Source organism: Oreochromis niloticus, linkage group LG5, assembly GCF_001858045.2.
Source record: "Oreochromis niloticus isolate F11D_XX linkage group LG5, O_niloticus_UMD_NMBU, whole genome shotgun sequence".
NCBI lineage: Eukaryota > Metazoa > Chordata > Actinopteri > Cichliformes > Cichlidae > Oreochromis > Oreochromis niloticus.
Window position 1 is genome coordinate 2,981,756 of NC_031970.2, and position 482,510 is coordinate 3,464,265.

At 43.3% G+C, this 482,510-nt stretch overlaps 13 protein-coding genes and 8 long non-coding RNA genes across 36 annotated transcripts; 13 read left to right on the forward strand and 8 right to left on the reverse strand.

Annotated features, from left to right (window-relative positions):
• Positions 1–25,099: 25,099 nt before the first annotated feature.
• On the forward strand, positions 25,100–34,866 carry gdf5 (growth differentiation factor 5). Its single transcript, XM_003456236.5, has 2 exons — positions 25,100–26,242; positions 33,089–34,866. Exons 1-2 carry the CDS (start codon positions 25,753–25,755, stop codon positions 34,036–34,038), a joined length of 1,440 nt encoding a protein of 479 aa, XP_003456284.1. The 5' UTR covers positions 25,100–25,752; the 3' UTR covers positions 34,039–34,866.
• A 41,406-nt stretch (positions 34,867–76,272) lies between these two features.
• LOC112846817 (uncharacterized) lies at positions 76,273–80,362 on the reverse strand. Of its 4 annotated transcripts, none has more exons than XM_025906978.1 (3): positions 80,139–80,362; positions 76,716–80,061; positions 76,273–76,638 (listed from the first exon to the last, which is right to left on the reverse strand). In XM_025906978.1, exon 2 carries the CDS (start codon positions 79,161–79,163, stop codon positions 78,072–78,074), a length of 1,092 nt encoding a protein of 363 aa, XP_025762763.1. In that variant the 5' UTR covers positions 79,164–80,061; positions 80,139–80,362; the 3' UTR covers positions 76,273–76,638; positions 76,716–78,071. The 4 variants fall into 4 exon arrangements, with proteins under 4 accessions (XP_025762763.1, XP_025762765.1, XP_025762764.1 ...); XM_025906980.1 differs by having other exon boundaries at positions 76,716–78,728; positions 78,956–80,362; XM_025906979.1 differs by having other exon boundaries at positions 76,273–76,494; positions 76,716–80,362.
• A 24,629-nt stretch (positions 80,363–104,991) lies between these two features.
• On the forward strand, positions 104,992–108,195 carry LOC109201206 (uncharacterized protein K02A2.6-like). The gene has a single exon (XM_019356800.2). The coding sequence runs from the start codon at positions 105,019–105,021 to the stop codon at positions 108,070–108,072; it is 3,054 nt and encodes a 1,017-aa protein (XP_019212345.1). The 5' UTR covers positions 104,992–105,018; the 3' UTR covers positions 108,073–108,195.
• Positions 108,196–124,392: 16,197 nt separating this feature from the next.
• On the forward strand, positions 124,393–140,182 carry uqcc1 (ubiquinol-cytochrome c reductase complex assembly factor 1). The gene is made up of 9 exons (XM_003456225.5): positions 124,393–124,619; positions 126,724–126,828; positions 127,704–127,811; positions 129,234–129,306; positions 129,990–130,047; positions 130,650–130,758; positions 138,146–138,223; positions 138,477–138,590; positions 139,406–140,182. Exons 1-9 carry the CDS (start codon positions 124,539–124,541, stop codon positions 139,538–139,540), a joined length of 861 nt encoding a protein of 286 aa, XP_003456273.1. The 5' UTR covers positions 124,393–124,538; the 3' UTR covers positions 139,541–140,182.
• Positions 140,183–167,535: 27,353 nt separating this feature from the next.
• LOC112846864 (uncharacterized) lies at positions 167,536–169,571 on the forward strand. Its single transcript, XR_003220045.1, has 3 exons — positions 167,536–167,592; positions 168,410–168,582; positions 168,903–169,571. It is a non-coding gene; the product is annotated as an uncharacterized LOC112846864 (long non-coding RNA).
• Positions 169,572–172,024: 2,453 nt separating this feature from the next.
• Positions 172,025–188,696, forward strand: fam83c (family with sequence similarity 83 member C). Its single transcript, XM_003456237.5, has 5 exons — positions 172,025–173,555; positions 178,471–178,638; positions 179,322–179,446; positions 186,600–186,836; positions 186,974–188,696. Exons 1-5 carry the CDS (start codon positions 173,040–173,042, stop codon positions 187,728–187,730), a joined length of 1,803 nt encoding a protein of 600 aa, XP_003456285.1. The 5' UTR covers positions 172,025–173,039; the 3' UTR covers positions 187,731–188,696.
• Positions 188,697–189,412: 716 nt separating this feature from the next.
• Positions 189,413–192,139, reverse strand: LOC102077530 (uncharacterized). Its single transcript, XR_269273.4, has 3 exons — positions 192,019–192,139; positions 191,017–191,177; positions 189,413–190,936 (listed from the first exon to the last, which is right to left on the reverse strand). It is a non-coding gene; the product is annotated as an uncharacterized LOC102077530 (long non-coding RNA).
• On the forward strand, positions 192,093–196,231 carry LOC112846863 (uncharacterized). Its single transcript, XR_003220044.1, has 2 exons — positions 192,093–192,229; positions 195,239–196,231. It is a non-coding gene; the product is annotated as an uncharacterized LOC112846863 (long non-coding RNA).
• Positions 196,232–206,975: 10,744 nt separating this feature from the next.
• Positions 206,976–209,929, reverse strand: LOC102077215 (uncharacterized). Its single transcript, XR_269272.4, has 3 exons — positions 209,757–209,929; positions 208,023–208,153; positions 206,976–207,109 (listed from the first exon to the last, which is right to left on the reverse strand). It is a non-coding gene; the product is annotated as an uncharacterized LOC102077215 (long non-coding RNA).
• A 235-nt stretch (positions 209,930–210,164) lies between these two features.
• mmp24 (matrix metallopeptidase 24) lies at positions 210,165–278,212 on the forward strand. Its single transcript, XM_005469748.4, has 10 exons — positions 210,165–210,347; positions 238,148–238,296; positions 240,722–240,838; positions 249,475–249,574; positions 250,961–251,165; positions 259,947–260,108; positions 263,409–263,623; positions 268,210–268,348; positions 271,425–271,691; positions 276,070–278,212. Exons 1-10 carry the CDS (start codon positions 210,198–210,200, stop codon positions 276,432–276,434), a joined length of 1,869 nt encoding a protein of 622 aa, XP_005469805.1. The 5' UTR covers positions 210,165–210,197; the 3' UTR covers positions 276,435–278,212.
• Positions 264,899–271,494, reverse strand: LOC109201205 (uncharacterized). The gene is made up of 3 exons (XR_002061234.2): positions 271,406–271,494; positions 268,852–268,942; positions 264,899–266,564 (listed from the first exon to the last, which is right to left on the reverse strand). It is a non-coding gene; the product is annotated as an uncharacterized LOC109201205 (long non-coding RNA).
• Positions 278,213–291,343: 13,131 nt separating the features above from the next.
• On the reverse strand, positions 291,344–296,676 carry LOC100705098 (uncharacterized). Its single transcript, XR_269271.3, has 3 exons — positions 296,538–296,676; positions 291,906–292,030; positions 291,344–291,667 (listed from the first exon to the last, which is right to left on the reverse strand). It is a non-coding gene; the product is annotated as an uncharacterized LOC100705098 (long non-coding RNA).
• Positions 296,643–303,555, forward strand: eif6 (eukaryotic translation initiation factor 6). 2 transcript variants are annotated; one of them, XM_005469747.4, is made up of 7 exons: positions 296,643–296,780; positions 298,845–298,994; positions 299,916–300,001; positions 300,156–300,331; positions 302,342–302,518; positions 302,599–302,783; positions 302,961–303,555. In XM_005469747.4, the coding sequence occupies exons 2-7, from the start codon at positions 298,888–298,890 to the stop codon at positions 302,968–302,970; spliced, it is 741 nt and encodes a 246-aa protein (XP_005469804.1). In that variant the 5' UTR covers positions 296,643–296,780; positions 298,845–298,887; the 3' UTR covers positions 302,971–303,555. The 2 variants fall into 2 exon arrangements, with proteins under 2 accessions (XP_005469804.1, XP_005469803.1); XM_005469746.4 differs by lacking the exon at positions 296,643–296,780 and adding an exon at positions 298,450–298,597.
• Positions 303,556–305,428: 1,873 nt separating this feature from the next.
• LOC102076840 (uncharacterized) lies at positions 305,429–314,368 on the forward strand. The gene is made up of 3 exons (XR_269270.4): positions 305,429–306,077; positions 310,944–311,000; positions 313,190–314,368. It is a non-coding gene; the product is annotated as an uncharacterized LOC102076840 (long non-coding RNA).
• map1lc3a (microtubule-associated protein 1 light chain 3 alpha) lies at positions 306,281–314,614 on the reverse strand. Its single transcript, XM_019356796.2, has 4 exons — positions 314,435–314,614; positions 311,475–311,530; positions 310,358–310,464; positions 306,281–307,862 (listed from the first exon to the last, which is right to left on the reverse strand). The coding sequence occupies exons 1-4, from the start codon at positions 314,472–314,474 to the stop codon at positions 307,697–307,699; spliced, it is 369 nt and encodes a 122-aa protein (XP_019212341.1). The 5' UTR covers positions 314,475–314,614; the 3' UTR covers positions 306,281–307,696.
• Positions 314,615–316,949: 2,335 nt separating this feature from the next.
• On the reverse strand, positions 316,950–319,258 carry dynlrb1 (dynein, light chain, roadblock-type 1). Its single transcript, XM_003456228.5, has 4 exons — positions 319,109–319,258; positions 318,722–318,797; positions 317,280–317,447; positions 316,950–317,143 (listed from the first exon to the last, which is right to left on the reverse strand). The coding sequence occupies exons 1-4, from the start codon at positions 319,109–319,111 to the stop codon at positions 317,100–317,102; spliced, it is 291 nt and encodes a 96-aa protein (XP_003456276.1). The 5' UTR covers positions 319,112–319,258; the 3' UTR covers positions 316,950–317,099.
• A 1,489-nt stretch (positions 319,259–320,747) lies between these two features.
• On the forward strand, positions 320,748–335,966 carry ssuh2.1 (ssu-2 homolog, tandem duplicate 1). 2 transcript variants are annotated; one of them, XM_005469745.4, is made up of 12 exons: positions 320,748–320,866; positions 328,776–328,871; positions 328,971–329,055; positions 329,184–329,313; positions 331,001–331,061; positions 331,654–331,778; positions 331,868–331,930; positions 332,397–332,476; positions 333,204–333,296; positions 333,391–333,496; positions 333,726–333,833; positions 333,933–335,966. In XM_005469745.4, the coding sequence occupies exons 1-12, from the start codon at positions 320,842–320,844 to the stop codon at positions 334,065–334,067; spliced, it is 1,107 nt and encodes a 368-aa protein (XP_005469802.1). In that variant the 5' UTR covers positions 320,748–320,841; the 3' UTR covers positions 334,068–335,966. The 2 variants fall into 2 exon arrangements, with proteins under 2 accessions (XP_005469802.1, XP_019212340.1); XM_019356795.2 differs by lacking the exon at positions 320,748–320,866 and adding an exon at positions 320,889–321,078.
• Positions 335,967–337,230: 1,264 nt separating this feature from the next.
• On the forward strand, positions 337,231–447,645 carry si:dkey-49n23.1 (semaphorin-3D). Of its 5 annotated transcripts, XM_019356793.2 has the most exons (19): positions 337,231–337,486; positions 337,610–337,662; positions 381,536–381,771; positions 424,080–424,234; positions 424,467–424,529; positions 424,773–424,892; positions 426,532–426,622; positions 428,249–428,377; positions 429,651–429,793; positions 430,321–430,435; positions 430,874–430,943; positions 431,596–431,740; positions 433,839–434,061; positions 437,609–437,697; positions 440,313–440,354; positions 440,827–440,984; positions 443,192–443,256; positions 444,830–444,987; positions 445,497–447,645. In XM_019356793.2, the coding sequence occupies exons 3-19, from the start codon at positions 381,579–381,581 to the stop codon at positions 446,016–446,018; spliced, it is 2,481 nt and encodes an 826-aa protein (XP_019212338.1). In that variant the 5' UTR covers positions 337,231–337,486; positions 337,610–337,662; positions 381,536–381,578; the 3' UTR covers positions 446,019–447,645. The 5 variants fall into 5 exon arrangements, with proteins under 5 accessions (XP_019212338.1, XP_019212337.1, XP_005463019.1 ...); XM_019356792.2 differs by lacking the exon at positions 337,610–337,662; XM_005462962.4 differs by lacking the exons at positions 337,231–337,486; positions 337,610–337,662; positions 381,536–381,771 and adding an exon at positions 421,808–421,938.
• Positions 446,852–448,596, reverse strand: LOC112846865 (uncharacterized). Its single transcript, XR_003220046.1, has 2 exons — positions 448,463–448,596; positions 446,852–447,946 (listed from the first exon to the last, which is right to left on the reverse strand). It is a non-coding gene; the product is annotated as an uncharacterized LOC112846865 (long non-coding RNA).
• On the forward strand, positions 448,580–460,548 carry smpd4 (sphingomyelin phosphodiesterase 4). Of its 6 annotated transcripts, none has more exons than XM_013265969.3 (20): positions 448,580–448,702; positions 449,053–449,141; positions 449,238–449,324; positions 450,322–450,458; positions 450,757–450,832; positions 451,027–451,135; positions 451,404–451,456; positions 451,562–451,713; positions 451,835–451,967; positions 452,490–452,561; positions 454,979–455,116; positions 456,312–456,466; positions 456,723–456,813; positions 456,904–457,001; positions 458,067–458,230; positions 458,569–458,774; positions 458,875–459,105; positions 459,228–459,359; positions 459,450–459,578; positions 459,921–460,548. In XM_013265969.3, the coding sequence occupies exons 2-20, from the start codon at positions 449,103–449,105 to the stop codon at positions 460,239–460,241; spliced, it is 2,523 nt and encodes an 840-aa protein (XP_013121423.1). In that variant the 5' UTR covers positions 448,580–448,702; positions 449,053–449,102; the 3' UTR covers positions 460,242–460,548. The 6 variants fall into 6 exon arrangements, with proteins under 6 accessions (XP_013121423.1, XP_005463022.1, XP_019212334.1 ...); XM_005462965.4 differs by having other exon boundaries at positions 454,979–455,068; XM_019356789.2 differs by having other exon boundaries at positions 452,490–452,555.
• A 3,918-nt stretch (positions 460,549–464,466) lies between these two features.
• On the forward strand, positions 464,467–482,005 carry LOC100706874 (DDB1- and CUL4-associated factor 1). Of its 2 annotated transcripts, none has more exons than XM_005462969.4 (30): positions 464,467–464,800; positions 466,654–466,850; positions 466,978–467,054; positions 467,175–467,248; positions 468,362–468,475; positions 468,950–469,087; positions 469,484–470,098; positions 470,682–470,783; positions 472,291–472,449; positions 472,540–472,719; positions 472,822–472,931; positions 473,155–473,254; positions 473,877–474,046; positions 474,213–474,337; positions 474,785–474,861; positions 475,216–475,380; positions 475,557–475,712; positions 476,573–477,232; positions 477,322–477,599; positions 477,709–477,907; positions 478,303–478,385; positions 478,508–478,592; positions 478,803–479,036; positions 479,258–479,351; positions 479,455–479,559; positions 479,641–479,714; positions 479,820–479,909; positions 480,321–480,470; positions 481,228–481,348; positions 481,747–482,005. In XM_005462969.4, the coding sequence occupies exons 2-30, from the start codon at positions 466,660–466,662 to the stop codon at positions 481,815–481,817; spliced, it is 4,797 nt and encodes a 1,598-aa protein (XP_005463026.1). In that variant the 5' UTR covers positions 464,467–464,800; positions 466,654–466,659; the 3' UTR covers positions 481,818–482,005. The 2 variants fall into 2 exon arrangements, with proteins under 2 accessions (XP_005463026.1, XP_025762843.1); XM_025907058.1 differs by lacking the exon at positions 464,467–464,800 and adding an exon at positions 464,930–465,175.
• The last annotated feature ends 505 nt before the right edge of the window (positions 482,006–482,510 follow it).

Here is a 482,510-nt window from a genome sequence, read left to right on the forward strand (position 1 = left end):
CTCTGTTTCATGCAGACTGCAGTGAAATGGTCAAACTTGCCACATGTCAATAAGTGAAGCACACATATAGCTAAAAATGGTACAAAAATGATGTTAATATTAATGTTAATGAGACATAAAACAGGTTTATTAATAAAAACATCTTGATTATCAGAGTGTGTGAGTCTCATTCTTGGAAATTACCCTGAAGTTGTTTATGTTTGAAATCAGCTGTGGGGATTTTCTTGTGTTTTTGAAATGTCCCTAACCCACTGAACAAAATTAAATACGAAACAAAAGAAAGACACATTTCCAGATTAGAAAAGATAACAAACAAACACACACACACACACACACACACACATATATTTACAGACAGGCTGAACCGGGAAAACCCAGCCATGTGTGAAAGCTGTCTGCCTTTGTTTCCTCATACTTATGCAAATTTGATCAGGATATATTAGCTGCAGACACGGAGGGAAATTTTTAATATAGACGCTGTTAAAGATGCATTGTTTGGGTTAACTAAACCAGGAAGTGGGATTTTCCTGTTGGTGATGTTGGATCAGCTCAGGATTGATGGATGGGTGAATGAATCCCCCATAAGTCTTGGAATACTGAACCATTTACAAAGTGTGACTCATATCTTTATCCAACTATCTAAGACTGTGGGTAAACCGTCGGTTTGGGGTTTTATTCACCTCACAGTCAGATCAGATCAGCAGCTGCATAAACAAGATAAACCAGGTAAAATCCTGCTCAGCAGGACCACAAGCAGCTGATAATACACAACAAGCTTCTGTTAACACAGCCACACACAATGATATAGGTCTCTGTGTAAAAGACCCCCAAAGCATCCTTCTTGGAGTTATAGCATTTCTTTTTTGGGTTAGGGCTCATGTGGGACTAAGACTAGAGATTGTTTTTCCTTTATCAGTTATCAGATATTAGATTAGGTGACTGTACAGTCCTAAAATCTGTCAGTTTTAAAACACAACTGGACTTCTAGTTGTTCTGTGCTGACAGCATCAGAAGGAGGCAATTTGGGGAAAGTATTGGCAACCCGAGCTGCGTGTGTGATCAGCCTCGTCTCAAGGCAAACTGTGAAATAGTCTTCTTCAGTGATGCACATTGTTGCTGTTTTGTGACAGATGATGCACTATAGGAGGTACAGTTTGTGTCTGCAGCACATAGGTTGTTGAGCGCCTTTAGAGAACACATGCCAATGTGACAACCAAGAACAGCAACGCAAGAAAAAATACCTCGAAAAACAAATTATGGCTGGGATGTTTCAAGTTGTCAAGCTGGGTAAGGAGCAGGATGTATCTATACTATATATGTATATGTAGCTTGTATACTATACAAGACAAACATTTAGAAGCTGAATCGCCATCAGCTGGTGAAAAATAACTCTAAGATAAAGTAATGTTGAGATGACATCAAGACGTGACCTCAGAGTCGACTCGAGGCGGTTACTGACTGCTGTCTGGAAGTCCGTGTTAGATGTTCTGACAGGCGATGATCTGAACAGACCTCTGATCTACGTGGAAAACATCTGTCCAGCTACGGTTCAGTTTTTCTTTGGTCGCACCCAGTTTTTTGAGGAAGATGATGTCAGGCTTTTAACCAGTGTTTTCGAGCACTAACTGAACACAGATGTGGCGCCAACAGGGCAGGAAACTAAACAAAAATAGGAAGTATAATTGACCAAAGCGTGAGTGGAAATAGAGATAAAAAACTGAAACAGGAAATGACTTCACGAATCCGGGGTTTTGGCTCATAATGGCTAAACCTAACCAAGTAATTCTTATTCACTAAAACTAACTGAGTTCTGTGGACCTAAATGTAAAAGAAAAGGTGAGACCTTTATTTGGCTCATGTAGAAGTTCCACAATGAACACAGTCTAGTTCGGTAACTCGGCTGAACCACTGACAGAGGAATACAATAATAAGGGCTGAACGGACAAACACAAAGGACGGGAAAAGAGAAACAAGACCTCGACATCAAAAGAGACTAACCGTAAAAAAAATTAGAACAAAAGATTATCAGATATAGGATAAACAAGAAGTCACGGACAAACCACAAGCAAGACAGAGGGAGCACAGCCTGACACTGACACTACAATAAAGGAATCCAAACAGGAAGCAAAACTCAGGATTTCAATTCAGTTTTATTTATATAGTGCCAAATCACAACAACAGTCATCTCTGACCAATTTATACTGTAAAACTCCCTTTTAACGGGAAGAAGCCTCCAGCAGAACCAGGCTCAGGGAGGGGCGGCCATCCACCCCGAGGGGCTGGGGTGAAGGAAGGAAGACGGGTGTATACACACACTGTGAGTGAAAAAGGTGAGCGAAGAAGAAACACCATGGCATCATGGGAATCCAGCAGCAGCCTACACTTAATGCTTTATCAAAAAGGAAAGTTTGAAGCCTAATCTTAAAAGTAGAGATAGTGTCTGTCTCCTGAATCCAAACTGGAAGCTGGTTCCACAGAAGAGGGGCCTGAAAACTGAAGGCTCTGCCTCCCATTCTACTTTTAAATACTCTAGGAACAACAAGTAGGCCTGCAGAGTGAGAGCTCAAGTTCAAGAAATAAAACGCCACCTCACAAGGATAAGAAAACCTAATATGAATAATAATGAATTCCAAAGACGAATTCAAAACTCAAAACAAAGTCCTGCCTTTATCACCTGAACCTAACCAGGTTCTTCTAGTCATAAACAAGGTATGGATCATTTTTTCACACATGATTTGCAAAACTGAAAATCCAAATGACAAAAATGGAAAAACCAAATTCTTCAGTGAAGTCCAGTGCATGAAAGAGCAAACTGGTCAAAGAACTGAAGGCAAGTCCGAGTGAACCTGCCCTCACGCGCCTGCACATCTGACATTTAGAAAGGTTCCATGATATCAGAGAGATGAGAAGTGAAAGACAAAGCCAGCTGTAATTATCCCATGATAAGGGGAAGCCCCAAAGGTCACATGCCGAAAACCACTAAGTCACAAGAGAACGTGTGATAAAGAAGTAAGACTTAGTTAATCATAAGGGGTTCCTCATAATAACGACCAAAGACTTTATCAGGTTAATGATCAAACGTTAACCTTTAAAAACTTCAGTCATAAAAAATAGCAACGATTTCACTGCAGCCCCATAAAGTCACAACTTCTCTGTGGTTGAAACTATAAAATTGTCACATTAAGATAATTAAAATATCAGTCAGATTCTCATTATTACCTTTTCAAATGCTAAATTTAGCATGCTAACATGCTAATAGGCTAATGTGAAACAGGAAATATGTTTAAACTCTGTTTTAACTTTTCTTCCAGTTGTAGTAGTTAATTATTATACATACTGCTGATATTACATCCTTAACAGTTTCAGTAACTAAGATAACAAAATATCAAAAGTATTTCATTTTTATTAAAGCACATATTTAAAATTAGCCTTAGCTAACACTAACCACTAGCACGGAAAGGTTTATTGGATTTTAGCTTTTACTTGTATTTTTAGCTTCCATTTTATTTCATGGATTTTGTTTATAGTATGAGTAAATGATATAATTTATATAATTACAATTTCAATCAGAATGTGTAGTTATGTGTTTTGGCTTTGGAGGCCAGTTTACTGCCTTAATTTCACTGAGATTAATATTTAAATTACCAGAAACACAATTATCTCTTTAAAAGTGATTTAAACATATTTTAAATTGCTCTGGTGTTGACTGGTGCATTACTGGTGTGATCTTAGAAGGTGATGGAGAACTTTATACTGCTGTGCAGAAATTAATATATATAAATAATCAGACTTTTTAGTACCATACTAAAACCAAACATATATACACGGTGTAAATAACATGTGTCTGCTTGACAGACTGGAAGAAAAATGTTTAAAAGACACTAAAAGCTGATGATCCAACTCATCTTGTTTCTCTCAGTTTAAGTCAACAGCTTTAAAACATCAGTGAAAAAAGCAGGTTGGGTAAATTCTCTGAATAAAGACTTCTCATAAAAGTTTACAGCGGATAAAATCCGCACAAAGGCAGAGGGAAGAGTCTAAGACAGGGGTCTGCAACCTGCGGCTCTTTAGTCCTTATACTGCGGCTCCGCGTGGTTTGGGCAAATAAATTAGAAGTATTTAGCTGAAGTGTATTTTATTTATGTTGGTTCTTTTTAACTCGTAGTTGTAAATTGGAAGATTATTGTGATATTGAAATATAAAAATAAAATTATATTCTATTATTTTTTCCTCGCTCAAAATAAGCATCACACTCGCGGAAGCCGGTATACCCGCCGAAACACCGTGCATTTATCCAGACTTTCAACCCCAGGTAGGCCAATTATGGATCTTCGGATCCACATTATGTCAGCAGCTGTTCTCCACCGTGAACTATGTTAAAGACAAACACCGCTCATGCCTGACAGATGACAGCTTACAGTCCTGCGTAAACTGACTTCGTACAGCCCCGATTTGCGGACTCTGTGCGCAGAGGTTCAGGAGCAGAAGTCCCATTGTAAACAAATTACTGCAGACCAGACGATGTTTCCATGAGCATGCTTTTGAGCATCTCTTTATTGAGCACTTTTCACACACGGTTGCTGTACGCATACAGCCGGCTGTAGCTTTTCAGCTCACAGCCCGACACACACCACCAACAACACAGCACAGATAGCGCAGACATAAAGGCAGCGAGGCGTGATTGCGGGTGCCGCTCAGGTGCGTCCGCCTCCCCTGCAGCAGCGCTGCAAACCACGCCCCGCCGCACGTATTAACCAGGTAAAATACATATTTAGGCAGAATTTTGCAAATATCTATTTTTCATTTTTCAGCAGCATAGTGCTTTTTTCAAATTATTTTTTAAGAGTCAGGTCAAGGCTCCAACAGCCCAAAGGCGATATAAGGGAGGCGGCTCATAACAGTTTTTGTTTGCTACATGGATCATTTTAGTTCAGCTGGGTGTCTTTGCTTTTGTTATATTTCTTTAAGAGTTCAAAATGTGTTGATTACATAAATACAATTTAATTTTCTCTGTAGCACTTCATGGATTTCATAAGCAGCACACCTTAGTTGTTCACACAAAGCATAAAGATAAAAAACAATATATACAGTGTTATCTTCATTTTAGATGTCAAAAAGTATTTGCGGCTCCCAGTGTTTTCTTTTGCGTGGAAACCGGGTAGAAATGGCTCTTTGGGTGTAAAAGGTTGCAGACCCCTGGTCTAAGAGGTGGCTCAGATTTGAAAGGAACTTCTGTCATAAGTTCTTTGCATACTTTATGGGCCATAAAATGTATATTCAGACTTGGAAAACTCAAGAATCTGTGCTTTCACTTCTTGTGAAAACCACAAATGATGAGCAGCTGTTCAGCAGCTGTGCACTCTGGAGTCTTCAGTGGAGATTTTTCAGTATTGTGTAATGAGAAAGTTGCAGGGCGGACGTGTTACTGAGGCTTTGGCGCCACCTGCTGGTCACAATTGAATACTACATGTTCATGAGTCGAATGAAAAAACATTTCACGCTCAGGAGTGAGGCAGTTCCTCAGATGGAACATATCCGAGCCTTCTCAGGTAGTTCCTGGAGGCTGGAGGGGAGATGGAGCCATAATCTGCTCGACCATCGAGCCTATCCCAGCTGTCATAGGGTGAGAAGTGGGGTGCACCCTCGACAGGTCGCCAGGCTGGATCAGAGCTAACACAAAGACCAACATTCACACCTCGATCCATTTAAAATGACCAATTAACCTAACATGAATGTTTTTGGAGAGTGGGAGGAAGCTGGAGAGAACCCACACAGGCACAGGGAGAACATCCAAACTCCACACAGAAAGAGCACACACTGGATTTACAACCACAAATAAAAGAAAGAAAGAAGAAAAGCAAAGAATAAAAGAAACACCATCAACAGTTAAGGTGGTGTTTTTAGCTGCTAACAGCTTGTGTCTTTACGTGATGTCATAGGCAGCATCATGCCGTCAAAGCCTCTTTATTTCTTTGGCCCAGAAAATAAAGTACATAAGTATTTCATATCGTGGACATGTGGCAGGAGGACGCACACTCATCTCTGCTCACATCACAATGAATTCAAAGTACCAATAAAATCTGTGATGGCCGCCAACTGTTGCATGATGTAACTTCAGGTCCACAGCCGGTGAAAGTGCACTGATGTCCTCAGTGCACCTGGAGCAATGTGCTCAGGATGAGGCACCATGTTAGTTTCACATTAACATGATTTAAAAGATGAAATTCAAAGCACCAGTCAGCTCTCAGTGTCAGGTGTGGAGGGGAGAAGACAGCTTCATGCAGAAGAGAACAGTTATTCAGATTTCTGAAGCGTCATGCAGCATCTTCATCATCAAGTCTCTCAGCAGTCCTGGTTGTACAGAAAATGTTTTCCTCTCTGATATGCTTCAGCTGTGGCTGTGGTTTAGCTTTCAGCTCATCATACAACACAGACCTGAGTCTTCTACGACGTGCCTGCCATGTGAAAGCAGCTGGAGAAAATCAGCTTCTTAGCATCTGGAAAAAAGGTAAACCTGAAGTTTCTGCATACTGATAAGACTAAAAAGAAAAATCCCCTCTTCATTTTCAGCAGGTCTGAGTGTATCATAAATAAAAACCACAGAATGGCTCAAAGGTTTTTAAAGTTGAGTCACCCAGACGAATATTTGGCTTCATAAGTTTGAGGACAGGATCGGGACAAAGTGAACCGGCCTCTCCTTGCAAACAGAGGTTTAACCCTCACAGGGTGCCGGGTTCAGTTCTGGGATCCTCTGCATTGTTGTGTACATGCATGGTTGTTTCATCAGTGCAGCTTTTGCAGTTTTCTTTTTTCCTTTATTGCAGTTTTTCCTTTCAGTCTTTGAACATTAGCATTTGAAAATGTTTTATTTGCGTTTCTTCTCCTTTTTTGTGCCTAATTATATTTCATTAAAATTTAAAATATTTGCTATTTTTGCATTTGTGTGCGTATTTCTGACATTATTGTATTTACAGGGTTTTTTTTAAGTTCTCCAAACAAGATCTCACTTAAAATGAATTAAACGTTTACAGAGGATTCAGTCTTCAGGGCTTGACTCTTTATTTTGCAGATCTGTGCCTGCAGATGGCGCTGTGCTCTTGCAGTCAGCCTCAGAGGGGCCTCCCACAGGTTGTTTCCATCTCCCTCTTTTTACAAAAGAACCTGTTTAGTTTTTAATAGAGAACAACTGAAGTCATTGGACCTTAGCTTTTAACTCTCTTACTGGAGAGGCAGCGATGTTTGTTTGTTGCACAACAGAGCGTGAATCAGTCGTTGGGAGATGGGACAGCGCTGTGGAAGCGTGCTGTGCTAGAAACTTGGAGACACTTTCCTGTTTTTTTCACCTAATCTGGGGCCGACCTGTGTGTCATCAGATATTGTTGTAGATTTATTAATGCTCTGCACGACTGCTTGAGCACACAAAGTGCTTTACACAACTTCTAACAGCCACACTCAGAGAAAGTGCCTTGCCCAAGGCCACTCCAGCAGTTACATGAAGCATTACACTGAAAATGTGTCTGAAGCAAAGACTGTACATTAAAGATGGGTGTAGCTGCTGTGGCTCCACTCACTGTGGTTAGTGGAGCTCTGTTTTGAAGTCTAACAAGTTGTTTCTTGGAGCCAGAAGTGACCACACTTATTAGTCGTACTTGCTTATTAGTGCTCAGAACAACCAATTAAAATCTCCGAATTTCACTCATCAGCATTGGAGCTCAGACTCCTTGGCCGGCCTGACGCACACAGCAGCATATTATTGGTCAGATAATTGTGTTCCAACAGCACAAGCATGGCCAACACGAAGTAACCCCCCGTTTGTGAATCACTTCCTGCCACTATATTTGTTATTTGCATTAATACTCGTGTGATATCTGTTTTTGAATAATTCTTTGCCCGAGGCAGTAATTAACTCCTAATTAACAGCTCAAGAATTGATCTCGCCTTGTGTTCGAGCCCCTGAGAGTCATTAAGTGTCTGCGTGTAATAACAGATCTGCGCCCTCAGAGGGAAACCGCTGCCGGTAACTGCCGCGTAACTCGAGCCCGAAGCACAGATCCATCATCATTTACGTCGTGCTGAGCGCTGTTTGTCTCCAAAGCTCCCCGACCGCCAAAGGTCAGCGCACGAGAGAGTGTTTAGTGGCTCCGAGCCGCGAATGAAAGGCCGGCCTTGAAAAGCCGAGTGAGGGTCTGGGAGGAAATGAGTGTGAAATGAATGTCACATTGAAATCAAAGGCGGGGAAGATGAATGAGAGGGGCGGGTGGAAATCACCTGGACTGAGCGATGGAAGGATGGATGGATGGATGCAAGGAGGGAGGGAGCAGTAATTATTAGTGATTGAGCAGCAGCCCCCCCCCCCCCCCCCCCCCCCCGTGCGTTTCATTAGCAGCAGGCTGTTCACACACAATCTCCCCTCTGTTGAGCTGCGCAGAGACCCCGGTTTATTTGACCATCTGAAATCTTAACAGTTAATACCTGTATATTTCCAGCATAATATTGTCTCTGGCAGAGATCGCCAGAAAACATATCCCTGTGAAAATAAACGGCCACATTCGCATGCCAGGTAATACAAGGGCCATGTGCAGAAAACAGAGGGGGCAGCTGGAGAGGGGCCGAGGGGAAGGGAGGAGGTCACACAGGTGAGTCGAAGGAAAGGAGCTGGGGAGAGAAACTTCAAAATCAGCTTCATATTACAATATTTCTGCAGAAAATGGAGTTATTGATGACAGTCTGACGTTAATCGCTGATCTCAAAAGCAATCGTGGATGCGAGCTCTACTCATTTTCTTTATTCATGTTGAGGAAAACACCAAAATCAGCTTTGAGACAGAGCAGTGACCTCTGACGTTCTTTCAAACGATTCTCTGCGTTTCTCATTTAACACTAAACCTGTTCAAACATACAGACACATTAACTCTTCTCTTTTGTCTAAACATACAAATCAAAGCATACTAACCTGTCACAGCTCTGTTTAAAGCTGGATCCACATTCAGAGCGAAAACTCTGAGCAAAACAAAGAGCAAACTTTATTTAAAAAGCAAAAAAAAAAAAAAAAAAAAAAAACCCTGCAAAAAGAGGAACCACTGTACGATGGAGAAGAGGAGACAGAACTAGTTGTACGTTGTTGGCTGATCAGCCTCCAGTGTATAAATAGTCCAGCCAACCTAAAGGAGGACACACAGCATGAAGGAAAACCTTAAAAGTAGGAAAGAAACAGATGTGAAGATAAACAGACGTGATTAACACAGAAATGAGACAAGGATGAGGATGAGGAAGAGCACACAGGGAAACTGAAGCTTACAGAAAAGAAATGTAGCATGAAGTAAAAACAGAAATTATTCACACTCCCTAAGAATCCTAAACTGAGGGTCTGCTCTCTCTTCTCCACTAAACTGTCCAATAAAAGTGAAAAGCCCCAAAATCAAAGGTGGAAAAGAGCCAGGGATGAAGGAAAGGCTACTGAAGGCCTCGTTTTCTCGTGTCTCCCCTGAAATCACTCGGCCCAACAATTCCACTAAGACTGAAATATCTGAGAAACTAACAGCTGGACTGTCGATCATCTGTCTCGACCGGCCAGCGAGCAGAGAGACGTGAAGAGCCGCTGGGTGCAATAAACCGTATTCTGTCAGGCTGGATGTTCAGGACAGGTGTTGTTTGCACGTGTTTGGTTTCATCAGTGTTCAGAGAAGATGCAGAGTGTGAAAGGCAAGCTCCAAATCACAAAATAAAAAGAGAAGAAGAAACCATAACATCTACAAACCTGACATGAAACATTTCATGACTCCCTGACATGCCGAGCCATCAAAGACCTCTGCATCATCAGTGGGATTTTTAAACCAGCGTATTTGTTTTTGCTGGAAACAAACTGTGACATTAAGTTGCTCAAAAATGCCAAATGTAGCAAAAACAATAAAAAATGAAAGATTTTATGTGGAAAATGATGTTTAATGTCTTTTTAAAAATTGTCAGAAGACTCAATAAATCTGTCAGTTATTTCATGATTCAGACTTTAAGGGTTAAAACCTAAACTGTGACACTGTGCTGACCTGAGCCTGGATTCTGCAGAAAAGCCAAAAGTGTAAATAGTCTGATTTGTTTCTGTTAAAATGATTTTTGTCCTGATTATGGCGCTCTGGGCAGGGATGCCCCTTTTGCTTCCTCTGTTTCCTGCTGAAACCTTTGCTGTCTCCACCGCCATGGTGCTGCTCCGCCCATAAATCACGAGGAAAACTCAAGTATGAATTCAAGTCAAGTTTGTTAAAAATCTGGGCCAAAATTCTCGGCTGCATCAGGACCTACCTGCTCTCTCCTCTCTGGCAGGTTACCTGGTGACTTCCAGAGGGGAGACCTACCTGAGCTGAACTTACCTGTTTCTTTGCCTGAGAATTCAAATGTGCATTGGTCTCGAGTTCTGCTGTTCAGTCAGTTCATTCCTGTAATTATGACTTTTGGAAGAAAGATGTTTAGTCCTCGTGGGGTTAGAAGGCAGTCACCGTCTGTGGAAACACAGAAACACCTGCGCGCTGTGATGCAGCATCATCATGTTACCGTGGCTGCATTTAAAGGAAAAGGGGACTGCGATCGCCACCGTCGTCATCAGAGACGTGTTTACACACAGTTTATCGGGATGTAGAGTGGGATTTCTTTTTCCCGGAGCAGGCAGGTTTCAGGGAAGAGGAGAGGTGCGAGCAAACATTTCCTGAGTGAAGGTGAATGACGGCGCTGTAGACAAGCACCTGTGGCTTAATCTTTCTGTGAGATTCGACCCTCTCAGCACACAGAAGCTTAAAGGTTTATTACTGCTTTTGACGAATACCAGGACGGTCTCTGAAAACAAACTGCAGCAGATGAGGGAGGAGTTATTAACAGTACAGTCGACCTTTGGACACTACTGTGAGTCACAGAGACGCCTCTCTGGTCCCTTTTGTTTCTCTTTGTGTTCTTTGGGTCTATTTTTGCTTTGCTCCACTTTTTAAGTGGACTCAAATGCAAACAGGAAGACACAGACTGAAACTGGAGGATCAGCAGAGGTGGCTTCCAAGAGGAGAGGGCCCATAATTTCACAGGTGGAATCAGTGGAAGGGCTGATCACAAAACACCAGAAACAGCTTTAGGGGACAGATGGAGTGAGCATCAACATCTGGCAGCGACTGGATGAATGAGCTGATGCGTCCATACTGAGGTCAGGTGTCTCAGCCCAGAGAAGCTGGATGCAGTGACTGAAGCATCACCCATTGGTTCTGTTATATTCTAATGCTGGCTAGACTTAGACTGTATGTATGCAGGAAACTGTGTCTGTGCATCACACACAAGGATACGTGCTAATCGGAGTTCAGTAACGTCCAAACAAAATCCTCAAATTTAACTGTGCACCAAAACCGGAGCTCAGACCTCTTAGACAGTTTGTTAGTATCACTAACTTCACAGCAGCCATGTTAGTGTTTAGATCAGGGGTGGGCAATCTCAGTCCACGAGGGCGGTGTCCCTGCAGGTTTTAGATCTCACCCTGGGTCAACACACCTGAATCACATGATTAGTTTGTTACCAGGCCTCTGGAGAACTTCGGGACATGTTGAGGAGCTAATTTAGCCATTTAAATCAGCTGTGTTGGTTCGAGGACACATCTAAAACCTGCAGGGACACCGGCCCGCGTGGACTGAGATTGCCCACCCCTGGTTTAGATAACGTCACCAAAAACACTCCAAAGGGCTCCAACAGTGCAGTCAGGGTCCAGAAGTCCAGCTATATTAATTTTGTTAGAAATGCAAGTATTAAAGAGAAAAAACACTTCGGAACATTTTCTAGATGAGCTATTGACATGTGATAACACAGGTGAGACGGACACAGGTGAGACGAACACAGGTGAGACGGACACAGGTGAGACGGACACAGGTGAGACGGACACAGGTGAGCTGAACACAGGTGAGACGGACACAGGTGAACTGAACACAGGTGAGACGGACACAGGTGAGACGGACACAGGTGAACTGAACACAGGTGAGACGGACACAGGTGAGCTGAACACAGGTGAGACGGACACAGGTGAGACGGACACAGGTGAGACGGACACAGGTGAGATGGACACAGGTGAGACGGACACAGGTGAGCTGGACACAGGTGAACTGAACACAGGTGAGACGAACACAGGTGAGACGGACACAGGTGAACTGAACACAGGTGAGACGAACACAGGTGAGACGGACACAGGTGAACTGAACACAGGTGAGACGGACACAGGTGAGCTGAACACAGGTGAGACGGACACAGGTGAGACGGACACAGGTGAGACGGACACAGGTGAGATGGACACAGGTGAGACGGACACAGGTGAGCTGGACACAGGTGTGAGCTGAAATTTTGCTCTGTGCTTTGGGCAAAGAAAACTCAGTGAAGCTGCTTTTTCACTCAGCAGCTTTCACCAGCAGGGGGCAGCATTTTACCTGTGGGTATGTTGATGTGGTTTTAGGTGTGCATTACTAGTTTTAACTTTTTTTTTTTTTTTAGCCCCGCCCCAGTTTATCAAGAGGCTCTTTTTGTCACTTGTAATCTTTTGGGGGACTGCACCTAAAAATTAATGGTTAAATATGTTTAACCCTTTGATTTAAAGATGAAAGTCTGCACTTCAGTTTGATTGATTTAATGTTTACTGTGTTTTTGCAAAGAGGAAAAACTACAAAAAGTGTGTCACTGTCCAAATACTCACAGTATGGATCTACCTGTATCTGCCAGCACAGGTGTTTCTCTCCGCACTGAGACATTTCAGATACATAACACAAACATTTTAAGGTAAGACGTCTAAAGTGTTTCCAGCAAACATAAATCAGACTGAGCTGTGTATTACAGATGTTAGTGGATCATCCACCAATGAATTAGCACATAAGTTAGTTAAAATTAACATAATGTCCACTGTGGTGAACATGGCACAACAGTAAGGGAACAGCTGTTTTTGTGACGTTTGGTAAAAAATAAAGAGTCAGAGACTCATTAGTAATATTTTTCCTGCTGACTGTCAGCGTCTGCGTGATGTCACAGCTCAGCTGATTGCAGCAGCAGAGCGACGGTGAGGACTTGAAATGAGACTCATAACAGAAAATCTTAAATTTGACAGCATAAATAAGGATAAATGAGAAGTTACACTAAACACGATGTTATCATGTATGTTATCAAACTAATCCTATATCACAGAATTAGTGTATTTATTAATACAAATCCATAGTAACTGATGTCACACTTTAACATCATCATCTAATTAAATTCCATAATTTATGTTGGGTAAAAAACCCATTCATCAACAGCATTACCTGCACAGGTGTGTCTCAGTGTGAGCTCAGGACCCCTCACTGAGACGACGCGCTGACCCCACACTCATCTCCCCAGGTGTGTTTTAAGCTTCTTAACTTTAATAAACCGAACATTACGCTTCACCATGTTCTGCTCTTTTAAAGAAAAACGTTTAAATCTGGTGTTTAATGTAAATTATTTACATATTTATTGTTGTTGATGCAATCCAAAGTTATAGCAACATTATAGCAAGTGTCCTATAATAATAAACATACACAGTAACCTAACTTGAAACCTGTTCATGTTCTAATTCAACATGCAGAACAGAGAAATTCCTGAATCTGTACAGTGGACCATTCATTTGTTTGAATATTTCATGTTTAAACTACGAAGGTCTTAAATAATCAGGCCCCATCTTATCTTAATGACCTTGTAGTACCATATCACCCTATTAGAGCACTTCGCTCTCACACTGCAGGCCTACTTGTTGTTCCTAGAGTATTTAAAAGTAGAATGGGAGGCAGAGCCTTCAGTTTTCAGGCCCCTCTTCTGTGGAACCAGCTTCCAGTTTGGATTCAGGAGACAGACACTATCTCTACTTTCAAGATTAGGCTTCAAACTTTCCTTTTTGCTACAGCATATAGTTAGGGCTGGACCAGGTGACCCTGAATCCTCCCTTAGTTATGCTGCAATAGACGTAGGCTGCTGGGGGATTCCCATGATGCACTGGGTGTTTCTTCTTCTCTGCACTGAATCATACTTATTATTAATCTCTGTCTCTCTTCCACAGCATGTCTTTATCCTGTTTTCCTTCTCTCACCCCAACCGGTCGCAGCAGATGGCCCGCCCCTCCCTGAGCCTGGTTCTGTCGGAGGTTTCTTCCTGTTAAAAGGGAGTTTTCCTTCCCACTGTCTCCAAAGTGCTTGCTCATAGGGGGTCATCTCCTTACAATATAAATCACCCTGAGGCAACTGTTGCTGTGATTTGGTGCTGTATAAATAAATTGAATTGAATATTTCCTCAGCTGACACTCGCGTCCTCACGCTGCAGCTCTGAGGCGTTCTGCCGTTCAGGTGACATCGCTGACAGGTGTCTTCTTCAGGCCTCTGAAGATCTTAAAACAAAGATGACTTTCAGTGTGAGTCATGAAGGGATTACTGAAATCACAATTAAGACAAACTAGTAGGTAAGCCTCACCTTTAATAATGATCTTTGAATATTTTACTTACACATACACAAAGATTTAACTGCACATACTTTACTGTGATCGACCACCTGCTCTTGACCGTGTGACCAGCCCACATTCTGACCACCGCTGACACGACTTCTAACATTCAAAAGCTGTGGAGCTTGGTTCGGTCGGAGGTTTCTTCCTCCCCACCATCACCAAATTGTGCTCTTAGGTCATAAATTGTGTTATTGTTGTTCTTATTCCATTATTGTTGGTGTAGGTTCTTCACCTCGCAGTGCTGCTGTAAAAAGTTTGCGTTACAGCTTCTTTTTTTAACAGATAAAACAATCTCAGATGTGGTCGGCTTTGCTGTAGACGATGTCTTGGACTGAGGACTGTGAGTCGACCTCTCAGCCCGTCATAGCTTTTTAAAATGACCGAGTAAAATTCGCAGAGCGCCTTTCTGAATGTGTCGGCTGAACGGTTCGACGATGGCAACGACCAAACAAACTCCTTTTGACACACAACAGCCACCTCAGACATTTTCCAGGAAACAAGTCAGTCATAATGTCCGCTCAATAACTAAGATGTTCCCTCAGAACAACAACGCAGGCTGACGCAAATGTGGTCGTCTGATTGTACGTTTTGTTTTTACCTCTGACTTTTTTTCCACAGAAACGCTCAGCGCTCTCTGCGAGGGTCACCACCAAAGCTTTACTGTTCACCCACCATATCCAGACCTGTCACACTTTCCATGTTACCGCTCTCTTTTTCTTCTTCTTTATGCGAGGAGTTCACTGACTCAGCCGGGCCTCCGCCTCGCTTTTCCTGTGAGCGATGAAGAAAGGAATAAACAGACTCTCGCAGTGATCCGTGTCACATTGTTTGGCCCACCTGCAACCTGTAAACTCCTTGCTCGCTTGCCACAGAGAGGATGTTCTCAATTTGCTCCACGCAGAAGCCTGGACAAGCCCTGAAGGGGGCACTGGAAGAGCAGCCGATGTGAGCAGCACACATGAAAGCAGAGCGGCACTTTCGGGTTCAAGTCCCAGAAACCTCTGGAGCAGGAGCAGAGCGTGTGTCAGGGAGCCAGGAAGGCTTTTAAAGTGCTTGAGTTCTCCGTGTCCTCATTTTGGTTGATTTTATTAAATGAAAGAAGTAGAAGACGCAGTTTATTGTCACATGCAAAGTAAAAAAAAAGAAACTAAACTAAATAAAAGTGAGCTTGAAGCTGGAGAACCTCTGCCTGATGCGAATACTGCAGAAGATTACAATAATGCTGAAGTACTGATGCACAGGAGTGATGGACCAGTGCTAGCTGTCCTGCTCAGTCTGATGTGCTATGTGTTAGCCTCCTGCAGCACCGGCCCTGAAGTGTGAGCAGGCTGTGTTAGCAGTGTGTGCTGCATATGTTGATGCTGTGGGCCCTGCCGATGACCCGGGTGGTGTAAATGTCCTGTAGTGACAGGAAAGCTGTGGATGCTTCCTCAACACACGAGCTTTCAGGCTACGCTCAGACTGGATGAGAGACACTCTCAGCTGTCCATCTGTAGGAGTTCCATATTTTCTCAGCCGTCCCTGTGAGCGTCGAGACCAGGTGAGGGCCTCATTGATGCGTGTCCTGAGAAGTTTTAAGGTCCTTGCCCTCTCTACCTCCGTCTCACTGTGGGGTACTGGGCAGTGCTTCTGCTGCCCAGTGCTGCAATCCCTAGTTTTAACAAACAAATACACAAAGCCTATCATGCAATAACATGAGAGGAAAACAACTACAAAGACTCAGCAGCCAATCTGAGCAAGTTTGAGGCCAAGTACACACCTGGGATCGAAGAGCGCAGGTGAAATCACCAGACAGTAATAAGAGCAGGAAAACAACAAAGGCAGGAAGCAAAAATAAAGAAAACCAAGGACGTAACCTTCAAAATAAAACAGGAAGTACCCTGAAAGAAGAACAACAGGACGAAAACAAAAAAAAGCAAAGACTTCACTTCAAAAGCGTTCTACATCACATGTAGCAAAACGCAGCATCAAGTAGCATCATATGGAAATACTCAGAGTACCTCAAAATGTGTTTGGGTACTGCAGCTTTTGAGCGATCTTTACAACACTGAATGTAAGCCGCTGTCAGTAAACGGACTTAAAGTGAAGCCTCAGCAGTACTTTGATCTGCTTCATTCATAACATGCAGATAAGTTTAACCTTTTCCTGCTGTTTCCTGTTTATAGCCAAAGTTAACCACCTGTCGCCGTCACGCAGCGCCTCTCAGGCCCACCGTTCAATCCCATCTCGTTTCAGTCTGATCAAAGTGAGGTCTAGCAGAGTGACACCTGGAGAACACAGGCTTACATGGATGTACACACAGAGCTAACACTGAGCAGATGATGTGCGGCTGAAGTCAGGGAAAAACGGGGACAGGAACCCTAAAGGGACATTTCACCAAAACAACCTGTAAAGGAGCTCTAAACAGGGCAAATATGTTTTTTATCTCCAGATTCAAGCTCAGAAACATTCCCCAGCTCAGACTTTCCCTCTGTCCTCCCCAAACTGCTTTCTCAATCTGCTTACATTCACTTTGCATTATTTGTGACCTGCTGCTCCCACGGGAGGAGGTGTGGTCACAGACTCACAGCTACGGCAGCATCCTGTCCTGCTTTTGCAGATGATTTGCTCTTTTTGATTTAATCTAGCAATGTCGCCCAGCTGTTTAGGTGACCCTATTTAGTACCTGCCCACTTTACATCACCAACAGGTATTTTACCTGCTGCCAGGCAGGAGGAAACAAGGAAGACCTGCGAGGAGGTTCATGGTTCGTGAAGGAGGGCATGCAGAGGGTTGGTGTGACAGAGGAGGATGCTGGGATAGGAGGAGATGGATGCAGATGTGGAGACGTCAAAAAGGCGCAGCTGAAAGTAGGAGAAGAGTGATGTAAGATTTGCTTATATCTCTAAAAATCAGGTACCACCCGCTCCGAGACACGGCCCTGGAGTTAAAACACAGGAAGAGCAGACAGTTTGCTGAATAACAGGAAGTTGTAATTGTTCAGATTCCAATCAAATCCTCCCGCCTGCCCCGCAGACGCAAGTCCAGTGGAAACAAGACTTATTCTGAAACGGGAATCAGTTTCCAAAAAATCTGTCTATACATTAGAACACGTATAACCTAAAACTATTTTTACATTCAGAGCTCCATTAGCACAAGCTGTGACGACTATTTCCAATTATAAAATAAAAGCGGGGTGTTGGGCCTCCGACACCTGTGTCCAACCATAATATTCCATATTTCCCTCCATCCAAACAAACCTTTTCGTCCTATGGTTTTATAAACAGAGCGGCAAGTTTCCGCAGAGCGTCAGTGACAGCAGGACCTGTCTCCCAGCCCCGGCTCGCCGTGATGAAGGACGGTGATGGCTGACAAATTGACTCTTTGTTTTATTGGTCTAACCTCACGGCAGACGCCGTCTGGCTGCGTGGTGGAGCAGCGTCACTCACCCCTGTCTGTCCAAATATCGGCCGACACACCCGCCTCCCTACAGCGTTAGTCCTGTTCCTGCACGTGGCAAAGACAGCAGCGCTTTAACCGTTCATCGCCATCTTCTCTGTCAGAGTGACGCTGCTTGGACATTTGAAGCCGTACTAAGAACAGAATATGATTGGTGTTTCAGTGAAGAGCTGTGGACACGTGTCTTTACATATTAATATGGAAAAACCATGCATGCCTAAGATGAGCAGGACAGGGAAGATGAATAATATGTTGGTATGTCTGCTGAAACGTTTGTTTTTAAATCGCACATCACACATGAAAGATAGATAAATCTTTGAGGTCTTAAAAATTTAACCATGCAGTCTTTCTAATGCCCTGCAGGAGGCGACACATCTGGTTGCAAAATATTTGTCTGTCATAAAATGACCCTACTGGTTCCTTGACCTTTGACCTGCCTAAAGACTTGTCCTGGTGAGTTTATGGTTCAGGTCTTCTTGAGTACAATATGATATGAAGTTTTAAATTATCCTCCCATTCAGAGAAAAACTTAAGGTTGTCATTAATAAGTCGCTCCTGCGTGAGTGTGCAGGATCCTCCTTTCATAGAAACTTTGCTGGCCAGTCCTCAGAACACCAATAGAAACACTGGTTAATGAGCTTCCATCTAATGGAAGCAGATATTAGAAGTTTTTGCTGTAAGTTCAGTTTTACTGATGATTTTAAAGAGCTGCACACCAGGAATCATCAGCTCGGGGTAAAAAACCTTATCTGCAGGTTATCTGATTTATTTAATGCTTGTAGATGTTAAAAGTAATAAAAAAAATCAATATTTATTTCCATGTAACGCTGGAGAATATCATTCTGCTCTTTTCATGACTTCCTGAGATTCTTTGAGGCGTCCATGAAAAAATCGAGCCCAAACATCTGAAAAATACTTAAATCATGAAGAAAAATTTTCAATGCTCAGATATCTCCTGGTCAGGAGCTCCGATTGGCTGAGAAACCTGTCAGCTGGATATAGGAAGGTGCAGAGGATGTAGTGACCTTAGTGACCCTTTGACCTCTAGCCCACAGCATCCCTGCCTGGTTAAGAAGCTCCCGATTGTTGCTTGAGCATCTATTCATGTAAAATCAGTCACATCCGTTCCCGCCTGACCTTCTTGGAAACAGCTGATCGTTTGCTTATATAATGAAGCCCTAAAATATTTGTGTTCATGTGATGAAACTTTTCTGACACACAAGCTGTTGAAGAAAACACTGAGTGAAACTTTTACATGTTTCAATTCATTTTTCCTGAAATCTGCATGGCAGCTTTTTTCACTCCATCAAAGATAAAAAAGGATTTTTCTTTGCCAGATCGGCGATATTACTGCAGCCGCAACAGCAGTGCAGCTAATTAAAACCGCAGGGTATGATGTAACAGGAGCCTCTTCGTGCGCTGTAACCTGTTTTGGTAACGTGAGCCTTGAAAGTTTACCCAGAATGCACTTTTTGAAGTTTTTTCCACGGAATGATCAGAAAAAAGATCAAACATCCGGAGTATCGATGCTTGTTTCTGCTCCTTCGCGTCACAGACATTAAACGTGTCCCACGATGCAGCTGGTTATGGAGAAAGTCGTGCTGAACAAAAACAGATCTTGGCCTCAGACTGTGACACTTGGAGTTGTGTGAAATTCTTTTGGCTGTAGTTTTAAACAGATCCGAAATGTGAATTTTAGCCCAGAAAATTTCACATGGATGTGTGCGGTGCCGAATACTGGAAAAGACCGAGTTGAGTCAAAAAGGCTGTGAAGGGGTGTAACCATTCAACCCTTTACCACAGGTGGAGCTTCACCCAACTTTTGTAGATGATCTGAAGGATCCTGCAGAGAACCAGAATGATAATTACAGGAACTGTGAAATAATGTGAAGGCGACCTGAGCGAGGACTTCAGGAACACGTTGACATATTTACTGACAGTTGGAGCGGTCCCATCCTTTGGCCTGTTGGTCTGGAGCTGATGGAGTCCCAGGGTGTGATGCTCACCGACTCCAAACGCTTGCAGTTTGTTATAAAATCATGACTTATGACAGACTGTTGATATGAGCGTCAGGATAAATCCCTCGCTGTGTCTTTGACATTCGCCAGAATAAAAAGCAGCGAGGCAGCTCTTCGCCTCGGAGCAGCTCAGGCGTACTGGAAACGGTTGTTTGTCAGTTGGCTCGAATCAGACTCCATGTGCACTTGATGTCCTTGGTTTTGGCTCTGGCCTGGGATCCTCGTTGCATGTCTCAGACTCAGAAATGTCAACAACTTATCTTTCAGAATGAAATGTTCCCCGCGTCCTGCATGCCACACGAGCCAGACCTGCCAAAGGAAAACCACATTTTCTCCAAACTGTGTCCCAATCTGCTGCGCTCAACGTTTTCTGGAGTGAGACCGGTGGGTCCAGAGCAGGAATCCGAGGTCCGGGGATCAGTTTACATTTCACGCTCAAACGCACACCCACGATTCCTCCGATACAGGAAGTGCCCTCAAATATACACAGGCTATAAAAAGTGTTCACACCCCCGCAGTGTCCATCGGGTTTATTTCTGTAACACATTCAATAACAGCGGAACGCCTTCCTGAAAGTGCATTACAAGAAACAAGGAAGACTTTAAAGTAACACACGAAAGTTAAAACTTCACAAAAACATAATATGAAATGAGCCAAAATGAAAGGTGGAAACACGGTGCTACATTTTGATTAGTGCAGGAATTCCTCTCAGCGAGTGAGAGAGCTGTAGACGTGCACACGTAGAGTCCTGGTAAAAGAAAGTACACCCCGTTCATTTCTACGGTTTACATATCAGAAATGCAGACGCATGAGTGAAGTCCACTTTTACTGCTTCCACTGGGATTCAACTAACAGCCAGGCGCTGCTAATCAAATGCACTTGATTAACTGATCATCACTGAGTGTGAGCACCCCAATCAAAGCAGAAGTTTTGGCAGTTTTCCGGTCTGCAGCACTCAAGCTTGTGTTAACGAAGTGGACGTCTCAGCCAGACTGTGCAACGCTCAAGGAAGCTACAAACAACCACAAACGCTCCATCTCAGACTCTACAGGCTTCAGTTAGCATGTTAAACTTTGTAAGAGCACAATTAGATAAAGACTGAATAAGTGTGGCTTGTTTGGAAGCCCTGTGGCCTCTTCTTTCTATAAAGAGCAAGTTTGGCTGCATCCGAACGAACCGCAAGACGTCTGGAACGATGTCTTGTGGACAGGAGAGAACAAAGTGGTGGTGTTTGCCCATCGTGGACAGCAGCACAGTCGGACAAACCAAAACACAGCATATCAGCACAAACACCTCATACCAACTGTCAGCTCAGCGGCGGAGGGCTGGGGATGCAGGCTCATTTTGCAGCCATAGGACGTGGGCAGCTTGCAGTTATCGAGTCGACCGTGAACTCCTCTGTAAACCAAAGTATTCTAGAGTCAAATGTGAGGTCGTCTGTCTGGCAACTAAAGCTCAGACCAAACTGGGTCAACAACAGGACGATGATCCAGAGCGCAGAAGCAAATCTCTGACAGGAAGCTGCTGCAACGGTCAGGTCAAAGTCAGACCTCAACCCGACCGAAGTGCTGTGAGATGTGCATAAATGAATCCACACAAACCTCAATGAACTGTGAAGAAGAGTGAGCCAAAATTTTACCACAATGACATGAACGACCCATAAAGTCACACAGAAAACCATTACTGTAGCACTTTCACACACTGTTGTAATATTCATTCCATTCACTTCAATTTTATTCACTTAGCACCAAATCAGTCGCCTCATGTGCTCCACTGTGCGCCGTGAAAACACACTGGTCAGTAATTAATGACGTTCAGTTGTGATGTGGTTTTAAGGCACTGTCACCTGGAGTCAGGTGTGAATGTGCAACAGCGCAATCTGTTACCGGTCACATCCAGTCGAGCCGATCCCAACAGTATCATCCGATCACTCCTGTCCTTCTGTCATGGCCTCAGGTGGGCAGAAAAGCAGCTGAGGTCAGAGAGAATAAAGAGAGGGAAAGACAAACACAGCACCAGAACCAGAACCAGCTCCAGTTACAAACCACCAGAGACCAGCTCCACTGCCGGGAGCTCCGGGGTTGAACCCTGGCTGCTAATTATTCCTCGAGTTTGGTCAAAACTAAAGTTATGGCACCGAGCTGGAGCTGCTCGTGGCATCATAAATTAAACTGGCAAACAGTGTTAGAATCAGAACCGACCGCCTCGTCTCCCGGGAAGAGAAGGAGACCAAAACACTGTAAACATGGATGTGTGAAAACTCGAGGTTTTATAATCAGTCAAATATGAGACCCACAAGTGTGTTAACTGTAATTTAAACAGGATAATATACTAAAATTAAATAGATGTAATACATTAAAACTCTAATGCAGTACAGTCATTGATGGCTGCGTAGACTACGAGAAAAAATACACAAAGTGAGTTTAACAGTGTGCAAGAGGCAAACAGTAAAACAGAAAAACAAATACCCACAACACCAGTCAAGCTAAAAACACGACAGGTACTAACTGTGGCCAAAAACTACATATTCATTAATATTCAGGCAAAACATTTGCAGCCTGCAGGTCATATGAAATCACCTGAGGCCAATTCTTAAGATTTAGGTACAGTAACAAGTAGGGATGCAACGATACCAATTTTTTCAAACCGATCCGATACCGATACTTGGATCTGAGTACTTGCCGATACCGAGTACAAAAACCGATACTTCTGCCACACACAAGTTAAACTTAACCGGTAGTAAAGAAACGACCCCACACAACTCTTTAACACAAACGAAACGTTTACTGAACGTAAGGGCAGAGACAAATACTGTACAACACATCCCTTTTTTAAACTCAAATGATATTCCAATTCCTTAACCAAATGAAATACACTGTATAAATGAAATAATTCCCTTTCAAATTATATTAAACAACCCAACTTATGTTATCACCTTTTGGTAAGTGACTCACTAATATACACTCCAAAACACGGTATATAAATCCACTAAACATACAATATTCACACATGGGCCCCACACACACTCACATTCACACTTGTTGCAGGCCTGTTTGCTGCTCACGCCGGACGATGGAGAAAAATCCTCTTCTCCCCAGTAAGAGCACAAAAGTCTGACTTACAGTTCCGTTGCTCGGTAGGTCGCCGTTCACCAGTCCCACACTAAATCCACTCCCTGCGGACCCGATGCTGTCTCTGCTACAGCGCGTTAGCCAGTCACTGTCCAGCTCTCCGACAGTCCATAGCAGCTGCCTCCGTGGCGCAGCCAAGCAGTCCGGGCTAGCCTTTAGCCTCAGCGGTCATGGCTGAAAACACAGTTTTCCACGGACGGTGGTGCGACCGTTGAAACAAAAAGTCACTTCACCCACACTCTGTTGCGAAGCTCTCACACAGTTAGCTTTCTAGTCACACACTCTTTTGTGCAAGTTAACCTCAGTAAAACTAGCCGAGTCTCTCACTTTGGTTCAGCTAACCTCGTGCATCTCTCCATGCCGTTCTCTTCTGTGAACTGTGAACACCTTATGTGGCGTTCAAGTCCATGGGAATTATGAGTATCTACTACCAAATTCCCATCCGGGCTACATTAGTATCGGTTCATGGTATCGGTTGACTTTTACGAGTACGAGTACGCACACATTTTACAGTATCGGCACCGATACCCGATACCAGTATCGGGATCGGTGCATCCCTAGTAACAAGAATAAACTAATATACATATAAGCTACAGCGCTGCACACCAGGGGACACAACAGAAAGGCATTTCTGACATTAGCAGGGAGTTCAAATACCAGTATGCTATTAATTATTCCAGGAAAGATCACACTAGTCAGTATGCCAAAATTCCCAGGAGTGACAAAAAGGCCCATTCTGGTAAACATGACAGCCACAAAGCTCGGCACAGTGGAAGTGGACATTGTGGTGTCTCAGCAACGTCCTCGGCACGGGTTAATCCCATCCACTGTCCCATCAGTGGTTTTCCAGCCACACAGCCTGGACATCTGTTATGTTAAAGGAACTTGTTTTAAATTTCTGTACTTATAATAGCTTTAAACTTTCCAAAGTTACCGTCTGCTATGAAAAGAAGGAGAATAAATAACATTTATATCATGTTGTGAGAAGATATGAGCTGAACTTGAGTTAGAAGTCTGAAGATATTCCAGCAGTCTGTGAAAACGCTGCCTCCTGGTGGGGAAAGTTTCTAACAAAACACGGAGATGATAATTACAGTAAATGAATTACAGTCACGAAGGCCGGCTGACGACATGGTGACAGACATGTGGTCTCTTTTCTCTACCCGTAAACTCCTTCCGCTGGTTGCTGTGATGGTGCAGGGCATGCTGGGATAGGTGACACCGTTACAAGTTTTTGTGATGGTTTGCTTGCTTGTATAGTTTGTTTGTGTGGTCTATTTCCACAGTGCAGGGGGTGATGGTGGATGGAGCAGACCGTGGAGTCACCTGGTCCCAGACTTCTGAAGCTCTTCTTCCACATGACTCCACCAGCGCACAGCCTCAGTGCTCGTGGTTTTTGTTCATGTTCGTTTAAATAAATTTGATGTCATTGCTCTTCATCCCGTGTCTCACTCTTCTTTGATGGCTTCTAAACAAGTGTGAGATGCTGACAGATGACAGTAGTGACAGTGCGGTGTCCACTCAGGTGTACTGTGGCTGCTGGAAGAGAGAATAAAGGCTTTTTAAAGTAGGTTTACGTATGAGAAGCAAGTGTTTCGTGTTTTGCATCTATACCAGAGTATGCAGTGGGACAGAATGGCAGCTCACAGTGCTGAAAACATGAAAGGTGGATGTCCCAACAATGATGTCACCTATTTCAGTTTAGAAGATTGGAGTTTGGATTTTTTTTACCTTTATAGAAACTGTGAAGCATGGAATCATCCAGAGATGCTGCTGAGCGATATAAATATGTGTTAATGAGAACAAAGAGACACAAAGCACAAAAGTGCGCCTCATAATCTGTACTGCTGAAAAACACAACACAGATCAATCCGATGAGTGGAGATTTTCATTTCTGCGCTTTTTGGCTCGTTTCAGTGATGTAAACTTTTTCTTTACCCTCCTGAGTGTGAGTGTGTGTGTGTGTGTGTGTGTGGGGGGGGGGGGGTCCTTTCCGTGTTGCAGCTTCAGTGAGTCATTGGTGGAAAAGAGGGAGGAAGATTTGAGGAGAAATATCGCTGTTAAATGAGTTTGGGCAGCATGACATCACGCGGTAATTAAACCAGTTTTCTGGAATTCCGTTTCCAATTCCTGCGCTCAGGTTCGCTGGAGGAGTTTTTCGAGCACCTGCAGGTTGGTGTGTGAGTGAAATATTTTCACTGGACGGAGTTCAAACTCTGGAGAGAGAGAGAGAGAGGGAGGGAGGGCTGCGGCATTACGCCATTCTTCCCTCTGAGAGAAAAAAAAAGGGGGATTTAAAGAAGTTTCTTACAAGACTTCCAACAGAACAGTTCCGCGGAGTGTTTCTGCGCCTCTCAGCCCGGGCTTTGCGTTCTGCTGTGCCGGGCACATCTCTCCAGCACTATGCTCCTCACACATGCCGCGTGGGACAATAAAGCTGTGCGGGATTTGTTTCTTCGGCTTGTAGACGTCCGTTACAGTCTCTGCTTTCACCGCCTGGCACGTGTCTGTGCCGAGTTTCAGGCGGGGGCAGCAGCTTTCGTGCATTTCTCGTGAGGATGACCCACTCGGATTTACTGTTCTTTGCCGCTTCAGCTTCCTTGTGATCTCACTGCACTTCGCTACGATGACAGCCTGGCGGGAGGCGAACGCGCTTTAGGATGAAAGCCGTGACGCGTCTGTCTCTGCTGCTCAGCTGCTGGACTCTGGTTCACCTGCATCCCGGCCCCACGGCGCGTGTCCGCGCAGGTCCTCCGGTAATCAGAGGAGAGGCGTCCAGGACGATCAGCTCAGGGCGCACGGAGCCCGTGCGCTCCCGACTGCCCGGCGGGGATGCGTACGATAAGGCGCACGCTCCCGCTGCCATTAACGCACACGCACGAGCGGGTGGAGGAGGTGGAGGTTCATCGGGGAGAAGTTTGGGAAAAGTTGCGGCCGCGGCGGTGCGCACCTCGTCCCCGCAGAGAGCCCGCAGCGCGCCGGCTCCGGCGGCGCAGCGGGGGGCCGCGAGCCACAAACAGCCGCTCGTGACGCCGCACGACTACATGCTCGCGCTGTACTGGTCTCTCTCCAGCGGTGACGTCAACGGCAGCACGTTGCACGAGGCCGGCCTGGCCAACACCATCACGAGCTTCGTGGATAAAGGGCAAGGTAACCGCATCACCCACGAGCCTCTGTGCGTCCCGGGGAGTGCTCCCACGTTACTTTTCAGTCCCACGAAACAGAGTGACAGTGACACGCTGTTAGTGCAGGGATGGTGGCAGACACACACCCAGCTGAGCTGTGATGGGTGGGTGGGGGTCCACGCTGTGGGGGCAGCAGGACAGGTACTTGATGATGCATTTGTGCCCCTGGTACTCTGTGGGGATTAAAAAGCAGCTGGAGCAGAAGGTTAGAGGAGATCTGAGGAGCCAGAGGATGAGCAGAGGATAGGGGCTGTTAGCTGCTTTTAAAGTCTCACTTTAGAACCCACAGCAAGTTCAGACCTCACACCCACAATTCATTAACAATTAAAAAAGGGGGAGTATAAAAAGGATGCCACTGGAGCCTCAGGTCCCACAGAATGAGAGCTGCTTTAAGGGACTGGAGGCCAGTGTGGGGGGCACCAGAGGAGGGTGGTGCTGAGGGCACAGGCTGAGGATTGTCCCGTTAAAATCAGAAGGTCAGCAGTGAGTGGAGTACTATGGGAAGGAGCGTTCAACAAACTGGGGGTCAGATTCCCTTTCTGACAGCCAGTTAGCTTAGCTTAAAGAAACAGCTCCATCCAGAGCTAACAGGATGTGATTAGCCGAGAAGTTCGAGTGGACATAATTTTCTGCTATTAGTATATCTCCTCTTCCAGCAGTCACGTGATGTTTTAAATAGTGATTTCAGTCATCCAAAAGCTAAGGCTGCTCTAAACTCTCAGTTTTAGATTTTTTTTTTCTAGATTTGGATATGTGTGATGTCAGTAAGAGTAGATATCCTTATATGGTCCTCCCATCACAGAAGCCACACCCACCTGCTGTTTAATCCGTTTTTTGAGAATTGTAGCCAATCAGAAGCACTATTCTATTTTCCTTTATGACTTCCTTTATGTATGTATGTTTATGTAAAAGCTGACACTGACTCATTTAACCACCTTGTGGTACAAACTTGTATTACAGGAGAAAGACAGCTTGGCTTGAGTTAGACATAAGTTGATATCGCTTTAGCACAAACAGAGATGATGCCTTCATTTCATTTTGTTTTAAACTACTTTTAAACACAGAGATGTGAACGTGTTTGATTTGCATGAACAGAGGCCTGCAGGTGTATCACGACTACTTCCATCAAAACAAATTACAGCTTTTAATCTTTGCACATACACCTTTTTTTTAAAAAAATTAAATAGATCCCACTCTCTGGACTTCCAGATTCATGGAGGTGCTCTTCTGGGATTTTTTTGACAGAACCGGCTGAGCCAATAGATATGTTTCGTTTTCAGTTGTATTAAAGTGCTGCATAAAAAAACCTAAAGGACACGAGTGTAGATTTAATTTAGGCTGCACACATCATCGATGCTGGATTTGTGAAAACTAAAATAAAACTTGGGCTTTTTTTCTACAAACAGCTGGAAATAATTATTTAGCTCCTTTCACTCCTGTTCATTGAGGACTTTCTCACGAGCACCCTCCACTGCACACTTGAGTTTCAGCCAGTTTGGGATCGACAGGAAGTGAAATGGCTCTCTCAGATTGGCTTCAGTTTGGCTCAGGTCACCTCCGCAAATATAAAGTGGGCGGGGCTTATGGGCTTTACTGTAACCAGGCAGGAGGGGGTTACAGCTGTGATGGCAGCTATGTTTGTCTATATCTGGTACTTTAAGGTTTGGTGGGAGAAAACCAAACAGTGGGGATCAAGAGAGCGACTTTACATGTATGAAATTAGAAATGCATTCTAATAAGCATTTTTCTAAAGACCAATAACTAATTTAGTCTTGTGACAGCAGGTAGTGTAGCAGAGGAATAATTAGTGTTTGATGTCAAACTTTCAGCAGTTTTAACGTCTGGAACATGTCTGTGCACATATATGCACATATTTATGTATATTTATTCCTTTGCAGTTGTGAGTCTGTGTGTGTGTGTGTGCTGCCGTGTGTTTCTAACATCTGGTCGGCTCTCAGTGATATATACGGCCTCGTGAGGGTAAATAAACAGTGCTCACAGCCCCCCGTGTCATGTTGTCTTTACGATGTAAAACAGTTTTAGAAGCGTCTTTAAATGAGCGCAGTTTCATGTTCCTGCTGCTGCTGAAGGTTTACATTTCCACCACTTAATGTACTTTTAATGTGGCCTTTATTTGTTCAGCGAGTCGTTGCTGACTTCGTCCACATGCTGAGACGAGGAACTGATCGTTATTTACCTTCTATCCTTTCATTCACTCTTACTCTCTTCCTTTATTCTGCCTTTATTCCTCCGTTACTGCTGCCGCTCCTTCTTTCTTTCTTCCTGCCACATGCAAGGCTGAACCTACCTCCTGAGGGGCCCCAGAGCAATGTCTTGCTCTGGGCCCCCGATGATGCTGTGTGTGTGTGTGTGTGTGTGTGTGTGTGAAGCAGAGCAGCTAAAACCCTGATTAGTCGACTAAAAGTTGATCTGGCAGTGATTTTGATCATTACATTTTTTGAAGTAATTTTTCCCCTTATTAACCCACTCATTTGTTTACCTGTGTGAGGTTGTGGATCAAATGTTTGTTTTCCAATTTTTGGCAATTTGATAGTACAGCAGTGCAGTAAATAACCACTGCATGCAGGAACAGTAGTTAGCAGTGTTGTCTCACAGCTGTGTGGAGTTTGCATGTCGTCACTGTGTCTCTATGGGTTCACTCCGCTTCCTCCCACTGCCCAAAGTGTAGTTACTGGGGTTAGGTTAGTTGGTGCAAATAGTTAAATAGTCCATCTCTCTGTCTCAGCTCTGGTGACCAGCCTGGGATTAGGAGAGATTTGGACATTTTCCCCCAGAGTGGGAAATCCTCTTCACCTGGGCCGGTGCCAATATGTTAAAAAAGCTGAAGCCATGTGTGCGAGTGAGCGACACGCCATTCTCTGGGCAAAAGTAGGTTTATTAGTAGTTATATTACTTTCATAATTTAATGAGTGATGATCAGCCTGAAATGTCGAGTTTTTAATTTACAGATCACAAAACATTTGAATTTTAGAGTCTTTTTTTAAACTAAATATCTGTGTTTTAGAGCTTTATTTGAGCAGGTGACCCACATACTTTAAGGCTATTGCAGTAGTTGAATCCACCCCGGGTTATTTGCTGCATATCTTCCCCTGCGCTCCGTCCCTGCGTTCCTGTCCACTCTCCACTCACCTGCTTAGATAAAGGCTAAAAGCCCTTAATAACAGCACTCAATAAAACAGTCCAGTAATTTTGACTCCTGAGTAAAACTGCTCCATGAACAGTAACCAATAACAACACTGTACTTTACATGCTTAATAAACCCATCCAGTCGGCCAACTCTGACCCTTTGCGGAACCAGTTTTGGCCCCTAAACCACGTGTTTGATGCCCCTGATATATCTGCTCATGTGACAAAAAGAAATTTACATCTTATTTAATTTTGGTCAGTTATAATTTTACTGAGTTATAAATAAATGAGTTTGAAAAAGCTCCTTTCAGAAACAAAGCAGAGATGTTTGGTTTCAGGAGGCTGCTTAGGTCTTACTTGTAAATTTTGGATAGTCTTGTTTTGGCACAGTGAGCCCTGTAATATAAATAAGTTTTCACTAGATGACAAAGTGCCAAAGTCAGACAACTCACCTGAGAGCTCTGCTGCTGCTCGCTGCCCTTCTGTCAGCTATTTTAAAGCCCCGCCCCCACTGGACATCCACCTGAAAGCTGTTAGTAGAGGGATGAAGTCAGAGTTTAGAAGTCAAACGTTTAATCCTGTGTGTTCTGCATTTACATACACAATAATCTGTTCCAAGCCGCTCCTGAAAGAATGTGATTTTCTGAGCATTCTGAAGTGATAAAGACCACACCTGAGAGCTCTGCATCCCTCCAACATTATTTATCCTCACTGATTTACAAGTGCGTGAGAGTTTGTGAAACCAAATTCCTCTCAGCTTTAATCAGACTGTCCAAAGAGGAGTGTGTGTGTGTTTGCTGTCTGTCTGCTGTGAATAGCTGCAGGTCCATAATAACAGGCCTGTTTACAGACTGTTGCGGTCTCCCGGGCTGGTTCTAATGTACTTTTCAATGCATGATAAAGTCCTGGACAGGAGGAGGGGGTGCTGTGAGAACATGTAAGCAGTTTGTGTGCATATGCACAGCTAACTTTGTGAGGACCGGACTGATTTCTCTGACCTTTGAAGTGAGGACATGTGTGGAACATGAGGACAGTAGTTCAGAGGTTTGTTTGAAGCTTCAGAATTCGTTTTAGGGTTCAGGGTTGATCGGGGATAAATTAGGCTAAGGATCATGGGAATATATCAACCGACCTGGGTCCTCACAAACACATGTATGTGCTGGGTTTCATTGGGTAGGGAAGTTTACAGTTTCCCTCACTGACAACAACAGAAAACCATCTACACCATTCAGTTCATGCTTTCTGATGCTGTGCACATAGCACGAGTGTGTATACTTGTTTTACATATGTTATGGGGACTTAAAGCTTTTCACTTACAAATGAGGACATTACTTTAATTTGGGGAGAATTTATATAAAGTAAATCATAAAATGTTACTCTAAACACAAGTCTCAGGGTATGTGGAAAGAAAAAGAAAGAAAATGCTCATTCTTGAGAATCTGTATTATTTATGTCGATTTCCTTCATAATGCCTGCAGCAGTTTAGTGGTTTGAACCTTCAACATTTACATTTTGGCTATGACGATGTTTTTATTGATATATTTGTTTAAAGCAATGAGTTACCATATTTGGACCAGAAGCTAGAGAGCTCAGTTACCAGCTAATGGTAGCCCTTTGTTAGCAAACTGCATCTATAGCACTAATTAACAGGTGTCTGTATTGGTACATTACATCCATACAGTCTGAGTAACATCATTAAATATGTAAAGTTTATTGGTTAGGGTGTTTCAGAGAGCCTGTGAACAAAGATGTATTTTGTAAGAACCTATAGAAGCCTGGCTGTTTAGTGCTAAATGCTAATACAAAAATGTTAAAACCAATCCTAAAATCTATTGGGAGCCAGATAAGGAGTACAAAATAGGGGTGATAATCTGGCAGCAGCATTTTGTATTGCAAAGAGATGCTTTGCCCAAGATGGTAAACGGGGATTAATCTAAACACGATGACACAAATGCATGAATATGTTTTTCCAGGTCAGCAGAGGAAACAATGAGAGCAAGTTGAATCCCAGAATAAAATAAATATTACACCAAGATTTCATAAACATTGAACAATAAGAAGCAAGAGCCTGACTGACTTAGGATGTACTTCAGGAGGATCCGTAATCATGACTTTAGTCTTGTTGGCATTTAAAACAAGTTATCTGCCAGAGAGCCAATCGCTAACCTGGTAACAGTGTACTAGGGTGGACAGCTGGTGAGGGTTAAACAACAGCTGAATGTCATCAGCACAGAATTATAAAAAATTAAAATATCAATGCCATCAAAAAAATCAACCAGGTGTGGAGACCTGGAAACACTTCTTAGATACTGATGGATGGATTCACCTTCATACGGTCTTCATATAATCAGCTACATGAGACCAAAACCCACTTTCTGTGTGGAGTTTGCATGTTCTCCCCGTGTTTGCGTGGGTTCTCCCCGGGTACTCCGGCTTCCTCCCACAGTCCAAAGACATGCACTTAGTGGGGATAGCTTAATTGATCAATCTAAATTGCCCATAGGTGTGAATGTGAGTGCGAATGGTTGTCTGTCCCTGCGTGTTAGCCCTGCGACAGACTGGCGACCTGTCCAGGTTGTACCCCGCCTCTCGCCCTATGACAGCTGGGATAGGCTCCAGCGCCCCCGCGACCTTGAAAAGGATAAGCGGAAAAGAATGGATGGAAGGATGGATGGAGACCAAAACCATTTGAATTGTAACAGGATATAAAAATGTTTATATTTGTTGTTAAGTTGGACATTTTAACATTTGATGGTATTGATACACCTTTGAACCAATGGATATTTGAGGAACTGTAGTTCACTTCACATTTTCACTCTTGGCAGCTATTACAGTGTTTTAGTCTGAGATGATGTTTTCAAAAATCAAAAAATCCCAAAATAAAGTCAAGAATGCTGTTCTTTCCTTTTTTTAAAGGGTAATAAAAATATAAATAATAGTAATGTTTGTATAAAACAGACATGTAAGATCCAGAAAAACTATTAGGTCCATTTTTGCCTGCAGGGAAAATGTAAACAGTATAAAAGAATAAAAGCAGATCCAATGCAGAAGAGCACACTTATTTTCTACATTATAGTCATTCTAAGAGAAAGGATGTTTATCTAGGTTAGGCTCCAGCTTGGCTACATACATGCCAATCACAAATCCCTGTCCAGTGAGTCTTCAGCATCACTTGGTTTCACAGTCGGACCCACAGCTCACTCGTCACAGCCAGTGTGAAAATACCAAGATTGTGATGATAAAAAGGGTCATGAATAACAGTCTATAGTTCATGATGGGGAGCAGCACTGAATGAAAGTACAATATTTCTTTATATTTCAAAAGCTGGGATCAGACAGTATCTGGATTATTAAAATGGTTCAATGAAGATTTGAAGTAGGGAGACCTCGTAAGATTTACTTAAAAAAGAAAGAAACAGTCAGTTATGGAAGTATATGGACATGTCAGTGTATTTCATGGCTTACATGCAGGAGTATTTTATGACCTGGAGGGTGGACTGTAGTGCATCAGCTGATGGCTCACTGGGGCTCACATTACAGATTCATTCATTTACTCAACGGTCCTTAGTTGCTGTGTTGTGTTAAGCTTCCTTAAAAGTTTGTTACACTATTTTTCTTTTTGCCTGTCTGTGAATATTTACCTGCGCTTCCGTTTCTAATCACAGATGAACGTGGGCCCCAGCTGCGACGGCAGAGGTATCATTTCAACATCAGCTCCCTGGAACGGGACGGGCTCCTGGGGGCCGAGCTACACATCCTGAGGAAGCGCCTGCCTGACCCTCGCAGAGTCTTGATAGGCTACAGAGGAGGAGAAGGAGGAGGAGTCCCGTCACCGCTCCTAAGGCTGTACACCTGTGCTTCAGGCAAACAAAAGGCCGTTCTTGTCCAGATGAAGACCGTAGAGGATCTGTTCAGCAGCACATGGGAAGTGTTTGACGTATGGAAGGTCTTCAGGGGCATCAAAACCCAGAAAGGCCAGCATTCCCAGGAGCTGTGCTTTGAACTGGAAGCGCTGGAGCACGGAGGCGGTCGCCCCATGGACCTTCGCGCTCTGGGATTCGCTCGACACGGCAGGACCAACAAGGAAAAAGCCTTCTTTTTGGCTTTTGGGAAAAGCAAGAAGCGTGACCTTTTTTACAAAGAGATCAAAGCGCGGTCAGGCCACGACAACAAAACAGTCTACGAGTACCTGTTCACCCAGCGACGGATGAGACGGGCACCTGCTGCGAGGGGAGCCAAAAAACCCGCGCAGCAGTCCCTGCCACAGCCCATATCCCAGCACCAGACGGTGAAGGCCAGGCTGCGCTGCCACCGGAGACGGCTCCACGTCAACTTCAAGGAGATGGGCTGGGACGACTGGATCATCGCGCCACTAGAGTACGACGCCTATCACTGCGATGGCGCCTGCGATTTCCCCATCCGCTCACACCTGGAGCCGACCAACCACGCTATCATACAGACCCTGATTAACTCCATGGACCCGGAGTCAACGCCACCCACTTGCTGCGTCCCGACACGGCTCAGCCCAATCAGCATCCTCTACATCGACTCGGCCAATAACGTCGTCTACAAGCAATACGAGGACATGGTGGTGGAGTCGTGCGGGTGCAGGTAGCAGACACAGCAAAGACCTTTCAATATTATATTCAAAGCTAAAACTGGAGTTGGTATTTCAGGCTCACTGCTATGCAACGCACATTACTCCTCACACTCAAGTGGGCTTACAAGAATGCATACCAGAGACTATTTAAGACTAAACAGATGAAGATAAACTCACGGAGGTGATGTTCTGAAACGCCCACTCACTAAAACTTGCGTGTAATGTTGATGTTGGTAGTGATGAGCAATATGCATCCAATACAATCCAAATAATGGAAACACGACCCGATGGAAAAAAGACTCGTTTGGACTGTTTCGTACGGACTTTTTCCTTCTTCTTAGATTTGTATCAATTTGCTGATTGTTGTAAAGAGTTTAAAATGCTTGGAAAAATGAAGTGTTATACTTAAAAATGCTCTTTTCCAGCACTTATCTGATGAAGTCATTTGTATGCCTTATCCAAGACCTTTTTGTAAAGCATGTCAAGAATTTCTGATGTATAAATACGAGCCAGGGATGAAGTGCTCATCTGACCTGCTCCAAATTTGGGAAAGCTGCATAAACTCGTGTTCAATAAAAAAAATGTCTAATTGACTGAGCTCCAAACTCCTATCAGTGAAAACCTCTGCCCCCCACCCCCTCGAGGATCTGCAGACTAAACTATCGGAGGAATTTGTGAGATTTACAGCTGCCAAATTTACAATTTAACCCAGGAATGACTGTTTGATGTGGAACATGAGTGTTTTACTTGGCTGGCTTGATAAACTGTTGCAAGGTCTAGTTAAAATTACGAGGAGTTAGGTTTTTTAACTTTGTGCCTATTAAAGGGGACCTGTTCTGCTCATTTCCAGCTCCATCTCTTTATTATAGACTCTACAAGTAGATTTGCAGGCGCTCAATTCATCATCTGGGTGACTACATAAAAGATGGTCAAAGCCTCGGTGATGTAACCCACTGGGCTGTGGATTCCACGTTTTGAAATCTCAGTGTCAGCATTTTTCCTTTGGAGCCAGAGCTGACCGTAAATTATCAGCTGCATTAATAAATTGTACATATATCTGCAAGTTAGCACTAAGCCCCATAAAATAAGATAAGATAAGATAAAATTGGTGCACAGACATCTCGGACGATCTGGCTAACCACAGAGATCATTGCATCACTCCGACATGTGCCTTACTCCAAAAGTGACTAACAGCACAAACTGGTCCAGAGATCCAGTTCAACTTCAGTTACCCAAATTATTTCTGTAGCACGCTGTAAACATCTTCGTTACTGCTTTAAATTAGCACTTTGGAGACAAAATTATCTTTGTTTTGTACTATTGCCAAGACTCAGGAGACCAGTTTTAAAAAGACAGCTCTGTTTGCACAGGGTTAGGGCCAGCTGATGACCTCAGAGGGGGTTCATACTGGCGTTTGTGGGGACTGACTGGTTTTGGAGCAAGCCTCAAGGGTTTCATCGCCACTTGAAGAAGAACCAGTTAGACCAATTATGTAAGTCATAAAACAAATGAACAGCCGGAGCAGACTTACAACACAACAGTTACAAGTAACTAGATCCAGATAAGCTTAAGAAACACTGTCAGCTCACTAATAAATGCATCACTGCATCCATCCCGGGCGCCTGCAGCTCACGAGGTAGAGAAGGTCATCTGATTGGCAGGTTGGTGAACAGATGCCTGGCTGCTCCAGCCTGCATGCCAAATATCCTAAACCAAGGATCTGTCGGAGTGATGTGAAGCACCTAAGCATGGAAGAAACCGCTTGTATGAATGGCTGTGAATAAGGCACGAGGTATGAAGCGCTTTATAAGAACAAGTCCGTTTAGCATCCGTCCATCCACCCTCAGCTGCTGCTCTGAGCCTGGGCTGTGGATACTATAGTGTTGGCAGAGATGCCCAGACCTCGCTCTGCTCCAGCATTTCCAATGGGACTCTCAGGAGTCTGTCCGACCCAGGTTCTTCTTCTGGTTGTGCATGCTCAAAATATATCATATAACCATATACTGTCATATATTTATTTAATATATTTAATATTGTAGATTTTCTCATTTCCTCACAATAAACGGTAGAAAAGAAAGTATGACTCTCAGCTTCTCCTAATTGTTAAATCAGACTTTAAGAACCTATCAGTTCTTTGTTGTTCAGAGCCAGTAAGGGAGACGTGCGTTATAACGGGGTCGCGGGGCCTTGAACATGTTCGCGTCCTGGTCTGGTTGTTTCATAATCTCTCGCTGCCTCCTCTGATTACTCGAGAAAGCGCAGACTCTGAGGAAAAACCTGACAATGTGTGAAGCTGCAGAGACGACCGCATCTATTGTGTTGCTGCATGACACACGCAACAGCAGTAACATATGTGTGCGTGTGTGTGTGCGTGTGCGTGTGCCTCCTACCGTCAGCAGTGAGCACACCTGCCTGCCTGCCTGCCCGTGAAGCTTGCGAGGTATTGGATAAAACCATCTGCGCCGAGCGGATGGCTTGTTTCTCTTGGAGAAGGACTGATGTAAGCATTTCCTTTAATCAAAGCTGAGGCATGCCAGTGGTATAACCCCCACCCCCATCCCCAAAATACTGAACTGAGGAGGTGGAGGCAGAGAGAGGCTCAGTGGGACTGGAACCTGAGAATATTAGGGCTGTTCAGTTTGTGTTTTAACCCCAAGAGGAGCTCATTTAGTCCAGAAAGCACTTGTTCCGACTGTGCAGCAGCTGCTGACTCTTGATAATAACCTCCGTTACATTAGGTCTGGCTTCATGTCTGCTTCCTTATTTATAATTTTACCTGTTTGGGATATCCAAATGGAAATCTTATAACTCATCTTATTTATGCTACGATCCCATATTTCTGAACCTGTGTTTGTTTAGCATGTGTGGAGAACGTGTTTCAGTGAGAGCTGCACGAGGAAATGAGCAACATGTCAAGAGTTAAACAGGAAGTCTGTGAGCTCTAACTCATCTAACATCAATCAAAGGAGACATTTTTAAGCAATTTGACCAAAACAAACAATCTCTATCTGTTTGGAGCCAAAACAAGGTATTTGGAACTCATCACGAATGTTACACAGCCTATTAAGCATAAATTAGTCTCTCATCATTCTTAACAGGTGTAAAGGAAATCTACATGAGACTCTGCGGTGCACAGGTCATCCAGCCTACCAGCGTGTGAGTCATTACGGTCTCATGGGTGTCACCTAAAACGTTCCTCGACTGTTGGAGCTGCTTACTGGGACATGGAGCGTCAGCTTTATCGCTGGGCACAGCTCGTGTTCTGGAACCAGTCTCCAGTACCAGGGTGCTTTCTGGATGCCTCTGTATGAGGTGTTTTGGGCATGTCTTTCCAGCAGGAAGCTTTGGGCACACCCAGGACACTCAGTCTAAGTCTAGATTAGCTCAGGAACTCGTCAATGTTCCCACAGAAGAGATGTGGGAGGTGGCTGTGGAGAAGGAGTCTGGTGTCTGGTTAAACTGTTGTCCCCACGACCGGATAAGCTGCAGAAAATGGATGGATGGATGTTTGGTTTGGTGTGTACACAGGATGCTTCACAGCAGGCCAAACGTACCCAGAACCTGTAATGATAGATGGGCCTTGAGTTTGACGCACATGCCCCGAGTGGTTTGCCGGCTTGCTGGTGGAAGTTAAGAGGCTACCATGAAATGCATAATACCTTTGGTTTACTGCAGCTTTGACTTAAATGAAAATTCAGTTTGTTCTTTGATTTATGGCGCGTCTGATTTGTGTGCCGGTTAACAATCAGCTCATTCTTTGCAGATGTGGGAAGGAACCCGTCCACTCAGACCTGACAGGGCTAATTTTGGCTTCGTGTAACAAATGGTGTTTGCAGATAAGAGATATTCACTGTGTTTATTTTTTCCCAGCCAGAGACCCACCTAAATAAATCCACCCAAGCAACGGCAGCTTTTCTTTTAAAACAACAACAACGTTTGAGTGTAGATTCACAGAATACTTATACTGCACATGTTAAATATGTCTGTCTCAGTACTGCTAATATGAATGTTTCTAAATGAAGTTTTTGTCTCTTAAACTGTTTAACTTTAAACACTGAAATTGTTGTGACAAAGACAAAATATGAAAATGTTATTTTCAGAGTGAACTGTGCCGATAAATATTGTTATAAATAAGGTTTGAGGCCCTCTTTATGGGTTTTATACAACTGGGGGAAATAGGAATGGCCCTGAAATCATTCATTTACAGGTGACAGCTGGGGATATTTGACCTGGATGTTGTTCCGGAGTGAAAAAGCTGGATCCGGTATGAATCAGTCCCAGTCTTTGTTTTTTGAGGATTCACTAAAGCAGAAGCAATAACAGCAACAACAGCAGGTTGGAGGCGCTTCGTGCCTGAAACAGCTTCTGTTTTCATTTATTATTTTACTAATAAAGTCAGTGAGTGTATATTGTTGCACATTATTATGTGTTGGATTTAATTTCCTAAAATAATTAAAACAATGTTTAAGTAGAGCCTGATGTTGTTTAAGACACCGGGAATAATTCCCACCATGTTCCTCACAGTGAGGATTACGGCCTAATTGCTAATAACTCGACGTCTGCAGATAGAAGAAGCCAAGGTATCTGTATCACATCAGAACTGGAAACAGTTGGACGGGTGAATATTTTAGGAACAATGGATAACTAAATGCCTAATTTACGCTCACCGTTGTCACCCACGTAAACAGCAGCGTGCCCAACAGTGACATCAGAGCTAAGGTAGGTTGATCTTTGTTTTTTCTTGCTCTACGATCCCGTTGAACTTTGCACCCATTTAAGAATAATAAGAATGAGAAAGAACAAGAAACACTTTATTTGTCCCAAATGTGGGAAGCTTTTGTGTTCCAGCAGGCAAAACATGAAACAGCACTGAGCTCAGCGAAACAAAAGTCTGAAGAGAAAGAGCACGAGCGATCGGTGCAGGAGCTCGGACACTCTCGGCCTACAGAGACTGAGATGCTGCTGAAAGCTCGGTGATGTAGAGAGCGTTTCTCGGTGCTGACACCGTTCATTCAGGAAAAGACCGCAGGTGCTGTCAGCGCCATTTTTAATTGTTAGGCAGTTAAAGGTCACCAGTGAAGTGACCTTAAACCAGGCTTCAGTCTGCTGCCACAGCAAGCTGCTAACGGATCAGCTGCACATCAAGTCAGCGAGGAGAGGTTTATCTGTGCTACTGCAGCCCTGTGAGCTCAGCTGTGAACAGCTGAAGGAGGTATCGAGCGCAGTGCTGTTCGATAGACATTGGGAAATGGTATTCCCCACAGAGAGCGCCGCCTGGCTTTAATTATCACACATTTTGTACACATTAGCCCATCTGAGATACAGGCGCTGGATTATACAAACAGCTGATTTAAATCTCTGTGTATGATTTATGGAGACGGATATTTCCTATGATTTATGACGGTGCAAAAGTGTGTTGGCTTGGCAGGAAATGAAGCATAATTGGGAAATTGACTTCACGGTATGTGTTTCTTCCTCCTGTGATGGAGTGGGATTGTTTAAGAGGAAACACAATGTCTTGGAAGCTGCGAGTATATTTACTGTAACTCACATCTTCAGATGTACGTTTCACTTTGTTCCAGTTTATGCTCGGTTTGATCGTGTGCGTATATTCCTTAAATACGTCGATTCAGTTTGATGCTGGAAGACAGTTTTCAGTGTCTCTAAGCTTTAGTGGGGGATAAGAATTTCTCAACATGTGAACTAACTAAAAGTTTATCAACAGAGGATTACTAAGGAGGAGGCAGCTTTGAAGAGAATGTATGGTTGGTCCAGATGACTTACCTGTGGAGGTATGGAGATGTCCAGGAGAGAGGCCAGTGGAGTTTTTCACCAGACTGTTTAACACAATCTTGGAGAGGATGCCTGGCGATGATTTTCAAGAACAAAGGTGATGTGTAGAGCTTTAGTGACTACAGAGGGATAACGCTGATGATGGGAAAGAGACAAAGCTAGATTCAGAAGAGAGGTGAAGAAAAGAGTGCAGGCAGGGTGGAGTGGGTGGAGATGAGTGTCAGAGGTGATTTGTGACAGAAGGAGAGCAGCAAGAGTGAAAGGGAAGGTTTAAAGATGGTAGTGAGAGCTGCTGTGATGGTTTGGAGATGTTCAGATGTTCACTGGGAGTCAGCAGCATGGACAGGATCATAAATGAATCCATCAGAGGGACAGCTCAGAGAGGAGAGACTGAGACATGTGCAGAGGAGGGAGGGTGGATATGCTGGACAAAGGATGATGAAGATGTTTGTCCTTCTTACCAGGCAGGAGGAAAGAAGGAAGACCTCAGAGGAGGTTCGTGGATGTAGTGAAGGAGGACACAAAGAGAGCTACTGTAACAGAGGAGGATGCTGGGACAGGGTGAGATAGAGGAAGATGATCTGCTGGGCTACATCAATGGCAGAAGAAGAAGAGAAAAAAATAATATCAACCAAAATATTCTTAAAAGCGTTAATGGGAGACTTTAAAGTCACTCCAAACTTACAAACACAACACTGAAAATACAGCTGCTCTCTGAAACATCAGCTTCTAGATGATTTTACAAACATAAAGGAAAAAAATACATTTCATACACAGAAACACTGTGTACAAAGGCAACATCGCTTTCTTAAGTGTGGAGAAGCATTCATTCATTCATTCAGATATTTTTGTTCATTCTTAATTACTGAACAAAGCTCCACAATATGAACAAGGTACAGACTTCATACAAAAATTAAGTTTTGATCCAATTCACTTTGTTTTAAATTTGTTTAGATGTTCAGTGAACATGTGTCTCTAAATGATGTTTTGTTGGCCTTTCTTATGTTTAAGTCCAGGTCATGGTGTTCTTGCAAGTCTTTCAGGAGGTAGGTGAAGGATGTGCAAATTAAAGCTGTTTCTCAGTAATGATGTCAGCAGGAGATGTGCACCTGTATTTTCCTCATTGGTTACTTTGTCCCAGTAAGAGATCTTAAAAATCTTTAGCATGCCACGTTGTTGCAGTACGTTGTTGCAGTATGTTGCATTAAGTTGTTGCAGTATGTTGCAGTATGTTGTTGCGGTATGTTGATGCAGGTTGTTGCAGTACGTTGTTGCAGTATGTTGATGCAGGTTATTGCAGTATGTTGCAGTATGTTGTTTCAATATGTTGTTGCAGTACATTGCGGCGTTGGGAAATGTTTTTTGATGGCCTCGATGTTTTTCATGCATACAGGACAGAGGGCACAACCATTAAACTCAAAGGATGAAGCCAAGTTCAGAGAGGAGGATGCCCAGATTGGTCGAAGTTGTTGTATTGCTGTTAAAGTTCAGATGAAACATTGTATGTGTAAAGGCTAATTTGCACCATGGAGCCCAATGCTCAAAAACTATCATAGACATTGTGTGGATTTAAAAATTAGTGTTTAGAATGAAATGTTTTTAGAACATGACTGAACATTAGTTTGTTAGCTAACTCGTGACAGAACTGATAACTCTGTGGAAAATACACCCTGATGATCAGCGTGTGGTCTGAATCACCAGTTTCAAGTCTTACTGAATCAAACACGATAAATCTGTAAATCATGACCATTATTGTCAGCGGACCCTAAAGTAGGACCTTCTTTTAGCCGGTCAACCTGGACGGTCAAATGACTGAGTAAGTTTGGAGGCACACCTTCAAAACAGCAGTCAAAATGCGGTGCCTCATCTGCCATTAATTAGAAGAAGGAAAAACAACACGGGCCGGGTCATTTCCTCCTCACGATGTTTGACACACTCGTAACATAATACTACTCTGTTGTCACATTTTAATACGATGTGTGCATTCCCGCTTCCTGCTTACAAAGAGGTGACTGGATCACCCAAGGTCCATGTTAATTCCAGGCCACATTTCCTCACGATGCTACTGGAAAGCACTTCAAAAGTCTAATCCTATTTCCTGCTGCCGTTCACTCGTATAGAAATGATTTTGTCCTGAGAATTTCTGAACTTGACATAGGACTTTGTTGTACTCCTGCATTGTAAACAGCTTCAAACGCGAATGATTCACCAATCATCACCAACAGGAAGTCACCAGAAACTGTGTGTGTTATAATGAAGTGTTGCCATCAGAGGTGCCTAACGAAGAAGCACTCCGCTAACTGGACATACACTGTATATGAACTCTTCGTGTAACCCTCGACATTGTCCTATTGGACCCGAGCAGCGCCAGCCCCTCCCTCCACAGAGCCCATAATCAGATTACGTCGCAGTGAACTCCGCGGTTTGCCTTCTCAGGCCCAGAAATGTGTAGTAAAGCAGAAACATGGACTGTTTACAGGTTTCGGGTTTCCTTGTCGCTGTTTGTGGCCGGGAATTGTGGCAAAGTGTCAGGCCGAATCCAAGCGAACAGGATCAAGAGCCGCGCTGAAGAGGCCTATTGTGTTTCCCCGCTCGGATGTAATCAGAACCATATGCCCTCCATCGTCAACGCTGAAAAGGGAGGCTTGTTTAACAGGGCTTAACTTCATCGAACACAACTTTAATGGTCGCCCCTATTACACTGTTTAACAATGATGCTTGCAAAAAGCGCTTGTGTGTGCGTTTCCCATGAGAGAACCACACACACCCGGAAGGCTCTTATGTTCCCACAGAGAAATCCAGGCCCGCACAACCTCGTTCAGGGTTAGTGGTCCAGATCTCCTGCGATGGAGTCCTACATTTAAAAAAAAGAAATCACATTTTTTTTCATTTGCAGACTCTGAATTTTTCATGTTAGGAAGTTGTTAGTTACATAGTTTATTTATGTCATGCCAATTCATAATGTAAGTTATCTCAGAGTGTTTCCAAACTTTATCTTGGAATAAAATCAGTTGCACTTTTTGCATGAAGCTAATGAAGTGCAGCATGAGACTGCACGTTTCTGTTCTGCTCATTTACCGATGCAAACTTCTACAGTTTGGGGTTTTATGTAAAAGACACACACACACACAAACACACACATACGTGTAATTCACAATTTCACACTCTGAATGAACATGGGAAACTGAACCCTTAGTGGCAGTGTTTTAGCACTGACAAATCAAATTTCATCATCAACTCATCAAAAAAGCACAAAAACAATTTTTCAAGAAATGTTTGATAACTGTTCATGAATCACTAATTATGATCTATTTCTGTATTTGCCTTGATTTTATTTCTTATACATGAAACAAATCTCCTGTTCTCACTCAGTGCTCGGCTCTCACTTTCAGGGTTTGTCTGGGTTTTTGAAGCCAGGTGGAGGCGGGACTTTCATCGCTTCCTGATCACCTGATCATCATCACGTAAGCACTCACCTGCAAGTATATAAAGTCCAGCTTGTCCACCCACTCTCTGCTGGATTGTTTTTGTAGCAGTGCTCACGTTACTCTTATGGCTTTCTATTTCATTTAGCATTTTAGCTAATCCTCCAGCTCTTTGAGCTCCTCTCAAGCATGCCTGCATGCTCACTCTCCACCTGCCTCCTCCTCCTCCTCATGTACATCTCTTCTGCACATTCTTTAAGTCATTAAATGTTTCTGTCTTCTCAGTTGTATTTTGACTCTGCCAGGTCTGGTAGTAATCTAACCCTTCCAACTCGTCACACGATGACACTTGCTCAGGATCCCCTGGTGTCGCATCTTAACACACTAGGACATTTACACAGCTAAATAAAAAACCCTTCTGTGGTAGCTGCTGTGCTAAAACTTAAACTAAACCTAAACTTAATTGATGCCTACTGAACCCTGTAGTGTGTGAGTGTTTTAATTTTATTATATTTGATTTAAATTAATGAACTGCAATAAAATATTAGATCCGTTTGTGATAATAAAGCCGTTAAGTGATAAACCAGCTAATCTGTAGTCATCGGCATACACAGAAATTCACATTAACTGACATTCAGAGTCCAGCCAGAACAGAAACTGCCACAAATGGTGACGTCGTGAACTGCAAAATGACATTTCCTTTTATACAGAAATATAACCAGAACACAACCAGTTAAGTTGACTCAACTATTGCAAAGAGACCCATCACAGGCGAGTGAGTGCAGACTGGCTGAGACTGAATTCAGCTTGTTGGTAATCAATCTGTGTTCACTATGAAGACAGCAGTTATTCCCAAACCTTCACCAGTCAGTCTGAGTCAGGCCAAGATTCTTTAGAAAGAGGCGGCCTCCAACCAAGTGACTGGTGCAATCAAAGGTGGTTTGAAGGCATTGAACGCTCAACCTCTGAGCCACCAGTTCTTCATCACAACAACTGAAGTTGTGAAAAACATCAATGCGATCACCGAGGAGCTGCCAGTTTCTTTACTAGACGGTGATTTCTAAAGCGAAACTTCACTAATAACACAGAAACTTAATGTTACTGCACACCAAGGTTTTATTTACCGTTTCATGATCCCCTCACTCACAGTTCAGTAGCTGCTAATCAGCTAACTCAAGCCTCGTGTTTCCCCACCAGTGAAACCAGACAATGAGAAGGGAAACACCACAACAGTGAGTGTGAAAAACCAACAGCTGTGTCGGCTGAAGTCAGGCTGGGCTGTATTCATCTAATAATGCAATTTAAAACATGGAGCAGTGAGTCAGTTTAGCATCCAATCTGACCTGAACATAAGAAGGACAATATTAATATTGTCTTAATATTAAAATGAGACATTATTTAAACTCATGTTGACTCCAGAATTCCTGTTACCACCGTAATCAGTCGACCCGCTCTGGCAACTAGAAGAAAACACTGGTAATCTGACATCTCTGCTACTTTTCGAAAAACAAGCAGAAATGTTCGATTAGAGGTCATCCGTCATGAAAGCAATCTAATGTAACTTCATATACATGCATAAGAATGTGATTGTGGTGGGCAGACTACGTTAAAACCTTCTGATAAAACACTGCCATCAAAGCTGTGCACAGTTTTTACCAAAGTCTAAGAAATACTTCTCTCTCTCAGTGTGACTGAGCTCAAGGCTGCACAAAAATTTATTGTTTTGTCTTCGATATTTTACTGCTTATGATCAGAATTCTCATTTGTAGTTCGCGGAGGTTGCATTTGGCCATGCATGCACATTTCTAATAGTTAAAATGCCTCCTGGCCTCTTCAGCAGGTCACTCCTGAAAACAGATCTTTTACCTTAGTGGGACTTTTACCTGCATGAATAAAGTACTGAGCAATAAAATCGGACACATCCTTCTACACTGCCACCTCTCCATATCTGCCCCGCTCCTTCCAAACCTCTCTGTGCTGGGTTTTTATTGCTATCAGATCTGGATGGGCTACGCTGACCCGTGTTTCACTTTTTAGTAAAAGAGCTTTTTCCTTGACAGATGTTTGGGAGGAATTTTATCATGTGGCTGAGCCAATAGCTGCTAAAAAGTAAAGCAGAGCTGTTTTATCTGGCACGCCGTGTGTGACACCTACGTTTGCAGCTGTGGATGTCCTTCCCAGCATGCATGTGGGTGTGTGTGGGTACGCGGTTTTTATTTGCATATCGTGATAAACTTCTCTGATTGTGCTCTCTGCGTGTGTGTGTGTGTGTGTGTGTTCATATCATTGTGGGGACCAACAGTCCTTGTGGGGACCAAAATTCTGGCCCCCACAAGTTTGAAGGTATTGCTGAGACTCAAAATGTGGGTTTAGTGTCAGGGTTACAGTTGGGTTATGGTAAGGGGCTCGGGAAAGCATTATGTCAAATACATGTCCCCGCAAGATATGAATACCCAACGTGTGTGTGTGTGTGTGTGTGTGTGTGTGTGTGTGTGTGTGTGTGTGTGTGTGTAAAGCACACAGACCAGGTTACAGTTTAAATGTGGAGCAGATTGGGGGGTATTTTTCCAAGCTTTGGCAGAAGAGTCTCTGAGTACATTTTCAGTCCAATTTCACCTCCAACTTCTAATCATGAGTTAGTGCTGCTGCTTCACCCGCTTCCTTCTCCTCCTCCTCTTCCTCCTCCAGGACTAGAAAAAAGAAAAGCTTATTTCTGTTCTGCTGTGAAAACATAGCCGTCTTTTCAGTGCAAACCCTCGGCCTGGACAGCGTTTGATTGAGTCGTGCGTTTCATGTTAAGACACAGTGGGTCTATTCATTTCTGACCTTGGCGTAAGAGCGGCGAGCTCTGCAGTGTGTTAAAGAGGAAGAGGTGTGTTTCCATGGCAGCAACATCTTGATTTGAGTTTTTATCAGTTTCTGGGTATTTGATGTTCCTAAACTAGATTTCGACATGAGTGTGGTCTAGTGTTAGCCCTGCAACAGGCCGGCGACGTGTCCACGACGTGTAACCCGCCTCTGTGACAGGCTGCAGCCCTCCTGCAACTCTGAACTGGAAGAGTGGAAGAGAATGGATGAACGGTGACTTTTTATGGGTATTTTTCCACTGAATTTCTGTATCACTCTAACTTTTTGCTTTCCACTTATTCACCGATTTCTTCCGGTGAAAAAAAGGAAGAATTTAAACCTTTTGATTTTAGGGGGAAAAATATTTTACTAATTACATTTCTGCCTCGGTTATTTAGTCGTCCCTGACTTAGCAGAGATCATATTCACCTTAACTGGTAATATTTAAGTTTCAAAATATCCACATGTTTTTCTTTCGTCTGCAGAAACAGCAGACTGTATATAACGGACGGAGGTAGCCACTGTAATATCACCCGTTTGTTTCTGGACTCTACGTTAGCATGTGGCCTGCCTTGGAGCCAGAGGTGACCACATTTAGATGAGAAGGTTCTGAAGTTATCAGAAACTTGCTTTAAAACACACACACACACACACACACACGCTGATTAGTGTTAGGACCTGCAGTCCACAGATACCGTGTTCTGTGCTGGAAGAGTCCATGACCTCATTTTCAGAGCATTTCTTCTCTTGAGCACTTTTTGTTGCTAGGATGGAAAAACCATCTCCGACGCTTCCGCATTGCTCCGTTTTATGGAAAGAAATCATGTCCTAGTACTGGCAGCAGTTCTTGACACAAGCATTGAGAAACTAGTAAAACGAAGAATTTGAGTGCATGAGATAAAGATTGAGAAAGACTGGTGCAACAATCAGTTTCAAGGCTTATTTCAGACTGAACAGCATCCAGTTTGAGATTAAGGAGAAAATCAAACCAGGCAGACCAGCATCGGCCCCGTGGAGCAGCTCTGCTCATTAGTGGTAACTGTTACTAGCTTGTTAGCCAAACTAAGCTCTGACTGACCGATTAGACATACGACTAGCATGACAAAAGCAAGACAGCGGGCAGCATCCCTGCATGTAATGACTGGGTGACAGACAGGATTAGTTTCTCCTCCAGTGGTTATGGTGTTGAAAAAGCCAAGCCTTGATTTTTATTGATCATGAGTGACAAATTGCTGTTTATTTATTGCCAAGGACTTTGAGGGCTGTCAGCGTCCAGCTTTGTATGATTTGTTCGAAGATGCTGTCTCAGGTTACGGGCACTAAGTCAAGTCTGAGCTGAACTTTCTGGAACATTTTTGATGGTATTCTCTGTTGAGTGACTGCGCTGTCAGACTGTTCAACAAATCTGTGCTTCAGCTTCGGAGAGACAAATTCTACTCTTTTATTTTTCTGTTACTTTGTATCTGTGTCTTTGTGTCCACCTGTACAGATTATGGATCCTGCTTGCATACCAGGCTTTGTACGATTAGCTGATAAACATTAAAGTCAAAGTACAGCCTCTTCTGACTCTGTAAAAACCAACATGGCAGCCAAAGCACTACTTTGTCTTTGCTACTGTCATCTTTTATATACAGTCTATGGTTGATCTGTAGTTTCAAAACATCCAAGCAGTTAATTTAATCCACCTTATTAATAGCCTATCATTTAAAGGATAAAATAAGCAGCCCTGTTTCCTTCACACCACACTGGTGAACTGTCTCACCGATTCACAGAGTACGTCTGTGCTGGTTCCTGTTCTTGGAGGACAGATGATGACACTGACAGGGGGTTCAGAAGACTACAAATACAATAAACTGAATTGGAAACACACGGCATTGTGAGAATACAACACAACCACAGAAAGAGGGAAACACAGGGCTTAAATACACCAGAGAGTAACGAGGGAATGGAAAACAGGAGGAAAGCACAGCTGGGGCTAATCTGACATAACGAGACACAGGAAGCAAAGCAGGATACACTGAAATAGGACGCAAACTATCAAAGTAAAACAGGAAGCCCAAAGACACAGACTAGACACTGAGACGTGGAAACGTGACAGACTGTAGAACAGAGGGAACATGAAGCACAGAGACAAAAGTAACTAGACATGGAACATAGGGAAGACATAAAGACAGAAAACTAAAACACACGGAGAACAGAAACAGAACAGAAACCTAGAAACCAGGAACAGTACATATAATTCAAACTAAACCCAAACAGACAAACACTGAGTCGCCGACCCAGGACCGAGACATTCACAGTTCTGTCTTTGGTTGTAACATTTTCACTTCTACTTATATTAGTTTCAGCTTTTTAGTTTTGATCTCTGCTAACATTCGGCTGCTCTTTTCTACAGTTTACTGTAAATTAAGTAAAACAATAAAAACAACACACACACACACACACACACACACACACACACACACACACACACACACACACTTGTTTTCATATCTTAGTGAGGACATCTAATTGACATAATGCTTTCCTTAGCCACTTACCCTAACATCAAAAAAAGAATGTCTAACCATAACCATAACCTAACTGTAACTCTGACACTAAAACCACATTTTGATGCTCAAAAATACCTTCAATCTCGTGAGGACGGGCATTTTGTCCCCATAAGGGCTGTTGGTCCCCACAACTATAGTAGCATGTTAATTGTTTGTCCTCACAAAGATGTCTAAACATGTACACGCACACACACATACAGACACACACTATGATCCCAACAGCCACACCATTATCATTACCAGGTGTTGAAAAGAAGACATATCACCGCAGCTCATTCAGAGCCACCTCCAGCTGCCAGAAGTCCTTTTTTTAAAAGGTGTAAAACATTTTGAGCACCTGAGTGTTTCGTCTTGGCGAGATCCAAACAAATGTTTCATTTTTATAATAGTAGTATGATGTTAGATGTTGTCACAGTGCAGCAGGGCATGTCAAAAATGCTTTATCACACATGTCAGAGGTCAAAGGTTATCAGTGTATTAATATTGGTTACTGCAGGTCAAATAGCTCGACATTTCTTTTCAAACTCAAGGTGCACCAAACTCTTCTGACTCTAACTGTAGTGTGCTTTTTGGTCCTGTCTTCCTCCCTCAGCCCAACCAATCACAGCAGATGGCCCCGCCCCTCCCTGAGCCTGGGTCTGCTGGAGGTTTCTTCCTGTTAAAGGGAGTCTTTCCTTCCCACTGTCTCCAATTCTTACTCTGATTGTTGGGGTTTGTATTGCTGGGTCTTTGCTTTACAGTATAAAGGGTCTTGAGGCAACTGCTGCTGTGAACTGGTGCTATATAATTAACTTTAATTGAACTGAATTGAACTGAATAACTGTCATGTTTGCAGGAGTTTATAGAAATTCTGGTACGTTTGGCCATTGAGGGGAAAAAAAACCCATTTTCATCTTGCCTTTTCACAACATTTGGTCAGAGTTGGAAACTAATTGCAGTTCACCTGGTGAAGACGAGCAGGTGAACTGGATGCTCCTGGATTGCATCACTGAGGAGAGGAAACTCAGCTGCTCAGTTTCAGGTCAAACTTTGCTCAGATCAGTTAAATGATGGAGAAATCCTGCCTGGTTTACTGCAGAGCAGCTGCAGAATGGTAATATTCACTTTAAATACATTCTAGAAATACTAAGCTTAGTAGACACAGAAGCTCAGCATTTAGCATTGAAGCTTGATTTAGGCTCCCATTTCATACATACAGTTATGAACTGTATGTATGAAACACACACATGCTAACTTTACAGACTCTTATTCACCTCTTTCACATCTCTGCCTCATCCAGTCACTCAGCGCTCCATCCAAGCCTCCATCTTCATCTTCGCCAGACTGCAGAGCGTCCTGACTTAAATCCTGTCCCAGCTAGGATTCAGTCATCAGGGTCTAATCACCAAACAGAAGAACTCATTTCTCTATCTCGATAAATGATCTCTCCGATGGAAATGGTATTTGTAACAAACCAAACTACTTGAAATCATCGAGTAGTGATGAGCTTTGATTATGTGCAGACTGCTGCCTCCATAAATGTACACGATTAGGACGACCAAAAAACAAAGGGTCGTACCACTAAAACAGCTGCATACATATATATATATATATATATATATATATATATATATATATATATATATGGGTAAACCCCTACCTCCTACACATAGAGCTGAAACCTGGTTCTTTCATGCAGCATCAGCTGTTTTTGTCCTTTTGTTTAAATCTGCTGGTGAACAGACCCTAAATAAGAAAGTATCTGCTGCTGTCCAAATACCTGCGGTCTGGACTGTATATTTCCAGGGCACAGAGGTAAAAACTAACCATCCCTACAGTATTTTCTTGGTGACACCTTTAGTGCCAGGTTCTTCCTGCTCTGGTGTTTCTGCACTTCCCAAACACAACTTGTTAATCATTCAGTGTCGCCATAAATCACCGTTCAATTCGGAAACGGGGAGCTGTAAAGTGGACATTTATTTATAGGGAAACGTTACAGATAACTCATTATGGCACCGTTACACTCTGCTACTCCACGGCTGAGCGATCTATTTATCATAGTCAGGAAATATAGAGGGGGAAAAGCAACACAAACTAACACGCACACATTTTCATTCACAAAGTTCGAATTTTGACCCCCTCCTGTCCCTCCGTCCCCCCCGAGTACGAGGGCAGAGAGAAAACGCGAGAGGTACGAATTCTTTAACCGTCTGCAGTCGCAGTGTTTGGCAGACGCTCGTCTCCATGAAGGCATTCCAGCACAGACACATAATTTGTCTGTTTCCTCCTATTTGTATGTTGAACCGCCGCTGTGTGTGTGTGTGTGTGTGTGTGTGTGTGTGTATATGTGTGTGTGTGTGTGTGTGTGTGTGTGTGTGTGTGTGTGTGTGTGTGCGTGGTTGGAAACCATGGGAGTGTCGGACAAAATGCTTAGGAGATAAAGTGTGTGTTACATGATGGGGAGTACAACTGTGAAGGGAAATTTACATTTCCTGCGTGTGTGTGTGTGTGTGTGTGTGTGCATACTCGCGATATGAGGACCCAAATGTGTTTATTCACCCGTACTGTGGGGCCCTATCGTCCCTATAATCTAAATCAGCAGCGTGTGTGTACAGGAAGTCTATCAGAATTAGGAAGTTGAATGATTTTAGTACCATTTTATCCACTCACTCATTCAAACTCATGTGTGCTGCTCATGTGCTCAGTCTTAATGATTTGGTCTTTACCCAAAGCTTGTAGTCACAGGTCAGGGTAAATCTACCCTCACACTCAGCTCTCTCCTTAGCACAGCCGACATCTGCCAGTCTCCCCTCGCTCATGAACAGGATCCCAGAAAACTTGAATTCCTGCCCAGCCTCCACTGTGGACACCCCGCCATCCTCTGAATTTTTTGGCTCGTACGGTTATAAATGAGATTGAAGACTAAACTTTAAGACACGGTGCTTGCTATTCAAATGTGCTCGTTTCACAGTCATATGTGGCGTTGCGGGAGTGGTTTGTAACTCGGCTGTAGGAGGGAGAGGTGGGGCAGGTCGACTGAGGGAGTGGCACAACTGACGTGTGCTTGTAATTATTGTGTCCCCCCCCCCAGAAGAAAGAAGGGAGAGCAGGGACAGCGAAGCAGAAACCGGCCTAAGTTCAGGGGCAAACATAGTCCTGTGCAAGTATTCAATGAAAATATTGTGAAACACTGATCAGATTTTCTCATGAGTTCTCATTAAAGACAACACAGTTTTGGGAACTGTTGGTTTTCCTGCACACCACAGCGCCCACCACCACCCACACTGATGCCTCCGCGTGTCCATGGATAAAAGCAATCCCAGTGTTTAAACAGTTCTTTAGAATAAAATTTTACCCGGTGTTCCTCCTTCCCAAATAAACCATAAGAAAAGACCAAAACCAGCCAGATCGACTTGTCGGCTCACCACACGATCAGTAAAGCTGTTGACAAGAACTGATGGATTTATGTGCTGGAGATTTTGTTTTATGAGACTCACAAACAGCAGCTGGTGCATAAAAATGCCAGCAAGTATCTGTTCTGGATGACTAATTTCTCTTCAGTCAGAATGAAAACAAAAGTTTAAATTCTTCACGTAAACATTTTTTAGCATCGCGACTACAGATTCACTGAATCTCTACAGCGAGGGTGGGCGGAGGAAGGTCAGCATGAGCCATAGAGCCACATTAAAGACCGCAAAAAGACATAAGCTAAGCTAAAATTAGCCGCTGCACAGGAACTGGTTCGGCTCATTGTGCAGACCAGTGATGGACGTGTATCGCAAGTCTTTTTCACCAATGCCTAAATGTGTTTGTTTTTGTTATGTTTTTATGTATTTAACTTCACGGACATGCTTTCATCGGTATGTGTGTGTGCGTGTCTCTCTGCGTCGTCTGGCTTTTGTAAGTGTGTCCATGTGTGTGGGAGAGGGGGCTATTTACGCAGCATTACTGTGCTCGTGAGCTGCCAAGTACCTGTCGCCTCGACTTCTCTTCCCTTCTTTGTCTTCTTCTTCTCAATGTGGCCAACACCTGCAGACCCAGGACACACACACACACTCTCACTCGTTTTCATATGTAAGTGAGGACATCTAATTGACATAATTCTTTCCGTAGCTGCTTACCCTGACCGTAACCTAACCGTAACCCTGACACTAAAACCACGTTTTGAGCCGCAGAAATGCCGTCGAACTTGTGGGGATGGGCATTTTGTCCCCATAAGTGACTGTTGGTCCCCACAAGTATCGTGGCATGCCATGTCCTCACAAAGAAGTCTAAACATGTACACACATACCTCTCGCCTACTAAAGATGTGCACAGAAAACTGAATTCTTATCTACATTCAGTGCGACGTGCTGAGATCCAGGGTAGGATTTATTTCACGCAGCTTTCCTTGAGTTTGTTCTCGTTTTACCCTTCACCTCTTTTAATTCATTTACTTAAATGTGCCACAATGTGCTCAAGGCTTTGAATATGAGTCAGAATATACAAACAATGAAACACGATGAGGCCAGTTGGCTTCCCGGTTGGCCAAATTAAAAGTGTTTTGAACTGGATGTTTGCAGTTCATGTTTGAAATCTGTCCAAGAACGTACAGACAGCTACAACTTCCTGCAGCTTGTGCTGAAAACTTTTGTTGGGGTTCAGTTTTGGGGGAAAAAACCCACAGACTGAATGTAAAAGATGAGGTACATCGCCCACTGATTTCTAAACTCTCCAATCTGAAGGTTCAACATTAGCATTTTGGCTGCCGCCGCGGTAGCTTTTAGAGCCATAAATGACCACAGATCACTATGAGGTGGACTCACTTTGTTAGAAAGTGGTATTTATAAGCTCTACTTTTGCAACAAATACCAGATAACTCATGGATAAATCCTAGAGACAAGCTCCAGAAACTAAGCCAATAAGAGGCAAAAGCTGCAGTTCCTGTAACATCCAGTAGAGGCTCCAGCAGAGAGTCAGTGCCCATAGGCTCCCATGGTAAAATGTACAACTTCAAAGCAGAAATTCACGTTCACAGCCTGATACAAAACTGTTAAAAATGTAGTAATGCCAAACATAAAAGTCAAATAAAGTCTTACTACCAGTGATACAGTAAAAATCACGGACACTGTGCCAAGACATTTTATGGCAGTCAGCATTAAGAAGACTCGCCGCACTGTTTACATACAGATTATTTAAAATCACTTCAGGATGCCCGTGTTAGTCTTCATCCATCAAACATCCCGTGAATGCAGAGCTGTACAGCATCCAACTTGGACACCTTGGATGTTGGAGCACCTCGCCAAGCTGAATTACATACACAAACTCAGACTGTACACACCCACACGCAGTCAGCTTTGGACCGAGCTGGACGCTTCTTTCCCACTCTTACCCTCTTTGTAAACACTGTTACTCCAACGTAAAACCGCCTGGAGCTGGCACGCAGCGATAAACGCAATAAAATCACATAACTATAACAACAAAATAAATATCACCATGGGGTGGCCTGAAAATATTTTGAGAAACTGGTTTTACTGAGACAAGACGGAGAGAGAAGACGTGTTTTAATTTAACTGCTAAAGGAAAATGTTAGTGAACCCTTCCATGTAGATAAGGCTTAAACTATCATCACACAATAGAAAGAGTTCGGTTAAATACACGAAGTGTAAAAATTAGATTTTGTCACTTGTTTGCTGAAGAAAATGTGAACATGGAGGATGAGCAGGGAAACTGAAATCAAACGCAGGTGTTTCTGATCGGTGAAAGTGAGACAAGTGTGAGTCGGCATGCTGATGATGTAAAGGGCATTAAGGCTGATTTACGTGTACCATGACCCAACAGGAGATGATGACTTCAGAAGAGGAGTTGTTCATTGGGCTGGAAAAGGTTTCAGGACCATCCAACGTTGGCTTTGGACCGAATCGATCCACACTCAGACAGATTGAGCATAAATGGAGGAAATTAACCATCATTACTCACCACTGGAGAGGTCCACCGACAAAGATCACTGTGACGTGATAGTCTGGGAGGTCACAAAGGAACCCGTGTTAAAGGCCGTTCTCACAGTGTTGAATGTTGAGTCTGCCATCAGCCCAACTATGAACAGCAATGATATGCAGGAAGAGAGCACTGCAGTCCAAAATAATACTACAGTTTTCTAAAGATCACACGGAGGAGCCTGAAGGTGTTTTTTTTAGGACAGATGAGGGCAAAATGGAACTTTGTGGTTTAAATGTGGATTTGGAGAAGATAAAATGTTGCATTCATCATTAAAACTATATCCAGTCTCATGGTGGTAGTGTTCTTTGACAACACAATGACTTCTGAGATGTCCATCTTGGTGCTTTGATCCCACAGTTCCCAGTCTGCATGTCAAAGTATCCCTGGGCAAGTACATTGTCCAAGAGGGTTCCACTGGTGTGAAAGATAAGTCACTTAAAGCACACAGAGTAAACCGCATCCCTTCATCACAGTGTGTAGTAAGATGTAGGCCTATTGCCCAGGAGGCTCTGGTCTCCTGCATATTGAGACTGTTTTGTTTTCTATGTTGTGTCGAAGTTTCAGGGTTTGGGGTTTTTTATTTGTTTTTGTTTTTTTTGCCTCAAATCAAAAACAAATACCTCAACTTTTATTTAATTTGGTTCTTTTTCAGCTGGCAGGGTTTGTGTAAATCTCTGATCACATTTATAAAGGAAAACAGGAAAAGTCTAAGGGCTCACGAACCTTTTCCTGCAAGATTATGCTCATAAATATCAAAAGTCACATATTTGTCCAGTTTTTGTTCTTTCTTTGTGTTTTTCTGTCTGTTATTCTAGTATTGCTGATGGCTTTGTGCTGATACGGGATCATACATTTTGAAAGTTGACCTGGTGATGGCACTAAAGGAAGAAGAAGTTTGCTGATGTTGATGCATCTATTACTGTAAAGATCTGTGAACCTGGCAGTGCTGTGATTACTACAGCAGTCATGGATAAAGTCATTGTCTTTGCCACTTATCTACACTTTCATTTGTTTGGTTGGTTGGTTGGTTGGTTGGTTAGTTGTTTGTTTGGTTGGTTGGTTAGTTGTTTGGTTGATTGGTTGGTTGGTTGGTTGGTTGTTTGTTTGGTTGGTTGGTTGGTTGGTTGGTTGGTTGTTTAGTTGTTTGTTTGTTTGGTTGATTGGTCGATTGGTTAGTTAGTTGTTGTTTTGGTTGGTGGGTTAGTTGTTTGTTTGTTTGGTTGGTTGGTTGGTTGGTTGGTTGGTTGGTTGGTTGGTTGATTAGTTGTTTGTTTGGTTGTTAGTTAGTTGTTTGGTTGATTGGTCAGTTGGTTAGTTAGTTGTTGTTTGTTTGGTTGGTTGGGTGGTTGGTTGGCAGGCCACTGCTCATACAAACTGCACGTGTGTACATGTGGAGCTCTGTTGTTCGTGTGTCCTGTTGTATTGTGTTTCTTTTCTTATTTAGCCAGGAGGTCCTTTCTTGTTGAGACTGTTAAATCCTGGAGCCAGATCATTAAACCCAACTATGTGCTGTCATGTCACCAGGACGATTTGTTCAGTTTTTTTGTCTCATTGTCTCATTTGGCCAAAGCAGAATAAAAGTTTCCCTCCTTTGTTCTGAGTAGAATTACTCGTTGTTGTCTCAGCAACAACATTCTTATTTTCATTGTTTTGTGCAGTTTTAATGACAGGAGAAGCAACATAACTAAAGGATATTTCAGGGTCACCTGATTCAGTCCAGTTATAAACTAAAGCAACTGAGAAGATGTGAGATTTGAATTTTCCTGTTTTTTCTTAGCTGATAGGTTTTGTAAGTGAGTTGAGTTCTGCAACGTAATTCAACTCATTGAAATACTGAAGACAAAGGAGTGTTTAAGAAAGAGTTTGAGATTGTCTTCATCACATTTTACTTACAGATCACTTACAGATGCACAAATCTGTTTTCCTGTCAGCAAAATTAGTGCGACTAAAATTATTTCAGAAGAAATTCTGTTAGCATCAGATACATTTATTCTGGGTGTGTATCCAGCAGAACACATGTAATGAAAATTAACAAACACTAATGAACCTCAATATTCAGCACTGGATAACCCAGGCGATGTCACACCTCCACTTGAATAGAAGAAAATACAAAAAGTTAAAATTAATAAGAGGAATAAAGTGGAGGAGGTTGCTGTCTCCTGGACTCCTGAGGTACCTGACAGGTTGGCTGTGCTGAGTTTTCCATATTTACTCCTAGCTAAGCTAACCGTCAGCTCGCTGCAGCTTCATGTTTGATCTACAGACTGAGAGAAGAACGCGTCCTGTCGTCCAACTCAGAGAATCAGAAAAGTGACACGTCGCTCAGACGACTGACGTATGTGACACGGATCATAACCTGCTGAGTCACCGGGAGACTCCTGATCACTGTCTGATTTTAAAAAAGGAATATCACACCTATAATTTTCATTTCTATATTCAGGCTCGTCTGGAGCGTGGGCCGCGGCGTTCCAGCCCTCGACGTTCCCGCAGTTTATTTCCTTCTTTTTCCTTGTTTGAGCAGAGCGCTGAAGCGTGCGGCCGGATCAAAAGGCCGTGTCCAGTGTCCTGAGGTTTCCACAGTAAATACAGCTCAGGATTGGACTGCTGCCCTGAAAACACACCTTTTATACACACATACTAAATTCACCATCACCACAGTCACTCTCAAAGCTTATATTTAACTAAAGTCGACTAAAGGAGGCAGATTTACCATGTGTTGTGGTTCTTGGAAGAGAAGGTGAGCTGAGTGATTATCAGGTGGTGTGGACGACTTATCCTCAGGATGTGCAGGCTGTCTCTGTGAGCCCTGATATCTGACAGCACGTCGAGCTTTTACCCTGGGCTGTAATATAAGCCCATGTTTTTTCTTGTTTATTAAGATGAGATGATTTGAAATCGTATTTTTGGCTGTGGGACAATTCAACGCCATCTTTTCGCTTAGTGCACTGCTCAGCACAGCTGGAGTCTCAGAGGATCCAGCTGTTTCACTCAGCCAGACTCATTATCGCCCCCTTCAGGTGGCTGCACAGCTTACAGCAGGGGTCCCCAATCCCAGTCCACGAAGGCCGGTGTCCCTGCAGGTTTTAGATCTCACCCTGGGTCAACACACCTGAATCACATGATTAGTTCTTTACCAGGCCTCTGGAGAACTTCAAGACATGTTGAGAAGGTAATCTATCCATTTAAATCAGCTGTGATCGATCAAGGACACATCTAAAACCTGCAGGGACACCGGCCCTCGTGGACTGAGATCGGGGACCCCTGGCTTACAGTGTATGTCAAGTTTTTTTGTTATTCTTTGTTTTTTGCTTTGTGTTTGGTTTTATTCTCACTTGTTTTTTAAATTTCTTATAAATCATTTTTTGTCCCTTTTCTGGTTTAAAACGTTGCGCCTATGCATGAAAAACAGACACATCAGCAGAAATATTTCACTGCTGCAGACTGGACTTCTGTAAGAGAAAAACTATGCTGTCATAAAATTATGATGAGAAAGGTAGAAATGAAAGGAAGAGCTGGAGGTGGAGTGTAAATAACCTGCTCAGGTGCTGTGCTGAAGTATGAATTTTGTAGCTTTACTATTTAAAATCATTCAACTTCCTGCTGAGCCTCATACTTCCATCTGACACAGTTGAATACTTAGAGATGTGCAGGCCCCGTCAGTCGAGCTGAAATGCTTTGCTGAAAGATTCAAACACTAACTACAATCTTTGAGGTCATTTGCTGTTTGCAGTGTCTCTTTAAATCTTTAAATTTCAGTTGACTAATTACCTGATTAAAGCTGATTAAGATGATTATTCAGCAGATAGGGAACCCGAGGAAGGCGGCACTTTCATGGAACAGTGAGGACAGGACAGGATGGACGGTGACAACAACAAGACATTTTCCAGCAGTGAGTACTTTTAATTAATGTATTTTAAACGTACTCTTTAATTTGAAGAAAAAAAAAAGCTGACTGTCGGCATCAGATGATGTGACCCCAGGATGTAGTAAACACTGACAAACAATTCAGTTACAGTCTGTGTGTTTGTCCGCACAGAAACACACTATAATGTAATATAAGCACGTTCTGATGTGGATGCCACTTTCTTATTTCCTCATTGTGTAACTGAACCCTCTGTTCTGGTTCTGGTTCTGCCCACATGGACTCTGTTAGCTGATCTTTCACCTCTTCGAAGGATTCCGTCTCTGCTTTGTGTAACTGAACCACAGGATTTTCTGTTTTTCAGTTGAAATGCGACTTTTTTTCCAATTGTGTAATTTCATAATGTCTTCCAGCATTTTTATTTCTCAGAGTCCATTTTTCTAAATAAAAGTCAGGATCCTCAAACCAGCAAACACAAAGTTGTATAACATTAAAAGATGTTCATCACATTTGGTCTCATTTGTTTAGTTGAATGTATAAAATTAAAGACCAAAGATAATACAATTTGACATAAAATTGTATTTTTGCACCAACAAGGAGATTACCAAAGAGCTGGCAGCCAGAATTCTGCATGTTGTGCAGTGAGTCCTTAAAAATATGAGAAAATTGGTCAAGTGGAGGGCAAACAGGAAGTGTCAGGACTAAAAAACTACCCCCAGGAGATGAACAGTATCTGAAAGTCACGTGTTTTAGAAACAGGAAAAAAATTCCCGCAAAGACCTGACGCGAGTCCTGACAGATGATCTGGATGTTCAGCTGATCATCTACTGTTCACTGAAGTCTCATCAGAAATGTCTCAGTGATGGGTGGCCGTCAGGAAGCCGTTCTTAATAAAGAGAAACAAGGAGGAAAGACTGAGGTATGAAAACTACTTAAGAACTGGACTGAGGATCAGTGGAACAGGGCTGATGGAGCCATGGATCCACATCATGGTCAGTATGCACGAGCTGAGAGTCTACAGCCATCTGTCAAACACGGTGGAGGCTCTGTCATGGTTTCAGCTGCAGGTCAGTCAGTGCTTTTGGAGATCTCTGTTGAAATCTTTGTCAAGACACCCGGAGAACTATTCCTGAAGATAATCTAAGGAGCTTGGAAAGAAAGTTCAGTTCTGAACTGAAGAAGCTTCTTGGATAAGATGAGGCGAAACGTCTTTAAGAGACTTAAAGAAGTCCATCGCTTTTCTTTCCAAGCTCATTAGACTGACTGACCTTCAAATACATATTCCTGAAGGTGCAGACATTACAGGGAGTTTCCTCAGAGAGTTCAGATTGTGCTGAAGAATAAAGATGGAAGTGTACAATCTCTGTTTTCGCCTTCTCTTTGTTCACATGTTTCAGTACATTTCCCATTTCTCTGATAGAATATAATGAAGAGTTACTCAAGACGTTTGCAAAGTGTCTCAGTTTTCAGACTGGTATCAGGCAGGTGGTTCTAATGTTGTGGCTGACTGGTGTAAACCTACAATATATTTACGTTCCACTCTCTGGAGCGGTTTGTTTCAAAATTAAAGATTGCCACTAGATATTTCATTTATATTGTTTTTGTGGTGCTAAACTCTTTCACCTCTCTAATATGCCATTGGGGATCATTGTTAGTGCCAGCGTGGGGAACACGATGCCACTGTGGCACCGCCACGATAACTTCCTGTATTTCAGCGAGGCAACAGAAACGAGAGAAAATCACTTCTTCGGGGAGCGTTTGCAGCCGTATCAGCTGTCGAATGAACTCTGGTGTCGCTCATAATGGGACCTGGACAGAATAAAAGTATGTTTTGTTAGATTTTATTGCATGTGGCTCTGGCGTGTAACCCGAGCCCAGTGAGTAAATACTGAGTTGTGCCATTTTCAACAATGCACTGCCGCTACCGGCTGAATAACTGCCCAAAGTCCATGTATGCAATTATGTCACTTCCTGCGTAAAATGTGCCCGCGTGCCCCCGAGCCTCACAGTTCAGCTCAGCCAGCGAAATATTGATGAACGTTCTCGACCGTCTCCTACGGCGGTAGCAGATCTTTTTTCTGGTGCTTTTAAAAACCCGGGACGTCAGGAAGGAGCCGAGGGGTGAAAAGTTCAGTGAAGGTCTGCGGTGGCAAACCCACTACATCTGTGGCTCCATTAACCGTGTGCATTTATGTGTGCAGGAGCCTATCGAGCGACTATAACTCAGATTTTAATGCTTAAACCGAATGAACTCGGGCTTGAGGAAACACCAGGAAAGGCCGACGGTGGGAAAAAGGGTTTCCTGGACGTTATGAATGATTGCGTGTGAGCATAAATCCACCGACCTGTGTCAGGTGAACCAAGACAAACTTCTATTTACAGCAAGATTAGATGATTTATGGCATCAAAAACAGAGAGAGGGGGCGGTAAGGGCAGAAATGACTGGAGTATCCACACCTCCAACTGCAGCACAGGTACAACGCAGAGCTCAGTCACACACAGCATCTGCAGTGACCTTCTGTCACTCCCAAGGCTGCGCTTCCACCTTCTAGTCAAATAACGTTCCTCAGGCTGCCTGTTATGGTTGGCCTTTACACACAAACATCAAATAATAGGAAATGCACAGACTGTACACTGCAGCACTGTGTGGCTGCCATGGCGACAAACATTTCTTGTTTTTACAAGATTATTTTCATAATTATGGCGAGCACTCAGTAAGAACTTTATTGAGAACACCTGCTCGTTCATGCAATTATCCAATCGGCCAATCGTGTGTCAGCAGTGAGGCAGCAGCTCCTGCAGGTCAAACACTTCAGTTAATGTTTACATCAAACATCTGATTGGACAGAAGAGATGATCTCACCGAGTTTGACGGTGCTTTCTAAAACTGTCGATCTGGATTGTTTTCCACCACAGTCATAACGGTTTATGAAAACCTGAGTTAATGACAGAGGTCAGAAGGGAATGACCTCACCGGCTGGAGCAGAAAAACATGTCAGCTGAGCTCCGACCACCAAACAGGATGTCGGGTTTCACCCCGGCAGCCACGAACACAAATCACCGACAGGCTCAGTCGAAAGCTGGAAAATCGTAGCCGTGTGAGCAGTCCTGTGGGGTTTTAGGATTTCTCTCGATGAGCAGCCGCAATGAAACTCAGTTGCAAACAAAACCGACCGTTTGATGCATCACTGCAGTTTACCTGCATTCTGCAAGACATGTCAGTAACGAATGTTGACAACCCCAGAAAGGACCCGGGACACTCGACGTGCTTTTGATGAGTTTTTCTCTTTATTTACAAAGGGTTTGGTTTCAGTTGTGTCCCCACTGGTTCCCTCAGGTCCCGGCATCACTAACAAAGCCAGAGCAGGATTACTGGATGGGTCTCAGCCTCCCTGGCACTGCCCCTCGAGCCTGCTGGACCGCTGCTCCCCTGCAGCAGAGCTGCAGACCACACTTTCCCCACAAATGTGTTTATCATCGAATCTATTTCTAATTTCTGCTAATAAGACAAAGATTGATGATGAATCAGTTACGTGTGTAAGCACCAAGAAGAAAAGTTTGCTTTGATTGTGCTTAATTTCACTCTTGTATTTTTACAAACTTTTCGTTTTTTCACCTCAGTCATGTATTTCATCTATTCCACTAATAATGTCTCTGACTGAAGAAGGAAACTTTGACAGAGGAAGAATGAAACAATGGGCCAAACGTCCCCTTTTATGTGAGCAGAAAGTCTGAGCTGTGATGTTTTGTCAAGCCAGCTAAAGCCAAAAAAGCCTGACTATGTTGAGCTTGTTTCGTAGCAGCCTCCTGTTCTCTTCCTTACCCACACAGCTCGTGATCGCTCCAGGCCAAGTTAATCGAGTCAATCATGTCCCAAACCTTCCTCTCCTGCAGGCTCATTAATCAGGAAGCGTGAGTGTGGATGACATCATCATGAATTGTGAAAATTCAGTGTTGATGCTGCGTTTCATGAGAGAATTTGACTCTTTGTGAACAGAAGCTGATAAGCTCAGTTTGGGCACTGAGGTACTGATCTCGATCTCATCAGCTTCACTCATCACAGCAGTTTTACACCAGCAGTGTGTCAGGAGCAGAGTGGAGCAGTGTGCTGGCCAGTTCTGCTTTACAGATGAACAAAGCCACTGTGATACGAGCACACACAAACATTTGAAACCTTGCATTTTCTGTGGGTTTAGCACTTTCCCTTATTAATAAGATTTCCGTCTCCGTAAATGAAACAAAGACTCTGGTCGTCTCCTGCACTCTGAGCCAGAGCGTGTTTCCTGGCGAGACGCCGTCAGTCGTTTACCGGTTCTGTTTGTCCTCTCTGTGATGAACCCTGAACTTTTCAGAGCACAGCAGCGATCCTGCGGCTCAAACACCGAGGTCACATGGCTGTTATTATGAAGGTGGCCCTCGGCCCACACATCAGGGGGTAACTGTTAAAGTGCTGGAAAAGTGTGTTTTTATCTGTTCATCTGAACGTTGGCTGCAGCCGCCGTTCCTCAGAGCTTTGCCCCAACAAAGAGCACTTTATCCCCTCCCGTCGACAGCCTTCCCTTTTTGTTACCCCCACCGCTGCAGCATAATGTCGTATTGTTGAGTTCAGACCGCCAATATCATGCTCAGATTTTCAGGAATTTAAAGGAAAGGTGAATTCAGTGTTGCACCTGCTCCCACTCAGGGCTTCTATAAACTGGATTTTGATATTTAGAGATATTATTTTCCTCAAGTCGTTCCATGTGTTTTCCCAACAAAGCCTACATTGTTCTTCCCCAGTAACTACCCTTTTCTGTCTGTGCTGCATAATATCACATTGTTGTCAGGTTAAAATGCCACAAATAAAAACCAGTACAGTCAGCTGCAGGAGAAACACACGGGCCTGCACGTGTCATGAAAACGGTGACAGTTTGTTATTCTGCAGAGCTGCAAACTGCGCTTAAAACTGACTGGCACAACAAACGGCTTTATTCGTGCAGCACGTTAAAGCAATCCAAAGTGCTTTGCTGGTAAAACTGATAATGACTCACTTTACAGTTAAACAGTGAAAATGAATCAAACTACAGTGGCACATTAAAACGCAGACATGGCAAATTAAAAGAAAGAAAAAGCATTTGTATGGTGGGAGTTGCAGGCATAGCCTCATTGACTGGCGGGTGGAGCTGATAGCTGCCTGGTGGGCTTCATCTCTGCTTAAATCGGACCTCTGGAACATTTTTGAGGTGTTGCTGTTTGTTGGGAGATCTTACTGAAATTATCCTACAGGATATATGGGCAAGCCATAATGCAATGCATCATGGGGGATTCCTATGTGTTAATAGACCTCTCTGCACTGAATCATACTTGTTATTAATCTCTGTCTCTCTTCCACAGCATGTCTTTATCCTGTCTTCCTTCTCTCACCCCAACCAATCACAGCAGATGGCCCCGCCCCTCCCTGAGCCTGGTTCTGCCTGAGGTTTCTTCCTGTTAAAAGGGAGTTTTTCCTTCCTACTGTCACCAAAGTGCTTGCTCATAGGGGGTCATATGATTGTTGGGTTTTCTCTGTATGTATTGTTGTAGGGTCTACCTTACAATATAAAGCGCCTTGAGGCGACTGTTGTTGTGATTTGGTGCTGTATAAATCAAACTGAATTGAACTGAATCGCTGTGCAATTAACTGTACTACCAGACTGTCCAATAAGTCTGTGCGTCAGTGACACTAAACAAGAAAAACATCAGTGTAGTGTAGGACTGACTCAGCAAGCCTGTGGCACTCTACTAGAGAGACAAACGCTCCACTTCCAAAGGGTTCCTGGTGTTCCTCTATAAACTCCTATTGAGACTCGATGTTTCATTTACAAGACAGACCTGTTTCAGAGAGAAAACAAATGTTGTGATGTAGTCATGATTCTCTCTAACGGGAAAGTGGATCCTTAACATGTCAGTAAAATGCCTTTCACAGCATAAAAGAAGGTGCTTTTAATAAACAGCAACTTTGTCTAATAACTGTTTAAGGTGAGACCTTTGTTTTATATGGGTCTGTCCTGCAGGACCATCACAGTTCTTAGAACATTGTTAGCGATGCAGCACTGGTTTATCCATCAAAACAACAAAAATGTACCAAAACACTCTGAAATGAACCTGCTTCTGAGAAGCTGGTGCAGATGGAATGAAGCAGTATAATGTCATTTATTCTGCACATGCCATGATGAGTATCATCGATGAGTTGTTGGTGAAACCAGTGAAGGTGGAGATCTCATGGCATTTATAACACCCTTTTTTCTGAGACTGCCCCAAAGTCTAACAAAAAAAAGGAGGTGGAGAACATCCACCCATCCATCCCTTTATTTCCACTTATCCAGTCCAGGGACATGCCTGGGCTGGAGTCTATCCCAGCTGTCACATGCTAAGAGGTGGGATACACTTAGGCAGGTCAGTCTACGACTGTCTGTCATATGGCCAAACAAACACTCACACCTACGGCCAATTCAGAATCACCATCACCCCCACTGAGTGCATGTCCTTGGACTGTGAGAGGAAGCCAGAGTACCCGGAGAGAACCCACACAGACATGGGGAGAATGAACTCACACAGAAGGGATGTTATTGCTAAGCACCACATCACTGTGGAACACTTATGGTGAGTTTTGTGGAACACTTTGGGTTCCACACATATTGACCTTTGACTGATTGCCTGAACCAGAGTTCCTTTATTTCTAGGCATACTAAGAACTAAAAAAAAGAATGCACACAAAATAACCCAAATTAGCAACTAGAAATATCTCAGAATTGTTCTTAACTTGTTATAAGGAAACCACAACACTAATACATGACATAACTGACCGCTGGTGGCTATTAGAGGATGAGTCAAAGCTGGCCTTGGATGGGGAACCAGTCCACAGCTGGTACTTGGCTTAGAGCACTTTGGTCTGAAAGTGGCTTCAGTTCTGTCGCCCATCTGTAGATGAGAGAGAATACATAAAATTGAAACTTGCCATCATTAGTACAAATGTATGGGAGGAGCTGGTTATGGCTACACATCTATTACCCTTTTTTTAACTTCCTGCAGAGCGCCAGACGTTCATCACTGACTGACCTGCTCTAACCTGTGCAGCATGGTTATTTCTTTCTATGCACACATTCCTGCCGACATGACCCTGGAAACATTCAGGCACGTAAAGGTAATTTTTGTTACTGAACTAAAGTTTTCCGAATAGCGAATCAATTGCGAGCCATGAAGTGCTTTGTTTTAATGCCAGTGGTTAGCTTTCCACAGCATATGCATCATTGTGGACTCAAACTACAGACTTTCCGGTATCACATGGCTGTTGAGTCTTGTGCTAAATTTATCGAAAGTGTAATAATGTCTGTGACTCGATAAATAAGTTGTACTTCTAAGAGCTCAGGAATGTTCATAATGGGGCATTTTACCTGATTGTTGCTAAGCCACCTGCCAAACATACGCCGTCATCACTGCTACCTGCCAAGCTACTACACACACATTCACAACACCTGCTCCGATCTTGCAGACAGATGTTCAGATCTGGGTTTCAGGACCATTCCCAGGGGGACCTCCGCCTCCTTGCACCTGCTTGCGAACACAATGAGCCTACTTCCAGGTCATCAATCATCACCAGCCAACGTCTGCCCGCAACATGGAAATGAAGCCAAAACCACCAGGAGAGTGCAGAGAGGTATCAATACCAAAAAAAAACTCGGTCACTTGTACGATGAAAAAGAATCCACTGTGCAACAAATCATCCAAAGAAAGGTGAACATTTCATATCATCCCATCTGGAAATGTCAAACTCACACAGTGGATATGCAGAACATTGCTGGTACTCATCTAAAGAGCATCAGAACTACTGTTGACCACACTACTGTTGTTAGGATGCTTGGGTCGTTGACCCAGAGGTTTGAGTTTATTATATTATTTATCATTTCTAGTCTTTGGTTTCTTTGTTAGAGTTCTGTCTTTTGGTTTATGTCTCTGTGTAATCCTTAGTTGCTGTCTCCCCTGTCAGCTATATCCCCATGTCCAGTCAGTGTCTGTGTCTGCCCTGGTCCCACGTCTCTGTTCCCTCTGTAGTGTCTGCCTGTGAGTCTGTCTGTAAGTTCAGTCTGTGTTATGTTTCCTGTTTTACTTTGAAAGTCCGTGTCTCATGTAAATGCGTCTGGTTGTGCTTCCTTTGTCTCGTTAGGCCTGATTTGTCCCAGCTGTGTTTCCCTCCTGTTATTCATTCCCTGATTGCTCCCTCTGTGTATTTAAGCCCTGTGTTTCAGTTTGTCTGTGTCGCGATCTACCCTTATCTTGTTGTGTGTTCTGTTAGTCTTCCGGTGTAAGTTTATTTTGATATATCCACTTATGTTACATTTGAGTTTAGCATTAAAGCTGTTTTGAGTTCAAGTTTTGCCTCCGAGTGTCTGCACCTTGGGTCCTCCTACTACCACTCCTGCCTGCACACAGCCTTCACATAACAATTTCAGCTCTTCCTGCAGGTGATGAGTCCATAAGGATCCATGTAGGTCTTTTGTGTTATCAGGTGTGATGGACCAAGCAGCAAAGGAAAGCCAGGCACAGGTTCAAGTCCAAAAGAAAAAGTGTTTTTTTATTTAGCACAAAAAACAAACTTGGTTAAATTATACAAAAAAAAATTCTAAATGTTGGGCCCATCAAAGAATAAGAACTCTACTCAAAAAGCTGCTAACAACCAATACTAATAACTCAAACAAACTGACCTACCTAAACGAGACAAAGGGGAAACTTAAATAGTTGCTGATCAGCCCACAAAGACACAAAAAGGGTTATAATGTGGAGGTATGTAATAACGACAGGAAAGGTCTCAGTGTCTCACTCCAACTTTATTAACTGACTCTCACAAACTTCACATACAGTAAGCGCCAAAATCTCCACCCCAGCACTTCCTTTCAACTTGGGTGTGAGTGGAGCCACCTGGTGGTCCGCCACACATACCCCCCCCCGAACACACAGTGAGGTCTCTATTCAGTCCAGGACCCTGGGCCTAAGCAAACGGCCCGAACGACTGAACCTGGGAGGGAGAGAACAGGCCTGTGAACGAGGCTGGCGAAGGCGAGCAGGAAAGGCAGGAGGAGGCTCAAACGCCGGTGGGCGGGGGTAGTCCTGGGGGGAAAACCAGAGTCTGTTAACCCCATCGAAGGAGGGCGGCCACGGCGAGGGGCCTGGGCCGGCACTACATGACTGTCCGGAAGAACATGTGCAGGTTTAAGTCTGTCAACACACACAGTCTCCCTATGACCCCCAAAATCCAAAACAAAATGTTTCTGGCCCGGTTCGATAACCCTGAATGGGCCGTCATACAGCGGCCGCAGCGGTGTCCGGTGGGCATCGTGCCTGACAAAAACAAACTTAGCAGTCTCTAAAGTCTTTGGAACAAAAGCGTCAGGCAGGCAATGGTGCACCGGACCAGGAACCCGAAGCGAGTGCAAAAGCGGGTTGAGAGATAGCACCGATGGATCGAAGCAGGGGGGAGGGTTCTCGGGCAAGAATTCTCCAGGCACGCGGAGGGGCTGACCAAACACTAGCTCAGCTGGGGAAGCGCCGAGATCCTCCTTAACCGCAGAGCGCAGCCCAAGCAAAACCCACGGGAGGCGGTCAACCCAATTTCCATCCTTTAAGGAGGCGCGAAAAGCAGCCTTAAGCGACCGGTGGAACCGTTCACACATCCCATTAGCTTGCGGGTTGTATGCGGTTGTGCGGTGGACCTTGGCCCCCAGTCCATCAGCCATGGCCGACCAAAGCTCGGAAATGAACTGGGGGCCTCTGTCTGAGGTAATGTCCGCGGGGGGCCGAAACGCGAGACCCAGGTTGACAAAAACGCCTTGGCCACCACGGTAGTGGACGCCAGGGGCACCGCTTCAGGCCAGCGGGTGGTGCGGTCAACAATAGTCAAAAGGTGCGTAAAACCTTGTGACTGCGGCAGAGGACCCACCAGATCAACATGCACATGATCGAAACGTTTGCAGGGTATGAAGAACTGCTCCAGGGGCGCCTTGGTGTGTTTATGAACCTTCGCACGCTGGCAAGGAATGCACACCGCCGCCCATTCCTTAACCGATTTGCGAAGGCCCGGCCAAACAAATTTAGAGCTTACCAGTTTAACAGAGGCCCGGACCCCCGGATGAGAGAGAGCATGTACCGAGTCAAAAACTTGACGACGCCAGGAAACGGGAACCACCGGGCGAGGGCGGCCGGTGGAAACGTCACAGACCAGGAGGGGACCGCCGTTCTGCACGGGTCTGTCCTCCAGTATGAGGCCCGTCTGCGTGGACTTAAGCGCGAGGATGTCTGAGTCACTGCTCTGGTCGGCAGCCATGGCGGAGTAGTCTATGCCGAGAAAGACGTTAGAAACCAGCGCACGGGACAAACAGTCAGCCACATGATTGGATTTACCAGCCACGTGCCGAATGTCCGTGGTAAACTCAGAAATGGCTGCCAACTGGCGCTGCTGGCGTGCACTCCATGGATCAGAAACCTTGGACATGGCAAACGTCAAGGGTTTGTGGTCCACGTATGCGGTAAAGTGACGACCCTCAAGAAAAAAACGGAAATGACGAGTCGCCAGGTGGAGAGCCAGTAGCTCCCTGTCAAAAACGCTGTAATTGCGCTCACTGTCACGTAGCGTACGGCTGAAAAAGGCGAGCGGTTGCCAGACACCCGAGATTCGCTGTTCCAGCACCGCACCCACCGCTATGTCCGACGCATCGGTGGTCAACGCAATCGGTGCCGATGGGGATGGGTGGGCCAGAAGGGCAGCATTAGCTAACGCCGACTTAGCATCAGAAAACGCTTGGATGCTTTCCGGAATCCAGTCAACGGAGTCATTAGCCTTCTTACATTTTAACGCCCCATAAAGGGGCTTCAGCAGATGTGCCGCTCTGGGGAGAAAACGGTTGTAAAAATTCACCATCCCCAAAAATTCCTGCAGTGCCTTAACATTCGTGGGACGCGGAAAATCTGAAACAGCTCGGACTTTGTCAGGCAACGGAACCGCGCCCTCGGCGGAAATACGGTGCCTGAGGAAGTCGAGAACCGGCAACCCAAACTGGCATTTAGACGGATTAATGATCAGTCCATGCTCCGCCAAACGCCGAAAAACCTGACACAGATGGAACATGTGTTGCTCCTCCGAGCCGCTGGCCACCAGTATATCATCAAGATATACAAAAACAAAGGGCAGCCCGCGCAAGACCGAGTCCATCAACCGCTGGAAGGTTTGGGCGGCACCTTTCAGGCCAAAAGGCATGCGCAGAAACTCGAAAAGGCCGAAAGGTGTAATGACGGCGGTTTTGGGGACATCCTCCGCGCGCACGGGAACCTGGTGATATCCCCGTACCAAATCGATCTTCGAAAAAACCGAGGTCCCCGCAAGATGGGCGGAAAAATCTTGGATGTGGGGAATGGGATAACGATCGTTCTCTGTGACGTTATTGAGACGGCGGAAATCCCCACAAGGTCGCCACCGACCGTCAGATTTGGGCACCATGTGTAACGGGGAAGCCCAGGCACTATTCGAACGCTGCACGATGCCCAGGCGCTCCATGGTGGCAAACTCTTCCCGAGCGACAGCCAGTTTGGCAGGGTTTGCGCGCGCACGCAAACACCGGGGGCCCTACTGTAGTTATGTAATGCTCCACCCCGTGCTTCGTCACAGTGCTCGAGAAAGTGGGGACAGTGAGTGAGGGAAACTCAGAAAGCAAACACTGAAAAGCGTCACCCGAATCTACTGAGTTAGCATGCACCACGGGCTGGGCACCCCGAGTCAAACAGGGTAATGAGGAAAATGACACAGCATCAATTAAACGTCTGTTAGCAACATCAACCAGCAGTCCGTGAGCACAAAGAAAATCAGCGCCTATTATAGGCACAGAGCTAGCAGCAACAACAAAGTTCCACTGAAAGTCACGGTCATGAAAGCAAACAGTCACCAACCTTTCACCGAAGGTTTTGATGGGGGAGCCATTAGCCGCAGTTAGCAATGGCCCGCAGCCCTCAGCTAGCCTGTCCGAGCCAGCCGGGGGAAGAAGGCTCTTCTGTGAGCCGGAGTCCACAGGAAACGCCTCCCCGAGCGTGAGTCCTCTATGAACAGCAGCCGTTCCTTGTTGCCAGCGGTCGCGGCTGCTACAGAGCGCTGGCATGCCCGTTTCCCTGGGTCTGGAAACTGCAAGGCGGGAGACAGCGCCGTGCCTTCGCTCCAAAACGCTGGTGATAAAAACAAAGCCCTTTTCCGTGGTGCCGCCGTGCAGCGATTCCAGCCACCGTGGACGAGTCGGAGGGCCCCTGGAGCATCGGTGAGGGGGCGGGGGAAACGGCTGGTGAATCCGGGACAATCGCCTGGACGCCGAAACTTCTGGTAGCCAGGAGGATGCAATCCGCCTCTTCCGCAAGGGAGCGGTAATCTTTCGTGGCCAATAGCGGGGAATTGGCAAGGCCAGCGCGCACTGGAGCCGGCAGCTGTCGGAGAAAGAGGTGGGTGAAGAGGAATCCTCCGTCATCCGCGCCCAGTAAGGACAGCATGCTCTCCATGAGCTCGAGAGCTGTGCCGTCGCCCAAGCCCGCGAGGGAAAGGAGTTTCTTGGCTCGCTCAGCATCAGAGAGGGAGTAACGCCACAGCAGCAGCACCTTGAGGGCGGTGTACTTGCCTTGGGCTGGGGGGTCCCGGAGGAGAGTCATCACGCGGCGGGTTGACAGCGGGTCAAGTGAGGCCACCACATGGTGGTATTTAGTATCGTCGGCTGAAACTCCACGAAGAGCAAACTGAGCTTCTACGTGCACGAACCATGAAGGAGGGTCGTGAAGCCAAAAATCCGGCAATTTAAGCGCCACAGCAAACGCAGCCATCGGCGGAGGTGGAAGTCCGGCGGCAGCCGATGCTTCCAGGCCGGAGCTGGCTTCGTCTTCGAGCCTTAGCATGTTCGCCACAGGGGTCACCAATGTGGAGGTATGTAATAACGACAGGAAAGGTCTCAGTGTCTCACTCCAACTTTATTAACTGACTCTCACAAACTTCACATACAGTAAGCGCCAAAATCTCCACCCCAGCACTTCCTTTCAACTTGGGTGTGAGTGGAGCCACCTGGTGGTCCGCCACAATAACACACAAAACCTAACTGAAAGTAACATAACAAATTCCATCCACCCACCTACCCCCCTCCATGATCCAGAGTTGTGGTATGACCCAGTTTGCAGGTCTCGGATCTGGGAGCCGCTGCTTCTGAGGTAACTCAGAAAACAAAGAAGGATTTAAATAAATTAATCTAAACCAAAACCAATTCTTTATTACCGTGTAAATTAAATCCTTTATTTAAAGAAAGAAAAATATAAATGTATTGTTATTTATAATTCTACTGTAGCACTGATGTTTAGGAGATATTATCACTAAGTGTGGCTGTAACTGCAGCCATCACATCAGGTGACCATAAGCATCAGAGTGAGGCTCTGTGATTGCATCAGCATAGTTTTTATTTTTCAGTCACACTTTTTCTGGCTTCTCATCGACTCACTAGACTTCACCAGGAGACAGTTGCACTGACAATATAGCTCGTGGATTATAAGACTCTGGGCGTTTATCAATATGCGTACTTGTGCATACTTGCGTTCTCGTGTACTCGTGATACGTCATCAGTCGGAGACCAAGTACTGTTCCAATTCGAAGTACGCATCAAGCCGAGAACGCGAAAAAGTCCCGGATGTGTTCTCGCTCCGCCCGTTTTATTGAGCATGCATCGGTGTGGACTTGGGACAGCTATATATCCCAGAATGCATTTCGTCCAAAACTCAACAGCGGACTCCCGGCACATCGTTTTCAACCCCCCCCGCTCGCGGACTTCTCACTACTCAGGTTAAAGAAACCCCAGCAGCTGTCTATAGTATTGAGTGTCCACTAGAATAGAAATAAAAGCGTTCTAACATCTCACCTGCTTGTTTTTATTAAGGTATGTACACGTATGTACATGTACACTATTTTTATTAATAGAGGTTTCACTACTGAGGTTAAAAATGATATATAAGTCACTTAGATCACTTCTAAATGTTAATGTTTGGTTTATTTCAGTGTTTTATTTGTTCCTGAGTAAACCGGTTTGGCTGTGATTAAAGTTAAGCTTCATAACATGTTACTCACAGTTAAATTAGGAGGGGACGGCAGTAAAAACTCCGGACCTGTGACATCATCACGTACGCAGGTGTTCCAATTGTACATATCGCGAGTCCGTGCTCGCGTTCTCGGCGGGTACGTACTCCCGTGCGTTCTCGGCGAGTATGTACTCACCGAGAACGCGAGTACGTACTCGCGTACTTGGGCATTGATAAACGGCCTCTGTGTATGCACCAAAACACCAGGCAGCCATTTATACTCCCCAATGAAGAACTGCAGGAGGGGGACTGGGGAGAGGGAAGTCTGGGTGTCTCTGCTTAGACTGCTGGGTGGATGGATCTTTGCGGTTGAATGCTCGGCCCAGACGCAGCATGTGTACCATAAAACGTGCTTTCTAATAAAAAGCAATCAAAAGAAGAGCTGATGACATCTCAGGTTCTTTAGAGGATACACGATACACAACTTTGGAGCTTTGGTGTGCTTTGTGTACAAAATCATTGAAAGCCAATAGTTTAGCAGGAAATTAGTCAGCAGATGATCTGCTGACTAGCTGAAAGAAAAAGAGGATTGTGAAGTCAGAAATCTCTGGCCACTTTTATTTATTTCTTCATTTTTAAATTGCTTCATGTTGCTTGTGGCATGAAGGGAGCATTCACGTGTTTGGTGTGTCAGTCAGAGAGCATGCTGACGTCCTCGAAGATTGAACCTGTGATGTTTCGATGAAGAGGCCTTCTCTCTAACCTGCTGCCAGGTTACATAAAAGCCCGGCCAACACATAACTGCTGTCTTTGTTCAGAGGTGATGGAGCTACAGGAGCCTCGAGGTGTTTACTGGAGGCAGCAGCTGCATGAGAAAGAAGCTCTTTCAGCCAGAGGCCAAGAGAAGAAGAACAGGCGAGAGGCGACTCGCCGGGTGAAGACACAGCAGACAGATGAGGGAGAGAGATAAAGAAGAAAGAGGCAGGAGGAGAATACAGAGAAAGCAAATAACAAAGGAATACTGCCATTTTATTTATTGACTTAACCAGGAAAACCCAGAAAGGAGAAACATTTTGTCACTCATCCAAGTGACTTCTTCAGTCTCAGATGACTGCAGGTTTCCTCGACCTTATAACAGGACATTTGCATATTGACTGACACTAGCACCACCGACTAACAACCGGCCGTGAGGTCAGTTTCATGATCACTATGTGGAAATTGCCATGACCAATTGATCAATGGCCATGAGTACCCAAGTAGTGGTTACAGGAAGAGGGCGATACAGTTAGAACAGGACAATGCTACTGACCAGACCTCACACCACAGACTACACCCAGGGGGAGCTACACCAAGTCTGTACGGCTTACCAAAGATACATGAACAGGATTTACCTTCAAGACCAACGGTCTGTATGATCAACTTGGTCACCAATAACATCTCAAAGTTTCTGGCTTTGATCCTCAACCGATCCATAGTCATTGATCAGTGCTCCTCTGATTCTGATGAGACTGAAGAAGTCACTTGCATGATGTCAGGTGTGGCTGTGGCAGGCAGGAAGTGGACCCAAATGCAGGACTCAAACACGAAAAGGTACATTTAGAATGGTACATTTATTCACTGGGAAAAAATCTTCCATAAAAATAAACTCACACAAAACAAAACAAAACCCTGAGTAAGAAACAAAGAACAAAACACAAGGAAACTAGAAGTGCGCAACTAAAATAGAAACCAGAAACACAGCGAGACTTACAGCACATGATGTGGTACGACGCGACAAAGGGCAAAGGAAAACACAGCGCTCAAATACACAAGGGAGTAGCGAGGGAAATACAGCTGGGACTAATCAGAAATAATGAGACAAGTGGAAGCAAAACTAGACACACTGCACACAGAACAAGGACTATCAAACTAAAACAGCAAACCAGAGACATTCACAAAGACGTAGAGATTGACTCTGACTGTGGAGACGGAGGCAACATGGAGACAAGACTGACTAGACGAGGAACACGGGGAAGGCAAAAATAAATGAACACAAAATGAAAACCATGAATGACAATAATCCAGAAATAAACCCATAAACAATAAACACTGGGTCAGACCCAGTACCATGACAGATGAGTGACTGAAAATGCTTCGTCCAGATGAACAGAATCTACTGCATGCATCAAGACATTTTAACCAGGAAAATAAAACAAGATTTAAAATCTGGTCTGATAAACACCCACAAAACCCACATAACCAAGTTACAGAGAAATGCAGTGAAATTAGAGTTACCTTAAACAATTTCAGTGCTTCCTTTTTGTAAGACAGAGTTTGAGCTTTTAGGAAACCATTAATCCCTGTTAAAAAAGAAAACCAAGGAAAGATTCATAGCATTATGAAGGACTTACAAAATATTGGAAACACAAACCTGTGTCTACCAAAATAAATGCTTCCACTTATTCTGGATAGGATTGAAAGGGATGTAAATAATCAGTTTCTCATAAATGTACTCCAGATGTCTGATAACAAGCTATGCTGTAGAAAAGGCCGCAGTCCCTCTTTTTTCCACTTGAGGCTCCAGCATAGACTCCCATTTTAAAATGTTGACCTTTACTGCAGACATAAAGCAATCCAACTTTATTTACAGATCACTTTAAAAACAACATCGTTGACCAAAGTACTTTCCAAAGACAATGATAAAAGTTAAAAATAAATAATATAAATAGTAAAACATGAATGAAATAGACAATAAAATATCCATTGAAATAAAATTAACAAAATAAAGAAAAGTAAAGTGACCACAAGCTGACTAATACTGATTACAAGCTGACTCTGGTACTACTCCAAAAAAGCCTGTAAACACATTTACAACTGTTTTGATTGCTCTGGATCATCCATTGTGCTAACCGTACTGAGAGGTGATTACAAAAAACAAACCTCATCTACCTGAATGCTGAAATTATGTGCAGACAGGCGTCCTGGCACAGGTGGGCAATCTCGAGTCACTGAAAACTCAAAGAGATACAAAGTTACTAAATGTTTCTATGGTTAAGGTATCGCGTGAGCCCACCATTTGGTGATGCATCCTTCAACGAATGGCAGAAATGTTGTCTGTTGTCCTTTTCATTTCTGTGGTGTAATAATTGCAACAAAACCAGAAATCCAAGCTTGCCCTGATCACCATTACATGTGCACATCATACAGATATTCACAGTGCACCATATCAGTCTGTGTGAATTCACTCATCCACTCAGAATTAAGTTAAGAAGTACACAGTATTGCGTCTTTGGATATTTAATCACATTTGCAGACTTTGTCTTGGCGCCACAAACTTTCAAAGCAGACATGTGCTGCTCATCAGCACTTATAGCCACTCTTCTTTCCTTCTTATTAAAATGCTGATGAGTCCTCGTTCTCCTTTTCAGAAATGTTGGATCCCCTTCTCTCAGTTTCGAAACACTCTGTTATTGATTCCTACTGAATATGACCTCTTGACTTTTAACCAAACAAAATACAGGCATTTGTTTCCAATGAAAACACGAGTGGAACAATTTGAAACAGAGGCATTCTTTGGTTTTAGGAGTACAATGAAATGAGCTCGTACTCCCTTCAGTTCCCACAGAAAGGGCTCTGTTTGCCTCCTCAGTAACATGTCGGTAGCACAGAGAACAGAACATAATGTAGCGCCCTCCCCCAGGTGGCGTTGTCACTACTTTAGTAACCGTAAAAAGCAGCAACTAAACAAAATGGTGGAGACCGGCCACTTGAGGAGGCAACCTACAGGGAGGAGTGCCCAAGGGTGCCACCAATTACTCACCCGTGTGATTTCACAGCAAACCTCACTCACACTAAACTCTAAAGGGTGCAATCTGCCTATGCCCGGTGTGTACACTCGCATGCATCGGGGAGGGGATTCCACCTCACGTGCCTAGCCTCTGAACAAGCGGCCGCACCTCCACTAAAGCAATAAAGGAAAAGATAAAACATTAAACAATCAATAAAAGATCTACATAAAACCACATCCCAAATCACTATACTTTATAAAAGTAGTGCATAACAAACAAAACGGCATCTGACAAGACAGCAGCAGTATAATATACACCTGCAACAAAAGAGGAAAACAGTAGTCAAAAGTCCACCCTACTATGCCACAGTATAATAAACAAAAGTCGCACTTACCACTCTCTAAGGGCAACTGAGTAGCTTTCCCTAAGAGATATGTGGAGCTCAACTGCCTAGTGCTGCAGCCACCTTAGATTGCCAAGACTGCCAAATGCCTTCTCCCAGTAGTGAAGCGCAGCTGTTTCTTATAGCCAGGTAATTGTCGGCTGAAAGGTGTGGATGTCAGTGGTGCGTTTAGGGACATCATGTAACATCCCAACCCAAAATCTACTTCACTACAATCTACCCCCGAGATTTGAATCGTCGTCCCGACGATTGACACTCACTGCCAAGGTCTAAACAGGGTAACTGTAGTAGGCACAGGTGCCTGTGAGTTCACGGCCTCTATTGCTCTACTTCCTGCTGCCTGGGGCAAATGGTGCGGATTTGGGTGCATCCCAGCATTACCACGATTAGTCCTGCGTAAAGGGGCTATATCGTTATGAACACCAGCCATAACTGGCAGCTGGTCAGGGCAGGCCGACCTCGCGGAGGACGTTGAGGGTTCTAGCTCATCTGACCTACGAGGGCTAGGAGTCTCTGGTCTTTGTTGGCAACTGCTTGGGGCTGGAATAGGTTCAGAGACCAATAAAAACCACTCGCCACCGTGCATCGGTTCTTCTACAGGGGCAGTAGTATACATGGACCCATTTTGGTGAGGGGCCTTTAGCACTTTATACGCCAATGAACTCATAGCACCCTTACTTTTATCACAACCTCCGAGTCCAACTTTCTTCAGATAGACCAACTGACCTTCTCGCAGGGGAGCATCCTTAGCTTGCTGGTCGTGGCGCTTCTTACGCCAATCAGCTACAGGGATTTGCTTCGGTTGGGTTGGTGCATCTTGAGCCGACTGGCATCGCTCACACTCCTGGCACCACCGTTGGACGTCTCTATACATCCCTACCCAGTAGCACCATTGAGAAACCACATCTACCGTGCTCCGAACACCCTGATGACCATGCTCCTGGCACACATGTTGCAAAACTTGACCCTGAAGGGACTTTGGCAGCAATACCTGCAGTGTCTCTCCTCTCCTTGGATGACAGACCTTCCGATATAACACCCCATTCCGCCCCACTAGCCTACTCCATTGCCTGACCAACCCGAGGGCCAGCCTTGAAGTGCGACCACGCTCCTTAGCGTCAGGGCCCCGCCTCCGCCTCCAAAAGGGCAGAAACTCCCGGATCACGGGGTCAGTCTCCTGCAACATACGAAGGTCAGACAATGCGTACCCAGAGAGGGGTGAAGTGATGGTTTTGACAGCGGGGGTTACTGGTTTCCTACCAGTTACTGGTTTCCCACCAGTAACCTGCGGCAACGGGTCAGGTAATACAAACTCTGAGCCTAGGATGCCCCCACCTGAATCTCGGCTCAATGGTTCAGGGGGTGGAAGTTTTCCTGCATGGAAGAACAAACGACATTACTCAAACTGGCTTGCGTTGCTGTACCAGCTGACTGCACAGGCATGACTGTGGGCTCACCAGGGCACTCCCTGGCAAAATGCCCAACCTTCTGGCACCGTCTGCAAATGACAGCCTTATTACGTGAGGCAGGATATGGTGTGGAAGCACTATTCAAAGCAGCAAGACTCTTTGCGAGCTGATTCAACTGCTCTTGCTGACTTTTAAGAATCTCTTTTAACTCCCGTATTTCAGAGGCATAGGGTGCAATACCTGCCGGACTACCTCTAAAAGGGACCTCCTGGACAGTGTGTTGGAAGCCTAGCGCCGGGGGAACCGAGTAACTTCTATCCCTCCCGCCCCCTGGCATACCTCCACGCTCCCATAATATAGCCTCATGACGAACATCCATCAAGGTGGCAGTAGGGTGGCTGCGGACATACTGTTTTAATTCTCTACGTAAGAAACAATCAAGCACATTTTCAACAAATTGGTCTCTAAGCAACACATCTTTGTTCAGCAGAACATGAGGGGACTGTTTCGCAACTCTGTCCATGAGGCACATAAGAGCATGCGAAAACTCTTGCAATGTTTCTCCCTCCTGCTGTCGTCTTGAAAAGAACTCTTCCTGCAGAGAAACATATGACTTAGTACAGCCATACAGTTCCTGTAAAATAGTCAAAATCTTTTCGGGATCGTCTTTCTCCTCTGGAAGCCGATATTTAATCTCTTCTCTGGGCTCGCCTTCTAGATGATCATAGATGAAAAGGGCTTGGTCGGCTGGTGAAAGATGTCGTACCCTCAAACAGGCCTGCACCTCTTCCACCCATTCGGCAATACCTATACCAGTCTTACCGTTGAACCATGGGCACTTCCTCTCCCGAGGAATATAAATCAGTCTCTCAGTCGCGGGAGCTGAAACAGCAGAATGCCCATTGGTGGATGAACCTGTAGCAGCAGCACTGGTGCCAGGTTGCTCCGATCCTCGCTCTTGCTGCATCCGCCGATTTTCTGCTTGCAGCTGAGCTACCAAGTCTCGTAACTGTGTGAGCTCTTCCTCCATAATAAACCAGAGTATTTAAATATCACTTTATAAAAACCAGAAGTCCGTCCCGACGCTGCCACTGCTGCTGTCTTGCCGCTGCACTACAATAACCAAACAGATTTAACCCCCAAAAAAACAAAACAACATGCAACAGATCTCTGCCTGAAAATATCCTGTCGACAACGCCAGATTGTGGTGTCGCGGAAATAAGATATAACCGGGGACGGTTACTAAAGTAGTGACAACGCCACCTGGGGGAGGGCGCTACAACCCCAGGAAAGATTTCTCTAGCCAATGAGAAGATTGTATTGGCTACCAAAGCCCACAGACTCGTTATTTAAAGGCAGAGGTGAGACAAAGGGAGTTTATAATGCAAAGTTTATTAAGAAAAACTACTAAAACATAACTAAAAGATTAAAAAGGCACCTAGGGTAGCAGGGGTAAGAGAGTAAAATAAATTAAAACCCTTTATTACCAAACAATAATTAAAACAACATACTCCCTGCCACAATGCTACCCTAAAACAAGCACAATATATTAAAAAGCAGCAACTAAACAAAATGGTGGAGACCGGCCACTTGAGGAGGCAACCTACAGGGAGGAGTGCCCAAGGGTGCCACCAATTACTCACCCGTGTGATTTCACAGCAAACCTCACTCACACTAAACTCTAAATGGTGCAATCTGCCTATGCCCGGTGTGTACACTCGCATGCATCGGGGAGGGGATTCCACCTCACGTGCCTAGCCTCTAAACAAGCGGCCGCACCTCCACTAAAGCAATAAAGGAAAAGATAAAACATTAAACAATCAATAAAAGATCTACATAAAACCACATCCCAAATCACTATACTTTATAAAAGTAGTGCATAACAAACAAAACGGCATCTGACAAGACAGCAGCAGTATAATATACACCTGCAACAAAAGAGGAAAACAGTAGTCAAAAGTCCACCCTACTATGCCACAGTATAATAAACAAAAGTCGCACTTACCACTCTCTAAGGGCAACTGAGTAGCTTTCCCTAAGAGATATGTGGAGCTCAACTGCCTAGTGCTGCAGCCACCTTAGATTGCCAAGACTGCCAAATGCCTTCTCCCAGTAGTGAAGCGCAGCTGTTTCTTATAGCCAGGTAATTGTCGGCTGAAAGGTGTGGATGTCAGTGGTGCGTTTAGGGACATCATGTAACATCCCAACCCAAAATCTACTTCACTACAATCAGAACAGCAGGACACTGGACATTTAGCAAGAACTCAGTTTTTAATTTTCTTTGGTAACAATAACAGAGTGAGTTGGGCTTTTCAACCTTTAATGGGTCTGCAGCGTTGTTTCATTTATTTATAACTTTATATTAAAGCTGGATATGTCACAACGCCTTCCCACTGGCAGATATTTACACCAGATGGACTTCCTGACACAAACACCAAGAGATTTATTTTTTTCTTACACTCAAACCGGGGATCTTTTGCTTGATAGTGAAATATGTGAGCACTATGGAGCTACATGGCCACAAAAACAAAGAAAAGAAAAAAATTCTTAAGCAAAATGGCATTTTAGCAGAAAGTGAAATAGAGAATCGTCTGAAAAAAAAGGATTGGGCCAAGAATGGAGCCCCGAGGAAGCTGAAGAAAGCAGAGTTTTAGAGGATAAAAAGAGACAAAGATACCATAATCTACAGTATGAAAGGAACTAACTAACAGATCAAATTTCCTCTCTTCATTGGCTCTCTGTTAAATCCCTGATAGGCCCCCATCATATCTTGAAAACCTCATAGCATCATCTGATCCTCATGGTTTCACTGACCTTCACTGGCTTCCAGTTTAATTCAGAATTCATTTTAAAATTTGATCAATAACCTATAAAGTACTGCATGGCCAGGCGCTGTCTCTACAGCAAATTTGCTGTCTTATTCTAGCATTCAGTCTCTCCGATCTTCTCCCAGAGGTGATTACGCTTTGAGACCGTAGCTCCTTCAGGTCGGCTCAATCTGTCGTTTGTTTGAAACAGCTGCTTAAAACTCATTTTTATAGGTTAGCTACTTTTAACCATTATTCTTAAGACAGCATGAAAGTAATAAAAGCATACACTGATTTTTCAGCATCACTCTGAGACAAGATGTTTTTAAATTTTAGAGATGTTACACAAATGAAAAGAAACAATCCTAAATATTAGTTTAATATGTGTATTGAAGGACACATTCTAGTTGAAAATGACTCTAGGATTTCTCACAGCATTACTGGAGGTCAAATAAACTCAGTTTTATCTGAATTTAGTAGCAGTAAATTAGAGGCCATCCAGGTCTTTATGTATTTAAGCTATTTCTACAGTTAATTGGTGTGATCATCTGTCTTTGTAGATAAAGCTGGGTATCGTCTGCATAACAATGAAAAATGTGCTATGCCTTCTAATGATGGCATAGCACACTCTAGATCTTGTTTTAACATATGGCATAGAAACTGAACATTTAACAGTGTTTCCTGAAAACCCTCTGCTGTCTGATCATTTCCTGATAACATTTACATTTACAATAATTGATTACACAGCAGTGGAGAGTAGACTTTATCACAGTAGATGTCTTTCTGAAAGTGCTGTAACTAAGTTTAAGAATATAATCCACCCACTGTTATCATCTTCAATGCCCTGTACCAACATAGAGCAGAGCAGCTATCTGAACGCTACCCCAACAGAGGTCGATTATCTTGTTAATAATTTTACCTCCTCACTACGTACGACTCTGGATACTGTAGCTCCTGTGAAAACTAAGGCCTCAAATCCAAAGTACCTGACTCCGTGGTATAATTCTCAAACACGTAGCCTAAAGCAGATAACTCGTAAGCTGGAGAGGAAATGGCGTGTCACAAATTTAGAGGATCATCATTTAGCCTGGAGAAATAGTTTGCTGCTTTATAAGAAAGCCCTCCGCAAAGCCAGAACATCTTACTATTCGTCACTGATTGAAGACAATAAGAACAACCCCAGGTTTCTCTTCAGCACTGTAGCCAGGCTGACAAAAAGTCAGAGCTCTACTGAGCCAACAATCCCTTTAACGTTAACTAGTAATGACTTCATGAACTTCTTCACAAATAAAATTTTTATCATTAGAGAAAAAATTACCAATAATCATCCCACAGATGTAATATTATCTACAGCTACTTTTAGTACCATCGATGTTAAGTTAGACTCTTTTTCTCCAATTGATCTTTCTGAGTTAACTTCAATAATTAATTCCTCCAAACCATCAACGTGTCTTTTAGACCCCATTCCTACAAAACTGCTCAAAGAAGTCCTGCCATTAATTAATTCTTCGATCTTAAATATGATCAACCTATCTCTAATAATCGGCTATGTACCACAGGCCTTCAAGGTGGCTGTAGTTAAACCTTTACTTAAAAAGCCATCTCTAGACCCAGCTGTCTTAGCTAATTATAGGCCAATCTCCAACCTTCCTTTCATATCAAACATCCTTGAAAGAGTAGTTGTCAAACAGCTAACAGATCATCTGCAGAGGAATGGCTTATTTGAAGCGTTTCAGTCAGGTTTCAGAGCTCATCACAGCACAGAAACAGCTTTAGTGAAGGTTACAAATGATCTTCTTATGGCCTCTGACAGTGGGCTCATCTCTGTGCTTGTCCTGCTAGACCTCAGTGCTGCATTCGATACTGTTGACCATAATATCCTATTAGAGCGATTAGAACATGCTGTAGGTATTACAGGTACTGCACTGCAGTGGTTTGTATCATATCTATCTAATAGACTCCAATTTGTTCAAGTAAATGGAGAGTCCTCTTCACACACTAAGGTCAATTATGGTGTTCCACAGGGTTCAGTGCTAGGACCAATTCTATTTACATTATACATGCTTCCCTTAGGCAGCATCATTAGAAGACATAGCATAAATTTTCACTGCTATGCAGATGACACGCAGCTCTATCTATCCATGAAGCCAGGTAACACACACCAATTAGTTAAACTGCAGGAATGTCTTAAAGACATAAAGACCTGGATGGCCGCTAACTTTCTGCTTCTTAATTCAGATAAAACTGAGGTTATTGTACTCGGCCCTGAAAATCTTAGAAATATGGTATCTAAGCAGATTCTTACTCTGGATGGCATTACCTTGGCCTCCAGTAACACTGTGAGGAACCTTGGAGTCATTTTTGACCAGGACATGTCCTTCAACGCACATATTAAACAAATATGTAAGACTGCTTTCTTCCATTTGCGCAACATCTCTAAAATTAGAAATATCCTGTCTCAGAGTGATGCTGAAAAACTAGTTCATGCATTTATTACTTCCAGGCTGGACTACTGTAATTCATTATTATCAGGATGTCCTAAAAACTCCCTGAAAAGCCTTCAGCTGATCCAAAATGCTGCAGCAAGAGTCCTGACAGGGACTAGAAAGAGAGAGCATATTTCTCCTGTTTTGGCTTCCCTTCATTGGCTTCCTGTTAAATCCAGAATTGAATTCAAAATCCTGCTCCTCACATACAAGGTCTTAAATAATCAGGCCCCATCTTATCTTAATGACCTTGTAGTACCATATCACCCTATTAGAGCACTTCGCTCTCGCTCTGCAGGCTTACTTGTTGTTCCTAGAGTATTTAAAAGTAGAATGGGAGGCAGAGCCTTCAGTTTTCAGGCCCCTCTTCTGTGGAACCAGCTTCCAGTTTGGATTCATGAGACAGACACTATCTCTACTTTCAAGATTAGGCTTCAAACTTTCCTTTTTGCTAAAGCATATAGTTAGGGCTGGACCAGGTGACCCTGAATCCTCCCTCAGTTATGCTGCAATAGACGTAGGCTGCCGGGGATTCCCATGATGCATTGAGTTTTTCCCTTCCAGTCACCTTTCTCACTCACTATGTGTTAATAGACCTCTCTGCATCGAATCATATCCGTTATTAATCTCTGTCTCTCTTCCACAGCATGTCTTTCATCCTGTTTTACTTCTTTCACCCCAACCGGTCGCAGCAGATGGCCGCCCCTCCCTGAGCCTGGTTCTGCCGGAGGTTTCTTCCTGTTAAAAGGGAGTTTTTCCTTCCCACTGTCGCCAAAGTGCTTGCTCATAGGGGGTCATATGATTGTTGGGTTTTTCTCTGTATTTATTATTGTGCTATCTACTGTACAATATAAAGCGCCTTGAGGCGACTTTTGTTGTGATTTGGCGCTATATAAATAAAATTGAATTGAATTGAATTGAATTAATGATGCTGCCTGAGAAAATCATGTATGACGATAACAAAACTGGTCCTAGTACGAAACCCTGTGGAACTCCATAATTAAACTTCAGGTGTGAACAGGAGTCAAACCCACAACCATTCAAAAAAATATTATGCTTAAAAGTATCAAATGCTCCACTGAGATGGTTCCTTAACTTAACATGTCTAATATTGTAGGGTCGTTAGCTTACAGTCTGATTGGGGCACATAAAAGTTTATACATTCAGGAGTGGTATTTACTGAAATTTGATGTGTGAACAGTTTTTAAAGTTTGTAAGTCTCTAAAGTTCAGGCATCTAATCAAAAGTTAATTAAAAAAAACAACACAGATTTGAGGAAATAAAAAGTCAAAGATAATCGCCCATTCAGTATTCATTACTGCGACATTTATTATCCAAGTCATAGTTAAGTGCAGCACTAAATATACCAAGTTATAATCTGGTTAATGCTGTCAGAGGTCAGAGCTGGGTTACAAAAGCTGTTTTTCATCCTTGTAATGCAAAAAAGATTTCAATAATCAGATTAAAATGAATGAAATGAAAACAGCAGAAATGTGAAGTCTAAATATGACTTCAGCTCGTCTGGATGGAAGCTGAAGTCAACAAAGAGCAGTTTGGTTACAAAATATGATTTCAAATCTGTTTGGTTACTTTAACTGAAACTAATCTGAGAAGCATCTGAATGAACTCAAAGAGAATAATATGTAATTAGTAGGTTTTCCATCGATTGACACTCTTCCTGTGGGATTCAGGATCATTCCGGTGTTTTCCTCTCATCCGACTGATGGTGTTTGGCAGTGAAACACAAATGAGTAATTTGGCTTTCTGTGGCAAACTTCCGCACATTTTAACTGTGACTAAACGAATGGCCTCATTGGGTCAACAGTTATGTGTTTTAACATTTGGAGCAAGAAGTTCAAACTTGCCTCAGACTCTAATCTGAAGTGGAGTCATAACATGGTGGGATTGAAGTCGCAGCAGCTTTTGATTCAGTTTGATTCATACGACCGCTCTCTGCCACAGCGGAGGTCCAGCTGGTGGTAGCAGTCGATGTCACGGGTTTCACGAGATGATGGAAACCTTCCTCTGAAATTCTCCTCCATTCTTTCAGCTTCTTTGCATATCAATGCTGCAAACTCAGCCACAGCTGCCATGGCCCAAGGGTTTGTCTTGCTTCGACTTTTTGAGTTCTGCTTTCTGTCCTTTGCTGTTTTACTGTTTGAGGTTTTTCAGTCTTCTGAGTTTTTAGTTTTCATTTAACTTCATTGTTGTTCTTTAACTTCTGTAATATTATTGTTTTTGATTTTTGTATTATTCTTTTTCCCAGTTGTATCCATGCCTTTATCCCATCGTCCCTCTGTGTTTTGCCTCATTTTGTTTATAGATGTTTAATATCTGAGCCATTTGAAGTGGTCCATGCATCTGACCAGGATGTCTTCTAGACACCTGCTAGGTGATGTGTCAGGTGTATTTCACCAGGTTGGGATCTCAGGGCAAACCCAGAACACACCTGAGAGATTATGTCTCTCGGCTGGCCTGGAAAGTCCTCTGGAGGAGGTGGATGGGGAGTGGGACATCTAATAATCTCTGCTGAGACTGCTGCCTACAGACTGGATGGCAAAAACAGGTTTCAGCCGCCAACCGTTTGTTTTACATGATTTACAAGAACAGCCTGGATTCATGTTCAGGGAACAGGGTGTGAGACACACGGCCATCCAAGACATTAGTAAATTCTCCAAATGCTGCATTTTCATGAATTATCTGTCACCAGTCACTAAAGCAGAAAGTGTGAACTATGTTTAAAAAGTTGGTGTATCCCATTCCTTATCTGACAGCTGTTTAAGTCTCATCTTTGGCCCAAAACTTGAAGCTTAAAAATTTTCTTTGAACATTTGACATTGTAAAGTTAATTTAAGGACAAACACCAAATGAGTAAAAAGTGGCAGTAAAAACAAAAACATGCTCACAATAACTAAAATGAAGAACTCTGTCCAGGTGAGGAGTGATTGATGGCCAAAAGTAGCCCAAGTAGGCTACACAGGCTGTTGAAGTCAAAGTCATATAATGTTGCTTTCCCCACTCCGAATGCAGCTAAACTGGTCCACATTCACACGTACGCACAAACCAGAGTCAAATCAGGCAACCGACCTGGGCGAGTGTGCCACTCGTTCTGAAAACCAAGCTTCAACATAAACCAGACCCGTGTGAGCAGCTCTTCAAGTGTTTGGTTTGGAGCATCTAAATGTCATCTGTCATGTGCAACACTTTGGATATGTTCATGTAAATATATACAAAGATATCAGTTTCATTTAGCAAGGCTTTCCTGTCAGAGTGAACTCAGCCAAACTCGCCAACCAACCGTCTGCTTTTTTTTCCAATATTCATGCAACGATTTGTGCTTCTGAGCTTTTTTCTCATGATATTTTCAAATAGCAAAAACAGATTTCGGCCGCCGACCGCTGACTCGTGTTTGTCTTTTTGTCGTCTGTGCAGCAAAAACACAACGAGCTCTCCAGGCAGCAGAGCAGGGACTGCAACACCTTTGACACCTCATCAGGAGAAGCTTCTGATTTCACAAGAGTTTCATCTGAAGAGTTCAAACTGCCACAGCGTCTCTAACCCGCGGAGACCTCTGCAGAGTCCCGGGTTTGTTCCGGCTGTAAAGTTTCCTTTTTACATGAGAATCTATGACTCGCTTTTTGAACCTTAAACAGACATGTGGCACTTTCACCTTCATTTTTCAGCTCCACATGTTGCCCTTTGGGGGTTACTCCCGTGAGCTGACCTTTAAATTTTGGACTATGATCGTCTCTGAACGACAAAGAGACACAAGACAACCGCTGAGAGGTGCTGAGAGTGAGTGTGTCCCTGCCATGACCGGCTCCCGGCACTCCACTCTAAAATAAAATCCCCAAACCAAAAAACGGTTAAAAAGTCACTCATTAAATGTAAAAAATGCAGTCCGAGTGACGCCTCATCAGCGAGCCTGTTATGTCAACACTCTGCTGTGAGAATGGCCTTTTTATCCTGTGCTGGCCTGCTGCACAGTTTCCCAAATGCCCCAGCGCCCCGCGACCCCGCTGAGCTGCCGTACGGCAGCAGCTCGCCGTTGATGTAAGGAGCTTTTGGGAAGCCGAGCAGAGAGCGGGTTCATATGAGCCAAGTGCTGACAGCTTGAGAGGCTCACGCAGGCTCGTTACAAACCGTGGGCGTTTGTATCCAGCTTCAATAAAACGCTGTGAGCGTATCACATCTCCGTGATTCGGCCTGGATTTCCGTCTTGGTAAACTTTTCTCAGCTTCATTTGTTTGGCGTCACTGCTGTGAGGTTCCCGGTTAGTGAAGAGGCCGCCTGCTACAACCGTGACTGAAATGGATGCAGTATTGTTGTGACTCATTTGGGTCTTTTTTACGAGGCTGTTATTCCAGACGTTTGTTTTAATTTATTTTGTTGGTTTTTTTTACAATTTTTAGATTGTTAGAAGAGGGGCTCCACCACTGACCACAGGCAGAAGCTAACTGAGTGCAAAGAGACACAAAACACGTCTGTTCGTAGTCTTTCTGTGTCTCCTTCAGTCTGGGGGTCGAGCTCCTGTGTCGGGACTTGTGGGGGCCTTTCTCAGGTCTGTGCCCGGGGGCCCACATAACCACCAAATATTTTCTCACACATGATGATGATGGTGATGATGGTTTAACCAGAGCAGCTTTGAGTGGATCCAAGAACAAGAAGAGCCGCAAGTCTCCTAACATCGCCACGCCGTCGTCTGGGTCGTTTTATGTGCAGATTAGCTGTAACGTGTCCATCGGAGAGCTTTGGATGTGGGTTTGTTTCTTTTGGAAAGAAGTGCTTCGAACAGTTACACGAGCCAATCAGGCCCATTCCACATGTACACGACAAACACAGCTTTTTCTGTGTTTTGACCCTTTAAATGTGCGTTTAAATCGTTTTACATGTGGACAAAAAAATCAGAGACTTTGTCTTGAAATGTCAAACATGTGCACATTTATTGCCTGTCATGATGTCAGACTGTGCACAGTGTTGTTGTTTATGATTAGGATTATATCGCAACATGCTGCTTTGGCACGCTCCTGGAATTTTTTTCCAGCATTTCCATGTGGATGGAAATGAAAACCAACACAAGAAAATCCTCATTTAACTCTTTACCCCTTTGCTCCTACCACGGTCACCTTTGAAGCTCCTTTTAGTTCAGTTCAGCCTGCGTATAGAACAAAAAGACGAGTTTGCATCTGAGGTTAGCAGACCTCTGCCTACCCAGCTACCGTTGGAAGAACCCAGAATCTGGTCTGTGTGGTTCTGGGTCTGTGTTTTGTTTGATAGCGGTTTTGTAATTCTGAACACATTTTATGGGGGAATGAGTTAAGAAATACCCGTGCACGTGTGGACATAGCCCCAGCGACCTGACTGTGGTCATCTTCACTAGTTCCATTCACAACTTGACTATAGCAGCTAGCACTTAATAGATATGATGCAGGTGATGATGTTTTTTCTGTTGCTTGGTTCTGAAATGGGAATGTTGGAGATCATGTCAATGAGCTTCCCTTTGCTGGAAAGTCTGTTTCCAAAAGGCAGAATACACCAGTTTTTGTTCAGTCTTAACTTTTTAATCTAAAATCTAAAAGCTGTTAAAAAAAGTTCATTATAATTCTTAAAACGGTGCAGAAGCTCTTATTCTGATAGCTGCTGTGCGTCCTCACTGTGAGGATACCTCTGTGAGTGAGGTCTGATGGGGCTTAAAGTTGTGCTAGATTGATGCTTCTAATAGATTTGCTTTTTTTCTGTCTTTGTCTTCATCCTCCTCCTCATCACCCGATCTCGCCTTATTCTCCCTCTCGCTCCTCCATCATTGCGGCGAGGGTAAACTTTCGCTCCGGCAAAGGAAAACATGGAAAAGGCAGCGCTGCCCCGTAGCTGTCATGATGTCATCGAGTCCCAGCACTCGGCTTAAGTTATCTGCACCCTCTTTATGACTCCACTCACTTTCAGCACAGAGCGTGTGCATGTGTGTCGTACAGAGCGGGGGGGCTGATGTTTTTGTGTGTTTAACGACAGGCCGGGGGCTCCGAGTGCTTACCAAGCCTAATAAATCCTGACAAGCTCTCCACAATAACCTGGATGAGGTTTCTCTTTTCTCTCACTCACGCTCTCCTTCTCTCGACAGCTGGCTAACCTCTGTGCTCGCTGCATATTATACCTGCCACCTACTGTTTCCTCAACTTCTTCACACTGAGAACACACACACTCCCACGTATTCCCATCTCTGTGAGGAATCATCACACACACTATTACCCAAACCTAAACCTGATTCTATCCCGAGCCCTAAATCCAAGTCTGATGTTGCTTCATCAGCAGTACCTTAAGCGTGTATTCTTTCTAGTGGCCAACAGGGGGCAGCTCAGGGTGTACAGAGTTGGTGCATCACCATGTGACAGGTTGATAGCCTATCAGCATTCATCCTTCATTTCATCAATCACATTTGCTCAGCACGCGTCACATCTAGTTTCAAAACACCAAGAGAGTGATGCTGAAAATGCTTCATGGTGCAAAACTTCACAAAACTAAGGGGCGAGGTGGCCATGCCCATCTTTTATATACAGTCTATGGTCCATCCAAAAATACTGTCTGTGAGTCTTCAATATCAATAAAAGTCAGCTGCTTCTGAGGTGATCAGCTGGGAACTTTTCAGATTTCATTCATTTTATGTGGAACCATCCATAACTACATTTTTACTTCCCCACATTAGAAATACAAGTATGCATGGAGAGCATAGCGTACAGCGTCATTTATATAAAATGAAGCAGACCGAGCGGGAGAAAAGTGTAATATTTATTGGCTGCATGGGATTTGAACCCTGCTCTCCTCCGCCTTCTGCCAAAGTGGATTAGTTGGAATACTACTGTATGGAGCCAGTGTGGATTTCTAATGTGTCAGGTTGGCTGAATCATCCGGCTCTGCCATGACGCTCGAGCTGTTTGCAAAGTGACACAACTGCTGGCTCGGACGTTACCCATCAGTCAGTTTGACGGCTACAGTCCGAGGTAGCGTGGAGCAGTGTGTGTGTGCAGGTGTGTGTGTGTGTGTGTGTGTGTGCAGGTGTGTTAAAAAGGGACAGCACTGCTTAGGTCCAGACTGAAATATTTCAGCTACCGTTTGATGGATTCCCGTGAAATTTCACGATTCCTCAGAGGATGAATCCCTATGATTTATAGCACCACTCTAAGTTTGACAATTTGATGGACTTTATGATCTGCTGCAGCTAAATATAAATGTTTAATATTCTGAATAATTATCAAGCCCCACAAAATCGACTCCATAGCCTCTTTTCCTGCAGCACCTACTCAACTGAAAGTCCTGTGACATCGTTTGTCTGCAACACGAACACAGCGCAACAATGCAGGACACTGAGGCGATGGTGCTGCTCGGTCTGCGGCTGTCTGTCAGACTCACGGTGTTGGTTTTTGTGCAGTCATTTCCCTCCACGCCGTGTTAAAAAATGGCGGTTTTAATTTTCGTGAAAGGGTCGCTCTCATGACTCATTGAGTAACGCCGTTCACTGGCCAATCGGTGGCATGCATTCTGCTCACATCACATTTTTGGATCAACTCAGCTCGCTTGGAACCCTGCATGAGCAGATACTAACAAAGTAGCTGGTACCAGGTACTATAACCTACTGGAGAACCCTGAAAACTGAGTAGGAACAAGCAGGTACCAGTGGGAAAGAGTTATAAGTGTCCTGTAATCGCACAATGGGATGTTCGAGATATCAAACTTCATTCTTGGGTTGGAAAGCAGCTTGTGTTATTTTCATAAGAAAAATAGCCTCTGGGAGGAGGTTTGTATCCTGATCAGATCAACGACACACCTGGCTCCTTTTATTATGGAGGAGTAACAGATCTACTCTGAGCTCCTCAGCCTGTCCGAGGCTGAGCCCACAAACACTTCACAGGAATCTCATTTCTGCAGATAACTGAAAAACTGCTGCAACCTTTCAGGTAACAACATAAATACAACTGTAATGTCATTAATGAATTTAGTAGAGTAACATCTTTAACATCTCAGCCTGCAGTTTAGCCACACAATCACTCCTCTTTTATATGATATAAAGCATTTATCTGCACAATCTCACACACACACACTTTCATGCATCAAGCTACTTTCTGCACAATGCTCAGTCTTTTGCACAACCTGCTGTCATTGTTGCACTTTTCTATTGCACCGTCTTTGTTTTGCTTTTGCAGTTTTTGCAAAAAGCCCGATGGTCTTGGAGGAACGTTGTCTTGCTTCACTGTGTGCTGTACTACTGCACATGGTTGGAATGACAGTAAAGCCGATATCTAAGGTTAGGTTTGCTGGGCAGTGTCAGGTTCACACGTATCCCTTCATATAGAACGTATCTCTAACAGGTCACTGAGGACCTGGTGGATGTGAAGAGGTTAAAAACTGTTTTGGAAACTTCATCTTCTTCAACAGTTTCCGTCATGAACAAATGAGTGAAACAGCTCCTTAAATCCATGTTGTTTTAACTGCAGGACCCCCACCTCCCCCGTCACGTCCTTGTTTCTTAATTATCCTTGCACACAAACAAACGCTGGCGCTTCTCGAGTGTCGCTCTCTCGACACTCAAGCAATGAGGGATGAAGTCATTATCAGCTCTAATGGGTGACGTACCGTTTATTTCCACAGCACTGCGGGGAAATAACATGACAGCAAAACAAACGGCACCATTAGTCATACTTAACAGCACCTGTAAATCAGCTCAGTGCGTATGCATGTGTGTGTTTTTGGGGGGTTCTTGTGTGTTTTAACAGGTTATTTTGCACGACAACTGCAAACTGTGGAAAATATGAACCGCACAGATGACTGACAGTATATGATGAGTGCAACCCTCTCAAGCAACACACACACACACACACACACACACATGCAGTAAACACACCCCGCTTGTGACACAGATTATTCACACGCTGTGACCGGTGCCTGTTCATATTTTCCACTACAGGGCCAAGCAGGGTTTGCTGAGGCTCGCTCAGCTGCCAGCTTGTCACAGCCTGAGGCAGTGAGCATTAAGTCTGAGTTGCCCACAGAGCCGAGCAGATCCCACCGTCATCTGTTTGACATCTTAATTCCTGCTGCAGAGTCTGTAAGAGGCGACAAAGAGGCTTCCTGCTTTCTTACAGCGATGGTTGCAGCCGTCCAAGACACTCAATAAAAAAACACTTCAATGAAGTTTGGAGGTGACTTTGCTGGTTTAATGGCATGTTACTGTAAATGGAGGTCATTAGATCTTCAGTGGAAGACTGAACCAATATTTAATGCATTCGTGCCTTTCCTGGTTCTTTGATTTGAACTCTGGTTCTCCTCCCGTCTCTTCAGCTTCATCGTCATTTAGATTTTCAGGTGTTGAGCTCTGACTCGTTGTGACTTTGATGAGAAATTGATCCGTTTATACTTGATAGTGAATTGTTTTTGAGCATTCAGAAGGTCTTAGAATAAGTGAGACAGTAATGGTAGTCAGCAGGTCTGGGTTTGGTACACAGGAGCACCCCTGCAGCTACTTCATGCACCTTTTATGAGGCCCAATCTGTATATATGTACCCAGTTAGTAAAACGTGTATGTTTGCACTCTGTCTTCTATCTACTGACGAATATTATCCCTTTATAGCCTGAGCCATGAAATAACTGCCATAAAATTCATTGTTTATTGAACCTTGTGACAAATTTTACAAAATAAATTTGCATATATGAGATTTTATTTGTGGAAGTCTCAAAAACTCATAAAAACCACACGTGCCAAATATGATAAAGGCAACTTGGCATTAAGGGGTTATTATTGCACATGTAGATTTTAAGGTTTTAACCCTTTACTAAAAGAAACAAGTCAAAGCTATTTGATGTTTTCTGAAAGTTTGACATGTTCAGTTGTGGCACAGCGGTGGTTGCATTGAAACGTCACAGGGCTTATTTTCAGCTCCTCCATCTAAGCATCCAGATCAGTTTTTGGTTTCTTACACACTAAAACTGCCAATTTAGCATTCCTGAAATGAAATTAAAAGTGTTTCCCGGTTTTGCAAGTAACCAAGTTCACTTTCACTTGATGTTTACTTTTTTTACCCCCTCTTTGCTCGGAGCGAGGCATCAAACTTAAAACAGCTTCCTGATGTCCGCTCAGTCTTAAAGAAGAACAGCTCGCTCTACATGCACAAACTGAGACGTCAGCTTTAAAGCACATCAAATACGTCTGTTTTATATTTGGGTTGAAACAAAGTTTTAGACGTGTTCTGGACTTTGAACTGGTTCCTACTGTTTTGCAGTGTCTTGGAGAATTCACTGGTAAAATGTCATTGTCTTCTTCTGCCTCTTCATGGGATCAGAGTCTGATTCAAGGCCCTAACTCAGGTTTGATAACAGATTGACAAAATACTACAAAAGGCACAAAGAGCTCAAACAGGGCAGTTAGCAGAGGCCTAACAGACAGCAGGACACCTGCCAATCAGACTGTAACCCATAACACACAGTAAAAATGCCTCTCAGCCTCACCAGCATCCAGATGGATGAGTTACTAAAATGAAGGGGAAATTCTCTAAGAGACCAAAACAGCTTTTGTATCAGGATGTAAACATGTTTATTAAGTTTTAAGATGGGGACTGACTCACTGCTGGAGCCTCTGCTGGACATTAGAGGAACTGCAGCTTTTACTGCTTCCATGAAAATGAAATCAAAGATGTAATCGAAAACCTTTTTAGTTTAGTTGGTTATGTTTTTAGTTTAGATTTTTATTTTATGTTGTAGATGAGTTTATCTTTTTAACCAAACCAACACTTCTCATGTTTCATTCTTTGTTATCAGCTCTAAAGCTGCTAAATTGAAGCAAAATACAGATTTAACCAGAGCAGGGCCCACACTGAATTTTGACTGAATATCATTGGTCAGTTATCAAGCACAACCTTTACAGCAGAAGATTACCACCTAAAATCCGGCACTCTCTTGGTCAGGAGCACTCTGCAGCGTGTCCAGCTCTCCGTGGCTGCACAGGCCGCTTTTCTGTGCCAGTGTTAATCCTCAGTAAACCGCCAGCAGCTGGACCTGCATGAGCACCGACATGAAGCTGGAGAGCCGCTGAGGTGTAAAGAGTCTGATGGGACCGTCAATGAAAACCAGACTGCAGCAATAAAACGCCAACCAAACAACGAGCCACTCAGCACAGCCACTACCCCCTACATGCACTCTGCCCACACCACTCCCAACGAAACAATAAAAACTAAAACAACACCATTGTCTTTGTGTGTGTGTGTGTGTGTGTGTGTGTGTGTGTGTGTGTGTGTGTGTGTGTGTGTGTGTGTGTAGCAGCAGGGTTAACAATCGAAGAGCATGAGGATGATTTGTGACACTTTGCTTAGCGAGAGATAAAGACTGTTTGAATGAGACAGCTGAATAACAAACGAAGAAGAAGAATGTGCCTGAGCAGGAAGGACGCGAATAAACCGCTGCACTCCCAGTTCACGTCATCAGCATGAACACAGAGTGTAGCGCAACCAAACAGGGAGTAAAGAAAAATAACTCACTGATAGAGGCTGTTCTGTTTTCCAGGGTGTAAAACGATGTTACTGCCGTTTCTCGGTTCTTAGCTGGTGGCGTGCGGTGCATGCGGTTATGCAATAAACGGAGGTGTTACTGGTGCGAAGGGTTATATTTTAAACCAAATTACAATCTTTTCCAAATCCCACCAAGTAGCTTTTAGTGCCTAAAATTAACAAGTAAGAGAAAGTGAAAAAAAAGTGAGTGAAAACAATTAAACGGAGTGGAAAAAAGACGAACCCGAAGGCAAAACACAACAGGCCAAACGAGACGCAAACCACAGTTTCCTGACATAAACGTGTACTGGCACCGTCGCTCCTTCACCTCCTCACAGGGGTTTGGTGAGTCATTATCTCTCTGCTGCTGGGCCAACATACCAACCCCATACTGCTTCTACATAGCAGAAACACAAAACAGCATTATGTGAAGCTCCAAGTGCAGCTGATAACACGAGAAACGAGGAGTAATTAGTTTATCTTATAACTGGGTAATTCTCCTGTTGCTGCAGGTGAAACAATAACAATAATAATAATAATATATGTCAGAGCCCTGTGTGTCAGACTTACGTGTTGTGCCATAGAGGCTCGTGGTCTGAAAGGTTTCAGACCTTCAGAGCTCAGCTGTGTGTCAGGTAGGTGGTGCAGAACGTGGTCGTCCTCTTCTTGTGTGGACAGACACGTGTCCTGTAGCCATCCTCGCCGTTCTGAAGTCAGTCACCATCTGTGGCCTTATTCACATTAAGAAGCAGATGATTCATGCAGGACGCTCAAAATCATCCACCAGTGCCCCGCACTCCTCTTCCTCACTAACACAGCTGTGTTTCTGTGGGTGGAGTGACCCAGAGCCGTCCTGATAGTGTAGAAGGTGAACAGGAATGGAGACACACCAGATCACACAGAGCACTGCCCAGCCTCACACACCTGTCTGTCAATGAAGCAGTAATCCACAGGTGGTCACGTTTACTGACATGTCCTGTAGCTTCTGTCAGTAGCAGTTCAATCATGTCAAATACACATGAGAGGAAGGTGGTCCTCACCGAGCAGCTGTAAATATCTAGATAGGAAAAGTTCTCTGATGCAGATAGACGATCGTACCTGCAGAGGGTCAGGAAATATCTTTAGCTGTGAGGTGATGTTTGGGAATTATATTACATTACCGAAAAAATATGTGACCAGTTTAAGATGTGAGATTTTATCAAATTGAATATACGAGTCCTGTATATATGAATGCTAGAGCTTTATGCTGTGCTCATAAACTATGAGCACAGATCAAATATTGAGAGAATTAACTTTCAGATCAAAGAGGTCAATCATTTACAGAAGATAAAACAGTATGAGTCAAAAAGATTTTTTAAAAATGCCTCATAAAAAAGGAAAATATATCAACAATAAATAATTTAATTTAAAAAACAGCCTTTATGATCTGAGAGCAAATTTAAAATAATTTAATAATTTAAAAATATATTCTTAATAGTATTACAGCATTTTAAATGTAGTCATGATAACAGTAGAATAATGGCTATGACTTGAAAATGTATGAAGAATAAACATTAGATCAGTTACACTGAGTGTTTGTAAGTGAGTGGCTCTGTGGTGTGAATGTGTACATGTGTGTGTGTGTGTTATTTGATTACATGGTTATTTACGTGTGTGTGACTGCTGAGCTGTGTGAGTCTATAAAACATACTGTGGCCATTCAGTGGGTGATTATATGTTAACACAAACATTACAGAGGTGAGCTCACCACTGCTCTGTGTGTGTGTGTGTGTGTGTGTGTGTGTGTGTGTGTGTGTGTGTGTGTGTGTGTGTGTGTGTGATGCCAACACTAACACTGTGCTGACTGGACTAATCAACCTATGCTTATCACCCCTCCTCCATCCTGCCTCCTGCTGTCCTCCTCAGAACAGAAGTACTGCACTTAAAGCATCAGACTGCTTTATTTATTTGTCATAATGTGTCTGTTGCATCTCTGTGGTCAAGCTAATGCCCCCCCCCCCCCCCCCCCCCCCCCCAATGCCCATGCCCCCGCTGAAACAAAGAGCAACACAGAAAGCATGTATTGGTGCAGAGAGCTTGACATCACGGGTGCTTCCCAAAATAACTTGATTTTTACATGAACTTTTTAAAACAGTTCTGTTTAAGTTTTGTCTCACTGAGGCAAAGCGGACTAACATGTCACTGAAGGATTTGAGGATTGGGATTGGGAAAAACCCAACTATACAGCAGCTAACACTAGCTAACAGCAACTAACAGTAGCTAACAACGGCTAACAGTAGCTAGCAGCGGCTAACAGTAGCTAACAGCAGCTAACACTCGCTGATGGCAGCTAACAGCAGCTAACAATGGCTAACAGCAGCTAACAATAGCTAACAGCAGCTAACACTAGCTAATGGCAGCTAACAGCAGCTAACACTAGCTAATCGCGGCTAACAGCGGCTAACATCAGCTAACACTAGCTAATGGCAGCTAACACTAGCTAACGGCAGCTAACACTCTCTAGCAGTAGCTAACAGTGATTATTGGCATAAAGTTTCAGGTCATCCTCAGCAGCTTGCGTCTGTATCGCTGTCATCAGACAGAAGTGAGCTTCCCTGACTCATATCGAACTCCCTTCAGTCTTACAGCCTCCAACAGAGTAAAAAGATGTGAACGCCAGCTGAGGTAGAGACTGAGGTGTAGATTGACAGTCAACACTCACACTCACACTACAGATGAATGGTGGTTGGAGTTGTTTGTCCTACAGTGGCCACCATAGCTAGAATTGTGCACTTGAATTGGGGAGGGTTAAGAAAGCATCACTCACTTGGCTAAAATCTGCAGTCTACTGAAATGTAGTGGTGGCATGTTACACTTTGTAATTGTAAAGATGGGGAATATTAATTTAATGTGCATGAACACAAAATGCAAGGACAGGAAATAATCCTGGGATTTTGAAGAACTACAAAAAGTTACATTTGTGTCCAGCATCTTGAATCCACAGGTTAAAGGTCACGACTATTCAACAAACTGCCATGAGACTGTGTTGAAGAAGCGTTTGAGTAAAACGTGACATTAAAGCTTGTTTCACTGCACTCGATTCTCAGAGTAATCATTGTAAAGATGCAAGCTGATGATTTCAGATAGAAGAAAATGATGATTTTATCAACTTTTGCACTTTAAAGTTAATCAAACATTTCATCCCCAAAATGTATTTTTTGCTTGATATTGCAAATGTTTGCTTGGTATTTTATGTGCAGGGTTTTTACCTGTAATGTTTAATACAATTATTTACATTATATTTCTATTTAAAGTTAATCTACAGACTTTCTCCAGCACTGATATTAAGCTGCCAGACATGTGCAGAGCAGCGGTGATTTATTCCCAGACCTGCTGTTTCTGTTTAGTTAGCAGGAATTTGGGGAAGTTGTAAAGCTCTGGGTGATCTTTTGTATTTATTGAATAAAAAATAAAATTGATTTCTGCTCTGAATGCCTTGGCACACCCAAGATGCATTGAAAACCCACAAGAACACCACTCCATATCTGCAACTGTTTTGGCTTTATATGTGTCGGTAAACTTGGAAATTCTTCACTCAGATTCGTTGGGTGATGTAACAGCACTTTGCAATGCTGCTTTTGTTTAACTGCTCCCTCGGTTTTACTGCTTGGTTTTCTTTCGAGCTGATAGTTTCTTTTTTTTCAGTAAGAATGCTGAGATTTGGCATGATTTTGTAATTATTATTTTCTTATTTATTTCCTCAGTAGGGAGTTTGACAAGAATGCCAACTAGAAAAGTAGCTGGTCGAGGCAACAAGTCTGCAGGGGCAAAAGCTAAACAGCTGTGAAAAGATATAAAAGAAAAACTACAAATAAGGTCAAATACATGGCACTAAAAAAGATGCTAAATGAACAAAAATTACACTAAATAAATATAAAAATATTGAAAACAACCTTAAAGATATGCAAAACGACCAGAAAGATCAAATCTTTGAAAAACTGACATAAAATGAAGACAAATAGATGCAGAATGACAGAAATAATCGAGAAAGGCAGCTGCAAACAGATGCAAACCAGAAGCCTCTTGTCTCATAGTCTGTCCATGCAGCGGGATGCTGTAGGGGAGTATGACGGCAGCGGTGTCCATGTTTCTATCCACATTTATTCTTGAGCAAGAAGCTGAAGTCCAAATGCTCCCCATGGCTTGGCTAGTACTGCACAGCTGGCAGCCATCGGTGTGCGAGTGTGTGAATGAAAGGCAAAGTGTGAGCGCTTCACATGAAATCACTGTAGTCCAGTTGAGCCCTGATGAAACTGGAGTTCTCTGTAATCCTTTTTTACCCACATCTCTCCGTCCCACCTTCTTCTAAAGCAAAATTAAGTTTTCAAAAATGCAAAGAACAAAACAAAAATCGGGAAAATGATTATCTGAAACTTTACAATGGAGACATTTTGTCACTGAGACGCAAGGTTATTATCGTTAACGAAGACTAACGAAATAACGAAAACTAGAAGTGAAAAAACATTTTCGTTAACGGAAATAAAAATAAAAACAAGACCTTGCAAAAAAAAGAAAACTAACTAAAACTGTAATGAGTGTTCACAAAACTAACTAAAATTAACTGGATTTATAGCGAAAATGTGTTTAGTTTTCATTGATGTGTGTGTGTCATACGTTAGTCTAGGGTGAAAATGAAGTGTAGTTTCCAGGTTTTTTTCTTGCTGTGTCTCATTATGCCAGCAGGTGGCAGTACATTATTCGAGTGTCTGTGTCGCTGCTCCGTCCCACACAGAATCACATCAGCAAAAGTCGGGAGAAATTGCCAGAGTCCAATTTGGGATTACTTTGAATATGATTGTGTTTTAGATAAAGCAAGTGTCTTGTAGTGGAAAGAGACAAATTATGCCGGACATTTCTAAAGGGAAAAAAAATCCCACAAACCTTAAAGTGCACTTGAAAAGCTCACACAAGAAGGCTAACCCAGCTTACCTTGAGAAGGTAAGGGAGCACGCCCAACCCTCATCCCCAGAAACAGAAGCTAACCCCAGGCAAGGCAGCGTGATGCATCCCGAGACAACTCCACAAAAAACATTAATGCAGTGCTTCCAACAGCGACCCGATGGCTGCTGGTTGGTCAATTCGCAGGAACATCACAAGCGGGAGGAAGCGTTGGTGAATATGTTTATTGAGACTGGGATATCTACACAACTGTGTGAGTCAATTGCCTTCAAAAAGTTTATCAATTCACTTGAACCAAAATTACGAACACCCGGTGCTGCAAGAGTTAATAGTCTCATTGGGGCCAAGATATATCTTTTATAGTTGCCTGGTATCAATGGTTGTTCATCTGCCCTAATTTTTTTTTTTTTTTTTTTTTTTAAAGAACCCATAGGTGGGAATGTGAGTTGTCTGTCTCTGCGTGTTAGCCCTGCGACAGACTAGCGACCTGTGCAGGGTGCAGGGTATGGTAGCTGGAATAGCAACATACCCAAGGATAAGCAGAAGAGCATGACTGATATGATGAAACTGGGATTTTGTTACACTTAATTATTGCAAACAACTAAAACTATAACTAAAACTAATCAAAACTAAACTGAAACTAAGGATTTTCAAAAAAATAAAAACTAAACTAAACGAGCAAATAATTGGTAAAAACTAATTAAAACTGATATAAAATTGAAAATCTGAAGTCAAAACTAAATAAAAATAAAAACTAATGAAAATTGCAAAACTATTAAAACCCTGCTGAGACATCCTGTGATCGCTCAAAGGTCTTTGAGCCTCATAGAGTGTTTTGCTTCTTATTTAGAGACGCGTCATTGGTGAATCGTACTTTTATGGCATTTTTCAACATTTGCTTAACTGTGCACTCAAAACACTTCTTACTACAAGCCTCAGCATAGTGACCAACACATTCACACAGTGCACGTTCTGTGCCTTTAATCCATTCTAACGATCACGTGCCGATTGATCAGTTTGTCAAATGTTCAGTTTGTTTCAGTTTTATCTTCTGTCACGTGACGCTGAGTGGCAGGCCTCGGAAACAAAGGTGTAAACTAAACGAGGGAGCTTTATTTCTGTAACAGAACACTAGAAAATTCAAAGAAACAAAACACCAGCAGAAACAAACGAGATGAACTGGAAACTATGTAACTGACAACTGGGAATAAACACGGAGACACATCAAACAGTGACAACAGGAGAATGAGCAGAAGGAGACTCAGGACTTAATCCACACAGGATAACGAGAGGATGGGCAACAGGTGGAGACACTGATGGAACTGATTAACAGGACAGAGGAAGCAAAACAGAAAACGACGCACACAAGACAAAGACTACCAAAATAAAGGTTAGGAGGGAACTGAGGAGGATTAATGGCAAGAAGGCAGCGGGCCCAGATGGCATCAGCTCAAGGGTCGTCAGGTCCTGCGCGGACCAACTGTGTAGGGTGATGGAGCACCTCTTCAACCTGAGCCTGAGGCTGGGAAGAGTCCCACAGCTCTGGAAAACCTCCTGTGTTGTTCCAGTGCCAAAGACTTCACACCCCAAGGACCTCAACAGCTATAGGCCGGTGGCTCTGACCTGATGAAGACCCTGGAGTGGCTGGTCCTGGCTCAGCTTCGGCGCCTGGTGAGCTCATCACTGGACCCACTTCAGTTTGCCTACCAGCCTGGCATTGGAGCGGATGATGCCATCATTCATATCATCTCTCTCCTCCATATCTCTCTGATCTGGTTAACATCACCGCCCCATCTCGTTGTCTCAGATCTTCTTCTTCCCTTTCACTCTCCGTCCCCTCCCCCCGTCTTGTCACCATGGGGAGCAGGGCTTTCAGCTGCTCTGCTCCACGACTCTGGAATTCCCTACCTCCTGACTTAAGAAATATCTCTACCTTCTCTCTCTTTAAGTCCCAACTCAAAACCCACTTGTTCAAAATAGCTTATCCCACATAACCTCTCCATTCGACTATTTTAAATTTGTTTATGTCTTATGCTTTTATGATTGTGTAAACTCCTTGTTTTTATGTTGCTTTTTACTCTACTGTGTACAGTGACCTTGTTTTGAAAGGCGCTTTCAAATAAAATGTATAATAATTCACCTCCTACATCGCTCCCTCGCTCACCTGGAGACCGCTGGGAGCACTGTGAGAATCATGTTCTTTGATTTCTCCAGTGCCTTCAACACCATTCTTCCCTCGGTTCTGAAGGACAAGCTGGAGAACTCTGGAGTGGACCATCACCTCACTACCTGGATTTTGGACTACCTCACCGACCGACCACAGTATGTGAGGACTCAGGGCTGTGTGTCGGACAGGGTCATCTGCAGTACGGGGGCCCCACAGGGAACGGTTCTGGCTCCGTTCCTCTTCACCAGCTACACTGCAGACTTCTCCCACAACTCCACCCAGTGCTTCCTGCAGAAGTTCTCTGATGACTCTGCAATAGTCGGCCTCATCACTGATGGGGACGACAAGGAGTACAGAGGACTGACTCAAGACTTTGTGGACTGGTGCCAGCTGAACTACCTCCAGATCAATGCCAGTAAAACCAAGGAGCTGGTGGTAGACTTCCGCAGGCACAAGCATCCTCCACTGCAACCACTGAACATCCAAGGTATGGACATCGAGGCTGTGGACAGCTACAGGTACCTTGGTGTTCATCTGAACAACAAACTGGACTGGACTCATAACTCAGACGCCCTCTACAGGAAAGGACAGAGCAGGCTGTACCTGCTGCGGAGACTCAGGTCGTTTGGAGTGGAGGGCCCACTCCTGAAGACCTTCTATGACTCTGTGGTGGCCTCAGCCATCTTCTATGGTGTGGTCTGCTGGGGTGGCAGCATCTCTGCTGGGGACAGGAAGAGACTGAACAGGCTAATCCGAAGGGCCAGCTCTGTTCTAGGATGCCCTCTGGACCCAGTGGAGGTGGTGAGTGACAGGAGAATGGTGGCTAAGCTGTCATCCCTGATGGACAACATCTCCCACCCCATGCATGAGACTGTGACAGCACTGAGCAGCTCCTTCAGTGGGAGACTGCGGCACCCACGGTGTGGGACGGAGAGATTTCGCAGGTCTTTCCTCCCCACTGCTGTCAGACTCCACAACAAAGACTTTTGCAGCTGATCAAACACACAAACCCACACATGTGCAATAAGACTGCTATATGTGCAATTTTTCTTCTGACGAAGTTGTGTTTTTGTATTTTCCTACTCAGTTGTATATAGCATTTGTATTTCTATTTTATTCTATTGTATATATTATTCTATTCTATTTTATTCTATTGTATATGGTATTTTATTTTATTTTATTTTATTGCTTTCCAGTGTTTTCTAATTTCTGCTACATAACTTTGCACTTTGCTGTAACAAAACAAATTTCCCACCTGTGGGACTAATAAAGGTCATCTTATCTTATCTTATCTTATCTTATCTTATCTTATCTTATCTTATCTTATCTTATCTTATCTTAAAACAGGAAGCAGATGGACCAGACACATGAGGACAGGGAATCAAACACTGAGACGAGACTGACAGGGAACGCAGGGAGGGAACAGAGACGAGGAAGACGAGCACAGAGAACGAGGGACAGAGAGACACAGATGCAAACGGAATTAAACAACCTAAAATAAATCTGCACCACGAGTGACATACAAGAAAACAAGATTCAAGAGTCCACAAACACAAAATACTGGGTCAAACACCCACAACCATGGCGTCTTCAGTCATAGATGTTATGTATGGACCAAGAGTTATTGTGTGCTATGCAAGCCATCGCCAGTAGGGGGCACCACGCCCAGTCATGTGTGTGTGTTACATCTGGTTAGCAATAAAGAAGAAGTCAACTTGTAAACAAACTATCGTGTGTGTAGCCTGACTCGGCATAAGCTCTAATGGTGTACTGACACTACAGTGGAAATATAATATAAATTGGCGACGAGGATGGGATGTCTAGAAGACTTGGCCGTCTACTGAGAATGTACTGACTGCGTGGCCGAGTTTGGACGGAAAACGGACGATCGCGTGGCGAATTAGCATCGGAGCTAGCTGCTAGCTGCTTTTTCTCCGACGAGTCAGAAACGACAGTGTTGGCTGTGGACAGCGGATACATCATGGCTGGAATGATTGGGCAGATGGACCCCTTTGATGATGCTGGTGAGCAATGGGCAACGTATATTGAACGTTTTGAGCATTACATCCTTGCTAATGACATTCAGCCTGAGAAACGGGTCCCGGTGCTGCTGAGTGTGATGGGTCCCAAGACGTACGGTCTTCTGCGTAATCTGGTGGCTCCAAGCAAGCCTGGGACAATGCAGTATGACAATATTGTGGGTGTTTTGCAAGCTCATTTTGCTCCCAAACCGCTGGTAATAGCTGAGAGGTTCCGGTTCCACAAGAGGAATCAGGGGGAAGAAGAAACGGTGGCACAGTATGTGGCGGTGCTGAAAAGACTGTCAGAACATTGCGAGTTTGGTGTGTATCTGGAAGATGCTCTACGCGACAGATTTGTGTGTGGATTAAAGTGTGAAACTGTGCAGAAGCGTCTTTTGACTGAAAAGGATCTCACGTTTCGCAAAGCAGTTGATTATGCCGTGTCGGCAGAGACAGCAACACGTGAAGTGCAGCAGTTAAGTGGTTCCCTTAAAGTGAATGCGGTGCTGTCACAAAAAGGTGATAAGTGCTGCCGCTGTGGGAAAATGAATCATACTGATGATGACTGCTGGTACAAGGACCGTGACTGTCACCAGTGTGGGAGGAAGGGCCACACGAAACGCATGTGTAAAGGTAGAACCAGAAGCAGCCAAGATTGGAACAGGAAAGCGAAAGAGGGAAAACCTGAGCTGAAAGGCTATGCAGTTAAAAACAGAGCAAAGGACAAAAAGAGGAGAATTCATCATGTTGCTGCAGAGGAAAGTGGAAGTGAAGGAACCAGACCTGACACTGATAGTGAGTTGGAGCTGTATTCTTTGTCTCGAAAAGAGAAATATTCACGTATCTCCCTAATGCCTGTAGTTAATGGGAAGAAAATGGAGATGGAGCTGGATACAGGGGCAGCTGTGTCTTTGATCCCATGGGAACAGTACAAAAGTATGCTGAGTCAGTTGCCGCTGCAACCCACTGACATTATGCTGAAAACATACACTGGGGAGCCGCTGGCACCAGAAGGGGTCATCAAGGTGCAAGTTGAGCTGAATAAGCAGCGTGCTACACTACCCTTGTACGTGGTAAAGGTGGATGCTCCACCACTGTTTGGTAGGGAGTGGCTGAGAGTTATCAAGCTGAACTGGAAAGACTTAAAGATGATTCATGCCAGAGAGCAGAGCGGGAATGACAACCTGGAGGCTGTGTTAAAGAAACACTCAGCCGTTTTCTCTAAGGAGCTGGGCACAATGAAGGGAATTAAAGCCAGATTGACTCTTAGGCCTGATAGTGTCCCCAAATTCTGTCCACCACGTAACGTGCCTTATGCTCTCCGCCCTCGGGTGGAGGCGGAACTGAAACGCCTGACTGAGCTTGGGGTGATCACACCAGTGGAGCATAGTGATTGGGCTACGCCCGTGGTCCCTGTCAACAAGAAGGATGGCTCAGTGAGACTCTGCGGTGATTTCAAAGTCACTCTAAATTCGCAGCTCTGTGTGGATAAGTACCCACTTCCACGCATTGAGGACCTGTTTGCTTCTCTAGCAGGAGGTCAGCATTTCAGTAAGCTAGACTTAGCAAATGCCTACCTACAGATGGAGGTAGAAGAGGAGTCTAAGAAGCTGCTGACTATTTCGACTCAAAAAGGGTTGTTCCGTTTCAATCGCTTACCTTTTGGAGTGGCGTCGTCACCTGCATTGTTTCAGAAGGCTATGGATCAAGTGCTTCTCGGCCTGCCATACACCCATTGTTATCTGGATGACATCCTCGTCAGTGGTCCTGACAAACAGACACACCTGAGAACCCTTGAGGCAGTGTTGAGCAGGCTGGAGGACTATGGCCTGCATCTCAAACAGGAGAAGTGCCTGTTTTTCCAGGAATCAGTGGAATACCTGGGCCACATAATTGATGCGGCAGGGTTACACAAATCACCGGAAAAGGTGCGTGCCGTTATGGAAGCTCCAGCACCAGCTGATGTCAGCCAATTGCGTTCCTTTCTGGGAATGCTTAACTATTATGGACGTTTCATACCTGATTTAGCTACGGTCCTGAAGCCGCTGAATGAGCTACTCAGTAAAGAGAAGAAATGGCAGTGGACACCAACCTGTGAGTCAGCTTTCCAGAAAGCTAAAGAACGTCTGGCCTCACCAGAAATACTCACCCACTACAATCCTGAACTGCCTCTCCGTTTGGCATGTGACGCTTCACCATATGGAGTTGGAGCCGTGCTCTCACATGTCATGCCTGATGGCCAAGAACGGCCAATTGCTTATGCTTCACGAACTCTCAGTAAAGCAGAACGAAACTATGCTCAGATTGAGAGGGAGGCGTTGGCAATTGTTTTTGGGGTGCGCAAGTTTCACCAGTATCTCCATGGTAACAAGTTCACCTTGCTCACTGATCATCGGCCACTGACCTCCATCCTGAGTCCAGTGAAAGGTACACCATCAATGGCAGCTGCACGAATGCAGCGTTGGGCGCTCCTTCTGTCAGCACATAATTACACCTTGCAGTATCGGAAGGGGGCACATCACGCCAATGCGGACGGACTGTCACGTTTACCGCTGCCCCTTGCACAGAAAGAGAAACAGGGAGCGGTGGAGGTATTCTACGCATCTCAACTGGACACATTACCAGTCAGTGTTGCTGAGATCAGACGTGACACCTTGTCTGATGTCACATTGTCTCGTGTCCTGGAAATGGTAACAACTGGACGTTTTCCAGCAGCAAAGGACACAGATCGAGAGCTGTCACCCTATCTGATTCGCAGACATGAACTCGCAATACAGCAGGGATGCCTCATGTGGGGCGTGAGGGTGGTTGTGCCACCTAAACTGCGCTCTCATGTCCTGAAAGAGCTCCACACTGCACATCCAGGGATGGTGAGGATGAAGAGCTTAGCTCGCAGCTATGTTTGGTGGCCTGGGATTGATTCTCAAATTGAGCTTCAAGCTAAAGCCTGCCACTCTTGTCAGCGTGTGCAAAAAGAGCCTGGGTTAGCACCTTTGCACCCTTGGCTGTGGCCTTCCTGTCCGTGGGAACGGATCCATGTGGATTTTGCAGGTCCATTTGAAGGTCACATGTACCTGGTGGTGGTAGATGCACATTCCAAGTGGCCTGAAGTGCATATTATGGATAGCACCACAGCTGGTAAAACCATACAAGTGCTGCGGGGTCTTTTTGGTCGCCATGGCATTCCTCACGTCCTGGTGAGTGATAACGGACCGCAGTTCTGTTCTGAGGAATTCAGGGTGTTCCTGAAAGCTAATGGAGTTAAACACATCCGCTCCGCGCCATACCATCCTGCCACTAATGGTTTGGCTGAGCGTTTTGTGCAGACATTCAAGCATGCACTGAAAGCTTCCAGGGGTACAGCACCTGTGCAACAACGCCTTGACACGTTCCTTTTGACATATCGCAACACTCCCCATGCAACAACTAGAGAAACGCCAGCCATATTGTTCATTGGACGCAAGCTGCGCTCTCGACTGGATTTTCTGAAGCCCAGTGTGGCCGGAGCAGTGCGTCGGGCACAAGATGCTCAACAACAATGCCGACAGCAACACTCCAGGGACAGACGGTTCACTCTGGGCGAACCTGTCCTGGTGCGTGATTATAGGAAGGGAGAGGACAAGTGGACGCACGGTGTCGTACTGGAGAAGACTGGGCCAGTGTCATACAAGGTGAATGTGGGAGCCCAAGGAGTGTGGAAACGTCATGTAGATCAGATGCTGACGCGACCCGAGTCAGTATCTCAGCAGGTCACAGTGGATCCTCCGACAAGCTCTCAGATGTCACCAGCCCAGAGTGGTAGTGACACCATGCTTCACCCTTGTACATCTCTGCAGGAAGAGACTGTTGAACAGGTTCTGGGGACCACCTCACCTCCAGAAACACTCCAGTCTCTTAAACCATCACCGACTGACTGTACGCAGGTTACAGAGTCTGTAAGACGTTACCCAGTGAGAGTCACTAAGCCACCCGTTCGTTATCGTGATGGGTGAGCGTATTAAGTAGTTCAGTGAGAATGTTGGTGTTCAGAGATATTGTTCTCAAATACAAAGAAATTCATACAGAAAGAAACATTAGTTCCAGTTTTCATGAATGTTGTAATAAAAAAAAAAAAAGATACTACTTTGGTTATGGGAAATGTTTCTGTGGGTGGTGCCACGGTCGCATAGCTTAGTGGGGAGGAGATGTTATGTATGGACCAAGAGTTATTGTGTGCTATGCAAGCTATCGCCAGTAGGGGGCACCACGCCCAGTCATGTGTGTGTGTTACATCTGGTTAGCAATAAAGAAGAAGTCAACTTGTAAACAAACTATCGTGTGTGTAGCCTGACTCGGCATAAGCTCTAATGGTGTACTGACACTACAGTGGAAATATAATAATAGACACGTCATAAACTGTCCCCACACAGTTTTGGGGGCATAAAGAGACACCACAGCATATCACTGAGCTCTGACTGTCACTGTGGCTCGTGCTGTTAGCGCTGTAAAGCTGTACTCCATTACAGAGCAGCTTTGGACTGAAGACTAACATCTGCATGTGATAAAGCTAACATGCTGATGTTCGCCATATTCCTTTGGGATGTAACCATGCCAACATTTGTACAACTGAGGCTCATGGGAATTATCAGAGCTGCGGTTATCGGGAATCATCCTCAGAGGGCAGAATTGTCTAATCTGGACAACTGAAGACATTTTGAAGTTTCAACATGAAATAATGTTTATTATTGTTTGATGTATGTCATTAATCACAAGGTGGCCTTAATCATTACTTGAAAAGCCATCACATGACCCAGCTGTCTGAGCTAATTATTAGGTAGGGATGGGAATCAAGAACTGGTTGTTATAGAGAACCGGATCCCAGCAGTTCAGTTCCTTGGAATTGTCGATCTGCTTGCCTATGGATCCCACTCATCGGTTCCTCCTGCACTCACTCAGCTGATTTCAGTTCGTGTGCTGGAGGAAACCAGTGGCGCGGTCTACGTGAATATGGACATTACTTTTATTCTTATTGAACAAAAGGATGAGAGCGCGATGGTAAAGTCCAAACTGCATCCAGAGCAGAAACAACTAAAAGCTGCTAACACAACTTTAGCTCTGTGTGAGCATCTGCACAGACAGCACGCTAACACCAAGACAGCAAAGGCAGTGATGTTAAAGCTGAGTCTGTGCACACCCGGCCCAGCAGCCTCCATTTCTACCCGTCCATGTTTCTAAGGTAGAATCACCTCTGGCTCTCTTCCACAGCATGTCTTCCTCCCCGCGCCCCCAACCAATCACAGGATGGTAGCCCCAAGCCTGGAGATTTCTTCCTTCCCACTGTTGCCAAAGCGCTTGCTCAACAGGGTTCATATGATTGTTGGGCTTTTCTCTGTTTTCTTTGTTTGTCTATTACTCATTTATATAAATAAAATGATTCTCTTTAAAGCGTGATGGTTGGGCTGAAGCCCCATGAATCCTGCAGTTCTTATTATTCACTGAGAAAACGAGCTGACATTGCAGCCTGGTAACATCCTACCAACCAAGTATAAGAGGTTATACTAGAGGCAGTACCACAGGGTGAGACTCAAAAAGAAAGGGTAGTATGACTGAGCCTTTCACGGGGCGATCGTGGCTCAAGAGTTGGGAGTTCGCCTTGTAATCGGAAGGTTACCGGTTCGAGCCCCAGCTTGGACAGTCTCGGTTGTTGTGTCCTTGGGCAAGACACTTCACCCGTTGCCTACTGGTGGTGGTCAGAGGGCCCGGTGGCGCCAGTGTCCGGCAGCCTCGCCTCTGTCAATGCACCCCAGGGTGGCTGTGGCTACAACGTAGCTTGCCATCACCAGTGTGTGAATGTGTGCGTGAATGGGTGAATGACTAGATATGTAAAGTGCTTTGGGGTCTTTAGGGACCAGAAAGGCGCTATATAAATACAGGCCATTTACCATTTCATGCTTGGTAAGCAGAACACGGAACAGACAGTGGAAAGCAAACAAAGAAACAGATTTCCCAAAATGCACTTTGGGCACATGTATTCATTCTATAACACCAGGTTAGTTTTTAATGAGCTTTTTATGTATTTGTAAACAGTGAATATGGAAAGAAGTTTTGGGCTCAAGATCCTCGGGATACAGCAGAAGTTCTGAAGAAACTAAACAGAAGAAAACAAAGTGCCGGAACAAGGAGCGAACGCATTTCATGCTCATCCATGGTCAAAATCACAGCTCTGCAGAAGAGAAACCTGAGTGGGTGCAGTGCAGGCCACAGTGTTAGCTGAAGAGAAAGGCCCCAAACTTTAAAGTCATGCCAAGTAAGTTTCCCATATCCTGTTTCTGTTATTTTCCGTTTTTACCGTCACATTGATGTTTGTTTGACTGGTTTGGGGCACGTTATTGTAGAACTCTATCGAAGTCTCTGTTGTGGATAAATCAGACTCTTCACTTTCTATCTGATTGCAGATTACTTCAGTGAAGGAAAAGCTGATTTACAACTATAATTTTTCACTCTTGTGTCTGTTCAGCAGCAGTTTTCTGGAGAGCTGAGAACAGAAGTAAAACATCTGACCCAAAGATCGTCACTTGGCAAGGCTTCTGAATTTATTGCCGTGCAGAAAGTAGCACTCGATCCTTTCTGCTGATGATGTTTGCAGGAGCTGGAAAAATGTCACGACTCTCATGATGTAAGTGGTAATGAATGAGTGCAACATCACGAGATCAGAAGCCAGGCCTTTCACTACCTCTGGCCCAGAAGACATTCTCTGCTTTATGTGAGACCAGCGCCGATCTCGCTTGATGACAAGCTACGTTTTGTTCATGACTTTCACCTCAATCCAGCAGGAAGTCCAGGTCCCCGCTCTGCTTTTACCATTCTGGTTATTCCACTCTAATCAACAGCTGGCATTGTCTCCCGTACATGAAAAGCATCGTAATAAAGCCAAGGCCAAGACAAACTTCTGAAAAGTTCCTTTTTAGAATTCGGAAATGAAAAAATGTTCAATGGACTCTACAATCTGATGCTAATTCTCCTCATTCCTGCACGGCTGACCTGTTTGACATGTGAAAGGTAACGTGTTGTGAATAAAGTTTTGAAAACATGAAAATGTATTTTGGCCTAAACTGTGGTGTTTCTGAGCCAGACAGACATCCGATGCCATGCGGTACTCGTACACTCTAATATTTAATCTCAGCCTTCTTTAAACAGATTCTTAACATGTGAAAAATAAAAACCGTCCCAAAGATCAGCACATGTACTCATGAGCTGCTCTTTTATTGATTTGAGTAATTTCAGTGTAGTATTCCTGCTTCATTCTGTTGTTCTACTTCATAGAATTCACCTGGCATATGTGGCAGATGTGATACTGAATTTGCTTTTCAGAGTGGAGGTATAAATGTCATGGTCCTGGGTTTTATGCTTTATTTATCAGTTTATTTTAAATTCTTGTTTTATTATTCTCTGCTCTTGTCACGGACTTGAGGCTCGAGTGTGGTTTGGACCCAAAAGCAGACTCAAAAAACACACAAAATATTTACAAGGTTTATTTACAGAAAGAAGCAAGACTCAGACTAGAACATGGGTTTAAATTAAAAATGTAAACAGGAGCCGTAGAGGGTCGAGGACGGGGAACACGAGGAGGGCACGGAACGGGAACTTCTGTAACAGAGGAGAGAGGAGTTACTGGGCAGGAAAACAAGAGAATGGCTCAAGGCGAGTTAGCATTGCAGAGGCGCGTACACTTATTTGCAGGTGAAAACCAGTCAGCACAGGAGGGGGTGGCCGTGAGTGTCCAGAGGAAGGACTGGGCATGTGAGAGAATGAATGAATGAATGTGTGAAATGCTGCTGTGTAATCAGGTACCTGTTTCTCTTTAATAATCCAAAAGCTCTGCACATTTTTGCATCATGTAACTGAGTCCAGTATAGCTTCATTTCCTGAAACTACCGCACACTTGTACTGCTGGGTGCTGCCCCTCAGCAGGCTCACTGAAGTTGGCCAATCCAAGGAAAGTGAGTTTATTAGAGGTCAAGAATAAAAAATATGGGTCTGGAAATAAACAGATCTTCTAAATTTTAGTGAGAAAATGTGTCCCTTTGCTTAAAGGAGGACACGGTATTTTTACATACTACACAGTCGTACTTTTGCTTAGGCCTGCAGTATTTTTTCACAGCTGTTAGCAGCACATACATGCAAACTTTCAAACAGATCACCTTCCTGTGTGTGTGTGTGTAAGCTGAAACACACACACAGGAATACAGTAGAAATACTGTAGTCTGATGTTTTAGGGAGGTTTGACACACACGCTCTGCTTTGCCAGGAAACACTTTAATGAAACCTAGAACTTAACTTCATTGCCTTTTCACTCCTCTGGATTATTCCTTCACCTCAAGGCCACATCTCTCTCTCTCTCTCATTATACACATGGAAGCGTTTCCAAACCTGACTGTCGGCACATTACCGTCTTTACCTGTCTGCCGCTCCAAACCTTCTACTGTTTCCTCTGGATGATGTTTTCCTAAGTAAGTGCTCGCAGAGGATAAAATATCAGAGCGGCTGCAGCTGGGGTTAAAGGAGTTATGAAATACATGATATAAAGAGCTGATTATATCCCTGATTTGGACTGGATGGCTGACCGCCAAGCCTGCGGGTCGTAGTTCACCTCTGGTCTGTCGTGATTATATGAAACAGGTTTTATAAGTTTTATGACAAAAAGTGTCAAGCAGAGGGCACGAAGGGTCTGACCACAGACTGCAAGAGGAACGAGATGACAGCCGCCAGGAAGTCAAGGCAGAGTCTGTGGATCGCCTCCTGGTGGCTGGATGCAGTACGAGTCATAAGCCCCACCCCTCCATCTTGGCCAATAGGACGTGAGCCAAACGAAACAAAGACAAACAAAAGGACAATAGTATGAAGTTCTTCTCACCAGTTTGATGTTTTTTCATGTGTTTATGTTCTTGATAAGTGTGTTAATAGTTAAAAACTGTGGTCACCACCAGCTGCTCTGAATAAAGCGGACACACCTGCAGACCTCTGCACAGAAGTTCTACATGAGAACATGGAAGTAACGCTCCTCTGTTTGATCCCGTGATTTATCACTATCATCTGTTTCAAAGCCCTAAAGCCGTATTTTTAGACGTGAACTTTGGATGGTGGAGGAGAATCAGGCCGATGCTCGTCCCGTCTTACACGGAATAATAAAGTCATCCACTTCAGACACTTTCCCACTTCTGGAAGTACTCCCTTTGCTTTAGCTGAGGGAGTTACCTGTGTAGATCACACAGGAGGCAACACAGTGAGGACTGTTCAACAGCTGCTGCTGGACGGTGTCATTTCTATTAGAAAGATATAAACAAAGTCATCAGGATGCAGCGTCCATGTTCTTATCTTTCTGCTTCAGGCTCTGGAGCAGTTACATAAGTGGCCATTGGGTGACAAAGATACATAAAGATGATAATAACATAATTTCTTTCCACTCATTGTGCTTCCACAGCTGCCATTTATTTGCATTGTGACGGCTGCACATTTAAAAGTTACAGCTAACTGAGTGCATTCTGGTCTGAGCCACAGCCTAATGAGGGAGACGTGGAAATCTGTTTTGTTTGTGGCTTAGTGTAAATCAGCCAATTGGAACCAAGCATAAAAACATATTTGTACGTTTTCTGCATCTTCAGCCACTCGGACTGCTTAGCACTTTATTCTCTGGTATTCGTGTTTGTTGGAGTGCTCTGCCTGGATTTTTCTCCATATTTCAAAGGTCTTGACCTCACTCAGTGAAACTTACGCTACGATTGGTGCTATATCGATAAAATAGAAGTGTGTTATCTTACTTTCTTTCATGACATGTAATGTTAGCTCTTTCTATGATCACATATTTAATTTTGTGTCTCACGTGCAAAGTTGTGTTTTTAGTTGCTCAAATGTAAACATCACATCTAAAGTCTCTGCTTCGGTCCTGCACATGAACGTCACCGCCTCACTCAGCAGTAGCAAGCATATCGTGTTTCGCGACAACATGTGTGCACACAGACGCGCGACACGCCGTGCCGTGCTCGTGCCCACGCACACACATGCAGAGTTGGCCTCCTACACACAGCTGGAGCAGCTGTGGCGCTTAGATCATCAGTTTGTACAGCAGGCTGGTACCCTGTCCTGCGTCAGGAGGTGTTAGCGGTAACATTAGCCAGGGGGGTGGAGGAAGGAAGAGCCAGGGGCTGAAGGCGGGAGGAGGATGGGGAGCGTTAAAGAGAAACAGAAAGAGAGAGCGAGGTGGAGTGCTAACACAACCCAAAGTTTAACGTGTCATTTCTGTTGTTGTTTTAGCCCCACCATTTAAACGCTCAGGAAATCAGGCCGTCTTAGCAGGAGAGCCGCTCTGCCACCACACTCACACACCCTTTCCTCTCCTCTCTTTGGACTCCCCCTTGTTGCCTCTTTTAGCCTTTGCAGGACAGCAGCCTTGGACACGTTTCATCTCCAGTACATCTGCCAATCGTTGGCTGCATATGCACAGTCCACTGTGACAGGCTGCAGCTCACTGCATTCAGTGCACAATTCAGCACAGACGAGGGTGCGTGCAAATAAATGCAGCCCTGTGCTTAATGCAGTCCTCAGTATAAGTTATATGGGACAATTGGTGGTTTCTGGACCTCATATTTTGAAGTCACCGTGATGAAGTACATATATTTGAAGATGGTGGAGTGCTAAAGCATCACTTTAAGGCAAGAATGTGCATTCGTAAAGTCTACAGATGCATTATACAGCACAGAAGTATTAAACAAGCAGTACGACGGGACAAGTCGGATTATTGGTCAGATTATTTCCTTAAAATCTGTTCAGGGACTCCACTTATCTGAGGTGAAGCCCAGCACACAGCTAGCAGCTACAGTCACCTGTGTCGCCATCCACCTGTCAGTCAAAGAGGCCACACCTTTATTGTCTACAGAGACCAACACAGTTTGTCACTACCCGAGCCGATCGGTACCACGCATGTGCGAAAGGCCACTACTTCCGCTCGAAGCATTTTACGATTGTTACGGGTTAGAGTATCTGTTAAGATGTTAACAATAACAAGTATCTCTTAAAATGTTTGCAGTAATGAACAGTGTTGGTCAAGTTACTTGAAAAAAGTAATCAGTTACTAATTACTGATTACTTCCCCCAAAAAGTAATCCCGTTACTTTACTGATTACTTATTTTCAAAAGTAATTAATTACTTAGTTACTTAGTTACTTTTTAAAAACACGATTTACAACCTGAATAGGTGATAAAGCGATAGATCTTTCAGCCCAATTCTACTTTTTCTGCATAATTCATCATACAAAATGTAATCAAATGGAAACGTCTCTTTTTAAAACTTGTTTTATTAGTTTTAATCTTTTAACTTTATGCATCAAGCAAAAACTTAATTATATGCAACATTCTCTGACTGGAAGAAATTTGTTTAACATTTAAACCTATTTTCTGCACATTCCAGCACATAAAATAAAATATTTTTTTGTGTTTACACTCACTCTTTCAAATAGATGCAAGTAAAACACAGCAGAAAATAAATAAAATCAAAGACTCAGCGGTCCTGTTGCTCTATTTTCACCTGTAAAGCAGGACTGGGGTAGGCGGAGGTTTACCCTGGTGCAGGTGTGCCGCAGCGGTCAGTGGAAGAATCCGCGAGTTTCTCTGTGAGTTTCACATTACGTCGTAGCGCACTCGCTGCTTGCTTGGAAGTTTAGGGTTTTTTTCGCTGTAAAAAGAAGTTTTCTTCCCACGCACAACGGACACTAATGTTTTTGTCACTTTTTATGGAATCAAACTCAAAATAAGGTCAGTACTTCCACGCTTTAAACGCTGCATGCTACACTCTGTCCCGCACTCGATATATTATGATCTGCAGACAGCTGTTGTCACGAACATCGCACTCGCTTACGTCACTGTCATGAGACGTTCTCGCAAAAAATCACGGTTTTAGTAACGCAGTAACGCAGCGTTCCTACGTGAAAATAACGGTAATCTAATTACCGTTTTTGCAATAGTAATCCCTTACATTACTCGTTACTTGAAAAAAGTAATCAGATTACAGTAACGCATTACAAGTAACGCGTTACTGCCCATCTCTGGTAATGAAACATTTCAGTACAATGTAGACAGAAGCAAAAACAAAGATAGTTACTAATCAGGACTCCCCGGTCCTTACTGCACATGTGCAAAGTCGGGACCGTACAAATCGGGTCTACCCAATCCGTACCGCGCATGTGCAGATGTTCTCCCCTTCTCCTGTTTCGTTTAATGGCAGTTTACTCCCCAGTGTACAAGGATACCGCCACTTAAAAATAAATCGGATGCCAACTCTGCAAACCACAGAAAAAAACAAGGAGAGCGTCTTTGATGCCCCCAGTGGACACAGCAGGATGCAGGCAGGTCACCACATCACAGATGATTTAATTTGGCCTCCTCGCCTCAGTTTGAAGGTGAGTAATGCAGACTTCTGGAAAGTCCTTTAGCGTGGTATTTTTAATTCTGACAAGTTGCATTTTAATCCTGTTGCACCAGGTCTGGCACCTACGATCAGCGCTGGGAGTTTGTGTGCAGTGCCACCGGTCAAACATATTACTCACAACTATTATGTGCAGCACCAATTTCCAACCAGAGCTACTTGCAGCCCAGATGGAACATGGAAAGATTAGCTCAGTTAATCTGAAAAATGCTCATTACGGTTTGAACAAATTAAAATCTAAATGGTAGCCAAAGAAAAATTAGGTGAGCAGGAACTTAAAATGCTGATTTCCAGCTCCATATTTTTCAACTGCTAAAGTTTTGCATGACTCGTGGTTGAAAACAGAAAAACTATTCACTTCATTCTCTGTCTTCAGCAAGCTTTGAGGTATTCTCTCTGCAAGCCAGCTCTTTTTTTACATCTCTCTGGAACATCAGGCACACGTTCTGCACAAACTGTTCTTTTGCAGGCACAACTTGCAGTTACAAGCAAAATATGATTAAACTCTTACCTATAGATGAATCTAACTACTGTGTGTGTGTGTGTGTCTGTGTGTGTGTCAGCCTCAGATGCACTCAGTTTCACCTCTCACCTCTCCTACTAAGGCTCACAGTCATACCGAGGCCGCTCTCATATGTGTATCAATCTAAAACTGCATACGTCGCATATTGATTAAATGTTTCACTGAGATGTCCTAAGTGTCACTACTCAAAACTTAATCTTCTGCCTAGTATAAGAATATAAATGGATAAAAGATCATAAAGAATAACCTGGTATAACTGTGTTGTAAGCGTGCATGCACTCCTTCCTCAGCTCTAGTCAACACCACAGTGGATTGGCTGATCATAGCGCCAGCCAAAGCTCTTGACCCTCAAATAGCGGATTGAGCCACAACTCCTTTAACACAGCACAGAATGCAATGTGTATAAAATGAACATAAAATGATTATAACTAGTCCTTTAGCACGGGTTACAAATTGCCAGTATGTTTGCTCTTCTCAATATATTCTGAAGCTATACCTTGTTAATACAATATGTATGCTGCTGGTTATATGATAACAAAAACATTTTCCTTATCTCCACAGCTGCCACCCACAAACAGAAGGTTTGAGCAGCGGATGGGCGGGGCTTGAGTGTCGAAGATGACTGAGGGTGCTCTCTCTCAATGATACTTCATGGATTCAACAGTTTAAAATTACATCTAAAACTAATTGTTCAGAGCACTCTGCCCTGAGTGTAAGGGTTACGCTGACCTAATGCATGGTTGAAATCGCTACATCAAAGCTGCTAGTAATAAATACCTTTAGCTTCTGTGAAATACACCAAGTGTGATCAAAACGCTCTGAAGCCCGTCAAAAACCTTAACTGATTTAAATTTGGTTAATCACTCATTCAAGATCATCGTATGCAGGTCCAGACTGAATTTTTACCACAGACCCCAAACTTCTGTTTCACACTGAAGCACATTTTGTGAAGGATCACTGGTGTTTAGAGCCGGGTGGAAATGTGTTGATTTGAAGAGTCCTCATTCTGCAGACAGCTGGTCAGGTAAGGAGTGATACTGGGAGGATACTGGCCGTTATTTCCAACATTCATCAGGTTGTGAAGTCCTCAGAGTCCCACCGTGACATCCTGAGGCATCAGAAGGAGTGCACTCAGGCCTGAGCTGTGGTGCATGTTAGAGTGCCATCTCATGCCAGACGTTTAGACATGCTGGAGGAGATCCAGCAGCCAGCGCAGAGGCACAGATAACAGCTGACTGTGAGATCTGAAAACAGCAGCCACACCAAACACAGCTCAGAGGTGCACGAGTAGATGATGTAAGCAGATTGAAATCAGGGTTCGGGTTCGTATTTTATACTTTTTTTCCGTACTTTGGGATCCCAAAAGTCGTTCAAGCGTTTAATCTTCTGAGTTTTTGCTACTTTCTGCAGTTAAGAGCCAAACGGAAGACAACAAACCAATTAAAGCAAACTCTTCACTTTTCATGCTTTTTCTCCCCGCACATGCTAAGCAGTGTGGCTGTTTGTCCACTTTACAAAACCAAACCATAACCAGGAGATTAAATCAAAGTTAACACATAAACAGCTGCCTCACCAGTTGAGCTTAGTTTTACCTTACCAGGGTTTCGGTACCTGAGGTTAGTTTCAGCTATAATCAGTGCACCGTGTCTCAGTGTGTATCCCTCTCAGATTGGTGGAGAAAGGAAGAAAATCACCAAGTTGGTCAAAGCAGTGAGAGAAGCTTAAAGGTTCAGTGCACAGACCCCCCAGGAGGACCCCCATCTGACTGCATTTATAAACTTTTTCTGAGTGTACTTTCATTCTTTTCCAGATCCCATTACTGTACAGCAGCGTGTGCTTAATTCAGCCGTTTTCATTAAGAAGTTAATTGCCTCTGAATCTAATCTAGAGCTGCAATCATCTGTTGCAGGTCAATTTAATGGCTCCTGTATTTTAGTGCTAAAAAGGTTCTTAATGGGCCTGACTCTTTCAGACCGAGGCCATGTGGGAACAAGGTGCTCGCACTCCGGTGAGACGTTCATGACTCCTTGTCCTGCAGTGAGAGCAGCTGATGGAACAGAAACACACAGCATGAACACACACTTTACTACGTGCCTCTGAGGAGAGGCAGGACCTGTGTGTGTGTGTGTGTGTGTGTGTGTGTGTCTGAGGAGAGGCAGGACCTGTGTGTGTGTGTGTGTGTGTGTGTGTGTGTGTGTGTGTGTGTGTGTGTGTGTGTGTGTGTGTGTGTGTGTGTGTGTGTATTCATATACTTGTGGGGACCAAGATCCTGGTCCCAACACGTTTGAAGGCATTTTTGTGACTTAAAATGTGATTTTAGTGTCAGGGTTACAGTTGGGTTACGGTTAGGCTTAGAGTAAGGGTTAGAGTTAGGGACTAGGGAAACCATTATGTCAATTAGATGTCCCCACCAGATATGAATATCTGAAGTGTGTGTGTGTGTGTGTGTGTGTGTGTGTGTGTGTGTGTGTGTGTGTGTGTGTGTGTTTTATATGGGCTCAAAATGTGGTCATAAATATTTTGTACTTGTAAATCAGTTTTGTACTTGTAAATCAGGATTTGTATGTGTAAAAAGAATTTGTGCGTGCGTAAAAAAGATTTGTATTTGTAAAAAGAATTTGTGCGTGCGTAAAAAAGATTTGTATGTGTAAAAAAGATTTGTGTGTGTGTAAAAAAGATTTGTATTTGTAAAAAGAATTTGTGCGTGCGTAAAAAAGATTTGTATGTGTAAAAAGAATTTGTGCGTGCGTAAAAAAGATTTGTATGTGTAAAAAAGATTTGTGTGTGGACTTAGCTAAAAACCCCCCTGCACATACAAATCTTTTTTACGCACGCACAAATTCTTTTTACACATACAAAACTGATTTACAAGTACAAAATATTTATGACCACATTTTGAGCCCATAGTTTTAGACCATGTTAAAATGTTTCATATTGCTAAATAAAAACCCAATGATTATAGAGAGAGAACCTCAACAGTCAGACGATGACCTGTGACCCTGTGAGGAAGCACTTGGAAGATAAGATAAGATAAGATAAGATAAGATAAGCCTTTATTAGTCCGACACATTGGAAACCAGTGAGAGAAACAAAAGAAGAGACCTCCAGCATAACCAGGCTCAGGGAGAGCCAGCCATTTTCTGAGAGGAGAAAATATGTGCAAATACATGGAGCCTGAAAAGAGAGGAGTGAAGAAGTTTTCAGTCCTCCAGCAGCCTGAGTACAAAATACAAAGTCCTTCCAGAAACAAGGTTCACCACTCTGCAACCATCCTGAACTGCTTCTGGCCACATGAATGTATGTGTACAATCAAATCTGATCAAACAAAAGTACTTGAAATGTTTTCTAACTTTATCCAAACTCTGGCTTTTATAAAGCTTTTCATCCATCCATCCATCCATCCATCCATCCATCCAGGGTATTCCAGTCATCTATTTCCCTTCTAACCTGGCTCCTGGTGATTCAGAAGGTACTGCTATTAGACAAGACACATAATCTCTTTTCTCTCATTTGGGACAGAGCACCTCCAAGGCAAAGTGCCAGGCAGCATTTTAATCAGATGGCTGGCTCGTCTCGACATGAAGGAGAAGCAACTCCACTCCAAGCTCCTTCCAGATGTCTGGCGTGTTATCCTCCAAGGCTGAACCCAGCGACCCTACGAAGGAATTCATTTTGGCTGTTTGCATCCACAACCTCATTCTTTCAGTTACTACCATGAGCTCATGACCACAGGTGGGGACTGGCGTAGATTTAGATTTGATAGTAAAACAAAAGCATCACCATCCAGCTAAAATCCTTCTCCACCATGATGGCCTGATACATCTCAAGCGCCACTTTCCCATCGCCTGAAAACATCATACAACATACCTGAACTCGGTCACTTTGGGCAGCAACCCAGAGGAGGCCATCCATTCTCTTATCATCTGGAAGTAAACGACCATCTTTGGTCTTACAGAGCTCACCCACCGATTTGACTTCAGGACTCTCTGAGCACCGTGTCTCTTTGTAACAGTTTCGCTGGCTAATAACAACATAACCAAAGGTTGAGTCCAGATCACCTGATCCAGGACTAAGTATAAAATTATCAAAATGGAAAAGTCTTTCAAAAAAGAGAGGGTCTGTCTCCTAAAACTGGAATATTGTGCTAAAGCTCAAGAGTTATGTTCCTAAACCTAATCTAAATCTTAAACTTAAACTAAGCTTATTCGGTTCTTCAGTGAACGTGACAGCAGTATGCTTCAGGTCCTCCAAAGGAAGTCGTTCCCTTTAACGTGACTGTGTAAACAGACTTCTGTCCCCACAACATGAGTAATACAAGAACACAGACGCAGTGTATCGCAGGCAGGATGGCGGCGTGGCAGCCATTATTTATGTCTGCTTTCTTTAGCGAGGTTTCTCACAGAAACAGGAGCCGAGCAGGAATCCAGCACTTCCTCTCCGCCTGTCATTTATCACTCTTTATTAATACAAAAACGCACAAGCGCAGACACAGACAATCACACAAAAAACAAAAAAGCGTGTTTGGACTGTGCCCACCTCCAAAAAGTGAATGCACAAGTGGAATATATTATCTCATCCACAGGATACCTGCTGCGTCTCTACAGGCATCGCAGGGTTGGACCGTATCATTTTAAAGAGCGGATGCTCATTTAGTTCTCGTGTAAACCAGCGTGTGTGCTGGCATTTCCTAAAGTCTAAGCATCTGAAGCATTTAAACCTTCAGTCTCTGACCTAAGCCTAACGCCACCCTAACTAAACCTGAAACTACAGTTCATTATAACATTAGATAATCTTCTATTTTTATTTGTGAAACCAGAAAACATTAGGGCTTAAAACACCCATTAATAAGCCTGTGTTTGCAGCTAAATCAGGCCAGATTGTTAATACACTCCCGAAGGTTTTTTTAACCTTTTCCCTACAGTTAATAATCTGCATGTCTTCCCTCAGGTTAATAAACAATTACGCTTTTTATTCATTTGTTTCCAGTTTATAAAAATTTCCCGTCAGTTCATTAAGACATCGCTTATCTCTCACTTATCCAGTTCAGGAGGGAGGGGTCCCATCAATGCTGAAAGGTACACAGAGGATTTAAAACAGCATAAGTCTGAACCTGATCACACCTTTTTCAGAGAAGGCTTTCATATTTTAGCCGGATGATGCTAAACCACAGACGGCATCCGGCAGCTCAGCTTCACAGCAGAAGAGTGCCTGCAGTCCAGACCTTTCACCAGCTGAGAACATCTGGAGCATCATGGAACCAAAGGCAGGACAAAGAAGAGCCAGGACTGCTGAGCAGCTAGACTCCTCCATCGGACCAGAATGGGACAATATTCTTCTCCTGGAAGTCCAGATGTTCACAGACTGTAGTTAAAAGAAGAGGGGATGCTGCACAGTGGGAAACATGGTTTTAGAGACAAGCAGTTGCTATGAAGTTCAAAATGAGCTCATATTTTTATAGAAATTGAACATTTTCTCATCTTTTCTATGTGCTATTGTTTATAGAGTGAGATTTGTAAATCACTGGATTCTACTTTATTTACATTTTAAACAACTTTTTTGGAATTGGGGTCTGACCGGCAGTCTGTTGGATTTGGAGTAAGTTCCTTGGAGGGAAATTGGAAGATTTAGATCGAGTGTGTGTGTGTGTGTGTGTGTGTGTGTGTGTGTGTGTGTGTGTGTGTGTGTGTGTGTGTGTGTGTGTGTGTGTGTGTGTGTGTGTGTGTGTGCGCGCGTGTTGTCAGGTGAGGTCAGCGCAGGGAGGAAAACTTCAGACTGACTGCAGAGGAAGCAGAAACCAGACCTGGCCTCTCCGGCTCGTTTGTGTCTCATAACTCAGCGCTGCAGTATTTTTGTAAGAGTTGGTGTTCAGCATCGATCTGACGCCGCTGATTTCATTTCCTCCGTGAAAATCCACTCGACCTTCCACTTTTCCCTCTTCACACCCTTTTCCTTCTGTTTCTCTTTGTCTTTTCTGGACTCCTGTTTGTCTTTCTTCTGAAGGAACACTTCATTTTCTGGCCTTGAACAATATTTGTCCTCTCTCACGTTCAGGCTGAGGTGTCGACAGTGCAACTCTCTGCTGAAGGTTACCGTTAATGATTGTGACCTTCTAACTGCAACACGACAGAAACCCCCGCACACACAAACACTTCCAGCTGAGACACGGGAAAAACTGAAAGTGATGGAGGGGCAACTCAAACATTACCTCAGCTGTTGTGTCCACAGAGAACATGAGACTGTTTTTAAAGTCTTAATGTGTCCCACTGATGTTTTCACTGTTTATTGGCTCTAACTACAAAGCAAGTTTGACCGAGAGGTAATCGGTTTCCTTGTCAAAGACTTTTTACAGATTTAAAGAATAATAATGGTTTATGTCAGCCTGCTGTTTCATCCTTGAATGTGACTTTGGTGGGAAATGTTGCATCACTGCAGTATTCCTGGAAGGAGAGCTCTAACCCAGTCATGAAAATCCTATTTTCTGTGGGATGGAAAGCAAACATTTAAAATTATGAGTCCAATTTATTTTAGCCCAGCCAAAGGGCTTATAAGCTCGTGCTATGGTGAGACATTTGTTTGTCCATCCCTCCACAGACCTCCTGGAGGATTGGTCAAAGCTTACACACAATGATAATAGGTCTTCGCTGGAAATGCACTCAAGGTCAAGGTCATATTTGTCGTTATCAGTAGATTTAATTCTTACAAAGCTTGTTATCCTCCGGTGTACAGTTACTTTGCTCTTTGTGGAATTACAATAAAAATGTTTGTTTATGAGCATTTGGTGACAGTGGGAAGGAAAAACTCCCTTTTAACAGGAAGAAACTTCCAGCAGAACCAGGCAGGGCGGGGCCATCTGGCCTTACTTTTTGTGACTTTGTAATATATATATATATATATATGTATATATATATATATATATATACATATATATATATATATGTAGATAGATATATGTGTGTGTGTGTGTGTGTGTGTGTTTGTGTGTGTGTTTATATGTATTTGATTGTATTTTGTTACCTTATTAAGATGCTTTTTTGCTAAATTGTGATTTTTGTTGTTATCCAATGTCTATTTCTTATTCAGCACTTTGTGTTTTATTGAATTTTTAACCGCTGTAAGAAAAAAAGGCGTTTTGGGGTTAGGACACCTTATCTTATCTTATCTTATCTTACCCTGATATGCTTGAGCTTAGCGCTTTAAGTATACTTTCACTTGAATGGTATTTTTGCAGTGCAGTGTTCCTGCTTAACTTCAGTGAAGGCTCCAAGTTCTTTTTCCAGCAATGAAAGATTCAACTTTAATCGGAGCGGGTTAAAAGCGGACCTTTTCTTCACTTTGTATATTTCTACCCGGACACTATTCAGTGCCGGACAGATTCCGTTGACATTGCTGCTGTTACCAAACCAGAAGGTTTCAGTGCAGGGAGGTTCCGTGAATCTGCAGCCCGCTTCTCGGCTCTAACAGCGGGTCTTCGTGCAGTCATGTACCGGCGGCCGCTGCAGTTCGCCGCCAGAAGCGTCGCTCATGTGTCCGCCTGCAGGGCCGCCTCCGCCGGGGGCAAGGTAAGAAACGCCTCGCTGGCGTTAGCTTAGCCGGCTAACAGGTGAAGAAGTTGAGGCTGATGTTCGAGGTGACAGCCGGGTGAACACACAGCGACAGGTGACGGAGTGAGCGCTCATTTGTCTCCGTGTGTGTTTGACTTTCACACGGACGGCCTGCGAGCTCCATTAGCAGGATTAATGTCAGAGCTCAGATTAATGGAGGCGAACTCGACCAAAGACTCGCAGTAACAGCTCGAAAGTGCGGCTTTCTTTACACCGAGCACAGAAACACTACATCACACGTTCAAACCGAGGCTTCTGTCATATATGAATAATAAAGTGTTTGGCACCCGAGATAATGAAATTACTCTGTAAAGGACCAGCGTCATCAGTCACGTGTTCGAGCTTCGTTTTGGTCCAGATATTTTAATGGGTCACCGAACCATAGACTGTATGTAAATGATGGACGTGTCAGCTGTTTGTGTTGTCTGTATGTTATAGCCTCTGTGTTATTGTGTTGGCATGTTGATGATGATGATTATGATGATGATGTTTTTAGGAGGTAGAAGTGAACGAGGGTTGAGTGATAGGCTGTATCCACAAACCATGTGGGTGCAACAAATAGACCAGTATAGACCGTCCAATGGTTTACTGACAAAAACTGGAGCAGAGTAAAATATGACAAATAATGTGGCACAGCAGCCATATTATTAATCAGATAACTGCATTAAAAGGGCACAAACATGGTCCAGAAGTTCAGTTCAGGGACTCGTCATCTAGTCAGCTGATCCAAATGTGAGAAAACAATAAACTGAGCACAGTGGACTAGGTTACATTTCGGAGAGGTGCTGTTGTGTGTCAGGCCTGCGCACCAAGGTGCCGCTGCACTATAATAAAGTGAGGATAACTGACTACTACTTTTAGTGCTGACTAGCAAGAGCAGCAACATTTAAACTTGAAGCACAAGTTTGGACATTAATATCAGAGTCTGAGGGTCCAGGGTGTCTTCAGCACGCGGGCTCTTTTAATACATGCAGGATGTTTGGGCATCGTCTCGCTGAAGTAAGCAGTGCTTTACCTGGAAAAAGACTGGAGCGCAGTAAATATTATTGTGAAGTCTGAAATACTATTTGGCATAAATGGTGCCTTCACAGATAAGCAGACCATCAGTCCGTCACAGGTGCTGGTTTTTGAGCTGTGGGAAGTGTAGGGTTGCTTTTTGGTTATTGATTATTCAGCTCACAGGAAAGGTGACCCCCTCATGTCTGATCATCTTAAATGCACTCGGGACCCAGAGGAGGTGGCCCCACTTTCTCAGTCTTGTATGCATTTCTTTCTGAGTGTGGTGAAGTTTTATTTTGGCACCGCTTTGAAAGCTCGAGGTGTTTGTCTTCTGCCACAGGCCTGGCTGATACAGTCTGTGACAGAGGCTTTAAGCTGCACCCTGAATGAGCTCTTTGCACATGTGCAGTACAGCATCTGTTTCAAAAACCACCATTTAAAGCAACAACCAGATAAAGACCTAAAGGTTCTTTAGGTACTAAATGTTTTTGAGAATTGAACTAAAGCTTTGCCAGCGGTTGTGTTGTTGCTTGCAGATGTTGACTGCTGTGCTGTTGAGGTTTGATATTTGTTTTTCGTTCCCTCAGTATCTCTTTGACACAGTATGTAGGAGTTTATGCTTTCAGCTCATAGCAGTGGTCTCTTCGTTCTCTTTGAGCTTTAGTTTATTTTGAAAGGTTTTAAATTACATCATGTTTTTACAAATCTGAATGAACTTAATCAGATCAATTAATCAGATTATTGTTGCAGGTCTTTTTACTCAGTGAAGTTGGGTGGTGCAGAGACTTAATCAGTTTTTATTAAGGTGTAAAATGTTCACTCAGGAAAAGCCTGTCCAGCTGTCAGAGGGTTAACGAAGGATGTTTCTGTGCAGTCCAAACAAAAAATGCTAAAGGGTGATGAAAACTGGCTATAGCTGGTGAGAACAACACTGAGCTGTGATGTGAAGATCACTGCTGTTAGTGGGAGACGAGCAGGTGTTTGATCCGTCTTTAAAAACAAGTCGACAAATAAAACGGTCGATTGTTTGTGTTCAGCTGACTTAACTTCTCTCTCCTTGCAGGCGTTGGATCAGGAAGCCTGTTTCAGAGCGCTGGCCGCCTGTCAGCAGGCAGGCGTCTCCTCTCCGTTAGTAACGCCGTGCCGGACGCTGCATGTCGCCACACAGGTAACACCGCACGCAAGCACATGAACAAATAGCTCTCATTGTTTAACCCACAGATGGACTGCTTAAAAACACCTGTGCAGCAGCTCTTTTGTCCCAGCGGCTGGGCCACCGATATGCCCAACAGAAAGCACAAAAGAAGGGGCGCTCTCTGTTTTATTAGCTTTTCTGATTCTTAAAATAAGAATTAATATATACTCTTTGCCGATAAATAACACTTTTGTCTTCACTCGGTCAATTCCAGCTCCATCATCTCGGGGGTATTTTGCCTCCTCCTGAGTGCAGTGGGTACAGTTTGCCCCTGCTATCATCGATGCGTCCCTGCATCTGCTAAATGATTTTTATCCCTTTACACCTTTTATTATCTCTGTAAAAGTGTCCACTAGCTAAACAACATGTGTCTGTTCACATTTTCTGCTTAAATAAAAACAAATAAACTGTAATTTCTCTCCTTAAAGGTTTGATTATTCAGCCTGTAGTTTTACACACCTGCTTGGATTTCAGGATTATTTTAAGGAATTCTGAGTTCAGTCGTGTCGTATCCGTGCCTTTAAAGCACTTCCTGCCTGCTCCGTGTATTCGAGGCTTCAATGAAGCTTCAAAACTGGGAGAAAACTTCAGCACATCTGCACGTCCTGATGAAGGTTAGCGGCTTCGTGGTGGCTGTAATAAAACTGTCAAAGACGGCGTGCAGCTCGGAGTAGGTCAGCGTATTAATTTAGTGAGCGGTAAAGGTTGCGCCGCACAGGTGCGTCGTCACGTGCTGTTGATTTAACGAGGGTCACGCAGCACACGTTTGATATCCCACCTGCTAAAGGAGCATTTTCTGTTTTCGCTGCTGTTTTTTCACCGCTCCACTTTTTCTTTTTGTCCTTCAGCTCCGTAACGTGAAGGAGACGCGTCAGCACACGGAGGAGGAGGTCGGCGCCTTCACAAAGCTCATCGAGGCGATGGGCTTCACGGGACCGCTCAAATACAATAAATGGGTGAGTGCAGAGGGTGAGATGTGGGCTGAAAACGAGCATGAGGGGTTTTCGGCCAAGGTGACATTGCTTCATTTGATGCGTGAAATCAACGTGAGCACTTAGTGTCATGTTAAATTTAATGTGCCTCCAAGGCCACCTGTTACCTGCTGACGTGTCTGTTCTGCACTCGAACAACCTTTCAGTCAAAAGCATCATGCTAACCTCCTTTAAACGCACCTTCTGATGAATGTGTGCCACCCTGATTGGTCAACCAGTAACAGAAACAAACGTGTCGGGTCAGACGTTTCTACCTGTACGGCCAGCGCAGCGTTTCACCTCCTGCTCTCTGTGGTTGAATAAAACCAAACTGAACTTGGACACAACAGAGTAATAAAACATTTGTTATGGAAGATGTTGCATGCAGAAGGCCAAAAATACTAATAACGTCACTGCAGTGGGAGTGATATTCACCAGAGGTGTGTGTGTGTGCACGTGCATGTGCGTGTGGCTTTCATTCATTGCATCACACTCTTGTAGTCGGTATGGTTTCCAGGAATGCACAGGTCATTAAAGGAATAAACAGTTGGCGCGGTGGCAGGCTTCGGTGATGTGGGAGGTTTTGGCGGAAGGTGGAAAGGTTGCGTGTGTGCTGAGGAATGTCGGGCGAGCAAAGAGCTGGGCCGCACGCCGGGGCAGCGTTTGGCTCGCATGCTGGCACACCTCCGAACTCGTGTCCTGCTCCTGCGCGTGTTTACTCTACAGATGAAACCGCCGTCGGAGACGCACAGATCAGCCTTAAATCCCAGAATAATCCCACAGAAATGCGTGCTCGCTGTTGTTTAATGAAACCTGTTGGCGAGTCGCTTTTCCAGCTGAAAGTTGCTGAACCAGACAAACTCATTTGGATAAGTTTGCCTATTTGATGTCATTTTTAGCCCCCCTGTTTCCATTGACAAATGTTGGTAATGGAAGTGTAGTGGCGCATTCACACTGGACAGGAAGCGAAATTACTCCCACACAATACAGTCGCTTCACCCCAACAGCCAGCAGGTTGATGACTGTCTGCACTGTGGCCACTGCTGTGTAAAGGCTGATATGGAGGGCAGCGTGGTCCCCTGAAAGCTTCAACAGGAAGCCAGTTGTGTTACACCTCCTGTTGTGTTGTGTTTCGGCGCCATCGCAGGAGGGTCGCCTGCCGAGGCCTTTCCTATGAATGTTTGCCACAAGGCAGCAGAGCTTCGTTGGTGTTTTCCTTCATTTACACCATGTTCAGCTGCCCTCAAACGCCATCACTAAGCCCCTCCTCCATTTCTGAATGTCAGTGACATCACGAGAATCAGCTGATTGAAATACTTCCCCTCACGAACGCCCGACTCCCCTGTGCGATATTGTGGTTGTAGTTACAGAGTAACAACGTCAGACGTGATGTTTTTGTTTCCACAGAAAATCAAGATTGCTGCTCTGCGGATGTACACATGCTGCGTGGAGAGAATCAACTACGACGAGTTCTTCGAAAGTGAGTTTACGGCGCTCGGCTTCAAAATGCTGCATCTCCCACAATGCAACTCGGCTCTTGAGCACCTGTCAGTTCTTTGTTGTTTCTCATCCGTAAACTCTCTTCACACTCTGTCACATGACTCTGGCGTAGGTGGTAGCAGAGCTTTGTCGTGTTTGCATACTGCAGTTTTCTGGTCCGTGTTAGACTTCTCGTAACCAAACCATGTCCGTGCTACAGAGGCAGCCCCTCGTTTAGGAATAAAGTGCACGATTTGTTTTGATTGGTCCTTCTGTTTGTCATCATTTATTTTGAAAAATCTCAACAGGATCTTCAGCTTTATTGTCAAAGCCACACGGTGGGTTTACCTTCATTGTTGCTAACGACAACGCGTAAAAACAGTCGTTTGTCCATCCGTAGTGTGGTTATTTTAAATATAAGAGAAAGAGAGAACTTTAAGAGATGAATGTAGCCGCTGCAGTGACCATCAAAACCATGAAAAAATGTTCCCATAAACAGTTTGTTTTGCAACACCACGAAACAAACGATAGCGTATAATATGAAACGATAGACGTTTTCATGTCGTCATCCGATCGTTATGTCGAACAGCCCTATGTTTTGTTGACATAGTTGCAGAATGTGGAGCAGGTACGGGGTGCACACCAGCACACAGAATCCTAATGATCCTAATGTGTGTGTTTCAGAGTGCACCCTCCCTGACACTCTCAACTCCTGGTTCCTGGTTGCACAACTGCACGTATGGTGAGTCACACAAACACATCCTCTCAGCTACCAGTTCATTAGGTACACCTGTACAGCTGGATTTATCCAATCAGCCAATCAGATGGTTTGTTTGCTGCTCTGAGGAATCTGTGTGTGCTGAGGCTGAACATGGTGCACATGCTGCTGTGTGAGTGGTGTAAGCAGCAAAGGAAGCCGTGGTCGGTGTCGGCTGCTCTGTGCGTGCTGTCGCTGCTCCTTCCTGTATTCATAGCCCAGTCATGTGTCATGTGATGTATTTTTACTTTGTCAGTTGTCTTCCTTCACATTTATGTAACACCACCACGCTGTGTGTTAAACGTCCTCCTTTGACTCTGTAGCATGCAAAGAATCCAGTTCACAGTGAGAAAATGCATACAATATATAATTGTACTATTATTATTATTTATGTGTTAATGTGGTCTAATTGGAAGCGTCTGTTAGAGTTTTTAATGATGTAATGATGTCGGTGTTGCTCCTGCTGTGGATGGGACGGTGACGCTCTTCATACGATGAGCACACGGCTTCACTCGTCACAGCGACTGCGCAGCGTTTTAAGGCTGTGCGCTCGTTTCAGTCTCCTTGTTGTGTTCTTGTGCTCTCAGGATGTGTTTGGTGCGGATGCGTCAGGAGGGCAGAGAGGGGAAGTACATGTGCCGTTACATCGTGCACTCCATGTGGGAGGATGTGGAGCAGAGGAGCAAAATCATGGGGGTACGTTATGTTTCTGATTTTGAAGGGGGGAAAAAACGAAATTCAGAGGCGTGAAAGTGGGTGAAACGGTCTCAGCTGAGAGTATTAAAATCTCCACAAAGACACCAACCTCTACGTGTGCAGCAACGTCTACACTTAATCAGAACTTCTGCAACTAAACTAAAGCAACAGAAGCAATACCAGCAAAGCATCCACGGTAACTACAGCAACAGCTGCAACCAGATCCTCTGTCGTATCGTAAAGTGCACACTCACACGCTGGCTGCACAGCATGCCCGTCATAATGCACAGACTGTAAATATGTGACTGTATTTCCACTTTTCACGGTCACTGGTGGGAGAAAGAGCTTAGCCTGTTGGAACTTTGTCCAGCAGTATGTTTGATTCCTGAAATCCTGATTTATTCCTGGTTTAAAAGAGTTGAGGAAAAGCTAAAATGATCGTGTAACAAAGGTTTTCTGTTACTTGGGAAATCATTCGGTTAGCTGAGTTTGCAAATTCAGATATTTTCCCAGCTGTTTAATTCCAACCAGAGTTTTAGTGTGTAACAGAAGCTTTCACTCTAATTCTCCCTCAGCGACAAAAATCCTGTGTTCAAGCTTTCGCATCGACTCGGCTGATCGGCTGATAGGTTTGTGGTTACGGCCGCAGCAGAGGTTGCGCTGCTGTCAGAATCGGCCCGTTTATCTCAGCCAGCTCTCCTGCTGGAACAGAATCTGGATCTTCAGGTTCCAGCAGGAATGCTTTGGCAGAGTACCAGTGCTTCAGTCTCCTGCAGCATGCACACGGTCAGTGTTTCACAGCTGTGTGACGTGAATGTCGATCAGCAAATACGAACGGCCTTCGCCATAAACAGGACTCGTGTTGCTGTGCAGTCTAACCCTGAGTCAGCTCCACTGAGCTGCTGCATTTGCTTCATAATGTCAGAAACCACCTGTTCATGCAAACGTGATGGTTTACAGACTGTTTTCAACTTAAGCATGAAAGTGAAAAGATGAGAACACGAAGTAACAGAATAGACAAACACAACAGTCTGTTTCTGCTTTTTTTTTTCTCTCCTGCTCAAAATGTGAACTTTGAGTAAATAATCCCAATTATTAAAACTAAATTAAAATGTTTTGACTTTTTTCTGTTGAAAGCTGCAAAGAAATGCAGGAAACCCTGTTTTCTGAAAGAAAAGTCACATGATCAGAGCACACACAGATGTAGCGTTCGCTCTGAAGTAAATTAAAAGGTTTCTGTAATTTTGGGGTTTGCAAACTTGAAGTTTTCTGCTCACAAAGTAAACCACAAAGATTATATAGTCAGCATTTCTTTTGTTTTCTTTTGCTTTCCTGGAAATGCCCCTGACCACCGATACAACCCCAGCTCACTGGGAATGCTCAGTCCAGCTGATCCCATCTGCATTTATCTGCAGATCCTGTAAGCTGTACCATCCAGTAACTGTTGTCCTCACGGGGAGGACGAGACTCGACTGTGTAACACAGATTTGCTAACTTTGTCAAATAAACCGATATAAATAAATCCATTAAATATGGACTGAATGGTGCAAACACACTGACAAGCTAAACACCTAAATCAGCTTTATTATTGTGCTATCTACTGTACAACATAAAGCGCCTTGAGGCGACTTTTGTTGTGATTTTGCGCTATATAAATAAAATTGAATTGAACTGAATTGAATTGAGTGAGTCGGGATCAGACCGATGTGTGATCCAAATACCGCATCGGTGCATCTGGACCATTCATAGATCATCTTCTCAGTTAAAGGAGTGTTCATCATGGACAAACAATGCAGATCGGTTAGCCCTTCCTTCTGTCACGCCCCTCCAGCTTTTACTGCACCTTCTAGCACTCCACCCATCCAGGTAATAAAGGTGCTCTGAGCTGTCTTTGGGCACATAGTCTCAACTTATTTCAACCTGCAGACGCAGGTAAGCAACCTTCTCGTCCGATGTTCACGCGCCAAGTTCGGGGGGTAAAAGTAGACCCACCCCTGCTCACCTCCTTTCACAGAGTCCAGCCCCGGGTTCAAGATGCTACACTGTTGAGCCGAGTCCAAACCCTAGCTGGTAACTCTCAGGCTGTTCCCCACCAGAGGGGAGCCGTTCCAAGAGCCACTTTTGGCAACCAGGGATTGGCCCGCAGGGGTGTCCGCCCCCCACCATTGCCCAATCCACACAGCACCAGACCCCTACACCTCCTGCCACGGGTCAGGGAACCGCAGCAGCGAACTGTCCAAAAGTCGTAGGTATTAAGTTACTGTTTTAGAAAGCAAAAGCTGGAAATGTTCATCATTTAGAAACTGGCGCTGGACAAAGTTTGAAAACTGGCTTTCTGATTGTTTTTCTTTATTAAATGTAATTAACTTAATCGCTTTAGCTCCAGAATGAAACATGAAAACTTTAGCAGGTCAGACATTTGGAACTGCAGAGCTGAGAATGAGCACACACTGATGACTGATTATTTTACTGCATTAATACAGACTTGACAGCAGCAGTATTTTCCACAGCAGCTCAGGTTCCTCAGAAGTGCTTCTGTGACATTAAATCGCCACAAATCTACACAAACACGACTCCAAACTAAATGTCATTCTGTTAAATAAATATTCATTATTTCAGCCACATTTCCCCTTCGGGCTGATGCAACAGTGCATTCAGTTTTATCCGTGCCATTGCATGCTACAAAGGATGCAGGTTTTGTTGATTTTAAAGTTTTACATCAGCGTAATTGTGCCAACAAATCCCCGGAGAGCAAGCCTGGCTGCGGCCGCCGTGTCCACAGAGTCGTTCCTCTATTTTCTGTCAGTGGAGCAGCTCCAGGAAGTGTCGCTCATTGACATAAATCTGGGCTCTGAGCACACGAAGCTTTCAGAAACACTTTGTCCTTCTATAATGCAGATTATTCTGGATTCGAGTCTCAAAGCTAACAGAGGGGAAAAACCCACTTTAATTACGGGTGTTTGCGTTTAAGAATTAAAGAGTTGTGACAAAGAATGTAAATGCAGGGCGGCAGGATATTAAACAGGGTCAAAGCGCGTAAAAGCACAGCTCAAGCAAACATGTATGAACTGAGAACCAGTCTGCTCTCACTCCTCCGATTGAGCTTCCTCAGTTCTTTCCTTACGTCGTAGTCCCAACGTGAGGCACGCCGGCCTCTGAGCCTCATTTATGAATTACACGTTTGTACCCCTCCACTTACTGTTAAGCCTGATATTTTTAGGGGCCTTTAAAATTCTCCAAAATCAAACAGTTTGGTGCCGCTGAGGGTTAAAATGGTCCACAGTCATTCAGCAACCATCGCAAAACGTCATCGTACCAAAATACACACAAACGCTACATCAGAAGACCTGAGAAAGAGGATTTACGAGTTTCTGGCTGAATTAGACGTTAGAAGCTTCTTAGCCAGTTTCCACCTAAAGATGATCGACCCTGTTCTGACTGAAGGATTTCTACACAACTAAATCATACAGCTCTGCTAGAGCTTAGGACAGAAAAGAAAACGGAAAAGTGAACCGCAGTGATGTGAAGAGGAAGAACGAGGGTTAAACTGTTCTCAGTAAAAGTTCAAGCTAAGGATTCCCAGTAGAAAAGACAAACTCCATCGTGGGAGGAAGGCGACGTCAAAAGCCGACCCAACTTCGTCCAATAGAACATCAGAGACGATCCATCCGCAGCTCGAGGTTTCCACACCTGATCCCAAGCTTCATGTCCACACTGAAATCTCAGCTGGTCCTGATTCTTCACCAAAGCAGTGAAATATTTGGAGTCCAAGAGCCCGTCAGCTCGTGGGCTGCAGTTACGCCGAGTTTTCACCCCTCAGCCGTGAAAGGCTGATGGGGTACTGACGTCGCCCTGACGACTAGGCGACGTGGACGCATAAGTTTGTGAATGCGAGAAATTGAGAAATTGAAATTGATACCATAGGTGTATCTACTAAAAACATCAGAAGGGTTCGGATCTCAGGGGCCTTGACCTCAAGGTCATAGGTCAACTTTTCTGAAAGAATGCAATAATTTGAGAACAAGGCGGTGTAGGATTTTGAAATTGAGATCTTTATTGTATCTGCCAGCAGACTGAGGGGTGCTATTGGCTGCTGTATTTTTAAAACTGAGCTGAAAGACGTGCTGCACAGGAACGGCTGATAAAAAGCTGGAGAGGCGAGAACGGTCGTGTCTTCAAAATAAAAACAGAACTGCAGCACGTTAGAAGGGCCAGAGCTTCATCCGGTGCAGGAGCCCCTCGGACCATAAAAACACTTCACAACTCACAAACGTCACTTTGGAAGCAAAATCTGATGGAAGTAAATTCATCCCAGTTTAGTTGTGTTTGTATAACGCCATCAACAACCGTCACATCAAGGCGCTCAACTCAAAAATGTCAGTATGGTTATGTTAACCCCTTTTTTTTTTTTTTTTTTATCCCAGCTGCGCGTACAAACTGACGCGGACTCTCTGGATAATATCTCATTGATTTTTTTTTTCTCCTTTGGAAAATGGAAACGACAAATTCAGGTGAACTTGGGCTGAGTTTAGCTGCAGCTGATCTCAGGGTTTACTTTTCTGCCTGATGCAGCGTTCCTCACTGAAGCAGAAAAGTTTTCATCTTCAAACGTGTGCTGTAAACACTCGTAAAATCAGAGGGTTACCGTTCAGGTGGGAGCAGGAGGAACCGGTCTTTTGAGATTGAGTTGACTCGTAGTGAAGGTGTGAATCCACACCTCATCACAGCCTCTTGGATTTGGCTGTAAAGCGAGCTCAGCGGCAGCCAAGCAGCAGCTTTCAGCGCTCTTCATATTAAGGAGCTCTTTAGTTTTGCTCCTTTTGCTTTGTGTGACAGAAAGAGGTCAGAGATGAGAAATTACAGTCTAGCTTGTGAGGTCACTCCTGCGGCGTGGGCATGCATGCATTGGTCGCGTACGCGGCAGGTGTTTTCACAGCTGCATATGTGACCTTTTGTCAGCATGTGTACGTAAACCTGCGTGTTCTTTATGTCAAGCGTGTCAGCACAGAGTTACAACAAACCCCAGTTTCTTTTAAAGTTCAATATTAAAGACGTTCAGACGTTGATTCTGACCTCACATTTCTCTTGTTCAGAGCTCACTTGTTCTGTGACCTCTGACCTTACGCTGAAGTCATTAACTTAAGTCATGGAAGTTTGCAGCTTCTTTACGTCCCAGCTGTACACACAGAGCAGCTGTTTTCAGCTAGTTTCTGTCCTATAGTCAGACTGAAAGGTGAAACAAGACGTTTACTGGCAGAAAAATGATCTGCTGATGTTTTGATAATCAAAGATTTCTTTCAGTGCTCGCCAGCAGATCTGTGGAAGGTTCTGGAAGTGCTCGGGGACATTTCCTGGGTTTTTTTATTTAGCAAGTTTAAGGTTTTAGTGAACCATCTGTTCATTTTGTCACATTTCAATCATTGTCACGACCTGAGCCTGTTACAAACAGGAGAAAATGTCCAAAACAGTTTTACGGGTCTGTGAGGCACAGCAGATAACAGCAGTATCCTCAATACAGCAGTCAGAAATACTGAGTCTGAGTCTGACTGTGCACAGCTGTGACGTTACCCTCAGTGATATTCAAACAGTCCAAAAGCTTCGTTTGCACATTTATGCAACATAGCAAAATAAATTTTTTCCATCAAAAGCATTAGTTAGCAGAAGAATTTGACTTATTTTCATTCTTATTAATACGAACGTATGGTGACGTCCTCCATCCTCTTTAAGCATAAATGTCTTTTATTCTTTGTCGCTGTTAAAGTTGCTGATAGTTTCCTGTGTGTGTGTTTGAAAGTAAAAGCCTCCAACGTTTCAGACGATTTTTTTTATTATTTGTTTGATGCTATAATAATCCATCTTATGAGATTCCAGAACGTTCGTTTAGTTGATCTGGACGTTGTGTTTGAGCGGGAGCTCCTGCTGCTGACTGACCTCACAGCCAGTACAGCTGCATGACGTCAGCACCATTCGATAACGATGCGGCTGCAGGGACAGCACTGTTTGTACGTGTATCAGACAGTAGATTCAGAAATATGAATAAACTGAATATTTTTAAAGGAACAGACGAGGAAAGCAAGAAGCGAGTTAGAGAAACATCCACACAGCCGTGAACATCGTGAAGTATTTTTTCCTTGGAAAATCGTCTTTTTTCTTTTTTTTTCCTTGTGTTATACAAAACACAAATTTCCTAATCAAGCTCTGCATGAGCAGCTTATATTTGTACAGCGAGCAGCAGTGATTGGAGCTGCTCTAAGGTTTCATAGTGACTGAGGCAGAGAGCAGGAAAAACATCGGTCATTTTCTCCACGTTCATAATCACTGCTGCGCCTCCTCAGCGCCCGCACTCGCTACACTTCAGCCTGTGCAGCATTAGGAAATGTTCACCTTTGGATTCAGCGGCTGCAGACCCGGCTGTGCGGCAGCAGGAAGGTTTTCTGACATTTATTTTTGCTGTGTGCACGACAGCGTTGGTGCAAAACAGTATGATCTGTATGATTCACCTGCTGCTCGAGAGCTTCAATCATCCAGTAGAACAAAAGAACAGCACAGGGATGGTTTTTTGATTTTACTGGTCAACGTGTGGATTATTTATTGTTTTTTAATTATTTGTCTATTAAAAATGGTGAAAAGTATCATTTGTATATGAATAGAAAATGTAGAAAAAGAATTGGGAATCAGAATATTTTGCAGTTTTTACTTGGTTATCAAAACTTCTCTGATTAATCAAATGATGAACCTGTGCTTTGTTTTTCTTTTAATATCGACTAAGTTAAATAATCTCCAAAAGTGTTTGTACAAAGCTGGGACTGGACATTCAGTGTCCCCACAGACTACACACAGGTTTCTGCACGCTGCATTTTAATTCACTCACTAAAAGCTCCGCCTACTTGGATGTTCTGTTAGCACGTTAACCTGACAGCAGCCATATTATTGGTCAGATAATGTCATTAAAAATGCACCAAAAGGCTCTGACAGCACAAACATGGTCCGCTGAGCAGACAGCTAGCAGCTACAGCCGCCTGTGTCGCCATCCACCTGTCAGTCAAAAAGAGGCCACGCCCCCTAATATGCAAACTTAAAGCCTTATTGCAGTTTAACCCCCACTGCAGGTGTTATGAAGGAAGAATTACCTACAGAGACCAAACAGTTTGTGTATCAGACTCTAAACATGTTTGTTTCTGCTGTAAAGTTTTAACATGGGAGTCTATGGGGACTCCCTGCTGAAGCCTCTGCTGGACGTTAGAGGAACTGCAGGTTTTTGCACTTCAGCCTTGGCTTCGTTTTTCCAGCCCAGATGTTTCTGCCTCCCACGAATGTACAAATCTTGTGTATTTCCAATCTCTGCTGTGCTTCACTCTGATTTGTCTTCCTCTGTTTAATGATGCAGATTGATGCCATCCACAGAAAGGAAGCGATGAAAGCAATGACTGAAACCTTCTATGCAGCGATATTTGGATACGATGAGGTAAGACAAAGAATTTTAAACTTGCTGTTTTACAGCCGAGATTCAAACTCGACTCAGAGGCGACTGGAAATCGGTTTTGAGTGACCTTTAAGAGTTTATCTTGGATGCACTGCAGACTCACTCAATTTTAACTCCGGTCCAAAGTCTGGATCCTGATTGGATCACACAGCTGGGACATGTCAGCAAACATCAGCTGCAGATATCAGGTTAGAAGAAACTTGATCCATGTGAACACGTGTGTTGGTACCTGCAGGGAATCCTGTCTGATGACTGTGTGCTGGCGGCGGCTCTGTGGAGAAACCTGTTCAACCGTCAGTGTGAAGACCCCAGACAGCTCGAGCTCATGGTGGAGTACATCCGCAAACAGGTTTGCTTTTGTCTTTCTAACACATGCACATTGTTGCATTTGAATTGTGTGATGTCCTGATAAGACCTCGGCACATGCTTTGGGCCCACGTTCTCCAGACTTGACTCCATCTGTTTTCCTAACCACAGGAATCCAGAGTCTTCTGCTGATGAGCAAATTGGGTTTAACACTCACTGGTTTATGTGCACGTCTCCATGCAGAGAGCTCTCCCACAGTGAGCTGCTCGCGGTCCGACACAATTAGTTGGTTTTCCATGTCTGCACTGAGAGCTCAGAGCTTATTAGAATAGTTCTTCACCAGCGCTAAAGAAGCAAATCTGATTATTTACCATCTACGTCATTACCCTGACCGATGGACGTCAGCTCTGGGTAATGACCCAAATAAACGAGTTCGCAGTAATAAGCGGTTAAAGTGAGTTTTCTCGGAAAGGTGGCGGGGCTCAGCGTTAGACAGCGGGTGAAGATGTCCTACCTGGAGGCTCCCGGGGTAGAATGGAGACTCTCAGCTGGTCTGGGAACAGCTCGGTGTTCCCCAGATGAACTGGATGAGGGAGGAAGGGTGAGGGAGGTCTGGGCCTCTCTGCTTAGGCTGGACCCCTAAGACTCAACTCCAGAGAAGCAGCAGAGGATTGATGGATGTGCGAGTAGTTCTAAATGTTGATGGAACCTGGAAATTGTACCTGATTTGTTTCCTTAGAAATGAGCGAGCACCACTTTTATTCACCGACTCTGACGCAGTAACGTTTGCAGAAAGGAAAACAGTCGATGTTGATCTATCAGCTGTGAGTGTAAATGTGGACGTCCTGCTGTGTGCAGATGCAGTACATCGACGCGCTGGACGGGGACGACCTGCTGCTCACAGGAGAGGTGAAGTGGCGCCCCCTGGTGGAGGAGAATGCACAGAGCATCCTGAAGGTGGTCAAACCCACGTACAACGATGCCGGACTGTGACAGACGCTTGTTGCACTTCAGTTTCCTTTCCTCGGTTATGTTTTCTCCCCCCCTTCTTTTCCTCATAACACCTTCTCTCCTCTCTGTTATGAGATTTTGATTTGACATCAACTCTGTTGTTGTAGCTTTTTTTTTTTTTTTCTTTTTTCCTCCTCTTGTGGTCAAAGCACTTATTCTCCCAATGATGTGTCCACCAGAGGTCTGATTCTGGAGGGTCAGTGTATATATGTAGACTAGACGGTCAGGGATGAGGATTGTGGGCCGCGTGACATGGACAGCCGTCGGCCTCCATCTTGTCCTGTTGGGTTTGAGAGTGTCCGCTGCTTCCTGTCTGTGAAAACGCACACGTGACACCATATTTATATTTTCTCAGTTTTATAAGTACCGCCACGCTGTATTTATAAAGTGTTTTGTACCTTCGAGCTGCTCTTCTCCTGCAGAGGTGTCGTCTGAGACTTCTGTTACTGCTCCTTCACTGTGTTTAAATAAAGTTTTGCTCTGTGAGGTTAAAATGATCCTTGTAGGTTGTCAGCGACGTTCTCCATGATGCTCTCACACCGCAACAGGAAGCTGAACCCTCAAAGACACGGATGTCATTCTTGTTTTTAAAAAGTGAATAAATAAAGTTTTCTCTGAACGGCGTCTGCTCCTGACTCGTTTTCTGTTCCACGATCAGTTTTCTCAGCTTAAATGCAAACTTGTGGTTTATCTACTGCTAATACGAGGTGAACGTGGCAACAAATGGCTGCAGCAGAGGAAGAAGAATTTTAATTAAAGGAGGGGAAAAAAGATCTTTGACCTTATACAGGGAGTGCAGAATTATTAGGCAAATGAGTATTTTGTCCACATCATCCTCTTCATGCATGTTGTCTTACTCCAAGCTGTATAGGCTCGAAAGCCTACTACCAATTAAGCATATTAGGTGATGTGCATCTCTGTAATGAGAAGGGGTGTGGTCTAATGACATCAACACCCTATATCAGGTGTGCATAATTATTAGGCAACTATTCTTTCCTTTGGCAAAATGGGTCAAAAGAAGGACTTGACAGGCTCAGAAAAGTCAAAAATAGTGAGATATCTTGCAGAGGGATGCAGCAGTCTAAAAATTGCAAAGCTTCTGAAGCGTGATCATCGAACAATCAAGCGTTTCATTCAAAATAGTCAACAGGGTCGCAAGAAGCGTGTGGAAAAACCAAGGCGCAAAATAACTGCCCATGAACTGAGAAAAGTCAAGCGTGCAGCTGCCAAGATGCCACTTGCCACCAGTTTGGCCATATTTCAGAGCTGCAACATCACTGGAGTGCCCAAAAGCACAAGGTGTGCAATACTCAGAGACATGGCCAAGGTAAGAAAGGCTGAAAGACGACCACCACTGAACAAGACACACAAGCTGAAACGTCAAGACTGGGCCAAGAAATATCTCAAGACTGATTTTTCTAAGGTTTTATGGACTGATGAAATGAGAGTGAGTCTTGATGGGCCAGATGGATGGGCCCGTGGCTGGATTGGTAAAGGGCTGAGAGCTCCAGTCCGACTCAGACGCCAGCAAGGTGGAGGTGGAGTACTGGTTTGGGCTGGTATCATCAAAGATGAGCTTGTGGGGCCTTTTCGGGTTGAGGATGGAGTCAAGCTCAACTCCCAGTCCTACTGCCAGTTTCTGGAAGACACCTTCTTCAAGCAGTGGTACAGGAAGAAGTCTGCATCCTTCAAGAAAAACATGATTTTCATGCAGGACAATGCTCCATCACACGCGTCCAAGTACTCCACAGCGTGGCTGGCAAGAAAGGGTATAAAAGAAGAAAAACTAATGACATGGCCTCCTTGTTCACCTGATCTGAACCCCATTGAGAACCTGTGGTCCATCATCAAATGTGAGATTTACAAGGAGGGAAAACAGTACACCTCTCTGAACAGTGTCTGGGAGGCTGTGGTTGCTGCTGCACGCAATGTTGATGGTGAACAGATCAAAACACTGACAGAATCCATGGATGGCAGGCTTTTGAGTGTCCTTGCAAAGAAAGGTGGCTATATTGGTCGCTGATTTGTTTTTGTTTTGTTTTTGAATGTCAGAAATGTATATTTGTGAATGTGGAGATGTTATATTGGTTTCACTGGTAAAAATAAATAATTGAAATGGGTATATATTTGTTTTTTGTTAAGTTGCCTAATAATTATGCACAGTAATAGTCACCTGCACACAGATATCCCCCTAAAATAGCTATAACTAAAAACAAACTAAAAACTACTTCCAAAAACATTCAGCTTTGATATTAATGAGTTTTTTGGGTTCATTGAGAACATGGTTGTTGTTCAATAATGAAATTATTCCTCAAAAATACAACTTGCCTAATAATTCTGCACTCCCTGTAAATATAAAATTTGATTTCTATTTTATTTATATGGCATTGGATTACAACAGCTGCCTCAAGGTGCTAATGAGATGACCCCGTATGACCAAGCTCTTTGGTGACAGTGGGACAGTTTCTCGGGGAGGGGCAGGGCGTCTGCCACGAACGATGTGCTGTGGAAGAGAGCCAGAGATGAATAATCATAATCATTCAAACAATCAATACTCATAATTAAATGGTGGGAAGTCAAAAATAATCCAGTAAAAATGTTTTTTGTTTCCTTCCTTCAGTCAGCTGTGATGGACCAATAAGCTTTCTGATCGAGGCTTTTCTTTCACTTTGCTCATGAGCTCAATAATGATGTCAGATTGTCCTCCTGCACATGTTCAGGTCTGAATAACATCATGAACTAATCTAAAGCACGGATGGGCGTGTCTGTGCTTGTACAGAGTGAGAGTGCCCTTCATACTTTGTGTTGTTTCTTTCCTGATGTCCGTCTTTTGAAACTTGATTGTGTGTTTATGAGGAAGAGAGAAAAAAGCAGACTGACCTTCACCATCAGAGCTCAGTTCAAGATAAATCACGAGGCGCTGCCACACAGGAAATACAAAATCCTTCAGCGTGAAAGGATTCTCTGCGCTGCTGAGTTGGACTGTGAGATGCTGGATGAGTGGTGTCCTGTTCTGGTCAAGGTTTCGATATGTTTGGCTCCTGCTCTTGTAAGGATGCCTTCACCCAAAACACAACCTATCATTGGCCAACTTCCACATACGTACTGACGGGCTATACCCAGTGATGCCTGTAGTTGGTGGAGGTTGTGCCTTGGCTCTCTTCCACAGCATGTCCTATCCTGTCTTCCTTCCCTCACCCCAACCGGTCGCAGCAGATGGCCCCGCCCCTCCCTGAGCCTGGTTCTGCCGGAGGTTTCTTCCTGTTAAAAAGGAGTTTTTCCTTCCCACTGTCACCAAAGTGCTTGCTCATAGGGGGTCATATGATTGTTGGGTTTTTCTGTGTATGTATTGTTGTAGGGTCTACCTTACAATATAAATCGCCTTGAGTTGACTGATGTTGTGATTTGGTGCTGTATAAATAAACTGAATTGAATTATACTGTGAGGACAGAGATGATCGTTAAAAATTAAGAGGAGACGCCCACGAAAGCAACAAATCAAATGATTGTTTATATCCTCAGTGAAGTTGCTGCTCTTCCACCACTGCACAGGTAATACAGAGTCAAAGCTTTCTTCAAACTAATTGGCTGAAATGTGAATCTTTGTTCTTTAAACTCTGGGATCACTGCACTTTGGGTAATAGTGTTGAAAGGGTCAAATCTGTCACCCAGGTCTTTTAAAAGTGACATAAACCTGCTCAAATGAAAGCTGACACTGTTTTCAGAGTCTGAGAGTTTGTTTCTGAATTGTTGCTTTAATATAAAAACGTTTTCTCTGCACAGATTTTCATTCATCCTGCAGAGGGCGCCACACTCCACGTTTTATTGTGCAGAAGCCACCGGGCAGCTGATCCTGAATCAGATTCCCGTCTTTGTTCCTTCACTGCAGCGACTGAGAGGAAGACTGTGCCACAAAGTGTTCTCCATGCACATCAAACAGACAATAACACATCTGGACCTGGAAGCACATTTATGTTTATTTATTTATTCTTTATTTATTTATGTTGGGCCAAAAGACTAAGACGCGTAAAACATTTGAAACTTTATAAAGAAGTAAAGTCGTTTGCATACAGCGATCGATAAAACCATTATACCCAATAAACAACCTCGGGCCAGTGCAGAGAACATCCTGTGATCTCATCACAGTGTCAGCAGGTTAGGCAGACCCTCTCCCCAGCAGCCTTTTCCTGTTCCTCCTGCAGGGTCCCGAAGCGTTCCCAGGCCAGGGATACCAAATCTCTCCAGTTGGTTCTGGGTCACCCTGTGGTGCAAAACCTCCCAGGAGAGATCCTAACAGATGCCTCAGTTGGTTTCTGTCGACACAGAAGAACAGTAACTCTATTCCAGGCTCCCTCCAGATGCCCGAGCGCCTCACCCTGTCTCCAAGGCTGATCCCAACCACTCTAGAGGAAACTCATTTGTGTTTGGGACCTTGCTCTTTCAATCATCACCCATATCCCATGAGCGGAGGTGAGAGTGGAGCATAAATCAAAAGTCCGCCTGAATTGCCGGTCCACCTCGCACTCCACCACCGCCTCGTCACCTGTGAATAAGATGTGAATAAGATCCCAAGATACTTGAACTCTCCAAACTTAGATCCTTGTACTATTTTCCAGCAGAGAAACCTGGACTCAGGCTTGGAGGTGTTGACTCTCATTGTGGCCACACTTGACCACAAACCACTCTCCATCATAAGAGTCCACAAAACACATGCAGACTCGGCCTGGATGCTCAAACTCTCAAGATTCCTCCAAAAGTCCTGCAAAGGAAAAGATCTGCTCCAGTGTTCACATCCAAATGTGAGACCAGCAAGGAATCTGAGTGAAAAGTACCCAAAACTGCGGTTCCTCTGCGGTTCCTCTAATGTCCACCTGAGGCTCCAGCAGTGAGTCAGCCCTCAAAGACTGCCATGTTAAAATATGCATCTTCATCCTGCTTCATAACAGCTGCACAGGGGGAGAATGTTTTTCTAACGCACCTGTTTGGATTCTCTGAAAACGCTCATCCCCGTGCATTTCATCGAGGCTTTTGGATTTTGATGAGACTTGATGTTAGGGGCGTGGCTGCTTTGATTGACAGGTGTGCCAACACTGCTCAGCTTCACTTTCACTAACTGGAATCCATGAACTGGAGCTCTGGACTGTGCTGGTGCCTCTTAGCCAGCATGGCTTACAGAGTGTGTAAGAAGTTTGCCTCATTATTGGTATCTTTTGCACACGGACCTCACAAATAAATAAGTGTTTAAAAGGTCTCATCAGTTGTAATATGTGATGCTGGGAAATATTCATAGATGACAAAAGGCTTTTATTCCTTTGTTCATGTTTTTCCCGCATCATTGAGAGCGAGGATCGTTGTCCTCTCTGAGACTCTGTAAACTCGAGTTAGTGCAGACTGCGTGTAACACTGTGGCCTTTGTACTTCCACAGTGGAGCTCAGCATGTGAAAATGACCCAAAAAAGAAAACTTTTGGCTTTCGCCCGCGTTCACGTCATCCTCCCTCTGCTCATCTCCACCTCGCTGATTTTACAGCCTGCACGCGAAGCCTCTGACCTTCATCGGACGTTAAAAGCTCCACGAGGCCGGGCGCAGCAAACAGGAAGCGGTCACTTAGTCATCTCCTCAGAAGGCGAGACGTCACAGAGAAGCGTCTTTGTTTTCACGTTGAGTAACACACGAGCTGACGTCTCGGCTCTTTCACGCTCTTTTATCCCCTCGTCTGGTTTTCATCGTCCAACCTGTTAAACTTTCACACTCGAAGTGAGCAGAAAGAGACGAGAACAGCAAACACACACGAGTCTGATCATCTGAGAGGCAACGAGGCCTCGGCTCGACCTCCGACCCCACACGGTCCTTAAACGGGTTTTATTCCCTCATACGCCGGTTTCATGTCTGCTCTGGTAGTTTGGACTCGCTCTCCGATGGTTTTATACATATTTGGACATGTTTTGCTTTTTTTTTGTCATTTTGAACATTTTTTTTGTGATTTTGCAACTTTTTGACTGTCTCGTGCACAGGCTTTGTTTTTACTCGTTTTGCTTCTGAACCTTCCTGTAACTTTTTCCTCTTTAACGGTTTTATTTGTCTCGTGGTTGTTTTTATCCTCTTTGTTGTCATTTTGTTGTGTTTTGTGGTTTTGTGGCTCACGTGTTGATTCTCGCTCTGACAGCTTCGTATTTCCTCCTGGTGGTTTTATGCCTGTTTGAGTTGTTTTGGAAATATTTCAAAGTTTATTTTTATTTTTTTTTAATTTGTGTTATTTTTCTTTGTGGTCTCCTTTAGGAAAGAGGAAGAGTCAATTCAGTCAAGAATGAACTGCTTGTATTCCTCCTCGTGGCTGAATTGATCTGCTTGTTGCATTTTTGTGTCTTTTTCATTGTTTTTTAATAATTCTTCATCTTTCTGGTCCTTTTATTTTTCTTTCGAGGAGTCCTGCATCTCTTTGTGAGCCCTTGCTATCTTTTTTTGTGCAGCTTAATATCTCTTTGTGCTGTTTTCATGCCTGTGGTCCTTTTGCAGGAGTCACTGAGACGGGCAGCAGGTCGGGGTGAGCTGTTAGTGTTCTGCATTTTCAATAAACTTGACAACAGAGCAGGAGCAAAGACACCATGTTCCTGTTTCCTGATCACGTATGCAGCTGCCTGGAAGCTGTTTCTGCACACATGTGTATTATGTAAGATGATAATTTCCTGCATGCTGATCCAGCGTGTCTCACTGTGGAAATACCTGAGGGCTTTGCCTGAATATTAATATTCAGATAACTGGAGCTACAAACTCAGTTTCACCACCTACGCTGTCATTCAGCTGCAGGAGCTCCTGTGTTTGTCCTGGTGGGATTAAACCTGATCTGTGCTGAGGCACAAGCAGGAAGAACTGGGACCTTTTTGGTTCTTTATGAATGGACAGCGAGGTTAATCCTCCAAAAACACTTTAAAGAACAGAAAATTTAATGTTGAGATAAAAGTCCGTCCTCTACTTTTCTAACGTAACCTCTGGGTTTTTACATCATAGGTATTCATGACAGCTTTGTGCTAGCTGGCTAGACAGGAGGATAACTGTTGTGCTCTATGTTATAATTAGAGAAGCTCTGTATGATTCACCGCTCAAAATAATCCTTCTTTATCTGATCTGGATCTTAGTCAGCTCCTCTCCATTTCTGCTGATTGGCTGCTCTTCACTAACAGCAGGAGGGCGGAGTTTCTATGTGCCTGAGATGGCTGCATAAGGGAAATCTCCCCTCCGTGACATTGTACTGTGACCAAGAGTAGAAAAAAATGATTCGCTGTAGAAACGCTGCCCTCCTGAGTTGAAACTTTGGAAATTTAATATGAGCACTGACCAACAGGAGCTCTTTACATTTGGCCATGAATACACAGATGAGGGGAAACCCTGATCTCTGAAAGTGTGCTCGACATGGTGCCGAGGACATGGACACAGCGCCCCCTCTGGCTATAGAAGAAGAACCACTAGAGACCAGAATGCATGTAAACTGAAAGGTCAGACTCCTGCAGTTCCTAATAAAGGTAATGAGTTCTTCAGCTGGTTCATCGATGGGGCGTAACCCACGCTGCTCTCTGAATCCAAGGCTGAAGGTTGAGCCTAAACCTCTTTTAAACTTTCCCTGGGAGAAAACTTTCCTGTCTTTGTAAAAACAGAAACCACGGCTCCGGTTTTGTCAGTCTGTCACTGGGACGCTCCACAGTTCTTACTTTTAAATATCACAAACTGTGATCAAGTCAACACTTAGTTCTTCCTCTGCTGCACTTCAGTCGTATGAAGTAGAAAAGTCACCCGGTTTGCTTCGAGACCTAAAAGTGTTTATTGCAGCAGGACCTGACGACCTGAACTGGGTCATGAACGGGTCTGATTACTGGGATCCTGGGTCACACAATCACTTCCCCACATTTGGGTCACGCAGAAGCTGAGAGCTCACGAACTGCATCAGGGAACGATGTGTAGACAGAAAGTGAGTCTGTGAGTTATTTCAGAAAAGTGCACGATGAGCAAAATGGACACATAATTTTAGCCCTGCAACCATGTACACCAAATAATCCAAGTAATGGATTTTTATGTAGCAACTCAAAGATATGGGACATGAACGGAAAGAGTAAAAACTCTGGAGTTTGGGTTTGGAATTGAGACTCAAAAGTTGTCAGTGTCCCAGCATTTTTCATTTCTGTTAGTAAATGAAAAACGCCTCATTGTGAGACGTCTCGCTTTTTGCAGCTGGAACACATTTTGCATCAGGCTGAGCGATGCAGCCTTTTGGAAATCGAAGGATTGCTTCTGCTCCGCGTCACCCTTTGTTCAAACAGCACATGCATGAAGGAGTCGCAGGATGGGAAACAAAATGAACCGTTGGTCCTCGGATCGCGTGCCGATGTGGGAAGATTCTGATGTTCAGAGAACCGAAGCAAAAATCCTGCAGGTCATAAACACTCTTCTTCAAAACAGGTTGGTTCTCTCGGCCAACCTGCGAAAAGATTCTTTTCCTCAAGAGTTTCGCTTCCAGGTTTAATAAAGGTTTGGAAAGGAAACCTTGCATGGCCTAAAATTCAGTGACCGTCTTCATCATCAAGAGAAAACAAATCATAAAAACTGTAAGATGCTCAGACACGTTGTGAATCGTTTGCATTCCTGCACTGCTGTAGTCATGCAGAGTTACAACATCTGCTCCATTTCAGCCACATGCTGATGAACATTTTCATTCCTGACCCAAGTTATTATATCGCTTCCACATAATTACAGAGCAAACAGGCCAGAGAGCAATTCAGAACCTGCCCGAGAAGTTTTTATGTTTTTGTTGTGTATCAAAGGTTAGTTATCGTTTCTAAGTAGGTCGGCTGGTGCGCAGCAAAACACTGCCTTACATCCTCTACAGTGTAACACAATCTTTGGTCTAATGAGGTCTGTGCTGTTATTTGTGACGAGGTCACAGGATAAGACGCCAGTATCTTATTTTGAAAATCACCTGTATGCAGGAAGCGTCTGAAGTTCCTTTTTTCTGTTCTTAACTTTACACGACAAAGTTTAAAATCCAGATTGATTTGATCTCTTTAACTGACATTCGCTGAGCGGGTGTGTTCTCTACCTGCCCTACCTGCAGGGCATCACCTCCTCTTGTGCTCACCTGCCAACTCCATCACACCTACAGCACGTTACCGTATCTTAAACCTGATTTATCCTGCAGGGTGACGCGCCATCGTCCTGCTGCAAGCTTCACTTTTTTTTCTTTTTGTTTATTTTTATCGTCATGTTTCTGAAAATCACCCGTGTCAGCACAGCTTTCCACCAGCGACTGTTTTATACAATTCCAGTTTTCAGTCTGACAATGGACCAATGGGATGAGACCACATTTTAATAAAATACATTTGCCTTCAAAGTAAAAGCTGGCCTCATTCTGAAACCAACACATTTCAAGGGACACAACTTTTAATTTGAAGGTGAACACTGTGTGTCCAGTTTGCATAGCACTTCTCATCTGCTCAGCGAGTAGTTGGCGAGTGTTTGCAGACAAGTCGTGGCGTCTCCTCGGGCTGCTCAATTAATCGAATTTTAATCTCGATTACGATCTGGGTTTTCAACGATCATTAAAAATGACTGAGCCGATTATTAGCACCTCCCTCGTGCTTTACTCTCGCGCTGCTCCGTGTAGCAAATCGAGCGCACCTCTCTGCGTTTCGAACACGCCTCACAACAATTAAGAGGACCCGAGGGAAGCTCGGAAAGCTGAGCAGAAGTTATTTGGAGAGGAGAGGATAATGGCTGCTGAAGAAAGAATGCCGTTGGTTGAAAAGAGAGGTAAAACGACTTCAGTGGTGTGGAAACCAATGTTCCCTCTAAGCTGCGCACGTGCGCAATTGGGCACAGAAAATCTGCGTTGTGCACAAAAAAATCTAACCTGAATTGAAATTAAAATTAAAACTTTAACAATTCTGTTTTGCAGTGTTAGTCAGTGACTGGCTGCTCCTGTATGGGATTAGAACGATGCCACCTTATCCTATAGTCCAGCCAATAATGCGATTCACATTCGTATATACGCAGCCAATCAACGTCGCTGACAGGCTATGACAGCGTCCTTATGTGCCGACAGCGGTGTTTTAGCTAGCAAAGCAGCGTGGCTGATGTGGAGTGAAGCCACGTTAATGACAACGTGTCCAACCATTGGAGATGTGAGCAGGACAGACGGAACAATTGACGGAAAAAGTGTGGACTTTATACCAGTTTATAAATTGTGTTGATAGGCCACGTAAAACCAGAGTTATGATAAAAATATCTGCAATGTTTGGTTTTCTTCCTGAATACTGTCGTTGTTTATATTTACTGCGGGAAGAAACGGTAAAAACGGCGTTTTATAAGGAAAACGCTCGAAAGCCTGTGGGCAAAAACAAAACCAAAAAACCCCCCACCCTTTCCTATTGGTCGAAAAAAGTACCGTGTCGACCAATCAAAAAATGATATGGCAACGAGGCATCTAGTTGTTAAGAAACGGGGGGGAAGTTTTAGGAGTGACGGCGGTGTTTAGATATGTGAGAGATTTGAGACGTTTAGCGCAAATCTTGTGTAGTTAGTGTGTAGTTAGTGTGTAGTTAGTGTGTAGTTAGTGTGTAGTGTAGTCAATAGTTTTGTTGTGTGTGTCAGAACAATGAGGCGGCTGCTGAATGTTACAGGTGTTACAGCAGTGATACATCTCCTGTTGTCAGGCCTGCAGGTATCAGGCTGTTGTTCTCCTTTATCTCATAGTGGACAGAAATTATTTTCTGGAGTGGCACAAATAATTTGTGTGGCATCAGATTTGATGCAGAACAGCTGATTGTTCTGTAAATAGTTTGAAATGTTTATTTAAAAACGCCTTGGCTGCATTAAAAAAAATAAATAGCTGCAAAAAACTTTGTTGTTTGCCAAACTGAGTTACTTTTTTGAAGTAGTAACTATATAATTAATTGCCCAACATTGGTCATTATATACTATATTTGGCAGACAGAGTTACAGACTCTCTCCCAGACCACAGACTCATAATACAAGTCAGAGCTTCATGAAAAAAAAAGAAAGAAAGAAAGTTGTGTTTTCAAAATTGGAGTTCAAGTTATTTTTACTTCCAATAGTGTTAACATACTACACAGGTCATGAACAGGATTTTTTACATTTTCATTGTAAGTGGGCTAAAGCAGTTAATTAAAAGTAGTGTAACAGAAATGTAAATGCTGTAATTTGATTATTTTAATAAACCATGTAACTTGGATGGATTAGATGCTGGCGTGAGCACAGTGCACACGTCTGATGTCGCTCACAGTGGTCCGAGGGACGCTCAGGGAGTTTGTGTGTTCGCTCAGACACATGAAATATTTGAGGGAACATTGGTGGAAACATTATGGGTTCGCGGAGTCAGACGTGGATCAAATATTGTGCAGTATTTTGAAGTTCACTAAACATAGATGTTTACATTTTTCATTTATTTTTTATATTGCAAACATTTGCACTGTAATCAGTATTTGCACACTATTTTATATTATTTTTTGACAATCTTTAAAGCCATTATTCAATACATTGTTATTGTTAAATAAATATCGTCAAATAATCGAGATCTCAATTTCAGTGAAAATAATCGTGATTATCATTTTTGCCATAATCGAGCAGCCCTAGCGTCTCCCATTCAGACTACGGACAACTGTGACAACCTGCTACCAACCAAAGCCAATGCAGGAAGGCTTTTAGCACGAACAGTTTCACCTGGAAACAACAAATAACCTTCAGCAACCAATCAGGGGAATACACATTTTATCAGTCACTAACTGATCTCCAGGCCTGAGGGTTCAGTTATTGTCCATCACTTTTTTAAAATAACATTTTTGGTCGTTTGGAACATTGAAAATAAAAATCTTTCAACAGGTAAACTGCACGAGAGCCGCCGGCGACCTGGTGGATGGTAAGCTTTTGGTTCTCTGGTCTTTAGTGGTCCTTCAGTGGTTTCCTGGGTGCTCTGCCCAGTAGAAACCGAGGTGATTCAGGTCTCGCTGGGATCTGTTCACACAAGGATCGACGTAGTTAACGTGATGTCACCGCTGCTTAGTGAAGTCCGGTTTTTGAAGCTTTTAGTTAAATATTTACGCAGCTGCCATCTTACCTTGTACAAACCAGAAAGAAGAACTCATGAGTTTTGCAGCCAAACAGACGAACAGATGAAGTCTGTATTCTGTTATTGTAATAAATCAGTCATTCCAAACATGGGCGGTCTGAGTGGAGATCAGTTCATGTTTATTTAATTTAAAATGTAATATTCAGTCTTCAATAACGCACCAAAGCTTTCAGGTCTCTCCGTCTAGTACTCAGAACATTTGGGGGTTATTTTCAAGCGTTTGAACACAAACATTAATTATTCATCAAACACCAGCTGTAGAAAATGGATGAAGCACTTCTAAATCTCTCAGATCAGCACCTGGATATTTAGGTGAGGTCTGCAGGCTGCACTCATCGAGCCGTCTGCTAAGTGACATAATCACGTCTTTCGTGGCGCCATCTTTTATTTGGCGTGGCAGCTGTCAGACGGGGGTGTTTGCTTACAGCTTAATAAGTGCTTCATTACTGTGATCACATTCACACTGCTGGCACATTTTTAACACACAGGTATTCATGAAGAGCTCAGTTTGTTTATCTCGTTCCGTATTTCTTCCCTTTCTTTTCTGTCCCGCCATCGTTCGCAGAGATTATACCTCACAAGTGTGTTTGCTGACTCATACGAGGATCATCAGCTGGCTCTTTCTTCTTCTTTCTGCTGAGATGTAAAGGTCGCTTCTTCCTCTCCAGCTCTGTCTCTTCTTTGGAGGTTTATTATCAGCTTCATCACGTGTCTGTCTGTCCGTGTGTCTGTCAGAACAAGCAGGCTGACTTTTGTGAAAGAGAGCTGAAGCAAAGGAAAAGAAAGAACTCATTCAGTCTCACTGCAGAGCGCGCTCTTTAAAATTTGCCAGCTAAGGCTGTGGCTTTGAAGAGGATGCTTTGTCCATGTGAAAGATGGATATCCTGCAGCCCTCCTGCTCTGGAGTCCTCATTTTGAAGTCGTTGTTTTTTTCCTTTCACCATGCAAGTTTCTTCGAGCCATGAAAGAATGTTAGCTAGTTTGGTTAGCAATAGTGTTTGGGAGCCTTACAGAGACAGAGATACCTTCTGATCAACGCTCAGTATCACCCAATTAAAATCCTTCAGTTCATCAAACTGGAGCTCGGGTCTGTTGGACGGTCTGTTGGTACAGTAACCTCACAGCAGCCATATTATTGGTCACATGACGACATTAAAAACGCTCCAACAGCACAAACACAGTTCGGGGACAATTAGCTGAGGCGAAGCCAAGCAGGCAGCTAGCAGCTACAGCCACCTGTGTCACCATGCACCTGTCAATCAAAGAGGCCACACCCCTAAGTTTAAACTTTACTAAGTCCAAATAAAACAAGATATAAAATATATTTAGCCCAAAAGTTGGGAAAATATTCCAAAATTCAAATAAATAAAATAAAATAAAATAAAATTTAGACACAGCTTCTGAAAGTAAAGGTAGCACCAAGTACCTTAAACCTGCAATCTTTTAAATGGCCACAGGGGGCGGTATCTGTAGCTGGAAAAGCAGCTGTCTGCCCTCTGTGAACACCTTCCTGATGCGTTTATAGGCTCAGTGACTCATTTGGTCAGGTTGGTCAGAAAGGCATCGTATTCACGGTATATTCGCTGGCTCATGAAAATCCACTTTCACAGTTAAATCCACTCCTTTCTCTTCAACAGCTCGTTTCATAACATCAAGACATCGACGGTGAACGCTCAGCTCGAGGTTTCAGAACGTCCCAACCAGCGAGTGACGTCACAGTTGCAACGTCCACCTTTAACACTGTTTACATCAAAATCTAGACACAATACAATAAAGAGGTTAACATGCAGACATACTGCAAATCAATTTCCCGTTAGGGACAATAAAGTTACCATTGACCATTGACCATTGACATGTATGGACACCAACAGTTTTTGTATCGCGCTGTAAACGTGTTTCTCTGTGCTGTAAAGTTTCACAAATTTAAAACGGGAGTCTGTGGCGACTGACTCACTGCTGGAGCCTCTGCTGGATGTTAGAGGAACTGCAGAGTTTTATGTGTTTTTCAGCGATTTGTCTCCAACACTGTGCTGATGAGCTGTTCACTACTCTGACTCTGACTAAAGTACACAAAAACATTTCAAGAATATCTTCTTCTTGAAATGTAAACTGTAAAATAATGTGTAAGAGGTAAAGTGGTGTTAATGTTTGGGAAAATAAATGTTTGATTAGATTTGTGGCGTCTTATCCAGTCGTATACAAAGCAGCTGTGTAACTGTTTCAGTCACGTCGCTGTCATTCCTTTTTATTGTGTGTTTCTGGGTTTCTTTGTTTATGAAGCTGAATAATAACTACTTGAAATACTGTAACATGCAGTATTCATGAGTTCGCTTTCAGACATTTGTGTCACTGTGGGTTTTACTCACACCATCCTTCTGAGACTTGAAGTCCCAACAGTGGATCTGTTGTGAAGTTTATTTTAATTTCAACCTTTAATTTTGGCCTTTTTCTTTTGTTACAAGGAACAAATTGTCTTTTGACAAAGCTCGAGTCTCACACTCTGCGGCATGAGCTGGGACCTTTCGCTGCCAGCGAGCTTCACTTTCATCAATGCCGTTCTGTCAGAGTGTCGGAGCTGTGGGCGGACGAACACTGTGAAAGTCTGTCACCGCTCGAGCAGGAGACGCTCACTGCAAACCACTGATGTTACTCTGCCGGGAACATTGCCTGGAAGATCACACAGAAACGAGAGTTAGTAATTATAGACGGAGCTGACATGTTGGGGAAAGAACTCACGTGCTGATGTACTTCCTGTGTTCTCGGGTTCCTCGTCTTCCCGGGTTCGCATGGATCCGGCAAATACAGTAGGCAGCCTGAAAAACGTGCTCTTCTTTGGCTTTGTGATACAATTTTTGTTGAACATGCTGAGGAACGACACTGATTTTTAAACACACATTAAGAGGCGTCGCACGGATACTGACAGCTTAGGGTTTAGACGGCTAGATGGTATAAAGAGGGACATACTGAAGCCTCAACATTAGCATTTCAGCTAACAGCCTGCTAGATGAAATAAAATGCTAGAGTCTCATCATTTTAGTAAAGATTCCATTAAACGTGCTCCAAAGGGGCCAACACAGCAGAGAGGGTCAGTTTAATGAGCTGAAGTCCTGGAGGGAAGCCCAGCTGACATCACTTCCTGCTTCCTGTGTACAGACACCTGTTGGTGAAAGTGGCCACACCCCTAACTTCAGTATCCATGTGGATTAGAAAATTCATCCTACTACGTTAAACTTTTAACGCATTTTAACACGGGAGTCTATAGCTGTGTCCCAAAACCTCGGCCGCGTCCTTCAGAGGCCGCATTTGTAGACCAATTACGTCACAGCCAATTCGAAGGCTACTCCAAATGCGGCCAACAAATGCGTCCTTCATTTCCCCGAATTTGATGGATGGGTCGGGTGTATCCTTCATGGCCCAATCTATCCCAGCATTCAGAGCGCAGAATTCATAGGCAGCAGCTACTTAGTTTTAATATTACTCTTATTACGCTTTCTGGGTCACAAAATAAACTTTTAAGATATTTTCAGGCAAGAATGTAGCTGTGTAAACTTCAAATATCTGCTCGGTTTATCAAGACATCGCATATTTGCAAAAGAGCTCAGATGTTTTCGGAGACATCTGTTACCCACCAGCTCGATAGCTAGCCGGGGGTTCAAGGGTCACTAGAGCCAGGGAGAACGGCGAACTCCCGGCACATCGTTTTCAGATCACCACCGTCTTTCGCTACCCAGGTTTAACATGATATATAAGTCACTTAGATAGCTTTACTTAGCCAAACCGGAGTAAATCGGTTTGGCTGAGATCAAAGTTATTAAATTAGATTAGATTAAATAAAACTTTATTATTCCCTCAGGTGGGTTCCTCCGGGATTTTCACACAGCTAAATAAATGTCAAACAGAAAACTGATTAAACCGAAGTGTGAGATGGTCGAGAATTTACGCCAGCGTCCGGTTATATTTTAGATAGCAAGGAGCAGACGGCTGTTTATTAAACTCCACCAAGACAGCGGTGACACAAATCTGAAGGCTAGACCGTCCAATTTCACAGCCTCACACTTCCGGCCTGCTCGGTCTTTGAAGGACCCGGCCCATGAAGACCGCGAAGGCCGGGTCCTCCGAAGGATGCGGCCTAGGTTTTGGGACACAGCTTATGAGGACTGACTCACTGCTGGAGCCTGCCTCTGTTGGATATTTGAGGAACTGCAGGTTTTGGAACATTTGTTTTCACTTGGCGCTGCCTCTTGTTTGAAAATGCTCAGAGAACTCACCTGTTAATAAATCATTCTGAAACTGAGAACAATAGATAGTTATAGGCTTTAAGGGCAAAGTCTCCGGACTTGGGATTTTCCTTTAAAAAGGCTCGGGACAGTCATTTGTAACCCGCTCTCTCGATTACATAAAACTTAATGTTTAAAGTGAAATAAAAAAGAAACTTTTTGGACTGTTTGGAAAAAGAGAGAGTGAGTGGTTTACTCAGAGATGAGACTAACCTCAGTCAGAAAAACAGAAGGGTTAAACTTGACACCTCAGGATTTCCTTTAGACATCGAGGTGTTAGTTATCACACAAAGCACACATTGCTTTTATTGGCAAATAGTATCGTTGCCACTAGATACTAGTCCAGTTTGTGAACGTCACAACCTGAGCTGATTAAAACACTTAAACTGTCTGTTATTATGCAACGATCATCAGTGATTTTGTGTTATGCACGGTGCAGGAACTCTGCATGCTCTGCCTGCGCGGAGCTGTGGATGGATTTGGATCGTGTGGTGGAACGAAGCAGCACACGAACGTCGCTGCGAACGCACACTGTGGGTGTTAATGGCTGTTCCCAAGTGAGTGTGAATGAGGGAGTGTGTGAACCCCCCCTCCCTCTGCTGCAGCACTGACAGCCAGCAAATTACTGTAAGAATATTTCCTCATATAGCCTCTCTGAACTAAAGAGGAAGACACGGCATTCATTACTGCCCACTGAAAACCTCAGCAGCAGGAAATAAATCCGTCTGTTATTGATGATATTTCAGATTTCTGATGTTTGTCTGAGACTTTGAGCTGCTGATGGTTAGTTTGTACCGTTAGCTGATAAAGTAAGTAAATATAAAAATGTTCAGATAAGTTAGCAGATCACCCACTCGAGATCTGGCTGTGTGTGACAGATGGCTAATTGTAGCCTGAATAAAAAGTTCACGGGGTCGGATCTCTCCATGAATTGAATGCCCCGCTGATGCTGACTGTAAGGACTTTATTACATAAAAGAGACTTTTTATGTGAGCACCTCCAAGTCTGAGGCTGTGGCTCCAGGGCAGGAAACAGTGGGCTGCTCCCTCTTGGTTTGGGTAGAGTTGTTTAACAGTTGAACGTTAAACATTTACCTGTTTAACTTTCCAACCCTGACCAGTGGTCATGATGAAAAGAACAGGACCACAGTTTTAAACCCTGCCAGGTGTTTGGATGTCAGCCTTAAAGCCCCACTGTGGGACTGGATTGATTGCTACGTTATCAACAGCCACGTCCATTTATGCTCGCTGCAATATTCTCCTGAACCATAGGTGTCGCCACTCAGACAATGCCAACACATCAGCAGTTATATGGAAGAAGAAGAAGTCAAACTTGCCGATTTCTTTCATTTTTTTCCACAAAGTCTGGTCTTTTCAAAATTCTGCAGCATCTCTCTCTGTGAAATCTGTGACTCTGTGAGCTTCTGTGCTGATATGTCAATTAAACGGTGGTAAAACCAACAGAATTACACAGTCAAGCTGTGGCGTTTGCGGCACAACGCTCAGGTTACAAAAATCTAGAGGCGCGAAACCGGCAGTAATGACAGCGGATGTAAACTCTGGAGCAGAGGTGAAGCTCTGAGACACTGGAGTGAGCTTTAGTCTCACATCCTTTGGATTTTCAGAAACACTGACCCACAGAAATCTGTCCGCAGGTGGTTAGAGACAACCAAGAGATCTAAGGTGTATACAACAAGAGCTCCCATCAGCCTCTGGAAGTCACGGCTCCTCCTCCTGAAAATTTTCTTGAGAAAATTTGTGAGATTATCTGACTTCACACATTCTCAGCTACATCTTCATCTACACAGAAGATGCTGCTCGGGCGCTCGCCACCAAATACTCCAATAATCTAAAATAAACAGGCTCCTGGGTGTGGGCTTCACCTTGTTTAGATAACACTGCCACCACCAGGTCAAAGTCGAACAACAGCTAACATACTGTTGTATGCTAGCTAATGTGCCAAAGGCTGAGATGAAAACATAAAATACAAAGCTTCTATGTTTTTTTTATACATTGTCAAAAACAAATTGATTAAAGAAGAATACCAACTATTAATTAAACACAAACACAAAAGCACAAAAAGCACGAGTTAATGGGCGTTGCATCATCCGGAGGTGTGTGTTTAAAGGATAAGAGACGTGATTGTTAATAAATCTCTAATCCCTCTGAAATGTTGTCCAGTCTGTTTCTAACAAAGAGGTTTGAAAGAGCCGCCTTCACGTCCGCATTGTTCCTGCCTCAGTGTTTCACTCTCATGCTCACGCTGTCTCAGCCACAGTGTCAGAGTCGCTGCCTCGGTCTTGTCTTTATGTAACTCTGACTCCAGCGTGACGTCTGGGAGTTTTCCTTTTGGTTCAAAGGTTTGTGAGGATCCCTCGTACCTGCACTCCAACATCAACACTCAGTTTTCCAAAAGAATTCCTGCTTCTCACAGCAGAGTCGGGTTACAGCAGGCCGTGTGTGTGTGTGTGTGTGTGTGTGTGTGTGTGTGTGTGTGTGTGTGTGTGTGAGTAATAACTTCAATAATTGTGGCAAGGATGTGAAGCTGTTAGCGTGTTAGCATAGCTGCACTGTGGAAACATAGTTTTTACAGAGTGAAAGGTCTGTTTAGAGTGGAACGTTAAACGTTCCATCCACTGGACTGAACTGTGCTGAGAACACTGCTCTAGTGTAGAAAGTGTCTATTTCAAACTGACTAAAGAGGAAGACCATTTTAAAATTCCCAGGACTCCGTTTTTAGGAAGCATCTTCAACTTTGTTATCAAAAGTCGGGAATCTTCAGATTCAGGAAGCCAGTTCAATGATTTGGACAAAGTACTTTTCAGACAGAGGACATTGAAGCTCTTCCAGCTCTCAAGAAGACACGTCAAAGGTTTTTTAACCTTGTGTGGTGATAATGTGATAGTGATAATAAAGAGACAGGAACATTAAAACAATGTGGAGGGATGTTAGCGAACGTCTCATTCGGGGTTTCATAGATATGCTGTTGATGCAAACCTGAGGATCATTTACTGCTTTACAGTCTGGTGACAAAGTTCAGGAATTTTTATCAGGATATCTGAAAATATTTGAGGTTCTTTGTTTTTCTATTGCTTTTACTAGAAAAATGCAGTTTCACTAACATCCAGCAGAGGCTCCAGCAGTTACTCAGTCCCCAAAATTTAAATGCACATATCTGACCAATAATATGGCTGCTGAGCAGGTAACCATGCCAACAGACTGTCCAACAAGCCTGAGCTCCAGTTTTGGTGACTTAAACTCTGGGAAGTTAGCTAGCTAGCTAATAACTTGTGAAAAACCAACATTGGGGGAGCCAATACGGTCAAATTTGAAAAAAATGGATGATGTCATATTGCCTATAAACATCTTTGATATACAGTCTAAGTTTAAATCATATGTTTAAAGGCAGAGTATCAAAAATCAGGAACTGGAGGAAAAAAGAAAAGGTCTCCTTTACCTGGTCCTTTAAGCTGCACTGATCCATCACAGATTTTCTATTTATAAAGTTAATCTAAAGAAAGAAAAACGGCCTAAAACTGTAAAGTATGAACAGCATAACATACTGGAAATACTTTAGTGGATGCCTCTTTGTGTCCAAGTACATTCATTTAGATTAACATCTTTTTTGAAATACACGGGAAAGACGAGGACAGTGACAACGCCATGTGGTTCAGGTTTGCATAAAAACTGGAAACTGTGATGATAAGATTCCAGGAAATACTCAGGCACACGACTCCACAGGCAGCAGCACTTTATTCAAATATAAAAATTATGAGATTTAGACATTGTGCAGAGTATTTGGATGAAACATCTTCCATCATGCTTTCCATATGCGTTATTATAATGCACAGGCGTGTTTTCAGCCAGCACAAACACATGTTTGTCTCATACCTTCTGGTCTCTCACCTGAGCTGAGCATTAGCTGCAGCTTCTGCCTGTTTTGCCTGTAGCTCTTTGTACAACCAGAGAAATCATGCAGACACAGCAGTTTCCAGAATTTGACTTTCACTCGAAGTGACGTGAGCACAAAGAGGAGCTGCACCTCAGACATTTGAGAACACGTTCTGAAAACCTGATATGTGGAGTTGAGGCTGTTCTTGTTATTTTAGGCTTCGGTTGTTTTAATCTCACATTAAGTGCTTTATTAAAAACACTAAAACGGTTCAGTGTCAGGCCTCCTTTTACTGTTAGAAGCTTTAATGGTAGAAACGTTCCTCCAGGGGTCTCCAACTCCAGGCCTTGAGGGTCGGTGTCCTGCAGGTTTTAGATGCGTCCTTGATCTAACACAGCTGATTTAAATGGCTTCATGACCTCTACATGTCTTGAAGTCCTCCAGAGGCCTGGTAATGAACTAATCATTTGATTGACCCAGGGTGAGATCTAAAACCTGCAGGACACCAGTATTCGAGGCCTGGAACTCCCTGTCAGGATGTTGGCTTTCATTAAGTTAAGTCGTCGCCGTGTTCGTTCATCTCCTGCGTCTCCTTGTCAAGTTCATGTCTCCGTGCCTGTCTCCAGTTTTATTTTGATAGTTCCTTGTCCTGTGTTCGTTGTATTCAGTTTTGCTTCCTCCCGCTCTCGTCCTGTCAGATTAGTCCCAGCTGTGTTTCCCTCCTGTTTCCTATCCCTCATTACTTCCTTGTGTATTTAAACCCTGTGTTTTCCTTTGTCCGTTGTCGCGTCTTACTCTCTTTTTGCTGTGTGTTTCCTCCATGCGCCTAGTTATTTCTAGTTCCTTGTTTTTGGTATAAATCTAGTATTATGTCCAGCAACAAAGCTTCCGTTGTCAATTAACCTCCCCCTGTTTGGGTCCTACATCCTGCCTGTCACACAGCACAGCTAATCGTGACATTCTTCTTCTGTTTGGGGAACATCCAGCTTCAGCCCTGCAGCACTTTCATCTGTTCTATTTGTGAGTTGATTGAAGTGTTTGATGTACCCACGGTGTAGATTTCACCCACAAACATAAATGAAACACCCTGAGTGTGATTTGGAGTTGTTCGAAGGATGGAACAAAACTGCAGAAATGAGACTTCAGCACGTCAGCGCTGTGTTCATGCGTGGCCATAAAAGGAAGCAAACGTTCTGCATCACCCTCAGAGGCCGAGTTTGACCCTACACCATAAACTGAGTGCACTTTCCTCAGAAATCTAACTCTTTGTTGCTCCTCAGTAAATGTGATTGGCCTGTTTGGTCGTAATGTATCGTAAATGGTAGATTATAAATGAATTATTATTAATGTAATAACACATATTACAGTTACATTTGTTTAATTTTTGTAATTGTTCGTAGCTTCTTAACAATGTAATGTTGGTGTAAAGGGGGAGGAGCTAAACTGAGTCCAGGAAGAACAGTGTGGAGCTGGAAATGAGGTAAGCGTTCGCAGGTAATTTCATAGTTTCCTGAAGTTATTAAAAACAATATGATGTCCTGAAACCAGCTGACTTCTGTGGAATGATGTGTTTTCTTATTGAGCTGGTAGGACAGGTTCACCTGGTATGTGTTTAAGAGGACGAGCGACGGCTGCTGGCACAACAATAAAGATGAGCCATCAAAGTGTGGCAGAGTAAAAATGCTCTTTAACATGTCACTCACACTTGCACGTCTGCATAACGCCAGCAAATATGTATGCAAACCTTCATTTACAGGTAAATGTCTGGAGAGGTTGTGAGTCACTGCCAGCTAAAAGTTTAAAGGTCACAGAAGTCGTTCAGCAGCGTTGCACTCACACAAGATTCAGCCAAACATGAATTTCTTCATCTGTAGCTGCTTTACATACCACACAGGTGCTCCTGGGTTTGTGAGGAGGGTGAATCACACGTCGCTCTTTGATGTCATTTTGGAAACTATTCTTCTTTTTTCTTTTGTTCTTTTTCAAAGGAATCTGAAAGTTCAGTGAATTTATTGAGGAAATAATCACATTTACTGGATTTTTCCTTGTTACAAGAAACTCAATCCCAGAGTTACAGCATCTTATGTAAGGTTCAGTCCACAGAGACCAAAGACTCACTCTTGGTTTCCATCTGTTTGTTTTGATGGACTTTTTAATTCTGTGTACTTTCAAAATTCAAATTGTTACTTTTTTTGTATGATTCAAATTTTCTCAGAATATGAAGTTTTTTGTTAAACTGATTTCTTTGGAAGAACTTCACCAAGTCATTATCGTACTGACTCAGATGAATGAGCAGCCACGTGGCGTGGTGCGTGTTAAAGGAGGAGGAGATTTGATTAAAGTTGCTCAATTTTAAACCAATTTTATACATTTATTTTTTGTTTTTCTGACAGATGTTCTTATTTTCAGTCACACTTTTTATTTTCCTGATAAAATTGTTTCCATATTCATTTTATTTTTTGTAACTGCTGCTTTAATTTTTGTGTTTCCAATTTTTTATGAACTTTTGTTTCAAAACAAACAAATAACCTTGAACGTTGAGTTGGCGTGTCGATAAAAGAAAACGTTTTTGGAAATTAGATTTTCATTTTCTTTTTTCATGTGATAATAACCTTTCATGAGTATCTTCAATCAGCACAATAAAGAAGAAAAAACCTGACTGCTGATTCACAAACGTGTCACTAATGAAGATACTGCATTAATATCCAAACCCATGAAAATGTGTTGATGTGTGGTTTATGTAGAAAAAATAGTTCTTAAAATAATAGTGCATTAAATAAAAATTGTGTGAGATTACAAACAATTTTTTTATTTTTAAATACATTTTCAAACACCTGCACGATGATGTGAAAACAGTAGAAGCTGGCGTGGATGTGCGGATTGTTCAGCCGTCTTTATTGTCAGTTTTTTAAGGCTAACTCTGAACTCCAGTGGCTCTGATGTGCACAAAGGCTGCGAATATGTTTCACTGCTACTGGAAGCCAGTCCTTCCACTTCCGCTGCTGCTCGGCCTTCGGCCCTCACAGGTAACGTTTCTCACATCCATCCTTTTTTTTTTTTAAATTTAGCTGCCGAAGGCCGGTGACGACTTCTCAGCGGCGGCGCCCGTGACTCAGTGGTTTCAGCCTAACGTTCATAAAACATGTGGGCCTCCAACTTGTTTCGATTATGATTTTTGGACTTTGCTGTGACTCAGGTACAGCAACTTCCCTACTGACTCACCTGAGTCATGAGGTGACTGTGTGTAAACAGAAAGGTGTGTCTAACTGATATTTGATTTTATATACTGTTTTGTTTGTTTGTTTGTTTGTTTGTTTGCTTGTTTTAATCAAATTTAAATCATGCTTTTTATTTGTTTTTGTTTTTAATGTCTCTGTAAAGCACTTTGAATCACCTTGTTGTTGAATTGTGCTATATAAATAAACTTGCCTTGCCTAACGAGAGTTTTGTTTCCGTATTAGCAGATGGCAAAAATTCATAATTTCTTACTTAAAGTAAAATAAGTGACAGGAAGGTGATCAGGATGAACCCGTCCAGCACACGGAAGGTTCATCTGCTCGTCTGACCTTTGGACTGACCTTTGGTCTGGTGTGAAGCTCAGACCAAAGGTCAGCTTCACTAAAGAGGTCAAGAAAATATCAAAAACTCAAAGTCTTAACTTGACATAATTTGACTGAACGTCTGAATGAGCTCGAAGAGAAGATAAAGTTTGGAAATCCAGTTTGAACAGAGCTCCTTCTGTTCCACTGAAACCGGGCTGTGGCCTACTTTTACGGCACGCAGGCAGAGTGCCAGCTCCAGGTTTATGACTGAGCCTCCTCACGCTGCTGTTAATACATCTTTACTCTCCAGGCTAACCTGTCTGCCCAGTTTGGCTTTTTTCTCCACCTGTCTCATGACCTGGACAGACTGCATGCAAATCAGCGAGTGTTAGTCTGTACAAAGCAGGAGCGTATTTACTTATTCAAATGGTGCAGAGAGATGATGTCAAACAGAACCTCGGGCCCCACGCTGATGTTTGGTTTGAGTATCTTCACCTCCTAGTTGGGCAAACATGAAGTCACGGGGTCCTTCCTCACGGATGTTTACGTCCGATCGCGGATACAGACTGAGTCATTCGTGCAGAGGGTTGTAAAAGCTTTCTTTCTTCTCTGTGATAAAGAAACGTGAGCGCACAGCGACTGTTTGACCCCATTATGGCAGAAAAATACTCTTTTATTAAACCTGATCCATTCATCATTTCATGTCCCGTTGCCCAGGGGAGCAGAGTCACAGGTGAGCCCTCATTGTGCTCCGACGTCCTGACAGGAACTCGCTTCGTTTCAGAAATCACATACCTGATGAACTTTCTAAAGAGGAACACGATATGCAAACACTGCTGCTCAGTTCTCTGGAAATACCTAAAGTTATAATGAAACTAAAGTTATTGTTATCAGCTTTCAGTTTCCTCAGCCACGTCTCTCAATCTTTCCTCACACGTAGGTATTTTTTATTTTTAGAACACACGAAAAAAGGACATAAAACAAAGGACAGAATGATGAACCAAGACATAAAAATGAGATCAAATTTACTCTACAATGCTTAATAAAAGTATAAAAATCATGCAAGACTGCTAAACGACATAAAGCAACAATACAGAGATGGAAAGCAACTACAAAGAGTCTCAGAACAACAGAGTAGGAGATGCAGATCACATCACACTGATGCAAAATGACCACAAAGAGAAGCAGAGCATCAAACTTGCAGACACAAATTTTCATGAAACAACAAAAAACAACACAAAGATCACACATTTAGAAAAACACAGAAACGCTCATAATGAAAACCGTAAAAGACACAACAGAGAAACAAAATGAGCAAAAAACTACCAACAAAATCACAGAATCAGATTTCAAACGACAAAAAAGATAAATGATGAATCCAACAGCATTAAAGTGAAGCGTTCACATGTAAGAGCTCGAGTGTTTTATCATCCATGTTTGATTCCTCCTCTGCTGTTTTCAGAGAAATCATGAAAAATCACATCAGATAACATATAGATGCCATCTTTACATGTTCAAACATGATTGTGCCTTTATTGAGAAACAAAGCTCCTATAACGGATGTGAGGAGGCAGTTACCTGGGTACCAGGTGTGTTTATAAGCACAAACTGTAGTCAAAAGATGGATGTAGCCTGTCAGAATGAATAAAATTATGTCTCCTTTCCTGCCTCCTTTCCTGCAGGTAACTTGCTTTAATTTCTGATGAATTTTTCAAAAGCAACACGATATCCAAAGACTGCTGCTCAGTTCTCTGGAAGGACCGTGACCTTCTAGAGAAATCCTTTCCTTGTTCTCAACCTTTTGTTTCTTTTGTTACATCTGTCAATCTTTCCCCACACAACAAATTTTTTATTTGTTTTTAACAACTTAAAAATGTTTGTAATGGGAAATGAAATCACAGGAATGATTGTGCTTAAAAACTAAAATGACTTCATAGGGTTCAATAAAATGTTACAACTTTATAACCAAATCACAAGGAAAAGAAGTGTAATTTAAAATAAGGATAAGTTCCTTACAACACCCACAGAAACATAACAGCTGCACAATTAATAACAAAATCTCCACAAAATGACATAAAGCAACTGCAGATCACTTGGAGTGACTGTAAAAAACATGTTCTAGTGATTCTATACATGCATTTTATTTATTTTTTGTTATAACTGAAATAAAATAGACAGAGGCTTCGAAATAACTGCTTCTATAAGGACAAACACAATCCACAGGTCGGGTTCAGGGACTCCAGTTAGCTGAGCTGAAACCTAGCACGCAGCTAGCAGCTACAGCCACGCCCCCAATAATGCTGTTTTTATACAATAACACCGATAAAAACTGTTGTTTTGAAGGTTATCTGTTATCTGCAGAGCCCAAACTGTTTGTGCATCAGGCTGTAACCATGTTTATTTAATAATAATGGATTGGATTTATATAGCGCTTTTCAAGGCACCCAAAGCGCTTTACAATGCCATTATTCACACACTGGTGGAGGCAAGCTACGGTTGTAGCCACAGCTGCCCTGGAGCAGACTGACAGAGGCGAGGCTGCCATATCGCGCCATTGGCTCCTCTGGCCAACACCAGTAGGCGGTAGGGTAAAGTGTCTTGCCCAAGGACACAACGACCAGGACAGAGAGGCCGGGGATCGAACCGGCGACCTTCCGGTTACAGGTGCGCTTCCTGAGCCACGGTCGCCCACATTTCTGCTGTAAATGTTTAACATGGGCACTGACTCACTGCTGGAGCCTCTGCTGGACGTCAGAGGAACTGCAGCTTTGGGTACTTGAGGCTTTCATCCTCAGTTTGTGCGTACATCGTGCTGTAAAGTGCATGTAATCAGACCTCTGCCTGCCTGTAAATCATCACATGTGATGTTTATTGTGCGCTAGGCAGAAGGTAAAAGTCTGCAGGGACCTGCGTGAGCTTTCAGGTAAATTGGAGTTTCAGCCTTCATGCAACAGCTACCTGGGCTGGAGTCTCAGGGGAGGGGAGTGTTTTCCACTTCACACATCAGGTGACCTGAGAGACTGAGAGAAAACAATATTTCCTCTAAGAGGTGTGTACTTCCCACACCACAGGATGAAGCTTTCCACTGTGAAGGAAATCCACTGGCTGTTGGGAAGCTTTATTTAAACTCCTGCTAACAAAAAGAAGCTAAAGCCACATCAGAGGGACAAAATTAGCGCGGTTATCAGGGAGATACACTATGAGGGAAATGTCCCCTTCAAAATAAAAGCACAGAAACGCAATATATAAGCGCTCAAAGTGAATTCAATGTGAATTGAAACTGAGTATGGAGGACCACAAGAGCCACGCGCATCGAAATAAAAATTTCTGTGCTTTAATAATGAATTGTAGAATAAATTCTGCAATTGTAAATTCATTTTTGAATTCCAATTTAATAAACTGCATTTCAAAATCCTTTTTCCAATTGCATTTCAAAATCCTTTTTCCAATTGCACTTTAATAAACTGCATTTTAAAATCCTTTTTTCAGTTGCAATTTAATAAACTGCAGTTCAAAATCCTTTTTCCACTTGCAATTTAATAAACTGCAGTTCAAAATCCTTTTTCCACCTGCAATTTAATAAACTGCAGTTCTAAATCCTTTTTCCACTTGCAATTTAATAAACTGCAGTTCAAAATCCTTTTTCCACCTGCAATTTAATAAACTGCAGTTCAAAATCCTTTTTCCACTTGCACTTTAATAAACTGCAGTTCAAAATCCTTTTTCCACCTGCAATTTAATAAACTGCAGTTCAAAATCCTTTTTCCACTTGCAATTTAATAAACTGCAGTTCAAAATCCCTTTTCCACCTGCAATTTAATAAACTGCAGTTCAAAATCCATTTCCCTTTCCTGTTCGCTCCGGGATTAGCTGCTGGATTAGCTCCTGGATTAGCTGCTGGATTAGCTCTTCGATTAGCAACTTGCTGGAGGCTATTCAAATTAGCCACACCGTGGGATGTAAGGAGCTCTCTGATTGGTTGGTCAGACACAGGCTGTCTGCCAGCCTGGATTTTTCTAGCTCATAGCTTCTCCCTGCTAAGAAGCGTGTGTGCTTGTACAAAGGCCGTTCAGCCTCGGGATTTACACTCGGCTCGACACGGATATGTGAAGAATGAAGGGACCCTGCAGCGAAACGGAGAGCCCAACCTCTGACTGAGTACTTGTTTACGCAGTCTGACCACCTGTTGAAGGTAAGGTGCTAACGTGGCTAACGCTAGCATCACCGCACGTAGCCCCATTATTTTAAGGTCATCTTAGCTAATGAAAGTTTTACGTCGCAGCTGTACGAGCTCGCTACGTGTTTTGTAAGCTGCTGTGCTCTTCACAAATAAAGCTGGAAGCAGCTCAGACTGTTAGAACCAGCACTGAGGCCTGTTACATTTATACAGTGTTAGAGCAATGGCTGCAACCTACAGCCTTTAAACTAGCGATTACAATGCTGACAGTAAACTCGTCAGTCCAGATGTTACCACATTACTTTGTGATACTTGGAGTTAAAACAACTGAGACAGGCTGATTAAAATAACAGCTGTCAGTTCTCTCATTCCTTATATCAAGACTGGAGATCACACTACTGATTTCAGTTCATTTAATATGTGAGTGCACAGATTCATTCTCAACTGGACATAAATGATGATCAAAGGTTGTATATATGATGAATTCATCCAGTCCCAGCCTCTAACACAGTGCGCTGAATCTTAGCTTTGAATGTCCAGTATATTCTAATCAGTGCAATGTAAGCATTCACTGAACCTACAGTATCTACACCTGTGTGGCAAATGTGTGGTAAAGATACAGATAATGAAATTTTATTATTAATACAATATACATCATGAAAAATGAAAGCTGAAATTGATTCAGTTTAGTACTTTTCTCTGTATGCTCTGTGATTATAAAGGCCTTAAATTCTGTGATATATACTGTAAATGATTTTCACAGAGGTCTTAAAGTAGTTAAATCACTGCTGATAGTCTGGTTGTTTGTATTTTCACGTTTTTGTGTCTATAGGGCTATTTGATGACGATATGAACTCCTCTGGGAGATGAGGACACACCCACATCTGTTCCATACTGCAGCCATTGATGGTGTTACAGCTCTGAGGCAGCTTTGGGCCATCAGACGCACACACTGGAAAACCAGCACCTGGACTTCATGCAGGAGAGACGGCCTCAGTGATTTAGGTTCATAAGCGAGTTCAAACATTTCTGGCCTCTTATCACTTAGGTTTTTTAATCTCAAAAGTGAATGCATTTAAAGCAGGAACTGCACACCTAGCTGTCAAAAGTTTGGCAGCATGAGTAAAGTTTTGTAGGGTCCTTGTTAAAAATTCCACAAGCACCACATTTGTCATATATAGTTCATTTTGTACAGGACATTTTTGAAATTATAAACTATATATTCTAGTTGTCCACTTGTCAGTAATTTTTGAGTAAATGGATGTCACTGATAAATCAGTGGTGATTCACCTGCAAATGTTTTTAACAAACTTTGTTTTTTGTAGAATTAATCAGCAGCTGTGGAGAGATGCATTTGAATACCTTCTGGTTCCACTTTTCCTAACCTGGAAGCTGAGGATGGCTGATTTCTGACAGGGACACACACCTCAGCGCTTATCATGGGTGTTACATCCTCTGTGCCGCGATTCCAGAGAAAACGAGAGAGCAACGACCACTCATTAAGACCAGCCAGAAATCTGTCCCTTTCTGGCAGCTGTGGAAACTTCCAATAAGAAAGTTTGCATTCTTAGAACAATGCTGGGTCATGTGTGATGTGTCATCATATGAGGATATTACATTTTGCCTTAATTCTGCTCAATTAAGTGTTTTGATCGTTGATCCAGTATGGCAGCTTTGTATTGTGCTGCAAGTTAAAACCTATTGTCCTCATGAGCACAGCATCTAACAACTCTCCTTAAAAGAAAACGAATGACTTTAACTGGACACAATGGTTTCCAGTGGGAGATACATTCATCACTCATCCGTGACACTGGAGAAGTCACCTGGATGAGTGATAAAACAATTTCCCATGGAAAATCCAGAGGAACTAAACTTTGTTGTTTCTCTGGGCTCAATTTCAGCTCTAGGAGCATCTCTCAGAAGAAAACATTTTGCCAATAATCAGATAAAAAGATTGTTGAACCAGGTGGTATTCTCTGGAGTTTAAGACCAAAACTGAACTCAGTGAAATGACATTAGACTGGAATTCATAAGATGAATAGAAATACTGCTGAAGCTGAATGATATGTGTGTGTGTGTGTGTGTGTGTGTGTGTGTGTGTGTGTGTGTGTGAGAGAGAGAGAGAGCGAGAGAGAGAGAGAGAGAGAGAGAGAGCGAGAGAGAGCTTTGTTTTCTCCAATTCACCAGGTCTGTAAAGTTCAGTATGACTGTGGTACATGATACAAAAGAATAAATACAGAAGAATAACAACTTTATGTGAATAACTTTACTCTTCTTAAAAATAACTCATAAAACAAGTAAAAGTACAAATGTGTACAAGTTAGAGACTTCCTCAGTAAGTTTACACTCTTTTGGAGTGATTTTAATGGTGTGTTAAAGAAGAAAGAGATTAGAGGTAAAGTAGAGGATGCAGAGTCCATCATCACTGAGGCCGTCTCTCCTGCATGAAGTCCAGGTGCTGGTTTTCCAGTGTGTGCGTCTGATGGCCCAAAGCTGCCTCAGAGCTGTAACACCATCAATGGCTGCAGTATGGAACAGATGTGGGTGTGTCCTCATCTCCCAGAGGAGTTCATATCGTCATCAAATAGCCCTATAGACACAAAAACATGTGAAAATACAAACAACCAGACTATCAGCAGTGATTTAACTACTTTAAGACCTCTGTGAAAATCATTTACAGTATATATCACAGAATTTAAGGCCTTTATAATCACAGAGCATACAGAGAAAAGTACTAAACTGAATCAATTTCAGCTTTCATTTTTCATGATGTATATTGTATTAATAATAAAATTTCATTATCTGTATCTTTACCACACATTTGCCACACAGGTGTAGATACTGTAGGTTCAGTGAATGCTTACATTGCACTGATTAGAATATACTGGACATTCAAAGCTAAGATTCAGCGCACTGTGTTAGAGGCTGGGACTGGATGAATTCATCATATATACAACCTTTGATCATCATTTATGTCCAGTTGAGAATGAATCTGTGCACTCACATATTAAATGAACTGAAATCAGTAGTGTGATCTCCAGTCTTGATATAAGGAATGAGAGAACTGACAGCTGTTATTTTAATCAGCCTGTCTCAGTTGTTTTAACTCCAAGTATCACAAAGTAATGTGGTAACATCTGGACTGACGAGTTTACTGTCAGCATTGTAATCGCTAGTTTAAAGGCTGTAGGTTGCAGCCATTGCTCTAACACTGTATAAATGTAACAGGCCTCAGTGCTGGTTCTAACAGTCTGAGCTGCTTCCAGCTTTATTTGTGAAGAGCACAGCAGCTTACAAAACACGTAGCGAGCTCGTACAGCTGCGACGTAAAACTTTCATTAGCTAAGATGACCTTAAAATAATGGGGCTACGTGCGGTGATGCTAGCGTTAGCCACGTTAGCACCTTACCTTCAACAGGTGGTCAGACTGCGTAAACAAGTACTCAGCCAGAGGTTGGCTCTCCGTTTCGCTGCAGGGTCCCTTCATTCTTCACATATCCGTGTCGAGCCGAGTGTAAATCCCGAGGCTGAACGGCCTTTGTACAAGCACACAGGCTTCTTAGCAGGGAGAAGCTATGAGCTAGAAAAATCCAGCCTGGCAGACAGCCTGTGTCTGACCAACCAATCAGAGAGCTCCTTACATCCCACGGTGTGGCTAATTTGAATAGCCTCCAGCAAGTTGTTAATCGAAGAGCTAATCCAGCAGCTAATCCAGGAGCTAATCCAGCAGCTAATCCCGGAGCGAACAGGAAAGGGAAATGGATTTTGAACTGCAGTTTATTAAATTGCAGGTGGAAAAGGGATTTTGAACTGCAGTTTATTAAATTGCAAGTGGAAAAAGGATTTTGAACTGCAGTTTATTAAATTGCAGGTGGAAAAAGGATTTTGAACTGCAGTTTATTAAAGTGCAAGTGGAAAAAGGATTTTGAACTGCAGTTTATTAAATTGCAGGTGGAAAAAGGATTTTGAACTGCAGTTTATTAAATTGCAAGTGGAAAAAGGATTTAGAACTGCAGTTTATTAAATTGCAGGTGGAAAAAGGATTTTGAACTGCAGTTTATTAAATTGCAAGTGGAAAAAGGATTTTGAACTGCAGTTTATTAAATTGCAACTGAAAAAAGGATTTTAAAATGCAGTTTATTAAAGTGCAATTGGAAAAAGGATTTTGAAATGCAATTGGAAAAAGGATTTTGAAATGCAGTTTATTAAATTGGAATTCAAAAATGAATTTACAATTGCAGAATTTATTCTACAATTCATTATTAAAGCACAGAAATTTTTATTTCGATGCGCGTGGCTCTTGTGGTCCTCCATAACTGAGTTCCAACCATCCAAGCATTATTCCAACTGTTTAAAGATGCGTTTCAACTTTTATATCAAAAAGCATTTCACTTTTTATATGACTTTTAGCTTTATTTCAGCAGATTTATGTCCACTGTAAGGCTGATATATCACTTTTTAATGTTACTTTTATCCATAAATTTTAGCTCATGTGAATCTTTTTAGACCTTTTTCCTCATTTATCTTTTATATCAATCACTTTCAGGTTTTCCATCATTTATTGCAGTCATCTGTTATTACAGATTTTTCCCATATAAATCATATATGTAGCTCTGTACCATCATATCCATACGTTTAAGCTGATATCAATGAGATAAAGTTTTTCAGTGATAAATGATTGACATACAGACACTTTGGTCTGTATGTCAATTTATATCAAATATTTTAATTTTAACATTCATTTTCAAATGTTTGTTGTAGCTGCATTTCAGTGTAATCACACGTTACTGTTTTGTTAATTTACTAAACTATATCATTTGCATAACTTGCATCTCGCGTTCTCTGGGAGCTTTATTTTGAAAGTTCTCTGCAGGCGTGGGTTACCTATTGTGAGCCGGTTGGCTTGACAACGGGAATGATGGGAGGTGCTTGTCCACGTCCGAGATCGGGGACGGGACAGGTAGAGCCAGGTGAACAGAAGCTGCACACCTGACACTGACACACACACACTTTGTCTCTCTCACACACACACACGGACACACACGGGCTGAGGGAGAGGAGGCGGCCGTTGCGCTGAAGAGGCTCTTGGGACTTCACATCCTGCTCAGCACACCGGGAACCAGAGAAGGGGGGACCATTAGGAGCGTCAGGGCGCAGCAGACACAGCAGCTGCTGCGGGCTCGGACTGTTCAGAGAGGGGCTGAACTGCGCCTTTAACTCCCGGGACTCTGTGAGTGATTAAGCGGAGGGCTGCAGCCTCCTGCCGGGGCGGATTACTGCCCGCTGTGGTCTCACATAATCCGCACTTTGGGATTTTCTTCAATGTTCCCGGAGCAGAGCAGCAGGTAGTTCCTCCCCCGACCTCCCCGCGCACCTTTTTTCTCTATTCAAACCCCGGGGGAGGGGGGGTCAGAGACCCGGTGTACCCACTTAATCCCGCACCTGCTGACCGCAGCAGCACCATGATCAGCTCCGAGGGCCTGAGGCCGGCCTCGAACGGCAGGAAGCCGCTGGGCAAGCTCGCCACCCGGCTGGAGGAGGTGAAGAACCCGTGGCGGCAGGGCTCCACGCTGGAGCTGAGCCACAACGAGGCGGCCCGGCTGGCCACGGACGCACTGCTGGAGCACGGGGAGAAGGAGTACCGCAGGGTGCTGACCGAGGAGCGGGAGGTGAACTTCCTCTCCCCGCTGGAGATCCACTACATCACGCAGCATGCGGCCAGCAAGACGTGCGGCGGCCCCGACAGCAACGGCGTAGGGCCCGGGGACCGGGACTTCGGGGACGGGGACGCCGTGTCCGAGCTGACTTCTGGGACTTACTTCCCCATGATGTCCGACGAGGAGCCGCCGATGCTGGAGCTCGGCTGGCCGGACACACCGACGAGATACGGACCGTCGGAGACTCAGATCTACTTCCAGAGAGACAAAAGCCACAACATCAAAGATCTCATCAGGTCCCTGATCAACAAGGCCAAGAAGGTAAGAGTGCTCTGAGGGGACCGGAAACTGAATCATCTCTGTCTGCGATCTTTTATTAAACAGCCTGAAACAGGAGGCCGCTTTTCATCGTTTATTCCTGAAAGCAGCCAGCAGCTGATCGGTCAGTCACGGCAGTGCAGAGGTCAAAGCTCAGACTTCTTTACTGTATTATTGATGAGTGTGTGCTTTGTTCTCACAGTGGTCTGACTTATAGTCTCCCACAGTCCAGCTCAGAGTTCTCCTCAGTCACACCATCTGTAAACTCAGTTTATTCAAATTTATTCTTATTCTTTAGAGAAAAGCTGCAAATGTGAAAAGATTTAGTCTTAAAATCTGAGTTTCACAGACTGAAAGCTGCAGCTGGACCAGGAGAGTTTATCCTGGTGACCTTTGACATAAGTCAGAGAAACAAAGCAGCAGCTTCCTCGCTGGGGTTCATAACACACTGTGAAAACGCTTTTTATAAATAAAGTCCAACCTAAAGTTCCCAGCAGTCACTTTGTGTCCACCTCAAACTGGTGAAAACATTTTATTATCACAGAAGACAAAATAAAAGCTCACAGCTTCAGATGTGACGAGTTGGAAACATATTCAAGTGTAAAATGATTTTTTACAGCTGAGTTACTGCAGCTAAACATTTAGTGTGATCCAAAGCATGTCGCTGTCTGCATGTTAGACCAGTTTGTGCCACACTGTGTAAACACAGTCGCCTGTCAGCAGCTGGGATCAGTGACCTCACTCTGTGTGTGTGGAGCAACTCTGCACTCAAAGACATATTCTGCCCATTATTACTCACAGTGTAGCGCTGTCACAGAGTCTGTAAGCCTGAACTGTGCTGCACGTTTCAGGCTGATTAGAGCAGCTTTAAGTGCTGCACACAGACGGAGTTAACACAAGTGCTACGTGCCAATAATGCGACCAGTGAAACGGCTTTAAAGAGATGATAACACAGAGGGAAATGAAGCCTGAATACAGTCAAATGAATAAAGGGAATTATTATAACTGACAATTTCCTCTTGAAGCTGAGATTAGATCAAGTGTTACAGTCATGCTCAACACGGTAATAACACTGAGGCTGAAACACTGCTGTTGACATGTCGTTTGGCAGCTGAAGTCGAGAAATGGGAAATATTTGCACTTTTGTCCATTTTTGGCCTTTTAATAATGAAGCACCAGTGTGGAGGCTTGAAACCAGGACAAAGTCTTCATTTGGAGTAACAGAGGTGCAGCTCACTGCGTGGATAACGTCCCTGGAGCATTTTTCACCCGGCTTGCTTACAAATGGCATGGGCAGGCCAGGGCCCGCCCGCCACCTCCTGCCACCGCCCGCCGCCGCCCGCCATCTTTGATCTCTTCTTATCAGCTTGTGAGCTTGAGGCCGGCTGCTCGAGGTCCAGGGAGCAGAGGGCTGGCTTTCACACTGCCTGCTGTTTAAGCACAAACCCCCCGAGCTCACACGCACACCGCGGTGTAGTTTCCATCTTTTGTGTCTCTTTAACGTTTGCATCATTATTTTCTTTCTCGCTGACTTTGAGTCTCTTTTAAAGTCGCCTTTTGTGTTTGAGGCATGTGAGACAGGTTTGTGTCTCTTGATCTTTTGTGTTGGTCTGAGGTAATTTTCCTTGTCAAGTAGCTGTTTTTTATTCATTATGTAGCTTTTATAATCTTGCATTGCTGACGCTGCAGCCTTTCTCTCCTTTTTTGCTTCTCTCGTCTCTTTGCAGATGTTTTGTGTGTGTGTGTGTGTGTGTGTGTGTGTGTGTGTGTGTGTGTGTGTGTGTGTGTGTGTGTGTGTGTGTGTGTGTGTGTGTGTGTGTGTGGTAGCAGGTTTCCATCGCTTGGTTTTGGCATCAGTTTGCTGGTATTTATTCGTCTATATCAGAGTTGGTGTAAAGCTTCTTTTTAAACAGAGACTCTGACCCTGCACGGCTCCCCCTGACCCCGCGGCGCCTCCGACCTCTTTGCTGTATTCGTGACCTCGACAAAAACAACCACGAGGCGACAGATGAACGACCCTTAAACCAAGTTCTTCGCTGCTTCTCTGACTTTCTGTAACTTTACATTCAGAGCGTTTTGCACGTCGTCTCCTGATCAGCGATCACGTAACAGTCAAATGAGAAGCTCCGTAGGTTTGTTGGCAGACAGTCGGGCACGCGCTGCGTGTGAGTCACTTCCTCCTCCTGTGTGTATAAATAGACGTTTTTTTACGTGAACCTGACCAGTCTGTGCGTTCGTGCCGGAGAAGCTGTTTTCTCTCAGACGCAGACGCTGACCTCTTTCCCACACGTCTGTGCCGACTCAGCAGGTTTCAGATCAAATGACACTCTGGATGCATTTCGTCAGTTGGTGGATGCAGCAGACAAACAGCCGCTCTCAGAGCTGCACGTTTGTTCCTCCAACGGCTCTTTTCACTCGCTTCATTTCAGCGTATTAGGACAGTAACTGAACTTTGACCTCCTTAATTTAGTGACAGATAAACCTAAAGAACAGCCTTGCAAATGAAGTGAATCAGGACGCAGGCCTGGCTCAGAGTAAAACCCGTCCTGCAGCAGCCGGCCTGCAGGTGGGCAGCGCAACAGTTTTTCATTATTAATTCAAGTTATAGCAGAGTGTGCAGCGGCCCCGGGGCCCAGACCCCCAGGGTTCCTCTGTTTCAATGACAGCAGGTGCATGTGTTCAGCTGGGTCAGCTAAAAGTCAATACCAGTTTTACTAACGATTTACTACCAGTCAAACATTGTAATCTCATTACATCACCTTACAAACAAAATATTATTATATTGCACAACTTAGGGTCTGATAATACTATTACATAAGCTTACAGTGAATCCTTCAGATAAAATCTAACTCAAACTGGGAGTTAAATGACATTGATTAGTTGATCAGCTGATACAAATAGAGTTAGTCGGCATGTTTTTGTGATTATTGCACCTTCTGACAACATCTGGAGCTTTTCTCTGTCCCACATAAAATAAATCAAACATCTTGGATTTTAAAGATATCTGAAGATGTGAGAGATTATAACTGATGTTTTTTTAATCATTTACTTTAAATGATTTGCTCATTTGTTAAAAAAAAATAGATATAAAATGAAAACTTAATGCAAACCCATTCTGCTGCAGATTTTCATCCTTGGGCTCTGCTACAGCAGCTTTGCATGATTCTCAGTATGAAATCAGCCGTATGTATCTTACTCTGGGCCTTGGTGCAGTCCCTCAGTTCATCCACAGCCTGAAACGAGCTGTTTTAGCTCCTCCCACTTTAACACCATCAGCGGGCCTCTGCAGCACGGCTTTACCCCGGGGACACAGAACAGGTTAATCCAGCTGTGGAGACTCTGTGAAGCTGCAATTATCTTTTCATTTTAATAGGTCATAAATCTGTGAGCTCCACTCAAATCTGCACGTTGTTTTAGTGCTCTTCTGAGAAATTCAGTTTTCCAAGAACGCTTTTTACTTCCTGCATTTAAATGGAATTTTTTTTATTGTTTAGATCATAAAATGTCAGAAAATTGTGAAAATGTGCATCAGATACCCAGAGCCCCCCGACGGTGCTTTGTTTTGCTCAAACAGCAGTCAGAAAACTTTAATAAATATTAAATGAAACACCTCCAGTGGACTGAAAGCAGTAACACAAACCGTAGTTTGTCCCTGTTGACTTCAGAGAGTTCCGACTTCAGACTTGGACTGCATAAAGAAATATTTCTAACGTGAGTAATCAGCGGAGAGGTTCCATGATGATGGCCTACGAGTGAAAATGTTTCCCCTGCTCACCTTTAGCGTCTCTCACAGGTCACTGACTCAGCTGACCTGATTTCCTCAGATATAGCTTTGAGGGTTGTGACTGTGAATGACCTTTGACCTCCAGTTTTAGCCTCGGGAACAGATTAAAACCTGTGCCTGAGGATCTCGGGCTAAACCTACAAACTGAGGTCAGGTGGTTTCAGTCAACTTCAGTCTGACTGGCTTCCCCTCAAAGATATGCTGGGGGGCGGGGCTTCTGTACCTGAGATGCTTATAGCTCACATGGATAACTTGAACATATGCTGACCTCTGACCTCTTAGAAACTTTTAGGAGATAAATGACATTAAAAACAAAAAGCAGCATGAGGCAGTTAAATTACAGAGTGGAGTGTAACAGACTTAAAAACTTAAACAAATGACCTCAAATCTGCTTAGAAACAATAAAAAAATCAGTCATCATGTTTTCTTTAAGACCCCAGTAATCCACTGATACAGGAGCACATCACAAACAGAAGCTTCTGCCCGGAGCTGACTTTTAAACACACCTATACGTTTGCATTTCAGTCGGGTTTATCTCCATTTTCATTTACAAGCTGAATTTCAGAATTTGAAGCTGAAAAGTACGTGACAGGAAAGATCTGGATCCAGGATTTTACTCAGAGAAGCACCGAAAACGAAGGTCGGTGGAGTCTGTGACCGGAGCAGGGACGTCCCCGAGAGAGAACTCAGGCTTTATTTCAAGTTGAACTCGACTGATGAAGCTTCAGTGCGTCAGTTAATTGTTTTCTGATAATTTCTTCACTTTGCTCCAGTTTCTAACCTATTAAGCCCTCACAGTTTGGCCTATATACTGGAGTTTCTAACTTATACAACATCCAGAGTCAGTAAAGACAGCTCAGTGACTGAGACGCCGAGATGAACAAAGGTCGGCTTTATGGATCAGAGACGACGGGAGAGTTTTCATAAATCAAACGTGTCTGTTTGGCCAAGAAAGAAGAGACAGTGAAATCATAAGCCTGAGAGAAAATAAACCTGCTCTGCGCGTGGAAACTCAGATCACAGGAACAAGAACAAAGTTCAGTCGGCAGCCTCTGAAAAACCTTTGGTCCAGAGCGGTGAGAGGCTCTGAAATGTTCACTAAACACTTTGTGCTAACGTCTGGCTTTCCTGCAGGTGATCGCCGTGGTGATGGACGTGTTCACGGACGTGGACCTGCTCTGCGACCTCATGGAGGCGTCCAACAAGCGCCGAGTCCCCGTCTACATCCTGCTGGACGAGAAGAACCTCGGACACTTCACAGACATGTGCTCCGCGCTGGATATTCAGAACTCTCACCTCAGTGTAAGTACAGCACACACCAGCACTGACTGCAGGGCCACCCGGGGGCAAACATTAGCGACGCCCTCAGACGCTCATGTTAAACACGAGAAAATTCGAGAAAATGAACTCGCTGCACGTAATCCCCAGAGCTCGGGCCTCGCAGTTTTTTCAATTCCTGACTCTGCAGGTTGTCATAGAAAGAAGACGTCCCAAATATGGTCATTTCAGGCACAGCTGAGAAGCCCCGCCCACCTACTGTAGAAATCTTCCATTTATTTGTAGCAACCAGTTAGAATAAAGCTGCCTCAAAGGAGGTGGAGCCAGAACAGCTTATTTCAAAGATGGGGCACAACAAAAGCCGACATTAGAGTCTCAAAGAGAATAACAATGAGACTGGAACCTGTAAGAAGTCCTCTGTAAAGCTGGAATTACTCATTCCCTTTTTGCCAGTTGATGTATTAATCATTGAAAGTGAAAAGTAAAAAAAAAGACGTAAAATTTCCTACATCTCAAATTGACGACTTCGTCCGTCAGATGTGATGGAAGTCGGTGTTCTTGCTTCAAAACTTTTTCCATGTTTGAGAAACGAGACTTCAGGTTGAAAGTTTTATGACAAGAATCCATGAAATTGCTGTTTATAATTTCATCTTCCTTGTGTGTGTGTGTGTGTGTGTGTGTGTGTGTGTGTGTGTGTGTGTGTGCAGAACATGCGTATTCGCAGCGTTTGTGGCGACACGTACTGCACCAAGAGCGGAAAGAAATTCACCGGACAAGTCCTGGAGAAGTTCATGATCATCGACTGTGAAGAGGTCATCGCCGGATCATACAGGTGAGGAACATACACACACACACACACACACATATACACATACACACGCACACACACACACATACACACACACACACACACACACACACACACACACACACACACACACACACACACGCTAACGGTCTTTAAAAGATGAACTAAATACAAATCCTGCTCTTCTAATGAAGATCATCTTCCTCCTGTAGTTGACATATTTCCTGTTCCTCAGTCTGGTTTCTTTAAGTGTACATAGTCACCTGGCGTGAGTGTGCAGGAAAATGCATCGCTCACTTAAAAAACACAGTCAGTATGTGTTTAAGTGGTTATCTGTAACATGTGGGAGCACAGCGCTTTCCTTAGAAGAAGTGAAGTTAAAGCTGAAACGCTCGGCTCGGTTCCAGGACTTCACTAACCCGTGTGTGATGTCACTGTGGCTGCGTCCATCTTTTGTCTTCACTGTATGCGACCGAGGGACAGGAGGATAAAACGGTCGGTCATTCTTAGTCTCACAGAGAAGCAGAAGTTTGGACGTCTTGCTAAACTAAAGAAAAAACAAATGGCAGCACCGAGGCAGCTGTGATGGGCTTATACCGCTCTGATGTTGCTTTGCTTTCACTTGCATGTAGTAAAAAGATAAAAACCGCAGCAAGAATAAAATGCGAACATAAAAACGTGTCTAACGTCAGCTGAGCCGAGCGGGCCGCTCTCCTTTTAGCAGCCTCACACCGACTTTGCATCCAGCAGCAGATTACAGCAGGAAGCTGCCGGAGCTCGGACAGCGTGATGGGTTTGTCTGATCGGATAAGCAGCGTGACAAAGCTCACGTTGTGCAGCTGAACAACTGTTGGCCACGAGCTGCTGTGGGAATACCTGAGTAATACCTGTAATTACATCTACACACTCAGTAGGTGGATGAGGATGAGAGCTGCAGGCACCAGCAGAGACCTCATTCATGCTCCTTTTTTTAAGCTGCTGAAAAAGATCAGGTTATTTACTAGATTGTGATGCTTTTCATCAATCAGGCCGTCCATAGGAGCAGAGCCACGGGGCAGCCATGGCCACCCCACACAGCCCCGTGGTGAAGCCTGAAATGGTACAAGCCTGGGCGCTATCACCACTCGCAAAGAGACAGGACCATTTAGGAGATGCAAATGTTTGATGAGCGCATCGTCTCACAAACGGCCGTGCGCTCATCAGCCTTGATAGCAACAACCTGGAGTGCTAGAATAAAACTGTAGCCCTGCAGATGAGCCTGAGATAAGCTGCTTATTTACCTGTCAGTTATAATTACTCGCAGGGCTTTATTTAGGATCTTTATTTGGACTTATAATATATATATATATATAGGAATTGACTCTTAGTGGGGTTTTAAACATAGATGACTACAGCAGCACTGAGGCGTGAGCAGCTCTAGCGGCAGAATGTCGTATTTCATCTTGAAAAAGGGATAAATGTGTTTGGAAAGTTTTGAAGCAGAAATTTTAGTGTGAATTCTGCTGTTGCTTACTCATCCACAGCTCAGACGGAGCGCCATGTTTGTTTGTTTTTTAACTGTTTTTATTTTATTCATGTTGCACTGAGTCTGTAAATCACGGGAGTCGTCTTCCTTAAATCGATTAAACACTCCTCAAAATTTTAATGGTTAAATTCTTGGAGACGACTCAAACTGAAGCAGTTTAAGTCTCAAGGAAAAGACTACAAGTCTCTGTAACGTGCTTCAAAGTGCAGCGTGTGTGTGTGTGTGTGTGTGTGTGTGTGTGTGTGTGTGTGTGTGTGTGTGTGTGTGTGTTGCTGTAATGTAGCCGTGAAGCTGGTGGACAGTTTGTGCTGTAAAAATCTGGTGATTTTAACGACTTTGTGTCACGGAGCTGCACAGTGCTCGTAAAACTCGGTCATAAGGCTCGCTGTGTGTTTCTCAGTCAACTGGGACAAATTATATTTGGTTAACTTTGCAGACAGCTGCTGACTGTACAAAGCTAGTGTTACGGGTTCAAAGTATTGGAGATGGATACAAGAGGAAAACCAAAATAACAACACTGGTCCGGCCGGGTTGAGTCAAACGGTGATTTTTAATGAACACACACGTGGGAGATGAACACTGCACGCAGACAGCATCAGATCTCAACATGGTGGAGCATTGCTCAAACTCTTATAGCCTCTAGTGGCCCCACCTAGTCATAAAAGCCTAAACATTGACACTCTTTCTCTCACACGGCGCCTAAGCTACGACCTTGGCTCCCTGTTTATCTGCTCCTGCTGAGATGGGGCAGAAAACCTCTCCGGTATGTTCTGTTCTCTTCTAACCAGACAAATAAGATCATGACTCTCTGAAAACAGTATTTCTTATAACTCAGCCGTATAATGCATCATAAAACAATATCATTCATTCACAATAAATCAGCAGTCTAATGTAATGCAAATCAGTTCAACAAATGTAATAGTTATCACCTTCTTCTAATTCAGGAGAATAATGCAAACTAAAACTACATAATATTTCACCATCTTTAATTAGGGGTAAAACATGGCATAAGGTAATATTATAATCCCACACTAGTTATGGCTTTTTTTGGACTCGTTGTTTAGGTCATAGTTCCTGTACACAGCTCTGTATACGTCATGGCACATACTGCAGTCATCTTAAAGCCTCTCTTATTATCTGTGCTGAGCTTTAAGCCCTTTGTTCCCTGCATTTAATCTTAAAGGCAGCGCCACAGTGAAGTCTGAGGAAACACCATGTCTAAAGGATGAAGTCGGGAACTCGGAGGCAGTTTTCCTATGTTAGCTGTTAGAGTCGGGATTGATCCTTTCTGAACACTGTACTCCATTTTCCTGTAGATTGCTATGTAGCCAGCTCATAGTGATAACATTCATAGATTGCAAAACATACTTGAGTGGAAAGATTCTTTAACCTTAGTCACCTGTTTCAGGTGTGTCGCCTTCATTCATTCACTCGTCTCCTTCTCTGTTTTCACGTTTTTTCCCTGCTCTGCTTCTTGTTTTGTTAAATTATTTCATCCTTTACATTTAAAGTAACTCTAATTTTGCAACACACAGTGTTGTTTTCAGAGGATTAAGTGTTGCTTCAGGTGTGTGGCAGGTAAGAGGGCGGAGTCCCGCAGGCTGACAGGCTTCTAATTCCATTACTGATTGTGGAATGAAGGGTGAGGTCAGACGCAGTATCAAACAGCACACCTCACACCTCTGCTACACCTGCTACGAACTTTATCACTTCAATATTGAATCAAACTTGATTCCTGGGAAGCGCCGAGCCTGTAGCTGTGAAACTGATTAGCTTGTTTGAGAACCAAATAACAACACAGATGACCTGATATTATGCAGATAATATCTGAATCTGTTTATCTGAAAGAAAATATGCAATTTTTAGTAAATAGTTTAAAGCTAAAATGAGAATGGGATGTCCCAAGCATCAGCAGAAACCAGTATATATTTCAAAGGACAAGTAAGGCAACCAGTAAAGAACAACAACCCAGCAGAGATCCACAGCAACCAGCAAAAAACAAGCCAAAAACTATGCAAATATTACCAAAAAGACCCCAAAACACAGCAATCTCAGAGGCAACCAACCAACAACAGCCAATCAACCAATGACCAAAGAGACACCAGCAACCAAAACAAGAAGAAAAGCTAAACAAAAATCTACAAAACAGTAACCAAAAAGGGGCCAACATACCAAAGTCATGAGCAACTAAAAGAAACTGAACAAAAGTAGCAACAAAACAACCCAAAGAACAAGGCACCAATAACCAACAACTCCAGGCCTCGAGGGCCGGTGTCCTGCAGGTTTCTCACCCTGGGTCAACACACCTGAATCAGATGATTAGTTCATTACGAGGCCTCTGGAGAACTTCGAGACATGTTGAGGAGGTCATTTAGCCATTTAAATCAGCTGTGTTGGTTCAAGGACACATCTAAAACCTGCAGGACGCCGGCCCTCGAGGCCTGGAGTTGCCCACCCCTGCACCATCCCACAGTAATCAACAGGAACAACAAGAAAAACAACAAACAAACTCAACACCGACTACCTCCCATAATCAGGCCCCAACAACACATTAGACACTGTCAGAAACTCAGGTATGTTTATAAATGGCTTATAGAGCCAGAGAAGACGTTGATATTTGTTTGATCTCACTGCAGAAGTTATAGTACACAAACCAACAACATCCAATCAGACAACAGCTCCAGTCTACTTTATGTTCCTCAGAAGTAGCATTTGTTTATGAAGCTATAAATGGGGGTAAAGTACAGCGAAGCACGTTCAGGCTGAATGCTTTCAGTTCAGTATTGCTCACTTTTAGACGTCACCTGAACGGCTAACAGGTGCATTGTCACTGAGCCTTTAAGTGCTCCAGGAAGCAGCAGGTAACTGGAAACAGTTTATCTTAAATGGCTGAGCGTCTTAACGAGATCTCATTTACAGCTTTATGACTTGTTTGTTATTAAGCCACAACTTTAATGAGCTAAACTGGAAAGCAGTGGAAATTAACACTTATGATCAGGTGTTTAGATAACGAAGGTGTGCTCTGAGCTGTTCTTCTTCAGAACTAATCAGGAATTTAGATGAATCATATCAAACATAGCTGAACACTGAGTGGTTTAGTGCTGAGGAAAGCTGTCCTGCAGGTTCCTCTCAGGTTGTCTTCCTTTGTTCTAAAACATCGTCAAGTGTGTAATGGCTTGATTACAATCAGAAAAGAATCGGTTTCGTAAATCTGTAAATTTCATTTGGAGTTTCCATGAGTATTAAAGTTCTTTGTGTTGCTTTGAACAAGCCAGGGAATCAGTTAAACTATGAATTTCGTCTGCTCTGATATCATGGAGATGCTGTCCGGTTCAGGTTTGTGCAAATCAGAATCAAATGCCGACAACTGGCCTCAGATCAGATATTATAGGGACAACATTAGCTGGCACTCTGCTGTCGTTTAAATACACAATAATAAGTTTAGTGTATTACACGTTCTGTTTATGGAGATTAAGAAGATGCAGACTCTCTGCCATTAACTTGTATTTGCAGAAGTACGAAAATGAGTCCTTCTCTGGCTGTAGGGTTTAAATGTGCATGAATGCTAGTTTGGCTAAAGTAGCAGATCAATGATTAGCTAAATGGCTAACATAATAACAAACAGTTGACCATCGAATCTATAACCAAGTCATAGATTCGATGGTTATGCTCTTAGATGCAGTGTTTCCTACATGCATGTTGCCCAAGTATAGTTCCAATAACATGATTAAAGCCTACTGCTCTTATTTTGGAAGCTTTGACCATTTCTGTCTCCCTGCTGGCAAGCCTCAAGGTGGTTCAAAATGAAACTCCACCATTTGGGCTGCAGCAGAACCAGAACCTAAGGCAGGTGAAGAGCTGATGCCGCTACGCAAAGCAGGACCGGGGATGGCGTCGCCAGCTGCAGTCCGAGATGGTGGAGCTGGAGTTTACAGGATGAGGAACTTTGGAGCGACAGCTAACTGTTGCTCCATTACTTATATTCACAAAATGTAGAAGTTGTTATTTATATGTTATTTAAGGAAGTGTGAGTGTGCCAAGTACACACATGTTCACACAAAACTCATATTCATACACAAGTAGTGTGACGTCAGAGTAACCTTGATCTTTGCCTTTAAAGTCTAATCAGTTCCTCCTTGAGCCGACAAATCTGAAGAAATTACCTCAAAGCATTTGTCAGATATGTGCAGGAGTGCAGATGAGAGGGCTCGCTGGGTGGATGGAAAACCCCAAACAGGTTTACATCCATCCCCACAGCTCAGACGGGTCGGAGTGTATGTTAATAATATTGACTTTAACTTGAGTATTATTGTTGAACAATATGCTGTTTAAATCTTGTGTAAACAAACATGGATCATGGTGGCTGGTGTTGATGAGGGTGTGCTGGTGCTCGGCTAACACACCATCCACCCACCCTGCTTTGTGTATCTGTGGAAACAGCTGGTACATTTTGTGACTTGTTAATGAAAAGGTGTAAAACATCTTAATCTTTTACTTGTAGAAACTTTGTAATGTGTTGCATTGACTAAAACTCAGACGCTTGTGTGGTCGTCTAAGTCTGAACCTTTGTCTCGCCTGCACATAAAAGCATTAAAGTGTCTGTGCTGCTCAGTTAGACGCCTTCGGTGTTCGTGCACCTCTCGTCCACTGCTGTCTGATAAACTGATGAGTCACTGCACTGACTCATCATCATCCAGGAAATAGTTAACACTCACTGCAGGGCTGTTTATCAGCTGGAGGTGGAGGGAGATAATTTACACAGAGACAGCTGAGAGGTACCGAGTCTCAGCCTCAGTTTGTGTTTCATAATTTTGAGATTTCATGCAGAAAAACCTGTCACACATGACAAACGTCAAGCCTGGTCCCTGCATCTATTCAGGCTCTTATCCAGAACTGCTTTCACTTTCTGATTGTTATCTGCATGAACTCATTGTACTTGAAATGCCACCTGGTAATCGGCAGCTGCACAGAGTCTGATTTCATCTTTTACATAACTGATGCATCAAAAACTGCTAAAAAATGCTGTCCGCTGCTGAGCGAGGTTCAAATCACAACTTGGATAAATCCATCTCAGCTGCTGCCGTCCAACACCTGCAGAGAGGCGACTGCACCTAAAATTCACTTTGGCCTTTCTGTCTTTAAACACATGTAGTTTAATCATTATTGTTATATACATATTAATTACTTAAACACACATTAATGCATTTATAGTAAGTTCTCCTTGAGTATCAGATCAGCAGTAAAATGGCTTCAGCCCAAAAGTTCATAAAGGATTCGAGGAAAAAAATCCCAAAGTTCAGGGTCATCTTCTCGGGCACATCTGGATTTTTCAGCTTGGCGGGTATTTTTAGATCCCTCAGAAGAGACTGGTTATGTCCCTTTGTTCATGTGCTTCTGCGATGGCTGCTGGATGTGCTCCAGTCGGTCAAAATGCCGATCGCTCGACCCGATTTTCATTCGTTGGAAGTGAAGGAAGTTTATGGGGAAGACTGTTATGCTCTCCCTCAGAGGCCTCTGGTTCTGTTTCAGTAACTCCTTCATCTCACACCTTGTACTGTTATTTATGTGAACTGTATTACACATAAGTACACTTAAATCCAAAAAGCATAGGAGGCAGATCTCTGACTCTAACCTCTGACCTCTTCTCTCCAGTTTCACCTGGTTGTCGGCTCAGGTGCACAGCAACATGGTGATGCATTTCTCGGGGCGCATCGCCGACAGCTTTGACCGAGAGTTTCGCTGTTTGTACGCCGACTCTCAGATCATCGACTGTTTCTACAACCCGGAGGAGGACGGGATGCCGTACTACCCACCGTACCCTCCCGTGATAGCCCCCGGCCTGGCTCTGGGGCTCAGCCCAGGCCACGGGCTGGATCTACTGTCTGAAAGGTGAGAAGGTGTTCACTGTAAGGCGAGACACTTTCATTCTGATTACATTTCATGTCTCCATGAAATCAACAGCCTGATTTGTAACTAAATGCCATCTGACCTTCAGTGTGCCACTTTTAACTTTTCTTCTTCCGCAGGCAGCGGGACAGGGGGTGCTCGGAAAACTCCAGCAGCCCATCAAGTAGCAGCGTCTCCAGTGTGAAGGCTGCACCTGGGATGTCCCCAAACACTGTCTACAAGGTCACCCAAGGTCACGATAAGAAGGAGGCCGCTGCCGGCTCCCACATAAGCCCTGAGAGAAGACTCGGCGACCGATCGGGAGGACAGACCCCTACACCAGGAGGGCGAGGCTCTGCTAACGGGGGAATCAATCACAGCCCAATTCCCGATCGCCCGCCACCCGCCTACGGTCAAGCGATGGGTATTGAGTGGAACAAACCCAACACAACAGATGTCTTGCGGGCAAATATCGGTGGAACGTCGACAAAGTTCCAGGGTTTGGGGCTGTACGATCACAAACCAAATCTCTTCCCCTCCTCGATACCCTCCCCAGTCAGTGACACCAAACCGCCGCCTAAGCAAAGGCTGCCCGGCGGGATGTTCAACAAACTTTCAGATTATCTCTTGTCATCCAACTCTAAAGACAGGGACGCCTACAACTTCCGGAGGACTCCGTCTCCTCACGGCTCACCCTGGGGAGGACCGGACCTTTCTCCAACTGAGCCAGAGAGTAAGCAGAGTCCACCGCCGCCGCTCTCTCCGGTCGGTATAATAAGCCGGCAGGACCAGAAGCGAATGACGCTGGGCCACAGCAAGCTGGACCTGGTGAACCAATACAACAAGATGAAGCCCAAGCAGGTGTACAGCCGCTTTGAGCTCAAGGGCACGAATTAGACTGGAAGGCCAACCATCAGAGAGGTTAATGTGACTCTGGAACATTCCTCTGGTATCTTTTGTTATAAAGAAAAGACTCGAAGATCTTGGAAATTGCTCAAGTTTGGTCTTCAGACCTCAGCCCTACAGGAAACTAAGACTCTTGAGGAGCCATTTTGGCTCCGTGTAGTTTCCCTTTTATCAAACGAGAGGTTTTTAACGCAGAGTTGTGGCTTTTTTTGAGGTCGTAGTTTACCAAACAAATCACACTTTTACTAAATCTGCACATCATGATTCAGCGACAGTCACTACCTGAGTAAATATGTTCTCATAGGTGAAATAAGTTTCAAAGATTAACAACACGTGAAAACCATCGAAAATGTGAATCTTTGGCTTCAGCACTCCAGAGGCTTTCATGTGGGCATTTCTATACATTTTATACTCGGTGACATTCCTGAGAAACAATTTGAATTCTTCCTTTGGGTAAACGTAGGATTCTGCAGTCATTGTGCTGAAGAATTGTTGGTCCACAGAGACCTTTCTCACATTTATTGAACGTTTATGCTACATTTGGATGGAAACTTAACTAATGCACGTTTAACTGACTGGATCCCAGCCTGGGGCTCAGCTCGAAATGTGCCGATGGTTTAACAAGCAGATCCTTGATACTAATATCGCTCAAATTCTGCAGATTAAACAATCACTTTGTTGGATTTCACATTGTGACGCGACCTCCACAGTTTTATTGGAGACGTTTGAATCTGAGGTTATTTTTTTGTTTCATCTTTTTTTTCTCATTAAGTAAATAAAGGGATCAATGAGTCACCTAACAAACAAAGATTTTTTTATTCTGACACTCGACTGTTTCTGCTCTGTAAACGAGTCATGCCATATACTAACACTAAGTAAAAATATATTTTAACGTCTTAAAGTCAAGATTTTTTATTATGGGAAAAAGATCAGTGTAGAAATTCAAATCCCTCAAAATATTCAGTTTGCACTGTTAAAGCGATGAGAAGATTAAAGATAACTGGTGTACCGTTATTGTTTAATCATTATTATAAGTGAATTAATCAATCAATCAAAATAATGATGATTAATCAATTGTTTGAGCTCCAGAGTTTATCCAAAAACCCAAACCTGGACATACACAGACTGACAGAAATCTTATATCCAGTCACAAACAGTAAAGTGAAGTTTAGGTGAAGTTTCGTCTCCACCCAGTCTTTGCTCCTGGGAGTACGACAACACGTGCCTTGATCATCCTGCCTTAAGGTTTGCAGTCACAGTTTCGACAGCCTGTCTCCAGCAGCCTCGGTTAGTCTCGGTCACGGTTTTACCTTTGTTGTTCAGCACAGGGAGCAATCTGTGCTGCAAATATTAGAAGCAATGCCAGGATGTTTCGTGGTGCTCGTCATGTTCTGGGAAAGTCGGGAGAAACTATAAACTGCAGGGTCGTAGGGCATTTTGTTTACATCGGATGAGACGATCTGTGTCGAGAATCTACATTGATGTTCCTCAGCTTTCCTCGTAACGGAGGCTCGTTCCTCCCGCTGCACACATTCACAGCAAACTTGTAGATTTGTATAGAAATGATTAATTATTCTCTGCACCACAGTGATTCCTCCTCAGTGTGGAGCAGCAGACAAAGACGTAAAATCACCCAAAGCAATAAGGACTGATACTGATCAGTAGTTCTGATGTGTGTCTTTTGTTTACTGCTCATTCAGTGGGCGCCTTCTGTTTTTATTTGCCCTCAAATCAGCCGGACATTTGATTTATTTGTATATGTTTGCCCATGTAATGTACATTATACTGTATATAGTACATGAATGGACTGCCAGGAAGTTGGGTCATTGTTAAGAAAAACACTCTTCAACTTTATTTTTACAGTTTATTTACTGAGAATGTGAACTTGAAGTTAATTTTCTGTGTTTAAGTTGGTTTTAATTTGTAAGATGAACAAAATTTAATAAAAACGTGAAGGTAAAGTTGAGTTCAGTGTTCATTTTTCCATAAAACCGAGTAAAATGATTCCTGCCTGTGTTTAATTTAAGAATGTTTTGATGTGGAAACATCACTATAATACAGGAGAAACAACGTGCAAAGCAAGACATTATATTTGCACAGATTAAAGAGCAATGACAGCCAAGTTATTAACTAATGTTGGTTAAAGAACAAACAATCTGACTAAATATGCATCAAGTGTTTATTAAATTTCCCTTGATTGTCTAAACGTTCGTTCACAGACCTGAAGATTATTTGAAATGTCTGCGTTTGTGATGGTGAGACCCTGGAGGGTCCTTCAAAAAAACGTAGTTTTACTTTCTTCCTGATATCTGTTTCACAAAGAATCAGTCATGTTGGGGTTGCAGGGATGTTGCCAGTCACATCAGCTAAGCTGATGAGCTCATATGTGTATTGCCCAACTGGTTGCTAAGTGGTTGCTGAAGGTTGCTTGGGTGAAATCAGCTGCACCAAACTCCTCTTTGTGTTTGCGTTGGTCAGTTGCAGATTGCTGCAGTTGCCTGCAGTTTACATGGAAGATGGCGATGTCTGCAAACACTCGTCATTTACTCTTCAAGCTGTAGTGAAACTGGAAACTGAGAATATTTGCCTTCAGAGTAAAAGTTGCCGTGGCCCCTTTAAACAAATTTCAGAAGGCACAACGAGTTGCTGAGTGTTTGCAGAGAGTTAGCGTCTTCCATGCAAACTACGGGTAATTGGCACTGGCAACCAAAGTAACTGCAACAAGGTTTTTGGCACACCAACCTCCAGCAACCACTCACCAGCTGAATAATAAACACATTTCCCTAGCAACCAGTGGTTACCATGGAGTCACTGGTCTATAGGCCTGTGTGATTGGGGGGATGATCTGATATCCTCGTGTTGGTCGTCCGTGATTGGGGCATAAACTGCTTCAGGTGCATACCTGCTGCTGCCTCTGCAAGCTGCTTGTCAACCATACCTCCACCCATACTCCTCCTTTCATACTGTTCATGTTACTTCTGATTTAATCAGTGTCACGTCTGTTGTCATTATCCATGCTCTGTTCTTTGAGCGGCGAAGGGTGTCATGAAAAATATTCTCCTCCAGCAGCCCTGTGAGCGCAGACAAAGGGTACACCTTCAGAATGCCCTCAGACGATGGAGTTCGAATGATGTTGCTGTACTTCCACAGGAGTTCACCTTCAGCTCCCAAAAAATTGAATTTCTTGTGCACCATCGCTAAAACAAAAAAAGAAATTATTCCGAGTATTCCTAAAAACTTGGCAGCTTTTGAATGCTCCTTCTGTCCTAACTACAACCTATGAGTGGGTGACACCGGGAGCAGGTTGTGGTCTGTAGCAGGTCAGTGGAGTGGGAAAGTTGCAGCCATGTTTAAATCTGTGTCCAAACATAGGCTCGGTCTTTCCCACTGAAGGCCTCAGCACTGAAGGTTTTCCTGTCAGGAAGTCCAGACGGGGCTCTGGGTCACAGGACACAGCACGAACAATGTAAGTTAATAAAGCTTGCAGCCGACAGAGATATGTGAACAATGGATCATCCAAGAAATCTGTCCCAAAAGTCCCTAAACTGGAACACAAATCCATAATTCACGAGACAAACTCTGAGACTAAAATATCTCTTTGCGTGCAGGAAACGAGCCGCTGGAGTGCTGTAAAGCTAAACTAACATAAATACAGTTTAATTTGTCATGGAGTCGAACTTTGGGAGCATCGTGATTCAGTTAAAACGCAGATGTTTAATCTGACCTAAGAAAGATTCTTGTGTTACAAAGAAGCTGAAGGTGGAGGTGTGGTCCGTGGTTTGCATGGCAGATGTTGTTTAACACGCAGCTCTGGTTGTTATATGCACAGGTGTACTCATCGTGGTTTATTAGAGTTACTGCGTGCCTGCTCACTTTGTTTTCACTGTCAGCTACACTGGATGAACTCGTGGTTTTAAAAACCTGCTCCGCGGCTCTCGGTAATCTGGGTCCTGCCAGCGGTGAAGTTTCTGTTTGGGCTTGTGTTCAGCTTTGTGTTGATACCCAAACACTGTTTGTGTTTATTATCAAAGGGATTCCTGTGAGTGTGCAGGACTGTAACCTAAGTTTTATATTATTAACAGGTCAGAGTAACGCAAAAATAATGCAACAAGTAACAAACTACTTAATTACTCCCTGGAGAAAGTAACAGTAATTAGTTTTAAAAAGTAATTTTACGCGTTATATTTTTGAGTAAGAACCCCAAACACGGATGAAAAGCTGCTTTGATCCCTATAAATTATTTTCTCCTTCATAACAACTGAATGTTTGCAGAACTCACCTGTTTAAATTGTATTCAGGCTTAACGTTTGTGACTGGGGGCGTGGTCTCTTTGACTGACAGGTGGTTGTAGCTGTTAGCTGTGTGCTAGGCTTCACCTCAGCTAACTGGAGCTCTGTGTTTGTGCTGCTGGAGCAATTTTGATGACATTATCTGATCAATAATTTGGCTGCTGTGCGAACAGACTGTCCAAGAGCTCAGGTCCAGTGTTGGTGAGTGAAACTGTGGGATTTTATTTGGATGTCACTGAGCTCATTAGCAGGTGTGTGTTTGATGCACCTGTGCGTGAATATAAAACTGTATCTTTGACTGTTTTGAGATTTCGTTCTCTGTCTGCACGTGCCTGCATACACCGTGAGCATCATTATCCAGGTTGCTGATTACTGCACACATGATTGGATCTTATCTCGTAAACCTTCCTCTAGTATCTCTGTGGCCGGAAGAAAAGTCTGCTAAAATTCAACTTCCAACCTCTTAAATGATTCAAAGGAACACAAACTGCAGCTGCATTTAGCTTTTTCATTTAGCTGGGCCTGTGTCTTATAAGACTGAAGTTGTCCCTTCACTGCTACTCTGTTTCCTCGTTTGCATAGTTGGTTTCAGCCTTGCAAAACACTGTGAGGAGAAGTTTGACAGTGCGGATGACTCAGGCATGAGAAGTGTTACAGAATCCAGTGACAGCAGTCAAGTGTGAAACACGAGCAGGGAAGCTCGTGTTGCCTCGTCTACCCTAAAAACCCCCCATCAGGGTAAAGCGCTGTTACTAAGTAGTGGTAGTATTTCAGGGCTTTAATTCTGTCCAAGGAGATAAAGACAACCACAAAATGTCAGAAAACTGATACAAAATAACTACGAAGAGGCTGAAAACAAGTAGCACGGAGGGATTAACCTCATTCTTTAACCACGTGCTCAGTTTTAATGACACCCAGTGATTAAATCAGCTGTAAACAAATCTTAGTCACACGTCTGTGGAAAGCCTTCTCTTTATCTTAATTTCCTTTATCTAAAGTGCTCGTCAGGAGCCTTCAGAGGAATTTTCATTCAGCTGCGTCTCACTTTTTACACCCACAGTATAAAACAAATAAATGACACAACAAGTGTTTATGGTACTGTTGTTTTTGAGGGTTAAACATTTGGGATTTCATGCTGGGCCTTTGTGACATTTCCTGTGCAGCACATCAGAGGAGCCTCTGATTACAGGAAGTCGCCTCTTACTGCTGTTTGTAATCAGCTGATTGGAGGTGACGGCGCACTGAGGAACGCAGAACCGCCACCATCTGGACTCAATAAGAACGTGTGTTCACTTTTTAAGGCTGCAGCAGTTTATATGTCACCTAACGAAGGACGTGTTGTCATTTTTCCACCGGAGTTACTTCCCAGATAAAGAATTCCCAGCCAAACGTTCATTGGCTTCAGAAAGTTCATTTTTATGCTGAGGTCAGTGCTTAAATAATCGTTTATAGAAAGTCCTTCTTCCCTTTAATTATCTTAGATTTATGTGGAGATGCTTTAAAGGGTTTAGTTTGCTACTGAAGCTTTTTATTAATGACCGATCATTACTTGCACTGAAGTATTTTGCCCTGACGCTCTAAAGTGAAAGATGCCACCTGCAGACACGCCGCTGTTAACAGATCAGTGACTCTGGCAGGTGAAAGGCTGACGGTGTGAGGAGCAGAGCAGATGTGCTGATGTTTAAACAGGCAGTAGCTGTGATGTAATTCCTGAAGCGAGCTGTTACAGCCTGCTGTAAGAGCTGCAGCGCGTCCTGTTTAGATGCTCCGGCAGCATTTCCTGCAGCTGCACGCTGGAGACCGGCCCTTTGTGTGTGCGTTATCTTCAGGATGCAGCGGTCTTCCTGCTGACTCTGTCTTCTGTAACAGACCTTCGGGGTGTTCGGTGGATGAATGCGTGCCGTCCATCGAGAGTTGTTCTGAAACGTTGTGTCCCTCGACTCCTTCGGGGGTTTTCTGTGTTTGTTCTAAAGCTTTGTCTTCTCAGCATTTGGGGGCAGGTGTGAACTCTATTTAGGATTAAAATTCAGACTCACAACAGTGTTACACAACACAGCATTAATGTCCGATCACTTCACTGAAACCCTGAATAAAGAATAAAAATCTCCACGTGGATTTAAGTGAGGAAATGGGTCAGATTAGATCAGAAAGTCCTGCAGTGATCCATGTTTCAGCTGACTTTTAATTTTTTTAAGCAGTCATGTCAGAAGAAGACAGAAGCTGTTTAATAATGAAAGTAGGAGCACGTCCACACGTTTAATGAAGAGAACTCAGTGTGGGCCCAAACAGCTGTGTAGCCTTTATAAAACACTTATGCTAATTATGGAAAAAAGGCACTTTGCATGGGAGCATAAAGATAAGGCTCCAGAGCAATGGATGAAGGTCATGTGGTCTAAGAAGAGAGGTCAACAAAGTGATGCACCCATCATGCCTAGTGCCCGCTGTGTGAGTCTGGGCATGTGTCGTGGTCTGGAGTCGCTCTGTCGGACACGTCAGGCTATCGATGGCACAGCGTGCTCCAAAACGAGAGCTCGAGCAGTCGTCCGGCTCAGAGTATGAAAGAGTGCAGAACTTTAAACCACTGAGAGACTGTCGGATGTGCTGCAGAAGACTTTTTGCAGCAGTCAAACTTTCCCATCATCCATACAAGATCTCTGAGTGGAGATGAAGGCTGCAGCACTGCATGAGCTTATCAAAATGATGCTCTGGCGATTTAATGGCATCATCAAAGCTAAAGGTGATCCAACAAACTATTAAAGAGTAAACATTTGGCCTTACAAGTAAAATATTTTACATCAGTACAGTATTATCAAACTGTCGACTGCTTCTGGGACCGACTCTGTTTTCGTCTCTGAAGGGTTACCGTGGCATTCGGAGATGGGCCGTGGCTGCGTTATCGCGCTGTCGCTCTCAGCACACGCTGTCTTCATGATCCCTTCCATAAAAGCAAACATAACAATGATGCAATGATACCCAAAATAACAATTGGCTTGTTATAAATAGCATTTGGTCAAACAGACTTGCACAGTGTTGTGCTGCATTAGATGCCTCACCGCCGACACAGAACAACAAGCTGCAGCCACAAATATGTCTGCCTCTGGTTCTGACTGAGCCACAGCAACGTTTTCAGACACAGTCAGTCTCCTAACGTCTGACTGCCGATGATTTCCTCGTTTTCCTTCTCTGATGTGCGTCTCTTCCTGTTTTCAGCCTCGCGGCCTGCTGGGGAGTTTCACAACAGCGTTTGCTCTCAGGGTAACTCCTCACACTGAGGTTTCAGCTTTGGCATGTCACCTGAGTTTAGATCACATCTTCTACTAAAACTGCAGTTTGCATCAGGCTGTAAACGTGTTTCTTTCTGCTGTAAAGTTTGACTTTTTAACCTGTGAGTCTATGAAGACTGACTCACTGCTGGAGCCTCAAGTGGACGTTAAAGGAACTGCAGTTTTTTATTTTCAGTCACCTCAATTTAGTTTTTTGTGATAAAGTTGAAGAATTTCAGCAGAATCATAGATTTACAGAATTATAAATTTCAGTGTTTTCTACCACTGAATATTAGCCTCGCAGACACGTCTCACTCTGATTCTGAATGTTAGTCGTTTTAAAAGTGACGATCAGAGGGACGAAGTTTGATCTGGAAAAAGTAAAATAGTTTTGTCAGATTTCCTGCATCGTTTTGTTGATCTTTTGGAAACTGCTGACTGAACCGTCCTGGAGGACAGCTTGTTGTTGTCTTATTTTATGCAAATAATGTGAGTGTGTGCGTTATGGTGTGTGGTGAATTGGACCTAAACGCAGATGTCTGACACCAACTGCACAAACAAAAAAAAAACAACCTTTATTCTGGTGGAAATTGAATTTCATGAAAAATCCAAAGAACTCTGTCTTCCTCCCAGTTTATTTGTTTTTATTATGAAGCACTTTGTTTTTAAACTTGCTAAATAAATAAAATGACCTTTATATATTGATTTTATTGTCTCTGATCAACCTGATCATGAACGAGTGGTTCTAAAATACTTTTACTGATTCTCAGTTTTTTGTACACTTGTGTGCTTTATACACATTATAAACATTTTAGAGGACAATGATAGTAACTATAAGAGCCTCTGATGATAATGTTTTATAATTCATTGAGTCAGAAAAGCACATAGATGAGATCCTCACCTGGTCTCCTCACCAGAAATCATCATCCTGCTTTAAAGACCATATAGTAAAAATAAAAGAAACTAAACCGGTAAATATTTAAAATATCAAACTTTTCTTTGGCTCATAGAAGCTTTATGTGATTTCAAAGCTTATGCAAATAAGATCAGTTTAGTGGTGGAGACGTAAGCCCACCTCCCATGGTGACAGCGGCCCGATGGCCTGCAGCTCACACTGGCTTCAGGTTTTCACAGGAATGAAAACGCAGAGAGAGCTCAGCATCGTATGCAAAGCTCCCCGGGGCGCGGCTGATCTGGGCAGACTGCGGTTTAGCTTCCGCTGACGGGGACGACTGTTCGCTGGAATTTATTGTAAAGGATCAAAGCTGAAGAAATGCCCATCGGAGGCTTTATTAACACAACAGGCTCAGAACAAACAGCCATGCAGGAGACAAAGAAACGAGCAGCAACAAGGAGAAGAGTGCAGCGTTTTTATGAAGAGGAGCATGCACCTCAGATATTTGGCTGCTTAACACAAAACACTCATCCACTGTTCTCCTGTTGGCTGAAAATGACATCACCAAATCTGAAGTGACAACAAACAAAAACACAACAGTTACAAAATGCAAAGAAAGAGGAAAAATACACAAAATAAGAAACAAAACGACTAAACTGAGATGAAAAAGCACCAAAATTTCACATAAAACAAAAACCAAAATGTGACACAAACATCAGCAAAGAGAAGCCAAACTGATAAAAGTTCAGACACTTCTGTTTGTCCTCTGCATGGTGAGGCGTGTTTATTGTGTGTGTCCTGAGGTTCACGGCTCAGGAATTCAATAACCTCGATTCTTAGCATCAGTATTGTGAGTAAAATAAAGAGAAGCCACGTTCAAACAGGAGGAGAGTTTCTTTAAACCTTTCCTGCCTGCGAGCTCCAGGTCAGTCTCAGTTCTCGCCACCTCTGCAGCTTGTGTCATGTTCACCACCTGAGCACAGAAACACACACAAACACACAAACTGTGGCTGCTGAGTGTGTTTGAGGCTCAGCAGACACGACTCGCACGTAAACACACTGACCTGAGCTGTCTGCGGCTCTCAGGAGCTCAGTATTCACAGGAGGATCAGAGTGAAGGACGCCAGAGTGCTGCCATCTTGTGGTTTGAATGTGCGCTTACATAATCCTAAATCTCAGCACGGAGCTTCAGATGTTTGTTTCTGGCCTTCTTTACTGTTTTTTATAACTAAGAATAAATGAGTTAAAAGTTGCTGTCATGGCCCAGGGCAGCTTTTCTCTCCTGTCTCTGCCAGGTGAAATTCTTAGTGGGCTGAAGCGTGGAGCTGCTCTGTTTCTGTAAAAACCAAAGAGATGTATCAAAACGTACCTGCCTGCTCGCCTTTAACCGCATCAGCCTTCTGGAAAACTCATGCTCGCCGCTCCTCACCCCCCTCAGTTCTGGAAAAACACTAAAGTAAGAATTCAGACTCATTTATCATCATCTACGTTCTTTGATTCCAGATGAATGAATCTTCTTGCACATCTTCTGATCAGCAGGTCGAGCTTGTATAACACCTGAGCACAAACGTTCAGTGGCGGCTGTGCTGTGGCTCACTTTAAACACTGAGGAACATCACAGGACTGCTTGGAACACTGCGGAGGTCACCGTGGGCCGTCCTCACAAACACTCACCTGTTGGAGTCCCGGTGGTCTGTTTCCCTCACTGCTCCGTCAGCTTTGCAGAGCCCTCGCCCACCCTCCTCTGCAGAGGTCAGACAAAATGTAACCCAGCCTCCCATGTTTGAAATTCCAGGGTTTTGTTTATTTTAACAGTGATATAATAATAGCTCGTATTCATTATTCAGAGCCGGTTTTTTTAATAAGTGGCAAAAAGTAATAATGTAAAATGGTGATACATGAAAAACAAAGCAGCAAGAGGCTTTTTCTCCTCCAGTGTGTGTGTGTGTGTGTGTGTGTGTGTGTGTGTGTGTGTGTGTGTGTGTGTGTGTGTGTGTGTGTGTGTGTGTGTGTGTGTGTGTGTGTGTGTGTGTCCACATCCTCTCCTGTGCTTGTCTTTGAGTTCAGCCTATAAGGATTTTTTTTTCAGGCCGTCACAGTTTCATTGAAGTCAAAGTTCCCAGTTAGCTGAGACTCGATGGCCATCAGTGACCACACTGAGGCGCTGTTGCATGCATGTTGTTCTCATTTCGTCTTTGATTCTCGCTGTCTGTGGAAAAATAATGAGCTTTCAGTTTGTTGCAAGCAGAGTGAAAAACATATAAAGTGCGATAAGCCTGATTGGAAAAGGTTTGAACAAAACTTGCAGCAGATCTTTTTCTCCTGTTCGCTCTGGAACCGGATCATCAAGTCACACAGGTGTGAAGCATGCAGGGCATCAGCAAGCTTACAACAGTGCTCACATGTGTGATGACTCCCAGTCTTTCCATAGGCAGCGTGGAGCCAGTCTCTGGTCTGTTTTGAGGCAATTAAAGGTTGGATGACATCTGAACGCAGACAAGAGTGTTTAAGTCTTGCTCCAGAGAGCATCAAACCCTCAGTCAGACAACATCTGTGCTTTATCTCATCCACATTAAAAGCTACAGCTCAGAATCTCTGGTTAATTTTTGATCAATCTGTCTATATATGCTCATCAAGTCTGTGATCCGCTCTTGCTTTTTCCATTTAAGAAATTTTGCCATACGCAGAACTATTGTCTCCAAAGGTGAACTGGAGATGCTTGTTCATGCCTCCATCTCCTCCCGATTAGGTTATTGTAATGCTCTTTTTTTCCTGTCTGTCAAAGGCTTCGTTAAGTCACCTTCAAGGGGTCCAAAATGCTGCAACAAGGCTGTTAACCCATGGACATAAATTCTCTCCTATCACTCCATTGTTAAAACCTTGCACTGGCTTCCAGTTTAAAATCATCACTCAAAGAGAGGCCCCCACTTATATCATCGAGCTTCTTCACCCTGTTCCACGGACCCTTTTGAAAACAAAAGGGGATCATGCTTTCGAAACCGTAGCACCAAAACTGTGGACCAGTTGACCCCCCCCCCCTCGCACACACACACACTCGCACACACACACACACACGCGCACACATGCGCACACACACACACGCGCACACACACGCGCACGCGCACACATGCGCACACATGCGCACACACACACACACACACTCCATTGACTCTGGCTTCTTTTAAAAAACCAATGAAAACTCATCTCTTCAGACGGGCGTTTGGGTTCTTGTGTAATGTGTTGTTCTGTCTGATGTGTTTAAATTCCCTGTAAAGCACTTTGTAATAGATTCCAGTCTTAAAAAGTGCCATACAAATAAATTTTACTTACTTACTACTTTCCATGACCGAACGCTCAGATTTGCAGATTTTTCAAAGTGGTCCGATTGATCTCGAAGTGAACTGACGCAGTGAGTAGCTCTGTGTCCGGTTTTTGTCATGGCTCACGTGTCTGTTTAAACCTGCACCGTGAATGTTGTTTCAAGACGTTCGGTTTGGAAAATGGCGCTGCTGCCTCACGGTGTCTCGTCAGAGGATATGTCATACAGAATATTTGTTATTGGTGCTTTAGATGCTCCAGTTTCGTGTTCAGATTTTAATGTTTGTGTTCCATCTGTAATTGGATCCTTCACAAAAGGCATAAAGTCGACGTGAAGCCGAAGAATCCACATCCTGACAGCTTCCTTGTAAACTGCAGCCATAGACTCAGACACTGTGCTGTATTTGTCTGCGATGGATTAAAGGATTCTTTCTTCAGGGTACAGCTCATCATACTGACCGCTGTCGTAGGCCACGCCTCAACAGGTGACTAAATCAAAGTTTAAACTGCAGCACAGTCGCAGCCAGACGTTCCTGGGTGACTCTGAATTAGCACAAACTATGTTTTTGAACATGTGTTGGTCAGTAAGCTGGCTGAGGTCAGAAGTAAAGAGCACAAAGAGAGAGTCTTTGTATTTGTAATCGATATAGAGACGGTAGAAAAGATTCTTGAATGCAAACAAAAGTCGAGCAGTGTTGTCTAGGCAACATTGAACTGACTCGACCCAGTGTCGTAGTAACGTCTGTGATGGTTGATCAACTTTCATTTTTCATGCCCGAAAAAGATTTACAGCTGCTCTGTTTCAGTTATTCAACATCACAGTGTTTGCTGGGGAGGGAGAGAAACCCGGAGTTTCTCTCGTCTCAGGGTTGCTTCTGAGAATAAGTTACGTCTGCAGGATTAGAAACAGAGATGAATTCAACAGCAACTCCAGAGTCAAACCTGAAGTTATCTCCTGCTTCAGAGTTCAGACCGATGGTGGATGCAAATCCAGTGTTCTCTCTTTTAGCTCCGTTTTTGGTCTCCACCGGCTCCTTTCCTCTGTCCCTGCTCCGCTACGATCACCAGCTGACTACATTTTAACTGCATTAAAAACAAATGGTTATAAAATGGAAATGAAGTTTTGGCAGTACTTTTTTTCTTTTGCCCAAATTTCAATAATGTGCAAAACAACTGCAAATATCGAACCAGTTAATCTCCCTGTATGAGTGCGGCGTGCAGATGTTTGTCTCTGGAAAGCTGCACTTATTCCCGACACGTCTTTTCCCTCCAAACTGAAGAATGAGTTCAGTAGGTCAGCGCTCAGCTGGAAGCAGCTCCCGTCTGCCCTCTGCGCTAACTTCAGACTCCAAAGCTTGTAAAAAGAGGAAACTGTTTTTCATTTGTCTGACAGGTGTGTTTATTTCACGCTTCCACACTACACGACTGCACACACCCCTCTGTGAACATCAGCTCACACTGAAGGCAGAGGTGAAGGTGTCTGCCTGCTCAGAGCAAATCCAGCATTACAACCATTTCCTGTATAAGAACAGGGAAAAGTAACACAGGCGAGGAACCTTTGTCATGTTTGCAGGTCTTCCAGCTCTCCTGCTGCATGAGAACAGGTGAAATCACCATTACTTCTTTTTACATTTGACTCGGCCTGAAGAAGTCACCTGGATGAGCAAAGATGTTGCATTTATTAAACCGAATCAACTTTTTTGGTATTTCCTTCCCTAAATTATCAAGCGTGCATCAAAAACTTCTTCTTGCAGTTAGCATTTTATTCCCTTTACGAGCAGCATTTTTAAGAAGAAGAAAAAACACTGAAACAGGTTATTCAGCCAGGTGTTGGTCTGTTCAATGAATTTTTGACAGGTGTTCAGGTGAGAATAAATACTGGGAGAGGGACATAATGTTCTTTGCTGAATGTGTAGCTATACAAATAAGTTTATTGATTTGTTTTTTAATAAATAGGTATAAGTACTTAAACTCCTCCACTTGGGGCAGGAACTCGTCCCCGACCCGGAGTGGGCACTCCACCCTTTTCCAGCTGAGGACCGTGGCCTCAGATTTGGAGGTGCTGGTTCTCATTCCCACCTGTTCACACTCGGCTGTGAACCGTTCCAGTGTGAGCTGGAGGCCATCACCTGATGAAGCCAACAGAACCACATCATCTGCGAGAAGCAGAGATGAGATTCTGACTGAGACCACCGTTCCTACCCTCATCTATGGTCACGAGCTGTGGCTGTGACCGATGGTGGGCGGCTGGCCTCTCCTTTAGAGATGGGGTGAGAAGTACGGCCATCTGGGAGGGGCTTAGAGTAGAGCCTCTCGGTTGGCCTGGGAACGCCTGGTGTTCCCCCGGACAAGCTGGAGGAGGTGGCCGGGGAGAGGGAGGGCTGGGCTTCTCTGCTTAGGCTGCTGCCCCCATGATCCGGCCCCGGATAAGCAGAAGAAGATGGATGGAAGTAGTTCAGAGCTTTGCAGTGAAGCTCTTACTGGCCAGACTTGGTTCTACTCACCTGGCTTGTGCGTCCCATCATCAGTGTGTCTGCAGTGATTTGGCCTGTTCTTTAACCTTCAGTCTGTTCATATTACATATACAACATGATGGACTTCAACTTTACTTAAACGACAGTAAAACATTTACAGGTTCCAAACTTCTTAATTTTACCAGATTCTGTGGGAATGATTTGTGATTTAGAGTCAAACATCACGGAGGCGGTCTCTCCTGCATGAAGTCCAGGTTGCTGGTTTTCCTGAGTGGGTGCCTGCTGCCAACAAGCTGACTCAGTGCTGTTAAAGCCATAACATCCTCCACAAACATGGTGTGGAACAGCTGTGGGCGTGTCCTCATCTCTCCAGGCTATCATCCACACACAAATCCATTTAACCATGTCACCCAAAATACCAACAGTCATTCCATCACTTCACGTCATGGCCTCTGTGACAATCATTTACTGTGCACGTCACGACATTCAACAGCAGAGCCTTTATAGGCACAGAGGAAGCTAATAAAACATGTAACACACGGAGTCTACTTCAGGTTTTTGATCTTTATGCATCGAATCATATCTGTTATTAATCTCTGTCTCTCTTCCACAGCATGTCTTTATCCTGTCTTCCTTCTCTCACCCCAACCAATCACAGCAGATGGCCCCGCCCCTCCCTGAGCCTGGTTCTGCTGGAGGTTTCTTCCTGTTAAAAGGGAGTTTTTCCTTCCCACTGTCACCAAAGTGCTTGCTCAGGGTCATGTTTCCCACTGTGGAGTGCACACATATTTATGGATAATAACCTGGATTGTTACCTGACATTTGATCAGTCCTGTAGGTGGAGTGAATACTGCTGCAATATGATTGGACAGTTGTTGTTTACAGTGAACATATCATACTGAACAGGCCGAGGTTTGATAAATCCGAGCAGCAGCCAACTGTTTTATATCCGTTTGTCCATCTGCTTGTCCAAGTCAGGTCGAGGGAGGGGGGCTGAAGCCTGTCCCAGCTGTCATGTCGAAGATTTTGTACCTGCAAACAGTTCATGGCTCAGTCACCGTCATCATGTTTTGGTTTTGTGGTCGATGTTGAGTCACAATTACAAAATGCTTCCAAAATCGTGGACGCGTCTCCGATGTTGGTTTGAGGTACTTCCCGGGTGTTGCCTCTGCATCCACGTTGGATTTTCTCTCCAGGGAAAGTTTGTGTTTCAGAATTGCTTTCCACCGTCTCCTTATCGATTAGACGAAAGCGGCATAAACAAAACCTCTTGGGTAGAATGAGAAGAAAAACAGACTCTAGTGGTGACTCAGACTCGCACACTCGTTTTCTCACTGAGCTAATTAAATTCACACTTGAGCGGTCACATCCCTGACTTTATGATGCCGACACTGGGAACAGAAATACGGTGGCTGTAATAGTCCGACCGTCACCCTGCAACAAATGAAACTGGATTTAGACGTACATAAACACACCAAGCTTAGAAACGTCCTTTTTTTTAATACCGGTCTGTATGGCTGTTCTTCTTGAGTAACAAAGGCAGAGTTAACCCTGAGGTGAGCTCACCGAGCTGCAGCACAGGCCTCAGGAGGACCGACGACAGCAGCTTCCTGTTCTCACTGCTCAGGCTCTCGTGTCTGAGTGGACGGGGACGGCAAGCGACTCATCGTGTCATGTGACTGGATGTGTTACGCGTCACTTTGATGTGTGTCTGAAAACATACTGTAAATGATCTAAAATCATTCCCACAGAAAACAGGTGCATAGTATAAAACAAAAGCCCAGGTGTTTCTATTGCTCGTCTCTACTTTTTATTTGTTCAGTGGTCGCACCGTTTGCAGTCTTCTGCTGTGATCTGCAGATCCTGAATCCTGCCAGAGGGCATCGGGGGAACAGCTGCTGTATCCTTTCAAGCTCTCGGGGCCTTCCTGAGGCAGCGCCGGGTGCACACCTCCTGTCAGCGGGGCAGATTAGACTCAGTGATGTGCCGATCTCTGTTCATGGCCTTATAGTCCATGCTGTATCACACGATGAAGCCACCTGTCAGAAGGAGCTCCAGAAAAGTCACCTGGGGTTTAAGGGGTCAGTATGAAGGTCTTTAGATGCCTGAGGTACAAAATCCGTGGTGGGCTCGCAGTTTGAAGCTACTCACCACTGAGTTGTTGATGAACATCAGAGCTTGATGCTTCATGGTGTGGTCCAAGTGTAAACACCTCAGGCTGAAACTGACACCAGTGATCTAAGGAGGGCAATAAAACGCTGGCTATAGTCCTGCTGAAATGTCAGCTGCATAATAAGTGGAGCGTGGCGAGCGTTCGCTGGATACTCGTTAGTGTTGTCACACACGGAGCGCTAATGAAAGTCTGTTAACTTTAAAAGGCTGCGGAACAAAAGGAGTCATGGTCCTGGACCAGAGCAGGGAACACGCCTGCTGCAGGAACATGGGTCAGACCCACAAACGAGAAACTGTTAGAGATGAACAGGAAGGAGGGAGAGGCGTGAAACGGCCGCAAGACAACAGGAGACGATGGAGAGTGAAGAGAGAGCATGAGTGTGAAAAGTCAGTGAGAGCAGAGAAAGGACAAGTTCCTTCTAACAAAGGCAGGAAACCAGAGCGAGGATGACTGCGGCAGACTGATTTATGGAGCTGACAGATGATGCAACCAAGTGATGCGAAGGTGGACAGCTGAGGTGAAGAAGAGGGGCAGGAGCGAGCATGTGATGACAAGCCAGAGAATGGATAATAATCCGAATAATGTTGTTGGCAACTGGCTCTTCTTCTCAGATGGTGTTTATCACACGCCGCCTGCCAGTGAGCACAGAGGATTGTGGGTAAGGACTATGGGACAGTAAGATCCTGAACACAGACACGTTAAAGGCTGCAGAAACCCACGATAGTGAGGATGATGCAAATGAGTCTGTTTATGTTTAGATTTAGGCACCTGAAGTCAGCGCATCACAAACTGCAGTTCCTCTAATGACCACACGAGGCTGCCTCCCAGAGTGAGTCAGTCCCCACAGACTCTCATGTTAAAATGTTTGACTTCACAGCAGAAATTTAAATGCTTTAAAGCATTTTGTTGTTGTCGTTTTGTGTCTGCTGTCTTTTTGCACATCTGGCTTTTTTTCATATCATTTAATACATTTTTCTTGTTGTCAGTGCAGAGGAGGGAGGGTGGATAAGGATGATAAAGGATGATGATGATGATGAAGCTGCCAGGCAGGAGGAAACGAGGAAGAGCTCAGAGGAGGTTCATGGATGTAGTGAAGGAGCACAGAGGAGGATGCTGGGACAGGAGGTGGTGACGCCCGTGTCTGTCTGAGGTCATTTCCTGTCTTTTCTTTCTTTTTCAGAGTTCATTTTTTTTCTTTTTCGGGTCATCTTCAGTTTCTTTGACGTTCTATTTGTGTTTTGGTATTTCTCACACTGATGTTGTTTTTTTTCTCTGCTGACATTTTGCATCTCTTTCTGTTGTTTTTGTGACTTTTTCTGCATTTTTCTTCCTTCTTTTGCTGCTGTTTTGTCTCATTTACATCTTTTACCTCTTAGCTGCTGAGCTGTCTGTGTTTTTGAGGCCCGTCGGACTGATTTCTCCTCTCCTTTGTGTGTCTGTACCTTTTGTCTCTTTCACGCTTTCGTTTTGTGGTAGTTTTGAATCTCGTTGGTGTCTTTTTCTTTCTTGTGTCTTTTTCTGCTTGTGGAGTCGCTGACTTTGGTGCTTGTTTGTCTTCTTGCTGTAATTGTGTTTCTCCCACTAACTGTGTGGTTGTTTGTGGGTTGTTTAGAGTCTTTTTGTGATAGTTTTGCACCTTTTGCATTTTCTGTCTGGTCACTTTGGGCGGTTTTGGGAGTCAGACATCAGAACAACAAATGAAATGGCAGTAAAAGCAAAAAAAAAGTGTTCAGAAACTGAAGGAGACACAAAATAAAATACTGTGAAACAACTTGAAATGTTATAAAGGGATAAAGAAATACACGACAGCAAAGCCGAGAACTACAGAGGCAGTCAGGTGTATATTTTTGAACACACACGTATAACCTATGAGCTCGTTCATAATTTAAGCTCCTGTGGAGCAGGTGGAGGAAAATGTCTCCGCGGTGACGTCAGCAGAGTCTGAAACTCTATAGATTCAATTATATGGTTTGAACAGAGAGCCCGGCTGGACAGGACTGTCATTACATTGATTTCCTGCCTCTGCAGCCACAGTCCATTTAAAGTAAAAGGAAATTACGGGGCGAGCGGGGCGCTGTAATTTCTGCTCTGCTTGTGTGTTTGACACACGTGCACGCGCTAGCATATCTGCGTGCACGTGCAGCACGTGTGGATTTACGGAAATTGCTCAAACCCGCCGTTGCTGGTGTCCGAGCGAGGCTGTCAAATGATCCCAAGTGACGCACAGCGCAGCTGTAGTCAAGGAGATTTGCTTCAGATTTAGCACTCTGTGGATGCGAGCAATAATAAATAAATAACAGCAGGGCGGCCGGGTGGTTCAAGAGGCCATCGGTCACATTAAAGGTCACCCCGTCGCAGCTTCGATCCGGCTCAGCCATCCGTCCCATTATTACCACAGCGATAATCCAGTAATCTGCTAATCAGGAGCTGTTCGGGCACAGCGTGGAAAACTGCGAAGCAATAAAATGGTAAGTAATTTGCAGATAAACAGATGTGACTCAAAGTGTTACTATAGCCTTCCGTCTCACTGAAAAGATGCCCACTTTCCTCAGAAAAGTTTCATCCACAAATAAACCTGGAAATGTTTCCCAGAGGATCAAACACAGAAACGGGAAAGCAGTCACTTTTCTTTTAAACAAACATCTTCCAAAGTTTCCTGCATCAAATGATTAATATCCCTCTGTGATATTTGTAATGATATTTAAAGCAGACTGTCATCTTTAATTAGGACCACGGCTGTCTTCAGTTTTATAATCAGCTTCTTTAAATGGAGACGAGTCCTCTGTGGGCAAATTTCAATCAGTAAGGACTCGTTTGAAAGGCATAAAGATACATTAAGTGATTTATTTGATGGTGCATATGATGAAGAAGCTTTTGGTGATCAGACCACACAGTGAAGTCGATGGTGGTGGAGCTGGACGGCTGGCACCCCTCAGCGTGATGGAGGCGGCTTCGACACTGAAACAACAGCAGAAGAAATGATCGACTTAGAGTTTTAAAACTGGTTCAGCTGATTTAGATCATTTAGATCAGGGTTGGGGAACTCCAAGCCTCAGGGACCGCTGTCCTGCAGGTTTTATGTCTTTGTCCCACACAGCTCATTTAAACGGCTAAATGACTCCTCAACATGTCCTGAAGTTCTCCAGAGGCCTGGTAATGAACTAATCATTTGATTCAGGTGTGCTGACCCAGGAGGAGATACCTGCAGGACACCAGCGCTCGAGGCCTGAAGTTCCCCACCCCTGATTTAGATGAACAGACTGCCTGAAACTTGAGGCTGATGCGGAGGTGCATTCTTTCTGGTGACCAGCAGGGGGCGACTGCTGTGCTTGCAACAAGAAGTCTGATTGTATAGAGCCCTGTGAGAAAGTCGGCCTCCTGCTTTGATCTCTGAGCTCAGTGATGACTTCATGTCTAACTGTTTAGTTTTGATTAGACTTTTTAAATTAGGACCGCCGTCAGAGCCAAACAGGAGCAGCGCTCAGTCGTGAGTGACAAGTTGGTTCTATATGACAGTTGATACAGTCAAGTGAGATTCACACCTCGCTCATCACATGCAGTTTCAAAACTCCAAGACGGGACTTCACAAAGCTGTGACATCACCGTGGCTGTGTCCATCTTTATATACAGTCTGTGGTGAGGAGCTGGGAGGAGAATAGAGGCACGATGTAGTTGTTCTGATTGTTTTCACAGCACTTCAGGTCCACCAGCACAGGAGAGCAAATCTGACTCTTCACATCTCAAAACACATTACACAGTTTTTTATTTCAATTTCAATTATGTATGACATAAAGTTTCTTCTCACCTGAATGAGTGATGATTGAACAAATAAACAATAATTGAACAGCACTCTGAACGCTGCCTCACTTACTTCTGTCTGACTTTCATCACAGAACCAACGTCTGCACACTTGAGCTCCGAAATGTTGACACGTTCAAACAGCACAAGATACTCGGCGAGTTCAACTCAGACGCCGTCCCAGAGGTGAGCATGGAAATCAGGCTGAAATCAGATCAAAGTGGAATTCATTTTACTGACTGAATATTCTGAGTGGAAACAGCCTGGCTGATTTTCTTTCTATTAACAGCCACAGCAGTGTGAAACAGACTCGGCAGCTAATTAGGACCAAGCATAAAAACATATTCATGCATTCATATTCATGTGGTAATGCAACACACAGTTTGCATTTCATTTGGTGGCACCAGTAATGTGCCACAGGTCTCAAACCACCACACCGCATGTCTTTAGATGTTGCTTCCAAAGAGCCAGACTGTCTTTTCTTTTTTTTAAATCATCTTAAGCAACAGTTCTCCAGGCTTTCGCATCTTTTCTTGCTCATTTAAGAGCGTAATTTTTTTTGTTTCTGAACTCTGACCTATGAGTCATTCAAGCACAAAACACCTAACTCACTGGAAGAGCCAGTGTTGCATCTACACATGAACCTAATCAAAACCTAAAACCTAATCAATGTTAAATTCGATCTTTAGGCTCTTTCTTACCAGCAGCCTGTCACATCATTCTCTTCTATTTCTTTATTTGAATCTATGAAAAATGTCAAAGATAACAGTTTGATGGAAAATAGTATTTTTGCACCAACAAAGTGACTCCCAAAGAACTTTTAGCCTGAAACCACATCTGTGCAGGGTGTGCAGTGTGTCCTTAAACACGTGAAGAAACTGAAGAAGTGGAAGACAAGAGAAGAAGTGTCAGAGTAGATGAACAGCATCTGAAATTCATGTTCTTAAGAAACAGGAAAAAATCGAGAAAAGCCCTGACACAGGACCTGAGAGATGATCTGCACGTTCAGCTGATCATCTTGTGTTTACTGGAGCCTCGTCAGAAATGTCTCAGTGACAGGCAGCTGTCAGGAAGCCATTCTTAATAAAGGAAAATTGAGGTATGAAAACTATACAGGTCTGATGGAGCGATAGCTCCACATCATGGTCCGTATGTATGAGGAGGTCAGGAGGAGGTCCAACACTGAGTCTGCAGCCATCTGTGAGGCCCGGCGGAGGCTCTGTCATGGTTCCAGCTGCATGTCAGTCAGTGGTTTTGGAGATCTTTGATAAACTGATGAATGATGAAAAGTACCATCAGAGTCTGATCCGCTATCTGTAAACTCTGATTTTCAGCAGGACAATGATCCCAAACACTGGCAGTGCAGTAAAAGCATACGTGGATATAAAAACACACACAGTATCAGTCATGGATGGGCCTCCAGACCTCAGCATTACTGAAGCAGTGTGGGATCCTGACAGAAACATCCAAAGAAGAGCTTTGGATGTCCTTAAAAATGTTTCCAGGCGACCTTCACGACTCTGACTTTAAGCACAATGTGGCCCCTCATCCATTAACCTCACCTCTCAGGTACACAAGCATCATCTCTGTGTAATGTGTGGAAATGTAAAGTTTCCATGACTTGTTTATTACTTTTTTCCGTTAGAAACGAGCCCACTTCAACCCCAACGTCCAAACCAGCTTTCTGATTCTGAAATCCAAACATAGAACTGCTGCGTCTCTATGTTTACCCGTTCCTGTAATCTGCACAGATTAATTCTGAACAGCCTTTTCAAGTTTATGTTTCTGAAATCTCGACCCTCCTTACCTCTGAGGGACGATAAAACACGCACAGATGAGTCCTCTGCGTCTGCAGCGCTCCTGGTGTGGGCAAAGAGGTACTGCAACAACATCCATCACATCATCCATCTCTCTCATCCTCTCTCTCTCCCTCTCTCGGTCCCTCCCCCTTCTCCTCCTTGCTGTTACCGGACAGACCGGAGCAGCATCCCCGCGTTATTGCAGCCAGGCTTCCTTCAGCTGTTCCCGCTGCACCTGCGTGAGCCGCTCGCCCCTTCAGTGAAGCGAACCCACAGCGCGATCACAGCAGCAGTGCGTGGAGCCCGGAGAAGCGGAGACGCGAGTGAGCGTGGCCGGGATGAAGCAGGAGCGCACGGACCGTTTCCTCCGGTAAACGAGCGGAGCAGGAGTCTGGACATCACCGGCGGGAAGCGGAGGCGGAGGAGGGGGGGAATTCGGGGATACAGCCATGGCGACGGGAGGAGGAGGCGGAGGTGGAGGAGTGAGGCGCAGGAGGAGGAAAGCGGGGCTCCCGGGGTTCTGCTGGAAGACCTGCTACTTCCCGCTTTTGTTCTGGGTCGTTTCCGCGTGCGGGGAGGAGAAGACGTTCATCGTGGAGGTGAGTGAGGAGGTGTGCGTGCGTGTGTGTGTTAAAGTGGGGTAAACACCCACGCCGTCATCACTCCTCCGCGTTAACGCGCGCGGGCTGGAGCGGAGAGTCGTGCGCTCCTCGGGATGTTTTTCATGTCCGTGCCCCCCCGAAAAAAAATCATCTCCCTCCCCAGCCTTGAACCTGACTCTAGAGTGACAGCCCCACACCCCCCGGGAGTCAGAGAGGGTCTTTTGTTCCCATCCGTGGGTGATGCCCGCTGCCTTTACTCGTGAACACTCCTGGTAGTTTTTGTCTCGTCACGCGTGGATCGCAGATATCTGGCTCTCCTCCTCCTCTGGCTGGGCGGAGGAGGTGGAGGAGGAGTAGGTCCTAAATGATAAAGCAAAAGTGAGAAACTCTCGGCTCTCACTGGGACACGCGCGTTTTGGGGGAGCTGATTGACAGCTGCTAATTCCCCCCCATCATCCTCTAATTAGAACTGAGGGTGAATGTGCGCGTGCAGGAGAGCGCGCGTGGCACCAGTCAATAAATGATGAGCGCGTACAGTGAACAAAGCTCCAGCAGCACACCGAGCCCCTTCCCTCTGCCTCCACACTCCAAATATAGCCTCCCTCCATAATTCATGGAGCTGGCTGGGAGTCGGAGGAGAGGAGAGGTGCGCGCGGATGCTCAGACCTGTTCTGCTCGTGCACGAGGGCTTTGTCTCGGGCCGCACAGAAAGTTCAAGTGTGGAGAGCGCACGTGCGGCCCTGCGATGTTTGCTGAGAGGCAGGATGATACCTGGCTGAGCTTTTGGGTCACGCGTGACGAGGGTGGGTGTTTTCGGCGCGTGGTCTTCGTGAAGTGACACTTTGGTAGAGACAAAGAGGCGCCCGTGACTGTGCCGCGCGCGGCTGTAACAGCAGAGATGAGCTCGCGGCTGTGGCTCGGCGAAGTCACAGACCCGTCTGAGCTGCAGCGGTTCCAACTGAGACAAATAACCAATGAGCCGTGACCCCCCCCCCCACACACACACACACACCATCGTGACGTGTCGCAGAGCTGAAGGTGAAGTCTTTGTTTAAGCCTCCACAAACCCCAAATATTCTAATGACGCTGATGTGTGATGAACAAAAACACACGTCTCCTCTGACCCGCTGACACCTGCAGATATTTGTCTCTTTTTATTTTCCAACATTTTCTTATAAAGAAAAAAAAAAATAACGAAAATGAATAAGAGTTACTCAGGAAGGTGTTTGTTTCAGATCCAGCTGCTTTTACTCAACACATGCTGCAAAAATATTATCAATGCTCTCAGAATAGTTGTTCAGTTTCTTTTTGATGCCTTTCCACAAAATGTTCAGCTCAAGGTGATGTCTGCTGACATCTCGCTGAAAACTTAAAAGCCTGCTAAATTTTAAATGTTATTGACTTCATGCAATAAAAATGGATTCTGGTCTTTTTATTGTTTTTGCATGGAAAAAAAACATCAATGACCTTTTATCAGTTGTTAAAAATCACTGCTGTTTGCCCTGTTTAAGTTTTAGCTGCCTTTGGTCAACATTAAATGTTCGCTGTGATTCTGCTGGTGCTGAACATGTACCAAACACAGACTGTATGTAAAAGATGGAAGCAGCACTCACTGGTTTTGCAGTCAGCATTTTTGAGCCTTGACTGTGGCTCTCTAGCTTGGCCATGATCGTTTTCTTGGAGCCAGAAGTGCCCACATGTGTTTCACAGTAGTGGAGTTCTAAGTTATCAGCTAATACTACCTAGCTTAGTTAGCAAGCTGCATAGGCAGAGAGGCCACGCCTCTAATAATAAAAAATTTAAATAATACAAAGTTTAAATCTTCATTCAATCTAAGCAGATGAAAAACAGCAGATGTTACAGTTGTTCTGAAAGTATTTATTTATTTATATATATCAGGGTGTAAACAAGTTTATTTGAGCCTATTTATTGCAGCCTCTGCTGGTCGTTGGAGGAACTGCAGTTTTTGGCAGTTCATCACGTCATTTGTTTCTTACTGTTAAAAACAATACATTGTTTATATTGTTTGCCAAGTTTTTTTTACATTTTGAGGCTTAACAAAGACATGTTGTTTGAGCAGCAGCTTTGCAGCGGTGTAAATGAGTGCACGTATGTACCCTGAACTCTAAACCAGTCGCTACTTTCAGGATTACAGGGTTATTTTAGAAACAACTGTCAGATACGAGTGTTTAGTTGGAGGACGCAGTCAGGGCTGAGAAAACCACCGAAGCTCAAACCACTGAAACCCCTGCAGGGAAGACGTGGGGAGGCAGCGGACGTGGAACTGGGTGACTCCTAACAGCTTCGGTCTTGAAGCTCCAGCCGTCACAAAGATTGTGGAAGTTGTTTGACTGCTGATGTTGTGTGCATGCGTGTTTCTGCCTGAACATGCTGAAGCCTTTGTGTGACAGCTGAGGCTGCAGAGGTCACATCTGTGCAGGCCTTCATGTTTTTCTGGGAAGCTTTTGATCACGTCACAGGTGCCGTTTATTCATGTGTCTGCTTCACTTGCTGCTGCTCATCACAGGAAAGTTTGAAATCGTGAGTTCTCCTGCTGGGATGTAATGAGGTTTGCAGTCTCAGTACTTGGAGGTTTGGGAGGAAGGCTGTGCCGTGAGTCTGTATTAGCTTGTTTGATGAAAACAATGTGTTTGCTGGTATTTCTAATCCCGCAAAGAAAAGCAAAGCTTATATATGATTAGTGAACACACAATGTTAAAATTGAAGCTAATTCTAAAACAAAAGGGCTTTACTTTAATTTCATTCTCATTAAACGCCCTCCCAGGGTGCAAGAGAAGCAAACAAAGCAGAGGGAGAAATTAATAAATGTCAGCAAACCACCCAAACACTGAGGCAAAATTTTGTAAAGAAATTGCAAGTTTACGCCGAATCACAATTTCCAAGTTCTCCATATTAAAAACATTTGGTCTCACCCTGAAATACACAGATTTAGTTCGTCTTTGCAACTTAAAATGACTGCATTCAAATAAATAGTGATATCTATACATAAATGAATGACATTTAGCTTCTCCAGCCTTAAAAATCAAAGTTCTCCATGCAGGAGAAATCCTGTGACATCACTGATGTGAAAACAAAAATGAGCAAAGCTTCGTTTTGCTCACTTATAACCATGAAACATTGCACACTGATGGCTTTAAAGAGAGTAATTAATAGATGAATTAAATAAATAAAGTTTTTAAATGGATTGTTTTGCATGCATGAACTTTGTCTTCGTTATAAAGACATTAAAGCTCTTAATGACACACAGACTTGAGTTTTTGTTTAGGGGTTCTTCTTTAAAAAATCTTTAAAAAATGCAAATAAATGAATTAATGCAGATGTGAAAACCACTACAGAGGCACTCGTTAAGCCCTGTAAGCTATAACGTAGAAAACTAGTATCATATTTACAGTTAGTTCATTCTGATGACTAATTAGCGCGTGCACTGACACTTATAGTTCATTTTCTTAATTTACCAGTTAATAATGATGAAGTGGCAGATTGTGAATAAATGAATGGATTCAGCCTATTTTAAATATTGCACACTGTCAGTTACTCACATTAAATTCATTGTTTCTCCACATGAGATTATTAATATGTCACCTGTTAATGTTGATATTTCACTTGCACTGCATGAGGTAATTCCTCCCTTTATTTGAACTTTAATTTTCCTTCATTTTCTCGTTCGCACTCACAGCAAAACAGACGTCACGGGCAAACTGTTTGTTTCAAATCAGCGCTGCAGTGATTACAGTGACTCATAGCCAGGCTTCAGATGTCCTCATTGTCCTCTTTGGCACGCAAAAATATGAAGACCTTTAGGTTTGAGGCTCGGTGTTTGTGGTTGGTACGATGCCCTGCTTACACGATTCAAAGAAAAAGAAAGTTATTGATCTCTCGACACTCAGCCGTCACTCCGAACCCTTCAGCGCCTCGTGGCCGAGCAGCCGCGCGACCTTCAGGCTGCAGCGGTGACACAAACACGCAGCCCTGCAGCTGTGGGCACGCTCAGGAGTGAAAACACAGATGCTTCTCTGTGCAGACAGGCGGAGAAAGAGGGCGAGCGGAGGGAGAAGGAGGCTGCCTCGCTCGTCCGTGCTCCTTTGTCTGTTCGCCTGTTTACACAATTGGTCAAATTTCTGCAGCCTAAAAACCTACAAATGTGTTTCAATCCGAGGATTTGCGACTAGAAGAAACAGACAACTGTTGTGTGGGCCGGAGCTGCTGCTGTTGTTGTGCTGCTGCTTCATAAACAGATGATTAACCCAGTGTTAACTAATGTCAGGTTAGCAGCCAATCAGCTGAGTCACTGTTAAACAAAAGATGTTTGTAGGTGCTGAAGACACTGAGGGGTGCAGTGTAACAGTCATGATACAAAGTATCTTTGCTGGGATTATAAGGCTGTGACTGATGATGTGGATAATGACACCAGTGGTGGTGACGTGGCAGAAATAATGTGAAGATGACCGATGAGGAGAACGTCCAGGCTGAGTTATGGTGATGGCAGCGGTGAAAAGCACGTTTCCAAACCTCTCTGGGCTGGTTTTTGTTTTTCTCTTCCCTCCCTGGAGGAGAGGAGCGCTGGGGGAAAAGGGCCGTCCCTGGAGGCTTGTAAACACTACATTACACCTGAGAAATGGGCTAAATGAGCCTGCTGTGCTGTACTTACCCGAGCCCTGTGTGGGCGGGTGTGAATTCGCACCTGTTATCGATAAGCTTTGTCCCGATTTGCCATCGCTGAAGTGAAGTGCCGACGTTATTCTGCAGAGTTTCCCGATCCACGGTGTTGCCTCTCTCTCCCATCTCCCTCCTCCTCAGCCATTGTCTTCCTCACCCACACTTTGCCGCTCGCTCGGTGCGAGCTGCAGCTGTAAATAAGAGGAGTTGTCACTGTGCATTTGATGAGGGTATTGTTCTGTCGGGATGCAGCGAGCCGAGGACAAACTACATTTGAGGAGCAGTTTAAAGGACTTGGAAGCAGAGATGCGGTGGATGGTTGGCTCAGCTGAACTCAATCAACCTGCCCTGTTTAATAATTTACGTGCTTTTCAAACCACCGTGATATAAATTCATAATATGCATGACTGCCTGATGTGCTGCTCCGCTCTGGCTGCTCCTTCTGTGCACAGTGGAAGTCTGATGTAGCTCCTAACTTTGTGTCACTGGCAGAGGAAGGACTGTCAGCGGTCCTCGCTGTTGTGATTGACTGGCAGAGCTTCTTAATGTTCTCTTCAGCAGGATCACAACGTGTTCACACATAAATCCCTTTTGCCAAACATTTCCAGGTATACATCAGCAGCAGTGTCTTGACACGTTAGCCATGTTTACATGGATGCATGTAACCGGATTAAAGGCCTGATGGGAATAAAACTGCTTTATGTAAACACGCCAGTCAGAAGATTTTCAAAATTTCCAGGTGGTTTCGTCAATCATTAATTGGATTTGTGTGAACACTTCTTCTCATGTTTGGAGTGAATTTCTCCTTACTGTGCAGGTCAGTTACTTTAGCGGTGGACGTGGTGGGAGTGACAGAAAACTGGTCTGTGTCTGAAAGTGTGAGAAATCCTGACAGTCGGAAATCACAACTTCTACTATTTCTGGGAAGATGGACAATTCTGCACATATCAGAATCATTTAATCTGTTGAAACCTTTGATGCACAAAAACGCTCGTCAGGATCGGATCACCTTGAAGGTCTAATCTGAATTTTAATTCGATTGTGTAAACATGGCTGCCATCCAGCGAAACGTCACCAGGCGGGAGCTAACGTCCACAGACACATCGGTCTCACGACACAAGAGAGACGGCACAACGACGTCTGAAAGTTCCAGATATTTTCAGATCTTGATTAACTGCTTGGATCATAAATACGAGTTCCAGGAAGCAAACTGCAGTTTATAATGCGACGATTGTGGTTTCACCAATGCACAAAAACTGAGACGTGCTGTTGACATCTCAGCCTCTTTGTTGTGTTTCTGTAAATGTTCATGAAATGTGAAAATGTGAACTTTGATCTGTTTTTGCTCCATATTTTTATTTTAACTTGTAATTTCGCACCGTGCACGGTGCCCCTAATCCAGAGCTCTGAGCTGTTCCCTTATTTAACGCTGCAAAATGGCACGAAGGCAGCTTGAAAGTCAAGACGGCAAAGATTTGTCTCATGCTACGGTCACATGGGGAAAAAAGGTTGGTGATCTCAGTCAGATCGAAATGACTGTGACAGTCTGTCTGCCATCAATTAAGTCAGTTTGATAATATGATTTTTAACTGTGACAATCAGTGAAAACCACAAATCAGCAGTTATATGGGAACTTAAGCAGAATCCAGCTGTGAAACCCGTTCAGTCGAGTGTCTTTGTGCAGAGAGACGAGTTCTGTTCATCAGCACAGACTCAGATTAACTGCAAACCGTTTCCAGTGTGTCTGCGAGTGACTGCAGTCTGAGTCGGACCACGACTGTGTGACGACAGGTTGCCTCTGACCTGTGCAGCTGCCTTGTGATTAAAATTATTGGCTCAGAGAGTGAAAATGCTGCACATTCATATTCAGTTTTTTAGCATTTTATGGACTTTTTAATGAAGGTTTTTAAAATCAGGTTGCATACAAAGGGGTGAAGGGACCTACAATATTACAGAGGCTTTTCAGACACGATTCCCAGTTTAGAGGCCGATTAATTCTCAGTCAGGTGGCTAATTGATTAAATCGAGTAATTGTTTCAGCATCCAGTAAAGCTGGTGTCGTGATGTAATCACAAACATAAACAACCCAAAACAGCAGCAGGACTTTAATGGAAAGCCATTGTGTAAGACATACAGCAGTCAAGAGGCTGTTAGATCGCTGTTAATACCGCAGCACTGTGTTTTCTTGCATCATTAGGCTGCAGCTTTAGATGAGAGTCCTGCAGCGCGCTGGAGATGCTGAGCAGGATGAAAATGTGAGTGCCGTTCTAATTATAAATGAACCCGTGCGTGCTGCGAGTGAGAGCATCTTGCCTCTCCGTGAGTTCCCCGGGTGCGCCGCCGAAGGATTACGCTTGATCAGTGTGGCAGCGCAGGAAGAGGAAACCATTTCACACCAGGATGTGAACTTAATTACGCTCTGTGCCTGCAGCTGGGCGCATCATCCTGGTGCACCTCTGCAATGTGCATCGCGATCGTAAACTCACTGAGCTGTTTGTCTGGATTTTTTATTGTGAACTTTTAAAAAATAAAGTGAAAACACAGGCATGACGCGCAGGGCTGTAAGCCTGTTATCTGATTACGCTGCGTCTGAACAGAAGAAGACCAGGATTTGGAAGCTGACAGCAGTTTGAACAAAGCAGAAGTACTTCCCACGTCCCGTTGTCCATCACTCAGACCTCCTCTTCCCTTCTGCTTCATCCATCCGTAAAATCTCCATTGATCTGTTGATAAATCTGTTCATCCATCTGTCCATCAATCCTCGCTGAGCACGCGCTGAGCAGGCGCTGCTGACATCGAGCCTTTGTTGCATGCTGAAAAGTTTCACATTGAAACGATGCAGTCACATCTTTGCTGTTAGAAGTTTTGGATCTTACGTTATAAACTGGATTAGCAACATATGTTTTGTTCCGATTGATCCAACCAAAGTGCAAAAATCAAATCACATAAAAATACCAGAAAAGCCGACCGTTCGTCCGCCCAACCCAGCGATCCGCCCCACACACCGGCCTGATCTACAGTCTGAAGACAGAGGAACACATTTTAAGAAGTGCATTGTTTGGGGAAAACATAAAAGAAAGTAGCTGCAGGACGAGAAAAGCTTTGCTCATCGAGGCGGGAGGAGAAGCAGCTTGTGTAGTTGAACATGTGACTCGGGTGCATGTTTAAAATGAGAGTGAGCTGCATGGACCCTGTTAAACAGCCACCCTGAACCCCTTTACACTCTCAGCCTTTCCCTTCAGGTTGTGCATTAACTTTTTATTGAGTGGACATGAGCAGCTTCAGTCTTTCATCAGTTTTTATTTTTTAAAGCGGGCACTTGGATTAAATTTAAATTTTCATGCAAATGACCTCTAAGCTGCTTTGGACCTGTTTCACTTTGGTTCTACGAACATTTGTTTAATTCTTTATAAGATCTGGTGTAAAATAATTCACTCTGACATAAACACAATAATCACTTCATCTAAAAATACATGGCTGCAGATACTTTATTAAATCTGATCTCAGTTCAGCGCGATGTGTTTCATCATGTCATAAAAGATGACTTTTGTGTCATGACCTGTGCCTTAAAAATATGTTTTAATGTCATGTGAACACCAGCATGCATCAGAAGCATAAAACACTGCCATTAGAATATACATGATAACTACAGCAATAGCTAAATATGTCATAATCCCAATGAGAGCAGCTTTAGGCAGTGAATAGATGGATATACCTGAGGCCTCTCAGACTTTGCACAGGAAATATTTTATAAGTTAGAAGATGTGTTTACTAATTATAGAAACACTAAAAAAAATCACATTTTTATGTTGTTATATTTTAAGTTGCTTTGAAGTTTGAGAGCTGCGCTTTTACCATAACAGCTGAACTTGTTTCTTATTCATACAATCTGTAAACAATGTTTAATAAAAGCTCAGAAGCTTAAAAATATGTTTATAGAGTTTGAAGCTTCAGTCAAAAGAAAATATGAAGTTTGATGCTCGTTCTTGTTCCTCTCATCATATTTTTCTCATCTGTAAATCTTCTGATTAAAAGCACCACATCAACCTTTTCAAGCAACAACAAACATTTTACTGGAAATGACGCCTCAAAGCGATAAATTTACCGATGGCTGCTGATGGCTCTCCCGCCCCGTCTTCCAGTTGGATGTGGCCGTGATGGCCTGACAGGGGCTGTGAGCATCACAGGTGTAGCTGCGCACCTGAAGGGCTTTTTGAATTATTGAGGATATTGTGGAGGTAAAGCTTTTGCTCCTGTTGACTCATGAGTCTCCTCCGTTTCCACGGCTTTGATTCACACCCTGACTGATGCTGGATTTTCACTCATGCTCGCAGCTCTAAGGAAGTCGATCCATCGAGGCGGATGTATCTGAACGGCTGCTGGCCACATTTCCATGAAATGTTTCTCAGATGTACTCGTGTGTGTTTTGCTGTTGTTGCACAGCTGCTGCAGAGGTCTTCACTGTGCAGCGGGGAGAGGTACCTCCAGGGTTACCCCTGTGTTTTTGGTGTTCGCCCACATTAAAGGGCCACATCTGCACAGTGACCTATGCTGCACAGCTAACAGAGACTTACTCCATGTGCATCCAAACATATGAGTATGCATTTGTAATCATGTAACCAAAGCACTTAATGCGAACATTCAAACGGTGCTTATTATGCTTATTATTGTGTCTGTGCGGCTTTTCTAATATTACACTTCTGATTATCTAAGTGGACCTGTCCATTTTAGTAATTGGTTATATTCTGTCTCTTAGTTAGATTAATAAGCACCGGGTGGATTTATTAAGTTGATAACCAGCTTCATGTGACCACTTAGCCTGATTGCTGATGTTAGGATCAGTCAGATATATCCTGTGTATGTGGAGCCTGCTGTGAATTTCCTGTGGTGCTTTTCTTTTGTTGGTTTTGCAATGAGGCGATGATCCAGACACCGAAGGAGGCAGAACAACAGTTACAAAATCAAATAGTTTATTTTCTGAAGTCTTGTAATAAACAAAAGGTGCTGTGGGTACGAGGCAGGATGTCCAAAGGTGCTAAACCACAAGTCCAAACGTGCTGCGAAGGATCCAAACTCTGGAAATAAATTGGAAACAAGACAAAGACTGAGGGAGCGCGCTCAGACCAAACTCTCAGAGAAACAGGGAAAGGCTCCGGTGAAGTCAAAGGAGAACAAAGGAAGGATGTAAAAAAAGAGAAGCCACATGAGGAGCTGCCCTTCAAAGGAAGAGGATCCAAGATCACACAGAGGAGCAGTAAGAGGCAGACAGGAAGCACAGGAAGAGGCGCAACACCAGCCCTGGACTGGAGAAGGTGGAGATGTAGGAAAACTGTCTGAAGACTTCAGTCGTTTAACATCTCCCGGCTCTGCGTCTGCTCCTGTCTGTCTGACAAAGGCGAGCAGCTACGCTACATCCTGCACGCTCTGATCGTCCGGCACGTGTCTCGCTGTGTACGTGGACGGCGTGTGAGCGTTATACGAAACCACAGACATGAGGTCATAGCTGTGAGCCCATCAGTCCCACCCGGGCGTTCCTCTAAAGGGTTTCATGTTACATAAACACGAGTGTGTGTGTTTTCACGACAGGTGTAGACGTCACATTAAAGTGCAGCGTGTGTGTCCATGTGTCCTGTGATCGGAGGAGTAATTACTCCTGGAATACTGACTGTGACATGTAAACAAGTATTAGAGCAGAAAGAGCTCAAACTCTGACTTTCTTTGTGCGACTTTCATAAAAAAATTTGATTATTTTCGTCTCTACATTTCCTGAACATTCACAAACCTGTGAAAAGCTGCCAGCTGTGAAACATCTGACAGTTTATGACCGTTGTTTTTGTGCTGGAGCGTCTGTAGCCTGTTCACTGTGGATGGTGCTGATCACAGTGTGTTTACATGTAAACGCAGAGGCAACATAAATATAAAACCTTTTCTGTGAGGGCAAAAAGTGACAATATTTACATGATGCAGACGTAATGGTTACAGGTTGGAAAATAGGACAAATTTGAGAAGACAACAAAATAAAGCAAAAAGAAAATTAAATTTGTTTACTTATTTTTATCGTGATGTCACACATTCATTTCTGGACTCATTTCAAAGTCACAGTTTGAACATTTTGGCCATTTTTGAGAAAGTAACAATATTTGGACAGGAAGCCATGATAACTGCTAATCAGTCCTCAGGAACATCCAAATAAATCCTACAAAAGCCACGCCCCACGGTAACTGTGAGGCGTGGCCTTTTATTGGGCCACGCCTCACAGTAACTGTGAGTATCTGAGCTTCAGACTCACGGGGATTCTTGTGCATGCACTGATCTGATTATCTAAAACCTTTCACATGAACGTTAATTATTGAAGGCTTTATCAACAAATCGATCCAGCTCTCAGCTGAACCGGGAGACGGCTGAGTGGAAAAAACTCTCGGGTCCCACAGGGGGAACCTCCCAGAATGCATCGTGCCTGAAACAGTGCTGTTATTTTCAGTTTGTGAAAGTTTGGCATTTGTGAGCCTGAGCACACTCGCCCACAGTGACATCATCCCGTTTGGCAGATGCTTTTATCCAAAGTGCCTCACAGCAAACCCGCCACATACATCTGAAGCTCGGATTGGCCCTGTGGGAGTTTAACCTTTGACCTCTGCTGTGTTAGTCCTGTTTTCTATCGGTACAGCTCAGAGTCAGCATTTCTGAAGCATGTGCTCAGGTTCTCCTTCGAGTCCACTTTCTCCTGAAGTTCTTCAGCTCACAGAGTCGGTCAGTGAGTGATCGACAGATCCGACAACAGTTTGGATTGTTCTCTTTGAGCTGCCCTGCAGGGTGTTGGATTAAACCACTGACAGCGCTTTTGGCTCAGTCATGGATTTCTCTTCATGCGTTTAATGAATCAAAGATGATCATCTTCAGTTTAATTTGGTTTTTGGCCTCGAGCCCTTTTATTCATGTCGTCTGATTTCAGTTCGTGGTGTGTGGGTTTGCACATCCCTGTGAGCACAGAAGCTGCTACTGAAACATGAAGCAGCAGCTTCTTCAGGCTGACCTGATAAACAAACGTCACAGAATGAAGCTTCATAGCTCAAAGTTATCTGTAGTTCAGTATACGACCATAAATCCCTAAATTAATTCACCTTTATGATGTCAGAGTATTTTTGAAAGTCTAAGAGATTAACTAACTTCTCGTGGTGTTTGATCAGTTTTGCACCTGTAAATGTGTCAGTTTACATATCTGTATAAAGATGACTTAATAGGTGACTTGTTTTGAAAAATTGACTGTAGATGAATAAATGAATTTGACCTCCCACCCTGTATGAACTGCTCTCTGAAGCTTAGTTATTAGAAGAATGAAAAAAATAATAGAAAAATAAATATGAATAAAAAGCCAATAAAATACGAGAGTAACTAGCATGATGTACAACCGGTTCCTCATGTTCAGTAAAATGCACTAAAAGAGACGTCGAGATTTTTATATGTAGGTAAAATGCAGTGGGGATGATGGTATATATGCATGTGTTTTAGCAGGTATTCATTTTATAAAGGACCGCGATAGCCCGCTGTCCTACGCCCTGGTTCTAACAGTCTGCTGCTGAGGTCTGGCTCAGGCCTCCACAGTCGGGGTAAGAGGTGTTGTCCATAAAGGACATTAGCTCGGCTAACATCGTCCTCTCACCAACCTCCTCTGTGGAGTCTAGGGGCCTGGCCAGGACAGAGCTGGCCCTCTCCATGCTGCCACCTCCCCAGCAAACAACCACACAGAAGCCTGCAGAGCCCGTCGCTGTGTTGCAAAGTGTCCTCAATAATGTCCTGCAGACAGAGCAGACTTTGGACCTGCAGATCTTTCATGTTGGTTTTCTGAAGCTTGAAGTGACCATATTTGGAGGGTGGAGTACACAGGTACACACACACCTGTTAATCACTGCAAAGCAACAGATGATTAAAATCCTAGAATTTCACCAAAAGTGGAGGTTAGACTTTGTGGACGTGCTTTAAAATTTACTGCACAGCAGCCACATTATTGGTCAGATCATTTAATTAAAAAGGCGCCAACAGCACAAACGGTCCAGTTCAGGGACTCCAGTTAGCTAGCAGACAGCTAACAGCTACAGCCGTCTTTGTCAGCACACCTGCCAGTCTCTGTGGTCATGCTGGCATCTTTAAGCCTTAATAAAGTTTAAATTGGGTGATTGAAATCCTGCTTTGCCACCTGTGATGTTTTATGAAGGGTGAAATTAGCTACAAAAACCAAAACATGTTTATTTCTCCTGTAAATTTGGACATTTTAACACTGGAGTCTGTGGGGTCTGACTCACAGCTGGAGCCAGCCTCAAGTGGCCATTAGAGGAACTGCAGTTTTTGGCGGCACAGCGTTGGCTCCGTTTTTGAGCCCCAGAGGCGGCTTGGAACTGACCAAATGTTTCAGCAATATGTTTTAGAGAGAACCTGGGAAAGAGACGCGCGTCCTGTGGGGAAGTGTGTCCCTAATCAAAGTTGAGTGATAGATTTGTGTGTTTTCAACAAATCCGGGCATTTTACCAAGTGGAAAATGGAACCAGGATTTCTGTAATGAAGGTGCCAGTGTAGGTGTCAGGAGAGGAAAACAAGCACAGAATATAAAATATACCTTTAATTCTGCTAATTTGATTGTAATCTGGTTTGTGATGGTCCATGAGGAGGGTGGGAGAGGTACAGGGGTACGGCGCGTGCTGGTTTTCTGAGGAAGCAGACAAACGAGCAAACCCGGTGATGAACATAAGTGAATACTCTCAAATTTAAATACTGAAACATAGAAAACAACAGGATGTGAATTTGTCTGTAAGTCTCTGCACACAAGAGAAAGCTTCGTTCCATATTTATTTATTTTTCTATCAAGTCACATCAAATCAAAGCGTCCATCGAGGCTGCACGGCACCAACGGTTAGAGCTGGTGCCAGGAAGCCAAACATAAAGCCCCCGTTCAGGCTTTTACAATCTCTTCAGGTGCCCCCTTCAAGCCACAGCACTCATATTCAGCTGACGGATGAGAAACACTCACAGCAGGCAGCGAGCGAGTGTGAGAAAGTGTGTGAGGGAAGCTTTACTGAACATTTGTGACAAATGCATCCCCGGCGGCAGGGAGCTGTTGTTGTTGTGCTGCTGCGTAGATGGAGACGGCGAGGCTTCGTGATGGAGGAAAATTAAGTGTCTTTATTGTACTGATAAAATGAATACTTGAACAGGAGGTTTGTGTGTTTGCGTCCACGGCCACAATCACGGTCACATACTTACAGTCAGCTGTCGGGGTCGTTTCTTCCCGATTCCCAGGATGCAGACCGACCCCCGAGCTTCCGAAATATTAGGAGAAGCTGTTTGGAGTTTCTTTTTGGTCGTTTCTGCCTCGTTGCCCTCGTCTTTCTAAATTTCATTTGTTTATTTGAATCCTTTATTGTTGCTGTTTTAAATCTGTTTTTGTTTTTCGTCGTTCTTGTTGTCATTTTGTTGTTCGTTGTAGTTTTCAGTGTCTTTGTTGTGTTTCTGTGTTGCCATTTTAAGTCTTTGTTCCTGTAATTTTGGATTTCTTTGTTTTCATTTTCGGTGTTTCTTTGATGTCATTTGTTTTTATTTCAAGTGTCTGTTGTTGTTATTTTTGAGTCTTTGTTGCCGTATCTTTGAATCACGTTGCTGTCTCTTTGTTTCTGAGACTGTTGGATTATGAGTGTGGTCATGTTTTGGGGGTTTCCTTTTTCATTTCAAGCTTGTTTCTTGTCACTTTGATTCCTTTAGTTGGCAGTTTGAGCGTCTCCATTTTGCTACAAACTGTAGTGGTTGACACATTTCCATGAAGATGGGACTGACGTAAAAATAATCTGTTAAATCAAACGTGGGCTGACTTCCTGTGGATGACAGAGTAACTGAAAGCAGCTGTTTTGAGCCTTTCTGTCACCGTGTGAGCCGCCTGTTGTGTTTTTGGCTCTCTGTGCTGACATGTTGAGTCGTTGTAGTTTTAAATCTGTTGTTGTTTGTCTTTGTCTCATTGTAGTTTGATTCTATCTGAAGACTTTTTTATGTCACTAACGTGAATTATTTGAGTCAGTCTGGTTCCTGATGGTTGAACAGTCAGTGAGGGAGACACATCGTCCTCCTCCCGAGTAGAAATGATGTCCTCTTGTTTGTTTCTCGACTCGGTCGGTTTTTACAGTTTCCAGGGTGAAAGCCCTGACTTTGTACCACACGATGAATCTGATCGCATCAGGGATTTGTCTCTGGATCGTCTCCTCCTGCTGCGTCTCGCTCGTCTAATCAGGCTGAAGAGGCAGAGTGCAGAAATGATGGGAATAAATTTCATTACCAAACATCTCAAATTCTTCCTCTTCACTCCGATCTTTGTTCTCTGAGGGAATCCTTTCTGACAAGACACAATGCCGACTTTTCATTTTCTGCACAAATATCAAATTGCAGCAGCAGACATTAGCTCTCTGGGTGCGACAGCGAGCGCTGATTTCATTCATTAATCACTCACCGCACGGCACCACGGTCTGTTTTGACTTATAAATTGTGCTGTGGAATCATATTACTGAGCGTGGTGTTTGTAAAAACTGCAGAAGGTGAGTCCAAAAGGATTCACTACCCTTTCCTGATGTTTCTGATCAAACATCATCCCTGAATATTCTTTGTGCTTTCATTTTCACGCTGCAGTGAAAAGGGAAGCGCTGGACCTCATGCAAGAACCTTTAGTGCAAACTGATGCTATCGTTTCTCTGCCACAGTTCAGACAGATTCACTTCCTTCCATTATGTGCATAACTGATACTGAACCAGTACGCGGTATGATGCCAACCAGTATGTGATGGTACCATGGGGAATTAATTTAAAACAGTTCTATGGGAAAGCTCCAAGTCTTAATAGGAATTATGGAAAATTTCCCATAGAATCAAAAAAATATTGATTTCTTTTTTTTAGGGGCATTTTTAGAACTAAAAATGCTAAAACATCTGCCTTTCAGATGTTTTAGGGTAAATAGCAGGTCCTGTGACTCTGTGAATGTGGACTCTGTAGAGTGGAATATGTGTGTGTGATCTCTGACAGCAGACTCTGAGGCCTGTGGAAACCACATGTGATATATTTTACTTACAGCTTCTCATACACAGAGAACACAATAGTCTTTAAAACAGCCCAAATTAAGTGAATAGTTTCAGAGAGATTAAAGCTTCAATATGGAAAACTTATATAAACGTCAGTGTGATATTCCTGACCCCCAAATGCAAACTAGAAAGAGCAGCTTTCTCCTAATATTACAGGCCTCTAGACTAACCTTTTGTCACGGTTGACATAAGTTACCGTATTTTTTGGACCATTAGGCGCATTAAGCGAAACAAAACAGTCAGATAAGTCAAACTTTACTCAACTCATTCTTCTTGCTTACCAAAGTCGTACTAAAACATTTGACAGATTTTCGAGCGCCGTGTACATAAAATCGTTTCGAGGTCCGTAAACACAACCAGAATTCATGCATAAGGTGCATTTATGAAAGGATGAAAGGAAATGAAAGGATTTTAAGCGCGCCTTATACTCCGAAAAATACAGTACTGAACATGTTCTTGTGCTTAAAGTGCTTCACTGAGCTGAAATTTAAACTTAAAATATGTCGAGATATATAATATAAAAAGAAAGTCAAAATTAAAAGTGCCTCAAAGGCTTCGAACTGAACATGTTTACATCTGAACATCTTACCGTGGGCGTGTGCATCTGAGAGGCTCCGCCCTTGACTATCTCTGATTGGTTTAAACCATGATATGGGCATAATGCATGTCTGCTGTTGACCACACGGAGACTTTCAGAGTTGCAGAGACTTTTTTTTTTTTTAAACTCGAACGGCTGATCGAGTAAACTGCTGGATTCTTTTTAGTCGCACTTTGAGAAGTTAGGTCGCACTCTCGAGCCCTGTATTACATCCAAAACTTGTGAGTTTTTTTCACATTTTCCAAGCATTCATTTTTAAAACATTCATATTGATGTAAAAACCAATGACAGAAGGGACCTGAAGTTTTCCTGTGGAGTTATCTTGTCAGGTAAACTCGAGGTGGCTGATGAACTGACTTGGAATGAGGATGTTTATTAGGACCATGAATCTGAACTCTCTGCCAGACTATGCACAAAGTAAAACATATGAAGAGAATGGCAGATTAACAATAGTCGACTTCTCCTGGTGATCATCAGAACAAGACTGGTCCTTTTCACAAACTAATATTAGAGAAAATGTGCAGCATGCTAAACGACCTGCTTATCAGGCCATGCACGGTGTTCGGACGGGGGAAGTGCCTGCCGGGTTGCACCCGTTGCACTCAAGCTGTGACGGTAAATAGTTTAGCAGGGGGAGACGAGGTCTATTTTTATCGCAGCAGACAGACGGAGGAGACACACTGGCAGGCTGACACACAGGTTGAGGCTTCGGGGAGAGACGGCCAATCAGGCTCCGAGACGGACAGGGACGCAGCCAATCAGGTGGACGGGCAGACAGGTGGACACAGATGCAAACAGACAGGCTGTTACAAACCAGGAGGAAGAAATATCAGCGCCCACAGCACGTTTTACTGTGGCTTTAGTGTTTCTGCAGGGCCGGCGTGGGCACATATCAGCTGTTAGTCAGTTAATCAACGAATCAATCAGAAGAAATGTTCATAAAGACAAAAATATCTGAAGACTTGCTTCCACTAGCGTGCAAGATGTCTCATTTTGTAGTTTTTCTTTGTTGTGTGCGGCTGCAGAGGGAATCTATTGAAGGTTTCAGGCAAACACTTTAATGATTTTGAGGCTTCGGTTTGAAGTGCTGTTGAGAAATTACGATCTGTCCCGGCTCTCGTTCCGAGCCGTAAAACAAACAGCACATTAAAGAGTGAAGCCTCCTCTAATATCTTATTCTAATCTTGCATTAACAGCGCATTAATGCAGCTGTTTCTTCGCTTTGGCTGCGTCTCATGCTTACATTAGCTGATCTTTTCATTACCTGTCTTTAGCGTTAAGGAGCTCACTGTGACTAAAGTGGTGTGCATGAGAACCCTGACCCAAACACGAGGCCCTAATGGAGTTTTATTAAAGGTCAAAAAAAGTCTTTTCTTCCTCTTTCCAGGCGGATCGAGCCGTGTTTGGAAAATGTAAAGTTAAAGATGGATCCAGCTTTCCTGAGTTCACCTGTAACAGGTTTAAGCTGTGACCAGGTGCTGCACACAAAGTGTTCATAAAGCAGAATTTCCACAGGTGGAGGTGGAAATTTAGTTCTTCGTCATGTTTTGTGCATTTATGTAACAGGACAGATGAGTAGTGAGGAGGCGAGCGGGGGAGAAGCAGGAGTTTGGTGTGCAGGGTTTAACTGTCATATTTTGATAAATATGTTAAATTAAATGCTCGTCACAGAATACATTTATATATTAACTGCTGCAGAATGACTACATACATCAGCGGTCCTGAACAGATTCACCTGTATGTGATTCGAGTTGGGCATAAACAGCTTGGTTGGCTCTTTTTCACCGTGATACGGTCGTTCATTATTATTATTATTGCAGCTAAAAGGAGAGCTTGAGACAAACAGCTGATGAAGATGAGTTCATGATCATTTTTCAAGCATAAACTGTAAGTAAAGAAAAACCTCCACCCTTAGAAATGAGATCATTTCACACAAAGATGGCTGCTCCACTAATAAACAAATAGACAGATTAATTTATATTTTTTTTAAAAAGTTATATCCAGCCATGGTCGTAACTGAGGAGCGCGGTTTGTTGTTTTATGAGTTCATCGAGTTCCTCCCATAAACTGTATTTAAAAGCTGCATGTTTGTCATTGTTATTGGTGCTTTTAAACCTCAGTTAACGATTGATGTGTGCCTCCATGTTGGCTTTTTCATTTTTTTTATTTGTTTAATTAGAAGTATGAATTTGACAGCTACAGTTTAGTGCAGCAGGTTAAGGAAACGTCCTTGTCTGTTGTCTCTGTCAGATATTTGGATTAAAGTGTTTCAGAAGCAGAAACGCTGTCGAGACGTTTCGTTTATTTCTGCTGTGAAGTTGGACGTTTTAACGTGGGACTGACTTGCTGCCGGAGCCTCCAGTGGACATTAGAGGAACTGCAGTGTTTGGCTTTATTTTCTCAATCGACGTTGTGGAGACATGAAGATAAAAACATGACATTTTTTGGCATTTTTGAGCCAACTGAAGACGAGTTTTGGCATCCTAATATCTGCCCTCACATCCTCCTGTGAATATCTCAGAGAACAGTCACGATTTTCTGCTAAAAATGATATGAAACCATGATTTCTTCAGCTAAAATATCTGATCATGCTGTCTAATGTTCATCTAAACACCGTGTTTAATCAGAGCTCAGTGGAAGTGCTCATGTTGCGTCTCGCTGACAGGAGCCTGGATGTGAATCCCGGTGTCTCTGCTGTAGAGCTGCGTGCTTTGTATACATACATTTCAAAGCAGGAATCCTTTAGCCGGCAGCCTTCTTCTTCGTTTTTCATAATTTAATGTCAGAGTGAAAAATGAGTCACCTTCCGTAAGCAGGACACTTTACTGTAGGCTACACCTTCTCATCAGCGAGCCGAGCAGAGGGTGACTCAGCTCAAAGTGACTATTGACCCCTGAATAATGACTGATGCTGCTCCAGGCTGCAGAAATTAGAATTCACGCTTCATTTTGTTTTGATTTGTATTTTGTTCTCTGTCATCTTCAGAGGCCTGCGGGGGGTTTCTGAAGCTCAGGTTCAGAATCAGCCGCCCCCCACAAGCAGCAGCAGCAGCATTAAAACGGGCTGCTGCCTCAGTCAGGCCTGAATCATCAGCATGCAACGCTCACTCGCAGCCTTCATGCAAGTAAAATGTGATTTAGCACCATTAAAATATTGAAATTAAAGCACTTCTCTTGTTGTTATTGTGTTACACCCTCGTGGTTTTTATTTGCGCTCATATTTATGGCTTTGTTATTTTATGCTGCAGTAGCTTCATCTCACTTTCCTTCCTTCGTACTCTCCTTTTTCCTATTTTTCTCCCTTCCCTTAAATGTCACCTGCATTTACTCAATTCAGACCCTAAAACTGACAAAAGCATAAACAGTGAACAGCTTTTCAGTGGGTGGCAGGTCCACTGTATCCCTGCAGAATGTGGTTATGGCTCAAAGAGTCTGAATGCAGCATCTCCAGAACGCCCTGATGTCAGCATTAATGGAGCCTTCACACAGGTCATCCAGCCAGGTGCACTAACGCCCCCTCGTATCATCACTCTGCTGGTTTTTGGAAATAATTCTGGGTCTCGTTTATGTTGGTTGTGACTGTGAACCGTGTTCACTGATGACGGCTTTCAGAGGCGCTCCAGAGTGATGTGCACCACTGAATCGTGTCAGTTTGTACTGCAGGGCTCACGTTCGCTCATCATTGGTGCAGAGATTTGTCTGACTCTCTGAGCCCATCAGAGCGGGCACGCTCCGAATTGCGTAACTATTTTTAAATCCCTGTAGAATTTCAACCAAATAAGCTAGCGCAATAAAAAATTTTGCACATGAAACCGAAGGAGTTACACTTACATAACATGCATTCAACCGGCCCAGGTCGCAGTTTCCTTCCACAAATGGCTTTGAAAAAATCACGTAAAAAGCACTTTCAGCAGCAAAAACACAATCCGGAAACACACTTTGCCAATCTGATCAGCTGTTCATAGTGGTTCCTATGTTGGAATAAACGTCCGCCATGACCTCTGAAAACCCGAAGTGACATCATTTGTTGTGGGAAACGTAGTTTTTTCCCTACAGGGCCTTTCAAAGGTTTACTGGTGTTTTTGAAAGTCATGTTTGACTTTATGCCTTTCTGCATAGTTGCTGAGATGCTTAGAACTTAAACTGCACTCTTGGGAATAGTTTATTTTGATGCTGTTTTTTTTGCAAATTGTGCACAATAACATTTATTTTTGTTTTTCCTGCAGTTTATAAAAATTAGTGTTTGTCAAAAATGAAATTATGAAGACACAAAATAAATTTCCTGTGGTTGGAAACTGTTTTGTGCAATTGAAGGATAAACCTCTACAATTTCTGTAACTAGAAATATGTGTAAAAAAAACTGATTTTCAAGTTTTTGTAGTTTATTGCACTTTTTTCCAATGTATCTAGTTACTATGGACTTAATGCATACATGTTATTAAAATTTGTGATATAACGGTTGTATTGATGTATAGCAACTTGAAATGCTCCAAAAACTGACACTACAGCTGTTAAAAATATAAAGATAAGCTCTGGCGTCCTTGGTTCTATGATGGGCTTTAAAGGGTTAATTGTCATAATGTACCACAGAGGAAACTCAGACTATCCTCAGCGAATCTTCTGCCTCCACCTCGCCCTGTCCCAGCATCCTCTGTGGTCTTCCTGCTTTCCTGCCCGTCAGCTCAGCCCAGTAAATCCACCGTCTCTCCTCTACACACGTCCAAACGGATTAACTTCAAATTCAAAATGAACCGCTATTTCTCCGAAAGAAAGATTTCCCAGTTCTGGTGTCTGATATTAAAATGATTTGCACATATCAGCATTTTGCACAACTGTCTCTGTTGCCTTCTGGCTCACCCTCCCTCCATGAAAAGACTGTGACAGGTGTAACTTGTTGTCAGGTGTTTCCTTCTGCACAGTCCACAGATAACAGGCCAGTGGGCATCTCCCATCGTTTAAACTGCCTCTCCACACCTGACAGTGAGGGCAGCCGACAGCAGACAGACATGTTTGAAACACGTCTCATTTATTTCCTTCGGCGGATGTAAAGTTACTGAGAGTTCTAGTATCTGATATTTCAGACCCTGATTGCTGAGCAGTAGGAACGTCTCTGTGTTACATACAAAAATCAACCCTTGAAGGCCATAAATCATAAATCTGTGGAATTCCTGCCTTTTTCTTTTAAGCATAAGCAGCACTGAGGCTGTAAACGTGCCGCTGCCTGCCGCAGTCCTTCTCTCTGGATAACGGTCCGAGTATTTTGTTCATTTACTGAAAGGCGTGCCGCCGTGGCGTCTGAAACTCCCACAACGTCTAATGAATCACCGCTTGCCTGCTGCGAGAGAGCATTTGTCCGAGTCAGATAAGAATATGAATTAAACATGTTCACGTGTGGAGGGTTCAGTGCTGAAGGTGATTTATGTCGCTGCAGTCCCGCTGTGTGAGGCGCATACATGAAGCAGGGAGGCGGGGACATTTTCACTGGTTTCGCTGGAGTTGTTTCCCAACTTAGACTCTACACAGATCATCTTCCTCCATTTCCATCTCCCTTTTCCTGTTCACTCACCACATGTACTTTATTTGTTTTAATCTCATTTAATATCCAGAATATAATAATACGTGTGTTCTTGGATAAGTGCAACCAGTCACAGAAGATCCATCCATGTTCTTCCACTTACCAAAGTTCAGTTTCAGTTTTATTTGTCATATGCAAGTTAACACAGGGTCAACATTGCAATGAAATGTATTTGACAGCAGCAGACAGTCACTCAGCAGGATGGTAAGTAAAAAATAGTAAGAGCAAAATGTTTATAAAATATAGTAAAAAAAAAAACAAGTCTTATTGGCAGTTGGCAAAGCAAGAGTACTTCCCAGTCCCTCCTGAGGGATCCTGAGGAGCTCCCAGGCCAGATCCCCAATGAGTTCTGGATCCTAACTCGGGGTCTTCTCCCAGTTGGACATTCCCAAAGAGTCTCCAAAGGAAGGTGTCCCGATCAGATACCCGAGCTACCTCGGACGGCTCCTCTCGACTCTGCTCCGAGCTCCTGGAGAAAACTCATTTCGGCTGTTTGCATCTACTCGCTCTTCCGCTCATTCCCAGATCTCGTGACCGAAGTTGAGGGCTGGACTGTAGAATGATACATAGGAAATAGTAGGCTCCGCCTACAATAATCCACCTGTCAGCCTCACCTCCCACTTTTCCCGCCACATCTGAAGAACAGACAGTGATATTTGAACTCTTGAACTTCATTTTCTTGTAAGTTTCGGAGACGCTAAAAGTGTTTTTGATCAGTCCGCAGTTTAAAGAAGTATGGAAGCAGCTTAAAGTGAATTATACACCTAACGGTCACTCGCTTGTAGCTTCAGAACGCCTCCCGCTCAAGTTCTATTCACATCCATTCAGAAAGCACCATCTTAGTAGAAATACTAAGCCCATCATTTCTTCAACAAGCAATTATGGCCGTTGATAAATTCAGGCTCTCTAATATGTGTGCCGCTCGTCCTGTGGGAAATTATTGGCCCATTAATTAGATTTGAAGGCTTACAGGAGGCTTTGCTGTCCGCGGCGTGGTCGTTGGTTGACAGCTGTGTGACAGAAGTCGGCCCGGACGCTGTCCTGCCTCCAGCTGATGGAGCTTTTATTTACAGGATTATTTCTTTCTACAAAGATGATTACTTTACCTGTTGTGCTGTTGTGCTGGCATCACTTTGGTCTGAGGTAGAGAGGTTTGTCCTTCCAGACTGTGAAAGCTAACACCCTGCACCAGTCATCTGGTAGTTTCTGGATTCAACAGGAAATGATGGCTCCAAACAAAAGCTGCAACTCTGAGCTCCTCAGTGAAAACACCGGGTGGCACGAATCACTCGGTCCATCTGTGGGTTGGAGTGCAGGCTGGATAAAAGCCCAGAGAGGGTATCATGTCAGAACGAGACCTCACAAAAGCAGAAGTACACATGGGCTGTGAATTTGTGGCGACTCGGTTTCACTTCAGAGACAAAGAAAATCTCTGAGTCATAAATCATTGTTTTAAAATCAGGACGTGTTTAAAGTTATGGTCAGTTTAAGTGTTCAGAAAATAAATGTAAGTGAATGTAACGTCCTCTGAAGTGATGAAAACATGATTGTGTGTGTGTGTGTGTGTGTGTGTGTGTGTGTGTGTGTGTGTGTGTGCTCACCCAGCAGCTGCCAGCTCACAGGAACCAGTTTGAATTAAATAATTCACCAGCTGCTATTATACAACAATTACTACACTTCCATCAAAGCTCTGAACACACACACACACACACACACAAAGACGTACACAACCACATGGATGCACATGCATGAGGACTCACACACACAGACACAGTGACCGGTGCAGTACGGGGTCCTCAGAGGCCTCACAGAAGCAGAAAGTTCAGTGTGTGTGGATTTAAAATGATCGTAGCGAGGCGCTCTGAGGACAACTTCAAAGAGGCGTTGAGATCTGAATCAGGTGTGTCTGAGGCCTGACTCGCGCTCATCGATCAGGACGAGGACAGCTGCACACAGCTGCACACACCATCAGTTGCTGTTGCTGTATTTTTTTCATCTCTGCCCGGATGACTCATGCACGGTCGCATGCACCGCAGTTAAAACGTGTAGGCAGGCAGCTCTGCTCAGTGACAACACATTGCAGGGCACATGGACTTTTGCGTTTTGCCACTGACAGAATTTGTGCCACTTGGACTCGAGCAGACTGTTACTTCCATTCGAAGCAAAGGTTGGCCTTGTGTTACTGGCGTGTTTTTAGAAACGCATAAATATTCTGTCATAAGCACCAGGGGGAGAAAAGAGGAGTACAGCTGACAGCTGGGATCAAATAACAGTAACATATTTCAGGAAACACCTCTAAGGACTATAATTTCACTCACTTTCCTCCTTTGTTTTGTTCTTCCTCTATCGGCTGGTTAATTCAGGATGTACTGACCCTGTTTTCAGCTGCTTCTGCAATGGATGACGTGTTAGTGACTAACCACGTGCTGATCTCATCCATCCATCAGTTCATCCTGTTTCTTATCCAGGTCCAGCTCATTGGTGCCGCAGTCTAACCCTCAGTTTGTGACCATAAATGAGGGTAAGAGATCGATTAGTTTGACCAGTAAATCGACAGCTTTGCTTTCATGCTCAGCAAAAATAAAAAATTACGTTATCCTGGTGATAGTTCAGAGATTTTCTTTAATATCTTATCCAAAGGAAAACTTTGCTTCACATTTGTCTTTGAGCGATGCAAACACTGGAACAGAACATAAACGCACCGGCTCTACTTGAGCTCTCAAAGTGCTTTTTTACAACATGACTCATTCGCTTTTTTCTGCGCCTGAGTGCTTTTAGTCTAACATTAAACACTCTGATGGAACCACCAGAGAGAAACTTAGACTTCAGTATCTTTGGCATGCACACTGGAGCAACCAGGGATCGAACCACCGACCTTACCGTTAGTAGACGACCTGCTGCACCGCCCGAGCTGCAGTGAAATAACGACGAGTGTGAACCGAGCGGGATTCAAGCTAAACTTTTCTCAACTTCCATATGAGCGACTGAAGCAGCTACAAATAAATGGATATGTTAATTGACATTTGACCTGGTAATAAATAAATTAGGTCACCTAGGCAACCAGAGCTTGGAACTCCTACAAGTGACCAGGCTTCAAGGAGATGTACGACAAGTGAATCACAGCTTTAGGGCTCACTTTGTTTCAGAGGCCTGGAAATATTTCCCGGTCCTCACAAACCAAACGGGCTCATTGTTCTCGTTCTGTGTGTAATTGCAGAGTTTAGCGTGCACGCTGCTCCTTACTGACTCGTTTCCTTCTCACAGTGAAATGTATTTTAGAGTTTTCAAACGTTGGTCTGCCAGATGCTGTAAGAGAGTTTGTGTCTGTGGCCCGGAGCTCAGATATGCTTCTGTTTTTTATTGCCTGAGCAGATGGGACAGGATGAAATCACATGAATCAGATTTAGATGTTTTGTTGCAGTGGAAGTTGTCATCGCCACAGATTTATTGCAGGGGAGCTTTTAATTGGATTGTAAGCAGTCAGTTTCCTCTCAGCTCATGGACCATGTGGCACTTTGTGTCTACATTTACACTTTGGATTAAAAGCAGATCGGCACAGAGTCTAAATAAGTTAGCTAAACAGCGGAGTTACAGACCAGCTCTCACATCAGAAACCCTGCATCTCAAATCTAAACACATGTGAGCATCAACAGCAATTAGCTGGTAAAGCCGGCACACGATGCCAAATGCCTGTTAACGAAATATCTGATAAACTCGGCCCATAAAAATACACAAGACACACAAATGACCCTGAAGTTTTTAACTTGAAAATAAGAAAAACTTGATTCTCTGTCCAGTAAAACTATTGATTATTATAAAAGAACTACACGCTCATGCTGACTCACGTTTCCTCTGTTCAGACTAGAAATATGGAAGAGCATCTGTGCCTGTAAAAAAGGATATATTAAACTAGCTGCCCTATTTTAACTCTTTAAAATGTTATTTGATAAGTAAAACCATTATTTAAAATTATGTCTTAAATAATCTATTTTTATATATCTTTGACAAAAAATGTCAAAAATATTCTTTTATTTTAATTGTTACTTAATTCATCAAAATATTGTCAATATCAAAGTAACAATTTTTTTTTTTTTTTTTTTTTTTACAAATTTTGATTTTTCAAATCTCTACTTCTGTTTATTATGTTTATAGTGATTTAAATATTTATTTTTGTCACATCATTTTTACTTATCCTGTCATATTTCTGACTCTTTCCTCATAATCTTGTCATTTTAATCTCTTCAGCGTTACCTAATAATTCATTGTGTTGTCTTATTGGCTTAAAAAATGACCTCACATGCTTTGTTTAATTGCAAATATTGTAATTTAAGCATCATGTAGTGTTATGATTTGATGCTATGTAAAGAAAATAATTGAACTGAAAACTCATAATTCTGCCTTTTATGGAAAAATGTTCCCAATCTGTCTGATGAGTGGTTCAATAATCTTAAATTAACGTTGGTCAGTCGTCGTGTTTTTCACGTACAGGTTTTATCTTGACTGCTTTAATGTAAAACACATTGATATTCTTCCTGGCTCTGTTTTCCTGCTCGTCGCGTCTTCGCTGGGGGAAACGGGCTTCCATAAATGCCCTCGGTGTTGGAAAGCTGCCTGCGTCTGAGGTCGGGCAGGCGTTCGCTTTTCTGGGCCCGGACTCGCTGGGAGAGGCTGCCACTCTCTGAATTATTAATGACCTACTGTAGAGAACAGCTCAGCCTCCCCCCTCATTACCTCACCCGCCTCTCGTGTCCTCTCCCTCTGAAACCTTCTGCCTCTTATCTCTCCGTGCTGCCGTTCGCTCTTTCAACAGCCTCCTTTTTATTTTTCCATCTTTTCTTCTTCCCTTCCCTCCTCTTCATTTACCCGTCTTCCTCTCTGCCTTTCCTCGCTCTCCCTCCGGAGGCTTGTGAGATTGTGTTATGTCACATTAAAGAGACAGGCGGCTGCTAAATGAAAAATACGACGTAATAAGACTCATCCGAGGAAAACTGTGGATTCAGCATCGATTTTGGATCGGTGTGAATTCGATTTTCAGGGATTCAGGGGAACAAGCACCTCAGTTTCTCTCCATGTTCGATCTCTTCTTTTCACTCACACTGAATCTTTTTGTCCGCCTACTCATTACGCCTTTTTTCTGTGTTTTGAACTATTGTTCCAATAAATTGTGGTGTTTTGGGGCCACAGGAACATGAAACTCTTTAAATTTTGGTGATGTAAAAACTGAAACTAGCTATTGGCAGCTGCGTGTTGCTGCAAACCTGCTGATGTGCAGGAGCTATTGTTGAATTACTTGAACACAGAGGGAAACTTTAATGTGCGGTTGTTCTCTGGGGCTGTAAGGAGAGCCTGTTTTGTAATATTTGAAGGGTTATATTGTTACGATGAAAGGTTTCCTCTGCAGGTCAGAGGGAGAACTGTGAGACCCTAGAAGGAGCGTGAATTCGAATACAAATGGCAGCTGTCAGCTTATTGGTGGGAAGGTGGGGAGGGGCGGTGCTGTGGGCGTTGCTGTGCTGACACCATAAAACTCAAAGAAATATCACATTCAGCTGTCTGCAATTATTTTATAAACGTGTGTTTAAGGCAACCAACATAACAAAATAATTAGCACAACTTTGTCTGTAAGTTACACGACCTGGTTACATTTGGCCTGCGGTTCAGCACCATGGACACTACCACAGCTTTTTATTGTGCACATGGACACTGGAGAAGTCTATGATATATGTTTATTATGCTTCTATAATTGGGAATTAGGAAGAATCTACAGTAAGTCTGTTGTGGCTCTACTGTCTAGCAGGTTAATCCTGTGTAACCGACCTCTTCTGTCCGTGTTTCTCTCAGACGTGGCTGAAGAACTACGGCTACCTGCTGCCTCACGACGTCCGGACATCAGACCTGCGGCAGGAGAAGGCCATGCAGTCTGCCGTGGCCGCCATGCAACGCTTCTACGGCATCCCTGTGACGGGAGTGTTGGATGAGACGACTATTGAGTGAGTAATCAGGACGTTTCTGTAAAAGTGGAAAAGCCAGTGCACTCCTCGTGCAGGCAGGGAGGGCATGTGGTGTAACATCTTGGCCAAATCAAACATGTGTATCATAAAAAATGAGATTTCCATACCAAATCAGTCGTATCTATCAATTTAAGGGCCTTCAGTGCTGTTGGAAACTCTGTTACTGCTGATCAAACACAAAGGACGAGGAAAGGGCGAAGGCATGTTCGCCGGCAGCGAGAGAAGTCTGTCGATCCTGTTATTGTCAGTTTTCATCTCTTGGCACTGTGTTCAGAAAAGCTGTCATGATAATGTGCATTCAATAATCAGTAAATATTTTATTACTGTACATGATGATATTTTAATACACCTTAAATAGCTGTAAATGTTCCTTTTGTATGGCTAACACACAAACGACACACACTATGTTATACTATATGATATTATTTCTTTGCAGATTTGCTCATTTCTCAAGAAGTGAATGTTCATTTTTATTCACAGTCCAGAAAAATAATTGTTGTTAATCTGGGTTTTGGTGCAGCTCCTCACTTCATCCTCTACCTGAAACAAAACGGTAGCTCCTGCGCCTTTAAGGCTCTGCTCCATGAAAGCCTGCTGTGTTCTGATTGGCTTGCTTCCAGAAACCTACTGAGGGGCAGCACCCACTGCCTGTGAGCTGTGCTGCTTGACTTTGGTGTGTCTGTGGCTGTGATCTCCAAACGATGGACCACAGTTACATTTACCATTGAATATTTCCACTTAAGGAGAAACAGAGAAGCTTGATTTTCTGATCACTCGTGACCACCCACCAGTGTAACAGTGTAAACAGTTTAAAGTGTTAGACTCTGTTTTTGCTAACCTGAGTCTCTTTAGCTGCACTGCATTTACTAGCTTGTCTCTGTCTGCGTCCGCCTGCTGTTTGCTGCTGAGCGCGTCGTCTGAAGCTGTTCTTCAGATGTTTTTGAAGCATCTGCCTGCCACAGCCTGTGAAAACGATCCGACTGAAGCAGAATGTAAAGCGTGAGCCAGAAATTTGAAACAATGATTTAAAGAATCCGAGGAGCTCTGCGAAGCTGAGCGTTGACCCTCTTTTGACATTTCACAGACACTTAATCCACCCAGAAGCAATCAGCCTCACTGCTTTCAATTTAAATGTGTTTCCTCTGCTTCAGCACACAAACTGCTCTCCACAAATGAATCTGCTTCCTGTGGGTGCTGCTCATCCTCGCATCGTCTTCAACAGTCTGCTTTTTAAAATGTTTTAGCAGAAATCTAATGGCTATGGTTATGTTCCAAGAGTTCTTTGGAAGATCGTGCATCTCCATTAAACTCAAAGATTATCAGTCAGAGCTGCAGCTCAGACCACACCTCGTAATCTTTGAATTCAGGTGTCTTTAGTCCCACAACCCCAGGTGTATAAAACCACCTAGTCCTGCAGTCTGCCTTTGCAAACATTAGTGAAAGGATGGCTCATTGTAAAGAGGCGGTGCTGTAAGAGGATGCCACTGTTTCAACAAGCTGAAATGTCTTCTCTCCCAGATATTCAGTGATCAGCTCTAAACGTTACAGAGGGATAGCTCAGTAGGTAGGTAGAGTGGTCGCCTCATGATCGGAAGGTCGGGGGTTCGAATCCACTGAACAGCTACCCTGTGGTACCCCTGAGCAAGGTACAGTCCCTACACACTGCTCCCTGGGCACCTGCTTAGTGGCTGCCCACTGCTTCACTGAGTGAGTGGGTCAAATGCAGAGAAAAAAGTAATTCCCCCCCCGGGGATCAATAAAGTATACGTTATTATTAAAGTGCTGAGCAGCACAAGAGGCGGGTGCCTAAAAGTCACCAACGCTCTCCCGGCGTGATAACTGCTTCCAGGCTTAGACTTAACATCAGCATAAAAACTGTGTCCCGGGAGCTTCACGGCCAAGCATTCCTATTTATGATGGGGAAAAGCAAAGCTTCCGAAGGAGAAGTGGGAAACCAGAGCGTCAGCAAACATTCGAAAATATCTCAGCACACTTGGTTGTAAAATGCTGCCCCCTGGTGATGACAGTTTTAGATCAATTCTGTAGTTTCATTTCCAAAAGTGCTTTTAAATGGCCTCACAGTGAAGTGGTTTACATGTAGTTTACAAATCGATTTTTTTTTAAATCTGTCCAAAGCAAATATGTGAAACTACCGGCTGTGGCGCTCCTTTGGTGAATAATGAAACAGCTAAGAGAAACTAAAAATGGTGCGATGATTATCAGACGTGATAGTTTAGTTGGTCCTGTAACTGCAAATGCAAAACAAATTCCTAACCATCTCCAGCCGTGTCTCGCCTAAAAACAAAGCTGCTTCGAATAAACACGGTTCACTGAAATTGTTGTTTTCTCCCCGTTTAGCTGAACCGTCTGTGTTAAAACACTAACATTTTCCTGTTGTGTTCAGGTGGATGAGGAGACCTCGCTGTGGCGTCCCAGATCATCCTCACACCAGCCGGCGGCAGAGGAACAAACGCTACGCGCTGACGGGACAGAAGTGGAGAGATAAAAGGATCTCATACAGGTGTGCATACCTGACTTTATTTTCCATAATGAGCTCTAAGATGGCGGTAGCTGAGCGCGGTGAGCTAACACAGCTATCAAAGGGGCTGACACGTGTTAATGGGAAACTGAGTCAGTTTATCTTTTTTTTTCCATCTTCATCCTCCTCCTTTCTCTCCCAGCCTGGGCTTAATGTAAATTAGCTGCGTCCCAGGGTACCCTGAACACATCACGTATCCATACATTACATCCACCCACCCACATCTCTCCGTCTTTACTTCTTTGTGGACGTACAGTAAAACCCTCGGCTGTGTGATCCAACCAGCAGCTCGGCCGTGTAATGTGGGTCTAATGCAGATTACAGCCGTCCCACGGGACTCTGAACGCATCCCAGCTCCTGCCCACTTTTTTCTCTCCCGTCTCTCTCTTTGTCTCCTGCTTTAGTTCTCTCTGCTTCTTTTCCTCCGACTGCATCTCTCTCAAATTCAAATTCAGCTTCAGTGCCACGAATCAAACTGAAACAGTACTTGTGTATTTTTACAGTTTCTTGGTTAAAATGACCAACAGTAAGTAAACACTGCTGCCCTGAACGCCTCGTTTCCATTCTGTGTTTCGAGCTTCAGCTCTGAGGACCAAAAATGTTTTTTTAGGCAACTTCGACCTGTTTGTGGCTGTTTTTGATAAACTGCCTCGTTGTAACTGTTAAAAACAAAATGTTCCTTATTGAATGGGGCTGTGGTTAGTTTGTATTTGTGTATTTATCAGGGGCCACGAGAGGAGAAGCATGGTAGCAGATTTAGCTTGTTGCGGAGTTCCTTCTGCATCCCAGGGCAGCTCAGCAACAGTTAGTGTCTCATTTAGTGTTTAGCGTTAATTTTTATCTGCTACGACTTTCCAAATACTCCAGAACTCTCAGTGGTTCTGCTGGATGAGTCCAGGAAAAAGATCCGTCCCAGCGATGGGATGAACCTTTTCCCCTCTCATGTTTCAGTAGAAAGGGTTTCTGTGGAGCTTTAATGCACTGAAAGACCTTCCTGTAAGTCTCAGTGACATCACACCATCCTCCATTTTGATTTGAAGTGTGATGCGAGCAGCAGCCTCCTGATAGCTCCACCTTCATCCACCACGAGTTCCCTTTGGTATCTCTTTGTAGAAATCCTTTTGTTTCTCTGTCTTTGTCATTTTCTAGCACCTCAGTGTGAATATTATTTATATCTCTGGTTGGTTTTGTCGTATCGTGTTTTCTCCTCCTCGTTTCATTCTGGTTAAATTCATCATCTCTGCTTTTCTCCCTCTCGCTGAAATTTTCCACGTCTTTGTTTAATTCTGTTCTTCTCCTGCTTCAACATCTGAGATCAAATAGTTTCTTATTTAGATGTTTGAATCCCCTTTCAGCCTCCTCTTGCTTTTCCTCCACCCCCGTCTCTCCACACCATCCCACTCAGAGTTTGATCGGTCTAATGTAAATTATGCAGCTCCCACGAGACTCTGAGCACATCCCAGTTCTGCTGCATTACAGGGATCCACTCTACAGCGTTACATAAAACCCACAGCGTGCGATCGGCGCTATCCGGTTACCCCTTACTGTATCTGAGTCTCCTCGGGCCTCCTCGTGTTTCACCTGTTATCTGCTGTCGCATTCTCACAGTGTTGTCTTCAGCCCGGCTGCCGTCGCTCGAGCCGTTTGCTCCGATCGTTTCTAACTCAATTGTTCTTCTTCCGAGGCACCGGCCCATCTCCAGAGCCAGCCAGACCAGCCTCCTCCTCTTCCACTCTCACTCTGTGATTTGGAGCCAGTGTTTAGGCTGGTTCCATCATTTACTACATGCAGTGTTCGTGTTCACCTGCAAAGCTGCGCTCCGGGCCGCCTTGTTGTCACATCCAGGATCCTTTGCATGAATTATGGGCGTAACTTCTGGTTCACTGAAGGTGCAGGAGCTGAGCTTAAGTTTCCAATGCTTCATTAACTGGAACTGGAGAAACTATGAATGATCTTTGCAGCTCTGCAGGTTGAATGTGAGCAGCCCTTTGCTAAAACCCGAGTATCACAAACTTGTTGTTTTCATTCGGACTGCAGAACATTTCCATCCCACACACAGAATTACAGGATAGATTCTCTGAAGGAGACAAAACTGCTCTTAAAATCTGTGTTGAGAAGAACGATGAAGAATCTAACGCTGGTTACAGGTCCGTCTATTCCAGAGAGATTCTGGTTTGCAGCCTTTTGAATGTGAGAAATGAACTGAGCGGTTCCAGACTCATTTGTATTTATGCGTTGATCTGAAGATGTCAGGCTGACTGAGCCACTGTAGCAGTAATTTTAGCTCAGATAAAACTGTAAGATGTTCCAAGCACTTAGTGAGATTTTACTCTTTATCGTAGCTAAAAAGGAAATGTTATTTATACAGCGCCAAATCACAACAACAGTCGCCTCAAGTGCTTTATATTGTAAGGTAGACCCTACAATACACAGAGAGAAAAACCCAACAATCATATGACCCCCTATGAGCAAGCACTTTGGCGACAGTGGAAAGGAAAAACTCCCTTTTAACAGGAAGAAACCTCCGGCAGAACGAGGCTCAGGGAGGGGCGGGGCCATCTGCTGTGATTGGTTGGGGTGAGAGAAGGAAGACAGGATAAAGACATGCTGTGGAAGAGAGACAGAGATTAATAAAGAATGCTAAAGGTTTAGATTTAATTCAGTTTCAATTCAATTTCTTTATTGTCCCACAAGAGGAAATTAGTTTAGCAGCAGGATAAAAATAAACAGAACAATACTATAAAATAATAATAACAATAATAATGATAGAAAGTTCAAGGACAATTATTTGCCATTAAGGAGACAAGACGCAGTAGGGATAAAAGAGACCTGGAGTCTTTTAGTCCTCCTCGGAGGTACTCTGAAACGGTGGCCGGAAGGCAACAACTCAAACTCACTGTGAAGTGGATGGTTCACACAATTAATAATAGAATGAGCCTTTCTATTGTAAATGGCCAAAAGTCCATCTTGCCAGCGCCCTGAAATGTTGCTAGCAGTTTTTACCAGAAGTCCCAACCGATTCTTATTCTTCACCGTCAGGTTACCAAACCAGGCAGCGATACAAAAAGACATCACAGATTCGATAAAACTTCTATAAAACAAGGACAACATCTCAGATGAGACATTAAAAGATCTCATTTTCCTTAAAAAGAACAGTCTTTGTTGAACTTTTTTAGTAGTGGCATCAGCATGAGATTCAAAACACAGTTTATGGTCAAGTACCACAGCTAGATATTTATAACTCTCAACTATCCCAATATCGGCAGTTTTAATGATAGTAGGTGATGAGCTATAAGAGGACTTCCTAAAATCAATAATCATGTCTTTAGTTTCTGACACATTAAGTGACAGGAAGGACTCATCACACCAATTCACAAAATCATCTACAACCTGTCCAGATTTAAGGTGTTGAATCATCCAGAGGAGCTGCTTTTGGAAACTCAGCATACGTGTATACGTGTATATCTACACAACAACTCCAGAGAGTAGCAGCAGCTCCCACACAGTGGGCTCCTAACCTTATTTTGTTCGGTGCGTATCCAACACCTACGGGGCTCACATGCTGCATCAAAACAATACGATATGAAGGTGGTTGCTGTTCAGTGCGCTTACCTGAGTGACAGCGATGAGCTCAGACAGGAGGATTGTTTCTGCCTCTGCTCTGCATTAAGAGGAATTTCAGGGCTGCGTGTAATCACACCCGCTGTTCAATACTGTAGCTGCAGGATTATGCAACTGTGCATCTCCAAGTGAAAATTTCCACTAAAGCCTCTGTGCAGGAGGTGGATATTAAGAAGAGTCGAGAATGAAAGAGAGAAGAAAATACAAGTGAAGGCCAAAGGAAGTTGAGAGAGCACTCAGAAGAATGTTTTCCCTTTTATGTCGATGCCTCTGCAACTAAGCAAATTCATTAAAAGTCAGTCAAAGGACGGAAACAAAAGAAGGGAATAACTGCATTTAGAGCTGCTCCCACTGAGCTCAGCGATGGATTGCAATCAGATAAAGATGTTAAAGCTCTTCTAAAGGATGAATCTCTTCAGTCATGTTCTCCACAGTACCAGCCCAGAAATTTGTGTTCTTTGTGAAGCATTTCCATAAATTCTGATCCGTATATTAGTGAAGCAAGTATCCAGACAGCTGCTGAAACCTTTTCCATGAACTTTGATCCAGATGTTCGTGATTAGCAGATGGTGAATTCCCAGATTCATGTGACTCTTCCCTGACATTTTAACTTATTCTAAATAATTCAGAATTCACAATCTGTTTCCAGACGATTAATCATACTGTCTGTTTGTCTTCATCTTAGCTACAGGGTCCATGTTTGTTTTGGGGGGGTAAAATGTTCTCGCAGCACACATATTCGTGCTCCCTTCAGGATTTATCCTTCTCACTTTGCACCATCAGCAGGTAAATATTAAATTATTCCAAATAAAAATTATTTTTGTACCTAATCTTCTCTTTGGTGTTTGCAAATTGTGCTAAAGCTAAGCTAACCACCTCGGGCTGTTTTACCTTGTTCAGTAACTTAAACAGTCTGATTGTACTTACTGTACATCGTCCTGCAGCTAATGCTAATGCTAATGCTCGCCTACAGCTTAAAAAGGTCGTGGACGATGGAGGAAAGTCTTTGCTGTAGGAAAGAAATATGTTAAGGATATATTTAAAATAGACTCTTACAGGCTATAAACACAGATGATAACAGAGTGGGCATGAACTGTGCAGATGCCTCATTCCTTTATATCCTGCTGGTAAAACAGGAATGTCTTTAAGTATATTTGGGAATAGTTCTCCAGGCATTCTGAGGGACATCCAAAGCTCTTCTTTGGAAGTTTCAGCTTTTTGTTCTGCTTCAGGAGTGTTGAGGTCCGGGGAGGCCAATCCATGACTGATAGTGTTCCACTGTGTGTTTTATATAAGGGTAGGCTTTTATGGCACTGGCTGTGTGTTTGGGATCATTGTCATGTTGAAAACTGAAGCTGTTGCCAGTCAGATGTTTCCAGATGTTTCTGCATGGTGGATAAAAATCTGATGTTACGGTTCTGTGTTTATAATTCATTAGTTCTCCAGCACCACTGGCTGACATGGAGCCCAAACCGTGAGAGAGCCGTGAGAGAGCCTCCACCCTGTGGGAAGAAATTGCTAATTGTTAATTGCAAAGTATTGTGAGCTGTTAGCATTGTCGATTTGGGTTTTTCCCTTTTAAGGATTCAGTTTTACAGATTCTCCAAAGAACTCCTGGAGTCATCTTCTCTGATTTCCTCCTTTTCTCACCCATTACCTGAAATCTGTGCAGCACATTTCATTATCTAAATGCATTAAATGTGTGAGACTACAGTGTCTGCATGTCCAACCAAGTGCTAGACGTGCATGTGTGTGTGTGTGTGTGTGTGTGTGTGTGTGTGTGTGTGTGTGTGTGTGTGTGTGTGTGTGTGTGTGTCAGACAGTATACCATCTGTGTGTTTTGGCCACAGGTCATTTGGCCAGTTTCACTGCTGTAACGTTACACACCATTTACTCAAATCAGACAACTGCTACCTAGCTGTCTGTCTGACACACACACACACACACACACACACACTAATCACCAGGCTTTAGGGTGGGAGTTGGATTTATAAATAAACTTCATAGAGGATTTGCAGGCACAGTTATGAAATGCAGTAAAATCTCCTCAGACGTGCTTCTGTCCACTTCAAACAGATATTATATGATATTATTGTGTTGTTGCACTAATAGAGCTGCAACTGATGATTATTTGTTATATTGATTAATCTACTGCACTTTTAAATGTTGGTCAAAAACCTCCAAGAACCAAGAGAAACGAGATGTTTGCTCGTCATGTTTGGAGTCGTTAAAATGATTTCTTGTATCAGCTGATCATTGAATCTCTTTCCCGTGTTGCAAAGAGCAGCTCTCTTTAGCTCCAACACAACGATCGAGGTTGATCTTGTTTTGTTTTCTGATCTGGTTTCAGTGAAGATGAACTTTGCTTTATGTAACTCGCAGTAAGCTGCTGTCACAGCGCTCCACGATTCATTTCCTGTTATCTGACGTCATTTTGAATTCATTCTGAACACCAAACCAAAAAATGAAAAAGCACCAACTTTGCTATAATATAGGTTTATTAATGATGTTTCCAAATGATGTGATTCTGGTGACATGTTGCAGATGATCAGTCAGTAAGATTCCAGTTGTTTGATTTTTCATACATTAACCTGATTGAGGAGGCCCCATCTGTGCAGGCTGCTGTGTTTACCATAGCTGAACCAATTTCCTGAAGCTTATCAGGTGTGGGCTGCAGGGGCAGGACGTACCTGTGCCCAGCCGCCTCCTCACAGTTTGTTCTCAAGGTTTTTTAGGTTTGTTGGAGTTTAATTCTAATATATTCTCGTTGATGAGAAGGTTCTCTCAGTCTGGTCCTCAGTTTGGTGTTATCTATGTTTTGATTTCTATAGATTTCCTTAATCCTTTGAGTCTGTTCGTATTCGAGTTTGCTGGTCCGGTGTTCTCTCTGGATCTCGTTGCCCTCCTGTTTCCCTGATTACCTCATAGTCCAGTCTTCCCCTTCAGTTTGGATTGTGTATGAGTATCGAGTTTGTCTCTGAGTGTGTCCTGTGGGTTTCTACGATTTTGTTACCTTTTGGTGACAGAATGGGAATGTTAAACAATCCAAGTCAAGTTTTCCAGGCTTCAAGTTTTCTTTGTTTTTGTTTTTTTTTCCAGTCTTTAATCTTCGGTTTCCTCCTGTGTGACCTTTGGGTGTGTTTTAGGTCGTTTTGCCTTCCCCTTGCTGGATTTGTTTGCTTCACTCACTGATCACTTGTGTGTGACCTCTGCCTGGATAAAGATTTGGATTTTACTGTCTGCCTCCAGTGCGTTCTCTCTGTGTTCCTCACTTACAACCTTTTCAGCGTGGGTGGCCTGCTAGTTGGACATGCCATACCAACAAGGAGTGTTTGGGTGCACCCTCATCAGATACTGAAGCACTGAGGTGGAGCCTGTCCATGTGAAATATGAAGCACAGCTTAAAGTTCCTCCTGAATCTCTAACGAGGCGTCCACACACCTGTGACAGGAAGGTCATTTCTGCTGCTTGTATCCTCCATCTTATTCTTTCAGTCACTACCCGCAGATCGTGGTCACAGGTGGGCGTGGCAACGTAGCAAGCCGACAGCTTCGTGCTCACGTCTCTCAGTACTACAGCCTCGCTGTCACAGCAAACCAGCCTGCACTCTCCCCCAACACATGAACAAAGACCCAGAGATGCCTGAACTCCTCCACTTGGGGTAGCAACTGATTACTGCCCCATGAAGCTCCACCCTAACATGGTGTATGGTTCTGACCCAAGCAGCTACGTTGCTGAGGGCATCTTTCCCCGGTTGGATCTCCCAAGGTATTTAGGCCGTAGGAGAGGGAACAGGGATTCATGATGACTCCCCATCATGGAGTCAGGATTCAGGTGGAGGCCTATCAGCTGTAGGAGAAGCTCTCTGGATCCTGTGTTTATGGAATAGATGGGGGTCAAAGGGTGTTAGTCCAGTTTTGAGGGGCTTGTCTGGTTTGAGGGACATGCGAGCGAAGCTCCAGAGTTAGTCACTAGCACCATAGCATGATACATCACCAGCTGCATTCAGCGCTGAAATAACCTCGCTGTTAGACTCTCATCGAGTCTCGATCTGCAGCTGTGTCTTCTAGATCATTCGAGACGTTTTTCATTCACTCCATCACAGCTCACAACAACTTTTAATCCATTTCCAGGGACTACCTGTAAAGTGCTATAAACATTTCTATTTCTTTGCCAGCTGGACTTATTTTTCTCACATCAGGAAGCTGCTGTGCTCATGAATGAATGTTGAATTACAGCAACTGTGTAAATGTGCTGATATTTATTTCCATAATGCATGTTTCTGGTCGGGAACAAAGCCTTTGCTCCCCCGTCGAGAGACAGATTGTGTGAAATGAACTCAGCCGCCTGCTTTGCTGTTTTATCCCGCCGTGTTTTTTCCTCGCTCTCCCTCTCCTGTCCTGGCTTTTCTTTTCCATCCTCCACCCTCTCTGCCTCTGCCAATTACTCCCATCTGTCCTCTAACGCTCCCTCACTCCTCGCTCTCCTGTCTCCTCCGGCACGGTTGGAAAGTGACACCAAAGGTTTAAAAGGCTGCTTTTAAAGACGCTACATGAAAGTGTTTCCAGTGACAGTGAAGTGAGTGATAAAACCTGTAATGATATACCTCCCATCCTCTCTCTCTTGCAGCAGCAGAGTAGCTATGGGTGGCGCATCGTCTCTCCTGCAATTACTCTATAATGACCTTTCTGCCTTGTTCGTCTCTTCCAGCCGAACACGCATCAGCCTTCGCGCCAACCGTGCTGCTCGTTGACTCATACTGAATCCTAATCCGCTGATTTTACTAAAGCGTGCACAGGTCTGGATCTTTGCATCAACAAAGACACTTATTATTATCTGTGTTGTTTTAGCCAATGCTTCCTTGCACATGTTGTGTGCGCGCAGGTTTTACAGGCAACACAATCATCACAGCCCCATTCACTCACCTCTGCTCACCTTACAGTGAATGTGGGAACACGCTGTTTATTTGAACTGTAGTGTCTTTTTCTTTCTCGCAGCATATCCAACTTCACCCCCAAAGTTGGAGAGAAGGACACCCAGAGAGCGATTCGACAAGCCTTCAATGTGTGGCAGGCCGTCACCCCTCTCTCCTTCCAGGTGAGATGTCCAGATATACACCTGAGTCATACAGGTTGAAAGCTGGAACATATGTAGCGCCCAATCACAACAGTCGCCTCGAGGCACTAAATACTGTAAGGGAAGGACTCAAAAAAAGTTAGTGTCTTTATTTGTCTTCCTTTGGAGAAATTTGCTTTGGGCAGAGAGGTTACATCGCACAGACCCAATGCACTCCATACAACCTTAAAAAAAAAGCTAAATATTACATTGATTAATGGGTAGTTTTTTTATTATTCTGGACCTGTTCTTCTCATGCTCTGTGTTCATTAATCATCTTGATACAATACAGTACAATAATAGAGAAAACCCAACATCACACGACCCCTTGTGCACAAGCACTTGGCAACAGTGGGAAAGAAAAACTCTCCTTTAAGAGGAAGAAACCTTCAGAAGAACCTGGCGTCCATCTGCTAACCAGTTGGTGATGACGGGAGGAAGATGGAACAAAAAATACACTGTGGGAGTGAGTGAAGAATAAACACCCAGTGCATCATGGGAATCCCCAGCAGCCTACACCTACTGCAGCATAACTAAGGGAGGATTCAGGGTCACCTGGTCCAGCCCTAACTATATGCTTTAGCAAAAAGGAAAGTTTGAAGCCTAATCTTAAAGGTAGAGATAGTGTCTGTCTCCCAAACAACGGAAAATATGTCAGTAAATTATAAAATTCTAAACAGCACAACAGACTACAATAACATACAGGTGAAAACTCCATAAACAAGAGCTGCTATTATGACTATTTCCATCAATCGATAGAGTGGTGGTTTCTGGATCTAGTTCACCTTTCTCCAGTGCACAAGGAGCAGAAGATCCTTCAACGCTGTAATAAACAGAACAGCTTCGTAGTGCTTTGGTTTGTGACCTTCGGCAGCGTCATCGTGGCCTCGAGGTGAAACCCACTGATCGAGCACTCGAGCTGTTCTAGCTGCAATCAGTGAATAACCTGTGATATTATCGTCTGGTTTGTAATCTGTGTTGCTCACTGTGGACTCATGGCTGGGTATAAAAACATGTACCTGTAGTTAGCTTTAGTCCAGCTGCTGGAAACAGCTGTTCAGCTGAAACAGATGTGCAGAAATCCTGTTGTTTATCAGCCCAGAAGACGTTTCAGTGAAGGAAGACGTCTTTGTACTGAGCACGGACGGCTGATGCCCCCTTGTTTGGACACCACAGCAAAACGTATGTTGTTAAAACCTCCTCTGATTACAGTCAAGGTCATTTTTATATGAAATAAGTATTTGTTGTTGTACAGTAGAAGCCAGGCCGTCATTTCTGGGGAGGAAGCCTGAACGAGCGCGTATAACTCACAGTATTTTTAATCTTCTGAAATATTGATTCCTTGTTTGTTCCTCTGATCCCGCTCAGGAGGTGCCATACTCGGAGATCAAGAACGAGGGCAAAGAGGCTGACATCATGATCTTCTTCGCCTCTGGTTTCCACGGTGACAGCTCCCCATTCGACGGAGAGGGGGGTTTCCTGGCCCACGCTTACTTCCCCGGCGCCGGCATCGGAGGAGACACGCATTTTGACTCCGATGAGCCCTGGACGCTTGGCAACGCCAACCACGACGGTTAGCCGAGTCTTTGTCTCTTTGACCTTGGCGCTCGCACCGCTGAAACATGCTGAACGACGGTTAAAAAACACCAGCTAATGGATTAAATTATCATTTATTTTCTTCACTAACTTTTGCAAATTAAATTCCTCGAATGCGAAGATGTCCTCAGTCGTCGCCGCCGTATCTCTGAGCGCCGCTCTGTTTAGTCACTGGATGAAAAATGGAGGCGAAAACACACTTCACTTTGTAGTTTTTTTCTTCTTCTTCTATCTCACTTTGACAAATGACTTGTGCCAGATTCCCTCTGCTTGAATAAGTAACGTGTTGACAGAGAGAGAGCGAGACGCAGGGAGAGAGCACTGATAGAGCGGGAGAAGGAATCTGGTTTGAAAGATTAGCACAAACGAGAATTAGCTCTGACAGAGAAGCTCTGCGTTCCCACATTACAGCCCGAGTTTCTTTTTTTCCATTTCAGGCTGAAATAAGCATCCAAGGACATGTCCACGATTTCCTTTCATTTTAATGAAGAGTTTTATTATAGTATAAACATAGCAAACCACTGGTTCTCCTCCTGCAGGCGGTGTTTCTGCAGACAGCAGGGGTCTGAACATCAAACGGTTAAACATAAAGGATAGATGGGAGGCGGCTGTGGCTCAGGTGGAAGAGTGGATCATTTGCGAGGTTTGTGGTTCGATCCTCAGCTCGACCTGTTTATACGATACTGATCCAGAACAGCTGCCCCTGATCCACGAAACAGCTAAACAAACCACGTTTAAATGTTTTAAAGGCTGCCATTCAAAGAAAATGGCATTTTACTTTATCTTCGATTACAGTGTGTTTATAGCATGTGGCAAGCATTACCCACAGACTGCATATGAAAGATGGGTTATTGTGGGTGGGGGGGGGCTGTTGGCATTATCTGCTCAGGCTTCCTTGATTACTTGATTAGTTTCACAGTGAAATTAGCTGTAAAGATCAAAGCTGCATGTTGTATCAGCCTGAAAACACATTTATCAGGTAAGTTTGGACATTTTTACATGGAAGTCTGTGGAAACTGACTCTCGGGACCGCCAGTCTCAACTGGACATTAGAGAAACCGTTGAGTCTGCGCTTCCACAGGTCCCGCTAGTTTACAGACTTATTCCTCATGAAGAAAACAAGACAGTCAGCGATCGATTGGTTTTACTTGCGCAAGGGAGGCCCCAGTCGGCATCTCGGGAACGCACTTCGAATCCTACCACAAAATGACCCCGACTCCGGCCTCCGCTTGCCGCCTTTTATTGAAAAACAGTTACACACAACAGTTTACACAACATAAGCACCTCCCACTGTAAAACCCCCCTTGGTTACAAAAGACAAGGCACTATGTGTGTGTGTGTGTGTGTGTGTGTGTGTGTGTGTGTGTGTGTGTGTACGTGTGAGTATGTGAGAATGTGTTTGTGTGATCTGCTCACCAAAAGGATCATAAAAGCAGGAAGCTTACCACACAAGAAACAGATCTTTCAGAGAGGATGTGCCTAATAAAACCTCCCCCGGCACAGAGTAGCTGGAGAGGTGCTCAGGATCAAAGGAATCTCTTTGATCCTCCTGCTTGAACCAAGACTTACAAATTTAAGAAACACAATGACAACATTTAACAATTTGACTCCAACAGAAACTGCTTGGATTCAGTTATGAGCCTACACTAAAATCATATCATATATCTTTAAATTCAGAAAAACGAGACAAACAGAAATAAAACAATCTGAAAACATCAAAGAAACTCAAAAGTGCACCAAAGGAAATAAACTCAGACACAGAAAAGTACAAAGAAACAAAATGAGCTTGAAGAGATACAAAACGATCCAATCGAGATATAAAACAAACGCTAAAAGACAGAAAAGATTTTTGTGCCTTTTTAACATCATAACTATAAAGATGTAATTAAAAAACAGTCATAAAGAGATTAGAAAGAGATCAGAGATGTTAATGTGACTGTGTCCTTGAGCAACACATTGATCCCCAAATGTGCCCAGATGGTAAGGCCAGCTCCTTGTATGGTCGCTCGTTGCTGTCACTGTGCTGATGGCTAATTAAGAGCCAAGGATGGAAAGTGCCTTGAATAAAAGCTTTGAGACGCGGCTTCATTTTTAATCCCCGGAGTTTGATTTCTACCCAAACTGTGATATTTCCCAAACCTCAACCAAAGAAGATCTTAAACTTTAACCAACAGCGAGTGAAGAAGAAAAGCGGTCTCACAAATAAGACGTCAGCATTTTAACTTAACCAGATTCACCTAAACACTGACTGTTAAACTGTGACAACTGAACTATTGTAACAACGTTGGCTTTTATGTGTAACAGTGCTTCGATGATCAGTTTCAAACCTGTGTTGGAGGCAGAGAGCAGTCGAGCTGGATGTGAAAAAGCACCGAAGCACCAGCTTGTCAGGACGAACAGGTTTTTACATAAAATGGTAAAATTATTGATTAATCGCTGAATCTTCTCTCAGCGTGTGTGTGTGTGTGAATGTGTATGTGTGTGTGTGTGGTCACTCACGTCCTCTCTGCACGTCCTCAAAAAGCCTCTTTATCTCTAAAATCCCTCTCCACACACACACACACACACAGTAATTGAAAGATTAGAGACGAGATAGTGAGACGGGGAAGTTCTCAGACTCTGTGAAAACTAATTCACAGTATCAGCTTCAGAAGGACGTCGGGAGGACGAACGGGCCTCGTTTTCACCTCGGCTTAAAACCTGATGAGGGACGGTCTCGGTTATTAACCTGCTGACTCCTGCAGGACAGAGCTGAGGGCACGAGTTCCCACGAAGAGGCAGGAGGAAAACTTTATGAATGAAGCGTTACGTGTAAATACATGTATTTATAAAGTGAAAAGGATTCAGCCGCACACTTTTATTCCCTGATCTTCCTTTGCTCTTTTCTGGTTTCAGTGTTGTTAAAAGTTGTTTGCAGCTGTTGTTGTAAATCCCACAGTCTGTCTGTGAATCTGCTTTTCAGCCAGCAGCAGCGGCCTGAAGGAGCATTAGCAGACCTGTGAGGCAAACTGGTGTTTCAATGAGGCCCTGGGAAATCTTTGCCTCAGTTAGAAGCGCACCATCGTGAGTGGGTCAGAATTTGACCCTGTTGGTGTGAGACGTGTCCACGGGACATTTTTACAGCTGAAAAAATGTTTTAAGCTCTGTTAAAAAACTGCAACCAGATCAGTTTTACAGTCATATCTGATTTTTTTTATTCTTAACTTAAAATAGCAAAATTCCACAGATTTAATTGTTCCTGTCACATTTTTAACTTTAACTTTTTTATCTTTTCTACAGTATAAAAACGTCTAGATTCATATTTTAAAATTCATTTATCTATTTTTGTTTTCTAGGGTTTTTAAATGTGAAAATATCAAACTGTCCTTTCTTTGAATTACTGTGTTTCAGTGACGATGCCGACAGATAAATAGTCACTTGTGAGCACATCACGCCCTGAGCATGTGCGGCTGCCCTGAGCGGGCTTTTCCCATCATAGCCATGAGCGTTGCTGGACGAGGATTTGGGGCAAAACAGCTTATTTACAGTTTTTTCATCAGAAGCTGTTGAATAAATTACATTTTCAAGAGATATTTGCAGACAGTTGAGATGAGCGTTGGAAATATTGGAAAGTCCGGTTCTTCTTGATTGTGTGCACGGCCGATTGTGTGCACGGCCGACTGTGTGCACGGCTGGTGTTCTTGGCTCTTTGTCCGGTTTCTCCCCTGCTGTGTCACATATTAGAAAATGATTCTGACACAGAGGGAATCTCATCTAGAAGATGATCCTGCCGTCAAATGGAGGCAAACTTAAGGTCAGACATAAGACCTTATGTTGATTAAACAGCCACCTATCCCACATATGAGCATTCAGCATTTACCCAGAATGCACTTTTGTCCAGAGTTTTCAGCTGTGAATGATCAGAAACAGATCAAACGTGCAGGGCACCAATGCCTGCTTCTGTTCCTCTACATCATAGACATTAAACTGGTACAGGTTACTGAAACTGGGATATATCCTGTGATACTGGTGCTCAAAGCTGGTCACAGAAAAGTCATTCTGAAGAAGAAAAGCAGATTTTTTTTTTTAGACTCTTGGTGCATTAAAAATTAGTTTGAATTGAAAAACGGAGCTTAACGTGTTATTCAGCCCTGAAAATTTCATGTGGACATGTCCTCTACTTTTTTATGATGGCTCAGAAAAGAAGGAAAAGATTAGGTGAAATGAACTTTGAGGTTTTGTAACTTCGACAGTTTCTCCTGCATGAAGCTAAAACGTTAAATTGTTTCATTGAATATATAAAGGTAAATAAAAAATCAGTTGATTCTGAGAGGATACAGCGGCTCTCTCTGCTCTCAAAGCTCAACCAACGCAACAGTTAATCATGTTTCTGTCTGGAGTCGAGGGAAGGACATGTTCCTCCTTTCATTTTTACGATTTACAGACTTGATTATATAAGCGATGACTCGAGGGTTAAATAAATCTCTCCTCCCCTAATTGCAAGAATATTTCACACAGGACATTATTTCTAGACAGAAGTTGGGAACATTGATAAAATGTGTTTTTATGAAAAAATGTTCAGTGTGTTAATGATTTTTGCCAGATGAGAAAAAAATGTTCTTGGCAGGTAATTTTGATCGCTGGTATAAGATGAACTCATTTTGACGGGTTTCAGTTTAACAAAGCAGGCTCTGTGGACACGTCGGACTGGGACTACTTGAGAAACAGGTTTCATCACAGACATATCAAACATCGTCTTTATCACAGGCGAGCAGACGACTGCAGGGGCAAGCGTGATAGAAGAAGTCGTTATCGTCACCGCGGGAAGGCAGACCGACCACGAGGGGACGGGCAGAGAAATGGAGAGCGACCGCAGGGGGATTCCCTCAAGCCGTTGTACATGAAGTGTACGTCTTGAAATCATCTTAATCTTTCCTGCAAAGTGGAAGAAAGAGAGGGGAGATAAAGGCTGCTGGAGGGATGCGGGAGGAGGAGGATGAACAGGAGTGCAGTGGTGAGAGAGGGGGAGATAAAAAAGAGGCAGAGGAGGAGAGGGATGAAAGAAACTGCAGCACACAAGGACAGAAGAGCCAGAGTCTGTGAAGGTGTGAGACAGTGAATAAAAGAACACAGTACAGAGTAACGGCAGCAGGAAGACATGAATATTAAGCCAATATTGTAACAACCTTACTCTGTAGCCACACGTACTTCGTAAACCTGGGTGCAAATATTTCAGCATCCATGCAGTGTTCACACTTCTCACTGGAACGTAAAATAGTCAAATTTGTGTCTCACTGTTTTGTACATTTATATGCAGATGATGCAGTGCTGTATGTCACTGCCCGTTCAGCCCAGCGGGCCACAGCAAACATGCAATGTTCCTTTAATCCAGTGCTCTCCAACTTTTTACGTCATTCCTCACATGGCAGGAAGAAGTATTTTCACGCCCCATCTAAACAAAACAATGACAGAAAAGCCGAGCTGCAACTTTATGTAGATAATAAACTACGGTGGCCCTGAGAGGCCAAACAGACTGCAAAGAAAACACCAGCAATAAGAAAAACTCTGCATATATATAATTGGACCACGTTAAAGTTCAACAGGGAACACAGAAGTTTCACACTGACATCACTTTAGTCTTTTCTTTACCCATTACTGACTCTAAAATGACTAGTTTTAAACTTGAGGTGACATGCTGATGAGTTTATAGGTCAGTAAAAATCATTTCTCCTGAATAAAATAAACGAGACAGAAAAACAATGAGTCGAATTGGAAGAGACCTCGGAAAGAGGAACTGAAAATGAATAAAAGGATTGACAGAAACGGTCGTCGGCGTCTGCTCATTTCCATCTCCATTAGTCTGTAAGTCAGGCGCAGGCCACCGAGGCTATAATCTTCAAACAGAGTGGCCTCGGTAAAGGAAAAAAGATAATTATGTTGTGTAATTTGGTTCAAACGGAGTCAAACCAATTACAAAGCTGAGGGAAAGTATTAATTTGAGCTCTGCATTCAGACAGTAAGAAGTCATTAAACACATGACAGCAGCTCTGGATCTCTGCTCAGAGTCTGGCTGTAATAAAAACCCCACATGAATACACGACGTCCGGGAAAACAAGACCTTCTGTTCTCCTTCGTACTTTTACTTTTGATGAGTTGTAATAAGAGCACACGTAGCAGCGTGAACTGTAGAACTGGAGCTGTTATTCTGGCTGCTATCAGGTGCTTTAATTGGAAAATAGAAATCATTGAATTTCATTGAAAACTATTAAAAAGTCTGTTTTTTCCACAACCTCAACTTATGCTTCAATCACACCCTTCTGTTTTTTACCAAAGACTTCCTGGACCTCAGGTACTTAATCTGAATAAAATCCTGTTTATTTTATGTCTGCATATGTGAGCTCTGATTAATTGTTGAGCAGACTGCGTGAGGATGCACCACACCTGGTTCTGCTGTGGTGCATACACTGTTCTACATACATAAAACTGCACAAAATGGCCAACAGTGACACAACTAATGATAACTAAGAAGTCCAAAACAACTACCCAGGTGTGAAACGGCCATGTAATGACTAATTAGCACCTGACTTATGAAAAAGATGAAAAGCAGTTACATAGAAAATGTACCAGACCCACAAAGAGAGTTTTAAAAAAGACAGGTGGACAACACGGCTGTAAAAGACGCAAAGTGACCTCAAAGAGGCAAAAAACAAAGGGAATAAAAAAGGCCAAAAACTGCCTAAATGACCAAGAGTGACACAAACTGATAACTAATTATGACTAAAAGATACTAAATAAATTTACACAATGGGACAAAATAAAAAAGCAGAGTTTTCATCTACTCACATAAGGTTTCTAACATGTCGCGGAGCATTTATTGTGCGCATGAACATGGGTTGTTTTCACATTTTCATCTCACAGCTAGTTTACAGGGTCCCTCGCTATAACGCGGTTCACTTTTTGCAGCCTCGCTGTTTCGCGGATTTGCTTTCCATCTCGTGCCGTGTCTCCTGTACAGTACAGCATGTGTTCAACTTGTCAAATTTACATAAATCTTCGCTAGCAGAAAACAACAAACACAGCAGCGTTGACGTCAAAGGCTCCTGCGGAAGCACACAAAAGGCAGAGGACGATGCTGACCCTCGCACAAAAAGTCAGACTTCTGGACATGCTAAAGGTAGAAGTTACGGTATTTTTCAGATTATAAGGCACATTAAGCGAAACAAAACAGTCAGATAAGTCAAACTTTACTCAACTCATTCTTCTTGCTTCCTCTACTTTGATTCATTTATGCTGAATTCTCTGGCAGCTGCTCTATTCTCATGTTCTGGACCTGAAAACAGGGTTTGAGCTTTAGTTTCATTCTATAATACTGGACTTATTTCTCTACGAAGGTTTGAACTTTGTGTTTAAACAAGAGAGAAAAGTGTGAAAATGTCGATGCCTGTCTGTCATTAACACTGAACCGGCGCCCATTAAACAAAGATGAACCGCCGAGGATTTGGACTCGCTCTGTTACACTTTAACTCCAACACCTGTTGCTTTGTATTGATTATAGAAAAAACAGGAGCTTATCTGAAGCTTTGCTCTCTGAGAAGAGCATCTGCATTGGCCCCTTTTTCATGTTTACTTGCTTTAACATGTGTTTGGCGTTTTCATTCCTTCAGGACAGAAATCTTTGAACTTTGTTCAAGCAAAGAATCTGAGTGGAAGCCAGACCTCATCACACTTCTCATGTCATTTTTTTAATCAGTCTCATTCCACTTTGTCTCAGCTTCAGTGATGCAGACCAGCTGAAATATAATGCTGCTTTTTCCCGCTTGCAATAACTAAACTCAGTATCCACATTGCTAATTAGTGTACAGTGAGGTGTAGTGAGGGGTTTTACAGCCTTAAAACATCTATAATAGTAAAAAATAAAGTTGGCTACTTTGCGGATTTCACCTATCGCGGGTTATTCTTAGAACGTAACTCCTGCAATAAATGAGGGACCGCTGTATATGCAGATGATACCATGCTGTATTTTACTGCCTATTCTGCAGACCACAGCAAACATGCAGCGTTCCTGTAATCACAGGAGCATTAATGAAACAGCCTGACTGTGGAGCATCTCCACTCTGATAGCTTCCTGCTCCAAATTCAACATGTTTGCTTGTTCTCCAGCGTATTTTAGTCTCAAAAGCAGCCGTACATTATTTATACATTTGCAGATTATGAATTTAAAGTCGCTTTCTGTGAGAGTGTGAACTGTGTGAATTGTACAAGACGCGCAGGCAAACATTACTCTGAAGTAATCCCCGTCAAGCTGCAGCCTTTGAAGAAGTGGACTTTAGAAACAGGAGCTTTGGATTCACCAGCCTGACAGTCGCTTCCATTCGCCGCCAATTCTGCTTTTGATCTGAGATTCATATTACACAGCTGATGAGTCAACACATCACAGGCTAACTTTAGCTCACTTTGACGCCGTCTTTGGTCTTTGCTGTTTACACTGGGGAGGCTTTGTTCTGATTCAGACAGGAGGGAGATGTTGAGGCTTTCTCAGTAAACTGATTTTCTTTTAATGAACAGAAACCAGCGGCGAAGGCCTGCAGGCAGCGGAGAGATGCTCCTGTTTTCTGTTTTATCACCTGATTTCTGAAATAAGCTTTTAAGGCGCTGTGAGTGATGTTGAAAGCGATGCTGCTTCTCTGCTTTGCGTTCTCTAATCTCATCATTTTTTCCTCCTCCTCCTCTTCCTCGCCTCTCGCTCCTCTCCCCTCTAATCCTCTTCCTCTCTTTCCAGGTAACGATTTGTTCCTGGTGGCGGTGCACGAGTTGGGGCACGCGTTGGGTTTGGAGCACTCCAACGATCCCAGTGCCATCATGGCTCCTTTCTACCAGTACATGGACACGCACAACTTCAAGCTGCCGCTGGACGACCTGCAGGGCATTCAGAAGATCTACGGTGAGCTCTCTGGTTTAGTTCTGTGTAAGCTGTAGCTCGGGAGGTGGAGCAGATCGTCTACTAATCGGAAGGTTGGTGGTTTGATTCCTGGCTCTCCTTGGGCCTGACCGCCAAGTTTGTGTCAATGTCAGCGAGAAGGTCCTTAAGAAACGGTGCTGGAGTGGATGGGTGAATGTTGAACCGGTCCATGCACCATCATTGGATCATGCAAAAAACAAAAAATCACAAGTCAGTCATTTGTTTAAAGAAACATCGTTAGTTTGGGGTTTTTTCTTTTCCAGAGATTTTCAGTCACTTCTTTATGTCAGGTTTTCAGACGATTCAACAAACACTGACGTCAGTTTTGTCTCCAAGTGTGAGAAACAAGTAAAATCCCCCTAAAACCATCCAGGTTTGGTTTTAGCCAATTCCCTTTTTTTAATAGTGCATAGACAGGAAGTAGAAATCATAAAATGTCAAAATAAAAGCCAAGAAACTCGAATGGCACCAGAATTTGAATTAAAGACACAAATTATTCAAAAAATGAAAAGACTTTCCTCTCACAGATGTCTTTATTATTTACTCTATTTTATTTTTATATCTAGTTATGTCCCGCTGAGGAGATCATTCTGTTTTTTAACGGTGTACTGACGCGGACAGTTCTGGGTCAGGATGACACAAAATACACAAATATTGTTTGAAGATAAAAGCAGTTTACAGAAGGACCGTGCAGTAAATCGAAATGTAAACTCGAGTAATTATGAAAACGAGCGCTTTCGTTTTGTTCTTTTCTTTGTAGCGGTCCACGTTATCCTCCCACAGACTTCAGTCTGGAGCAGTTTGGAATCAGTTTAATGTCAAAGAGTCGGTGAGGAACAATAAATATGAGTTTCATGGAATATTTGATGGAAAATGTTTGAAAAGTAAACTTAAAAATATCACTGTTGAACAAAATAATCATCGTTGTTGAGCATGAAGCCGTGGCTAATAATAGGATTATGTGACCCTGCCGACGTGTCCTTGAGCAAGAACGCACAAGACAGAGCGCAGCATGAGCAACCTGAACGTTAGCATCTCCTCTAAACAGCCAGTGGCTTCTCACAGGGTTTTGGATTATCGGAGGAAATAACCTCTGCGGTGAATAAAAGGTTTACGACACACGTTTCAGGAGGATGAGCTTCATAAATTTTTTATAATTAAACTTTTGTGATTTCATTTTATGAAAAGCCTGCATGCCTCAACCAGAAGGAAGATGCTAACATTATAGATGCATCGTCAATCCTGAGTCTGTGCTGTGCAAACGCCTTCTCCAGGACAAATCATGTATTTTATAGCAAAGAGGAAAATATATGAAGCTTATATTAGAGCTTTTCACTTTGAAACGAGTGATCTTTTAAATCACTACACATTTTCATTTGGAGAAATTTGCCTTTGTTTAATGAAAAACGTGACATTTTGACTCTTTTCTGCCTTTGGCTGGTTGAACAGGTGACTTTGGTGAGACGTAAAAACAAAAAACAGTAAACCTTGAATATGAAATATTAATTGAAAAAGCCGAAAAGAGTGCAGCTGCAGAAGTGTTCGGTGTCCGTCGGCCGGCGGCGGAGCTCGGTGAGCGTGAAGAAGATCCCGGCTGATAAACAGACCTGAGCCGTCTTTGCCTGGAAAGAAAACGCGAGTCTTTCCCTTTGTGTTTACACCAGAGACACTTTGTTGCATTTCAGAAAAGGCGCAAAGCTTCGCGTTTCAGTGAACTCTGGTTTTTTTAAGTAAACAAAGAAAAGCGAAGGTCTGTCAGCGGCAGGCGCGTTTCCTGACAGGCTTTCTGTCTGCGCTGAAGTAATCACGCCAGCTTCTGTTGTAATGTAGTGTAACATTTATTTGTGATGCAGAGACACAAAGAAAAGGCAGGAAAAAGAAACACGTCTGCTCTGTTAAAGATGGGAACATTTCTATCCGCACCATCCCTCACAGCCCACAAACACACAGATAGCTTAAATCTACTGTATCTGCAGCGTTTTTCATCGCGCTTCTCTTTTTCTTTGCTTTGGTTTCCTTTAATAATCAAAGCAAGAAGGTTATCTCGGCCCTCAGAACAACAACTGAGCCTCACATTAAAGGTCATGATACACAGGTGACATTTGAAGTCAGCGTTGAAGTGAAATACCGGCCAGAACTGTGCAGTCGGCGGTTTTTCTCTGCTGCACTTCATTGTTCAGTGTGGATAACAAAGCCTGTTATTTTATCTGCTCAAAGTTCATCTCGCTGGATGTGCTGCTCTCACACTCCAGCACCTGAAAATACCAGCCAACACAACAGCGCCACACGGAAGGGCTTCATTTTACAGCGAGACTGTTTCTGTGCAATTTACCGACTCTGTGTTGGTACGCTTAGAAAAAAGAAAATAGATTTTCTTTTCCTGTTGGAACGTTTCAAGAGTCACTTAATGAATGTCTTTGCCATGAACGCATCTACAACAGAAAGAATTTGTTTGTTTTTTGTTTGTTTTTTTAAATTAAAGGTAGAGGAAGTGGAAAAGAATGAAAATAAGACGGACACAAAACAATGCAGACTAAAGAAATGAAAAGGAGAGGCAAAGCAACCAGTGGCTGTTTGGCACAAAATAACCATAAAAAGATAAAAAAAAAATCACCAAAAGTGTCACAAAGCAGCACAAAGAGACACGCAACTAGAAAAAGACAACCCAACCACAAAGAGACAGAAAGAATGACTCACAAAATCACCACAAAGACTCACAAAAACACCACAAAGACTCACAAAATCACCACAAAGACTCACAAAAACACCACAGAGACTCACAAAAACACCACAGAGACTCACACAATCACCACACAATCACCACAAAGACTCACACAATCACCACAAAGAGCCACAGAAAAACACAGAGAGACACAAAGGAAACATAAAACTGCACAAAACAACCACAAATAGACACAAAATGACCAAAAAAGACACGACGGACAAACGAGATGGGGTGAAATGAGCCACGCTGCTGTTTTCAGGCATCTCGCTCGCGTGTCGATGCGAGGCAGCGATTTAAGCAAACAGATTTATAATCCGAGGTTTTCCTTCCGCCCATAAAAACAAATGAGTCATTAAACCAAATGTACTAGTTGTGTTTCTGCGGTCTGCATAATGCTGTCTCACAGGATCTTACATAAGACGTCGTGTTTGCACAGCTAAAGCTGATGACCCAGTGACTCATGCTGTTGTGGGTCTTTGAGTCTCAGTACTTTTAATGATTCTGAAACCGATCACTGGGCCCGACTGATTCATGCTGTGATTGACGTGATTCTCCAGGCATCCCCACAGCCATGCTGGAACCCACCCGGCCGTTACCCACCTTACCCTCTCGACGGACGCATTCGACCTCCGAGCGCAAACACGACCGGCATTCCCGTCCGCCGCACCCGCCCGGTAACCGGCCCGCACTGCCTGGAAACGGCAAACCCAACATCTGCGATGGCAACTTCAACACTGTGGCCTTCTTCAGACGGGAGATGTTCGTGTTCAAGGTGAGCGGAGACGTAACGGCGCAGACGCCTGCTGCCGCTCTCTCTGACAGTGTTCAGTAACAGTCGCTCATTTTTGAATTCTTTGATTAGTTGGTTTTTTTCACGTTATTGACAAAAACTTGTGACAGCTGACCAAGGTGACAAATCAAAACCAGTTAATGTTATTTTTGAGTGAATCAGTTATCACATTAGTTTTCTCTCCTTTGATTAATTGGTGAATCTCCAGTAAGATGATATGATAGATCGTTTTAGCTACTGGCAGTCTGACGTCATCTATCATCCACAGATGAAGTTCAAGTTTTCAATGAGGTGTTATTGTTGTGAAATTAAGATGACAGGATGGTATTGTAAGATATTGTGCATGCATAATAATTATTAAAAATGTCGTTTTTGCAAGTTGGTATGTGGTTGCTAAGCAATGGGATCACATCATAATATCTGATAGAGATAAGAGCCTTCAGGATGCTCGATGTACCTGTCTGCCAAGTTTGGTTGCTCAGCTCCAGATCAGGCAGCTCGCAGACAAACAGGCAGAAGATCGCTGATTCATCCCATTTCTGTTCTTTACACCCAAGAAAACCTGTCACTGTAGCTTTCCAGGAACTGGAACTCCTGGATTTTTCTTTTCCGTGGTGATTTATTGGGATACATTAAAGACCCGGTATCAAATATCGAACTTAATCATAATTCTGATTCATCAAAGGTCATATTTTCCACCACAAATGCATCAAAAAAGTTACATTACAACAGTTTTAATTTTTTAAATACTTTCACATATTTTTTTAAACTACATTTCCCAATTTAGGAAAATATATAAAATCATTTTAGTCCTATTAAATGTATGAAATATAATCAGCCAAATTACTTTTTACATGTGATTACATGTGATCAAGCTGCAAGCAGCACACCGCGTATCAAACATATTGATAAATAATCATCATCATCATCATCATAATTAAAATGATAATAATTGATTTGAAAAAATTTAGGGGACAAATTAAAAATATTTTTGAAAATATTCAACAAAAGCATTGAAAACACCAAAACAATGTAAATTATGAGGGACTCCATTAAAGTAGAGCAACAACAAATCTCATATCACATTAAAATATCTCTGCAATAACATAAAATAACTATTTTTTAAAGTATTAAATAAAAAAAAATTAGACCACTGGGTAAAAGCAGAGCAAAATATTTTAATAAATTATTTATTTTCCAGACAACATGAAAATATGAAAAAAAGGCCAAAATTAAAATTTAGTGCCAACTGCTTCCATCAAATAACAACATCATTAAAACGTCTAAATAAGAAATGTTTAAATGCATCAAACCAATAAAATTCTTTGGTATCTCATCCTGTTAAAGAACCTGAGTGCTTGTTCCAACACGAGCTTATTGAACAGGATGCTGTTGTGTCTGTAATTAACGGCTGTTATCTCCTACAGACGGTGAGTCACACAGCCGTGGGTTGCTATAAAAAACAGGGTGTCACTGGGGGATTTAGATAAAGCTTAATTGAACATTACGGCAGGAGGATGCAGAGTAGGAATGAAGTTGGAAGTATAGATGAAGTTTATTTCTCATAATCATTATCCATAAAGGCAGGTTTGGATGGCGTGGTCCAGATTAGTGGTTAGGAAGGTAATGACGGCTTTAACACTGCCAACATTATGGGTTTGGATGCCACCGCGGGGCTGCTGGTGCTAAATACGAGCTCTCTCGTGGTACCGTGAGATGAAAGAAGCAGCCCAGTGGCATATGGTGCTATCCAGCCAATGATCATTAGCATCAGCCATATGCTTCCAGTACAGTTAGTACCCCACCGATGCAGCTCTGTAGGCGCTCGCATGCCAGCACACAGTAGGCGTGTACATTTACAGCATGTAGCATGTATAAACTTTATGGCTTTATTTAAATATATATTTTAAATGCTTAGATATTCAAAGCACCCAACAGGCCAAAGACTGTAGATAGATGAGCTAATACCAGCAAGCTTGCCTAGCAACACACACAGATACCTGCACATCAGTGCGATGCAGCATATAAATAAAATATTAGGAAGTGGAAGGTCTGTTTGTGCAGTTAAGTACAAAGTAAGATTAATTTTTTAGTCACTTAACTGCTTTTGAAATGAGTTTAAATCGTGAGACTAATTTTAATTCTTAATATAGTTTTTAAACGTGAGTTATAAACATTTTACCACCTGTACAGTTTGTATAAACAGGATGCTAGCCCATAGAGACTCATATTATTTTTGTAGCAGGGATCATTTTAATGTGGGAGTCAATGAGGACTGACTCATTTTTGGAGACAGCCTCAAGTGGACATTAGTGGAACTGCAGGTTTGGGTGCTAAAGCTAATTTTACAACAAGATTTAATGTGATACCCCAGTAGCTTAAAAAATAACAATTTGATATGACACAAGCAACGAATCCAGTTTTTTTTATTCCTCAGAAAACTCATCACCACCAGCACTGCTAAAGGCTAGCTAGCCTAGCTTGGCTTATCTGCTGCCACTGCAGCCTCGAACTCTTTGCCTTATACTGGACAGTGCAGAGTAATGTCACACCAACCAGTCGTTAACTTTTGTCTTGTGAAACTTGTAAAGCTTGTAACACTTCTTTGGCTTAAACAAAAATCCCTTCCCTGGATCTCACCTATTGTTTTTACAGCCTACAGTTAGCCAGCTAGCCCCACCTCTGTTTTTGAGAAAGAATCTCATCCTGAGCAGAAGAAGAAAAATCCATTTTGATGTCTTTGATATTTAAACCGAATGTTTGTAAAGGTCACAGGCTCGTCTAGCTCTCTGTCCTTCCTGCCTGTCAATGAGTGTCTCTCTGTTTTCTGTCCGTCTGTCTGTCTGCGTCTGCTCTGCTGGATTCGTTCCCATTGTGACAAAAACAGGAGAAAATCTTCAGTCATCACTTTTAAACAGGGTCGCTGTGATCAGTGGCCAACATGGATTCTTGATTCAAATTAAGTCAGAAATTTAAAGTATTACTAATGTATGCTGTCGAATTCTGATCGGCTTCCTTTTAAAAACACAAGGCGGGTAGGCGGAGCTTCTGCACCTGAAGTGACTATGTTGGATTTGTCCTCTCTGTAATATCATACAGGCTCAAGAGTTTTAAAAAACGGGGTTAAACTGAGTGTTTAAAGCAGCTCATTGGGATTGCATCTATTATTAGAAGCCCCTTTAATATGAACGCCCACCACTAAACAGGAGAAATGTGACAGGAAACAAAGAAACGCAAAATTGGGCCACTTTAAAAACTCAAGAGTCGACTTTCTCCTAACAAACCCACAAAGCTCATTTTGGCTTTCCTTTGACAAATAAAGTTGATGCCACCTACAAAACAGATGGTGGCACTAACATGTAAGAAACAGAACAAAGCTTTCTCATGTGCCCCTGAATGACACAGATAAGCATCCAATAAATATCAATAATAGTTCAAACCGAAGCCACCATTTTTCCACGGAAGGACGTTGGGTCCCTGAATGCACCATCATCAGTCAGGAAAACAAGCATCTTTTGTCTCCTTTTAACTGGAGGACGGGGGCATGCGAGGACATAAAGAGCAGCGAGAGCTGGTGGGCGTCTAAAAGGAGACGCTCATTATGGGATGTTTCCTCTGTGAGAAGCACTCATGGCTTCTTTGCTGAATGCAAAGCATTGATTTTTCTTCTCTGTTTGGGTTCAGACAGAAAAGCATTAGCGTCCACTCGATGATGTTAGGCCAGGCAAGAAGCAGCGCGCGTGCGTGTGCACTCGACTTATTCTGACATTTTTAGAAAGCGAGGACATTTTTAGGCTGGTTCTCTGTGGAAAAGCACAGTGAGAGTCCCCACAAAAATAGAAGCACAAGCGTGTGTGTGTGTGCGTGTGTGTGTGTGTGTGCGCGCGCACATCATTCAGCGGGGGGACTTAGCTTGGCTGTGTCCTAGATTCACGAAAGCCAAATGATAATGAGCTCAGATTGATGCTCGCCTTCTTCTCCTCCTCTTCAGCTCCCCTCTCTCCTCTATGCTCGCCTCCTCTCCTCCTTTTTACATCTCTTTCCTGCTGCCTCCCCTCCCTGTAGTCCTCCTCTTAACTTGCATAATCATTTCTTTCACATCTCAGTCTGTCTCTTCTTTGCTCGTCTTTTGTTCCAGTTATTTCTTCTCCTCTTACCTTCACAATGGTTTCTGTTGTCTTTTGTTTTCTGTGAGATCGTTCTGAGCGTCTCTCTTTTGTTGAAAACATTTAAACACATTCTCCACAAAAGCTCCAGATAAAAAAATGAAGCCAACTTTGTTAACGATGAGAATATTTGATAATAATTGTTACACATTAAGCACTTCTGGTTCTGCTGAAGGACTTCACTGTTGTACCATCACTAATGACACATCTTCTTTATCTCTGCCAGTTTTCTTTCTCCTCTCACCGTCCTTTATGACCAGCTGCATGACTCAGATTCTCCTCAGGAGCTTTTTCCAGTCACCTGTAGCTCCTTCTCACGCTTGTCTAATTATGGAGTTTGGGACGTTGCTGCCGTTTTAGCACAGCGCTCTGCAGTGATGATGTATTTTGGGGCTTTTTTAGGACCGGTGGTTTTGGCGTCTCAGGAACAACAAGGTGCAGGAGGGCTACCCCATGCAGATCGATCAGTTCTGGAAAGGCCTGCCACCTCGCATCGACGCCGCCTACGAGAGGACTGACGGCAAATTTGTCTTCTTCAAAGGTATGTAGAATAAAATTTGAGGTATACAAATAGTTTCCTTTTTTCCTACACTCACTAACAGTTAATATCGGTGCGTCACAGTCCTGCCTGGAACTAGGATTTTATTTTTGAGGGTCCAAACACATGTATGTTGTTAATGGCATCAACAGATGGAGGAGCATTCTAAGTCTGCATAACGGGTTGGCACGTGCAGCAATTCACTCCTTTCCACATGAAATTCAGGTCAGTTTGAAACAGACGGTGTTTGCTGTCTGTTAGAGTGACAGTGACAGACATCCTGAGGCGCACAAAAGATGATCTTGATAAGAACATCAGCCAAATCTAAATCAGATTTGTTTAACGGTTGTGTGATGTTTACATGAGAAGGTATGAAGAATTAAACAAAGAATATAAATTCAGGTCTGAATCCTTCCTCCACCTTCAGTCTGAGCTTGTCTTTTGTTGTGTCTCTTAGTTTCATTGAGGCTGAATTTACCTGTCCAAAAAATATCTCTTGATTTTACCTGATAAGCTGAAAGATTCTCCAGAATCTCTGCCTGCCATCTGCTTCAGCGTTGTGAGGCTCTGTCCTGCTCTCTGCACGCTCGCCTTCTCCTGAAAATATATTTAATAAAGTGTGAAATAGAGAATGGCGTGGCGGCGGGGAGCACCCGGCCCAACGTAATAGAATTTCAGTGTAAGGATGAAACCTCTCTCATCCCCTTCCTGCTGACTGTGTCTCGTTTCCTTTCACTCTTTCTTACGTTCCCGTCAGCACTGACACACTCCGTGTCTTTACATCACTCCTGAGGACATCACATTCACTTGTGTTCAAATCTTAATCTTAGATTTGCGTCACACTGATGAGAAAACAGCTAAACAAACACATGATTAATGATTAAAAACAAAAAGCCGTGCAGGCCGATGGCAGCAGGAACGTCTCAAACGGACAACGAGGCTCATCCCAGAAAAACAAGGAGTGCGAGGAGCTGACAGTCAAACGGACTCTCAGGAAAGAACAGTGAGAAAAAAGTCACATCCAACCTTCAAAATAAAACAGGAAGTGCACTGATAGAGGCACCAGGACCAGATTCACACTGGCTGAGGGCTTTTCTCATTTCTCCAATTTGCGCCTCCTCGTCTCCTCCTGCCTGTGAACCGAAAATCAATCTCAGCACGCCATGTTGGAGGACGCATGGGCGTGTCCTTTTAAGTGTTTTTTACTTTCAGCGTGTAAAAGCAGAATCGATGGACTCTTTAACCAGCTCATCCCATCCTCTGCTCACACCGCTGATGGGAGGGACTGAGCTGGGGAGGAGACCAACACAGATCCAAGAATCAGTCCTCCTCCTGACATGATCTGAATGTGTGGGCACCTCATGCCACAGGTAAAAAGGACACACCTGTGCGACCTCCTCTCTGCTCCAGGTGCTTTTTAGGACGTGCTTCAAAATCAACTGTCCAGATTGATTTACGTGTCACAGGCAGGACGAGAGGAGAGAAAAGCCTGCAGTCACCCGACCTCACCCCACTGAACATTTACAAGGACTGCGTGACATGACGGGAAGCTCCGGGGAACGCTGTCACATCATATTTTCATTTGCAATAAAACATTTGGTGATAAATTCTCAAGTAAATGAAATAAAGTGAAGGATTTTCAGCCGTGCCCTCAGACTTTTGGGCCCCTCGTTCATCGACATCTTCTGCCAGCCAGGAGCAGAAATTAATAGCTTTGCTCCGTCTGAGCTCTCAGCTGCTGACACACACACACACACACACACACACACACACACACACACACACACACACACGTTGGGTATTCATATCTTGTGGGGACATCTAATTGACATAAGCCCCTCCCCTAACCCAACCTAATGATAACCTAATTGTACCCCTGACTCTAAAATCACATTTTAAGTCTCAAAAATGGCTTCAAACTTGTAGCAAACCTACAATTCTTGGTCCCCACAAAGATATGAACACACGCTCACACGCACTGCAGTGCTTTATTCTCATGTTTGTGAGGACGAACACATATTTGTACCAAAATGTTTAAATAAGTCTGAATCAAACTTTCCAGTTTACAAGCCTTCAAGTTAAAGGATGTAAAAGACATTAAAAAAACATCAGAAACTGTAATTTCCTGCTTAAATCTACCCATTAATTCATAATGTACATTTAAAAACTACTTTAAATGCCTGCTGAGTAGCTATTAGTGTCTGTAAAGGACATAATTGGGATTCAGTGCCTTTGTATTAATCTTTGTTTTTACTGTGTGTGTTTTTCCAGATGATCAGTACAGGCTTCCTAAAGGAGCGGCTGTCACATCAGGATATTTAATCAGCCTTTAAAAGGGGCTTCGTGGAGTCCTTTTATTTATTTAATGTCTCTTTGTGTTTTCGCCCATATCCTTCTTCCAAACAGTGAGAGCTGAATATTTAACAAAGCTACAGAGCAGCTGTTTTAATCTTTGTTTTCTCGCTGTAGTGGAAATCGACCGCTCTTTAACCACGGCTGTTAAATTTCACAGTCTTCTGTCCTGTGCAACCCCACCGCCAAAAAGAAGAGTATCTATAAAGATTATGATTTATGATAGGATGCCAGGGAGGTCGTGTTTTCGCCTACGTTAGTGTTCCTGGCAGCTAGCGGTTTATTTTGAAACCTACAAAGAGAAAAGCTGGCAGACGGATCGGCCGTACGCCAGAGAACAATCGATTGTTGATGATCTATATCTGGAATTTCAAATATTAAATAATCATTTGAGAAACTGAGAGAGAAACACATTTTCTCAGACTGTTTGGAGGATAAGTAATTTAGTTTAAGTCAATAAAGTTTAAGAGCAGCTATTTGTGCTCAGAACCACAGACTGTATAAAGAAGATGGAGGCAGCCAGGTTGTTTTGGTTGAATCTAACCGTAGAGACTAAACCTGCTGGGTCTGTGGGGACTGACTCACTGGAGCCCTGAGTGGACATTAAAGGAACTGCATTTATGGCAGTTCTGTTGCTGGTTGTGTAATTTCACAACTTGAAAATAAACTTTCGATAATAAAACTGAAAATATTAAATTGCTCACTTACTTCTTCAAACTGGTTCCAGGTGATAAGTACTGGGTGTTCAGGGAGGTCACGGCTGAGCCAGGGTACCCTCACAGCCTGGTGGAGCTGGGCAGCTCCCTCCCCAAGAGTGGTATCGACACGGCGCTGCGGTGGGAGCCCGTCGGGAAAACGTACTTCTTCAAAGGGGACCAGTACTGGCGTTACAACGAGGAGAAGCACACCACAGACGCAGGATACCCCAAACCCATCACTGTGTGGAAGGGAATACCAGACGCTCCGCAGGGGGCCTTCATCAGCAGGGAGGGATGTGAGTGGCAGCTAATTATTCTTTTGGTTTCAGGCGTGAGACGAGATCCGGTCAAATCAGAAGCTTTTAGCTCTGAGGTATCCTTCATCGATCTCAGCGTCGCCTCATGCACGACGGCAACACTGGAGCTGAGATATTTCAAAACACGAGAAAAAACAGTGGTTTCAGTGTAATTTAGTTTTGATTTAATGTTAATGTTCAAACTTCTCTCACACTGATTTTCATGCAAGCTGAAGAAGAATTTCTGCCACAGATCAAACAAAAGGTTTTGGACATATTTCGTTCTTGTAAATTTACTTATTTAAACTTTTTAATAAATTTGCGAGTTTCTCTCATAAAATATTCCACTTTTCTCATGTATTTCTTCTAGTGCCGTCAGCATTAACGCCCCATGCGTGGGGCTGCACGGCATTAACGAGCTAACCATGCTAACGCGTTGACGCTGTGCAGCCCCACGCACGGGGCGATCTGCGGTAACTCGCTAACAGAGATTTGCCGCGTTAATGCGGTTATGGCGTTAACGTCATTTTAACGAGATTAACGCTGACAGCATTAATTTCTTCCAACATATTTACAGTTTGTCTCCTATATTTGTTTTCTTATGAACTTCCTTGGATTAAATTCCATTTTTTATGAGAATTTGACTCCAGTCAGTTACATTGACATAATATCAGGTAAAAGCAATTTTAATGCAAAAATGTTACTTTTAAAATAGCGCTGACAGAAAAATACGTCCATTTTAAAAATGCATAGAACAAACTCAGCTGACTGTCATGTAAACTGAAGAAGAATTAGAATGCAGAGTCACAATCAGCAGTTTGTATTTACAGTGAGGCTGCGTTCACACGTACACGGGTATTTTTGAAAACGGAGATTTTCTGTTTTCGCTTTTTTTTAAAAACCCGTCAACATGTGCAGTTTTGAAAATATCTCCCAAAATATCTCCGTCCACATGTAAACGGCAAAACGCAGTCAAATGTTGTCAAGAACATGCCAAATCCTAGCCGTGTGGAAATGTTGACCAATCAGAAGTCTAGAAGCCAGGGCGGGAAAGAGCAAACAGGGTTTTCTGCCCTCACCAAACTCTAAGTACTTCTGAAAAGGTTTTGTGTTTTTCGGGAAGGGCAGCTAACTTTGTGTTACTTTTCAAGCAACGTCATCATTTCAAATGTTAATAACCAAAAACAGTGTTTTGGCTGGTGTAGACTCACAACTTAGGAATGAACAAAATGCATACAGCGTTCATAAATTTTAATTTTAAAAAAATACATTTATTCAAAACCGATGACGATGTCGGGATTTAGGTTGTGAGAGCGTCTGTGTTGAATGTTCACTGTGACGCCTCTGTCTGTCTAACTGAAGGGACAGTAACTGTGTGTGTATGTAAGCGTGGAAAAACTGCAGGTAGTCAGATTAACAGCAACAGTGTTTTGTCTCTATTCGCCATTCGAGAAATTGATCTCATGTAAACACTAACGTGGCGCACAGCGTCACGTCAAAAAAGGCGCACACCTTTGACGTTGCGTGAGTAAATCTCCGTTTTCCTCGTCCACACGTAAACGCAAAAACTGAGCTTTCGAAAATCTCCAACCTGGCAGGAGTTTTTTAAAATCTCCGTTTTCAGTGATCGAAAACGCCGTTCACGTGTGGACGAAAGGTGCAAAGGCATATAAAAATCTGCGTTTTTAAAAAATACCCGTGTACGTGTGGACACCTGAGTAAAAACACTGTTAGTCAGCTGTTTATGCTGCAGGATCATAAAATGCAGCGACAGAGGTGTGAGACACAGAAAACTGTCCATCGTCACTTCCTTTCCTTGAGCAGTGACCTTGTGACCTTGCGGCTTCCTCTGTGGAGTTGAGGCCGATCTATGTGCGGCGTGGTGACAGGACGACACGGCCAGCCGGGTGTGGTGTCTCTGTGTTGTTGATGAGAAACCGGCCTGCAGGGACTTTAGAGGCAGCAGACAAATGTGTGCGACTGTGCGTTTGTTTCCTCGGGGCTGTTTGGAGGTGATGGAGCAGACGAAAGGCAGACGGCACAAGAAGCCCTGTGGGTGTTTTCTGTTGTTGAGCTACTTCGGCATGTGATCCCATCACAGTGGAGTCTGTGGAGGAGTAAACATACAGAGCTGGGTTCAAACCGTGTTTTAGTCGCTGTGTCAGAAATTCTTGCTTTGCCCGACGCTGCACATCATCTTGCACAACTTGCTGTTGAGAATTTGTTCCCGAGCAACAACCAGAGTGATGTTTGACACCACGTGTCCCCAGAAAAACCTTCAAAGTCAGTCTTTACCTTCGCGTGTGTGCAGACGAGCAGCGTGTCAACATGTTAGAGCAAACGTTAGCTTTTATTACAAACTGGATCTGGTTTGTTTACCACCAGTTAAATGATGATGAGCTCTAGTGACATCATAGCTGGCACATCCAGTAACAACAAACAGGTTTTAAGTGACCGTGGAGACGAACTGATCCACTGGGAGGATCCATTGAGCCCCAAAGTTGTTTCATTTTTTAAAGAACGTCCAAACACCTGCTTCTGTATTTATAGTAAAATTCTGAATGCATGATTATAAGATGGTTTCTTTGCTGAACTGAAGGGCTGCCTCCACATACCTGAAGAGGAAACAGCTGATATTTATGAAACAGTAATATTAGCTAACAGATGCACTCTTCTCTTTACGTGTCGCTGAGTGAGGTGTTTTCTGTTACAGCATCCGTCTCGCAGGCATTGCATAACATCGTCCCTCAGTGAGAACATCCACTGCTGGGACCAGAATACAGTCCTTGCCTATAGCCGCCACATCACAATAGAAATGATACTGCCTCTAATAAGATCCTGCACCACAGGGACACACCAGAGCTGCAGATGGATGTGTTTCAGTTTCAGAGTGAAGGACCGCGTTTTTCTGTGCCGTGCATGGACGTGTTTGTTCCCTCAGACACAGTTTTCGAGGAGTTTCGTGTTAATCGCTGTTTGGTGTTAGTAAGTGCAGCGCCACTTCACCCGAGAAACCTCGAGTGTTTCTGACACTGAACCAGTAGCTGGTCATGCAATATGTGTGTAATATGGTTGGGAAGTGTTTGTGTTGTGGTCCTGTGGTACCAGAGTAGATGTTTAAGACGGTTCACAGCTGGAGCTCTGAAGCTTGCAGGGCGATGAAACTGTGTTAAAGCACACGATTCTTCTTAATCAAAAAAGAGAAAAGGTTGGGCACATGACTCTAACATCGTAACATCCAGGAAGTCACAATCAAATAGCTTTAGGGGTTAGCGTTGGTTTGTATTTAGCTACATGCTAAACAAACATAGTTTTGGAAATTACACGATGCTATATTTAAAGTCACTTACATGCGTTTTTGCCTCACAGTTCGTCTGTTAAAATATTTTCCTTTGGGTACGTCAAATATGTGGAAATTCCATATAAACAGGTGTGAAGGTAACGGCACAGAAGTCGACGTGGTGGAGCCTCTGTGTCCTGCCTCAATGACAAACACAACAATAACTAGTATTACTGGAGCATGATTTTTGTTTGTTTGTAATAACACGTTAGAACCATTTATATTTATCTACATCTAAACAATGGCTCATTTGTTGTGTGATAAACTTTAGTTTCATAATGATCACCTCTCCGTCTCTGATGTCAGCATCATCAACCCGGGGATGCGACTATTGGCTTGAGATCCTGAATTTGAGTCACAACTTTTTTTTGTCATTCATTCTGTCAGGAAGCCTTTATTTATTTTCAATTTATTCTAATATATAAAAAGATAACAGATAAAGAGATGCAAGAATTGTTGGGAGGGCAACAAATGTTAAACACACGTTTCCTCGAAAGCTACAAAATCTAACAAGGACATTCAAACACTGAAATTGATGCTGCTGTCACAGTTTTCCTTTTGGAACAAGTTTTAAGTAGACTTGACCAAAGTCCAGACAATGAATAGTTTGCAGTCAGTCTACGTGTTTGGTTCTGCCTCAAACACTGTTATTCTGCCACTGGTTTTGAATGCAATCACATTAGCTTGGTTTAAAGTAAAGAGAAAGCGAAGAACATCTCCCGAAACTCTACACACACCTACAAATGCACTGCCAGTCCTTCCACAAACTAAATTGGACTAATCTAAAAAGAAGTTCAAGGTGCCAAAGATACCCTGTGTGTATCTACCAAGCCACTTTCATCAGACACAGCCACATAAAGTTTTTTGCGTCCCTGTAGTGTCTGAGGTCCTTGGGTAGTTGCTTAATTTGCTGTACTTTCAGTGTATTGTGTTTATTTTTGCTTCAGTAGAAAAAGTTCAGCTGACTAATTCCTCTGCTCTGGTCTTTCACTGATATCACTCTCCCATCCTCCTGCCCCTGCATCTTCCCATCCTCAGACTACACCTACTTCTACAAGGGGAAGGAGTACTGGAAATTTGATAACCAGAAGCTGACTGTGGAACCTGGATATCCAAAGTCCATCCTGCGTGACTGGATGGGCTGCGACCAGTCCGACATGGAGCGCTCCGGCAACAACGGTAACCCTGGGGACCGCCAGCTGCCCCCGGATGATGTCGGCATCATTGTGACCATCAACGACGTCCCCCCGACAGTCAATGCCATCGCCGTGGTGATCCCTTGCATTCTGTCGCTGTGCATCCTGGTGCTCGTGTACACGATCTTTCAGTTTAAAAACAAAGGAGTCCAGCAAAACACCATGACGCAGCACTACTATAAATACCCTGTTCAGGAGTGGGTATGACAGCCAACTTGATTTGGAATAGGTCAAAGGTCATGGATTGAAGTACGGTCGAGCTGTAGTCATGCGTTAGCTAGCTAATGTAGGCTAATGGCCAAAAATGCTAGCAAAGGACAAAGCTAATGAATGCTTATAGATGTACGCACACTCAAAAGGTGTTTTGGGGAGTGGATTCAGATTTCTGGCTCAGAGTGGGAGAGATTTGTTTCCTATAGCACATCCAGAATGATCTGAAAGACTTCAAAATTCATCTTTCTGGTTGTGCTTTTACTCAAAATGGGATCATATGAGGGGGAAACATTGACTTTGACACCTTCTTCTGGGACGTACAAAACACCGCTCTCCTGCTCAGTGAAAATTTAGAAAGAGGGGAGAAAGAAAGATGCTCCTCTAAGCCAGACATCACCTCCAAGTTTGTTTTAACAACTTGTATATGTGAACTGCTACAAGTCAGATGAAATTTAATGAAAAAAAGAGAAACAGTTTCAAATATCAAACTTGAAAATAAAATATAGGTAGAAAGGCCATAACAAAAGAAAACCAAGGATCTCTCTGTGGATCTCTGATGTTTGATTTGCGTTCAGCTGTTCTGAGATGTTAAACTGTCAAAGAGGACCTTTTTCTCTCTTTTTTCACCATTCACTAAACACCATCACTATTGTCTTGGTCCATCTAAAATTCCCCTCAGCGCCCACATTTTTTAAAAAGCAAATGCATTGGTTTACACTGATTGGTTTCTGCAGACGTGGAATAGCAAGTCATCGACGTGGAAAAGCTCTACAGTCTTATTAATATGCTGCACAAAAACAGGCCCCATGATTAGCAAAATGCTAACACTAAACTTCTTAAACATCCTCTCGGATTTAAGGACGTCTATAAATCCATGAAACGCCTCGTGAGACATTTTTTTGATGATTGTAGAAAATCTCATCATTTCTGAAGCACCATGAACCAGGAAAAAGGATTCATGCCCTCCCTGTGCATTTTACTTGAATCTTGTTTCCTTTCATGGCATGTAGCAGTGGTGCCAACCACAACAGAAAGTTCAGAGTGAGTTCCTTTAAAACCATTTCTTTCACTTAGCTTTTTTACCAGCAGGAGATTTTCCTTTCTGTCCCTTTTTATATGTTATAAAATATATCGGACTGTTGTTACTGGACACGCAGAGAAAAGCTACTCATGTTTATGCAGCTACAAACATATCACTGGGTAAATTGTAAGGGTTTATTTTTGAGGAATGAACTTTAACCTCGTGTCTGATTGGCTCTTCCTCTTCTGAACATACATGTGATTAATAATGATTTCAGAGCTTCTCTTAAATGTTACATAATAGTCAGTATTTATTCTCACCTCTGACTTTGTGTTTTACCACAGCATGCACATCAAACTTATTTTAGTTAAGACCCGATCAGAGTGAAAATAAGACGGCAGTCTCTTTGTAACTAGAAAAAAATTGGTGAATGTTTATCGGTGTGGCGACCGATTACTTACGACTGCACGGGTCACCTGATGAGGGATACTTAGGCTACGTTCACACTGCAGGTCTTAATGCTCAATTCCAATTTTTTGATCAAATCTGATTTTTTTGTCTGCTTGTTCACACTACAAATAAAATGCGACAGTAAACGCGCTCTAGTATGAACGCTCAAAGCGGCCCGCATGCGCAAAAGAAGACGTCACACACAACGCGCTCTGTTTAGACCCAGAGCAAACAATATTGTTTGACTGATGGTCCTTAATATAACGACTTCAGACTTTACGTTTCCCAACTTTTGCTTTAAGTTATTTTGTTATTTACATAATAATGTAAATAACCTAATAATGATCCTTATTGCAGTTTTACAGGAGCGGTGCTTCAAAGGATAATCTGCAGATTTCTGTTAGAATCTGCAGATTATACAGTACAAATAAAATGTTCACGTTGTCTTCCCAACAGTTTCACTAACATCTACACGGGATGGCCAGGAAGCGTTCGCGATGTCTTCTCCGGCGCTGATAATTGGCGTCTGTCTTGTGTCAGTGACGTAAAAGACGGATTTAATGCGACATGACCGTTCACACAGCAGTCGCTTTCTAAAACATCGGATATGTATCGGATTCAGTACCACATACGAAAGTGACCCAGATCGGATTTGAAAATAGAATAGAATTCAACTTTATTGTCATTGCACATGTCACAGGTACAGGGCAACGAAATGCAGTTAAAATATCAGATTTGTGCCGTTCACACTGTCATACCATGATCGGATATGGGTCGCATAGGGTCAAAAAAATCGGATTTGATGCGCTTTCGCCTGCAGTGTGAACGTAGCCTTTGTATCCTCGTCAGTTCAACATAAGGAGAGACTGAGCATGAGCATTTCTGCAGGACGGGGTTAAACCAGACACAACCTTCAGTCTGTTAACATGATGGTAAAATGATTTGGTGGAAACTTTACTAAATTTGCAGAGATGTTTCTGCCAAAGCATATTTTCAGGTTTCTATAAATGTCATCAATGAAAGACTAATTACAGTGAACAAAGGGAGGAAATACAAAGTTAAAGGAGAGGTTTGACTGCAGGGAGCTGGAGGCAGCGCGTGGGTCTGCATTAGTATGCCGGCTGCGGCGCCGCGACATTGACCAAGCTTAATGAAGTACTTCTGTTCACAAAGCTCTAATAGGGGCTACATGCCCTTCGCATCCCTCGCTTTAATCCGACTGTCTTTTCTCGCTGTCCTGCTGTAATTCTCCTCATCCGTCCGGCCTCTCGTCTCTTTGTCCTTCTAATCGTTTCCCCCTTGACCTCCTCCTGGATCCATCAGGGCTCCTCTCCTGTCTTTTTTTTTTTTTTTTTAGGATTTAAATCCATCTGTACGAAGCCCTCTGTCACGTCCAGTGAGCACCACTAACTCGATCCAATTTGATTTGACAAAGGATTTCACTGTGGAGGCTACAGTTTGGTGTAAAAAAGTGCCAATATTCCTCTTTATCTTTAGCTCTGACTTGGCAGGTTTTATGGTTTTAAACATCTTTACGTGTTTGTTTTGTGCAAATATGGTCAGTCATTTATCACAATATGAAGTTATATGATATGTGTTTGGGATTGGTACATTAAGATTTGTTAGGACAGACTGAAATCTACATCCAATCTGTTTCCACTTATATCCTTTTTGGATGAAATGAAAAAGCGTTTCTGGATTTTGGGGAGTAAGTTGGGACGTTTCTAACAGCTGCCGTGTGGGACGCCAACATAAGTAATGTCTGTGCTGTTTGATGAAAAGTTTTATCCATCTGGCCTCGCAAAGGCAGCGATGTACCCTCGAAGAAGCAGATTTGAGTCCTGTTATGTAACACTACAGCAGCGCTGCGGTGCTAACTATAAAGCCTGCTTTATTTAAACACACAAGCTGCTCATTTAAATGCCATTAACTCTCCTAACATGACTCATAATGGTTCGTGCGGAGGCCATTCTGCTCCCCAAAGGGGCTTTGGAGTCCCCCGTCCGTGACCTCGCACCTACAGCTAAAAAACACCGCTGGGACATCCCGACTGAGTCACTGTTTATCCAGACGCAGCTGAACATTCATACAGCCCTGCTTTAGGCCCAGGCAAACACAATGTCCCTGTTTTATCTTGTTCCTAAAACACTTAATGATGTGATTCCTGCACAAGTAGGTGCAACAAACCTACTCGAGACTCCAAACATTTAAAAAGCTTTCCCTCTCTTTACCCTGCCTTCGTCGGTTCATTCACAGAGCTCTCTGTCCTGCAGTAATTCAATGTGTTCTCGGCGTATATCCTTGCAATTACTCGCTGCTGTCAAGAGCAATTCAGCACACGCAGCATTCAGCACAAATCGATGGCATTCAATACCCCGCAGCACTATTTCGACTAGGTGAGGAAAAGTGCATATCTGTTCCTTGAAGGTGTACAATAAATGCAGAACAAGACATTCTGCTGCTTTTTTACCTTTAAGCCTGTTTACAGCATGCTGAAAAAGTCTGCTGGGAGGGTCGTGTAGCTTAACAGAAACACGAACGTCTATCCAAAGAAAATTGCCTCCAGGACCAAACTCGTCTTTTCTCTTTGTGCTTTCTCAGCTTGATGGTTTGAACAGAGCTTCTTGGCTGGGTGAAATTTAAAAAGAGTAAAATTGAAAAGCTGCACTCTGAAAAGGAATGAGAACGACGGGGTCACGTGTACTGGCATCATCCTTTTGTTAAGTTGGCTGTTATTAGACATTTCCATGTACAAATGCTCCAAAAAGAGTTAGAAATGATCAGTGTGGCTGTTCTCACAGGCGTTACAAGAAAGTTTAAGGTTTCGAACGTGAGCCAACCCCGGCTACCAGGTGTGCACCGCAAGTTTGAGTGAAATGCTTTTCCGTAGCTTGGGAAGTACCGCAGTCCTGCGGAGGACAAGCTGTTGCAGCTAGCTGTAAAATGAACAGACGGCTAACTTGGATACTTATTGATAATTGGTCAGATGACTATGTATGTCAGTTCTTGATGACCAAAAAGGTGACTTACTGTTTTTCATGGTCCACTTGTTCTGTGTAAAAAGAGAACAAAGTTTCTGGTTAAGTTTCTGATGGGTACCCGGGTTTGACTCGTGTGGTTGCAAAATGACCTCTGGTGGTGCAGACGTGTATGCTCCCTTGCTGTGACCTCAGTAAACACTTTGACTCTGTGGGCTCGGTCACTAGTCTCAAGTCTGAGTGATTAAAACAAGTTATGGTCATTATATGGGTCAGGTTGGGTCAAGTTGTTAGACAATAAGCATGCAATCAGATCCTCCCCTTGTTGGTCAAAACATCTTGATAGCAGTGAGGAAAATGCTCAGCTTGAGGCCTTTTCAGCAGGTGGCCCAGTGTTTAATACCGTCTCATTGTCACACTGAAATCTTAATTTTAAAAACGGAGCTTAAAGACATGCTGCACATGAACAGAGCTGATGAACTGTAAACTGTTTCGATGGGTATATTAGCTGGTTGCCTTCCTGAGTTTTCTGGAGGAAACGTGGTGGGGCAGGCAGATGTCGTGTGATCCTCGAGCTTGTTAAGGTGGTAGTTGGCTGTTTGTTGTGGTTTGTAAATAGCGTAGCTCCAGGCTAGGTGCAGCGCTGTCATAGCTGCTCTGAGAGATGAGGAGGAGATAGAGAGTTGTAGTTTTCTCGCAGTGTATTCACCTTGAGGGGATAAACATTTCATGCCGCTAACACTAACGAGGGGTTTCCACCCCGCTTCAGCGCACACGCGTGTAATAATAATGGTCTCCTACGTCATTCTTCTCGCTCTCGGTGCTCATTCGCAATCTCAGAGTGCTGTTATTTAGCTCGCATACAGCATTATTACTAATGTCAGTGTTGTTATCATGTACTTACTGTATGTATAACGGTAGCAGGCAGATTAAAAATCTCTTTACATCTCCTTACATGTCGCAGGCCACCGAGTCGCTGCACTGATGCAGTTGGGGATTAAGTGCCTTGCTCCAGGGCACTTCAGCAGTATATGTTCATGTTGAGAGAAACACTTTTCATGCAGTTCTTGGTGCTGGTTTTTCAGCACTTTTCGGGTTATAGCTGCCAACTTTACGGTGGGTCACTTGACTCGTATTTCTTTTTCAGGCTCCTGTCAAGGTTGCTTTGACATGAGTGACTCTTAGGGCTGGTTTCACAAAGACTTTTAGCCTGGCTTAACTTTAACGTCAGGCTTAATTAGACATCTGAATGCTGACTCTCAGTTGGACTAATCAGTTGTGAAAGGCTGAAAACTTTAAAATAAATAATAAATATGCTAATGTAATATTATGAGGTCAGTGAAAGTGGCCATTTTAAATAATCTAAAGTGATACTGACACTAGTTAGTTTAATTTGCTACAATTTGTAATTTAAAAATTACAATTTAAAAATTCCTAAAATTAGATTTGTATTTAGAGTTAATGTTCTCTTCCTAATATTAGAACAATGTTTTAGATTTTAAAGTCTAAGTGAAATATTTGGTTTAGATAAATCTGTTTATTGTAATTAGCTGGAGTCATTGCAGTCTAATTTTACACCTATGTTATGGCTGTACTGTATTTATAGCTTTGTCTAATCTCAAAAGGTAGACTATGCATTTTATGCAACAATACTTTTTATACATCTAAAAGTCATCTATGACTATGATCTTTACTTTTTCAACCACAATCGGATAAAATTCGCATCAGGCTTATATATACTGGGCTACTTCCACTCCTACTTCTTTTATTATTTGGTGTAAGAAACTTAAGTATTCAGATATTAGAGCAGCATTTTTTTTTAATTCTATGAAATGGTGGAAAAAATGGATAAATTGACGTTAGCTCACTTGTTAACATTTGCTAGCTCTACTTTAGTTTTCTATTTCCTGCAGATTTTCCGTTTTTTATTTTATCTCAAAAACCCGCTTTACGGTGTAGTACTCTCAGAACATATTTTTAAGTAAATCGAAAGAATAATGATTCATTTTGGTTTGTTTATTTTGTTAAATCTTTCTCTCTAACTAGCATTAGCTAGCTAGTTTTAGCTCCATTTTCAGTTTTTTATTAAATTTTACAGTTTAAACAGTTTTCCACTGTTTTAAATGTAAATGGTCAAAATGATTTAAATGCAATTTAACCCCATATGATTATATAAAATCCACTGAAGTCATTGGCTTCTTCACTAAGCTAGCTAGCTTTTAGCTAATTAACGAAAAGCTAATTAGCCAAAGCTTCTTACTTCTTTCTACAGTATAATCTTATATTTAGCTCTCATATTACTACAGTGTGATAGTTTCAGTAACTCAGATATTGCACTTTTTTAAATTTTCTGACTGGTATAAGGAGGTAAATTTGGATTTAATTAAAACTGGATCAACAACTAGCCTTAACTAGCTGAAATCGGTAAAATTTAAATGTTTGTAGATCTAAAAGATTAGTTTTATTTTTATTTAAAAATACAGATTTTACACTTTAACCATAAAAAAAGAAAATCTAACTAAAATCTCTTTGTAAAGCCAGACCTTGTGGTCATTCATCCTCATCAGGTTAGAATGGTTGTACAAAACAAGTTTTTATGGAGGGTTTTTCTCAGTTAAGCAGCAAGTTCAGCTTTTCGAGTGGCCTGCATTACTTAAAGAGAGGATTCAGTTTTTACACAGGAGGGGTGGTGAGCTGGTAAATTTCCCATCGTATTTTACATGATTTAAAAATAAAGGTATTTTTAAAGCATGCACTCTTTACTGAAGTTCCACCACCACCTCTACTTTAATCCTCTGGGAGAAAAGTCTTTGTATATATTTACTGAGATTTACCGAAGAATAGCTGTTTACAGTGTTCTCAGCAGATGTCTGTTTGTGCAACGTGAAGAAGGATACAGGAAGAAAACATACTGTTGTGATAGGATTATTCATATTAGTTATGGGACACACATAAAGACAAAATATATGTACATGAGATTTTTAAAGTATGTGAAGGACACTGTCTGTCCACAGCTCTTTCAGTTTGAAACGTATTTATTCAGCTCAGTTCTGTATTTGTCACAGAGGGCAAAAGGTCCTCTGGAGATTTGCCTCTTTTATGAATATGGGACCTGGGATAAACTGTCTTTGAATTGTGTTTCATTTCTGCTGCCGTTGTTGGATTTGTCAACTTGGCACCTGGTTTCTCTTCTTTCCACATTTCCACGTTCCTACTCTCATAACTGTCTATGTGTCAGCTTCAGTTTAACAAAAGGAGAGACTTGGTCGCCAGGAAGGAAAAAAGATCAAAGAAATGAACAGAAGTCTGTGTCATGTTGTCCCAGGTCTGTGGATGATGTTCTGGTGGCTTCGGACAACAGTGAGTTGCCTTTAAAGGTAGACTTAGTTATCTGACACTGCCACTCCTGACCTGGGTGACACTCGCCAGAGATGGTCGTTCAGGAGAAACAGCAGTAACGAGACGCTGCAAAGCAACATCTTTGATTTTTTAAAACGTTTCTGAGAAATGCAGCTATCGTGGATGTAACACTTTATTTTACAGGTCCAACGGTTTCCTAACAATTCCCTGAAATTAAATATAATCTGAAGGTTTAATCTGAAGATTTCAGTGCAGTACAGCTGTGAACAAAATGTATAGATAATATCAAAACACTGATACACTGTCTAAAAACAAATCTATTCTATAATAATCTTCATATATAATATACAATACATAATGAATATATCATTGCCTACTTATACCTCAAATAAAATCCAGGTCCGTATGCAGTATGTCTTAAGCATCAATGTAAAAGTGGTCAAAGATATAGACCAGGAAAAGAAACTGGTTAGAAAATCTGCCCACTTAATGGTTTAAAAGTAAATAATGAAACCTTAAAATTAATTTAAAAATAAACAGGGAAGTAGTAAACTGATGCTGATGTAACAACATATTCAGACCTCCCTGTAGGCCGGTACACCACAGCGAGTGTTGGATGGTGGCCTCTGTGTGGAGTGTCAGCATACTGGGTGAAATCATGCACAGATTTTTTTATTGCATTTTTTTTTATTCAGTTTAGATCCTAAAAAATCTAAAAGCAACTGCAAAGAGTTTGGGTTTATCTTGTGGAACAGTAGATGATCTTACAATATAAATTGCCTCGATCCAACTGTTGTTGTGGTTTGGTGCTATATAGATGAAACAGAAAAATTATTATGAGCTCTCCAAAAGTGGATCCCACTGGGAGTGGGTATAAAGAAACTCAAACCGGGCCAAGAATAGATCCTTGAGGGACACCACAGGTGACGGAGAGCTTACCAAGGCTTCTTCAAATCAACGTGACAATATACCACTACAGTAAAATATGTATATAACTTCAGTTTAAAGATGCTAAAGTCAGCAGGGGCCTTGCATATACTAATTACACGAGGCTTTCACCTGCTCATTGACCTGTTTAAGTAACAAAACCACAGAGGAGGCAAAAACATAAGAAACGCAGTAAATCAGTGTGTTTTTGCACAGACCACACAAAGCTGTGCAAATATGCGACTGTTCAGGGACTCCAGACACGCGGGGAACAGAAGGCTCCTGAATTCACCAAACGCTGAGCTAAAAATTATGGTTCCAAAGAATATCCATTTATTATAAATCCACACAGTGTGCAATAGCTAAGGTGAGAGAATTGTCAAAGATGGCGATAGATACGACTTTTGGGGCAAAAATCTTGAAACTTTTTATTTTAGTTGACTTTGTCCCAACGACCATTAAAGTGATGTCAGATGTCGTGTTTCAGTATGACTGGCTCCCAGAACGGCTTTGGTTTGGTCCACATGCTTAATCCTAGTGAGTCCACAGCAGCAAAACAAATATGAAGAGCTGTAATAATATAGAAACGTACTCTGGTTTAAATCGATCTTTGTGTTTCCGATCAATAACATGTTAGCTGCTCTTTCTCCTGGAAATCAATCATAAGCTTAACAGCTAATGAGCTCCACTGTAATCCTCTCTGTGCTCCATCCTGACCAGCAGGAGAAGCCGAGGCTCCGATGAAGCTCTGAGTGAAGATGATGGATGATGAGGTTATTTGTTTGAGATGGACGCAGTAACCACAGACAGCCATCAGTTCCTGATTACACGTTTACATCTATAAAGTCCTGTTTCATTACACGAGCAGAGGTTTAAAAACTTCATTGTTTTATAACCTGAACCTGACAAAGAGCTCATGAAAAGTGTAATCTTAAGATATTTTGATTACTTTTATAAAATCTCATTTGCCAAGTTAATAAATCAAAATCAGTTTAGATAACAGAAAAAGGATCATCTTTATCCAAATATATATATTTATCTTATAATCTTAAATTACTGTGAGCAAACAGGTTTACATTGTAGCTTATTTTACATTGTCTATAATGTCAAAAATCAATTTAATGCCAACAGTTCTGTAGCCACTAAATGCTGCTTAGACAGCAGCTGCAGTTAATGGAAAAATACCTCAGAAAGGACCTCAAAATATCTTTTATTTCTGTTATTTACTCAGACATCGAGGCTCAGTGCACATTTACAAGAGAGAGCAGTTTCAGACAGTATAACAAAAACAGTTTGTATAATTAAATTCATATAAAAAGAAAATAATTAGCTAAAAATTACTCTTATTTACCTGATGGTGTCAAATGCAGAAATTCATTATAGATAAATATAAATCATATTTTTTGGTGCTGCTAACTTACAGGAACTAGGAAATATTTATTTTGCTGGATTTCATATATATTTGATGTTTATTCAAGCCAAATGTATCTCATTCAGTGTGGTGCCTGCAGCGTCGGATACGCCACAGCTGATTAAGTCAAACCACTAAAACAGTTAAAAATAATCAGATAAATAAAAATAGGATTAAGTCACTATAACACGATGATGTTGAAATGAATGCAGTGAAATGATGTTTGTGAGTTGTGCTAACCTGAAAGAAAATGTTACAGAATCTTTATTTCACGTAACCTTCTCGTAAATCTATTTAAATAGTTTCCATTGTAGATTCTTTTATATTTCTACTGTCTTTGAATGTTTCAGTGTTTGACTGACACAGAATCAGCTGAACACACAAAAATCTGAATTGTATGAAGCTGTAGATCCTGTAAAATCCAAAACAACACGTTTTACTGCATCCAGAACCGTTTTTATCACAACGAATGCAAAAACCTGCTTTCTTAAATTCCACCGACACAAACGCGTCTCTGTGGTCGAGGTCTGGGAGTGGCGTCACGTGGCTGAGTCTTCCTTTAACTTGCCTGTTGTTGCCTTTAGTTTCTAACGTTGTCTAAAAAATGTAGGAGAATAAAAACATATCAAAGGTAGTCTGGCAGAATTTTTGAAGATATACTGATGTTCTCTGGATAGTTTCACTAATACTCTTACTTCTAGGGAGATTTTATCAGAAATAGCTTTAAGAGAGATTCGATTCAGTTTGTTTTTCTTATAGAGAAAAAGACGTTTTCTGTAAATACAGTTTGGTTTTTCTTTGGATTTTTGGGTTTTTATGACTAAATGGGTTGGTTATAAAATTAAAATGAAAAAAATCGGACCTTGGCTCACTTCTTTACAAGCGAACTAAAGCACAGTTTGGTTTTTCTCACGTTCCAGTCGGACATCCTGTAAATAGAACGTTTTCTATCTTTATTTCTCTCTTATTTAAGATGAACCTCATCATCCTTTGCACATGATGTTATACCATTTTTATGACGATGCTTATATCGGATAGGCATGTTTACGTTAATGACTCAAGAAATTATAATTGCAGTTTTCTTATTTAAACACTTGACTGGAACAGAGATGTTTGTTTCTTTTTTTTCTATGTTTGCTTTGGTTTTATTGTCCACGCTGGTTATATACCAATAACACCTGTTCTGTTAACAATGAACTGTCAATAAAAGTGAAAACTTCATTGTCTAAGACGAGTCTTTTACTTTTTTTGCAGATCGATAACTCGTCATTAGATCTCTGATGGGCCCAGAGTTACGTTTGAAACCCATGAGCCCTGGTTCTGCTTGAGGTCACTTCCTGTTAAAAGGGAGTTCCTCCTCCCAGCTGTCACCATTGGGGGACTGTGTGATTGGTGGGGTTGTCTCTCTGATGTTGTGAGCTGTTTGCTGTATAAAGCACATTATAAAGATAATGGTTGTCTGATTTGAACTGAAATGAACTGACGCCCGAGTTTCCCATGAACATGGTTATATTTCTGACTAACAACACTTTCTCCTGTCCTGTCTCTGCCCTGCAGGCTCTTTGAGGGCATCATTTAAAATTTTCCAAATGTGCTCCTTTTCCTTCTGCATATCAGGAACGTTCTTAATCTAACTTTTGATCTTTCGGTGTTCGCTTTAATGCCGTGTCCCTGCTTCATCACGACTGTGTCGGAGAGCTGCTGCATAACAGATATATTTTTATTGATCTAAAAAGGAAAACAAGCATTTTTGATGTGTTTACATCACTTTTCTGTACATGCATTAATCTAATAAGTGCACATTTCATTTTTTTAATAGTCCTGATCGTGAGTGACTTTTTCGCAGGTTTGTTAACTGCTCCGGAGCTTCTGCAGCATGATGAGCAGAAAAAATCGAACAGATGTGCATCATAAATCTGCCTTGTGGTATTTTGCAGAAATGCCCCTTTAGGGACACGTATGCTGCTCTTCTGATGAAATGCAATATGTTCAGCCACCTGCCCAGTAATGGGACAGAGCAGACTAGCTCAGACACACTGATGCCTCCAACTCCATTTTAATTTCATGGAGATTTAATGTGTCATTTGGAGAAAATTTGACTTCTTTTATTATGTCCAAATGGATCATTGGGTCAGTTCACATGCCTTTGACTTCATACGCTTTATGACTGACACTGTAATTGCTCGAAATGGGTCAGTGCATCACCATTTAGAGAGTTAAGGGTTCCCCTCGGAGGTTTTTGAGGCGTCGACCTGCTAACGTCTCACAAGGACACCCGTCCACACTCTGCTATGGAAAGACTTCTGTCCTTCCTGCCTCACTGAACAGCTGCCATTTTCCCAACTCGAAGGTCAAAATAAAAGATTTTTCTTTAATTGTACAATTAACTGAACCCATCAGGAGAACGTGAAGAAGCAACATCTCTGATGCTCTGTCTAAAACAGATCACCAAAGTTAAAACAGCACCAGGATTCTCTCGTGTAATACCATTTTGGACCACAAGAGGAAGTAGTGAGTAAGTCTGCCCAACATGAGCTAACATTATCAAAGTTAGCTTATGTTTGTGCAAAATCCACATTTCTGTTGTTTGTACCAGAACTGTGACGCATGAAAAGGGCGTCTTCCTGTTGTAACGTCTGTGATGTAGAGAAACAGAAGCAAGCGTTGCTGCCCTGTTATTGATCTGATTTCTGATAGTTCAGCAGAGGAAACCAAAAAAGTGCATTCTGGGTAAACTTTCAAAGTTATATCACCATGTGAGACACCGTAGGCGGCTGCTGAGAACGACTTAAAGAATACGAAAGGACTCATACATTTTAATACCAGGCTCATCATCTAGTCCTGATTCCTGCGTTCTGACACAGACAGGACCCCTCACACCAGCATCCAGCTGGGTGGGTTTTAATAAAGCCTCTAAACCCCTCACAGGTGTTAGGAAGGAGGAATCGATCCATAGATACCACAGAGAGTTTTCACATCGGGCTGTAAATGTGTTTATTTCTGCTGTAAAGTTGGAGATTATAACAAGTCTACAGGCACCGAGTCACTGCTGGAGCCTCAAGTGGTCACTGGAGGAACTACAGTTTAAGTTAATTCATTCGTTTCCTTTTCTTCCTCCCTTTGCATCATCTTCTCTCCTCTTTCCTTCATCCTTTCCTCATTTGCTTCCATACTTCTTAATTTCCATCACTGATTCTTAATTCCTTGCTTCCTTTCCTTTTTCATTTGTCGTCCCTTTTCAGCTTCTTCATCTTCATACCCTTTCCTTTTCATATTTCCCTCCTTTCTCCTCCATCCCTTCCCTTCATATCTTCCTTCCTCTCTACTTCTTTCATTCCTTTTCTTCCTTCCGCTCTTTCCTTTTTTCCCTCTTTTCTTCCTTATCATTTCCTTCTTTTTTCCTTTTACTATTGCAGGAACAGGAGTTGTCTGAGTTTTTCAGTCGAGCTGTAATATCTGACATAATAACCAAACCAAGGTTCGTGTTGTCTCCAGCTGGGACGTCATCCTTCTTGTTTCTTGTAAAATTCCCCGTCTGTTCACACCGGTCGGGGCTTTTGTGACATTCCCGAACGACTTTGTTGAAAAAAAAAAAGGAGCCACTTGTGTTAAAACCCGAGCTCATATTCATTAAACTTAAATCATTCAGCGCCGTCGCCCCGTCCTCTCAAGCACAGATGATTTATAACCACCTGAAGACTTTCTCATAATTATGAGACAGTAAGTGTCAGATATGCAGCATTAATCTTATCACAGACATGAATAATGATATTCCTGATGAATCCATCACGTCTTAAACTGAAACTTCTTTCGGTCTGTTGATTAATGTCGTTCCTGCTGAACTCTGAACACGCTGCAGTGTGTTCGGATTTTTACAGCTCTGAGTGAAACAAATTAGACTCAAAGGTCTCCTTTTTACCAAAACCACCTCTTTGTCCCCTTCTTTTCTTCCTCACTTCTTTCCTTTTTCATCTTTGCTTCCTTTTATATTTGCTCCCTTCTTTGATTTTCCCTTTCCTCCTTCTTTCATCTTCCTTTCCTTCCTTTGTTCCTACCTGCTTCTTTGCTCCCTTTCTTTCTTAGTCTTCTCCTTACTGTTACATTCCTTCCTTAGGTACTCTCATTTCCTTTCCTTTCATCCTTTCTTTGCTTTCTTTGTTCTTTTTCCTTCCTCTTTCCTTCATTCATTTCCCCATCGCTCCTTTCTTCTTGCCTCTTCCCTAAGCCCCTTTCTTCTTTCACAGTTCCCTTGTTTCCTCCTTGACTCCTTCATTCATTTTCCCTTCCCTCTGTCCACCTTCCTTTCTCCTCTCATTCCTTCCTGCCTGCTTCTTTGCTCCCTTTCCTTCTTAGTCTTGTCCTTCCTTAGTTTCCTTCCTTCCTTTGGTACTCTCGTTTCCTTTCCTTTCACCATTACTTTTCTCTCTTTCTGTCATTCATTTTCCCTTCCTTCCTTTCTTCCTGCCTCTTCCCTAACCCCCTTATTTCTTTCACGTTTCCGTTGTTTCCTCCTTCCTTTCCTTCCGTTGTCAGTTTTCTTCCTTTTTTTGCTTCCTTCTCCTTTCCTTACTTCCCTCCCTTTCCCAATTGCTTTCTTTCCTTCCTTTCCCTCTTCCATCCTCCTTTCCTTCCCTTTCTAGTCTAATTCTTTTTGAACATCAGTAACTGAAGTGAGCAATCTTTGTTCAGCTCTCGCTTCTCTTTGATCGTTTTCACACAGCTGTCTGAGCCCACAGAGCATGACGAGCAACACTTCTTTACTTTTGCTCAGTCTTTATTGGCATGACTAGAAATCCAAGCATCCCACACAGCCCACGAATCTTGTGACCCATCGTTTGAAATCCTTTTCCATCTCTTCCTTTTATCATTAGTCTTGGTTTTGAATTTAAGGAAAGTGAAGTCAGGTGCATTTGTCGTTTTAGCAGCACAGATGCAGACAGATCCTCCAGTGTGCTTCTGTTTCATCGTGAGCCCAACACACGGGGACCAGTTCAGTACCAGTTAGTGCACGAGATCATGAAACACATGTTGTCCACCCTCCTGTTTCCCATCCTGCACTGGGGCAGCTCTCCTGGCATCTCTGTGGAAGAGAAACACGTTTCTAAAATGTTGAAATTTGCATGATATTTCACTGCGCGGTGACATTTTACTTCTGTAAAATGAAAATCTGAGTACGACCTCTTCTGAAAGGAAACAATCTTTTTTCAGTATAATTACAGGTCAGCAGTTACTAAAAATACGCCAGATTCTCGGCGTGAATGCAGAAGAACAAAAACGCATCACATCGCTGTGCTTCCATCGTGGAGTCGAGCGTTTACCTTTAGGAGTCGCATCCTCGGTTTTGTCACACTGCTCGTGTTTTTCAGTTTCCTTCTCAGTCTCTTCAGCCTTCCTCTCATGGCTCTGATCACTTCCCATCTTCAGTCAGGAGAAAGAGTCGCGCCTGAGGAAAAACACACAGGTGTAAGCTGAAGTTAAAGGACTTACAGAAGGAAAACATTAAAAAAGACCTTTTGGTTTCAGTCAGAGCTGAATGAGAAGACGGAGCAGTGACTGCCTGAGCCTACCTGAGAAACCTGACCGGGTGGTATATGGTTTTACATTATAAAGTGCCTTCAGTTCACTATTCAAATAAAACATAATTTAATTGGGGTTAATAAATAGGAAACATGGGAGGCTGAAAGAAACCGCAGGGTGAAAAAGTCAAGCAGAAAAGTCAAAGGCATGTTACCCACAAACTCTTCTTCTATCTAAACAGAAGAGGCGGCATAATGTGTGTAGTGGAGGGTGAAATGAGACAGGGAGAGGACAGAGATAGAAAGGCCCTGATAGAGAGGAAGAGAGATACAGATAGTGAGGAAGAGGACGGCAGACATCACCGCCACTCCTGGTTATCAGCTCGGACATCCCTAATCCCGTCCAGGACACCAATCCAATCAGACACAACACAATCAGCTCGGCGGACGCAGCTCGAGGGATCATCTTACTCTGCTGAACACGATCGCCGCGAGCTGCCCAGGCTTTCCCGGCCGTGTGTAATGCATGCTGGGAAATTACACATAACCAGAAGGGAGTTTCAGCATCGTGTTACCCTGACGTTACCCTGACGATAAAACACGAGTCAGTGCTGGAACAGTAAGAAAACACCGCCATCATCAGCTAAAAGCATGAACGCCGGTAAGTTCATTAACTGGCTGAACAGAAGCTGCTGGTGTTTGGAGAGTCTGAATAAATCATGCAGTCTCATCCACTCAGATCTGAGAGTTCCTCTGTAGTTCTCCCCTGAAGGCCGAACCAGAGCGAGCGGGTTCTGTCTGTTAACAGAAAACACAGCATCTACGTGGCTACACCTCCACCTGCTGCTGACGTCCTGTGGAGCCACAGCAGTGTTGGGATGTTTGTGCCCTGGCTGGTGACGGTTGCTGGAAGCTGCTGGATAATATCAGTAGTGAGGATGGTGCTGTACCAAGAACCTCCACCCGCTTGCTTTGGTTGGTGTCACCCCAAATAAACTATAAGGCAACCGCTGCAACGACTGGCGGCTGCCAGATGTTTGCAGACCGGTCTGTGTGATCGAGGCCTAACATTAAGAAGCGCTGATGTTCATTATGATTCATCCTTAGAGAAAAACCAACTGAACTAATCATTCAGCTTCTGACTGGTCGGCCTGCGGCTCCAGACGGTCCAGACTCAGACGCGTGAGCACCAGCTCGGGGACAGCTGGGACGTTTCTGGAACAAACGAGAACAAAATGCTGCTGAATATTTTCACACTTTTCATTCACGGCACACAGACAAACGGAGTCTCTAACACTGCCGCCGAGCCAGTGGAAGAAACGGCGGCAGTAAAACAAGAAGAAATTAACTGCCTCACAAATGCGTAATGGCTGTGGCCTTCTGGCCGGACCCCGAGGCAGTAACTTGTGATAATTTTCACATAAAAGTTGATTATGAGCCTCACCTTTGCTCCAGATCTAAATCTAACACCAGAGGAGGATCGTCTGCTGGATGAGCACTGAAGAAAGAGAACAGCTGGATTGTATTAACAGTAAAAATGCTGATGGCTTAGTTTCAAACACTTTTCATCTGAACCGAGTAGATAAAAAAGAGCTGTCTCTTTCTGCATCTCTGTGTCTTTACTGGAGATTTGTATACTTTGGTTTATTTTGCATATATTAAGAGTTGCTTGCAGCCATCAGGCGCGTCATAAAAGTTCAAAACGTGACTTCAGAAACAACGGGTGACATCATGGCAGCGACCTCCATCAAAACAGCCATCGACTCCAGTTAGGCCAAGACATTAAGGCCCATTTCTTAAATGATGGTAACTCCAAGAAACAGATGTTTTGGGGATATGTTCATTGGTCAGTGAGGATGCGGCTTCAAAACACAAACTGGAAAATGCTCAACCTGAGTCTTCATATTAGGACGCCACAAACCAACAGGTGATGGTGGGGGGGGCCACGTTCCATTTCTTTTTTACAGCTAAACCACAAAAAAATGCTCAGTAAAAGCTCAAGGAACAAGATCTGAAACTCACGAGGAAAGTTTTTACCGAGCTCACAGATCAGGTGAACTGTACGCTCGTTTCCCCCCAGTTTTCTATTTCACTGGGTGAGAGGTGTCGCCCCCTGGTGACTTTTAGAAAAACTGCATGTTGGACTTGATTCATCACTGGCTATAGATGAGTTTTTAGGTGAACTGCATAGCACCACAAAGACAGGTTCATGATACTTGTTCTTGGATAAATAAAGATATTCATTCATCTGTTTACTGGCTTTATTCGCACTCTCCCTGATCGATCACAGAGCTGACCTGAAAGACGAGCCAAGATGAGCATTTTAAATAATCTGGCAACCCCCAAAGTTCTTCTCATTAATGGATCAGAAATTAATCATGGCAGAAAGCAGTCCCATTAAAATGGGACAAACGAGCACCGAACAAATTCATCACAGCGACACGTGTTTCATTGCTGAACTTCAGAGTGTCTCCATCAGCATTCAGTGCGGTCGCCTCGCTTCCCTCCTCGGCTGTCTGTGCAGCACGGATCACAGCCGGAGAGAAAGCCGAGCTAAAAATAGCTCCCTCCTCTCAGATATTGTTTTGTTTTGACTTGTGCGCCTCCTTATCTCTGCCGCTGCCCTCTTCGGCTCACGACAAACCGATTTGGCTTTTCCAAAGCCTGAGGGCTCCCATCTGAACACAAAACTACATGTGACCCACAGAAAGCAGCTGCTGGCTGCAACAGCGTGACGCTGTGGCAGGTACCGCCGATCTGACAACTCCACAGAGACCAACGGTGAACACAAAATGACTTTCAATGAGCGCAAAGAGGCAAACTGACTGAAAACAGACACAAAAATGATCACGAGGCACAAAATGACTAAAAATGGACAGAAACACAAAAGGACTCACAACAGATACAAAGTGACATCTAGGAGACATAAAATGACTAAAAGAGACTCAGAAGGCAGTAAAACTATAAAGATTTTCTGTAAAACAACTTAAGAAGGAAGAAAATGGCACAAAACAGGTGCAAAAAGACCACAAAGAGACTGAAAATGACTGTGACGACATGCAAAAAGACTCAATATTTCTACAAAACAACTAAAAACGAACAAAGTGACAACAAAGACACCAAAGTTACACAGAAGGCCTTCTCTCTGAATGCTGTTATACTCAAACACCGTCTCACAAACCACGCTGACTTCAGTTCTCGCTTTTTTTCCGTCAGTAATGAAAGATTTTTGGCACGAATGGGGTCCACCCACTAGGAAATAATTAAGATAAATAATCTCTCAGCAGCAGATTAATTACAGCCTATCTGCATTACTGATTCGATTAAAGCCAGAGTGAGTTTGCCTCAGCTTTATTCTCTCTCTGCTCTAATGAACGGGTGTCACCGATCCAGGACTGTGTGGCATTAGCTGACAGACGTTAGACTCTGCATCATGCGTAATAGATCCACGCCTTTAATATTTTTACTGTAAATGTGCTGAATGTTTCCAGCTTCTTTATTCGCTGATACATGATACACTGGTTAAAGCCCCACATCAGCCTTTTCTGTGAAAAACAAGACTAGAAATCTCTGATGTCTACTGGAAATACTGCAGTAAAGGTTTGTTCTATGATTTTAAAACTGCTTAATGTTGTAAATGATCAGATGAAGTCACATATGCTGGCTATAGGTCAGACTTGAACTATCAGCCTGCCAGTTATCTCAAAGTCTGTGGGAGGCAGAAACAAATGACTAAGAAAAAACAAAAATGATGACTCAAGAACTGAAAATGACCTGAAATAAACCTCAACAGAGACTTTAAGTCAGTATAAAGAGATGCAAAAACAACTTAAACTGCATGCAAAACAACCACAAAGAGCCTAAAAATGGCTAAAACTGGTACAAATGGTGCCAGGGACACGGAACAATTAAAAACTGGTTCAAAATATGCACAAACGGACACAAACCGAGAACAAAGACACTCAAAATGTCTAAAATTAGACTTGAATGACAACAAATAGACTTAAAAAACAGGCTGGTGGTGGAAAAGATGCATGAAAACTAAAGGCGCGCGCACTCAAGGACCACGCCCATGTGTGCAGGGTTCATGTTTTTCTTCTACAGGAACACCTGTGCAGATGTGGGCGGAGTCTCAGAGGACAACCCCGGAACCAGCAGCGTGTTTGTTTGTGTCTCTGCAGCTGTGCCTCATCAGACCTCCACGGCCTGCTCCTCATTACAAACACCAAACATGTCCTGACTGTTTAAGCCTCGTGTGTCACCCGCTATGAGGGGATCACGCGTATTTCAGGCTATCTAACTCCGTGTTGGTGACACGTGTGGGCCCGTGGGTCCGCTCCGGCCTGCAAACATGTTTACATCTGATCGCTCCGCCTGCAGAGAGGACAGGAGCTCCGACAGCCGCTCGGGGAGCACAGATTAATTTTAGCCCACCTAATCGACCCCCACGAAGCCCGCGAGACCGCTCCGTCTGTGTCGGCCGCCGGTTCCGATTTGCGGTGTTTCCAGGCAGAGAATCCCGATCGACGTGTCGGCTGAGTGAAGGCTGCGGAGATCGTGATGGAGGAAGAAGGATCACTCCGCGGAAATCTCCAAGCCAACGCGGAAGTGGCACAATCTGCAATTCCTCAGACGTCCAGCAGAGGCAGCAGCGAGCCGGTCCCATAGACTTCCACGGTAAAAGACAGAAAACGTATTGTTGTGATCAAAGATACAAATAACGAGAAAAAAATAGACCCAGCTGAACACACAAAACACAAACAACTGTAAAGAACAAAAGGTTTCTGCAAAATGACCACAAAGAGACCAGAGTGATGAAAAATAGACAAATATTTGAATTTATGACAAGGACATGCCAACAACAACTGCCATCAGATACTTAATGATCACAGCAGTAAAACTCCAGACGAAAAAGGTGAAAAATCAGATGCAAAACAAGTGAAAATAGAAACTTATATTCATAAACAGGAAAAAGCTCTTTAAACTCTTCTAATAATGTCTGTGTGGGTATGTTTATTCAGCCCTTCAGAGTTCCATAGTAAAGATGAGGTGGGTCGTTTGCTGTAACAGGTCCTCGGATGTTTGTGTGTTTCTGTGAGGAAACCTTTGGAAACACTCCACATGAAGATGACAGTATAAATCCAGTCTGTGCACCGCATCAGGCAGACGCCTCTCTGGGCGCACCTGCGCAGGTACAAACGGACGTTAACGCTGGGGCGGAGTGATATCTCTCACTTCTTTCTGCCGCTCTTTGCCCCCTCCGCCCTGGTAACCCACCCCACCCCCCTCTCTCCCAACCTGCTGCTGTGACGTCACGCAGGTGGCGAGCTAATGAAAGTGTCACCAAAACAAGACGTCACGCCGAGAGGCCGACGTGATAGGCTGAGAGAGCAAACCATGGGGCAGCACGAGGACGGAGGAGGAGGAGGATGGCGGTTGCTATGCAGGTTGTTGAGGAATAAAAAACGGTTTAAAGATTTTTTTTTTCAAGTTACCGCCTCCTCCTGGGCTCGTGCACGCGCTCGCAGGCACATAGACACTGTGTAAAAACCTGCTGGAAAAACGGGAGGATCCAATCAGCTGATCACTCCAGAAACACGCGAGGAAATACAATAAGAAAATAAATAAATAACTTAGAGGGAAGAACACCTTCATTTCAGATTATCAATATTATTAATAAAGATTATTAATAAGAAGTAAAAAATAAAAATAAAAAAAAAACCCTGAATGTGTAATAGTTTAAAAATAGTGTCAGAAATGAATAAGTGACATGATTTGATTTTGTTTCTATATAAACACAGCTGCTCATCATGGGATGGGGAGAAGGGTCCACACTAAACAGACTCTGCATACATTTCATTTAAATGACAATAAAATTCTTTTAAAGTTAAAAAAGACAATTATGATTATTATGTTTGATATCTCACAAAACACGCAGTTTTGTGCATGTATTCCAGTTTTATATCATTAGTGTATTGTAACTTTACACGACTAAAACTTTTCAAGACTTCTACAGGACTTTATTTAATCTATTTAACTAAAAGCAATGGGTAAAAGTCAAACTAGGGTCAAAGGTCAGAAACTAGCAATATTTATAAAGGAACGGATGCTTTGTATTGGGACCATAATAAAACGAATCGTCACTTTCAAAAACAATGAATAAAAGTAAATAATAAATTGTGTTTATTATTAATAAACAGCAGTTTGTGGACGTTCAGGAACGAAAAGAGACACTTCAGTGTTTTTGGACAAACTTTATGAATGAGATAAAAAATAAAAACGAAACGATAAAAAATATGTTTAAATCCAGCTTGACAATAAATAATAACGAAGATTTAAGATTTTTAAAGAGGGAACCGCGTGTTTGTTTTAAAAGTGAAAAAAAAACATTTGGTACGTCTTACGTCACCACGTTAACCCCGAAGCGGAAGTGAACACGTGGGGTTGAGGGACGGCACCACATCGCATGTTTGGAGGCCACGAGTCTGTTTCAGGTGATTTCTCCTCTTTTCACGTAAATTTTACCAAGTTATTGAAGAACTGACGTCACTGCCTGTGACGTTTAGGGTGTCCTTTGATTTTAAAAACGTTTTAATGTGACCGTTTCCGGTCTGAAAGCTAACCTGAGGGAAAGTAGCCGGTTAGTTAGCCGGTTAGCTGGTTGTCAGTGTTCGTAAATATCAGGGTAAACAGACAGACAGGTGTGACTTCGAGCTTTAAACCGTCACTGCTGGTTTTCAGGTGTTTCACAGGTAAATCATCCACCTCTTCCTCCGTCTTCATCATGGCTGTGAGAGCCGCCTTTGAGAAAAACAATGAGATCGGCTGCTTCGCCAAACTGACCAACACGTACTGCCTGGTGGCCATCGGCGGCTCCGAGAACTTCTACAGGTGAGTTCACCTTTGAATAAGCGCCACACTTTGACAACACTGAGGTGAAGTTAGCATCTGGGACCCAAAGTTACAGCATGATGTCATCAAGGTGTAATCTGCGTCACATTCCTCAGCTTTTATTATAATGAGGTGTGTTGCCTGCTACCGTGAGTCAGTCCAGGTGATCCGGTCTCAATCAGCTGTGTTATAATAATAAAGTTAGTAATATCCATCCATCACATTTTTGGTAAACACCTAGGCGTTCCCTGGGTCCGCCCTCAGGCCTCCTCCCTGTAGAATGCCTCACCTGGCTCCTTTCAATAAGGAGGAATGGCGGCTCTACTCCGAGTCCCTGACCAAGCTCCTCAGCCTGCCTCTATGGGAGCGGCCTTACTCTTCAGAGGAAGCTCATCCACAGTCTGATTCTTTCAGTCACTACCCAGAACCTGTAGGTGAGGGTGGAGTTGTAGATCTGGCACTAAATCAACAGCTTCACTTTCACACTCAGGTTTCTGTTCACCAGAACAGACCGGTACAGCATCCACAACACTGCTAACGCTGCATCAGTCCCTCTGTCATCTCCCACTCCTCCCTCGCACGTGTGAAGACCCAGAAATACTTAAACTCCTCCAGTTGGGGCAGTAACTCCTTCCTTACCCAGAATAGGCACTTCACCCTTTTCTTGCTGAGGACTGTGGCCTCAGACTTGGAGGTGCCGATTCTCGTTTCTGTTGCTTCACACTCTGCAGCTAACGCTCCAGTGTGAGCTGGAGGCCACCGACAGAGCCACAGCATCTGCAAAAAGCAGAGATGAAAATCCAACAAAGTGGAAGCCTCTTGTTCCTGGATACTGATCGTATTAACTGATAACTTTCTCTTTGCTGTTGTTGACGTATATTTTCCTTGTTTGTTGGAAGTAATCCGATGTTGTGTGTGCAGTGTGTTCGAAGGGGAGCTGTCAGAAACCATCCCGGTGGTTCACGCTTCCATAGCAGGCTGTCGCATCATCGGGAGGATGTGCGTGGGTGAGTAAAGCTGGATAAATGTGTGCAGTGTATCCATCCTTCACAACACAGCACCGCCTACCTTCATCTTTAAACATGGCCATCGCACTCCTCTGTGGTCAGGCTGCTGTGGTCAGACTCACTCGACTCGTTCCCGTTTGTCCCGTTTGTTCAGGAAATCGTCACGGCCTCCTGGTTCCCAACAACACGACAGACCAGGAGCTGCAGCACATCAGAAACTGCCTCCCAGACGCCGTGAGGATCCAGAGAGTCGAGGAGAGGCTGTCCGCGCTTGGTAACGTCATCGCCTGCAATGACTACGTCGCGCTGGTCCATCCCGACCTCGACAGGGTGAGACGATCAAACGCACCCCATCCCTCGGCTATTCTGAGGGTTACATCATTTTGTTTGGGTGGAATAATTCATGTTTTACTTAAATTAGTGAAGTAAAATATGAAACTCTTCTGTACTCAGCTGTGAAGCTTCTAACAACCTCTTTCAGTTCACTTAGATACTTTTTCAGGCTGTTTCTGTTTTAATGTTTCAATGTGCATTTATTCTACAGACACTGTACTCAAAATAGTCTTCAGCTCATCCTCTTCCTTAAAAGTCACCACCTGCCAGACTGCAACACGTTTAGTTCACTAAACGACTTTTAGATTTAGAATTAAAGTTTAAATAAATTAATTTGATTAAAACTGAATTTCTTCTCTTTTCAAAATTTCACAAATTTTTCCAACTTGGATAATCATCATTTCAGTCCTGACCAAAATAGTCGAGCAGATGTTCATTTAAAAAAGAAAAAAACTTGACTGAAATTTAGCTGATGTGCAGTCTGAGGTTCTCAGTTAACAGCCGGGCGGCTATTTTTAGCTCTCTCAGTGGAAGTCCCGCCTCCCACAGCTCAGGCTGTGCACAAACATCTTCCTCTGCTTCATATCGAGGATCCTCGTTTGGCTCTGAGCAGATTTCACAGAAAGAGTCAAAAGTTTCCAAACCTGAAGATTTCGGCTGAGGAGGGAGAGCAGGAGGACGCTCGTCATGTTTTATCGGTCCTCTGTGTTTACACCATCGACTCAAGATGACAGCGTGCCGTTATCATTGTGTGCTGTTTGGGCTTTATGTTCTTCCACACTGAGTGAAATGGAGTGAAGACTGACTCAGAGCTTCAGACACAGTCAGAAACCATCACATTTACTGAGGTCTGCATCAGCGGTCCCCAATCCCCGGGCCACGGACCGGTACCGGTCTGTGAGTCGTTTGGTACCGGGCCGCGAGAGTTGAGGCTCCGGTGTGACATTTATGGTTTTCGGGATTTTTGTTGTTAATTCGGTTTCCCTGGGTCTTTTCCTGTGTTGTAGTTGTCTTATTTTGAAAGAAATATTTACGCGTTACCATAGCGACCAGAGAGCATTAAGGAGCAGAGAGGAGGATGTTACTCTCAATGTTGTTGGTGCATTTCAGGAGGACGCTGCTAATAAAGTTACACAATTACACAGTGAATTCATGTTTATTATTATATTTACAAAATACCACCGTTTTTGTCTCGGTCGTATCGTTTTATTTTGTTGTATTTATCCGCCACACCTTAAAGGCCGGTCCGTGAAAATATTGTCTGACATTAAACCGGTCTGTGGCACAAAACAGGTTGGGGACCGCTGCTGTACATCATGTAGTTTGGTTTCTGGAGGGCGGACGTCTGGGCTATAAATGAAGTGAGAGAGAGACATCTGAGGCATGTGACCTGAAAGAGTGCAGGAGCTGTTTCACAGCCCTCGCTGACTTTGGCCACTCACCGTATTTGTCCCCGTGCAACTTCATGCGCTTCGCACAAATGAAAATAAGTTGAGGAATCAACACTTGGACACCCTGGAGGTGATCCACTTCCTGTTGCAGACGCACGAGTACAAGGGGACATAACAGGACCTAAAAAGTGTCAGCTGTGCTGAAAACCCAGGAGAGACCAGATTTTTTCAGATATTGTAACCTGTAAAAACTGGTTTCCCTTGTTTTTAGCAGCCTGATGGGGTGTAATGTGCTACAGCTGTCAGAAGGTGGAGGTAATGCACCTGAAAGCTGCTTGTGTGCTGCTCACACTGTGTTTGTACAGGGAGAGATCCGATAATAGAGCAGTGAGATCAGAGGATCTAAAACCAAAGAGGGCTACAGCCAGAGTTTTATGTCGAACTTTAAATAAAAACTAAACCGAGCTTGAGAGCGAACAGCGCCGGGTGTTGTGGGTTTAAGCTAATTTGGCAGCTTTTATTTGAGCCAGCTGGATAAAATAAAATGATGTGTGGCTGTGAGAGCAGCTCGGTATGGTTCTCCCCGGGTTCATGTTGACACTCACTCTGTTCCCAGGAGACAGAGGAGATCCTGGCGGACACGCTGAAGGTGGAGGTTTTCCGTCAGACGATAGCGGAGCAGGTCCTCGTTGGCTCGTACTGCGCGTTCAGCAACCAGGGAGGCCTCGTCCACCCGAAGACGTCGATAGAAGATCAGGATGAGCTGTCGTCGCTGCTGCAGGTGCCCCTGGTGGTGAGTACAGCCTGCACGCCGTCACGTGAACTCGACAGTACGAGACACATTGTAATTTTTGTCACTAACTTCCTGTTCAGGCGGGCACGGTGAACCGGGGCAGCGAGGTCATCGCAGCGGGGATGGTGGTCAATGACTGGTGCGCGTTCTGTGGCCTGGACACGACCAGCACGGAGCTGTCGGTCATCGAGAGCGTGTTCAGACTCGGCGACACGGCACAGCCCTCCACCATCGCCACCAGCATGAGGGACTCGCTGATCGACAGGTAACGCACAAACACACCTGTACTGATGCAACACGACAGCGAGGGCTGGTCCTGCGGGCTTGCAGCAGGATCACTGCCTGCAGCCGTTCCTGCCTCTGAGGGACAGTAACCGTACTCTGATTCTGGAGCTCAACCTTGTAGTCTGACCTTCCTCCTCTCTACTCTGTGTCCCATCAGCATGGCGTAGACCCGCCTCCCGTTTTCCTGCCATCGAGGAGCTCTGCTGCCTGAAGCTCTGCCGCCGGACTTCATTTCTCCACCTCAAACTTCTCCTTCCACACAACACGACTCCCTTTCACCACAGCCTCCTTCTGTTTCTCCTTTCGTACTTCCAACACCTTCTTCCCGGGTAGAGTAAAACATCCTGGCAGCTGAAACGGTTTCACCCACCTCACAGGAACGCGGACGGGCGGAGAGAGAAATAATGCAGAAATATTAACCCTGTGGTTACACAGTGACGATGTGCATCTGTACTGGATGTGATTATTGACCCTGATGCTTCAGGTACAGAACGGCTCGATTAGTCTCTTAAAGTCAGTCAGAACAAATTTGTATGACGTGTTTCTGTGTACGGCTCACTTACTTACTCTGAAGTTATTTGATACTGACAGTAACGATGAGAACCCAGTGTAATTAACAAACACAGGAAACGCTCCTGCAGGGATGGATGTTCTTCCTCAGACTGCGTGACGAGACAAACTAGACACGGAGGAAGTTTCTTAAAAATGTCTTGTGTGTCTTGTATAAAAAAATAAAGCCTGTCATCTTTTTATCTGTTTGCTGCTTTTTCTGTTTCTCCTTTTGACATTAATCAAACTTCAATAACTCCCACAACAGTCCGGATTGACCTCACGCAGAGCTCACAGCTGGAAAACCTCCATAAGAGGTTTGTAGGAAGATGATGTGCAGCTTCCTGCCAGCAGGCTCCTGGAGTCCACCGAAGTGAAGTAACGGTGTGTTTTAGAGGGGAAAGCTCCAAGAAGTCAAAGCTTTTCCCTCTAAAATGAAACTGGTGACCCTAAGGAGGGACTCCACCCTCAGTTTGGACCAGATTGGCTCCAACAGGAAATGAGGGCTAGATTGTATTTCTGCACAATGATTGCTTCTTGGATACTTGGACTTGCTACAACACACAAAGGTTTCTCAACAATGTTCATTTATGCAGTTTTTTTCCTTTTATTCTCTGAAGTTTTCAGGAGCTTTGGTGAATCCTGACCTGAGGAGCATATACCTGCAGCAGCAGACTGACTGTAGGGTCAGTAAGCCTGTCCAGGCTGAACCCTCAGAGCCAGCTCATTGTTATTCTATGATATATTTCTATTTTGTAGAGGTTTACACATTCACCTGGTTCGATCCCAGGCGGAGACGAATCCTGTGGGATTTCTGTCAGGAAGAGCATCTGGTGTAAAAATCTGCTGCATCAAACATGGAGCTACCTGCTGTGGTGACCCTTTGCAGCTCTTTCAGCACGTCTAATGAAGCCATGCACAACGTTCCCTTCATAATATGAAAACTGAGTAAGAGGACCTCAAAGTGCAGAGTGGTTAGTTTTTCCCAGCTTTTTTGAGCCTCTGGGAAAGTTCACAGTATGAATTCTGACTTAGAGATGCTCAGGTGGGAACTTGCCTCTGTACAGAGCCCCTGCAGGCTTAATGGTGACATCTTTAAAAGTTTATTATCATTATCAGTGGTTTGCTGTTATTTAGTGATGATGTGTTTTTCCCACTTGTCTCTCTTTAGTTGTGCAGATGGTTTAATGAGGTTTTTACCTGCTGCTCATCTGTGAGAGGATGAATGTTAAAAACTCTTTTTCAGCCAAACAAAATGTTTCAGACGATTCTGTTGCATCACTCCTAAAAGTGTCAAGTTTCTTGAGAACTTCATCTAACGATGTCAGTGTTTCACCGAAACTGCTCTGAATTCAAACATAAGTGGTCCTAATGAGCGCCATGACATCACAGCTGTGTAGATGTAAGATGTAAACATCGCTTTAAAGGAGGCTCTGAAACGAGGAGGGCACCACACCGATTCATCTGCCTCCACCTCGTCCTGTCTCAGCTCCTCCATCGCACTGACCCTCTTGCATGTCCTTCTTCACTGCATCCAAGAATCTTGTCTGAGGTCTTCTTCTCCTCCTGCCTGGCAGCTCCATCTTCATCCTCCTTTGTCCATCATATCCACCCTCCCTCTGCACATGTCCAAACCCTCTCAGCCTCTCTGAGCTGTCCCTGTGATGGACTCATTTCTGATCCATGCTGCTCGGTGAACAGCTCACCACCATCTTTAAACCTTCCTTTTCACTCTTGTTCCTCTCCTTCTGTCACAAATAACCGCTGACACTTTTGTCGAGTTTTCTTTCACTTTTAGAAATCTGGTACAAAGCAAAGACAGCACGTCTCTCCTGTCTGAGCTCAGCTGCTCTGTCTGTAAAACAGAGAATATGTGTTTTTAAAGCCTCAGTTTGGTGCATCAGCTCCATTATATACCACAGGGGAGCCTCTGCTGTTGTCCCCAGACTCTGGAGTAGTCCAACAACTTACTCAAAGCAGGTGAAAACAGGTTTTTAGGAACTATTTTAAAATGACAGAGATGAAATGTGGTTTTAGTCCTTTGTGGATGTTTGCTTGAGGATGGCTGGGAGTCAGACATGTCAGGATTAATTGACTATTAAGGGTAACTTTCCACACCTGTGACAGCTTTCATTATAAATGGTGCTTCTGTGTAAATAGTCAGTGGCTGCTGAGCCAGGAGACAAGAAAAGAGCTTCACGAGATGAACTGTAAAAATCAAGAGAAAGAGTGTGAAAAGTAGAGTTCAGTGTCTGACGAAGGAGTGGAGGATGAGTAGTCCTGCTGACACCAAACCAGAGTCAGAGTAAACACAGTCAGACGACAGAGTACTGATGTTTCTGCCAGAACGCAAAGAAAACCTCTCAGGCTCCTTCAGGTGAAACAGATTTCACAGCACGAAAGCAGCGAGATGGTTTCAAGACCCGCACAAGACGAGCCTCCGAAACTTCTGCACCAAAGTGACAAGACCAGAACTGAACTTTAGGGCCAAACTGTAAAAAATGAGATGAGTCAGCACAGCCTGGAACAAAGCAGGGAGGTGCAGCATGTTATCAGAAACTACCGATGGACGAGTCGCAGTCCTCGGCCTGAAAGCTGCACGTAGCGGTGACACTGATCCAAAGCACACGGCCGAGTCGATCCTTCACACTCGCTGGAGAGACTCTGGGGCGAAGTCAAACATGCAAGTCATGCAACACAACCCAGGACCATCCAGGACCTGCAGGTGAGTTCTACCGCCTGAGAAAGTGACCCACAACTATCGCAAAAACCTTTAAAGGAGGGTCGTCTCATTATGTATTGCTACAGTCAGGTCCATAGTTTGGTGTCCAAAAACAGTTTTTATAGTCTTGCCTCTGAACACCATCGCAGTCAGCTGACCTCTAACAGTGACTTCACACAACAAAGCAGAAAAAAGCCGAGTCATCATTTTAAAGGCAACTTTTTATTTATTTATTGGCAAACAATTTGAATTAGGTTGTAGCAACGCATCTATGTACACCCTCAGTACAGTGACAACGTCAGAAAGCCTAAAGAAACACACACTCTGTAATACAGCTCGAATATACGATCGTTTATATGAACACGGGTCTTTTTTTTTTCAGTTTCAAACATATTTTCACTTACTTTCAGTTTTTGGTTTGGGAGACATCAAAAAGGACTAAACTGAAACAATACAATCACATCCAGAGCTTAAAATCAACAAACATTTATAAAAAAAGGAAAATAAACATGCAGGTTTGTAGTGCAGACCTTTTTTTGTCTGTGAATTCCTGTTAAAGACGGAAACGAGGAGCAGATACAAAAAGAGAGTTGTTATACAGCAATTACTAAAAAAACCTACACCAAGTCTTTTTTTATATATTTGTATTAATCGATGTGCAAAAGAAGCTCATTCAGATCCTACATTAAATACATTTATTATGTGAATGCTACCGTGGTGTTCTTACAGGGAGGAGGCGCCGCCGGCCGCCGCAGTGCAGCGCCTCAGCTTGTCAAAATAAAAGCATAAAAGCCTCCCGTCATGTCGTCCCTCCCGTCAAACAAACCCTACTGAGTGTCTTCGTGACCTCGCGCCGTTGTGCTTACGGGGTCGTGAATGAAGACAGACGATATGAACGGCGAGTGTTTTTCAGCGTTAGTGTCAGGAGAAATATTGCACATGGAAAATTACTGTAAATGCTAACAGCTCGATGAGGATCACAGTAATTTTGAGCCCGATTGTCAGCCGATGGTTGGCCAGCGGCAGGGCGGCGCGCGCTGAGCTTCGGCTGACAGGAAACAAAGTCGGAGCTACAAACACAAACTAAACTAGGTTTCAAACAACAAAAAAAACGATTCAAAATGAGTTTAAACAGGAAAAAATGAAATTTCTCAGACTCTAATCTTTTAGCTTTCACATCTGCTGATGCACTGATAAGCTTTGACTCCTTCAGGCTACACCCTGACCTCCGCCTGCCTGGTTTCAAGTTTGATACGTGTGTAGTGTCACGGAGGAAAAACCAATCGGTTAATCAATCACGCATCATCGAGACATCGTTTAAAAACTTCATAATCACTAGTCGGTTTGTGTCACCCTTTCAAAATAAGAGAACTCAGCCTGTGCGGGGCCAACAGAAGAAGGGAGGAAAATCCGATCAGATTTTTTTTGACGGAGACACAGGATATTCTCTGGTTTTCGGAGCTACTGACTGACCAAAGTGAAGAAGGTGCTCGACTACGACAGAGAGAAAGAGAGGGGGGTGGGGGAGAAGAGGCGCTGCTGCTCGAGAGGGTGGAGGCGGAGTTTCTGGTCATCCGCCTTTCTTCTCTCACAGCACCCGAGGACGTCCCCGCTCTCCCTCCCTAGCAGCGGCCGAAGGTCTCCTGCGAGGCGTAGACCATGTAGAGGAAGCCGTCCTCGTCTCTCTCCTGCTCGTAGATCTCAGAGATGGGCGTAGACACCGACACCATGCTGTGCTGGTTGACCAGCAGGAAGAAGGCCTGCGTGGGGTTCAGCTGCAGCCGGCGCCTGGAGGAGGGAGAAAGGAGCATTATGGTGCTGCTGCTACCAAGATCGCCAACACTCTCTATCACGCGGGATAAACTCCGTTTGTTAAGACAGAGGTACAACAGACGAATCAGGTCATAGATTTATAAAAAAAGGAAAAAGTTTCACAAAACTGTAAAAAACCAGTCAGACTTTAAAGGAAACATCAACAGTCAGCTCAGCTTTTCAAGGCTGAATTATGAGCGTTAACAGTGAAGTGGAAAATTCATCCACCCATCACTTCACTGTTTAAGGTCAAGCTGGAGATAAAATCAGTTATCTGAACTCCTGCAACTGACATATCCTTCAGCCCTGCAGTGGGTCACAGAGGTGTAACCAGTGGGTGTGGGTTCACCTCTGCAGTAGGAATAGAAGTGAAACTGGGAGATGAAATGATCACTGTGGGTTTTCTAACACATGACTGTTTTTTTTCCAGCTGTGGCAGCGCCTCCTCCTGCTGCAGTTTCATAGAGACTGAGGGTTCAGAGGGTCGTACTACGGAGCGCGGTTAATGGCTCGGTGAGCGATGCCGAGGTCAGAGATTTCTGTTTCATGAAAGTGGCTCTCCTTTTACCTGGCTAAATCACCATGGTAACTGATGCTGAGCACACCACCTGGTCAGCCGCAGGTTGTGTTTGGGTTCCTGACATGATGTACGAGGCATCACAGTGTAAAACGTGTAAATGTTGTCCTCTATCACATCGGGACTATTGTTACATATTCCATATGTACGGAGCGTGACCCGTACATGTGACCCGTACATGTGAAGATAAAATAAGAATGAAATAATGTCTATAAAGGAAACTCCATCAAACTCCAGGCTGAAGAGTTTTAAAAACAGAAACAATAAGTCTCATTCTGGCCTCTGAATGACACGACCACAGCTGCCGGGCACACACTTTAAACCCCGCCTTCCTCTCCCATCCGCTAAGCTCAAAATAAAGAGAGCCTAAAATCACTTAGAATTGATTGAGAAGTCGATCACGTGAGTCCTGAGCAGGTCCGGGATGAGCGAGCGCATTTTTCTAAAGGTCTTACATCGGCCGCCCGTCTCTCTGTGTATTGATTTTAATATCCTTTTATGTTCGTTTAGAGCTTTTAATCAACAAGCAGCAGCCGATTCACCGTAAAGGCTGAACCACAGATCACTTTCACCATCGATTCATCCGCTGATTATTTTTAAGATTTACTTTTGTTCATAAAAGTCACCAGTTATTGAATTATTAGTCAAACTTGCTGGTTATCATTTCCAAGACTCTTTAATCAAACAAACAGAATAACCTGCAAAGACTCAGTCTGCATCAGGAGCAGCTTCACACATCTGAGCTGCAGGTAATCAGCTGTTATCTCTCATCTGTGGCTTCTGGCTCTTTGATGAACCCATCTGACTGTTCTGCTCGGTCCTTTGCACAGCTTCACATCACACTGGAAGTGTTTCCCCAGCAGAGCTTTTAGGCTGCAGACTCTTATTTTGAAAATCAACAGGCTATATGCTGTTCCTGTGTTGGACCTGTCATCATCTGCGGGGCTTCGGGCAGCACAACGTTACAGCGAAATGAAGAGCCGTTGTTTCCTGAGCAGAGTCTCAGACGAGGTCATCTGTTTAGTTTTTGTGTATTTATTTATATTTACTATTTATACCAAAGCTAGGACCTCCCCGCTGCACCAAACCCCTACAGCGCCCCCCGTGGGTGGTGGGCCCACAGGGGTGCACCAAGTCTTCTTTAGGCTACACCCAGCTGTGGCTCGAGGGTGAGATCCTGGTGACCTTGTCCTGGGTGGAGTACACTGCACCCTTGACAGGAGCTTTGTCTCACACCGAGGCTGAAACACAAACGTGTGCTTAGTGTCCAGCACTGTTAACTGAATCCTGCTTCATTAGAAACTCTGACGGAGCTTTCGCTTTTTCTAAACACTGAGGATGTTGAATCCAGGAACACGTCTGCATTATTATTTTTCACCTCCCTCCTCTTTCATTTTCCACCCTCAGCCAACGCTTTCATCTTGTACAAACTCCAGCACGCTGACCATCTGTAAATCCACTGATGCACGACGGACCTACAGCTAATTAACTCTTATGGCTGATTCGCATTTAAAAAAAAAAATAAGTACCATCTTATTTCTGCCTCCTCAGCATTTGGATGATAATTATCACCAGTGGCCTCACAAACCACAGACATATTATAGTTTATTATATGTCTTTACTGCTGGACTGTAAAAATTTTAATTTATTGGCCCGTTATTCTGTGGCTGGATGCAAGGTGAGCCTCTCCTCCTCATCAGGCAAACCGAACTGTGCCACATCCACCGACTTGAAACTGCAGTAAATGTATTTTAAAGACTACAGACTACAATGCACGCTCACTGACAGCTGCACACACACACACACACACACACACACACACACACACACACACACACACACAGATGCACACATGCCAGCTAATAACCTGCAGTGCTGGTGCAGCTCTGCTTACCTGATGATTTTGACCAGCTCGCTCATGTTGACGTGGTCCGGTACCAGGAACTTGGTCTTGTCCAAAACGGGCAGCTGTTTCTCTCCCTTATACCGTTCAATGATCACCTGCAGGCACAAAGCACACAGACGAGTGTCACTAAGACAAAGACTCTGCCCTACAAACATAGACTGTATACAAAAGATGCACACAGCCACCATGAAGTTTGTGGTTGGTTTAACTTCTGCTCTGTAGGCTTGATTTTAGCATTTTAGCTGATGCCATGTTCTTTAAAACTACAAGTGGCCATATTTGAACTGAACCTCAGACTTCTTGGATGATTTGTTGGAGCGATTACCCGCACAGCCATGAGTGTGAGCGTCTCGGACATTTTAACATGTTCTTTCTAATGGCCAGCAGAGGGCGACTCCCCTGTTTGCAAAAAGTCTGATTGTATAAAAGTCTATGAGGGAAAACATCCCTGAGCTTCCTCTCTCTGTGACCTCAGTAAACTGTCTCGGTGAGTTCGTGTGTCGCGCTTGCTAGCCTCAAGTCTGTCAAAATAAAACACGATGTTTTGTAAACAACAGTTGCACTTTGCTTCCAGACAGTTAAGATGGAAAACACTCTGCTTTGAAGTTTCTGAAATAGGACTCAACAACAGGTGAGATGATGTTAATGATGCCCATCTTTTATGTACAGTCTGTGGTTGAAACCTGATTTTCTGGCTTTTTTCCTGCTGTATGGAAATATAACAGCACACAAATGTGTAACTACACAGGGAGTCAGTGAGCTGTAAGACTTTGAGGTAATTATTTAAAGTCACATCTGAAATTTTAGCTCACAAAGACAAAATTAACAAAACTCTATGTTAGATTAAAACCTGTTCTGGGAAATATGATCTAGAGCTTTATATATAATCTCTGACTGGAAGACATTCTTAGTACAAGGTCAACTGTGGACCAAAGCATCACATCGATCCCTCTGAACTGGAGACTGGTTTGATTTGCTGCTTTCAGACACTCCAACCTCTGCTTCCTGCACTCTGGTAACCTCCGGTTCATCCCAGTGGAATCATCTTTATTCCCACTAACAAAGCTCAGTGAAGTGTGGTGTGATTAGGTGTGAAGCAGCTTACGGGGATCTTGTTGGGGTGCTGCTCACGGATCTGCTGGACCTCTTTGCACCGGTCAGCTGTGGACAAAAGACACAAATGGTCACAAAAACAGAAAGTTCATTTCTTGTTCGGTCGAAAGAGGAACCATCCTCGTTCTTATTTTGAAAGTCCAGCCAATGACAACCAGCTAACTCTGACTTCATGTCTGCTTCCCTACAGTGAGGCTGGACAGGTGGATGATGTCTCGAGTCCTGTAATCAGACAGACTCCAGCTCCACCCGCTGGTGACAGGAGCCATCCGTCACCTCTGTAGGGTCAGTTTAACCAGAACCTGCTTAATGTGCTGCTGCGCTGAGCTCACCAAGGATGCTGTGGCCATGATGGTGACTTCACCAGTGGGGCAGCTGGTTACCGCTCAGTATGAGCTTTTATGAAGGGCGATCGTGGCCGTTCGTCTTGTAATCGGAAGGTTGCCGGTTCGAGCCCCAGCTCCGACAGTCTTGGTCGTTGTGTCCTTGGGCAAGACGCTTCACCCGTTGCCTACTGGTGGTGGTCAGAGGGCCCGGTGGCGCCAGTGTCCGGCAGCCTCGCCTCTGTCAGTGCGCCCCAGGGCAGCTGTGGCTATTGTAACGTTTCATTTCTGGTGTGATGTGTGATTGCATACAGAGATCACGGAGCTGTTTAGTGCAGTGCAGAGATCCATTCACCCACACAGCTGCAACAATTAGTCAGTGAACTACACAGTCAACTGACTGAATGATCATTTTAGTCACTTTTCAGCTAAAGATTGGTTAAAGCTTCTTAAAAGTGATGAAAAAAAATGACATGATAGTAAACTAGGTGTAGTCAGAGAGGATCTGTTTAACGACGTGGCTAATTAACATCAGTCTCTTTGTGTATTTCCCCCTCTTCTTCCACACTAAGTCTTTTCTCTTTTCGAGGCAGAGCTCTGAAGTTTGCATCTCTTCACAGCTTTGCATATCATTATTATGTTAAACGTCTCCTTTAATCCTCCGCAGGCTTCCTTTCAGTACCCATTTAAGCTTTGCAATGTTTTTTTCTTTTTTCTTTTTACTGCCTCACTATCTAATTTTACAGCATGCTGCCCTCTCTGAACCTCCTACTGGCCTATTTCAGAAAAACTGCTTTTCCTTTTTCAAATACTGGTCGGGTTCAAAGCTCAGGTGGCTCAGAGCAGCAGCAGCTGAGTGTGAATGGCTCCTTTGTTTCAGTGTGGAGGTGTTTATTGGGAGCCAGCTACAGTCCTGCTCCAGGTTCTGCAAGAACACCTGTCTTCAGTTTGAATCTAAATATTCAGAAATATTCGTCCTCACTGGGCTCCTGGAGAGAGTCACACCTCCCACTTCTAAGATCAGGCTTCACATTTTCCTTTCTGATAAGCTTTATGAGGTTAGGGCTGGAGCAGGTGACCCTGAACCATCTGTCTGCTCGTCACAGCCTTGATTATACTTTTCACATCCACGAGGACACAAGTGAAAGAAATTTTGCTATCAGACGGTGATTGTTGATTTTTTTTGTGATCGTGAAGACTTGTCCACAGAGAATTTGCATTACAATGCACCAACTACCATGCACCCCAGGCAGCGGCACAACAGGAATGATTACTCAGCCGTTGTGCTTCCAGCCGTCTGTGTCGGCAACTGAATACAACCAAGGCTGAAGTCTGTCTTTATTAATCACGTCTTCTTCTTTCTTCGTCTACCATCAAATTTCAGGAAGAAGATGCTGAAACAATGATCCATCCTTTTTTTTATGGCTAGCAGAGGGCGACTAATCTGGTTGGAGATTTGAAGAGGTTCATGGGAAAACGGCCCCTCAGTAAACTCTTTCCTGTTGATAGGCTCAATCCAAACAAGATGGCGACGGGGCACACGCTCAGCTCAGGGCTTCATAACAGGATTTATGATGGTGCAGTCGCTACGCCCGTCTTCACTAATGTTTACACTGAAATCTTAGTCGTCCGAGAGCGACTTTTTAATGAAGCGTTTAAATATTTGCTGTGTGAGTCTTTTGAAAACATTGTTGTATCTGCTGCAATAAACAGACGACTGGCTGTTTTCTCTTCTGTGGTTTGTTTTGCCCTCCTTCAAAAGGTGGAGGCAGATGGCTGCTTGTCCCTGACAATGGCATCTTCCCATTAAATGGGTGTTCATTCTCCCCACCGTCGTCAAGTGCAGTTCACAGGAGATCATCTGATTGTTGGGGTTCTGGGGGTGTTTACCCTAACATGAACTGGTGCTATATGAATAAAAGTGAACTGGAAAGCGTATTATAGTAACTCCAAGTGTGGTAAACATGTCCCCTGTTGTGTAACTCGTCTGTAATGTGTGTCAGTGTGACACAATGCAAACAGCTGCTAAACAAACAGCACGCACAGGTCTACAAGAGCGGCTGAAAGCAGGTTATAAGCACAGAGCAGAAGGCGGTGAATGCAGCGTTTCTTGCATCTCTGCTGCTTCTCTGTAAATGGAAAGATTATGCAACGAGCCCGACTCCGGGCTCCTCCCTGCCCGGCTCTGGGGGGCTGTCTCTCGACCTCATATTTCAACATAAATCGCTGAACACGTGTATTGGGATAATGTGTCAGCACATGTTGTTTTTCCTTTCAGCAAACACAGATCAGTGAGATGATCCGGCCGTGTAAACGGAGGCCTAGCTGGCTGCGAGCTAGCCGGACAGTGACCCAGATGGCCCTTTAACACCTCTCGGCCCGGAGGATGCTGCCTCACACAGTAAAAACGGGATTTTCACCTTTGATTCGCCACTAAAAGAAATACTCTGTTAGCCTACCTACCCTGGCTCCCGGACACTTGTAGCAGTTACAGTAACCCAGCACCGACACCGTTTGTCTGCACTCTAAATACAAAGAGCTGAGCTAGGCGGCTAACGGGCTAGCAGCTCAGCGGCTGTTTGCAGGCACTTAAGCCAGGTAAATAACACCTTCCCCGGGGCTTTCTTACCAAATGTCCTCCTTTGTTTGAAGGGTCTGTCGGACGGCATCTCGGTCCCGGTTATTAATCTGTTATACACTAATGAATAACGCAATCGTTACAGCAAGCAGCGCAGGTCCGTCTCTTCGGTTCGAGTCTCTGGTTCGTCTGAAGCCAAAACAGCTCCGGACAAACAAAGACAGTAAACCGAGCCTCTGACGTCACCCGCTGCATTTAAAGGGGCCGTGCATCGATCCCTGAACCCAGAGAGCAGCTTTACATTCACGTTAACAGAAGTGCAAAGTTTAACCAGTTATACACCCAAGCCCGTGATTCACACGGTGATTCAGAGTTTAACAGACACAGCAGCGTCTTCATTTTGTACTGAGAGGAAATGATGAAAGGTTCGTGAATCAGCTGTAATGTCAGGCTGTGTTTTGCTTCAGCAGGGGCGTTCCTAGGTTTGTTTTAAATGAACTGGTACAAGGTGGGGGATGGGGTGTCCCAGTGAACTCTGATGGTTTTGTTTGTGTTCATAGACATTTTCTCTGTACTTTTCATCAGCTGTGTTGATTTTATCCATTTTTCTCCTTCTATGATCATTTTGTGTATCATCTTCCATGTTTTGATTATGAATATTTTGTGTTCATTTGCTGTTATTTTTGGATGTTTTTACTTTGTTTGTACTTTCTGCCTTTGTTGACTGTTTATAAAGACAGGAAGGCAAAACTGAGTGTTATTGGGAGAATTAACGAGATATGAGCTGTAGTGGAATGTAATACGAGTACTTTACTAAAGTTTTAATGTAAAACCCCAATTTAAAAAAAATTAAATTGAATAAAATGTAAATTTGAAATAACGAATGCAATCATTTGCAGATCTCATAAACTCATATTTTATTCGCCCATGGGAGATGGGCAATGAAAGGCTGGAAAAGTGAGCAGTGCTAAAAACACAGCTGGAGGAACATTTAGCATGTCTGTGATTCACTGGCAACAGATAAGTAATATGTTTGGGAATACAAATAAAAACTGTGGAACATTTTCAGAATGTTGTTTCTAATTTAAACACTGAATATCTCCTGATCTACAATAAATGATATCCCCGAATGATTCTGAGAATCTGGAGAAATCTTTTTGTGTAAGGAACAAGCCTCAGAACATTTTCTCAATTAAACCATCTGACATGTTTTCTATGTTCTATTGTACAGAAAAATGGGTTTATTAGATCTGCAAATGATTGCATTTTACAGTTTCCCAGATTTTCTGGAACTGAGGTCACGGTTGAAGTAAAAATATTTGTATTATGTTGCTTTTGACTTTTCTTCTGTTATATTTTAGACGCAAATATTTTACTTTGTACTGTGTACAGAACTCCCAGCAGTGTGTAAGAAACGAATCTTGCAGCTGAAGATGATTTTTAAGCGATGCACAAAAGAATGAAACGACCATGAAATGTGAAAATGATTGCTTTTAGCAGACGCATCAGCTGAAACCTACCAGCTGACTCTGCAGTTCTTCTCTGCAGTGATCTGTCAGAGACACTATGACTGAAACATGGCCCTCAGAGTCCTGAAATCAAATCTTTGGCAGAACTACAGCAGCAGACTTTTAACTTCCAGACGTTGAAAAAAAGCTTTTTTAAACTCTCGTTTTGAGGTGCATCAAAGCATTTTTAAACCAGATGTAATTACTGACTCTACACATGCAGTCATGTCCTGTTATTTTCAATAATGAGTCAAAATTAGTGTCCCTCCTACGTCGTAACCCTAACATCAAGCATCATTCAGCAGCTGCTTTTCTGCTGGGTTGTTTTTGGATGTTTTTCCTTGAGGTGACATGCTGACCTCTTTTTATCTCCTGAATGTGTAACCAAGCAACTGGATGATAGTTCAAGTAGTTTTATCTGCTTCCTCCTTTTTACCAGAACACTCAAGTTAAGCACTCTTAGCCGCTGATAGATGCATGAGTCTCTTATTAAACAAGAAAAAAACAAAAAACAACAACAACAACAAAAACCAGTAACAAGACAAAGACACGGGACCGTTTTCAATTTTTGTATTTCAGAATTGTTACAAATGAACAGAAACTTGACGCGAGAGCAGGGACGTGTTTGTAGTGTCGCTCTCTGCTCACAGGTGAAATACTGCTCCTTAACATTTTTAACCATCAAAACAATAAATAACAATCTGCAGTTTTCCTTTAAGGTGGGCCAAATAAAACAAAGCACGTCCTTTGTTCTGCCTCGTATACTGGACCTCTGCAGACCAGCGTGCTCTGCTCCAGTCATATGTCTGCGACTTCACTGCTCACTCGTGTTTCGGCGTGCACGTCTGGCTGCTTGCTACACATGAAATAAACAGTGACATGAGGTACGCGCACGCGCGCGCACACACACACACACACACACACACACACACACACACGCGCGCGCGCGCACACACACACACACACACACACACAGAGGAGTTGGAATGCTAAAACATGGGAAAAAAACAACCCAAAAAACCTCCTGCAGGCTGACTGACCGTCCTCGGGGTCACACATCTCCACCTTCACATCCTGACCTTACAACATTACTTCCCGTGAAAAAGCTTCTGCTAAACACAATTTTTGATTTAACGAGAAAAAGAAAATGGGCCGTTTAAATGAGAGTGATAAAGAGAGCGAACAGCCAGATGTCAGCTCCTTCATCTTCAATCTGATGGATTCTGGATGACGATGAGGAAAAAGTCTTTATCTGTGAAGAAAAAGGCAAAAAAAAAAAAAAAACAACTTCAGGAACGAAACCATCTTAAATGTTCATATCCAGCCGTTTTGGCCAGGAAATAATCCGAATAATGGGCATTTTAATATTTCCCATCAGATGCTCTCACCTGGAGCGATCATGATCTCGTTCTTCTTGGAGCGCACGCGCATGAAGGTGAGGTCGTTCTGGGGGTCGATGTCTCGGATGGTGCTCCTGGCCTTCATCACCAGCTGGTGGATCAGCCCGGCATACTGCACCGTGCTCGAGTTGTCCAGAGTCGACTTGATGGGGATTCCTGAAGGGAAAACACCCAGTAACCACATCACACCTTATTTTACTGGTTCTCTGCTGCTGAAACTGAAGCGTGACAGTAAAATAGATTTCAATTACTCAAAAAAAAAAAAAAAAAGTAATTAAAAATGGGACGAAGAAGGAAAATAGTTTTGTCTTCAGTAGCATTTTGTCCTGTCAGGTTACAGCTAAATTATTTAAATTCACAATTTGATGGGATTCCAGCTTTATTATGTACCAAGGAAAATGTAAGTGTGGTACATTAAAGGAACAGGGCTCAATGAAACCCAGCAGACCAAAACAAAAACATCAATAACAAATACATTTAACAGAGTGAAAAAAGCACATGTGAAAGTTTATATATGAAACAAGCATTCCTGATTTTTATGGAATTATCACAGCTTGAAGGATTGTTTTCCACGAATGACAGTTATGTTTTCTTTATAAACTAAATGTTGTTTAACTTGTTATTGATCAGGTAGTGAAACAATGATCAATATGTGGAAGATTTTTTTTGTATTTAATTAGAGAAAAGATTTAAGTCATTCGTAAACATGAGTGAATGCTGCTGTAGCACTAAGGATGCTTTGTTTCTTTCCTCACTTCTGTTTTCATGTGTTTGTATAAACTGATCACGAATCGCCTTCCTACACATGGCAGTGTGCGGCGTTTTAGCTTACAGCTGTGAGATTGCTCCTTTTTTATCTCTACAGCCTACATGTGTTTGCTCAGCACCACCCAGTCATGTGACAGCACAACAACAAAACACAATGAGGCAGAGAGGAGGAGGAAGAGGAGGAGCAGGAGGACTGTGTTTGTAAAGGGATGTCTACTTTTTGAGGAAACACACTGAAAGTAAAGCATCAAGTATCACGATCTGACACTGACACTGGTACCGATATTATCAATATTATGATCGATCCAGCCGGGTTTTCAGCGTTCCAGGGTCAGTCGGCTGTTTCAGGAGTAACAGGAGGGGAGGAGCCAGAGATAACACCTGCAGGGAGCAGGTTAGACAGGCTCACAGGGTCTGTTACCATGGTAAACGATTAGGGAAGGGTCACAGTGTCTGTTATCATGGTAACCGACTATCGGGAAAAATAAACCCTAAAATTTGCCTCAGTTTGAACAAACCCGGAGTTTATTAAACATGTGTTCTGGATCAGACCCCGGAGGACTTATAGCTGCAAAACACACAGTGGCAGTCATAATTAGAAACACGCAAAGAGCGGAAAGGTCTATAAAAGAGGAGGGAAAACGACATCATTGTCGTCTCACCCTCTGAATTGGCGACGATGATTCCCTGAACTCCTTTCTGGCCCTGAATCCTCTTCAGAGTTTCTTCTACTTCAGCCTGAGGGACGGAGACAACAGTGAGAACTCAGTCATTTCATGTGAGCTGATAAACGGATTTAAATCATTTAACACCGCAACAAACACAGAATTCAAATAATCTCCCAGTGAGCGCGTTTAAAGGTAACACAAAGGGGGAAAAGGTTACAAATAAAGCTGCAGTCGTCTGCTGAACTGACAACGCCCGACTAGCAAAAGCAAGCTAGCTTTAGTTAGCAATTTATTAAATTCCGTCCTGTGTAAATTACAGTGTGATGGCCAAATATGTAAACGGTTTCAATAGATACTTATCAAACTGTCCTCTTATCCTACCATTTTCGTTTTTTGTGTACAAATTCGTGCCAAAAAACCCTCTCAAAGCTCTGTAAACTAGCAGCCAGCACTCCGGTTTTGTTGACGGCAGGCGAAGAAGAAGAACCTCCGGGGCAACTGCTACGTTTACTGTCCAAACCGAAGAGTCGGACTTCTCATACATATGTTTCACCGGCTCTTTTATTCCTTTTCGCCTTGATAAATTCCAATTTTAAGTCCTGGTTTTTCTTTGTCATATAAAAATAACATTAAACAAGTGGGACGGTCTGCATCGTTACCATAAAAAAATCACACTGTTTAGTCACTTCGGTTAAAAACATAACATGGGATTTCAAAGATCCGGGGTTTCCCAGGTCAGATAAAGCCGTAAAGTCACGCGGTTCTCATGATATAGAACATCAATTCAAATCTTCTGTAAGCATAACTCTGGTTAAGAAATACAGACAAGATAAAGCCTCTAAATCAAAATCATAATATATCATAATACAATAAAACAACAGAATACCTGTGATAATAAACTAACGAAACTAAAACGCATTCACAGTGCAGAAATTGTCCCGCGTGAGTGACATGTTACTAATTTATTTCTAATTAATTAACTAATAGTTAACCGTACTGTAGTTCAGTGGTAAAAGAGGCGAAACATTGGTTATAGAATTGTACTGTACTCATATTTTTTTTCTCACTTATTTTCATTAATTTAATCTCAGAGCGTCAGATTCGGTAAAGTTTAAACAGCAGATGATTACGTTTAATAAATAAATAATAAACATTAATAATATAGCATATTTACTGCATATACAGTATTTTAGAAAGCTTTATAAACATGGGCTTAAAATGTATTAACTGATAAAGTAAAACTTGCACTTTAGTTTTTAATGTGGTAAAAATTACATATTCTTATCCCTTTAAAATGTCGTGCAGTTCAACAAAAAAGCATAATCTAGTAGGAAAACTCTGGACATTTTTATTCCGTTTTATTCTATTTTATTTATTTATTTCTGAATGGTTTGCATATCATTGGTGGGCGCGGCCACCCTGTTTACAAAATGACAACGTTAAGTGAGACGTGAGCAGCCAAGACTGGACCGGAAGCTTACAGACGGACCCCTCAAAGTAAAACCAACAGGAACGCGATGGACGAAAGTTTTAGTAGAAAATGAGAAATTGAACTTTAAAAAGGCTTTTTGAGACCTTTGGAGCAAAGTCATCAAACACTTTAAGCATTTTCAACAGATTTGACTGGTGTTGTTATTCATGCCTTTATATAAGACAGCAGATCAGTGTTATTTTAAAACTAAATAAATAAATAATGATAGATGTGGAAAACATTTTTATAACCAAAAACGATTTTGTGAAGTATGCCCTCCATACAATAAAAACATCAAAGTTTAAAAGTGACACTGGAGCCAATAAAACGGAACTAAAACTAAACATTTTAAACAATAAAAACTAAATTGAAACAATGAAATTTAACTGAAACTAAACCGACTTTAAAGAAAAGTCAAAACAGAATAAAAAACACTGAAATTATGAAAATAAACACCTCTAATAAATCCGGCTGTAGTTCATACACTGAGCGCATACCTCACAGGAAATGTGACACACTGTATCCCACACAGAAGCTTTTCTCTTTGAAAACTGTAACCGGAAGTTGTGATATATTGTTACCGTGACCGCGCGCGACTTGTTAGGAGCTTCATTCACGTTTAACGACTGTGAGCAGCGGAGGAATGGACGAGAAAGAAGAAGATGTGGGTGAGCATGTCCAAAGGAGCAGAGAGCTGCTTTTATTCCAGCGCTCTGCTCCTCTTCAGCTGTTTGTGGTCTTTCAAGTTGTCAGGAGCGTCTGCAGGCTGAGAGTTCAAAACGCTCCTCTGTGTTTCAGGAGTTGATGATTACCCGGACCTCTGCACACTTCACACACTCACCACAGTCTGCTCATTATCAGGGTTTGAAGATGCACTTAGGTAACTCACTATAATCTAAATCTTACAGTATTATCGCGATAAAAGTAGAAAAAACCCCTAAAACAAAACAATGCATCGTGTCTGATTCGTGTAAAAGTTTTACTGGGAGATGAATAAAGTAAACAGGAGCACTGGGAGTGCTGGGGGAGAGAGGTGGAAAAGCCAGAGGCTTCCTTTCTGCTGCAGCGTCGGTGTCCGTCTGCAGAGAGGTGCGCCCCTGCTGTACTCCAAAATCCCAACCACATGGTGCTCGACATGGATGACACTGTGTGCTGATTGGCTGATAAGTGGGCAGAACAGGGAAGTGAGAGACAGTGGAGTTAACCAGCGAAGGGAGATAAAAAACACACAGCATGATGGCATCAGCTTCACTCCAGCTCTTTCTTTGTATTATTACTTACCTGACTGATGGTCCATCAGCAGCTCAAGCAACACATGTTTCTGACACGACCTCCATCAATGACAGATGCGGACAGTCCAATGCTGCCCACGGACAGCCCATAATGTCCCATAAATGACTCGTATCTATTGGCTAGATAGATGATTGAGCTGGAAAGGATGTGCAGCAGGTGCAGGGTGATAACAGACCGGGAGTGTTGAAGAAAATCAGGAGGGAAGAGAGTAAATTTGGAAGTGTCAGTAAAACTGGGCATTAGTAAGGAGGAAGGGAGGGCAGCTATGAAGAAGAAGAAGAGTGGAAAGGTGGTTGGTCCATATGACATACCTGCAGAGGTATGGAGATGTCTAAGAGGGCAGTGGACTTTTAACCAGTGAAACAGAAAATTTCTGTTATTCTAATTTAAAGTATTTAAGTGCTTATGCATATGCTTAGTTGTGACACTGTAATAGACAGTTCAGTGAAAGTTTGTAAAACTAGATGAAGTTATTTCAGCCTCCAGGTGGAGAAGGAGAAGACAACTCCCTTTACAGGTGCTGATAACACCAAGGGCGTGCCCATTGTTCCGTTGGTTTCATAGCGATGAGCGTGATGTGTGGTATGATCAGTTTGTAACTTCCTCCCTCTTCTTTGGAATAACCATCTAAAAAGTGTTGTTTTGTTTGCTCCTGCGTGTAACTACCAGCGACTGGAGCTTCTGTCTCTGACTGCAGAAGGTCACAAGGACCTGCCTTCTCTCTAATGGCCAGCAGGGGGCGACTCTTCGTTTTGGACAATCTTGTCTGTCATATTGGATGTGATGCAATGAGCTTTGACATTGTCCTCACACATTGTTTACATATGAATTATCACCGTTTTTCATGCTGATGTTCAGCTGTGCTGTTCGCTGCAACAATGATTAAAGACAGAATCTTTATTATCACTTTCCTACTGATCGGGATAGAAGTTTACGGAGCGTTATGTAGAATGTTATCCCATTTATATAACCTGTACTTTATTAGTTACTGTACTTAGTAACCAGTTGGCCCAACACACCTGTAGGAGCCATATGAGTTTTTCCTTTTTTTGGATTAAGAGGGCTGGTTTAGATGCACACACTGTATTGGTGCACAGTTGTGGGGCGTGACTCGTGGGTGTGTGTTAGATGATAAATGTGGTTGCACTCACCTGTTCACCGCACCTGATGTTGATGAGCAGAAAGGTAGAGTGAGCATGAGGGGAAACTTTCTGTTGACTGCAGCTTGATGTATAGTTTAATGCACTAATTAATATCATAGTCAGATGTTGTAGTTTGTCATAGTAATTGGTGCAATATTTTGTGAGTTGTTGTGCAGTCTGTGCATTTGTTTAACATTTGATCCCACGTACTGATTTGTATAGTGGACAGTACAATGTGGAATAAAAGGAGCAAATAGTACAGAAGCGCATCTCATGTGTTTATTGTTGCACCTCATCAGCGTCCTCATGTTTAGCCTGCTGCGGCCGTTGGTTGGAGGAGCTGCAGCAACACCTATGGAAACGTGTGATCTCCATGTGGTTGCCCAGTAGTTGCTGCAGGTTCTTGGCAGTTGCCAGGTCATTTGGTTGCAAAGAGCGTGATGAAGTGTAGACGCCAACCTGTCTACTTGTTATAACTACTAGTCAAGCCATAAAAAAAGTTTGACGTGAGCCTTCAAAATAAAGGTTTTTCCTCTGTGCTGCAGCCAACATGCTTTGAAAGGCAAACTTTTATTTTGAAGGTGAACCTTCCCTTGCACTGACTGGTCTCTAAGTCTATGTGAGTGATCTTTTATCAGTGTACTTCACAGTGACCGCCATCAACCTCCAGCAACCACTTTCCAACCGGATGTGGAATACTTATTTTTCCTTCATTGTTTTTCCTCGTTAGATGGTTGCAGATGGTCTCTAGGGCTTCTTATTTACCTGCAGTTATCAAGATGTCCTACCTACCCAAGAGTCTGGCAACAAGACATAGGTTGCACAGCCAGTATAATAACTGAATGCTTTTAGCATTTAACTGGACAAAACGTTCAAGTTTTTGAAGCTTGTTTTGCGTCTCTAGTTTGCGCTAACATTCTGCTACTTCAATGTGACATCATGTAAAATATGACCAGGCTAAAGGTTTTGGTCACAGCATTGGTCAGACATCATTAAACGAGCTGTAATAATGGAGCCTTTCAATCTGTGTGTGGGAGGTGTGGGATGGTGTGAGGAGGCCGCCCTGAGCGGCGCCGTGTCACGAGACGCGCAGTGACCTAAAAAGGTTGTTAATATTTTTTTCTGAACATCAGAGAAGATCAGATTGGAGATTATGTCTCTGTGTTTATCTAACTCTGAGTGAGTTCATCTGTGTGCCAAAAGCAGTTTCACTTTATCAGATTTACGAACCAAATCAACACATTTTACTGAACCGAACTGGTGAACACGGCACAGTGTGGTCTTCAAAGAGCTGAAGATGAACACAAGCTTCAGACCATTGAAATGATCATTAAAACACCAAATAAATCATGTATTAACTTTATTTGACCTCCAAAACCACCATTACTTTTGATTCCGTTTCAGTGTGTTTTTCTGCACCAAAGACAGACTGACTGTTTCTTAAACGTCGCCCTGAGACCAGCTGTGTGTCTTTGACGGAGCGATGATCACACTGGGAGCGTTTGGAAGTGGAGCGTAAAGCATTTATCGCCTCTGAAGAGTTCATTACCAGAGCTCATTATTTAGGCCTGCAACATTGTAACAGTATATACCGTATATGACCGACAGTAGGGAGACAGCAAATTTTGTAAATTTAGTCACTTCAGTCAAATTAAATGATCTCGAGTTAAAGCAGACTTTTAGAAACTGAGCTTCAGAGAAAGAAAAGGAGACGAAGGGGCTTTGGATGCATTGTCCAGCTAAAGCCTCAGTAATAAGTTGGCTTTGTTTTCACATTCCTTCTCCCCCTCCCTGACTCTATTTTTATTTTTCTCTCTCCTAATGTGCCTCCATCACCCTCCCTCCATCCTCCCTCCCTGAGAGCGTTCTCACACACTGTGACCATCTCAGCCCAGATCTTTTTGTGGGGGAAACACCTTCTCGCTGATATTTTTATCCCTCAGCCAGAGGTATTGTGTACCACTCGCCACGAACTCGCTCGCTCTGTATTTTTATCTGGAAGAAAACCCGGCTCGTGAAAAACACTCGGAGCCGTTGGGTTGCTGACAAAGTGTTTGTGTCGGGCAACATCGTGACGCACATGTTAAATGGCTGCATGGTGCCGTGGAAGCGGTTTAATCGCATCTATTGTGTAAAAATATGCTGTGTGTGCTTCTCGTGGGGGTTATTATTGCTTATTATACTACCAAATACCAGTATGGACATAAAAACTAACTTGACTGTGAACAATAAATCTGAAAAACAGATGTTTAATTGGCTCCGTGTTTATAGGTTTGTGTTTATATCTCTGCTGATTTATTATTGTCCTATAAAAATGTAATTCTCTGTAGATGAACTTTAATTGGTGAGATGTTTGAATGTCTTCCGAGACGTTTAACCTTTAAATACCAGACAAATTACATATTTTACACATACTCGTGCATCACTACAATCAGTAGAAAACTGAGAATTCACATTCAGAGTTTACTGATCTGCATTTTTTAATGAACAGTGTCGTGAAGTTATGTCATGTACAACATGAGTCCTTAATCGGTCGACTAAAAGGTTTATTCAACTTTAAAACGTTTAGACAGGAAAAGTAAGAGCTCTGTGATCGTGTGGTTCACCTGTAACAGTGAAACCATCACTTTGAGCTGAGATGTGCTGCTGTGACGCTTCCACATCTCTGTTCTCTGTCTGTGGCTCCATATTTTGCACACCGTGTGTGTCACTGTACAGTCAACAGCTGTGGGCCATAATTAAGAATATAAAGTGGGCCAGATTTAGCCCGAGAGCCTTAATTTTGCTGCGTCATTTAGCTGAGCGTGCAGTTCACATATGCTGATGTGCATGAATTTGTTTAATATTCAAAGCTGTCAGTAATAAGTGCACAAATGTATTTCTGATAAAAATAAATCAGACTGTTCTGTGCTGAGTTCAAATGAAACGGTTTATTCAGAGAGATCTGTTTTTGAATCAGAGTTAATACCTGAGGCATCATGCAGTGTTTCGGTTACTAACACTGAGGAACTGTGCAGAGTAAAGACAAACACTGAAGTGAATCACTAGATGTCCCTTGTAGGTGTGGTGTGTTGACAGAAGTTAAAGTGATCCGTTCAAAGCCAGGAAAAGATTAGCAAACCAGGCCGTGGGTGTTCAGACGGTGTTCATAGTGAAGCTGCTAGTTTGTTCTAACTTGCTTAAACTGTAGGAAGGAGACTTATTCCCATCAGCCCCCTTGTTTCCATGTTAGATAATGCTGATGTGCACAGCTGTGTGTTGAAATGGCACAGCTGCACAGTGTCTCAGTCGTTTCATGGGCCGAAGCAGCATCCATAAGCTCTGTTATTCAGATCTTTTTGGTACAATTAGATTTCTATACTGAAAAAACACGACTACACATGAGACAGATGCAGGCAGCAGTCTGAACACGAGGTTCAGACAGGAAGAGAGCCAGAGAGTAATAATAACTAATGATTACATACAGAGTGAAAAAAGGAGTGAAGAAGAAACACCCAGTGCATCATGGGAATCCCCCAGCAGCCTACACCTATCAGAGCATAACTAAGGGAGTGTTCAGGGTCACCTGGTCCAGCCCTAACTATATGCTTTAGCAAAAAGGAAAGTTTGAAGCCTAATCTTGAAAGTAGAGATAGTGTCTGTCTCCTGAATCCAAACTGGAAGCTGGTTCCACAGAAGAGGGGCCTGAAAACTGAAGGCTCTGCCTCCCATTCTACTTTTAAATACTCTAGGAACAACAAGTAGGCCTGCAGAGCGAGAGCAAAGTGCTCTAACAGGGTGATATGGTACTATACAGCCTGATTATTCAATTATTCAGTTTCACACCTGTGTCCAGTTTCCCCATTATCCCAGTCTGTTAAACCTTCCAAATCCACTGGATTTAAACTGGAGCCTTCCAACACAAAACCTTGCAGGCTCACTGACCTGCTCTGTGAAGCTGCAGCATCACTGCACAGAGTTAGATATGTGATGAAGTCAGGACTGTGTCTGTAATAAACAAACTAAAAGGGGTTTTTGTAGCTGTTTATACATTTTCTTTGTTTTTTTGGTTGCACTTCATAATGCAGCGTTCAGACTGTAAATTCTGTAAGTTTCTGTAATGGGCTTCCTCAGGGAAAAGGACCACGAGGATTTGCTGTGTTATTGAATATTCTAACTTCACAATATGTTTTGAGGAAGGAAGGAATATTTCCAATAAGTAGTCTTCCATGTTGTGCTTCCTCGTTGTCTTTGTCCTCCTTCCTGTCTGCTGAAATTTGAGTTTTAATGCATTAGCAGGAATGTTTTCAGTGGGAGAAACGTCTCGTCACGTTCTCCCACCGATGGCTCTGCGAACAGATGAACGGAAGGTGACACTGCTTTAAAAAGACAGCTCAGGAGGTGTGCGCCTCATTCCTCCATCCTCATGTCTTTGAAACACTCGAGTTCAGACCACTGATTGATCTTTAATCTAATTTGGTGGAGCCAGTCAGTCCAGCCTGTATCAGTGAGATGTCTGGTGGAGTTCTGTGGAGGATTTTACCATCACATTTGTTGGGAGCTGTTCTGAGCTCCAACAATTATGAAATCCCATCTTATAAACTTCTGTGAAGGATTTTTAAGCCTTTCTTTATCCTTAACTTTCACAAAGAGGACTCTCTGAATAGTATGTCCCATCTCACTTTTACCAGAAGCAAGTCTCCCCCAACACTGCATCGCTCTAATGTTTTAATTGTGATAGACTGGCCTCTAACAGGAATGTGACTGCAAAGACAGAAGTGCACCAGTGTGGACTCTCTTGCTGTAAAACCATAGAAATGTATCCACCTGATGTACTGGCAGTGGAATAATGAGTTGGTGTGTAAATATTTATAGTGATATTTAATAATGTTCGTGTGACCCGTTTCCTGAGGCTGGAACCAGTTTCCTGACAGCCTCTGCTAAAGAATGCATCCTCCTTTCCTGCCACGCGGACAGAAACACTGGCCACTCCCTCTCAGCATGTTGCAGAAAACAAACTCAGATTCTGTTGCTTATTTTTATTAATCGCTCCACAGTCCAGATCTTTAACCCCAAAACAGACTTAGATCATTAACAGTTGATTGGTCGGTGAAGCAAACTCTTAAGGCTTAAAGTGTAACGAGGCAATCCCTGACGATCTACGTACACTTGAGGAACTCACTGACTACTTGGAAACAGGAGTGACTAAAACAACACAGGTGAGACTAATCAGGTTAGAGCATACAATTATCAAGAACCTGAAGACTACCAAAGCAGAGGAGTAAACTGACACCAGAATTTATGTCTGGCATTAAACGCTCCCAAATCAAACATCACGACCATGGGACTTTCAGGAGACAGGCAGTAAGTCTAGGAGAGCTGGGCGGGGTTGTAGAAGGCCTTTAACCCATCAGCAGGATGAACACTGCAAGAGCTATAAAATGACCTCCAGCAGGCCACTGGGGTGAATCAGTAACAGACTTCATGAGCGTGTCCTGAGGGCCCCATATCCTCTAGCAGGGCCCATGCTCACTGCCCACCACTGTGGAGCCCAATGGCATTTGCCATAGAATACCAGAATTAGCAGGTCTACCACTGTGCTTCTCAGAGATGATAGCAGGTTCACCCAGAGCTCAGGTGACAGACGTGAAATGCCGTAGAGAAGCCGTGGAGAATATTATGCTGCCTGTAACATCGTTCAGCACAAGCGGTTTGGTGGTTTGCTAATCCATGGAGGGACATCTACAGGTTGACTGCCAGCTGACCCACTGTACGACCCTACGCTGCTGCAGTAGGTCCTGGCTTCCTGCTTGTGAACAACAATGCTCGGCCTAATGTGGCGAGAGTATGCAGGCAGCTCCTGGTGAATGAATACTTGATACCATTGACTATGCTAGAGAACAGCAGAACACAGTAGAAACAGAACTTCTCTGGGACTTGTGGTATGCAAGGACACCATCCAACGTCTCATTAAGAGCGTGCTCTGATGTTGTCGGGCATGCGACATATCATGTGGTATCAAAATGGCAACAGAGGAGTCGCCCCTGCTGGCCATTTGAAAAAAATGCAGGTTTACGACACTTTTCAGACCAGACTCTGTCCATGATTTCTATGCAATCTATGACTTTACCACAGAAACAATCTTTTCTTCCCGTCTTTTCAGGTACATTCGATCCAAATATACCAGAGGAGGGACCATCAGCGCCACCTCCTGGCTGGCTGGATGATATTCATGGATATCAGGGCCACAAAGGAGGAGGTGAGCCTTCTGTTCTACTGTGAGGTTTCTTTACACCACCAGCACCACCTTCGCCTTTATCTCCTTTGTTTTTGTGTTTCTGTTTATGCGCTTGTCCAGATGACGATAACCCACTGTACCCACCGCCCCCTGCATATAATCCCCAACCTGAACAAAACAGAAGCACATCAGTGCCCGACGTCAGGTAACCATCTACGGGTCATGTTTTTATTAAAGGCTTTGCAGATGATGCTTTACTTTACCTCAGGCAAAATAGTCGCTCGACAAACAAATGAAGCCCCGGTGGGATGAAGGATTTTTTTTTTTCTCCAGGGTCCCCTCGGTATCGGAGGATGTAGCCAGAGATGCTCTGCTCAAATTTGTGGAATCCAAATGGAATTACAGCTCCAAGCCTGCCAGGAATCTCACCTTCAAAGATCTGCAGCCCATCACAGTGTACAGGGTAGGTCTCATACCTGTGGGTTTATGATTCCCAAAACTAACTCACACCAATGTGACATCTGCAAGAAAACTGATAATGATTTTTATTTCACTCATTAAAACAGTTTAACAACAACGATGCCTTTAAGAATGAATCATTCACTATAGACAAATGAAAATGATACATCTGATAACAAGGGGAAATAACAGGGGCTTAAAAGTCTTCACTTTAAAACTGATTTTAAAAAACAGCTTTGATTGATTTGTGTTGGGATGTGGAGCTTTAGAAATAGGAGTGAATTAAATTGAACAACAGAGCAAAAACAGAGTTCAGATGTGACTGATGGTGTCTGTTAACCTCCTGGAATTAGTACTTTCAGTAATTAGATATCAGTATAAGGCCGGAGAAATGTAGAAACCTAATAACTGTAAATAATGCCAGTGCATCTGCCAGTAATGCAATAAAAATGATCATAAAATAACATAATGAACATTTAATATACTTTATACATGGTGGGGAAGTTGGCTCTGAATTTTCTGTAAAAGAGCAACTTGACAATTTTAGACCTCAGGTGTAACATCCATCCACCCATCCATCCATTCACTCATCCATCCATCCATCCATCCATCCATCCATCCATTCACTCATCCATCCATCCATCCATCCATTCACTCATCCATCCATCCATCCATCCACCCATCCATCCATTCACTCATCCATCCATCCATCCACCCATCCATCCATCCATCCATCTATCCATCCATTCACTCATCCATCCATCCATCCATCCATCCATTCACTCATCCATCCATCCATCCATCCATCCATTCACTCATCCATCCATCCACTCATCCATCCATCCATCCATCCATCCATTCACTCATCCATCCATCCATCCATCCATCCATCCATCCATCCATCCATCCATTCACTCATCCATCCACCCATCCATCCATTCACTCATCCATCCATCATCCATCCATCCATCCATCCATGGTTGCTGGGGGTGACTGGAGGTTATCCCAGCTGTCATAGTGTGACAGTATCCTAATGCATTTCTATTTAAAGAGCAGCTATTCTGCTCAGTTCCAGGTTCATGTTTTCATTATTTGCTCAACTAGAGCAGCTTTGCATGAATTACATGGGCTTGAGGTCCTCCTCTATGTGAAACAAGCTGCTTTAGCTCCTCCCTGTTTAAGACAACTCCCTCCTGATTGGCTGGCTGCCATAAACAGAAGGTTTAAACAACAGGTGGGTGGAGCTTCTGTGCTGACTGCCAGAGCTGTATACCTAAGATAACATGACCATATTAGGAATATCCCGTCTGGATGACATCATACAGAGCCAGAAGTAGAAAAAACTCCTGGCTCTGAGCTTTTGGCTCACAGAGAGTGCTTGCATAGAAACCAACCTCATTATCAGAAACTTTGATCATGTATTATTTGAGCGTCCGCCTCTGCAACAGGAAATAAAGAACAACACCAAAGTTCCATGTTAAATGCACCTGTGCTCTTAAACTTTAATGGAGTTTAATGTAAGGAAGCAAAGCTTATCCAGAATCCACGGCAGCTTTAACAGCTCACAGGAAACATGACTTTAAAGCTTTTTAAGTTACTCTGTAAAATCCAATTTACGGGTCAGTCTGTGTGGAAACTTGAATCCAAAGTGCTGCCAGTGTTTTACAGTCTGCTTTCGTTTCTTCCTGCAGTATCGATTGGAGACCTACACTGAGACCAGAACCAGCGCCTGGCAGTTTGAGCCCTACAACGGTAAAAACAATTCCTCACATGATGTGTTTTCTGCATGAACGGCACGTCTGTCACGATACAAAGGCAAGAGACCAGTGAAATGCAGAAACCCTGGGGCTACTGGCTGTATAACTAACTGCTTGAGTCCAGTAGGTGGTGGTAATGCAGCAGCTGACTACTCACCTACTCCAAGTTTCTTTATGATTCCTGTTCTTCCTGTATAAAGGCAGTTCCTCTTACATGGAGGGATTTTTTTAAAGCGGCGCAGTAATTTCCCTATCCTGATTCCTGTGCTGGAAGCAGACAGAGTTCCTCTAACGGTTCTTAGTTCCTGGGAAAAGTTCTTGAGGTGGGAAAGCAGCAGAAATCTGAAAACTTCCAGAGTGCAGTATTTTCAGTTTGTTATCATGTTATTGTTTTATCTCCTGTTGTATCTGTCAGAAGTATTGATTAGCGGGAAAAACACATCAGAAAAGCTCAAACCTGAGCTGATGATTAAAATCTAAAGTGGAGGAATGCGGTGACAGAGGATCAATCGGCTGAGGGTGAGGAGCAGTCGGTCACACGAGGCGGGATAACTCTTCATCACTTATGTTGTCCTGGTGTGAAACAGGTCAGACGGTGGACGGTCCTCAGTACGGTATGAGCCCCGCGCCGTGGGACATCCCGGTGTCGCTGCCTCAGAGATACACTGACAAGGTGGAGAAGATCCGAGTGCCGCACTCGTCGTTCGTGAAGGTGCTCCTCTGCGCCTCTTTGGTCTTTTTTCAGCTTCCTGAGCTGCTGTCGTCACTGTTTAATCACAGTAACACAAATTTGTGTTCCAGGTGTGTCACAAGTGCAAAGGCTGCGGGAGAACTCGCTGCACCGCCTGCTTCGGCAGAGGCCAGGTCCGGTTTTTAAAGCGTTTCATATTTTATCGTAAAATTAACAAGTCGAAATGGGAGGAAGTTCACGATTCGGTTCCAGCTTTAACTTCAAATTAGGACACATGAAAAATATCTGCTGGTTGTTGATTTTTATCTCAGTTATTTTTTGTTCTTGTTTTGGCTGAATGTTCAGACACCGCCATGATACCTTTATGTTAAAATGATCAAACATACTGAAAAGTTTGCAGTGAATATGCGGCAGAAAGCAACAGACAAAAAAGCATGAATGTGCAGCATTTATAAAATAAAGTGTGTTCTGCACTTTGACAGACGCTGAAGTGCAATCCTCTAAACACGCTCAGTGCACATTTCCCAGCATCCACTGCAGCTTTAGCCCGCAGTAACAAACGGCATTGGCTGAAAAATTAGCTTAAGCTCATCATAATGTAGAAATGAATCTTTTTAATCTTTTCTTCTCGTTCTGCAGAAGCGGTGCACGTTCTGCCACGGTCGCGGTCGTATCAGGAACAAGCACTGCACTTCCTGTCATGGCAGAGGTCGAAAGAGGTGGGAGTCTGCTCGCTGCTTTTCTCTTTCTCACTTTAAAATGTGCAGATGATAAGGGACAGCTAATAAAAGCACTTTGTACTCACGTCACTGCTTATCGGAGGCACGATTTTGTGTGAACTTGTAAAAGTCTGAGCTGCTTTCCCCAGACTGAGGGGAGAAATGATGATGATGACGAAGGAGAGCGGGCAGGCAGGTGAGTGTTTTGATCCAGAAAGATGTCCAGCAGGAACTGAGGACTCCAGTGGAGGGATAACTGTAACGTACATATGGGAGGTGTGGCATTCAGAAGCCCACTGGAGGCCACGCCTCCCAGAGGGGGAACCGTGTCTTTGACACAAACTGAGAGAGAGAAAGAGGGTAAGGGATGATGAGGGTCATGTTTGTGGCTGCGATGCAGCATCTGGGAGGAGGAGCCTGCAGGATACAGGACCAAAGAAAGTCCACCATCCCGAGGCGTCTGAAGGAGAACCTCCTGGTGACAGTCAGGTGCTTGATCATGCCAACAAGCCATTCACAGACTTTTGGCCAAACCAAAACAGTCTTCATGCATCAGACTGGCCTCCCTGTGATTTCATCCTCCTCCCTAAAATTAAGTTGAGAATGAATCGGGTGCAGACAGCAGGGGGAGCACACAGATGGAGCTGCACAGAATCGCAGCTCCGCTCTGGTCTCTTTGATTTTTCATGCTGTCTCTGACTTTGCTGTTGGTCTCTCGCTCCTGAAGGTGTTTGAGCTGCCACAGCCACGGCTACAAGACCTGCTCCGTTTGTCTCGGCAGCCAAAACCTGCTGCATTTCATCCAGCTCACAGTGACGTGGTATCAAAATCACTCAATCACTCAAAATGTTCCCACGGCTCTCTGTATGACATCACTGTCTCAGCCGTTTGTGTTTATTTGTTTAAATCTGTAGGAAGAACAACGTCAGTGAGTTCATTCCCGACCGCCAGCCGGACTTCCCTGACAAGAAGTTTGAGAAGGTGTCGGGAGATGCTTTCTTCATCGATGAGAGTTTGCTGGTAAAAAAACAAACATTTATTTTTCTTTCTTTCATTAATCTTTGTGATGGATCCACACCGGCTGCTTCCTCTGTGCTGCTGTGGGAGAGAGTGCGACCACACACCTGGATGTTTGGTCAGCGTGTCCACTGTAGCGAGTGGATGAATGTGAACTATATGAATGAATTTATAATAATACAGACTTCCTGCTGCTGAACCTGCATGTAAACCCCTCTCGCTGTCCTGCCAGGTGTATCCTATCCAGGGTTTCCCGGATCAGGAGATCTGTGACGTTTCAACAAAACTGATTAACGAACACCTCGAGCGCTTCACCTCCACCAGCCGCATCCTGCAGCAGGTACAGATAAGCACACGCGGCCCTCTCGGCCGATCTCAGACACATTCTTTGAGGTTTGTTGCTCTGTGTCGACTCTGAGCGTTCGATCTCCCTCCTCAGCGTCAGAGCATCGAGCTGGTGCCGCTCACTCATGCCTATTACACCTACAACGGAAAAGACTACAGCTTCTTCGTCTACGGGCTGGAGAACAAAGTGTTTACCTCCAAATATCCCTCTGCATGTTCCATCCTGTAGGCAGCACGGTATCGATATTTAGTCCCACGATTCTTTTGTATGTTTACTAAACAATCTTACAGTTTTATGATAAATGATCAAAGCTCAGCTTTATTTTGATAGGATTCGCCTCCAAATCACAGGGAGCCAAACTTTTAAGATAAGTGGCCCCAAAGCTGTCACAGGTGTCAGTTAGTCTTTTATTTTTTCAGTTTCAGTTAAACGTCTTGATGGATTTTCACTAGAAAATTTTCCGTATATCCGTACATAAACTTTGTTATGCATGTTAGTTATTTTAATCATGAATCAGTATGAATTTTACCTCTTTCTCTAATCTGTTATAATCCACCCACTGTGTGTGTGTGTGCCTTAACATCTACTTCCTGTTTACCATCAGGTTATTTCCTGTTGCTGCTGGTGCTTTCTTTGTGGCATTCAGTACTAAATGCTTTTGTTCAGTATATCATCAGGTCAGATCACTAAAGTTCACATTATTATGCACAACCTGGATTTTACTTGTTAAATATGTTTAACTGTAACGTTTAGACGTCCTGCAGTCACACTCAGGGTTTATTCTCTTATTTTCTGGTATCTGCACTACGTTAACCTCATTTTACTGCCTTTAAACAGCTGAAAGTTGCTGCTTTTGGTTGAAATCTCAGATACAGTCAGACTCGTTTCCACTCTCGTTTGACTCGTTCCCTTTGTTTCCTTTTAACTTTAAACACGAGTGCACTTACAGCGTCAGGCTAAAGAGGAGGACTCGAGATTTTTCCTGGTAACTTCTCACTGAGTGACGTTTTTAAAGAAAATTATTAACTGAAAATAACTGGCAGAATAATCAATACTGAAAATCATTGTTAGAAGGAGCACCGCCCATAACGTCACAGAACATGAATGACCAAAGATTTTTAACCTTTCTGAACGTTTTCACTATATTTGTGCTCATTTTGGTGTCTCGCTGTCATTCTGTGATTGGTTTTAGTTTCTCTGATGTCATTTAAATCTATTTTTTAAATATTTTTTGTCTCTTTGTGATTGTTTGGAGTCTGTTTATTTTTCTGTGGTCATCTTTAGTTTATGTTTTGTCATTATCAGTATCCTTGTTGAAATATTCAATTTCTCATCATTTACATTTTTTTATTTGGATTTTTCCATATTTGTCATGATTTTTTTGTGTTTTTGTTGTAATTTTTAGCTGAGCTCGGTTCAGGTTCAGGGTCTTCCTGTCTCCTCTCACTCCTTTCTTCAGCCTGTTCAGTCATCCATCCAAGGGTCCCGGTCTTGTTAGGTGATTAATTACAGGGATGGAATCGCTGTTATATAATTTAATGAATGATGGACTTCAATAGTAAAGTGTAAAGTTTTGCTTGATGGATAAACATCATTGAATTTAATCTGGTTGAGGATTTTTCTGGAGCTGTAAGGTGATTCGGTGCAGGTACAGCCCAGCGGGTCGAGCAGGCGCCCGGTGTGTCGTACGGCTGTTGCCTTAAAGTTGTTGTTTTTTTAAGTCTACATGTAAAAGAAGAGAGGAATCTTCTTTAGGGCAGGAAATGAACTCCAGGCCAAATTCCTGGAAGATTAAGTGCAGCAGTTTACTGCCAGCGATGATAAAATGCAGCTTCCTGTCTGAAGCAGTTTGAACCTGCGTGTCATTTTCTAATGATGTCATAAGTAGGGACTGTTTGCTTGGTGTGCGTGTACGTTTTCCTCTTACAGGTTCTGTAAAATCCATCCAGAGTTTGGACATTTTTACTGAAGTGACACAGAAAACATGTCTCATACTGTATTTAACCTTTGTACATCACTACAGACTCTCATGTGTACACTAAAATCTTTTATTGTTTTATAAACTGTCAATCACCTGCCAATGTTTGCAGTAAAGTTATCACACAAATAAAGATGTTTTTATTATCACCCGGTGGTGTCTGTGCAGTCCCTGAACTTTAAAACCACCAGCTTGGATCCAAAAAGATGTTTTGTGTAAATTTTTATAAATGTTTTGGTATTTAATATTTTTGGAGTCAGATTCTTGCTCAGGAACTGAAGGTAAAACTGTGATTGACGTGGTTACAAACGGTAAACTAACCGTTTTAGACTCGAAGCATGAACAGCGGAGCGTCAAAATCTGACATCTAAACATAAAACTGGAGAAAAAATCGTTTTCATTTCTGTGCTGATAAACTAACACCACTAGAGGGAGCTCCAGCGTATACAGTCAACTTCAGCCCAGGTGTGTTTACTGACACCGTGTGCTGTGGGAAAAACCACGACCCGAGGTTGACAGGTGAGAAAATGTGACATGCGTGCTCGAGAATATTTTAACTCTGGCAGAGATTTATTTTAAATATGTTTACGTGTTTAAACTAGTGTTTGTGGCTTTAATCAGTTTTGTGTCATTTTAATTCTGTTGTGCCTCTTTGTTGACTCCATTTTTAATTCAACCACACCCTGAGTTTGTTTGTCTTTGTCCTTTTTTTGTTGGTTTTTTGAGTCTTTCTTAATGGTTTTGACTCGTTTTGCTTTTTTCCTCTAACTGGTTTCTTTGGGGTGATTGTTACTGTCTCAAAGCCTCTTCAGACTGAGCTTGTGGACCGGGGCCCTGGCCCTGCGCAATGTAGTGTGATAGCCAAAGGGGTGTGATTCATGGTGGCAGATATTAACTGAATTCTGGGAAAGAAATACTTTTGGCTGCATATTGCAGGTTATTGTTATTTTTTTTTAAAGCTCGAACAGTGTCGTTTATGAAAACAGAATTTGCTATTATGTATTTCCGTATTTTTATTGCTTTTCACTTTGTTTTGAGTTTTGAAGCCGTTCAATAATAACATAAAAATATTTAAGAAATCTAAAACAAGAATAATGAATGAGTCAAGCTTTGTTATTTGACATAGAATAATTTCATTTTTTTGTTAAAAAGGTCACTTTTTTTGCTCACAGATTGCGTACAGTTTTCAGTGAGGCTGTTTGACACTTTGTGTCTGTTTGTATTAATATTGCGTCGTATTAATTTTAGAATATTAAAGTGTTTTTGGGTGTTTTGAGAATTTATCTCTGTGATTTTACTGGCTTGTGTCGTTGTGTTGTTTTCAGTCACGCTGCATCAGTAATTAAAACCTTCAGCTTCAGTGTGGATGGCAGATAAAACACAGACTACAATCACTGTGAAATGTGGACGTCGGACCTTCCGAGTTGCACGTGAAGGCAGCACGTCAGGGCGGGTGGATTGAGGGTGCAGGAGTGGCTCACCCTCCAGCCCGCACGCGCTCAGCGTGTTTATAACGTGTGAAGCCTTCAGGTGACCCGACGCTGAACCGTCCGGTACCCGCTGCATCACCACCGGGATCTGCGGCGGCTCTGCGGAAGCGGAATAAAGTGAGACAGAGACAGATCCACGCACAGAGACGGCTCCACGCACACAGAGAGACTTCTGCTCGGTGAGTTTGTAAAAGTTTCATTCTGCGTGTGATGCGCTGCTGCTCTCTCTCAGGGGGAAACATGTTTTTAATTTTTAACTGTGTTTATAATTCTGATGTATCAGTGATGTTTCTGCTCCACAGAGGACACATGCATGTTGAGAGGAGACTCATCCTCCCGTGTCTCCGCTCAGGAGGTTTGTGGGAAGTTTCCAGCAGATTTTAAGCTGATGAAGATGTTTAATTTAATCTCATTCAGTCCTGGCAGGACTTACGATACCCATTTAGAAAGTAGAGTTATGCTTATATAAATATTTTCTGGTGATGTACGAGGAAGTCCAGAGACCTTGATGGGGAGGTTTCAGGCTGGGCTCTGTGGAGGAGTTGTGCTGGTCACTGAGGTGGCCTTCGTGCCCACAGAGGAAGAGTATTTTTGTCACTGGGGAAGTTTTTATGGCTTTGTTGGCATTTTGGTCTTCAAGGAACACTTTGTGGCATTTTGGTGGCAGCTGAGGAGGATCCAGGGAATTTTCATGGTCAGCGAGGACATCCTGTCTTGTGTCCTTGTTGGAGCTTTGGCCACTGAGGGTTGCAGAGTAGGAGTTACAGCCCGATCCATCATACAGGTTGGATGTGTCTTCTGGATGACTTTGCAAAGTGTAAAAATTGCAGACATTATGGACTCTTCACTTTATTTTTACTAAGAAAGAGAGAATTTGAAGCCCGAGGCAGTCCTTTGAGTTACTACAGACATGATTTTTTTTTTTCTTTTTAAAATGACTGAAAGTGGAAAAACTGAGACATGTTGTTGAAACCTGTTATTTCTGCTCAGCAGGCTGTTCTCCACCTGTTGGATGACTCATTACATTTGAATGAGCTTCTCTTTACACTTTAAAAAAACATCATTTAATGTCCATGAATTAACATGAGTGTGACACCCCTGAGTTAGAAGGTTTTAGGGGTAAACTAAAGGAGCCCACATGAGTTTTTTAATGGACATTCCCACTGTGTGTGTGTGTGTGGGGGGGGGGCGCTGAGCTGTGACCGGCCCTGTGAGCATGTTTTAGGCACCTGCAGCCGAGTCTGTTAGAGACAGAACCACAGAAGGATCTGAGGGTACAGTGGCTCCGTGTCTCTGCCGTGGGTAAACCTCCCCCCATTGTCCCGGCCTTTCCTGTTATGGACTTCACCCCCTCCTCTGCTGTACAGTCTGACCGTGGGGCTGCTGCTTCCTGTCCTCTGTGTGTGTTTGTTGTTTCCTGGCTGCTTTGTGTCATTGTGTCGCCTCTCAAACTGCAGCGCTGCTGCTGTGCAGATATCAGACACCTGTGTGCTCTGCGTGGGAGCTCGCTGAGACACATGACCTGTAGTGTTGCAACAGTTTAGTTTTCTGTTTTTTATATTCTGTCCTTAAACGATGTGATGCGCTGATTAGAGAAAATGATCTATTCACTTTTTTTTTTTTCTCTTCTTAAAATGCTCATCACTGTGACGTGTTGATTTTATTGTTTTTCTGCTTTGTTTGGTCTTCGGACTCTTTACTGTGGGAACTCGCAGGCGTCACTTTTTGTGTCTGGCTTCAAAACGTCATCAGCTCATTCTGAGTCATCTATTCATTTCCCATTTAAACCAATGGAGTCGGTTTCAAGGTGAATAATTCTCAAAGAAATAGATCCGAATAGACCAGAGGATCATTGGACCTTAAGCAAACATGCAGACTGACTACCCAGCAGAAGAGGACAACAGCTGCATGATAATCTGTTAATAAACTTATTTAAGAAGCTGAACATCATAAGTGTTTCCTCTGCAACAGGTAAGTCACCTGCAGACACCTGTATGAAACCCCCAAAGTCCTCAGTGATGATGGGACATAAGCGCTGACCTTTGTCCAAAGTTTTGTCAATCAGGGGAGAAAAAACTATTTGGACTCTCTCTAAAAAAAAAAAGCTGTTAGGGTTTCTTTTGTGGATCTCCACCAGTCTGAGGTGAATTTGATGGAAGCTGGTGGAGACGGATGCAGGGCTGAAGGAAGACGTGCACTGGCTTTGGTGGAGGCTTTGGTGTCCTTCTAGTTTCCAGTGTTTTAATGGATTTCCTTCACTCCTTTATATTTTAAAAGAGGCTAACATTGAGATTAGTTGGTGGATTAAACTGTGAGGACTCTTGGCTTCAGAAGGAAGAAATCTAAGTGGCCTAAAAATGAGCACAAATAACTTGTTTCTGCAAAATTAATTGGTTTAATTTAAAGGAAACTTGAGGAAGAGCCCATTAAATCTGCAGGTTGGCTGTATCTGTGAACCTCCTGAGTGGAGCCCATTGAAGCTACTTGACTCCCTCTCGGTCGGGAGAGGGTTTTACTCTGTTTGTATCAAGCTGGCTGCTGATTGAAGGGAGTGAAAACGAGGAAAAGCTCATGTCAGCGTGAGGCGTGGAGCCCGGTGGAAGTCGGAATGAGAGGAGGCGGTGGGGTGGAGGAGAACTGACAGCACGTTTTGGCCCTGAGATAGAGATCGGCGAGCACGCAGCGGGCTTTTTGCTCGTGTTCTTAAAAGCCGAGTCAAGCCGAGCGACACATCTCTCCATGAGTTGAATCAACAACGGCTCCTGATAAAAAGTCTTATCTGATGGCTGCCGGCCAAACAGCAGTGAAGTTCAAAGCTGGGCTGCAGCACTTAGGAAGAGACTCACTTTCACTCGTGATTGGAGTTTTTTGTTTTCGTCAGTCTGGAACATTTAAAATGAGCAGCAGTGAAACATCCAGAGACAAACAGGCAGACAGACGCACTGATCCCGGCGGGCACTCGAATTACAAAGCAAGATGCAATCCGTGCACGTTACAGCACAGCGTGGAGGGCAAAGGAGAAAATCACGGTATTAGTGGAACCTGCAGCTGCAGCTACCTCAGGTAGCACGCTGCCAATACGCGCGGAGACAAAGGCAGCCATTAATAATCCTTCCACAGGTTGACCTCCAGAAACCTGTTTAGAAATGAGAAAACCACACGAAGTATTTCATCCTGCATGGATGCTTCTTTCTGTTGCCTCTGTAACTTTTCCACGTCTGGGAATCACGTGAGCAGATCTTCATGCTTTCACAGTGTGACAGGATGCAGCGTACTGCGCTCTTGCTGTTGGACTGAAGGTGTAATCTGTCAAAGCATGCATGCTGCGCATTGCTTTCTGTGGTTGAAGCAGGCGTTACCGTCCTTTCTGTGTTTGATGCGCTTTGCAGCATCCCAGATGGGTTCCTGGAATGTGCTTCTCATTCTCCATGGATGTAAAGCTCTGATTTGATCCAGCTTATGCATCCGTCTGAACTGCAGGTCTGTTTTCCATTCTGCTCTTTGTGGCTTTGATACTGACTTCCTTCGTATGACCCGTGAGTGTGTCGGGCTGCTGGTCGGCAGGACGGCTGCTTCAGATTCCCCGAGGAAGAACTTATTTGGATCAGCGGTTTTTTTTCTTGTTCAGTGGAGATGCTGAAAATCAGTTTCTTATCCATCAGTCTGCTTGTGTGTGTGTGTGTGTGTGTGTGTGTGTGCTGTTGCACTGAGGATGCCTCGCTGCATTATATCCCTCCTGCGTCCCCTCATTACATGCAAAGTGTCACGGACTGCCGGGGCAGACCGTGTGGAGTGAGTAGAGGACCCAAGAGCAGACAGAGGCGAGGAGACGAAACTAGACTTAACAAAAAGCGAGCCTTTTATTGAGGGCCGAAAACTCACAGAAAAAGGCAACAAAGTAACTGAGGGAACACCTGAACAAAGACTAGGAAACTAGGACACTTACTGAGAAGTTAGACTATGACTAAACAATATACAAACGATGACTGACTATGGCTGGGAAACTGTGACAAGGGGTAGGGGAGATAACACAGACGACGCGACACCGACTGAATGAAACACAGAGACTAAATACACATAAGGGATGATCAGGGGAAGTGGCCACACATGGGAACACAGCTGACACACATGAACCTAACGACAGGACAGGAGAAGTGAAACTAAATACACTGACATTGAATACAGACTTTCAAAGTAAAACAGGAAACATGGAGACTAGACATGAACTAAACATAACCACGCAGACAAGACGCATGAACCAGGGAGACTGAGTACAGGGGGAGATGACATAGCAATCTAGAAATTAACTAGGTGAACTAAGCTAAGCACAAATGAACACAAAAGATACATAAAACTCGAACACTGGGTCGCTCGACCCAGGAACATGACACAAAGTGTCCTTTACTGTTGGTGCTCTGATCCATCGATGTGGTTTCACTTTCTAACAGAGCTTTAATGTGTTTTTCAGCCCTGAAAGTTTCATGTGGATCTCCTGAACTTCTAAAGTTCAGAGGACTCAAAAACGCTGGAACAAAATAAGTCGAGTTAAAGAGTTAAAGAGCGCCAAATTCAACTTTGAGGGCCTGAAAGGCAAAAATATTCATGGTAATATGGTTCATGTGGCTTCATTCAGCTAAATAGTAAATGTATTGTATGCAAAATAAATCGGTGCTCCCGAGGGAGGCAGGTGGGATTTTTTTCAGATGTGGAATAATCCACATGTATATTTGCTGTACTTGTAGCTACATAATGTTTAATGTTTTGGCTGCTGTATCACAGGAATTTGGAGGCTAAATAAAGTTTATCTTCTCCTAAATTGTCCAAGAACCTGAGGGACTAAGAGGGAGTTTCCATCCACATTTCTCAGCTCTCCTGATGGTTCTGTCTTATTTTTCCCTGCGATAATGTAAACGTGTCCTCTGAGGATGGAAAAAGTTTACGAGCCACGTAGCGAAAAGGCAACGTCGCTCATCTAGACTCGCCGCACGATGTCAGCTCCTCCATCAAAAGTGATGGAAAGTCTCCGTCTGCGGCCCGGCTCGGCCTCAAAGAACCAGACTCACTGGCCCTCGAGTCCTAACTCACTGTAACGGCCCACGTTAGTCTTCATCCCGGGGGGGGAGGTGATGAGATGTTTATGCATGGAGCAGGTCGAAGGTCAAATAAAAGCTTCGTGTAGATTTGTATTTTGTTATCGTACAAATGTGTTTGCAAATTAGAAAGTCTGTCTGGGCCAATCAAAGCGTGAGCGCACACATAATTCTTATAATTATGTATTATTATTTAATTAAACTAATTTAATGAATCATATTTACCTGAAGACTGACTTCAGCTTTAAGTAAACTCAATATTTCTGCAGTTTTGATTTCGATGTGTCAAAAGAAGCAAATTAAAGATTTTATCTTTGGCTCCAGGAAATCGAGAACCCGTCGCTGTTAATGTAGACGATAACTGGGGCAGATTACTAATTCAGGTCAAACTGTATTATTCCTGCACTGGATGTAAGTGGACATAAGTGATATTAATCTTCACAGTGATTAATCATAACGCAGACAGAGGCCAGCTCCTTATGTAACGTACACGCGTCATGTGGGAATATTATTTCTAATCAGACGGATGATAAAGCAACATGAAGTGTTACACCCGGATCCAGCTGCTCTCGCTCTGCTAATGAATGAAGTAAGCGACATGAAATTTTCTCTTTTATTTTACTTTATTGATATTAAAGAAACCCAAGCTTCCCACCACGTTTATTAGGCCTCCATGGAGCCACTGGCAGGAAGTCCTGTCTGCACTTTATGACTACATTTGATGCTGAGCTGTAGTTTGATTGTTCCCAAAGCAAGAGTGGGAATAATCCCATAAAGTTCCCTGATCAGGTTTTCATTCATTTGTACTAACGCACAGAGACCCCAGCAGCTCCTGAGGTTTGTGTCACAGGCGTCCTAACGAGGTGTTTCTGACTGGCTCGATTCTGCAGCAGCCTCCACATCGGTGCAGCACCGGCTGGATTCCTTTCTTTCTCTCGTAGTTCTGCTTAAAAGGTTTTCTGTATTTGACTTTCCATTTCTCTTCACCTTTATCAGTTTTCTTTCTTTTGTAATTTTCAGCCCCGCCCTCGTTAGTTTTACCCGTGTTGTCTCACCTCTGACCGGTTTTCCAGTCTTTCACCTTCCACACGCCCTAAACCAGCTGGTGTTCAGCACCAGTGAGTGAAAATCAAATTAAATGTGCAACACAAAGCTCCCACCGGCACACTAACTTTGTTCTCTGGCTCACTGATCATCCTCATTTAGACTTTGTGCTTCTCTATAATGGAGCCGTTAGCTGTCGTTAGCAGCACTGATGCACTGATGATGCGAACGACCAGACAAACTGAACCCGTCACACAAGGCGGCACATTTATGGCTTGAAGGCAATAAGATTTTTGGTTAACACTGAGATGGTGATTATTCCAGAAAACTACTCAGACTTGTAAAAATTGTGCATTTATTAAGCTTAAAAAGAAGAAATGAGTTTTCCAAAGGATGTGAAGTAAATAAACTAACCCTGCCTCAGCCTGGTGGGGAGAGGAACCAGGCTTTGATTTTAATTGTCTCATTTTAATAATCGTTGGAAGCCAAAATGATAAATTCAGTTAGGATTCAGCTCTGCTGGTGGGGAGCCTGAAAACCAGCTTAAATGTCCATAACCTGTTCATTCTCTGCCACTTGTCAGGGGACCACTTACCCCAGAAATTCCCCGTAGCGCCTCTTGTCGTGGGGCATTCCCAGCCACACGGCATGATTAATCTATCCAGCATGTTATGGATCTGCACTGGGGTCTGCTTTCAGCGGGACATGCCTGAAATACCTTTTGTCCAGGAGGCATCTTCTGCTGTGCTTTCCTGTGGTGAGGCAGCGCTGCTACTTTTCCCTCATTTAAACCCATTTTGGTTGGATGCAGTTAATAATAGGTCCACTTTGGGTCTGTGGTTTTGGAAATTGCTGAGAGCTGGAGTGAGTTTGGTTGTATATTAAACACACAGGTCACAAAGGCTGTTTTTATATAGCTTTGCTTGGTATAGCGTGGCTCTGTGAGTTCTCACCGCAGGGGTCCTGGTTTGATCCCACTCTCCGCTGTGTCACCCCTCCACTCACTCCCTTTTCTTCTCTGCTATTGTCTCTTGAAGACAAAGGTTAGACGCACAGAAGAAGGAAAAAAGACCGTCCATGCGCTCGTACATTTCTCTGCTGCTCGCTTAAAGCCCATTATCTGAAAGTTCTTACCAGCGTTTCCCTTCCATGTGCCCGAATCTGTGCAACCTTTTATTGAAACTCAGACTTTTTAAATGTCATTTTTTTTCTTCTAAACTGCTGTTTTTGCAGCTGAGAGCAAAAATCTGTCAGGTTGAAATAAACTGGTAATGTACCTTTTCACCCACTCTCTGCTGGGAACCACTTTAGCTCCACTGGGGAAATTTACAGTGTTTTGCTTAAGCAGTGTCTCAGTGAGGGGGGCCGTTCCCTCCTTTCCTCATTTTGGAAGCTTAAACTAAATCTGCACCATCACAGCAGGGGCTGAATGGGCGGAGAAGTCCCCACCCACCGCCGTGTGATTGTTGAATGAATGATGGCAGGTGAAGTTTTTTTTAGAGTTGCTCAGAGTTTCATCATCCCGCTGATGCCTGTTTAGGCTGATCCCCGGGTTAGCATGACAAAATAAAACATTCATGGCCACGATTAAAATGTCAAAAATCTTTGAAACCACTGCTAAACACACACACACACACACACACACACACACACACACACACACACACACACACACACACACACACACACACACACACACACACAAAATATGCAGACGTTGATGAAGAGCCCAGAAAAATATCCTCGTCTTCATCCGTGAAGGGTTTTGTATCATTAAACAAACCCCTTGCTCTTCCTCTGTTTCCTGCAGCCCACAGGATCCAGCTCTCTGGACTCTCTTGTTTTTAGAGACACAAACACACCTTTTTCTTTTTGTGAAGCTGAGAAATTCCCCACCTTTCAGTGCAGCAGTGCCGCAGAGGACACAAACCACACAGCACAGCTCTAAAGAATGAAGGAGAAATAAACAGCCAGAGTCCATTCATTAGTTCGTGTAAGATTTTATGTTGTTCTGTGAGCTCGACCCAGAACTCCCAGTCAGTCCCTCAGGTCAGGGCCGGGCTGCTGTGGTTAATGGAGTCACTGACTCGGCTGGGAAAGTTCTCAGCCCTGCAGAACATGCAGAGATGGTTCTTATACCCACCACTGTGCAGGCGGATTTACAGTACGCTGACCCAGAAACCACAGTCAGTTCAGCCTTTTATGTAATGTGTGCTGTTTACTGAGCTCCGGGGAGTCTGTGGAATGGCTGCCTCGAAGGGAATTTCAATTTCTCATTTCAGCTCCGTGCATTTATTCTTGGACTCTTCTAGAGTAACTTTGCATGATTCACAGTTTCAGATTTGCTCTTATTCATCTTTATTCTGCACTGGTGCAGGCATGAGCAGCATTAGCTCCGCCCCCTTTAAGTCACCTTTCCTCTTATTCGCTGCCATAAACAGAAGGTTAAAGCAGGGGTGGGTGGGGCTTCTGTGCTTGGACTGTCTGATCTCTATGACATCATATGGATCCAAGAATTTAAAAAACTCATAAGTGTCAAAGTTCGGCATACGTTTCGGGAAAAGTAAATCTCATGGCAAGCTGGAATTCTTTGCAATGACCAGCAGGGGGCGACTCTTCTGTTTGAGAAATGAAGCCTCTGGCACCTTAAGCTTAAATTCTGGTTCTACGCTGAATGCATGGAGATTGTTGTTCTGTAACACCTGATTTTCTCCCTTTGACTTGATCCGCTTCCTTCATATTCACTGGAAAAGTGGCAGCAGAAGAAGACGTAGTGTAGAACCAGGCGTAGGATGAAACTGATCAGTTATTTCAGGCTCCGTCAGTATGGCTGTAGTTGCTTTTCTGTGGAGGTGCACATGGTGCAAGTTATGGTGATGTATATATTCAGATATTTTAGTTTGGTTTTAGCTGTCACCACTGACTGAAGTTTTGCCAGATGAGATCGTCCGTCTGTTCAGTATAATAGAACTATAGACTCTAACTTGTCTCATGTGGTTTGTAAGATGACAAAAAACTGACGTGTCTTTCTAGAAATTGTTAAACTTTCAGCTTTTATTCTAAACACCAATATGGGGAAAAAATCTCTGCATCCGCCCATCAAATCAAAATTCTGTGAATAAATTAAAAAATGTTAAAGTGAAAAAAGTCAGATCACATTTTTCCAACATCACTTTCCCGTATATATCGCTCCAGTCCTCCCAGGTATCTCAGTATTATTGTTCAGGAAACGACTCTTTTTGCCTTTTGTTCGTGTGTGTGTGTGTGTGTGTGTGTGTGTGTGTGTGTGTGTGTGTGTGTGTGTGTGTGTGTGTGTGTGTGTGTGTGTCTTTCTTTTCTGGTGGTCCGTGCTGTCAGCGGGGACGTACGTGGGACTCTGAACATCTGAGTGTGAGCTCGTGAACGAGCTGCAGGCTTTGGACAATCGCTGCTTTGGAAGTGAGTGTGTTTTGCTGTGTGTGTGTCCATCCTGCAGGCGAGGTGCATTCACAGGCGGAGAATGGCTCTATTGTGGCTGCCGGTCGTTAGGATGCTCTGTGTGCATTTTGTTGTTTTTCCTTCCTCCTCTGTTGTTTCCTGAGTGTGTGAAGGAGACAAAAAGGGAGAAGATTTCTATTTAATCTGTAAAATATCGGCAGGGACGGCATTCACTCACTGCTTCTTTATCCACTCTATTGTTTTCTGATTAAACTGTCTAAGTTTCATTTTTTAAACTAATTTGGCACAAATGACACAAATGGACAAGAAATGGACAAGAGAAAGATGCAGGCTATCTTTCACCACACACCTCATAAAACTGCTGCTCAGTTTTTGTAGGGATTAAACAAAAACAAAACAAAACTGAATTAATCACCTGCGAAGATCACAGTTACCTTTGGACAATCCTGAATGGCTTTAAATGGATAAACACAGTGATGGACACCATCAGGTTCTTTACTGAGTCACTTACGGGAAATATTAGAAGTAGAGCTGTATAAATCATTGACTGTACATAAAAGATGGATATAGCCTCTGTTACATCATCCCTTGGTTTGTGAATCAATCCAAACTTTATTTATAAAGCACTTTTCATACAATAAAGAAGTCAAAGTCAAAGCGCTGAACAGATAAAAAGCAGAAAATAAACACAAACACACACATCCTGTTCATTACGCCCTCTCGTCACCCCAACCTACACATTTGACACCCAGTTTGTTTGCACTCTTGCCATCTCGCTGTTATGAAGGCAGATGTTACCTGTCTGTCACACAGTACGGCAGACTCCTCCATCTGGACCATAACTTCCAAAATGTCCATCCTGCTCTAGTCAACAGACCCAAATTAGCACCTGAGGCCATAAACTGATGAGGAAAGTGTTCACTGAGGTGACCGAGCACAACAGCTCATGTTTATTCCTCTTCTCTACAAACAGATTTGTTCTCATCCTCTGCTGGTTGTTTAAAAGGAATAACTACATACAGCAAATATCTGAAGCTTCTGCTCACAGCCTCTGCGAGCGAGCAGGCCTTCCCCAAAAAGCTCTGCTGTTCATTCACTTTGCACCTCTTAGTTTTTTGTTTTATTAAACTTTGCTGAAGCGCGATGATCTCTGCTGTGAGCATCAAAGGTGTCAGTAAATGTGTAAAACCACTTTGTTTTTAAAACATGAAATATCTGAATCCCCAACCTGCAAACCGAACACTAAACCAACACACACAGGAGAGGTAACGCCCCGAAGGAGAAGCAGATGCTTCTGTGCGTCTTCTTTATTGAGTCCTACCCCAGGGTAGGAAAAATGCTCTGCATTGTTTTGCAATGTGCAGCCCTCAGAAAACCCAGCAGGCTTTGATAAAAGGAATCTGACTCCAGAGGCTCGGAAAACTTGGAGCTGATGCCCATCCATTATTCCTGATCTCATGCCTGAAAACAAACACACGTCTTTTCCAAAATGTCAGACTGTTCCTCTGACAGCGAAGGAGAGAAACTGCAGCGTGGCCACATCTGCCCGTCTAAGAGGGATCATGTGTGTGTTCATTGTTCCCGTTTCTCTCCAGAATCTATTCAGAATAGATTTTTGTGCATAACTGTCATCCGACTGCATCCCGCTGTGTGAGTATTTGCTCATGAGAGGACTCGGTGTAGAATAATCTGCCTCTGAAAATGGTGCCTAAGTTTATTCCAGTTTGACTAACGTTGTCTAAAAGCTGCAGCAACCAAGGAAACTTTATACTTCTGAGGCTTTTCTCGAGTTTTACCTCCTCGTCAGCAGAGGTGAGAACATCAGAGGGTATTGAAAGTCTGTTTGACTGATTTGCGGTCAGTGTGAGACGTGTTCAATAATTCCAGCTTTGCCTTTTAGTGCCTGTAGGAAAAACATTTAATTAAGTCCAGGATTGTTCTTGGAGGATTTCCTGCAGCAGCAAAGCTCAACCACAGACAGTCTGAGTTTTCATTTTGGTATCATATTGTCATATTTAACATTGGTCCAAGCCAACATTGTATTAGATGGCAAAATGTAGCTTTTGGGAGCAGAAAGTAGGGCAGATATTCTTATAGGAAGCAAGTAAAGCTCTATTTTCATAGCATTTTTTTGCTCATAGGGAAAAGTTGTGTTAGAAAAGGATATTGAAAGTGTACACAGAGACTGAGTGACAGACGGACAGAGGACCACCCAGTCAGGCTTACATCAGTGTCTCAGCCTCAGAGGACATGTCAGCTGAGCAGCACTGCGTTTATATATCAGCTGCCTCAAGAGGAGCCACGACAGCCGGGTCACGGCTGAGGATGTGCTGCCTCAGACCAAAGGTCAGGACCCGGTGTGGGTCACTGACCTGGTTCTAATGGAGGCCCCTGCGTGACAGCAGTGGAAGAGATTAGCTTTGAGAAGTCATGTTCACCATGAGAATGAGCTGCAGCCCGGTCCCACGCAATTAATAACCCCGAAAAAGGAAAAGCAAGAGCTGGCCTGGTATTTTTAGACGAGACCAACAGACTCCTGCAGCTTACAGTTAGCACAGGAAGATGCTCACAGTATCCGTGGTAATGTTTGGTTCAGGTTACCATGGATACTGTGAGCATTTTTCCACAGTTAACGAAAAAATACCAAAATAAAGTCTGTGACACAGGTAGAGTCATCATCTGGTGATGGATGAGAGGAAGAGCTAACAGTGAAGCCACTAACGGCTGTAGCTAAACTGAAGCAGCTGCTTTTAGACCGTGTAACTGTACTTTCCATCCACCGTTTGCTCTTCTTGCTGGTCTTGAGTGCAGCTAGTCGTAGCTTACTGCTGGAGCCCTTTGCTATTTGCGCTAGTGTTTGGGTCACCCATCAGCGAGTGTCTCATCCTCCTTTGTTTGATTTCACTCGCCTTTTCCCCCTCAAACACGTTTGTTGTTTCCACCCTCAGCAGCACAGTTCTGTGCTTTGTTCGAGGTTGGTGAGGTCGCTCCCATTTCAGGGAGTCAATCACAGGATGACACACAGCTCTCGCTCTAAGACATACCTGGGCTTGTCTCGTCATTGTGTGTACTAGGGAATGGTGTTTCTGCAGCAGTGATATAACGACGTGACATTTTCATATCACGTGCACAGGTCTAGAAACAAGTCGCCACGTTCAATTGGATGCTTAATTTCAGGAAATCTGCAGATAAGCGCGTAGTATGCAAGTGGTACCTACTAATAGAAGTGAGCCAGCACGCTCAGGTAACAGTTTAGTGACGTCACATATTGTAATTCCTCCACATTAGTATTATTATTATTATTAGGCTGGACTACTGCAATTCATTATTATCAGGATGTCCTAAAAACTCCCTGAAAAGCCTTCATTTAATCCAAAATGCTGCAGCAAGAGTCCTGACAGGGACTAGAAAGAGAGAGCAGATTTCACCTGTTTTGGCTTCCCTTCATTGGCTTCCTGTTAAATCCAGAATTCAAAATCCTGCTCCTCACATACAAGGTCTTAAATAATCAGGCTCCATCTTATCTTAATGACCTTGTAGTACCATATCACCCTATTAGAGCACTTCGCTCTCACACTGCAGGCCTACTTGTTGTTCCTAGAGTATTTAAAAGTAGAATGGGAGGCAGAGCCTTCAGTTTTCAGGCCCCTCTTCTGTGGAACCAGCTTCCAGTTTGGATTCACGAGACAGACACTATCTCTACTTTCAAGATTAGGCTTCAAACTTTCCTTTTTGCTAAAGCATATAGTTAGGGCTGGACCAGGTGACCCTGAATCCTCCCTTAGTCACGCTGCAATAGGTGTAGGCTGCTGGGGGTTTCCCATGATGCACTGGGTGTTTCTTCTTCACTCACTGTGTGTTAATAGACCTCTCTGAACTGAATCATACTTGTTATTAATCTCTGTCTCTCTTCCACAGCATGTCTTTATCCTGTCTTCCTTCTCTCACCCCAACCGGTCGCAGCAGATGGCCCCGCCCCTCCCTGAGCCTGGTTCTGCCGGAGGTTTCTTCCTGTTAAAAGGGAGTTTTTCCTTCCCACTGTCGCCAAAGTGCTTGCTCATAGGGGGGTCATATGATTGTTGGGTTTTTCTCCATGTATTATTGTAGGGTCTACCTTACAATATAAAGCGCCTTGAAGCGACTGTTGTTGTGATTTGACGCTGTATAAATAAAATTAAATTGAGTTATAGTCCTCCTAGTGGCACAACAAAGTACTACAGCAGATATGCTTTTTTTCATAGCTATCATTTGAATATTTATAATCGCTCTTTAATGGGTTTATCCAGTATAGCGGATGTTTGAACTTGTGGTGAAAGCCTGAGAAACACAAAGTCAGCTGCATCTATCAAATTCTTTCTACACCGTGCTAAACTGTGCAGTTTCACATGCGACTGTAAACTTTAGTTTCCCATATTTTAGAAGCTTATCAATCCCGACATCGATGTGTTTGAGTGTGGACGTGAGTTAACTGGCATTTATTACTGGACCCTCGGAGCCAGACTTGTCAGGAATTGTTTGTTTTAAATGTTCTTAAAGCTCCTTTTTTGGGTCCCAGAATGTGAAGATGATCACAGGTGGGAAATATAAAAGTCAGTCTGATTTAGTTCGCTCACTGACTTTAACGTCATAATGAGGTAACAAAGCACCCATCGAGCCGAGAAATATTAGCAAATGAGTGAGATAAGGCACTTTTGTTCCAAGCGTGATAAAGGCTCAGGATGAATGTGTCCTCAGCTGCACTCTTTTTATTATGATGTGACCTATCAGTATTTAGAAAAGAGGCTCAGTGCTGCCAAATTAAACACACTGATAACCGTTTAGCGCTATTTATCATTTTCATGGATTCATTTACTTTTTTACTTTTTGTTATCTCTTGCTTTGCTGTTTCTGAAGAATTTCATCACTTTGTTGATGATTGATTCATTATTTTTTTCTGTATTTCTTTTAAATTTCTTGGACGTGCTCTTTTTGTTAAGTCCTCAGAGGCTTTTTTTTTAATACATAGGAGGGGCAGCCTTTTTTTTGTGATAAACATAAACAGATATATTAGATGCAGTTTTATTCAACTTTCTTTTGTTTTTTCACTGTAAACACTACAGCACCAGGTTTCCAACTGGAAGCTGCTTTGGAAAAGAGCAGTTTTCAGGAGGGAAAACTGCTGCTGAAGGCCTGAAGTGGACCACAAAGGCTTGTTTTATGATTTCAAGTCACTGCTGACGTCGTTTAAAGTCATCTGGACGTGCTGCTTTTTAAAAACTTTGGCAGGAAAAATCGATTACGTGTGTCAAAAGCATGCAATCACAATGATCGCTCCAATATTAATATTGATATGGGAATCATTCGGAGCATCAAAAATTAAACTTGTAAAGATTCCTCTGCAGACAACGATGCAGCTGTCCGCTTATTTTTACCATCACTCTCTCTTCTGTCTTTATTAGCTTCTTGTATTGGACAGTGAACAAAAGACTGACGCACACAGACACACATCTGCAGACCATCTGGTTGTGTGTCTAAGCTGGCACACAGACAACCTCCCCTTCCCTACAGCAGCACTATCGGACTCTATTGTATTATTGTGTTTGTCCAGTCGGCTAATTAATAACCGCTTATCAGGATCGAGACAACAATAAAGTATTTCTGCCAATCCGAGCGCTTCCTTCCCATCTGAGCAATCCTGGGAGCTGGCGCCAAGTGACCACGACACAACACACACACACACACACACACACACACACACACACACACACACTGTTTTCATATCTTTGTGGGGACATCTCATTGACATAATGCTTTCCCTAGCCCCTCCCCCTAACCCCGACCATGAAAAATTAATGCCTAACCTTGACCTTTACCTTAAACCCAACCATAACCCAACTGTAACCCTGACACTAAAACCACAATTTGAGTCTCAAAAATGCCTTCAAACTCGTGGGGACCAGGATTTACACTGTACCCGCAGATATATTTATATATTTTGTTTCTGTATATAACTTGTGCATATCCTTTATGTAGGTACTTATGCTATTGTGAATTACATGCATTCCCTGTGTAGGTACCTCTTAAACTTATGTTATCTTTATTTATCTTATTCTCTTATCCAAAGAATGTGAATGTCAAAATCTACAAGCTGCCAATGGAAAGATGCCAATCTGTGTTTCATTGTTCTGGTAACAGTGACTCTGTCTGTCTGTCTAGTCCCCATAAGGGCTGTTGGTCCCCACAAGCATAGTAAATTCCAATTTTTGGTCCCCACAATGACATGTAAACATGAACACCCACAAACACACACTCTCAGAGGCCCGGAGAGTAAGAAACCTCATGATATTACACTTCTTTGGATGGGTCAGACTTTTATTTGGGCATGTGAAGTAAAATTATTACAAAATCTGATTTTTTTTATGACTTTATTCTTTTGTACTTTGTAGCCCGAGAAATCGCGTTGTTTCCTCAGTCTTAAGCACTGATGAATAAAGTGTGGACAAATTCTTGCAGACTTGCTGAGATACAGATATATCAGGACTTTGTAGCTATTAGTCATTTAGACATTAATATCCAACTTTAGCCCACTGAGCTTCGATAAAAATGAGCCTGAGCTCAGCAAAATGTTATTTTCATGGTTATTTCACAGTGTATTTGTTTGTGTACATAACTTTGTAAGTACCTTGTTTCAGTGAGAGTTACTCTGTAGACAACATGTTTATTTTTTTTATTATAATACAAAGTGTAAAAATGAAAAAGACTCATCCCAATATTTCTAGCGTGAGCGGTGTAATGAGTCACTTCACACCCACTGTTATCTTTTTCCCTTTGAAGGTGGAAAATATTAAATTCATGTCGACAGCTCAGTTCACACGAGACCAGACGGGGAGGGAAATAAGGGATCATTCATTTCCAGAGACATGTCTCCGATCATGCGTGTCTTTTTAGCAAGATTACACAAAGACTTCCAATGTACGCTTCCAACTCGGTCTCGTGCCAGTTTGTGAAACGGTGCTGGGCGCTAATCTGTTCACTCCTCCACCTCGGCTCCACCTCGGCTGGGAGAATAAGTCTTTCTCAAACAGAAATGAATACCAGGAAAGAATAGGGTGAAACCAAATTAGCTCTCCTGCCTCATTATCAGACTATGGCGCCAAAAACGTTGAGCACAGATTATTTTATTTGCCTTCAGATCATCCTTAGTTACCTCATACTGTTTCTGACTGTGTCTTTCCTTCACTGCAGCCACTTCAGGAAACTGTCTGCTCTTCATTTCCAGCTGTGGTACAGATGTGTCGAGTTTTGGCCCAATGCAATGCTTACAATCCTTCCACTGAAATGGAAAATGCTCCATGATGTTCATTTCTGGCCTTGTTATGTATGACGGGGTTGCCGTGCCGTTTTTAAAAGCAAAATTGGCATATGCAGAACACACGTACATGTTTAGACTCATCCTCTCACGTGCTGCTTACATTACAGCTTCCAAATGGAGACCAGTGTCGTGGTCATGTCCTTGATTGTCCTGCACACATTGTACAGTACAGTCAGCTGCCCACCAGGCTTTTCTTTGTGTACATAAGTCCGTACATAGACACACAAAAGAAACTCTTTGTTTATCCAAATCCTCAGGGGAAATGGTTATTTGACTTACAGCAGCACAATGTAGCTGACATAAAAGACTTTATTTTAGAGGCCATTGTTTCCTGCTGCTGACTGCTGGACAGAAAGCTGAAGGATGTGTGCGTGGTTACTAGAAATGCATTATTACTGCTCATGGGCAACACAAATCGATTTCAGACTGCAGGAACTTTTTCATAACTCTGTTTGTTCAAACTGTGACAGGAACGTTCTTAGAAACACAATTTGTGTGGTCTTAAAAAAACATAATCAAGCTGAAGTGCAAAATGTGTAAGGAAGGTGTGCATTGTTGGTGGAAGCTGCCCACAGGCACAGTGACACTAACGTTTTGCAGTTTCACACTTGCGTTGTGAAGCATTACAAACTGATAAAAGGTTCATGCAATATTTCTGTTAAATCTTCAAATTTAAAACTGAAAGTCTACACTTTAGTTTTTGTTTTCTCTGAGTCATTGTGGTGTTTAAGCGCACACCTCAGCTCCACAGTTTGCTTTCAGTGGCCATTTTTACACCACAGGGTTGAGTGCGAACATGTCACCTAGGCTTAGCAGACTGTGTTGACAAAGTATATGGTTGCAACTTGCAGACCTGCTACTTGGTGCTAAGTAACAGACTAATGAAATGCTAAAGTGTCAGTCACTAACGCTGGAGCCCAGACTTTGACAGGCCGTACCACACAGCAGGGCATATAATTTGTCAGATAATTGCTTTAAAATGCTCCACAAATGCAGTCGAGAGGTCCAGTTCAGGGACTCCAGTTAGCTGAGGTGAAGCCTTGCAAAGATCAGCTGGGAGTCTCTTTTCAAGCATTTCACGAACCAAGTTACAGAGAAGTGAAGTTGCAAAAAGTTAATACTAATACTTATGGATACGTATGGATACAGTACCTGTGTTAGTCTTGTTTTCTTCTCTGACACACATGTGAACATCGTCCCCTAATGACACCTAGATGAAGGCAAATCCACGTCTCCCTCACAGGAGCTGGTATTTTACAGTGTTAGACTAAAATAACCTTTAATGGGATCTCTGCATTTTCTGGCTCTCTCACATACATACAAGATCACCTCAGGGTGTGTTGCAACCAAGACATGTTGTCTGGAAGTGCTTTAGTTAACGCAGGGGAAGAATCTCATAATGAAAGCTCCTCTGTTTCATTCTCTGCTTTGAAAACTGGAAAAAGTAAATAGTTTTAAGCCCAAATTACTGTTTGAAGGTTCTTTTTTTCTCTGTGAAGAAGAGGAGGTATTGCTTAGAGAAACAGAGCTGCTCATGTCAAGTTCAGTTCATGTTTATTTATATAGCGCCAAATCATCACAACAGCTAACTCGAGGCTCTTCAGACTGTAAGTAAAGAGCCTCCAGTAGTCAGGAGAAAACCAGCAATCAAACCAGTCAAACAACGCTTTGAGCCAGCACTTGGTGAAAGTGGGACGAATCACAATCAGAATACTTTATTAATCCACAAGGAAATTATGTAAAAACTTCCTTTTAACTGGAAGAAACATCTGGCTGAACCAGGCACAGGACGATGAGCAAAAGCATTTGTTTCATGGTCAGATTAGGACAGGATGGTTCCATCTTTACGATTGCGACCTGATCTGCGCTGCCTTTCACCAGCTTCTTTTCTACTTCAGTTGGATTAGCAGTTAAGGAATTAAACTAAGATTGAAATGAATTTTTCAGCACTTTGAGGGTCCCGAAAAGCGCTATATAAATGCAATCCATTATTATTATTATCATCATTATTATTATCATTATTATTATTATTATTATTAATAATTGAAATTGACACAAAATCAAAGAAATTCTGTGTAGATGTGCCAGACGGTTCTGGTCCAGCTGGACGCTGTTTTTTTATCCTTTGTTGCACGTTTGTGTTGAATCTCGTTAAGTCACTTTCAGATGACCTGATTTATCACATAGTGACTGAGATGATTGTGAATTTGATTTTTGCCATAATCGAGCAGCGAGTATACTGAGACGTATAATCTCTGTACTGTGTTCTATACTGAAAAGTTAGATGGATTCAGAAAATCTGTTGGGATCGATCCACTGATCCAATGACCTCAGTCACACAGGCCTAGAGACCTGCCGGTAACTATTTGGCAACCTCCAGTTGCCAGGTAGAAATATGTGTTCTGGTTATGAGTAGTTGCTGGAGTTTGCTGCCACCAGTTACTGTGAAATTGATTGCTAACGCCATTCAGGCTGACCAAGCTGCTTCCAGAGACCAAACTCTGAGCTTTCCACTGGTTTATAAAGTTTCACTGTTGGCCAAATATATGTTTAGGATGGTGGACATTTCATTAACATGAACTTTGTGGATAAAGTTCTTCATAGCAGGAATTATTCAGGGTCAGCAGCAGTGAAGGCAGAGCTATTGATCCACCAGCTGATCAATATTATAGTTAGGTTAGGTTTGGTTTGTGACCCAGAAAGTGAGACTACACAGATCCAAGCGGCCAATGAGGCAGAATATTTTCCCAGCAGTCTGTAACGCCACATCTTTAACCTGCAGACATTATAAAATCGCTCGGGTGACGATAAGAATCAAAGCTTCTCAAACTTTTGCACAACAACAGTGTGTGAGGGAGTTTGATTAGAGACAGCGGGATTGAGTTCCTCGGTCATCAACGAGCTATTAGTTCATTCTTTTCTACCAGGAAGTCAGAAGGACCTGCAGTAATTACAGTCCCCTCCACTTACTGGAGATGTTTGTGCACATTATATTCAGTGCTGTTGGTGTTTTATCAAGAGTTTGAAAGAATGTGGGTTATGCTGTTGAACGAATCTTAACTGAATTTAATTACTGCCGTGAGGAAATGGAGGAACTGTTCGCCATTAGTTTGATTTAACGTTATATTTCTAACATCACAGGGGCACAGAAACTCCTCTCACTCCACATCAGTGTTAAACTGGGCCATAAATGTTTCCATAAGTTACTGACAAATTGTGTTTGGTCTTTTGCGTCACTTTAACGTGCACTGAAATACCACTGCGCCCATTTTTAATCAAAGCTCTTTGAATTGTAACACGCTGCCGAGTTTCTGCCTCTAATACAGAAAAGGTTAAACTACTTTCTTCAAACTACTGATTCAAAGAGAGAAAATAAATGCTTTGTTATTTTATGTTAATTGCTAAATGGCTCTGTTGGACTTGTAGTTTATGCTGTGAAACTGAAGTGTACACAGTGCTGTGCCACATTAAACCAGAAGACTGTAAAGCTGATTCAGCTGTTCCAGATGATCCAAAAATGAAAGGGCTGTGACATCTGGAGCCTGCTGACTATAAGGGATACACTCATATAATAGATGTTTAAAGCAGTGGCCACAGTGACATCATCCATTGTTTTGCAGACTTGTTTCCAAAGCTTCTAATTGAAGGTTTTAGCCGTCGCCATCCAAGCTTTTTTTAAATGATGGAACTGAGCGAGGGCAATCGTACCAGGCTTCTTTGTCCCTCTGCACATTACTGGAACTGTAACGCATCAAATAAACATTATTTTGTGTTTAATAAGGCTTGAAACTAGAAAGTGTTTACTGAGGTCACAGATCAGTACCCAGAAGCTATGTCCCCCCTTTTTATAAGCAATCTGTGGTTTAAACCCCGGGACCGTGTGTTAGCAGAGAGACTTCATCAAAGGGGGATCAGAGTCAGCCAAATTAAAATAAGTTAAACCTGGTCCAAACACAGTGATCCTGAACACGCCCAAACACAGATTAAACAGAAACCGTGCACCCACTTTAATACTTTTCTTGGGAAAACAAAGGATGGCGTAGCTGTTTGGGTTGAGCTCGTTTTCTTCCCTTCTGCCTCTTCCATAAAAATCAAAGAAACCACCTCCGAGTTGTCCTTCATATTTGTTGACAGTTTGTATGTGAGACGTTAAACAGCTGATGTTTGCACGATTTACCTCATCCTTTTACTCTAAACACGCTGACTAAAGACTCATTTCAGTCTGTTTAGATCTGTTAGGGATTTAAAAGCCTGACGCACAAACTTAAGACCCGCGGCAATAAAACGAGATCCGGCCTGATTAGCCCCAACACATCCCACATAATTACACCACACCCCCACCCATTTGTACAGCGACACACATCTCATGTCTCCGGATGCTCAATCAGCTCCCCGGCTTTGATCTGAGCACGACTGATGACTCCTCTTGTATCTCTATTGTTACAGAGGGAATAAAAGTCGTCCTCAAGCTCGACTGTGACGCGCTGCAGCTCTGGAGTTTGTTTCAGGCCGAGTTCACAACCTTCACTGACATGTTAGAAACAACCGAGCTAAGCCAGCAAACATTTATTATGAGGCCGCGATGGTTCTAAAGAAGCCAATAATCAGAGGAGACTGCTTTATTTGGCTCAGTCACTTTCATTTATAAATCCAGTTTCTTATAAACTTCACAGACCAAACTCCCAAGGCTTTTATTGGTAGTTCTGCTTGTCTTTAATTTACTCATTCAAGTCTATCTCACTTTCATATTCCTGTGTGTTATCCGTCTCTCACTTGGTGTTGCATAAATAAGGTTTTACTTGATGTAAAATAACCATAATCTTAGGTAACCTCACTCTGAAACTAGTTTCCATCCTAAAAATAACTGTTAGGAGATTTTATTAAACTGTGTGTGTGTGTGTGTGTGTGTGTGTGTGTGTGTGTGTGTGTGTGTGTGTGTGTGTGTGTGTGTGTGTGAGTGTGTTTCCCTATCTTTGTGGGGACCAGCAACCCTTATGGGGACAAAATCCTGGTCCCCACATGTTTGAATGCATTTTGAGTTTTAAAATGTGGTTTTAGTGACAGGGTTACAATTGGGTTATGGGTTATGGTTAAGGTTAGGGTAATGGTTAGGCATTCATTTTTCATGGTTAGGGTAAGGGGCTAGGGAAAGCATTATGTCAATTAGATGTCCCCACAAGGATATGAATACCTGATGTGTGTGTGGATGCTATCTGTGTGTGTGTGTGCAGAAACATCTCCTGTCCTTTACAACTTGAACTTGTGCTTTAAAAAAATACCTTTTCTGTTTCCCAGAGAAACTTTATTTGCTTCCTGCTTCTCGAATCAAAGGACACAATCAGACCCGACTGGAGAAGTTTAATGTCAGGCACTAAAAGATACAAAGGGTGCCGAGTTTGTGACACTTTCCCACTTCAGCGCTGTAAAAAACAGTGTGGCTTTTTAAAACTTTATTGCAGCTGTTAGAAGAACATTTCCATCAGTAACTGCTTTCTCTTAAACATCATCGCACTTCAGAGCTCCAGAGTCCAGCTAATTTCAGCTCCATTGTTTCCTCCCATTATTCAAATAATAAAGGCCTGCTGTGTGTTTGAGTTCCTGCAGAGTGTGTGTGTGTGTGTGTGTGTGTGTGTGTGTGTACATACTCATTGTTAAAGACCGAGTGTCCCAGGAGGAGTTTGCTTTGGATTGAGCTGCATTTACTGTTCCTGCACGCTGAGCTGCTGTTTGAGAGTTTACAGTAAACGGCCTCCTTATTGTGAGGACAGCTCAGAAAATGTTTCCGCTAATAGGAAACAGAAAGCGTGGAGAAAACACAAATCTCTAATAAATAAACAATAAACAGGAAGGTTACAGAATGTTTGTGCTGGAAATCTTTTTCAGATGATTTTTGATGTATTTTTAGCTGTTAGTGGACCGTGGGGCTCTAAATACACAAACATTAGAAATCAGTAAACTAGAACTCTGCTGATGTGTTACCCATAGTTATATAGTTATTGGTATGTTGTCACATTAGCTCAGGGAGACAAGCTTGGTTTCTAAAGCTCAGGAAAGGTTGGCGTCTAAAATCAAAAATCATTAAAACAGTCAAAAACTTTTGTTTTGTAGAAACTGAAAATTTAAGATAAAATAATGATGTTAAACATATTCATAGTTCTTCCAGTGGTTATAAACAGGTCCAGCTGTTTCTTTTAACTCTATCACGGCGGCTTCAGTACTTTTAGAAATCCTCTGCCTCCACCGAGGGCTCATGTTGGACCATGATGGCACTGAAGCACACAGCACACAGTGACTGCCAGTTTTGGAAAAGCTGTCGTCATTTTTGATAAATCGCTTTAGCCTAATCTTTGTAGACAAAGGGCTAAAGCTAAAGTGTGTGAAACATATGGCTCCGGGTCCAGAAGTGACCTGTCAGAGTCCAGTGCGGCCCACATGTTGGCTTTTGGAAAATGTGGAAATGAAAGTGTAAATTTTGGTCTGTTAACTGTAATTTTGTCACTTTTATAACCTTCTTGCTTATAAAGACAAAATCAGTGCACTGGCATAGTTCATAAATGTGTACATAAATGTTTTTTTTTTTTAAATGTATGTCTTGAAATGTAAACCCAACAAGTCGCGCTGATGGGTTTCTTGGGCTACGTTCACACTGCAGGTCTTAATGCTCAATTCCGATTTTTTGATCAAATCCGTTTTTTTTGTCTGCTTGTTCACACTACAAATAAAATGCGACAGCAAACGCGCTCTAGTGTGAACGCTCAAAGCGGCCCGCATGCGCAAAAGAAGATGTCACACACAACGCGCTCTGTTTAGACCCAGAGCAAACAGTATTGTTTGACTGATGGCCCTTAATATAAAGACTTCGAACTTTACGTTTCCCAATTTTTGCTTTAAGTTATTTTGTTATTTACATAATAATGTAAATAACCTAATAATGATCCTTATTGCTGTTTTAGAGGAGCGGTGCTTCAAAGGATAATCTGCAGATTTCTGTCAGAATCTGCAGATTATACAATACAAATAAAATGTTCACGTTGTCTTCCCAACAGTTTCACTGGATGGCCAGGAAGCGTTCGCGATGTCTTCTCCGGCGCTGATAATTGGCGTCTGTCTCGTGTCAGTGACGTAAAAGACGGATTTAATGCGACATGACCGTTCACACAGCAGTCGCTTTCTAAAACATAAAGCGCTTTGAGGCGACTTTTGTTGTGATTTGGCGCTATATAAATAAAATTGAATTGAATTGAATTAAAACATCGGATATGTATCGGATTCAGTACCACATACGAAAGTGACCCAGATCGGATTTGAAAATATCGGATTTGTGCCGTTCACACTGTCATACCATGATCGGATATGGGTCGCATAGGGTCAAAAAAATCGGATTTGATGCGCTTTCGCCTGCAGTGTGAACATAGCCTTGGATTTACTTCGTTATAATGTATAAAAACTGCGCCGTATTGTTGAAGTTGCCTTTTTCTTTTATCATCTGAGCGATTAAATATGTCTTTAAACTTCTTCTCACTGAAAGAGAAACAATATGAAGGCGTTTGTTTAATAGGCACTATATTTAGTGAGCTGGCTCACTTAAAGTCAAATTAGGCCAAATGAGTCCCAAGAAGTAATAAAGCGCTTTGGCAGTCCTGGTCAAAATGAACTTTTCAGCTCCTTTAAAACTCTTAAACTTTTGGTGGAAACACATGAGAGAACATCCATGATGGAACCTCTGGGGCTGAAATATGAAGCAGCTGCCAAAACTGCAATTTCTCTAATGGCTGCTTGAGACTGGCTCCAAGAGTGAGTGAGTCCCCACAGACTGCCATGTTGGAAGATCCCACTTTGCAGCCTGCAGAGAAAATGTTTTTCCTTTTTATAGCTAATTTGGTCGTTTTGTAACAACCGTACACAGACTTGGATATTTTGTAACTCGTGCATTTGCAGTCTTGGTGGCGTGGGCTCTTTGAGTGACAGCTGGTCCTGTGTTTGTGGAGCTTGTGCCTTCTGGAGGATTTATTCTTTGCACTAATCTGTAGAGTAAAGGTTTGTACTTTACTTTTGGTAAATAAAATGATCTGTGTGAATGTTATTTATGACTGGTCCTTGGGTGTCTGTATCGCTGCAGTCTGTGAACGTCTGGTAACCTGATATCTCTGCTTTTCATCGATTCATCCTCAACAAAAAATCAAAGCGGCTCAATGCTGAACTCGAGGTTTCAGATTTAAACTTTATGTTTATAAAATCAATTTCATTTCATTTTTCCTGTTTATGTTCCCGGGAATATAAGCGGAGTGTCCTTTCCTTATTACTCCATGTTTCCTATGAGTGAAATATGAGTATAAATATTTAATATAGACCTGGTGTTAATTGACCTTTGGTGTGTGATGTAGGGTGTGTGTGTCACTGTTTGTCCAGCTGTGTGTGTGTGTAAGTAGTAAAAGCCAGAGCAACTGTAGATATGGAGGCAGTGGGAGGAGGTTATCTCTGCTCCCCTGATACTTTATCAACACAGCAGAGATTCAAACCACAGATACACACCGTGGACGCACACGGGTCACACACACTGCATGGCAGCCCGGCTGGGAATGTCTCTGCTCCGTCTCTGCAGCGTTTCTCTGCACGTCTCAGCCTCTTTGGCAGCTAAACAACCTGCATTTGAAGGTTTTATGTGACTCCAGAAACTGAGCCTAGATGTGCCGGCTGGTATTCGGCCTGTTGGCCCGTCGTCCTCTGTCACCCACCAGTGGAATGATTGAGATTCTTTCCTGACCACAGTCACGTACAAATGGCCTGTTTTCTTTTTCCAGACATGCTGGGTATTTATTAACTCTTCATTTGTAAAATGATCCCAAACCTTTCTGTGTGATGTAATATTTTTCTGGTTAGTGTGGCTTAAAAATGCTAAAACACTGAATAACTGAGCTCAGTCTACTCGCATTAACTCAGTTCAAATGAAGTGTGATTTAACAAGACGAAAATTAGTTACTTCAGTGGCTTCAGTTTCATCAGGAAGCATCAGGAATAACGGATATGCCCGACAGTCCGCTCGCTGTGAAGGAAACGTGTTGCTTAGATTTTGGCTTCAGGACATTTTCCAGCAACTTTGCCAACACGGCAAAAAGACGTGAGATCGCAAACACAGGTAAGCCACAATCAGTTTCCTTTATGGGGAATCTGGCCTCACGTTTAAAGCAGAGGAGACGGGGGAACGCCGAGTCGAGCCTCTGCTCCTACAAAAGGAGCCAGCAGAGGCGGTGTGATCAGGAGGCATCCGGGCAGTTTGCAGACTTTCCACCGAAGGATTTGTGGGCATATTTAGGAGACCTCTGAGCAGAACCGGGGGGGGGATCCCGGGGAGATTACTTGTATCTGCACTTTGAATTCTTCTGGATCTGGAAATCATTGGTGGGAAGCAGGGAGTTTGAATACCTTTCTTAACCTGCTGCCACTACAGTCCTTCGGTGCATGCATGTTATTACATTAAACTTAAAAAGCTGGCATTCTAACTTTTCTTATTTGTAGTCACACTTTAAATAGAAATATTGCAAATTTCAGATGTTTGCAGTGTTGCTGTGACTGCATTCATTCAGACTATGTTTGATGCTGGATGAAGTTCCTTCATCAAAATTAAAGAAGCCATTCTTTGCTCCTCACGGGGTGAATACCTCCGTTTTTAGCAAACCTCTCGTGTCTCACTGTGTGGACATGAGACCAGCCCCTAAATTTATTTCTTTGTCACACCTTTAGCTGCGTAGCGGCCTTTAACGCTCCCCTCAGACCGACTGGAGTTTGAAGCTGTTATGAACTTCAGCTCATCTGGTCAGACTGTAACTTTGAGGCCTGTCCTACTTACTGTCCTGGGGGTTTGAAGCTTTTTGGGAGAAAAATGGGCGAATATTTGAACCCTCGACTCGTGAGGTGCTGTTGGTACAGATGAAGAGTGATGATTCATGCAACTTTTTTCCCCACAGAGGGCTATACACCCTTAGAGTATGCAAAGAGCCAACTGAGACAAGAAAGACATTATGGAGACATTTTTCAGTGTCCTGCTGATGAAGATGTAACGTGTTGGCCCGTCACGTGGTCGCTGATCCCCGTCTCAGAATGATTAATGTTGATGTGTAATGAATAGTGTTTTAGCGGGCTGTTTGTGCTCTTTGTGGTAAGAAATACATATAATATAGCATTAAAAATAAAAACATGTTGCATTTGACTACAGATTTGGATTCTGTTTGTGGCAACAGGAGGTTGCACCAGCTTTTTAAAAGATGAGTTATGAAATTATTCCATCTACAAGTTTCTGCTCTGCAAAGGTTTTATGTCCCAAGTCCTTTGTGGCAAATAACAGAGCCGCTCTGCACCGAGGCTGTGCAGATTACCTCCAAGTCCACCTTTTGGAAGCAGATCTTCACCTGCTGCAGTTTCTGAGGTTTGTAGTGGATTATCTGGTCCAAGATGGTGGAATTGGAGTTCTGGATCTCGCCACCCAGTGAGCCAACTGAAAGGGAAAACCATGAGACAGGAAGGGCGCCAGACTTTAAAACTAGCCATAATATGCTCGTATTAACAGCAAATGATGGATGACTGAAGCCCCAAAAATATTTGGATATCTGATCTCTGGCAGCAGATTTGGTGAATTACATTTTATTTCCAGCTTCTCATGTACAAGTCACATGATATTCTTTAGCAGAATCGAAAACAGGTGAACGGTTTCACAGATATAGAAGCTTGAATATGAAAAAAAAAAACACATTTTGTAATATTTCCCAGGTATGAATCCATGTTCCAAACTTTTCTGGTGATATTATATCCAGCATTTCCAGCTGTGGTCTCTCTCATTATCCCAGCTTAATAATGGATATATTAGATTGGGATTTAATGGAATTTTCATCCCTTGATGGCAGCTTGGTGTCACCTGTCAGACCTCCAGTCTGCTTCTGGTTTCATCATGAAGCTAAAAAACATAATTAGGCTGTGCTTTGTTTTTTTCAATAGCACATTAATGCATACCCACTCACGGCACTTCCCGCAAAGAAACCATTGTTTCAAGGAACAGACGCCCATCCACACAGCAGCACGTACTGCATCTGAAATGTCATTGTTCTTCAGACCTGGTAGCCAATAAGTCACTGTAGCTGCAGCGCCGTCCTGAAGTCAGATCCATTCTTCTACCACCTGAAGCATTAAAGGCAGTAAACTCGATGCAGTTCTTGACTGCAGCTTGCAAAACTCTGCACTTCAAAGCTGGTTTCTGCCATGAAAACGTCTGTAAGTCCTCCAAAAAGCAGCAGAAGTGAAACAGTATCCTGCCACCGCTCCTTTAGCTTTACTGGTCGGCTGCCAGAGCCGCTGCTGCTCTGCACGCCGTTATCGGCTGTGCCGTGAGTGGCCGAGGGGGGTTTGAGCTGCCCGTGGCCCGAGTGACAGGCGTCAGAGTAATGAAGGCCGCTTTTCTTTAAGAAGACAGAGGAGGGGGGATGAAGATGAAGAAGAGGTGAAAAAATGAAAAAAGCGAGGAGGGGGGAAACAAGTTTTAGAAGTTTAAGCCTCACACGTATTCACGGCTTTGTCTCAGTGTGTCGGCAGGGTCTGCTTGTGTGGGGTTGCCTCCCCGCTGCTTGGTTGTTTTTTTGCTTGGTTGCTCCCAGTGTTCCCACCGCGTCCAGTGAATAGACGCTCCTTTCACGGCTCCCTGAGGCGCCTAATGAAGGGAGGATTACTTTATGTCTTACTCACTGTGTGTCAGTCTTTCAGATTGCTGTGTGAGGGCAACACACCTTACACTACAAGACAGTTTAAATCCACGTGAGATACCAAGAACACTCAGACATTTCTGTCTCCAGCGAAGACTCGATCCATTTGCATGTGTTTGAATGTTGCAGTGACCCCTGCACTGAGGCCTCCTGATGCAGATCAGGGCCTCTGCAGAGAGCTGAACAGATGAAGATGTGCTCGTATACATCTCATCACAGATTCTTCGTTTTGTGAGTATTTTTGGTGGAAATGGCTTGATTGTCATGTTAATGCTCTTTTTTGGGGGGGCTGCACTTTCCTCCCTCTTTTTTATTCCATCGTGCTTTTAGACGATGCTGAACATCCATCCTTTTCTCAAAATAAAAGTGCCATTCTTTGAAAGCGGAGGATTTTTCTACCATCCCTGTGAATGTGAGAGTGGCAGCCTGTCCGTAACTCAGACAGGCTCCAGCCTCCCCCTGCAGCTCCACACAGCTTTCATAAATGCAGTTCTTTTATTTCTCAGTACTTTGTGGTAATAACTGGGCAGTAAGTAATCTGCTTGTACAGTGAGGCTCTCGTCCTGCAGACAGACTCATTGTCTTGTATTTTATGTTGAACTCATTCGACTGTCATGTTTATTCACTTTTTCGTTTGCACATTCTTCTATTTTATGCAAGTCTATTCTTCTCACAGAAACTAATTTTTACATTCTGGTATTTTTATTCAGGAGGAAATTAGTTCTGGTCTCTCTGTAGGAAAATAAGGGTGTGGTCCTTATCTTCCTGCAGAGAGACCAGACCTGCTGCTAACTTTCTTTCTTTTACACCTTTGGCTGAATACCGAACTTTAAAGCTCCCTTCAGACTGATTGGAATTTCAGGCCGTTATGAACCTGCAGTGAAGACTTATTGACTGCTCAGCAAACATATGGACTTGTGTGTTATTGCAATACGTCAGAAGTCAGGTTGTCTTTAAAGGAGCGTTCCCCAGACGCAAATATCCAGTCAGCTTGAATTTAAGGAATTCAGAAGTTGTTTTTACGGATTGATTCTGATCAAAACTCTTTTTATCAGGCTCATCAGCTTGTATTATTATAACCCAATGAAGCAGATGGAGTGGGGAGAATAATATGTATGAGATTCAGTCCACAGACTAACTGCATGTCTTTGGACTGTGGGAGGAAGCCGGAGCACCCAGAGAGAAGCCACGGAGGCACAAATCTAAAAAACTACAAATACATAAAGAATACTAGACTTTTTTTTTTTAATAAAAAAAGTACAAGAGATGCAGGAGATTTAATTATCACTGCTGAAATTATATTTTTGATATTTGTTTACAAAACATACTTACCGTCTTTTTTATCTTTTGGATTTTTAGATGAGGTTTCTAATTAGTTTTTTAAAGAAGTAGAAGCAATATTACCAACTGTCCTACACTGACATGCATATAAAATCAGTTCAGGGCAGGAAGACGAAGAATTAAAGTTTATTTTTCAGACAAACAAATACTAAGATGTACTTTTCTCTATTTAACAGAACTATTTAAAGTATTAAAGGGCCATGGTTACACACACACACACACTCACACACACACACACACACACAGTGGGTTGTCAAAGGATTTTTAGCATCTTATTTTTTTATAGCATTGTTTCATTGTTTCCCTCTGAGACGACGATGCCATTCTGCTGGATCTTCGGTCCCGTCTGGCTCCGTGTCCTGGACGTCGGTGTAGCAATCCTCGATGTCGTTCAGTCGTTTCCCCAAAAAAGGATCCTGTCACGTGTTTGGCCGCTCCAACTTTCTTCTGTCTCTTCTAACTGAACTCAAAACTGTGTAGACATGAAGACGTATGCTGGAGATCAGACTCACGGTAGGACGTGACAGATGTTTGGGTTCTTTTTTAATGGGCAGCAGCAGGTTGCCTGGAGGGTTCTTATTCAGTGAAAACACACAGACACACAAAGCTCCTTCCTGGAGTTTGTTGAGACCATAACAGAGCTGGGCTTCCTGCTGGTCAGGTCTTTTTTTCCAGCTCCACCCTTCTCCACAACCCCAAAAGCAGGAACATGAAAGCAGCCATCCATCGAACCAGACAAAGCCCAAACATCAGCGGACATGAGCGATTATACGCACAGGCAGAAGCACGTCTACCCACGCACCTTCACTCTGCACAAATCACACGGAGACATTTCAGACAAAAAACATATGAAAAAATCACGACTACACACACACACACACACCTACACACACACACACACACACGCACACACACGCACACGGTCGCAGGTCACAGGTCGCGGTGCCTCGCTCTCTGCAGCCTCATTATATTGTTCACTCGCGCTAACAGAAGGCGGCTGTTTCCTTCTGGGCTTCTTCCAGGAACAGCTTCACTCCTGAAAGAATAAAAAGGTTTTAAAGAAAAGACTTGTTCACTCTGCACCTGCTGGATGAACTGAGCGGGGTCAGGCCAGCAGGTCTGATGGTTTCAGTCACAGTGTGGAGACAGACCAAACATGGAGAGGTCAGCGTAGGGATACTGAGGTCAGCGCTGTGAACTACGTCTAAGCCCACAGCGAGTGATTTTTCTGTACTTGGTGCAGAAGAAGCAAAGTGAAAAGGAAACTTTAGCTTCACTTGGTTCGCTGCTCGGTCATTTAATGCATCTGTCTGTTTGCTGATGAGCTGTTTGCCCGAAAGTCTCTTTTTAGAGGTGTAATCACTAAAAAAAGCTTCCGGTTCTCAATGGAAACCTAAATATGGACAGAATAAGAGTGAAAAGGTGATGTTTACTCGTTCGTCTTTATTCCTGTCTCTGTAAATGACCTGACAGCCATCGATGGGATCCAGAGTATTTTCCTGAATCTCTCTGTCCTGCTGTTTTGCCATCGCCGCTTCATCCTTCCTCTGCATCGTTTTTTGCCGTGTTCTGGTTACCATGACCGCCAACTAAAGCACAATCAGCTGCTCCCTGGTGTAAAGAGAGCGAGCAGGGAGTTGCTGAGAAATGTCACTTGAGCGCGGTAATAACAGGGCAAAACAGAACAGAGGCCTCCTAATCACGAAGCTGGGGATCTGCAGGGTCACGATCTTCAGGTTTCTTACCAAAGGAAAATGTTCTGGGATAAAATCCATGTTTGTATGTGTATGTCTGTGATTTCTGCCTCAGCACTGATGGGTTTGATGGTTGTGGCTCAGGTCGTACCTACAAACTGGAAGGTCTGGGGATTGATTAGGACTGGCATGTCCTGTACCTCTCCTCACCGGACACATTCATGCAATCCAGGGAACAATCCCGCCGCCTGTGTGCCTCTCAAACTTGCCTGTCGGGGACAGGGTGTCGACATCCTTAACGGGAATCTTCTCTAGTTTCTACCGACTCAGTCGCCCTCGATACCATCAATGGCAATCCATCCAAAAGTGGCTGAGATATTCAACCAGTGTTCACAGGTCCAGCTAAAAAACACACCCAATCTTTAATATAGAGCAACTAATAACTGTTAAGAACGCCGTGTTTTATTTAAAAGAGGAAGGATGTAGCCTTGATTTTCTTAAACGTTGAGTTCAGTCTAACAGATTAAATAACAGGCTGCAGGTGGTCAAGTCTCAACTCTAACAATGCAGTTGAAGAAAGCATAACAATATATGACTAACTTCAAAATTATGGTAGTTGTTTAAGAATCAAGGGGCCCTGTTTCCTTGTCCTCGCTGTCCTTGTGTGGAAGTGACATCAGCTCTTTTCCTCTTCCCAGAAACCCCCAGAGTGAGAGAATATTTCCTACAGGCCTTGAACAGATAGAGGGACAAGCAGTGATCATAGAAAGAGAGAATGGGGAGGGGGGGGTTAAAAACGAAAATTTCCTCTTCCCAGAATTCCTCATAGAGACCATCTCCGTTCCCACAATGCTGTTTGTTTGTCTTGACTCTGAGCTTGTGGAAAAAAACAAGACGTGCACTTGTCTCGGGTGCGGCTCCTGTGGTTTCACCTCAGAAAGACTCCACTCTGGTTTCACTTTATCTGTGCGAGGTGGTTAATGAACTGTGGAATAAAAGGACTCCACGGTGTCTTTGTGGCGCACCGGACTGTGGCGCGCTGAAAGGTTCACTCGGCCGGCTTCAGGAAATTAAAGCGATGGAGATCCCTCAATGTAATTCCAGGCAATCAGACATTATTCAAAATATAAATCAGAATCAGAATCAGAATCGTGTTTATTGGCCAAGTATATGTGCAGACAAATACAAGGAATTTGGTTCCGGTAGAGATCCCTCAATGTAATTCCAGGCAATCAGACATTATTCAAAATATAAATGTAGCGTGACCCCAAAAGACAAAAACATGGGGGAAATACACTCCAGAAACCATAAATGCAACACATAAAAACACATTTAGACAGGAAACGCATGCAAAGGAAAAAATCTGGGGTGTCACAGTTCCTCGTTGAAGCTAGGGCGCATCAGTTATGCACAAGGTCTCCAATGGCTACAATGAGTGACACATCAGGTTATGACATCACCGAGGCGTGGCTGTCACCCCACGCTTGAGCCGTGGGACAGAGGAGTTCATGTGCGGCTGTGAGGTGCCCACACTATCGTCCCTCCACCACAGTCCTGACAGGTCTGAGGTGTTAGTGCTGGTTCCAGACTCCGGTCTGGTCTGGACGTTGTACCAGAGCTCTTGTGGTTTGATCAGATGCAGCTTGCAAAGCTAAGGCGTGCTTCCATCTTCTTTCACAGAGGCGCTCCTCTGGCTTCCAACAAGCCATACTTGTTTCTCTTTTCCTAAATGTACTGTCATGAATATCCGTGGAACATCTGTGGACAGTAAGCTCGGGCGTAGTTTTTCACATGACATGCACAGTTATAAGCACTCATTGCTCCAGTTCCACATTAATTAGTTTGTGGTAACTACGTCTGCTTCTCACAGTAAAACAATACTGAACTAAAAAGCAGACGGTCTCCTTGGAGTCCTTAATGCCGACTGAAAACATGTCTGGACTGCCTGCTATGAATCAAACTGTTCCTAATAAATACCTAAATCAAATATCTGGTTTCCTCTTGGACCTCGCTCTAATCACCAGACTCCCCCCCCCATAACAAAAGTAAGTCATTTTCCTGCCTTGTTGTTCTGAGCTCAGCGCTGGTTATAAATGACTCGTCTTATTTAAAAGAAAATCTCTAATTTCTGTAATTGGTATTAATGATGGCTAAAGTCACATTTAGCTTTTCCAGCACGATGCAGCCAACCAAAGTTGTGCCTTAGGGATCTTTGCAATCTGTTCTCCATGCATCACACTGAGTTCACAGGTTCTTGGTTCACATTCAACAAAACATAGCTCTGTAGAAACACCCCCCCCCCCCCCCCAGGCTGTGGTGTGTGCAGAGCAGAGTCGCAGCGCGGATGATAAAATTAAAGCAGGATTGTGAACACACGAGATTCAGGGGAACGTCAAGCATCTTCCAGGTGCAGCTAAACAAGTCAGAGCGAGTCTCCTTTTGTTCAGATCCTTCCAGCGAAAACTTTCACCATCACTCATGTTCTTGACCTCGATTCAAGAATTTTGTTTTCTTTCCTGCTGAGAGTCTGACGTCCGTCAGTCCAGCTCTGAAATCTTATCTCAGAGCCGTGAAACGGGCCGGAGGATCGACTCCTGTAAACAAAACTCTAAAGTCAAATCTCAGTGTCTCCCGTGTGCATCTGAAACGGCTCAGTGTGGCCATTCAGATCGAAGGAAATTTTACAGATTGCTTCTGAATGCCTCTCACAGCAGACGCACTGAGCCTAAGAGAAATTTATAAGATGATGAGAATGTGACCAAAGTGCCAAAATCAGAAGGATGGACTGTGATGAGTTTTTAAAACCCTGTGAATACCCACCTGCAGCACACTTGTATCCTGTGCAGGTCCTGGCTTGCACTGCTGGTTATATTTCTATTACTGCTGCTATAAATTCCATCCAAATAAGTTTTAACGGCTTTGACTGTGATTCAAGAATGCAGCAATAATTTTCTCCTCGCAGAAAAAACCGAGTCAGTCCGATTTATCACGACTTAACAGGCCGTAATGAGGGATCTCTGTGAACCCCGAGTGTTTGAAAGGATGAAAGGATGTGGCTAAATGTAGGATGACTGACGCACGCTCACCCCCCTCTTTTTTTCACATCTGCACGTTTTAATAAATCCTGAACAGCTGCTTCTTCAGCTGGTTTACAGCCATGTGGCAGCAGAACAGCCTTCAGATATAAAGCAGGAGTTGGAATAAAGACAGCGTGCTCTCAGTGACTGTTTCATGGTGGTTGGTCTCCTCACTGTGGCTCACACAACTGAAGGAATGAGCAGCAGAAGGAGACGCTTTGTTGATAAAGAGAAGCTATTAGTATACAGCACAGATATTTTAACATCCACAAAGGATATCTGTTTTTTTATCCATGCAGAATGATGCACCCCCCTCACTTTTATTGTGAAGGTTCTGTTTGCTGCTATTCAGCCCTGGCTCTTCCTGTCTCGTGTTTTCCTATCAGCTGATCTGTTGTCCTGGTTGCTGTTGTGCCGATCTCGATATCGTTCATCCGCCGGAGAGTCTCCGAAACCAGAAGAACGTGTTCACGAACCACAAAGCTGCAGCTAACATACATGCTGAGTATTGTAACGTGTATTGGGATTTGTCACCTTTTTCAACTGCAAATTATCTCCTCAAATTTAAACTTTGTCAGTATCTGTTTCATGTGTAGAAACAGTCACCACTTTGCTGAGATCTCCAAATGATGCCGAGGAGCATAAATCAAAGTCCTCTGAGCTGTAAAAAGAGGAACAGCAAAGTTAGAGAAACACAGCAGACCTTACAAATGGAGAAGGAAAATACGGCACCATAAATATTAAACATACATTAGAGAAACTTCCACAATAAAACGCCTTGTTCAGAATCTGCTTTTGCTTTGTAAATGCTTTTACCTCTGCACAACGTGCCAGTCATGTCTGGCAACGCGAAAGCCTCCATAAAGTAAGTCAAAAGAGTTATGTGCTGTTAAAAAAAAAGAATAGAAGAAGAAAAGTTTCCCGTCCTTTTGAAATACCGAGCAAAGCTCTGAGATTTACTGCCTCCTAATGCTTTTGCTCTTATTATTTCCATCCCTGATAATCATAGAACACGTTATCGTAAAGTGCCCAGTTACAGTACTTTACTTCCTTTGAATATTGCTTATTACAAATATACAATGAAAGTACATCAAATATGTTTTCAAAGCCCACGTGGGGATATTTAATATTTAATATTGTTGCAAATATACTTTAATGTTTAATAAAGAGCTCTCCAAAAGTTGAATCTGTTCATCTGGACGTAGCGTTTTGTGGGAGAAACGTTTCGTCACTCATCCAAGTGACTTCTTCAGTCTCAGCTGACTGCAGGTTTCCCCAAACCTTATAAACAGTACATTTGCATAATGACTGAAACCAGCCCACAGAAGGAACAATGGGCTGTGAGGTCAGTTTCTTAATCTTAATTATGCAAATTCTCATTTGCATACCACTGATCAAAGAACACTGACCAATGGCCATGAGTCCCATTCTCAGAGAGTTGGGGAATGGCTGCAATCACAGCATTGTAAGATGGTGACAGATGTACCCTTAGGCCCCTCCTCCATTCAGAGATGGTCTTTCCCTTTTCACGTAAATGGCCTCCTTGACTCCGCGCTCAAACCAGCGTTCCTCCCTGTCCAGGATGTGTACATCCTCATCATTGAAAGAGTGTCCACTGGCCTGTAGGTGTGAATAGACTGCAGAGTCCTGGCCTGACGAGGTAGCTCTGCTGTGTTGTAGCCAAAAGTTGTTTGGTTTCCCCGATGTATAAATCCTGGCAATCCTCCTGCACTTAACAGCGTACACTATGTTACTCTGTTTGTGTCGGGGGACCCGATCCTTGGGGTGGACCAGTTTTTGGCGCAGCGTATTTTGGGGTTTAAAAGCCACAGAGACCATCTTTTGCCGTCTTACAATGCTGTGATTGCAGCCATTCCCCAACTCTCTGTGAATGGTACCCATGGCCATTGATCAGTGGGTTTTGGTCAGTGATTGTTGATCAATGGTCATGGGAATTTGCATAATTATGATTAAGGAACTGATCTCCCAGCCCATTGTTCCTTCAGTGGGCTGGTTTCAGTCATTATGCAAATGTACTGGTTATAAGGTTTGGGGAAACCTGCAGTCAGCTGAGACTGAAGAAGTCTTTCCTGGATGATTAAGAAGATGTTTTAATAAAGAGCGTTTTGTATTTTTCTCTTCTCTTCAAATAACGTAATTAACTTCCCATTTGTAGAAGCCGGCCTATCACAGCTGTAATAACAGGGCAGGACTTCTTTACTGTACCTGTTATCTAATTACAAATAGACACACAGATCTACAGTAGAGGGAATAGAATTATCCAGTTAAAAAGATGGATGGACGCACGGACGGATGGACGGATGGATGGATGGATGGACGGATGGACGGATGGATGGATGGATGGATGGATGGATGGATGGATGGATGGATGGATGGATGGATGGAGGGTTTCTGTCATGCTTGTGATGAACTCGATCTTGAAGGTGTTGTTGTTTAAAGGGTCACATTCCACACGTGCTCGTGTATTCGACTCTTGCATAAGCTGCGCATTAGTACTGTCAGCACCCTGCCCGTCTGTGTGACCTTAAACCCACCATGAGTAAACCAAGAATGTTGTTATGTTCTGCTCACTAAGAGAGATAAATAGACGCCGGGCGTGTGTTTCAGCTGTACAGTCAGGTACCAGTGGGTGCCTGCTGGATCGGGGGCCCGGGGCTGTGCACCTGCTCACTGAGGATTGATGTGAACTCCCCACCACCCACCGAAACACACGAGTTCATAAAACATAGAAATACACTACAGAGCTTAAGCTAACAACGTTTTCATTTTTGATTTAATCAGCCAATTATTTTGAGCAAAACCCAGATTTATTGTCCCTGCGGCAAAGTGAAGACTTTAGACGACGATAAATGTGTTTAAGTGTCCGCAAAGGTGGAAATGTCAACGAGCTGCACTCCTGTTATTCACAGGAGCACTAATTATCAGGCATCTATTTCTCTGAGATGCACCTATTCATTCTATGGGTGCAGCTCACTAACTGAGCTTATTTGCATCAGCTGCTTATTCTAGTTTATCCAAGTGAGTCACACGGAGATAGACACCAATCAGAGATCGTCTGGCTACCACCAGTCACTGGTTGGTGGGCAGTTTCTGGCAGATACAAGCTGGAAGAAGGTAAAAGCTCCTTGTGATGTGTTTTCAATTTTGCCTTCGCTCCGAGAGTCGTATTTGCAGTGTTTTTCATGCAATCGGCTGATGATCAAAGCAATCAGGAGGTTTTTTGGTGCAGCACCATCTTAGTAACCAGGTCGTCGCAGACATCGCGGGCGTTGCCAACTTCTCTCAAGGCCTTATTGAGCTCTCCACCTTTCTTGTTTAAATATGATCTTATATTTTTTTATATTGGGAGTTTATAATTGCAAATGAGGTGATTAGAAGGAGGTGACAAAGGCTCCTTCTGTCATATTTTGCTTTATCTTTGTATAGTGGGAAGTTTTAGTACACAGGAAACACTTTTCATTCTTTAAGTACATTTTGCTTTCCTAAGCCTGTTTTTGAACCAAAGACTTCTTCTTCTGCTGCTGCAGAAGAAGAAGAGTGTGGTCAGGTTGTGGAGCTGCATAAAGCATGGGCTAAGGATAAAGATTATTAGATTAGGGATTTGTTGGAAATAAGTCAGCGTTACATGAAAGAGAGAGACAGACTTGTGTGGATTTAAGATTTAAGACACAAAAAAGATATTGCATTTCTCAGTGTTGAAGTATGAGTGGAGGGATTAGCGGGGAGGTTCAGATGGAAGAAGAGGAGTTATTAAATCACGGTGAGGATTAGAGGGTTGGCAGAGAGATGTTGTAAAGCTATCACCTTCGCTGGTTGACTTACAACAAGAAATGTTAAAGTAAGGGAGGAGACTCGGAGGAGGACGGAGGGAGTAAGAAAAAGAGATCAGGTGCTAACAGCAGAGAGAGAGAGGGAGTTTCAATAAAGAGGGTTAAAGGAGGGAAAAGTAGAGCAATGAAGAGGAGGATGATGCAGAAATACTCAAACATGAAGGTATGAATTAAACAAACGAAACCAGAAAGAGCAGAAGAAGAACAGTGGGAGTCCTCCACCTCTCTGCTGATAAATCATCCCAGCAGTTAAAATGAGATTTTTCAGCTTCCCTCAAGTGGCCAGCCACGTTTTCACCTCCTCCTCCTGTAAACATAATAAAACTACTTAATCCCCCGACCAGGAGCGAGACACGCTTGCTTCTACTCTGCAGGGAGATGAAGGTCACAGAAAGCATGTGAAGCATTCAGAGGCTCTGATTTTATAAGCAGGTCCAAAGTGTGGACGGTGCCATCGCAACAGGAGCGGCCGAGCCTCCCGTCTCCTCCTGCGGCATCGGCTGATTCATTTGAAAAAACATGATTTCTTTGCAAAATCCAGACTCTTGGAAGGGTTTTCTGTGAGGTGGCGGTGAAATCATCTCAGTGATGCCTGCAGGATTTCTCTGTCTGGCCTGCAGACGAATGAACCGAATCAACAAGAAAACAAAAATGTTTCCTTTTCCTTTGAAGCGCGATGTGTTGGGAACCAATGGGAAGCCCGTTTTAGACATTTTTATCCTCTCGTCATTCAAACAAACCTCTCCTTCAGCTAACATAGGAAGCTGTGCACAAAGAGTGGATATTTGTGGGCAAAAACAGCCTATTTCAGGAGCTCTGGGTTTGAGGATGTGGGTTACAAGGTCACTGATACACAGTCTGACTCTTTGATATCACTCAGCTTTTCTTCTTTGCAGTGTCCTGACCTCCATCAGCTCAGCACAAGAAAGCATCGCAGGGTTCTTGTTCATTAAAACCTGCAGTGATTCCTGATGAGGCTGCAAACCGGGATGTGACACAGCTTGTTGTGTTTACTCATTGTTTGGCAGCGACCCCCGCCATGCAGCAGGAACAGAAAATAAAGATGGATCCAGCTGATAACCATGGGAACGGTTCTCCACAACAATATCGCCCACTTCTACTCTCTGGCTGCTTTATGGCTGCGATGCTTGATACGGGGACACAGTTCTTAGACATTTCTAAGTGAACTTGTGTTTTTCTGTACTCGGTCCAAGAGAACAACCTCCGGGGATGAAAAAGAGCCAACGCTGATGTGCCAATCGCTGCAGGTCCTCTAATGTTTACTTAAGGTGTCAATAGTGAGTCAGTCCCATAGACTCCTGTGTTAATGTCCAATTTTAAAGCAGAAATAAACACATTTGTGTCCCAAACTTCTGTTTGAATGAATTCAGCTTGCTAACCAAGCTAATTTATAATAGCTGATAAAGTTCAAATAAAATAAGTGTAGCCCAGCCAACCGGCAGCTATGTCCATATTTTATATACAGTCTTTGACTTGGTCCCTTTTAGTGGGTTTTTCCATTCAAACATGTAAAACTGTACTGATTTATTAGTTGCATAATGCTCTGAATGCTCTGGGTGGTCAGGTGATGCTAGTACAGCCACAGTGCTAAATGTTTAGCTTAAACTAACAGTTGTCTTTGACCTGAATCTGACCCCCACCCCTCAGAAAAATGCCATAAACATCTGGTTTATTTTTAGAGCTGCCTTCAAAACTTGACCCTCTTATCTCGCTGGCTTTGCCACATTGTTTGGCTGTGAAAGAGACTGCGTAGTGTGTTTGGATCTCAGGTTTGTTTGTGCGTGTGTTCAGTCTGACTGAATCACAGCGACAGACAGTGGAAACAAACGATGAGTTTCCTTTAGGAATTTATTTAGAATCTCGACAACACCCAGAGGTTTCCTTGGGTACAAACACACAGACAGACAGGCGGACGAGCGTCTTCACGTGTGATCTCTGCACTTCACGTTTCTTTGTTTCCACTGCAGTACAGTTTCTCAAGACGCTCAGTCACATGTTTGCATGTCAGACGAGCAGAGAGGAAGAGACGCTTTGTCCTCGTCTGTCTCCACGTTGACAGATCTGAAGAGGCCGCTTCCTCGAGTTTCACTCCATCGCATCTGTGTGTGCTTATATTTTACATGTATAATAACTGATGCAGAAAAACCGCTCTCTCTGTCTGTTCCCTGGATTTTTAACCCTGGGGTGACAGCTTTACTGTTGTTTACTTGAAATTACCCACACACACATTTTTAAGTGAGCTCTCATCAGTAGGATGTTTGCGCCGTTTTCTGCCTCACTGTGTGAGGATTCGGCTCTGACAGGAGATTTCCTTCAACCAAAGAAACTTTTAAATGCGCTGTGTTTGTTCTCCGGTGTTTGACTGTCATTACTGTCATAGTTTCAAACAATAAAATGAGCCATGACAGTCAATAATCCATCATCACCAGGAATTACACAGGAATGCTTTTCATATGAAAGGGTTTTATTTGCAAGTCTACCATTAGCTGGATTAGAGTTGCAGGATATTAAAGGCTGTCATTAAGTCGTGACTCATTCTCAGCTGCTTTGATGCGTGTAGTTGCATTAAACCTTCGAAATATCGTCTAATTAAGGCATCAATTTCCCTCGATTGCATCATTAAGGAAAGCTTTTTATTTTTCAGTGTGGCAGAACTGAGAAGCCAAGCGGAAATTCCTCAGGTTGGAAAAGCTTGTTAGTGCATCCCAGCGTGCATCCAGTATGGAAAAGCTCCTCCTCTGATGATACCAGTGAGCTCTTGAACGTTTTAGTTCTCACATGCTCAGAGCGCTGCTGCCAAGTCATGCTGAGGTTGAATTAAAACGCGGCCGAGGGAAAAACCTTCAGCTGTCTTTCTTCTGTCAGCAGGCGTCTGTCCAACCTGTTGAGCTCTTTAAAACCAGCTGACAAGATGTTAGCCAGCCATCCGCTCTGATAGATTATGACAAATTATGGTTTGATAACATGGGCGGGTCCTGTGCCTTACGGGCTGGGATAATTTAGGTTAGGCTATGGATAAAGTAGAAGGAATAATATTAGGTTAAGACTGCTGTTGTTCTCATTAATTTGCTACTAGACATGCTCCAATAAGCTCAATGAAATCAGGAGATTCTATTGGACTAAACAGCTGTTAACATCGAGTTTTATTGTTGCAGGTCCAAGTAGACACAAAGGAACTGTACAAAAAAATGAAATGTAACCAAAATGAGACGTGAAAAAAGGCCACAGAGAGAGAAAACGATGACAAAGAAACTGAATATGACCACAAAGAAACAAAGAATAACCACAGAGGAATGCAAACAACAATGAAGGGCCTTTAAAGGACCACAGGATGCCTGAAAACATCTCCAGACACACTCAGACCGACTACAGACGGAGAGAACGACCACAAAGAGGCTCAAAGTGACTAGGAAGACTCAAAATAACAAAACCAACATATGTAAAACTGTGGAAGACACCATTTATACCTGGATTGATTTCACCCCTCTGTCCCTTCGTCTGTCCATCATTGCATCTTAGATTTTGCGGAGGACAATCAGATTGAGCAGAGTTACTAACAAGCTGCAGGTACCTGCCTTCCCTCTCTCAGCAGGTACGTCTCTGTTCATCCCTCAAACTAGAGTCTTGAAACCGGCCGTCTCCATAATTTATGAACGGCACAAAGTGATAAATTGACCCGGTTCCCTCGTGAGCTACTTTCCCACATTAACTGAGCCGCCTGCCTCGCTGTAGTTCCTGCGTGCTGGAGAGTTATCCAGGTGTTTGTGATTTGCTAAAGATGAATCCAAAGTGCAGAGGAAGTTTGGGAATATGGGAAATAAAAAAGGAAAACTGGGTTGTTTGTTTTGGAAACGCGATTCGATTTTTGATCTGGACAGTTTGGCTGTTTCTGCAAAAATGTATTTAATTTGAATTTAATTATCTGTGAATATCAGATGGAGCCGCTTTAATGGATTTAGTTCAGGTGTCTGATTCCCAAATAACCAAACTCAAGTAGGTAAACAAACTGTTTCTTTGCTTCTTGTTCGACACACGTGACGCGAACGATGACCTCACGCTCCGACTCGTAACAGTCACGCCGTCGGCCGAGCTTTTGAGTCTGTCTGCAAACACACTGGAAATGTTTAGGTTGTCTTTCAGCATCCGTCTTCACTCAGCAGGCCAAGAAGAACCTGACACATTATTTATGGTCTGCCTTTTGGCTCTCTCTCTGTGTCTGTCTCTGTTTTTGGAGTGTATGAGCGCTGTTCACATTTAGGAATGTTTTCTAAATGAGATATGTGGCTAGTGCCGTTTGCCAAGAGAACATCCAGTGTTTTCTTAGATTAAGATGCCAGTAAGCCCCTCTGGATGGATTCTGGGCTCCTCCGATATGAATGTAAACATATTCCAGTAATAGTTTATCTTCATCCTTCACTGTTGACTTAATTTAATGAGATCTGTCTCTATCTGATTGCACAGCTTCTTCTCATAAACTGACACAACTCGGGCATCTCTTCTTTTCATGAACCGCTTTGTGACACTTCATCGGCTTTAGAGGGAGTTTGCATCATCAGGTGAAATATTCAGAGGTTTTGGATGATTTGCTATAAAATGGGGCATGACTGATTTAGTACAGCACGCTGTGAATAATGTGATGTATTTTGATTTTAAATGGGAATGAACTGTTTAAACAGCATTTTCCTGTTCATTCAGACCACTGAGAGCACTTTACAAACCACCTTCCCACAGCGCTGTCTTCCAACATCTTTCAAGCCACCCAGAGAAAACCTGAGCAAGCACAGGAAGAACATGCAAACTGCTCAAAGAAAGACTCATTAATGCACACATAAATCCTGCTGCAGGATAACTGCATGCATTACTGCCCACCGGGCTGCTGAGTGTTGGTGCTCTCTGAGCAAAACACTGCAGCGCTGTGGGTACGCTTATTAAAGAACATTAATGCAGCGACCACATCATGTGCAGTAGTAACGAGCCCTGAATAGTCAGATGACATCATCACAGAGAAAACTCTGGTGTTTGTTTAACCCACATCATTAGCTGCAAGTAGCTCAGAAGTCCTCTAAAGAGGTCACACACCAGCTGGTGCAAAGTCTGAGCTGCACATCGCCCCCCGTCCTCCTCAGTCATCCTGCAGAAGCTCCAAACTACCGTGAACCGAATAATTAAACTGAGCTCGACTGGAATAACTCAACAGTGAAGCTGGTTTCATCTGGTGTTTTTAAATAGACTGTTTCTAATGCTGCACATAACATCCTCTCCTCTGCATCATAATAATTAGCAGCCTCTCCAGTTTGCAGACAAACTCCACAGTCTTGCACGGTGACGGTGGTCCTTGTTCTGCTGCTGATACCACCAGCCTGTAGGTTAAACACTGATGCTGTCCATGCAGCGTGATCTCACCACAAAGCCGAACACAGCAGGTTACATGTAAATGTTTCTGTGAAGGTGGAGCCAGACTGGATTTGTCTGAGCTGCTCTTGGATTATGAGCATTTTAAACTTCTTGAGCTTCAAAAGCATCGCTAACACAATGTGTCATCTCCTTCCTGTTTCTCATTTCTCCTCCTATCAGCTGCCTGAGTGTGATGTAACCGGTCAGACGGTCCTTCTTCACGATGATGCTGATTTTTGCTGCAGCCCTGCCGGCTGCAGGTGCAGTCAGGACCCGAGGAGCGGCGTCTGTGCACGCGATGGTCATGATGGTGTTTCTCATCCCTCTGCTGTGGCTCCAGCCTGCAGCATCGAGCTCCGCCCCCGAAGCCAAAACCTGGAGCCAAACGGGGCCGCGGCTGCAGCTCTCCCACTCAGGTAGGGATCACGTCAGAACGTGCTGAGAACAAGTGCTGCACTTTTGAAGCCTCCAGTGTTTGAGGATTTTTCACTGAACAAGTAGACGTAATTATTTTAAAGGTGTCAAAAATAGTTAAAAAGAGGCTCTTAGGGTCTTGGGCCCCTGAGCAGTTGCCCACTTTGCCCAGTTAGTAATCCATCGTTATGGTACCAGTAAAAAGAAATAGAGCAACAGACCAGTCAGTGAGGATTAGAGCAGTCTCAAAGCTGTGGGTGTATCGTGGGTAAAGCCTGACTTTCCAGCTATTTAATAAACAGAATGAGTGAAACCAAAGAAAATCAAGTGCTAGCTGTGATGTTTGGATGTTAGAACCTCACATCTGCACCACAAACACACCAATGACAAACATACATTTTCATGTCCACAGTTTATGTGATTCCTTTGGTCTCTAACTGCATCCATACAAACACTTTAGGCCTAATTTGCCTGTTTTGCGACGGATTTAAACAGCACCATTAATCACGACTGTCACTGGTCGTAGCTTTCCACGGAGCTTTTCAGTGAACACATGAACACTGGGAGTCAGAAGGCCTGTTAGGATCACAGTTGGCCATTGAATTGGATTGTTTCAGGCTTTCTTTGGTGGCCAGTAGCAGAGCTGAGAAACAATATCTTCATAATTGAGTTTAACCTCACAGGCGGAACTTTTCCATCTGTCATCTTCCTTTTTTCTTTTCCTATTTTCACATGAGAAAACTGCGACTGTTTCGTATCGTTATTGGGTCACTGCCTATCAGTTAACGTCCCCACTTGTACAGTCGAGACTTGATTAAGGTGCTGGTGAAAGTGGATGTTGGATTATTTCCTGGCTTTTGTGATGTGTGATGGTAGAACGGTCTGTCTGTATCCGGCTAAAGTTTTTCAGCAGTAAAGTCATAATCTCTGGGGGCTTATTGCAGTCGGAGCTGGAGAGAACTTCATAACTCTGTCAGTGAAGTAATGTCTATAACACACAAAGTGATCCGGGGACTTGTGTCGCTGTGAAAATGTCCCCCACGTACAGCAAAGTCACAGTTTCCTTTACTTTTCCAGAGTTTTAAAGGACACTGAGCTGCGACGCCCTGATTAATGTCAATAGCAAAAGCTTTTTGTCTACAGTAAAATATTTCATGAGTGCAGTGAGCAGAATTAAAGTGGGAGACTATGTTATGAGCTAACGGTGGCCATAAAACACTCCTGATGGAGTCAGCCACCTGCAGGTCGCTGTCATCACCGACATGCAGACTTCATACTGCAGCGTTTAGAAGATGCAAATGAAGGAGTTTGGCTTTTTTTCTTAAAGCTGGAGATTAATCCTCAGCTTCACTGTTGTAGACATTAAACTGTGATAATCCTCCATCGGACACAAGGAGTTTTATCTCCTCTCCCTTTAGCCTGCTTTAAACCAGGCCCTGGATTATTGTTGGATTATTGGCTGGTTTAAAGATTTTGTTTCCCAGATAGCGAGCTTTTACTTTACCTCGGTAGAATTATGAAACACCAAACAAATACTCCAATGGTTTTGAATATTTTGAGGATCTGTGATGATTTTTTTCTTTGTTTTCATCATATGTGACACCAAATGGACGCTTCCAGTTTTTGGATGTCAGACGAACCAACAACCTGTTGGGCATGATTGACAGTTCAGAATAATCCTTCTGTATCATACACTTTGTTTCATTACCTAAAATGAGCAGCTTTAGCTCCTCCCACCTTTTCCTGATTGGCTGCCCTCACCAGCATCCTGCTGGCTGTGCTGGTGAGGGCTGGACAGAACATTTTGCCAGACGCTGCTCTGACTCACTTTAGCGTCACATCTGATATTTTCTGTTTTTTTTCTAGTCAGATTTTTTTAACAGATACTTTGTTTTTTTTCATGTTGTTTTATTGTATTTTAAGTTATTCAGATTTTTTCTCCGTGGGCCCTCAGGTAGTGAGGTTACAGTTCAGTACACGTGGTGTGTGCTGTACCAGGTGAGCTGCAGGGATGCATTTTTAAAGCCGAGCGTCGCTGTGACGGTGAACGGAGATCCTAAAGGTGATGAATGTGCAGTTTGTGCTTTGTTTTGAATTGTTTGGCTGTCTGACCAACGTGAGCTTTTGTTAGCACAAGTTTGTGATTCCTTTGAGATTACGGTCAGTTTTCACAACCAAGAAAGGCCCAAAAAATGTAAACGTAGATTTTTATTTCAGATTCTGAGACAAAGTACGGTTGTTTTTAAGTCTGGCTGGGACCGTCATCAGATGACTCGTGGTGTCTCGACATGCTTTGCCAGGCCTGGACTGCAGCTTCACTTCCTAAAAACAATCTGTCCACTTTCCTCACTGCGCTATTTCAAATCCAGTCTGCTATACAAAATATTACAAAGCCTTTTTGACTGTGCACATTTTCGTTCTGCTGTTCTGAGTGAAGGAAAAACAGCAGTTTATGAGCAGAAATGTGACAAAGATTCATCTTAAAGAGATAATTTGACATAAATTGAAAATAAAATTGCTCTCCACTGCAGGAGCACAGCACTTCACACTCTGTTAAATCACCAGTGAAGTCATCTATCCAGCTCCAATCACACTAACACACTTTTCTCCCCCTGAATGCTTGCTTCCTCCTTGGCAACCAGCAACACCAGTAAAGCCAACAACTGCTTCCTATCCAGCGGTAATTAGTTCAGGGCGGCTGGTCTCATTGTGCCGCGGTTAGCGAGTGTTTGTCTGCTGAATGAATGAGTGAAGACATGGAAGACTGGAATTAGTGAAGCAGTGACTGTGCTGTTTGTAACAATCGAGCGATTGTGCTGAAGTGAGAGGGGAGGGTTTCGGAATAATCGCCGAGGACCTGACGGGATTATTGAAGTCAGAGACATTTGAATACACTCAATGAATGTCAGCGATACAAAGGGAGGGAAAAGGAAACTCGAAAGACCTGAAAGTTATTTTGATGGATTAAAGATAAAAACAGAAGCACATAATACCTCAGTGGAAACTGCAGCTCTTACATGGAGACACTTGTTCTGTGTTATTGTCGGGTCTTACCGTACAGTACTGTTGTTGTGATTTGGTGCTATATGAATAAAATTTAAACTATTAAATTGAAAGTTATTTTGGCCGAACATTTTTGATAAGAAATGATAAATAATGAACTAATTTCCTGTTAAGTGATGGCATGTTTATTAATAATTAATAATAATTAATTAAGCAAAATTATTTATGTCATCAATTTATGATTTCTATACAAACTGCGACCTCTGACCCTAAAACATGAAGCTAGCACTAAAATGTTGAAGCTGCAGTTCCTCTAGTGTCCACTTGAGGCTCCACCAGTAAGCCAGTCCCCATAGACAGTAGCGGTTTTAGATACGGGCGACACGGGCGGTTGCCCGGGGCGGCATCGTGATGGGGGCGGCATCACGGACATCGGCGAAAAAAAAAAAATGCTCGTACTCATGCTGCCCCGACGGCAGCCAGCGCATATTGGGAATGTCATAGGCACCAATCGGTTTTCTATCGCCCATTTGCTGGGAGTGAGGTGCGCCTGCTGCTTGCGGCACAGGGAGGAGAGGGCGGGGTGGCGGGGGATTCTCTGGCTGGCTGGAGCAGCATCTAATAACCAACTCGCAAAATAAAACAAAATAAAAACAAAACAAACACGAAAACACCGGACATTATGATACAGACTTATAATTTGCACCGATGTTTTTTCGAAATTCCATACACGAAAACTGAGCGCGAGAGCCCTCGGTGCGCCTGCGCGCTGCTAAAGTCAAAGTAAACTTTATTGTCATCTCCGCTACATACAGTCCAGTATATAGAGAGACGAGACGACGAGGCTCCAGTTACAGCAGTGCAAATAAACGAACAATAAATATAGTAGAGTAAGAAAATAAATATACACTTTAGGACTCGGGATAAAGGGATCAATAACAATTTAAAATTTATCATTTACAGTTTGATGATTTAAAGTCAAAGGGCAGCCCTTTGTCACCGATTCTGTTCATAATTTTTATGGACAGGATTTCTAGGCGCAGCCAAGTGGCGGAGGGCTTTCACTTCGGTGGCCTCAGAATCTCATCTCTGCTTTTTGCGGATGATGTGGTTCTGATGGCTTCATCGGGTGGGGGCCTCCAGCTCGCACTGGAACGGTTCGCAGCCGAGTGTGAAGCAGCGGGAATGAGGATCAGCACCTCCAAATCTGAGGCCATGGTTCTCAGCCGGAAAAGGGTGGAGTGCCCACTCCGGGTCGGGGATGAGTTCCTGCCCCAAGTGGAGGAGTTTAAGTATCTCGGGGTCTTGTTCGCGAGTGATGGGAGAAGGGAGCCGGAGATCGACAGACGGATTGGTGCTGCGGCTGCAGTGATGCGGACGCTGCACCGGTCCGTCGTGGTGAAGAGGGAGCTGAGTGTAAAAGCGAAGCTCTCAATTTACCGGTCGATCTACGTCCCGACCCTCACCTATGGCCACGAGCTGTGGGTAGTGACCGAAAGAACGAGATCGCGGGTACAAGCGGCAGAAATGAGCTTCCTCCGAAGGGTGGCTGGCCTCTCCCTTAGAGATAGGGTGAGAAGTTCGGCCATCCGGGAGGGGCTCAGAGTAGAGCCGCTGCTCCTCCACATCGAAAGGAGCCAGTTGAGGTGGTTCGGGCATCTGACAAGGATGCCCCTGGGCGCCTCCTGGGTGAGGTGTTCCGGGCATGTCCCACCGGGAGGAGGCCCCGGGGCAGACCCAGGACGCGCTGGAGAGATTATATCTCTCGGCTGGCCTGGGAACGCCTTGGTGTTCCCCCGGATGAGCTGGAGGAGGTGGCTGGGGAGAGGGAGGTCTGGGCTTCTCTGCTTAGGCTGCTGCCCCCGCGACCCGACTTCGGATAAAGCGGATGAGGATGGATGGATGGATGGATGGATGATTTAAAGTCTCACACATAACCCGTCGAAAGGGGAGGGAGACCTGCTGCTTCCAAAGAGAGCACATTTCATTCATAATGTTGTAAATCCAAGCCCATTATGTATTCATGATTTGAATCCTGGGTTGTGTGAAATCCCAGAAATAGGCTAGGACCGCCACTGCCCATAGACCAGCGGTCCCCAACCTTTTTTGACCGGTTTTTGTCCGATAATATTTTCATGGACCGGCCTTTAAGATGTCGTGGATAAATATAAGAAAATAAAACCAGTACTGGTACCAAAAAAAGAAGATGTATTCATAATACACAGGAAAAGACTCAGGGAAACCGAGTTAACGATAAAAACGATTTAAAAAATAACGATAAAAACTGATAAAAACCCTGAAAACCATAAATTTCACACCCGAGCCTCAACTCTCGCGGCCCGGTACCAAACGACTTGGGGTTGGGGACCGCTGCCATAGACTGTAGAGCAGAAATAACATGTTTATAGTCTGTTTTAAGTATAACTCAGAATTGTTAGGGTGTCTGACTGACAGGTGGATGGAGACACAGATGGCTGTCAGCTTTCACCAGGCTTCACCTGATTAGGGACACCACCTAATTGGAGTCCCTGAACTGGAGCTCTTTGTACCATTTGTACTTATATCCACCAGATAATATAGCTTGCTATGTGGTTAGTAGAACATCCAAGAAACTTCAGTAAAACCCTGGTGCATCAATTCTATCTGTTATTGGTCCTGTGACTCAGGTGATGGGAGACTCGTAGCTCACCTATGATTATGTGACACGTATCATGTACAGCAGGGGTGGGGAGCTCCAGGCCTCAGGGGCCGGCGTCCTGCAGGTTTTAGATGCCTTTGATCCACACAGCTGATGTACTGGTTACATGACCTCAAATGTCTCAAAGTTCTCCAGAGGCCTGATAATGAACTAATCGTTTGATTCAGGTGTGCTGACCCAGGGTGAGATCTAAAACCTGCAGGACACCGGCCCTCGAGGCCCTCTGATGTACAGTAATATATACCAGGATATTATAGAAACAAGTGCATGAGGGACATTTTAGCTTTAGATGGTGGATATAACGTGGACGAGCTTACAGCTTTGGAAAGTGTTTCTGTGTCAGACACTGAATCAGATCAGTCTATAACTATTTTTATACCAACGGAGCTGCTTTCTGCATTATGCAGCTAACGCGTCAAATGGAACATTCCAGACAGGTTACACACACACACACACACACACACACACACACACACTTTCAGCACACATGTGGCATCTTTAACCTGCGAGTACAGATGTGGCTTTGTGTGATGTTTCTGTTGCCTTCTAAGAAGCTTCTGTTCCGTCAGCTGACGTCCATTTCAACGTTTTTACCCAAACAGTCCGATCTCGGAGGACGTCTCGCAGTATCACACTGCTGACGTGTAATGGGATTACATGTGTTTGTGTGTGGCGTTGGAAACAGTAGCAGCTCAGTGGTTTTCATGGCAGTAAAAGGAGGCAGTGAACTCCATTTAATGAAGCACGCCGAGGTCCTCGTGCTGTGTTTGTAGCTGCAGGATGAACAGCAGAGAGGCTGTTAATATTTTATAAGGTAGATACTCAGACAGGACACACACACACACACACACACACACACACACACACACACACACACACACTGATCTCTAAACTTTGTTTAGTTACACTTTTTATTCACTGTTTCTGTTCACGTCAGTCTTAGTATTTATTGTGTGAACTGCTTCAGCTTTAGCTTCCTTATTTCATTTTCCCACACACTTTTATCCTGGAGTAACACAGACAAACTCAAGTACTTAAGGTCAACCTTAGCAGACAGCATGTGTCTGTCCTTAAGTGTGAAAAGTGAAGCAGAGCCTTGAACTTGTGTCCTTCCTGACAGGAGCTTTCAAAAGAATTTGATCAGTGACCTCAATAAACATTTTCCTGGTTATTCTATGATCTACGTCTCTAGTTTCAGTGGGTGTCTTCCACTTGACAGCCATCTTTAAATCAACCTTGGGCTGCTATATACCTAACTTTAATTTAAGTGGTTCTCAGGATACAAAAACGTAATCATAAGTCAAATTTGGACAAAAATTCGTCTGTGCTGTTACAGGAATCTCCAACAGATTTCATATGTATACTAGTTACTCTCAAATGATGTTTGATGCTCAGTAAATATGACACTTTAACCACCAAAATGTGAAAAGTTATGTTAAATAATTTTTAACTTTGTACAAACAGTTGGGTAAAATAAACACTTTGATGTTGTCGTGTTGGGCACTTTGCAAACCAATTATCACAACTGAAATGAAGAGGATTGTTACAGCCTTACTCAGTGTTTCCAACTAAAGTCCGCTACATGAGCAGCTACATGGTGGTGAGCTACAGCAGATCATCTATGACTCACAAGGTTGGTGGTTCGATCTCTGCCTGCTCCAGTGTGCGTACCAAAGTGGCCTGAAGTGTTTCTCTGATCATTGTGTTCACAGACTGAGCAACTATTTTATTCTCTCACTTATACAGTCCACACACACACACACACACACACACACACACACACACACACACACACACATGCTGATCTTCCCTGCAGGATGAGGGCTGGTCTCTGTGGATTCCTGCTCAGGTCAGACGCTGGGTCAGCTGTGACGCACACACTTTATCCCTGTGTGTGTGTGTGTGTGTGAGAGAGAGTGTGTGTGTCTGCAGGATGTGTGCATCCCTGATTGGCTTAAAAGTAAACCGACAAACGTTGCAGGGCCATGGCGGGTTTGAAAGGCTCTACCTCTAACCTGGATCCTGTTGTTTCCCATCTGTGTTCTAATCTGGTCTGTATCATCTTCGGGCTTCTGGAAAACACGCAGCCGAACGTTTGTCAGCTCCACCTCTGGTCTCACACACATGAACGCTCACGCACATGAACGCTCACGCACATGAACGCTCACAGACATGAACGCTCACACACATGAACGCTCACAGACATGAACGCTCACGCACATGAACGCTCACGCACATGAACGCTCACACACATGAACGCTCACAGACATGAACGCTCACAGACATGAACGCTCACGCACATGAACGCTCACACACATGAACGCTCACGCACATGAACGCTCACGCACACGCATGCTCACGCACACGCATGCATCGGCACATGCAGGCAGGTTTTGGCTCTCACATGGACAGAACAGACTCGGACTCTTCTCTGCCTGTCGACACCGCACGCATAGATCGTAAACGTGGATGTGATCACATGATTACACACAGGCAGGTGCATTTACACAACATGTGAGGATTCCTGTCTGTAGAGACTTTATAGTAATATATTTTTATGGTTTCCATCTAAAAGACAGATTCTTTGCCTTCATTTGTGTATAATTAAACAACCTTGCGTTAGTTAAAAATAATAAACCAAATCTCAGAATAATGAGGAGTTTATTTTTCTCACAGTTACCAGCTTTATACTTTGAGGTCATGACGGAGCGTAACAGTGATCTGGGTTTAATGCTGGACTTGTTGAGTTATGAGTTTGGATCTGCTCAGCTGTGAAGAACACTGTGGTGTAAATATGTCTGACGCCCCGCTCACAGGGTGTTTATACTACGGACATTTCGCTCATGACTGTGAGATATACATTAAGATTAGTCTATATTAAGCTGTCTAAACTTTAAAACACAGCTTTGGAGTGTTTTTAACATCGACATTAACGCTTTACCTTTCACTGGTGATGAGGGAACTTCGTGCAGACTTGGCAACTGTCAGGAATAGAAATATTGTCCTGCTATTAGTTGCTGCTATTTTATAATCATCATTAACATTTCATGTTAATAGGGATGTTGCATTCAGATGCACTCAGATGTTCAAAATATATTGGTATTATATTAGTCTTTATTACAGGTTCAGTTATAATCAGTTGAATCTATAATTTAAAGGTTTCTGAATGTTTTATATTCTTACACATAGTCTTCAGTGGGGGAGAAGCTGATTGCAGGCTGACAGGAAACGGTGTGCTTTTGCAAAAGTGAAACCAAAACCAGAGTCTGGGTTTGTATAATGAGTTTATACATTTTACATAGAAGTTAAGATCATCACAACACAGGATGGCCTTAGCCTGGTTGCCTATGTGAGGTCAACTAAGGTTCAGAAAGCAGATGCACACTCTGTGCACGCGCAGAGACATACACACACACACTGTTAGGGTGTAGGTGAGAGTTGACTGATGAAGCAGTAGATGCACGATGCGAGAGCTGAGCTGGCTTACGGGAAACCACCGGGGAGAAGATGGAAGCCAGTGTACTTTTAATTGTGCCTTAAGCTGTCAAATAGAACATTTGTGGTTTTGAAGCTGATGTATGTGATGACGCAATGAGGGGGCGTCACTAAATATACTCTGATGCATATAAAACTGTATTTTGATGTTAGGAGGATGAGATTGTGGGGCTGTCTGCTTACAGAGTCCGCTCATTCTCCCACGCGTGTCGTTTCATTAAAATCATCGTCTTTACCCTTTGGACCAGTGTGGTTACTTGCATTCCTCCTGTGTTTCCTTCCCTATATTTTTGAACCTTAACATTTGGGGGCTTCGTCCGAGGGGGGAAGTGAGACAGGATGGAGAAAGGTCCGAGGCGTCAGGCGCTCAGGCATTGGTCAGTGGTCAAAGTGAGTGACAAGCCGGCATATAACAAAAGGTAGGCACCACCTGTTGATCTTATGAACCAAAGTGTGTCAAATTGGGCTGTGTAAATTGAAAGTCTACTCACTGAAACTACTGGTAGATGTCTGCTTTGATTTTGGTGAAAAGTTGAAGGTGGAAGTAATGATAATGATAAGGAAGTATAAGTGACAGTACTGAGTAATGAGAATAAAGGAATGAAAAGAGAATTAAAGCAGTTGGACTGCTAAGTGAACTTTTAGAATGATAGGGAATTTGGTCATTTTGTGGGTTAAAGTCCCGTTGGTCATTTGGTCTACGTGTGATGGTCATTTTTGTGGGTTAGAGTCCCCTATGTCCACAACGGGAGATCTGCCTCAATCTTAATCCTGTTTTGGGCTTAGATTGTTGTTTCAAATTATTATAAATTTTTCTAGGACGACAGCGGCGTCTGTTAAGAAGCGCATTTTCTCGGAGGTAACGCTCCCTCCTGGATAAAGACGTTTATCCTTGACCTACCCTGAAGAGTAGGGTTAGTACGGCACGACGAGCCGGGAAGGACTGGGGAATCTTCAAAATTGCTAGGAGTTAGAGTCTCCTATTTTTGCGCTTATTGGGTATGCTGGCAAATTAAGTTAGGTTTAGAAATCTGGACAGGACAGTCTGGGACCGCCCTGGTGAATTGAGCACAAAAAGTCTGGGACTGATCGGTTGGAGCCGTTATGTTCTATTATCGAAATTACATAGGAGTTGTAAAGGCCTAAAAATCTGTGCAGTGTAAATATAAAGACGTCTTGTGTAAATATAATAATATGAGATCTATGTGGGAGATCCGTCTCTGCACCACCAGTGCACTACCGGATGTGCACTGATGGTGTGTGTAAATGCAAATGAGCAGCGGGGACGCGCAGAGAGGGTGGTTTCAGCTTCGACAGAATTGAGCTTTTTGCTAAATGCCTGTATATAAGAGGTTGGTTTTGCTTATTATGAGAGTGTAAATACAGTGTGAATATATTAGTGTGGATGATTAGAAAATGACTGAATTTTGATAGATGTATATTTCGTGGGCCATAAATGTTGGTGTGTTTTATTTTTCAGTTATGTGTGTGGGGAGAAGCTGCGAGACGATGAGAGGTTTCAGTTTTCTTTTTCTTTTTTCTTTTGACTTGCTCTTTCTGATCATGGAAGGCATGTCCAAAATACTCGTATGAAAGCGTATTTTGTGTGATTTTAACTGTGTGAAGGCTGTCAGTATTTGATTTGAGTGACTCTGCATGATTTGTCTGAGTGAGTGGAAAATGGAAGTTTGAGAGAGAGAAGGCAGTGTGTGTGAGACGAGTCATGGCGTCTGAAAGAGGTTAGAATATTTAAAAGTGTGTGTGAGAGGAAGGTGTGTGTGACTGATGATGTCAGGGGAGCACCCAGAGAAAGAGACAGAGTTAAATTCTAAGAAGATGAAGCGGATGCATGTGTTAAGAAAAAGTAATAAAGTAATAAAATTATATTAATTACAGGGTTTAGAAAAGAGACAGACCGAGAGAAATAAATACAGGAACTAACAATTACATTAATGAATTGAAAATGCACGTACACAAACTGTTACATGTGAAATTATGGTTGGAAAGTTTAATAAAGAAAGCAGTTTACACTCCTTTAATTTCCAGAACCAGTGTGTCCCCTAGGTCTGATAACACCCTTGCCCAGTTGGCTCCTGTAGTAGGCGGGCATGGAAGGCTGGACAGCCCATGACGGGTAAGATCCCACCTCGAAACCCTGGGACAACCTAAGGCAAGGCGCAGTCACGATTGCTCGAACCTAAGTCCCGGAGTGACCTTGGAGTCACTGGAGGAGACGGGATTTAACAGGTAAGGCCACTGGGCACAGGCGGAGGGGAAATGTCATTAACAATGACCAGTGATGAACCAGAGAGAGAAAACACACCCTGTCAAAAGGAGTTTGGAACACTGGAAAAGAAACATTTACAAGATCACAAAGATCATAAAGAAACATTTATAAGAATCACACATACAAACAGAAAATGCACTAACCTTACAGAGACAAGCTCATGAAGATTAATGAACAGATAATGACTTAAAACCTGGCTAAGAACACAAACATACGTAATTAAATCAGCCTGCTAATTTCATGAGGGTTAAAATGGTGTGAATGGTTAATACAATTGATGGAAAGATTTAAAAAGATGGAAAAACAAAAGAAAAGTCTCTATAAGAGTGACTCAGGAGTGCTCTCGCACTGATTTATCAAAGTAAGTGATTAGTATAGAAAGAAAATGAAAATAATTCAATAATGTGATAAGGTTTAAACATGTATTCCTCTTGTTGAGTTGGCTGTTGAGCTGTGGGTTTATGCAAATTAGCTGGAGTGAGTGAGTGACAAAGACACTTCCTGTGTGCGTGTGTGTCGGAGGCTTTCAGTTCAAGAGAGATCGGGGGCTGATGAAGAGTATTTGGCGAAAATATAATGGTAAAGTATCAGGATATTTGATTACGGTGGTCAGGTCTGTTCAGAGGGGCAGATTTGGACAGGAAATTTATAATTTAAGGATGATACGTTGTTGAAATTGGTTTTTATCTTGTGCTGAATGAAAACGGTCTTTGATCTTTTGACGAGGTTTTCGGTGTGTTGAATGGGTGAAATTTAAGATTGTTTTAGATTTTTGAGGCTGTTGTTTCTATTTCAAGAGAGGGAGTTTTGATAAACATGGACATGTCTAAAAGGGCCCATAGTTTTTGTAACAGTGCACTTAGAGAAAAAACCTGTCAGGTGATTTTGTTTTGTACTTTGATGAGCTAATAATCAGCTCTCTTTTTTCATTTTTGTTCTAAGCAGGCCTGGAAGAGAGTGAACGGACGGCGCTGACAAATTACCAAGTACGAAAATCAGGTGGGCTTTACAGAATTATAATTGATTACAATCAGAGATTGATTGGCGGCAAGTCTCTGTCTAAAAATGGATTGTATCGATTCAATCCAGTCAAAAGCATAGAGAACTATTTTTCTAAACAGGAAAACGAAATAAAACGAATGATTGAGCTCATTTTGCTGATGTGGAGCATCTGATGACGTGCGCAGAAGGCTGCAGTATCAGCAAAAGATCGTGTGTGAATGCATGTGAGTGAATGCGAGTGAGGGGACCGAGGGGGGAAATAAATGAAAGGACAAGTGGGAGACTTAAATCTGGGGATGCTGATTTTGGGTTGCTGATGTATGCTTGGAGAAAATTTCTTTTTACTGGGGTTAGATTATGGGATTACATTATATTGTTGGGAGAATGCAAAATGCTAAAAGGGAAACATTGGTTGATGAGATGCAAGTTACCATTAACTGAGGTAACTCAGGATTAAGAACTGTTTTGTTTAAGGTTATTTTGTGTCATGACACAGATTGGATCATATAGGGGGAGAGTTGAGTAAAGGTTTTGTTTCCAGGAAGTTCCAAGGATCCAGAGTTCAATGGAGCAGCGAGTTGGAGAAGATTTGACATGATGATTAAATTGATTTTGTTCCTTAAACACAGGTTTTCAGGGCTGGAGCAAAATACCGGAGAGGAGAATGGCTGAGCTGTTCTGAGAAATGAAATGACTAACCTTTTTTCCTTTTACTGTCCTAAGCTTGGGTGAAGCATGTTGAGTTTTTTGCCACATGAGATGTGTCAAAAAAGAGAGGGATTTAAGATTTAATTTGTTTAATTTGAAAGGGGTTTTACTAGGATTTTATAACTATTGGGGTTGTTTGATAATCTAGATATAGTAAAACTGAGGACTTGTTAAAAGAAAGGAGTAAAATGAACTGAATTCTGTTTAGAAGATAAATTGCTGGTGTTAATAAGAAGTTGTACACCAAATTTAAAGGGGAAATTGTGGGAATAAAGGATATGCTTTGGGGGAAAATAGTGAAGATTTTATGAGTAGAAAATGTGGGATTTCTTTTTGAACAGATAGTAAATAGATTTATTTTTAGGGTAGAGGAGAGCTTTTATGAGGATGTTAAAAGTCTCGCTGACTCAAATGAATAATATTGGAGATTATATATGTAGAAATGATTTTTCATACACATTGCATTTTTGTGCCTTTGACGGAGTTGTGGCTCAGAGAGTCGTCTCTTGAGGGTCACAAACTTTTGGTTAACGTTATGATTAGCCAATCTACTGTGAGAATGACCTGAGTTATTGAAGGATTGCACACGCTTACAGACATATAGAGTTCATTAAGACCTGACAGTATTGATTCCAGGCAAAAGGCCTGAAATCCATTTAGCATTTAACTGAATAGGAGTTTCGTTTGTAACTAAATTGGGTGACATGTAAAATATGGAGATAACACATGCAGTTCTAAATTAGTCCTCTTATATAAAATGCAGTTACAGGATAACAAATACTTGTTGAAGGGATCAAGTTTTTGCTTTAAACCAGGTCCAAGGGGGGAAAAGCTTATGTATTTTGGTTAAAACTGATAAAATATAATGACTGATAAAATATAATTAGAATGTACCATTACATTAAAAGCAGCAAAATGAAATAAAATGATAGATTCAAACAGGTTATCACCCAGGAAATGGGAGTTCAAAATACTGTTAGAGTTCAGCTTTTAGCTATGATGAAGTTTATTTAGGAGCAATTAACTATGTGTTTACATGTAATGATTAAAGTGGTTGTTTTTTATCCTTTTAGTAGAATAAGCCGTTATGATGATTTCCTTGATACATTTTCTTGTGATAGGTGACTTTAGGTGAGGGGAACTTGCAGCAGCAGCGACAGTTTTGTGCACAGGATGTTGATGATCAGATAAGGAAAAACAGGAAACGTATGACAGCAGTGCTGTAAGACTGTTAGAAAGCTGTAGATTGAGATGAGTGATGTTTAAGATTATATAGGAATAAAAGTCAAAAACCAAATACGAAATTAGGTTCATGTTTTGAGAACAATCGAGGAACAGAGTAACTTAGAGCATAGTAGGGAGAAAGTGTTTTGTTTCCTTTGCAGGAGGCCCAGAAGAGAGTGGGACCCAGAAGAGGAGCAGAGACCACTTAAGCATGAAGTGTTCTCAAGTGGGAGAGGGCATTTTATAACTAAGACCACCTAGATGACATGAGGTTGTCTGATTTGTTAAGTCACAGGATGCCAAGAGAGGGTCAGAGCTAAGAACAGTGATCCTAAATGTCCATGACGTCAGGGGTGGACAGGGAAGCAGTTGAATGGGCCAAGGAGTGACCCAACACACAGTATGGTGACCTCTTGTGGTCAAGAGGTCAAGAGAGGGAGTGTCAGGAATAGAAATATTGTCCTGCTATTAGTTGCTGCTATTTTATAATCATCATTAACATTTCATGTTAATAGGGATGTTGCATTCAGATGCACTCAGATGTTCAAAATATATTGGTATTATATTAGTCTTTATTACAGGTTCAGTTATAATCAGTTGAATCTATAATTTAAAGGTTTCTGAATGTTTTATATTCTTACACATAGTCTTCAGTGGGGGAGAAGCTGATTGCAGGCTGACAGGAAACGGTGTGCTTTTGCAAAAGTGAAACCAAAACCAGAGTCTGGGTTTGTATAATGAGTTTATACATTTTACATAGAAGTTAAGATCATCACAACACAGGATGGCCTTAGCCTGGTTGCCTACGTGAGGTCAACTAAGGTTCAGAAAGCAGATGCACACTCTGTGCACGCGCAGAGACATACACACACACACTGTTAGGGTGTAGGTGAGAGTTGACTGATGAAGCAGTAGATGCACGATGCGAGAGCTGAGCTGGCTTACGGGAAACCACCGGGGAGAAGATGGAAGCCAGTGTACTTTTAATTGTGCCTTAAGCTGTCAAATAGAACATTTGTGGTTTTGAAGCTGATGTATGTGATGACGCAATGAGGGGGCGTCACTAAATATACTCTGATGCATATAAAACTGTATTTTGATGTTAGGAGGATGAGATTGTGGGGCTGTCTGCTTACAGAGTCCGCTCATTCTCCCACGCGTGTCGTTTCATTAAAATCATCGTCTTTACCCTTTGGACCAGTGTGGTTACTTGCATTCCTCCTGTGTTTCCTTCCCTATATTTTTGAACCTTAACACAACCAAAACCAAACCAAATGACATTATGTGATCACGCGACATGTCCAGTTGCTCTGGGATCCACTCATAATTGCATTAAGCGTAACACTTGCTCACTTGTAGAGGTGATTTTAACAAAACCTATAAAATCATGAACCTCTCTGTCCTTGATGAGCGCTTTTCAAAAGGCTGTGTTGGAGGCAGACGGAGAGACAAAGCCTGTAAAAGAGAGGAGGTTTGAGAAGTTGGGACAAACTGTTGGTGTTGTGGAGTGTGAATACAGCCGCAGGTGGATGAAGGTGCCCGGGTGCAGAACGAGACGGCTGTGCCGAGTGTGAGCACACCCCGAAGCTAAACAGCAAGTCACAAAGAAACTTAAAACCCAGAACATAAAACCCAAGTCTTTCAGATGAAAGTGCTGTCAAGTCCAACTCCACCACGGCATCTTGGAGTTGGAGAGAAATGCACAGTTGTGACTGCAGTTTAGTTGTAGTCATGGAAACAGTCTTTAGGTGGGGTTGGTGCAGTCTGAGAACGTTTCAGCAAGTTGTTAAATGTGAAAACCGAAAAACGAATCATTCAGCACAAAATTCAACATCCTCTCTGTTTTGAATTCACGTACATAAAGAACTAAATGTTTGATACATTATGACTTGAAACTAATGAGCTCATGAACCATCACCAGAGTGCAGCCAGAGGAGTCGCCCCCTGCTGGTTATCAGTAACAATGCAGGTTTAAAGCAATTCTGCACTGGCTTCACTTTTCAGCTAAAAGCTGCAAACTTATTTCCACTCACTGAGATAAAAACACATTGCAACAGTCACAGCAGCTGTTACAATCAGAATAACTGTGACCGTGTGCAGTGATGTCATTCCTTCTGAAATGCTCGCCTTTAGGACGGGAGCCAGATTGTGACCGCTCGTCGTCAGTTCCTATCTTCACTTTGGAGTCTCAGGACGGTGAAAAAATGGCAGTAAGACAAAGTCAGTCTGCTGTCTGTTTGCAAAAGAATGTGATCAGGTTAGCTACAACAATCTGCCTGTTTCGAAGTCTGAGTGTGACTCCAGTCAGTCTGAGTCGGGCTGTGACTGTTTGCAGACAGGTTGCCTTCCACCAGGTGATCAGAGGCTGAGGATGTTTAACCGTCAGACTCTTGGTAACCAGCTGTTTGCTGCAGCTACTGGGAATCCAACAGTAAACACATTCAACACAATCACCAGCTTCTGTTAATCTAACAGAGAACAGTAGGAGTAACTGATCAGTTCTTCTTCACACAACAAGTGAAAGTTAAAATGTGTTAGACTGTAAGGACAGTCAAAGCTCGTGCATTTAAAAAATGAGGTTAATACCAGTGAAACTGACATGTTACATCACGAGGCAGCAAAGCGAGTCTGTCAAACACTGGGCTGTAAGACCTGAAGACTCAAACGGTCAGAGCCGTGATGTAAATGTGAAACTACATGTTAGCTGTCGCAGCAGTGCAGGGTTGTGCCGAATATAAATAAACAGCTTTCAAATACTTTGTGAAATTTTGTGTTCTGTGTCAGAACTCTTCACCCATTCGATGCTCAAGGCGAGGAAAACCCAACGCCAAACGTTCACATTCAGACAGCAAGCGGTGAGAGTGAGAGAAACTCCAGTCCTCTGGACTTTGGCTACATTTCCAAAGTCATATGTATATAAATATGTATATGTATAAGTGTGTCAGTGTGTGTTTGGGTTTATTGTTTCAGGGATGGACGCCTGTGTTGGTTTAGAGCAGATTTAACATCTTCCTGCTGTTCGCGTTTTGACGAGGAGTTTTGACACTCGTGTGGAAAAAATCCAACTTAAACACGCTGACCTCATGTGGGACTGTGGGATGGGAATTTTTCAGATGCAACACACACACGCGCACACACACACACACACACACACACACACACGTAAAAGCACCTACTGATAGCTGTGACAGTCCAGAGCCAACGGGGTGTTATCTCTGCACACATTGTGATAGCTGTCCCCTCTGACACGTATAAAAACACCAACTGGCGTATCTGAGTGTGTACAAATATCCATTTAGCATTACGACAGCTGCCCAAACATCTGCAGCCCACATGCACTTTAATCCGAGGTGTGTGATCAGATTTGTTGATAGAAATATTTGTTGCTGCGGGGAGGCTGTCAGCGCTGATTCACTTTGGCCACGATGACAAAACATCCACAAAAAATCTGAACTGTTACTGAAATATGAGGTCAAGAATGCGGCGTGTGTGTGTGTGTGCGTGTGCGTGTGTGTGTGTGTGGCAGGGACTGGAGGCGTTGGCCATACTGTGGGGTGTTATGCTGTAAACTTTGACCTTAGACCCTGCTGTGATTATAGTCGGTAGATTTAGGAGAAAAGGAAGGAAAAGAGCAGCAAGAAATGAAGAGAGAAGAAACACAAAGAGGTAAAAAGTCATGATAAATGAACGAGGAGACGTTTTTGGAGGGTAAGGTGTCAGTGAAAGAAGGGAGGTAGAGAAAAGAGGACCTTGAAAGGAGGCAAGGAAGGAAGGGGGGGTGGAGAGGGAGAGATGACACGCTGGTAGGTCAGTTTCCTGAGGTTAATGAAGCTGTCAACCACCTGAGACGAAGCAGAGCAGCGAAGGACCAGCGAGAGGAGGGCAGAGAGGGGTGACGGCGGTTAATTAAAACTGTGCTGGCTGAAGGTCTAAGTGTGTGTGTGTGTGTGTGTGTGTGTGTGTGTGTGTGTGTGTGTGTGTGTGTGTGATTGTGGGGATCTTGATGTGTTTATACAATCACCTTATAGAGACTCACCTCTGTTTGGGGACAAAGTCTCCATAATATACAGTGAACTGAACTTTAGGGGAAGTCTTGGTTTCCGTTAGTTAGCTCAGCTCAGACTGAATGCTCCCCTCACAGTCAGCTGATTTATTTCACAATACCTTTGTTATATTTAATACAGCCATCGAAAACTTGAAATGTAGATGAAAAGTGTCACCACAGCTGGAGGATCCCCTCATAAATTTGGCAAAGTGAGTAAAAAGGACCTGAAAAAGAAAATCTTCACGACCAGGCAGTGAAGCAACTGCTTCATTTATTCTGTGAACCTCTGTGAACTTCTTTATATATTCATAGGATGAAGGTAAACACCTGCATGTGGTTCTGAGCTCTGACTGAGACACTGTAAACTTTGGGTTGGTGTTAAGTTAAGATGAGGTTTGAGTTTGGTTAGATGTGTGGATTAATGTGTGAGTGGGAGAAATAAACATAGCGTGACGTAAATCAGAGGGTGTTGAAACTGTGATAATTGTTACCAGTTTAAGCGGATATGTATGTAAAACGCACATCAGACACTTGGAGGTTGTGTTTGTAATGTTCCTGTTCAGAGGACACAACAGACAGATAACCTGGGCCTCACAGGACACCTGAAGTGTTACCAGAGGCTCATATTTGGCCTTTTGTTGTAGAATTAATCTCATCGTTCAGCTTTTAATACAACTTCAGGTTCTTTCTGTTCGGTTTTATAAAGCTGTCATTAACTTGTTTTCACTGCTGGCATTGTATGCATGATGGAAGGAGGAAGAGGGGGATTTATACACACACCTCATAGACGATCGTGGCTCAAGAGTTGGGAGTTCGCCTTGTAATCGGAAGGTTGCAGGTTCGAGCCCCGGCTCGGACAGTCTCGGTCGTTGTGTTCTTGGGCAAGACACTTCACCCGTTGCCTACTGGTGGTGGTCAGAGGGCCCGGTGGCGCCAGTGTCCGGCAGCCTCGCCTCTGTCAGTGCGCCCCAGGGTGGCTGTGGCTACAATGTAGCTTGCCATCACCAGTGTGTGAATGTGTGTGTGAATGGGTGAATGACTGGATATGTAAAGCGCTTTGGGGTCCTTAGGGACCATAAAAGCGCTATATAAATACAGGCCATTTACCATTTTTACCATAGACGCTGGTTAACGTTGCACGGTGGGGAGCTGACAGTCGCCTTTGATCTTTAACTCGTTACCAGATAAGAGGCTGTGGTTACAGATAACAGCGTCACAGCTTGTAGCTTTATGATGGCATGGCTTTAATCACACACACACACACACACACACACACACACACACACACACACACACACACACACACACACACACACACACACACACACACACTCTGTTATACTCGACTTGGTCTGACAGCTCACTCTGTTTCACCAGCAGTGTTTACCAAACACACTCTAACACTTCAGCCTCCTTAAAAGAACGTAACACGAGTGAGTGTGTCTTAAGTGTGTGTGTGTGTGTGTGTGTGTGTGTGTGTGTGTGTGTGTGTGTGTGTGTGCTTATGTTACACAATCACAGCAATATTCTCCCAGAAGAAACACAGGAAACTTCTGTATTCACTGTGTAGGAGTGTCTCTCTCTTTCCCCACAGATTTCCACATCTCTCTGAATATTGGCACATAATCCATTTTGCCAAAAACAAAACTCCACGATGGACCGATCTCTCTGAGCTGGAGATAATTGGATTTTATCATTAATAAACTACCAGAGTCCAAATCTTGTGTTTGTGTGTCCAGCTGCAGCAGACTGGCAGTTTGGAGAACTTGAAAAAAAGAAAATACCAACAGAAGTATGCAGACGCAGTCCCTGCGCTGCTTTAGGCCTGACTTTTCCTTGGATCACTGACTGTTTCCTTAAAGAATTTCTATAATTGATTCCCAGCTGATCAGCTATTAACTGACTAACTCACCAGAACTATGAAACATTAAAGAAATATTCCAACATGGAAGTTGGTGAGAAAATTTCTTCCAGGTTTATTGAGCTCAGCTTCACACTGAAGTTGCGTACATGTGCAATTAGACCTGAAACCTCTGCCTGTTTGCAGTTTCATATTTAGCTTTTTGGACTCTCCAAGGCAGCTTTGCATAAAATTTAAAATAATCCTTCTTTGTCTGATACTGGGCCTTGGTGCAGCCCTACACGTCATTTACTGTCTGGAACAGCAGTTTTAGCTCCTCCCCCTTTATGTCAACTTTAACAGTAATATTGACTGACTGACGGCCCCTCACAAACTGAATGGCAGGACTGTGTGCCTGAGATGACCCTATGGGGGGGCCGTGTTAGGGATATCCTCTTTCTAAGTCCTGCAGAGTCAAGAGTCGGAGAAACTGAAGCTGAGCATTTAGAGCGGCTGAAACTCGCAGGAATTACTTGTACGTACCCTGAACTCATTATTTGAAGCTTCAGGTGTTTCTCAGGCTCGTTGTTCCCTGCGAGTTGAGTTTGGGACATTAGTTTTACCTGTTATGGCTGAAGTCACCGGATTTCATCAGCATTCCTTAGAGGCACGCTTGTTGCTCTCGTCCTCCTTCTCATGAGTTTGTGCCGTTTTTGGACTTGGCACTCTCCGACGTTTGGAGATAACATCATAAACAATGTTTTATGATTGTAAGTCTGGTATAAATTCTTCAGCTGCGCACTGAGACAGGACCGTCCCTTATCTGCTTCCAGTTCACTATGTGGCCAAACCTCAGTGCTGATCACATGCAGATGAAGGTAATATATACAATGTTCTCAGCAGAGTTTCGTAATTGGAAAACAAATCATATTGCCTAACAAACGTGAGGATGTAATTCTAACCCAGTGATCAAGAGCTAATGGGTCAGAGTTAGAAATCAGGCCACATTCCTGCAGTGATGTCAGATACTGAGCACATTTAATTTGAAGGGAATGTAAGAAGGTCATCGGCTTCCCTGTCGCCTCTTCCCATAAACGGCAGGACACGGGAAAGAAAAAACAGCAGGAATATTCCGGTACAGCCCTCGGAGAGAGACAGAAAGCCCCCGAGGAGTCCTTAAAAAAGTGTCCTCATTACTTCTTTAAAGTCACAGGCCGGCTCGGCCTCCACGGTGAGAGTTTCCGCTCATAAGAGGCCTGCTCTGGTTTTAATCCTGCGGGGCAGCAGAATAATTCCTCAGAGCAGGGGAGTACACCGACCACAGGAGCTTTCAGCTCGTCTCCATCGCCCTGCTGAGTAATCTTGTACATTCATACTTCAGATCAGTTAAACCACCAAGCTGCGCAGCTCGCCTGTGTGCACGGCGTGATGATCTTTCAGATCATCAAATCCAAACCAGTTTTACTTTTGCTCTATTCTCTCTTTACTGCACGTGCATGAGTAAAACTGCCCTTTATTCTGTGCTTCTCACAAGCAAATAACAGAGATGTTAGCAGGAAGGATGAAAAGAGTGGCAGCACCTCTCTGTGACAGGAAGCACCCGAGTTTATGAGGAATGTGCTCTTAATTTGTTGCACCACAAAATCTTCAGACAACATGTTGTTAAAGGAAACTCCAGAACAACTTCCTGTCCTCTGCTTTTATCTCTTCCTGGATTCAGAAGCTGCTGCTCTGTGCTGGAGTACATTTACAGTAAGATGCCGTTTATTCACTGAGACGACCTTCTGTCAGTTAATGTTTCTTCCGTATCTCTGATGTTCTCCCAGGTCATTTAACTTTTTAACTTTTTATTTTTTTAATGATGTGGGTTCCTGTCCAGGGGTGAATCTGACGTTTGTCCATGCAAACAGTGATAAAGGCAGAAAAACTGAGTCACGGCAGCTGCAAGTCCGCATGCAGATGATAAATGTGACCAAAGAGATTACGAGGCATCGTTTTCTGTGATCTGTATCACCACAACACCTCACACTGTGTCAGTTCTTACCTGATTATTCAGTTATACTGACAGATTTGGCAGAAGACACTAACGACTGAGAGGTGATCATTTTTCTCGCCTCGCTATGTTAATGATTTCTACCTCTGTGGTAACGTTGGCTCGGTTTTGTTACATGTCGCTCGACTTGTCCTCACTGTTTCGTCCTCTGACACAGAGACAGAATATGTGCCTCTGCTCTGGGTTACATTCGGATTTCATTCTCTCTCCGAACACAAGAAAAGACTCGACTGACTCCAGAACAAATATGAGCTCAGACAAAGCTGCAGTCCCACATTTCCTCTTACTGTAAGTGTCACACCCTCGTATCGTTTCCAATGTCTTTGTCATTGTTTTGAATTTGGAGAAAAAGCGAGCAGAGAAAAAAAGGGAGTAAAACAACAGCTCAGGGTGTGTATCGTCTTCTAGATGACTTACGATCTTGTTATGAAGCCATTCGTGGTTTTAGTTTGGGGGCGAGGCTGTGATTCTGTTGTTGTGGTGAAGCAGCGAAGCCGACTCCACAAAGTTCACGTTTGTTTGTGTGTGCGTGCCGATGCAGATGAGCTCAGTCCTGAGAGGAGTTATCGATTACAGGTGTGAGCGACTCGATGCCCGACACGTGTTTCGAATCGGTGAGAAATGTGATCTTTCAAAAAGAGTTTAAAGAAAAATGGGACGCCTGTTTGTGTGAAAAGGATGCTTTTTGAAATGAGAGAGACTGGAATGACGCCTTTTTCCACTACGACTGTCCTCCAGACAACTTGTTTTTCTTTTTTGGCTGTTCCCAACTAAACCCTTTACAGATAAGGAGACACTGTTTAACCTGAATTAAGGTGATTGCACATATTATAGAAGACGCTTAAATAAGCAAGAAAAAAGTTTTCAGGAATCACAAGACTGAGTTTTAGTATAAATGTAAGAACTTTCTGATTAATTAACCTTACTGAGAAAAAGCATGCAAACTGATGCCTTGGAGAAAAACAAGTGCAATGTGAAATGTTGTTCTAACAAAGGATTTCTTTTTACTACAGTTTACTTGGATTCATGTAACTAAATGAAACAGCATAATGTCTTCACAGTTTTAAATCAGACTCTTGAGACTGGGTAAAGACTCAGAATGTCAAACGTCCTGCAGGATTTCTTGGCGTTTGTTGTCTCGTTTAATTGTTAAAAGCTCACAAACTGATCACCAAGCAAGTAAGTGTTACTGGTGTTACTCAGAAATCCACAGACATGAATAAAAACGGGTTATATTCTCCTAACACTGTTACACACACACAGTTACTTATAATAAATCAGTGTAAACATACAGTTTTATCCATGTTGTGTTTCCTCCTTTCTAAAACATCTGACAAAGGAGATTTCACAGCAGTGCAGGTTCCAGTAGAAACACAGTATAGTGTGACTTTTTGTATAAAATTGTAAAAGTCACAAAGCATAATTTAGTTTCACATGTGATGATTTAAAACCACAAGTGCAACATGTATTTCCTCTCTTTCAGCCTCTCTGTCCTGAGGCAAGGATCAGTGTTTGTCAGCGTGAACACGAGGCATCCGCAGCTTCGTCTGCATGTTTCAGCGCTCACACTGACCTGACTTCTTCAGTCTCAGCTGCCTGCAGCCTTCTCCAAATGTATAAAGCAGCACATTTGCATAATAACAATACTAGTACCACTGACTAACAATCGACTGTGAGCTCAGTTTCATGATTATTAATATTCAAAACTGTCATGATCATTGACCCATGAGCCTGAGTAGCATTTACAGAGAGTTGGGGATGTCAGCAGCCCCTGGATCACGGTGGAGGTCCTCCTCATCGTCAGCAGCTTTTAATAAAAGCAACATGATAGCGGGGACATGTTGGCAGTCATCTGTTCAATTGTGTATAAACTTGTACAAACTAGTTTAAAAAAAAAAAGGAAGGTAAGTTAAAGGTGATCATTTGGTGAATGAAGTGAACTGTGATTGGTGCTTTTCCACTTCCTCTTTGGGAAGAAACCTCCCTGGAGTCTGTCTTCCTGCTGGAAACCCCGATGTGCTTTATGAGAAATCAAGTTAGCATGCAGTGATAGTATTCACTGTCTCACACGATGGATTCACATGGATGCGTAGTGCGCTTTCTGAAAACTAACAGGATCATTTTTGATTTTGTGTAGACATAAAATCATGTTCACCTATTTTTCTGTAATATTTTGACTGACAGTTTTTGTAATTTTGCGTCTGTGCTCTGTACACTGTGCATTCACACTGCAGTCAGTATTAAATCAGATGTGACTGCACACAGCTGGACTGAAGCGCAGACCTCCAGCTTTAATTTAAGGGGTTCATCAAAAGTATTGCATTCAATTTTAATAAATTTGACATTTTTATACGTAATCCTTCATTTTGATGTAGTTACAGGAATACTTTTGCAGGAAGTCGGGATAGATTGGTGTAGATGGTGGGAGATAAAAAACATTAATACTAATAATAAACGTTTAATTTCCCTTTCCAAATAAGTGGTTACACAGTGTAAAATAATTTGTGGGAGAAGCGTCATAATGCAAACACACTGTTACTGATCAGGTGCTCATTAGAGTAAAAATGTCATAGGAGACGTTTTTCAGTCGTGTATTTAGTAAAACAACGAAAAGCGCTCGCAGAAGGAAGCCAGCGAGGAAACCTCATCATCACAACTGAAAGTAAATGTATCTGTCAGTTTGATTTCGGTAAACTGCGCCTGACAGTCGGCTTGGCAGGCTGAATTAAGGAAAAATAAATGTGGCCCGACCGGTGAAATAAAAGCTGCTGGAGTTATCTTAGCTTTGCATCTGAGGTGGTTTTCATCATTTTAAAGTCCTGAAACTTGATCTATTAAATGCCTGCAGTTATCTGTGTCAAGGTTCAAAAGGAAACTCTTTAGCTGTGATTTAGAGCTTCGAGGGGCCGTGACGTGGGCGGCTTAAAGGAAGAAGATATGGGAGAAGGATCAAAGATGTTTAGAGACAAATGATCCCAATGTTAAAGAATTTACTGTCAAAATCTGCCTTTTTCCTGTGATCTGTTCAGCTTCATGAGTTTAGACGAGTCTCGCACACAACGCAGGGAGGAACGAGCCGAGGCCAAGATTCAGCTCAGACAATTAAACGATTAGGAGAAGAGGGGGTGTGTGTGAGTCGTCTCCTCATCCATCGTCTCCCGAATAAAAAAAGTGGATAATCCTGTGACTACATACACAAAACATCTGCTCCAACCTGAGCTTATGCTGTAGGCCAACGTTTGTCTTGTCTTTCAACAAGCAAACATTTTGGAAAACCCGCTAACTCTAGCAGGATTTTAGACTTAATATCTTTATGAACACTGGATTAAATTACAGTTTGTGTTTACTTAGTGAGAACCTTTAGAGCGAACATTAAAGTGCACAATGCTGAGATTTAAAATCCAGTCATGGTTGTTTTATGTATGATTTGATCGTAGTTGTTCGTGTGTTTGGGTCAAAACAACTTTTCATGTCTAAAATCATTTGAGTCTTCCTCCCCTCATCCCAACCAATCACAGCAGATGGCCCCGCCCCTCCCTGAGCCTGGTTCTGCCGGAGGTTTCTTCCTGTTAAAAGGGAGTTTTTCCTTCCCACTGTCACCAAAGTGCTTGCTCATAGGGGGTCATATGATTGTTGGGTTTTTCTCTCTATGTATTATTGTAGGGTCTATAAAGCGCCTCGAGCTGACTGTTGTGCTGATTTGGTGCCGTCTATAAATAAGAGAAATTAAAGGAAGCATGGGCTAAAAAACAAAGCTGGAGCCTGTTGTTTGATCTGCTGTAAGAGGTGGTTAGGAGGAAGAGAAAGAGGTACGTGGACTTCTTTGTGTCTTTAGTTTCTTACATTAGGTCGGAGATAAAAGGCTGAGAGGAGGAGAAAAGCGAGCGCTGAGTGCAGAGGAGGAAGCGAGGTAATCAAGAACAACGTGCTTCTGGGAGAAATTCTGAGAAATGACTCTAAAGGAGGGTGGAAGCCGGTGGGCTTAAGGCTGTGAGAGGTTTGAAGGACTCTACAAAGAGGCGGTGAGTGTTTGAGTGTGATTATCTTCAGTGAGTGAGGTCCTTCATTCACACAGCTGCTGCCAGCCGTCATTCATCATCAGTACAAAACACTTGAGCCTTCCTCTGAACCGGATCAAAGTCCTGCTCTGGTAACACACCTGCTGCCAAAGTGTGTGCAGAAACATGCAGAAGTTTAACAGAACAGGTGGAAACTGCACTGTGAAACACGTTACTGACACATGTTCCTGTTACATTAATCTTCACAAACCACAGAATTTACATTTCCTTCAAAACAGAATTTTGGAGATACAGTGTTGAGGTTTCTTTTGCCGTGTGTTCAACTTTTAACCCTATTCGTCCCTTTTTTGTGGCTGTTAATCTGATTCAGAGCACAAATCCTGATCAGACGCAGGGATGGAGGTCTGCCTGAGGACGCTGGACTTAAAACCTCAAACAACAATTCTGTGTAAGCGTATCTAAATCTGGGAAAACACTGAAGCTGAGAAACTATAATTATTGTGGTCACAAACTGGTGTCAGATGCGCTGTCAGATTTGTGAGCGCAGCTGCTTCTTTGATTTTACCATCAGTGTTTCTGTTGTCCTTAAAGAGAAAAGCAGAGCAACAGCAGTACATGTGATAGTGTGATGGCCTCTAACAAGAACAAACTTTTCTTCTTCTTGTGTTTCCTGCTCTACAAACAAAGACCTCCAGGTTTACAGGTTACACAGTTTTTTGTGGAGAATCAGAAAAATCTCATTTGTGTCGTCATGTGTTTAGTATTGAGGCGACGGGTGGGGATGAGAACTGAGACGTGAAAATAGCGTGCTAGTTTGTTTTATTTGTCTTTTCAAAGACGCTTTTTTTGGACGAGCAACACAGACTAATGGGAGGTTATTTCATGCGATCCAGAGAACACGTTGGCGGACAGCTGGCCATCAGCTGCAGTCTCTGTAATGCATTCAAGACCGAGTTTTAAAACATGTGAAGTCATGCTTCAAGGTCACGAACTTCCCTGTGAACTTTGTGTAGACAAACCAGAGACAGAAAGAGAAAGTCTGAGCTTTTAAAGCGGCACGTTGGTTTGTTAAACAAGACAGAAAATGCATCACCTGCTGAGCGATGCTCAAGGAGTTTAAAGGGTGAATATGCAAAACTGCATCTTTTGGGTGAAGTTTTTAATAAAACTTCACAAGCAGCTTTTTATCATCCTGTGTGATTTGGACGTCTGTGTAAAAGACGAGCTGCAGACGTTAAGGTGATGATTCGATGGTCATAGTCACATTTTTATGACTTCATAAGCAGCTTTGATGCAGAGGACAGGTCTAGAGGTTAAACAGGAAAATGGCGTTGAAGGGAAGAAGTGATGGAGGGAAGACGAGGTGGTCAGAGTGGTGTTTAGATAAGAAAACACAGGCACCAATTAAGTTTCTGATACTGTGACGTTCACTCTGGCTGACCCGCCTCACGTCCTTCACTCGATTGCGGTGTTGGCCGACTGCCCGCTACCGGATCTGCTATGAAAAACAAACATCATCCACCATCACCAGTTTTGACTGGGACTGAAATGTGAGCTGTACTATAAAGGGAACCTGGCCAAACTTCAATCAGTCAAACTTTATTTACATAACCCGTTTCCATGGAGAGACTGCAACAGAAATACGAGCGGGTCTCAACTGTGGCTAGCTGCTAACAGCTAGTAGTTTCTTTACAGCTTAGCAGGTTAAAAAAAGAAACATGAACAGAAAACACTGAAGTAAAATGAAATAAAGACCAAAGAGTGTGCGTTACACGAGCTCTCTTTAATGTCAGAGCGCGCTGGCCCGGCTGAGGCAGGTAAACGTGGCCTCTGGGGTGTTTTTTCTGGATGTGTCCCGTTGCTGCTGTCAAATAAACTGAGGAGAAGAGAGACACCGCTACCTGAATTCACTAGAATAACAAACAGACGAGTCCAGTTTCAGAGCCCACCAGGAGTTATGTGTTACCCGACACCCCGATCTCATTACCAGGGAAATGCGCACACATCGCAGCCTCTGTGGGTAAAGTTTGACTCGGTGCCCCAAACAAGTTTTTCACTGATTTTTCTTGTACTCGTGAAAACCTGCATTTTTTGTTACTTAACATTTTGTTGGGAAATAAATTATATGCCTTGGAAAGCCTGCTGTACAGCTCCCATGTATACGGGGAGTATCCTGACGATTAAGTACCAAAAGTTTTTAATTAAGGAGTCAGATAACTAATGCTCACAACCACAAACCACAAATAATTGCAAAGAAAGCTCTGAGCTAAAAACTAAACGATGAACAGCCTTTGACCTTTTTCAGAAGGCTGCTCGTTTCCAGAGCTATAAAAAATGAGGAGCACTTCTCACCCTCAGAGCTTTTTAAAACTGAAGCATTAAAATGCTCTGTTAAAACTAAGATGATAATATATGTATAATGTAACTAATACAAAGATTTTAATCACATACATGGACTCTAACAAAGTAGCTTTGCATGATCCACGCTTCAAAATAATCCTTGTATATGTTCTGCGGGCCTTTCGTGGAGTTCATACCGTCTGAAATAAACCCTTTTAGCTTGTCTGCCTCCTATCTTCTGATTGGCTTTGCCTTGTAAATGGAAGGTTCAAACATCAGGTGTGTGTGGGGCTTGCAGGTGAAAGTGTTTGCCTTATAAGGATATCCTCTCTCTTTGACGTCAGACTGATCCAAGAGTAGAAAAAACCGTGTCAAACCGAGCATTTGGAGCGAACTTCAACCTTGTAGAGATTAACCGTCCACATGCTGACCTTATTATTAGGAACTTTGGCCATGTTTAATGTTAGCGTCACTATTCTAACAGGACATGCAAAGGAAATGAAAGGCAATCATTACTGTCCAACATGAATTTGCCTACAAAGTCATCCTGAAAATCCAGTTGTAGTCTTTAATGACTGAGCACAGGAGAGGAAACACACACACACACATTCTGGTTTAGTTATCACCACATATTCTATTCAGCTCAGATTTATTTATATACTGCAAATTCACAGAAACAGTAACATCAAAGGTAAAGATCCTACGACATACAGCCATTAATATCACATTTTGTAGTTTTCTCCTTCCTATATATATTCGGCATTTTCTCTTTTTACTGTTTATTTTTTGTTGTCAGTATTTTTTAACCTGCTCTGAGGAGATGAATCTCTGAATTTTTAAAAGGCTTTAAATATTAAATATGGTTTCCCTCGTTAGTTTTATAGACGCGAGTAGTTTGAAACATGCCAGCGTATTTCTCTGAACTATAAAATCTTCTTGTTATTTCAGTAAATTGCAGAGTGTTTTTCTTTGATGCCTCCTGGGAGATGGATAATGTGAGATTTTTGCTCTTTAGTTCGCTGCAAATGTGTGTGTGTCCAAAAAACCCCAGAAAAATGTGTTCACGTTCCGCTGGGAGGTACGAAAAGAGCGGCAGCTTCCTGTGCAAATGGAGAACAAGGCGGCCCTCACCGGCCCCGTGGCCAAGGTGTCGGGCTGGCTGTGGTTTGGTTTCTGTCATCTACAGACCTCCTTTCATTTGAGTCCAAACTCTGAACACGTGAGCGGTGCGATGGCCCGCTCCCCGGGGTCGCCTCTAAGTGTTAGCATGTGCTAACTGAGGCGATGCGTTGCAGCTTGTGTGCGGGTACGGTGACGCTGCGCTGAAACAGAGGGATCACTGTGCTCCAGTCAAGGAACTGTCAGCACACGTTTGTGTGCGTCTCCTCGGGGGAAATCATGCATTTGGACACTCAAACACATTTGTGTTGTTTTGAAAAAGAACCTTTTTGTAACCTTTAATTTGTAGTTTATGTGTTTATTTTCACAGCATTCGAATCTTTAACTGTCACGGCCCCATTTCTTATTTTCTATTGGAATTCTGTCATTTTTCATGTGTTTCCTCTGCCAGTTCAGTTAAAACAGTTCACTTCCTGTTTTATATTGAAGGTTATTTTCCCTCCTTCTCTCACCTGCCCTTCATTAGTGTCTAATTGAATTGACCTGTTCCTTACTCTTCTCTCCCTGGTCTGTGCTGAGTCTCTGTGCAGGGCGTCTTCTCTCTTGTGTTTGATTCTGACTCTTCAGCCTGGCTGTGGTTTGTTTTGTTTGTTGTGGGGTGAAATTTCAGGTTTCTGTGATGTCACTTCCGCCTTTGCTATAAACTGTTGCGTCTGCTCACGAACTTTTCAATTCAGTTCAATTTTATTTACACAGTCGCAGTCGCCTCAGGGTGCTTTATATTGTAAGGTAGACCCTACAATAATACATAGAGAGAAAAACCCAACAATCATATGACCCCCTGTGAGCAAGCACTTTGGCGACAGTGGGAAGGAAAAACTCCCTTTTAACAGGAAGAAACCTCCGGCAGAACCAGGCTCAGGGAGGGGCGGGGCCATCTGCTGCGACCGGTTGGGGTGAGAGAAGGAAGACAGGATAAAGACATGCTGTGGAAGAGAGACAGAGATTAATAACAGATATGATTCAGCAGAGAGGTCTATTAACACATAGTGAGTGAAGAAGAAACACCCAGTGCATCATGGGAATCCCCCAGCAGCCTATGCCTATAATAACCTATATAATAACTAAGGGATCCAGCCCTGATGATAATCAATACAATGTGTGTGACTCCACCAGATGTGCAGCAGTTACAGCTGTTTGTCTTTACTTCTACCTCACGGTCGTTCATCAGCCTGTTAAACAAAAACGAGTCGAGGACCCTGCAAAGAGCACAGTTTGTTTGCCTTTATGTTTTCTTCTGGAGAGACTCTGATTTTGCAGCGTGATGCAGTTCAGCTCCATCCACAAAAGTGTCCTGTGACCAGCTTCTGCTGATGTGGTGGTAATAACAAACAAACTGAGACTTGAGCTGACACCATTCTGATGTCGGTGCAGTTTTTGAGTTTTGTGTTACTGCAGCAGCTGATAATTATTCACAGAAAATAAAGTTCAGTGCAGAGAGGGGAGAATGTCGAGAAAAGAGGACGGTGATTTCTCAGGAGCTGAATTTAAAGGTCAATGTCTCAGACTTTGAGTCTTTGAAGAAAAGAACTGGACAGAGAACAGGAAGGAGCTTTCCTCTGCAGATGGCTAAAGTTAAAGAGATAAGATGCAGAAATTCTGACTAATCAAGGCGTTGTTTCAGAACACGCCAGCGTCCTTGAGGAAAATAAGAACATAGTTGTGGTAAATATTGAACTTTTGGGCCACTGCTGCAACCATTTATATCAATAATCCTTGAAATATGCTTCACATATGTGCCAGAGAGTTTCATAACCACAATATTACTCCACTGAGTTATTGACTGGAATAACAATGCTAAGAACCTTCTGTCTTCATTTTAAATAAGTTACATTCAGCAAAGTTTTCCTCAGAGATGTTTAGATTGAATGTGAGTTTTAGCTTTTTACCTCCACATGTTAACCTTCCTGATGAACTGTGATATGGATGCTGTGGCCGTCAGGCCGGTCGGTGATGCTGCCAGACTTCCTGTCAGAGTTCAGCAGAGAAACAGATGTTTTGAGCATGACGTGAGAAACACCCCTCAGCTGACACACACCAGGTTGTGCTCCACGTGCTCCCAGTCCACGGTGTCGCGTTTCTCTGATCTGTGCCGCTGTGTTGCATGTGAGGTGTTTTTAGTTCTGTGATAGTCGGGAAGACACAGAGCAGGCAGGCCGCTCAGGCAGATGAGGAACCCTGCGAGTTCTTATCTAATCATCGTGTTTTTATCTGCGAGCGTTAACAAAACGCAGCCTCTCCCCCGTCTCGGCATCGGCGGGGTCACCGTCTCTCAGGCCCTCTGTGGAAAATTAATTCAGTGTTTTCAAGGAGCTCAAAAAGCTTGAGGGGTGAAAATGATTTAATCATAATAAAAATGTGTGACTAATGATTCTCTTTGGACTCTTTTCTCATTCACACTCCTCTCTGAGTGTTATTTGTGTCCTTTTCTAGTGGACACTTCAGCAGGAATGCAGCTTCAGCGGGAGTTTAAACGCACGGAGGTGCAGGAAGTGTTGGACTTCATTCACCCTGATTTGCATTTTGAGAATCGAGTTTCTCTGAGATACGTGAGCTTCAACAGCCGCGGGGGAATTTTAACGTTAATGCAACCCATGCAGTTTATATTAAAGTGCAAACTTTTGTACAGTAAAACCAAAAATGCTCCAAGATAACTGAAGGAAACAGTCCATGAAACACTTTAACTGGTTTTTCGTTTTTATCTCCAGCTAAAGAACAAAGCTGCCTCTGATTTTCACAAACAGTTTTCGCCCTTTTGGCCTGTTTTTAACTGTAACCGTTTGTCGGTAAGATAAATTAATTAACTCGGTGATTGTAGCCAGCGTCTTAAAAGTACAAAATTCCTCAGTGCTTATGTCAGTTTGGAGCCTTGGATACAAAGACGGAAACTCTGAAGAAGGCCGCAGCCCGCTCGTGAGTTTATATAAATGTAAAGATAGTAATTTAATAACAAATGATTCGTGTTGGTAGTTAAAGACCTGCTGGGAGACGCTCACAGAGCAGACTGCTGTAGGTCAGAGGAGTCTCCTTAATAAAAACACTGTTTCTAAATTTAACCAAACACTTACTGTTGATGGATATCAAGGTGTTTTCATGCAAAGAGTATATTTGTAACTTTGTCGTGTATCCCTTTAAGTTACGAACGCTCTCTGACTCGCAGTGAAACTGCCAGAAGCACCATGTTTGATTGGTTGGCACAACTTCAGTGCTGATAATGTACCAGTCAGCAACCTGTCATTGCTCTTTGTGTAATATAAGTTTGGTTTTTAAATTCCTACAAAATGTTTTGTGTCAAATTCACAAAGAAGACAATTTAAACTTTATAAAATAGCTGAAACTTCCCACTTCAGAAATAATGAATTTAGTAACTTCTTCCATCACTGGATGTTAATGCACGAATGACTTTATTAGGAAACCTGTGACTCCACACTGTAGAGCAAACTGGTGCCTTTAATGGTAAAAAGCCATTTCCAGAATAAGTTGATCTAGAAAATGAACAAAATTAGCAAGAAAATAAGGAAATGCTTCTTAAACACGACCCCACAGGACCCCAGATGTGCTCACCCACCCTCCACTGCCCAGTGCTTAAATTAAAAAAACACATTATTGACTGAATTATGGTGACAGTAAATAAAACTTGGGGCCTCTCCAGGATTTCCTGGAGATAAGGAGCATATTTTTATAATTTGTAGTCAGATTTATGGACGTTTATTCGCGCTCAACATTTTAAGTTGATGATATTTTTTTGAATTATAAGATGCACTAAATCTAAAAGTATGTTTTGTTTTATTACTGTGTCCACATATGACTGATTTATGACTCTAAGGTTTCCATTACCCGCTCAATTTAACCCTTTTCTGAAAGATCCTAAACTTCCCAAATTATGGGAATGTGCATCCTCTTTTTTCTTATATGATATTAAAACAAATATTTTTGCATCTTGGACTGTTTTTCAAAGAGGAAGTGGGACACGACAGATAACTCCGTAAAGATGGTGATGAGTGTGGTATTTAGAGCCCTGAAAAGCATGTGATACAGTATTCGAGCATGTTGAATGTGTGATTGCTGTCAGAGACCTTTGTGAAAATATTTCCCTGATTCATTATGACTCAAAGAAAAGCTGTGAGCTATCGGTGCTGAAATTAAAAACAGACTATTTTCTGCACGGGCCAATAAATTAGCAATAAATCTAATGAGGGGGAGATTTGGAGCTAATATTTTCAGCCTGAGGACTGTTGGCCGTTGCTCTGTGGTTGCAGCTCCGTTGGACTCGGATCAAAGGTGGTTCCCCTGACGTCCGCTACACTGAACAGATGTAGTAGCTGTAAACAGACCTGACTTTCTTCTCCTACTAGGTGGTGTTTGCGTCTGTCTGAACAGATCACACACGAGCATGCATGAATGTGTGAAAAATGTTTCTGTGTTTGTATTTCTGAGTGATGGCGAGATGCAGCACTGAACAGTTTAACATCACAGTTACACTCAGGATGCAAACTGATGGAGGAGACGTGAAATCACCAAATATGGAGGTGAACTCTGAGATGGATTTTTCTGCATTTGACTTTTTAATGAAGCGTGAAAGCTCAGACTAACAGAGCGTCATGCTGCGCTGCAGGCAGGGAGCAGAGCTGCACATGGCGTGATTTGATCCAACCTGCCCCACGGGTCCCTCAGGCCATTCTCCTATCGAGTGATTGAGGGCTTCCAACTCTGAGGGAGTTATTTACTGCACTAATGTGCCAAGACTGTATCCAAAACAAACTTGTATTACCTCTATTTTTAGTTTGTTTGATGATGAAAAACAAATCACGCAGGGAGGTACGGCCTTAAACATAATACTAAAAAAACACTTCATTACGAAACGACTTGGACCTGGCACTTTGATTTCTGAACAATGAAAGTCTCACAGATGATTCATTCTTACTTTAACCCAAAGATTAAGTTAACATCTTTAAAATTACTCGGTTACAGTTTTAACTGAGCGTGTTTTTTAGGGGTGCGTAAAAACGGAGCTTATGGAGAAACACAAAGATACAAACCCACTCGAGAGCCCTGCCTGGATTCCTGCTAACCTGAGAGCCACTGCGCCCGTTATTAGAATAATCAATTCATTACCATTAATGCAGAAAGGTAAAATATATATATAAATGAGCCACATTAGAATATTAACTTTAGTTAGTAGCTGTAATGCAGTGACTGCTTGAGGAGCAGTCACGTGAAGATAAAACTTTTATTTTCCAAAAAAGAAGCAAAATGTTTTATCAAAATTCTTCCTGAAGAAAAAAGTGAAGCAGGCGATGAAGTCGAGCTCAATCCCGGCAGATCAGCTGATCTCATTGCCAGCTCACATCAGCTGATGGCTCATTTCCAGACGGAAAATTTCATAGATTGAATTCTTTAAATCTGTCTACAGCTGCTGCACATCTGCAAGCCACTTTACAACCCAGCTCCGTGCAGCTCTTCCCGTTCATGCTGTGTCTGACATTTCATTGAGTTACATCATAGATATCGACACCTCGATGCTACATCTGACCATGTGAGAGGCAGGGTTCTGATTATGATCAACTCATATATTACTTTTTTAAAGTAATGCCAGAACTAAGAAAATATGACAATTTTTTGTACGTTTTACTGCAGGAACACATTTAACACTCTCCCACAGTGAGCAATCGTGCCTGTGAGCTCACTGTCCTGACGATAAATGGTTAAATCGGGTAAAGAGGAAAAGATTTAATACATGTGAATCAGCTGTGCTGCTGTATGTGTCTGTGCTGAGTGTCTGTTTCATGCTGTGACAGACAGTCACAGTCAACTTCCACTGAATTGCAGCTTGAGAAGATTGCATAGCTGCAAAGATGGACTTGTTATTTTTGGGTTGGGGCCCTCTATAGCTTTCTCTGCTGATGGAAATAACAATCTTAGAAGTTATCTTGGGCCCTGTGGGTCATGGTGTGGGTGCCTCATGGTCACTGAGTTCCTGGCACTGAGAGGAGGCGGCAGCACCATAAAACGTGGACACTGATCAGATGCTTTGTTTTGTTTTTTGCTAAGCAGGTAGCGCCCTGTGTCCCTCTCACTTCCTATAGCTGTCACCTCATGTACATGAAGACAGATGGGAAAGGTTAGAAAAAGTCACTCTGAGCTTTCCGTGTATTCATTCAGACCACTGTCATCCTCACTGAGAGCTACCTGCATGTAAAAACTCACTACTACTAACTCACTAGTGGAGATTGTTCTGCAGGAGAAGCATGTTGCACTTTAGATTTTAGCAACTTGCTAAATGTATAAATGAGTTCAGCAGGCTAACAGAGGAGGCATGATCCTGAGCTTTGCTTTCAAACACAGGCCTGTTTTCCTTTCACTGCAGCTGAATGTAAAAATGCTCTCTGGGAGGCAGGCTCGTCCCTCCTGTGCTAACATGTCGTGTTTGGCTGAAGCAAGCATGTGTGCAAATCATGTTGCACCGCTCGCCAAGGTCTGAGCGCACACACGCACACTTTTAATGAAGCAAATCCAGTTTTAATCACCTCCCTGATTGCAGGCAATCAGTGTTCATCACAGGGAACGATCAATCACACGCACACACAGCAAAGCCACACACACAGATGTTACACAGACTCGTATTCACCCTGACGCTCTTTCACACTTATGCACCCGCTCACAGTGAAAATAAAATACTCTAGACTTTACACTCGGTCTCTCCTGAACTTTTCACATACAACACAAATTATAATAGCAGTTTAAGTTTGCTCTACCATGACCAACATTAAACTCAGTAATGATGTTTCAGTAATAAGATAATGATACTGCAAGGAGCGAGTTTGCTAAACAGATGCTTGATTTGATGTTGATCAAATCCGACTGCTCAGTTTATTGTTTGGCGTCTTGACTTTTTCTTAGTTACTTGAATCTTGAATCAACTTTTTTAAAGTAATGCCAGAACTAAGAAAATATGACATTTTTGTACGTTTTACTGCAGGAACACATTTAACACTCTCCCACAGTGAGCAATCGTGCCTGTGAGCTCACTGTCCTGATGATAAATGGTTAAATCGGGTAAAGAGAAAAAGATTTAATACATGTGAATCAGCTGTGCTGCTGTATGTGTCTGTGCTGAGAGTCTGTTTCATGCTGTGACAGACAGTCACAGTCAACTTCCACTGAATTGCAGCTTGAGAAGATTGCATAGCTGCAAAGATGGACTTGTTATTTTGGGTTGATGGAGGCAGATGATCCACTGAGGCGACCCCTAAAGGGAGCAGCCCAAAGAAGGAGGAGATAACTTCACTATCATTCAAGTTATACACCAATCAGTGCGTGTCTGAACAGGATTTTGGTGCATTGGTACAAAATATAGCTGTAAGGAACTGTGGCACAGCTGTGATGCAACAAAAGTGCAGTCCTGCATCAGTTTTTAAAGAGGCTCTTTATTCATTTTGTTCATTTAGTCAGTTCTTTTACATTCACAGTCATTCTTTTGGTTAGTTTTCATTTTAACACGACTTCTGCCTCCATAGACACGTCATTGCACTGAACAGCAGTGACAAACATGGTTTTCACTTGTTGATGTGAGACTTGCATTCGTCTTCTCGAGTCTTAATCTAACCTGTGTAGGCAGATTTATGTCCCTGCATCATGTGTGTGTGCTCAAAGTAGCTCACACACCGATGCATGTGCAGCACAAAGTTCAGCAATCAGCAAATGTTTGCCATTATCCAAAAAATCTCCCTTTCACACACACACACACACACACACACACACACACACACACACACACACACACACACACACACACACACGCTTAGTTTGGTTTGGCTGTTCTCAGAGATCATTGAAAATCCTGCTGTTGACTGGATGATAAAGTTAAACAGAGCGATATAATTATCTGATTATACGTTTGGATACACCTGGTACTTTTATATTAGCGATGAGGACGAAAATGCTCTTAAATAGTTACACAGTTGCACAAGTCTGTATCCATCTGATCTACAAATAGAATAAAAGGATACATAAAGGAGAAATTGGAGAGCTTGTGGCTTTTACTGCTGTGCCTGATTAAAATTAGTAAGAAAATTGTGCTTTGGTGTAAAAACTCACGTGTGGCCAGTGCAGAAAGGACAAATTGACACTCTGACCTGGACTCACTAATCCTGACCTCGCTGACACACACACGCCGGTACACACTCACACATGAATGGATTACCGAACGGGCCTTTTAAGCACAGGCCCGGGGGGGCCGAGAGGTCACAGGACCCCTGCAAAGAGCCTCTGTGTGAAGTAAGTGTTTGTAAAGTCACAGAGTTCAGTGAAAAGGCACAGAGGAGCACAACATAACCATAAAGAGACACAAAGTGACCTTAAAGAGGTGAGGACGACTACAACACGATGGAAAACAAAAAAAGGTCTCTGGCATCATTTTGAAGTCGTTTTATGTTGTGAAACCATTTTTGTCTGTTGTGTCGCTTTGTGTTCTCATCTCTTTCTGTAGCTTTAGTAGTTTTTAGGAGTTTGTTGTCATTGTGGTTATTTTGTGTCTTTGTGTGGTCCCTTTTTTTTATATCATGGTATTTTTTAGCTTCATTATCTCTGTGATCATTTTGTTTGGGGGGTTTTGTCGTTTCTTGCCTCTTCTTGGTCATTTCTCAGCATTTCCTTTTGTGATTTTTATTCTCTTTGTTGTTATTTTATACCTGGAGTCCATTTTTAATAATCCATCCACCCTCTCACCCACAAACATGGACTCACAATGAGTGGAATACAAAGCTTTACTTTGTAAAACTCGAAGCTGTACTTGAATCAAGATGTGTCGAGGCTGTGACCTCTCGCCATCCAGCAGTCATCACTAATCCAGATCACCTCTGGCCAATCAGAAGCACTCAGCATTACCTCCGGACTGTGATTGAAAGGAAAAGCAACATTTAGGCATTTAACTGAATTACATCCAGACTCAGTGAAACTTTGACCAGTCGACTGCACTTATGGCCACTAATGAAGACAGACAGACAGTCTGAATGAACCCATTCTGCTTCCAACCATTGGAAGTGATTTTATGCGGACGCTTCCTTGTTTTGTTTTGGGGGGGTTTTCCAGGTGACTGCTGACTTTAAAAATGTGCAGGTCTGTTCAAGTTATCAGGAAAACAAAAGGAAAAGTTAAAGGGAAAGAACCTGGACGTACAGCAGTCCTGTGTGACATAAAGCTTTTTGGTTTCCTCTCTTCTTCGGTATTTCATTTCATATTTTCCACTGTGTCCCCCTCGGGCAGAGTAACTTTCCTTCCATCATGCGGTCTACTTCCCATCCCCACTTCACTTGATCGATGGGATCTATCAGACTCGGAGCCAAATGCCGCAGCTCCGTAAAATAAGAATCTACTTATATCCTGCTGATATCTGTGGGGCTTCACTCTTACTGTAAAATCATTCATGGTGGTTATCGTTAGCAGAAAGTTTGAGAAATAATTCAAGTATTAAAAAACAGCTTTATACTAATCTGAAAATTCCCCAGCTGGAGTTCTAAGAGAGGAAAAAAATCTACGGAGGCCTGTTTGCTCAGAATATGAGCTGATTTAAAATGTTAGCACACGGCTAACAGTCTGGGTTAGTTTGTTGGTGACCTGCTCTCAGCCCCTCAAGCTTTAAATGAGTTGATGACACATTTTTGTCTATTTCTATAACACGTTTCATGTTCTGTTCCTTTAACCTCTATAAATCTGCCCACTTCAGTTACATGTGTGACGCCCTGAGGAGTCTCGGAGCTGTGAGAGGGTCGATTATCTGAATGAGAAACGAGCTGTGAAGATCTCATTTAGGAGCCTGAACAGATGTGGCTGTTACATCTGATTGCACACACAACTTTGCTGTGTGTGTGTGTGTGTGTGTGTGTGTGTGTGTGTTCAGTCTTTACTAGTATAAAAGCAGTTCCAGTTTCCGCTTTGGATGTAAAAATATCAGGATCATACTCTGATGGGTGAAATCTGCCTTTATATTTTCAGGCTGTTTTTTGCACCTTTCGTCTCAGTTTCTGTATTCTTACCTGCAGTGTGTCTAATCCACCATTGTGCATATTATCCTACACGTATGCCAGTCTGTGATTAGTCAGCTCTACTATTAAGAGTCACATCGAGGGTGATTTCCTGTGCAGAAGGAGAATTTTTCCGTTTTGTACTTCACAGCCGTTCATCAAGTCTCACTCTGAGTTTTGTCAATTTCTTCATCAGACAAAGATGCAAAATAAACTGGAGGAACCATTAATCACAGAAGAAGACCTAAAGCAAAGTCTGCACCTTTTCTGCCTTTTTGTACTTGTAGGACTGAGGAATCACTTTCATTCATCACTCCTTTTATTATTTTTTCAATGGGGGCCTCGGTGAAACTCCTGAAGACTAAGTGTGATTAAAGGCTGTGCAAATAAACTTGACTGCACAGCTCTACAGTTGAGCCTTCCTCCATTCTTCAGCCCTTTCTCCTCTCTGTTTTCCACGGTTGATTAGCGAGCAGAAACTCTTGTGCGTCCCGTTAACCCGATGAAAGCGGCGTGATTGTCAGAGCGGTGATTTATTTCTTTTTAAATGTCCTCTGGTGCGGCTCAAGTGTAACAAATGTGCCGTGCTGCATTCAAAGCCGCGACTCTTTTGAGCCATCGGGACGCACAATCAGCGTCTCCACGCACACGCCGGACTGTGCTGCACATCCGCAGTGTGGGGTCCGCTTCTTTGGCTCGCAGGCCAGGCCTGAATGTTGTGACGGTCTTGTTGAGTTTCACGGTTAGTTTCCTTCCTTCGTTCAAGCGATTGTTTGCATCACAGGCAGGTCAGTGCGGCGGGAAAATGACGAGAATTTCAAGGTTAATTCGCTGCTTTTACTCCAGTTAATATTTGCAGCGTGAGGTCACAGATTTACACCGTGACCCTGATTCAAATGTAACGCAGGTGTTTGAATGAATAGTCAGTTACGGAGCGGCCGCCTGAAGGACTTTCTGTCCACGTCAGCCTTCAAACCTGAACTTAAAGACGTGTTCACAGCAGTGGACTTCTTATAAACCTTTAGCTTTTTATTATTTCTTGACAGAGCTACTTTGTCTAACACATTATTGTTTTTATGATTTATACTTAGAGTGTTTTTTACTTGTAACTGAATCATTTTTAATGCATTTAAATGTGTGTATTATGTGTTTTTCTTGAGCGGTAATGGTGGTCAGCTTACATTTATTATTATTATTGTTGTTACTGCAGAGTCCTACTCTGGATGAGCCTGTAGTTTAACAGCGGTGGACTATAGTTGGAACTAAAAGTTGTTTTCATTGCTGTTTTATCCTCGGATTATCTTTTGGTCGCAGGGATGATGTGGATGTTTTGCCCCAGCAGCTCAGAGAGTTGTTTTTCATTTTGCTATAAATTAGACGAAACAGCACAAATGTATTATCATTAAATCAGTTGTCAGGCGGGCAAACGGCTAAATTAAACTCCGCTGAGGAGCTTAAATGTGATTTAAATCATGAAATGTTGGCACTTTTCATTACTCCAACAAAACTTGCACTATTAAGTTTCAGACTGCATTTGGATTATTGAATTATATGTCATTTCTCTGTAGATGTGTTGCATGCTGGTGTGAACCTGAGTCCTCTTCGATCCAGTTTCACTCGCAGCTGTGGAAGTTTCGGGTTGACACACTTTACAGAGCAAACAGTGCAGCAGTCGGGCAAAGCCGAGAGGGTTTCAGGGTTAATTTGACCTGCTTGCTCAGGTCGTTTTCTGCCTGCTTTAGCAGCGACTCCCCAGAGACGAGCGCAGCAGCAGCCTGCAGCATGCAGCCTGCAGCCTGACTGATGACCTGATGCTGCCGTGTGTGTCAGTGAGGGCGAACGATTAGGAGAGATGTATTCAATAAAACATATTTTATTGAAGTAGCAATACAAACTATATAACACTAATAAAATAAATCCATTCTCAGTTTAATGGAGTTAAAATGCAGTTTTTCTGAGCATTATGGAAACCTCCAAACAGTTCACGCAGCTCTGGATGAGACGATGAACTTCAAAGTGAAAGGTTTTCACTCGATTACTGATGAAGTTAAAGACACCTCAAATATTTTCAGTTAATGTGACTTATTACTCACTCACACGGTTTATGTTAACTCAGCTTTCTTGATGATATCTTGCAGGATCTGCATTTTTTTTGCCTTGCAAAATTTTAATAGGAGACATTTGAAGCTCATTTTGCAGATGTCTGTGTTGTTTTTGTCATTTCAATTGAAGGATGTGTAAATTATGGTGCATTATAATTAAACAGCTAAACTCCTGAAATGTGTTTCTGGATGTTTAAGGCAGTGAGATAAAAAAAAGCACTTGTGGCTTGTGAGAGCTGACGCTGAATAAAGGCGCGTTTGATCGAACAGCCTCTCTCCTCCATCTCTGTCAGATGTGAGGAACGGTTCAGCTGTCTTCTGGGAGGAGGGGGTCAGCGGTGGGTACCAGGCCCTGCTGTTAGACGAGGATAAAGGCTGGCTGCTGGTCGGAGGGAAAGACCACATCTACCTGCTGAAGTCTGACAGCTTGGATCAGCCCTCGCGGAAGGTAAAGACACAAAGATTCAGTGTTGCTGTATCTTAATTGCGCATGTTCAACAACAGTCTGCACATGCTGATCTGGATAGATTTCACTTTAATCACTTCCTCTGGCACAGAAAGCAACCACAGCTCTGGAGCCCAAATGATTATTTGATCTGGCAGAAAATCAGTTGGTAACATTTGTAGTCGTTCGAGTCGTTTTGTTGCCAGCGTTGCTGATTGATGCTCGTTTCTTTCAGATCTACTGGCCGGCTGCCAGAGAGCATGTGGAGCACTGCAGGCTGGCTGGCAAAAGCCTGGAGGTAACACACTGAGTCACTCTGAGTTCAAAGTATGAAGTAATCCAAAATATTAAACAATAAGCATATTTTAGTATGTGCACAGTTTGTGTGCATTTAGTTTTATCATACAAACAAACTCTAATCACAGTTTATCTCTACAGTAATAAATATCAGCTACTCTGGTGTTTTGCCAGTGTTACAACGACTGGAATAAGTGAAGAATTACATTAGACATTAACACGTTTTTGTGTTTTTATTTTGCAGACTGAATGTGCCAACTTTGTGCGGCTGCTGCAGCCTTTCAATAAGACCCACGTTTATGCTTGTGGTACCGGCGCTTTCCACCCACAGTGCACTTACCTGCACCTCGGACACAACACAGAGGTACCAGCCAAAGCGGCGCAGAGGGTTGGCTGTGATGGCATTCAAAACTTTAAAAACCTGATATTTCTGTCAGTGTGTTTTATATGTGAAAGAGTAAATCTGCTCTGCCTCTTAACAAAGTACATTTGTTTTTGTTGTTTTTATTTAATCTCGCTGATTATTTCCAAACATAGAAACTGTGATGTGAAATTCAGACGTTTTCAGTTCCACAGTTAGATGTTCGGCTCTGCCAGATCCAGGCAAGCCAGAGGACCCAGTTCTTTGCTTAAAAGAGAAAGCTAGCACTGCCATTTTGTCTAATGTGCTGACTGGAAACATACGCACATGCGGCCCTTGGGTGTCACTGCTATGATACACCTGGTGGAGCAACAGCCAGTCAGGGTCTCACTCCTACCTCGTCACTAAGGACACTTTGGGGTCACATTTAAACTCTGTGGATCATTTTTCAGCTTAGACGGTTGTAAATGAGCTTATTTTACCCCAAACCACGATCTAAACATAACCAGTGTTTTTGTGGTGTCTGAACTAAAGTGACAGAAAGAAGGAAGAGAAAACAAAAACACATGAATGTAAAAACATGAACCTCAGTGTTTTGGCACATGCCACAGCCCTCTGAGGCTGGAACTGTACCAGGAACAAGTGGTTCCTATTAAACTGAAGAAATAGTTAGTGCATTGTACTCTAATGACTTGTTGACAGTCTGCGTAGTCACAGAAAATTGGCAGACATGTGCCTTCAGCGGTCCAGGACGCCAGCGGAATGTGGCCAACGTTATCTGACACAGTGTGATGGCAGTGTGATGAAATGAACGACAAAATAGTTATAAAACAATCACGAATGGAAACAGAAGAACTACAAAGTGACAAAAACAACAAAGAAGAGACGAGAGAAATCCTAAAGGGAACACACAAAATAATCCACAGTGGGTTTTCACAGGCCAGTCAACATGTGGGGTCACAGAAATGTTGCACTTTAATGTGTGTTACCCCACGGGGCTCCAGTGGGGGTTTTCACTGGCCACTTTAGGGGGCCCATAGCTTTATGTTCAGTGGCCACCTCAACCTCAAAAAACAGGTTTAAAGATAAATTTTGTCTAAAATGTGGATTTTTTCCTACACAGTCTGTGTTTGCAGTAAAAGGCATGAACCAGAGCAGCACTGTTGACTGATAGGTTTCTGTTTGGAAATGCATAAAGCCAGTGAGACAACCTCAGAGGGAAACTAAAGGCCCCGGAGAATATTTATGGCTATCCAACAGTAAATTATGACAAATACATGCAAAATAACCACAGAGACACAAACAGGCCATAAAGATTTGTAGCAAAGCTAGAAAGATCGTGGTTTGGGTTTGTGGTCTTGTTGCATCTGTTCCACTTTTTCTGTCGCTCCCTTTAGGAAGCCTACTGAAGGGCTGTTTGCACGCCTGTGTTGAAGGACTGTGTCGTAATCCATCCACCATATTCAGACTTCTAAAACACTAATATTAATCATCATCATTGTTGGCAGTCCTTTAAAATCAGTCAGCCTCTCTAAAGAGCTTCTATTCTGTAATGAAGTGAAGTGAAGGCAGCTTCATCTTTGCCCTTCTGTTTATCCATCATTCTGTGTTTGTGTGGTCTCCTCCGTCCTCTCTCCTGCAGGAGCCGTTGTTCACGCTGTCTCACACAGTCGAGTCAGGCAGAGGAAAATGTCCCTTCAGTCCCAAAGAGCCCTTCACTGCTAGACTGACCGGTAGGTCCCGTCCACCCACGCACACTCCAAGGGCCTGAAAGAGTGGCCATACTGAATCATCATCTGTCATCCTCTAAAAGCCGTGTTCACATTCTGGTGACAGCAGTGCTCTGCGGTGTACAATCCCACCACTGTGTGACTCCTCGCTGCAGACTGTCCGCTCAGCCGAGGCGTGTGTGGTCCGCATGAGTTATTCCACGCGCTGACGTCAGCCGCTGCCCCTCACGACATAAAGGACATAAAACACATCGGCCATATTTGGATCACTTAGACAAAGAGAGAGCTCCATAAAAGAAGCCATAAGTTATGTTTTTATAACTGATGGTTGGTTCTGTGCTGACAGCTGAACGAGGGTTTACCAGCAACGGAAGCACGATGACTTTCCAGCACATATACTTAGAGTACAACTAATGTTTAGGGGTGGTAGAGTAGGTTGGCTGCTAATCTGACCCCAACTGGTTTTGTGCCCCCAGAAAAGTCTTGATGCACGATAGCTAGAAGGCAGAAAAGATTTGGTAAGTCCTTGTAAACCTGGTTTGTAAATATATTGTCACTATATTGCCAATTAAACCAGCCAGGTGCTCCCAGTTGCACTGATTAACTCCGCCTACCAGGAACCTGCAAGACAGCGCACAGGGACAGAAAACCCAGCAGGCCCTGGCCGAGGCGCCGTCTGCGTGGGGAGTTCTGAGTGTTTGTTTGGAATTCAGTCATTTTTAAGGTCAAAATAACTGAGCAATAAACACAACGTGATGCTTATTAAATAGTTTAGTCATGTTGTGAGGTGAAAGACCTTCATGTGAGCGCCCTCAGTCATTGGGCAAGCCGAAGAAATCAAGATAAGGACATCAAACAGACTCTAAATGATGTTTGTTTAGTTGATAGAGTTGAAAAATGTGTTGATTTGGTGACTGATGAAAATCACTAAAATCTAGTAAATCTAGTAGAGCCTTTGCAGTGACTACATCCTGATCCTGATGGTGTTTTAAATACGTCCTTCCTACATGAGGATCTGTGCACGCCGTCACATGTTTTTCGGATGTTTACGGTCTGAGCTGTGGGCTGTTTATTAGGAAAAGCTGCTGCTTCATAATGAGTAAAAGCTGTGCACGGTGAGCGGACTGCATGTGCTGTACCTGGACGTGTCTGAGTGCCGCAGGAGGTTAAACTACATGTAAACATGTAGTTAAAACGAGGAGTCAACACTGAAATTATGGAGGTGTAATTAAGAGAACCAGACTGTTGTTATTTTTCACATAAATGTGCCCGGGGAGAGAGAGCCAGTGTTTCAGTTAATACTGAACCACAAAACAAACACTGAGGACGAATTAAGGGATTTTTTCAAAACCTTATTAAGACATTTTTTTCAGGAAATGATGTCAGAAATATTTTGCTTCATTGTTTTCTTACAGAGAACAAACGAGAGAAAGATTAATGTTTTCATGAATCAGCTTTCAGATATTTACTGTTCTGCTCTGGACCTGCAGAGAATGCAGGGCCTTCAATCGAAGGCAGAGCTATAAAACAGACACCCTGTGTACTGGTCAACTCCTGAATGTAGGAAAATATGTTTCACACAAATTTACTGTTCTTGTTCAGGCAGTCGTTCCTTTTCTTTCTCCCTAGACGGGGATCTGTACGCGGGTACCTCGGTCGATTTTATGGGAGCCAACGCTGCGATCTTCAGGACATCCATCCAGGGCAGCAGCCAGCATTACATCCGCACTGAAGCCTTCGATCACAACTGGCTCAACGGTGAGAAGCTCCGGTCCTGCCCGTTTGTTTTGTTCTCTGTTCGACACACCAGATAAACTTCTGCGACACATGGAAACACTTACCGGTTAATGGTCCCCTGGACAAACGTTTGCTACTGTATATTAACCAAGCGCAGAATGAGTCCCGCAGAAATAAAAAGTTATATGCAAAAATTAAACATTGTGTGTGGCAATAGATTTAAACCATAGTATGAAACCACAGTTAGACACACAGTTCCACCAGATGTTTAAAAAACATGGATGCAGAGTGCACATCGCTCACATTTACTTAGACAAACCAAACCGCTGATATCAGCAAGGATGAAAGAAAACAGCTTTTAGGGCCTCTCAAGGGTGCAGACATCCACTTTGCCTGGTCGGAAATATAGCTTTGCATCCATCATCCCAGGGAGCTGCTCTCACTAAAGGTACTTTTAACTAATCAGGAGACCATTACTTAGTCTGTGGTTGTCATACATGAGCATTAATGTCCCCGCTCTGAGAGCCAAGACCATGAATTATTCTAAAGGTTTTAGGACTCCTGAGCTTTGAACCTGTTTTGGTTGTTTTTGTGTTTCATTCTTTTTCTCATTTTGTATACTTGCTTATTGTGTGTGTGTGTGTGTGTGTGTGTACCTGTGTAGACATGTTCGTGGGGACCAAAAATTGGAATGTTACTATACTTGTGGGGACAAAATCCCTGTTCTCATGAGTTTGACGGCATTTTTGAGACTCAAAATGTGGTTTTAGTGTCAGGGTTACAATGAGGTTAGGGTTAGAGTTATGCATTCATTTTTGATGGTTAGGGTTATGGAATGCATTATGTCAATGGGATGTCCTCACTAAGATATCAAAACGAGAATGTGTGTGTGCATGTGAGACACACACAGCCTGGATGTATTAGTTGTCTAGTTTAATACTAATACCAAGCTGCTCTCCGAGGGATAGAAAGCACTTCCACATAGAAGGCTAAAAAACAAGAAAACTGTATAAATGATTAATAATTAATTTTTGAAATTGATAATAATATGCTTGGATACAGTAAATTAAGACATAAAATAAAATGCAGTAGCAGAAAGAAAAACAAATTAAATGAAACGAAAGGCAGAAGTTTTCTGACAGTTTAAGCTGATGATAGCTCCTCCTCCACGAGAGTCTTCTATAACTCCTTCACTTGCTTCACCTGTACTCGTTTTACCTGTAATTTACAAATAATCTATAGAAACAGAGAGAAGCTCACAGACTGAGTCAAACGTGTACCGTCTCCCTCTCAGAGCCAGATTTTGTGGGCTCCTTCTCCATCCCTGACACGCGCAGCCCGGACGATGACAAGGTCTACTTCTTCTTCAAGGAGAGGGCGGTGGAGGCCGGGCAGTGGGACAAGAGGGTGTACAGCCGCGTGGCCCGAGTCTGCAAGGTAAAAACGAACAGCTTCAACGTGGTTAAGACAAGGAATCAGTGACAGGGATCAGGGTTCTGCTGTCCTGCATCACTGCGTCAGAATTCAGTTATAACTGGTAACAGGCCTTCTGACATCTGTTTTGCTTCATATGTGATTATGTGTGATTTATCTTTAGTTTTCACAGTTAAGTATAAACGCAGTTAAAAAGCCCGTCTGAGACACAGATATTCAGTTTATTACTATAAGAACTAAAGAAAATCAGTTTTCATATTTAAAACACACATCTGGGTAATACATTTATAAAGTAAAAAGTACCAAAACAAGTAAATACATCTAAAGCTTTTTTAGTTTCAGAGCTTTAAATGAAGGAATTAAGGCTTATGTTCTTGAACTGAACAGAAATACAGATCTGTGGAGACGGACGAAGGTTGTGACTTACGATGTCTCCTTTTTATGTTTCCTTCCCTTCCCTTCTTCCCTCACTGTACTCCTCCTTATCTCTAACCGTCATCCTTCCCTCTCTCGCCTCTTCCTCAATCCAGAACGATCTCGGCGGGAGGAGGAGTCTCATCAACCGCTGGACCACCTTCCTCAAAGCCCGGCTGGTCTGTTCTGTCCCCGGTCCGTCCGGAGTCGACACGCAGTTTGATGAGCTTGGTAAAAAACTCCTCCTCTCCCTCCTTTTCCTTCCTCTCTGGATGTTTTCTTACATGACGTCTCCTGAATAATATCTTAGTACAGTACGCCTCGCCTGTGCTCTTGCATTATCGTCCCAACTTTAAAAAGCTGACACTGTTATGTTTGTCTCCTCCTTTCCTTCCACACACTGTCCTGTCTTGTCTTTAGGAGGCCTGAGGTTACAAAGGTTTATCCAAACTGCATTGAAGTTTTGCTGCATCAGCCACTGATTAAAACTTTATTCGTACAAATTTGTGCAACTGTGATTGATTTACAGGTGAACTGACGCTAACGAGGAGACAGAACAGACAAATCTAAAATTCTTCCATTCTTCCTCCCTCAGTGTGAATAACACAGTTTTACTGCTGCACATTGTTCATGATTCTGAGTTTAAAAGCAGCCTCTGTGTTTTCTTAGAGGACATCTTTGTCCTGGAGACCAAGGACCCTCAGAACCCGTCCATCTATGGAGTCTTCAGCACGTCCAGGTGAGGGCGCGTTCAGCCGTGCAGTCACTTACATGTATTTATTTCACAGAGACCATTTTTCATAAATTAGTTTTTTACTTAACATGAGCTGCTTTAACTTTTACATTTCTCATGAAATCCTTTTAAAATGCACGATTTTAAAGATTTCGCCTTTAAAAGTCACGTGATTATTGTCTGGCGCCAGGCCCGTGTCATTCTGTCCTCAGTGGTGCTGATGAGCCCACCGCTGCACACGTTCATGACCGAACTTCTGATTCAATGAGAACTTTATTGACATTTAGGCTTTGAAAACTGAAGGAAACAGTTTTCACGGAAAGAGGGAGGGCGTCCTCTTCCTGTATGTGCACGCCCACTGCCAGGCTGGCACGTGCACACTCAGGGGTCAGATGTGGGAGGTGTCCAGGGTCAAAGGTGAAGAGGCCCAGCTGGTTGTGTTTTTGTAACCAATGTATGGAAGCGCTCCACCTTTTTTCCCCTCGTGTCCTTCCTTTCCTGCTTCCTTCTTTCTCCTTCCTCTTTTATTCTTCCTTCCTTCCTGGCCTGTTTTGCCGTTCTTCTTTCCTCCCCTTCTCCTGTCTTTCCATGCCGTTTTCCCTCCCAAACTCCATCTTTCTATCACAGCCGTCACCAACACCTCCTTTTTCTTCCACAGCTCCATATTTCGTGGTTCAGCAGTGTGCGTGTTCTCCATGGCGTCCATTCGAGCTGCTTTCAATGGACCATTTGCCCATAAAGAAGGACCCGACTATCGCTGGGTCGAGTACAAAGGTCGCATCCCCTACCCAAGACCTGGCACCGTGAGTACGCCTGCACCAAAAACCCCAAAACAAACCACTGTAGCATACTTAGAACCATTTTAATATACTACAACACGATCCTTTGTTATATAGGAACCTCCCTGCACTGTCGTCTAGTTTTGTGTCAGCCACATAACAGTTTCCTGAAATAAAGCTGAAGTATGCTAACAGATGGGATTAAAGATATGAAGCAGAGGACAGTTTCACTGCTGGGAGGTTTGCACAGTACCTGTAAATCATATCTTTGCACACACGTACACAGTTCTGTGCAAAGTTCGTGTGTTTGCATTATTATCCATCATAAACTCCCGTCATGGAGGAATGTGATCCCCCACTTAAAATCATCCCCAAATGCACAGACAGTCTTAAATCTTCAGCCAGAAGAAGAAGAAGGAGGGCTGCAACATCACAGCTCCTCAGCATGCCCGCTCCCAACATTGGACAGCCTCTGTCCACAGTGGAGAGCGGCACACAGCTAAGAGACTCACATCTCTGCACAGTTCTCTTATTATAAAAATGTAGAAATTCTGGCAGCAAGTGTATGAATGTGCAGTAAATACACAGGTATACCCACATGAATCCTCCAACTTATACAGAATAAAGTTTTATTATAAAGTCCTGCTTCTTTAGAGCAAACTTGTTGATCTGTCTGCAGCCAGGATGGTTTTTACATCAAATTTTTATTCTTTTAGGCACTGATATGAGGCCAGTTTAAGGTAAAATGAATGGCTTGAGATAGTGAAATAAATAGATTACTGTCTTCACAGTACTGTGTCTGAAAACACTGCAGTATAACCTTCAGCATCTCTCTAGTATTTGTGGTGAAACGGCCCTTTAAGCACGGGGTAAGGCTTTGGTCAGCTTGTCACTTTAATGTTCAAAAGCTGCTCCTTTTAAAGCCTCGTTGCCCATAAATCTCTGCTAATATAGTGGCGACAGGACGGTATTTATGTTTGTGTGAATAACTAAGACTCTCCTGTGAGATCAGACTCCAAACACACACAACACCGCTAATGAAAACAAGCTGATGGCGCTGCGAGAGGGAAAACCTCTGGTGATTTAACACCTGAGCTGTGAAGTCCTCTGGGAAACTTCAACCTGTCAGGAGGTGCTGAGGTTTTAGTGTGTGTCAGGTGTTATTTCATTCTCCCTGCTGGGGGACTCAGAGCTCTGCAGAGTGGTGCTGAATCATGTGGCTGATTGCAGAAGAGGTGAGTCGCATTAGAGCTGCAGGGGGGAGAAGTTTGAGCCTGCAGAATGATTAATAGCAATATGAAAACGTCAGTGCGATGTTGTGATTCTACTCCCCCGATCACTGACTCACTGTCTTGTTGACTTCAGCTTTTTCACTCTGCTCTACTTGTGTTTTTTCCTTTTTACAATCCTGTCTTCAGCATTTCAATCCCTTCTGTAATTCCTTTCCTTTCCTTTCCTTTCCTTTTCTTTCCTCGCCTCCTCACTTTTTCTTCAAATCACCAGAGTTGGCTATAGACTGCTGGAGGTAGCCATCATAAAATCACCCACTTGTTTGTGAAATGTTTTAAAGCCTAGTTTGTACCATTTTTGTAGCACGTTTATTAGCTGGAACCAGCATCTGTAGACTGTGTAGGCTCAAATATCTGCTAGGCACCGACCAAAACCGGAGCACAAACTACTCTTTTAGTCTGATAAATCAGACAGTAAGCTGTATTATTTGTCTGATAATTAAAAATGCTTCAAAAATACACCAGCAGCACAAATACAAACCTATTTATAACCGATATAAATGATCATCATTATGGATGGATGCTCCCTCTGTAAGCTCAGCTTTCAGAATTGTGACTCTGTTTGGTAAAAATGCTCAACCAGGTCTTTGACTTCTTATTTCTGTCTTTTCTAGAATAACAAACTCTTTAAATCCATGTAAACAGTGATAAAAACCACGACCTGTGTAGTAAAGTTGAATAGAAAATCTTCTCACTACGTTTCTTTCTGTCTGCTGTATCTTCTCGTCATTTAACAGACAAACATGGACCTTATGTTGTTCACTGCTCCCTCTCAGTCCTTCTTCTTGCCCGCTGATGGTTTGTTTCCTGTGTTCCTCTCTCTGGTCCTCCAGTGTCCCAGCGAGACCTACGATGCTCTCCACAAATCCACCAAGGACTTCCCAGATGAGGTGGTGAGCTTCATGCGGCAGCATCAGCTGATGTGGGAGCCCGTCCTGCCTCTGGGCGGCCGGCCCATCTTAACCCGCGTCAACTCGGCCTACATGTTAAAGAAAGTTGTCGTGGACAGGGTGGACGCCGAGGACGGCCCGTACGACGTCTTACACCTGGGCACAGGTGAGGAGGACGAGGGGAAGGAAAAGAGGGGAGGGAAGAAAGTATCGAGGAGTGTGGAGGAAAACAGACTCAGACTGCAGCTGGGACTGAAATCTCATCAGTTTGTTACCAGTGACAGATCAGTTCAGCTGATTCAGAGTGCGATGGAAAGTGTGTAAATGAAGCAAAGAGGCGAGTTTACACAGAGGTGCACGGAGGCAAACTGATGAAGGTTTCTCTGGAACACAAAAAGTGTTTTGTGGGTTTTACACTGAGAACAGAGCAAAACTTAATGTTGAAATGAAAGGAGAAAAGACCGTTTGGTTTTGAAACTGTAACAATGATAAATAAAGAGGCAGGATTGGCAAATATTGAGCTATGAGTTGTGTTTTTTTGGATGGATCTTCACCAAAAGAGTTTGATGTTCTTATATTAGCACTAAATTCCAGTTAAATAGTGACATGTGATTTTTAGGGAGAGGAATAGCTGGAAATCTTTGAAACACAGCAGGGATTTCTAACACGTCCCCTGTTTCTAACGTGTTCTTTTAACCTTCTTTAACACATTTCCCTGATTTAAATTTTTTCTATATTTTTTTATATTTTAAACCCATGAATCATGAATAATTCTTCCTCTGTGTTTGAGCCAGAATATCTGCAGACTCTGGAAACATCAGCTCAGTTGGGACACGACTGACAGAACAGCAGAACGTTCAGATTCGGTGAAACTTTGGTCGGCTGTGAGATTTAAACCTGTCGGTAAAATAAGATCAGCTGAGGCGGGGCCGAGCGAGTGGAATAAACACGCCTTTACGTTTGAACTCGAGCGTGTGATTGGACCGTCTTTTAGAGCGACGTCCTGTGGCTCGCCTGTTGTGTGTAAACACGTTTTCATTCATTATCTGTAAGGCAGTCAAAAATGGAGAGCTTTTATTGTGACGGGGTGAATGATTTCCTGAGTGTGTTGGGCCTTTGTTCATTAATGTGCACACAGGTGGGTTTGCTTCTTTGTGTCTCTGCAGCTGAATGATTCCGTGTGTGTGTGTCTGTGTGTGTGTGTCTGTCTGTGTGTGTGTCTGTGTGTGTGTGTGTGTGTTTTGTGTGTTTTTGACAGTGAGCGATTGTCTGTGCACGCGTGATTAATGGCAGCAGTTATTTAAGTGCTGGCGACAGATCGGGGGCCAGAGGTGCTCCGCCTGCTCCATACATCTCTGCTAAGTGGATTCTTCTCCACCACCTCTCATCTCCCCATTAACTCCACATTCACCTGCCTGATAAATGCTCCTTCTAATCTTTCACCTAATACCACCAGGAGGAATGTTTCTACATGCTTTCTGAGTGACAGATGACTTTTTTTATTGGTTCGTTGTATCCCATTTTAAAAATATCCGACTCTTTAATCACATCCCTGCATCACACTGTTTATTTTAGGATTGAAATACAGCTTTGAGAAGTCTACAGGTTACTGCGGTCATGTACTCGTTTGAGTTATGGCTTCTAGTTTAGCTGTTCAAAGGTATTAAAGTGAACGCAGCGCTGTGCACTGAAAGCTTACAGAAGCTTCTTTTATATCCAGTCCAGTTGAATCCAGATTTAGCTCATCAGTCTGCAGAATCAGTGTGCAGTAAGATAATAGAAAGTAAATGGTGCAGATGTGTTTCATTTCTACTGTCTTTCACCACTTTCTGCTCTGCCTCACGCTGATAGATGCTTTACTTTCATTTTAAATCAAACACTGTATTTTCCTTTAGGCTGCTCGGTCCTGTAGCTTTTCACAAACCCTGCTGTGATTGGAGGAATAGTGCAAGGCACCAGTTTAGAAAAGGGTTAAACTGTAGTGTAACAGGATCCCACTGTGGCAACGAGACAGTGTGCAGATATTCCACAGTCAGATGGAAGTGGTATTATTGGAGAATGGAAGCATTTAGGAACCATCGTAACTCGTCCACGATGGCAGAGCGAGGTCACCACTCCAGACATCCTCTGAATTAACATCAGCACAAAAGCTGTGCACCAGGAGCTTCATGGCATGGGTTTATTATGTTCATATCATCCATCACTCAGTCGGACTATCAGCGGTCTTATCCTTCTGCTCCTGTATTCTGATAAACACTGAGGCTGACACGATGACACCGCGGATACCTGCACAGCCATTCTCCTTATCGTCTTATCTTTGCATGTTTGTTTCAAACAGTGAATGATAACAAATGGAAGGTGGAGATGTCTGTGCCTGGGTTTGGTATGCAGAGGATCAGATTCATGTATGTGGGTCTCCCGGAGCGATGAACCCTGACCTCACCTGACTTAATGCAGGTCTTAAATATAAATCCCAAAGGTCAAAAGTGACCTGCTGGTTTCAGTTCAAAGTGGAAACCTTTGTGCTGCTGTCTGAGGCTTCAAAGCAACTTTGGAAGTTTAAACTAAGTTGAATTTATTTTTGAGATGTTATTGCTATTTCATTACTGATTAACAGAAACGCGCCTCTGAGTCCATCTGTTTTAGTAAAGGTTAAGAAACCAGTGATTCTCTCTAAAACTGAGATTTGACTTTTTGATGTTTTGCTGTCCTAGAATAAATAAACAAAACTAGCTGCTGTCCTCGCTCTGCTAGCCTGCTGTTTGACTCTTGTTCAGTTTTAACCAAATAAAGGACACAGTGGGAAACATACATTATTTTATAGAAGCTTGTTGGATTTGTTTCATCTCCAGGTTGTGCTGATTGTGGTCTCTGTGTTTAGACTCAAAGAAAACAAAAATGCCAGGATCAGTATAATCACAAAGCTACCAGATTACATTTTTTACTGTGAAATTAAACGTTACAAAAGCCTCTGGTGACCACAGGCATTGAAGCGCATCATTACTCAGTGATGAGGGCACACTTGTTTGACAGACATGTCTGCAGACACACACACAGCATGCAGTAGTCTCACAAACAGCTGCAGACACACACGGTTTCCCACAGTGGAGCTTTATGAGCATCCTGACGTGATGTGAGCGCACATGTAAGCGAGCGTGTTTGAAAGCCTGAACATCCGATCGTACAAATGCGCGCCTGTCTGCGTCTCCAGCAGTTGATTTGTGTGTGTTTGTGTTCCATATGGTTTTGCTGTGTTGCATCCTAAGTGCAGTGTGTGGTTTCACCGTCACAGCTGGCGTGTGTAACAACAAACTGCCATAAATTGTGCGCGAGGTGCCTGTTTAGCGTCGTTACGAGGGTTACCGCTGGAGACCGTGTCCCGTGCTAACGTGGGATTGAGCTTCGGTCGTGTAACGCTTTGTTTTTCAGACGCGTCATCTCCCAAAGGGGCTTTCCTGGGAGGCTGTTGTGAAACAGAACTCCTGGCTCTGCTTCGGAAAAGATAAAACGGATCAAGCTTTCGGTGTTCCTTCCTGGAGTTTCTCTAAAGAGGGCCCCGTGCAATCCTACTGTTTCATCACTCCGGCATAAATCTGAGGCCGTCTTTGCAGATGTTTTATTAGGGCAGAGTTTGGTTTCAAAGCTGAAATGAAAATGTGTGTTTTGCCGCAGGATTCCCACACGTCGGTCAAAAATCTTCTTTTATGTTGCAGATGATGGGAAGGTGGTGAAGGCGGTGTCTGTCATTAAAGACAACTGGGGCACAGAGGAGGTCATACTGGAGGAGCTGACAGTCTTCCAGGTGAGATGTTATTACAGGTTTGTGAGCGATGGAGAGCACGAAGGTGGCGCTAACGTTTTCCACCCTGTTATATTCACAGAGCTGTGTGTGATTGATGCCTTCCTGATGACAAAGCAGGTTTACTTTGTGACTAACAGCCCTCAGTTTCTCCATCAGATCCAAAAACAGTAAATAAAAAGATGGATGTAGTTGCTGGGTCTGAACAGCTGATGTGGGAGTGCCTCCTGTGGTGCAGAAACACTTCCTTCCCCGTAGACGTCTATGGCCGGGCCTCTGTAAACACTTCCCTGATGAGTTTGTGGGCTCGGTTGTTTATTTCAGGTCAAACTGAATAAATCATGAAGTTCATTTTGTAAATTCTGGTCATTCAGAGTTTCAGACGGGGCCGATTTTTCACTCAGGACTTAACAAAATCAGTTTCACAGTCAGGTCTGTGTGTCGCTCAAACACCAGATGCTTATCTCAAGATTTCAAAACTGGATTTCACAAACCAACAGGTGACATCATGGTATTTATGCCCATGTTTTATACTGCCTGGCCAAACCCACGTCTCTTTCAACAGCACCTTTTGATAAACTGGTCCAGTTGCTCAAGCGTGCCGAGCACCCAGAAACGGAGCTGTCTGACCTGCTGCAGCTTTCGTTGAAGCTCTCTCTGCACGTCTCACTGCTGGCACCACCTGATTTCATGCGAGTCTCCCACAGAACCTTTAAGCCTCGGGCTCAGAGGCGAACTACACGGGACTTTTATGGCTAAAATCACAGAGCTTGTTTCCGTGACTCCCACTGTCCATCTGCCAGGCCCGGACCGTGTGATCGAACATCGTTTTCTGGAACAACTCCACTAAACACAAAAACAGATAGCAGGGCACATATTTCCCAAGGTCATCTGGGTAAATAAGCTAATGGGGACAGCAAAGAGAGAGAAGTGAGGGATGTGAGGAGGCATGGATGCATCAGGGTGAAAGGAAAAAATACAGCTGGACTAAACACAGAAAAAAAACACAGAGGACAGAAATAGAGGGAAGGATGCAGAGGAGGGGGATAAAAAGACGGAAGAGAGGGAAGGAAGCGGAAAGTTAAACGGAGAAATGAAACCCAGGCAGAGTTGGAGCTGAGGACAGGTGAAGGAAGAGAAGCCACAAACAAACAGGATGCCACACACACTCGGCCTGTTTACTTCACTACTAATAAATGTTTACTTTACTACTAATTAAGACAGGAACAAACCCATTTCCAGCAGACTCACAAAACAGTCGGACAGCTGTGGGCAGCGTATGAAACGGGAGCCTTTATTTCTATCGGCTGAAGTCTGCAGGGGGCTGCAGGGGGGTCGGGCTGCACCCTGACCGGGTTTCACATGAGTGCTTGTTCAGTTTCTGGCTGTGACAGAACGCAGGATAGTCATATCACTGTAAAACACTTGGTCTCTCCTTCACTTCGACTCCTCGGCTCACAGCGGTCAGGGGTCGTCGACTCCCTTTGTGAAACGCTTTACTGAGTCAGTGAGCCAGAAAAATGGAGCTGGGGGGTAATTTTACCCCCCGAAGAAGAAAGAGACTTATTAGATTTCTAATCTCAGTAGTTGCCCTGACCTCAGAGCCGTGAGTCGCTCCGAGGCATTCCTCAACCTCCACACAGCTGAATTATTGCTGCTTTTAAGGAGCAGCGTCTGTGGTTTGGAGTCAGTGGTGCGAGTCGACCCTTCTCCTCCGTTCCTGCAGGTTTGTCTGCAAATAAAAACGTGTGTTTGTTCTTTTTTTTATATAAAATGGGTCGTTTACACAAAGTAACTAAGTTCATTTATTCAAGTCCGTCACTTAAGTCATGGGGATAAGTTTGGTTTGAGCATTGGGGAGTCTGGGCTCCCAGACTGGGCGACTTTTAGCCAGACCTGCAGTCCCTGCCCAGGTACACATAATATTGAATAAGCTATAAAATACATATAAACGTTACCAAGATACAAGTTCTGCAATTAAACATGTGTTTAATTGCAGAATGAGTTTGGCTCAGTTAGATGAGTAGCCGCCTTGAGACCCGGAAGTTCGGGTTCGAATCCTGCTCATGGCAACATTTCTTACCGAATTCCCCAGAGGAACCCACCCGAGGGATTAATAAAGTTTTATCTAGTATAGAGTCAAAGAATCCTCAAAACTATACTCACATGTATCTATTGACTATAACATCGATATTTAAATGCTGTTTAAATATTTACGTAATAAAAATAAATAAGAAATAGTGAAGTGTTTTTTTTATATATCATGTTGGTCATTTTTAATCGTCCACTGATTTACTGACTAATAATCTCATCTGTAAGTTTATCTGCTGTCAGTACAAAGCCAGCGTCGCTCCAGCTGTTAAACGGCATAAACGCTGCTCGTCTTTGCTTTCTCCCACATTTATTCACCAATAAGCATTTTTCTGAATTGTGTAACAAGAAACTTGAGCCTGATGAAGCCGGCACTGCAGTTACTCCTAAATCCTAAATTATTCCTCGTCTCATTAATAATTCTCACCTATCACGCTGCTCGCCATAAACATTGATGAACGCCGCCGTCTGTCATCGTGCGTTATCTGTAACTTCTTATATTTATACGTCTCCTCTTGATCCCACAGAGCCCCACTCCCATCCTCAGCATGGAGCTTTCCACCAAGCGAGTAAGTCTCTCTGTTTCTCTCTGAAGTGTCGGACTTGGATTACTTTTGTATTTTTGGAGCTTTCTTAAATTAAATAAGTCGTTATTTGGTTCGTGTCACAGTGATGGTCGTGGTCAAACAGGAAATGTGTGTTTTTACATCTATCCAGACGATTCAGACTAAAATATCTAAAGTATTTAAATTTGATCTAAATATTAGATGTTGACTTTTCTGCAGCAAAATCAGCTTTGATTAAATCATTCGTCTCTGTAGCATCTTTAAATCTTTACATCTTTATAGATTTCGGTGACACGAGTCCCCAAAATCTATCATTTGAAATGTAAAACTGAGAGAAGCGTAAACATATATGAAGATTATGGATGAAATAGGATGTTGAGCAACTTTTTTAGAGTTGTGCAACAGATATGAGCCATGAGGATGTATGTCCAGCCTACAGAAATGCTCTCCTCTTCCTCCCCCCTCTGCTCCACAGCAACAGCTGTACGTGTCCAGCGAGCTCGGCGTGGCCCAGCTGGGGCTCCAGAGGTGCGAGTTATACGGGACCGGCTGTGCTGAGTGCTGCCTGGCCAGAGACCCCTACTGTTCCTGGGATGGACAGACCTGCTCCAGATACTTCGCCATGAGCCGGAGGTAACGAGGACAGAGGGGGAGGACGTTTATCAGCCCGAGTCACCCGAGTGTGAACACGCTTTAGGATTTACTCTTACTGTGTTCAGTCCTGCTCATGTTGGCTGTTGTCCAAAGATAATAGCTGAAGTTCATTCATGTGGCACATTTCAACAACATGATTTTTTAAATTTAAAACGGGTAATTGTGCAAACTGAGCAACTTTTCAACGCAACTGTAGCTTCATAAGAATTAAAGCGGACAGAGACGTCAGGCACCCAGTTAACTCTGATGGTTTAAAGTCTTTACAGCTCTTTGTGTGACAGAAAGCAGACCACAGGGACATCTCAGCATATACACTCAGTCTGCGTTTTCACAGTTTAAGGCTGTGAATTATTCTGTGAGCTCCACGTGTTGCCACAATCAAACATCTAGAGTGCGATAAAGGACAAAAACTACATCAGGAAGCCAAATAGAACCTCGAGAGCCAGATATTTCTGTGAAAAACAAGCTGCACCCCTGCAGACCACTGGGCCACAGAGCCAGTGCAGTTAAAAATATAAAATAAAAGTTTAATGCACACACATCTTCCTGGGATACATCGCCATGGTAACTGAAGCCACATTCACCTTGTCTAACACGTGTGCAGATGCTCTGATGGATGCATGAAGGACAGCTGGGGGTTTAGAGTCTTGTCCAAAGATAACATGCAAAGTGGAGAAACCAGGGATTGAACCACCGACCTTCCAATTAGTAGATGACTCTGTGTGCACAGCCGCCCCCTAGTTTGATAAACCCCGTGTTGACTTATCAAGCTGATGACCACCTTTGTGTGACCTCCCATGCCGGGGGAGCGGGAAGATTGCAGATGTGTTGACCTTGTTTTGCAGTGAAAGTGTGGACGGTGCTGATGCCGGTACGCTGGAGTTTTAGCTGCTAAAAGCTTTGCAGTGTGAGAACCGAACTTCTTCTGGAGCTTTGACAGCCTCTGCCTTATAGTAAAAACATGCTCTGCTGTCCCTCTGATGGCCTTCAGGATAAAAAACAATAAAAACACAAGAACACGTTCTCCGAGCCTTTTTTCACAGATATAAATGAAGTGGAAAATGAAAAGTCCTGCATTTGCGCTGCTCCTGGAGTAAGTTGGCACCTCCAGTGAACCGAGCTATGATTGAAAGTGATTTTTGACCCTCGGTTCTGCTGATTGTTGCTAAAATAAACATTACACTCATTTCTTTTTTAATGACCATGAAGCAGTTCTGTCATGAATTTATACCATAAGAAGGGCAATAACAAAAAGGTCAAATGGCCGCGCAGCAGTGACATGAAGCTGAAATGACATCCGTATCAGCTGATAGTGATGGTGTGCCTGCACAGCCAGTGAGATTTTAACACTTGAATACAAGCTGCGCTCAAGTTTCCTCAAACATCTGAAAGGAGACTTGCAGAGAGAAGGATGCAGGAATCGTGATTTTGGAGTCGTGTAGATGAGTTAAAGCTAAAACAGGGGAGGATGGGTGCGAGGGGTGGGGGGGTAACAGGGAGGCCTCAGCAGAACGAGACGTGACAAAGCTCTGAACAAACACTCTGTATTTTCACAGCCTGTTCTCACTCCTTGTTTCCTCATTCATAATCACAGTAGCTCCTTTTTCTGGCACCAGAGGAGCTCAGCAACAACAGCGAGGGGGAGGATTTAATGCACTTATACGAGTTTATCTAAAGGCACGGCGTTATCTGCTGCTGCCGCTGTCAGCTGTGCTTTAACCGATGAGTCTGAAGTCTGCTCACACACACACACACACACACACACACACACACACACACACACACACAAAGCTGCTTTTTAACATTTTCAGCATGAATTAAATCATCAGAGGACTGTGCAGTTTTTACAAAAACAAATAAATGTTGATATAAAGCATGAGAGAGGTTCAGTGGCATCCATCCATCGTCCATGTTTGAACCAAGCTCCGGCTAAAAGTCCGCTTTATGTTAAATCGATTGCATGTTACTCACAGTGTCCATGTGCTGGTATCGTCGCTGTTATCTGAATAAATCAAATAAAAAATACAGTAAAGAGCTTTGAACCTTCTCACTGTGAGTCAGCAATGCAAACGGCCAAAGAACGAAGCTCACAGATTCAAATCTGCTCTTTTAAATTCAACCTAACCTGTGTGTGTGTGTGTGTGTGTGTGTGTGTGTGTGTGTGCGTGTGTGTGTGTGTGTGTCAGGCGGGCGCGCAGACAGGATGTGAAGTATGGAGACCCCTGGAGTCAGTGCCCAGACACAGAGGACGGTAAGCATTTCCTCTGCTGATGTGAATAAACTGTTTAAAATATAATTTTCCTGACAGCTGTTACACAGTACAGCACATGTACACACTTACATGTGTACATGTGCTGTACTGTGACCAGTGGCAGAGTGTTAAGTGTCACTGTGGGGTAGGAATGTTGTTGGGCCCATAATCGCTCTGTGCTTGAATTTTGGCTGCGAGTAAATAAAAGATCACATGACCTGATGCTCAGATCCTCTGTGTGTGATCAGTGAGTCTAATATGACACCAGTCATGTAGGAGTTATTGTATTCTTTCATTTCTGCTGCATTATTGATCGTTCCATATATTAAATGTGAGTCCCCCCCACCTGGCCCCCTCAACACTGATTTATTTTGTACAGTAACTTTGTTACACTTAACATGCAAAATTTTCCAAAGGTCAGAACCTTTTGACCCCTTTAGTGGGATTCATGTCGTTTCTTTCCCAACTTATATCAGACACAGATACTCAGGTGAACTTTTCAGGGGAGAAAAAAACATTAAAGTTCTGTTAAAAACTGCAAAGAAATCAATTTTACATACAATTTTTTTAAATGTCACATTTCCTGACATATTTAGTCGCTGTTATCAGGACTGACCCATCGATTCACTCTGTTTGTGTGACAGACGGAAGTGTTTGTCTTTCTGAGTGTGTCTGACTTTTTTAATGTGTTATGGTGTGTGTGTGTGTGTGTGTGTGTGTGTGTGTGTGTGTGTGTGTGTGTGTGTGTGTGTGTTGCATCTGAAAAATCCCCATCCCACTGTCCCACATGAGGTCAGCGTGTTTAAGTTGGATTTTTTTGTGTGGAAAAAATCCTTATTTGATCTTAAAGTTCTCCCTTGATAACTGAATCAGGAAGTATCACACCTCCTCCTCAGCCCTCCCTCAGCTCCGCCTTCGATTGGATCTGTTATTGATTTTGTTAATAAATGATTTTCATTAGAAACCAGACTGCTGCTGAATTCTGTACACGATCCTAAATAACTGTTTAGTTTGTATCAGAGAAAAACAGAAGTGGCAGTTTGTCTTTTCCTGAAACCTTTGCTTTTTCTTTTTTTGTGAACAGAAAATCCACTGAATCACTCAACTCACCTGTCTCACCTGAGAAGGAACATTTGTGTTTTTACTTCATATTTTAATTACTGGTGTTAACTATCAGGAGCTGATAGCACTTTTTAAAAATGGTCACCTTGTATTTTTACAAAAAAGTGAAAATAAGGTAAAATGCCTGTTGTTACCATGGTGTTCTGAACACAAGCATATGGCGCCCTCTAGTGGATGTATCGCATAACTGCAGGTTTCTCTGTTTTGTGGTCAAAAATAACAGAAAACTCGTTTTTTTACAGTTAAGGAAATCTTTCATTTTACAGTTCTATGCAAAAAAAGTGCTTTTTTCTGTATAATCTTTTATCACCTGTGCTGTCTCACATTCAAACAAACCTAACTACAAAAAGAAAAGAATCATTTCCATCATTTCCCTGGGAGCATCGCACTGTGTGCAGAGCTGTGAAAGCAAAAGAACAATATCCTAAAGGTTTTCCTGTGTCTTTGTCAGATTCAGACTCTGTGGAGGTGAAGGTGGTGTACGGTGTTGAGGGAAACTCCACCTTCCTGGAGTGTGTTCCTCGCTCGTCCCAGGCGGAGCTCAGGTGGACGCTGCAGGTCTCAGACAGCCAGCAGCAGACTGTCGGTCAGACACATGAAAGCAGAGAGGTGAGTTTACCGCTCCCTTTTCAGTTTTCACATTAAAAGCATTCAGATTTTTACAAATGTTTACAGTAGAGTCTTCTTCCTCTCTCTGATGTGGCTCATTCACCAAAAACCCTAATCATGGCTTTAGTCTCTGGATTTGTCCTCTAAACGTTCCCCTTCCTCTGGTTTTATTTATATATAATTTTAGTCCCGAGCCTCCAAAGGACAAGACATTAACAGACATTATTTTCTGGCTAAATCTGAGCAAACAGAAACAATGTATCGCAGAAACAGACTTTGTTTCTGTCTGACCAAGATTGGACCATCTAAAAGATGTTTAGAAAGAGAGGCCGTGTTGCATATAAACCCACCAGTGGGCTGTAAAAACAGCTAAAATCCGAACTGTCCCACTGTCATTAACTACCATTGTTCCAAAATGCACTGCTGCACACGAGTGCACACAATATTCTGCTGCACCTCCTTGAATACAAAGAACAGCACAGACTGAACTTTTGCCGTTCTTTCCTCAGCTCCCTCAGAGCGACGACGACCGCTCCTTCCACATGAAGCGAGGCTTGCTCATTCAGCAGCTGGAACAGGCCGACTCGGGCCTTTACACCTGCACCAGCCGTGAGCACTCCTACACCCAGGTCCTGGCTCGATACCGCGTTCGCATAATCCCTAAGCACAGCCTCAACCCAGCTCGCTACATGCAGAGCCACAACCCCAACCTCCCAGGCCCAGTGATTCTGGGGAAAACTGGCCCGGCCGGAGGAGGAGGGATTGCTGGGTTTCTGAGCCAGCCGGGCTCCCCTCATGCACCGCCTTCTCTGCCAGGACATGGGAACTCGTGGCTGCCTCAGCAGCTCCCTCTGAGGAGCTACAAAGACCTGCATAAGGTGGGAAGCAACAGTCTGACCGCGGATGAGTACTGCGAGCAACTGTGGTACCGCGAGAAGCGCCGGCAGCAGAAGCTCCGGGCGCTGAAGATGAAACAGGAGAGCAGGAAGGCTCGCGTGAGGAGGAACAACCCTCCCGAGGTTCCTCTCTAGTCGCCTGGAGGATCAGAGACTGCCGAGGACAACAGATCCTGTACATGCAGAGGACACGGTGGGGTCAAATCAAGAAAGTTTGCTTCCTGAGCAAATAAAGCCGGCCAACAAAGTGACACTAATGATAATTTACCATTAAAAACTAATATTCCAGAAAAAGAGATTCGTTTGTCTTCGTCCTGAAATCTTTAGTATTTAGAAAGACTTGGAAATGGAAATATAAGGATGTATGTAGAAAGATGATAGAAACATGTATCTGTCTCTGAAGTCTTGTTTTTGTAGGTCAAATTGCTCATGCATTTATGAGCTGTTGCTGATAGTTTACAGTCAGATAAATCATTTGGTAGAAAAGTAGTCCAAGTAAGTGTAAGTTAGACTTTGCAGCATTCTCTGACAGATGTACTGATAGATATGAGCTGCAATTAAAGGACAAGTTCCAGTTATTCACCTATAAACAAAAAAAAGCAAGGTCTGATTTAAATTTGGATGATCTCCCCTTCAGGGTCATCTTTGTGTGCAGCTCTGGACTGATTGCTTTGCTGCTGTTCTCAGGTCACCCCCTGGAAGTCCGGTCTGTTTGAGCCTCTGTGCTGCACGCTGGAGCTGGGATTTGTGGCCGTAGTCATCGTTCACTTCACTCACCAGGGCTTTTCCTCTATGTGACTTTGACCAGTTTTCTGAAAATGAAATTTAAGTGAAACGGTTGCTTTGATTTGTTGCACAGGACTTTGACTGATTGGTTGAAAAATAGCAGCAGTTCTGTAATCAGTCTGGAGCTGCATGAGAAGGCGAGCTTAGAGGGGAACTCGGATTTATTTCAGACATGCTTTTTAATTTTTATGTGGGTTTTTTGCCCTGATGATAGCATTTAGTTGGCTTTCAGTACAAAAAATGAAACAAGTAAGTTAAAAGGTCCCTGAAACTGTTTCTTAATGTGTTTCCTTTTGCAAGTGAGGATCTCTAAAAGCCAAAATGTCTGCCAGCTTTTCTAAGAAAACATGTTTTATACACCTCAGATTGACCCTTTTTATTATTTTCATGTCTCTTCTACATGTTTAAATATTCAGACCTTTAACACACCTCAGTGGCTGGCGTGCAGTTTGCATCCAAACTCAGGTTTGACTGACAGTTGGAGGGGGAAATGTTTCAGGATCTCAGACACACTGCAGACAGACGCAGCGTATTTATATGATCTAACTTGCTGACAGCAGACTCCAGTGTTTGCCCAGTTTACTGCTTCACATTTAACCCTGTTTATTAAAAACTATCGAGAGTTTTCAGCAGGTATCTATGTTTGTTCTGAGACGTAAGCTTCACACATACCTGATGGATTAAAGGCCTCGATGGAAACGCACACATGAAATGGACCTTGCTTGAAACATTATGTATAGCTCTTTACGTCCATGTATATTAAAGAACTCTATTTTTCTAGTTTCCTTTCTGTATCCTGTAGAATTTACTGCATTTTGTAAGTTTATATAAACCTGTGTTTTCCTCATAAGCAAATTTCAGACTTTTTTACTTCACAGCTCTAATAAGCTTCGAGACCGTGTAATGTCATCGTTTTTACTGTATGTGAATAAGCCACAAATGATAACTCTCAGTGAAAATAAAACAAAGAAAAACATTTGTGCATTTTATCTTTTTTGTTCTGGAGTTTTTGGCTGAATTCTGGTTGAGCTGCACAGTCCTGGGCTCTAAGCACAGGTCTCCACACATCGCGCCCTGGTGTCCTCTTCGTGGAGTCTCATTCTGATAGTCTGAGGAGAAGAGTGCCCTGCTGGAGGTCGTTTTGTAGCCCTACTGGCACTGTTCAGCTCTCCTGCAGTGGCCTCTGTCCTGGGATGTCACTCGAGACGGTGCTGAGACATGCAGCAAGGCTGTAGGTACCATCTCTCATGCTAACAGGGCAAAGCCAAAAATCAAAACTAGAGAGAAATCAGAGAGGAGTATTTATAACAGCTCTCAAGTCACATCTAATAAAAACAGCCTAAAATGTTTTTTTCTTCCTGAAAATTATACTTCCACCACCATCTTTACTGTAGCACACAGACTTTAATTCATAGATTTTAAGTAATTATTTTGCGTGATATAGGCTTATTAGGTGATTATAGTGGTCATTTACTTGATTTACTTGTAACCATACGATATATTAATAAAATAAAGATTAATACAGCTGGATAAATAACGAGGTATTACTTTAAATATTATATTTTCACCTAGACTACCTCTGTAGTTCAAGTGAAACTACAAGTAACATGTTAAATAAAAGGTTTATATTTTAATGTGAAAACACGTAAATAAAAACGGTTTGTAGAATTCAAGTAAAAAAAGTCACACAGAAAAAACATTTGTTTTCAGAGTACATGAACAATATTCGAGGATTGTTTTTTTTTATTATTATTAAAAGAAGAATAAAATAGATTGTTGTTGGCCGGATTTACCTCAGACGTGCGCAGAAGAGATGGAAACGTTCCGCCTCTGAGGGAGAAATGGACATTGCAGTGCATCAGTGATTCCAGCAGGTGGCAGTAATGTACGACAACACGATCATCAACCATCTGGAGTGAAGTAAAACACCAACGAAGAAGAGGAGAAGCAGTGTAGTCGTATTTGAACTGCACTGATGGAAACGCGGTTTCTGAGAAAGTGGCTGTAGTTTTGAAGAATAATCGCAAGAAAAGGCAAGACAGTGCTGATTTGAAAGCGGAGAATGTGTTCTGTGATTGTGACGTGTGTTGTCTTTAATTAAAAGCCGATTTAACGACCATTACTCTTAGTTTAAGCTACTATTAGCTGTCTGTGCTAGCTCTATTAGCAGCCTTTGCTAGCCCGCTCGTGCTAACTTGAGTGCTGCTTTTGATGGATCGTCTTCCTGCTGAGGATCCCTTCAGTGGCAGACACTGCAGCCTCTTTAACACTACGGTTACCATCCACTTCTTTTAGTGATAAGCCAACAAAAGTTTCCCCGTTAAACGTGTTAAAACTGTTAAAGTTAGTCTTCTTATTAAAGTTTGTGTTATTGCCACTGCAGCAGGATCCAGGTGGACTGTACAGAAGTAGAAAGAAACATCGGGGTCCTTAATGGCTAATCCAACGTTACAGCAGCCCAGTTTCCTGCTGGTGAGTCTCTGAGTCCTGCACTTAGTTATGAAGTCATTTAAAGGGAATAGCTCCTCTCTGGTCATGAATATGTTGTGACATGTGATGTTGTTTCAGGCCAACCTGAAAGCCGATGCTACCACCAAACCTCTCCTGCAGCGATGCCAGGATCTGGTGAAGATCATAGATGAGTATCCTGCAAAGGTAGTTATCACTGGATTTATTTTATTTGCTGTGAAAAGAGTCGATAGAATATCTGCTGGAACGTTTGCATGAACTCCCACATGAGAAATAGCTGCAAAGATATTTTCAGATTGGGAGATGCAGTAAGAGAATTACGTCATTCAGGCAGAGATCAGTTTAATGTTTCACGTTCACCGATTGTGTAGTTTCATTTTCCTCCCAGAAGAAATTTGAACTTTGAACTGAACTCTGAAAGATGTGCACGTAAATCCAAGATAACTGAATTCTTGGAATGCGGCCTGCTTTCAGATGCCACAGTGTGACTGCAAGGCCCCGTCTGTCATGAATCTAATAAGTGTTGGTAGGACACGACATTGGTTGCAAGTAGCCTGCACAGTGAACCGGGACAGACGGCTTTTTGTTTGCATGCTACTTCCTCTCTGTTGTCGTGATATCAGGCAGAGCGTTCATAATACAACTAAACGTCCCGTTGGCTCTTTGTTTTGTTTTCGTCTTTCTTGGAGTCACAAACATTTTGTTGTACATCTGTTCTTTTGTGTCATTCTGGGCAGTCCATCATTTTATGCTGCATTCCAATTGGCTGGTAGTAAAAGAAGATCACATTATGATCTGGTTATCCTCAATGCAAGTTTAAGGCACTTGTGCTTTGGCTTCACTTTTCAGGCCACAAATCTATTTCTGTCATCAGTCACAGCCCAGGGAGTGTTCAGTGTTTGCCAGCTTCAGACATTTGTGCCCCAGATCAGTGGAGACCATTGTTTCCTGAGGCATGTGGGGGTCTCTGTGGATAGCTGGGGTTCTGTTTGCAAGCAGCTGTGGGTGTTTTGCTGAGGGACACAAAGGACGAGTGCAGTTTTGTTGTTCTCTGTTGGCTCCACTGTAGTCAGGACTTGCACTGTCACAGTGAGATGGAGGCCTGAATATGATTATTTGTCAGGCAGGCAAACGTTAAAGTGTGTTTCTTATTATTGTGTGTGTGTGTGTTTCCTCCCTGTAGGAGCTGCACCTGATCTTTCCTTGGCTGGTGGAGAGTGTGTTTGGCAGCCTGGATGGTGTCATCGCTGGCTGGAACCTGCGATTCCTTCATTCACGGAGCAACGAGTACAACATTGTTATGGACTTCCTAAATCCCAGGTAGCTTCATATCAGCTGAGTGGAATATCTTGGAAACCTGCTGAGGTTTTTAATCTGTTAATAAGATTCAAAATATTTAGTAAATTTGGCAGAAGGAGAAACTCGAGCTACGAGGTCAGACGTGTTGAAGTTCTCTGCTTTTATGACTTGTTTTTTGCCCCCCTGAAGAGCACGTCTAGTATATTTTTTAGATCTCATATAGCGCTTCCATTTTTAATCTTCTTGTTTTCTAGAATGTCATGCACTCGTTGTATTTTTAAAATATTAAAATATTTTTTATTTCTCTCTTTTTTTCCAGTGGTCCAATGATGAAACTTGTGTATAAACTTCAGGCGGAAGAGTACAAATATGAAATACCAATCAATTATCTCCCGGTAAGAATATTTGCCTCGTCACCTCTGGCTGTTGCAGTCAGACGTTTGAAGTTAAATATTGTCATTTTATGTTGGAGTGACTGTTCAGACACATAGAGCTGCTGTAACCACATCACTGGTCTTGTATGAATACTGCAAAATATCTTTTGGCAGAATTTGAGACTGAAATTCTATCACTGTTTTAATTTTTCTAGGGTCCTGTGAAAGCCTGCATCCAGGAGGGAGTTCTCCCAGACTGCCCGCTGTTCCACAACAAGCTGCAGTTCCCTCTCTCTGGTCTCCTGACGCTGAACATCGCTTTCAGTATCCTTTGCAATGCAAACAGCAAAGTCTGAGTTTTCTTTATGGAGTTCTTGAAGGATTGATGAAGCAATCACTTGTAGAGCTGCTGATTTTAGGACCAGGTCGCCCACATGTATCTGGTCTCTGTAGTCTAACGGAAAAAAATCTTTGTTTCCAAACGTCTGAAGCATAAATGTTTTCATTTTTGATTTCTTATGATTTCTTAATTAAAGAAGGAATGAATTATGCTCTTATAAGATCAGTTGGGTTATTCCTTAACCTTCTTCAGACCCATTTGAATTCTTCATGTTCAATTTTGCCTACTGTCTCATCACACCAAAGGTGAGGTTGTCACTATTAAGTCAGTCTAACACATTATTCACTTTTATATTTTTTTTTATTGAACCACCTGATCAAAAACTAATAAGCCCTTTTTTATGATTTCAGAACTACCCTCCAGGCCAGTACGGGAGCTCCACAGACAGCGCCTACTTTGTGCTGGTGGACACTTACCTGAAGTACTTCCTCCCCACTGAAGGAAGCGTTCCTCCTTCCCCTTTCTCCGACTCCAGAGGCTCTGTTTCTGCTCCTTCACCGAGGTGCTAATGACAAGACGAATCTCTAATGGCAGAAACATTTGAATGTTTAATACTGTGTAACACAAAAATCCTGCATTTCCTCAAAAGCTTTGAATTCAGACTCTTCCTGTGCCTTCAACAGATCGTCCAGTGTTTCTTTTGCCAGTTACGGCATCCATAGCCCCAGTCTCCTGAAGCATCACATATTCCATCAGCCCTCAGTGAACGCTGACCCTGCAGCCCAGGAAATCTGGAGGTCTGAAACCCTGTTACAGGTAGGATGCAGATACAGCTCTGGGTCATTATTGCCTTTGTTTGGACTGTGGACGTGCATATGACTGCTGTAACTGGTATTTTTAGGTGTGATTAATCAGCTTATTTCTTGTGGAAGTTGCAGGAACCATCCCAAGAAAATATAAATCATACTTGATTTCAATTTCTTCAATCTCCCCTTCAGGATCATCTTCAGCACCGCAGCTGTCTTTAGATCTCTCACAGCCAGTTCTGTTCTGTCCCACTGGCTCTGCTTACGTTTGAGTCGTGGTGAAATCCGAGACCGTGGTGTGAGTGTTCAGAACAGGACCACTGCCTCACTGAGGTGCAAGAAGATGATCTTCAGCTGAATTTGGCTAAATTTCAGTCTTTAAATATGACTCCTACTACACTTACTGTTACAAACAAAACATTTGAAAGGCAGTGAAGAGACTTAATACACAGTTTTCAGTTTTGGTGGGCGTGTTTAAAAACAGAAATGACTAATCATTAATCCTCAAAATATGTGTTTTGATCTTCCTCAGATGTTTGTGGAGATCTGGCTCCATCACTACTCCTTGGAAATGTATCAGAAGCTGCAGTCTCCTCAGGTAAAGGTAAGATATATACATTTCCTCCCACACACACACACACACACACACCTGTCCACTTCGCACGGCTGATTGGCTGACCACAACCCCTCCTTCACACCCATGAGGTCCCGTGATTTGTAAAATACATATATCATGTTGTTGTCGTTGTTTTTAATTATTATTAGTTAAGTATCTTCAGCCTCGTCTCTGCATTTTCACTCCTCAAGCAGCTGCTCTGCTTGAAGCATCAGTTTGTAGTTGAATACTTGCTGTAAACAGCCTCTTCAGTCTGAGCTTAGAGCTCCTGCATAAAGGGATTGGGGCATGTTCCTGGTAGTAGTGCTTTTGCTTCCTACCACATCCTTTGCATGCTGCATGTCTGTGTCAGCAAGCGTGTTGCTGGTATGTTCTCCATGTGTATGTACAACACCAGCATAAAGTTATGTGGAGTGGATCAATGTGTGCATAAATGTGTGTCTCAGTGCGACAGACGCTTATGCTGGTGTTTATTTCACCTGCACTGTATACAGTGTGCATGACACTGTAAATATACAGCATGTGCTTAGACCCCCTCATCTATATTATTATTTATTACACGGTCAGCATGTTACCTACTTGAATATCCACCCAACTGCAGTTTCTTTGCAGCTGTGCTTTTGTCTGCAGTTACCTGAAAGTCAAAAGTGATGCACGTTAGCTAAGAGTTGCACGCTTAGTATTTTAACTATTGATTGATTCAACGATCGAACTCAAACTACAAAAAACATTGAAGAAATTTCCATGTGTGTCCAGGATTTAAGGACAAAGCTGTGATACCAGAGCAGCAAAACGTGCCTAATATTCATCTATCAAATATTAGTAGCTGGTTGATTTGTTTGTTTGCAGTTGTATGCTCAATGGCCACTTCATTAGGTACACCTCTTGCTAGTATCAAGTTGGACTCTTGTTTGCTTTCTGAGCTTCTTAATCTTTGTAGCACAGATTGAGCAAAGTGCAGGAAACATTTAGAGATTCATGTTGACACGATAGTGTCACACAGCTGCTGCAGATTTGTGATGATGTGAATCTGTTATTCCACCACATCCCAAAGGTGCTCTATTAGGCTGAGATGTGGAGGCCGTTAGAGTGCAGCAAACTCACGGTCATGTTGAAGAAACCAGTTTATCTGAGCTTTTGGTGATGGAGAGTTGTACTGGAGTGATACCTGGTGTGGTCTTCTGCATCGGGGTTCAACGTGTTCAGAGATGCTCTTCTGTCATCTTGGTTTCTCTTCTTTAGATCCCAGCAATGGCTGTGTGGAGAAAATCCCATTAGCCCGTCTGGGACCAGAATCACTTTGAATCCTGTTTCTTCCCCACCCTGATGTTCACTTTGAACTTCAGCAGGTCATCTTGACCATCTCTATGTCCTTAAATACATTAAGTTGCTGCTATTTGATTGGTCGATTAGATATTTGCCTTAATGAGCAGCTGAACCTTCGGAGTACCTAATGAAGTGGCTGGTGGGTGTAGTTCAGCTGTAGATGATGTTCTGTTTACTGCTGCATGAGACTGCAGAGGAAAGGGTGGACTCACTGTGTGTGACATTCTGACCGTCCCGAAGAGTAAACATGATTTTAATTGTTGTCACCTGAACTTTATTAAATGCTGTGTGAGGTCACTGTGTCTGTTATATATAAGAGTGGAGTTAACCTGCAAGATTTTGGAGGCGTGTTGTGCTCATTTGCAGCGCCACGTTTTTATCTTCTGCTCTGGCAGCTTTGCATAATTCACAGTTCAGTCCGATCCTTAAAACTTTGTCCCTCCGTTAACAGTTTGATGCTAAAAATTACTATAATCTTACACACAAACCCCAAAATCTTACAGTGTTGAGTTCCCTCTGTTTCTGTTGTTGAACAGTAGGAATGGGAATTATTTTAGTTTGGATCTACAGTGACGGTTTAAAAACACAAACTGGGATTTCTCGCTCGTTTTTCACTCTTTCGTGGTTGATGGCAGCCAGCGATTAGGGGGTTTCAGATACATTTTCAGTATTAATGAACAAAGCCTAATATTTTGGAGTGAAATGATTCCCGTCCCTACAGTCACGTAACTCGCGTCTGGTGTAGGAACGGCGTCTGCGTCGCCCCCAGCAGTTCATTTTGTTCCCAAAGTCACTTTGTTGTCTTTGTGTCTCCTCTCCTGTCTCCTGCTCTTTTTCTCCTGAATATTTCCGGCCAATTGTCTCTGTCTGGTTGCGCTCTCGCTCCTGTTTTTGCTGCCTCCTTTGCTCCTGTTCTCACGTGTACCTTCCTCCTGCCACCTTTTTCGTTCCCTGCCTCCTCTTCCTCACTTTTTTCCCCCTCTCCCCCTCTCTTCACTGTTGCTCCTCCACCTTTCGTCGTTGTCTTTCCTCTTCCTCATCTTCCTCTACCCCCCCCCCTGGTGGTTACGGGTGAACAGCTGGCGCTGCTGCAGTACCGCCTCAGTATGTCCAGCATGCCGTGCCAACCTCACGCCCCACCAGGCTCTGGGACCCTCCACACCTACCAAGTACTTTTACCTTTTCATTCACCCCCGCCCCTCTGGGGCCTCCTGGAGGTAAACCTCAGTCACTCAAGCTCACAGTCAAGGTTACTTCTCTCATGTCAACAACCAGACGATGTCATTCCAGTCACCGGCCTGTAGATGGCAGATGATAGCAGCGGCTGTTTAGCTTCATTCTACAGGCTTGTTTAATAAAAAGCGTTCATTTAAGATATTTTAATCATAGTTTCAGGGATTATTTGTACTTTAGAACTGAGCCATGCTTATTGACTTTCATCTGATTATTAAAAGACAGAGATTACCCACATTATACGGTAACAGCGTTTAATTCTTTGGCTGCTGTCGGTAAACCAGAGGATGATTGGCCTGTTTCCTTTGAGTCTGACTGTAAATCATGAATTTTACAGAGAAGTATCCTTGAAAGAGAAAGTAATCCAGGAATGAAGCTTTGAAAATGAATCTTTGAGCAGATTTCTACTGGTTTGGGTGTGGTTCTTGCTTTTTTTTTTCCACAGGCATGCTTTTTACACTGTCTGCTGTGCTTTGTTGTTTATGTAGTGTTTCTCTCTATTGGCAGCATTAATCTTTTGAAAGCAAAAGATACTACTACAATCAAATCAGAACTTCTTATTTTAAAAAATGATTTCTTTTCAAATGTGATATTGATCATTTTTTACATGCCAATCAGAAAGATGTAAATATCATTACTTTCCTTGCTTCGCTTGTTTGTGTTTCCTGGTGTTATCCAGACGAGGAAACATGCAGCTGATTGATGAAGCAGCTTTGAGCACTGAGGTCCCACCTCTTAGTTTCCCACAGTTTTAATATATAAATTATTTTTTAATAAAACAAAAACGTTAGGGTCACTGAAGGGAAACGGTAAATAAATTAAGTGGTAAGTGTTCAGGCGAGACATTTACAAGGAAAATATGCAAATTGCAAAGTGTGTTTTTTAAGTTCAGTGTCAGTGGAAGCTTTTCATCCGGTGTTTGTGATGTTAGCGATCACACTCAGATTAAATACAGTGTGGTATAAATTCCTTCATGGCGCTCCACAGTCAGTCCACACCGTGTGAAAGCCCTCCAGCTCCTGAGTGTGGGACCTCTGTTCTCTCTGAGCGTCTGGTAATTGTTTGGCTGCTTGTGGATTGGGATGCATTGCGATGGCTGCTTTTTCCATCAATCCTGGCTGCGATTGGGCATATTTGGCGTCATGTCCGAGCACTGTGTGTGACCGGTTCCCTCTGCAGGAGCCCTTCAGCCCCACGGAGGAGCACGTGCTGGTGGTGCGTCTCCTGGTGAAACACCTACACGCCTTCTCCAACAGCCTGAAGCCTGAGCAGCTGTCGTCCTCGCCCTCCGCCCACTCGCACACCCACACCAGCCCACTGGAAGAGTTTAAGAGGTCAGTTCCTGCACACACGCTGCTGTCAGACTTTGTGGAAGTAGAACAATTATTACTAAAATAAAATATTAAGCAAGTAAAGCAGATTTAATGGTTGAACTGTTGCTTATAGATATGCATCATGTATCAGCATGCAGTGGTAGCTTCACTACAGCCCTGACTTTAAATAAAAGAACAAAAGCAGGAAGTGGATCATTAAATGTTGTTGGATTGAAATCTTTTGAAGGTTTTAGTTAACTTTGTGTTTCCCCCACAGAGTGGTGGTGCAGCGCTTTGTGCAGCAGAAGCTGTACCTGTTCCTGCAGCACTGCTTCGGTCACTGGCCTCTGGACGCGTCTTTCAGAGCGGTAGGTCTCTCACATCATGTCGTGATCATCGGTTGTTTTGCTCCATGAACACACAGTTTGCTGCTACGAGCGTATTTTGTCCGTGTTCAGGTGTTGGAGACGTGGCTGAGCTACATCCAGCCCTGGAGATACACCGGGGAGAAGGCCAACCCTCAGCCCGACCAAAACAGAACAGTGCCTGAAAAATGGTGAGCAGAGTGGACTCTGAAGTGCTCGTCCATAAAATCTTCATCTTGTTTTTCTCCCTTTGTGTCATGGTCCTGGGTAGTTGACCCAGCATTATGTGTTTATCATTATTAATTAATTAATTAATTAATTAATTAATTAATTAATTAATTATATTATATTATATTATATTATATTATATTATATTATATTTTATTATTTATTTATTTGGGATGTTCCTGTTCTTTGGTTATAGTTTATGCTCCCGGTCAGTTTCTTGTGTCGTCAGTGTATACTTCTGTTTTGCTTTGAAGGTCTGTGTCTGTGTCTCGTCGTGTCTAACTAGGTTCAGCTGTGTTCCCCTCTGGCGTGTCATTCCCTCATTACCTTGTGTGTATTTATAGTGTGTGCCTGCCTGGTTTCCTCATCGCTCCGTCTGCGTTTCATGGTGTTCTCTTCATTCGTCCTGCGTCTCTCTGCTCTTCATCCTGCTTTATTATTTCAGGTCTCCTCATTAGTGTTCCCAGTTTAGGTTTTTAGTAGTTTCTCGTGCCTCATTTTTCTGTTTTCCACCTTGCAAATAAACGCTCACCTGCATCTAGCCGTTTCCTGCATATTGGGTCCTTTTACTACAAACACCACACGACTGCTGCACCAGCCGTGACACTTTGGCTTCAGAAATAATCGGCAACTAGTGAATGAATATTTGAGGAGGGGGTCCATTCTATTAATTTGTAAATGAGGCTAAAGAGATGCAGTAGTTTTCATTTTAATGTCCATTACCTTTCCACAGGCACAGGTTTGATAAATACTGTGGAATAAAGCTGGACAAGAGACAATTATTAGAGCATGTGTAAGTGCAGGTGGTTTGATTTTGGTAGATTTTAAATGAGACATATTTAATAAATAGATTTTTAATGAAAACTGATATTTTGGGCTTACTTGTAGTTCTTTTTGCTGACTGAATCCTAGCTCTAACATGGATCCTCAGAAAGGTGGAAGTCTGGGGATTGTTGCTGTTTTGGGGTTCGGACTGATAGATGAGGTTCTGCTGATGATGTTACTGATGATAACTTTCTCTCATGCAGGGAGTCCTTTGTTCATGAGAACCTGCTCATGTACACCAAGCTCTTCCAGGTGTTTTTGAACCGAGCGGTCAGGACCGATCTGGTGAATGCCAAAAATGCGCTGATGGTCTTCAGGGTGGCCAAAGTCTTCGCTCAGCCTAACTTGGCAGAAATGATCCAGAAAGGTGACGAGGGACATCTGCTTTTCCTCCTTTGTTTTGTTGGGCTCATTAGTATTGTTCAAAAATCTGCATATGAACATCTGAACTTTTCATTTGCTCATTAAGTAAAGTGTTAGTGTTTTGTTCTCACGCTGGTTAAAAATAAAACCTTGATAACGTGGATCTGTTTGGATATCTTTTAGAAAATATGACTAGCATTTTTCATATTTCTTGACACTAATATAGAAATTAATCATTACTGGTTGAATGGTTACCACCAATGATTACCACATGACTTAAGGCTCCACAGTGGCTTTGTCACTTTGTAGTCTCCACAAACACCTGGAATCGTCTCCCTGCAGGTGAGCAGTTGTTCCTGGAGCCCGAGCACGTCCTCCACCACCGGCAGCCCCGCGGCTACCTAACGCCAGGACAAGGAGGCAGCTACCTGTCATCACGGCAGCGGGTGGTGACAGACATGGTGTTCAAGGTGAAGAGCCACGTCTACGGTTTGGAAGGACAGGACTGTCAATACAAGCAGATGTTTGGCACGGAGCTCAGGGGAGCGGTAAGTTTACCTGTGTGGCTTTTTAAGTTGGTCTGTCAACCACAGAGGAACAGAAAACATCTGTGTTGCTCCGAGTTTTCACCTCCTGTCCATCCTGCAGGTCATGAAGCTAATCCAGATCATTGCACAAGCCAGACAGACAGCCAAGAGGATATCAGATCATTCGAGTGAGGTGGCGGCTAATAAATCCTTCCTGTCCTGGTTTGGACTCGGCGCATCTGATCTGAACAACAGCTTCCCCGGAGCCGAGCCAGAGGAGACCGGAGAATATCTGAAAAAGACCCACGAGTTCCTGGACAGAGCTTTGGAAAACCTGTGCCAGATATTTAAGGTCAGATTAGTTTGGATGTTTTTATTCACTCCCAGCTCAGAGACTGCAGCATGTTCATTTAAGCCTGTCCTTTGTTTGAAGCTGGGCTTTGTAACAGGAGGTGGGTTTTTGTTGTTTTGCAGCTAAACCAGGGGCAGCTGAATCAGCTCATATCAAACCTGGGCTCCTTGGAGGATGATGGCAACAGCAAACAGCTGCCAGACTGCGTGCAGAGTGAGAACGGGCTGATCCTGACTGACCTGGGCCGGAGGCAGGTCAGTATTTGATCCTAAAAGAGGAAGACGGGCGTTAGAGTTATGGACGGAGGAGAACTGACTAAAGAGATCTTGTGTGCTTTTGTGCAGATCATAAATGGATTGCGCAGGTTTGATATTCACTATCAGGGAGACCCGGAGCTGCAGCCCATTAGGAGCTATGAGAACGCCCTGCTGGTCAGGCTCTTCTACAGGATCTCTTCTCTGATTAATGAGAGGGTGAGTGCTGTCTGTAGGCAAGCCTGCAAGGGCGTCATAAATACAACTCAAGAAGGGGCTGTGAGTAGAACACAGTAGAAACAGTCAGGGCACGTGAGGATGGAGAGCAGCAGAGTGACACGTAACAAAGGAGAAATGTAACCACCTTTGTTTTTTTAGCTGTCTTCAAACAGGAGTTGCCCCCCTCACCATTTCATATATTCAACAGTTTCAGTTCACAAAGTACAGATTTTAAGCTCAGTAAACAGCCTGCTTCACTGTTTGTGCTCACGTATGTAAATTTCATATCTGACTGTGATGAATGAAACACGTGCTCGTGTGTCTGTTGTTGCCCCCTCACAGTTTGGACGACACATGAATGCACTGTGCTCGCGTCCAGACTTCCTGGGCCGTCTGAGTCGTCACTACTTGACCAATCTCGATTCCACCACCAAACTAAAGCACAGCCCGATGTCGCGGCGGATGCTAGAGAGGAGCCAGCGGCCGAGGCTGAGCCTGCGGCCGCTGGCCAGCTACAGGACCATACTGCTACTGCTTCTCTTCTATGTGTTTGGATCCCTCCTGTCGCTCGGCCCCATCTCTAGCACCGTGCTGCTCCTCGCCGGCGGCTTCCTGTACGGACTTCTCATGACGCTGTTTGCAGACAAACTGAAGACGCACTAAAGCTTTTGACACATCTGGGGAAATAAATTGTTTTAATGTCTTGAAAGAAATCAGACTGTAGACTGCTCACAGATGTGTACAGCAAGCACGGAGGTGGATCGGCAGCTCTTCAGTTTTTGTTTTTCATATGATTTGTGTCATCCAGCCTTGTAAATAATTGGAGAACATCTCAGCTTTCCTTCTTTTTCTGTTCCTCCCCAACATCTGAGAACAGGTGGAGGCCGAAATATTCAAAGTGCTGGTCGAATAAAGAGGAAGTTGATTTTTTTGTCCAAATGACTCATTAAACTGTTTGCACTCTTTTGTAGTTCTCGTTTCTTAACTGTCTCTGTGTGCTGTGCATCACATCCACTCCTCCAATAACAGCAGGTTACAAAAATAGAACCAGCTCCCATAGGGATGGGTACCGGTAATGGCACCGCTTCTGACATAAATGGTAGTAACCAGACCGAAAAGCAGCGCACATTTCGGTGCTTTTTTTTTTTTCGTGAGATGGTAAATTTTTTTTACCATCTCAATTTTCTTGAGATGATATTTATATAGCGCTTTTCTAGTCCCTAAGGACCCCAAAGCGCTTTACACAACCAGTCATCCACCCATTCACACACTCGCGCCAGCGGGCCCTCTGACCAAGAACTCCCAACTCTTGAGCCACAATCGCCCCGTGTGGCGAGATGTCATACACTTTGGATTCTAGCCAATCATTTTACCTTTCCAAGGATAGTAGGCGGGCCCAGGTACGTACGTTCTTTTAGATTAAAAATGCCCAAGGCCAGTAGCGGTTTTAGATACGGGCGACACGGGCGGTTGCCCGGGGCGGCATCACGGGCATCGGCAAAAAAAAATGCTCGTACTCATGCTGCCCCGACGGCAGCCAGCGCATATTGGGAATGTCATAGGCACCGATCGGTTTTCTATCGCCCATTTGCTGGGAGTAAGGGCGCCCTCCGTTTGCGAGGTGCGCCTGCTGCTTGCGGCACAGGGAGGAGGGGGCGGGGCGGCGGGGATTCTCTGGCTGGCTGGAGCAGCATCTAATAACCAACTCGCAAAATAAAACAAAACAAAAACAAAACAAACACGAAAACACCGGACATTATGATACAGACTTATAATTTGCACCGATGTTTTTTCGAAATTCTATACACGAAAACTGAGCGCGAGAGCCCTCGGTGCGCCTGCGCGCTGCTGAAGTCAAAGTAAACTTTGTCATCTCCGCTACATACAGTCCAGTATATAGAGAGACGAGACGACGAGGCTCCAGTTACAGCAGTGCAAATAAACGAACAATAAATATAGCAGAGTAAGAAAATAAATATACACTTTAGGACTCGGGGTAAAGGGATCAATAACAATTTAAAATTTATAATTTACAGTTTGATGATTTAAAGTCTCACACATAACCCGTCGAAAGGGGAGGGAGACCTGCTGCTTCCAAATAGAGCACATTTCATTCATAATGTTGTAAATCCAAGCCCATTATGTATTCATGATTTGAATTCTGGATTGTGCGAAATCCCAGAAATAAACCCTAGACAAAGTTAATCTGTGAACTAAGGTGTAGGTCTATTAGGTTATGTTGTGGTGATCCTCTGGTTGAGGGATGGGTGTTCATACTGGAGTGCAAAATTAAAACCAATGGAAGATGGACAAGAAAAGCTCAAAGCTATCAGGTGCTCAGTTTAGAAAAAAGAGAAAAGAAGAGGAGAAGAAACGAACAAAAGATCCAGGTAAACAGATGTGTGATTGGATAATGGCAGGTCATCCTGAAACAATCAGAATCAGAATACTTTATTAATCCCTAAGGAAATAATGTGGGTTACAGTTGCCCCAAGAAGAAATGGTAAAAATAGCAACAGTAACAGACTAAACTCCAAACAATACATTATGTTACAGATTTTAATATTAATTAGTCATTGTCAATTGTTGATTTGTCCTGTTCTCATTATATGACGAATTATGATGGCTGTTTGGTAGCTGTTTGCATACTATGCATACTCTCTCTCTCTCTTCATATGTGTGTGTGGACAACAGTTTTATGTTAATGTACAATCCTTAACACGTTTTGTGTGTGTGTGTGTGGGGGGGGGGGCGCCAGAGGGAGTGTTCGCCCAGGGCGCCAAACAGGCTAGGACCGCCACTGAGTGGAAGAAAAGTTGGTCCTTACCAACACAGTAAAGGAAATATCTTTTAAAAATCCTTCATCGTTTTTACCCCACCATAACTTTTCTTGTACGATGTAAAAAAAGACATTGATGTAAACTGTTCACGTCAGAAAGAGAGGATATTTCTCAGTTATATTGGTCCTGCTTATGCACTCATTTCTGGCAAGATTTTTGTTGTTTCTTTATCTATTCTGACTTCTCTCTCTGTTATGGAAAATATTGTTTGGCTTTTTTTATTACTATGCCAATAGGGCAAACGAATTTTATTTGAAAATTTCATATACATAAATTCAATTTTTTTTTTTAATACAAAACCATCTTTTCAGTGCTTGAAAATTCGTTTGTATGTGCATAAAAAAGATTTGTATGTGTAAAAAAAAAGTATGTGTAAAAATACACATACAAATCTTTTTTATGCACACACAAATTCTTTTTGAACATACAAAGCCTGATTTACAAGTACAAAATATTTATGACCACAATTTGAGCCCATACAGCTGATACTAGAAAGTAATATTAACGCCGTTATTCCCATCACTGGTTGTGAATAACATCAAATCCATCCAAGAGTCTGGGAACCTCTTGCTGCTTCATCACATCTTGAACTACAAGTTTTTTTGTTTTCTATCTTTATTAGCAATTCAAACATTACAGAATTAAATGAGCAAAAGACAATGTCAGGGGGTTTCCTGTAATAACAATTAGACACAGGCTAGGGGTTAAATTAAGATATTAAACAAGCAGCATATGTTCATAATTGCTTTTATACTATGGGAATGTTGTATAGTTTTAAAATATTGTCTGGTTTCATTTATAAAGCATTGAAAAGACGGTTTTGTATTGGATTTATGTATATGAAATTTTCAAATAAAATTTGTTAGCCCCATTTGCAGAGTAATCAAAAAAGCCAAACAATAATTTCCATTACAGTCAGAACAGATAAAAGACACAACAAAAATCTTGCCAGAAATGATTAGTACATAAGCAGGACCAATATAAGTGAGAATTATCCTCTCTTTCTGACGTGAACAGTTTACATCAATGTCTTTTTTTAGAGTAGAATAGAATAATCCTTTAATTGTCCCACAAGGGGAAATTTGGTTGTAACAGCAGCCAGAAAGACACATATAAAAACAAACAGTACACAGGACACAGAACAGAAACATACACATTTTTTCTTACATATTTACATTAAGGACAATGGTTACTATAAACAGAGTACTGTACAGTTATTAAATTAAATATAAATAACTACAGATAAGAGGCAAACCAGGTTGTAGTGCGAATCAGTTGGTTAACTTATTGCAGTTACAGCACTGATGTAAACATCTATGTTTGTTGGGAGCAGTTCTGATTGTACAGTCTGACAGCTGCAGGGAGGAAGGACCTGCGGAAACGCTCCTTCATGCATCGAGGATGCAGCAGTCTGTCAGTGAAGGAGCTCTGCAGTTCAGCAGCATTTACATGCATGGGGTGGGAGACTCTGTCCATCAGAGATGTTATTTTGGCCAGAGTCCTTCTGTCTCCCACCACCTGCACTGGGTTCAGGGTGCATCCCAGAACAGAGCTGGCCTTCCTGATGAGTTTATCCAACCTCTTCCTCTCAGCTGCCGATAAACTGCTGCTCCAACATACAACACTGTAAAAAATGACAGATGCCACCACAGAGTCATACAAGGTCTTTAAAAGCGCTCCCTGTACTCCAAATGACCTCAGCCGCCTCAGCAGGTAGAGTCTGCTCTGACCCTTCCTGTAAAGAGCATCAGTGTTGTGGCTCCAGTCCAGTTTATTATTCAGGTGAACACCCAGGTACCTATAAGAGTCCACTATCTCAATGTCCACTCCCTGGATGTTCACCACAAGAAAAGTTATGGTGGGGTAAAAACGACGAATGACTTTAAAATATATTTCCTTTACTTTGTTGGTAATGTCCAACTTTTCTTCCACTCCAGGTCTCGGTATAAATTATTCCAGTAAGCAACGCCATTGGGACACAAGTTCTGTTCGTACGTCACGGTTATTTTTCTTCTTTTTGGCGGGGACACAGATCTGTTCAGCAGAGGAAACAGCAGGATCCAGCGGCAGAGGGCTCAGAATTCATACATGATGTTAAAACACCAGCAGGGATGGCGTGAAACACTGTGGCATAGTCCTTTTGCTAGAACAGGAATTTTGAACTACAAGTCCCAGGGATAGCGTCGCCTGTGTTTCGTCATCTAACGTCGACTCGTTCTGTTGACGTCGTGTGCGACCGCCGGGAGAAGTTTGAAAATAAACGTGAAAGTTTTTTTCTCGTGAAACGTTGAGTGTCGGTGCGGTTCGAGCTGCTGCTGTGAGGCTGAGCTGTGAGAGTTTGTACCGAGGAGGGAGCGGAGCGCAGAGGGAGCTGCTACTCAGGTGAGCGACGTGTGAAACGCAGAGAAGCTAACTGTGTCCGACATGAGGCTGCCGCACACCGCCGCTTCCAGTGCGCTCAGAGGGGCTCGGCGCCTTATCTCGCCGCGGTGGGACCCGGAGGGAGGGACAGGGGTGACGGGGGGAGGGCAGTCGGACAAAAATGAAATAAACAAAAAGATGCGAGTCGAGTTAGAGCGAGTTAGCCGAGTTTGCTAACTGCTAGCCGGGCTGAGCTTACCCTCTGACCCCTGAGCCCGGTATCCGTGCAGAGGCCACCTGTTGGTGCACAGGTGTTTCCAGCTGTCACAGCTGTGTTTGTGTGTGAAGAAGCCTCCCGTAATGCCTGAGCGCAGAGCCTCTCTGAGACGGCGGCTGGTGAGTTACAAAGCCTGCTGTTGGTCGGACAGCAGCAGGTTGGACTGTGCTTACAGCACTCAAAGTGCGGTTTGACTAACAACACGTATCGTAGAAAATATAACATCACCGCTCACCTCTGGATTTTCCGCAGAATGAGGCTTTTTAAATGACCCGAGTGCCTCCTAGGTGTAACACGATATCAGTTTACATCCACGTTTTGCTTGAAAAATAATAATTATAAAACATTTCAAGTGAAATTAAAAGCAGTAACCTCCTAACGGCTCTTTCAACACCTGACTTTAACAGTATTTGAAGAAGCACCGAGTGGATTTGATGACAGAAGAAGTTTGAAAAAGTCCTAAAAAAGTTAATTTTTACTTGTCTTTGTTATAATTTATATCTCTTCATAATTAAACAAATATGTCATAAAGATGCATGCTGGCTCATGATTGTTCAGCACAATTAGGATTTTGCATACTGGTACAGTTTAATCAGAAAAGGCATTAGCAGGTTTTTAAGTAAGTAAGGCTTATTTTTATATGCTGCTTCTCAAGTACGAAACTCACAAGTGCTTCACAATACAGAACACATACAGCAGTTAATATGCTACAAAAACTAAATAAAGGCAAGCCTGCACAGGTGAGTATCAGCAGTGTCCACAGAGCTTATGTCCAATGGAAGCAAGTTTCACAAACACAAAACTGCGCTCTCCTTCTGTCTTTAGCTGGACCTTGGTACAGCCTCCCAGGATTAATCGTCTGACTTCAGAAATCTAAACCACATGGATGGTTTTAGTAACTCACTGATGTATGGAGGCGTCTGATCATGGAGGACAGATCACCAGGATTTTAAACTGCACATTAAACTTTATTGGGAGCTGGTGTAAGGAAGACAGAATTAGTGAACCAAACCAGGCCATAAACAGATGTTATTCTAGTCTTTTGAATTAAATTAAATAGAATTTTGTACTTTTATCCACTCATACTTTCATCCATCCCCCAAAGTAAAATCAGGATTTTAATCAGTTTCTGTTGTTTTGGGTTTAATTTAGTTTAAAGTCACATGCTTGTGGTTTTAATTATATGTGATCCAGTTTTGCTCACTTGTTGAAGTCACTCCACAGTTCCACTTTGAATCAGTGCTATTAAGCATCATAGCATCGACAAACTGCTGGAGACACTCCTCAGAGATTTCGGTCCATGTTGACACGATGGCATCACACGGCTGCTGCAGAGTTTTGTGACATGGTGCATTATCCTGCTGGAATCAGCCATCAGAAGATGGCACACTGTGGTCGTAAGGGGATGCACATGGTCAGCAACAGCAACATTACTCAGATGGTGTAAAGAGAAGAAATGACCTCCATACCATTACAGCACCAGCCTGAAGTGTCTATGATGAATAAAACTGCACAAAATTATTTTTCTCTTTAACTTTAGCTCCACATCTAATACAGCACTGAATAACTGAATTATCTGCCTCTTCCTCTCTTCCAGGCAGCAATGTCTTCTGCAGACGAAGAGCCGTCGGCCGCCATCGCGGCCGCCCTGACGTCTGCATTATCGAGTGCCGTGTCAGCTGCCATGGCGGTTGCCATGGCTGTTGATTCAAAGGCGGATCTCTCCGCGTTGCTCGACGAATGGGAAGAAGCACAGAGAGGCCCCACAGAGCAGCTGGTGTCCGTCTTAAACAGGTTTTGTTTTTGTTTTTTTAAGCTTTTAACGACGCAGATGACGTGTGATGTCAGAGCCTCTCAGTCTGTCTGTGTCTGTGGGTCCATCTTGAGTAGAAATCCTGTCTCATCAGTGTGTTTTCTGCAGAATATCGGAGCTGATTGAAAAAGAGACGGGAGAGTATCACAGAGCAGACCCGGATCCGTTTGATGACCGTCATCCAGGTGAGCCCTGGACGCTCAGCCCTTATGTTGCATGTTTTCCACACTCGGTTCCGTAAAATGATTTCAACAACCAATCATTCAAATTGTTCAGACTTTTGTGACTCGTGTGTAACGTTGCAGGACGGGCGGACCCTGACTGCATGCTGGGACAACTCCTGAAGATGCTCTTTATGAACGATGACTTCACTAATGCAGTAAGGACTGCTACTTGTTTTTGTCCTCTTGTAAACCAAATGATGGAGTGTGGGTCCGAGGGTGGTGTGCGTGACATTTAAAGTGCGACAAGTTGGTTTTTGTGTAAATGTTCTTAGTTGCCTTCATCTATCATGTAGAGTAAACGTCTCTGTGAGCCGTCAGCTGGGGCAGCCTTATCAGGCTTCACGCTTTGAGTACAGAAGCTCCACCCAGCAGCCATTTAAGCCTTTAGCTGATGCCAGGATTGTATTGTATTGAATCTTTATTTTGCACATGTTAAAATAGTATAACAACAACAACAACAACAGAGGAAAAATGAGATGAACAAACAAACAAAGCAAAAGCACTTTGTTTTCCTGTTTATAGGCTGCTCATCAGAAATTCTTCATTACAATTTGTTACATGTATTATTTATTTATTTATTTATTATTTTTTTATAACCCCAGTAACACGTCAAAAGAGATACAAATTTACAGATATATACTTATATAAGCATAATTGTGCACCCACACACACACACATACACCTTGTTATTGTGAAAGTAGTGGTGAGAACGCCTGATCAGAGCCCCGCCTCCTACGTTTTGCAAAAAACGTATTTTTGAACCGCTGTTTAAACTGAGGAATGCTGGGACATTGCTTCAGTTCTTCACTTAGTTCCACAGCTTCACTCCACACACACACACACACACACACACACACACACACACACACACACACACACACACACACACACACACACACACACACACACACAGGTGCAGAAAGCTTTCAGTGTTGTTTGATACATGGATGTTTTAAATTTAGTTCCCTCTTCAAACTATCTCCGTTCCCTTTTAGAAAACAATTTTAGAATATTGTCAGGAAGTAGGTTGTGTGTTGCTTTATACATAATTTGCGCAGTGAGAAAACGAACCAGATCCGTCAATTTAAACTGGGAATCAAGCAAATCTGCTTTAAAGTCTTTGTTCACTCTCCTTTCTTTATACAGCCCCATCAGTGCCACTGTACCAATATGTGTCCGCAGTTTAGAAACGAGGCCGGTGAACGTTGTCTTGAGCAGGTAGCTGGACAGTTTGTGCGACACTGTAAGTTTGTTTTTGTGTTTCACAGCTGCTGGACACGTACATAATGACCAGCAGGGAACACAGCCTCAACACAGCAGCCTGCCGCCTGCTTCAGAACATTTGCCCGGGCCTGGAGACGGCCGTCGTCTTCCAAGAGAAGGTAAACATTATTTAGACATAAATCACTGTTAGATTATAGAGCTGGTGTGTGTGCGTTCAAAAAAATATTATGTATAAGTCTATAAAATGTCCTAAAAATATTTTTACTATGAGGGATCACATGTTTGGGGTGGTTCATGTGGAGTTAGAGGATTTGGGTTTTGTTAATTTATACAGTTCTAATAAATTACAGTGTATGGATGTGCATATCAAAACTGAAATCCACCTTAATAATGTGCATTTCTTTTCATGATGATAGGGTGATACGTTTTAAAACGTTTTTGCCGTGTAGATTAAAGAGGAAGTGATGGTTGTTCTGTAGGAAATATGGGAATAAATAATTTGAGTAATCATCACAGAGACATTTATAAAAAGGTTTCCGACATGTGACTCCTGTGAGCAGAATAAGCACTTGTTTCTGATAGGCTGTTCCTGTTCTTTGCTCACCTGTGTTTGCGCTGTGCTCTCTGTGCAGGAGGGTCTGGCTGAAAGGTTGTTTGGCTGGGCTCGTGAAGCAGAGCGCCCGCTGTGTGTCTACGCCACGGGACTGCTGGCCCGAGCCATGAGCAACCAGGAAGTGGCGGCCAACTACAGAGAAGAGAACGCTCAGCTGGTCGGTGGCAGTAATTAAAGACTGTATGTAAAAGATGGACATGGCTGTTGTGACATGATCCACAGGGTTCTAGATTCCATATTTGGATCCCTCACCACTGGAGTTTTATCATTTTGTAGTTTGAAAGTGATGATGTTTGGATGAGAGGATGGCGTGCTACGTTATCAGCTAATGCTAGTTAGTTTTGTTAATGTGCTGCATGCATAGACCAGCAGCAAACATGTTGTTAGTGCTAAGAGTGTGCAGCATCCTAGGGTTAAGTCTGTTTGACCACAGACTTCATAAAGCATGAAGTCTGTAATGGCTGTAATCCTTTATATACAGTCTTTGTGCTTTTTTAGAGGAACTGCAGTTTTTGCATCAGCGTCATAAAATCTGAGTTTCCTCATCCTCCAGGTGCCGGTTATGATCAAGCGGTTGCACGAGCTGCAGTCTCAAGAGGCTACGAGTCACTTTAGTGCCACCCACACCTCAGAGAATCTACCTCAGGACTCTCAGGCTGAAACTGCACAAACCTCAAGCGTCACAACAGCCCAGCAAGACACGACGGAGGAGGAGGAGGAGGCGAGAAATGAAAGAGCTGGGGAGAGCAGCAGGACCACGTCCAACACCAAACCCATGTCTCTGCTCGGCTCAGCTCAGAAGAACGGCGGCCGCAGCAGCAGCTCTACTCGACTGCTCCCAGGCTTCGTTTACCAAGTCGCTCCGGACTCTGCGTCCAGGGAGACGGAGGACATGCAGGGAGGAAGAGGTGGAGGAGGAGCGAAGAAACAGGCTATAAAGGACAGCGGGAGGAAGGCAAAGCAGAAACTGAACTTTACCAACTCCTCCGGCAGGAGTGGAGAGGACGCAGAGAGGACCGAGGCCAGCGAACAGCCGGCCAGCACCTCCTCATGGTCTGAGATGAGCTCCGTGATGATCGGCACCGACTTCTGCCTTTCACCGCTGAGCCCGGCCATGGAGCAGCGCCTCATCCTGCAGTATCTGACCCCGCTCGGAGATTACCAGGAGGTAGGCACGCAAATCTGAAACTGTTGGGAGAATGAAAATAATTTTAACAAGTAGAAATTCACAACTGATGACCCCCCCGTGCTTGAGTCTGATTCTTCTGGAGGTTTCTTCCTGTTAAAAGGGAGTTTTTCCTTCCCACTGTCACAAAGTGCTCGCTCAAAGGGGGTTGTCTGATTTTTGGGTTGTTTGTTTTTTCATAAGGGTTTACGTTACCTTGCAGCAGGAGACACGTCATTACAGAGACAGAGCATCAGGCTCATGAAAAGCTGGTCCCTGGATAACCCACAGAGCACCTGCAGCAGAGATGTTTTGAACGTTGTGCTCCAGCAGTCGTAGTTTATGAAGACTGGGATATTTTGAAAGGATCTGACTCGTTCACTTTCAGCTCAACACAGATGTTTTTCTTTTCTTTTCAAATTCAGTCGTTGCAGATTAAGGACATTAATTCAGCTTAACTCACCTCCCTCTGGAGACATTAAAACAGCTTTTCCTACTTGCTGTAAAGCTTTCCTTCTGTGAACATGATTAATGGTCAGTTCAGTTTCCCTTGGAAAATTAAATAGATGCTTCTCCTTGTGTGCAGCTGCTGGCTGTCTTCATGCAGCTGGACACGCGGTCGCTGCTGATGAACTACATCGACCTCAGACAGACCAACAACGTCCAGCTCACCTTTGACGCCCTGCTGGTAAGGATGACGGCGTTCCTTTTAAAAAATGAATGTAGAGGGAATTTTATGAAATGCTGTGGATGATTTTGTGCTTTGATGCACGCTGTGTAAAGCGTTCGTACATGCGTGTATATGATACTCATACTTCATGCTCAGAGAGAGCAAGTCCTTCCAGTGTGTCAACATCTGTTTGGTCACTTGCTGTTAGATCATTTTAATTCAGTTACTTTGTTCCATGTTCAGCATTGATACGTTTGTTTGAACGACTGCCTTAAATGGTAAATGGACTGATTCTTATATAGTGCTTTTCTACTCTCCCTGAGTACTCAAAGCGCTGTATACAACATGTTTATGTGTTCTGATTGGGTTAAAAGTTTGCATCCCTTTCCTAACCTTATTGTGACAGAACTTACTGAGGGTTTTTTTAGTGATCTTACAAAAAGCAGTAAATCTTCATATCGAGATGCTTTAATGAGCCTCTCAGCAGCTCAGATCACGTTTCTCCTTGTTTGTCAGTCCAGCCCCTCCCTGCTGAGTCCCAGCGTCTGTGTGTGAAAGATAATCCAGACCTGCGGGTGGCTCTCAGCCCCATCACCACAGTTTGTTTCATTCTTAATGTGATGAAACTGAGTTCAGACTAAACTCCTTTGTAATTTTGAGGTCTGTGTCCTCAGAGATATTTTACGATAAAGGCCTTTTTTCTTTTTTTTAACGCTGTCGTACTTGGTCACATGTAGGGAGACGTCTTCCATCTCTTAAGTTGTTTGTAGATGGTACACACTGTTCAGTGCTTCCTGTGTAGAGGTTTTGGAGGAACTAAGAGGCTCTTCTGATAATGGACAGGTGTCAGATTCATTGAAAATTTGATGAATGCTCCTGATTCCAGCTTAATTGATCCGTCATGTGAGTAGAGAAGCAGTAAAAGTGGAATTCATTCGTCTGTAAGCTGATAGGCAATCGTAGGTAATTGCTGCCTCTGGCGTTCAGTAATTCTTCACCAGAGAAAAAGGAAATTAAAATTACATTAAAAATTGTAAATGTCTTCTATTTAAATTGGTAGCTGATGCAGACTCTCACGTAGGTGAAGCTGTGAGCTGTGAATATTACAGGGCTGATGTTGGAAGACGGCTGCATGTTTATTCACTCTTGTTTCAGTCTGTAGTCGTGTGGTGATTATTATTATTATGATTAATATGAATATTTTTGTCTATTTCTATGCCATTTTAGGGATTGTTGATTAAAGCAAAACAAACTGAAAAGGAAAACTTGAAAACAGGAAAAAACCCAAATATAACATTTTTTGTATGATTTTGATTTAAATGAGTAAATTTTATTTTTAAGATGAAATTAAATCATTTTCCCCTTGTCAGTAAAATCAGTTCATCAGTAAACCCACTCACTGTGGTTTGTTTCACATCTACACGAAACCTTTAAATCTTCCTCGTTATATTTGCTGCACCGTGTCGTCTGATAAACTGATGTTCGCTGTTTGCAGCCTTACTGTGTGTCGTTGCTCTCTCGTCAGTATCTCGCCTCGCTGCTCCTCCATAAGAAGTTTGCTGCAGAGTTCATCGCTCACGGAGGAGTGCAGAAACTCCTGGAGATCCCGAGGCCTTCAATGGCAGCAACCGGAGTTTCTCTCTGCCTCTACTACCTGGCGTATAACCAAGACGCCATGGAGAGGGTAAAGCTAACCCACACTTTTCTTATTATGTGCAGAATTATTACAGCAACCGTAGCTCAGTTGTCGGTGAACACTGTCCCGTGTTTGCAGGTGTGCACGCTGCCCGACGGCGTGCTGTCCAACACGGTGTCCTACGCTCTGTGGCTGCTGGAGTCGTCCCACGCGTCAGGCGTCTGCCACGCCACCATGTTTTTCTCCATCTCCTTTTCATTCCGAGCGGTGCTGCAGCTGTTCGACCAGCAGGACGGCCTCCGGAGGCTCGTCAACCTGGTCAGCCGTGAATCTTTGCTCTTAAATTATTTAAAATAATTTCAGAAGTAATCATTTCTTTGGATCGGACACTTTTAGCATCGTCTCCTCTTCTGCTTGTAGATCAGCACTCTGGAGATCCTGAACATGGAGAGCGAGCTGTCCAGGCTGAGTGATGACCAGGTGTTCTCCAGCAGGCAGACAGCCAAACACACCTGCATGGCCCTGCGCAGGTAAAACGATGGGTAGAAACACGAAAACAAAAATCCTTATCTGACATAGCACCCATGTTTTATTTAGATATTTGTACATATATAATGTATTTCTTTATTGTGTTGTCGGGTAGAAGTAAATAAGTACTTTTCACGGACTCGACATGCAGGCAGTTCCTCTCTGCTTGTGTCAAAGTAGGTGAAAGTGTGAAAACACTCACTGATTATCGATTACTTTGTGAAGGTACTTTGAGGCTCACCTCGCCGTGAAGACCGAGCAGGTGAAGCAGTCCCTGCACGCATCAGACGGCAGTATCGTCATTCCCCGGCAGCCGTTTTACAAGGTACTCGATGCAGTTTGTGAGTCGTTGTCGCACTTTTTTATTTAAACCGCAACAACAGATTTCTCCTGTGGTCAGTGAAGATGAAATGCTTTTGCTGGTGAATCTTTGTCGTTTGGTCAGATTTCATTTTGATCTGTAGTTTAAAACTTTGTTTTATAGTTCTGCCATCATCATGTGACTCGGTGACTTAGCCTGGTTCTGTTTTTGTAAGAGAAGCACCGCCTTATAACACAGCTCTTAAACCACATTTGTGATCTGGATTTAAATATTTGGATATAATATTTAAATACGGGGATTTTAACGTTATAATGTAGCATTTAAGCTGTTTCATATTCACCTATAAGTTATAGTGATGCTTCAAAATCCGTAACATATAACCTCATAGTAGCTGTTTGTTTGCTCTAAATGACAATTTAAATGTATAATGTTTATGATATAAGGACTTAAAGTTTAAAAATGCAAGGTGTTCAAACACTGAGCACAGACTGAATATAAAACATGGGCGTAGCAGCCGTGACATTTAAGTCTATGGAGATTAATTAGTTTTGGCTCTTGGCTTCATATACAACTCGTGAACGTTAGTATTGATTTGTCGTGTATGTCTGTGGCTTCCTGCTTTCAGGCCTATTCGTACACCAGAGAGCAGATTATTGAGATGATGGAGTTTCTCATCGAGTGTGGGCCTCCTCAGCTTCACTGGGAGCCGGTCGAGGTCTTCTACAAGTTGTCCTGTGTCCCCTTAATGCTGCAGCTCATATCTACAGCCTGCGACTGGAGGACTTACTTTGGCAGGTAGCCCTGCTCACACACATACCTGTGAGCACTCGGTGGGAGTTATTATGATACAGGAAGGAATCAGTGGAAAAGTAGCTTTGCTTACTTTCTGCTTCTGTTTTGCTCTTGTCTTTGTACGCAGCGCTGATGTGTAACTGGAGTCTTGCTTTTTATTTGTCACCAGGAGTGACACTGTGCGTTATGCTTTGGACATCCTCTCCATCCTGACGGTGGTTCCTAAAGTCCAGCTGGTCCTGGCAGAAACCGTAGAAGTTCAGGATGAAACCAGGTCCCCCGTTTCCACTGTGGGTCAGTAAATCTGGTTGTTTTCTCCTTTAGTGCTGCTAAAACTTCTGTTCGTTTCCAGCTCCATGTAACATTGAATGATTCAGGATTTGAAATAATCTTTATGTATCTTACACTGACACAATCCAACTGTCTTCTGATTGGCTCCACTCTCAAACAGAAGGTTTGGACAGAGGGTGGGTGGGGCTTCTGTGCTCAAGGCTGATGGTATTAGGGATATCCTCCTCATGGACATCATGCAGATCCAAGAGTAGATAAAACTGAGCGCTCAGAGCAGCCTGGCTTACTCAGTCTCTAAACGTTAAAGTTATTAACATTCATAAACTTTCACCGCTGGAACTTGATGCATATGACAGTAAATGAGGAAAAGCACAAAGGCTCCACTGTAATTGAGACATTTTGTTAACCTTTGGGTGTTCTGCGCATGACTGTCTCTCACCTCTGCTTCAGGTATGAGCATCATTCTGGGTGTGGCAGAGGGCGAGGTGTTTGTCAACGATGCTGAGATCCAGAAGTCTGCTCTACAAGTAAGGAGAAGGTTTAAATATCTTAATGAGACATCTTTAATAACCTCCAGAAAAGGGTTTGCCCAGAAATGTGCAGAGTCTGTGGGCTTTTAGGTTAACAGCACATGAGCACACATTCATGAAGGATCAGCACGTTATCATTTATTGCATCAGCCTGTCAGACCAGGCTGTGAGGTCTCAGACGTCCCTCCTTATAAACAAACTTTAAAGGCGTATTTGCAGGTATCGGCTCATGAATCTGAATGTTTAAACTATTTTATCAGATAAAACTGTGTTTTAGACGCAGCGTTTGTGCAGCAGTCTGATGAAAATGGTCTTTCTTGTTTCCTCTCTTTCCTCCTAAAATCGTCGCAGGTGATAATAAACTGCGTGTGCGCCCCTGACCAGAGCCTGAACTCTGTTGGGGCTTTTGCCGTCACCCCCCTCAGGCCATCACTCCATCCCCAGCAGCCCCCCGCCCCTCACAATAGGGTGCTGGCCCACATGTGGCACGTGGTGCAGAACAACAATGGGATAAAGGTAAGAGCAGCAGACGAGCGGTGGAAATTTTCCCGGTTTGATCCCGGGGGGAGACCCGATCCTTTTGGGGCATCTGCCAAAGCAAACATGTGGAGCGACCCGCTGTGGTGAGCCCTGTTTTAAAAAGAGATCACCTGAAAACGAAATGCTTCTCGTGTTCCTCGTGTCGTCTCCAGGTGCTGCTGTCCCTGCTGTCAGTGAAGATGCCCATCACGGACGCCGACCTGATCCGCGCTCTCGCCTGCAAAGCTCTGGTCGGACTCTCTCGCAGCTCCGCCATCAGACAGATCATCAGCAAGCTGCCGCTCTTCACCAGCAGCCACATTCAGCAGGTGCGCACAGGTGTATCATCTGTGTGAAAGACATTTTAATGCATTTGTGGCAAAATAACAGACTGAAGTTTAGGGTGGCCGGACAGTGGTGACGAAGCCGCTGTATAAACTTGGATTTTGAACGCTGAGTGCGCTTTCCTCGCCTCACTGTGTCCAGAAATCAATTTACATCCATCTGCAAACGGTCATCTTCTGAAAGGCTTCCCTGCTACCTTTTCATAAGCACTTAAAGTTGCACACTGTGGTTAACTGCAGCTTATAATATAAAATATTAAAGCTATTATTAGAAATCTTAATTTCATGGCTCCAACTCGTGCACAGTTATTTTACTGAAGAGAAGTCAAACAACAGGAGAGCTTTACTGACTGCAGGTCAAAAGTTAATAAACTATTACTTTACTATTACTAAAGGCTTTTCTGCAGGAAGTGAGGGTGTTAGCAGCGTCCAGCAGCTGCTCGTTGGCCTGCAACACGCCGCCCTCTTTATAGGAAACGTGGGCGGTAATTGGTGTGAGCAGCCAGCATTAGAACAAAGCAGACAGGCATGCAAAGCATAATAAGGTCCAAGTAAAATTTAAATATTGGTATTTATGTGTTTTTTTAAACTCTGTGGAAAGAAAATTTGAATCTTTTGAAACTGGAGAGAGAAAAAAAATCGATTTGCATATATGAGTCATTTCTGCTTCATCCGGCAATTTTATGTTGCTTATTCAGGTTTTTCAGGACAAGAAAACTGATGATGTAGAGGTCCCCAAAACTACATGATACATGAAGGTTTAACAGACCAGTGTGGTGCAGTTATAGTAACACTGCAGTTGGAGGATTTTCTCATCGTGTTCATGCACTGTTTTCTGTCTCCAGCTGATGAAGGAGCCCGTGCTGCAGGACAAACGAAGTGAGCACGTCCGCTTCTGCCGCTTCGCCGCCGAGCTGACCGAGCGAGTGTCTGGCAAACCTCTTCTCATGGGCACGGACGTGTCGTTGGCTCGCCTGCAGAGGGCCAACGTGGTCGCCCAATCACGCATCACGTTTTCCGAGAGGGAGCTCCTCGTTCTGATCAGGAACCACCTCGTGGCGAAAGGACTTCATGACACGGCAAACACGCTCGTCAAGGAGGCCAATTTACCCGTAGCGACCCTCTGTCCAAACCCCTCCCCTTCCTGTGTCACCCCCCCGCCCTCCGCCTCAGTGGTACCCAGGACTTGCAGGTTAGCCGGCGGGATCGCAGCTCGCATCGCCAGCCATGTCGGAGCCTCTCCCGTGTCCTCAGGTGCTTCAGTTTCTCCTTCCCTCTCTTCTTCTCGACCCCTGCCACCTCCTCACCCTTCGTGCTCCTCTGCATCTACCTTTGCCCACCCCACTCCTCCTCCCCCTCCTCTTCCTCATCCTTCACCTCAGGGACAGGCCTCATATCCACTTGGCCGGATTTTGTTTTCACGGGAACGTCCGGTGGCCCCGTGCAGCTCAGGGAAAAAGCTTCGTGCACTGAAACAGAAGTCGGATCACGGTGCTTTCATACAGGTCAGGGTTCGATCAGTCACCAGTATCATGGCAGTCCTCACACAGGGACACGGTCTAAGCTCAGCTACTCTTTCTTCCCTCTCTGTCAGACTCCAGCAATGAAGAAGCAGTTGGAACGCCACCTTCCTTCCCCTCCAACGCTCGACAGCATCATCACCGAGTACCTGAGGGAACAACACGCCCGCTGCCCCAACCCGGTCACCACATGCCCCCCTTTCTCTCTTTTCACGCCCCACCGCTGCCCGGAGCCCAAGCAGAGACGACAAGCCTCTCCCAACTTCACCGCCCGCCTGGGTGCCAGGGTGCTGTACCCCAAATATGGAGGTGTGGACCGAGCGTGTCTGGATAGACATCTGATATTTAGCAGGTAAAGAACAGACTCACCTGTGCAGCAAAAACGGTTATTTGGCTTATTTTTGGCTGTTTAAGATTGACCTCTGCTTCTCCACCCCTCTGCCTCTTTTCCCTTCGTCGAGGTTTCGTCCAATGTCGGTGTTCCACGAGGGCGACGGAGACGAGAGCGGCTTCACCTGCTGTGCCTTCTCAGCCTGCGAGCGTTTCCTGATGCTGGGAACCTGCTCTGGTCACCTCAAGTTCTACAACGTCCTCTCGGGAGAGGAGGCGGCCAACTACACCTGCCACACGTCTGCCATCACACACCTCGAGCCCTCCAGGGTATCTGCACAAACATTTAAACACACCTGTTGTTATCCTGCACAACGAGCTGGGACGTGCAGCAGCACTTCACTACATGACAGACAGTCGCTCTAGTTTAAGCAGGTCCCAAACATTTGCAGATTTCATGCTTTTTTTTATTTGAGGCCACGGTCCTCGACCGGGTCAGGGACAAATTTCATTCTGCACTGAGTATATTTGAGTTTCTGATGTAAGAAGACGTCTGGTGGTGTGGATTTGTTTTCTTCTATAACATCAGCTGACCTGCAGGCACCGAGGCGGTCCTCGACTACCTGAGCTGACGTTATGCTCAGTTTTTTGTGTTATGAATAGCGGCTGTAGCCTCAGCTCTTTTTGTGTGCTGTTGTTCGAAAGTAACCATTTGTGCTTCTTAGGATGGGAAACTGCTGCTCACCTCTGCTTCTTGGAGCGTCCCTCTGTCGGCTCTGTGGAGCATGGATGGAGTCTTTATCAAAAAGTAAAACTGCCACACCCTCACACTTCACTTTTAATTTTACACACCTGTGTATACACTACATAGACCCCCTGAGGTGTGGACTGTGGTCTTCATGGTGTTGATGTGTCTTTTTTCCCCTTCAGAAACTCCTTCGCAGACGATCACTACGTGGAGTTCAGTAAAAACTCTCAGGACCGAGTCATCGGCACCAAAGACCAAGTCGCAAACGTAGGTCGCCCAAAATGTTCTGTTCTGCCTCCTCTCATCATAACAGTAGGAAGAAGAGTTGATATTGATAAAACTGGAATCCCTTAAATTAAAAATCTTCATTTGCATTTAAACTACTGACACCAGGAAAACGTAGATTTGGAGTTCATTTGATTCTGAGGTTTGAACGTTTGTCTCGTGTTTCTCATTGTTTGTCTTCGTGTCCTGAAGATCTACGACATCCAGACGGGTCAGAAGACCCTGACCCTCAATGACCCTGCCCTGGCCAACAACTACAAGAGGAACTGTGCCACCTTCAACCCCACCGACGACCTGGTGCTAAACGACGGCGTGCTGTGGGACGTGCGGGCGTCGCAGGCCATCCACAAGTTCGACAAGTTTAACATGAACATCAGTGGGGTCTTCCACCCCAACGGCCTGGAAGTCATCATCAACACGGAGATCGTATCCTCTGATGCTGCCATATAATGCATATTACCTGATAAAAACGATAATGTCAGTTTGGGTGGGTCTTACAGCGCAGTCTCCAAAACTATCGTCTGAAATCAAAGTTTAAGATCAGATTATTAACCATAGCTGTAATAACGACGGAACAAAACGAGCTGCACGTGTTTCTGCGTCGCCCCTGTTGTGTCGTAGTCGTGGCCCTTGACAGTAGGTGTCAGTGGGACCTGAGGACCTTCCACCTGCTGCACACCGTCCCCGCCCTGGACCAGTGCAGGGTGGTCTTCAACAGCAACGCCACCATCATGTACGGAGGTACGAGCTCAGGTGTCCGAGTCATTACGAGCACAGCGAGGGGCCGAATCACCGCTCTGACGTACGATGACCTGTTTTGCTCTCTTCCTGCTCTCGCACACAGCTATGCTCCAGGCCGACGATGAGGATGACGCGATGGATCAGCAGATGAAGAGTCCCTTCGGCTCGTCCTTTAGAACCTTCGATGCTACGGACTACAAGCCCATCAGTAAGGCTTCACTTCCTCTCACTGTTGGTCAAATACAGTATATATATATATGTTTTTCTCATATGTGTTTTTGTTTTTTAGCCACTGTGGACGTGAAGAGGAACATCTTTGACCTGTGTACAGACACCAAGGACTGCTACCTGGCTGTCATTGAGGTACTTCAGCATCTGTGCTATCAGAGGGTTTATTGTTGTTTCCATTACAGCCCATGCAACCCTGTAAGACCGCAGACATGCTAACGGGCTGCGTTTACTCTGCAGAACCAGGACACAGCGAGCTTGGACACAGTGTGTCGTCTGTACGAGGTGGGACGACAGAAACTAGCAGAGGAGGGAGACGACGACGATCAGGTGAGCGTTTGCTGAGCAGCTTTGTGTTTTGATGACCCCACCTCCACGTGGAGGCTCGTCTCTGACAACAGCTGGTTGGAGTCCACGGTGTCCCCGTCACTGTGACCACAGTTAATAAACTCTATTTATTTATATTTTTGTTTTTAATTGAAGCCGTGTGTGACTGCTCAGGGAGCGGACCTGAAGTGGAGATGAGCTAAAGCCGAGCAGTTTTATCCAAAAGCTTCTTTTTCTCTTACTTTTGATGCTTTTGTCTGCTGTTTCTTCTTCTTCTGCTTTTTCTGTTCTTTAATTTATTATTATTATCTGTGAAACTTGTTTTACTGAGAAACTTCCTCCCGTTGCTGTTTCTGCCATGTAAGGTCGTCGCGATTGAGTTCATTTTTTAAAATTTAATTTGTGCTCTTCCAGGACGACGAAGATCAGGACGATGACGATTCCTCTGACTCCGACGACGATGACGACGACGATGACTTGGACACAGACCTGCTCATAGAGGAGCTGGCCAATAACAACGAGGCAGAGAATGAGGAACAAGCCGACTCGCCCAGAGACGAAGAGGTACCCGACCCCTGAATCCATCATCCAATCAGCTTCTTTTATTTTTCACTTTTCTGTGAAAGGATGGATGAAGACAACACTTTGAAATGATAGTTTACTGAAAATATAAATGTCTTGTTTTGTTTAACTTTATTTATTTACTTATAGTAAATATGATCTATAGAAGAACTTGTTGTTCATATTGTGGTTACACAAAGTATTAGTAAAATTTACTTGTTACTCAGGTTCTTTGTTTATGGATGATTTATTCTGAGCCAACAGGATCACTCAGCGTTGTCATTGTGACAGCTAATAACTAAAATAAAAGCAGTTACATTTAAACAGTAATGCTCCTTTAGCTTGTTTCACGTATTCACATATTCATGGAAACTCGAATTAACAGAGACATTGAACGCACCGCACCGCCTGCTGTAGCAGATGGGAGAGAGTGCGTTCTTCGAGGCTGCACTTCATCTCTCACAGTGGATTTAACTTAACCACAATACTGCGACTTGTGTTCTTTATAAACTTGAGTCCAGCTTGGAGGCGGCGGCACTAAAAACAGTCCGTGCTGGTTGTTTCTTCCAAACTGTTGAAGTGATGCGACTGCTTCCCTCGCGTCAGAGGAGAAAAAAGCAGTTTGACTCATTAAAAAAGGTTTTTTTTTGTTTGTATTTCTCAGTTCTGGGTATTTCCGAGTTTTAGGTTTCAGGTCTTCTCTGGTCCTCACGGTTCAGACTGCACTGGGGAGACTAATCTTTTTTCCTTTAACGCTCAGATTGCTGATCTTCTGGCTGGCGACAGCGATGACGACAATGACAGCGACGACAACATCGACTCAGAAGACTGGGAGAGCATCAATGATGACTCTGAGCTGTTTCACGCTAACGGATCAGAAAGTGAGTGATAGTCCAGGTTTGTTTGGTTAAGTCTGTTTTACCTTCACTCCAGCTTTTTACAAACTCAGATCTGGGCGGTGAGGACGCCTGATCTACAAAAACAGCCTGCATAAATACATTTCAGAAATTAATATTGTTAAAAATGAGAGAGAACAGCACTGCACGTTTTGGATTTAACATGGACAGAATGTGGAGTCATATCTGGAGAGCATCACACCGAAACTGGATGAAAACCCCCAGAAAGAAATCGACCTGAGCTTTATTCCTTCATTTTTGTTCTTTGAAATAAGGCCGTTGGTTTGACGTGAACCCTGTGTGTGTGTGTGTGTGTGTGTGTGTGTGTGTGTGTGTGTGTGTGTGTGTGTGTGTGTGTGTGTGTGTGTGTGTGTGTGTTGCAGTTCTCTCTGAAGCGTCCGATGACGAGTTGATCCAGTCCATCCGTGACCTCCATGACCGATGGTTCTCCTGACCTCAGCGTTCTCATTCGTACCTGTTTAATTCCTCGTTTCTCTTTTAAGCAGGCAGGTTGACTGTGAACACGCTCGTATGCAAATCAAATTTCTGCAATATTCTGTTTCTCTAATATATATTTTTTAAATTTGAGAGAGATGTCAGAGATGACGAATAAATATTTCCCAGTGTTTGTGGGGCCTCAGATATGCTGACTTGATTTTCTTCCTCTTGGTTAAATATTGAGTTTGAAATTTTGAAACACCTTTTTCTCCTCATGATTGATCAGTGCTAACTTTGTCTGAACTACAAAACGAGTGAGAAACACAAGCTGTAGTTTTTCTATAAATCAGTCGATCAAGTCCTTTCAACTCTGAGCTTTGAGCTTAATATTCATATAAAAGCAGTTAATGAGGTAAAAAAAGAAGGAAAGACTTTAATATACACAAAGTGTTGAGGTTGTTTTCAGCAGATGGTAAAGATTGGATTTTTTTACAAGTTTGGATCAAACTGGATGGATTTAGGCCAGCCTTCTTCTTATTGGCTGCTCCTGTCAAACAGAAGGGTTGAACAGCAGGTGGGCGGGGCTTCTGTTCTCACAGGACCATGTGCTCGAGCCTTCAGTACTGAAAGGCACTTCTTGCTGAGTGTGTCGGTTCAGTTTGATTGTCCTGGTAAAAACTAACTGCAGAGCTGGAGGACTGTGAGGAAG

Coding starts and splice junctions, on each gene's coding strand:
- LOC109201206 (XM_019356800.2), top strand. CDS start 105,019: ATGCTGAGTCAGTTGCCGCTGCAACCCACTGACATTATGCTGAAAACA.
- LOC112846817 (XM_025906978.1), bottom strand. CDS start 79,163: ATGGAGGAAGAGCTCACACAGTTACGAGACTTGGTAGCTCAGCTGCAA.
- dynlrb1 (XM_003456228.5), bottom strand. Junction 317,448..318,721: donor CATCGTCGCCAATTCAGAGG/GTGAGACGACAA, acceptor TTTTCCCTTCAG/GAATCCCCATCAAGTCGACT. Junction 317,144..317,279: donor CGAGATCATGATCGCTCCAG/GTGAGAGCATCT, acceptor TTTTCTTCACAG/ATAAAGACTTTTTCCTCATC.
- LOC100706874 (XM_025907058.1), top strand. CDS start 465,140: ATGCCTGAGCGCAGAGCCTCTCTGAGACGGCGGCTG. Junction 470,099..470,681: donor CGCTCGGAGATTACCAGGAG/GTAGGCACGCAA, acceptor CCTTGTGTGCAG/CTGCTGGCTGTCTTCATGCA. Junction 477,600..477,708: donor AGACATCTGATATTTAGCAG/GTAAAGAACAGA, acceptor CCCTTCGTCGAG/GTTTCGTCCAATGTCGGTGT.
- uqcc1 (XM_003456225.5), top strand. CDS start 124,539: ATGTACCGGCGGCCGCTGCAGTTCGCCGCCAGAAGCGTCGCTCATGTG. Junction 126,829..127,703: donor CGCTGCATGTCGCCACACAG/GTAACACCGCAC, acceptor TTTGTCCTTCAG/CTCCGTAACGTGAAGGAGAC. Junction 138,224..138,476: donor CGATATTTGGATACGATGAG/GTAAGACAAAGA, acceptor TGGTACCTGCAG/GGAATCCTGTCTGATGACTG.
- fam83c (XM_003456237.5), top strand. CDS start 173,040: ATGATCAGCTCCGAGGGCCTGAGGCCGGCCTCGAACGGCAGGAAGCCG. Junction 173,556..178,470: donor TGATCAACAAGGCCAAGAAG/GTAAGAGTGCTC, acceptor GCTTTCCTGCAG/GTGATCGCCGTGGTGATGGA. Junction 178,639..179,321: donor TTCAGAACTCTCACCTCAGT/GTAAGTACAGCA, acceptor GTGTGTGTGCAG/AACATGCGTATTCGCAGCGT.
- si:dkey-49n23.1 (XM_025907056.1), top strand. CDS start 422,262: ATGTGCCGTGCTGCATTCAAAGCCGCGACTCTTTTGAGCCATCGGGAC. Junction 424,235..424,466: donor TGGATCAGCCCTCGCGGAAG/GTAAAGACACAA, acceptor CGTTTCTTTCAG/ATCTACTGGCCGGCTGCCAG. Junction 440,985..443,191: donor TACTTCGCCATGAGCCGGAG/GTAACGAGGACA, acceptor TGTGTGTGTCAG/GCGGGCGCGCAGACAGGATG.
- ssuh2.1 (XM_019356795.2), top strand. CDS start 321,003: ATGATTACCCGGACCTCTGCACACTTCACACACTCACCACAGTCTGCT. Junction 329,056..329,183: donor ACATCAGTGCCCGACGTCAG/GTAACCATCTAC, acceptor TTTTTTCTCCAG/GGTCCCCTCGGTATCGGAGG. Junction 331,779..331,867: donor CGCACTCGTCGTTCGTGAAG/GTGCTCCTCTGC, acceptor TTTGTGTTCCAG/GTGTGTCACAAGTGCAAAGG.
- smpd4 (XM_013265969.3), top strand. CDS start 449,103: ATGGCTAATCCAACGTTACAGCAGCCCAGTTTCCTGCTG. Junction 450,459..450,756: donor ATGGACTTCCTAAATCCCAG/GTAGCTTCATAT, acceptor CTTTTTTTCCAG/TGGTCCAATGATGAAACTTG. Junction 458,775..458,874: donor GCACGGAGCTCAGGGGAGCG/GTAAGTTTACCT, acceptor TCCATCCTGCAG/GTCATGAAGCTAATCCAGAT.
- map1lc3a (XM_019356796.2), bottom strand. CDS start 314,474: ATGCCGTCCGACAGACCCTTCAAACAAAGGAGGACATTTG. Junction 311,531..314,434: donor CAAACAAAGGAGGACATTTG/GTAAGAAAGCCC, acceptor TTTTGTCCACAG/CTGACCGGTGCAAAGAGGTC. Junction 310,465..311,474: donor AGCACCCCAACAAGATCCCC/GTAAGCTGCTTC, acceptor TTGTGCCTGCAG/GTGATCATTGAACGGTATAA.
- mmp24 (XM_005469748.4), top strand. CDS start 210,198: ATGGCGACGGGAGGAGGAGGCGGAGGTGGAGGAGTGAGGCGCAGGAGG. Junction 260,109..263,408: donor GGGCATTCAGAAGATCTACG/GTGAGCTCTCTG, acceptor GTGATTCTCCAG/GCATCCCCACAGCCATGCTG. Junction 271,692..276,069: donor CTTCATCAGCAGGGAGGGAT/GTGAGTGGCAGC, acceptor TCCCATCCTCAG/ACTACACCTACTTCTACAAG.
- gdf5 (XM_003456236.5), top strand. CDS start 25,753: ATGAAAGCCGTGACGCGTCTGTCTCTGCTGCTCAGCTGCTGGACTCTG. Junction 26,243..33,088: donor CTTCGTGGATAAAGGGCAAG/GTAACCGCATCA, acceptor TTCTAATCACAG/ATGAACGTGGGCCCCAGCTG.
- eif6 (XM_005469747.4), top strand. CDS start 298,888: ATGGCTGTGAGAGCCGCCTTTGAGAAAAACAATGAGATCGGCTGCTTC. Junction 300,002..300,155: donor CATCGGGAGGATGTGCGTGG/GTGAGTAAAGCT, acceptor CCGTTTGTTCAG/GAAATCGTCACGGCCTCCTG. Junction 300,332..302,341: donor TCCATCCCGACCTCGACAGG/GTGAGACGATCA, acceptor CTCTGTTCCCAG/GAGACAGAGGAGATCCTGGC.